This window comes from Miniopterus schreibersii (genome assembly GCF_964146895.1).
Source record: "Miniopterus schreibersii genome assembly, chromosome: 2".
NCBI classification, from domain to species: domain Eukaryota; kingdom Metazoa; phylum Chordata; class Mammalia; order Chiroptera; family Miniopteridae; genus Miniopterus; species Miniopterus schreibersii.
Genome location: NC_138102.1, coordinates 86,930,467 through 87,507,182, shown reverse-complemented (window position 1 = coordinate 87,507,182; position 576,716 = coordinate 86,930,467). Strand labels below are relative to the sequence as shown.

Genomic DNA, 576,716 nt, shown 5'->3' with positions numbered 1-576,716 from the left:
GCACTGAGAATAAAATCAGTGATTTGGAATATGAGGAAGCCAAAGACACCCAATAAGAAGAGTTAAAAGAAAAAATAATCCAAAACTATGAATATAGTGTAAGGAGCCTCTGGGACAGCTTCAAGGTTACCAACATTTGAATTATAGGGGTGCCAGAAGGAGAAGAGAGAGAGCAAGAAGTTGAAAACCTATTTGAAAAAATAATGACCCAGGCTTTCCTTACTTGGTGAAAGAAATAGATACACAAGTCCAGGAAGCTCAGAGAGTCCCGAACAAGAGGAACCCCAAGACACATTACAATTAAAATGCCAAAGGTTAAAGACAAAAAATCTTAAAAACAGCAAGAGAAAAGCAGTTAGTTATCTACAGGGGAGCACCCATATGATTGTCAATGATTTCTCAACTGAAAGTTTGCAGGCCAGAAGAGAGTGGCAAGAAATATTCAAAGTGGTCAAGAGCAAGGACTTACAACCAAGACTCCTCTACCCAGCAAAGCTATCATTTAGAATTGCAGGTCAGATAAAGAGCTTCACAGACAAGATAAAGGTAAAGGAGTTCATCACCATCAAACCAATTATTACATGAAATGTTGAAAGGTATTCTTCTTTTTTGTTTTTTTAATATATATTGATTTCAGAGAGAAGAGGGAGAGGGAGCGAGAGATATAGAAACATCAATGATAGAGTCATTGATCATCTGTCTCTTACACCCCCACTTCCCCACTTGTGATGGAACCTGCATCCCAGGCATGTCCCCTGACCGGGAGTCGAACTGCTGTCTCCTGGATCATAGGTTGATGCTCATCCACTGAGCCATGCCAGCTGGGTTGAAGGGCCTTCTTTAAGAAGAAGCTAATGAACAAAATAAACTGACAAACAGGATAGACTCAGAGACATTGATGCATGCAACAGACTAACATATTTCACAGGAAAGGGGTGGTTGAGGAGAGATTAACCAAAGAACTTATATGCATATGTAAAACCTGCATATATATAAAACGACAGACAGTAATGTGGTGAAAGCCTGGGGAAGGGGCAGGAGCAGGGTAGAGGAGGTCAGTGGGGGAAAAAAGGGATAGCTGTAATACTTTTAACAATAAAGATAAATTTTTAAAAAATAAAAAGTTGAAGATTTGCAAAGATTCCAACCTCTAAGAAAAACTCTAGCTTTAAGCTTTCTACAAATCAACACAAAGGAAGGAATTTTACAGCTCTCATTTTTTTAAAAGGACTATACATGTATAAAAAAGCTTTACTTAATTCTAACCTCTGAAGGAAATTTTTCATGTGACATTTTGTAAGAAATAACCAGTGCAGAAATGATCTTTTAAAAAAAGTATTTTTGATACTGAAATATGTATTAATATCAGCATTTGTTTTCTCTGAAGAGTTCAGAATTCATAAAGCAAAATATAAGCAAACAACATTTAATATATTTAAAAATTTAAATGTCTAAATGCATTACAAAATACCAATAAATACTATTTACAAAAATGTTACTATCATTACAAAGAACAGATAATAATGAGTAATTATGAGAATGTGGAGAAATTGGAACCCTTGTACATGGCTGGTGGGAATGTACAATGACACTCTACTTTGAACACAGACTGTTGAACCTCCAAAGATTAAACATAGAGTTAACAGAAGAGTCAAGGTGGCTCCAGACTAGCTGGAGGCTGCATGTCCTTGCTTCTAGCCAGGGAATTGATTTACAGATAAACTACAGCACAATAAACTTGAAAAGCCAAGTGAAGTGTAGTTGATTTAAAATATTATATCTAGGGAGCACCAAAGAAGCCACAAGAACAATGATAAGAGGAGCTGAGTTGTGGAAGGAGAGAACCCCCTTGGAGCAAGTGCAGCTGCTGAGAGGTTGAAGGGATATCGCAGCTGAAAAGCTCCCTTCCTCTGAGAGTGTGGGGTTTCAACCCCATGCAGGAAACCCAAGCCTAGAGCAGCAGAGATAGGAAGAAGAGCCTGTGTAGCATTGGGCAGAGGGAATCAGGGTATTCTGTGTACTTGGGAGACTCAGACCCCACCTTCCCAGTGAAGGAGTGATCCTATTGTTAGCATCCCAGCCTGAGAAATTCACTCTGGGCTCTGACTGCTGGAGAGGCTGTATTACTGTGTTTGAGTCCAGCAGAAGGGTCTGAGGGTTGAACCCAGCAGTGACTTTGAGGGACTCTTTACTTGCTCGAAAGGCATGATGCAGAGCCCCAGTCAGTGACTAAACTGTTTGGCTTGGGGAAAGGGGAAAGCTTTCTCCCTCATAGAGGGCAAGGTTGGAACACCTCCTCCACCTGTGGAGCCACCCAGCCTGCCACATCTTGCTAGGTTGATGGCTTAGGGAAGTGGTGCAGGTCTTGGATTTTTGGCCCGCACTGTGGAGTTTGGAGCCCGAGTGGAGCTGGGAATTTCAGTCCCTGCTTTGTTGAGACCACCCACATGGAGAAATCAGAGTCTTGTGTGGGGCTGATTTTCTACCCTTTCCTATGGTGTGGTTGTGCGAAGGTGTCAGTGCCACACAGCCGGAATTTTTGGACTGTATCCCCTGGGGAGGCTTCTGTAGGGGAGACAGATGGACAAATGCTGAGCTCTATGACTGCCTTGTGGGTGTGCTGATCCAAGTTTCCTGTGAGTTTTGCCAGGCAGCCCTGGGAAGGAGACATAGACCCCTTTGCCACCTCTTTCAGGCTATGGGCACCACCACCACCAACAGACTGTGTGGTTCAGCTCTGTAAAATCCCAGATACTCCGCTGGGTGCAGGTTTATAGTTGGACGGGAGAGCACTTCAGAGTGGGACATGAAAAGTGTGAGACCCTCAGAGGCTATTATCTGGGACAGAGAGGAAGTGCTTAGCACTCTCCTGTGTGTTTGCCAAGCAACATCCTCAACTGGACTCTTTTTATCTTTCCCCCTGAGCACAGTTGGCTGAACCTCCTCCAGCAGAGGACACTGCAGGATGTACCCAACCTGAACCTGCAGCAAGCCCCTTTAGGGGGAACTAGAGTAGTGTCTCTGATAGAGATTGAGGAGTTTGGCTTTGAAGCAGAGACTAATTTCCCCTCATTGATATCCTGACTGACCAATCTTCAAGCAAGGGGCTCATGGGTCTGAGCTAGGCTAGCCTGGGTTCATCCTACAGACTCTCTTCGGAAGGTTTTGGGGGAATACCAGGCAACCTCAGGGGGAAGGCATAATAGCTGAAAGGTAGAGGCAGACCTCATTGAGCCTTGACCTGACCGCAGATCTGCTCTAAGCTAAAAGAAGCTGACCCATTTACATAGATTGGTCCCTCCCATGCACACACAGATCTAGTATAAGTAGGCACAAACAGTGAACAAGGGGGTAACTACACACAGGTAGCCCAAGACCAGTTACAAGCAACATCTGACAGTGACCTGCATCTGAAACCTACCCAAAAGGACCTGGAACTAACACAACCAGTGGTGGGCCTCAGGTCAGGTCACACCAGATCTTGACTTAGCTAGTCACACAAATGGCTCACCCAAAGGTGGATCCCAACGGGCTCCAGACTCTGCTGGGAACAACTCTACCTTGGGGGGCAGCCCCTGCACAGCATCTCATACATGATGATAAAGGTTTACCTCTATAGATACCCAGCCCAAAGGGTTAATGATTGTGCCACTGAGCCCATCAAGACACCTCGGACTGCATCTGCCCATCAGATTGCATGGCATAGTCAAAGTTGAGCCTCATTGTCAGCCAGCCTGAGGGTTGATCCCACCCACCAAAGGGCCATCAGCAATCACGATTCAATTACAACAGGAGGGCCCAAACAACCTACAAAAGAGACATTCCTAAAGCACCAAGCTCAGGAGATCAAGGAGACTGCACCACTGGGTCCCATAGGACACCTACTACAGGCCACCCCACCAAGACTGGTAGTCATAGCAATGCTATGTAATACATAGAAACAAACACGAAGAGGCAGCCAAAACGAGGAGACAAAGAAACAAGCCCCAGATGAAAGAACAGTAAGAATTTCCAGAAAAAGAGCTAAATGAAATGGAAGCAAGCAATTTATCAGATATAGAATTCAAAGTAATGGTTATAAGGATACTCAAGGAACCTAAAACAACAAAAGAATGAAGAAGGATATAGAAACCATGAAAAATAATCAGAAATGAAGAATGCCATATATGCAATACAGAATACACCGGAAGGAATAGCCAGTAGGCTGAACAAAGCAGAGGATTGAATCAGTAAATTAGGATATGAGATAGAAAAAAATCACTGAGTTGGAGCAACAAAAAGAAAGATCAGGAGTATAGTTTAAGGAACTTTGGGACAACATGAAACCCAACAACATCCACCTCATAGGGGTGCCAGAAGGAGATGAAAGCAGGCAAAAAATTGAGAACCTGTTTGAAGAAATAATGACAGAAAACTTCTCTAGTCTGATGAAGAAAAATGTCACACAAGTTCAGGAATCACAAAGAGACCCCCCAAAAAACACATCATGATTAAAATGTCCAAGGGGTTTTTAAGATGGCAGCAGATTAGGTGAATCTTTATTGCACCTTCCCCGAGAAACAAACTGGAAATAAAAGTAAATTGAGGAACATTCACCCTGAATTACCAACTAAAGACTAGATGAAGAGATTTTTAACAAGAAAAGTCAGAAGCCATCTTGAGACTGGTAGGAAGGGCAGGTCATGAGAGGGACTGGCCCAGCTCCCATAGGTGGAAAGCTAAGGGTGAGGAGGGAACTTGCAGCTTTGGGGGGTTCCCTGAGTAGAGCATGGTCCAGACCCCAGGCTGGGCTCCCCAGGCCAGAGCACCAGAGCTGAGAACAATGGCCCATGAAACATCCAGCCATGAAAGGTGGCAGAGCTTCTTTCCACCAATTTAGATTTTTAATTGTTAAAATACAAGAATAACAATTATGACAACAATGCTAGGATTTTGGGATTTAAATAGAGGAGAGTATATTAGAATACTAAAAACTGCTGTTAAAATAAGTAAGCATGATTGAGGTTATTAAACAGTATCTTAAAAATATTAAAGAACTGTCCTTTGTAGTGTGCCTCAGCTGTTTGGAGCATTGTCCTGTGAACCCAAAGGTTTCCTGTTTGATTCCCGGCCAGAATACATACCTAGGTTGTGAGTTCAATCCCCCATGGGGGCATGTACCAGAGACAACCCATTGATGTTTCTGTAATACCTCTCTCTCTCTCCCCCCCAACCTCACCCCCTTTCCCCTTTCTCTAAAATCAGTAAAATATCCTTGGTTAAGGATTTAATTATATTAAAGGACTATTTAAACATAAGATCATTTCATTATGACAGTTGGGCACTATGTATAAAACAACTGAACATCAGATTTATCTGACCTATATATTGGAAAAACCTTGAATTTATAGAGCATCCTTTAACTGTATCAAAGGAATTTCAATACATACTATCTCAGTTACAGAAAAAGTATTATTATCTGGAGAACTGCCCAATAGTGAATTTATCATCATTGGACTTATTCAAGTAAAGGCTAGGTGATCCTTTGTCATGGATATTATAGAAAGAATTCCTGTAGTGGCTGGAAGTTGGATTTGATGATGGCCAAGGTCCCTTCTGATGCTAAGATACTGTGATTCCCTGCTCATATATCATTTATCACTAAAGACTAAAATAACTCCCTAAAATACATGTTGATTGCATCATATAGGCTGTAAATAAGGACTTTGAAAAATGTTGTCTTACCAGTAGCCAAAACTAACAAAATCAGATATTATATTATTAATGGCCATTACTTAAATGTAAACTAAGTTTAGATGTCACTTTTCATCTATAAAATAAAGAGGGTTTTAAAAAAATGATTTTAATGCTAATATGAATTTTAAAAGTTATGATATACTGCTGGTAGTAGTATAAATTAATATAATTCCTTTGGAAAACAATTTGATTAAATCTTGAATAGCCTTAATATTTATACATTGTACCTCTAGCAATCTATTCTAATGAAAAATCCTGCATAAAAAAGACAAAACAGGGAGAGTAAAGATGGCAGCAGACTGAGTGGAAGCTACACTGACATTCTCCCAGGAACAAACTGGAATTAAAACTAAAATATGGGAAAACCATCCTGAATAATCAACTGCAACTGAAGACAAACTGTAGAGCACCCTCATAACCAAGTGGAGACCGCATATAGACTGGTGGGAAGTGCAGAGGCTCGAGAGGGCTGGCTGGGCTCCCATAGGCAGCAGCTGAAGGTCAGGAGGGATATCTCAGCTATGGAGGGTTCCCACTGAGGACTCTTAAGGCCTAAACCCCAGACGGGGCTTCCCAGCCAAGAGCACCAAAACTGAGAAAGGTGCCCACATACATCTGGCTGTGAAAAGCAGCAGGGTTTCTGTCTGCCAGGGAGAGAAGGCTGGAAATGCAAGCACCCTCTTAAAGAGCCAATGCACACAATTTTGTGTGCAGCTACTCACCTTGGCTCCAGCGGAGGGAGGGCAGAGTGGATTGGAGCTGTGTGAGGAGAATCTAGAGTTGTGAGCTCTGGAAATAGAGATCAGAGCACATCCCACTGGATTCCTATTGAGTCATTCCCCCATACTGCAGAGGACATCTTTCTCAGGCAGACATTTTGCTGCTTTTGCTTGTGGGGGGAGCAGTTGCCCCACCCTGGTGGAAAACTCTCACCCTACCCTAAGGAGTTACTATAGCCTGAGGCTCATTAAGAAAATCAGATTAATCAGCCTGTAGGCAGAGGCAGACCTTAGAGTGCTTTAAGTCTTTGCCTAATTTGCTTCTGGACACACCTTGGAAAAGCAGACTTTGGTGTGCATCTTGGTCCTGTCCAACTGCACCCAGGCCCAGCAGAGGAGACCTAAAGTGGAGAGTTGTTGATAGTCCAAAACAGGGTACTCAGGACCAATCACAAACTGTATGTGACATTGGCCTGCACCAGAGACCCTCCAAAAACACTAAGAGTCCTAGCAGTTCTACCTAATACATAGAAACAAACCCAAACAGACAGCCAAAATGGGAAGACAAAAAACAAAACAAAAACCCCTAATGAAAGAACAAGAGAAGTCTCCAGGAAAGAGCTAAATGAAATGGAAATAAGCAATCTATCATATATAGAGTTCAGAATACTGATTGTAAGGATGCTCAACAGCATCAATAAAGATATAGAAACTATGAAGGAAATTAATAATGACATAGCAGAAATAAAGAATACATTGGAAGGAATAAACAGCAGATTAGAGGAAGCTGAGGATCGGATCAGAGAATTAGAAGATCGGGTAGAAAAAAATCACTCAGTCAGAGATCCAAAAAGAAAAAACAGTTAAAAATTGGGAGGACCATTTAAGGGAGTTGTGGGAAAACATGATACATAACAATATTAGCATTATAGGGGTACCAGAAGGGGAAGAGAATAATCAAGGGATAGAGAACCTCTTTGAAGAACCTCTTTGAGGATAGGGCAGAAAACTTCCCTATCCTGGTGAAGAAAAAAACCACGCAAGTTCGGGAGGCACAGAAAGTCCCAAGCAAGAAGAATTTAAAGAGACCCATGCCCAGGCACATCACAATTAAAATGCCAAAAATTCAAGACAAAGACAGAATCTTAAAGGCAGCTAGAGAAAAGAAATCTGTTACCTACAAAGGAACTCCTATGGGAGTCAGCTGTCAGCTGACTTCTCATCAGAAACTCTTCACGCCAGAAGGGAATGACATTAAGTATTCAAGGTAAAGCAAAACAGGGATCTGAAACCAAGATTCCTCTATGCAGCAACGCTATCATTTAAAATAGATGGTGAAATAATGAGCTTCCCAGACAAAAAAAGGCTAAAGGAATTTATCACCACCAAACCAGTATTGCAGGAAATGTTAAAGGAACTACTGTAGTTAGACGTAGAAATAGAGAGAGAAATATAGGCATAAAGAATTAAAATGGCAATAGATAAGCATCTATCAATAATAACTTTAAATGTAAAACAAGTCTCTACAAATTTAAGAAGACTGAAATCATATCAACCATCTCAAATCACAATGACATGAAATTAAAAATCAAGTATAGTAAAACTACACTTAAAAACATTCAATCACATGGAGGCTAAATAACATGTTATTAAACAATGAATGGCTTACCAATAAGATCAAGAAAGAATTCACAAACTTCCTGGAAACAAATGAAAATGAACACACAACAACCCAAAATCTATGGGACACAGCGAAAGCATTCCTAAGAGGAAAGTTCATAGCACTACAGGCCTACCTCAAAAAGCAAGAAAAATTTTTAGTAAACTATCTAACCCTACACCTTAAAGGATTAGAAAGCTGTCCAGACCAGGGCTTTTGTTTGCTGGGAGTTTTTTGTTATTGCTGCTTCGATTTCATCAGTTGTTATTTGCCTATTCAGGTTTTCTGATTCTTTTTTATTTTGTTTTACATGATCTCACTCATATGTGGAATCTAATAAACAAAATAGACTGAGGAACAAAATAGATCCAGAGACATAGAAGCATGGAAGAGACTGATGAATCTCAGTGGGAAGGTGGGGGTGGGGGAGTGGGTGGGGAGAGATTAATCAAAGAACTCATATGCAATATATGCATAATCCATTGACACAGATAATAGTGTGGCCTGGGGGGGGGCTTGGATGCAGGTTGGAGGGGATCAGTGGGGGGAAAAAAAGGGGATATCTGTAATACTTTCAACAATAAAGATACAGTTTTTAAAAGTAGTAATAAAAATAAACAGAACAATCATTTTACCAGCATTATTTATAATGCCAAAAACTGGAGACTTCCTCAGTTTACAGTTTTCGGGGATTATGATTCATCCGCATGGTTAACATTATGCAGCAGTTGGTTAGCACTTGCTATCTTAAAGTTCTTTCTTCTCATCTATATTCTGTATTCTGAAGCACTTCAGTGTCATTTATGTCCAGACCTTTAATGCAGTGAACAATATTACTCATTATTTCTCACCAGCTATTGTAATACCTAGTACATGACAGGTACTTAATACAGTTTGTTTCACTTAAGTGAATGTTTGCAAAATGAAGTTTTAATATCATGGGAGGACTTAGAATGTTAACACGATGAAAGTCATACATGCTGTATGATTTTATCTATTTAAAATATCTATAAAATTGGTTACAAAAAGGGCACTTTAGTCTACTGATAATGCCAAGAGTTGTGTTTCTGTTATACAACTTTGCAGAGAGGAAGGTGAGTTAGACTCCAAATGAGGATCTAGAGATAGGTGGAAAGGGAAAAGAGACTTGTGGAACAGAAAGGAACATGCTTTACCAAGCTATATAACTTAGGGAAACTTACTTAACTTCTCTGTCTTTAAATGTTTATTTGGTACAATGAAGATAAAACTAATTGATTTCAAAGATACATTTATATGTGTGTGGCATGGGATGAGGAGGAGTAGAAAACCTTTTTATTAAAACAATTCTGGTATCTAGAAAATATATATTAACTTAGTGGTGTGTAACTAGTTAAGAAAGTCTTGAAAACAGATGACAGCACTACAATAATTTGTCGAGATAATATTAAAGGAACTTGAGAAAAGAATAAATAGTGGGAAAAGGTCAATGAAATAACCACACTAGGATTTAGGAACTTTCAAGAATATTTTCCTTTACCTTCATCCTTTTGTTTTATTCTCATTGCTACAACTTATTCAAGGCCTTTATTATAGCCAGTAGCTAACCAAATGAGAGAAAAAGGCATAAATATGTCATACTGAAGTGTTGAGAGTCCGTTAATAATACTGATGATGGACATGGAAAATCCTTTAATCTCCTTAACTAGAATTTAGCTCTTATTAACTGAACTCCTATACTTAACTTCCTGGCTTATGCCACTTTTGGGGTTTTAATGACCTTCTATCCTAAACAATAAGTTTATTTTATGTTTTGAATATATTTCTCTGTTACAAGAGAGCTTCTGGGGCAAGTGGGAGGGGGATAAGGCCATGTCTTATATCTCCATCAGGACTTAGTCCAAGAACATGTATATTTTGAACACTCCATAAGTATTTAGAATGAAAAAGTGGAACTAAACACAAGCTAAGGGTTATATCAGTATCCTTAAGGAACTATGTAATTAAAGAAACTTGCAGTGTAATACATATAAGAATTGAGTAGCTAAGTATGAACTAACAACTCAAGGATCAAGGCCTTAAGAATAGGAACTCTAGCTTGGGAGTAAAACTAATAATGATGATCTGCCTAGAGCTAAAGTGAAATGAGAAATATGGGAACATGCACTAAAATAATTTTTCATATGGAATATAGTTCTTGTTTGTATGATGTGATAAAAAGAGTGTTACTGCAGACAGTCATTTGAAACACCAGAGAGTCTTTCCCATTGTCCAAAATGGCCCCGGGCAAGGCTCTTAACTGAGCATGCCAAAAGCTAGAGAGATGAAAGGACGTGTCCCATGTGCGCCAAAAGGTAGAAAGATGAGTGGCGTAGGCCCAAGTGCGCCAACAGCTAGTAAGATATAATTGGTTATAGAAAAAAGAGTTCTCTGCTCTCTATCCATACAAGAACTGCTGGCTTGAGCAGGAAGGGGAGATGGTTTTAGAGAAGGGAGTCCATCCACCATTCTCCCAGGTCTTAGCACCTGAATAAACCTTCCTTTTGCCCCAGAATCTGTCTAATGAGTTTGGCTTTCATTGCAGCAGGCAGCTGAACCTGTATTTTTGGTTACAGTTTTTGGCAACTCTGCTGGGACAGAGTGGACCTCAGGAAGTCCAGGAGGGCCCAGGCTGAGGTTCCAGCTGCCTGTGGTAGGCTGACCCTGGGAGCAGGACTATGGGGACTTCCCATCAGATGCTGAGAGCTTTTCTTGGGGAATTTCTCTGCATTCCTTCTCAAGGCGTCAGCTGCCTGAAATGCTTGACTGATAAAAGGAAATGGGTTTCTGGGAGTAAACAAACTCCAGGACTGGCTTAGTTGAACCAGCATGCATACCAGTGATCCTCTAGCCCTGCTGCTTGGGCTTTGTGACACTTGGGTCCAGGTCGGACCATTTGCAGTACCAGTTGGCAGACTATCCCTGCCACTTGGGCTTCATGACACTTGGGTTTCCTGCCACTTGGGCTTTGTGCCATTTGGGTCAAGTCAGGACTATTTACAGTACTAGTTGGGGGGCTATCCCTGCTGCTTGGGCTTCACGTCACTTGGGCTCCGTGCCATTTGTGTCAGGTCAGGGCAACTTGCAGTATAGGTTACCAGGAGATAAGATGCTAGGACTTGTTTGTGAGTGCTTGTTTGGACTAATGGAATTATGGATCCAAGGTATGTTCATATGTTCCCACTTTGTCTGGGGTCTTTCTGTGCTTAAGGTTTTGGGTTTGTACTTTCATGCCATCAGGGATTGTTCTGTTCCAACCCCTGAAGGGAGCCTACTGGACCTAATTTTAGCAGATTGGTCTATAGCTATGATCCAATGACTAAGAAGTAACTGGTTTTCTAGTGTAACACTGCTTGGCTTACGCATACTTTAGACTATGAGGGAAAATGGCCCCTAAATAGTTCCCTAAATTACTACACCGTCATGCAGTTGGAATTGTTTTGCCAATGGTCAGGAAAATGGTATGAAATCCCTTATGTCCAGGTGTTTATGTCTTTACACACTAATGATTCAGCAAAAAAAGGGGGGGGGGCAGACTAATGATGCAGAGAAGGGAATTGGCTTCAAAACCCCTCCTTGATAGTAAGACACAGGAAGAAACAGAAAATGAGGAGATGAGTCTCTTTAATGCCCTGAACTTGGGGAACCCAGGATTAGCAACAGAAAGATTTCCTCATCACCCCTGCCTGCTGTTAGATATCCCTGAAATAGAGCCTAGAGGGTACAGACAAAGTGGGAACATATGAACATACCTTGGATCCATAATACAGCCTCACCCCTGTATGATGGGTGATCTCCCCATCAAAGACCCAGCAGGACACCCAATTTGGTCAGGGAGCATCCCTATCTGAAGTGGGACAATTCCCTTTGAGGCAATACCCTTTAGGCAGAATAAGCCAGGAGGCCAGTCTGTTGGGCCCATACTCCATTTTTCACCTCAGCTTTACTGAATTGGAAGAATTCTGACCTCTCATATAGGGAAGATCCTCAGAAAATGGCAGATCTTATTACTTCCATTTTTTGCTACTCACCATCCAATCTGAGCAGATGTACAAGCTATCCTTAATATCCTGCTGACAACATATGAAAGGTAGCTAGTTATAGATAAGGCTAGTGAAGAGGCTCATTGCTTCCATCAAGAGAATTCCAACGGGACCTCCAACCCAGCCAGGGCAGATCCCTTGACAGATCCCAACTGGGACCTAAATAGTGGGGACCTAGCCTTCCTAGAACATTACAAAAGGTGCATATTGAAAAGGCTTAATAAAGGGGTCCCTAAACAAAAGCCTGAATATGATAGTGCACCATTCAACAGAAACTAAATGAAGACCCTTCTGAATTTTTGGAAAGGATCTATCAGGCCTATGGAAAGCACACTGATGCTTTCATAGGCACCAGAAAATGCTCAGATAGTAAACATGACTTTTATTGGACAAAGTGCCCCTGATATCAGAAGGAAGCTCCAACATTTATGTATTTTATTTATTTTATTTAATTTTATTTTAAAAAATATATCTTTATTGCTTTCAGAGAGAAGAAAGGAGGGGGAGAGAGACAGATAGATCGAGCCCACAACCCGGGCATGTGCCCTGACTGGGAATCGAACCCCGATCGCCTGGATCCTAGGTCGACTCTCAACCCCTGAGCCATACGTGGCCGGGCAGAAGCTCCAACATTTAGATAGGGCATTGGGAATGAATCCCTCCTCCCTCAAGTTGGTAGACATAGCCTTTAAAGTTTATCATGTCCAGGAAACAAGAAAATGAAAGCAGGCCACCATTATTCCTAGAAACCCGAAAGAGAAGTGGTACATGGAAGGAAAAGGGAAAGGCCTGCTAGGTACCAAACAATGTGCATGCTGCAAAGAGGAAGGCCATTGGAGAAAGGACTCCCCAGGACTCAAAAAGAAAAAAGATAGAAGTACTCACCAATAAATTGTAGAAAGGAATGATGAATTTGGTGATGAACAGGGTGGGCCAGGGGCTCCCCTAGACACCTCTCAACCTATAACTATTTCCCCACGGGAGCCCCGGTACAACTTACGGTGGGAAACAAGCTAATTGACTTCCTCATAGATACGGGAGCTACATACTCAGTGTAAAATAAAAAACTAACGAAGAAAAGTTTAGCTAGTGTCTCTTACTGGAGTTACCACACAATGACAAAAACAGACATTCCTTCACCCTCTAGAATGCTAGCTTGGGGATCAAAATCCTATGCAAAGTTTTCAATTTAAATCCCATTACACAGAACAAGATGAGGAACAGGCCCATGAATGCGGATTTTATAATATTGACCCCAATTCTGTATGGAAGATCAACACTCATGGTATGATCTTACTCTCTGAAGCTCTTGTATATACCATCCTCAAATACCTACAATGTTACATTGTATTTTATTATTATTTTTTGGCAATTGCTATACTTTATGCCCATACTTGGACTTTATCTGTATTTCCCAGACAGTGACTTCCTCAGCAAACATCCCACTGGTGGTTGTTCCACCCAAAGCCCCACTCAGGATTAGATAATGGGGATCCTTTAATCTCTCCATGTTATGATTTCACTACAATTCCTCCTGCACTACTAGGCATACCCCTCCCTGAATACTTGATTGCTTGTCTACACAACAGGTCTCACTTTGGAAGCCCATCTGCAATATGAAGATATGCAGCAGTCCACTAGCTTTGCTTGTTCATCTTGAAATACGAAGCAATCTACCAACTTTGCTTGTTCATTAGTGTCATCCTCTAGACACCACGTATGCCACCTTCTGAAGACAGCAGTCCTTCTCATTCACATAAAAACTTCCCTCCAGCACAGCTGGGCATGGCTCAGCGGTTGAACATGGACCTAGGATCCCGGAGATCATGGTTTAATTCCCTGTCAGGGCACATGCCAGGGTTGCAGGCTCGATCCCCAACCGGGGGCCTGCAGGAGGCAGCCAATCAATGACTCTCTCTCATCATTGATATTTCTATCTCTCTCTCCCTATCCAATCTTCCTCTCTCTGAAATCAATAAAGACTATTTTTTTTTAATTTAAAAAAGCAAAAGCTTCCCTCCATTCTTAATCCCCTTCTTCCTTTAGTAGGTAGCAAGAATCTCTGGACCTGGGGGTAGGTAAGACTACACCCCTTGACAGCAGGAAGAAACTACAGAAGATGAGACCTCTATCCATTTGCCTTTGTAAGATTACAAGGGTTCAGAGTTATGAAAGGGGGAATTGTTACAATAGATAGCCAAAGCACTTGGGAGTCTCCCCTATTGGCCAAGATAACACAGGGAGGAGGTGCTTAACACTGAGCAGGCCAAAAGCTAGAAAGATGAATGGATTGATCCCTAGTGCACCAAAAGCTAGAAAGATTTATGGACATGGCTTGTGAGCACCAAAAGCTAGAAAGATGAATGTATAGGGCCCAGAGCATGCCAAAAGCTAGGAAGATAATTGGATAGAAAAAAAACCCTCTCCTCTTTACCCCTATAAGAACCAGGGGCTTGAGCAGGAAGGTGAGATGGTCTTTGATATGGGAATCCACTATTCCCCCAGGTTAGGCACCTGAATAAACCTCTTTTCTTTTTTAATCCTCACCAGGGGATATGTTTTCCATTGCTTTTCAGAGAGTGGAAGAAAGGGAGAGAGAAACATCAATGTGAGAGAGACACATAGATTGGCTGCCTCCTGCCTGTGCCCCAAGCAGGGCCAGTGATCGATCCTGCAACTGAGGTACATGCCCTTGACCAGAATTGAACCCAAGGCCCTTCAGTCCTTGGGCCAACACTGAGCCAAACCGGCTAGGACTAACCTCTTTCCTTTTGTATCAGCACCAGTCTAATGAGTTCAGCTTTCATTGTGACAGGCAGCCAAACCTGCATTTTTATTAAAAGAATATTGAAGAAGTTAAAAGTGAAACTACGAAGGCAGGGATAACATTCTTAAAAGAGAACCTTCCACTCTGGCCAGGTGGATCAGTCAGTTGGAGCACTGTCCCATACACCAAAATTTGTAGGTTCAATTCCCAGTCAGGGCACATACCTAGGTTGTGGGTTCAATCCCTCATCGGGAGGCAACCAATTGCTGTTTCTTTCTCACATCGATGTTTCCCACCCCCCCACCCCCAAAATCAATAAACATATCCTTGGGTGAGAATAAATAAATATGTAGATAAATAAAATAAAAATAAAAGAGAAATCTTCCCTTTTCCCTTGAGAGGTGGCACAAAATTATTGATTATGCCAATCTTCCATTTAGTAACTACACTGGATCTTTTGTGACACTCTTAAAAGAGGTTCTGGCACATAATAAGTGCTGTATAATTGTTTGATATTATCATCCTCTCATTTACCCCATTGTGAGAGTTAAGCCACCTGAGAAGTTAGAAGGAATAGTAGTCCACAAAAGACCGCCCTCACTTCTGACACCAGTTGCAAGTTCAGAGGGTTGCCATAACCACCTTCATGTTAAAAAATTTAGGAAGTGCTCATAGACTCCCATGAAGTGCTGTTGCACTCATGGTTACAGTTTATTATAGAGAAAGAATAGATATTAAAATCAGCAGAGGGAAGACACACATAGGGCAGATTCCAATAGGGGTCCAAATGGATTTCCTAGTTGTCCTCTCATCATGGAGTCTTAGACTTCCCAGCCATGACATGTGACAATATACATTGAATACTGTCAACTAGGGAAGCTCACCAGAACCTAGGTGTCCAGAGATTTATTGGGGTTTAATTACATACTCCTTACATGCCTGATCTTGAGTTTCCAGACCTTCTAGAACTAGAATTGATACTATGTGGCCCAAAATTTACATCATAATTTACATTGCTATACTATCTGGTAGCCAAAGCCACTAGAAAACGAAAATACTTCTATCAGGCAAAATGTTCTATGGGCCTAGAAATCACCTCCCAGTAGCTGAGAACAAAGGCCAGACCTTTCTTTGGGTAATGTTAATTCTTCACTACACACCCATCCATCAAATGCAGATGGTAATATCTATCTTATAGGTTTTATAAGGATATAATACATTAATGAATGTGAGAGTGCTTGTAAACTCAAGTCTAATCCAATGTGACTTTTTTGTTTGAGTTTTTAAATTGCTTTTATTATTCAAAAAAGCTTCATTTTTTAAATTTACCTTTCTGACTCTGTGCTTGTGCCTTCAATACTTTCACAACGATTTTCTGATCCTCAATAAGGAATGCACACTTCATCCTGTCACAGACACATTTAGCACACATGGATCCACCATAGGCCCTGCTGACATGTTTTTTTGTTTCAGACAACCTCATTAGAACTTTAGGTCTCACAGCACGAACTCCACGAAGTCGGCCTGGGCACAGGCCACATGCAGATTTTGGTGCTTTCCTTTGTATAAGGGTAAACTATTCCATTACCAGGGGTTTGGGACAGCCTAGTTTTGTTAGAGGCTGTATTGTAGACAGCCTCCGACGGTATGTCAAACACTGGGCCATTGTGAATGCCTAAAGTTACCGTCCCCAGAAGAGGAAAAGGACCAACGTGACTTTTTTGATCAACTTTAATCCCACTTTTCTAATAAACCTCAGTAACTTGCCTTGGAATTCCATCCACTTTTATGTACTCACATATTTGTCATTTATGGCATTCTTTAGTCCCTTGCATAGATCTAAGTTTCCATCTGGCATTATTTTCCTCCCACTTGGAGAACTGTCTTTAACACTGTTTCAAGTGGTCTGCTGGAAATGAATCTTCTTTTTGTGTGTCTGCAAAGTCTTTATTTCACCTGTATTTTTTAAAAGATATTTTCACTGGTGTGTATATTCTAATGGTAAACTCTACAGAGAAAGGAGTAGAGGTTGATTCCAGGGGTTGGAGGAAAGGGAGATGAGGAATCTGGAATAGAAGGAACATGCTAGGTTGAGAGTTTATATTTCAGCACATTGAAGATTACATTCCACTGTTTTATGGTATTCAGTTTCTGATGAGAAGTATGTAGTTTTATTTCTTTATATATAATGTGGCTTTTATAAGTAGCTAATTTTAAGGTTTTTTTTATTATTGGTTTTCAGGAATTGCTTATAATGAGCCTTAGTGTGGTTTTGTGTTTATCATACATAGGTTTATTGGATCTGTTAGGTTTGGGTTTTCATCCAATTTGGAAAATTTTGGGTCATTTTCTCGTTATTTTTCTGCTCCTTTCTTCTCCTTCCAGGACTTTAATTGCAACCTGTGTTAGAGAATTTGATAATGTTCCATTTATTCATTTTTTATATCTTCTATTTCTCTCACTGTATTTATCTTTTCCTTCAAATAATTGAATATAGTTATAATAGCTGTTTTAACATGCTTATTTGCTAATGCTTAATCTTTATCTCTGTCAGTTCCAGATCTGTTTCTAATGAATAATTTTTCTCCTGTTTTGGGGTCTCGTTTTCTGCTTGTCATATCTACGAAATTTTTACTGATGCTGAACTTTGGTAACTTCACATCATTGGTTACAGATTTACATTGGGCTCTGTTTTTATAGATAGTTAAATTACTTGCAGTTCAGTTTAATCTTTTCACGCATTGTTAGGGTGGGTTATAGAGTAATCTTTAACTGTAGAGAGTGTTCAGCCCCATTATTAAGGCATAGCTGTTATGGTCTCTACTAAATGTTGTTGAGTGATCAATGAGGACACTCAATTCTGGCTGGTGGGAGCTCAAATGCCTCTTAGCCCTCTGTGAGCACTCTGCCTCATCTTGTAGAGTTTCAGTTTAAGCTTATGTGTCTTGGTGTCCAGCAAAGACTCCAGAGGCCCCTGTGTAGATTTCTGGAGTTCTGTTTTTGTATAGTTCCTTACTCTTCAGTACTCTGCAACTTCAACCACTTAGCATAGTGAACTCCAGTCTCTGTTGCCTTACCTATGAAACTACCATGCTTTGCTTGGGATCGTCCTCTATGCTCTGAGGTCTGGAATGTACCTCAAGGCAAAAATCTAGAGTGATAGTAGGGCTCACTTTGTTTCTCTCAGGGATCACAGTCTTGTGGTGCTTGTTTTTCAATATCTGCAAATAATTGTTTCACATACTTTTGTCCAGTTTCCTATTTGTTCACAGCAAAAGGCTAAATCTTGTCTGTTATACTTTATGAAGGCCAAAAGTAAAAGACCCATCCATTTACATTGAAAACAGCAAAAAGTTTTTAAATACAATATAAAAATTCATTTTACTTTGAGTCTATAACATTTTCTTTATGTTATCACCTAAGTATATTTTTCTCACCTTAATCACTAAAATTTGCACTGGATAAAGTGGACAGGGCTTTATCTTGTGTTTCTTGGTGGGGAACTAAGTACATTCTGAAAAGAAAGGAACAAAAGGACATTTGGTGATTAAACTGATGGACTGTGGCAAAAACTGTTATGTGCTTACCAAATAATTTCCTTTTTCCTTGGGATACAGACTAAGCTACATTTTCCACATGTAAAATACCTTGTTTACCAGTGCATGGTGCACACACTACTTTGTTTAGTGATATATGTGTTTCATACATATTAGTATGTAGTGTATTAATTTGTAGTGTATTAGTATGTAGTGTATTAGTATTAGTTTAGTAGTGTATGGTATGTGTGCTATGTTTAGCTATATAGTTGTGAAACACTATGTAGCTAGGTGTAGCCCTGTGACTGACTTCAAGCCAATATAGTCTAGGCATATATGATATGTCATTTCTGTGACCAGCATATAAAAAACTCCCAGGTGATGCTTTTTGGCTGTGTTCTTTTAAATTTTTGATTTATGGGTACATGTGGAGGGTCTAAAAGTGAACTTCAAGACTCTAGGGGATGGCCAACCCACAAGATGGAAATAACTTGGGTACCTGAATCACTGCATATAGCAGATCCATTTTTCTCACCTTGCTAACCCTCATCTGACTGCGGTGTGTATGACAGGTAAAATTGTTTTGTGAGTGAGTGTGTGTGTGTGAAGTTACTCAGATTTGGGTTTTATTTCTTGAGACAGTCACAGTATACTTACTAATATAATTTAAAACAATATTTTTAGTAAGGATATTTTTTCAGTAGATATCATTTTAAAAACTACATAGAGATAAATTTAGCTTTTCATTGATAGGGATGGCCCCTGGCCTGCCTGATTCGTTAAGTCAGATTCTAACATTTTGACTGATATTTTATTTTATTTTTTAAAAAATACATCTTTATTGATTTCAGAAAGAGGAAGGGAGAGGGAGAGAGAGAGAACATCAATGATGAGAGAGTCATTGATCGGCTGCCTCCTACATGCCCCCAACTGGGGATCGAGCCCGCAACCCGGGCATGACTGGGAATCGAAACCGTGATCTCCTAGATCCTAGGTCAAAGCTCAACTGCTGAGCCACGCCCAGCTGGGCTTCACTGATATTTTAAAATTCAAAGGATAGAAGCCTCTTTATTAATGCTGCCTGAAAAGACCCATCTCCTAATTTTCCTCCTTTGACTTTGTCACTAGCTCCTGTCACCAATATAATAGAGGCTACATTCCAAAAAAAGATTACTATGTAGTCCAACCTCTATCTGGCTTATATTTTCCCTTCAGAAACATACTGATACTGCCAGGGACAGCTTTAAATATATCCAGTATCTTTTATTTTTATCCTCCTAAACAACTCTGCCTGGCTACAAAATCTTGGACTCACAGAGCAATGACAGCATTAGTCAGAAGACAAGTGTCAGTTCCAATATAAGTTCAAAGGTCACATAAACATTTTTTTTTACCACCTCATCTGCCACACCTTTTTTCTTGTCTCATTATCTTGTCAATTATTTCATTTGGATTTCAATCCTCTGAGCTACATTCTGAGCATCAAATTTTTTGACCAATGAATATCAGGCATCCTCATAATCTTTTCGTAAATCTAAGTTATCCTGTCAGGACTAAATGGGGTACCAATTAGACCTGATCAGACTAGAAAAAGGAGGTAGTAGGCTCCAGCTTACCACTATTTTATAGGAAGGACTCTTACTGTTGACAGATCAAAGTTAAGTTTTTCCATTAACTGCCAGATGATCTTAATGGCAGCTCCCACCTCAGGTGTAAAAACTCCTCCCCCTCCAATGCCTCCCCCTCTTCCTCCTCTACGTCCTCCACCTCCTCCTCCCCCTCCTCCCTCCCACCTCCTCCATCTCTGTCTCCTCCTCTTCTGTCTCCTCCTCTGTCTCCTCCTCTTTTATCTCCTCCTCCTTCCCCTCCCCCTCCTCCGCTTTCTCCTCCTCATTCTTATTTTTATTCCTATCAGGCAGTGTTTCTGAGTATTACTCAGGTATGGGTATATCATCATCACACATTATTATGTGTATTTCAAAATGAGGGCTTTCCTCTACCTACAGAATGTGATGAATAAAAGCAGTCTAGTTACCCAGTTACAAACACTTACTCTGAAAATATCTGGTCTCTCCCAACTACCACCTCCTTGCCCTCTTCATTCCAGTCTCACCAGACTTCCTTCAGTTTCTCTCATATGTCATGTTCCTTTCTACATTTATTTGTGTTGGATGTGTGTATCTATAGATCTATATTTATATACATATATGTATGTATGTATGTATTTGACAGGTTAAGGAAGAGTGTGTGTGCAGGTGGTGTGTGTGTGTGTATACATGTGCATATATGTGTGTATGTATATGTATAATTAACTATTGTGTTCCAATAGAACATTAGAAGCTCCACTGAATATGAAAAAAATATGTGTGTGCATACACATGTGTACAGATGTCTGCATTTGATTATTTGTTAAAAGAATGACTTTATTTCCAAACTGTAAGTTCCATAAAGACAGAAATTACATCTATTTTGCTCATTATTACATCTCCAGTGCCTACCACTGCCTACACATAATACGTACTCAAAAAACATTGTTATATTAGGGCCTCTAGGCTATACTACATTTAGGCACATTATAAAGTATGCTACGTGAGAAGAGATCTATTTAGGCCATGTTTGGGAGTTGTTGAGGGCATTTGGAAGTTTATGGAAAATGAACCTAATATCAAATAATCAAACAAAACTCAGAATACAAAAGACAACAATCCCCAAGTTCTGCCAAATCTTGCACATTCCTTCACTCACCAATTACAGGAACTTTAAATTATTTTTTTGATTTAGACTGAGGCCTAATCATTTTTCTTAGTGTTAATAAGAGAAGTTTACTTAAAAAAGATCCTTTTTTGTGGAGAAGATATGCACATATAATTTGGGGGTTTTCCATTTCTTCTCAATATTTTACAATTCCTGCTTTTCTCTATAATGATAAACTTGCTTGGTTAAAAAAATTAACCTTTATCTTTTAAAAATTAATTTTTCTTTTAAAAATTACCTTTATGTTCCTGAGAAGCATAAAAATATTTTTAAGAGATAAATCCATTCTTAACTTTGAAAAACTTATACTGAGATCAAAGTACTCAAAATGAGATGCTTTATACTGTTGAAAAATAATTCTCCCCAACTTTTCTACTTCTCCTCCTCAAACTTCTCTGCCAAAAAACGTAAAAGCTACATGCCTAGAACCAAATCAGTCCCACTTTCCATTTTCTTCTTCCATCTTGAACTTCTCTCTTACCTTTCTGAGCATTGGATGCACAAAAAGGGTAGATCGAATGACCGCTTTCAGAGGAGAAGAATGGAGGTACCAAAAGATGGGTTAAATCTAGTAACATACCACAACTTCCTTAAACTCTTGGGTGTCTTCCACAAGCATCTTTTTGACTGCTTCTTCATTCTCCTTGATCTCTTCCTTTACAAATTTTTATTCAGGTAAGTCTGGAGTTGTCTTATTCTGTGGTCCCATTATAGAGAACAGCTCTAGATTAGAATGAGCCTCTTTTACAGATAACAAAAAATATAGTGCATTCTCTGTGAGCTGTGGACTAAAGTGAGCCTGTATCTTTTTTTTTCTCTTTTAAAAGACATCTACTTTTGATCAGAAGGATAAGAAAAACATAAGACATGCATGTTCAATAATTTCTACTCTTGCTTAAGTTGTACTATCTGAATGGTGATAATTTTCCTAGGTTTGGATATGTAAAATAAAAATACTCTTCAATCTTAAAAAAATAAATAAAATTTAAATAAAATTGATTCTAGCTCAGATATTTGCTAGTCTGTTGAACATAACCAGAATCTTTTTTTGCATTTTTTTTTTTTTTTTACTAAACAGAATTTCTTGATTTTTTCATCAATGTCTTTCTAGGATACTGCTCTTTTAAACCTTGGTCCAAATGTTCTACCATCTGACAGCCAAATACAGGCTGGGCCCAAAAAACTGTGGAATGTACCAATCAGTGTCTGAACAGGGAACGATATCCATAATCATTTCACTCAGAAAAGGAGGCATACACAATGTCACTGGTCCATAGCATCTATGGGATCCCATTGGGCAGGCATGATGAAAACTTGGTTCCTTGATCAGGCTCTGATTCTACTTTCTGAGAAGAATTTTCTTGTCCACTTTCCCCAGTGGTCTCTGGCTCTATTTTCCCCAGTGGTCTCTGGCTCTATTCCCTGGAAGTTTCTTTCTGTTCAATCATCTTGCCCATATATGGAGTGGTGTTGGAGGTTACCACCTGCTTTGGGGATGCACAGATTTCAGACTAGTTTTTCTGTTTAAACACACTTGGGTGCCAGAGGTGGCTTTAGAGTGCAAGTAATCAAAAGCTTTTTAGTCCAAGTTTATAGTTTCTTGGATAATATAATTCCATTAAAATTATAATTAATTTCATATATAATAATAATATCACAGCATGATTTTTTCCTTTGGCCTATATTTCTCTCTATCTAATGACATCTACCTTGCAGCTTATTTGAAATAATGGGTTGGGATGTGAAATTAACACCCATGATCTGATCTTTCCACAAAGCTGTCTTAGTGGCCTTTTGTTGCTCAAAATCCTTCTCAGTCTTAACCTCTTCCTTTTTGAGATCTAGAAGTCATTGGCCTTTCCAACTCTTTGATGCTTTCTTTTAATTGAAGTTATTGGGGTGACATTGGTTAATAAAATTATATAGATTTCAGGGGTAAATTCTGTAATACATCATCTGTATATTGTATTGTGTGTTTGCTACCCTAAGTCAAGTTTCCTTCTATCACCAGTTATCCCCCATTTGCCCTCTCCTACATCCCTACACCCACTTGCACCTCTGGTAGTCACCTACTGTAGTGTGTCTATCAGGTTTTTTCTTGTATTTTACTGAGTTTTAGAGTGAGAGGAAGGGAGAGGGAGAGAGAGAGAGAGAAACATTGATGTGAGAGTGATACATCAATCATATGTGCACCCTACTGGCGATTGAGTCTGCAATCCGGGCATGTGTCCTCACTGGGAGTTGAACTGGCAACCTTTTGGTGTATGGGATGATTGATGCCCAACCAACTGAGCCACAACAGCCAGGGCCAGGGGCCAGATTTTCTTTTTTCTTTCCTTCTTTCTTTCCTCCTTCCTTCCTTCCTTCCTTCCTTCCTTCCTTCCTTCCTTCCTTCCTTCCTTCCTTCCTTCCTTCCTTCCTTCCTTCCTTCCTTCCTTCCTTCCTTCCTTTCTTCTTCTTCTTCTTCTTCTTCTTCTTCTTCTTCTTCTTCTTCTTCTTCTTCTTCTTCTTCTTCTTTCTTTCTTTCTTTCTTTCTTCTTCTTCTTCTTTCTTTCTTTCTTTCTTTCTTTCTTTCTTTCTTTCTTTCTTTCTTTTTCTTTCTTTCTTTCTTCTTCTTTCTTTTCCTTCCTTCCTTCCTTCCTTCCTTCCTTCCTTCCTTCCTTCCTTCCTTCCTTCCTTCCTTCCTTCCTTCCTTCCTCTCTCTCTCTCTCTTCTTTCTTTCTTTCTTTCTTTCTTTCTTTCTTTCTTTCTTTCTTTCTTTCTTTCTTTCTTTCTTTCTTTCTTCTTTCTTTCTTTCTTTCTTTCTTTCTTTCTTTCTTTCTTTCTTTCTTTCTTTCTTTCTTTCTTTCTTTCTTTCTTTCTTTCTTTTTCTTCTCTCTCTCTTTCTTCTTTCTTTCTCTCTTTCTTTCTTTCTTTCTTTCTTTCTTTCTTTCTTTCTTTCTTTCTTTCTTTCTTTCTTTCTTTCTTTCTTTCTTTTTCTTTCTTTCTCTCTTTTCTCTTCCTTTTTCCTCTTCTCTCTCTCTTTCTTTTCTCTCTTTTTTTTTTGCTTAATCCCTTCACCTTTTCCACGCAGTCCCCCAACACTACTTCCCACTGACAGCTGCCAGTCTGTTCTCTGTATCTATGAGTCTGTTCCTATTTTGTTTATTTTGTTCATTAGATTCCACATGTAAGGAAGTCATATTGCATTTGTCTTTCTCTGACTGGCTTATTTCACTTAGAATAATATTCTCCAGGTTCACCCATGATGTCCCAAAAGGTAAGATTCCTTTTTTTAAATGGCCAAGTAGTAGTCCATTGTATAAATGTACCACAGCTTTTTAAAAAATATATATATCTTTATTGATTTCAGGGAGAGGGAAAGAGAGAGATAGAGATGATAGATGATAGATAGACAGATAGATAGATAGATGATAGATGATAGATAGATGATGATAGATGATAGATAGATAGATGATAGATAGATAGATGATAGATAGATGATAGATAGATAGATAGATAGATAGATAGATAGATAGATAGATGATAGATAGATAGATGATAGATAGATAGATGATAGAAACATCAGTGATGAGAGAGTTGTCACCTATCAGCTGCCTTCCACAAGCCCCTAACTGGGGATCGAGACCCCAACCTGGGCATGCGCCCTGACCGGGAATCAAACCTCGATCTCCTGGATCCTAGGTTGATGCTCAACTTCTGAGCCATCCCCAGCTGGGCACCACAGCTTTTTTATTCACTCATCTACTGATGAACACTAGAGCTGCTTCCAAATCTTGGCTATTGTAAATAACATTGCAATGAACATAAGTTTGAATATATTCTTTTGAATTAGTGTTTAGGGTTTTGTGGGCTATAGAAGTGGAATCACAGGATCATAAGGCAGTTCCATTTTTAATTTTTGAAGTACCCCCATATACTGTTTTCCACAGTGGCTGTACCAATCTCAATTTCCACCAACATTGCACGAGGGTTCCCTTTTCTCCACATCCTCACCAGCACTTGTTGTTTGTTGATTTATTGATGATAGTATCCATTTTGACAGGTGTGAGGTGGTATCTCATTATGGTTTTAATTTGCATTTTTCTGGTGATTAGTGATGATGAGAATCTTTTCATTTGTCTATTGGTCATCTGTATGTCCTCTTTGGAGAAGTGTCTATTCAGGTCCTTTGCCCATTTTTAAATTGAATTGTTTGCTTTTTTGGTGTTGAGTTTTGTAAGTTCTTAAAAATTTTGGATATTAACCCCTTATTGGATGTACCATTGGCGAATATGTTCTCCCGTACAGTTCCTTTTCTGTGCAAAAAACTTTTTAGTTTAGTTTGATGTAGTCCAAATTGTTTGTTTTCTTTTGCTTCACTTGCCCAAGGAGATATATCGGAAAAATTATTGCTACAAGAAAGGTCCAAGTTTTTATAGCCTATATTTTCTTCTAGGATTTTAATGTTTTTGAGTCTAAAATTTAAGTCTTTAATTCATTGTGAGTTTATTTTTGTGTTTGATATAAGGAGGTTTTCTAGTTCATTTTTTTGCTCATATCTGTCCAGTTTCCTCAGCACCATTTTCTGAATAGACTGTCTTTACTCTATTGTATGTTCTTGCCTCCTTTGTCAAATATTAATTGACCATAAAGACATGGGTTTATTTCTGGGTTCTCTATTCTGTTCCATTGATCTATATGTCTGTTTTTATGCCATTACCATGCTGTTTTGTTTACTATGGCTTGTAATATATTTTGATATCAGGTAGCATGATTCATCCAACTTTGTTCTTTTTTGTCAAGATTTCTGTAGCTATTCTGGGTCTTTTGTGATTTCATATAAATTCTTGGAATATTTCTTCTAGTTCCGTGAAATATGCCCTTGGCATCTTGATAAGAATTACATTGAATATGTAGATTGCTTTGTGTAGTATGGACATTTTAATGATATTAATTATTCCTAAACATGAACACAATATATGCTTCCATTTATTTGTAGTTTCAGTTTCTTTCTTTGGTGTCTTATAATTTTCCATGTACAGGTCTTTTGCATCCTTGGTTAAATTTATTCCTAGGTATTTTTTTATGCAATTGTAAATGGGAATGTTTTCCTAGTTTCCCTTTCTGATAGTTCATTATTGATTTATAGGAATGCAACTCATTTCTGATATTTATTTTGTACCCTGCTACTTTACTGAATTCTTTTATCAGTTCTAGTAGTTTTTTTTTGGTAGAATCTTTAGGGCCCTTTATATACAGTATTATGTCATCTGCACATACTGAGTTTTACTTCTTTCTTTCCAATTTGAATGCCTTTTATTTCTTCTTCTTGTCTGATTCTGTGGCTAGGACTTCCAGTACTGTGTTGAATAAGAGTGGTGAAAACAGACATCCTGTCTTGTTCCCAATTTTAAGGGAAACACCTTTAGTTTTTGTCCATTGAGTATGATGTTGTCTGTGGATTTGTCACATATGGCATTATGTTGAAGTATCTTTCCTTTATTCCCACTTTTATGTGAGCTTTTATCATAAATTGGTGCTGGATTTTATCAAGTGCTTTTTCTGCATCTATTGATATGATCATGTGGTTTTTATCCTTCATTTTCTTTATGTGGTGTATCATGTTGATTTCTGGATATTGTACCAAACTTGGATTCCAGAAATAAACGCTTTGTGATCATACTGTATAATCTTTTTAACATATTGCTAGATTTTTGACATATTGTGATTGTTTGAGATTTTGACATATTTAGATTGTTTGAGATTTTTCTTATTTCTTGAGGTAGGCCTATAATGCTATGAATTTCCCTCTTAGAACTGCTTTCACTGTGTTCATAGATTTTGGGTGGTTTTGTTCTCTTTTTCATTTGTTTAAAGGTATCTTTTTATTGTTGACCCATTCATTGTTTAGTAAAATGTTATTTAGCCTCCATGTCTTGTGTGTTTTTCTTTTTTTTAAATTGTGATTTATTTCTATATTCATACCATTGAAGTCAGAAAAAATGCTTGATATTATTTCAATCTTCTTAAATTTATTGAGACTTGTTTTGTGTTGTAATATGTGGTCTATCCTAGAAAATGTCTATGTTGCTTGAAAAGAATGTATATTCTGCTGCTTTGGATTGAAATGCTCTGAAGATATCAATTACATTAATCTGACCTATTGTGTCATTTATGGACACTCTGTCCTTGTTGGTTTTATGTCTGGAAGATCTATTCCTTGATGTCAATGGAGTGTTAAAATTCCCTACTATGACTGTATTACTGTCCATTTCTCCCTTCATGTCCATCAAGATTTGCTTTATACAGTTAGATGCTCCTATGTTGGGTTCACATGTGTTTACAAGGGTTATATCCTCTTTTTGAATTATTCCCTTTATCATTATGTAGTATCCTATTTGTCTCTACTATATAGCCTCTGTTTTAAAGTCTTTTTTGTCAGATATAAGTATTGCTATTCCAGCTTTTTTTGTTTGTTTGTTTCATTTCCATTTGCATGGAATATTTTTTTCCATCCATTTACTTTTAGCTTGTGTGTATCTTTTGTACTGATTTGGGTCTCTTGTTAACAGCATATATATAGGTCTTGTTTTCTTATCCATTCAGCTACCCTATGTATTTTGATTGGAGCATTTAAGCCATTTACATTTAAAGTGATTATTGATAGGTATGTATTTATTGCTATTTTATTCTTTTAACTCAGTTCCTCTGTTTTTCTTCCTCCCCCTCCCCCTTCTCCTCCCTTCTTCCTCCCCTCCCCCTTCTTCCTCATCTCCTCCTCCTCTTCCTCCTCCTCCTCCTCCTCCTCCTTCTTCTTCTTCTTCTCTTTCTCCTCCTCCTCCTCCTTCTTTTCTTCTCCCTTTTCTTAAAGAGACCCTTTAATATTTCTTGTAATACTGGTTTGGTTGTAACAAACAAACTCCTTTAGCTTTTTTTTTTTTTTTTTTTTTTTTGCATTGGAAATTCTTTATTTCTCCTTAAATAAATGATATACTTGCTGGGTAAAGTAGTGTGGGTCATAAGTCCTTGCTTTTCATCACTTTGAATATTTCATGCCAGTCCCTTCTGGCCTTTCATGTTTCTGTTCAGAAATCAGCTGGAATTCTTATGGGTGCTCCCTTGTAGGTAACTAGCAGTCTTTCTCTTGCTGCTTTTAAGATTCTCTCTTTGCTTTTTACCTTTGCCATTTTAATTATAATATGTCTTGGTGTGGGTCTCTTTGGGTTGATCTTATTTGGGAGTCTCTGCACTTCCTGGACTTATATGTCCTTTCCTTTTCCAGGTTAGAGATGTTTTTAGTCATTATTTCTTCAAATAGGTTCTCAATCCTCCTCTCCTTCTGGTGGTACCCCTATGATGGGGATGTTGTTACACTTCATGTTATCCCAAAGGTTCTTTAAACTTTCCACATTTAAAAAATCTTTTTTCTTTTTGCTGCTCTGATTTTTTTCCTACCTTGTTTTCCAAATAACTGATTCAACCCTCTGCTTCATCCAACCTACTCTTTTTTCCATCTAGTGTATTCTTCATTTCTGACTAGTTCTTTTTTTTATGATTTCTATGTCCTTTTTAATGCATACTATTTCTTTGTTTAAGTTCTCCTTTATTTCATTCATTCTTTCCCTAAGTTCCTTGAGCATCTTTATAACCATTGTTTTGAACTCTATATCTGGTAAATTACTTGCTCCATTTCATTTAGCTCTTTTTCTGGAGATTTCTCCTGTTCTTGCACTTGAGGCATGTTTCTTTCTCTCCTCGTTTTGGCTGCCTCTTTGTGTTTGTTTCTGCATATTAGGTAAATCTACTATGATTCTCAGTCTTGGTAGGGTGGCCTTATATAGTAGGTGAACTGTGGGACCCCTTGGCATAGTCTCCTTGATCATCTGCACTGGGTGCTCTAGTAATATCCCTTGTGTGGGTTATGTGGTTTAATTGTCTTTGATGCTGAAAATTTTTAGATTCTCCTTTAGACTCTCTCTGTTCCCTCTTATTTCTCTTTGCAAACTGGTTAATTATATCCCAACCTCATCTTTTACTTCTCCCTTGTCAAAGGCAGCCAGCAACACCAAACACAAATTATTATTAGTTTTTTTCAACATCTTTTCTTGGCCCACATGTTTAATAAAGAGCTGGGCATAACAGGGATCTCTGGGCTTCCACCTCCATGTCTCCTTCCTTCCTTCACTGCAGATATGCCAAGTTAATGCCATACCACTTTCTTTTAGTATTTTGTTAACATAGCACCTAAATTCAAGTTATCAATCTTTGTATTATTACTATAAGAAATGAAAAAATTAAATCCTTATATCTTGAGAGAGAGAGGAATGGGAATGGGAGAGGCACATAAGGGATTTCAAAATCATTGAAAGTGTGTACGCTATATTGTATATAATATATGTAGTCTTGGTTATGCATGAAATTCTTCATAAGAAATACAAATGAATCCAATTGAATTAAATTATGCTGGTATACATCTAAGTATTCACAAGTAAAGTGTGAATAACATATTATCTTTATCACCTCATTCCCCCACCTTCACATACCAGAAACTTCTCTCCTTTAAGATTGTCTGACTTGCTTATAATATTTAAATTCCTCCTAATTCAAGTCGGAAGTCATTGTGGCTAAAGGAAAATTACTTTGTAATTACCAGATCTCCTCAGGTAGTAGAGCCTTAATGAATGACTTCAGGGGAGCTGGTAGGATGTCCTTGAAGTTAATCAACATGGCAGTGCTTAGCCTCACTCTAGACCTATGTGACACAGCCCCCTCATCCAGAGTGTCACTTTTGTTTAGCTCTACATTTCCTAGCAAAGTCTTGTGGTTAAAATGAGGCAGATTTAGAACTAAACTTGCTGTTGAAAGTGAATTGGTATATTGGATGAGGAGAAAACTGTCACATCTTAGTGCAGTCGGTTGCAGGGCATCATGCGAAGTTGGTACTCTTCTTTGACCTTTATCACTGCCCAAATGGCAATGGTTCCTAACTCATTGGGGAAAAGACATATTTATTGACCATGTATATATTGATATTGAAGCATTTATCTCTATGTAATAGATACCAGAATATGATGAGGTCTAGTAAAAATGATATTTGTGTTATCATGCTACTGAAATAGAGTTCTAATTGTTGAGTAGAGATGTGAGGTGAAATTAGTAATACTTTGAGAATTTTCCTGTTGTCTTTCCAGATTGACCACAAAAAGAAAGTGTGAGTCAGAAGGTAGTGTGGGAGAGACCCCAAGCCAGGACAAATGAAATGTTACCCAAATAAATTCAATTAAATAAATAAATAAGAAAATGCTCAGGTGTAAGTGTGCTAAACCTTACACATTGCAGTTGTCCCAACTGTACTTGTAGGTTAGGAAAACTGAGCCAGAGGAAGAAAGGAGGCATGTGAACAGGAGTCATAGCCTCTTTGACTCAGGGATAATGGGACAGGAAAAGATTTGTGGCTGAGTTCAGAACCAAATAAGACCAAGAGATAAATGAATTAGCTGTTGGGAAGGATCAGAGTAAATATCCATGAGAGATCCCAAATCAATGAACTATGCTTGGAGAAGTCTGCTGGCAAATGCTATTCTTTGAGGGTAGCTCAGGACTTCTTAATTCACCCCATCAGCACTACAGTTCCAAGGAAAGAGGTGACTTTTGTTGTGGGGATGCTACACTGGGGACTGTTGGGGAGAATCCCAGGACACTTATAGGCAAATAGAATCTAATCAACTTGATTAAAAGCTGAATCTAGATGAGTGGGAAAAAAGCCTGTGGTACATTTACACAATGGAATACTACTCTGCTATAAAAAGGAAGAAAATTTTACCCTTTGCAACAGCATGGATGGACCTGGAGAACATTATGCAAAGTGAAATTAGCCAATTAGAGAAAGACAAGTACCATATGATTTCACTCATGTGTGTAATTTAATGAACAAACTGAACTACCAAGCAAAATAGGGACAGACTAATAGAGAGCAGGAATACATCTCCAGGGTGGGGGTGGAGGGGTGGAGGGATTGAGCACAAAATTTTAAAAAATAGACAACTCAGGGACATGGACAATAGTGTGGTGACTGAGGGGGTGGGGGAGTGGGGGTGGAGGTGGAAGAGGGCATAGAGGGGATAAATGGTGATAAAAAACCTAAAATTAAATTAAATTTTTTAAAAAAGGTTAGCCCTTGCCGTTTTGGCTCAGTGGTTATAGCATTGGCCTGCAGACTGAAGGATCCTGGGTTTGATTTTGGCCAAGGGCACCTAACTTGATTGCAAGCTCTATCCCTGGCCCTGGTTGGGGAGTGTGCAGAAAGCAACCAATCAATGTGTCTCTCTCACATCAATGTTTCTCCCTCTCTCTCTCTCCCTTCCACTGTCTGAAAAGCAATGGAAAAAATATCCTTGGGTGAGAATTTTTAAAAAAAGGGTTAATATAGAAAGCTAGGTTAGGGAAAGATAATGTGGTTCCTGATGCTGCACAGAGGAGAAAACTTAATTTGATAAGCAGAGGAACCCTGCACATTTTTAGATAGGGAAAGGACAGGATTAAAACTGATCTTTCTGCCCTGGCCAGTGTCTCAGTTGGTTGGAGTGTCATCCTGTACACCAAAAGGTTGTGGGTTTGATTCCTAATCAGGGCACATACTTAAGTTGTGGGTTTGATCCCCCATCAGGGTATGTATAGGAGGCAGTTGATCAATGTTTCTTTCTCACATTTATGTTTCTCTCTCACATTTATGCTTCTCTCTTTCTCTCTCTCTCTCTCTCTCTCTCTCTCTCTCTCTCTCTCTCTTTCTCTCTCTCTGTCTCTCTGAAATCAATAAACATATCCTTGGTTGAGAATAAAAAATTAAAAAAAAAAGTCCTAGCAGGTGAGGCTCAGTGGTTGAAGACCCAACCCATGCACTGAAGGGTTGCAGGTTCAACTCCTGATCAAGCGCAGGTACTTGGGTTGCAGGATTGATCCCTGGCCCCAGTTGGGGTACGTGTGGGAGGCAACCAATGGATGTGTCTCTCTCACATTGATGTTTCTCTCTCTCCCTGTCTCTGTCTCTCTCGCTCTCCCCTCCCCCCTTCCACTTTCTCTAAACATCAATGGAAAAAAATATCCTTGGGTGAGGATTAACAAAAAATAAGATATAAAACAACAATAACTGATCTTTCCTGTGCCACCACCAACACAATTTACTCTAGCTCCATCCTTAGGCTACCTAGCTTTTCATTTTGGTGTATGCAATATTTTTTTCTATTCTTGTCTTTTTCTTTCCACTACAAAATGAGTGGCATTATGAAATAGAGGATGGATCATAGGCTTGGAGAGAGAGAGACCTAAATCCAAGTTTATATATACCAATCAACTACTGCAATAACTTTAACTCATTCATTCATTCAAATATTTTAAGTGCCTGCTACAACCCAGGTGATTTTCTAGGCCAAGATGATGGTAATGAATAGCACAAATAATCTTTTCTGGAGAGTGGAGTTTGACAAGAAAAAACAAGTACATATGGTATATAACATTAGAAAAATGATATAAAGAAGAATAGAATAAGGGGTTAGATTCTGATGGGAATGTTCAAGGAAGTGATACCATAACAGAAATCTAGATGAAATGAAGAAATCTGGGAAAAAACAGGGAAGAACATTCCAAGCAGAAAGAAGAACAAGGGCAAAATGTAGCTTTGCACTTATCTGGTTTTCCAGGAAAAAGAAGGCAGTGTGACAAGAGGTCATAAAAGGTCTTAAAAATGGCAAGAGATAAGGTTGGAGAGGTAGAGTCATATATATATAAAGTCTTGTTGGATGTGGAAATAAATTTGGATTTTTTCTGAGTTCATGGTTTTAAGAAAGGAAGTTAATATTCTGATTTATATTTTAGAAAATCGTTCTGGCTGTTCTATGATGAATTGTCTGAAAGGATGAGGGGAAGATGGCAAAAGTAGAAGCAAAAATCACCTTCCTTAGTCAGTTAATATTTGACAAAGAATGCAAGAACATACAGTGGGGTAAAGACAGTTTATTGAATAAAAAGTGTTGGGGAAATTGGACAGATACATGCAAAAAAATGAAACTAGATCACCTTATACCACACACAAGAATAAACTCAAAATGGATTAAATATTTAAATATAAAACTCAAAATCATGAAACTCCTAGAAGAAAACATAGGCAGTAACATCTCTGACATTTCTCTTAGCAATTTTTTTTTTTCTTTCTGATATATTGTCTCAGGCAAAGGAAACAAAAGAAAAAATACGTGGGACTAGATCAAACTAAAAAGTTTTTGTATAGCAAAGGAAACCATCAACAAAACAAAAGGGCAACCTGCTAAATGGAAGAAAATATTCACCAGTGATACATCCAATAAGGGGTTAATATTGAAAATTTATAAAGAACTCATACAACTCAACACCAAAAAAACAAACAATCCAATTAAAAAAATGGCAGAGGATCTGAATAGATACTCCTCCAAAGAGGACATACAGATGGCCAATAAACATATGAAAAGATGCTTAATGTCACTAATCATCAGAGAGATGCAAATTAAAATCACAATGAGATATCACCTCACACCTGTCAGAATGGCTACTGTCAATAAATTAAGAATTTTTGTTAGGCTCAAATAAACTCACAAAATTAAGAATTTTTGCAAGTTCATTTGAGCCTAACTGTTGAAAATTGCCAGGAAGCAAAATCTCAATAGATTGAGATAATGATCCTGAAAATGACAATTTTGAACCTTATTTTATACATTACATTCAAAAGAGATTATGTGGGTTACATGAAACCCATTGGTGATAGTTTAGGGAGGTGGAAGAAAGCAAAGTGGGGAAGCCTATGGGATTGCATGAAAAGTAAGATGATAGACACATACATCCTTTACATAGGTGGGTATAGGATAGTTAACAGTCAACAATTAACATGATAGAACAATGAGAGAATACACGGTCTCCACTCAGGTGCACTAGTTGTGCCTGTGGGGTCTGGAAAATGGGGAGTTACCCCAATATTCCAAAGGAATGCTATAGATGCAAAAGAAAATAGGCTTAGTTAAGGTAAGATCGACCTTTGTCAGGGAAGATAGGGGCCTAGGAGGTGACCATAGCTGCTTTTAGTTAAAAAAGTTTTAATTTCAGACCATTCTTTGTGGTTACTTTAGGTCTCTGAGTTTTCAGGCCACCACGCAGGCCTTCCCTGAGCTTGTTAGGTTAGCATGTGGCCCCTTTTCATCTACAATAGTCATGGGGATGTAAAGTACAGCATAGGCAGTGTAGTCAATAATACTGTAGTAAGTATGTATGGCGCCAGGTGGGTACTGGAAATATCAGGGAAACACTTTGTCAAGTATATGATTGTCTAACTACTATGCTGTACACCTGAAATAATACAAAGTAATATTTTTTAAAAACTGGGAAAAAATAGTTTTTAAAAATCAACTTCCTCAGTTAACATTAAGAAAATGTCCTTGTTTATTATTCTATAATAGAACTTAATGGTTAATTAAGTTATGGTATATTGTTGGATTTAATATTCCAAAGATAGTGCAAACATGGAGTTTTAAAGTATATGTACTTATTTTGTTAAATGTAAAAATGATTGAAGTGAGTTAATGCCCCACTTTCAACTTTCGTGGTTGAAATGAAAACACTCTCTGGACCTGAATATCTTTGAAAGAGAAGGACAGTTAGGACATCTCTAGGGTCCCATCGAATTCTAAATTTCTTGTTAATTCTGAGAACAAGCCAGGTAAGGAACAATTTGGATACAATTTATATATAACAGTTCTGAATAAATAGCTGGATGGAAAATTTCTAAATGTTTTAAGCATATGTTCTTGATAAGAATTCATTTGAACAGACCATCTATAATATATTACTTCATAGAACTGTTGTAGGCAGCTGGAACGGCATCGGGTATTAGACTTATGGAATCGGACTGGACACCTGGGTTCAGCAATCTTAGTACTTGAGTTCTGACTAGGAAAGATTCAGAGCTGAGGCTCTAACTACAAGAGAACCTTTATAAAAATCATAGAGGTGCAAGAGTTAATTGGTAGAAGAAATGGGCGTAGGAATCAAGTTATAGAGGCAAAGGAAGGGCCCTTGGAGCTTGGGAGTGTGGAAGGTAATGGTAACATGCCTGGTGGGGTGAGGGAGGGAAGGAAAAAGGAAAGGGAAAAGGAAAGGCAGGCATGTTATTGTGAGGGAGAGAGCTCATTGGATCTTGGTCCTAAGGGTTTTAAGGGTGGATATTTTAGAGGCGGTCTGGGGAAGATCTCAATAGACTATTCAGCAGCTTTACAGGTGTGTCCTTTTAGAGTGTAGTCTCCACTGATTGGTCTGTGCCAAGGCAGGGGGTCATTATTCAATGCAGCTGGTCCTGAGGTCAGCTGTGGCTGGTTTTGTTCTCCTGGTCCCTGAGCTGAAATACAACTGAGGCCTAGATGTTGTTACCTCTAGGGAGGAAAGGTCTGGGGGGTCTAGACCTCATGACCAGGGATATGCTAGGGGAGGAAAGGTCACCCTTGGGGTGAGGTCACACCCTACACCTGTCCTTTGCTAGGTACCCAGGACTTTCTTCCCTGGTGACCTTCTGTACCTGGCCCATCATCCTTGCTCTGCTTATGTCTGTCTAACTGCCTACAACAGAACTATTCAGGGTATAGGAATATCGTCAAAAATACAAATTATAATTTCATTTTTGGGGAAAGTAATGTAAAGCCTATACTATGAATTCTAATAACTTTAGGTGATCTGAAACTATTTTCTAAGAGATGATTTGAATCATTAATTTTGCATGCAACTTTTTAAATGTATTTCTTTATGTAGACTTATTCTTGTCATATTTAATAATTCATAGTATTCAGGGTTCCATCAAGAGCATAAGTAGCATATTTTACTCTTGGGAACCACAAAGTACATCCATCTGCCCACTTGTCTCTAATGATGTAAGTAAATATGATTCGAGAATGTTACAGGTGACAAAGATTGGAAACTATTAAAATTCTGTTTGATTCTTGTGAATCTTGGATACAGAAGAGATTTGTTATCTTTTTGCTTCCTGCAACACAGGAATGATTACTTCCTCTCACATATATTTAGGGGCATTGAGCCTGTGTCAGTTTCAACAATGTCTTTGTCTCTATTAGCATCAGGTTTGCTAATCTAGACCTCTGAAGCAATGCAAACCTGATTATCATAAAAAGGGGAAATGCTCAAAGCTGCCCATTTAACACTTCACACTGTACCTGAGCGGGACTTCACCTTTGTTCTATATTGATAAGCAAAGTAATTGCCTCACTGACATTTAGCTAGATATTCTGTTCCTGATTAAAGGAAAAAGTAATAAATAGCCCAAATTCATATCTATTAAAACCTGTACATTTACTTCCAAAAATAATGCAGAATGATCTCATCAGAAATTTCTCTGCACCTTTTCTTCCCATGAAAATCATACAGAACCACAATAATAATTTTGCATGCTCTCAAGATTTAAATCAGGCTCCCAGAACACACCATGACTTGCTCAGGAAATAGGAGTTTTGCCCTGAAATATTGGTGGTTCAAGTGAGATCAAGAGTTTAGGCAATCCAAAGTGACAAACGCTATCAGATACCATCCTCTCCCTAAACGTCCCCCCCCCCCCCCTTTAGCAATGGGAAAATCAGGAACAGCAGTAAAGACCTACAAGAGGTCCTGGCACTCAACAGACTTCAATAAAATGTCTAGTGAAGGCTGAATAAACTGGGTCACATAGCAGCAGCTTCCAGGAGACTTACTGGCTCACTTTCACTTGAGAAAATGGGGATAATATTTGTTAAATGACAGGACAAAAATGAAACGCTTCTACAATTTTCAGTTTCTAAGTGGTATGGAAAGAATGCAGCATTTGCCTTCCCTTTCCAGTACATACTTTTGTCGAGGAAAAATAAAAATATAAAGTGTTTGCTAATTCCTAATATTTAAACTTGAAAGATTTCCTGGAAGATACTCATGATATTTAGACCAGCCTGCGGCCGGGAAGTGGCAGTTCTAGGGCCTGTGTAATCTGCCTCCTAGGGAATGGGCCAGGCACAGGGTCCAGTCTCCCAAGGCCCTCCAGGGCTCCGTGGGCAGCTCCCTCCCCGGTGGCTGTTCCGCCCCCACCTCAGAGCCTTTTGCCCCTCCCCCAGGTTCCCAGGCCTGGGCTGGCCGCGGGGAGGCTGCCCCAGCACCGGCACGTGGGCAACGGCGGCCTCAATGACCGGCCAGGAGCCCAGCAAAATACCTGGTCAGATAAGAGGCAAGAGGCGGAGGAGGAAGGAGGGATGGCAGCTGCGTTTTTAACCCCCGCGGGCCCTGGGTCGTGGTGGCCCCAGCGGCCGGCCGCGCCGCGGGGCTCAGCGTCCCGCCTTCCGAGGACGTACACCCGCGGCGGGAGGGCGCGGGAGGGCGCGGGAGGGCGCGGGAGGGCGGGGAGGGCGGGGAGGGCCGCTTCCCAGCGCGGGAGGGCGCGGGAGGGCGCGGGAGGGCGCGGGAGGGCGGGGAGGGCCGCTTCCCAGCGCGGGAGGGCGCGGGAGGGCGCGGGAGGGCGGGGAGGGCCGCTTCCCAGCGCGGGAGGGCGCGGGAGGGCGCGGGAGGGCGGGGAGGGCCGCTTCCCAGCGCGGGAGGGCGCGGGAGGGCGCGGGAGGGCGGGGAGGGCCGCTTCCCAGCGCGGGAGCGAGCCTTGGGCGGGCGCCGGGGGCGCAGGGTGGGCCGCGCTCCCGGGGCTGTCGGGGCCCGCAGTCCTGGGGCCCCACGCTGGGCACCTGCCCCACTCGAGGTTGGGGACCGGGCTGTATCCTCCCGGGAAAGGAGGCCGAAGGAGGAGGGTGTGTGAACTGTTTTACAAAGAAACCGTTCTCTAGCCCTGACACCTGCCAAGTCATTGTTCAGGCGGGAGACCGCCGGTAGGTAGTTACATAGGAGCAAAAATTAGTAGGTAGTTGGGGCTGACGGCCAGGAAAAGTGTAAATGACAAATTTTAACGAGTATAGGAAAGTTTATGTAATGTAGAAAGGCTTATTTTCAGGTGGTTTCAGCACAACTTGCGCGCTCTCCTTTAGTTTGCTGACCGGCGCGGCGTCACCCGCCGCGGGAAGCGGGGCAGACGGTGTCGGCTGCTGCTTATCCGCGCGGAGGGAGGCCTTTTGGGCTGTGTGAAATTTTGTTACCTCTTAGAATGTTCTACATACTTCAGTGTCCTCACTCCCTAGGAGCAAGCCTTCTGAACTGGAATTATGACCTTTTTGAAGTGGACTAATTTAATTGATTTTCTTAATTATTTCAAAATGGAGGCACCTATTTATACTCAAAGGAAAAACAGTATTTTGTGGTGCAGGATTAGGCAGAGCTGCACAAAATGGAAGTTTGAATAAAATGTCTGATTAGTAGTAAATAAATAATTGTGGTTTTCTACCGTTAAGACAGTCTGAAGCCCCACATAAGCCTTTTGTTTGCATTTGAAGAGCAACTTAATCTCTCCACATAGAGCTAAATGTTTAAGCCCCTTGACTCTTGGGGAAACTGGAGGGCACGGATTGTCCTGTGAGAGCATCAGCCCTTCCAGCTTCTGTGTCAGTGCTGCTCCTGGAGATAGAGGGACATAAATAACAACTCACTTAAATGTAGAAGTGATTTGCTTGAAGCACTTATGTACCTGCTGTTACTAATTAAGGGTTTTTAGCCTGGGGCAGCTTGCAAATGGAAATCTAGTGTTTAAAAAACTCTAGACTGGAGTGCCCAGTGTGTTACTGTGATCTCAGAAATCAGAGGGAGTGGGTCGAGAGCATTGGTGACAAGGATGCTGCATTATAAAAACTGCCCGCAGTGCGCGGCCGGGCGTGGCTACGCGGGGAGCATCTGCCTAGGATCCGAGGGACTGAGGGTGGACTCCCTGTTCCGGCGCGTGAGGGGTTGTGAGCTCCATGCCCTGTCGGGAGCGAGCAGGAAGCCTCCCTGTGAATGACGACTCTCTCATCATTGATGTTGCTGTCTCTCTCTGCCCCTTCCTCTCTCTGATAAAGATATATTTAAAATCAAACAAAAACAAAAAACCGCCCGCAATTAAAAAATCTACGCCAAGGTGTTGGTAGTGTTTATTCTTGAGAGGTGGAATTATAGATATTTTTATTTTCTCATTAGGTAGTTTGAATGTTCCAGTGTTTCCCAATGAATATGTGTTGCTATTATTTTTTTTTAAAAAGGTGCAGTAAGCAATTTATTCTTTTAATTTTTAAAATTAATTTTCCCCTTACTACTTATGCCTTCTACGCCCTCTTCCATCTCCGCCCCTCACCCTGTACCCCTCAGTCACCCACTCACCACACTGTTGTCTGTGTCCACGAGTTCTTTCTCTTTCTTTCTTTTTACTCAGTCTTTCCACCCACCTCAACACTCCCACCCTGTCCTGAGCTATCTGCCTTCTCTCTATGAATCTGTCTCTGTTTTGCTTGGTAGTTCAATTTAAATAGAAAAAAAAAAAATTCTGCCAAAGGAAGCTTAGTATTGGTTCAAGTTGTGGTACTTACAGGTGGAAATCTTAAGGGCACTAAAAGGCAGTTTTCCAGAGCAGCATATCCTAGAAAGTTTTATTCATTTTCCTTTTATTATTCTTACCAGTGGATCCTCCTCATCACCGGTTCATATTACACCATCAACAAGATATTTTTAACTGAATAAATATTATGATTTAAGTTGATTAGAAGCTATTGAGTTAATTCAAGTTCCCTTGGGATAGAGGGCTAGGGCAGTGTTCTCATTTGTCTGATTACTAACATTACAAGTGTGCTCTGGCACTAATTTTGTAGGGCAGGGAAGGACGCCTTTGGCAAGAGAGCAAATCAGTTCTTCTTCCCAACGCTACTTTATTTAATGTTCCCTCTGTGTTCTGGTGCAAGGCACTCTGCAAACTTTAGACTTGTGGTGTAGAGGGCTGCTTAGTGATGTTTCACTTCCTCTGTTTCTGGATCCTTTTCCCACATCTCAGATTTCTCCCCACTCTCCAGGACCCGTGTTCTGCTCTTTACTCCACAAGACTAGCTGAGGAAATAGGTAACTGAGCTTCTGAGGTGCACACTGTAGTCGGAAGGACCAGGACTAGCTAGCTTAGGGATGGGCTCAAGTTAGCAGCTGATGTCTGTTATTCAAAACTTACCTTTGCTCCTCAGTAGGCCCAATTTCCCAAACCCTATGGCTCAAGAAATGCAGAGAGCAGTTTGATTTAGGGCTGTTTTCACTGCCTGAGGTGGACACATTTTCCTCTCTAATTCTACCTCTCCTCTTCTCCATCAAGTTGATTTGTCATTTTCTGTACTCTTTGTGTTTAAGTTTGGTATCACTTGAGAGAATGTGACAGTAACTACCACATGCAGAGCATTGTACACACATTTCTTCTTGCAAAGTATTATCAAGTATCTTCCTCAAAGCCACTAGTAAGGGGCTGAACGAGGGTGACAGACCCTGGTTTGTGTGCCTTAAAAGCCTTTGTTCTCTTCTCTGCATCAACCTGTTACAAAAGGAGCAGTGGTAACAGTTTTGGTAGAACTGAGGCTCATACACAATTCTTCATGGGTTCCGAGGATTAAAAGCCATACTTACTTATCAGCAGAAAAAAGACTACTAGAATGTAAGCTCCATGGTGGCAGGGACCTTGTCTAATTGTTCAGTTTATATTTCCAGCACACAGCATCTGCCCTGTAGTAGGGCTCAGTAAATATCTATGGAGAGAATAAATAGATTTCAGCCATATTTAAGCAGATGCAAAGTGGCAGGATCTTTTAAAGGAAAAGAAAATAAACCTTTCTAATAGAGGATTTTACAAGTTATTCATAGCCCAGGATACCCTGGTTTATATGTGTTGTTTTAGTGTAATTATTATTATTATTTTTATGTTTTAATTTATTTTTAGTTGAAAGTATTACAGATGTCCCTTTTTTTCTCCCTATTGGTCCCCTCCACCCTGCACTCCCCTGCCCCCTCCAGGCCTTTACCACACTGTTGTCTGTGTCTATCAGTTATGCATAAATGCATATAAATTCTTAGGTTAATCTCCAGCTGCCGTTCCCTCTGAGATTTGTCAGTCTGTTCCATGCTTCTTTGTCTCTGGATCTATTTTGTTCATCAGTTTATTTTGTTCATTAGATTCCACATATGAGTGAGATCTTGTGATACTTGTCTTTCTCTGACTGGCTTATTTCAATTAGCATAATTAATATTCTCCAGGTCCCATCATGCTGTCTCAAACGGTAAGAGATTCTTCTTTTTACAAGCTGCATGGTATTCTGTGGTGTACATGGTGTAAATGTCTGAGAAGATGCTTGATAATTATTTTAATCTTTTTTTTTTTAATCCTCATCCAAGGATATTTTTCCCATTGCTTTTCAGAGAGAGTGGAAGGGAGAGAGAAAGAAAGAGATGTAAACATGAATGTGAAAGAGACACATGGGTTGGTTGCCTCCCGCATTCTCCCAGACTAAGGTCAGGGATTGAGCCTGCAACGGAGGTGTGTGCCCTAGGATGAATCAAATCTGGGACCCTTCAGTTCGCAGGCTGATACTCTAACCACTGAGCAAAACTGGCTAGGACGATTGCAATCTTGAACTTGTAGAGATTTATTTTGTGTCCTAACATGTGGTCTATCTTTGAGAATGTCCCATGTGCACTTGAGAAGAATGTATACTCTGCAGCTTTGGGATGAAATGTTCTGTAAATGTCAATTAAATCCATCTGATCTAGTGTATCGTTTAGAGTCACTGTTTCCTTGTTGATTTTTTTGTCTGGAAGATCTATCCAGTGAAGTCAGTGGGGAGTTAGAGTCCTCTACTCTGACTGTATTACTGTAGATCTCTCCCTTAAAGTCTTCCAGAAGTAGTTGTTTTAAAATATATTTAGGTGCTCCTATATTGAGTGCATAAATGTTTACCAGGTTTATATCCTCTTGTTGGGTCAAACCCTTTAGTATTCTGTAGTGACCTGTATTGTCTCTTGTTATGGCCTTCATTTTGAAGTCTATTTTGTCAGATATGAGTATTGCTAACCCAGCTTTCTTTTTTTCATTTCTATTTGCATGGAAATTTTTTTTTCATCCCTTCACTCTCAGCATGTATGAGTCTTTTGTACTAAGGTGGGTCTGTTGTAGGCAGCATATATTTGGATCATGTTTTCTTATCAATTCAGGTACTCTGTGTGTTTTGATTAGAGTATTTAATCCATTTACATTTAAGGTTATTATTGATAGGTACTTATCTATTGTCATTTTGATTCTTTATGCCTGTGTTTCTCTATTTCTACTTCTTATTACAGGAGTACCTTTAAAATATCTTGCTGACTGGTTGTTTTGAACTAGAACTCATCCATGAAAGCCAGCTACTTTGGTCAGCAAGGTATTTAAAATTACTTAAATTAATGTAATTGCAGACACGAGTTATTTTGTGACCAGTCAGCAACATTCGAACACAGAAACACGTGTATACTCATGACCAGTCAGCAAAGTGTTTAACATTTCTTGCAATGCTGGTTTAGTGGTGATAAACTCCGTTAGCCTTTTTTTTTTGTCTGGGAACCTCTTTATTTCACAATCTATTTTGAATGATAGCCTTGCTGGATAGAGTAGTCTTGGTTTTAGATCCTTGTTTTGCATTACCTTGAATACTTCATGCCATTCCCTTCTGGCCTGTAGAGTTTCTAATGAGAAATCAGCTGACAGCCTTATGGGAGCTCATCTGTAGGTAACAGATTGCTTTTCTCTTGCTGCCTTTAAGATTCTGTCTTTGTCTTGACTTTTTGGCATTTTAATTATGATATGTCTAGGCATGGGCCTCATTTGATTATTCTTGCTTGGGACTCTTTATGCCTCCTGAACTTGTGTGACTTTTTCCTTGACCAGATTAGGGAAGTTTTCTGCCATTATTTCTTCAAACAGTTTCTCTACCCCTTGCTTACTGTCTAGATCTTCTGCCACTCCTATGATGTGAATATTGTTATGTTTCCTGTTGTCCCATAGCTCCCTTAGACTGTCCTGTTTTTAAATTATTTTTTCATTTTGGATCTCTGATTGAGTGAATTTTTCTACCCTGTCTTCTAATTTGCTGATATGATCCTCAGCTGTTTGTGAGTAGCCTTGAGTACCCAGTTTGAAGCTTTCAGCAATCCACAGCTTGTGACTCTGTCTGCTGGAGATTGGTGCATTTGGAAATGACCAAGATGGGCACCAGGATCTGCTTTTCCAAGCCCTCATCCAGAAGCATATCAGGTAAAGACTCAAAGCACCCAGGGGATGATTGTTATTCAATCTCTTAATGAGCCTCAGGCTGTAGACCACACAGCAAGGTGTAAACTCCACGGGGTGGGGGGAGAGGTTTTCCAGTGGGTGGGACAATTGCTTCTGCTCCAGGCAAATGCTGCCTGGATGGTAAAGGTCTGCCTGAGAAAGTTGTTTTCTGCCATATGAGGAAATGACTCAGCACATTAATACAGATGGGTGCCCTCCAAGCTCTATCACCAGAACCCACAACCCTAGATTCTCCTTGCACTGCTCTAGTCTACTCTGTCTTCTCTCTACTGGATCCCAATTTGAGTGTCTGCACATGAAACTTGCGTCTTGGCCCTTTAAGAGGGTGCCTGCATTTCCAGCCATCTCTCCCTGGCACTCAGAAAGCTAGCTTCTTTTCACAGCCCTGTGTTATGTGGGCACCTTTCTCAGTTCTGATGCTCTTGGCTGCTGGGAAGCCCAGCTTGGGGTTTAGACCCTCAGAGTTCTCAGTGGGAACCCCCACAGCTGATATATCCCTCCTGCCCTTCAGCTACTGCCTGTGGGAGCCCAGTCAGCTCTCTTGTACCCCTGTGCTTCCTACCAGTTTCTGTGTGGCCTCCACTTTACGTCCTTAGTTATAAGGGTTCTCTCTAGCTAGTCTTCAGTTGATTATTCAGGATAGTTTTTCTATATTTTAGTTTTAATTCCAGTTTGGTTCTGGGAGAGTGTCAGTGTCACTTCCACTTAGTCTGCTGCCATCTTGGAATTCCCTAGTGTAATTATTAATAGCATCCCCTTTGACTCTCAAAAATGTCTCAGTTTGGAAGGTAAATGCAATGATCACACTATCTGTAGCAGATAGGTTACTTTTGGACATTTGTAGGTTGCTTCTGTTAACCAGGTTAATTCAAAACCAAAATTAGAATCACTTCTTTTATGACCATTTCTTAATGACTATGTTCAATGCTTAGTGCTTGGCTCACAAAGCCATAATGGCAATTCTCAAAGTCTGCACTAAAAGTATCCAGGTGGCTCAGAGTCCCATGTCATTCCTAAAGTACTATTGGAAATGAGGAATATTTATAAAATGAAAAGGAAACACTCTAGGAAAGTGTTTCAGTCATTAAGGGTCCTGATATTCTCTACTGTTGAAATTCAAAATTTCAAAGCTCATTTGAAACTGTTATGGGGGAAAGCAGCTTGGCTTCTAGTCACAGGGACTGCTAGGGTGATATTGATCCTCAGAGATCTTTAAGAAATAGTCCTCCCAATGGGAAAACAATTGCCTCCTATGCAGGGTCCCCATCACCAACACTGGCTCCTCTACAGGTTAGGTACTCAGGACCCAGCTATGTGAGGACAATGGTCCAAGGCAGGCCTCACCCACCATGGCAGCAGTGCCCAGAATACTGTATGCTTGACACTAACAATTGGCTAAACCAGATTTAACCCAACATTTGATTGCCAAGACTTCACAGGAAGGGCTGCAGTATAAAAAGGAACCAATGGAAAGAAGGATATTTGAGGGAAGTAGGAGGGAATAAGACTGGTGACATGGTTTGATATTAGTCTGTGAAAAGCCATACTACAGAGTTTGAATTTTTGTCCTGTTTAAAACAGGGTGGGACAGGTGAGTGAGATTGGCTCATGAAGGTGAATTGAGCACACATGTCAGTGTCTCAATCCACCCCAGATTCCAAGGCAGGAGATATTTTAAAACATAAATACTGTGGAGAAGAGAATAAGCTAGGGGCAGGGGGCATTCCAAATTAAAAGTCCAAGGAGACATAATAGCCAAATGCAATGCATAGTCCTCAATGGGTTCTTGGTTTGAACAAAGTAGCTTTTCTATGAACACTAAAAAAAAAAAAAAAAAAAAAAAAAAAAAAAATCCACAGGAAAACTTGAAATTTAAAAAGCAGATAGGATCAAATTGCCACTAAAATAAAAGTAGAAAAACCACAGCTTAAAATATGTGGAGAAGAGAAGAAATGAGAGGTCAAGCAATTCTAGTGACAGCTTAGACAGAATGTTAGATGAAACAAAGATGAAATGGGCCAAATGGTACTCACCTGGTAATGAAGAACTGCATACTGAATACCTGGGCCAGTCAAACCCCTGAATTTCTTTAGCCCTTGGATTCTTCCAGCTCACTCCCACTACAGCTGGAGCCATAGTCCTTTTAAACCCAGGATAACCCCCAGGAACTGCTCTTTCCAAAGAAAATGAGCTATATGTAGTACAACTATATACAGTAACAACCAGTTCCTGTTAGTAATTTGCAGAACTCTATAACTGAAGACGATTAAGGGAAAGGCAGCTCTGCCCAGGAGGAAAATATTGGGCTTGGTTTTAAGAGTAAAGCTTGCTGTTTTTTGACAAATAGTTAGTCCCCGCTTCTGTTCTTTGCTTCCATTTTTCCAGCCACTCACACCAAGGTCACAGTCAGTTGTTCCTTTGAAGGAATCAGTCACTGGGGAAACAGACCACGTCAACTGCAGGGGAAACTGCTCATACCCCTTGACTTAATCTTTGATTCATTTTTATGTTTGGATAACCAAGGATCACTGGACATTAATAGCATAGATATAATGCACAGACATTAGACACAACTATTCCAGGAACAGATTATGAAAGGGATAGAAAAAACTTCTAAAATTCTAATTTTTATTATCGGAGAGGATATAATATCATAAAAATTGTATGTATAAAAAAATTACCAAAAAATCTGAGAAATGAGCAATTTTCATTAAATGAACTGAAATTGTAAACATTTTTAGAGGAACTGAAGACTGAGCTGGTATTGATATGAAAAATAAAGTTAAGGAAGTCTCTCAGAAGTTGAGACATGAAGGATCAATTTAGAATTTTTTAGAATGTATAACATGTAATGGAAGATTTCCAAGGAGAGACAAAGACACAAAGAGGAGGGAATGAAGAAATAATAGAAGGACATTTCTAGAGCCAAAGATCCACTGAGTGCTAAGTAGAATTAATGACACCCAGGCCCAACACATCCTAGAAAACTATCAGAACCCACAGCATAACAGGAAAACACCAAACAACCCCCAAACAGCTTATTTTTTTCATCAAAAACTTTGGGTGCTAGTGTTATTGGTGGGAGTGGGGTTCCTGAGGTGCTGCTGGAATAAGAATTTCCAGAAGCCCTGATGGGAGGACAAGTTATTGTAGAAAGCTTTATTTCTGTGCACTTATACCCTGAGTTTCCAAAGTCCCATTTCCCTTTGTCCTGCCAAGAAAAAAGTCCCATTTCGTTTTCACCAGGGCTAAGATCAAAGCCAGTGTCCAGAGTTTTGCTCCATGTTGGAGACAGGTCCATTCCAGCATCAGGCTAGCTTAATTTGTGTTCCCCACTGCAGTCCATTAGTTCATTGCATGTGAAGTCCACAGGGCCACATGGCTATTGGGGGAACACCGGCAGGAGCAAAGCCCAAGGAACAAGAGAGCCAAGAGAGAATTCCTTTGTCTAGGGATTCCCCAATTTTTGTGGGCTTGCATTGGCATTGCCCCCTCTATCCAGTGATTTATCTTGCCACATTAGATCAACAACAAGCACCTTCTCTACATCACCTCAACTTCACTGCATATGCCCCCATCTCCCCATTTGTCCAGTCCCTCTCCCAGTGTTTCGCAGGGAATGGGCCAGTGGTTCCCTGAGGAGTGTGCAGTTACGGCTTCTTGGTGAAACTGCCCAAATGATATGCCTATAATGCCTGGCTTTCCCTTTGCTCCTTTCCTATTATTAACAACGGGCTAATTACAATGGTATCACCAGAATAAAATGTCCCGATATCTTGAAAGTTCAGAGACAGAAATTTTGACCATAGGAGTACTTATCAGGTAAAATTTACACCGAATTATGAGCCCTAATGCCACTTAAAGAACAGAAATAAGAGGTTTAACTCCCAGAATATTATATGAGCAGCAAGAGGGAAAAGGGAAAAATTGGATAAGCCTAAGAGAAGGCATGGGAGAAAAGAAACAAGATTTCAATAAATGGGAAATTTGAAATAAGAGAAATGAAACCATTCACATTAAGTTGCAAATGGTTCACAATTAATAGTTAATTACATTACATTAATAACAGTTAATGCCATTAATGTAATGTATAACTTAAATTCTTGTTTTAAAAACTGAAGTCTCAGATTGTGAAGAAAAACTAAAAATTCAAATGTATATGTCATTTCCAAAATTCACACAAAATCAAAATAATATAGAAAGGTTCAAAATAGAGGGATATGCAAAACTAAATGCTTTATATCAGGAAAAATATATATAAATTTCAGGTGAAAGGGTTTAAAAAGACAAAAAGGTATATTTCATACATATATATGATATATATGATATTTAGGCCTAATTAATATATGATATTTATATATTATTTAATATGTACATTGTAGATCATATTGTATGTATTAAATGTTATAATTATATATTTATATGAATATGTGTAATTATGAACCTCTATGTACCCATAATTTGAGTCCATAGTTAGAGAAATTGATAAACTGACAAACCGTAATTAAAGAAGGAAGTAGACTTCTCTAATTTATTTCATAAACTGAAAGATCAAGTAGATCTAAAGTAAGCAAGAAAGCAATGAACAACTTCAACCTAAAATATATAAAGAGAATATATGCTGAACAGAAAATATACTTTGTTTTCAAGTATCTGTAGAACATTAACAACAGTTGATTGTGTGTTAGGCTACAAAGAAAATACCAACAAATTCTAAAGAATAGAAGTCATGTGGGGTACACCTACTGTTGATGATATAGTAAAATAACAAATGAGCAACTAGTTAATAGCCTAAAATAAAAAAAACAGAACCAGAAACACTGTTCTCTTAAAAGTTAAAAACATCTTTATATAGGTGTTTAATATAACTTAGGGTAATGTAGAAATATGAACTGAAGTCACAAACTAATAAAGAATGAACAGAATGCAATATACATCAAAATCTGTGGGATACAACAAAGTGCCACTTGGAGGACTGTGTCATCTAACAGAACTTTCTGCAGTGATGAAAATGTTCTATAATTATGCTGTAATATGGTAGCCACTTGCCATTTGTGAATATTGAGCACTGGAAATGTGGCTAGTGTTTCTGAACTCAATTTTAAACTTTATTTAATTTTAATTAACATGAATTTATATAGCCACATGTGGCTACCATATTGGACCACACAGTTCTATATAGTCTCCAATAAAGCATTGCCAGAAAAAGAAGATAGATAAAAATGTAACTATATATTAATCTCTAGTTAGAAAGAAAGCAAGATGAACTCAATGCAAGTAATAAATATTATATAAATTTAAAAATTAATACATTTGAAAAAAGTTATGTGAAATAACTTTTAAATATATATAAACAAAATTAAGAGAAGGTAGAAAACCTAAATTTTCTAATACTAAGGAACTATAAAAAGTAGTTAAAATCTTCCTCTCTAACAGGCTTCAGGCCCAGATTTCACAGACATGTTTTACTTAACCTTCAAGAAGCAGATAATTTCTTTGTATTATAAGATACTTAAGACCATAGAATAATATTGAAGCTTTCTATTTCATTCTTTAAGGTTGGCATAACCCTGGTACCCAAAACAGATAAGATAATGCAATAAAAATTGTATCTGGTTTCACTTATGAACATAGATGCAGAAATCTAAAATAAAATGAATTCAATTCATTATACATTATGTACAGGTTTATCCCAGCAATGCAATGATGGCTTGACATTAGGAAATCTATTAATGTAATTCACTACCTAACAGATTTTAAAGGAGAAAAAAATATTATCATGTTGTCTACTAAAAAAGCATTTGGTAAATTTTAACACCTATTTCTGATTTAAAATTCTTAGCCTTCAAGTAGAAAGAAACTTCTTTGACTTGATAAAGGTTATTTACCAAAACCTTCTGTATCATTTTTAGTGGTACACACATTTGAAATATTTCCACTAAAGTTAGGAACAAGGCAAGAATACCTGTTGTCACTTCTGCTATTCACCACTGTTCAGAATGTTCCAGCCAATGCTTTAAGATCAATAAATAAAAGGCATATATTATGGAAACAGGGGCAAAAATGTCCTTTTCAAGACAGTATGATTATCTGCCTAGGAAAGTCAAAAGAATCAACTAAAATGTATTGCGACTAAATAGAGAGTGCCATAAAGTACTAAAAGCAAATTTCTTTTACAGAAATCATTAGCATTTCTCTGTCAGCTATAATCAATCAGAAAATGTAGTGAGAGAGAAAAGCTATGCCCTCCACAAAGACTCCAAAATCTTGAGATAGCTAGGAATAAATATATGAGGACACACGCAAAATGTGTATGAAGGAAACTATAAAATTGAAGGGCATTAAAAAAGGCCTGAATTCTCTGAGTCATACTTCTTAAATAGAGTGATTTGATACAGTAACGATATTTTCTAATCAATCTTTAAAACAAATGAAATCATAACCAAAAACTTAACAAGGTTCCTTATGGAACTTGAAAAGCTAATGATTTCACTCATGTGGAATCTAATGAACAAAACGAACTAACCAGCAAAATAGTGATAGACATTGATAGAAGGAAGGCTGACAGCTGTCAGTGTGGTGGGGTGGAGTGTGTGGGGGGGTGGAGGGATTGAGTAAAAAAGATAAAAACTTCATGGACTACAGTGTGGTGATTGCTGGGGGAAGGGAAGGTGGAGGAAGGTGGAGGGTGTGAGGGAATAAATGGTGATAGATGGAGACCTGACTTGGGGTGGTGAATACACAATACAGTGAACAGATGATGTGTTGTAGAATTGTGCACCTAAAACCCGTATAATTTTGTTAACCAGTGTCGTCCCAATAAATTGAATAAAAAAGAGAAAGACATGTCTTGAAAAAAAAACAACTTATGCTAAAATTCTGTTGGAAGAGAAATTGTGAGAATATATCTTAAGAGCCAAAATGAAAACAGCAAGTACAGAACCAAGTGCTCTATCTAATATAAAACATATTATAAAGAACTAGAAATTAAACAGTGTAGTATTAACCAGGAACAGGGAAAGAGATCAATGGATTAGAATGAAGCCCTGAAAAACATAATACTGAGAAAAGTTTAGCCTATTCAGTAATCCTGTTGGAGTAATTGACTCTGTTTGAAAATGATGAAACTAGATACCTCCTACTTTGGGTTAATCACTAAATAAATTCCAGATAGGATAAAAAACTAACTGCTAAAATAGCACCATAAAAGTATACACTATCAAAGCATATCTTAAATTAAAAAAAAATTTTTCAATTACAGTTGACATACAATATTATATTAGTTTAAGGTGTATAGTATGTAACTTGTAGTGATTATCACGATAAATCGAGCACCCATCTGACACCATCATAGTTATTACAATATTTTTGTTCTCTTTATCTTTGAGTTCTTGTTTTGTCTGTTTATTTTGTTTTTAAGATCCCACACCACATATAAGTAAAATCATATGGTATTTGTCTTTCTGCGCCTGACTTATTTCATTTAGCATAACACCCTCTAGGTTTATTCATGTTGTTCCAAATGGCAAGATTTCATTCTTTTTTATGGCTAAGTAATATTCCATTCTATGTATGTACCACTTTATCCACTCATCTATCCATGGACACTTAGGTTGCTTCTGTATATTTGCTATTGTAAATAATGCTGGAGTCAATATAGGGGTGCATATGTCTTTTTGAATTAGCATTTTGTATTTCTTCAAATAAATTCCCAGACGTGGAATTGCTGAGTCATATGGTAGTTCTATTTGTAATTTTTTGAGGATCCTTCATACTCTTTTATATAGTGGCTGCACCAATTTGCATTCCTACCAACAGTGCACAGGGGTTACCTATTAATAGGTATGTACTTATTGCCATTTTTTTGTTTTCTGGCTGTTTTGTAATTCCTTTTTTGTTATCTTGCTTTCTTTGTGGTTTGATGATTTTCTGCAGTGGTATGTTTAGATTTCTTTCTATTTATCTTTTGTGTATCTAGTATAAAGTTGTGCTTTGTGATTATCACGAGGCTTACATAAAACATTTTATCTTTATAAGTTTGTTTTACATTGATAACAACTGAACTGTGAACTCATACTCAGCTCTACATTTTTACTTCCTCTATACCATTTTATGTTTTTGATGTCACAGTTTACATCTTTTTACCTTGTATATCTTTTAACAAATTATTGTAGTTATATTTAATACTTTTGTCTTTTAACCTTCATACTAGATTTGTAAGTGATTTACTCACCACCTTTAAACATTAGGGTATTCTGAATAGCTATATTTTTACATTTACCTGTGGGATTTATACTTTCATGTTTCCCTGTTACTAATTAGTGTTCTTTTGTTTTGGCTTAAAGGCGTCTCTTTAATATTTCTTTATTTTTCTGTATTTTTTATTTTTCAGTTACAGTTGACAATATTATATTAGTTTTACATGTACAACATAGTGATTAAAAATATATATACTTTATGAAGTGATTACCCCAATAAGTCTAGTACCTATCTGACACCATAGAGTTATTACAATATATTTTTCAATTCTCACCCAAGGATATTTTTACTATCGCTTTTCAGAGAGAGCAGAAGGGGAGGGGGGGAGAGAGCAAAAGAGAAACATGGATGTGAGAGAGGCACATCAATTGGTTGCCTCCCAAATGTGCCCTGACCACGGAGGCCAGGAATTGAGCCTGCATCCGAGGTAAGTGCCGTTGGCTGGAATCAAATCTGGGACCCTTCAATCCTTGGGCTGATGCTCTAATCAGCGAGCCAAACTGGCTAGGGCACAATATTTTTTACTATATTCTCTATGCTGTACTTTACATCCCCATGACTATTTTTATTACTGGCAATTTGTACATCTTAACCCATACACCTTTTTCACCAGCCCCCCAAACCACCTCCCATTTGGCAATTATCAATTTTTTCTCTATCCATGAGTTTATTTCTGTTTTTGTTTTTTTTATTTATTAATTTTTGTTTTTTAGGTTTCACAAATAATTGAAATCATATGGAATTTGTCTTTCTCTGTCTGACTTATTTCACTGAGCAAAATACCTTCTAGGTCCATCGATGTTGTTGCAAATGGCAAGGTTTTATTCTTTTTTATGGCCAAGTATTATTTCATTGTATATATGTACCACCTCTTCTTTATTCATCTGTCGATGAACATTTAAGTTGCTTCCATGTCTTGGCTTTTGTAAATAATGCTGCAATGAACATAGGGATGAATATGTCTTTTTGCATTAGTGTTTTGGATTTCTTCAGATAAATGCCCAGAAGTGAAATTGCTAGGTCATTGGAGGTTCTATTTGTAATTTTTTGAGGAACTTCCAAACTGTTTTCTATAGTGCTGCACTAATATACAGTTCCATCAACAGTGCACAAGGATTCCCTTTTCTCCACATCCTCACCAACACTTGTTGTTTGTTGGGGTTTTTTTTTAGCAAGAGAAAATAACCAAATTTAATACATACATATAGGAACCCCCCATACATGAGAGAGTCAGAGATAGAAAATGAAAATGGGTATATAAGACATCCCGAGCTAGGGATAAGGTAAGGTGCCTTTTGGGCTTCAAAGAGTCAATGCAGGATGATAAGAAGTGCTGTTTGTTGAAATAGCTTTTCTGACTGGTGGGTGATATTGTGATTTTTATTTGCATTTCCTGATGGTTAGTGATGTTGAGCACCTTTTCATATGTCTATTGACCATCTGTATGTCCTCTTTGGAGAACTGTATATTCAAGTCCTCTGCCCATTCTTTATCGGATTTTTTTCCTGTTAACTTGTATGAGTTTTTTATATGTTTTGGATATTGACCCCTTGTAGGATGTATCATTGGCAGATACCTTCTTCAATTCAGTAGGTTGCCTTTCATTTTGTTGATGGTTTCCTTTGCTGAACAAAACCTTTTTAGTTTGATTTAGTCCCATTTGTTTATTTTTTCTCTTGTTTCCTTTGCCTGACGACACCTATTCAAAAAATATTGCAAAAAGCACTGTCAAAGAGTTTATTGCCTATGTTTTCTTCTAGAAGTTTTATGGTTTCAAGTCTTATATTTAAGTTTTTAATCCATTTTGAGTTTATTCCTATATATGGTATAATAAGGTGGTCTACTTTCATTTTTCTTGGCATGTGCCTGTCCTGTTTTTTCAACACTGTTTATTGAGGAGCCTGTCTTTACTCCACTGTACATTCTTGACTCCTTTGTCATAGATTAATTGACCGTATAGGTGTGGGCTTATTTCTACATGGAATTTGTCTTTCCCTGGTGTCTTTCTAGGTTCTTGATTCTGTTCCACTGATCTATGTGTCTGTTTTTATGCCCTTATTATACTGTTTTGATTATGATAGGATTGAAGTATGGTTTGATATCAGGTGGTTTGATACCTTCAACTTTGTTCTTCATACTCATGATTGCTGAGGCTATTTGGAGTCTTTGGTGGTTCCATATAAATTTTTTTTTTTAATCTTTTTTTTATATATATATCTTTATTGATTTCAGAGAGAGGGCAACAGAGGGAGAGAGAGATAGAAACACCAATGATGAGAGAGTCATTGGGGATGGAGCCCGCGACCCGGGCATGTGCCCTGACCGGGAATCGAACCTCGATCTCCTGGATCCTAGGTCGATGCTCAACCGCTGAGCCACGCCTGGCCGGGCCATATACATTTTTTGATTGTTTGTTATAGTTTTCTGAAAAATGCCATTGCTATTCTGATAAGGATTGCAATGAATCTGTAAATTGCTTTGCATAGTGTGGAGATTTTAAAGATGTTAATTTTTATTCATGAGCATGGTACAGTGGAATCTAGGTACATTTTTAAAAAATTAATTAATTAATTAATATATATATTTTAAATATTACAAATATCCCTTTTTCCCACCAATAACCTATTCCACCCCATCCCATCCCCCTTCCCAGTCCTTCTCCCCACCTTGTCCGTGTCTTTGGGTTGTGCATATATGCATATAAATTCATTGGTTACTCTCTCCCCCTCCACCCACCCGCCCTCCTCAATCCCTCTGACATTTGTCAGTCTGATCTATACTTCCATTGTCATTGAATCTGTTCTGTTCATCAATTTATTAAGTTCTTTAGATTCCACATTCTAGCGAGATCATGTGATGTTTGTCTTTCTCTGCCTGGCTTATTCACTTAGCATAATTTTCTCCAGGTCCATCCATACTGTCACAAAGGGTACAAGATCCTTCTTCTTTACAGCTGCATAGTATTCCATGGTGTAAATGTCCCATAGCTTTTTTATCCACTCATCTACTGATGGGCTCTTGGGCTGTTTCCAGATCTTAGCTATTGTAAACTGCGCTGCTATGAACATAGGGGTGCATATATTCTTTCTCAATAGTGTTTCAGGATTCTTAGAATATATTCCTAGGAGTGGAATCACTGGGTCAAAAGGCAGCTCCACTTTTAATTTTTTGAGGAACCTCCATACTGTTTTCCATAGTGGTTGCACCAGTCTGCATTCCCACCAGCAGTGTACTAGGGTTCCCCTCTCTCCACATCCTTACCAGCACAGTCATTTGTTGATTTGTTGATGTCAGCCATTCTTACAGGTGTGAAGTGATACCTCATTGTGGTTTTAATTTACATCTCTCTAATGATTAACCATGTTGAGCATTTTCTCATGTGTCTCTTGTCCATCTGTATGTCCTCTTTGGAGAAGTGTCTATTCAGGTCCTTTGCCCATTTTTTAATTGGGTTGTTTGTGTTCCTCTTGCTGAGTGCTATGAGTTCTTTGTACACTTTGGAAATTAGCCCCTTATCAGATACATCCTTAGCAAACGTGTTTTCTCAGACCCCGGGGAAACATTTTGTATTTTCAGGCTGCATCTGTTGATAAGATCATATAATTTTTATCCTTTCTTTTGTTAGTGTGGTGTATTACAGTGATTGATTTAAATATGTTGAACCTTCCTTGTGCCCCTGGAATGAATCCCACTTGATCATGATGTATTATTTTTTTTATGTACTGCTGTATTTGACTTGCTACTATTTTGTTTAGCATTTCTGCATCTATATTCACAAGAGGTATTGGTCTGTAGGTTTTTTTCTTTGTATTATCCTTGCCAGGGTTTGGTATCAGGGTTATATTGACCTCATGAAATGTGTTAGGAAATATTGCCTCTTCTTTAATTTTTTGGAAGAGTTTGAAAAGGTTAGGTTTTAAGTATTCTTTGAATGTTTGGTCAAATTCACTGGTGAAGCCATCTGGCCCTGACTTTTATTTTTTGCATTGTTTTTGATGGTTGTCTCAATTTCCTTGCTTCTGACTGGTCCATTTAGATTTTCTAATTCTTCATGGTTTAGTCTATGAAGGGTATATATTTTTAGGAACTTGTCCATTTCTTCTAGGTTATTGAATTTAATGGCATATAGTCTTTCAAAGTACTCTAGTATGATCCTTTGTCTATCTGTGATGTCAGTGGTGACTTCTCTCTCATTTCTGATTTTGTTTATATGGGTCTTTTCCCTTTTTTCCTTAGTGAATCTAGTAGAAGTTTGTGAATTTTATTAATCTTTTCAAAGAAGCAACTCTTTGTTTTATTAATTTTTTGTATAGTCTTTTAATTCTCTATTTCATTCAATCCTGCTCTAATATTTATGATTTCTTTTCTTTGCTGACTTTGGGTTGTCTTTTTTGTTGTTGTTGTTCTTTAAGATGTAATATTAGGTTGTTTACTTGAGATTTCTCTTGTTTCTCGAGAAGGCCTATAATGATATGAACTTCCCTTTATTACTCCTTTTGCTGCATCCCAGATATTTTCATATGTTATATTGTCATTCTCATTTGCTTCTATATATCTTTTAATCTCATCTTTTATTTCTTCTTTGACCCAGTCATTTTTATTTTTATTTATTTATTTAATATATCTTTATTGATTTCAGAGAGAGGAAAGGAGAGGGAGAGAGAGGTGGAAACATCAATGATGATAGAGTCATTGATCGAGCCTGCAACCCGGGCATGTGCCCTGACTGGGAATCAAACCCCGATTGCCTGGATCCTAGGTTGATGCTCAACTTCTGAGCCATGCCCAGCTGGGTGACCAGTTATTTTTAATAGTATGTTGAGCTCCATGTATTTGTGGGTTCCTTTACTTCTTTTTTGCAGTTGATTTCTAATTTCAAGGCATCATTGTCAGAGAATATGCTTGGTATAATTTTAATCTTCTTGAAATTGTTGATGCTAGTTCTGTGACCCAACATATGATCTATCGTTGAGAATGTTCCATGTGCACTGGAGAAGAATGTGTAATCTGATGTTCTGGGATGAAAGGCTCTGTAAATGTCAGTTATGCCCATTTGGTCTAGCATTTCACTTAAGGCCGATATTTCTTTATTATTTTTCTGTTTGGTTGATCTGCATAGAGCCATCAATGGAATATTAAGATCCCCAGCTATGATTGTGTTTTGATATGTTTCTCCCTTAAGTTCTGAGAGTAGTTAGTTGCTTTATATATTTTGGTGCTCCCTGGTTGATTGTATATATATTAAGAAGTGTTGTTTTCTTCATGTAGTGTCCCCTTTATCATTATAAAAGACTGATCTTTGTCTTTTGCTATTTTTGTTGTCTTGAAATCTATTTTGTCTGATATAATAAGTATGGCTACACCTGCTTTTTGATGGATGTTATTTATTTGGAGAATCATTTTCCACCCCTTCACTTTGAATTTACCTTTGTCTTTGCACCTTAGATGTGTCTTTTGTAGGCAGCATATGTTTGGGTTTTGTTTTTTGATCCACTCTGCTACTCTGTGCCTCTTTATTGGTGAATTTAGACCATTCGTATTTAGGGTAATTATTGATTTATGAGGATTTCCTATAGCCATTTTATCTTTTGTTTTCTAGTAGCTCTGTGCCTCCATTGGTTCTTTTCCTTTGTATTTCTGTCTGTTGTTTTCATTTGGTGGTGTTTCATACTTCTTTCCTCTGTATCCTATTTTTTAAAGCTATGTGTCCTGGTTTGGGAATTTTTGTGTGTTGTTACCATTAGGTTTATAAAAAATAAAGTTGCATATATAAAATAGTTTTTTTTTCTTTTGTGTGCATCTGATGTTCATCCTCCTTTGCCAGTTCAGACCTTTACCCCTCCCCTTTTATGTTTTTATTGTCACAAATTATCCTTGTTTATGCTCCAAGTTTTTTGGTGATCTTACTTGAGTGTTGTGACCTTATGTTGTTTGTTTCAGGTAGAACAACTCCTTTGAGTATTTCCTGCAATGGAGATTTTCTGGTGATAAAATCTCTCAGCTTCTGTATGCCTGGGAATGTCTTTATTTCTCCTTCATATTTAAAGGATAATTTTGCTGGATACATTATTCATGGCTCATAATTTCTTTCAGATGTTTATTTGGTGCCACTTTCTTCTGGCTTGTAGGGTTTCTGCTGAGAAGTTGGATGAAATTCTGATTGGTTTTCCTTTATTAGGTCACTTCTTACTTTTCCCTGGCTGCTTTGAGAATTTTTTCTGTCATTCATTTTTGACAGTTTTAATACAATGTGTCTTGGAGAGGAACTTTTTGGGTTGAGGTGACTAGGTGTTCTGTTTGCTTCTTGGATTTGAGGATCAGTTCTTTCCTTACGTTTTCATCCACTATTTGTTTGCATAGACTCTCAGTTCCCTTCTCCTCTTCTGCCAGAATGTCTATAATTCTATTATTGCTTTTTCTGATGGAGTCAGTTTCCATAGAGCTCTCATTTTTCTTTATGCTCAGGTTTCTCGCTTCTTCCCTCTGCATCATTTTAGATTCCTATCTTTGATATCACTAATATCACTAATTCTTTCCTCCATCTGGTTGTCTCTGCTTTCTATGCTCAGTTGCTCATTCCTAATCTCCTTAATTACATGCTTCATTTCTAGGATTTCCATTTGGTTCTTTTTTAAAGTTTCAGTCTCTTTGGTAAAGTACTTGTTTTGTTCATTGATTTGTTTTCTGAGTGCACTGAATTGCCTGCCTGTATTTTTTCGCATCTCATTGAGTATTTTCAGAACTGCAGTCTTGGAGTCTGTCATTTATATCACAAATTTCCATGTGTTCTAGCTTGATTTCTGGGGATTTTTCATGTTCTTTCTGATCATCATTACTGTAGTTCTTCATGGTATTCTCTCCTCTTCTTTGTCTAGACATAAATGTCCTCTCTAAAGCAGCATTCATGGAAGAGTTCTTTCTACTTTCAGTAGATGGTGCTGAATTGCAAGATTTTTTTTACCTCTGTGATCTCTGGGACTTGACCTCCGTGGACTTCTGTAAGACAGTGCAGCTGCACTGCTTGGAGATGGGGTTTGTTTTGCCCTCACTGTAATGGCAATGCAAACCTCCTTGGGGTCCTGTCCCAAGCACCAAACCAGGGGATCAGTCACAGAGTGAAATAGCAGTTCCAGTGCAATAGCTCTTGGTTTACAGATAAAATGTTCCTCAACCTGACACCAAGGCAATGGGAAGCAAGTGTTGGTAGTCCAAGGGGCTTCAGGGCTCTGTATTTCCATTTCCTTGTCAGAAACTCCCCCACTCAACAGTGGACAGCGGTGTGGCAGGACCCCACACCCTTTCAGGGATCTTCTGGCTCAGTCACTGTTCACTCAGTTCACCTTGCTGGGCTGCTCCCCACAACTCTCTATTCCTCCTGGCTAGGTGAAGGAAGCACCTGCTGCCACTGGCTTCCTTCTTTCTCTAGGCTGTTCCTCAAGCTCCCTGCCGTAGGGGCTGTGTCTGCGGGCTGTATGGGCTTTCCTCCCTTCTCTTTTCCCTGATTCTCAGTTGCCCACCTTTAGATGTTTCAGTGTGCAGGTGTCTCAGACATGCCTCTGTATTGAGTAGGGAATTCTTTGTTGAATTATAGTTGGTAAATTTGTTGAAATTTCAGGGGACAAGGCCAAGGGTATCTCTCACATCTTCATTGCTTTGACATCTCTCTATTGTTTTTATTTAGACTCTATTTATTTCTTTTCTGATATTTATTATTTCCTTTCTTTTACTCACTTTGGGCTTTTTTTTTGTTTTTTCTTCTAGTTCCTTTAGGTGTAAGATTAGATTACTTGATATTTTTCTTGTTTCTTCAGGTAGGCCTGTATTGCTATAATTTTTTTTTTTAGAACTGCTTTTGGTGTGTCTTACAGATTTTGGGTCATCGTGTTTTCATTTTCATTTGTCTCGAGGTATCTTTTGATTTCTTCCTTGATTTTTTGTTAACCCATTCATTGTTTAGTAACGTGTAATTTAGCCTCCATGTGTTTGTATGTTTTTCAGTTTTCTTCTTGTAATTGATTTCTGGTTTCATACCATTATGATCAGAGAAGATGCTTGATATGATTTCAGTCTTCTTAAATTTATTGAGTCTTCTTGTGTAGCCTAACATGTCTATCCTAGAAAATGTTTCATGTGCACTTGAGAAAAATGTGTATTTTGCTACTTTTGGATGAAATGTTCTAAAAACATCAATTAAGTCTAATGTGTTGTTTAAGGCCACTGTTTCCTTGTTGATTTTATACCTGGTTGATATATCCACTGATGTCAATGGGATGTTTAAGTCCCCTACTATGAATGTATTACTATCAATTGCTACCTTTATGTCCAACAATATTTACTTTATATATTTAGGTGCTTCTGTGGTGTGTGCCTAGATGTTTATGAGTTATATCCTCTTGATTAATTGATTGCTTTATCATGAAATGCCCTTGTCTCTCTTTTTTTTAAGTTTATCTTTATTGTTGAAAGTATTACAGGTGTCTCATTCCCCCCCCCCAATTGACCCCCTTCACTTCACTCCCACCCCTTCCCAAGGGCTTCATCCCATTATTGACTGTGTCCATGGGTTATGCATATATGCATAAAACTTCTTTGGTTAATCTATTCCCACCCTCCACCCCCCTTCCCTCTTTTCTCTGAAATATGATTGTCTGTTGCATGCATCGATGTCTCTGGATCTAGTTAGTTCATCAGATTCTTTTGTCACTAGCTTAAAGAAAACCCTGCAACATTTCCTGTAGTGCTGGTTTGGTGGTGATGAACTCCTTTAGCTTTTTCTTATCTGTGAAGCTCTTTATCTGATCTTCAGTTCTAAATGATAGCTTTGCTGTGAGAGTAATCTTGGTTGTAGTTACATGTTTTTCATCACTTTAATATTTCTTGACACTTCCTTCTGGCCTGCAAAGTTTCTGTTGACAAATCAGCTGGCAGTCATATGGGTGATCCCTTGTAGGTAACTAACTGCTTTTCTTTTGCTGCTTTTAACACTCTTTGTCTCTAACCTTTGGCATTTTATTTTATTATTTTATTTTATTTTTAAATATATCTTTATTGATTTCAGAGAGAGGAAAGGAGAGGGAGAGAGAGAGATAGAAACATCAATGATAAGAGAGTCATTGATCGAGCCCACAACCCAGACATGTGCCCTGACCAGGAATCGAACCCCTATCGCCTAGAATCCTAGGTTGATGCTCAACCGCTGAGCCACACCCGGCCAGGCAACCTTTGGCATCTTAATTATGATGTGTCTTGCTGTGGGCCTCTTTGGGTTCCTCTTGTTTGGGACACTCTGTGCTTCCTGGACTTGTAAGTCTATTTCTTTCCCCAGGTACAAGAAGTTTTCTGTCATTATTTATTCAAATAGGTTTTCAATTTATTGCTCTCTTTCTTCTCCTTTTATCACCCCGATAATATGAATGTTGTACCTCTTGAGGTTGTCCCAGAGGCTCCTTATACTATCTTCATATTTCTGGATTCTTTTTTTTCTCTTCTGGTTTGGTGTTTTTTGTTTCTTCATGTTCCAAATTGCTGATTTGATTTTCAGCATCCTCTACTCTACTGTTGATTCCCTGTAAATTATTCATTTTAGTTCATGTAGCCTTCATTTCAAATTGGCACTTTATTATGTCATCGATTTTCTCAGTTATTTTCATAAAACTCTTACTAATATGGTTGAGCATCTTCATAAACAAAATTCTGACCTCTGTATCTGTTAGCTTGCTTGGATCTATTTCATTTAGTTCCTCTTCTAGAGATTTCTTCTGTACTTTCCTTTGTGATATGTTTCTTTGCCTCTACATTTTGGCTGCTTCCAGGTCTTTGTTTCTATGTATTTGGTAGAGCTGCTATGTCTCCTGGAATTGGTAGAGTGACTTTGTGTAGCAGGTGCCCTGTAGGGTCCAGTGGCTCAGCCTCCCCAGTCACCTGAGCTGGGCCTTCTAGGTGCTCCCCTGTGTGGCTGTGTTCACTCTCCTGATGTAGTTGAGCCTTGGTTGCTGTTGGCATCACTGGGAGGAATTGACCCCCTGACCAATCAGCTGTAAAGACCAGCTGCAACTACAGCCACAGGGCTGCTGTGCTGGAGACACCCCTATGGAGCAGGATTTACTTCAGTGGAGCTTTGGTGTTCACCAAGTGCACCCCTTGAGTGTGTCACTCATGGATGCAGTAGGGTTGTAATCCAGTGTGGTCAAGTCTGACCACCGGGTGCACTGTCTCCGGGGCCTCCCGGGAGGTGCAGAGTCAGCCTCTGCCAGTGCCTTGCCTAGGGCCACCCAGCATGAGCTACATAGCAAAACGTAGTTGGCTGCTACTTGTGCTGGGCTTGGCATTGTCCAGGAGAGGCCAAGCTATGAACCAATGCAAGCTGCCACTAGTGCCAGGCCTGGGGCCCCTTATCAAGCCGTATAGGGTATGCTGCTGCTTGTTTGAGAGACTTTAGGAAAATCCTAAACATACTGCTTGAGAGGCCACTTGCACAGACGAGCCACTGGAAATGGCTTGGATGAGCTTGCAGGTAGGGAGGGGCAGGGCCTCCAGGAATCACCGGGGTGGGGCCAAAGGTGTGAGTTAGGTGCTGGTGATTCAAATATGGTGCTAGCCTGCCGGCTGTGTGGGGGAGGGCTCACCAGAGGAGCAGTGGCCTCTGCCAGCTCTTCTGTTTGGGAAAAAGCTGCCCCTCCACCTCTTGCCCCAATCTCAGGCAAGTTAGTTCCTTTCCAAGTGTCCCAAGTTCCTTTCAAGCTGCTGCCCAGTGCTGGGGCTCAGAGGAAGCGTGTCTGAGTGAGTCATGCTCAGGCCCTTTAAGAGGAGCTGCCTGGGAGTCCCACAGCCTCCGAGTCCCTCAGCAATAGTGCCCGCTGGTTTTCACAGCCCAAAGTTGTGGGGATTTCTCTTCCCACCCCTGGAGCCCTGGTCTGGGGAGCCTAATGTGGGTCTGGGACCCCCTCCTCTGGGAAACCTCCACCACGGAGATATCCCTCCTTGGTTTAAACCAAGGCACAGGGTGTGGGCCCGTGTCTGCATCCCTGTGACTCAGCCCCCATCTGCCTGCGTCTCCACTCCTCCTACAGTTCTCTTGTTATAGAGCTTCTTTTTAGCCAGATTTCAGGAGGTTCTGAGTGATGGTTGTCCTGTATTTTAGTTGTAATTTTGATGTGGTTGTGGGAGGCAGTGGGTACAATTACCTACGGCACCATCTTGTTTCTTCCACCCTTGTCTCTTTTTACAGCCATAGTTTTAAAGTAGTTTGTCTGAGATAAATACCATTACCCCAAAAATGAAGAAAAAAAAAAGATTAAGAATAATTAAGTCAAATTGTGGATTTTGGGAAATGGTTACTCATATATAATGTTGGCATGGATGTAAATTTTTGTATATTTTTGGGAGCACAATTTGGCGATACCTGAGTTGAAAAACAAAAGCAAACCTTTTGAGGGAAGATGGCAGCACTGTGAGAAGAAGCAGAGTGCTCGGGCTCCCAGCCACAGACTCGATTTACTCCTAAAATACTACGTAGCCAGCATGGAAAAACCAGAGAAACATACCTGAGTGGACATAGTGCAAGTAGGGAGCACTAAAGAAACATCATAGAGTCTGATAAGAGAGGGGGTAATAGAAAGGGGGAGTACCCCCTGAAGCCTGTGCTGGCCTCTGAGCCTCGAGGCTTGGAGGCTGCAAAGTTCCCTCTCCTCGGGAGTGCGGACCAGCATCCAAAAGCAGGAATCTCACACCCAGAGGGGAGGAGAGAGGAAGGAGTGCCCTGTGCAGAGGGCAGAGGTACCCAGGGGAGCAGTGACTCTGCAAGGAGGGTATGGTGCCTTCCTAGGAAACAAAGCTTCTAATGGTGGATGGTGCCTTCCTAGCAAAACCAAGCTTCTAATGGTGGAAATGACCAGTGTTTAATGTTTAGGGTGTTGACCATAGGAAAGGCTGTCCCAAAGGGTGTGGCACCCCAGTAGTAAGGGACAAGAGGTTGGGACTGAGTGGCCACACACAGGAACCCCCTGCCTCTCTGTAAGGCATTGCTTTGAGCCCCAGAAAGCATTTAATCTGTGTGAGGCAGGAAGGGGTGGAGAGCCCTCCTACCCTGATCTCCCGGTGAGGAGAGAGTGGGATTTTGGACCAGCCCTGAGGGTCACTGTGGTGACATACATGGAGCCATCCCAGCTTTATTGAGAGTGCAGTGAGGGGAGCTGCATGGAGCTTAATTTGGGTCCCCATCTGCAGGGTGCCTTGGTGTGCCAGCAGGGAACTTTGCAGGGCAGACTCTCTGCTTGTGTGTTGCTTTGTGTGTTTTTGAATCTCTGATTGCAGAACTGGTTCCCACCTTCCCGGTGTGCACTGAGCAGACATACCAGCAGAAGCTGGGATTGGCATTTGCACAGTAGAATGATGGGTGGGCCTGATGCGACCAGCCAACTAGATCTGGGAAGGGAGAGGCGGAGCCCACCTGCCTCTCCTGTAGCCTAGGATCACCACACCAACAGGAAAGGGGATGGGCCAGCTCACTGAGGCGCCAGATACCCCGCAGGGCACAGTCCTGAGGGGGAAGGGAGAACAGCTCACAGGAGAACATTACAAGAATAAGACTCTCAGGAACTGTTGTTTGGGAACTGGAGGAAATGCAGAAAACCCCAGCTGGAGGCCGGGTAGGCAAAGAGCTCGCTGGAATGTCCTTTAATTGAAACCACTGAGCCCAGGCTGCTGAAACTGCCCATACAGAAAAGGAAACAGGCTGAAATAAATCTGAAACTGCAGCAGGCTAGAGCATGGGGAACTAGAATCAGAGGACAGGGTAGGGACTGAGGAGCTGGCTGTGGAGCAGAGACTAACTCCCTCACAGTGAGTGCCTGACATTGAAACTTCTAATTAAGGGGAGTGATACCCTGAGCTACACTAGCCATCCTGCACCCTAAAGACTCTACAGAAGACTCTGGAGTAAGACCAGGCAACTACAAAGTTGCAAAATAGTTGACAACAGGAGGTGGTCCACCGAGAGTCTCAGATCAACCATCTACCTAAGGACACCAGAGCCAAACCCAGACGGCTGCACGCATTGGCTGATACACAAGTACCTCCCAGGAGAATGGAAATCAGCACACAAAACAGTGAGCTGCAGACAACATAAGCTGCTCAGAAGAAACTTACCTGATTGACTGTCTTTTGTTTGTTTGTTCATTTGTTTTTTCTCTTTTTCCCTTAGGAAGAATAGAAAGGAGAAAAAAGTTTTTTGTTTTTTCTTTTTAAGTTTTTTAAAATTTTTAATTAATTTTTTTCTTATTTTTTTAAATAATTTTATTTTGCTTAGCTTGTTCTTTGTTTTGTTTCTCTGTTTTGTTTTGTTTCTTTGCTTTTTTTATCCTTCTAATATCAAGACTTTCTTGATATTCCTGTTTAATGGCTGAGGCTTTATCATTATAATCAACAAGTTTACTGCTTTTCTCCATAGTTACCCCCAGATCTCTTATTGGACTCCCTTCCTGCCCAGGCTTTATCTCTCTCTCTCTCTCTCTTTCTCCTCTCCTCTCCTCTCCTCTCCTCTCCTCTCCTCTCCTCTCCTCTCCTCTCCTCTCCTCTCCTCTCCTCTCCTCTCCTCTCCTCTCCTCTCCTCTCCTCTCCTCTCCTTCCATTGGCATAGCCTTTTCTTTTTCTTTTTTCTTCTTCTTCTTTTCTGTCTTTCTCTTGTTTTCCTCCCTCCGTCTTCCTGTCTTTTTGTTTGATTGTTACTTTCTCCTATTCTCTTTAATGTATTTATAGTTTTTCACTTTCAACTAATATCCTATTGCTATTCTCCCCATTAATTGTTTGCTGGATTTCTTTCAAAATCTTTTCTCTGCCTCTATTATCTCCCAGTAGCTTTTTTATTTATATTTTAGTCTATTATTATTTTCTAAATTTTAATCACTATTAACAACAATATGCTTCTCTCTCTCTAAGCTTTACTTTTATCTCTCTTTCTTTTTTTTTTTTTTGAGCTATTTTTCCCCCTCTAGAATTCGTGTTCTCCATTTACTCTCCCAGTTCTGTTTTCACTTGGGTTTTTTTCATTGTGACTGTCAAGATATTTTATAAGTTACCTCTTGTTTCCTGAAAGGTTAGTTGGGTATTGTCTGCCTTGCTGCACCTGTACAACAGCTTACACGATGAGGTTGGGGCTGAGACACAGCCAACCTGAGAGGAGAGTCCTCCCAAGGAATGGTCAACAACACTCTAGACCCAACCACACCAAGAGAACCCTAAGAACCCACAAAAGGGATGCCCACAAAAAAGACACACCTAGAGTAAAGAGCTCAGAAATATAAGGAGAACACACTTCTGTGCTCCACTGATCTCACAGTACAAAATCCTTCCCCACAAGACTGGGAGACAGCAAATATACCTAATATATAAATACAAACACTAAGACCTATCAAAATGGGGAGACAAAGAAACAACCCCAAATTAAAGAAAAGGAAAAATCGCCAGAAGATGATTTTGATGAGGTAGAGTTAAGCAAGTTATCAGAAACAGAGTTCACAGTATTGATTATGAAGATGTTCAAGGAGCTTAATAAGACACTAGATGATAAGATGGAGGACCTAAGTGAAAACATGAAACAGGAGACACATAACATAAATAAAACTCAGACAGAGATAAAGAGTGCTGTATCTGATATCAAGAGTGCATAGGAAGGAATTAAAAGCAGGCTCAATGAAGCAGAGGATAGAATAAGTGACTTAGAAGACAAGGTAGGAAAAATCAATCAGAGCAGCAAAAAGAAAAAACACTTAAAAAGCATGAAGACAGTCTAAGGGAGCTTTGGGACAACATGGAGCAAAACAGCATTCACATTATAGGAATGCCAGAGGGGGACGAAAGAGAGCAAGGGATAGAGAACTTGGTGGAGGAAATAATGACAGAAAACTTCCCTAGGCTGCTGAGTGAGAAAGCCCCACATGTTCAGGAAGCACAGAGGGTTCCAAACAAGAGGGACCCAAAGAGACCCACTCCAAGACACATCATAATTAAAATGGCAAATGTCAAGGACAAAGAGAAAATATTAAGGGCTGCAAGAGAGAGACAAGCAGTGATCTACAAGGCTGACAGCTGATTTTTCAACAGAAAATCTTCAGGCCAGAAGGGAGTGGCATGAATTTCTCAAAGTAATGAAAAGCAAGAACATGCAACCAAGATTGCTTTATCCAGCAAGGCTATCATTTAAAATTGAAGGTGAAATAAAGAGCTTCTCAGACAAAAAAGGCTAAAGGAGTTCAGTATCACCAAAACAGCATTGCAGGAAATGCTAAAAGGACTGCTCTAAGAAACAGAAGGAATAGTGAGAGAAAGGTACATCAGCACAAAGGGGAAGAATGGCATTAAATAATTTACATCAATAGTAACCTTAAATGTAAACGGAATCAACGCTCCAATCAAGAGACATAGAGTAGCTGAATGGATAAGAAAACAGGACCCAAATATATGCTTTCTACAAGAGACCCACCTGAGAGCAAAAGATTCACACAGGCTAAAAGTGAAGGGATGGAAAAAAATATTCCATGCAAATGGAAAGGAAAAGGAATCTGGAGTAGCAATTCTTATTTGTGACAAATAGACTTCAAAATAAAGACCATAGCAAGAGACAAAAGTGGTTACTACATAATATAAAGGGATCCATCCAACAGGAGGAAATAACCCTTATAAACATTTATGCACCCAATATAGGAGCACATAAATATATAAAAAATCTCTTGGTTGACTTTAAGGGGGAGATTGACAGCAACACAATGATAGTGGGGGACTTTAACACCCCACTGTCAGCACTGGACAGTTCATCAAGACAAAAAATCAACACGGAAACACAGACCTTAAATGACTCCCTAGACCTAATGGATTTCATTGACATCCCTGAATTACAGAACATTTCATCCCAAAGCAGCAGAATACACCTTCTTCTCAAGTGCAGATGGAACATTCTCAAAAATAGATCATATGTTAGGGCACAAGGCAAGTCTCTACATATACAAGAAGGTTGAAATCATATCAAGCATCTTCTCAGATTACAGTGCCATGAAACTAGTAATCAACCACTATAAAAAACTCAAAAATAGTCAAACACATAGAATCTAAATAACATGGTATTAAACAATAACATGCTATTAAACAGTGAATGGGTTACCACTGAGATCAAGGAAGAAATCAAACACTTCATGGAAGAAAATGGAAATGAACAGACAACAACCCATAATCTATGGGACACAGTGAAAGCAGTCCTGAGAGGAAAATTCATTGCATTACAGCCCTATCTCAAGAAACAAGAAAAAGATCTAATGACCCATTTAACACAACAACTAAAAGAACTGGAACGAGAATAGCAAGAAAAGCCCCGAGGAAGTAGAAGGAAGGAAATAATAATGATCAGAGCAGAAATTAATGACATAGAGACTAAAAGAACAATACAAAAAAATCAATGAAACCAAGAGCTGGTTCTTTGAAAAGATAAATATGATTGATGCACCTTTAGCCAAACTCCTCAAGAAACAATGAGAGGGGGCCAAATAAATAAAATCAGAAATGAAAGAGGCTATATTCCAACTGACACAACAGAAATACAAAGGATTGTAAGAAAATATTATGAGAAACTATATGCCAACAAATTGGACAACTTGAGTGAAATGGACAAATTCCTAGAAGTCTACAACCTCCCAAAGCTGAATGAAGAAGAGGCAGAAAACCTGAATATGGTGATAACAGCTAACGAAATTGAAGCAGTAATCAAAACACTCCCAGCAAACAAAAGCCCTGGACCAGATGGATTTAAGGGTAGTTTTACCAAACATTCAAAGAAGAATTAACACTTATTCTATTCAAACTATTCTAGAAAATTAAAGAGGAGTGAAAACTCCCAAACTCTTTTTATGAGGCCAGCATCATCCTAATCCCAAAACAGGATAAAGACACTACAAAGAAAGAAATTTACTGGCCAACATCCCTGTTGAACATAGATGCTAAAATCCTCACTAAAATACTAGCAAACCAGATCCAACAATACATTAAAAAGATCATACAACATGACCAACTGGGATTTACTCTGGGGATGCAAGGCTGGTAAAACATCCACAAAACAATAAATGTGATACATCACATAAACAAAATGAAGGACAAAAATCATATGATCACCTCAATAGATGCAGGAAAATCATTCAACAAAATCCAGCATCCATTTCTGATAAAAACTCTCAGCAAAGTGGGAATAGAGTCATCATACCTCAACTTAATAAACACCATATATCCTACAGCCTATATCATACTCAGTGATCAAAAACTAAAAGCATTTCTCTTATAGGGACAAGACAGCGATGTCCACTTTCACCACTCTTATTCAACATAGTACTGGAAGTCCTTGCCACAGCCATCAGACAGGAAGAAAACATAAAAGGTATCCAAATAGGAAAGGAGGTAGTAAAACTGTCATTATATGCAGATGACATGATATTGTACATAGAAAATCCTAAAAACTCCATCAAAGTACTACTAGGTTTGATAAACGAATTTGGCAAGGTAGCTGGATACAAAATCAACATCCAGAAAATCAATGGCATTCTTATACACCGACAGTGAACTTTCAGAGAGAGAAACTAAAAAAACAATACCATTTACGATTGCAACTAAAAAAATGAGATACCTAGCTATAAACTTAACCAAGGATATAAAAACCTGTACTCAGAAAACTATGGGACACTGACAAAAGAAATAGAGGAAGATTTAAAGAAGTGTTAGAATGTATCATCCTCATGGATTAGAAGAAGTAATATCATTAAAATATACATACTACGCAAAGCAATTTATAGATTCTATGCAATTCCTATGAAAATACCAACAGCATATTTCACAGATCTAGAACAAAGATTTCTAAAATTTATATGGAACCAAAATGGACCCAGAGGAGCTGCAGCGATCTTGAGAAAAAAATAAGAGTGGGAGGGATCACATTACTGGACATCAAACTGTACTACAAAGCCATTGTAATCAAAACTGCCTGGTATTGGTACAAGAACAGACATATAGATCAATGGAGCAGAACAGAGATCCCAGAAATAGACCCATCCCTTATGGTCAGTTAATATTTGACAAAGGAGGCAAGAACATACAATGGAGTAAAGACAGTCTCTTTAATAAGTGTTGCCTGGAAAACTGGACAGATACATGCAAAAAAAAATCAAACTAGACCACCAACTTTCACCATACACAAAAATAAACTCAAAATGGATAAAAGACTTAAATGTAAGTCATGAAACCATAACAATCCTGGAAGGAAACATAGGCAGTAAAGTCCCAGACATCCCAATTAGTGGAATTTTCACTGATACATCTCCTAGGGCAAGAGAAACAAAAGAAAAAGTAAACATATGGGACTACATCAAACTAAAAAGCTTCTGCACAGCAAAAGAAAACAGCCTCAAAATACAAAAGAACCCTCTGGTCTGGGAAAACATATTTTCCAAGGATGTATCTGATAAGGGGCTAATTTCCAAAGTATATAAAGAACTCATACTACGCAGCAAGAGGAAGACAGACAACCCAATTAAGAAATGGGCAAAATACTTGAATAGACACTTCTCCAAAGAGGACATACAGATGGCCAAGAGACATATGAGGAAATGCTCAACATCGCTAATCATCAGAGAGATTCAAATTAAAACCACAATGAGATATTACTTCACACCTGTAAGAATAGCTACCATCAATAAATCAACAAAGGACATGTGCTGGTGAGAATGTGGAGAAAGGGGAACCCTAGTACACTGCTGGTGGGAATGCAGATTGGTGCAACCACTATGGAAAACAGTATGAAAGTTCCTCAAACAATTAAAAATGGAGCTGCCTTTTGACCCAGTGATTCCACTCCTAGGAATATATCCTAAGAATCCTGAAACACTAATCAGAAAGAATATATGCACCCCTATGTTCATAGCAGCACAATTTACAATAGCTAAGATCTGGAAAGAGCCCAAGTGCCCATCAGTAGATGAGTGGATACAAAAGCTTGGGACATATACACCATGGACTACTGTGCAGCTGTAAAGAAGAAGTACCTCGTACCCTTTGGAACAGTATGGATGGACCTGGAAAATATTATGCTAAGTGAAATAAGCCAGGCAGAGAAAGACAAACTTCACATGATGTCCCTTCTATGTGGAATCTAAAGAACTTCAGCCCAGCCGGGCGTGGCTCAGCTGTTGAGCAACGACCTAGGATCCAGGCGATCAGGGTTTGATTCCTGGTTATGGCACATGCCCGGGTTTCGTGCTAGCCTACCAGTGACTCTGTCATCATTGATGTTTCTATCTCTCTCTCTCCCTCTCCTTTCCTCTCTCTGAGATCAATAAAGATATTAAAAAAAAAAAGAAAAAAAAAAAGAACTTCATAATTCTATGAACAGAATAGATTCAATGACATGGAAGCATAGATCAGACTCAGGAATGTCAGAGGGATGGAGGAGGGCAGGAGGGTGGAGGGGGAGAGATGAACCAAAGAATTTATATGCATATATGCACAACCCAAGGACACGGACAGTGGTTGGGAGAGGGACTGGGGAGGGGGATTGGATGGGGTGGAATGAGTCATTGGGGAGAAAAAGGGACATCTGTAATATTTTAATCAAAAAAATTTAAAAAAAAATCAAACCTTTTGAACTTACAGTTTAACCTATAGGATATATGCTTATTTGCACAAAGGTACCTTTGCAAAAGTGTTCATTACAGCATTGCATTAACATCAAAATTTTACATTTTGATAATGGTTCAATAAGTTATCATCATAAATGAGGAGACTGGATCAAGATGACAGTTAGCCCATGTTCTTCTTTTTCCACAGATCACAACAATGATAGAAAACATTTATTTAAGACACTAAATCTATAATATCCAGGAAAATGAGAATGCCCCATTGAACAAGAATTTCTGCAGAATTGTTGAATTGTATTAAATGAGAAAAGCAACTTTTAAAAAAATATATCCAATTCATGCAAAAAGGTGTATATGTGTGTCTTGTACTTATATATTTGACAAAGAGATTGTTTGGAGTATATAGACCAAACTGTTGACAGTTGCTTCTAGAGAGGGCACTGCATTAAGGTGTGAGAGGTGGGTAAACAAAGACCCCCCCCCCTTTTTTTTTTAACAAATGTAGGAAGAAAATTAGAAGGTTGATAGAAGTGAGAAGTGCAGAAGCTTTGCTTACTTTGAACTCACTTGCCTAGTGTCTTGCACCGCATGTGTTCTTTCCAATAGCCCTTGGGAAACCAGGCTGAATGGGGAGGGAAGCCTCATTGTGGGTCACCTACACCAGCATCCCCTCCTGCAGAGTTGTATCTTTGGCAAGCTGCCTTTCTTTTTGTACAGGTATTTCCAACTCCTTCCCCCACCTCTTTTGGCTTCAACTCTGGTGAGTTCCCAAATTTGTTTTCTCATGTGGACCTGTCTGTGTGCTAATATTTCCAGCTGTTTCCTGACTGATTACATTAATTTAAGCACCTCCATTCTTCGGCATTCTTAATGGTTTGTGTTCAGTAGTTGTAGGGAATAAAACATAGAGAAATAGGAGATGAAGATGGAAATTATATTTTTCCTAATTGAATGCGCTTGAAAATATCTCTAAATGGAAATGAAGAAAGTTTTTGATTCCTTATATTGAGATGTGAATAGCCTGTATATTCCAGTCAAGTAAAGGACTTTGAGTGTTTCTTAGGATTTAGGAATTTAAAGCTTACTCTGTTCTGTGGAATCTGAGTTTCATCAAAATAGTTTGGGGGAGTTAAAAAAAGAGTTTGGGAGAATTATCATTCTGGTTCTCTCATTAGCAAAAAGATTTTCCAGCAGGATAGGTGATTGGGAAGCTAGGCCATAAGAATCCTATCTGTTGTTAGTAGGATGAGATAGAAACTTGCAGGAAAACCACAGGAGAACATTATTTGTAGGCAAAACTTTTAAAAATAGCATAGCCTTCATACCCATTCACTACACTTGGTATTGAGGACAAGATATTAATAGTTCCTGCCTTCAAGGTGCTTATAGCTGACCACTGAATCCAGCTGTATAGTCAGTCATTGTGTAATTTGTAAACTTTATTTATTCTGTCCTCTCATATATGACATTTTCTCTCTGTGCACAGATACTAATTATGTGGTACTTCTGTTTTTTCCTTTTCTTTCAGGCAAAAATAGACCTCTTATTAGTTGGAGATGTCACTGTTCAGTACCTGGCTGATACTGTGCAGAAATTGTTTTCAAATATAGCAAAAGTCACCATAACCATTAGTGACATGAAGAAGGCAGTGGCATTTCTGGATGAGTGCACATTCAATGTGTTTTTCCTGAAGATGACTTTACCAACTGCCAAGGAGCTGGAAGCTGTCAAATTAATTAGGTAAATTCCAAAAACCTTGACTCTATACTTTTAGGATAGTTTTTAATAAAACCTATTTCTAGCCCAGCCAGTGTGGCTCAGTTGTTTAAGCATTGTCCCATGCACCAGGAAGTCACAGGTTTGATTCCCAGTGAGGGCGCATGCCCAGGTTGTGGGTTTGATACCCAGTATGGGGCATGCAGGAGGCAGCTGATTGATGTTTCTCTCTTGCCCTCTCCCTTTCTCTCTTTAAAATCAATAAAAACATATTTTTAAAAAACCTTATTTCTATAAAAATCCTTAATATATGATACTATTTCTGCTTTAATTTTTAAGATGAATGTTTTTGTGGGCAGAATCTACATACATGTTATTTTTATTGCCACTTTGACATACTATTGTGAAAATTATTTTAACTTAAAAAGTAATAAGTATGGGTGAAAATGTAAGAATTAATTGTTCATAGAAGTTAATTTGGTATATAATGCTTACCTTAATCCCATAGGGACTCCTTTTTAATAACTATGTCATTAAAATGGCAAATCTTTTCAGAGTTCATAAATTGTTATAGCAGATGGTGAGGCAGGTGAGCACTCTTAGCTCCCTGGCATGCTGGCTGTGGACTGAAGGTGTTTCTCTTAAAAGATATCGTAATGTGAAAGAGCCTTGAAGCTCTCTGGATCCACTGAGTCCACATCAATATCAACTACAAGATTCTTTTTTCATCTTGTAGCTCCATAGAAGTTCTGTTTGAGCCCCTCCACTCTCAAGATATGGAGTCTAGTGGTGTGAAAGTTAGGTTCTTCCTTGCCTCACTATCTAGGATTTTGAGCCGTTTAGGATGTTTTAAAACAAGGTTAGGTCAGAACAAATTTGTTCACCTTTTATATGGAAACTTAATAGAGAAAGTATAATTATAGATAATATTCAAATATATAAGGACTCTTCAGAATTATAGGACAGGCCTTTCTAGACTAAAGGAGAAAGTTCAGGGACAATATTGTGATCCCCAGATCAAAAGGAGTGAGCATATTATGTTAGCAGAAAAGAAAGTTGGAATGACAAGAAGCCAAAGACACTGAGTTACTTGTTAAAGAGAAATAAACAGACAGACAGACATTATTCCTGGAGTTTCTTAGAACAGTTGGTCTTCTGAATTTCTTTTGGCTTTCTACTGGAATATGAACCCTAGACAAACAAGCAAACTACCTCAAAGTGGATTTCACTTCCAAAACATGTTATGAACTGTCTTCCTTCTGAAGATATGACTATCTTATTGTATACCTTAAAAACAAACAAACAAAAAAACTCCTGTAGACAGAGTCCCCCTGTTTGGGAGCTCATAATAATATATCATTTATATAGTATTAAAAAAAATTTATAACAGCTTTATTAGGGAGGTAGAGCAGGGTTTCATCATTCCTACTTGACAGATTAGAAAACTGAGGCTGAGGTGACTTGCCTGAGACCACATGGGCTTGTTTTCACACAACTCAGACCAGAACTCTTTACTTTTTCCTTATGGTTCTTTCTGAAGGTTGATAATTAGTTGTCTTCTGTATTGAAGCCCCTTCATTTATACCTCTGAGATTCAGTATATGCCAAACTTAGTATAAACTAAATACACATATGGTTTGAGAAGAGCATTTGAACAAATTAGTATGGCTGACCTCTCTTCATTCCAGAGTACGATCCTCACTGTGCCTCTCCAAATGTAGTGAAGGCTTTGTATTTGCTCATTATTGAAGCTACATTTTGAATAGGATAAGAATAGAGTTCTATTTAAGAACAAGCTTAATGTCTAGTTACAGTAATTAAAAACCAGGAGGTTTGAGAAGAGAACTTTCTATCTGATATTCACCTCTCTGGATTCTCCCCACTCTTGCTTCTTTGCTCTAAATATCATAGCTTAACATTTCTTAGCAAGAAAAAGAAGGTAGATAAAGATACTAAATGTACAGGCATGCATATGGTAGTTCTACTGTTTTGCTGTAAAAGCATTTGTTTAAAAAGAAAAAAATGGATAATTTGTAGAATACACCAGGATTTGGTTTTCTTGTCTTTTGTTACACTATTCTCAATACTTAGTATACATAGGTCTTGAGTAACAGCAGGTATTCAGTACCTTGCTATAGGTGTAAATGAGTGTATGGATGAGTGTGTGAAATGCCATTTTAGGGCAGAAAATTAGTTCTAGCTTTTGTGTTCCTTTCTGAAAAAGAGACAATCCTTTCTTCATAGAAGCTTTGGCTTTCATGAGACCTGAGAGGCAAGAAATATCTAAAGTTTCCTTTCTTGCCCTCAGAACTGTTATGAGTTTATGATTTATGAATTATTTAAACCCTTGTACAGAATGTTTATATTTTTGGATCTATAGATTTTCTTAGAGTAATAAGTCCTATAAACATAATGCTGCATTTATAAGGCATTTAAACCTTCATCTTTCCTAAAACACTAACATTTAGTGACTAAACCAAAATGAAGAGTCTTGGTTTAGCTTTTCTTCTGATGTATTTTAGACTTTTTTCTCCCTTAGATCTTTGTTGTTGTTTTATAATATCTCAAAATATAGATAGGTCCAGGAAAATATACAACTATTTACCTTACTCTTCTCTCTTTTGGCACTTTATGTGCCTCACCAGTGACTGAGGAACGTACTATAGGGTAGAAGTGTCCAAACTTATTTTAAGTGTTAAAGCACATGATCATTTTAGAATAAAACATAAGCAGCCTCCTTAAAAAGATTCCTAAATTTGTTTTTATTAAAAAGAATATGTTTTCAGCTTAGACCTAATCATTGATCAATTTTAATCATTCATAAAAATATTGGTACTCTACAGACTGACATTTTCAAGAGTTATGGTACATCTCAATTATAGGTTAACATTTGTAGTAGTACACCCTAATTACATTTCATTTTATGAATACATTTTTTTGAGCCAGATGAACTCAAACATTACCCAGTGGTAAAATATTTTAAGATAGCCTTAGGATTCATATGGTTGGCTCCCGAATTCTGGAGATATTTGACTCTTGGCTTAGATCAGTTTTCAAAACTGAGGCACATGCACAGAGCAGGTACTGGATAAGTCAGACACATTGCAACACTTTATCTTCCAAAGGCAGGTACAGAAAACTAAAATATGTTTCAAACTAATCAACATTGATTAGATCCTGTCAGAAACTGATAATTTTCCAATTTATGAAATGTCTCTGCTGTTATTAAAATTCTGTGATTCTCATGAGCTCAGAGCAGTTCAGCAGTTGGAAAGGAATGCAGAATGTAGCTCCCCTTGCTCAGTCTAAAAATCGAGGAAGTTGTTGTGTTATGTCTCTGATTCCCAAACACCCTGGACTTGACAATGCAATTCAGTAAATTATATTAGCAAGTTACATGACCTGGTCCCTGGATATTTGACAATAAACACAATAAAAACAAGATATATAAGTAGTTTTAGTAAAAACATTATTCTATAAATTGATGGTGGATATAATTGGAACTGAGGAAAATTCTGTACCTTTATCATTTCTAGCATCAAGTTATGGGGCGAACCTAACTAAGAAAGTTCACAGGAGGAACTCTTCTAATGAACAGCATAGTGGGAGCAGGGCATACCATCCTTCAGTGTTGACCAGAATAAACTCTAAGAACTTTACTACATTTTATTGCAGGGGCCCTATTAGTAGCAAATGAACTCAGTGTTTTCAAATTTATAGTAAAACCCTCAATTTTCTTACGGAAAATCATTGTTTTAATTAATTAATTAACAAAGAACATTATTTGTTATGTATCAAATAGGCCACACCAGGTTAGTCTGGCTGCATTGGGCCATGGAGAGCATACTAGGTAACTGTATTCAAGAAGGCCACAACCCAAAAGTGATATTGGCTTTTGTTCCTTGAAATTCTTGTGGCTCTAAAGGAAGCAAGCTTAGCAATTTTTTCCAGTTTCATAAGGATTTATAAGAACCTTTTGATCCTCTTATTAGATGATAGATTTCAAAGGTTCTTTGGTCAGCAAAGTATACAAATTAGCCTATAAGACTTTATATGATTTTTTTTTTCTTCCAACTACTAGGTACCAGACCTGGGGATGGAAGCAACACTGGGGATGGCACTGCTGCAGTTTGAGCTGCCTCCAATTCCAGACTACTAGAGACAGACATAAAATGGACACTAGAATATCAATATCCAATTTTGTATGTGGAGTATAGTATCAGGAATGATCATGGCATTTAAACAGTATATTCTGTGAAACATGAGGAGAAATGATTACAGATTTTTAAAACCGAAGACGCTTCATTTGAGAAGGTACTCAGAAAGCTCTCAGAACCTGCAATTTGGTTTTGGAATATGGAAGAAGTGGTATTAGTTGGGATGTTTCTTTTACAGAATATTCATTCATTAGAAAAATGACCTTTTAAAAATCTTTTTTTGGTGATGCTGGAAACTAGAAACTCTATCCTTTTGTAGAGATTGTGAATGGGCAGCTGAGACTAAGGCCAGAGCTTTGGATTCTGGGAACTCTATTAACTGCTGATGTTCTGTACAGTTTTATAATTAGGGTTTCACAGGGATGGGAAGTGTTTGGGTTGGTAATTGATTCTGTGCTAATGACATAAATCTAGGGATTCCAATTCTGTCTGATGTAAAACTTGAAATTTGAAAGTCATCAGGGAATATAAATCTGTATATCCAAACCTAACCTATTTTTGTGTCAGTAAAATCAATTTATAAAATATAAAAAAAATAGATGCAGGATTTGTTTCTAAGAGAAAAAAAAAAATCTGCCTTTAAAAATTCTCTAATTCTAGGGTATTTTAATTTATGGTAACTTACTTTTTTGTGAATCTGGAAAGCATTTTTTAATTTAAAAACTTGGACTAAATTACAGAATATGTTTATTTTAGTGGTAATATCTGTGGAGCCCATTTTCCCCTTCCACCTCTCTTTCCTCATCCTGTTATTCATACCTTCATTATACCCCACACTTTATCATCACGTAAAAACTATATTTGAAATGCTTACATTATGGCAAGCATCATTCTTTTTTAAAAATTTTATTTTTATTGTTGAAAGTATTATGTATGTCCCCTTTTTGTCTCCCATTGACCCTATCCTCCCCACTGCCACCCCCTCCCCAGGACTTCACTGCACTGCTGTCTGCATCCATGGGTAACACATATATGCATATACGTTCTTTGGTTAATCTCTTTCTGCACCCCTACCCCCTTCCCTCTGAGAGTTGTCAGTCTGTTGCATGCTTCCATGTCTGCATCTATTTTGTTTGTCAATTTCTTTTTTTCATTAGATTCCATATATAGGTGAGATTATGTGATATTTGTCTTTCTTGGACTTACTTATTTTGCTTAGCATAACACTCTCTAGGTCCCTCCATGCTGTATCAAAGGGTAAGAGATCTTTCATTTTTACAGCTACATAGTATTCCATTGTGTAAATGTACCACAGCATTTTATCCACTTATTTACTGATGAGCACTTAGGCTGTTTCCAGATCTTACCTATTATAAATAACTCTGATATGAACATAGGGGGCATATTTTCTTTCTGAATGGTGTTTCAGGGTTCTTAGGAAATATTCCTAGAAGGAAATCACTAGGTCAAATGGCAGTTCCATTTTTAATTTTTTGAGGAAACTCCACACTGTTTTCCATAGTAGTTGTACCAGCCTACATTCCTACCACCAGTGTACTAGGGTTCATTTTTCTCCACATCCTCACCAGCACTTGTTTGTTGTTTTATTGATGACAGGCATTCTGGCAGGTGTGAGCTGGTAACTCACTGTCATTTTAATTTGAATCTCTCTGATGATTCATGACATTGAGAATATTTTCATATGTCTCTTGGCCATTTGTATATCTTCTTTGGAGGAGTGTTTATTTAGGTCCTCTGTCCAGTTTTTAATTGGATTGTTTCTCTTCCTTTTGTTGAGTTGTATCAATACTTTACATATTTTGGAAATAAAACCCTTATCAGATGTATCATTGGCAAATATGTTCCCCCATACAGTGGGTTCTCTTTTTATTTTGATGCTGATTTCTTTTGCTGTGTAGAAGCTTTTTATTTTGACATAGTCCCATTTTTTTTTCCCTTTGTTTCTGTTGCCCTAGGCGATGTATCAGTGAAAATTCTGCTACCTGAGATGTCTGATATCTTGCTGCCTATGTTTTCTTCTAAGATTTTTATGGTTTCACAACTTACATTTAAGTTTTTAATCCATATTGAGTTTATTCTTGTGTGTGGTGTAAGTTGGTGGTCTATAATGATGTTAATTTTACCAATCCATGAACATGGTATATTTTTTGACTTGTTTATATCTTTTTGTATTTCTTTTTTCAACTTTCTGTAGTTTCCTGAGGACAGGTCTTTTATCTCCTTGGTTAAGTTTATTCATAAGTACCTCAATTTTTTTGTTGTAATGGTAAATGGAATTATTTTTTAAGTTTCTCTTTCTGGGAGTTCATTATTGGTGTATAAAAATGCCATGGATTTCTGGGTTTTAATTTGTATCCTGCTACACTACCGAATTCATTCATTAAATCTAGTAGTTTTTTGTGGAGTCTTTAGGATTTTCTATGTAAAATATCATGTCATCTGGTGAATCATGATAATTTTACTCCCTCTTTTTCAATTTGTATGCCTTTTATTGTTTCTTTTCTGATTGCTGTGGCTAGGACTTCCAGTACTATGTTGAATAAGAGTAATGAAAATGGACATCCCTGTCTTGTTCTCATTATTAGGTGAAATAGTTTAGCTTTTGCCCATTTTGTATGATGTTGGCTGTCATTTGTCATATATGGCCTTTATTATGTTGAGGCATGATTTCTCTATTCCCACTTTGCTGAGAGTTTTTATCAAAAATGGCTGTTGGATTTTAGCAAATGATATGATCATGTGATTTTTGTCTTTCAATTTGTTTATGTGATATATCACATTTATTGATTTCCAAATATTGTACCAGCCTTGCATTCCTGGAATAAATCCCACTTGGTCGTGGTGTATGATCTTTTAACTATATTGCTCGATCCAATTTGCTAATATTTCATTGAGGATTTTAGCATCCGTGTTCATCAGGCATATTGATTTGTAATGCTCTTTCTTTGTAGTATCTTTGTCTGGTTTTCAAATTAAGATAATGCTGGCTTTGTATAAAGAGCTTGGAAATGTTCTTTCTGCTTTGCTTTTTTGGAATAGTTTGAGGAGAATAGGTTTTAGTTCTTCGAATGTGTGGTAAAACACCCCTGGTAGAGTCATCCAGACCAGGGCTTTTGTTTGCTGGGAGTTATTTTTATTACTACTTCAACTTCATTATTTGTTATTGGCCTATTCAGTTTTTCTGATTCATCTGATTCAGTTTTTGAAGATTGTATTTTTCTAGGAATTTTTCCATTCTGTCCACCTTGTCTAGCTTGTTGACATATAATTGTTCATAGTATTTGCTTACAATCCTTTCTGTTTCTGTGGTGTCAGTTACTTCACCTCTTTTGTTTCTGATTTTATTTATATAAGTCCTCTTTATTTCTTGATGAGTCTGGCTAAAGATTCATAAATCTTGTTTATCTGTCTGAAGTACCAGCTCTTGGTTTCATTGATCTTTTGTATTGTGTTTTTAGTCTCTGTGTCATTTATTTCCACTCTTTTTATTATTTCCTTCCTTCTACTTACTCTGGGCTTTTCTTGATGTTGTCTTTCTAATTCTTTAGGTTGTAGGATTAGTTTATTACAAGTTTTCTTTTATTTGCAGTACACCTGTTGTGCCGTGAACTTCCCTCTCAGGACTGCTTTCACTGAGTCCCATAGATTTGGGGCTGTTGTGTTTTCATTTTCATTTGTTTCCAGGAAGTTTTTTATTTCTTCCTTGATCTCTTTGGTAATCCATTTAATGCTTAAAAACATGCTATTTAGCCTCCATATGTTTGAATGTTTTTTAGTGTTTTTATTTTAGTTGATTTCTAATTTCATGCCATTGTGATCTATTTACCAGAGTTGTATCTTTTTGTTGTATCAATCACTTAAGTGTTATGAAGTGGCCCTCATTATCTGCTGTTATGTCATTTTAAAAATAGATTTAATCTTTATTGTTGAAAGTATTACAAATTTCCCCCCCTTTTTCCCCCACTGGCCCCCACTATCGTTTGTCCATAGGCTAGGCATATATGCATATAAGTTGTCTAATGAATCTTTTCATGCCCCCCTTCCATCTGAGCTAGGTCAGTCTGTTGCATGTTTCATTGTCTTTGGATCTGTTTGTTCTGTTTATAAGATTCCACACATAAGTGAGATCATATGATACTTGTCTTTCTCTGACGGGCTTATTTCATTTAACGTAATACTCTTCAGGTCCAGCCATGCTGCCCCAAAGGGCAAGAGATCCCTCTTTCTCAAAGCTGCATAGTATTCCATGGTGTAAATGTACCACAGCTTTTTTATCCACTCATCTACTGATGGGCATTTGGGCTATTTCCTGATCTTAGCTATTGTAAATTGTGCTGCTATGAACACGCATGTGTTCTTTCTAACTGGTGTTTCTGGTTTCTTAGGATGTATTCAAAGAAGTGGGATCACTGGGTCAAATGGCAGTTCCATTTTTAATTTTTTGGAAAACCATATGTTTTCTGTACTGTTTTCCATAGTGGCTGCAAGAGTCTGCATTCCTACTAGCAGTGTACTAGTATTTCCCTTTCTCCAAATCCTTTCCAGCACTTGTCTCTTGATTCGTTCATGGTAACCATTCTGACAGGTGAGGTGATATCTCATTGTTGTTTTAATTTGCATCTCTCTGATGACTAGTCACTTGAACATTTTTTCATATGTCTCTTGGCCATCTGTACTTCCACCTTGGAAGTATCTATTTAGGTCCTTTGCCCATTTCTTAATTGGATTGTTTGTCTTCCTTTTGTTAAGTTGTATGAGTTCCTCATGTATTTTGTATATTAGTCCCTTATCAGATGTATCATTGTCAAATATTTTTCCCCACACAGTGGACTCCCTTTTCATTTTGTTAATGGTTTCTTTTGCCTTGCAGAAGCTTTTTAGTTTGATGTAATCTTTTCTTTATTTTCTCCTTTGTTTTTCCTGCCCTAGGAGATGTATCAGCAAACATACAGATGTCTGAGATTTTGCTGCCTATGGCTTCTTTTAGGATTTTTATGGTTTTATGAATTAAAGTCTTTTAACCATTTTGAGTTTATTCTTTTGTATGGTCTAAGTTGGTGGCCTCGTTTCATTTTTTTGCATGTACCTGTCCAATTTCCCCAAAATCATTTATTGAAGGGACTGTCTTTACTTCATTGCATTCTCTTGCCTCCTTTGTCAAATATTAATTGAGTATAATGGCTTGGGTCAGTTTCTGAGTTCTATTTTCTGTTCTGTTCTATTGATCAATATGCCTCTTCTTGTGCCAGTACTAGACTGTTTTGATTACAGTGGCTTTGTAGTGTAACTTGATATCTGGTATTGTGATCTCTCCAACTTTGTTCTTCTTTCTCAAGACGGCTGTAGCTATTCAGGGTATTTTTTGGTTCCATATACATTTCTGGAGTATTTCTTCTAGATCTGTAAAATATGCTGTTGGCATTTTAATAGGAATTGTGTTGAATCTATAGATTTCTTTTGGCAGTATGGATATTGAATGATGTTGTTTCTACCATTCCATGAACATGGTATATTCTTACACTTGTTATATCTTCCTCTATCTCATTCTTCAATGTCCTACAGTTTTCTAAGTATAGGTCTTTTACCTCCTTGGATAAGTTTATTCCCATGTATCATAAGTTTTTTGTTGCAATTGTAAATGGGATTTTTTTGGGGGGAGGGGGCGTTTGTTTTGAAGTCTATTTGGTGAGATATGAATATTGTTATCCTAGCTTTTTTTTTTTTTTTTCCATTTCCATTTGCATGGAAAATTTTTTTCCATCCCTTCACTTTCATCCTGTGTGAGTTTTTTTCTTTTGAGGTGGGTTTTTTGTAGACAGCATATATATCAGTCATGTTTTCTTATCCACTTAGTTACCCTATGTCTTTTGATTGGAGCATTTACACTTAAGTTTGTTATTGATGGGTACTTATTTTTTCCATTTTTATTCTTTATGCCTTTGTCTCTCTCTATTTCTTTTGCTTGCAAGAGTTCTTTAGTATTTCTTGCATTGTTGGTTTGGTGGTAATAAACTCTTTTAACTTTTTTTTGTTTGTGAAGCTCTTTATTTCACCTTCAATTTTGAATGATAGCCTTGATGGATAGAGTAGTCTTAGATTCAGTCCTTTGCTTTTCATTACTTTGTGTACTTCATGCCACTCTCTTCTGGCCTAAAGTGTTTCTATTGAGAAATCAGCTATCAGTCTAATGGCAGTTCCCTGTAGGTAACTTTCTCTCTCTCTCTCTTACAGCCTTTAAGATTCTGCTTTGTCTTTAACATTTGCCATTTTATTTAAGATGTGTCTAGGTGTGGGTCTTTTGGGGATAATCGTGATTGGAACTTTTTGTGTTTCCTAAGCTTGAGTGACTTTTTCTTTCACCAGGTTAGGGAAGTTTCCTGTAATTATTTCTTCAAACAGGTTGTCTACTCCTTGCTCAGATTTTTCTCCTTTTGTTCTCCTTTGATGCAGATGTTGTTATGTTTCTTGTTTTCCTAAAGCCTCCTTAAATTCTCCTCCGACCCTTTAATTTTTTGATTGCTCCTCTGAATTGGTGATTTTTTTCTACCTTGTGTTCTATTTCACTGATTCAACACTCTGCTTCCTCTAGTCTACTCTTGATATTTCTTCCAGGGTATTCTTTATTTCAGCTATGTCATTCTTCATTTCTAATTGATTCTTATTCATGGTTTTTACCTCTAGTACCATGCTGGTGTAGTTCTCATTAACTTGCATATACTTCTCATTAAGTTGCTTGTAGTTCTCACTAAATTTTTTGAGCAGCCTTATAACAATTACTTTGAATTCTTTATGTGACAAATTGCTTGTTTCCACTTTATTTCATTCTTTTTCTGGCTATTCCTCCTTTTCTTTCATTTAGGGGTTGTTTCTTTGTCCCCCTATTTTTGCTTTTCATTTTTATTTGTTTGTATGCATTAGATCAAACTGCTCTGCCTCCCAGTCTTCATGGGGTGACCTTATGTAGTAAGTGTTTTTTGGACCTGGTGGTGCACTCTCTTAGATCTCCTGAGCTAGGTGCTCTGGGAATGTCTCTTGTGTGAGTTATTTGGGATCTCCTGTTGTTATTGGGGGTTAAATGCTGTTGTCCCATTCTTGGATGTAATCAACTCTCACACTGGCTGACTGTGAAGCTCACCCCAGACCAGGTCATGCAAGCTATTGTGCAGATTCTGACAGAACAGAACAAAATACAACAAAACAAATCAGGAAACAAAAGAAAGAAACAAAAACATATACAAGACCCCTACTACAACAACAAAAGCAACCACAAAAGAAAAGACAATTAGAAAAGAGAGGAAGAATGATAGAAGAAAAGAAAGAAAAAAATATAAAGAGAAACAAATGGGGAAGAAAAAGGATTATGAAAGGACAGAGATGAAATAAAATGCGAATAAAGACTAGAGGAAGTAAAATGGTATAGAAGAAAAGAGGAAGAAAAATTTGAAAAGGAAAATAGAAGAGAAAGCAGATATATCAAAACTAAGGAAAGAAAAAAATATGAGAAAGTAGGAGAAAGGAGGAGGGGGAGGGGAAATAGAGTAAGCAAAGGGAAGAGAAAAATTAGATATAGGAGAGAAAAAATAGCGACTAATAACAAATCAATTAAGTTGGAATGTAAAGAAAACAGTGAAAAAAGGGGGTGGTAAAACAAAAAAAGTGAAGTGGCATTCATCTCAGCAGAGTTTAGTGCCTCCTGGGATCTCCTGTTGTATCCTGCTCTTCTGATGACTGAGGCTGACTGTTTGTCTGCCAATTCTGGGCTTCCCTGGAGGTGCTTAGGTGCTAACCACTGTCAGAAACTGTCCTCCTTTGGCACTCAGCAACCTGTTTGAAGCTTCAAGGTATCCACAGTTTGTATCTTTCTCCACAGGACTTGGCTGCACATGGGAGGGGCCAAGCTCCACTCTAAGGCAGGTTTGTTAGCAGCACAGGTCCCAGTGATGGGTTAGCAAAATTCCCCAGGTTTCCAGGGATCTGCCTCCACCTGCCCTCACCTTCCAGCAAGCTGTCAATAACCACTCAAAAGTCTGTTTCTGAAAGGGCTTTAAGCGGATTTGGGAGTATAGGCCCCTAGTTCTCCTGTGAGGTGAGGGAGAGGTGCTGTTCAGTTTTCAGGTAAAGTGGTGCATATTTTTCCCTGTCCCAGAGCTACTCCTTTGAGAATGTCCCAGAATATTTCCCTGCCCTAGGCTGGGCAGAGATCCTCATATGCAGTCTGGGGGATCAGCTGGATACCAGGAGTTTTTATCAGCTCTCCCATGCAGGAAAAGCACCAGTCAAGTTCCAGGGATAGTGGCGTGGACAGCAACACCCCCAATACCTGAGACTGTATGAACCTGTAGGCTTGGCTTCTGTTGCTGGGTCCTCTGCACAGGTTGAGATGCAGGATGCTGCAGACAGGGCTCCTAAGGATGGGGCAGGCTGTATCACCTATGGTGGGTTTTTTTTCTTTTCCTGGATACTGGAAGTGGCCAGTGCCTCTCAGGAAAAATGGCCCTTTTGGTTTGCAGGAGTCTCCTGGCCACCGCTTTTCCCTGTCTCCCTCCCTAGCCTCTCCTTAGGCACCTGAGTCTGCACCACCATCCCTTCACTGAAGCCTTGGGTGAGTAGCTACAAATGAAAATCCTGTGCTCTGGGTTTAAAAGAAAAACAGAAACAAAGAATTGATGTTTTATTTCTGACAGGCTTCAGGCTCCCTGGCAGCCAGAAGCCCTGCTGCCTTTCACAGCTGGATGTTCTATGGGCCACTGGTCTTGGCTCTGGTGCTCTAGGCTGTGGAGCCTAGCATGGGTTCCCGGCCTTGATCTTCTCAGGGAAATAACTCTCCCATAGCCGAGAGATCCCACTTCACTCTCAGCCTGCTGCCCGTGGAAGCTGGGTCAGCCCCTCTCACAACCTTGCCCTTCCTACCAGTCTCCAGGTGTTTTCTGTCCTTCCTTAATATAAGTCTCCTCAGCTGGACCTCACCCCCTACCTTTCAGGTGGCTCACTCCTAGCCAGCCTCTGAAGCATTTCTGCCAGGAAGCCTCCTTGAGGCTGCAGAGCAGGTTGGTGCCCAAGTATGAGCTCCCATAGGACCCTGTGGCTTTCCTTCATAGCACTGGGCACACATATGGTCACTTACTTAATTATTTACAGTATGTGTTCAATGTCTGTCCTTCCCAAGAAACTGTTAACTCCAAGAGAGCAGGAACCCTATCTGTTTCTTTTGTCTGTTCAAAATATCCCCCAGAGCCTAGCACAGAGTCTGACACTAAGTAGGTTCTCAATACTGTATATATGACCGAGATACATAAATTAGTAAATAACATAATTAGCAATATATAATAATGTATATTTACCTTCAAATGCATGTGTAAGATAGATAATCTAACAGTATTATACATTGAGGGTTCTTCGGGTCTTTTTTTAAGGAATAAATAATAACCATTTTTAACTACATCATAAATAATGTTTTACGTATTTAAGAACAGTTTGTTTTTCTGAGGAAGTTTTAGGTGTTCTCTTTAAAGTCAGGTTCACGGTAATATTCTCTTTGGAAAATTATTTTCTCTTAGCTAATGTCAGTGCTTAGTATCCATCAAATTATCAGAAATTCCAACTTATTGACCACCAAAGTGTAGTTAATAATGCCACAATTTAAGTTTTATTTTGGAAATTTTCAAGCATATAAAAGTGAAAAGAATAGTATAATGAACTTCCATGTTCCCATAATGTAGCTTTAATAGTTACGGACATATGGACAATCTTGTTTCATCTCTGCCCTTTCCCACACATCCTTTCCCACCTTTCCACTCCTGCTCACTAGTGGATTATTTTAAAGCAAATCTAAGACATCATTTCCTGTCATCCATAAATACTTTAGTAAGTATCTGTCTAAGATAAGGAATCTTAAAAAATATCCACAATACCAATATAACACCTAAAAATTAATAACAATTTCTTAATATTGCCAAATATCCAAACAATGTTGAATTTTTTTTTTGTTTTTATCTTAGTATTCATTTTTTAAACTGTGAGCTTATACAGATTAGGATTCAATTTTTCCTTCACTCTTTTTTCCCTTTCTTTTCTTTCTGTTTTTCTCTTTATTTATATATGTTTCTAAAAGGGTCATTTTTTCTTATAGAATTTCCCACTTTCTGGATTTTGCTCATTTCATCCTTATGGCATCCTTTATTTTTTTAGTTTTTAAAATTTTTATTGATTTCAGAGAAAGGAAGGGAGAGGAAGAGAGAGGTAGAAATATCAGTGATGAGAGAGAATCATCAAATAGTTGCCTACTGCACACCCCTTACTGGGGATTGAGCCTACAACCCAGGCATGTGCCATGACTGGGAAACCAACCATGACATCCAAGTTTATGGGTAGTGCTCAACAACTGAGCCACACTGGCCAGGCCTCATAGCATTCCTTAAAATATTCCTCTTTTCCTTAAGTTTCTTATAAACTGGTGATTAGATAAAGAATCTGGATAAGATTTAGGTTCATTTTTTAAGAGCAAGAATAAAAGTGGCCAGAGATTAAAGATGGTGGCAGACTGAGTGGAAGCTACACTGCCACTCTCCCAGGACCAAACTGGAATTACAACTAAAATATAGAAAAACCATCCTGAATAATCCACTGCAACTGAAGACAAACTGGAGAGCATCCTCATAACCAAGGAGGAAAAGTGGAGACCACATAGAGACTGGTAGTAAATGCGGAGGTGCCAGGAATCTGGCTGGGCTCCCGCAGGCAGCAGCTGAAGGTCCAGAGGGATATCTCATCTGTGGGGGTTCCCACTGAGGACTCTGAGGCCTAAATCCCAGTCTTGGTTTCCCAGCCAAGAGCACCAGAACTGATAAAGGTGCCCACATACATCTGGCTGTGAAAAGCAGCAGGTTTCTGTTTGCCATGGAGACAAGGCTGAAAGTGCAGGTACCCTCTTAAAGAGCCAATAAACAAAGTTTCATGTGCAGCCACTAACCTTGGGCTCCAGCAGAGGGAGGGCAGAGTAGACTAGAGCTGGGTGAGAAGAATCTAGGGTTGTGGGCTCTGGAGATAAAGCTCAGAGGGCACACCACAGGATTCCTGTGTCAAGTCATTCCCCCAAACTGCAGAGGACATCTTTCACAGGTGGACATTTATCTTCTGATCAGTTTTTTTCCTGAGGGGGAAGCAATTGCCCCACCCTGCTGGAAAACCTCTTACCCTACTCTAAGGAGTTTCTATAGCCTGAGGCTCATTAAGAAAATCATATTAATCAGCCTGCAGGCAGAGGCAGATCTCAGAGTGCTTTGAGTCTTTGCCTGATCTGCTTCTGGACTCAGGCCTTGGAAAAGCAGACTTTGGTGTGCATCTTGGTCCCATCCAAACACACCCAGCTCCAACAGAGGAGACCTCAAGCTGAGGGATGTTGATAGCTCCAAAAAGGGTGCTCAGGGCTTGTCACAAAATGTGTCTGACATTGTCCTGCACCAGAGATCCTCCAAAAAGACTGGGAGTCCTAGCAGATCTACCTAATACATAGAAAAAACAAACAAAAGGCAGCCAAAATGGGGAGACAAAAAACAAGCTCCAAATGAAAGAACAAGAGAAGTCTCCAGAAAAGAGCTAAGTGAAATGGAGATAAGCAATCTATTACATATAGAGTTCAGAATAGATTGTAGGGATGCTTAACAGCATGAGAAAAGATATGGAAACTATGAAGAATGACCAGTCTGAAATGAAGAATGACATAGCAGAAATAAAGAATACATTGGAAGGAATAAACAGTAGATTAGAGGAAGCTGAGGATTGGGTCAATAAATTAGAAGACAGGGTAGAAAAAAATCAATCAGAGATCCAAAAAGAAAAACAATTTAAAAACAGGAGGACAGTCTAAGGCAACTGTGGGACAACATGAAACATAACAATAATTGCCTCATAAGAGCACCAGAAGAGGTCGGAAGTAAGCAAGAGTTAGAGAACCTGTGTGAAGAAATAATGGCAGACCACTTCCCTAACCTGGTCAAGAAAAAAGTCACACAAGTTCAGGAGGCATAGAGAGCCCCAAGCAAGAAGAACCTGCAGTCCCATGCCCAGACACATCGTAATTAAAATGCCAAAAATTCAAGACACAATCTTAAAAGCAGTAAGAGAAAAGCAATCTGTTACCTACCAGAGGAGCTCCCATAAGGCTGTCAGCTGATTTCTCATCAGAAACTCTACAGTCCAGAAGGAAATGGTGTGAAGTATTCAAGGTAATGCAAAACAAGGACCTGAAACCAAGACTCCTCTATGCAGCAAGGCTATCATTCAAAATAGATGGTGAAATAAAGAGGTTCCCAGACAAAAAAAAGGCTAAAGGAGTTTATCACCACCAAACCAGCATTGCAAGAAATGTTAAAGGGACTGCTGTAATAATAAGAAATAGAGAAACATAGGCATAAAGAATTAAAATCGCAATAAATAAGGACCTATCAATAATAACCTTAAGGGCTTTTAGAGAGAGATTAACAGCAATACAGTCATAGTCATGGACTTTTAACACCCCACTGACCTCACTGGATAGATCTTCCAGACAAAAAGTCAAGAGAGAAACAGTGACTTTAAATGTGCCACCACATTTGAAGCCAGATGGATTTAATTGATATTTACAAACTATTTCACCCCAAAGCTGCAGAATATACATTCCTCTCAAGTGCACATGGGCCATTCTCAAAGATAGACCACATGTTAGGAAACAAAACAAGTCTTTATAAGTTCAAGAAGATTGAAATCATATCAAGCATCTCAGATCACAGTGACATGAAATTAGAAATCAACTACAGTAAAAACACACAAAAACATTCAAACACATAAAGGGTAAATAGCATGTTATTAAACAATGAGTGAGTTACCAATAAGATCAAGAAAGAAATAAAAGCCTCCTGAAAACAAATGAAAATGAATAACAACCCCAAATCTATGGGACACAGTGGAAACAGTCCTAAAAGGGAAGCTCATAGCACTACAAGCCTACCTCAAAAAGCAAGAAAAATTTTTAGTAAACTATCTAACATTAGTACTTGAAGAATTAGAAAGCTCCTCTGTGAAGCTGTTTGGACCAGGGCTTTTGTTTGCTGGGAGGTTTTTTTTGTTTTGTTTTGTTTTTTAAATATATCTTTATTGATTTCAGAGAGAGGAAAGGAGAGGGAGAGAGATAGAAACATCAATGATGAGAGAGTCATTGATCGGCTGCAGCCCGCAACCAGGGCATGTGCCCCAACCGGTAATCAAACCCCGATCGCCTGGATCCTAGGTCGATGCTCAACTGCTGAGCCATGCCCAGCCGGGCTGGGAGGTTTTTTTTATTGCTGCTTTGATTTCATCAGTTGTTATTAGCCTATTCAAGATTTCTGTTTCTTCCTGATTCAGTTTTACATGATCTCACTCATATGTGGAATATAATAAACAAAGTAGACTGAGGAACAAAATATTTCCAGAGACGTAGAAGCATGGAACAGACTGATGAATCTCGTGGGAAGGTGGGGGTGGGGGAGTGGGTGGGGAGAGATTAATCAAAGAACTTATATGCATATATGCATAACCCATGGACACAGACAAGTGTGGTGGGGGGGGGAGGATGCAGGGTAGAGGGGATGAATGGGGGGAAAAAGGGGGCTATCTGCAATACTTTCAACAGTAAAGATAAATTAAAAAAATTAAAGAATAAAAGTGGACCATCTTAAATTGTACCTGTAGCTAAGGAATATTCTCAAAACTGTCAAGAACATAAAGTCAGTGAAAGTATCCCAGTCTGGTGGACACTAAGGAGACATGATGACTAAATGTATGGAATCCTGGGATATGAAAAAATGATTATAAGTAAAAACTAAGGAAATTTGAATAAAAGTATGAACTTAATAATAATGTATCAATATTGGCTCATTAATTGCGAGAAATATCAATAATAATGTAAAATGTTAGCAATACAGGAAATTGGGTATCTATGGGAACTCTATTATTTTTCATATTTTTTCTGTAAATATAAAATTATTTTAAAATTAAAGTTTTATTTCTTTAAAGTCATCCACTCACCCCTTCCCTAGTTGTAAAGAATGAAGCATTAATGGTTGCCATAGTTATGAATAATAAAAAGACTATTCTTATTAACAGACTGAATCCCTGCTCAGATAAGCCATGGGTTTACTAAAGACTCAGAATTTGGATTTCCTTGCCCATTAAACTGAAATAGAGAACCTTAAGCATCTGTCATAAATAAAGTATTAAATGCAGTAAATATTAGTTTTAGCAAAGTATCTTCTCCCCTTGTATTTCTCAAATAATCTGTAATTGTACTGTCCACCCTAGCAAAACACTTCAGAATTCTCTGTATGCAATTGTATGAAATAAAAATACATTCCCTTTCTTTATAAGTTGTTAAAGTGATCTATCTTTCCCTTCACTGATTTGAGATGCTACTTTTACTAAATTTCTATATTAATGCCACCATTTTAAATTCTAAATTCTAGTTCAGTTCCTAATAAGCTGTTATTGAATCTCAGTTTTTTTGAATGATGATTTTGCTTCAAAGTGACATTTTTTTTCTCTCTCAGATTTGGAAAGAAGAAAAATGCACATTTGCTGTTTGTTTTTATAATCCCTGAAAATTTTAAAGGTATGTGCCTACTGGACATATTATTTGTTTTTTCTCCAAACAGAAACTGTAGGTAAATATTTAATACAAATATTCTTAGGTTGTATTTCAGGGCATGGAACTGATATTACTTTAACTGAACCACTGACTATGAAGAAATTTAGCATTGTGGTAAAATACTGGAAAACATATTTCTCAAATACTGGTGAGTGAAAAACAAGTTTCCAAAGATTTGAAAATTTCTAACTACAGTACTATGAAAATTATACTTATACCTTTTAAAGTTGGTTTTTCACTTATGCCTTTTTTTTTTTTTTTTTGCTAAGGATTAACTATATGTTGTATACTTTAAAGAACATGTAATCCTTGCTGGTCATAGTCTGAAGAAAACAAGTGTAAATAAAATGAAGGGAAACATGTTCTCTACCTATGAAGAAAAGACTGACGTCTTCCTGGGATTAATATGTGTATACAGGACCAATATAGCATTGTGGTAGGCACAAGAGTTATTTATTCACAGTAAAACTGTTATTTTGTTTTTGGTAGTCTAGCTACTTACTGCACTATTTCTTAGTCATTAAAATGGAATTAACCATGTTGTGTCCTTATCTGATTGCCTAAAAGCCAGGGCCACTACCTTGAATCGTACCTTACTTTGTGCTTTGCAAAAACACTTGCATATAAATTATTTTACTTCTTTAAGTTAATAGAGTGGTTTTATTTCTGTTTTAGACACAGATAATGTCAGTGCTTCAATTCCACCTCACATTTCTAAATTCTTCACTTCTGTTGTATTATAGTGTTTCACCAACATCCAAATACTTAAGCTAATTAAATTAGCTTTAATTCGGCTTGTAAAAGGATATACTCCAATTTCTGAAATTAAATTCTATTGGAATTATTGTTGGTCAATGCCTATTTATGTTTTTTCTAGGCTTGGGATATTAGCTAGGAAATCTTTTCAAATTAAGGTAATATTTTTCTTAAAATGGGCTGAAAGACACTTTCAGATTATCTTGTATAATCTCATACTTCAGATGATACAAGATTCAGTATACCCCTTCTTTTTTAATGTTCTTTATTAATATTCAAGGAAGATTAGTGAGTCTGTTTTATAACATTCCAGTGGCTCCCAGGCCCTGCAGTTTCAGGGTTCTCCCTGGAATGGCTTACCATAGTGACCAAAGTTCTTTCTGCATCTTCTTCTTATGTGATTCCCAATAAAATAGAGAGCTGCTCATTACCACCTGTCTAGCACCCTTCCTATTGATCATAACCACGCCTGCTTCCAGTTGTCTCATCTTTGCTCTGAGGATGAGCAGCTGCAAAAAACAAAGCAAAGCAAAACAAAACAGAACAAAAACAAAAGCAAAAATCACACACACAAATAAAAACATCAGATGCCATGTTTTGACAATGTAGCTGCTTACTGAAGAATCATACATAGTTCCTATCCCCGCCATTCATCTATAAATAAGAACTTAATAAGTAAACTCAGTTGAATGTGTTCTAAGCAAACTTATTTCTAAGTTTCTAGAATCTGGTCGAAAAAGGATAGAAACCTAGGTGGTTTCATGATTCATCATTGAAATCAATAAATTGTTTTCTGTTTCAAAAAATACTGTTTTGTAAAGTCTATTGAGTAAAAAGTGACAACAGCTGTTGATTAGGGTGTGTATGTGTGATTAACATCAACAGCACGAGTGATTGTAGAATTAAAGTGGTCCCCCTTTTAAAACTTTCAGTTAAGAATGAAAGTTCTATGAAGCCTGAACAATATGGATTGCCCCTGCAGAAGTCCTGCAGTGAGCACCTGGGATGTTTTTCTACTGATCTATTTGCTTGGTTAGTTTTTTTTCACATTTTCAGAATAGCAAGTTTAACTGTATACATTTTATTTAAAAAGTATGGAGAACTTGTTGGTTGTGGAACACTAGCTCAAGTGCTGGGGATGAGGCAAAAGATAGAAGAGGCTATTTTGTGGAAGAAGGATACAACTTTTTATGTATTTCAGAATCCTGAGCTGGGACAATGGGTACACATTACAGAGTATTCAACTAAATATAAGGAACTACTTCATAACAATCATATTTGACCGCAAGGGAGCAAGGTGAATTGTAAGGTAGTAAATTCCCCATCATTGGACATGTTAAAGTAGAGTCTGGATGATCACTAATCAAAATTAAATAGTGGTGGTGTTCAAGCTTTTTTAAAACAAAATCTTGTCTTTAAACAAAAATTTTACGTAAACCTCAATAATTAAACCACAAGAGCAGCCTCAGCTATTATCCACCTACTACTAATCTTCTCTTCTCCTTGATGACTTTTTTGAACTCATTAACCTATACCCCCAATTATTGAAAATAACGCTTAAAAAGGTATCTCTCTCTGTCTCCCTTCTCAGTTTCTGTTTTTGTTTCTCTATCTGAGAGATATTAGAACTGGCATTCAAACTTGCATTGTATAGGCACTTTAACTGGTGATCAGACCCTTCTAATGCTAGCATTGTATTATGCTTTTAAAAATTCAGTTTTTGTTAATTTCTTCCCTTTAAGTTGATTCTCAAGGGGGTTTTAAATATAGCATAAGGCTACAAACAATGGACATAATTGCTGAGGACATGTGTGATGATGGTGGGAGTTTTGAGTCAGTTACTTCCAGAATTTGTAGAATGTGACTATCTACTATTTGTAGAAATGTAACCATTTACTATTTTGAACAAGGAAGAGATTTGGCAAACAATAAATGGGTTAAGCCAAAGATGCACTCACTTATACTTAAGTGAGTATAAGTGCAACAATATCAGCAGCTTTCTTGGTCTTATTTAACATTTTAACCTCAAGGAGATTTACTATATTAAACCTTATCCGGGATATGAAGTTGAGAAAGGTTTTGGAAGGCTTTGTGATTTTCTTGTATTACTTGCAACTGCTTTTTGAGTCTCACTCATCTTGAATCTTTATTCTTCCTCAGAACTCTACTACTAAAAATACAAGTAAATTTTCAAATCAAGTTATATCCCTTGGAATAAAGGAGATAATATTGGTTTTTAAGTTTCTTAGGGAAATTTTATAAAAATTAGTCAAATTAGTTAATCAAAATCCTGGAGAAGTTCTAGAAAAATGGTAGAACTAGAAAATGTCTATTAATTGACAAATGTTTATTTATTTATTCATTTATTTATTCATTTTTAATCCTCACCTGAGGACATGCTTAGAGAGAGGAAAGGGGAGAGAGAGAGAGGGACAGAGATAAGAGAGAAATATTGATCCTTTGCCTTCCATACGTGCCCTGACCTGGGATCAAACCTGCAACTTGGGTATGTGCCCTGACCAGGAATTCAACTGGCAACCTTTTGGTGCACAAGACAACACTCAACCAATTGAGTCACTCCAGCTGGGCAATTGACAAATTTTTATATGGAAGGAACCTACCTTTGCTGATCAAGTTGGCCCTCTAATCCATTTTTCTGTTTCTTGTAATACACCGTTAGATACAGTTATATAATTTGGGGTAGTTGTAATCAATGAGGTTGTAATTATTTTAATCCTGCTTGTATCTGTTATTCTTTATCTGTATATTTTAGAATATTGGTCAGTCACTGAATTTATGATATCTTGATAATAAATTATTTTGAAATTTTGAAATAAAATATTCTGTACCAAATATGTAAGGTACATATTTAATGCTTTGATATTTACTGCACTTTTGTATGAAGCAAGAGACTTAGATAAGCACCCTTTGATTAGTGTACTGGTGCTTATTGTTTAATATTGCCTGACAATTTTCCTCTTAAATGTATGATATGATTTTCTCTTGTTTCTCTTGTTTCTCTTGTTTCTAGCTCTGAGTCTCTAAGAAATGACATTGGGCTTGAATTAAAGGTTCCATTTACTGATTTCAAAACAAGCAAAAAAGATTTCTGTCCTTCATTCAAGCAAGGGAAAGCTGAGAAGGTGAACTTTGATACAGCCCTTTTAGCATTATTTGCTTGTGGAAAGAAATACTTTCATGAATTTTATAATTTTTTTGTAATATTGTTTAAAGTCTATGTGAAACTAGTAAATCTGGCAACTAAATACACAGGCTACTCATTCATTCATTTCATCATTCAACAAGTAGCTATGACTATCTACTGTGTGCCAGAATATGTTTGGAGAATTGAGGTAAAAACTAAATCCTTGCCTTCAAGGAGGTCTTAGTCTAATGCTCAGACAGACTTCTATATAAGCAGCTATTAAATATAGAACACTGTGTTTTAATACATGTTTTCATAGAGAGGAACACACAGGAAACACATAGGAAAGTTATCTAAGACAGAATGGGGGAGCAAGGAGAGTTTTCCTGAGAAGATTAAAGCTAAATTGAGCTTTAAACCAAAAGTTACTATTAATTTGGTTTAGAAATCAGGGAGAGACTTTTATGTGGGGGAATAGCAGTACAGAGGCTGGCACTATGAGAAAGTACAGTGAATTTGTGAAACTGCAAGTATTTTCATATAGTTGACTATAGGGGCACAAGTGAAAGAGCCAAGAGATTAGAGGTATAGGTAAGGGCTGGGTGTGCCATGTTAAGGAATTTGAAGTTAACCTGAGCTGCTGGAGAGGGACTAAAGGGTTTTAGCAAAGGAGTGGTCTGATAAGATTTGTACCTTAGGATGAACACTTTCCCATGACATTCGAGAGTGAATTGACTCTGGAGGCCAGAAGGGTCTGTAATAAGAAATGACAAAATTCTAACTATGGTGTTAGAAATAGGATAGCAAGGAATAAACCAACTTTAGATATATTAAGTTGGTAGAATCAATATGAGCATGGCTAAAGGAGGACTCAAATGTAACTTGCAAGTAGATGGTGGAACTAGGAAGCACAGTGGAATGGCAGTCTGGCTGTAGGGGGTGATTTTTGCTTTTGTTGAGTTTGAACACCTCCAGGTTTAAATGGGGCTAGCTGTCCAGTAAGGAGTTGGCCATTAGGTTCTAGAGAAAGGTCTAGGTTAGAAATACAGACTTAAAGCTCTCAGGATACAGCATCTATATAAAGTGTGAAAATAGCATTGATGTAACTTTGAAAAGCATGTAGTAAAGAGACAAGAAAACAAGAGAACCTTGGGGGAAATCTCAATATTTAAGGCACAGGCAGCCAAGAAGAGATCAGGGTAAGAAGAGTTACAAGTAAGATAAGAAGAAAAGCAAGAGGGAGCCGTATTGAGACCAGGGGAGGAGAGAGTTTTCTAAAGCAATGAGTGTTCAGGAGTCAAGTAAGGTAAGAACTGATAATTCACTATTTGTATTTGGCAAAACCTAAGCATTACTGATCTTGGCAAAAATAATTTTATTGGTGTTGTTGCCAGTAAAGGTGATGAGTTCTTTTGTGGTGTCATGGGAAAAGAATTTCAAACTCACATGTGTAGAAGTTTAAATGTGACAGCAAGATTTTATTGTGAGTAAAGGGGAATTAATACACCCTCAGGGATGTGGAGGGTGGGCAGGCACTGGTTCAGATAAAGAACAAAGAATCATTCAAACTATACAACCCAAATTTTTAATTTTTCTCAGGCTTCCTCCCAGGAAATTCTATTGGGGTTTTGCATCTTTTATCCAATCTGATTACCTGCCCAGTTATTACCAGGGTAGGCCCTGCCCCTCTACTTGGTCATCCTGACTCTCACTGTGCATGTCCAAAAGTTTAGTTACTTCATCTAGTTTCTATTGCTCATGTGCCCAGCAGAGGAATTCCCTCCCCTCCCTCTAGTGCTGGGCTTTTAGCACCCTGAGGAGGTTTTCCTGTCTGTTTCCAGTTTCCTGGAGTGTGTGAATGAGTGTTTTACCAGTACAATAGATGGAATGCTATCCTGCTACTGCTTCAGCTTTCCAGTTTATTAAGATTTAGTTCCCTTTTACTTTCTTCCTTATATCAATAACTAGCTTTCTTCCTTATGTCAGTAACTAGCTACCTGTGCTGACAGCATGGTTAGGGAAGAAGCGCCGTTGCAGAAAGATGGAGAATGAAAGGTGGGAGCATAGATGAAAGGAAAGAGAAAATAAAGGTAAATGGTATATAAAAGGAGATTTAGGGTAAAATGGAAAATTTTAAGAAGGCTTGAATATGTTTATATTCCAAAAGAAAATAGCTGGAAGAGAAACAGAGGTCTTGCAGATACTCACGTTCTAGTTATCTATGGCTATATAAAAAAAATGAAACCAGAATTTATTGGCTTAATACATAGTTTTATGGATTAGTTTGAGCAGGGCTCAGCTAGGCAATTCTCCTACCTACATGACATTACTGGGGTCACTTGTTAGAATTCAGCTGGTGGATGGTCTAGTCAGACGGTTCCAAGACATTATCAGGGCCATCAACTGAAGCTTCTTCAGCAGCCCAGGGTTCCTAGAGAGATTATTCCAAGAGACATGAAGAGGAAGCTGCCAGTCTCTTAAAGCCTGGGATCAGAAACTAAACCTGTGCCACTTCTACCTATGCAGTTGGTCAAGGCAGTCATGGAGCCTACCCAGATGTAAGGGAAGAGTACATAGATTCCACCTCTCAGGGGAAGGAATGTCAAAGCATTTTAACCCCCTACACTTGGTAAGGAGGTTGATTATGGATTTAGCATGTCTGAGGAGTCAGAAGGCTGTGGAACCAAGTGAAAGAAGCCTTTTCTACAGAAAATGTAGGGAAGCAGCTAAAACTAACTGTGGATAGAAATGAGTCTTTTGATTAGGGTTAAAAAGGGGGAGGAAGTTGAGCAAGTTCTGCCAAATGGCTTCCATTATCTGCTGAAGATTAATGGGAAGATGGTGGGGTTTTGAGCTTGATAAAATGGGCCCGAGGATGGGTTTAGTCTATTCCAAAAGGCCTTCACTCATATGTCCTATGCCTTGGCCAAGTAATTAAAGACTTAAGTCTGCTGGCCAGTGCTATCCTATAGAGTTTACTGATCTGCAGTGAAATGAATAAAGCATACAATGAGTATTTTTTAAGTTATATTTTTAAAATATTTTTTAAATTATGTTTTCCATACTTTATTTGGTATTAAAATTGTTGTGATTTTAGTATATGGTTACAACAAAATGATATTGAGAGATAGTACCTTTCGTTTATTATTTTTCATGTTCATATCTAATGTTGGCAATTCTTTATTGGTTCCCCCAACGTTCTGTGTTGTTTCTTTTTTAATTTTAATGGTTGATAAAAACTAAAATTGGAGAACCACTTATCTAGTAGACTATAAACTGATACTTTGGGAGATGTCCATTTCTGTGGCATTATTTAAAGGGCTAGACATTTTGGTTTCCCTAAAAGTAAAGCTCTGTTCTCCTTTAGGGTTTTGCTTAAGAGATACCAGAAAGTAAACAACCCATTCATAATTATGTTTTTGCCTTTTCCTCTTAACCCTTCTGATTATGCTTGTGAATCTTCAAATAGATGCTTCTAGTCTATTTCCCTTCCTTCTCCTCCTCCCAATCCACTGTTTACATATGGTTTTGTCATTTTTGTTTCATTTTGCTCTATTTTGTTTTTAAGTTACATAGGGTAACATGATGTTTGCTAATGTTAAGGAAGTAATGGTCTCAGCAGATGGCTTTGCATATTTGCATTTGAGAATTTCTTTTTAAAACATTTCTAACATCTTTGTTTTCCTTATCAGAACCACTTAAAAAAATTAGATGCCTAATTCTAATATTCTTGGTGAAATCTCTTTAATTTGTTTTAAGAACATAAATATGTATGTCTATCTTGGTAAGTTACATGCTTTTCAAAGTGGTGCCATCATTTTGTTTGTGTGGCCATGAGTCCTAATGATGGTGGTTTAATAATTTTTAGGAGAATCAAATCAGCAATTTGGAATATGAGGAAGCAAAAAACACCCAATCAGAAGAGCAAAAAGAAAAAAGAATTCAGAAATATCAACAAAGTGTACGGTGTCTCTGGGACAACTTCAAGTGGCCCAACATTCACATAATGGGAATACTAGAAGGAGAAGAAAGGGAAGAGAGCAAGAATTTGAAAATATTTGAAAAAATAATGACAGAAGACTTCCCCTACCTGGTGAAAAAAATAGACTTACAAATCTAGGAAGCACAGAGAGTCCCAAAGAAGAGGAACCCAAAGAGGCCCACACCAAGGCACATCATAATTAAAATGATGTGCCAAAGGATAAAGACAAAAAGAGAATCTTAAAAGCAACAAGAGAAAAGCAGTTAGTTACCTACAAGGGAGCACCCATACAACTGTTAGTTGATTTCTCAACAGAAACTTTGCGGGCCAGAAGGGAGTGGCAAGAAATATTCAAAGTGATGAAAAGCAAGAACCTACAACCAAGATTACCCAGCAAAGCTATCATTTAGAACTGAAGGTCAGATAAAGAGCTTCACAGATAAAAAGATAAAGGAGTTCACCACCACCAGACCAGCACTACATGAAGAAGCTAATGACAAAAGAATCTGACAAACAAAATAGACTCAGAGACACTGAAGCATGCAACAGACAGTTGTATCTCAGAGGGAAGAGAGAAGGGGGGTGGTGGGTGGTAAGAGATTAACCAAAGAAGTTATATGCATATATGCATAACCTATGGACACAGACAATAATGGGGTGAAGTCCTGGGGAAGTGGTGGGAGTGAGGTGGAGGGGGTCAATGTGGGAAAAAACAAATGGAATACCTGTAATACTTTCAATAATGAAGATAAATTAAATAAATAAAAAATAAAAATGCTGTACCCCCCTTTGTCTTGATATATTATCCTTTTTTAAAATATGTTTTTTATTGATTTCTGAGAGAGGAAGAGAGAGGGAGAGAGAGGTAGAAACATCAATGATGAGAGAGAGTCAGTGATTGGCTGCCTCCTGCACACCCTCTACTGGGAATAGAACACACAGCTGGGGCATGTGCCCTGACCGGAATTGAACTGTGACTTCTTGGTTCATAGGTTGTGGGGAGCCACTGTGGCCCCAGGCACAGTGCCTGGGTGAGCTGCATATGTGCTCCCCTGCTCCCAGGTAGATGTGGGTGAGCTGCTGTGGCCCCAGGCACAGATCAGCTGCCTGGGTGAGCTCCGTTCCTGGGGCCACAGCGGCTCCCCACATCTTCCCCCTATTTATTACTTTGAGACAAGGGTTTCTATTGCCTGCAGGTGCAGCATGTGGCGATCACGGCGAATTTCTTTAATCCCTTTTATACCCAATTTTAGGAAGAGGGGTAAACATAGCATTATTGTAAGGATTAAGAAAGCCAAGCAAGCCAGTCCTATAGCTAAATGTGTAACACTTCCCATGGATGGCACTATGCTAAGGATTTTGTTAATCATGTTCTCTGCTGTTATCCCTAAGTCTTCATCTAGCTGCGGAGCATTACGAATATGTAAGATCTCCTTGTGTAAACTCTGGATATCTAAGGACACATTGCTGTCATGCCAAACCCCTAGGAGATGGCGTTGGATTTTTCCCCAGGGGTGCTCGGTTTTGTTATATACCTTCTGGGTGACACAGATCCATTTTTATCTAGCATGACAGGTAAAGGAAGTTCTCATGTTTAATGCCTGCACCTCATCCCCTAGATAATTAACTATATCAAATAAGGCATTAATTCTGTCATTTAACTTGATATCAATGGCCTCCTGAGTTCCTAAGGCCGTGCTCACGCTTTTAGACAGTTGGTTGACTGCATGGGCAGTCTGTACCTCTTTTGTGAGGGCCATGGCAGCAGTGGCAGCCATGGCAATGAGGGAGGCTAGGGCGGCGATGCCCGCTATCAGGAGACCGAAGAGTTGGCGTGTCCGTGGTGCTAAAGCATGCTCTACTTCTCTCCACAGTTGGAGCCCCTCATCATGATATCACGGACCTGACACATTGACAGGCAACATCATAAAGGCGGGTTGTTGCACCACTAAGACCTGAGTACCCGAGGCCACCCCCATTACACAGTTGGCAAGAGTACAGCTGTTACAGGTCACATTATACCCCCAATCACTTTTGGTAATTTTTACAGTCCTGAGGACAAGCCCCCAAGGGTGTGGCACGCAGGCCTGAGCCTATTGATACCGCTCAGTTGAGAGTCTGCCAACCTGGATGTGGTCTCGTTCGTCATTTGTTATGGACATATTAGGTCCCATGGCTGCAGCCAACCTCCACAGCTGTGTTTGTGGCCTTCCTCTGGGGATTGTCCAAAGGCCCTCAACAGTCCACCGATGAGTGGATCCAAGCTCAGTAAGGTTGGCCTTGTAGGGGCTCCAGTCCTGCAAGATCTCATTGACCCCGGGTATGCTCCACACTGTGGCCTTATCCTTCCTGCAGGTAGCCCATACAGGCCCCCTGGTATGGTTCTTAGTGTCTGGCTCACACAGAGGGACATCAGGGGCTTCCCCACTGTCCTGTTTTGGAGCCCCATTGTTTTGTAGTCCCATGAGGGTTACTCTCCACCGGATGTAATTTCCTGCTCTTATTCTGTAGGTGGAGTTATTAATAGTCACATCAAGGTACCACTGAGGCATCCATGTCTGGTGCGTGGTTGTGTCAAGAGTGACACACCCTGTGGCCTCAGTGATGGCAGAGAGACAAATGGGCAACCCTCCAGTAGTCCCTGCAAAGCTGAAATTGGACTGACGGAAGGCAGCTATGTGGCCACTGCTGAACCCCCCAAGCCCCTATGTGTAGTTGGTATAAACAGGGCTCTGCAGCGTGGAGCATTGGGGGATCAGGCACATAAGCCCAATATACTTTGGCCCATGCCACAGGAGCTTGGCTCATCAAGAGCGCTAACATGGCCAAGAAGATGGTTGTGGCAGGAAGCGTCCCTCCTTGCCCGCGAACCATGTCCTTATAAGATGGTTTTTCACCCCATCCTACCCCCATTCATTGAAACTGAGCATTGCAGTGACATTTTAACCTTCACACTTTGAATTTGATCTCCTATAAGTAACACAGCTTCTTCTAAGGCATTCAACTTATCCTCTAATTTCTTATCAATTCTTTCTTGAGCTCCCAAAGCATTAGATACATTTTTTGCTAACCCATTAACAAGACTCGCTGTATGTATTTCTTGAGTAAGAGCAATAACAGCAATAACAGCAGTAGCAATAATAGAAACTAAAGCAGCAATACCGGCTATCAACAGTCCCAAGAATCTTTTAGGTCTCCCCAACAGTTCATTTAACTCTTGCAATACTTCACGTCCTTCATTAGTATACCAGCGTCCTTGCATCTTAACCAGAAACATTACAAACGGAGGTTGGTGCAATACCAACAAATCTAAGTCTGCATCTAGCTGCATCCCGTCGGTTAGTCGCCTGGTTCCCCGTGAACTGCACCAGCCTCTCTGGGAGCCACCACGCTGCCTCAGCATCCTGTGGGAAAACACAAACATGCCCTCACCCCCAAATGAGTACTGGGTCTGGACCATGCCAGTGCCCCATGAGTAGATCTTTCCACCACACAAGGGCATAGGTAGACCAAGACTTGGCCTGCCAAAAGCGCTGTCACCTTAAATTACATATTGTTGAATTAAACTATTGGCATTAATATATGTATTTTAATATGCTATTTACAATCATCTACAATAGCAGACCTTGGTGTGAGTGCAGCCCAGAACTCAGCATCTTTCATGCACCCTACTCTTCGGCAAAACTTTGCACATTAAGCAGTCTCCTTTCCAGGGAAAGTCAACTCAGAAGTAGGAAATAAATCACAATAAACAAGGGGTCATTACTGGGGAGGAGAGGTGAAAAAGTCCATTTCTCATCTTGCTGTTCAGCCCTTGCTTACCTGGGTGAACCAGCTGCCTAGAAACTGGTAAGATTAAGATCTGCACATGCTGTTCTACTACAATGTCCTTAATTGTCACAAGCTATGCCATATATTTCCAGTCACCCTCTCCTCTTCACCACTTTACTGCTCTAAAAAGACAGTTTTATTCTGATGTTCCCTGCGGTGTTTTCTTAGGATGCCTCCTTGTAGACAGCTATGCAATTTTTGCATCCATTCTTGTAACCCTTGAATTTGCTGCTCTAAATGTCCTAGCCATCCTCCAGACCCTTCCTCCTTGGGCTTTTCCTCCATTACCATGAGCCATTCATCCTCCTCGCGGTATCGAGCCGCAGGGTCCTCTAAGTCTGCCTTGTCCCACGGATGGAGCTCATCGCCATCCTCACAACCCCCATTAACTTGTGCTAAAGCCTCTAAAGCCTGGGGATAAGGATTCTCAGGCGGAGGCTTCTCTCTATTCTTTGGAGCCGCAGCCCTGGGACTGCCATCCTCTGTGGCTCTCTCCCACCGCTTGCCTTCTGGGTTAAGATCTAGACAGTCCCTAATCAGGGTCCAGAGGTAAAATGTTTCTACCGGCACCTCCAAGGGCCCATGGAGCGAATAGTGCGTCTGCAGCTGTTTTCCAACTCGCTGCCATGTTTCCATGTTAACTGTGCCTTCTTTGGGGAACCAGGGGCAGATCTCCTCTACAAAGCTCAGAAACTTAAATATTTGTGCACTAGTGACCTTAATTCCCCTGGCTTTAAGCATACTTTTCAACACCTGAACAAACATTTCTTTACTATTTCCCTGTCCCATGATTTATTACTCCCGACTGTAAATCGTCACGCACCAACCTCTTACTTTTGTTCTCTGACGCGTCCCTTCCGCGACGTCCTTCACTGGTTCCTCACTCTCAGGTCCCTGTTCAGGCGCCATCTGCAAAAAGATGGGATGGGGAGGGCTGCAACATCATTTTTGTGTCTGTCTTTTCTCCATCCTCACCCCTTCCTCAGGACTGTTCGACTCTGCTGGCGGACTCCAGCAATAGGTCAAGGCTCAACCACTCTGGATGGGCTCCTTTTTTTTTAATCCTCATCTGAGGATGTTTTTTTCATTGGTTATAGAGAGGAAAGGAGAGGGGGAGGGGGAGAAGGAGAGGGAGAGGGAGACATGGTGTGAGAGAGAAACATCAATCAGTTGCCTCCCATATGTGGCCTGACCAGGGATTGAACCTACAACTCTTCTGTGCACAGGACAAGGCTCTAACTACTGTGGTACACTGTCCAGGGCTACTCTTTTTTAAAAAAATTATTAAATTAGATTTGCTAATAGTTTGTGAAGAGTTTTTGTATCTGTGTTAATGAGGATATTGGTCTGTAGTTTTCCTATGATATCGTCATTGGATCTTGGTGTCAAGGAAATGCAGACTTCATAAAATGAAATAAAAAGTCTTTTTTTCTCTTCTGTTTTCTAAAAGAGCTTGAGTAGGATTGATATATTGAATAGAATTCAGTAGTGAAGTCATTTAGGCTTGGAAGGCTTTAATTACATTCTCCATTTCTTTAATGATTCTAAGACTAGGTTTCTTATGTTTTACCTGTATCCATTTGATTTCATTTATGTCTTTCAAGAAATTTGTTCATTTAATCTGTTGTCAAATTTACTGAAACACTTTTTGTTCACAATACTTTCTTATCATTTTAATGTTTGTCAGTTTTCTGATGATATTCCCTCTTTAATCCCTGCTATTGAAAATATATGTTTTCTTTCTTTTTACTTGATCAGTCTAGCAAGGTGTTTATCAGTTCTATTGATTTTTTTCAATAAACCAGATTTCTATTTATTGATTTTCTATATTATTTGCCCATTTTGTATTTCATTGATTTTTGTTTTTTACCATTTCCTTTTTTCTATACTTTGGTCCTTTAAAATATCTTCTTAGGTAGAAACTTAGATTATTGATTTTAACCTTTACTTCTTTTCAAATATAAGCATTTGAAACTATATATTTACCTTTAGAAGTACTTTAGCTGCAGCTCTTAAATTTTGATATATTTTCATTACCATTCAGTTCAGAATATTTTTCTCATATCTCTTGTGATTTTTTTCTTTGACCAATGATTATAAGAATGTAACTTAATTTCTAAATGTTTGGAGATTCCCCAGGTGTTGGCTTATAATTTAATTACAGTTATCATCTGAGAAAATACTCTGTGAGGTTTCTATTTTTTAATATTTTCTAAGACTTGTTTTATGGTACAGAATATGATCTTCCTTGATGAATATTCCATTGTTTGGGGGTATAGTGTTCTATAAAAATATATATTCTGTATCCTTATTGATTTTTTTTGAGGATTAAAATCTTCAGTGATGACTATAAATTGGTCTGTTTTTCACTTTATTCTGGTAGTTTTTGCTTCGTGTATTTTGACACACTGCTGTGAGGTGACTGCCTTCCTTTGAATTGACCATTTATCATTAGGAAACAATAAATGGTAATTTATCTATGCAAATACTTGTCTTAAAGTCTACTTTGATATTAATATATCTTTCATGTGATTAATGTTTGCGTGATTTTCTAATAACCTATATATGCATTTATATTTGAGAGTGTCTTTTGTAACTAGCATGTAGTTTAACCTTTTTTTCTTTTTCCTTTGCTTATTCTGACAATTTCTTCTGTTTGATTGGAGTGTTTAGTCTATTTACATATAATTACTGTTAAGTTTGATTTTCAGTCCATGATGTTTCTATTTGTTTTTATTTAGTCTAATTTCTTTTTTATTTCTTTTTGCCTGCCTTCTTTTGGATTAAACAATCAAGTATGTTGCAGCATTTTTTCACATCTTCTCTATTGGCTTTTTAGCTAAAACTTTTTTTTTTAGTGGTTGTTCTAGAGTTATAGTATGCACCCTTAACTTATTGTAGTTTACTTTGAATTGACATTATGACACTAAATGTACAACATTATATTTCCACTTACTCTGTCCTATTTTTTGTTATTGCAATACATTTATTTTTACCTGTGTTATCAATCTCATATTGTCGTTTTGGTTTTAAATTATATTTCCATCAGGTATTGTTTTCCAACAGCAAATAGTAAAATAAAGACATTTTTAGATAAAAGGCTACTTAGAGATTTTGACACTAGCAGACCTACAAGGTAAGAAACCTAAAATAAATTCTTTAGGCTAAAGGGAAATGGTCCATGAAGGATTGAATAACATCAGAAATGATAAATATGTGAGTAACTATTAGAAAAGAAACATTTTTCCTTTTTACTTAAAACACTTCAGATTGTTTTTATTAAATTGTATTAGTATACAATATTATATTAGTTTCATGTGTATAATATACTGATTTGATATTTATATACACTAAGTCTAGTTAGTAAACATCTGTCACCATACAAATTCATCACAATATTATTGACTATATTCTCCTTCATCTTTTCATCTATCCCCTACTCCACACCCCTCTGGCAATCATCAGTTTGATCACTCTTTCAATGAGTCTGTTTTTTGTTTTGTTTGTTCATTTGTTTTGTTTTATTAGATTCTACATATAAGTGAAACCATTTGTTTTTCTCTGTCTGATTTATTTCACTGAGCATCATACCCTTAGGTCCATCCATATTGTCACAAATGACAACATTTAATTAGTTTTTATGGCTAATATTCCATTGTATATGTGCACCATATCTTCTTTATCCATTCATCTATCAATGGACATCTAAGTTGATTCCATATTTTGGCTCTTGTAAATAGTGCTGAAAGAACATGGGATCCATACATCTTTTATTTATTTTATTATTGTTTAAAATATTACAGATGTCCCTTTTTCTCCCCAATGACCCGTTCCACCTCGTTCCTTCCCCCTCCCCAGTCCCTCTTCCCACCATTGTCCATGTCCTTGGGTTGTGTATATATGCACATAAATTCTTTGGTTACTCTCTCCCCCCACACCCACCCGCCCTCCTCCATCCCTCTGACATTCATCAGTCTCATCTATGCTTCCATGTCACTGAATCTATTCTGTTCATCAGTTTATTAAGTTCTTTAGATTCCAAGTATAAGCGAGATCATGTGATATTTGTCTTTCACTGCCTGACTTATTTCACTTATCATAATATTCTCCAGGTCCATCCATACTGTCCCAAAGGATACCAGATTCCTCTTCTTTACAGCTGCATAGTATTCCATGGTGTAAATGTCCCACAGCTTTTTTATCCACTCATCTACTGATGGGCACTTGGGCTGTTTCCACATCTTAGCTATTGTAAACTGTGCTGCTATGAACATCAGGGTACATATATCCTTTCTGATGAATGTTTCAGGATTCTTAGGATACATTCCTAGGAGTGGAATCACTGGGTCAAAAAGCAGCTCCATTTTTAATTTTTTGAGGAACCTCCATACTGTTTTCCATAGTGGTTGCACCTCTCTGCATTCCCACCAGCAGTGTACTAGGGTTCCCCTTTCTCCACACCCTCGCCAGCATATGTTGTTTGTTGATTTGTCGATGGCAGCCATTCTTACAGGTGTAAAGTGATACCTCATTGTGGTTTTAATTTGCATCTCTCTGATGATTAGCGATGTTGAGCATTTTCTCCTGTGTCTCTTCGCCATCCGTATGTCCTCTTTGGAGAAGTGTCTATTTTAGTCCTTTGCCCATTTCTTAATTGGGTTGTTTGTCTTCCTCTTGCTGAGTGCTATGAGTTCTTTGTATACTTTGGAAATTAGCCCCTTATCAGATTCATCCTTGGAAAATATGTTTTCCCAGACCATGGGGTTCCTTTGTATTTTGAGGCTGTTTTCTTTTGCTGTGCAGAAGCTTTTTAATTTGATGTAGTCCCATATGTTTATTTTTTCCTTTGTTTCTCTAGCCCTAGGGGATGTATCAGTGAAAAGTCCACTCCGTGGGATGTCTGTGACTTTACTGCCTATGTTTTCTTCCAGGATTTTTATGGTTTCGTGGCTTACATTAAAGTCTTTTATCCATTTTGAGTTTATTTTTGTGTATGGTGAAAGTTGGTGGTCTAGTTTCATTCTTTTGCATGTATCTGTCCAATTTTCCCAGCACCACTTATTGAAGAGACTGTCCTTACTCCATTGGATGCTCTTGCCTCCTTTGTCAAATATTAACTGACCATAATGGCATGGGTCTATTTCTGGGGTCTCTGTTCTGTTCCATTGATCTATATGCCTGTTGTTGTACCAGTACCAGGCCATTTTGATTACAGTGGCTTTGTAGTATAGTTTGAAGTCTGGTAATGTGATCCCTCCCACTCCGTTCTTTTTTCTCAAGATGGCTGCAGCTATTTGGGTCTTTTTTGGTTCCATATAAATTTTCGAAATGTTTGTTCTAGGTCTGTGAATTATGCTGTTGGTATTTTCATAGGAATTGCATTAAATTTATAAATTGCTTTGGGTAGTATAGACATTTTAATGATATTAATTCTTTCAATCCACGAGCATGGTATCTTCTTCCACTTGTTTAAATCTTCCTCTATTTCTTTTTTCAGTGTCACGTAGTTTTCTGAGTACAGGTCTTTTACATCCTTGGTTAAGTTGATTCCTAGGTATCTTATTTTTTAAGTTGCAATGGTAAATGGTATTGCTTTTTTAGTTTCTCTCTCTGAAAGTTCATTGTTGGTGTATAAAAATGCCATTGATTTCCGGATGTTGATTTTGTATCCAGCTACCCTGCCGAATTTGTTTCTCAAATCTAGTAGTACTTTGATGGAGTCTTTAGGGTTTTCGATGTACAGTATCATGTCATCTGCAAATAATGACAGTTTTACTTCCTCCTTTCCAATGTGGATACCTTCTATGTTTTCCTCCTGTCTGATGGCTATGGCGAGGACTTCCAGTACTATGTTGAATAAGAGTGGTGAAAGTGGACATCCCTGTCTTGTTCCTGTTTTTAATGGAAATGGTTTTAGTTTTTGCCCATTGAGTATGATCTTGGCTATAGGTTTGTTGTATATGGCCTTTATTATGTTGAGGTATGATCCCTCTACTCCCACTTTGCTGAGAGTTTCTATCAGAAATGGGTGCTGGATTTTGTCGAATGCTTTTTCTGTGTCTATTGATATGATCATATGTTTTTTGTCCTTCATTTTGTTTATGTGATGTATCACATTTATTGATTTGCAGATGTTGTACCAGCCTTGCATCCCCGGAATAAATCCCACTTGGTCATGATGTATGATCTTTTTAATGTATTGCTGGATCTGGTTGGCTAGTATTTTAGTGAGGATTTTAGCATCTATGTTCATCAGGGATATTGGCCTGTAATTTTCTTTCTTTGTAGTATCTTTATCTGGTTTGGGGATTAGGGTGATGCTGGCCTCATAAAAAGTATTGGGTAGATTCCCCTCATCTTGAATTTTCTGGAAAATTTGAATAGAATAGGTGTTAATTCTTCTTTGAATGTTTGGTAAAACTCTCCTGTAAATCCATCTGATCCAGGACTTTTGTTTGCTGGGAGATTTTGATTACTGCTTCAATTTCATTAGTTGTTATCGGCCTACTCAGGTTTTCTGCCTCTTCTTGATTCAGCTTTGGAAGGTTGTATGCTTCTAGGAATTTGTCTATTTCCCCTATGTTGTCCAATTTGTTGGCATACAGTTGCTCATAATATTTTCTTACAATCCTTTGTATTTCTGTTGGGTCAGTTGTTATATCGCCTATTTCATTTCTGACTTTATTTATTTGGGTCCTCTCTCTTTGTTTCTTAGTGAGTCTGGCTAAAGGTGCATCAATCTTATTTACCTCTTCAAAGAACCAGCTCTTGGTTTCATTGATTTTTTGTATTGTTTTTTTAGTCTCTATGTCATTAATCTCTGCTCTGATTTTTATTATTTCCTTCCTTCTACTTCCTTGGGGCTTTTCTTGCTGTTCTCGTTCTAGTTCTTTCAGTTGTTGTGTTAGATGGTTCATTAGATCTTTTTCTTGTTTCTTGAGATAGGCCTGTTATGATATGAACTTTTCTCAAGACTGCTTTCACCATGTCCCATAGGTTTTGGGTTGTTGTCTGTTCATTTTCGTTACTTTCCATGAAGTGTTTGATTTCTTCCTTGATCTCATTGGTAACCCATTCATTGTTTAATAACATGCTATTTAGTCTCCATGTGTTTGAATATTTTTGAGTTTTTTTTATAGTGATTGATTTCTAGTTTCATGGCATTGTGATGAGAGAAGATTCTTGATATGATTTCAGTCTTCTTATATTTGTAGAGACTTGCCTTCTGCCCTCACATGTGGTCTGTTTTTGATAATGTTCCATGTGCACTTGAGAAGAATGTGTATTCTGCTGCTTTGGGGTGAAATGTTCTGTAAATGTCAATTAAATCCATTAGGTCTAGTGATTCATTTAAGGTCTGCATTTCCCTGTTGATTTTTTGTCTTGATGATCTATCCAATGCTGACAGTGGGGTGTTAAACTCCCCCACTATGATTGTGTTGCTGTCAATCTCCCCTTTGAAGTCCCCCAAGAGATTTTTTTATATATTTTGGTGCTCCTATATTGGGTGCATAAATGTTCATAAGGGTTATTTCCTCCTATTGGATTGAACCCTTTTAATAATATGTAGTGACCATCTTTGTCTCTCATTATGGTCTTTATTTTGAAGTCTGTTTTGTGAGAAATAAGAATTGCTACTCCAGCTTTCTTTTCCTTTCCATTTGCATGGAATATTTTACTCCATCCCTTCACTTTTAGCCTGTGTGAGTCTTTTGCTCTCAGGTGGGTCTCTTGTAGACAGCATATATTTGGGTCCTGTTTTCTTATCCATTCAGCTACCCTATGTCTTTTGATTGGCCCATTTATTTCATTTACATTTAATGTTACTATTGATATCAATTTATTTAATGCCATTTTCCCCCTTTATGTTGATGTACCTTTCTCTCACTATTCCTTCTTTTTCTTAAAGCAGTCCTTTTAGCATTTCTTGCAATGCTGTTTTGGTGGTACTGTACTCTTTTAGCCTTTTTTTGTCTGGGAAACTTTTTATTTCACCTTCAAATTTAAATGATAGCCTTGCTGGATAAAGCAATCTTGGTTGCATGTTCTTGCTTTTCATTACTTGCAGAACTTCATGCCACTCCCTTCTGGCCTGAAGAGTCTCTGTTGAGAAATCCACTGTCAGCCTTATGGGGGTTCCCTTGTAGGTCAGTGCTTGTCTCTCTCTGCAGTCCTTAATATTTTCTCTTTGTCCTCGACATTTGCCATTTTAATTATGATGTGTCTTGGAGTGGGTCTTTTTGGGTCCCTCTTGTTTGCAATCCTCTGTGCTTCCTGAACTTGTGTGGCTTTCTCCCTTGACAGCGTAGGGAAGTTTTCTATAATTACTTCTTCCACCAAGTTCTCTATCCCTTGCTCTCTTTTCTCCCCCTCTGGCACTCCTATAATGCGAATGTTGTTTTGCTCCATGTTGTCCCAAAGTTCCCTTAGACTGTCCTTGTGCTTTTTAAGTGTTTTTTCTTTTTGCTGCTCTGATGTGTGATTTTCTCTACTTTGTCTTCTAAATCACTTATTCTGTCCTCTGCTTCATTGAGCCTGCTTTTAATTCCTTCCAGTGCATTCTTGATATCACATACAGCATTCTTTATCTCTGTCTGAGTTGTATATATGGTATGTATCTCTTTATTCATGTTTTCACTAAGGTTCTTGATCTTATCAACTATAGCCTTCTTAAGTTCCTTGAACATCTTCATCATCCATACTCTAAACTCCATTTCTGATAACTTGCCCAACTCCATCTCATCAACGTCTTTTTCTGGCGATGTTTCCTTTTCTTTAATTTGGGGGTTGTTTCTTTGTCTCCCCATTTTGGTAGGTCTTAGTGCTTATATCTATATATTAGATATATTTGCTCTGTCCCAGTCTTGTGGAATGGGATTTTGTCTTGTGGGTCCAGTGGAGCCCAGAGGTGTATATTGCTGTTAACACATTGTATGCGGGAAACGTATTTATAGGTTTTACGTTGACTGGTAGTAGAGCGCACGATAAAGACTACCCGCAAATAATGTGTTAATACTGGTGAAATTTTAGAAAATAATAATAAACTAAAATGTAAAAAATAGAGAAGCTACTGGGAGATAATAGAAGCAGAAAAATGATTCTGAAAGAAGGGCCAGCACAAAATTAAGGGAGAGAATAGGAATAGGATAATAGTTTTAAATGAGAAAACAAAAATACAATAAAGAGAATAAGAGAAACTAACAATCAGACAGGAAGACAGAAGGGGGCAAAATGAAAGAATGAAAGAAAATTAGAAAAAGAAAGAAGAAAAAGAAGAAAAAAGTTATGCCAATGTATTGAGAGGGGAGAAAGAGATAAAGCCCGGCAGGCAGGAAGTCTCGTAGAGATTTGGGGGAAAGTATAGAGGAAAGCAGTAAAGTTGGTTATAATGATAAAGTCCCAGTTGTTAAGCAGGGATATCAAGAAAGTCTTGATAGTAGAAGCAAGGATAAAACAAAACAAAGCAAATAACCAAAACAAAACCAAAAACAAGCTAAGCAAGACAAAATTATTTTATTAAAAAAAAAAAATTAGTTCAAAAATGTTTTTAAAAAAAATTTTAAAAAAAGAAAAAGATTTTTATAAAATTTAAAAACGAAGAAAAAACAAATTTTCTCCACTTTTTCTTCTTCCTAGGGAAAAAAGAGAAAAAATAAACAAATCCACAAGCAAAAAACAAACAAAAAACCCCCCAAAACCAAAAAAACCAAAACCAAACAAACAAAAAAACAGCAAAGAAAAAGGTAGTCGATCAGGTGCGTTCCTTCTGGGCAACTTATGTTGTCTGAAAGTCACTATTTTTTGTGATTTCAGTTCTCCTGGGAGGTACTTGTGTATCACCCAATGTGAGGAGCCGTCTAGGTTTGGCTCTGGTGTCCTTAGGTAGATGGTTGATCTGAGACTCTCTGTGGGCCACCTCCTCTTGTCAGCTATTTTGCAACCTTGTAGTTGCCTGGTCTTGCTCCAGAGTCTTCTGTAGAGTCTTTAGGGTGCCGGGTGGCTAGTGTAGCCCAGGATATCACTCCCCTTAGAGGTGTCACTGTCAGGCACTCACTCTGTGGGAGTTAGTCTCTGCTCCACTGCCAGCTCCTCAGTTCCTACCCTGTCCTTTGATTCTAGCTCCCCAGGCTCTGTCCTGTTGCAGCTTCAGATTGATTTCAGCCTGTTTCCTTTTCTGTATGGGCCGTTTCAGCAGCCTGGGCCCAGTGGGTTCGATTAAGAACACATTCTGGTGGGCCCTTTGCCTGTCCAGCCCCCAGCAGGGGTTTTCAGTGTTTTCTCCAGTTCCCAAACAACAGTTTCCGAGAGTCTTATTTTTGCAGAGTCCACCTGTGAGCTGCTCTCCCTTCCCCCTCAGGACTGTGACCTGTGGGTGTGTCTGGGGCTTCAGTGAGTGGGACCCTCCCCTTTCCTGTTGGGGGTGGTGCTCCCGGCTGCAGGAGAGGCCGGTGGGCTCTGCCCCTCCCGGCTCAGCTCTGGTTGGCTGGCTGCACCAGGCCCGTCCCTCAGACTGTCCACTGCACAAACCCCAATGGCAGCCTCCACTGGTCTGTCCTTGCAGCACATGCCAGGAAGGTGGGAACCAGTTCCACAATCAAATTCTCAAATGCACAAAGCAACACAGAGGCAGAGAGTTCTCCCTGCAAGGTCCCGCCACCCCTGCTCCAAGGCACCCAGCGGGATGGGACCCAAAGTCAGCTCCACGCAGCTCTCCACACCGCTGGTCTCAGCAAAGCTGGAGTGGCTTAACACTCCACCACGGGGCCCCACAAGGCCGGTCACAGATCCCACCCTCCCAGCACCGGAAGCTCAGGGCGGGAGGGCTCCTCTCCTCCCCCACGCCACGCAGATTCAGTGCTTTCTGGGGCTCAACACAGTGCCCCACAGGGAGGCAGAGGGTCCCCGTGTGTGGGTGCTCAGCGCAGTCCTCTGGTCCCTCACTACTTGGGTGCCACAGGCCTTGGGACAGCCTTCCCTATGGTTGGCACCCTGAGCACCAGACGCTGGTCACAGCTTCCCCTAGAGGCTTTGTTTCCTAGGAAGGCGCTGTCTCCTCCTGGACTCACCGCTCCCCTGGGCCCCTCTGCCCTGTGCGCGGGACGCTCCTTCCCCTCTCTGCTCCGGGTGTGGGATCCCCATCTTTGGGTGCCATCCTCAGGGCTTTGCAGCCTCCAAGCCTTCAGGCTCAGAGCCCAGCACAGACTTCAGGGGGACTCCCCCTTCCAAGGGCCCCCTCTCTTACTAGACTCCGTGATGGTTCCTCAGTGCTCCCCACTCACACTTCGTCCACTCAGGTATTTTTCTCTGTTTTTTTCAAGCTGGTTATGTAGGATTTTAGGAAGAAATCAAGTCCGTGGCTGGAGAGGGGGCAATGCTGCTTCTCACAGGGCCACCATCTTCCTCTCTCCATATATCTTTTTAAATTAGTGTTTTCGTTTTCTTCAGATAAATACCCAGAAGTGAAATTGCTGCATGTATGATAGATCTATTTTTAGTTTTCTGAGGCATCTCCGTACTATTTTTTATAGTGGTTGTACCAGTTTGTAACAGTGCACAATGGTTTCTCCATATTCTTGCCAGCATGTTTTTTGTTGACTTATAGATCATAACCATGATGACTGCTATCAGGTGGGTTTGATTTGCATTTATCTAATGATTACTGATGTTGAGCATCTTTTCATGTGTCTGTTGTCCATCTGTATGTCTCCTCATGTGCTCTGCCAATTTATTGGTCAAATTGTTAATTTTTTTGTTATTGAATTTTATGAGCTCCTCATATATTTTGGATATCAACGCCTATTTAATATGTCATTTGCCAATATTTTCTTTAATTCAGTAGGTTGTCTTTTTGTTTTGTTTCTTTTGCTGTGCTGAAGCTTTTTAGTTTGGTAAAGTCCATTTGTTTATTTTTGCTTTCATTTCCCTTGCTCTGAGGGATATATCCAAAAAGATATTCTCAATACCGACACCAAATAGTTTACTACCTACATTTTCTTCTATTAGTTTCATGGTTTTAGGTCTTACATTTAAGTCTTTAATCCATAAAATGCTTCACATTATTATAAGTAAAGATTATAGCATTTTTTTGTGGGCTTTGTGACACATATGAGAACTATACCATGAAGGATGAGTGGGATAAATGTACTTACATGACAGCAGCATTTATGTATTTTATATGATGTTGTAAAATATTAACTTTAAATGGACCGTGAAAAATTACAGATATATATAGTAATCCCTAGAGCAACCCTACAGAAATTTGCAAAAGGTATAGCTATGAGGTCAGTAGACAAATTAAAATTGGATTTTAAAAATTATTCAAAAGGATGTCAGGAAAGGATGTACAGAAGAACATAAAAGCCAAAAGGGACTACAGGAAAAAAAATAGGTAAAATGGTATACCTCATTTAATTATACTTAACTAACAGGCAGAGATTATTAGAATGGATAAAAACAAACAAGTAAGATCAATCTATCTGCTCTCTTTAAGAGACCAACTTTAAATATAAAGTCACAGTAAGGTAAAGCATTAAGTATAAGAAGTAGTAAGTATAAGAAGACCAGATTACCTATGTAAATACCAGATAAAGTAGACTTCAACAAAAACTGACACTTGAGGTAAAGAGTGTCATTTCATTCCTATGAAAGTATTAACTTATCAAATGATGTAATAGTCACAAATAGTATGTGACTATGGCAAAGCTTCAAAGTATTCAAAGAATAATTCATAGAATTAAAGGTACATATCTATCAGCAGTGTTGAAGATTAAACATCCCTCTCCTAGCAATTGATACAACAGCTAGATAGCAAAAAATTATAAGATATAAAAGATGTGAACACTATTGCCCACCTTGTCCTAACAGATTTTTATGGAACACTATACACTACAGTTGCAGCAGAATACTCATTCTTTTCAAAGGCACATGGTACATGCTGGGGGATTTCATACATTTAAAAGATTTGAATTCTCACAGAGTGTGTTCCTTGACCACAATGAAATAAATTAGAAATCAATAAGAATTAGATATAAAGGAAAATCTTAAATATTTAGAAATTTTTAAAACTTCTAAATAATTCATGGGTAAAAGAAAATAATCACAAGAAATATTAGAAAATATTTCAACTGAAAGATTATGATAACATAATATTCAAATTTTGTAAGTTGCAGCTAAAGCAAAGCTTATGGAAAACATTATGGTCTTAAATGCTTATATTAGAAAAGGCCAAAGGTCTAAAAAGGATCCATCTTAAGAAGGTAGAAAAAAGAAAGTGAAATAGATCCAAGGTAAGTAGAAAGGGGCAAGGGAAACAGGTGAGGAGACTGAATATATTTTACAAATATTATGAATGAAGGAAGGATTATCACTATAGATCCTATAAACATTTTAATATAAAAGGGTATATATTTTGAATAATTTTATGCCAGTAAAGTCAACAACTTTGATGAAATGACAAATTCTTGAAAAACAATTTATCAAAACTGATACCAGATAAAGCAAAAAATATGAAGAGCACTATATATTATAGATATTGAACTTACCAAAGATAAAACACCAAGCCCACATGGTTTTACTAATTAATTCTGTTAAATATTTGAAAAATTAATACCAATCTTAAACAAGTTCTTAGGAAAAAAATGGAGGAGGGGGTAGTTTCTAACCCATTTCATGAGGCCAGCAGAACCCTAAACCTGATAAAGACATTATGAAAAAAGAAAACTACAGACCAGAATCACTGATGAACTGAGACATAAAAATGCTTAACATAATTTTAGCAAATCATGTGTAGAGATATAATCTGTCATGACCACACTGACTTTATCCTAGAAAAGCAAGGTAGGTGTAACATTTAAAAAAAAATTTAATTCACCACATTGAACAGAATAAAGGAGAAAAAAATATGATAGCAAATTCTGGAAAATTATTTAGCAACATTAAATACCTTTTCAAGATTAAAAATAACCTTTCAGCAAATTAGATATGGAAGAGAATCTCCTCAATCTGTTAAAGGGCATCTATAAAAAATCTATAGCTAACATTGTACTTAATGATGTAATTTTGACCACTTTAAAAAGATCTGTAAAAAAGTGTGCCCATTCATACCACTTCTATTGATCACTGAATAAGTTTTTCTAGCAATTTCAACTAGCTAAGAAAAAGCAATAAAATACAGATTAGAAAGGAAGAAACAAAACTCTTATTTATAGATGGCATGATTGTTTATGTATAAAGTCCTAGGACACCTACAAAACAGCTACTAGAACTAAAAGACGAATATAGCAAGGTTGTAGAATATAAGATCTATATTCAAAATAACAATTATACTTTTGTATATTAGCGGCAAACAATTGAAAAATGGAAATTTTAAAATAATGACATTTATGATAGAGTAAAAAAGGCTTAGTATACGTAGGAACAAATACGCAAAAAACACACAACTTGTGCATTGATCACTCTAAATACTGCTCTGAGAAATTAAAGAAAACCTAAATCTTGCATTATACCATAATTGTGAACTGAAAGACTCACTATTGCCCTAGCTGGTTAGGCTCAGTAGTTAGAGCATTGACCCATGGACTGAAGGGTCCCAGGTTTGATTCCAGCCAAGGGCAGAATCCTAGCCCTGATTGGGATGCATGTGGGAGGCCACCAGTCAATGTGTCTCTCTCATATCTTTCTTTCTTTCTTTCTTTCTTTCTTTCTTTCTTTCTTTCTTTCTTTCTTTCTTTCTCTCTCTCTCTCTCTCTCTTTCTCTCTCTCTCTCTCTCTCTTTCTTTCTTTCTTTCTTTCTTTCTTTCTTTCTCTCTCTCTCTCTCTCTCTCTCTCTCTCTCTCTCTCTGAAAAGCAATGGAAAAATATCCTTGGGTGAGGAATAAAAAAAAAGTACTATTGTTAAGATATCAGGTCTTACTAAATTGGAATATAACTAAATCAGAATCCCATCCCAGTAGGATTTTTTTTTTTTTTTTTGTAAAAATTGACAATCTGATTTTTAAATGTATGACAAGGACTTAGGAGATAAAAAGACTTAGGATAAAGCAACCTTGAAAAAGTAAAACAAAGTTGGAGGACTTAAATTATCTGATTTCAAGACTTAGTATATAGATAGCTACAATAATCAGTATGTTACCAGGTTAAATGTTGACAGATCAATGGAACACAATAGCCCAGTATTAAACTCACACATTTATGGTAGTTTGATTTTCAACAAATCACTAAAACAAATTAAGAAACAAGTCTGCATGGCCAGTGTGGCTTAGCAGTTGAGCATCAACCTATGATCCAGGAGATTGAGATTTGATTCCCAGTCAGAGCACATGCCCGGATTGTGGGCTCAATCCCCAGTTGGGCGCGTGCAGGAGGCAGCCAATCAATGACTCTCATCATTGATGTTTCTATTTTCTATATCTCTCCCCCACTCCCTTCCTTTCTCTGAAATCAATAAAAATATATTTAAAGAAAAAAAGGAGGAATCAAGATGGCAGCGTAGGTAACAGCTGCACCCGCCTCCTCCCACAACCACATCAAAATTACAACTAAAATACAGAACCACCATCACTCAGAACATCCTGAAATCTAGCTGAACAGAAGCCTTACAACCAGGGAACTGAGGAAGCACTGAGACCGGTAGAAGGGGCAGAAATGCAGCTGCAGCCCCACACCCAGTGGGGTGGTTTAAGCCGGGGAGGGATATCTTGGAGATGGAGGTTTCCCAGAAGAGTGAGCGATCCCAGGCCCACATCAGGCCCCCAAGCCCAGGGCTCCAGGTCCAGGAAGAGAAATCCCCACAACTTTGGGCTGTGAAAGCCAGCGAGGAATGTCACTGAGGGTCTTGGAGGCTGCAGGAGTCCCAGGCAGCTCCTCTTAAAGGGCCCGCTCATGGACTCACTCAGAGCCCCAGCGCCAGGCTGTGGCTTGAAAGGAAACTGGGACACTTGGGACACTTGGGGAGGAACTAACCTGCCTGAAATTGGGGCAAGAGGTGGAGGGGCAGCTTCCTCCCAGACAGAAGAGCTGGCAGAGGTCATTGCTCCTTTGGCAAGTTCCCCCACAAAGCCAGCAGGCAGGTGCCATATTTGAATCACCAGCACCTGACTCACACCTTTCACCCTACCCTGGTGATTCTCAGGGGCCCCGCCCTTCCCTACATGCAAGCTCATCCAAGCCATTTCCGGTGGCTTGTCTGTGCAAGTGGCCTCTCAAGCAGTATGTTTAGGATTTTCCTAAAGTCTCTCAAACAAGCAGCAGCATACCCTATACGGCTTGATAAGGGGCCCCAGGCCTGGCACTAGTGGCAGCTTGCATTGGTTCATAGCTTGGCCTCTCCTGGACAATGCCAAGCCCAGCACAAGTAGCAGCCAACTACGTTTTGCTATGTAGCTCATGCTGGGTGGCCCTAGGCAAGGCACTGGCAGAGGCTGACTCTGCACCTCCCGGGAGGCCCCGGAGACAGTGCACCCGGTGGTCAGACTTGACCACACTGGATTACAACCCTACTGCATCCATGAGTGACACACTCAAGGGGTGCACTTGGTGAACACCAAAGCTCCACTGAAGTAAATCCTGCTCCATAGGGGTGTCTCCAGCACAGCAGCCCTGTGGCTGTAGTTGCAGCTGGTCTTTACAGCTGATTGGTCAGGGGGTCAATTCCTCCCAGTGATGCCAACAGCAACCAAGGCTCAACTACATCAGGAGAGTGAACACAGCCACACAGGGGAGCACCTAGAAGGCCCAGCTCAGGTGACTGGGGAGGCTGAGCCACTGGACCCTACAGGGCACCTGCTACACAAAGTCACTCTACCAATTCCAGGAGACATAGCAGCTCTACCAAATACATAGAAACAAAGACCTGGAAGCAGCCAAAATGTAGAGGCAAAGAAACATATCACAAAGGAAAGTACAGAAGAAATCTCTAGAAGAGGAACTAAATGAAATAGATCCAAGCAAGCTAACAGATACAGAGGTCAGAATTTTGTTTATGAAGATGCTCAACCATATTAGTAAGAGTTTTATGAAAATAACTGAGAAAATCGATGACATAATAAAGTGCCAATTTGAAATGAAGGCTACATGAACTAAAATGAATAATTTACAGGGAATCAACAGTAGAGTAGAGGATGCTGAAAATCAAATCAGCAATTTGGAACATGAAGAAACAAAAAACACCAAACCAGAAGAGAAAAAAAAGAATCCAGAAATATGAAGATAGTATAAGGAGCCTCTGGGACAACCTCAAGAGGTACAACATTCATATTATCGGGGTGATAAAAGGAGAAGAAAGAGAGCAATAAATTGAAAACCTATTTGAATAAATAATGACAGAAAACTTCTTGTACCTGGGGAAAGAAATAGACTTACAAGTCCAGGAAGCACAGAGTGTCCCAAACAAGAGGAACCCAAAGAGGCCCACAGCAAGTCACATCATAATTAAAATGCCAAAGGTTAAAGACAAAGAGAATCTTAAAAGCAACAAAAGAAAAGCAGTTAGTTACCTACATGGAAGCACCCATATGTCTGTCAGCTGATTTCTCAACAGAAACCTTGTAGGACAGAAGGGAGTGGCAAGAAATATTCAAAGTGATGAAAAACATGGAATTACAACCAATATTGCTCTACCCAGCAAAGCTATCATTTAGAATTGAAGGTCAGATAAAGAGCTTCTCAGTCAAGGAAAAGCTAAAAGAATTCATCACCACCAGACCAGCACTACAGGAAATGTTGCAGGGTATTCTTTAAGAAGAAGCTAATGAACAAAAAATCTGATGATCTAAATAGATCCAAGGACATTGATGCATGCAACAGATTATCATATTTCAGAGGAAAGAGGGAAGGAGGATGGAGGGTGGGAAGAGATTAACCAAAGAAGTTATATGCATATAAGCATAACCCATGGACAGTCAATAATGGGGCGAAGGCCTGGGGGGAGGGGGGAGAGCGAGGTGGAAGGGTCAGTTGGGGGGGGGGAATTGGGACACCTGTAATACTTTCAACAATAAAGATAAATTAAAATAAATAAATAAATGATAAAGAAATAAAAAAAGGAAAGAAAGAAGTCTTCTCTAAATAGTGCTGGAATAACTGGATATTCATATGGAAAATCAATGAATTTTTGAATTAATATGAAAATTAATTCAAGGTGGAACATAGAGCTATAAGAAAAACTATAAATCTTCTATAATAGCTCTGTTCAATAGAACTTTTTGCAGTGTTAGAAATGGCTCATATCTGCGTTGTTCAATAACTAGCTACAGCAGTTATTTGAAATGTGGCTATTGCAACTCAGGAACGTGCTTGCTTCTTATTCAGGATGAGATTGACTGGGAATGCACACAGGGAAATTTTGGAGATTATGTTAATGTTAATTAGGGTTTGTCATACCTAGTTTGTCATACCTAGTACCTTACTGATGGTCCCAGCTAATAATTAGCAGAGCTACCACTTGACACTACATGTCTCAAGGTAGTATTCAGCAAAAAACAGGTGATTAATAATGTTTATTAAGTGAACTCATGGAAAAATGAAGGTATCAAAGGCTTAGATTAATTTAGATTTATATTTTCTATATATTACCCTTCACAACTAAGAAACACTTAGATTAGTTTTTTTTTTTTTTTCTGATACCAGCCTGGATGTTCTCATTTGCCTGTTGGTTTATTTGTTCTGTCCATACCTATCACTTCTGATTTTCCTTTGGCTGAGAGCACAGAGTTACATGTAAAACCCATGCTAATTGATCTGCTGGAAATATGGTCCAAGTTACAGTGGCACTAATGTTCTGACTACTCTTTGTCTTCTAGGCTTCTAGTGTGAATTGCAAAAGGATTTACTTCATGTAATGTGTGATTCTCTCTTCTGAAGGAAGAGTTGCCTGTAGGTTGCCACGGGCAGAATGGATAAGTACATTAGTTCCCCATCCTTGGAGCATACATTCCAAGGCCCCCAATGGATGCCTGAAACCACAAATAGTACTGAACCCTATATCTACTATGTTTTTTTTCAATACATACATACATACCTATTATGAAGTTTATAAATTAGGCACAGTAAAAAATTAACAACAATAATAAAATAGAACAATTATAACAATATACTGTAATAAAAGTTAAGTGAATGTGGTTTCTCTCTCTCTTCCTGTCATAACCAGTCAGAGACAACCTACTAAGTAACTAAGGGGCAGGTAGCATGTGCAGCATGGATACACATGAAAAGGGATGATTCATGATATTCCAGACGGAGCCAGAGTGAGATGGCATGATATTTTATCATCATATTCAGAACAGTGCACAATTTAAAATGTATGAATTGTTTAATTCTGAAAATTTCCACCTAATATTTTTGGACCATGGTTGACTGCAGGTAACTGAAAATGCGGAAAGTGAAACTCCAAACGAGGAGTGACTGCTGTATTCCCCCAGTGTCTGGGCATCCTGCACACTGCAGCAGCCTGGGGTGAGGGAGTTGGAGCTGCCATCAGCACAGATATTGTACTTTGCAGCAGTGTAAGTGGGTGCCCCAGGTTTTGATTCCAGAGGTTGTGAAGCTGCTGGCTTGTGGGGACATGGCCTTCCTCTGAAAGGGAGACTGGATATGGAGGTGACAGCTCCTTTACAAACAGACCCAAGAGGAAGAATTGTGTACCATGGGGAGAAATGAGACTAATTATTCCTTATTTATTACCATTCCTTGATCAGAGAGTGAATTAAGTATTGCTGTGAGTAGCTGTGTACTCTGGTGCAGTGTATAAAGGGGAGAAAGAATGATGTGGCTTCAGTTCTTGAGGCCACAGTTGATTATGTGAAGTATCTCTGAGAGAAGATCCCTTTAGATGCTATCATCCAGTTATTCAACTCCCAAGCCCTTTAAATGTATCCTTATAGATAATGCTTTAATGCTATAATTCTATTTCTATTTTTATCATTGGAAACGTATGTGTTTGTATATATGAAAAATTAGCTGTAAATAGATCTCTACCTCTCTATTTTTTAGATTACAGAAGTACTTCAGAGCAATAGGAAGTTTTGTAACAAACAGCAAATGCCCATCCAGTTATCCCTCTCAGGTAGAATCACGGCACAAAGATATGATAAGGTCCCTTGTTATTTTCCACTGGTACTAATGCTGGAAGTGTAGACAGGCACTGAACCCATCATAATGAACACAGGCATTTATTAAGAACCAGTGAACTTTTCCCATTGCTCATGTATATCATTTAATTACAATGATAAAATATATAATATTTTCTGACCCATGATTCTGTCATCTTTTGCCTCATCTCCGTTCGTTATTTCTGAGGATCTTGAAATGGGGCTTTACCAGTAGTGATGGTTGTGATTATGGTTATCCAGTAGGAACATGATGGGTTCTAGCATCCATTCCTTTGTCACGGGAAGTCACAGGCTTTGGAGCAGTCCAGTTCTATTTCAGCTGGGAGTCCTTAAATAAATTGTTAGTACACAATGTGACATGCCAAAGAGATGCTTCCTATTTGAATTTATTAGGGTAGGTAAATGAAGAAAAATTATAGAGGAAAAGCAGGTCATTCTTTCACATTCTAAAGAATTACCCTCAGTCCTGTTAACAATTGGTTCTTATATTTAAATAACCCATAGTTTAAGCTCTATGTTTTTTATAACCAGCGTGATAGAAGAACAGTTGAGTTCAGCAATGTTCATATGGTCATCCTTGAGAAATGTGTATTTTTTTTCTCTCCTTTTAAGGGAAAACTGTATTGACAAGCATACATTCACCTATGAGAGGAATCAGTTTCCTGGCTAATAAGTGCTTAACTGTGTACTCTGTCCTGCCTCAGGGGGCTTCTTGGATGGAACTGTGAGAGGTCAGCTCCACCTGACACCCTGTGTGGTTGTAATATGCTTGGACCTGTGTACATGTCTTGTGCACTCCTGGGATCCTATGCATTCACTGCTGTAACCAGGGAATGGCTCGAGGCTTGAAGATTCCACCATGAGTAATTCTGATGTTATCTGCTTGAAGTACACAAACTAGCCATAGGCACCAAAAATGGGGCCTAAAATTGACCATCATTACCAGATACCTCATCTTACTGATATATGGTAAGCATACTGGTGACTTTATTTATGTGAGTAGAATCTAAAAGGAAAGAAAGTATTCATAGTAATTCAGTACTAGGTACTGAGCATTTAACACATTGGTTTATTTACTTTCTTCACATCTTTGTTATCTTCTCAGGGAACCCAACTAAAACTGGACACTCCTTCCCAGCATCACATCTTGTATGGGGTTCTTTATCCACTTTCTCTGCCGTATTTTCCTTGACAGCACTTATCACCTTCTAATATTCTTTACTTACATATTTTGCTTATTGCCCATCTTCTTCCACTAGAATATCAACTCCATGAAGACAGGGAATTTTTTTTTTTTTTTTGCCTGCTTGGTTCATTGCTGTATTTCTAGTACCTAGGGCAACAACCAACTCACAGTAGGTGCTCAAGAAACATTCATCATATGCATATTCATTATGAAACAAACATTTACCCCCCATGAGGCATTTTTGTTATTTGTATTATATAGCCTAGGCATGCCCATGGACTTGTAGAAATTAAAAGGTGGAAAAAAGCAAGGCCAGAGTAAAAGAACAGAGCTACCAGTTTGTGACTTAGTATTCCTGAAGGTTACTCTTCATTGAGAAACCAATCCTTAATGTTGTGCTCCTAACCTTCCTGTCAGACTCTGGATGACAGACACCCCTATGCATCTCCTTGGTGTCCTAGCCTGAGGTCACCCTTCTGCTGACTTCCTGCTCTCACTTCAGCACCTTCCCTGTGCTGGGAGTGGCCTTTCCCACACTCTACCTGGTTAACTCCCAATTCATCCCTTAGTTCCAGCTCAAATATCTAGCTCAGATGGGGACACAAGGAGGAACAAGATGCAGTTCTTTTTCTTACGGAGCTCATATATTAGTAGCATAGAGGGTCACCATAGCAAAATGTGATTCCTCTAGTAGTTGAAGTGCTGTCATAGAGGTACTGTGCCTATTATGGGGATATGGTGGAAGCCATGGGCACCGAAAAGGTTACTAGGGATGGCATCTGAAGTCAAAAGAGAAAGGGGGCCAAAAATAGATTATAGCCCTCCTTGTTCGTATAATCAAGTCTGCCTCAGGGTGTTTTATTAGTCAGTTTAGACTTTTCTCCTGACTTAAAGAGAGAGAAGAATAGAAAAAAAGTAGCCATGAGCTGGCTGAACATCACAGTGAATGATGAAGTCAGCCTGGATTAAATCATAGAGATCAGGCCACAAGCATATGCCTGTAAATGTTACCTCTTGTACATACATTACTTACTTCTGCATTCTCACCATTTATATTCTGCAGAAACTCTGAAATACTCTTTCTGAGGTAGTGAGTTCAGGCCTTTCTGAGCCCCAGCATCTCTTGATATTGCTTCATCTTAACCAGCTGCTCTTGGGACAACACAGATACACTAGGACCATAGGCTGTGGCATGTTTAGACTGGAGGAGAGCTTGAAGATCATTAAGTAAAAATTCCTATTTTTATTTTATTTATATAGTTTTTTATTTTAAAAGCAATATTAGTCCTTTACTAACCCAACAAAGATAATAACTATTTTTAAATGTTTTTTGTCATCTTTTTTATGCATATTTTTCTACATTAGTAATCATATTGAATGTCCAATTTTGTCTCCTGCTTTTGATACTTAACATTGTGTCTGTCATATATAGTTTAATTCTTTACTATGCAGTCCCCATCATCATTTTAATTGTTTTAGTAGTTTATCAAATGCTTTATAGAATAATTTTCTTAGCCATCCACCCATTGCTATATTTAGTGTTTCCAGTTTTATGGGGATATATATACATAGCAATATATTATATATAATTATATATATAATATATTGTTATATTTTATTTTATATGTAATATGATAGGAAATAGTATTCCCCACATATGGCTTTTCCATATTTTGATCTTTTGGGCGGGCTGGATACCCGGAAGTCTGCAATGAGTTTGAGAACGTGAGCCAAAATGTTTTTGAAAAAGGATTGGAACAGTTGAAATCAGTTAAGTCCTTCAGATTTTGCTTTCATCACCTACATTGGTAAATTGAAGGCTGGAGAACTTAAACAACCACCTGATGTCACCAGGTTTCTTTGCTAAAGTCTGACCTCTGACACAGAAACGCTGATCCGGTTCAATGTTTATACTTCATTAGGTTGCCTTTACTTGTCCTTTTCCATCAATAACTGTACATGTTTGTTGAAATGCAAATATTCACAAATATTCCAGATGCATTTATTTTTAAAGTAGAAATAAAATTACTTTACTTTTATTATTATTAATGTCTAGAAGAAAATAAATAGGTATTCACAGCATGCCTTGAGATTACATTGTTAACATTCATTATATATTTTAAAATGTTTTTCTGCCTTCTAGGTACTGTACAGAGTATAGATATATAATAATATAACCCACTTTACTGATAGAAAATTTTATTCTATTTTATTCATGGATGAATGGGGTTCTTTCCAAGATTCTTCCTTGCTTCATAGGGATGGTCACAGTTTTTATTATGATGGAAGCAACACACACACACACACACACACAAAGGCACAGAGATCCAATGCTTCTCTAAAATCTCTGTCTTTTAATGACACATGAACTAATTTTTAGTGTATGTATTGCATTAAATGTTGCTACTAAAATATTCACTTTGTTTTTCCAACAGAATTTAAGTGTAGCAGTAGTATAAGTTTGAAATGTGAGGAAATGACAAAGAGGACAATTTGTTTCAAATACAGCAGTTCAGAGTTACAGAGTTGTATACTGACAGTTATTTGTTTTCCTTTTTATTAAAAGTCAGTCTAGCTCTACTTCAGAGAATGCTATTGGTGATGTGTATAAAACTCTAGTTCCCAGCACAGCCCTTTCTCTTAATTCCTTCCATGCTGTTAAATACTATTCTACAGTCATCTCTTCCTATGATGCAGCTGCCGTAACAAATCAGAACATTTTAGTACATTTTCCATCAGTTATACCCAAAGTCTCAAAGTTTCTTCCTCAGCATTGCAATTCTGTGCTGAGCCAGACATGCACAATACATCCCAACTGTCTGGTAAGTTTTCTGGGGTCTTGGATCAGACTGGACTATGTAATTCCAGCTAGCAAGGGCCTTGGTTTACATTCTGCTGTGAATATTCTGGTCAGAATTTCTTAGACTTGGGACCAGGTGCAGTTAACCCAGGCTCTTGTTCCACATGCTACAGGACTGGTATCTACATATCCAGAACCAGTGGGTCTGGATGTGGCTCTGCTGGTGCAACCGTTAGTAACCAGATGGAACCTGAGATGCTTCAGAGCCCCTCCCTTCTGCCCCTCTGTTTCCATGATGCCACATCATATTTCATAGCCTCACACTCAGCAGGCCCCATCAGTGGCTGCTGCTCCGTCTCTTAGGGTGCTAGCCATCACACTGTATGAAAATCTGTTCTTACGATACCAACCAGGCAGACTTCAGATCCCAGATGTCCTCATATCACAAATATTTATTGAGCACCATGTTTTGGCATTGCACTGACCACTAAGAATGTAGTGCATGTATGTAGACACAATTCTTGCCCTCATGAAGCTCTAGTGTCATAGGGAAGCAGGCAATTGTGATCCATATTGGAGCATGTAGGAGTACCCTGGTACCTATAATATAATCTAGACTTGTGAGAGGTTAGGGACTGCTTACACCTGCAAGAAGTACTGTCTAGGCTGAGATGTGAAGAGTAAGAATTGACTATGAAGAGACATGAAGAGTGGTTAGGAGCTGGGAGTGAGGAAGGGAAGAGCATTCCAGGCAGATGGATCAGCATATATAAATAGTAATGCCTTCATGTTTTGGAAGAACTGTCCAGTTCTAGAGGATGACCTAAACCAGACTGGCCTACTCGAAGTGTATTTCTGATAACCTTAAAATAGTTAATACTTTTGCATAATAATAATAGCCAACATGATTTGAGCACTCATTAATTAAAGAATTTGCCAAATGCTTTATGTCCTTAATGTGGATGATCTAATGACTCTCAGACACAATTCTTTGGGGTAGGTACTATAATTATTTCCAGATGACATCTATAAAATGGGAATAATAGTAGCCTCGCAAAAAACATTTATGTGAAACATATCCTAGAGAATTACAAAGAAATTTTAACATATAAAGTATCTACAAATATGATACTATTGCTAATGAACATCGGTATACCTAAAGGAAAACCAGAGTAAATGAAAAAAGGATTGCAATATTATTTTTTATTTTTGACCTATACTTACTGTATGTAGTTTTTGTTGTAAGAAAAAAATTACTTTTAATAATAAATAATATATATTTTAAAACCTTTAGGTTTACTCAACAGAATATTTCACATGGTTTTGCAATATTTCATATTGCTTTAGAACATAGAAAACATATTTATGACTTTATAAGTAAGAACAGGCCAGGATTTAATTAATGCGGGTCTTTTTTCCCCTTTGCAGCAACAGTTTTGGGCCTATCAATAGCACATGTTTAAAATTCACACTCTAGACCACCTTTTGGGCACAGCCTGACAACACAGGAAGAATGGAACAAAGAATGATCTTGAGAGCTACCTCCAGAGACCTAATATCAAAAGAGTTTGCATTGTATGTCTTCTGATAAGCTTCTGCAGATTGAAAACAGACAGAAAAAGTGCTAGACACATGATTTCCCTTACCTTCATACATACCTAGATCTCCCCCACCCAGAAAGCTACAAGAACAAATGGCCGCCCGGCCGGGCCTGGCTCAGCAGTTGAGCGTCGACCTGGGATCCAGGCGATCGGGGTTTGATTCCCGGTCAGGGCACATGCCCGGGTTGCGGGCTCGATCAATGACTCTCTCATCATTGATGTTTCTATCTCTCTCTCTCCCTCTCCTTTCCTCTCTCTGAAAGCAATAAAGATATAAAATAAATTAAAAAAAAAAAAATGGCCTACATGACCTAGACTCTTTTTTCCCCTCAAAAAATATTCCACAATTTATGAAAAAAGTACACTATAAAGAAGATCCACATAGACTTGATAAAGTGATATGACTGGGGAGGTATATGTATACTGGTGTCACTGAGGACACAGATATTGCAACTTGATTATTCCCAGTTTCATAGAATTACTGTCACTTATTTCTAGGTGTGTTTTTTTCCCCCCTAGATTTGACATTTTAGAGAGCTTCCTTTGTTATTCACCTTTTAAATAAGATATCTTAGTTTGAAAGAGGTGTTTGCTTTCCCACTTGACTACTAATGAGTGAATTGACGTGCTTATTTTTGCATTTCATAACCCCTTGGATGAAATAATGGTTAATAGGTAAATTTGTCCTTAGAATCTTTTGTTAAAGACTTGCAGGTGTGTTTTTTTCATTTGTTTGTTTGTTTCTCATTTCCTCCTCTCTATAGGTATTAGAAAAAGCTATTGAAAATAAGGAGAGAAAGATTTTTGTTTTATATTTCCTTAAAATGTTCTTATGCATAATGTTTTATAATGATTCACCTTCACCCTGAAAATGGTAACCCATTTTTGTTTTGTTTAATAAATATGTGTTCCCTCTTTTAGTAGTACTATGTAGAGAATTTTATTTTACCAGATTTTTTGAGAAGTTTAAAATTTACTTTAGGAACCTAATTTTCATATTAAATTATATAACTTTCCTTTGAGGATGCCATGATGATGGAATCTGTAGATACTTGACAAACATTATAAAGAAACTAGAAGTTTCCAACTAGGTTTCTATGCTTATTATCACAAATCTGTGCTGACTCTTCATATTCTTGCCTTTAGGATTAATTGCTTTGATATTGTAAGAGAACATGTTGAAGTGTTTGGGTACTGAGATGTCTTTCTACATTCACAGCTGGTCTTAATTGCTACTAGAACTTTTGCTTTGCATCAAAATTTCCCTAGATCCACATGTGGATCATGAGAGACAGCCTATAGCTGGTAATTCAACAGAGGGCCTATAGAGTACAAACCATGGATCCTGTCTACTAGCTAGTCTTAGTCTTCCTTTTCCTTTCAACATGAAGAGGAGGCTACCAGATCTATCGTTAAAGCTCTGTGTGTTTTTTCAAAGTTGGTTCCCATGATCTCAAACTTTATGCAATGTCCAAATTCATTTCTGATACTAAAATTTAATTTTTAATAAATTATGTTCTTCTGATACCATTTTAATTAGCTAGTTATTAATAATAGGAAAGGAACAAAAGAGAGGCCAGACTTTATAAGCATGTCATTTGGGTAACTTCACCAGGAAGCTGCAATTTCACACTCCCCAGGGACCCAGCAGCCCATTTCCTGCAGAATCACTGGGGGAAGGGGTTCAATAAAGGGGAGATAGATGCATGCACAGTGAAGTTGGGGTGACTAGGAAAGGTACTTGTCTGTCAGTCAAGCCTGGGGAACCATGATTGACTAGAATGGGTGGAGCCAGTGCAAGCCTGCAAAAATTTGGGAATACATAATCCCCTAAAAAGGGAATTTGCTCTCTCTTGGCTCTTGGCTCGTGGGGTTCTCATGTACCTGCTTCCTTTCATTCATCCATATGGCCCACAGCCATGTGAACCCCACACACAATGGACTAATGGACTGCAGCAGGAAACACAAATTAAGCTAGCTTGGTGTTGGACTGGAGGATGCAAATACGAAAAAGAAATTCTGGAAGTGGTTCTGCTTTTAGCCCTGCTGAAGGCAAAGTGGGACTTATTCCTGGGTAGGACAAAGGGAAATGAGACCTTGGAAACTCAGGGGTGTAATTCCAGAGAAATAAAGTTTTCTACCATATCTCATCCTCCTGTGCGTGTCTCAGAAAATTCTTTTTCTTGAGATGTCACAAGAATTCCACTCCCATGAGCAACAGGTATGGACGAGGACCCCCACTTCCACCAGTAACACTTCCAAGTAAGTACAACTCTCAGCCACGGAGGAAAGCCCATAGAAAAAGAGAATTTTCCATTATGAACTCAAGTTGACTAGTCTTGAGATGGTTGCAGTGTTATTTTCACAATAAAAAAGGTGTAAGGAGTTTGCCTAGAAAATGTTCCAACTCGCAGGTTTCATGCTGATGGTATAGCAGTCCCTGTCTCTGATTGAAAAGGGGCTATGGAAGAAACAAACGTTCATTGATACCTTTCTGTGGCCCAGGAAATTATTACACAGTTTCTTGAGGAGAGGGATTTAGCCTTATTAATTTCTGTATTCTCAATGTCAGCCATGTAGCTGGTTGGATCAATGAATGCACAGATTCTTAGATGGATACATAAGTAAATGAGGAGCCAAGAGGAAGGAAGGGTATGAACTTCGGAATGACTGAAAAAGGAAAGCAGCAGACATAGTTGAACACTTTGAAGTCAAAAGAGAGGGCCGAGTGAGAGTTGATATTTGACCATCTAGTTTTTATTGATGTGTATCAATCTGTTTATACCTATTTCTTGCCCCTTCCCACATGGCAGAAATGACAGGAATTCGTAATGTGTGTTCAGTGGAGAACACTCAAACGTTGAAAACTCAAATATCACTCAGTTTATTAATTTGTTCAGTTACTATTTGAGCAGCATTGTTGAGTGCTGGTAATACAACTTACAGGGTATCCCAAAAACATGTATATACATTTTAACAGCTGATAGCTCAATTGATGTTTCTTTCTTTTCAGCCAGACTAAGCTTTGAACAAAGGAAATTCTTCCTGAAATGCTATGAGAAGTTTGAAAACGCAGTTGAAGTAGAAACACTGCCTGTATAGTTATTCTGGGTGTCCAAAAAAAAAAAAAATGTATACACACCTTTACAGCTGATAACTCAATTTTCACTCCTTTTCAGGTTTAACTGATTTGAAATAATGGGTGAAGCCATACTAAGCTTTGGAAAAAGAAAATTTATCCACCAGACTTTTTTATGGGAATACATAAAAGATAAAGTTTACAATAGAAAACCTGTAACAGCTGATGAATTGAGGGTGCACAAATACCAAACAAAATTATTCTTGATGTTTGTGATTCCATTGCTTCAGTTATCAGCAGTGCCTGGACCAGGACTATCATCAGTTTGAAAACAGGCATTGACAAAATAAATTATTCATTTCTGTAGATCCTTTTAAATTTAAAAAAAGAACTGTATGTTAATAAATACTGACTTCATTCAAAGTGTGTAAACATTTTGGGGCCACCCTATATATAAAGCATAGTCCTTTTTACTTTCTATGTCTAGGAGGTTAGTCTATTGGAAGAAGCAGGTAAAACAGAAGTGTAACAGTTTGTTGAATGCTATGAAAGGAGAGAATATCAAGTATTACTAGGGTACTTAAAAGCATCATTCACATCATTCTAGAAATACATGCAAGGCTTTGAGGGATAGTGACATTTGAGGATAGTGACATAGCTGTCCTTATCTCTAAAAAGTGATAGCGTGCTTCTTCTTCAGATTGTTGTAAAAATTAAATTTGTGTAAAAGTCCTTAGAACAGTGCCTAGCACATAATAATCATTTAATACATGTTAGTTATAATTGTGTGGTGGTGATGATGGGATTTTTAAGGACCAGTAGGCATAGCTAATCCAAGAGTTCTGGTTCAGGAGAGAGTTTTTTAGGCAGAGAGAACTGCATTTCCAAAGGTACCAGGGAATGGACAAAATAACACATTTGGAGAAGTGAAGGTAATTCCACATGGCTGTGCATAGATTTCAGGTGTGGAATGGGGAAGAATGGAGCAAGAAGATAGACAAGAGTAGAGAGAGACAGTCAAGGGCCACATGATATTGCCCTGGTTGAACTTGTGCCTCATTGCTGTCATGATATTGACATACTCAGAGAGTGCCTTTTAGGATGACTACTCCAGCTTCAGTGAATTTATAGGCAGAATGAATTGAAGGGAGCTAAAACCAACTGGGGAAGGGGTGGCCATCCTAGTAATTCTGGCAAGAAATGGCCCAAAATAAGTTATTGGCAGTGGGAATGAAGAGAAGTAGACAAAGTTAATCACTGTTAAGAGGGCAGAATTAACAAGACTTGGTAGATGATCCGATATAAGGGTTGTAAAGAAGTAAGGTTAACACCCAGCTTTCTGGTTTTGGTAGTTGGATTGATAGTATTGGTATTAACTGAGGGAACACAAGAGCATTTGGAGGGATGGTGCTGGAAGATGACAATTGTATTTGAGGACATTCTGCATTTGGGTATTTGTAGGATACCTAATGGAGGTAGCGAAAATACAGGCAGGAGATCTGGATGAGTGATGACATGGTTTGGGGAGTTTTTGCCCTAGAGTGGGTGAAAGCTTAAAGGGGGGGACCAAATCATTATATGGTGGGATTGTTGTGGATGACCCACAAAGACTTCTAACCCAAATTTTTACTGTAATTCATCATAAGTCACTTGGTCAAGCGCCCAGTGTCATATGGCATTACAAGTTACCAGAATTTCAGGTACATGGGTAAAACCCTTAAAGGCAGAGGGCACAACTTTCCTGTGGCAGCTGTGTTTGTTTACTGGTTATTTTTTGAGTTGTGAGAAATTTAATATCTCTGAATTTCCAGCTTAAGTAAAAATAAAAACTTAGGCAGTACTAGATCTTTTTCTACTATGGCAAAACAGCAACAAACAGGTAAGTATTGCCTACCCTTTCATACAAGGCATTCCCTGTGGTCACTCCCACCCAGCTTGCCTCATTCATGCAAGTGACTTGGCTGGTCCCTGTAGGTATTCTAGTATGACTCCTATACAGGGGAATCATTTGGGGGAGTGGTGGGTGGCAACATGCTAAAATGCAGATTCCCAGGTCATACACCACAGGTTCAGATTGGTAGACTTAGCAGGGCTGGTACCAGGGAACCAGCATTTTAACAAACACAGCCAGATATTTTCCAAATATCTGATTATCCTAATTATAAACACTCAATGCACATAAATGAATACAGATACCCATAAGGGACACAAAAATAGAGCACACACACACAAACTAAAACCATAGTTATTGACTTCCCAACCTGAGTGCTTCAGAAGCACTTGTAGCTTTATGAAAACCAATCTGATTTCATAGTTCTAGAATGGGGCCTGGTACTCTGCATAGAACAATTCTGATATGTAACCAGGTTGGGAGCCACTGTCAGATTTACAGCATGCTAATCACGTGGCATATAAAGAGCTGACATCAGGAAGTGAAGCACAAGGAGCAGAGCTCTCCTGAATCTCCACAGCTCAGCACGGAGAGAATAATTACTTCCACACTGGTTTATGGAGGTAAGTTTTGCTGAGGAGATGTTTCAGAAACAGCTTTGGTTACAAAGATGATTAGTAAAAACATCCCATGCCCAGATTATAGTTGCATGGAAATTAAGAGGTGGGAGCAGACCCAGGGAGTTTGAATTAGGTATAACTAAGATAAGTGAAAAACCAAGAGAGAGGCAGGTAGGGACACACTCACTTTGGTTTACCTAGATGGCAATGGAAACAGGTTCTGTGAAGGGAGGATTTTTCTCATTTTTGTTAAATCTTTCGTGTTTTATAAAATTATTCTCAAGGCATTGTTAAAAGCAGAATGTCACTTTTGCAAAATAATGAACATTGGGGAAATATGTCATTTCTCTGAATACTTGGCAGTGACATACCATAACAAAACTTTGAAATCAGAACCTAAGCCTCTTGGCAGTTTTCCCTCCAGCTATCAGGCATGTCGTTGGTTTTCCCTTTCCCTCTGGCTAGCTCCCTATTACATGCAATGAGGAAGTAAGAAGCCCATGATCACCTTGTGTAATCATTGTCAAGAGTTGGTTTCATCCCTATGGAAACATGACACCCCTGTGGAAGAGAGTGAGGCCTCTTATCTTCACCCTTTTCAAGGTTGTTTTACATTTTAGAGTAATATTCTTTCTGAAAACAAAAAAAAAGGAAGGTACACACACACAATTACATTACATATAATGTTGTACACTGTTGAATTTTAGTCGTAAGAATCTAGTATTCTTCACAGAATTTTTGTTCAAAGCAAAGATTTTGAGAAGTCAGATTACAAACTAGATGGGCTGGAACGCTACTGAGAGAAACTTCAGGGAAATAGACTTCTAAAATAAACAGATAAACCTGTACTGAAAAGAGGTCTGCCAAAATTGTGTATCCAAAGAAGTCTTTGCCAAAAGATATTCCTCTTTACTTATTCCCAAAATAGTCAAGGCTATGTGAAGATGTTAGGAATGGTGTCTTATCTGAAAGACTGAAGTCCTCCTTTCATCCTGTCTCAGGCTATATTCTTGTGCTCTTCAAAATAATAGACAAATTTTAAAAATTCTCTGGATTAGGCCTTAGGAGATTCTATGCCCTTTTTAATCACCCCTACCCCCCAGTAATAGGTCTCAACATTGCAAACACTGTGAAAACTCTGCACTGTATTCCCCCATAGATCTAGAGTTGATCTCAGTTTTAAATTAGAAACTATTGGGAAGTACAATATATTTCCCATAGCCACGTGTATATCAGGATGGGTGCACAGAAATAAGAATAACATGGAAGCACAAACCTGTTGCCCTGACCTGCTGCACCTGACCCAGCAGGCCCAGATGACTGGCCCCACCACCTTGACATGATGTGCCTGGCCCTGCCATTGTGACTCAGGGCCCCCAGATGCATGGACCTCCCATTAGACCTGGCATGCCTGACCTGGCTACCCTGACCTGGCTAAAAAGGCCCCACCACCATGGGCCCAGCCCCACGACCTGATGTCCCCGAAAACATGGACCTGCTGCCACTACCCAGCGTACCTGACCTGGTGCCCTTGGACAGTCTGCCCTGGCTCCATTCATAGGTGCACCAGGCACTGCCTCTGCAACCCAGAATGCCCATACCTGCCGCAAAGACCCAACACCTCTTGAGGCATGAACTCACCACCACAACGAGGTGAACCTGACCAGGCGTCCCCAGAAGACTGGACCCACTAAAATGTGGAGACAAGGAAACATTCCCAAATGAAAGAAAAGGAGGAATTGCCAGAAAAGGAACTAAATGATATGGAGGCAAGCAATTTATCAGATAAATAATTCAAAGTAATGGTTATAAGCATGCTCAAACAACTTAGAACTACAAGAAACTTAATGAGAACTATAAGAAACTTAATGGGAACTTCATTAGCATGAAAAAAGATGTAGAAAACATGATTAAGAATCGTCAGACATGAAGAATGACATAGCTGAAATAAAGATTACCCTGGAAGGAATCATCAGTCGATTAGAAGCAGCTGAGGACTGATCAGTGAATTAAAAGACAGGGTAGAAAATAACACCCAATCAGAGTACCAATTAGAAAAAAAATTAAAAGCAGGAGGGTACTTTAAGAGACCTGTGGGACAGCATGAAACACAACAATATTTGTGTCATGGGGGTACCATAAGGTGAAAAAGTGAACAAGCCATAGAGAACCTGATTGAAGAAATAATGACAAAGAAACTTCCCTGACCTAGTGAAGGAAAAAGTCACTCAAGTTCAGGAAACACAGAGAGTCCAAATCAAGATTAACCCAAAAGACCCACAACTAGACACACCATAATAAAAATGGCAAATGTTAAAGACAAAGGATCTTAAAATCATCAAGAGAAAAGCAATCTGTTACTTACAAGGGAGGTCCCATTAGACTGTCAGCTGATTTCTCATCAGAAACTCTACAGGCCTAAGGGAATCGTATGAAGTATTCAAGGAAATGAAAAGCAAGGATCTGAAGCCAATACAACTCTATCCAACAAGGCTATCATTCAAAATAAATGGTGAAATAAGAGCTTCCCAGACAAAAAAAAATCTAGAGTTTATCACCCCCAAACCAGCATTGCAGGAAATGTTAAATGGACTGCTGTAATAAGGAGTAGAAATAGAGAGGGGGACAGAGAAATAAAGAATTAAAATAGCAATAAATACCTACCTAGTAATAATAACCTTAATGGTAAATGGAATAATGCTCCAATCAAAAGACATAGGGTAGCTGAATAGAAAAGAAAACATGACCCAAAGATATGCTGTCTACAAGAGACCGATCTCAACAAAAGACTCACACAGGATGAGAGGAAAGGATGGAAAAAAAAAAAAAAATCATGCAAAAGGAAAAAAAAAACTGGGGTAGCAATACTCATATCTGACAAAATAGACTTCAAAATGAAGGCCATAACAAAAGACAAAGGTCAGTACATATTACTAAGGGGAAGGATCCAACAAGAGGATATAACCCTGGTAAACATATATGCACCCAATATAGGAGCACCTAACTATATAAAAAAAAACCTCCTGGAGAACTTTGAGAGATCAATAGCAATGCAGTAATATTAGGGGACTTTAACACTCCACTGACTTTCCTGGATAGATCTTCCAGAGGAAAAATCAACAAGGAAATAGTGACTTTAAATGACACACTAAATCAGATGGATTTAATTGATATCTACAGTATATTTCACCCAAAGCTGCAGAATATACATTTTTCTCAAGTGCAAAGAGGATATTCTCAAAGAGAGACCACATGTTAGGACACAAACTAAGTCTCTACAAGTTCAAGTAAATTAAAATCATATCAAATATTTTCACGGATTACAATGGCATGATACCAGAAAACAACTACAATTAAACAAATACTCAAAAACTTTCAAACACATGGAGGTTAAATAGCATGTTATTGAACAATGAATGGTTATAAATGAGCTCAAGGAAGAAATAAAAACTTCCTGGAGACAAATGAAAATGAATACACAAAACCCATAATCTATGGAAGTCAGCGAAAGCAGTCCTGAGAGGGAAGTTCATAGCTGTATGAGCCTAAACTAAAAAAAACAAGAAAAATATCTAATAAACTATCTAACCCTACAATTAAAGAATTAGAAAGACAACAAGAAGAAAAGTCCAAAGTAAGTAGAAGGAAGGAAATAATAATGATCAGAGTGGAAATAAATGACAGAGAAACTGAAAAAAACAAAAACAAAAGAAACAAAAGATCAATGAAACCAAGAGATGGTTCTTCAAAAAGATAAAAAGGATTGATGAATTGTTAGCCAGACTCATAAAGAAACAAAGAGAGAGAACCCAAATAAATTAAAGCAACAAAAGAGATGAAGTAACAACTGACCACACAGAAATTCAAAGGATTGTAAGAAAATACTATGAACAACTATATGCCAACAAGCTGGACAAGGTAGATGAAATGGAAAAATTCCTAGTAAATACAGTCTTCAAAAACTGAATCAGGAAAAATGAGAAACTTGAATAGGCTAATAACAACTGATGAAACTAAAGCAGTAGTAAAAAAAACTCCCAAGAACAAAAGCCCTGGTCTGGACGGCTTCTCAAGTTTTTACCAAACATTCAAAGAACTAACACCTATCCTCCTCAAACTATTCCAAAAAATCCAAGAGGACAGAACACACCCAAGCTCTTTTTGTGAGGCGAGCATTATCCTAATTTAAAAACTAGATAAAGACACTAAAAAGAAAGAGAATTACAGGCCAATATTCCTGATGAACATATATGCTAAAATACTCAACAAAATATTAGCAAATCGAATCCAGTAATATATTAAAAAGATCATACATCATGATTAAATGGGATTTATTCCAGGGATGCAAGGCTGGTACAATATTCTCAAATAAACATGATACATCATGTAAACAAATTGAAAGACAAAAATCACATGATTATATCAATAGATGCAGAAAAAGCATTTGATAAAATCCAACACCCATTTTTGATAAAAACTCAGCAAAATGGGAATAGAGAGATCATACCTTAACATAATAAAAGCCATATATTACAATCAACCTTACAGCCAACATCATACTCAGTGGGCAAAAACTAAAACCATTTCCATTACAAACAGGAACAAGACAGGGATGTCCACTTTCACCACTCTTATTCAACATAGTACTGGAAGTCCTTGCCACAGCCATCAGACAGGAAGAAAACATAAAAGGTATCCAAATTGGAAAGGAGGAAGTAAAACTGTCATTATTTGCAGATGATATGGTATTGTACATAGAAAACCCTAAAGGCTCCATCAAAGTACTACTAGATTTGAGAAACAAATTTGGCAAGGTAGCTGGATACAAAATCAACATCTGGAAATCAATGGCATTCTTATTCACCAACAATGAACTCTTTGAGAAACAAAAGAAACCAATACCATTTACCATTGCAACTAAAAAAATAAGATACCTAGGAATCAACTTAACCAAGGATGTAAAAGACCTGTACTCAGAAACTACATGACACTGAAAAAAGAAATAGAGGAAGATTTAAACAGGTGGAAGAAGATACCATGCTCATGGATTGAAAGAATTAATAGCATTAAAATGTCCATACTATGCAAAGCAATTTATAGATTCAATGCAATTCCTATTAAAATACCAACAGCATATTTCACAGACCTAGAACAAACATTTCGAAAATGTATATGGAACCAAAAAAGACCCGAATAGCTGCAGCCATCTTGAGAAAAAAGAACAGAGTGGGAGGGATCACATTACTGGACTTCAAACTGTACTACAGAGCCATTGTAATCAAAACAACCTGGTATTGGTACAACAGGCATATAGATCAATGGAACAGGACAGAGACCCCAGAAATAGACCCATGCCATTATGGTCAGTTAATATTTGACAAAGGAGGCAAGAGCTTCCAACGGAGTAAAGATAATCTCTTCAATAAGTGGGAGAACTGGACAGCTACATGCAAAAAAATGAAACTAGACCACCAACTTTCACCATACACAAAAATAAACTCAAAATGGATAAAAGACTTAAATGTAAGTCGTGAAACCATAAAAATCCTGGAAGAAAACATAGGCAGTAAAGTCACAGACATCCCAAGTAGTGGAATTTTCACTGAATTTACATCTCCTAGGGCAAGAGAAACAAAAGAAAAAATAAACATATGGGACTACATCAAACTAAAAAGCTTTTGCACAGCAAAAGAAAACAGCCTCAAAATACAAGGAACCCCACAGTCTGGGAAAACATATTTGCCAAAGATGTATCTGATAAAGGGCTAATCTCCAAAGTGTACAACGAACTTATACTACTCAGCTAGAGGAAGACAAACAATCCAATTAAAAAATGGGCAAAGGACCTGAATAGACACTTCTCCAAAGAGGACATACAGATGGCCAAGAGACACATGAGAAAATGCTCAACATCGCTAATCATCAGAGAGATGCAAATTAAAACTACAATGAGGTATCACTTCACACCAGTCAGAATGACTACCATCAACAAATCAACAACTTGTGCTGGCAAGGATGTGGAGAAAGGGGAGCCCTAGCACACTGCTGGTGGGAATGCAGACTGGTGCAACCACTGTGGAAAACAGTATGGAGGTTCCTCAAAAAATTAAAAATGGAGCTTTTGACCCAGTGATCCCACTTCTAGGAATATATCCTAAGAATCCTGAAACACTAATCAGAAAGAATATATGCACCCCTATGTTCATAGCAGCGCAGTTTACAATAGCTAAGATCTGGAAACAGCCCAAGTGCCCATCAGTAGATGAGTGGATAAAAAAGTTGTGGGACATAAACACCATGTAATACTACATAGCTGTAAAGAAGAAGGACCTCGTACCCTTTGGGACAGTATGGATGGACCTGGAGAAAATTATGCTAAGTGAAATATGCCAGGGAGAGAAAGACAAATATCACATGATCTCGCTTATATGTGGAATCTAATGAATTTAATAAACTGGTGAACAGAATAGATTCAATGACAGGGAAGCATCGATCAGACTGACGAATGTCAAATGAATGGAGGAGGGCGGGTGAGTGCAGGGGGAAAGAGTAACCAAAGAATTTATATGCATATATGCACAACCCAAGGACACAGACAATGGTGAGGAGAGGGATGGCGAGGGTGATGGGATGGGGTGGAATGAGTCATTGGGAGGAAAAAGGGACATCTGTAATATTTTAAACAAACAAAAAAATAATAATAAGGAAGCCAACTTTCAAATTGGCCCCTAAAACAAAACCCAACTCTGATACCTACAAAGAACATAGCTAAAGCACCTCTGTTTCAAGCAGAAACATTTATCAATGAATGCTGTATGCAGAGAATACTTGTAATTCTATTCCATGGTGGTAATACTCCCACCTAGCCCAGTGCCTGGCACATTGAAAACACTAAAAAATTATTGGATAAATGAATGAAAACTTGTGTATTCTATAAAATACTCATCACCTCAAAATGGCACCAAAGTCAAGGATGTATTCTTAGATATAAAAATGTGAATTTTAGTTATCACTGGACCTCTAGATATTTGTTTGCTGTAGAGAAGTTAATCTCTGTAATGCTCAAGTACATTGAGAAAGTCATTTGTGATCAACTGTCGACCTGGAGAGAGATTCTGGGCAGTGAGCTGTTGGAGCCTGCTGTGGTCATGTTCTTATTGAAAGTTTTTATCAATAGCTGAGATGAGGATATTGATGCAGTGGTAATCATCAGACTGACTGGAAGCTGGAGGGATCACTCCTGTGTAAGGTGACAATGTGTCCAAAAGGATCTCACTCAAAGGGTTAGGAAGTGGATCAAATAACAATACACAATTTAATAAGGAAAATATAGGGCACTGGACTTAGGTCCCCCAAATATAATTGAACAGGATGAGCAAAACATGTGAAACACATGGAGGTTTTGAGTCAATGGTGGGGCATGCCTTGCCAGGGACGATGATTTGATGTTAGCCTCCTTTAATAGAAACAATGCACCCAGAAGAATTGAGTTACCAACCCCCCCCCCCCCCCCCGGGTCAGACAACCCTTGCCATGCCAGGTCCAGTTCTGAGAGGTGGATGTTGAAAGAGGTCCTGAAAGTTGCCTGTCACCGACACTTGCAAATCATGTCATATGAGAAAAAGTTAAAGAGCTAGAGATTCTTAATCTTAGTTAATGAGGAGTAGAATTTGGTAGAATATAATAGGCTATCAAGTAAAAGGCAGGGCCATTAGATTGTCTATCCAAATGATGTAGAGCCATCAGGGAAGTTCCAGGGAAGTGGGTCTATGCTTAATTTGAGGAGCTGCCCAGCAGGATAGGGGGCTGTGCTGAGTTCCCCTCTATTAAAGGAAATCACACTTAGTCAGCAAAGGGGGAAATTAGCTTTGGGAAGTTCTGTCAGCTTAGGGAAGCCATCTCAGGATAGTAGAGTTCTTCCTTTGTACAAGTCCAGAACTTTATGTAGTTTGGACCCTCAGCAAATTTGGAGTGCCAAGCCATATATAAGTGGTCAGTTACAAATTATATTTAGATATCTCATACATTATGTTTAGAGACTCCTGATCTATCCTAACTCTCCAGATAAATCTTTTCTCATCACTTTTGTCACATGTGCCACCTTTAGAAGCAACAGAGTGGAGGCTGAAAGACCACTTGCAGTACAGGGCATTCATGCAGGGGATAAAAATCAGACAGGCTGCTGCTAAAGTCCCTCATCATGGAGCTTCTGCCATTCCAATGGAAGACAGAAGTATGTGTTCTATAATTAGGGGCAATTATGACATGATGTGGGAAATGTCATAAGGAGCCTTTACCAAACAGAAAGAAATACAAAGGAAAGTTAGAATGATGATCATATTCTATAAAACTGTACCTCACAACTGTGGCGGGCACTAAGTATGCTTGGAACCCCAACCCAGGAGTACTGCACACCCTTGGCCTCAGAGGAGGACTGAAGAGAGATTATGAATGGTACTGAATAAGTTTCCCCTCGTAGAGGGAAAAAACAGTAAGTGCATCTATTCCTGCTCGTACCCTTTATTCTGTAATTCTCTTTGAATCTAAATGATTAAGCACATTTTCTATGAAGAAGCCAAAGGCACCTGAAAAGAGATACATGGTCAAAGAAAAATTATTATTCTTTGATTCTGTTTCTCTTCCCTGGTTTGTGCCTGGTTTACTTTCTGGGGGAAACAAAGCACATATAGATCAGATTATCCATCAACTTTGTGTCAGAGGGTGAAGTGAAAATGTTCTCATGAAAATTTTAGCTCAGAATAGACACATTTGATGGTTCCCATCACTACAGGAAGCAGTGTTCAGAATAGCAAGAGTTGTTTTCTCTCTGTTATGAAACAATAAATTCATTGATTAAAAGACTCCATTTTTCTAAAGAGGTTAAACTTCACTCTAGAATTTGGTATTGCTTTATGAGCATAAGGCCAGAATTGAAAAGCTGACTTGAATTTTAAAGCATAAGGAAATTTAAAAAATAGAGTTGGACTCTACATTCATTAGCTGTGTGACTATTGGCAAATGAGGTAAACTTCCTATGCCTAAGTTCCTTCATCTGTCAGATGAGGATAATAATGCCTACCTTGAGTGGTTCTTGTGGGAATGAAATAAAATATATAAAAGTCCCCAGTGCAGCAAAAAGCTAGCAGAGCTAATAGGAGCCACTGACAGAACTGTGACCAAGCCAATTGTCATCTTGCAGGATGCAGAGCTGTGACTGCTCAGAACAGCAAGTGGGGTCCACAACTGAAATAGCATTAGCTTTTTGAAGTTAGAATGAGATCTCTGTTAACTTCAGATTTCATGGGAAAAGGATGCATTAATCCCAGTCACTTGTTTGATCAGTATCCTAGTGATGTAAAGGAAGTAACATCAGTTTTTGAAAATTACTTGAATTAGAGTTTCCTGGTAATTTTCATTTCAGGTAAGAATCATTATTGAATAGGAGTTAGATTTGCCAAAGGCTACCCTGGATGGAACTAACTTTGGCACTTCTGTAGTTACTTCTGTCAGGTCACTGAGTACCATTTAGTACCAGCCTGATGTCCTGCCTAAATGATATGACCATAGTGTAGTGTGCTCACCTACTTAATTATTAGTTATCCAATTATTAGATGTCCTGAAGGGTTAATGATGCTCAACTATCTTTAGTGAGAACACATTGCAACAGAGAGAATCAAACTCAAAGGTGTTTCTTTGAACACATTAACTGCATGTCCCAGGTAGAAGATCTAGGAGAGAGATAAGATATGGTTGAATTACTTAAAGTGCTTAAAAAATATTCCTCATAGAATATCCACAGGGCTTAGGAGATGGAATTTATTTCCTGGTTTAGCATTTGGCAGAAATTGCTTAGCATTTGTCAGTGGAAAGATAAGCAGAAGCTCTGATTTCTGTTCTCAAGAAAACACACTTGGCTCCATACTTTCTCTATAATTACCCCTTGACCCTCATTTTGCATTAGAATTTGAAGGAATAGGTCCAGTACTTTCCATTTAGTTAATTTGGTAAGTTCATTGTACTCTCGTCCCTGGGCTATTCAATAGTTCAGAAATAAACATTGCAGCACTTGTTATATATGTAACATGCAGCTGGAGCTGCATTTATAACAAATGGTTATTATTTAATTTTTACATAATACTTTGAAAGTATTTCAGAGTAGTTCTTATTAATAATAATTAGTCAAATATATAACTGAGTTCAATGGTTAAGAGAAAAATAAAATTCTGATTTTCCATTGAAAGGTGCAAGCTCAGGAAGAGAGAAAAATACTTATCTGTTTTTATATTGAAAAACAACGTATCCGGACAAATACATGTCTCAAGCAACATAACCCAAAGTCAACAGATTAACTGGACCAAAATTCAGGCTGCCCCCTGAAGCAGGTTAAAGTTCACAGAAGTCTGCCATCTGTTCCCACTTCCTGAACTTTTGAGCAAAAACCAAGGAAGCTGTGAACAGCCTGCTCTCTGCGAACATTTCTGCCTCCAGGAATGAGCAAAGGCTTGTGTGAGCTCATGGGGCTTTGCAGCGCTGACAACCGGTGTTGGCAGCCATGAGGTGTCCAACAGTGAAACCTGACTCTTTAGTTAGCAAGGGCCTATTGTGACATACTTGGCTCCAAGCAGAGGTCACTTGAATTTCAAGGGTGACTCAAGTCTTGGAGTCCAGTGGAGATGAAGGGTGGGATCCAAGCGTAGGCCTGCCCCTTCCAAATGAGTGGGGCCGAGGGGGACACTACAGTGTACAGGTTAGGAGGATCCAGGTGGGTCCTCTCAGGAGGTACTGCACGGATGTATCTTGGCTTTCATAATCCTGGCAAAGGTGTCAAACCCTGAAGGCACATCACAGTGTGTGTACGGAGGTGGGGCGAACTCTTTACCGCCGAGCCACACCTCGCCGCTCAGCCTTGCACATTGCTTGACTCAGACCTAGCCCCATCCACGTTCTCTTTCTCTGTCCACCGTCTGATCGGCCCCTATTTCCAGACGATCACTCCTGGGGACTGGGGAGGTTTAGCGGTTCGCTTAAGCCAGTTGCACTGAGGTCGCGGCGCCCGGCAGCGGGTGCGGGGAGGAGAAGGGCTCCGGGCGCAGCCGCGGTGAGTGCGCCCTGCCAAGAAGGGCGGGGGAGCAGGGCGCGCACGCGGAGGAGGAGAAGGGGGAGAAGGCCGGGCTCGTGAGCGAGACAGCCGGCAGAAAAGGGAGCGCGCCCGCTGCCGCCGCCCTCCTCCAGAGAGAGGCTGGAGTGAGGCTGTGCGGAGCGCTGCATTTCAAAGAGGACGGGCCAAGGCTCATCCCCGCACTAGCGGCTGAAGCCCAGACGCCCACGCTCCCTCAGCTGCCGCAGGCCGGCCCGCGCCCCGCCGCAGCCCCGCACCCCGGCCGCGCCCAGCCGCGGCGAGGTCAGCATCCGGAGGTGGCCCCGCGCTAGGCTACAAAGACCCCCGGCAGCGCCTCTCAACTGACTGGTGCGTGGTTTGTCGTTGCTAGGGAAGGGACCTGCGGGGAGGGCGGGCTGCGGGGTGCCGGAGATGGCGAGGAGCTGCGGGCAGGGCGGACGCTCTGCTCAGCCCGCCGCTGCCCTGCCCGCTGTTCCTCGAAAGGCGCTGCCCATCTGGCCAGCCCGGCGCCGGCCGGGGGCGGTGTGCGCCGGCAGTCCGGGGTTGCTGGCACCTGCCTCTTTTGTCTGCTGCTACGCGGCTTAAAATGGGGAGTCGGACGAGCGCCCCCCCACCCCGCCCCAGCTTTTCGCCGCGTTGTTAGTGGAGAAGGAGAGCCAAGGCGGAGGAGCTGGTCGAGGTGTTTGTCATTGTCACAACTCGCCCCCGAACGAGGAGCAAGTCTGCGCCTAGAAGGAGTGGCCAGGCCAGGCCTCTTATTGTGTGCTCTCCCGTGGGCCCGGGAGGGTGTTGTGCGCTGGAGGATGGGGCGATCTGTCGTGGTGGGTGGCTGCAGTGTGGGTGTTGCAGGTGCATTTGCAGGGCCTCAGGTTCCTTGGGGACAGTGAGGATGCTCATATACAAATTAGTTCCTGTAGTGCTAAAAGCACGCGGAGAAGAAATGGCATTTTCCTCCTAGTGGGAGCGCACGCACGGCCCTGCATTGCCCCACAAAAGAGGCTGCTTTTGCAAACCAGATTTGCTAGGAATCGCTGCTGCATTTGGCAAGGAGATGCTGGTAGAAGATGGAGCTGGTGAAAGGTTTCATTCAAACAGGCTCAGTCTCTCGGCACCTGTGAATGTGTGTCCAGATTATGGTGCACACGAGTTGCGCCGCCACACTGCAGGCTGTTCTGTGAATAGGTTTTACCAATGTTCCCAAATAAATCGCCTTTGAAAGGGAAAGGAAAGTAGGACAGCGTTTTAACTATGAAATGCCACATGGATGCGGGTTCAGGAGGAATTTAAGAGAGAATATATGTAGGAACATTATGGAGGATCCATGCACATCCTGTGATGTCTTCCTCCAGGGTGGTGCCAGAACTCTGAAGGTGTGTGTGTGTCTCTAATTCTAATTCCAGTCCATCCACCTGCATTCTCATCCACTGGCAGAAATATGCCTTGAGACTTCCAGGTTTAGCATCGATTTAGATATGGTAGTATTTATAACAAATTATGTGGTGGTGGTGTGTGTGGGTGTGTTGGGTGGAGGGGAGACCTTGGAAATAGAAACTTAGAAGCTCATCTAGAGGATGAACACAGGTTCTTCAAAATTGTGAGGAGTCCCACAGAGAACAATGGAGGATGCTGATTTGTTGGCCTGAAAGTATTTATAGGAACATCTGGGATAAGAGCCATGCCCCCCTTCTTCTCACCCAGGTGTCTGTGATCTCTGTGGCTATGGCCCTGTGGTTACTGTCTTGGTACCACCGTACATGTGGCTTAGGCCCATAACCACCTATAGTCTGTGAACATGTGGTTATGTGCTTTAGCCGGCTTCCTGTGCAGAAAGTGGGAGCTTGTAGAGGCCCAGTGAGTCTTCTTGGTTCAAATATATGACTAAGCCATCTGGAGAGCTGAGCCAGCCTAGGCAAGAGAAACACACTTATTTTGATGTCTCATGTAATTACTAGAACACTAAGATGTGTAATGTGGTTTGTGACATTCATTTAGTGGTAGCCATAGTCTTGAAAATGATTTCACTTTGAGTATGGTTTTTCTTTGTTGCCAACATCAGCCCCTACCTTTGGGCAGGCTCAGTGAAGGGAAATAGAAGATATGGATGGTCTCTGCCCTGGTTGAACGTGTGATCCAGTATGAGGATATATGCAAAACAACCCAAATCAACTTTTCTCTATTTATTGAACTTTTTTTCATTTGCTTTGGAATTCTTGGTTTTAAACACCTGTTCCCTCTAAGGAATTCCAGTAATTGCTATCTGTTTTGGTCTTTGCAAATTGTGACTCAACAAGAGCCCTTTCAAACTAGACTTGCACTCTCCGGTCACACAACTGTTCCATCCTTTACTAGGGTCCTACTTGTTTTCTTTGGGCTTCTATAGATTTGGGGGGAAATCCTAGTGTTGGAGGAATGATCGCTGGCTTTAAAAAGAAACAAAATATTCAAAAGCCAATCTGGCCTTTATGATTTACAAAGTTTGAAGAGGTTAGGGAGTTGGCATGACTACTGGCAGTATCATCTCCCCAATCCCCCTTTGGAAGACAAAGAGCTTTTAAAAACAAATACATTTTTAAAAGTAGGAGCAGTTATGATATTTTGGGCAAAATATTGATTTTATTACTCTATTAATAGCTGTCAGAGGGTGGGATGTCAACTGGTAATTGTTTTGTAATTATCTAACTTCAGTGCAACTAGTTCGTATCTACCTATATATGCTGTAACTTTTCCTGGAAAATACAAATGAAGAGGCATGAAGTAGTTTTCATATCTGAAAGAAAAAAATATACTGAACTAATAATCACTTCAGATTTAAATCACACTCCACTGCCCCTTCCCCACCCCACTTGGGGTCAGCAATAGAGTAATGAGCAGGTGAAGGAAGACATCAGAGGCCTGCTGACCACTGTATTCTCTTCAGACGTCTTCAGGAGTTAAGTCGCCTGCCCAAGGTCACAGAGCTATATAGGAGTGAGGGCCAAAAAAGTCCCTACTGTATATGCAAGGAGGGTCTAATTTCAGGGGGTCTAAGCCTTTAGAACACAGAACACATGGGGTGACAACGAGAGAGTGCCAGCTTTAGAGTTATTCATAGTAAATCTGGGTTTAAATCGCAACTCCCTCATTTATGACTTTGGGGCCCTGGATATATCCCTCACCCTCAGGCACAAATATTACCTACCTCGTTGGATTGTCATGAAATTTAGAAGAGAATATTAGGACATTACACAGTTGATTGCTGAGTAATAGTGACAGGCACATCATAGATATTCAGTAAATATTAGCATTTTCTACTTCATTCATTTCAGAAGGACACATGCTTTTGAGCATGAATTTTTAGCCGTTCTGAATGGTTCATAGGTCACGGAAAGGTCAGGGAAGCTTGGCAGTGCTTTTGGTTAATTTGGACTGATCTTCGGAAAGGGGACATCACTTCTGTGGTGGGATTTTGGGAGCACTCATAGGTTGTTGACCTAAATTTTCCATTTCCCTTATATTTTATTTCAACATTCCTGAAATTTTGTCTTTAGAACTTCTTTACTTTGCATTCTGAAGGTTTTTTCCCATTTTCTAGATTGACCTGATAAAACATGCATCCCCCAAAGGAGCAACACCACAAACCTTTATCAACTAACCCCTTAGCAAGGATGAATTGATTCCTGAGGCAGCTTGCTGATAGCAGGCTCCACAGAAAGTAAAATGGGGACCGAAGAGTGCAGGCATACCTTTCGGAGGGTCATGAGTGGAAATCAGGAGGATTCACCAGGAGCCTCCCTTACCAGAAGGTGGAGATTCTATGCCTACTAGTTCTTTCTTTGACAGAATCAGGAACAGAAAAGCAGATGTTATTAATAAAAATATTAATACTTATCACATGCTAGACACTATCTTAAGTGCTTCTTGTATATTAACTTATTTGATGATTAATATTAACCCTGAGGTAGGTACTATTATCATTTCCATGCATAGTTAAGGAAACTGAGGCTTAAGGATGTTGACTAAGTAGATTTCTCAAAGTTGCACAGTTAGTACCAGGTCAGGTCTGAATCAACATCTTCAAGCCTTGATTTCTCCAAGGAAAAGCAAAAACCCTTTATCCTTTGTTGTTGTTTTTGTTGATCTTATCTCCCTCCGCCCCTTCTTCCTCCTTCTCCGTCTCCCTTTTCTTATTTTTTAATCCTGTTTTTCTGAAGCACTAATGTAAATAAATGAGTTATGGTGCATTAACTTTTTAAAATAATTCCTATTGAATATGTGAGTATGTTGGAAAATCTTCCTTAAGTTGGTAAAATTTACAGATTAATTCCATTTGCTCTCCATCTGGCCGTGGGGACTACAAACACTAAGTAATATAGACAATCTGATTATGAAATGCTGCCCACTGTCTCTTTTTCCTGGCCCACCACCTCTCTTTAACTGAATGGTGATGTGAAAGCTTTCTTCCTGCCTACCATCAGGGTTAGCACACTGCCCTGCAGGCAGTCTGGAGCTTTGGAGTCAAGCAAATCTGGGTCAGAGTTCTTGGTTCAAGCATTACTCAACTGTCTAACTTTGATAAATTTAGGAGAATTTTTTTCTCTGTTTCAGTTTCTTTGTTGGTAAATAAAGATCATAATACTTTGAAAGGTTTGTTGTGACTATTGGAAATAATAGTTGTTCAAAGCCTGATACATTGTTAGGTGATCAGTACAAAGTAGCTGTTTCTAATAAAACTCAGGATGATTAATAAGCTCTTTCCACGGGGTCTGCCTCTTCTTTTTCTTTGTTGTCTTCTTTCTCTCCCAACTCGATTCATATTAAATATATTATCATTTCTAGCACTGTTTCCACCAGCTGCTCTCAAGCTGAGTCTCTCAAATCATAATCTTAAATAACATGTGTCTCTGTTTTTATTGCTGTGCCTCATAGATTCAACTTGAACTGCGTCATGTCCTTCGGCAGAGACATGGAGCTGGAGCACTTTGATGAGAGGGATAAGGCCCAGAGATACAGCAGAGGGTCGCGGGTGAATGGGCTGCCCAGCCCCACACATAGCGCCCACTGCAGCTTTTACAGAACCCGCACGCTGCAGACGCTCAGCTCCGAGAAAAAGGCCAAGAAAGTTCGTTTTTATCGAAATGGAGATCGGTATTTCAAAGGGATTGTGTATGCCATCTCCCCAGACCGGTTCCGATCTTTTGAAGCCCTGCTAGCTGATTTGACCCGAACTCTGTCGGATAATGTGAATTTGCCCCAGGGAGTGAGAACAATCTACACCATTGATGGGCTCAAGAAGGTTTCCAGCCTGGACCAACTGGTGGAAGGTGAGCATTATGAAATAACTCTCCAATGACCTTGGAGGACAGTTCTCATATTTCCACATTGCTCTAGCCAGCTCCCACTTGATCTTTAAGAGGCAGCATTCTGCCTTGTGGTGCTGATTCTTATTGTTTCACATGTTTGCAAGCTCACGTTGCTGTACTTACCAAAGTGTAAAAAAGAAAAAAAGAAAAAAAATGGAACATACTGACAAATCTCAGAGGGAAGGCAGAGATGGGTGAGTGCGTAGGGGGAGAGATTAACCAAAGAATTTATATGCGTAAATGCATAACCAACACATGAGCACAGACAATAATGTGATGAAGGCCTGGTGGGGGAGTAGGTGTAGAAGGGGTCAAATGGAGGAAAAAAAGGGGACATCTGTAATTCTTTCAATAATAAAGATAAATTAAAAAACAAAAAACAAAAGCTAATGGTATTAGGTTAGCTAGCTCCTAGTAATGAGTTTAGAGAATGAGTGTCTTAATTCTGCAACATACTGTATTTTTTTTATCACACATATGCTACATTAATTTTAAAAGTCCATTTTTATATATCTAATCACATAGCTCATCTTCATTTCTAGAAGGAAACTTAACTTTTGCTATCACGATGTCTGAAAGTACTTGAACTAAAAATAATGGATCATGAAATTTTAGAGTTGAAAGGAAGCTTTCAAACCCAAATTTTAAGTACCAAACCCATTGATTATATCACAGGAGACTGAAGTCCAGAAAATTCAAGTGACATGTTTTTGGTTATAGAGCAGTTAGTGGTGATGCTGGACCAAAAATTAGATTTCTTGGCAATTCTTTTCAATATGATGCTTCCTTTTAAGTTTTAAAGGATTGTTATCTTTCTGTGATATTTGAGGATATAAAGGAATTGATCTGTTCAGCTTATTATTTAAGTCCAGTTTAGGTTAACAGTAATTATCTGTTTTAGACGTTTCATGTGAAACTAGGACTACTTAGATCCACCGGTGAGGCTTGGTGTCTTGTTCAAGCAGAGTGTGTTTCTTATTTTGAGCTACTCAGTCCCAACCCCACTGGAGCAGAGCATAACCATAATCACCTTAGAAATCCTAATCAAAGGAAAATAACTTGGAGAGAAGTAACTGGGATTAAAGTCATGCTAAGGTGTAAAACAAGATACTGATCTTCTTTGGAGAGTAGGTTTTTCTAAGATTGAAGTCTTAAGGTCCTAGTGAAGCAATACACAGCACAAACGAATGTGGAAAGGAAGTTTGTAGGTTGTAAGTGCTTGATTTCACCCTGAGTTCACCTTTACTCCAGAAATACTTGCCCAGGCCCTGTTTTCTTATTGGACCCAGGAGGAATCCTTTGCATGTAATGACCTATCTCTCTTGTGCAGTAATAGGAAGCATCTCTTTCATCCCCCCTACCTTCCCATCCCACCCCGTGGTGTTTTGGATTGCTCTGTCTTCACCACACACAGGCAAGCCCGCTTGTCCTCCTTTGGAGGCAGAGTTTGTATGTAATTCAAGGCTGAGAGCTTCTGTGTCTTTTTCTCATTTTCCTTCCCTTTACCCTTTGGCAGCATGTCAGTGCAGTCACAGTATGACTGGACTTGAGAGAATGTAGAGGACCTGGCTTTGGTGTGTTTATTTTGTGAAAATTCACATCTCTTTTTGATGACTTGTCATCCTGCCAAGATGCCTGTAGACTTGGCCTTTGTCGTTCTATTCAAATGTTGGAACTTCCAGTAAGTTAAAGGGGAAGAATGAACATGAAAATTTTCTGCATCAGCTTTGACCCTATCCTTTTCATGACCCTGGAAAATACAAGGATAAAGAAAACATTTGGTGGGATATTCCAAGGTATCTGAATAAAGATCAAATACAAAGTCAGGTGCATGGCTAGTCACCAGACCATCCCTTTGAGGGCTGATGGTATTGTGAAGAAAATATTCCAAGATCTCAAAGCATATGCTAACAGAGCTGGGCCTGACTCCTCACTCTGTTCTAGAATCACATGTGCAACATCTATGATGGGAGGGGCACTTAAATCAGACACCCCCCCCCCCCCAGGATTGAGAGGTAGCCAGAGATATTCCTATGATTCCCATCCATCAAGGAGAAGGTGTGAGAGATGGGAAATGATGACAGTACTTTACATTCAGGGACCAGCAAAGCCATGACATGCTTCCCACAACCTTCTTTGTCAGTTTTTTAACACAAAAGAATGCCTGCTCTGAGAAATTGCTGTCCTGACTGAGAATAATAATGATAGCTCACCGTTATTGAGCATGTGTCTTACATACATGAACACACTTAATTCTCATAGTGATTCTAGGAGGTGCTGTTATCACCCTAATACTAAGGTGAGAAAAGTGAGGCATAGTGTGGTTAAGTGATCTGCTCAGAGTCACAGCAAGAAATGGTAGAGTTCGGGTTTCAACCCAGGAAAGCTGGTGCCAAAGCTTGAGCTCATATCAGCCACAAATAGGAAGCTGAGTGAGGTAGTTGTAGTGGCTTTTAAATGAAATTTTATTGTATTAGCTTCTTCTTGAAAACAAATGTTTTTAACTTTGATTTAATTCCAGGAATGACAATACTGCTCCTAGAAACACTTTAATTTTTCATTTGCCTCCAAATACATTTCTTTCCAATCAATATGAAGTAACTGCAGATTGAATGTTTTGATGATAAATAAATTACTTTTGGAAAAAAATACTTTTTATCTGATTGACTGAATGCTAACTTCAGTAGTGTATAAGTCCATATATTGGCTGCATTTTAAAAAAATTCAGTTTAAACATTTTTTTCTTATGTAGAACACTGACAGTTAACATGCAGCTGGAGTGTTGAAATAGCTGGAAATTCATTTAGATTTGCTTCTTTATCAATTACATTTTTGCTTAGTCTGTTAAAATGCAAACCATTGCTTCATATTCATCATTAGGTTCATAGCTCTTACTTTACATACTAATTTGGTGTAAACTTCAATGCATGTTATTAGCTTCTAGTTTCCTCTTCCAATATGATGACCTTTGAGTTTTAAATTAAATCTGTTTAGTGGGTGCGGTGACAAGTGAATATACCTTGTAAGTTTTTTAAACTTTGTTCTTTCTCACTTGTCTCAGACTAAAAATTCCAAATTACAATGACATATGTGAGGTTCTTTGTGTATAACAGTCTGAGGTCACCTTTACTATTTTATTATTATTATACACAGATTATTATACCTAAATTTGTTTCAATGTGTTGAAAGAACTGGTGTTTAGCCAAAAGTATGCATGTATAAGTGTGTATACATGTTTGCGTATGATTGTATGTATGTCTATCTATGCATGTATGTATATATGTATACATACACACACATGTACACACAGACTCTTAAGAGTAAACAGTGGATGATATTTTGAAAACCATCATGCTCAATAAGGAAAAGTGAATTGCAGGCTTATTTCTGCAGGTGACTGACCTTGAAACTTGGCTGCATTTTCCCAATATTCCCTCTCTTTCCCCAATTTTTACATTATTTATACTCTACTGTAAGTATGTAAATGTTGTGAATCAAAGTCCTTTATCTAGTGATTTTGTTTATTGTGTTTGATGCCATGCAGATTTACAAATTTTATATAATCAAATGTATCAGTCTTTTTATTTATGGCTTGATTTTTCATGCCTCTTGGGCCCTCTGCACACTGAGATTATAAAACTGTTTCCCTCATTTTTTCTAGTGTTTTTATGTTTTCATTTTAAATTTTTTATTTATTTTTTATATTTTAAGTATATCTTTATTGATTTCAGAGAGAGGAAGGGAGAGGGAGAGAGAGAGAGAGAACATCAATGATTAGAGAGTCATTGATTGGCTGCCTCTTGCATGGCCCTTACTGGGGATCGAGCCCACAACCTGGGCATGTGTCCTGACTGGAATTTAACCACTATCTCCTGGATCATAGGTTGATGCTTAACTGCTGAGCCACTCCGGCTGGGAAAAGTTTTTTTTTTACTTTATTGATTGATTTTAGAGAGAGGAAAAGAGAGAGAGAGGGAGAGAGAGAGACACACTGATATGTTGTTCCACTTATTGATGCATTCATTGATTGATTCTTGTATGTGTCCTGACCTGACCTGACCCGGGATCAAACCCACAACCTTGGCGTATCAGGGCGATGCTCTAACCCACTGAGCTACCCGGCCATGGCTTTTATGTGTTCATTTAAAAAAATATTCTAAGGGAAGTCGTATTAGTACAATGTGAATAAGAATTCAATTATTTTTTCCAGGCTAGCTGCCTCATTTTTAATTTTAATTTTGAAATTAATTTGGACTTAATAGAAGTGTCACAGAGAGAGTTTCCATATGCCCTTCACACAGCTTCCCGTAATGGAACATTTTACACAACCATGATACAATTATTAAAAGTAAAAATTAACTTTGGAAAAATGCTAGTAACTAAACTAAAGGCTTTATGCAGTTTTCATCAATTTTTCCAATAATGCCCTATTTTTCTTTTGTTCCAGAATCACACATTGCATGTAGGAACCATGTCTCCTTCTCTTCCTCCAAGTGTGACAATTATTCAGTCTTTCCTTGTCTTTAATGACTTGACATTTTTTAAGAGTATTGGTCAGTTACTTTGTAGAATGTCCCTCAATTTGGGTTTACCTAATGACTAAGTTGAAGTTATGTGTTTGTAGCAAAAATTCCACAGAAGTGTCCTTCTCAGTGCATCATTTCCAAGGTACATGAAGTTGCTGTGTCTCATTACTGGTAAGATTAACTATGATCAGTTGGTTAAGGTGGTGTCTGCCAGTTATCTTCACTCTAAAATTACTATTTTCCCCTTTGTAATAGATAACTATTTTGAGGAGAAACTTTGAAGCTATGTAAATATCTTGTTTTTCTTTCAACTTTTGCCCATGTTGGCATTTGTTTATTGGTGGATTTTGCCTGTAATAATTATTATTGTGGTGTTTCAATGTGACTTTCTATTTCCCTCTTTTCTTGCCTCACCTTTAAACACTTTCCTGTCTTTGGCTCATCTACTATGATGTCATCAAGTCCCATTATTTAACTCACTCTTTTAAGGACAATTACTTCCAAATCAGACCTTTCTTCTGCATGCCAACCACCTGGATATATTAAACGGGTACTCCAATCCTTAGTCCTTTCAAACGTAACATGATAAATGTGAACTCATTATTTTCCATTATCTAGAATTTATTCTTCTTCTCATGTTCTGAATCTCATTAAATGGTGTCACCATCTAACTTAACATCACCCTGACTTCTCCTTCCCTGCTTCCCTCAAATCCAAGCTGTCAACAGATTCTTTTGATTCTACTTAAGACATTTCTTTAGTTTGTTCACTCCTCTCCACCACCATTATTGTAGTTTTCAAGGTCTTATTGTTTTAACAATGTTACTTTTGTTGACTGAAGAAGTGATACATTTTTTTTCTACAGTGGTGAGTGCTGTAGAAAATTTTGAAGGATGAAAAAAAAAAGTAAAAAAAGAAAAAGAAATAACTCCTTGTATTCCTACCATTGATCTCTTGTTGTCTCTCCCCTGTACTGTTGGAATAGGATTCTAAAGTAAAAATGCTTATCTTAGTTTTTCTTTTCTTTATAGAATCTGTATTTACCCCTGCTTTTCCATTCCCATTACAGCCTCTCTTAGATCAGGTCCTTTAGGACACATGTGTCCCAAACAGTAGTCTTCAAAGAAGTTTTCCTGCCTATAAACCTAGCCATAGACAAAGCACTTTATGTCATATCTTTGCTTCATAATGGCTTTCCTGCTTACATATGGGATAGATGTACCCTCAATCTTTAATGTGCTCCTGCCCCTTCCTTCTGTCCTGGCCTTGTCTCCTATGGCTCCTTGATGCACTCTGCACTGAGCTCCTTGTGCTGTTCCAGTCTGGGTTTCCCTCTTCTGCATAAGGAGGGTAAGATAGGTGCCCTCCGGAGGGTGCATGGCCTCATAGTTAAGCCATGGCTCTGGAGTCAAACCACCTACATTTGAATCCTGATTCCACCTTTGCTAGCCCTGTGACCTTGAGCAAACTGCCTAACTCTTTGTGCCTCTTTGTGCCCTGTGATAAGTGGTGGGTTTACACTTAGCTCATAGGATTGTGGTGAGGGTTAGAATAGGATCTGCTACATGGCAAACATTCAGATAACCTTTTCCACTAATAGTAAGCATCTCCATTCCCTTTACCTCAGCTTTGCCTTGATCTTGCTGACCTCTCAAACCCAGAGCTCTTTCGTGAGAACATCAGCATTTGCTTTCTCTACTTCCTCAACTTCCAATCATATTTCAAGCCCTCAATTAGTACTCTTACACTGTAACATACTTATTTACTTTATATCAAAGTCTCTAGATGTCAGGGAACCATTGGAGTCCTCACTGTCTAACAGGGTGGCTGCAAGTACTCAATAAATATCATTGAAAGAAAAAAGAGTATAAATGGTATAAATGGATAAATTAATTAATGAAAGCAATCTGGCATCACTACCGAATTGGCCATTATAGGACCATGTGTGGCCTACTAAAACCCAGGCCAGTGATCTCTTAAGAATCCTTATCCTCACTTGCTGTTCCTGGAGCATTGAATGCTGATGTCTGGATCTCTCCCAGTCATATCCTTACCACCCCTTGGTTTTCATGGCTCCAGGCGCCTGATTTCTCTCAGTTCCCTTCAATGGCTCTTCCATCTCTGAGCACTCTTTAAAAACTGGAGTTACCCTGGATTTTATGTTGTCCATCTGGGCCTGGTCTTCCTGAGCATTTTCTTTAATCTCCATAGCTGTGGCTGCCACCTGTATCTCCCTTCCAAACTCCAGACCTATATTTCCATCTGCTTGCTGGAAATCTACAACTGGTTGGCTTCTAGGAACTTCAAATTCAATATGTGCACAAACAAATTAATTTCCTTCCTTACCATCTAATCTAAACTTGTTCCCCTTTGTACTTGATCTATTGTGGTATATAGGAAGTTGGCCAAAATAGAAGTTTCAGTGTAATCTTTTCAGTGTCGTGAACTCACATCGCCTTGGACCTCACATCCAATTAATTGCCAATTCTGGTTCATTCTATCTGCTAAGTACTCCTTATAGCATCCACTCCTCTCTGTCCCTAGTTCAGGTGTGTAAACTTCTCCATCTACCCTTGGTATTTTAGAATAGCTTTCTAAATGGTATCTTGACTTCTGTCTCCCATTTAGTCATTCCTTCACACTGCCGCCAGTGTGATCTTTCTAAAACCCAGATGTGATACATATAACTTTGACCTTGTTGCTACTACAGTCTTATTCTGTTTGTCCCTAGAATCACTTTTATTTTATTTTTGAGAAAGACATAATACTATCTCACCATCCCTTTACTGTACTATGCAGTAGAGCATATTATTATTTTATTTTTATCTGGAATGCTGTCCTCTTTCTTTTCTGCCAGTGAAAATCTTACCCCTTGCTTCACTTCCCAAGCCAGCAAGAATTCTATTTCCTCTTTATTGATTGACCAGTGGGAAGTAAGAAGTGCTTTTCTTCTCCTTTGAGTTAGAATTGCCTGGACCACTTATTTAGCAATTATCACTTATTCCCTTGTGGTGGAATCTTTCATATAACACATCTTGCCTTCTAAACTCTTTGAAGACAAATTCATGACTTAGGATTCTTTTCACTTCCCAGGGTGACTAATTCACATCTTGTATATTGAGGATTTAGGATGTTTTTAATTTTTATGTGTTGTGGCCAATGTTGTATATACTTGTTTCAGTTTTGTTGTTTTCTGTTATTTGTTTGGATAAACTTTTAGCCAAGAGATGAACTTTTCATGGCTTTCAATACAGTTTGTCATGTTGCTTTCCAAAAGGATTGTTATCAATTTATAATGTCTCTAGTGGTATTTTATATTTAAATTTTATTGTGTTTTTATCCTTTGCCATATATTTTAATATCTCGTATTTTACTAAATTATAAAATGTTTGTACATTATATTAACCCAGGTCCTCAATCTGTTTTCCCCTTTTTATTTTAGTTTCTTTAATTTTCAATTGTATCAGTTTTAAATTTTAAAAATTTTAACAATTGGATCTCCCCAATTTTCCTTATAAGTTCTTTTTCTGTTGTTTTGAATGGAGAAGTCAACATTTTCCATGGGTCTGACAAACATATTTAAATTTTATTTTCTATAAGCTTATTTTTATGTACTATTCTATTGTGATAGACTTCCAGGGAACAATGATCTATAAGTGCCTTTGGGAATCTTTTTTCTTACCTTTAATAGCACTATTAAAATTGTGTTTTTAAACCATTGTCTTCCAGGTAGTTTATGAAATGTTGCTGCGCATATCTGAGACAGCCTCATATAATAGAATATCCAGAAGGCACTTTATGATATTTTATTCTGTAAATAATGTCTTTCATATAATTTACCCTCGTTCAGTCTCAGAAAGTTCAATATATATTTGAGCTTTCCCAGCTTTTACTATAACTCGCAATAGTAAATTTTAATTGCCAGAGTGTTCAATGAGAAGATTTATACTCTGGAAAAATGAAATATATTATGGACATCTTCATTTAAGATACTGTTGAACATGCCATATGTAGAACTTAAAGGAATCTAGAGGAGGTAGCAGGCAGCTTTAGTAATGTGAACCATACAGATTAGGTCATTTTCAGGCTGAGGTCAAATGATATTACAGCTGCAATTTACAAGTCACAACTCTTAGCCAGTGAATAAGCAATAAGAAGAAACAGGGCAAACTTCTGTGTCATCTTGTGAAGGAACACATCCCTGGTTGACTCACCACAGGCCTGGTCAACCAGGAAGCTGGTATCATATTACTGGAAGTTTTCAGTAGTGACTTCGAGAATTTCTTTTAGGTGGATATCCTCTCATTTCATAATGAGAGTCTATGGCCAAGTAGAATTACCTTTGCAGATTTTTAAATAATAAACTTTGTTAGGAAAATTTATTTTCATACTTTGAAGAATAAAGGCAAATATAATAATTTAAAAATGTATATGTGATTTTTTGAAAACAAGACACGGACTCTTTACCTTAAAAATTATCTAATATCTTACACAGAAATTATTCCATTCTCTGAAGTCCCAAAAAATACCTAAACCATTCAGGGAAGAACCTATTATATTCTGTTATTTTAGGAGTATTGGTTGGATCCAAACATAATTTCATGCCTTATTTTCTTAATTTTTTGTTGGTGGTGTAAACTGTCACTTTCTTTATCTTTGTCTTTGCTTAGAAGCAAGTATTGATTTTTCTGGCTTTTGTAAATGTCACAGCAATTCAGACAGGTGCTGCTGTTGCAGTTCTTGATATTTGTTGGGATGTCTTGGACACCCAGAGTATTAAATTTCAAGTTGAGGATCAGTCTTAACACAAAGACTTTGCTTGAATAAACTGGAGCAAAATTGGCAGTATCATAACCAACTATCAAGTCATTATGTGTAGTATTTGCCAGCCCCATCTCTAAATAAGTTTTTATACTATTTACTTTAAATGGTCTATGATCTTTGCCATTTTTTGCCCTTGTTTTACTTCACCCCCAGTAAATAATCTAAAACTTCCAAAACAAATTTTGGGCTATACGATTTCCATGTTTTTGGGGTTTCCCCCCATCTAAACATCCAAGCAATTCTCAGTGACATCAGCCGCATGCCCTACAATTCAACTCAATTCTGGCACTTTCTTCCTGGAGATAACATCAGATACCATAGATTAAGGGCTCAGTCCTACAAGACTGTACCCACAGATGCCATTTGCAAGTCCAGGTTGTCATATGTGCTTCTTATAGATTGGCTAATAGATAGGAAGGTCCCATGACCCCCTCCTTTGCTGGAGTGGCTCACAGAACTTAGAGAAACATTTTACTTATTGAAATACCAGTTTATTTTAAAAGTATACAACTCAGGAACAGCCAAATGGAGGAGACCCACAGGGCAAGGTATGGGGAAAAGACTTGGAGCTTCTATGTATGCCCTCTCTGAGCATGATACTCTTGCTGAATCTCCACATGTCCACTGAGTGGAAGCTTTCCAAACCCTGTCCTTTTTTTAATGGAGGCTTTATTAAATATTTAATAAAAAATGTAATACATAGACTTATTGATTAACTCATTGGCCATTGGTGATTAATTCAACCTCTACCTCCTTTCCCTTCTCCCAGGTCAATAGAGTGGGACTGGAAGTTCCAATCCTCTAATTACATGGTTGGTTTCTCTGGCATCCAGTCTGCATCCTTAGGTGCTTCCAAATGTCACTTCATTAACATAAACTCAGGTGTGGTACAGAGGGGTTTGTTATAAATATTAAGACACAGTTATTGCTCTTATCACTTAGCAAATTCCAAGGGTTTTAGGAGCTTTGTGCCAGAAATGGTATGAAGACCAAATATATATTTCTTATTATAAATCACACTATCAAGGCTATTTTGTTCAAGTATACCTTGGTTTAGATAGATTAACTTTCTTTTCTTTAAATTTATCTTTATTGTTGAAAGTATTACATATGTTTCCTTTTTCTCCCCATTGATTCTCTCCACCGGCATCAACTCCCACAACCTCCCAGGTCTTCTACACACTATTTTTTCTGTCCATAGGTCATGCTTATATGCATCTTAGTTCCTTGATTAATCTCTCCCACCCGAATCTCCACTCCCACCTTCCCTCTGAAATTTGTCTGACCGCTTCATGGTTCTATATCTCTGTATTTTGTTCATCAATTTATTTTGTTCATTATATTCCACATATGAATGAGATCATGTAATACTTGTCTTTCTCTGACTGGCTTATTTCACTTAGCATAATCCTTTCCAGGTCAATCCATGCTGTCCCAAAGGGTAAGAGGTCCTTCTTTCTTACAACTGCATAGTATTCCATGGTGTAAATGCATCACAGCTTTTTTTATCCTCTCACTTACTGATGGGCACTTGACTTGTTTCCAGATCTTAGCTATTGTAAATTGTGCTACTATAATCATAAGGGTGCATAAGTTCTTTCTAATTGTTGTTCCGGGTTTCTTAGGATACATTCCTAGAAGTGGGGTCACTAGGTCAAATGGCAGTTCCATTTTTAATTTTTTGAGGAAATTCCATACAGTTTTCCAGAGTGACTATACCAGTCTGCATTCCCACCAGCAGTGTACTTGGTTCCCTTTTCTTCACATCCTTGTAAGCACTTGTCATTTGATGATTTGTTGATGGTAGCCATTCTGACAGGTGTGAGGTGATATCTTGTCATTTTAATTTGCATCTCTCTGATGACTAGTGGCTTTGAGCATTTTTTCATATGTCTCTTGGCCATCTGTATTTCTGTTTTGGAGAAGTGTCTATTTAGGTCCTTTGCCCATTTCTTGATTGGATTGTTTGTCTTCCTTTTGTTAAGTTGTATGAGTTCCTTATATATTTTGGAAATTAATCCTTTATCAGATGTGTCATGGCAAATATGTTCTGCCTTACAGTGGGCTTCTTGTTTGTTTTGTTGATGGTTTATTTTGCTGTGCAGAAGCTTTTTATTTTTATGTGGTCCCACTTGTTTATTTTGTCCTTTGTTTCCCTTTCCGTAGGAGATGTATCAGCAAACATACCGCTGCCAGAGATGGCTGAGATTTTTCTGCCTATGTTTTCTTGTAGGATTTTTATGGTTTCACAACTTACATTTAAGTCTTTTGTCCATTTTGAGTTTATTCTTGTGTATGGTGTGATTGGTAGTCTAGTTTCATTTTTTTGCATGTCCTTGCCCAATTTTCCCAGTACCATTGTGTGTTCTTGCCTCCTTTGTCAAACATTAATTGAGCATAAAGGCTTAGCTCGATTTCTGGGTTCTCTTTTCTGTTCCACTGATCTATATTTCTATTCTGGTGCTAGTACTAGGCTGTTTTGATTACAGTGGCTTTGTAGTATAACTTGATATGTGGTATTGTGATCCCTCCAACTTTGTTCTTCTTTCTCAAGATTGCCGTGGCTATTCAGGATCTTTTTGGGTTCCATATAAATTTTTGGAGTGTTTATTCTATATCTGTGAAATATGCTGTTGGTATTTTAATAGAGATTGCATTGAATCTATACATTGCTTTGGGTAGTATGGACATTTTAGTGATGTTAATTCTTCCAATCCATGAACATGGTGTATTCTTCCAGTTGTTTATATCTTCCTCTATCTCTTTTTTCAACATCCTGTAGTTTTCCCAGTACACGTCCTTTACATCTTTGGTTATATTTATTCCTAAGTATCTTACTTTTTTTTTGTTGTAATGGTAAATGGGATTGCTTTTTCAGTTTCCCTTTCTGTGAGCTCACTATTGGTGTATAAAAATGCCACTGATTTCTGGGTGTTAATATTGTATTTTTCTACATTGCCAAATTCATTTATTAAATCTAGTAGTTTTTTAATGTAATCTTTAGGGTTTTTTATGTACAATATCATGTCATCTCCTAATCTTGAGAGTTTTACTTCCTCTTTTCCAATTTGTATGCCTTTTATTTCTTCTTCTTGTCTGATTGCTCTGGCTAGGACTTCCAGTACAATGTTGAGTAAGAATGGTGAAAGCAGACATCCCTGTTTTGTTCCTGTTCTTAGGGGAAATGCTTTTAGTTTTTGCCCATTGAGTATGATGTTGGCTGTAGGTTTGTCATATATGGTCTTTATTATGTTGAGGTATGATCCCTCTACTCCTACTTTGCTAAGAGTTTTTATCAAAAATGGGTGTTGGATTTTGGCAAATTCTTTTTCTGCATCTATTGATATGATCATGTGATTTTTGTCTTTAAATTTGTTTATGTGATGTATCACCTTTATTGATTTCCAAATATTGTACCAGCTGTGCATTCCTGGAATAAATCTCACTTGGTCATGGTGTATAGTCTTTTTAATATATTGCTGGATCTGATTTGCTAGTATTTTCTTAAGGATTTTAGCATCTATGTTCATCAGGGATATTCACTAGTAATTCTATTTCTTTGTAGTGTCTTTATTTGGTTTTGGAATTAGGCTAATACTGGCCTCATAAAAAGAGCTTGGAAGTGTTCCTTCCTCTTGGATTTTTGGGAATAATTTGAGGAGGATTGGTGTTGGTTCTTTGAATGTTTGATAAAACTCCCCTCTGAAGCCATCTGGACCGGGGCTTTTGTTTGCTGGGAGTTTTTTGATTACTACTTCAACTTCATCAGTAGTTATCAGCCTATTCAGGTTTTCTGACTCGTCCTGACTGAGTTTTGGAAGGTTGTATTTTTTAGGGAATTTGTCCATGTCATCCAGGTTATCCAGCTTGTTTGGTTTATAGTTGTTCATAATATTTTTTTACAACCCCTTGTATTTCTGTTGGATCAGTTGTTACTTCAGCCCTTTTGTTTCTTATTTTGTTCATTTGGGTCCTCTCTCTTTGCTACTTGGTAAGTCTGGTCAAAGGCTCATCAATCTTGTTTATCTTTTCAAAGAACCAGCTCTTGGTTTCATTGATCTTTTTATTATTGTTTTTTTTAGTCTCTGTTATTTATTTCCACTCTGATCTTTACTATTTCCTTCCTTCTACTTATTTGGGCTTTTCTTGTTGTTCTCTTTCTAATACTTTAAGTTATAGGGTTAGATAGTTTATTAGTATTTTTTCTTGTTTTTTGAGGTAGGCCTGTAGCACTACGAGTTTCCCTCTTAGGACTGCTTTCACTGTGTCCCATAGATTTTGGGTTGTGTGTTCATTTTCATTTGTTTCCAGGAAATTTTTGATTTCTTCCTTGATCTCTTTGGTTACCCATTCATTAGTTAATAACATATTACTTAGCTTTTATGTGTTTGAATGTTTTGTAGTGTTTTTATTGTAGTTGATTTCTAATTTCATTCCATTGTGATCTGAGAAGATGCTTTATATAATTTCAATCTTCTTGAAATTGTGGAGACTTGTTTCGTGTCCTAACCTGTGGTCTGTCTTTGAGAATATCCTTTGTGTAGTTGAGAATAATGTATACCCTGTATCTTTGGGGTGGGATATTCTGTAAATGTCAATTAATTTCATATGATCTAATGTGTCATTTTGGATCATTGTGTCCTTGTTGATTTTTTTGTGTAGAAGATATATCCAGTGATGTCACTGGGGTGTTAAAGTCTCCTGTATGATTGTATTGCTTTCAGTCTCTCCCTTTAAGTTCTCCAGAAGTTTTTTTATACTTGGGTGCTCCTAATATTGGGTGCATATTTGTTTACCAGGGTTATATCTTCTTGTTGGATCAACCTCTTTAGTATTAGGTAGTGACCTTCGTTTTTCTTGTTATGGCTTTCATTTTGAAGTCTATTTTGTTAGATATGAGTATTGCTACCCTAGCTTTTCTTCATTTCCATTAGCATGGAAAAATTTTTCCCACCCCTTCACTTTTATCCAGTGTGAGTCCTTTGTTCTGAGGTGGGTCTCTTGTAGGCAGCACATATGTGGGTCATGTTTTCATATCTATTCAGCTATCTTATGTCTTTTGATTGGAGCATTTAAGCCATTATTATTAATAGGTCCTTATTTATGGCCATTTTTTCTTTATGCCTGTGTTCGTCTCTTTATATTCCTTCTTCTTCTTATACCACCCCCTTAGCATTTCTTGGTGGTAATAAACTCTTTTAGTCTTTTTTGCCTGAGAAGCTCTTTATTTCACCTTCAATTTTTAATGGTAGCCTTGCTGGATAGAATAGTCTTGGATTCAGTTCCTTATTTTTAATTACTTTGAAACCTTCATGCCGCTCCCTTCTGGCCTAAAGTGTTTCTATTGAGAAATCAGCTGTCAGTCTAATGGGTCCTCCCTTGTAGGTAAGTTTGTATCTCTCTGTTGCTGCTTTTGAGATTCTTTATCTTAAATGTTTGTTGTTTATTATGATGTGTCTAGGTGTGGGTTTTTTGGGGATCATTTTGATTGGGATTCTCTGTTTTCTGAACTTAAGTGACTTTTTCCTTCACTAGGTTAGGGAAGTTGTCTCTCATTATTTCTTCAAACACGTTCTCTAACCTTTGCTTGAATTCTTCTCTTGACACCCCATGATGCGAATATTGTTACATTTCATGTTTTCCCAAAGCTCCCTTAAACGGTCTTCCTGCTTTTTAATTTATTTTCTAATTGCTACTCTGATTGGGTGTTATTTTCTACCTTGTCTCCAAATTCACTGATTCGGTCCTCAGCTTCATCTAATCTACTGTTGATTCATTCCAGTGTATTCTTTATTTCAGCTATGTCATTTCTCATTTCCAATTTATTCTTATTCAAGCTTATGAAGTTCTCATTAAGTTGCATGTAATTTTCACTAAGTTGCTTGAGCATCCTTAAAACCATTATTTTGAACTCTATATCTGATAAATTGCTTGCCTCTATTTCATCTAATTCTTTTTCTGGTGATTTCTCCTTTTCTTTCATTTGGGTGTTGTTTCTTTGTCTCCCCATTTTATTGTGCTGGTTGTCCAGGGTACCAGGTCAAGGCTGCAGAGTGTGAACAGGACCTCGTTTCTGGTCGTCCTGGGGCACCGGGTCTGGGAGCCAGGTCCTGATGGCAGGCCTGTGTGTCTGAGAGACCTTGGATCAAGATGGCAGGGCCAGGTGCACTAAGTCAAGGCTGTAGGCCAGGTTGGAAGGCAGGCTGGTCATGCTACATCAAGGAGTCAGGAAGGCAGGCAGGCAGACCTGGTGGGCTGTGTCAAGGAGACACAGTAGCAGGCAAGCAGGCAGGTTGGCAGGCCGTGCATGCTGCATCACGGATGTGCCACTGGTGGTAGGGGTCAGCAGGCCGGTCATGTGACCCCATCAAGGAGGCGGTCAGACAGGCAGGCAGTGCACACCCTGTTAAGGAAGCAGGCAGGTAAGCTGTGTGCCAGATCACTGAGGTGATACATTTGTCCCCAGGCACTAGTTCAGGCCCACCAGGTCACAGCATCAGGCCTGTGCGATAGCATATCTTCAGCCTTGGTGTCTGTGCTCTGGTCTCTGGTTTGGGGACACTGGGTTGGGGCTGCTCCCCACAACCTCCTCCTAAGGAGGACTGTGAGGATTCTCCAAAATGCACGCTCTCCACTCCCAATCAGAGAGAAGTTCCTGGCTGAGCAATGTGGCCACAGTGGCACCTCTTCCTGAACCCCCGGGGAGCTCCCACACTGACTGACAGATGCCCCCCCTCCCACACCTATGCACACACTCCCTCATGCACACCTAGTCTCATTCTCAGCTTTGGTCCGGTCCTCTCCACCACCCTTTTGGAAGTCCTATTTAGATTAACTTTCATTTTGTTGTTTCAGTATGAATTACACCATAAAACTTTGTTATGGCTGTGTACGTGACAAGAAGTATATAATTATAAATTTTATAATTATCAGTTATAAGTTTTTATAAGTAATTATAAGTTTTACTTCTTTTGTTATTTTTCAATGACCTTTAACACACATATCTCATGTTAGGAGTTGAATACAATCTCTGATGGTTTTCTACTCAAGAATATAACATATCTCTTAACTATCAGCCACAATAAGAAAGAGATTAAATAAATACTGGATATTCAAAGCTATTTGAACAAATCAAGACTATGTATTCTTCCCATTCAGAACAATTACAGTTTGTTAATATACAGTTATCAGTGACATTATCACATTTTTAAAAAGCTATATATTGTTTTGCAAAATCATAACTGAGTTAAAACAAAAACAGGATCTCTAGTGGTAGGGAAAAGTTCAGAATTATGACTAAAATAAAAGTAGCTAAGTCCGGCAGGGCGTGGCTCAGCATTTAAGCATTGACCTATGATCCAGGAGATTGTGGTTTGATTCCTGGTCAGGGCATATGCCCAGGATGCGGGCTAGATCCCCAGTTGGGGGCATGCAGGAGGCAGTGGATCAATGACTCTATCATCATTGATGTTTCTATCGCTCTCTCCCTCCCCCTTCCTCTCTCTGAAATCAGTAAAGATATACTAAAAAAATAAAAATAAAATAAAAGCTAAAATGTGGGGTAAAATATGTTCAATGTAAATTTATTTGCACAATTAAGTAGAAGCTTATTGACATAAGGAAACCCATCTTGACTTTTTCTGAATTCCTGAATAATATAGTAGATTTTAAACTACAGTACTGCATGGTGTATGATGTGGGTTTGGTGACCAGCTCCTTCCTCTCCCTTTAGCCGTCATTTTCCTCTTAGCACAATATTATTCATTATTGGGATCTCAGACTCTTCTCTAAGATTTCATTCCAGTCTTTTAGTCTGATAAACCAGCCGGAGGACCCTCAAAGTGACAGAACAGTTAAGTACAAGTTTCTTCTCATTGCCATTACTTGAAACAAACCAGTATTACTTTCTCAAAGTTGTTATGCTTTTAAGAATTTTCAGTGTGTTTTATTTAAGAAGGCGTGAAAAAAGAGTTTTCTCTTTCAACAAACCCATTCCATATTTTATGTGAGTACTTTAAAATTCTTCCTTTTTCTAATTTTTTTCTTTTCTAAAGTTAAAAAGTTTTCTTTGTTGAGGTATATACCACTCCATTCTTTTGTTTTAATTATTAACTGTAGTATATAAACTTAACAAATCGTTAGTCAATTGTGTATCTCCGAATAGCACAGAATTCTGACAGACTGGTTTTGCCAGCTACAGTATGGGTTGTGTGTCTTGTTGGGGAATGTTTGGGGCATTCTCACAATGAGGTGGAGCCAAAGTGATGTCTACTGGTAACTACATAACTAGAAACAATGAACACATATAATATAAAACCTGCTTACTGATTTCTAGTAATCTAATTTTTAATTTTCCTTTCAGGCTTACTGCAGCCTCAGATGATTTTCATTTGTGTAGCAATTTTATATATGAGATCATTTTGACCTTTACTATCTTATTTGATCTTCACCAAACCTGGTGAAATAAAAATGGCCACTGGGATAGCCTTCACTGACAGAAGAATAAGCTACCCCCAAGAAGACTAGGGGACTTGCCACAGTCACATATGTAGAGAGGCCAGGTATTGAGCCCAGACTTCCAGTTCTCTCTTCCCTCTGTCACATGCGCACTGTATCTCCACAGAGCTTTCAGAAACACCACTGTTCTTTCAGTCCCCATATGTTTGTTTGTTTATTTTTAAATACGTTTTTATTGATCTTAGATAGGAAGGGAGAGGGAGAGAGAGAGAAACATCAATGTGAGAGAAGCATCGATCAGCTGCCTCCTGCATACACTTGACAAGAGATGGAGCCCACAACCTGGGCATATGCCCTGTCCAGGAATCGAAATGGCGACCTTCTGGTCCATGGGACAACATTTAGCCAACTGAGTCACGCAACCTGGACACCCGTGTGTATGTTTTTGAAATCTGCATAAATCGTGAGAACAGCATTGTTGGGACCAATCATGATCTGCTAGGTGAATGGAAAAGGGGATTGCTAAAGTGGTACTATTTGTACCACTCCATAGTGTATAAACATGCATTAGAGTATATTTTTAAAACATTTGCAAAATAAATATTTGATAACCTGTATAACTGTGCTTTTCTATTTTTGAAGCCCTAGTTCAGTTATCTTTATGTGAATACTTATCCTGTGACCTTGGATGCTTGCACTATTAATTTTAAAATAGGAAAAGGGTTTAGGTAAAAGTATATAGGCTGTGTAGCATTAATCTAGGTCACTTTACTTGCAATTATGAAGGCTTTTTTGCATTTTTACATATTTCCAGTTACAAAGACTTATTAACACAGAAAAAAATTATAAAAATCTTTAATTTCAAAATGCTTTGACTAACTTTATGAAATATGTGTATATAAGATCAGTCATTTTATAATTTGTCATTGCTTGGAAAGTGTATTACTTTTTGTGTGTGTGATCCACATCTACTTAGTAGTCTGAGTAGTATTCTCATTGAACTTCTCTATTAAGGAGTCATTTTTAATAAAATTTTTATTTATTTTCTTTTTAGCTTTATTGGTGTATAATTTACAAATAAAATGGTAAGATATTTAAAGTGCACATTGTGATGATTTGATATATGTATACATTGTGAATCCCCCCTACTTAACTAACATATTCTGTCACCTCACATATTTTATCTCTTTTTGTGAGAACATTTAAGTCCTACTTTCTTAGAAAGAACTCTCTCTTTTATACTATATAGTGTTATCAACTGTAGTCACCATGTTTTACATTAGTTCCTCCGTTCTTATTCATCTTATATAATTATATATGTTTTAGAGTCAGTTTATGATACTACAGTTTGTAAGCTGACCACTCTCAAAACCTTTTATCTATAAACAGTTGTGAATTGGCTTCCTAGTGTGTGCGATTCACCGTGCTTGGCCCTGCCTAAGTGGGAGAAGAGGAAGGGTGATTATTTTGCTTACTTTTAGTTTTACAAAATGTTTAGCAAACAGTCCCATCAAATTTATAAATTACATAGCTATTTTACGAAGTGTTTTTCTGACCCAGTTTTAGATTTTACATTATTTCAGGTGACAAATATAGGTACCTCTGATTTTGAAGTTTTCTGCAAATATAAATATTTCTAAATTTCAAAGAATACTTTCTATTTTGAATTCAGTTTTATACCTTTCTGAGGTGTACTGATTAACAATATTTCCATCACCAATCTGAAGATGAAGAAAGGGAGGAATGATGATCCCCCTCGTCCCCCCACCCCCAGGCTACCAATCTGTTTCTGACAGAGCTAAAGTAGAAGTCAAAAATATCTCTTTTGGCCCAGCCGGGCGTAGCTCAGCGGTTGAGCATCGACCTAGGATCCAGGCGATCAGGGTTCGATTACCAGTCAGGGCACATGCCCAGGTTGTGGGCTGCAGCCGATCAATGACTCTCTCATCATTGATGTTTCTATCCCTCTCTCTCCCTCTCCTTTCCTCTCTCTGAAGTCAATAAAGACATATTAAAAAAAAATTTCTTTTTCATTAAGCATTAATCATGTTTCCATTGTTTAAAAAGTCACAACTAACTCTTCCTTCTAAGTAGAAAAGAAAAAAAAGAAAGACTATGAAAAAAGGAGTTTACTTTAGAGTAAATTTAAATATATTTCTCTTTCTTAGGAGAGAGTTATGTGTGTGGCTCAATAGAGCCCTTCAAGAAACTGGAATACACCAAGAATGTGAACCCCAACTGGTCTGTGAATGTGAAGACCACCTCAGCATCCCGGGCAGTGTCATCACTGGCTACTGCCAAAGGGAGCCCTTTGGAGGTGCGGGAGAATAAGGATTTCATTCGGCCCAAACTTGTCACCATCATCAGAAGTGGGGTGAAGCCACGGAAAGCTGTCCGGATTCTGCTGAACAAGAAAACCGCTCATTCCTTTGAGCAGGTTCTCACTGATATAACTGACGCCATCAAGCTGGACTCGGGAGTGGTGAAACGCTTGTACACTCTGGATGGGAAACAGGTAAGAGAAGTGATGTGACCTTAACTTTATAGGCAAGAACCAGGGAAGTGGGGAATTTATGTGGCATGTGGTGGGAATCTGAAACATACATTTCCTGACTTTTAAAGAGCTGAGTAATTTAGTCAACAAATACATAGGTGTTGGCCTCAAACCAGTCCAAGAATAGTGTTAGACAGGATTAACCATAGGAATAAAGTAAAAATGCCTATCTTTGCAGCTTAAATAATTATCCAGAGATTTCTGCTTTTTCAGTTATTAATTGCTTAACATATGGTGCTTTTTAGCCATCTGTTTTTAATTTTGTCATATACTAATGTCTTATAGCCTTGAACATGTCTGAGATTTAGAGGTAAACTGACCAATAGAGAAAAATCTAAATCCTTTCTTTGGCTTAAATCTTTTATAAAATTTACTGTCTCAGTAATGTTTACTAGTGAGATTTATTTAAATTTTATAGATTTTAAGTACATATCTAAGGAATAAAGTATTTCCATCTGGATGGAATATTTCTAGAATATTATAACCTTATTTTGAAAATATAATTTCAGAATTAAAATGAAGGGAGTCTCTTCAGCTATGGAATATACATCAATTGACTTGTATGACTGGATATTTTAATGTGAAGTGCTCAGATGAATTTAAAGGAAGTCTTATGTGAACTTTTGCAAAAGCTTGACCGAACCTTGATGTGCACTGAATAAAAAAATACAAATATATGTACAGTGAGATTCTCTAGTCTTTGAGAGTTTATCAATATTTTTTTGTTTAAGATCATAAGTTTTAGCATACTATCTTTGCTTGAAATTTAGTTTTTAATGTGGATCTATCCAAATGCTTTTTAAAAATTATTTTGAGGGATAATCAGAATAATTTGTGCATACAGTACATATTAAAAATCAAATCTAGATTCATAAATTAAAAGGTTGATTTTATTAAATAGAATAATGTAAGTTCTTGAAGGCTAACACATTCAAACTATGAATTAGAAAGAGATACAAATACTAGAAAGAATGTTAGTTGTGAAAGAATTCTTCCCCTGGGGATCTATTCAAATGCTCTAAGTTATAAAATTGATTAGGAAAGAAGGAATATCTGCGAGTTGTTTGTTTATATTCACCAATCTTCTGCTTGTCTCATAAAACTTCTCCCAAGTGTCATGTGGATAAGGATTCTATAGAATGAAACTCTTGGTTTTCTCGATCTAGGACAGTCATAGCCTGAATGTCACCAATATATCAGTGATCAAAAAGTCCACTGCTGGATTGTCAGTTATAGCAACAATAAGATGGTCAGGTTTGCATTTAAACATTTAAGCCCTTCAGAGGTTCCTTCTGTAATGAGTGACACAACCATTTCGTAGTTCTGCATCTTCGTGTATTGAGTTTCTCAAGATGGGAGTTACCTGTTCTCATAAAAGTAAAATTTACAACGAAGAATACATGTTGGTAAATCCTCTTCCTTCCCATTCACCTCAGAGTTTTGTAGGCTCCAAAATGCTACACACTGAATTTAAAAGTCAGCTTTAGCTATTTTAGTAAACTTTGTCATTAACTGATCACTTGTGTATTCTAAAAATGAGTTTCTAGAATAAGTACTTTGATGTTCTTAATTGTTTTCTTCTTTTTAGAAATTTATGTAGTGTCTGTATTTTATAATGGCTGATTTTTCTGTGGTTTACATTTAATAACCCAATGTAATGAAAAAAAAAGTCAAGGTTTAATATCAAAAGACCAAGATTCAAATCTCTATTCAGCCACAGATTATTTATGTTTTTAACAAATTACTTAATTGAGCATCATTATACACATCAGTAAAACATGGATAAAATGATCATCTCTGTTTCATAGAGTAGTACTTGAGGGATCAACATGATAATACATATGAAAGTAATTTTTAACTATATTAATAATATGATAGCTTTCTTGAGCATTATTCTATTTTTTAATATCTTTTTATTGACTTTTAGAGAGAGAGGAAGGGAGAGGGAAAAAGAAAAACATCGAAGTGAGAGAAAAACATTGATCAGTTGCCTCCTGTATACACCCTGACCAGAGACTGAACCTGCAACCTGGGCACGTGTCCTGACCGGGAATTGAACCTGCAGCCTTGTGGTGCAAGGGATGACGCTCAGCCAACTGAGCCACACTAGTCAAGGCTTTAGCATTATTCTAAATGCTTTGTATGTATTATCATGATGAATCATCATAGTTTTGATTATTATCCCTATTTAACAGAACAGAATAGTAAGGTGCAGAATTTGTTTAAAAAAAATCCTAACATGTCTAAATAGATATAAATGACAGAGTTAGCATTTGAACCAGTCTCTCTCCAGAGCTTGTGCTCATAACCACTGTGCCATAAGCACCAAACAGATGTACTGAGAAGAGTTTTTAAATGAGTATTGTGTCCAAAAAATATCATCTGAAAGATGTTCTCTATGTATTTTTCTCCTGTAGTCATTCTACTGACCGTTGTATTCAACTGTTGTTGTTTTGTTGTTGCTGAGCATTCAGTTTGCTGTTGTGGTGTTTTCTTCATTGTGGCATGCTCTTTTCCTAGCAAGAATACTGAAAAGCTGCAGAGGAGTTGGATGATAAAGTGGAAAGAATATAAAACGTTTTGCTTAAAGGAACAAAAATGCTTCCTCATGGGCCCCAGGAATCTTTAGAATTGTTTCTGTTCAGAAGAGAAATCTGCCTCCCATGAGAGGTTTGTTAGGATTCATTGACATCCTTGCAGAGACCAAGGCCTAATAATTCTCTTAGAAGAAACCCAAGCCTTCCTGTGTCTTGAGGCTCTGCCATAGTAATGGGGGCACGTGGTGCTGCCACCATCTGACTTTGCCCACAGTGGCGTAGGGCTCCATGTGCTGTCATAGGACATCGCCCTTAAGATTGCTTATTCCACCTCTTTCTTTCTTTAATAGTGTAACTGAATCCTTGTACCAACTCTATAAACAGCATGGGAAATCCAGTGCCCAATAAAGTTTTTAAAGGTAAATTTTGGGGAGGATTGAAAATAAAATTGTTTTAAAAAAAATCAGTTGCTTGAGTGCTTTGTGTAAATGAGTAGAGAGGAAGATATACAACCTTTTCAGATTGCCTCATGCATCCTGTAGATGTGTCCACTGGATGGAAACCAGTGATGCTGGGATTCCTGGCAATGGCACCGTGGGAGCCGTGCCTGCTGATACGTATGTTACGCAGAGATGGCACCAGACCCTGTGCCATTTTCACTCCTCCCTGCTCCACTCAGCCTCTTGGGTTTGCTTTAAGCCCTAACCTAAGAGTTCATTACACAGTGCTGTTTTGAGTTTTTTCTCTGACATAAGGAATCATTGTACTGGAAATGCTGTACCACTTAGAAGGCATTTTGCAGGGAGCTGCAATTTCTGCACAGGACCCTGGTGGCTCATGAGAGGCCTATTTGTGAGCAAACTCTTTCTAATTATTTCAACTCCATTTTCTTATTCAGGCCATTGAAACTTCAATGAAAGTTTGCCTTCTGCTTCCCCTCCCCTTCATACCTCTCAGGGGGCCTCTGCTCACCTTGTGATCAGGCACTTTTGCTAGAATGGCTGGGAGGTCAAATAAATACTTGCTGTGTCTTAATTTTAGTGGTGTAAGCTTATCTGGGTCTTGATTAAGGACCCCCAAAGAAGGAAAGAAGCCATTTTCCAGCTGTAGGTTACAATCCCATCCCCTTCCTCCACATCTGAGGGGAGGCTTTGTGAGGTGTAATAATCATTCCCTTTTGTCCCGTCTAGGCTGCGGATGTTGGGATTTTCCGTGGATTATTCACTCACCCTGCCAGACAGCTACTCTCAGAAATCATTTGGAGTGTGATTATTTTTTAAGTGATCAAAATAGCTCAAAAGTATAAGATTTGCAGCAAAGATATACTTGCATATCTCCTGACTCCTTTTTTTGGAACAGCTAATCTGGCTGTTTTGAGCTGCTAAATCTTCTAAATCTGTGATTCCTGAATCCTTGCTTAGAAATATAAACCACAGCAAGTCTTAGAACAGCTAGTGCCTAAGCAGGCAATTTATACTGTAAAGTTCATAGAAAAGGCACTTCCTAATGATCCCTCTTTCCCCACTAAAATATAGTAAGAGTTCAAAATAGTATCGAAATTGTATAGCAATTTTGATAAACTAGATTGCTCTTTAATTGGAAAATACATGCATATTCTCATCTACTCATCAACACTGAGGATCTGTGCAAAATAGTGTATTTTAGTGGAAGAGGAAGAACTCAAGGCTGATATATTTTTATCTTATAGGCATTTCATGTGTCATGTACTTTGTAAAACCCACCACTGCTAACATGCTAGAGTAAGCAAACAATCTGTTGTCTTTCTGATATGGAAAACACTAGGAATCACTCAGCTGAAGTAAAGATACCCATAAACTGATTTAGATGATAAACTGTAAGAACAGGCATTATACATGCTGCCTTAGTCCATTTGGGCTGCTACAGCAAATACCACAGACTGTGTGGCTTATGTATAACAGAAACTTATTTCTCACAGTTCTGGAGGCTGGAAGTCTAATATCAAGGAGTCAGAGATTTGGCCTGGTGAGAATGCACTTCCTGGTTCATAGAAAACCACTCTTTTGCAGTGTTCTCTCATGGCAGGAGAGGCTAGGGAGCTCTGGCACATTTTTCATGAATGGGATTTTGCACTAATCCCATCCATGAGGGCTTCATCCACAAGACCTAATCATCTCTCAAAGGCCCTGTCTCCTCCTAATACAATAACCTTGGGGGTTGTGTTTCAACGTGTGAATTTTTGGAGACACAAACGTTCAAACCATAGCAGCTGCCAAGTAAAGGAAGTCCCAGTATCTGTCAATAAATTAATTAGTTACTATGTCTTCTCTGTATGTTTTGATCATTGATTCCCTTTCCCTATTATAAACATAAAGCTCAAAAGATGCTTGTAAATGAGTCATAATAATTTCAGCAGTTTATTTTATGTAACTAGTATATGAGTTTGGTAGTGATGATCAATAGGAATCTATCAACCAGATATCACAAAATGGTCTTTGGTTTTCCTTTTGGTTTTTAATACCTAATTCTAATCTGAAGTGAAAGTAATTTGGCTCACACTTGAGTTTAGAGAGTCAAGAATATTTCTACCCCTTACAAGTTAAAAAAGTGGTATACATTACTGCTACATCTGACCTTGGCTATGGCAATTAATGAACATAGAAAATGGGAAAAACAGAGGTTTCCAAATGAAAAGGAAGGAAATTAGGATGTGATATGATTTGGTTGGACTGGAAAAGGAGATTTTCTGTAGCTGTTCTATAGCTGTTGGTAATAGTGGCTATTTTAACAATAAAGCTGTGACAGCTCTAATTAGCATTTTTCCTTTAAGCATATTTAAACCGTCATTCTTGGTATACAGATGTTTTACTATTATGATTTGGTATATTATCTATGTTGTGAGCATGAATGTAACACCTTTTAGTTTTGTTTGCAATTGATGTAAAAAACAAACAGTTGATACATATTATTTAGCTTACATTTTAAAATGTCAAATTAAAAAGTTCTACAGAAGCTCAGAGCATATGTAAAACCATCCTCATGATTTGCTAGATTTCTGAATTGATGGAAAATCAAAGGAAAAGGAGCTGAAAAATAATTATGATACTTTACTTAGGGAATTAACTTGTCCAGAATAGAATGTGTTATTTTTGGTTACATACCTTTGGTTGATTTTCAGGATTTATAAGCTATACCTGTCCTTATGTAGATAGTAATCCCCCCAAGCTGGGAAGAGTTAAGGCCTTTTTTAACAGTTTGAGCTCCTCTGGCAATGTAATTAATTATGGGCACTTGCAGTGATTTATATTTTTAAGGCTCAGATTAGTTTTAGCAAAAGTCAATTTTCTTTAAATTGAATTCTAATTTACTATAAAACAAATTCAAACTTACTGAAGTTGTGCTCCCTGAAGCACCCCCTCTAGTATGCTGCAGGCAGTTTGGCCACTTGTTTAAGACTGTGGACTGTGTGTTTTGGTGACTTCTGGTTTTGCAAAGGGTGAGAGCCTTAATTTGGCCTATGAGCCTCCTCTCCCCTGAGGGAGCACGTTTGAGTGACTGAAAGAACTTGGACTTTCAAGTCTGGGCCTGCACTCAGATTTCAGTCTGAACAATCCAGCTGGATTAAGTTTCTTATTCAGGCCTGGAAAATTAAGTTAGTTCCCCAGTTAACTAATTATTGAAGTTTTAAAATTCTGTACATTAAATTTGTTTAGTTATGCTGTAATTTACACATAGATATGTGCACAACATAATATAGAGGAAAAACACTAGTTTTTATAGACTAGTTTCAAACATACATTTAAGACTGATAGACTTAAGTTTAAGTCTGTCCGCTACCCCTAGCCACAGTGGAATCTATTCTCCCATTAGGAAGAGTTAATTCTTGGGTACTTCTCAGTTTTCTCATCTGTATAATGGGAATAATAATGCCTGCTTTATAAATTGTCATGATGATTTAACAAAACAATCCATGTGACAAACTTATACATCTCATTGAATCATCACCACAGCTCTGCAAAGCCAGAATCTTCTCATTTCTCAAGATTCAGCTCAAGTGTGGCCTCATCTATGAAACATTTGCTGACTTCCCCATGCAGAACTGACAGCTCCCTCTCCTGGGGCTCTGCTAACGATCCACTATAGGCAGCCCCACAGTTCTTGATTATGCTGCTGACTATTGATATGCCTGTCTCTTCCATCAGAATTCATAGATGAGGCTAGGGTCAGTGTTCTATTGGCCTCTGTATCTCTAGGACCTGACCTGGTAAATGCTTGTTCAATAAACAATTGAATGACTAAATGACTGAGCAATTGACCGTTTCCCATGGGTTATACCTTTAGTGCAGTGCTTCCAGAGTACTAACAGATCATGGCCATTTAGGAGCTGATTCATCACCCTGGTGGTACTCTCTGCAGGGGACCCACAAATTGTAAGTTGCTCATCATGGTGCTTCTTTTCTAGCTCAGTCTCTTGCTTTATTAATGATTCTAGGATAACTAAAAGAACACACATCAAACTTTAGAGCATTTTCTCTATAGAAAGATCTTTTATACTACAGGAAAACAATAGATAACCTGTTGGAAAATTTTCACCATCTGAGTCAGGAGAATTGCTCTAAATCTTCCTAATATTGCTTCAGTTATCCAATGAATATGAGAAGAACTAGTCAATATGGTCTATAAGTTTAAAAATTGGTGATAGGTCAATAAGAGATTTGCATGAATAGCATCTGGCCCAATGATTTCAGAGACACAAACCCCCAGTGTCTGGAGGTTTGTGCTGCTAAAGTACAATATGTTGCAGTAGACTTTTCTGATAAGTTTAAATACTTGAAACTAAATTGAATGAAAGAGGCAGGTTTAGAAATTAAGTGGAACTTAAAAAATCCAATTTTAAATCTGAACGATGTTGTAAACAACATTCCATAGAAAGAAAAGATGAAAAATTTAGGTTTTAATTGTCTTTTTCCATTGAAAGATTAATATATGTTTATTGTAAAGAATCTTGAAGCAAATGAGTAAATATTAAGATAAATTAAGATGATTTATAGTCTCATTGACAAGATGGCTCTTGTTAATATTTTGGCTTATTTCCTTTGCTTTTTTGTTTAAAAAATTTATATCCTACTCTGTGTACAGTTTGTTTTTTTGCTTACAATTTCATAAGATACTATGTACATGTGGAAATGTCTTGAAATTATTAAGCCATCTCTTTTCTAACTTTATTTTATTGCCCAGTGTAAGATCCTCAGAAGGCAAGTTGTCCAGTTTGCTTTCCTTTTTAGTAATTCATCTGCAGAACTTCTCTTGTGTGCTCTGACGTATGGATGGAGAGTGACTCTTGAGATGTTCAATGTAATCAGTTATCAGAAGTTAAAATATATCTCAGAACTTAAAACCCTCTTGGGAAAAAAAAGTTTAGACATATTTCAAAAAGTGTCTGATGAAATAAGTCTAGCATTATTCATAAATACCAGATAACTTAGGTTTTTAGGTCAATAAGAGCCTAATTACCATGGTCCTTTAGGAGTTTCTCCCTGATGGAAAAAACATAAGGTATTTCTCTTTCTGTGTCTACTCAGTTCTGCTTTGTGTTATAACAATTTGTGCACTTGTGTAAGACCCAAACATCCTGGAGAAAGAAGACAATATTTTATTGACTTTTATATTCTTTTCAAAATGGAATTTATTAGATATATATGTAACATTTTAAAATATTGAAATATTAAAAACAAAAAAGACATTAAAAATGGTAATGTATATCTCAGGTACATGATGCTTCTCATAGCTATTGTTACTTCTTAATTATCCCTCATTTTCCTTCTGGAAAACCTGCTTAACTGAAATTTTGCTTCATGTCATGAATTCTGTTTTCTTGACTATCTTTATTAGATGCTTAATATTTATTAAGTGACATTTATTGATTTTAACTTGTGGCTCAGATTCTGATCAGTAGAACCACAGAATTACAGGGCTAAGAGTGTCCTTTGGAGAGATCTTTCCAGTCTCTTTTTCTTTACCATGAACTAAACATACTTTGGCAGGTAGTAAGAGAAAATCAATATTTTATTTTAAAAATATCTCTTAGGAAAAAAATGACTCAAGGCAAGCATTATCTTTTTTAAAAAGTAGATGTTTTATTTCTGATGCTTTTTCAGAGTAATAGTTTGGGAACTGGCAATTAGTTATACAACAGAAACAAGTCATAAGAAGTCCTACTATATACTCAGGTATATGCTTTACCCATGTTCTTAAAAGCTTTGCTACCAAGAGTGTTCCGAGGACAGCAGCAGTAATGCCACCAGTACGATTGTAGAAATGCAGACTCTCAGGCTCCCCTAGACCACTGAGTCAGAATTTGCATTTTAGCAAGATCGTCATATGATCCTATTTACATTTAAGTTGAGGAAGCACTGCTTAGGTAACTGAACACTATGAATGGGACATCAAAATCCAAAGACCAAAAGATGGTAAACCCCTGGCTGTCAGTTTTAGCTTATTTAGTAGTTTCATTTGTGCCCTCTCAATGTCAGTATTAATATCAGATGGCAAGATATGATTGCCATCAACAATGTTCTGGAAAGCAGCCAGTCCATTAGTATGAAATGTGTGCCCACTGCAGTCTAGCCTCAATGAGTTGCTTGTGAGGAGGATGGATAATTTCCTATGTGGAGAATAAGTGAAAGTTAAGATTCAGGGAAGGCTGAATAATTACTGTGGAAATGCTGATTCCAATGAAGAGATTAAGGCACATGGTTACCACAAAGTCCACACACATGCTGTTAGAAGCTGTCTATATGATCTCCACAATAGGTTGCACAGATTTAATATTTTCCTCATGATTCTTTTGGATAACTTTCATGGGGATGATTGGGAGTCATTTAAACTCTTTTTCTGAGTTGATTTGAGATCTCCAACTGTGCCGGGAAGAGTCCTTATGCAGGAGAAAATTCACAACATGGAGGATATCCAGAGGAACACAGGGGAATTTTTAATATGTACAAGACATGGAGGGGTAGATTTTGAAAATAATTTCCAGGTAGCATGCCTAGAGATTTAGTGGCCAAGAGTCTTAAGTCTCATATACTTGGCTGTTGAGAACAATAGTGCATGGGGTAAAGTGGTGTGAAATAATTAGAATTGGGGTGGTTTACTTACAGTGCAGCCTGGGAGGTTAAGAGACTGAGGAGATATCAGATATTTAATTTGACTGTCAGCTGACAGTGACTGCACACTACTTAGGCACATGTGGCTTTGCAAACAACCACACAATGCCCAGTGACCACATCAACAGGGACTTTTTAAATGGGAAGGTCAACTCTATCTCTGGGGTTAAATCTCCAAATTGTGGAAAACAATAAGCTCTAAAAACATGTGGGGTCTCTATATGGAAAAGCAGTAGAAGGTTCATTTCTGTCATTGGTTGATGCAATGACCCTCTGGAAGATATAATTATATATTCCTCAGGTCTTTTCTGGGATTAGTGTGCTGGGAAGGAATTGTACAGATATGTTGGCCATTTTGTTTCTTAATAACACCATTGGTTTTCTTCTATAGCAAAAATACCTTTTCTCCTTTATCTACATTTCATGTCACATTGGTAGGTTTGGCCATTGTGTATTTAAAAAATTCCAACCATTTATTGAACTCTTGTTGTAGTTGGCAACAGTTTTTAACCTTATGGGAAAAGAGAGGATCTCAGAATATCATGTGCTGATGCCTCTGGGATACTCTTAGGAAATCTAATCTCATACATTATTTTATTGTGCAGAGCCCATTGTTGATAGTGGTCATAGAAACAAAGACCTGCAAAGTCTGTTAGGTGAACAGACTATTCACAGAGTCATCTCTGATTTTGCCAAATGGGATCAAGTTTCATGTGGATTCTATTGAGGTGGTTCTGTTTTAACGCTTCAAGTGCTTTTAATATTGAGAATATATATGTTCTTGTTAATTTGTTAGATCAGTAGACATCTGTTGAGCATGATCTCTGTGCCAGGTGTTGGGTAGTCAGAAGACTTGGTAGAGTTCCTCACAAGATCCTAATGGGGAATCCAAGTCCGTTACGGACTCCCTGGATTCACTGCTAGAGAAACTTGCATTTTCATATTTGTATGTTCAAATAAATAGGAGATGATTAATAGAGTTCACTTCATTTGAGAATGCCTTGCATTGTTTGCAAATGTGACTGTCAAAATACTTTTAAGCAATACTACCTTTATATTTTAAATAACTAAAAGACATGTTCTATTTTATAGTTTAATAAACACTAGCACATTTAGAATCTGAGTAATAGTAAAAACCTACTTTTGTGTACCTAGGTGCTAGTAAACAGCCTTACATTTAAATTAGTCCCTGTGCTCAAAGAGTATGGCATAATTTAGAAGGTTTGAAAATACTAAATATACCAGCCCGCAGCTTTGCTAGCCTGCACTATCCCAGTGAGGTGTGCTGCCAATCAGATCTGTAAAATCGTCATTCATTTTCTTGCATCAGTTAAAGTGAAAGGAAAGTTATTTTCAAGACTTTACAAGATTATCAAGAAGTATGGAAACATGACTTTGGGGATTTTTACCTTCCACATACATACATTTTGGGACCCAAGAGATGAGGTGAAGACCTGAAGGAAATGATATGTTTTGAGAATCAGCAACAGTAATAACATTGTTCAAGTTGTTAAAATTTCTTTTTTTGACAGGAAAAAGAATTACCCTATGCATTTAAATTATTGCATATCTCTTATGCTTCTCTCATCTGGAACAAACTCACTGTAAATTGTCCCATTGTAAATGGATTCTGTTCCTCTGACTTTTCCTATGTCCTATTTGCCTTATAATTTGGTTTACCACTGGCTGAGGAAAGTTATCAGACCAGTTAGTTCTGAGATGGAGCCCCAGCTCTGTGCCAGCAGACAAGCAATGACAGTGTAATGATTCAAAAGTTGGAAGATATTTTCTGTTACAACAGCTGGAAGCAGTTAACATGAACATTGCTGAGTAATTGGCTATTCAGGAAGGTAAAGGACTAAAGTGGTCCCTGGATGTGAGGTCTATAGAAAAGAGAATAAAATCATCTTGTATATTGAGCCCAACCCAAGGATAATAACATCAGCAAGAATGAAACAGCAGCTAGCATGTCTTGACTGTTTACCATATGCAAAGCCCTGACTAAAGATTTCTCGTTTAGTATTTCAACAGTTTTATGCCATAGATACTATTGTCATCTCCATTTACAGATGCAGAAACAAGGGAAAAGTAATTGGCCCACCCAAGTATGTGTGATGAAGGTGGACTGACAGTCTTAACCACACTTGACTTTATGTGCTTTGAAAAAAATTTGAGTCAAAAAAATTCATTTGCATCCTCTTTTAGTAAGAATGTTTATGAATCATTGATGTTTTATCTACTTTACCCAGTAGAGTTTAAAAATACTTCTGAAATTATCAAATTCTGGTGACCTGTCAATACTAAAATTTGAGCGGGTTGCCAAAGAGTAGTAAATGTTGAGAAAGCTACTGAAATGTCTTGCTTTGATTTCTTCTAAGTTTTTCTTGCTATTTTGATTGTTAGTCATGGAATGAATTCATTTCAAGTAATTTTAAAAAGAGCACCTGAAAATCTTTCAAAAAAGTTATCATAACGATTTTCATTCCTAACAGTGGAAAAAGAATGTAACGTAACTCATCACCCAGCAATACAGCCATTTTAGAGAAAATGAATATTGTTGCATTTTAAAACATGTTAACTTTAAACTTTTAAATAAATGTTTATAATTTTAATAAATTATAGCTTACATACCATAAAATTTACCCATTTTAAATGTACTATTCAATGATTTTAATAAATGTACAGTTGTGCAGCCATCACCACAATCCAGTGTTAAGACAGAAAGTTCCCTCGTGTCCACTTACAGTCATTCCCCACTCCTGCTCCCAACCTGGCAACCTCTGATCTGTTTTTGAATTGCATTAACTTTTTTTTTTTTTTTAATTTTTTAAATTTAAAATTCTTTTATTTTTTAAATTTATTTAAAAATTTATTTTTAAATTTATCTTTATTGTTGAAAGTATTACAGAATTGCATTAACTTCTAAGTGTTGCTCACATCTTCCTGTGTGCATTTATGGAAAAGACTTTTCTACCTCTGAAGTCATGTGTATAATTACTAAGTACATCACTCTTTAGCCTTTAGTGTGATCTTCATCCTCTGCAGCTCAGTGTGAATAGCACTGGATTTCAACTGAAGTTTTATAAGTAATTTATAGCAAAGAATGTTATGCAGCCCCTTTTAGCACAGTGGACTTCTTACTGTCTTTGCACTCTTTGCACATATGGTATTTCTGAATTAATTCCAAACTCAGGCAACAAAGGGGAAAAACATTTACTGTTCATGGCAGAATGGAATAATAACTGTTGTCCTTTAATGTCCTAGGGCTGCTCCTCAGACGCCTATTTGTCACTACTGCCTTCTCCATACTCCATTTGGGGACTCTTTCTCTCTGTAGTCCAAAATACTGTTTATAAGCTGATTAGATTTCAAATTATATTAACATATTTCAAGCTCTATATCTTTTTGCTTTTTCATAGTTAAAATATGCTTTCCATGTGTTTCGTCTTTTTCTTGGGTAAGATCTAATTATGTAATCTCTTTTCTCATGGCACTTTTCCCACTTGTCCTTTCATCACTTTACTATTTAAGATCTTTGAGGACTTTTTAAAAATGATCTGTTTCTCTCTTCTCAAGAAAAGAAACTTCATCATGAATTCCAATATCCTGTAATACAGTAAAGCTGCACCTGGGGGGATTCTGGTCATCGAACCATTGTTGAATGCCTTCGTAATTCATTGTTCAGATGCTTTTGGCTTTTGGATTCCAGAGTTGTATATTCACTTTATGAGTTTTCCCATTACTCAGAAGCAGATGTTTCTATGAAACCTTTCATAAGCCAAAATGGTGTGAAGCACAGAAACAATTACAGTGGCCGACCTTATCTGCAGGAGATACATTCCAAGACCCCCAGTAGATGCCTGAAACAGCAGATAATACCAAACCCTATATATATGTTTTTCCTATACGTACATGCCTATGATAAAGTTGAATTTATAAATTAGGCACACTAAGAGATTAACAGTAATAACTAATAATAAAATAGAACACTTATGACAACATACTGTAATAAAAGTTATGTTAATGTTGCCTTTCTCTCAGGAAACTAGCACGAATTTCTTTATCCTTCACAATTTTGCTGATGGAAGATTCCTTCTTACCATAGATCTTTGCAACCTCAGCATGTGATTTTTTTTTTTTCTTTAAGTCGAGAACTTTCACCTTTTCATTAAATGAAGTACTTTACAGCTTCTCTTTGGCATATTTATAATGCCAGCATCATTACCCTTGTGCTTCGTGGTCATTATTAAGTAGAGTAAGAGTTACTTGAATACAAGCACTGAGATACTGAGACAGTCTATCTGATAATCAATATGGCTACTAAGTGACTAATGGGTGGGGAGCGAATTCAGTGTGGAGACAAAGGGATGATTCACGTCCTGGGTGAGACACAGCGGGATTTAGTGAGATTATATCATGCTATTTAAATTTAAAACTTATGATTTTTTATCTGTGGAATTTTCCACTTACTATTTTAAAACCTCAGTTGACCATGGCTAACTGAAACTGGGAAAAGTACAACCATGGATAAGGGGAGACTTCTGTACCATTAATTTATATGGAAAATTTTTTAGTGTTCCCAGATCATCACAATCAAAACTTTTAATTATGTACAGTTTTATGCTAAGCATAACACCCTTATGGCTTTCCTAGGCTTTTCTGATAACCTTAGGACTCATCTTGCTAAAGGATGCATGAAATAAAGCTCTGGCAGCTCGATGATGGGTGCTGAGCGTGGTTCCCAGGGAAGGAGCTGGGTGGGGCCACTCTCCATGCTCCCGGTGCTCTTGTCTCTCTGAGGGCTTACTGCAAAACAAATACTGAATACTATTTTCATTTCATTTTCCCCCCATAAAAGCAAAAATTCTCAGGATTTGTTTTGGTTAGCAAATTCAGATACTAATGTGGATCTTTCTTAAAGTGACGTGGTGTAATGTTCAAAACACGGGGCATACCTGTATATCTGTGTATATATATCTATATGTCTGTAGATATGTAGATATATGGATATCCTTTTTCTTGTTCAAGGCCATCTTCAAATTCCTGAACAAGATTTAATCTTTCTCATAAGGTTTCTCCCAGGGTGATGAAGAGAAGCTGGTCCAGGCTTAGATCCAGAGGCCCTGGGCTCCTTTCTGGGCATAATTATGAGGTTGAGGATATGCTGAGATTGCTTTCCAGGTATTTCTCCCTTTCTTACCTCCTTCTTGGTGATCTGTCTATTAACAGAACCAAAGAATTTATGATGGTGGGTAGCTACATTGAAGAGAATTATGTACAGAAGATGCATGTCAAAACCAGTGGTTTACAGTTTTTAAAGCCCCCTTTTGGGGATTGGTTTTCTTACATACTAAAGTGGACGGTCTTTATTATAATTCCCTTTAGCTAAAGCTGACCACAGAGATTAAGAATAACACAACGGGGAAAAATAAAAAAGACTAATTCTGATCATTTAAAAGAAATCAAAACCCTGTATCTTTAGCTGAGATTTTTTTCTTTTGTTTGTTTTAAACAGTGGCTCTTAGTTTTGTGGATCACATTTCTTTTTGGGACTCTTACAAATGTTATGACTTGGGAATGCTATCCCCAGGAAAGTTGCACTTCGCAAGTGAAGTAGCATTAAATTTTTTTAAGATGTGCTTATCAGTGTTCAGTCTTTTATTCCTTTGAAGGGAATTTATATGTCCTTCATATTTATTCATCAAGTGACAAAAATCAAATCTGTTTTAGATCACTTTTAATTTTCTTGCATTTAGTAGTGATTTTCTTGAAGCAACCAGGAGATGAAGCCCACAAAGAGAGATGAGAAGGTGAATTCTGCCACCTGTCTTCTTTCACGCATTTGATTACTAAAATGTCTGGTTCTCGACAAACATTTCCTACTCATAGGGAAATTATTTATTTAGATCATGGGCTTTCTTTCTTTCACTTGCTTCTTTATTAGAACAAAAATCTAGTGCTTCTGTACACAGTAAGACAAATGGTATGATCCTTCTTTTTACCATCTCTGTTTCCTTTTATCTTCTCTTCATTCCTTTACATCTTAATTTGAGTTTTTAATTTGTGTGAGGTAATTTTATTTTTCTTCTTATCTAATTTTTTTCACTTGTAGAAAATCATATTCCTGACTTTTAATTGTTCTTTTTTCTACAACAGATGCTCTCCAGGACTCTTCATTTTGTCCTGGGCAGTACATTTTCAAACTGGTGAAGTGTTTTCCAACTGATGGTTCTAGAATCCCTGGGTTCCCATCCAGGTGTTCCAGTAATGATATTTGTTTTAAAATCTTTTAAAAACTACAAGTATTGTTGCTTAAAAACTTTTCCCTTAAAAAGGAATCCGTCTCAGAGCTACTGAGTGTATCAAGTAGCCATGCATAGCAGTTAGTGGAGATCATGACAGGCTTCTCAGTTGGTTTATCACTCAGTGGAACACCACAAGTTGATAGTGTGTTTTTGACTATCATATAGCTTTAAATTGGTTTTATTCTAAGCCATATATTGTTAAACTTATATTCACAATGAACCATTGGTTAAACATAAGAAATTAATGAGAAGGGTATAAAGAGATGATGGTAATGCTAGTTTTTATATAGCACATCAAAGTGGTTCCAATACTTAGGAAAATAATATTAAAAAGAAAATACAATGTAATTTCATTCAATTTAGTTTTTATTTACTGAGATTAAAATTATCTACAGTACTATATTATTAAACAGATGATTTTTTTGGCACAAAATGTACATCTGGTCACAAAAGGCATTTTAAAATATAACATACATTTTAATTTACATTTTAATAAAGATTGTATTCTAATACCAAATAAAATATAGTCACTTTTATTTGTTGTTATCAATTATGAATTTGTCATATAAATTTAAATTACTTGAAAACATATAACAGGTTGATTGAGAAGAATAAACACTTTTATATTTCATAAATATTATCCAAGTTCTATTAATATCATTTCTAACTTAAAAGATTTGTTGAAAGTAACTGTCATTCAAAAATGTCAAAATTATTTAAGAATTCCTTAGAGTGTTTAATAGGTTGACTAGTTCTGTGAAGAGATTTTTTGGGGAAAAAGGATTGGAAACATAGGTAGCTGAATTATAGAGGGGTGATTGAATATTGGGGAGCCAATAAGTATCTCAGTGTCTCTAATATGGTACTTTGAATTTATCAGGTGCTTGGCAAATATTTATTAAGGGAATTTTAATTTAATATATGGTACTTTAATACTTTGTTTTCATTAAAAAACACACAAAAGGAGGTCATACAACCATATACGGAAACTTAACTAGATGACTTGTAGCCACTATGGAAACTTTCTCCTGGGAGACTCATTACAGCAAAATATCTGTTCACCCATTCCAAGACCTAGAATTACTGAATGAAGTGTTGTTTTTACCCACATAATAACATCTGTTAACCGAAGTGAAGAATATGCCTATTTTATTATTCCAGGAGACTTCTTAAATAATTTGCGAATCTGTTCCAAATAAGGTACATTTTTAAAAGTCAACGATGTGAGCACTTCTTCCTCCACTGTAGTAGGTAATGTAAACCAGTTATTTAAAGTTTAATATAGAAGTAAGACTTTCAAGAACATCTCATATGAGTCAATGTATTACAGTTTTGAAGCACTGTTACTGTCCCTTATTCAATAAGGCTTAATTATCAATGATGTTAATAATACCTTTCTACCTAAAGCCACTTTTTCCCTTGACTTGTCTTATTTTCAAGGTCTCTTTTATTCAGTTGATGCCAACTTTTGTGGTCTGGACTATTGACGATTCTGCATGGAATATTTGGAAGACAGAATTTATAGAATTAGTATCTGATTGGATGTGGGAAAGGAGACAGAAAAGTGAAGAAAATGAAAAGGAAAGAAAAGGCATCTCAGATGAATGAGGCATATGCCTTGTGCACTAAGCGGAGAGTGGTGATATTAAAAGCTAAACAATATAATATGTATAACAACTGCAAACATTTATTCAACAGTTTGCTTTGTGATTGTTACTGTGTTAAGTACTTCCCATGCATTATAAAATTTTATCCTCACACCAGCCCTATACACTAAATTCTATATTTTCTCTTTTACAGATGAGGAAACCAATATGTAGAGGAGTTATATAATATGTTCATTATAAGTGAAAATAATTCAGAAGCCAGAACTCTTACTTTCTAGTGGGAAGTTGAAGCAGCTTTGGAGTTGTGTATAGTTAACAGGATTCATACTGCTAAATAATTAAACAAAATAAAGACTGACTGTAGAGTATTGGCAAGTAGGAAAGATAGTGAGATGGTGAGAGGACATCTTAGACTAAAGGAACAATGTGGGATAGTGACCTCGGGTAAGAAAGCATATGGATTGGTCTAAAATGAAAATGGATATATTGGGTTTTGGGAGGGGTGGTATCTAGGACATAGGAAATAGATAGATAGATAAATATGGAAAAGTAGGTAGAAAATGATGCCAGTGGCAGGGGGAATGGATAGGTAGTGGAGAGAGTGGAAGGGAAGATACAAGTTAATAAGACACACAGCAACCTTCTTAATGTTAACTTTGAGTGCTTTATCATATGAAGCATATCACCCTAGGAGTGATGGCTACTTTCTTTATCTCCCTTGACTCAGATATTATACGTATTTACACCACTGACGTGTTGTGGCTGAAAGAAATTTTCTAGACTAACTTTATAAGCATATAGAGAAGCAAACATATTTCTCTGAAGTTTGGGTTGTCATTTTCCATTTTTATGGCCAAATGCAGATTAAAAGTTTAAGATCAGGGAGTTGTTACATAACAAGACATTATGTGCCAGTGTACCAGGCACTGAGAATGCAAAACTGAATAAAGTGTGCCTCCTGTCCTGAGACACTCATAGAACAGGACAGGAGACAGAAATTTCAACAAAGGATTGCAATGCCATGGGCTAAGTACTGAGTCTTGTGACAGCAAAACAGAAAGAGGGACTGGCTGCTGGCATGGGGTGGAGTAGAGCCTGGGGAGTAAGACCGACAAGATAATTATTAAGCTCCGCTGCTGTTTCTCTAAATTGCCTCAGTAGAAACCTGAGCATCATCCTGCCATCTTTCCTTTCCCTACAATGCTCCCTTGTCCAGTGAGTCCCTCCATGACTTACCCAACCAGCTCCAGAGCAGCTTTGGGAATCCAATTCCCCTTCTCTGTGGGTGTGCTCAATCACCTGGACTGTAGTAATTGAAAACACCAAATCTGTGTTACTAAAACTTCTTAATCCTCTCCAGTTGACCTCAGTAATGATTAGGTTACTAGCAGAGTAAAAAGCTTTGGTTCCCTCATGCTGCCAAGTAGAGATCAAAGTGTCATCCACATTTTCCACAAGCTATTGTGGGAGTCACTCATGTACCAGACAAACAAAATTTTGTCTTGTTTTGTGTTGGGTTGGAGAGAAAAAAAATCAAATTGGGCTAAATGTTATTGGGTGCAAGAATCAGTGCCTCAGAAACAAAAAAGAAGTTAGAGACATTAAATTCCCAGAACTGCCTATTGTACATTTCTTTGTACAGGGAAAAGTAAAGAAAAAGGCAAATGTCTTCACCAGAGAATTGAGGTGGAAAGAGGAGGGTGATGGGAAACTCGAACAAACAGGAACATTTGAGAAATGGAGAGCCTGGCATCCATTCAGTGAGGGAGTGGAATAATTACACAGGAAAAAACATACAGATTGACTTGGAACAAGATTTTTGTTTCCAAAAGTAGTTAGAGTTATATTAACTGCACAAAGCACACCAGGAAAGTCCTGTATTTCTATCTAGCTGAAACACTGGCTCGTTTCTCTTGGGTCACCCAACTATTTATAATATGAGGTTTTCTGGTCAAGTAGGGACAAACTTACATATCTACTCATAAATATATGAGATTACAGAGAGGAGGAGTATTTTGAAGTAAGCCAGAAATTACGCCTATTGAAGATATTAGAAAAATATATTAAAACTTACATCTACCCTGCCCAGTGTTGCTCAGTGGTTAGAACATCAGACTGTGCACTGAAGCATCTCAGGTTTGATTCCCAGTCAACGTACCTGGGTTGCGAGTTTGCTCACCACCCCAGGTTGGAGTGCATGTGGGAGGCAACCAGTCAATATGTCTCTCTCACATTGATGTGATTTTTTTTTTTACTCTCTGAAAAAGCAATAGAAAAAATATCCTCAGGTAAGGATTAACAAAACAAAAAACACACACCTACTCCTGAATCATATTAATAATTTGGGTAAAAGCCATTTTAAACAGATTTCAGACTTTTTAAATTCCAAACTCGCATAAATAAGTAGCAACCAATGATGACTGAGAATGTTTTTTTAAAAACATAACATGCAACTTATTCCATTTATTGGTTATTGATATTTTATGTATTTTTTTAAAAGTATTAGTAAAAATTTAGAATCCATGGGGACATTGAAATAGAGATTAGAAGTGAGAAGTTATAAGAGACGGAAGATAGCAGCACTGTGAGAAGCAGCAGAGGCCTCCATTCCCAGCCACAGACTCAATTTACTCCTAAAATACTACGTAGCCAGCTTGGAAAAACCAGAGAAACATACCTGAGTGGATGGAGTGTGAGTAGGGAGTACTGAAGAAACATCATACAGTCCAGTAAAAGAGGGGGGCATAAAAAGGGGGAGACCCCCTGAAGCCTGTTTGGAGCCTGGGCTCCAAACCTTTAGGCTTGGAGGCTGCAAAGCACCCCTCGGGAGTGTGGACCAGCCTCCAAAAGCAGAGATCTCATACCTGCAGAGGAGGAGAAGGGAAGGAGCACCCTGCTCAGAGGGCAGAGGGACCCAGGGGAGCAGTGAGTCTGAGAGGAGGGGACAGCACCTTCCTAGCAAAACAAAGCTTCTACTGGCAGATGCAACCTGCATCTAGTTCTCAGGGTGTTGACCATAGGAAAGATTGTCCCAAAGTGTGTGGCACCCGAGTAGTAAGGGACCAGAGGACTGCACTAAGCAGAAGCACACAGGGACTCTCTGCCTCTCTGTAAGGCACTGTGTTGAGCCCCAGAAAGCACTGAATCTGCATGGTGTGGGGGAGAGGAGGAGCCCTCCCTACCTAAGCTCCTGGTGCCGAGGGGCTGGCATCTGTGACCAGCCCTGTGGCACTGAGCTCCTGCTGGGGTGAGTCTGGGATCTGTGACCAGCTCTGAGGGGATCCCTGGTGGCAAGTAAAGCTGCCTCAGCTTTGCTGAGATCAGGGGTGTGGGCAGCTGTGTGGAGCTGACTTTGGGCTCCCTCCTGCTGGGTGCCTTTGTGCACAAGAGGCAGGACCTTGGGGGCAGACTCTCTGCATGTGTGTTGCTTTGTGAATTTTTTGATTCTGATAGTGGAACTGGCTCCCACCTTCCCAGCGTGCACAGGACTGATAGACCAGCTGAGGCTGGGATTGGGGTCTGCACAGTGGACTGTTTGAGGGACAGGCCTGGTGCAGCCAGCCAACCAGAGCTGGGAAGGGAGGGGCAGAGCCCACCTTCCTCTTCTGCTGCCTGGGAGCCCCTCCCCCAAGAGGAAAAGGGCTGGTCCCACTCACTGAGGCCCCATACACACCCACAGGGCACAGGCCTGAGGGGGAAGGGAGAGCAGCTCACAGGAAGATTTTACAAAAATAAGATTCTCAGGGATTATTGTTCGGGAACTGGAGGAAAAGCTGAAAATCCCTGCTGGGGGCTGGGAAGGCAAAAGGCTCACTGAAATGTTCTTTAACCAAACCCAATGAGCCCAGGCTGCTTAACTGGCCCATGCAGAAAAGGAAACAGACTGAAATCAATCTGAAACTGCAGCAGGCCAGAGCATGGGGAACTAGAATCAGAGGAGAGGGTAGGGACTGAGGAGCTGGCTGTGGAGCAGAGACTAACTTCTCCACAGTGAGTGCCAGACAGCGAAACTTCTAAGTAAGGGGAGTGATACCCTGAGCTACACTAGCCATCCCACACCCTGAAGACTCTACAAAAGACTCTGGAGTAAGACCAGGCAACTACGAAGTTGAAAAATAGCTGACAAGAGGAGGTGGTTTACAGAGAGCCTCAGATCAACCATCTGCCTAAGGACACCAGAGCCAAACCTAGACAGCTCTTCACATTGGCTGATACACAAGGACCTCCCAGGAGAACGGAAATCAGCACACAAAACAGTGAGCCTCAGACAACATAAGTGGCCCAGAAGAAACTCACCTAATTGACTGTCTTTTTTTCTTCTGTTTTTTTTACTGTTTGTTTTGGTTTTGTTTGTGTGTTTGCTTGTTTTTTCTCTTTTTCTCTTACTAAGAAGAAAAGGGGGGGGGATTTATTTGTTTTTTTTCTTTTTTAAATTTTATAATAATTAAAAAAAATTTTTTTTAAACTTTTTTAAAAAATATATCTTTGATTTCAGAGAGAGGAAAGGAGAGGGAGAGACAGAGATAGAATCATCAATGATGAGAGAGTCATTGATCGGCTGCCTCCTGCATGCCCCTGACTGGGGATCAAGCCTGCAACCCGGGCATGTGCCCTGACTGGGGATCAAACCCCGATCGCCTGGATCCTAGGTTGACACTCAACCTCTGAGCCAAGCCCAGCCGGGCAAACATTTTTTAACTAAATTTGTTTTTTATTAAAGAATTTTGTCTTGCTTAGCTTGTTTGTAGTTTTGCTACTCTGTTTTGTTTACTTGCTTTGTTTTGTTTTATCCTTGCTTATACTATCAAGACTTTCTTGACATCCCTGCTTAATGACTGGGACTTTATCATTCTAACCAAGTTTACTGCTTTTCTCTATAGTTACCCCCAAATCTCTTACCAGACTTCCTCACTGCCCAGGCTTTATCTCTCTCTCCTCTCAATCCAGTGGCATAACTTTTTTCTTCTTCTTCTTTTTTCTTCTTCTTTTCTTTTATTCTTTTGTTATCCTCTTTTAAGCCTTCCTGTCTTTTTGTTCGATTGTTAGTTTCTCTTATTCTCTTTATTGTATTTTTATTTTCTCATTTTCAACTATTATCTTATTCCTATTCTCTTCCTTAATTTTTTGCTGGCCCTACTTTCAGAATCTTTTCTCTGCCTCAGTTATCTCCCAGGAGCTTCTCTCTTTTTTATATTTTAGCTTATTATTATTTTCTAAATTTTCATCACTATTAACAACAATAGTGTTACTTTGCTTTCTTTCCTTTTTTAAAGTTTTTTTTTGTGTGTGTGTTCTTCACTTTCCAAGTTCTGTTTTTACTTGGTTGTTTTCATTGTGACTGTCAAGATATTTTGTTTGATACCCCTTGTTTCCTGGAAGCTTACACAACGAGGTTGGGGCTGAGACACAGTTAGCCAACCTGAGAAGAGAGTCCTCCCAAGGAATGGTCAATGAAAATCTAGACCCAACCACAACAGGAGAACATAAAGAAACCATAAGAGGGACACCCATAAATGGGACACGCCTAGAGCAAAGAGCTCAGAAGTATAAGGAAAAAATACCTCTGGGCTCCACTGGACTCATAAGACAAAATCCAACCCCACAAGACTGGGAGACAGCAAATATATCTAATACATAGAAACAAACACTAAGACCTACCAAAATGGGGAGACAAAGAAACAACCTCAAAATTAAAGAAAAGGAAACATCACCAGAAAAAGTCTTTGATTAGATGGAGTTAAGCAAGTTATCAGAGTTCAGAGTATTGATGAAGACTTTCAAGGAAATTAAAGAAAAAATCAAGGCAATAGATGATAAGATCGAGAACTTTAGGAAAAACATGAAAAAAAAGATACATAACATAAAAATCAGACAGAAATAAAGAATGCTGTATCTGATATCAAGAAAACACTGGAAGGAATTAAAAGCAGGCTCAATGACAGAGGATAAAATAAGTGACTTAGAAGGCAAGGTAGAAAAAATCAATCAGAGCAGCAAAAAGAAAAAACACTTAAAAAGCATGAGAATAGTCTAAGGGAGCATTAGGACAACATGAGGTGAAACAACATTGGCATCCTAGGAGTAACAGAGGGGGAGGAAAGAGAGCAAGGGATAGAGAAATTGGTGGAGGAAATAATGACAAAAAAATTCCCTAGGCTGGCAAAGGAGAAAGCCACACAAGTTCAGGAAGCACAGAGGATTCCAAACAAGAGGCACCCAAAGAGACCCACTCCGAGACACATCATAATTAAAATGGCAAATGTCAAGGACAAAGAGAAAATATTAAGGGCTACAAGAGAGAGACAAGCAGTGACTTACAAGGAAACCCTCATAAGGCTAACAGCTGATTTCTCAACAGAAACTCTTCAGGCCAGAAGGGAGTGGCATAAAGTTCTCAAAGTAATGAAAAGCAAGAACATGCAACCTAGATTGCTTTATTCAGCAAAGCTATTATTTAAAATTTAAGGTGAAATAAAGAGCTTCCCAGACAAAAAAAAGGCTAAAAGACTTCAGTACCACCAAACCAGCATTGCAAGAAATGCTAAAAGGACTGCTCTAAGAAACAGAAGGAATAGTAAGAGAAAGGTACATCAGTGTAAAGGGGGAAAATGGAAATAATATATATCAATAGTAACCTTAAATGTAAATGGAATAAAAGGTCCAATCAGAAGACATAGAGTAGCTGAATGCATAAGAAAACAAGACCCAAATATATGCTGTCTACAAGAGACCCACTTGAGAGCAAAAGATTCACAAAGGCTAAAAGTGAAGGGATGGAATAAAATATTCCATGCAAATGGATAGGAAAAAAAGCTGGAGTAGCAAGCAATACTTACTTCTGACAAAATAAACTTCAAAATAAAGACGATAACAAGAGACAAAGATGGCCACCACATAATACTAAAGGGATCATTCCAACAAGAGGAAATAACCCTTATAAACACATGCACCCAGGATATGAGCACCTAAATATATAAAAAAACTTCTTGGTGGACTTTAAGGGGGAGATTGACAGCAACACAATCATAGTGGGGGAGTTTAACACCCCACTGTCAGCATTGGACAGATCATCAAGACAAAAAAAATCAGCAGGGAAACACAGACCTTTAATGACTCACTAGACTTAATGGATGTCATTGACATTTACAGAACATTTCATCCCAAAGCAGCAGAATACACATTCTTCTCAAGTGCACATGGAACATTCTCAAAAATAGACCACATGTTAGGGCACAAGGCAAGTCTCTACAAATACAAGAAGATTGAAATCATATCAAACATCTTCTTGGATCACAATGCCATGAAACTAGAAATCAACCACTATAAAAAAACTCAAAAATATTCAAACTCATGGAGACTAAATAGCATGTTATTAAACAATGAATGGGTTACCAGTGAGATCAAGGAAGAAATCAAACACTTTATGGAAAGTAACGAAAATGAACAGGCAACAACCCAAAAATCTATGGGACACGGCAAAAGCAGCCCTGAGAGGAAAATTCATAGCATTACAAGCATCTCTCAAGAAACAAGAAAAAGATTTAATGAACCATCAAACACAACAACTTAATGAACTGGAACGAGAACAGCAAAAAAACCCAGAGGAAGAAGAAGGAAGGAAATAATAACGATCAGAAAAGAACTTAATGACGTAGAGAATAAAAAAAAAACAAACAGAAAATCAATGAAACCAAGAGCTGGTTCTTTAAAAAGATAAATAAGATTGATGCACCATTAGCCAGACTCACTAAGAAACAAAGAGACAGGACCCAAATAAATAAAATCAGAAATGAAAGAGGAAATATAACAACCGACCCAACAGAAATACAAAGGATTGTAAGAAAATACTATGAGCTACTATATGCTAACAAATTGAACAACATGGGTGAAATGGACAAATTCCTAGAAGCATACAACCTTCCAAAGCTGAATCAAGAAAAGGCAGGAAACCTGAATAGGCCAATAACAACTAACAAAATGAAGCAGTAATAAAAAAAACTTCCAGCATACAAAAGTACTGGACCAGATGGATTTACCAATGAATTTTACCAAACATTCAAAGAAGAATTAACATCTATTCTATTCAAACTATTCCAGAAAATTCAAGAGGAGGGAAAACTCCTAAACTCTTTTTATGAGGCCAGCATCATCCTAATCCCAAAACAGGATAAAGACACTACAAAGAAAGAAAATTACAGGGCAATATCCCTGATGAACATAGATGCTAAAATCCTTAACAAAATACTAGCAAACTGGATCCAACAATACATTAAAAAGATCATATACCACAACCAAGTGGGATTTATTCTGGTGATGCAAGGCTGGTATAACATCCACAAATCGATAAATGTGATATATCATATAAACAAAACGAAGTACAAAAATCATATGATCATATCAATAGATGCAGAAAAAGCATTTGACAAAATCCAGCACCCATTTCTGATAAAAACTCTCAGCAAAGTGGGAATAGAGGGATTATACCTCAACATAATAAAGGCCATATATGACAGACCTACAGACAACATTATTCTCAATGGTCAAAAACTAAAACAATTTTCATTAAAAACGGGAACAAGACAGAGTGTTCACTTTCACCACTCTTATTCAACATAGTACTGCAAGTCTTAGCCACAGTCATCAGACAGGAAGAAAACATAAAAGGTATCCAAATAGGAAAGGAGGTAGTAAAACTGTCATTATATGCAGATGACATGATATTGTACATAGAAAATCCTAAAAACTCCATCAAAGTACTACTAGGTTTGATAAACGAATTTGGCAAGGTAGCTGGATACAAAATCAGCATCGAGAAATCAATGGCATTCATACACACCAACAATAAACTCTCAGAGAGAGAAACTGAAAAAACAATACCATTTACCATTGCAACTAAGGAAATTAAGATAACTAGTAATCAACTTAACCAAGAATGTAAGAGACCTGTACTTGGAAAACTACGTGACACTGAAAAAAGAAATAGAGGAAGATTTAAATAAGTGAAAGAATATAACATGCTCATGGATAGGAAGAATTAGTATCATTAAAATGTCCATACTACCCAAAGCAATTTATAAATTCAATGCAATTCCTATTAAAATACCAATAATATATTTCACAGACCTAGAACAAACATTTTGAAAATTTATATGGAACCAAAAAAGACCCCTAGTAGCTACAGCTATCTTGAGAAAAAAGAACAGAGTTGGAGGGATCACAGTACCAGATTTCAAACTGTACTACAAAGCCATTGTAACCAAAACGGCCTGGTATTAGTACAACAACAGGCATATAGATCAATGGAACAAAACAGAGATCCGAGAAATAGACCTACACCATTATGGTCAATTAATATTTGCCAAAGAGGCAAGAGCATCCAGTGGAGTAAAGACAGTCTCTTCAATAAGTGGTGCTGGGAGAATTGGACAGATACATGCAAAAAAATGAAACTAGACTACCAACTTTCACCATACACAAAAATAAACTCAAGGTGGATAAAAGACTTAAGTGTAAGTCATGAAACCATAAAAATCCTGGAAGAAAACATAGGCAGTAAGGGCACAGCCATCCCACATAGTGGAGTTTTCACTGATACATTACCTAGGGCAAGAGATACAAAAGAAAAAATAAACATATGGGACTACATCAAACTAAAAAGTTTTTGCCTAGCAAAAGAAAACAACCTCAAAAAGAAAGGAGCCCCATGGTTTGGGAAAACATATTTTCCAAGGATGTATCTGATAAGGGGCTAATTTCCAAAGTGTACAAAGAACTCATAGCACTCAGCAAGAGGAAGACAAACAACCCAATTAAGAAATGGGCAAAGGACCTGAATAGACACTTCTCCAAAGAGGACATACAGATGGCCAAGAGACATATGAGGAAATGCTTGATGTCGCTAATCATCAGAGATGCTAATTAAAACCACAATGAGGTATCACTCACACCTGTAAGAATGGCTACCATCAACAAATCAACAAACAACCTGTGCTGGTGAGGATGTGGAGAAAGGGGAACCCTAGTACACTGCTGGTGGGAATGCAGACAGGTGCAACCACTATGGAAAACAGTATGGAGTTTCCTCAAAAAATTAAAAATGGAACTGCCTTTTGACCCAGTGATTCCACTCCTAGGAATATATCCTAAGAATCCTGAAACACTAATCAGAAAGAATATATGTACCCCTGTTTTCATAGTAGCACAGTTTACAATAGGTAAGATCTGGAAACAGCCCAAGTGCCCATCAGTAGATGAGTGTATAATAAAGCTGTGTGTCATATACACCATGGAATACTATGAAGCTGTAAAGAAAAAGGATCTCGTACCCTTTGGGATAGTATGGATGGACCTGGAGAAAATTATGCTAAGTGAAATAAGCCAAGCAGAGAAAGACAAACATCATATTATCTGACTTATATGTGGAATCTAAAGAACTTAATAAACTGATATACAGGATAGATTCAATGACATGGAAGCAGGGATCAGACTGATAAATGTCAGAAGGATGGAGGAGGGTGGGTGGGTGGAGGGGAAAGAGTAACCAAAGAATTTATATGCATATATGCACGACTCAAGGACACGAACAATGGTGGAGAGAGGGTCTCAGGAGGGGGTGAGGATGGGATGGAATGGGTCATTGGGGAGAAAAAGGGACATCTGTAATATTTTAAACAAGAATCAAATTAAATAAAAAAGGAATCAATAACAACAACAAAAGAAGTGAGATGTTATAGACTGTGCTGAGGACATAATCGCACTAGAAATCTAGGTTAAGACTAATTAACATCCTCGAGTTATTATGAGGTAAGACTTAAATGGAAATGGAGTTGTCATGGGGCTTATTAGCAATAGAATAAAATTTTTAGGTTTGTCTAGAGTTACAGGTCTTTTCTTAGCACTAATGTTAAGGTTCTGCTCCCTCAGAATCTCCTAGTCCCTCTGGGAACCCTCACCCTTTATTCAGACCCACCTGGTGGGTTCTCTTTCCCTCAGCTCTCCTTCTGGGGCATGGGCTGCCCTGCCTTCCTGCAGGTCATGTTTTACCATCTTACAAACTGCCTTCCAGCACTAGTTATTCCCCAGACTCTATATTTTTATTCTCCACAGTAGAGCTAAGGCCAAATTATGGTATTTAACAAAGATATTGAGAAGCCTTTTACATGAAATAAAAGTTCGGGACAAGCTTTGAGACTGGATCCTTCAGGGCACTGCTCCTAAAGTTCAGAGCCAAGTGCCTCAAGCTATGTGGCAGCACCCCAAACCTCAGACCCTCCTAAGTAAAAAAAAAGTTTCCTAAAAGCAGACACTGTCTTCAGAGCTGCACCCCATCTAAGACACCCTTTAATTATTGTGCAGGGAAGCTCATGCATCCTAATCATGAATTCCATTCCAGAATAGAATATTTGCTTTACTTTTGAATAACCACATGGCCCTTAAAGTGTTTTCCACCATATGTCAGTGATCAGTCTGTAAAGGTGAATTTGAGTTTTTAATTCTGAAGAAATGGGAACCATGTGTAACTTCACCATTTTCACACATCACATTAAAAAATACATATTGTTGTTCAGACCCAGGCAAAGCATCCTTTCTACATGGCACTCTGGTACTACCCAATGGCCACCCTGAAATTTTTGCTGAAAATGAGGACCACAGGTTTTGTGTTTCTTTCTCTCTGGTCTCTGAGCACCTTCATTGTCCTCTCCGTGTTTCCCAGGGGACCTTTTTCATCATCCCTGAAGGAGCTGGGAGAAGGGTGTGTCCTCAGCAGGATGGATGTTTTCTCATATTAAAGATTCAGTTTTTCCTTGCCTACCCCAAACCAAGCCCCTCCTATGTTGGAAGAGAGTGAGGAGAAGAGAGGCACCAATGTTGGCCTCCAAAAGTCTTCTCAGTGGGATAAAGAAATTGATATCCTCAGAGCATCTCCTGTGTGAAGCAGTCCACGTGGCCTTGTATTCTAGTTACATCTTTACACGTCTATATCTGTCCTTAGGCTCCAAATTTTTTATAGTCAGAGGATGAGTCCTTCCATGTTTCTGTGCCCACCAATGGTTGCCTCTAGAAGATGCTCAGAAATTGATTATCAACCTACTGCCTAACACCATCACCAACTCTGTTAATTGCAACATGGGCTAAGGGATCACAGGTTCCTTTACCAGGGCTTATTTTCCTTGTAGGGGCATCTATGCTGAAAGATCAGTGCCCTGTTTTGTGGCAAAATTTGCATCACACTTACATAGACATGTAACTAGTGTCTATCACTTAAAGTGTCTTAAAATCTGTTAAGGAAATAGTTCACTTCCTGCTGAAGTGGGAGGCATCAAGGCCATCTTATGTAGACTTCTCTGGAGACTGATAGTTTCTCCCTGTGTGCTTTGCCCCAGGGGATCCAGGTTATACAAAGTGGACTCCAGAGGGGCTAGTTCAGGTAGTATTTTCAATCATAAGAACAGCTCATGACATTGACTTGGTTTGTTGAAGGAACTACTTAAATAATGCTAATAACTGGCAAATAGTGATGTCAGATGATGAAACAATTACCCTGGCTGCTGAGTTGAATGAGGAAAGAAGAAAACAGGGGAAGAGGATCTAACTATAGCTGATAGAGGGTGAGCATTGTATATCTCATATGGATAATAATAATAATTTTTATTAGAAGTATTGAACCTTTTGCTGAGTGACACAAGATGTGGTTTGTGTTGAGATTATTCTTTAAATATTTCTTCACAAAAGTAATATATTTTATTTCTGGGTGACTAACTGAAGATAAACAATATTCAGATGAAATGGTCAATGTTGAGTTCCTGTCTATTGAAACTTACCAAAGCACCAAGAAAATAGGAATCCAAAGAAAGAATGGACTTAAGGAGTTAGTGCCATACCATTCTTGAGATGTCCATTGTGCTGATCTCATCTTGACCTTTTCAAAGCTTCTGTAGCAGCAGCAAGCTTACCATGCTTACTGGTAGGTTGTAGCTTTCTTGGTTTACCTTAACTGTGACTTAACTTGATAACATTCAGAATATTGGTACAGTGGTTCCTTAGTTTTCAAATGTGATCCATTCCGGAAGACCAGAAATTTTTGTCAATGGAGACTTTCAAAAACTGAGGTACCAATGTAGTTGTTTCCTCAGTTACAAAGACAAGTGTGCTGTAATTTAGGGGATTAATTTTTGGTAGACAGTGGTAGGGTAAATTATGACAAGCCTGAGCAGTCATGGGTTGAAGTTTTAAAGTTTATTCCAGATAGAATTTTATCTCTTTGGGGACAGTGGTACAGAGCTGGCTTTTTACTTTTGTTTATTATTGGTAACTTTTACCTTTACTAAAGCAATTTGCAGGATATGTACAGTATGATTTACTTCATAGTGAAAAAACCTACCTATCGATTATATAAAATACAAAAAAAGGTTTAGAAAACACCATAACAAATTGACAAGAGATTTACCTCTGAGAAGGAAAATGGGATTGGAATCTATAAAGGATTCATTTGTTTTATATAATTTGATTTGTTCACAATATAAATGTATTTTAAGTATAAAGATAAAATGTAAAAGTGTACAAGGACAGCTTTTAGAGCACATAGGCTTTTGTTTCAAATTCTCTTACAAGGGATAAAAGAGAGTCAGTGTTTTTATTTATATGATTTTGAGATAAAAATTATTATTTAAAAATACATAAAAATAATACTTTGGGAGTCTTCAGGCATATTTATAGTATCTAAGTTTATTTCAAAGTCAGTACTTAAAGAAAACATCAGTTATTAATAATTCATTTTTGGCTATAGGTGATAATAAAACATTTGCTTTTCTCAACAAATACAAATTTGCAGGGTAGTTTTGTTTTCAAAGTCACATCTTGATTTATATAATCGCATGACTTTTGAAAACTATAATGATAATTTCTGATGGGAAAGTGATTTATATAAGTCTACCATAAGAGTAATTTTTAAAAAACTAAACCAGAGCCCATATGGCCAATAATAATGAAGACTGTTTTGCATAGGCTTGTTGCTCTCACATCAGGTTTTACACCTTATTTGTTTTCATTTTTCTTCATGTGACAGACTGATTCCTGCAGGTAGTCTTTCTAATAGGGATATAGGAGAAACATAGATAATAGCAGAATGATTGTAGCTTTCATGAGTGTAATTAAAATGTCACTTAAAGTACAGTTCTACAGGCCAAATCCTGAAATAGAATAACTATTTCCAGAACTGGGCTTTGATTCCCCTGCCTTTATACTTTCCACTTCTGTGCTGCCAACCTAGTGATTCTTCTAAGAAGACTTCCAAATCTTCAAATTTGTTTCTTCCCTCTTTTTTTTTTAGCTATTTATTTTCACAAACTATGCATAAGAATTTTTAAAAGATTTCTGCAACACATGATCCCTATGCTCCCACTGATGTATGTAATTCATTTGAAAAATCAAATATGCAGCTGTTGCCCCTTGTGGTCCAATTTGTAAAACCAAGAATCATTAACTGTCTGGTAATAAAGGAAATGGAAGAAGATGAATCTAGTTACTGTCTGGCGACCCTTGCTTGTAGTCTTTTTCTGTACTCTTCTCTCTATCAGGAAAAAGTCACTCATAGATGTTTACTGACATTTCTGCATGTTTTTTAGTGCCTCAGGAATTATTTGACTTTTCCTTTGTGATAGTCTAATCATAAGTGTTTCTTTGCCCTCATCTATTGTTAATGTCAAGGGAAAATTAAATTTAGTCTTCCTCCTTTTGATAAAAACAATTGTTTGAGAAAGGGAAATCTTAATTTGACTCTTCTCTAAGCTTTTCTAGCACATTCTAATTAGTTATAAAAATAACAACAAAAATCTTACAGAAATTCAGTGTTTACTTGGACACTACAAATATATCTCACAAATCCAGTGCTTAATAGAATGCCCAGAGCATGTTTAAGAAACAAATTTCCCATCCCCACCTTAGAAAAGCAAGGGTAGGCATAAGAAGCCTAGCTACTAAATACCACAGTGGATGGCACACAATGGGTCCTTAATAAGTATTTGTTGAATTTAAAAAAAAATGTGAAAACTCACAGGAAAATACTGTTTCTGGAGGAGTTCTGTAGATCATTCATTTGTTATATGATGATATGGCAGGTTGGCTGGGATGTGAAGAATACAATTGTATGTTTCATAGAATCTGTTCCATGTTCTATCTTGCTGAGTAACATTTGTACAATTTACAGTACCTATGTTTTGATGATTGCATAAGCAGTATTTGACAACAGAGGCAATGTTATATAGCAATTTAAATTTTATAGCCATTTAAATTTTCATTATTATCATCTGGATGGTGACTGCCACTCCATATGTTCCAATCTGCTAGACTAGGGATTGGAGTTCAGCTGACAAAGGAGTCAACAGAGTATTTAATCATAAAATGGAAGAGAAATTGCAGAGACTTGTACCCATGGGTCAGGTAAAAACAAACTAAAAAATTTCAGTATATTTTTGAGAACTTCCTAGCTTTTTGAAGTCACTGACCTAAGACTTAAAGGCTCTGACAAAAACCATTTAGGACTAGAAACCACCATCTTGATCTGTTAAGATAACCTAGCATTTTCCTCCTTAAATATGATGCTTTCTTTTGGCCTAGTGAAGAATGGTTTGTTTACTTTTTAACTGCCCTTCTATAAGGACTTTTAAATATAAGTTTGGCATGTGCGGGTAATTAGTTAACAGGTGGTTGGGGTAATTCAACTGAGATTTCAGAAATTCTTATGCTCAGTAGATGTGTAAAGACATAACTTTTGTTAGAACTCATTTCCTGTAACCATAATAACTTTGACTCATTAGGAGCTAGATTTCTGAGGCAACTATTGCCTTTTTCTAACTGTGGCCATCTGCTTATATTCCCTTCTCTTCACAGGGTAGCAAGGAAGCACAGCGAGGGATGCAGAAGAGAAAATACTATATGGGTGGCTAGGGTCATCTGGCTCAGGTTTTTGTCTAAACCAGTGCATAGATTTGACTCTTTTTATATGCAAATAGTTTAGCAACTTTAGTGCTTTCTGCCAACTTCCATTTCAATGAGGTTTGGAAACTGTGCTCTCTTAGGGTGGTCTAACTGAGGACTGTAACTGTCCAGCTGATGTTCCAGGAGAGGAGGTGTTTGCTGACATCATCAGCCTTTCTTGATATAGTGCGTTTGAGCAAAATGGCTCATCCGTATATACTTTTTTTCTTCTATTTTTTTTGTTTTATTATTGTTTAAAATATTACTGATGTCCCTTTTTCTCCCCAATGAGCCGTTCCACCCCATTCCTTCCCCCTCCCCAGTCCCTCTCCCCACCATTGTCCATGTCCTTGGGTTGTGTATATATGCACATAAATTCTTTGGTTACTCTCTCCCCCTCCACCCACCTGCCCTCTTCCATCCCTCTGACCTTTATCAGTCTCATCTATGCTTCCATGTCATTGAATCTATTCTGTTCATCAGTTTATTAAGTTCTTTAGATTTCATCCGTATATACTTTTTAAAAAAATTTAATTGACAAATTGTTATTAGAGAAAAGCATGGATATCTTTCCCTGTTGCTGGTAGGAATGGAGTTCTTGGGGTACCCTTAGAATAAGCATTTCTGGAGGCCCTCATGGAAGGATGAGATGTAGTAAAAAGCTTTATTTTCAAGGAATTACATCTCTTGGTTTCTAAAGTCCCATTTCCCTTAATCCAGTCCTGGAAGTTGTGCAGCTAGGGATTCAGTAGAGCTAGAAGCAAAGCCAAAGTCCAAAGTTTCCGTTCCATGGTGGGGCTGGGTCTGGTACAGCATTAGGCTAGCTGTAGTACATTAGTTCATTGTGTGGGGTCCATGTGGATAAATGCAGGAGCATGAGAGTCCTGCAGGCCAAGAGTCAACCAAGAGGATCCATGAGTGCAAGAGAGCAAGAGCACAAGAAGAGCAAACGCCTTTGTTTAGGAAATTAAATATCTCAAATCTTCCCATGCTTGCAGTGACCATGCCTACTCTTGCCAATGACCTGTTCCCAGGTGTGAATGACAGACAAGTACCTTCCCTATGTCACCCAGACTTTGCTGGGCATATGTCTGTTCTTCCCTGTCCAGTCCTTTCTCTCAGCGATCAGTGGGGAAGGCACTGGTGGCTACCTGGGGAGTGTTAAACTGCAGCTTCCTGGCAAAGCTGCAAAAATAGCATTCCTATAATATTTGGCCTTCCTTTTGCTCCTTTCCAGTTATTCATAACTAGGTTAATTACAATGGTATCAAAATGACATGTCCAAGTAAGTGTTAAAAGAGCAGTGCTGGAAATAAGATTATCTAGAAGGGGCAGATTGCAAGCCTCTCCACCTTCCTTAGCTAATGCTTATCCAGTGCCTGTTGTTGGTAGGATTCTACCAGTTCTCTTCAAGTCACTTTGGACTGATAGCATTGTTGTTACTTACTTCAGTTGACTAAAGCAAATGGAATGTTAAAGGAAAACAAACATTTTCTTCATAGAATACCTATGTAAATCAGTTTCTCTGCTTAATTTCTGCAGTCTTTCTACTTAGGTTGAATTGAAACCAGACAAAAATGGGTCTGGGCTGCCTGTAACCACTTGAGCCAATTAAGCAGAGACAGGGTTGAATCATTTATGAACATTTATTCCAATATTGACAACAATAAGGGAGAGCAGTAATGGTCATCCATGAAAATCTGCTCTGCCACCTCCCCCATAAGCCAGGTACTTATGTAGAGGGACAAAGATTACATGGGAAAGTAGGAATTACAGGCATGGGAAAGTAGGCAAGTTGGGCTGGGGTTCCCAAAAGGCTTTGCAAAGGGCAGGTGTCTCAGGGACTCCAGGACAGGCACCTCTGGGACCAGATTACAGGCCATGTGGACTGGGGGTTGCAAAGGGCAGGTGCCTTGGGATTCCATCATTTCAAGAACAAGGTTGTTAATCTTTCCATGATGATAGGCAGTTCTTGGAAAAGGAGAATGGACTGTATTCCAAGGGTAATTACCATGTCCCGGGCAGTACAACTCCCAGCGAGGTTAGAATGTGCTTTTTCTAATTAGTACAGAACAAACACAGTTAACTGAACATGATTAATATTTCTTATAACTATAGCTAATAATCAAGGTCAACAGAGCATGATCAGCATCTCTGCCCCTAACAGTAGCACATAGGCCTTTCTGCTCTGGCAAAACACACAGGCCCTTTATATCATGTGTTTTGATGCCATGTCTTGTTCCTTTGTTTAGTTTTTCTCCCTGATTGAAGTGCCCCTTTTCTCAGAATTAGTGTTCATAATGCCCTTCATTTTCATCTTCTCCAAACAGCCTTTTCTAAGTGCAGTGGGTCTCATTTTATAGGAGAGATGTCTTCCTGAAAACCTAGTCAAAATGCAAGATTCACAAAATTCAAGCTCAGTTTTTCTCCTAAGAAGTGATTCACATTCTATAAAATTGCAGAATTAAGTGACAACTTTATTAATGTTTTATATCACAATATTTTAAGTTTGCACACTATAAGGCCATTTGGGAACTCCATCAAAAGCTAACCTGACTTTGGATATCCATCAACACTAACTGCAGTTGTGGTGTCTTACCATCCTCTTGCTCCAGTACTCAGATTCTTCCTTTACAGATAACTCATCTCTCCGAATACCCCAAAAATTTTTCAGTATTCATCTTATAGGTCACTGCAATATTATGATTTCTCATATATGTTTAGTTTTAGTCTGTCTACAATTCCTGGTCACAGCTCTTGAAACCCTTGGAATTTCCTAAATGATGAAAGCCATAAAGGTATCTTGTGTTATGTAAATGAGATGACTTTTGGAAAGCACCTAATGGTGGGGACTGGTTGCCTGTAATGCCAACCATGTGATTATAGGGTTGGAACTTTCAGTCCCCATCCCCTTCTGGGAGGGGAGAGGTTGAATCAATTGCTAATGGCCAATGGTTTAACCCATCATGCCTATGTAAGGAAGTCTCCATAAAAACCCAAAAGGACAGGATTCTGAGAGCTTCTGGTGGTTGGTGACACATGGAAACTGGGGAGAGTGGTGCCTTTGGAGAGGTCATCAGAGCTTCCCACCCTTTCCTACAAACTTCATTGTATGCACCTCTTCCATATGACTGTTCCTGAGTTATACACTTTTATAATAAACTGGTGATCTAGTAAGTCAAATGTTTCTCTGAGTTCTATGAGCCACTCTAGCAAATTAATTTAATCTGAGGAGGCGGTCGTGGGAACCTCTGATTTGTAGTCAGTCATTCAGAAGTATAGGTGATAGCGTTATGGTTTCAACTGGTATCTAAAAGGGGGAGGTCAATCATGTAGGACTGAACCTTCAATCTGTGGAATCTGATGCTATTACCACCTGGTAGATAGTGTCAGAATTCTGTTGAATTCTTGGACACCATCCTGGTGTTTGAGAATTGTTTGCTGGTGGAGAGACCCCCCCCCCCCACACACACACATTAGAATAGGATCCAGAAACTTATTTAATCACTTTTAATAATTTTATAGAATATCATGGTAATCTTGAGGTTGAGATGAAAGATTAGTGGGAGATTTCTACCTGGTTGAAGAATTCTAGCCAACAGTTCATTAGCAACTTGGAGGGGCTTCATCCAAGGTTGTGACCCTGTGAGCATTGTTTAGAGCCACACTTTGGCCTGAGTGTTGGGAGTGCTTTATTGTGTTAGTCAGTTTGAGCTGCTATAACAAAATACTCCGGACTAGATATCTTGAACAATTTGTATTTTCTGGAGGCTGGGAAGTCCAAGTTCAAGGTTCCAGAAGATTTGGTGTCTGGTAAGAACCCACTTCCCAATTTGCAAGCAGCTGCTTTGGTTGAGAGGGAGAGAGATCTCTCTAGTGTTTATTCTTTAAGAGCACTTACCTCATCATGGCAACTCCATCTTCCTGACCTCTTCTAAACCCAGTTATCTCTCAAAGGCTCCACCTCCAAATATCACATTGGGATTAGAACTTCAACATGAATTTTGGGGAGACATATTCAGTCCATAGTACTTATGTTATTAATGTACTGGTTAGTGAGAGAATCAGATAATTATGACACACGAAAATGATGTGTCAGAGCTCATAAATTCATATTCATGTTTGTGACATTGCAAGTTCTCCATTTATATCCCCAATATCAGTTATGCAAGTATTGACTAGGGAAGTAGCTTGGCATTATTAACTCATGGAAAAATAGTATGAATTTTGTTAACAAGAATGAAACAATGGTGTGTTATGATATGTTAAGGCAAACACAGACCCAGACTGGGGACATATGCTGCAAGGTGTGTGGCCTCGAGGGGGTGACAGGTTCATTGCATTCCTCCAAGTGATCAGTCTGTATTTGCAGTGCCAACTGAATGTGGCCCTCTTTTCACTTCCTTCCATTGCACTTTGTTCATGCCTTTAGCTAGCAATTTTCTTTATGTCATTTTTTCCTATTTACACGTCTTTTGCTTTAATAGATTTTTAGCTGCCTGAGGACAAGAATTGTCTCTTCACCTTCATTCTCTCCAGTGCCAAGAGAGTAGTTGGTAATTAATACCTTCTTAGTAGACAGTTACTGAAATGTTTTAGTGACTCATTTCCAGGAGGTCATTGGCAAGGAAGTGTGCATTCAAAGGGGGGCAAGTAGGTTGCTGAAAATTCTTGAATGTAAATACATTAAAAGTAGTTAATGGTCTGGAATTGTTTAGGCTGGGAAATAATTATATTTACATAATATATTACAATTTGGGGAACAAAGAGCATGAGATAAAGAAAGAAGATAGAGCATAGTGGTTAAGAGTTATAGTAGTGCAAATTTGGGCAAGTCTGGGTGTGTCTGTTTATAAAATGTGGCAGAACAAAGTGAGTCCTAGCTGAGATACACTTAGCACTTGTAGATGTGCTGGTACCAAGTGTTCAGTAAGTGGCATCACTTTCTCTACTTCTCTTCCTAATTTCCCTCCTTCCCTTCTTTATCTCCTCCTCTTGCTGCTCTTCAGCCCTCCATAGGGGGATTATTTCTATTTTATAGAAAGGGAAGCTAAGGTTAGAGGGGTTAAGTGATTTGTTTGAGATTTTTTATGAGGATGTGAAAGAAGGAACAACAATCTAGATGTTGGTCTATTATTCTTTCTTGGACAGGATGACCATCTTCAAACATTTGAGAGAGCATCATGGAGGTACCTTGGAGTGTGCTGCTTCAGAGGGCAGAGCCAAGACTAATGAGTAGACATAACTCATGTGAAGTATAGAGCACAGGTGCAATCTGAACTTCTGTTTATGCAGAAGCTGGGCAAATGGAATGACAGCCCACAGGGCTGGACAGGGGATTTCCCCTCTGGGAGAGAGAATTGTACTAAATGCCTCTCAGCCCCTTCTAAATTTAAATTTCTATTTTTCTTGGGTCCTTCTCCTTCGATAGCATCTGGAATGGCACTCCACAGATCACAAGGACTCAGCAAATCATTAAATTATATGTAACTTCACTACTGATACAACTGAGGTCTTTTTATATTCTGCCAGGGAGAGCCAGGTTTTAAAAGTTGTCTTCTGTTAAAATATGTAGAGGAAGCATTCTCAAGACTACATAATCCAAATGGCATGTGATAGCAGAGATGGAAGCAGAACTCAAGTGTAATCAGAGCTTTTTCAAGAAGTCAGCCAATAACTACTTGCCTTAATTCTCAGATTATTTTTGACAATTGAGCCATCAGCAGTTTTTAGGAACTGGTTTTACTCAGTAAGGAAGACTGGGGGAAGTAAAGATGGTATTTGAAAATAGGGTATATAACAGTTGTGAATATGCCCATAACTACTACTGTAAATTCTACCTGTTCCAAAGAGATGAGAAATATGACATCTGCTACATTATTAATGTACTGAATTGGTAACCTTGTCTCGTTCAGCATTTCTTTGCATACATTTTGAAACATAATTTTCTCTTTGTTAAACATTTTGTTTTTCCATACGTCAATTCCTATTGACTCTATTTACTCTTAAGAAAAAGAAAGTAGTCATGGATTTTTTTAAAAGTATGATGAGGATAAGAAATATAAGATGTACTGAAAGGGGGAGGGACAATAAGACTAAAGTAGCATTTATTAAGTGTCTATACTGTGCTTCGTCTATTATTCATGCAATATCATTTAATTCTTATTAATTCTCTCCACATTATGGATTAGGATTTGAAGTCATAGGTTAAATAACTCACTCATTACTCTGAAGTAAAGAAGTAGTGATCTATCTTATGAGGCAGACAATATAAATTTTTCACAGCAAAGATTTAGTCACTTGCCTTTATAAAATTGTTTGGGAGCTCTAAGTTAGAAGTAGTTGGTGGCTTATGACATGTGCTTGATCTCCCAATATACTCAATGTAGCTTATGTTTTATTGGTTTCATCATCATTCATATATTTCCCTCATTTTGTGCTCCCACTTATTTACCTCTACATGGGAAAACTTTGTTATTCAAGAAGCCATAGTAATAGTGTATAAGAACTAATGGAAATGAAACTGGAAGAGATACCTACTTGTTTTATTCAGGAATGTAGTCAATTGAATTCTGTTTGTGATCTGGAAGGAATTTATACTTTGCAGAGGATTCTAAAATATCCTTCACCTTTAAGAACAATATATTTTAAAAAACATAAATAGTTGATGCTACTCTTCATTTGAATCCTAATAATATATTTGCTATTATTTTTCAGAAAGATGTAGAGGACAGGGAATGATATAGTATACTTAAAAAAATAGCTTTTATCTTTAAACATTTAAAAATAAAATATTTATACCACTTCACTGTCAGGAATTCAGTAGCAATAATGACAATAGTTACCCCTCTGTTTAATGTTGCCTTTACGGTTGCTTGGTTGCTTTGTTTCATAGTTGTATAAATTGGGCTTTCTGGTTTCCTTGGGAACCCAGTTGTCGAGATTGGTTGCTATGGAGCAGTCTTTGCTGCACAAAAAATAGGAGCTGTGAGTCTGCTACTGAGTGACTTCATTCTTGGCAGCGACAGGCAGTGGGAATCATAGCACTTGTTCAACTGAGGACTCCATCTTAATTTCAGCCTGATGGATTCCAATGGGTTCTGATGGATTTTTCTGACCTTTATTATCTAATAGTTATGCTTAGGTATAGGCTCTTATGGGAACTGACAATTGTGTAGAATTTTAGAGCATCTAAGTTCTCATCCCTATTTCATCAATCACTTGATGTCAATGACTTATTCAACAAAGAGAATCTATTGTTACAATTACAAGATGCCAAATAAGCTGTATATCTTCTTTGTTAAATTTAGCAGTGGACAATCACAGAAGGAAGCAAGAGTGTGGTAGCATGACACTGATGGCTGATCTACATTTGCTAATATTCTAGTTGGAAGCACTAGTGATTATAGCACATGAACTTGTACCATAACTAAATGATCAGTCTCATTAAAAATATTACCCTCAGCCAACCCAGCTCTACTGAGATCAGCAGTGCAGGGGAGCTGTGTGGAGCTGACTTGGGTCCCCTCCTGCTGAGTGCCTTGGCATGTGGGCTGTGGAACCTTGCAGGGCAGATTCTCTGCTGTGTTACTTTGTGTGTTTTTGAGTTTTTGATCACTGAACTGGCTCCCACCTTCTTAGCTTGCATTGGTTGAACAGACCAGCAGAAGCTGGGATTTATGTCTGCATAGTAGACTGTTTGAGGTGCATGTCTGGTGGGACCAGCCAACCAGATCTGGGAAGGGAGGAGTGGAGCACACCTGCCTCTCCTGCAGCCAGCGAGCACCATCCCCAACAGGAAAAGGCTGGTTCAGCTCACGGAAGCCTCAGATATCCCCCACAGGGCAAAGTCCTGAGGTGAAGGGGAGAACAGCTCATAGGAGGACATTACAAGAATCAGACACTAAGGGACTATTGTTTGGGAACTGGAGGAAAAGCTGTAAACCTCTGCTGGGTGCTGGACAAGCAAAGGGCTCACTGGAATGTTCTTTAATCAACTGAGCCCAGGCTGCTGAAATGGCCCATGCAGAAAAGGAAATAGGCTGAAATCAATCTGAAACTGCTGCAGGCCAGAGCATGGGGAACTAGAATCAGAGGACAGGGTAGGGACTGAGGAGCTGGCTGTGGAGCAGAGACTAACTCACTCAAAGTGAGTGCTTGACAACAAAACCTCTAAGTAAGGGGAGTGATACCCTGAGCTACACTAGCCACCCAGTACCCTAAGGACTCTACAGAAGATTCTGGAGTAAGACCAGATAACCACAAGGTTGCAAAACAGCTGACAAGAGGAGGTGGTTTACAGAGAGCCTCAGATCAACCATCTACCTAAGGACACCAGAGCCAAACCTAGACAGCTCCTCACATTGACTGATGCACAAGTTCCTCACAGGAGAATGGAAATCAGCATACAAAACAGTGAGCCACATCTGCAGACAACATAAGCTGCCCAGAAGAAACTCACCTGATTGAATTTGTTTTTTCCTAAGAAAGGGAGAGAAAAAAATTTTTTTCTTCTTTTTAAATTTTATTGTGTTTTTTTTTAACTTGTTAAAATTTTTAATTAATTTTTTAAAGAATTTTATTTTGCTTAGCTTGTTTTTTGTTTTGTTTCTTTGCTTTGTTTTGTTTTATCTTTGCTTCTACTCTCAAGATTTTCTTGATATTCCCTGTTTAATTCCTTGAACTTTATCATTATACCTAACAAGTTTACTGCTTGCTTTTTTCTATAGTTTCCCCCGTATCTCTTACTGGACTCAGTCCCTGCCCTGGCTCTATCTCTCTCTTTCCTCTCCATCCATTGGCATAACTTTTTTCTTCTTCTTTTCTTTATTACTTTTGTTTTCCTCCCATCTGTCTTCTTGTCTTTTTGTTCAATAGTTAGTTTCTCTTATTCACTTTATTGTATTTTTATTTTCTCATTTTTAAATATTATCCTATTCTTATTCTCTCCCTTAATTTTCTTCTGGCCTTTCTTTCAGAATCTTTTCTCTGCCTCTTTTATCTCCCATTAGCTTCTCTATTTTTTACATTTTAGTTTAGTTTATTATTATTATTTTCTAAATTTTTGTCACTATTAACAACAACATACTTTTCTCTCTCTAAGCTTTACTTTTCTTTCTCTCTTCTTTTTTTATCTTTTGTTTTTCCTTTAAAATTTGTGTTCTCCCTTCACTCTCCCAGTTGTATTTTCACTTGGGTTGTTTTCATTGAGATTGTCAAGAAATTTTGTAAGATACCCCTTGTTTCCTGTAAGTTTAGTTGTGTATTGTACTGCCTTTCAAGCACCCGTACAAAAGCTTACATAACCATATTGGGGCTGAGACACACTGCCAACCTGAGAGGAGAGTCCTCCCAAGGACTACTCAACAACAACCTAGACCCAACCACAATAGGAGAGCCCAAAGAATGAACAAAAAAGACACCCACAAAAGGGATATGCCTAGAACAAAGAGCTCAGATGTATAAGGAAAACACACCTCTGGGCTCCACTGGATTCACAATACAAAATTTCTCCCCATAAGACTGGGAGACAGCAAGTAAATCTAATATATAGATACAAACACTAAGAGCCATAAAAATAGGGAGACAAAGAACCCCCAAATTAAAGAAAAGGGAAAATCTCCAGAAAAAGACTTTGATGAGATAGAGTTAAGTTATCAGAAATAGAGCTCAGAGTAATGATTATAAAGATGCTTAAGGAAATTAATGAGAAGAACAAGGCACTAGAAGGTAAGGTTGAGGAACTTTGTGAAAACATGAAAAAAGAGATGAATAACATAAACAAAGATCAGACAGAAATAAAGAATGCTGTATCTGATATCAAGAATACACTGGAAGGAAATAAAAGCAGGCTCAATTAAGCAGAGGATAGAATAAGTGTAAAAGGCATGAGAACAGTCTAAGGGAGCATTAGGACAACATGAGGTGAAACAACATTCGCATTATAGGAATGCCAGAGGGGGACGAAAGAGAGCAAGGGATAAAGAATTTAGTGGAGGAAATAATGACAGAAAACTTCCCTAGGCTGGCGAGGGAGAAAATCACACAAGTTCAGGAAGCACAGAGGGTTCCAAACAAGAGGCACCAAAAGAGACCCACTCCAAGACATATCATAATTAAAATGGTAAATATCAAAGACAAAGAGAATATTAAGGGCTGCAAGAGAGAGACAAGCAGTGACCTACAAAGGAATCCCATAAGGTTGACACCAGATCTCTCAACAGAAACTCTTCAAGCCAGAAGGGAGTGGCATGAAGTTCTCAAAGTAATGAAATGCAAGAACATACAACCAAAATTGCTTAATCCAGCAAGGCTATTATTTAAAATTGAAGATGAAATAAAGAGCAGACAAAAAAAAGGCTAAAGGAGTTCAGTACCACCAAACCAGCATTGCAAGAAATGTTAAAAGGACTGCTCTAAGAAACAGAAGGAATAGTGAGAGAAAGGTACATCAGCATAAAGGGGGAAAATGGAAATAAATAAATATATATCAATAGTAACCTTAAATGTAAATGGAATAAAAGGTCCAATCAGAAGACATAGAGTAGCTGAATGCATAAGAAAACAAGACCCAAATATATGCTCTACAAGAGACCCACTTGAGAGCAAAAGATTCACAAAGGCTAAAAGTGAAGGGATGGAATAAAATATTCCATGCAAATGGATAGGAAAAAAAGCTGGAGTAGCAAGCAATACTTACTTCTGACAAAATAAACTTCAAAATAAAGACGATAACAAGGGACAAAGATGGCCACCACATAATACTAAAGGGATCATTCCAACAAGAGGAAATAACCCTTATAAACACATGCACCCAGGATATGAGCACCTAAATATATAAAAAAACTTCTTGGTGGACTTTAAGGGGGAGATTGACAGCAACACAATCATAGTGGGGGAGTTTAACACCCCACTGTCAGCACTGGACAGATCATCAAGACAAAAAAAATCAGCAGGGAAACACAGACCTTTAATGACTCACTAGACTTAATGGATGTCATTGACATTTACAGAACATTTCATCCCAAAGCAGCAGAATACACATTCTTCTCAAGTGCACATGGAACATTCTCAAAAATAGACCACATGTTAGGGCACAAGGCAAGTCTCTACAAATACAAGAAGATTGAAATCATATCAAACATCTTCTTGGATCACAATGCCATGAAACTAGAAATCAACCACTATAAAAAAAATCAAAAATATTCAAACTCATGGAGGCTAAATAGCATGTTATTAAACAATGAATGGGTTACCAGTGAGATCAAGGAAGAAATCAAACACTTCACGGAAAGTAATGAAAACGAAGAGACAACAGCCCAAAATCTATGGGACGCAGCAAAAGCATTTCTAGAGAAAAATTCATAGCATTACAGGCCTATCTCAAGAAACAAGAATAAGATTTAATGAACCATCTAACACAACAACTAAAAGAACTAGAATGAGAAGAGCAAGAAAAACCCTGAGGAAGTAGAAGGAAGGAAATAATAAAGATCAGAGCAGAAATTAATGACATACAAAAAAAAAAAAAACACAAAAAATTCAATGAAACCAAGAGCTGGTTCTTTAAAAAGATAAATAAGATTGATTCACCTTTAGCCAGACTCACTAAGGAACAAAGGGAGAGGACCTAAATAAATAAAATCAGAAATGAAAGAGGCGATATGACAACCGTCCCAGCAGAAATACAAAGGATTGTAAGAAAATACTATGAGCAACTATATGCCAACAAACTGGACAACATGGATGAAATGGACAAATTCCTAGAAGCATACAACCTTCTAAAGCTGAATCAAGAAGAGGCAGGAAACCTGAATAGACCAATAACAACTAATGAAATTGAAGCAGTAATCAAAAAACTCCCAGGAAACAAAAGTCCGGGATCAGATGGATTTACAGGCTAGTTTTATGAAACATTGAAAGAAGAATTAATTGCTATTCTCCTCAAACTATTCCAGAAAATTCAAGAGGAGGTAAAACCCCCAAACTCTTTTTATGAGGCCAGCATCATCCTAATCCCAAAACCAGATAAAGACACTGCAAAGAAAGAAAATTACAGGCTAATATCCCTGATGAACATAGATGCTAAAATCCTCACTAAAAAACTAGGAAACTGGATCCAGCAATACCTTAAAGAGATCATACACCACAACCAAGTGGAATTTATTTCAGGGATGCAAGGCTGGTATAATATCCACAAATCAATAAATGTGATATATCACATAAAAAAAAAAGAAGGACAAAAATCATATAATCATATCAATAGATGCAGGAAAAGCATTTGACAAAATCCAGCACCCATTTCTGATAAAAACTCTCAGCAAAGTGGGAATAGAGAGATCATACCTCAATATAATAAAGGCCATATATGACAAACCTAGAGACAACATCATTCTCAATGGTCAAAAACTAAAACCATTCCCCTTAAAAACAGGAACAAGACAGGGATGTCCACTTTCACCACTCTTATTCAGCATTGTACTGGAAGGCGTTGGCACAGCCATCAGATAGTTAGAAAACATAAAAGATGTCCAAATTGGAAAAGAGGAAGTAACACTGTCATTATATGAAGATGACATGATATTGTACATAGAAAATCCTAAAGACTCCACCAAAGTACTACTAGATTTGATAAATGAATATGGCAAGGTAGCTGGATACAAAATCAGCATCCAGAAATCAATGGCATTGTTATACACCAACAATGAACTTTCAATACCATTTACCATTGCAACTAGAAAAGGTACTTAAGAATAAACTTAACCAAGGACTTAAAAGACCTTTACTCTGAAAACTACGGGACACTGAAAAAAGAAATAGAGGAAGATATAAACAAGTGGAAGAATATACCATGATCATGGATTGGAAGAATTGATATCATTAAAATATCCATACTACCCAAAGCAATTTTTAAATTCAATGTAATTCCTATTAAAATACCAACAGCATATTTCACAGATCTAGAACAAACATTTTCAAATTTTATATGGAACCAAAAAAGACCCCAAATAGCTACAACCATCTGGAGAAAAAAGAACAGAGTGGGAGGGATCAATTTACCAATATCAAACTGTACTACAAAGCCATTGTAATCAAAACAGCCTGGTATTGGTACAACAACAGGTATGTAGATCAATGGAACCGAACAGAAACCCCAGAAATAGACCTATGTCATTATGGTCAGTTAATATTTGACAAAGGAGGCAAGAGCATCCAATGGAGTAAAGACTGTCTCTTCAATAAGTGGTGTTGGGAGAATTGGACAGATACATGCAAAAAAAGAAACTAGACCACCAACTTTCATCATATACAAAAATAAACTCAAAATGGATAAAAGTTTTAAATGTAAGTTGTGAAACTATAAAATTCATGGAAGAAAACATAGGCAGTAAAGTCACAGACATCTCACGTAGTGAAATTTTCACTGATACATCTTCTATGGCAAGAGAAACAAAAGAAAATATAAACATATGGGACTACATCAAACTAAAAATCTTCTGCACAGCAAAAGAAAACAGCTTCAAAATACAAAGGAAACCCAGAGTCTGGGAAAACATATTTTCCAAGGATGTATCTGATAAAAAGAGCTAATTTCCAAAGTGTACAAAGAACTCCTAATACTGAGCAAGAGGAAGACAAAAATTCAATTAAAAAATGGACAAAGATCCTGAATAGACACTTCTCCAAAGAGGACATACAAATGGCCAAGAGACATATGAGAAAATGCTCAAGGTCACTAATCATCAGAGAGATGCAAATTAAAACCACAATGATGTATCACTTCACACCTGTAAGAATGGCTACCAGCAACAATTCAACAAAGGACAACTGCTGGCGAGGGTGTGGAGAAAAGGGAACCCTAGCACACTGCTGGTGGGAATGCAGACTGGTGTAGCCACTATGGAAAAGAGTATGGAGGTTCCTCAAAAAATTAAAAATGGAGTTTCCTTTTGACCCAGTGGTCCCACTTCTAGGAAAATATCCTAAGAATCCTGAAACACTAATCAGAAAGAATATATGTACCCCTATGTTCATACCAGTGCAATTTACAATAGCTAAGATCTGGAAACAGCCCAAGTGCTCAGCAGTAGATAAGTGGACAAAAACGCTGTGGGACATTTACACCATGGAATAATATGCAGCTATAAAGAAGAAGGATCTCGTACCATTTGGAACAGTATGGAAGTATGTGCAGAATATTATGCTAAGCGAAATTAGCCAGGCAGAGAAAGACAAACATCACATGATTTCACTTATATGTGGAATTTAAAGTACTAATAAACTGATGAACAGAATAGATTCAATGCCATGGAAGCATCAATCAGACTGATGGATCAGACTGAGGGATGGAAGAGGGCGGGTGGGTGGAGGGGGAGAGAGTAACCAAAGAATTTATATGCATATATGCACAACCCAAGGACAGGGACAATGGTGTGGAGAAGGACTGTGGAGGGGGATGGGACGGGGTGGAATGGGTCAATAGGGAGAAAAAGGGACATCTGTAATATTTTAAACAAAAATTAAATAAATAAATAAAGAAGAAAGAAGAAAGAAAAGAAGAAAGAGAAAGAAAGAAAGAAAGAAAGAAAGAAAGAAAGAAAGAAAGAAAGAAAGAAAGAAAGAAAGATCCCAAAGCCAAATATATATATAATCACCCTCATACTGTAACCAACCTTTTCTGTATTGACATACAACAGACATAGTTCTTGTAGAAATACATTCTTAATTTGGCTTATACAGAATTTTGACCATTACTTCATAAGCTGTTTGAGACACAGTAATTCAGGTGTAAACTTGCCTTCTGTGGTCCACGTGGGTGTTTGTTGCACATGGATGTCAGTGATGACAATTCTTTGAGGTCAGAGGTAGCAAGGTCCTTATTTTCAATGTAGGTGCTAAGGATAAGTGCAAGTTCCATTTCCATAGCTCAGGTGTGAGCCATCTGGAGTCATCCTCCTTAGCTGTCAGGATTGGGGGGCTAATTTGTGTTATGGTGTGTTGGTGGTGGTAGTGGTGGACTTAAATCCTGGCTGAGCACCATTCACTCTCCTTGCTTGGTTTTGGATTATAGTATTTTGTAAATTCATCTTATTGTATTAATTATTTATTGAAGATCTTAAAATACAGGCAGTTCATTTTTATAGCCCCGAATGTTTGAGACTATTGTTCTTCCTTAGACAGGTTAGTTACTCTTTCTGAGCCTCAGATTCATTATCTATAGAATTGGGCAAATAATATTTCAAATAATATTTCATTGTTGTAGAACTAAGTGACATAACATGTGAAATATTTAGTTAAGTATCTGGGCCATAAGAAATCCTTAAAAATACTGTTTTCCCAAAAAGGTAAATTTATAATGATATAGTAGATTAGTGGTTGTCTGGGGCTAGAGGTAAAAGCATAGAGTAACTGCAAACTGGCATGAAGAATCTTTCTGAGGTGATGAAAGTTCTAAAACTGGATTGTGGTGATGTTTGCACACTGTATATATATATTGACTGAAGTCATTGTAAACTTAAAATGGGTGAATTTCATGATTAAAAATCATTGAACTACACATTTAAAGTGGGTGAATTTTATGATATGTAAATTATACCTGAATAAAGCTGTTTTAAAAAGTAGTTATAAGTAGTAAATATTTCCTTTTCTCATTGAATTATTATTGCTTAATTTGAATTTATTATAATTTAAATGTAGATGATATGTTCATTAATTTCTGAATGAATTTTAATGTGCATATGTAAAAATAAATATGAGTATATTTCTATTTCTCCAAATATGTTAATCCTGTAGCAAGAATGATTAATGCATTTAAGTTGACCTAATACTTATTAATTTTTAAAGTAAGTCACCTTGATAGGGCAAAATACTTCTGGATGTGAATGGATAAAAAGGTGTGTGTGTGAATCATATCCTGACACAGTGGGAGATCTTCACTGTGCCATAATTGAAAATTAAATCTAGTTTCTCATAAGCTGTCTTTGATGTACTACTAATATCTTAGAGGATGTCGTTTAAATCAGGTTAATCCATGTAATAATGAGCATGAATTTAATGAAATCCTATGATATGTATATATTATGATACAAGAGAATATAATTACTCTTTGTGATTATCTTATATTATGCAATTTCCAATTACATAGAAACCTTAAATTTTAATGACTATGAGGGTAGCATAATCATTAATGTGTTTTTATAACTAACTCAGACCAAATCCTTTTAAGGAAGTTAGACCTGCAAGTTGTGGAGTATGCTAATGTGATTCTGCTTTAGCAACTCATTTTTATATGACTATGCTGTATCTATTCATTCAATTCACTCATTTCATTGAGCACCTAAGTTATATGGGTGATTTTCTAGATGTTGGGTATAGAGCTGTGAAGAAGATAGGAGTTCAGTTTTAGATGTGCTAAGTTTGAGATCTCTGTTTGTCATACACAGGGAGATACCAAATAGGCAGTTGATTCAAGCCTGGAGTTTGGAGAGATATCTTGGCTGAAGATATAAATTAAGAAGATATTACTATATAGATACTATTTAAAGCCATGAAACTGGATGAGCTCACCAAGAAAAGTAGTGTCATTAGAGGAGAGAATTCCAAGAAATAGCCTTAATTTTGGAGTACTCCAAAATGAAGAGATTAGGCAAAAGGAAAAGTCAGACCCCAGAGGGCTCAGGAGTGACTGGCTAGATGGGAAACATCAGCCATGTGGGGCATCCTGGAAGCCAAGTGAAAGCAGTACCCAGGAGGAGAGTGATACCTGGCACGCTGCTCATGGCTAAGGAAAATGAGGCCTGAGAACTGACAACTGAATGTAATCACCTCCAGGTCATTGGCAATATTGACAAGAACAGTTTTGTGGAAAGGTGGGGTTAGAGCCTGATGTAGATGGTGGCTTTAGGTAAAAATGAGGGGATAAATTGGAATAAGCATAGACAACTCTTTAAAGGAAAAAATGAGTAAAAGCAGAGGAAACTGGAGAGACAAGTAGGATAATAAGGATGGCTTTAATCAGATACTTGAATCTATTAATATTGAGCCTTTGGTTGGTATAGACTGATTTAGATTTTAATTTCTTTGTTATACTTATCTTGAATAAATCATTAGTGTGTTTTGAGTTTTTATTTGCAAGTTGTCAGTACCTAAAATAAAATTTAAGTTATCCTGTTGTATGTAGATTAACTAATGTAAATATTTCCTCATAATCAAAAAACAGTACATCTTGTGGTTCAGACAATGAACAACATGTCATTCAAATTGGAATCTGTGTCTGTTCTGCTCCTTCTCAGCTGTGTGAGCTGGGACTAAGGCTTGGTTTCCTCTTCTGTAAAATTGAGATGGCAGCAATTCTTACCTTGTACAGTTGTTGTGAGACTTTAGTGAAATAAAGCAGTTAAAGTGCTTAGGCCAGCACTAACACCTGTATAAACTTCCCAGTAAAGCTTAGCTGTTATTATAGCTATTAGTTTGTATTTTGACACAAAGTAGCATAATGTAATAGAAAGAATATGGGGTTTGAAATTGGCCATACTTGGGTTTCTAGTCCATTCCATCACTCACAATCTGTGCATGGTACTCAACATTGCTGAATTTATTTCCTTATATCTGAAATGGAAGTAATAATAATAATAAAACAACAATAATAAATAGCTAACAGAAAGATTAAATGATATATTTATAAAATCACATTGTATCTTATAAAGTTCCATACAAATATTAATTTATTTATTTAAAATGAGATTTTCTTTTAAATATATTAATTCTCTTCCATTATATTTAAACATTAAGAAAAGAGAAATCTTAATACACTTTAGCAGTTTTAAATGTTTAATGTCATGGGAAGTTTAGGTTCCAAAGAGAATGGGTTCCAAAGCTATCCAATGGCAATGTAAGAAGATGTATTAACATACTATTTTTGGTAAAATATTTTAAAGTTAAAAGTGTTTCAAAATAGAACAGGAATGTACACTCTATTGCACATATATCCAATTATATTAATTTTTTTTTCATATGGGCTAGCTTAGGTGAACTAGCTTACCTGCGAATAAGCAAGTGTCTTTTATCTGCCAGAATACCACATCCCTTAGGTCTCTTTATAAAGATGGAGAAAAATGATACATAACAGTTGGTAGAAAACAAATACTAAAGGGAATGAGGTTAGCCAATCATCTAAGAAACCTTCCAAGTAAGAATAACCTATAGAAAATAAATAAGTTTAGTGTGAACTTCTTTGATACAAACTCAACCTGACTTCATACAAATTCTCTGCTTGAAAACTGAAGTGACTGAAATCACTTTGGAGTCCTCTTTGTCATCATTTAAGGATGTGTAATAACTAATACTAGTATTGGTACCACTAGTTTATATTTATAAACTATGCTTTCCAGGGCTTTGTTGCCAGTAACTCTCAGAAGCATCCCATGAAATCAATTTGGGAACTAGCATTACATCTACCTTTAAAAAGAACAAACTGGATTCTCTGGGAGATTACGTAATTTCCTTTGGGTCAGAGCTGGGACTGAAGCCACTTTAGAAAGTTGTTGGAGTAGAGTATTTTTCCTTTTTTGGCCTTTTCAGGCACTGCAACAAATGTGAGTTGTAAAGTTCTGAGCTTCCGTTGATAAGTGAAGGTTTTATTTTCTTTAATAACACAGACCTCTTGAATCAAAATTACATCTATGCTCTCTTTTCATCAGACACAATTGGTCCTCAAAAATCTTTGTAGACTAGCCAATTGCAGTATTCCACTGGAGCACAGTGATAATGGTAAATTCATTGCTGCTGATGGATAGAATGTTCAGGAATTATTTTAAAGAAATAAAACTGAATTCTAGCATTTAAATTTTTTAGATTGTATGCATTGCAGGTCACTATGGAACATACATAACAAGTTAAATAGTGATAGAGAGGGAATATCCAAACAAGAGAGAGCTAGATGATAATTCCAAAGCAATGTGAAAATAAGCATTGAGGTTTTGATACAGCTTGAATGAATGCAAGATGATGGTGGTAAAAGTGGCTGGTTCAGGGACAGAAGGCTGGGCCTATTTCTTGGAAGGGGAGTCAAAGCTGATGCATAGAGAGGAAGGGAAATTCAGGGGAAGGGAAGGGGGAGAGCAGTGGTGCACATGGAACTAATAAGGGGAGGTGCTGCCAAGTTGCGGGAGGTAAATGCAGAAGTCATTTCCTGCCACTTCCTTAGTGACTGAATATCACCTTAAAAGCAAGCTTTGCTGCTTTCATGTAGCCTAATATTTGGACTCTTGGGGTAAAAACTAAAATACATTTTAACAAATTAAGTCACATGCTTACTGAAGAAAGAGACGTGAGTAGCATCTTCATTTCTTGTTTTCATTTGTTGCATGTTGGCAACATTATTCAACATTATTTCTGCTTAATTTATACTTAATCTGATATCATTTGGATTTGTGAAGAGGATTATTATTTTTAAATTTATCTTTATTGTTGAAAGTATTACAGATGTCCCCCCTTTTTCCCCATTGACTGCCTCCACCCTGCAACCTCCCCTTCCCCAGGCCTTCACTACACTATTGTCTGTGTTCATGGGTTCTGCATATATGCATATAAATTCTTTGGTTAATGTATCCCTGCCCACCACCCTTCCCTCTGAAATACATCAGTCTGCTGCATGCTTTAATGTCTCTGGATATATTTTGTTCATTAGATTCCACATACAAGTGAGATCATGTAATAATTGCCTTCTCTGACTGGCTTATTTTACTTAGCATAAATACTAACCAGATCGCTCCATGTTGTCTCAAAGGGTAAGAGATCCTTCTATTTTTTTTTTTACAGCTGCATAGTATTCCATAGTGTAAATGTACCCGGGTTTTTAATACATTCATCTACTGATGGGCATTTGGGCTGTTTCCAGATCTTAGCTATTGTAAATAGTGCTGCTATGAACATAGGGATGCATATAATTATTTCTGATTGGTGTTTCATGCTTTTTAGGATATATTCCTAGGAGTGGGATTACTGGGTCAAATGGCAGTTCCATTTTTAGTTTTTTGAGGAAACTCCACATTGTTTTTCATAGTGGTTGTACCAGTCTGCATTCCCACCAGCAGTGTACCAGGGTTCCTTTTTCTCCACATCCTCACCAGCAATTGTGGTTTGTTGATTTATTGATGGTAGCCATTCTGGCAGGTGTGAGATGGTACTTCATTGTTGTTATAATTTGCATTTCTCTGTTAGTTAGTGACTTTGAGCACTTTTTCATATGTCTCTTGGCCATTTGTATGTCCTCTTTGAAGAAGTGTCTATTCAGGTCTTTGCCCATTTTTTAATTGGGTTGTCTTTCTTTTGTTGAATTGTATGAGTACTTTATATAATTTGGAAATTAACCTCTTATCAGATGTATCATTAGCAAATATATACTCTCATAGAGTGGGTTCCCTTTCCATTTTGTTGGTGATTTCTTTTGCTATGCAGAAGCTTTTTAGTTTGATAGTTTAGTAGTCCCATTAGTTTATTTTTCCCTTTGTTCCTCTTGCCCTAGACAATGTATTTGTGAAAATTCTGCTACATGAACTGACATTTTACTGCCTACATATTCTTCTAGGATTTTTATGGTTTCATGACTTACATTTAAGTCTTTTATCCATTTTGAGTTTATTTTTTTGTATGGTGTAAGTTGGTGGTCTAGTTTCATTTTTTCTTTTTCATGCACTTGTCCAATTTTCCCAACACCATTTATTGAAGAGACTGTCTTTACTTCATTGTATATTCTTGCCTCCTTTATCAAATATTATTGAGCATAATGTCTTGGGTCAGTTTCTGGGTTCTCTGTTCTGTTCCATTGATCTATATGCCTGTTCTTGTGCCAATACCAGGCTGTTTTGATTACAATGGCTTTGTAATAAAACTTGATATCTGGTATTGTGATCACTCCACTTTGTTCTTCTTTCTCAAGATTGCTGAGGCTATTTGGGGTCTTTTTTGGTTCAATATGAAATTTTGGAGTATTTGTTCTAGATCTGTGAAATATGCCATTGGTATTTTAATAGGGATTCAATGAATTTATAGATTGCTTTGGGTAATACAGACAATTTAAGGGTGTTAATTCTGCTAATCCATGAACACAGTATATTCTTCCACTTCTTTATATCTTTTTCTGTATCTTTTTTCAATGTCCTGCAGTTTTCTGAATACAGGTCTTTTACCTCTTTGGTTAAATTTATTCCTAAACATCTTAATTTTTTGTAGCAATGGTAAATGATACAGATATATATATATATATTTTTAGTTTCTCTTTCTCTTCTTTAAAATTGATTTCAGGGAGAGGGAGAGAGACATAGAAACATCACTGATGAGAGAGGGTCGTTGATCGACTGCTTCCTGCATGTCCCCTGCTGGTGATCCAGCCCAAAACAGGGGCATGTGCCCTGACCGGGAATGGAACCGCAATTTCCTGGATCATAGGTCAGTGCTCATCCACTGAGCCACGCATGCCGGGCTAGTTTCTCTTTCTGAGAGATCATTATTGGTGTATAAAAATGCCATGGATTTCTGGGTGTTAATTTTGTATCCTGCTACATTGCTGAATTCATTTCTTAAATCTAGTAACTTTTGGTACAATACCATGTCATCTGCAAATAATGACAGTTTCATCTTTTCCAGTGTGAATGCCTTTTCTTTTTTCTTTTTGTCTGATTGCTGTGGCCAAGACTTCCAACACTATGTTGAAAAGAGGTGAAAGTGGACATTCCTGTCTTTTTCCTGTTTTTAAGGGAAATGTTTCTAGTTTTTGCCTATTGAGTATGATGTTGGCTGTAGGTTTGTCATATATAGCCTTTATTATGTTGAGGTATGATCCCTCTATTTCCACTTTGCTGAGAGTTTTTATCAAAAGTGGGTGTTGGATTTTATTGAATGCTTTTTCTGCATCTATTGATATGATCATGTGATTTTTGTCTTGCAATTTGTTTATGTGATGTATCATGCTTATTGATTTGCAAATATTGTACCAGTCTTGCATCCCTGGAATAAATCCCACTTGGTCATGGTGTATGATCTTTTAATGTATTGCTGGATTCGATTTGCTAATATTTTTTTGAGGATTTTAGCATCTATGTTTATCAGAGATATTGGCCTGTAATTCTCCTTCTTTGTAGTGTCTTTATCTGGTTTTGAATTAGAATAATGCTGGCCTTGAGAAAAGAGTTGGAAGTGTTCCTTATTCTTGAATTTTTAAAAATAATTTGAGGATGATAGGTATTAATTCTCTGAATGTTTGGTGAAACACCCCTGTGAAGCCCTCCAGACCAGGGATTTGTTTGCTGGGAATTTTTTGATTACTGCCTCGATTTCATCAGTTGTTATTGGCCTATTCAGGTTTTCTGATTCTTCTTGATTTAATCTTGGAAGGTTGTATTTTTCTAGAAATTTCTCCATTTTACCCACGTTGTCCAGCTTCTTGGTATATATATAGTTGTTCATAGTATTTTGTTACAGTCCTTTGTATTTCTGTGGTGTCAATTGTTTATTCACCTCTTTCATTTCTGATTTTATTTATTTGAGTCTTTTCTTTTTGTTTCCTGATGAGTCTGGCTAAAGGTTCATCAATCTTGTTTCTTTTCAAAGAACCAGATCTTGAGTTCATTGATCTTTTCTATTTTTTTTAATTTTATTTTTTAGTTTCTCTGTCATTTATTTCTGCACTAATTTTTACTATTTCCTTCCTTCTGCTTACTTTTGGCTTTTATTGTTATTCTGTTTCTAAGTCTTTAAGTTGTAGTATTAGATACTTTATTAGAGACTTTATTAGATCTTTTACTTGTTTCTTGAGGTAGGCCTTTAGTGCTATGAACTTCCCTCTCAGGACTGCTTTAGCTCTGTCCCATAGTTTTTGGTTTGTTTTGTGTTCATTTTCTTTTGTTTCCAGGAGTTTTTTTATTTCTTCTGTGATTGCTTTGGTAAACCATTCATTTTGTGATAACATGCTATTTAGCTTCCATGTGTTTGAATGTTTTTGAGTGTTTTTATTGTAGTTGATTTCTAATTTCATGCCATTGTGATCTGAGAAGATGCTTGATATGATTTCAGTCTTCTTGAGATTGTAGAGACTTGTTTTGTGTCCTCACATGTGGTCTATAATTGAGAGTGTCCTATGTGCACACTTGAGAAGAATGTATATTCTGAAGCTTTGGGGTTCAGTGTTCTCCAAGTGTCAATTAAATCCATCTGATCTAGTGTGTCATTTAAGGTCTCTGTTTCCTTGTTGATTTTGTGTGTGGAAGATCTATCCAGTGATATCAGTGGAGTGGTTAACTCCCCTGCTATGACTGTATTGCTGTTGATCTCTTCCTTAAAGTCCTTTAAGAGCTTTTATAAAAATATATGTAGGTGCTCCTATATTGGGTGCATATATGTTTACCAGGGTTATGTCCTCCTGTTGGATTGATCCCTTTAGTATTATGTAAGACTTCTTTGTCTCTTGTTATGGTCTTTGCTTTAAAGTCCATTTTGTTAGGTATGAGTATTGCTACCCCTGCTTTTTTGTTTCCTTTTGCATGGAAAATATTTTCTATCCTTTCACTTTCAGTCTGTGTGAATCTTTTATTCTGAGGTGGGTCTCTTGTAGACAGCATATATATGGGCCATGTTTTCTTGTCCATTCAGCTACCCTATTATGTTTTTCAATTGGAGCATTTAATCCATTTACATGTAAGGTTATTATTGATAAGTACTTATTCACTGCTGTTTTTTTCCTTTATAACTATCTTCCTCTGTCTCTCTCAATTTCTTCTGTTTTGTTTTTTATTTTTTTTAAATATATCTTTATTGATTTCATAGAGAGGAAAGGAGAGGGATAGAGAGATAGAAACATCCATGATGAGAGAGTCATTGATCGGCTGCCTCCTGCACTCCCCCGACTGGGGATCGAGCCCACAACCCAGGCATGTGCCCTGATCAGGAATCAAACCCCTATCGCCTGGATCCTGTGTCCATGCTCAACCACTGAGCTACACCTGGCCGGGCAATTTCTTCTTCTTAAAGCACTCCTTTTAACATTTCCTGCAATGCTGGTTTGAAGGTAATGTACTCCTATAGCTTTTTTTGGTCTGAGAAGTTTTTTATTTCCCCTTCAATTTTAAATGATAGCCTTGCTGCATAGAGGAGTCTTTGCTTCAGGTCCTTGTTTTTCATTATTTTGAATACTTCAAGCCAATTCCTTCTGGCCTGAAGTGTTTCTGTTGAGAAATCAGCTGACATTGTAATGGGTGCTCCCTTGCAGGTAATTTCTGTCTCTCTCTTGCTGCCTTTAAGATTCTTTCTTTGTCATTAATGTTTGTCATTTTGACTATGATGTCTCTTGGAGTGGGTCTCTTTGGGTTCATCTTGATTGGAACTCTCTGTGCTTCCTGAACTTGTGTGCCTTTTTCCTTCACCAGGTTAGGAAAGTTTTTTGTCATTATTTCTTTAAACAGGTTCTCTAGTCCTTGCTCACTTTTTTTTCCTTCTGAATCCCCAAAGATGTGGATGTTGTTACAGTTCATGTTGTCCCAAAGTTCCCTTAAACTATCCTCTTGCATTTTAATTTGTTTTTCTTTTTTGCTGCTCTAATTGGGTGTTTTTTTTCTACCTTGCTTTCCAAGTCACTGATTCCAACTTCTGCCTCATTTAGTCTACTTTTGATTCTTTTCAGTGTGTTCTTGATGTCAGATATGTTATTCTTTATTTCCAATTGATTATTATTTCTGGTTTCTATTTCTTGTTATATGCTGTTGTAGTTCCCACTGAGTTCCTTGAGTATCCTTATAATCATTACTTTGAACTTTATATCTGATAAATTGCTTGCCTCTATTTCATTTAGCCCTCTTTTTGGAGCTTCCTCCTTTTTTTTTTACATGGGAGTTCTTTGTCTCCTCATTTTTGCTGTCTCTTTGTATTTGTTTCTATGTATTAGATCAAATTACTATGCCTACAAGTCTTCATGGGTTGCCCTGATATAGTGAGTGCTTTGCGGGACACAGTGGTGATTTCTCTTTTAGATCTCCTGAGCTCGGTGCTTTAGGAATGTACCTTGTGTGGATTATTTTGACTCTCCTGCTATAATTGGCTCTTGAATGTTGCTGTCCTATCCATGGGAGGAATCTCTTCTCAGGCTGGTTGAATGTGAGGCTCACCCCAACCACATTGTGTGAGCTGTTGTGCAGGTGGTGACAGAACACAACACAACAAAACAAGAAACAAAACAAAAACATACACAAGATCCCTACAACAACCACAAAAGCAAGCACAAGAGAAGAGAGAATTAGGAAGGAGAAAAGAGAACACTAATAGAAGAAATGAATAAAAATATGAGTAAAAAAGGGTAAGAAAAAGGAATATGAAAGACAGAGATGAAAGAAAGAAAATAAGAATAAAGAATAGGTAAAGGAAAATGATGTAAAAGAGGAAGAAAATAATTATTAAAAGGAATATAGAGAAGAAAGAAGATAGACAAAAAATAAAGAATGGAAAAAGGAAGAGAAAACAGGAGAAAGAAGGAAAAATAAGATAAAGAAAGGGAAGGGAAAAATTAGATCTGTGAAAGAAGAAAGAGAGACTAAAATTAATAATAAATCAATAAAGAAGAAAGATAGCCTGGCCAACATGGCTTGGAGGTTGAGCCTCAACCTGTGATCTGGGGAATCACAGTTTGATTCCCAGTTGGGGCACATGCCAGGGTTGTGGGTTCAGTCCTCAGCGGGGAATATGCAGGAGGCAGCCAGTCGATGACTCTCTCATCATTGATGTTTCTATCTGTCTCTCTTCTTCTCCCTTCCTCTCTCTGAAATCAATAAAGACATGTTTAAAAAAATAATGAAGAAAGATGAAGATAAAGAAAAAAAGAAATAAATTGACATTCTTCTCAGCAGAGTTTAGTGCCTCCTGGGAGTTCCCTTTGGATCCTGTTCTTCTGATGACTGAGGCTGACTGTTTTGTCTGCAAATTCTGGGCTTTTTGGAGATACTTAGGTGCTAACCACTGTCAGAAACTGTCCTCCTTTGGCTCTCAGCAACCTGTTTGAAGCTTCAAGGTATCCACAGTTTGTGTCTTTCTCCACAGGACTTGGCTGCAAATTGGGAGGGGCCATGCTCCACTTTAAAGCAGGTTTGTTAGCAACAAGGGGCCCAGTGATGGGTCAGCAAAACCCCCAGGTTCCCCAGGCTCCACCTCTGCCTGTCTTCACCTGCCAGCCAGCTGCCAATCTTAATCACTCAAATTCTGTTTCTGAAAGGTCCTTAGGCAGAATCAGGAGTCTAGACCTCTGAGTCTCCCATGATGGGGAGGTGCCATTCAGATTTCAGTGAAAGTGATGGGTGTGTTTCCCGGCCCCAGAGCTACTCCTTTGAGAATGTCCCAGAATATTTCCCTGCCCTTGGCTGGGCAGAGATCTTCATATGCAGTCCAGTGGGATCAGCTGGAAACCCTGGAGTTTCTATCAGCTCTCCTGTGAGAGGGAGGCACCAGTCAGGTTCCTGGGATAGTGGGGTGGACAGCCCCACACCCAGTCCAGTCACTGACACTCCCAGAGACTGTTCAAACCTGGAGGCTTGGCCTCTGCTGCTGTCTCCTCTGTAAAGGTCAAGAAGGAGAGTGTGGCAGGCAAGGATCCTGAGGATGTTGTAGGCTGTATCTTCTAGTGTATTTTTTTCCTTTTCCTGAGCTGTGGCTTCTGGAAGGGGCCAGTGCCTCTTAGGAAAAATGGCCATTTTGGTTTGGGGGCTTGCCACCGAATGGAGGTCTCCCTGCAGCCTCTTTTCCATGTCTTCCTCCAAGGCATCCCACCCCAATCTCTCCTCAGGCACCTCCAGTCCGCCCCTCCCTTCCTCTACTGAGGCCTTGGGTGAGTAGCTGCAAACGAAAATCCTGTACTCTGGTTAATCTCTCCCCCTGATGGGTCATTGGGGAGAAAAAGGGACATCTGCAATATTTTGAACAACAAAAAAGAAAATCTTGTGCTCTGGGCTTTTTTTAAAAAAACAACAACAAATGTGGCTTTGTCTCCTACAGGCTACGGACTCCCGGGGAGGGGGGGGCAGAAGCCCTGCAGCCTTTCACGGATGGATGTTACATGGGCTCTGGTGCTCTAGGCTGTGGAGCCCAGCCTGGGCTGTGGGCCTCAGTCTTCTCAGGGAAATAACTCTCCCATAGCCAAGAGATCCCTCTTCACTCTCAGCCTGCTGCCCGTGGAAGCTGGGTCAGCTCCTCTCACAACCTTGCCCTTCCTACCAGTCTCCAGGTGTTTTCTGTCCTTCTTTGATGTAAATCTCCTCTTCAGCTGGACCTCAGTTGGTAATTCCAGGTGAATGTTCCCCAATTTAGTTGTATTTCCAGTCTGGCCCTGGGAGGAGCTGCAAGAAAGGTCTGCCTATTCGACCACCACCTTTACCCTTCTCTAAGAGGATTACTTTTTAAAAGAATTAAGATCCCCTGAAGCTTCTTTTCTTCAGTTCAGTGCGGTTTAAAATATTTTCCAAGCATTATTTTCTGAACTCTACTTTTCCAACAAAATGTTGTGTTTTGTTTCTTTCTCCATCAGTGCTCAATTCCAACAGTGCCTCAGTTTCTTCTGGTGACAGATGGAAATTGATGCTAAATATCTCATGTGATTATTATGGAGATTAAATTATTATGATGTAATGTGAAAAATGTGTACACTGAGAGGTACTTTAGACTACACTAAAGTGACAGTATATTGTTAAATCTTAGACTCTAACTTTTGTCTGACAGCTATATTTGACTATATTATACTGCCAGAAAGCCATATTATATTATGAAATGTAAGTCTGATAAAAGGTGTGCTTTTACCTAATTGCTATACTTGGTAATAGTAACATATACTTTATTATTATTTTTTCCCTTTGTCTGACTTATCTTCATATCATTCTGGAGTTTTCTGTGCATCCAAACTACTTTAGTGTGTTTTGAAAGACCATGCACTTGATAGCATTCATCACTGTTTTGAAACTAATGAAATGAATTATGGATTTTCTCCTCCTGGATTTTTAAAAAAGCATCCCAGAAGGTTATTGTTGGGAACACATTTAAGTTGTTGTGTCTCATAAGAATTTTTTTTAAAGCTTTCTTTGTTTATTAAGTTAAGTAGTTATTAAATATTGGAAATTTATTTGTAAAAGAATTGTGAAAAAATTTAAAGGAGACTGAGCCTTACCAAGTTTCAAATGTAGAGAAAGATTAAGATCAGAATTTAAAAACTAAGCATTTAATTTTTGGCCTGTAAAAACTGTATTATACAAGATTTATGTAGAAGCCATTCAAAGCTGAGTTTAAGATTTATTAAGAGAGGCTTATATTCATTGAATATCAAGTAGTTATTTTTATTGTGGCTTTGTTTAAAGAGTTTAGGATTGATTTATATGGCTCCTTATTTATAACCTGAGACCAAGACAGTGGAACCAGCCAAAACAATGTGCGGTGTCAAAAGCATTTAAACTAGACACAGAGAAATTTATCTTTTTTTCCCCAGCATCTACTAGCCAGGTCATCTACTGCCAAAATAATAGGCACAGTATGTTTTTACAAGCCTATTAAATTTGGCTCTGTGCTTTTATAACCATAAATTTTAAAGAATGACAATATAAAATGCTGGAATTAAAAGACAGTATTGTGGATTTTTAATTTTTTAAATTTTCATTGCCATCTGTTGTTGTTATTTCTTAGCATTGAGACACATTCTTTGTGATCTGTTTAGTTTCTCAGTTCAGTAATCCCCCCAGACAGTTATTTATTTATTTATTTATTTATTTATTTATTTATTTATTTATTTATTGAATTTACCAGGATGACATTGATTCTCAAAACCATACAGGTTTCAAGTGTGCACCTCAATAAAACATCAGCACACAGTATCACTTGCCCATTGCCCCAAGCAGTCTCTTTCTATCCCCATTTCCTGCCCTTTGTCTATCTCCACCTACCCCCAACCCCTTTTCCTCTGGCTATCACCACACTGTGGTCTGTATCTCTTTACTATGTATATATGTTTTGTGGCTAATCCCTTTACCTTCTTTCATCTAGTCCCCACATCCCCCTCCCCTGTGACAGCTGTAAGTCTCTTCCATGTCTCCATGACTGTTTCTATTATGTTTGTCAGTTTATTTTGTTCATTAAGTTCCCCATCTAAGTGAGATCATATGGTATTTGTCTTTCTCCGACTGGCTTATTTCACTTAGCATAATAATCTCCATGTCCATCTTTGCTGTCACAAAAGATAAGATTTCCTTCTGTTTTATAGGCCACTTAGCATTACATTGTGTAAATGTACCACTGCTTTTTATCCACTCATCTACAGATGGGCACGTGGGCTGCTGCCAAATCTTTGCTATTATAAATAACGCTGCAATGAACATAGGGGCACATATATTCTTTTGAATTAGTGTTTGGGGTTTCTTTGAATATATTCCCAGAATTGGAATCGCAGGGCAGTTTCATTTTAATTTTTTGAGGTAACACTATACTATTTTCCATGGTGGCTGCACCAGTCTGCATTCCTACCAGCAGTGTACTAGGGTTCCCTTTTCTCCACATCCTCACCAGCACTTGCTGTTAATTTATTGATGGTAGCCATTCTGGCATATGTGAGGTTGTACCTCACTGTAGTTTTAATTTGCATCTCTAATGGTTAATGATGTTGAGCATCCTTTCATATGTCTATTGGCCACCTGTATGTCCTCTTTGAAGAAGTGTCTATTCAGGTCCTTTGACTTTTTAAAAATATTTTTATTATTATTGATTTTGGAGATAAGAAGGGAGAGGGAGAGAGAGAGATAGAAACATCAATGAGAGAGAAACAGATCAGCTGCTTCCTGCACACCCCCTATTGGGCACTGAGTCTGCAAACCTGGCTTATGCCTTGACCAGGAATTGAATCCATGACCTCCTGCTGCATGGGATGATATTCAACTAAATGAGCCCATTTTTAATTGGATTGTTTGTCTTTCTGGTGTTGACTTATAGAAGTTCTTTATATAGCTTGAAAATTAACCCCTTATCAGATGTATCATTGGCAAATATGTTCTCCCATTCAGTGGGTTCCTCTTTCATTTTGTTGATGGTTTCTTTTGCTGTGCAAAACCTTTTTAGTTTGATGTAGTCCCATTTATTTATTTTTTCTTTGTTTCTCTTGCCCTAGGCAATGTATCAGTGAAAATTCTGCTATTGGGGATGTCTGAGATTTTGTTACCTCTTTATTCTCCTAGGATTTTTATGGTTTTATGACTTACATTTAAGTCTTTTTTCCACTTTGAATTTATTCTTGTGTATGCTGTATACATTGGTGGTCTAGTTTCATTTTTTTGCATATATCTGTCCACTTTTCTCAATACCATTTATTGAAGAGACTGTCATTACACCACTGTATGTTCTTGCCTCCTTTGTCAAATATTGATTGACCATAAATGCCTGGTTTATTTCTGGGCTCTCTTTTCTGTTCCATTGATCGATATGCCTGTTCTTATGTCAATACCATGCTGTTTTGAATAATATGGCCTTGTAGTATAATTTGATATCAAGAAGGTAATACCTCCAACTTTGTTCTTCTTTCTGAAAATTGCTGAGGCTTTTTGTGTTTTTTTGTAGTTCCACATAAATTTTTGGAATATTTGTTCTATACCTGTGAGATATACATTGGTATTTTAATAGGAATTGCATTGAATCTGTAGATATCTTTGGATAATATGGATATTTTAATTATGTTCATTTTTCCTACCCATGAACATGATATATATCTCCACTTATTTTTATCTTTCTCAATTTCTTTAGTATCTTATAAATTTTTAAGTACAGGTCTTTCATCTCCTTGGTTAAATTTATTCCTGGGTATTTTGTTTTTTCTGTTGCAATAGAAATGGGATTGTTTTCTTAATTTCTCTTTCTATAGTTCATTATTGGTATATAAAATGCCTCTGATTTCTGAATATGAATTTTGTATTCTGCTACTTTGCTGAATTCATTTATTAAATTTAGTAGGTTTTTTGGTGGAGTTTTTAGGGTTTCCTGTGTACAATATTATGTCATCTGCAAATAGTGAGAGTTTTACTTCCTCCTTTCCAATTTGGATGCCTTTTATTTCTTCTTCTCATCTGTGGCTAGTACTTTCTGTACTCTGTTGATTAAGAGTGGTGAAAGCAGACATCCCTGTCTTATTCCTGATCTTAGGAGAAAAAGCTTTTAGATTTTACCAAGTGAGTGTGATGTTGGCTGTAGGTTTGTCATAAATGGCCTTTCTTATATTGACGTATTATTTTGAAGGTGCTGGGTTTTATCAAGAGTGCCCCTTTCTCCCCACCAGTGATGTAGCTGCACACTCCAGGACTCGCCTGTTTGGTTCCCAAATCTGTTATGTTAGATTTTAGCCATTATTTCTTCAAACATGTTCTCTATCTCTTGCTCCCTTTCTTAACGTTCTGGTACCTCTATGATGCAGATGTTGTTACACTGGATGTTATCCAGAGATCCCTTAGACTTGCCAGGGCTGATCCAAGCAGTCTCCGATTAGGAATGGTGTCCACAACCCTGTAGGAGGGAGGCAGACACTTATTTCTCTTCCTGAGGTAGCACTGGCTGAGCTAGCAGGTGAAATAAGAGTGCCCCTTTCTCCCCACCAGTGATGTAGTTGCACACCCCAGGACTCACCTGTTTGGTTCCCCAAAAAAAGTTTCTGCAGGAGATATGCTCCAAAAGTCCCAGCACTGCACTGCACTGTGGTACCCCTGTGCCCCTGAACTCAGCAGAATGGGGCCAACCAAGTCATTCAACAGGTGGGGGAGGGGTGCCAGCTGTTTGCTTGAAGTGCAAGAGACTGCCTTCTTTCCAAAGTCACACAATTTAGTCACTGAGTCTTCGCAAAGAGCCTCCCCAGAAAAAGAGGGCCTTAAAAGTCACTGATGGTTGCAGCCAGCAGACCCCTCTAAAGGACCTGAGCACAGCAGAGTGACCTCGCCAGCAGTTAGAACCAGGCAGTGCACTCCCCAGGCTGGTGCTATAACAATAGGGGTGCCAGTCCCTGGGATGGTGGCATCTGGGTCTCCCAGGTGGACTGAATCTCCACTGATTTTACCACCAAATGCTGTACAGTCTCCTCTTCCTGTCTCTGTTGCTCTGGGTTGAGGATCCCTGAATGGGGTTTAGACACCATGCTCCTGGGAAAAGGGAGCTTTGCAGCCACAATATTCCTCCAGCTTCTCAGCTGTCAGCATATCTGGATGTGGGAGCTAGCCCTTTCCTTGTTTCTGCCCTTCCCACCAGTCTCTATGTGGCTTCTTCTATAAATCCTTGGTTATAATATTTCAGTTCAACTAACTTTCAGCGGGTTATTAAGATTGATTGCTCTGTAATTTAGCTGTTAGTCCAGTTTGGGGGCCACGAGCAGATGAATGTAGCTTCCACCTACTCTGCAGCCATCTTGGACTCTCCCCAGTATTGTGGATCTTTAAAATGTTCATCACTTTGGCCATACTTCCAAATTATATTCTTCTGAATGTGTATTTTTTTTCTTTGTACACTTTAAAAAGATGAACACTTTTGTATATGTAGGTATTCCTTTTTGCTCTCTAATGCCTAGACTGCTAACTTTTGGTTTTCCACCTAAAGCAGATGTCCAGCTCTCTTACAAAACATTTGGCTGTAGAAAAAAACTCATTTGTTTTCTTTGGGGAAAGGGAGCTCTTCTCACTTAGTATAGTGGTTTTGGAGAAGGGAGCAGAGAATGCTCCATGTCATGTCATTTTCTAAGGCAGAAGGAAATCAACCTCCCAGAGGAAGATTGGAAAACTAATGGAAAGACATTTTGGTTGCACCATACCCTGAAGAAGGTAGAGCTTTGTTATGGCATCAGAACCTACATTCCTCAAAACTATTTAATGCTGCAATTTCCGAATTATGGTGCAAAAAAAAAAAAAAAGAAAAGAAAAGAGGGAGGGAGGGAGGGAGAAAAGGAGGGGGGTAAAAAAGAAGGGAGGGAGGAAAGAGAAAAGGAAGGAAGGAAAGGAAGGAAGGAAGGAAGGAAGGAAGGAAGGAAGGAAGGAAGGAAGGAAGGAAGGAAGGAAGGAAGGGATCTGTTATTAGCACAGATTCTGTCCCAACTTCCTGATTGGTGATGGAAGAGGGTGTACATTCCTAATTTATTTGGACCATTCTGAGTGGTGTCACTTAGACTCATTTTGCAGCCTAGGAAAGTAGTGCTTAGTAGTTTTTTCCCACTGATTACAAGGCAGCTATAGCCATGGATTCTAATGTTCCAGAGGCCCCCTTGGGAAGAACTGTAACCCGGATGGGAAAGCCCTGGGTTGACCTCAGACCTCTCTCCTTACTCACTGCATTACTGTGGAAAATGACTCAACCTTTCTAACCTTCAGAAGATGCCTGCTCTGACAATAGTGTAATGTGTTTAATACACTTCATGAAGTTAATTGAGGTGTAGATGACACAGTGTATATTGTAACTGTTGGCAAATTGAAAAATGCTATTCAAATTAGAAGTGATGAAGTCGTTATTGTAATATCTGGGACTTACATTTTGTATTGTAGTTTTTCCTGTACAAATACAGCATTTGGTACAAAGAGGAAAATAATAAAACACCTCAGACCGTTGCTATTGCTGTAAGCATTTTGATATATTCATATATAATTGATTAAGAATGTTATAGGTATCCTTCTATATTCAATTTGATATTTTTGTTCTTTCCCATATATAATGGCATAAGCATTTTTCCATTTTACAATATACTTTTAATGATTATTTAGTTGTTAACAGATTTTGCAAAATTTTTAAAAGATGTATCAAATTATCCAGATGAATCTTTGCCTAATTGTCTTAAGTGTTACAGATAGGTTCTTAGAAGTTGAGGGGCCTTGAGTCTCCACATCAGTCATTGAAAAGTTGTCGTCCTGAACCATTCTTCTTTTCCTGTTTTCCTTTTATATAGGAAGAACAACCCAAATTCCACTTCACAGGAATGCTAACCAATATTTACTGAATGCTTATTCTGTGCTCAGTATATGTTTAACACATAATACCTGTTTATCATTTACAACAACCCTAAGATAGGTGCTGTTACAATAGGTGGTGTCAAATTTTATAGATAATAAACTTAGGCACACAGAGGTTAAGAAACTTAGTTAAGATCACATAATAAGTGAATGGTGAAGCTGGGATTTAAACTTAGGCAATTTCTCTGGGAAGTCCTAGGCATTACATGACACAAGTCTGCTGAGAAACCATTGATTAACCTGTCATGATCTGTGTATTGTGTTTGATTATTACATATTTACAATCTGTCTAAAGCCGACATTTCCAGAGAAAGAATTGAGTGAGTGTTTGGAGATAATTTCAGGTGTTATTAAGGCATCTGGATGAATCTTTAGTACCACTGACTAATAAGGTTAGGAAATTAAAGAAAAGTTAATGAACTCAAAGTACTGGCATTGCAATCCTGTTTTTACTTGAGAGTAAATGTCTGATAATAGGAGATAGGTACCATTATTATGGAATAAATATGAAGATTTAACACAGAATTTTCATGTTTCATTATTTTTGTACCATAGATCCTGTTATTCCTTGTAAAAAGAAAAGATGAGGTTACCCCATTTTTGGTTTATTTCTTAACTTCTTATAAATTAAAGTTCAGTGGACCTTTGTCTCATCTGTAGCTAAGTGGCATTAGTATTCAGCAAGAGCAAGTTTATGATTAACAATTTGCTATACATATTTCTTTCTAGCCTTTTGTTCTACTTCAGTATACTCAGTGGTGCTTAAAGCTTTGTGGGTTTTCAGATTAGTGGGCACCTCATTTTACTTTATTTGTGAAATCCAATGAATGCCTATTGTCAGTCTTGTTCATAGCATGAACATGGTGCATGGATAGTATTCATCTAATCTCACGGGACTCTTCTTGGTGTACTCTTACCTTTTCTGTGAGAGCTGTTTTGCATATCTTTATTATTTTTCATTTTACTTGATTATTACAGATTAAATATAGCTGTCAATATGCCAAAGCCTACCCTGTAAATCATGCTTTAAAATATAATAATCTGTTTAGTGGATTTATGAAACTCTTTGTAGAGATTTCTTGTAACAATGTCAACTCATCATTTCATTTATTCATGCAGTAAATATTTACTGCCTGTATTTTATGTGCCAAGCTGTGGGTTAGGAACTGGACATATGTTAATGAATAAGCTAATAATTTAAAATTTTTTTTAAATGGCTGAATTCCTAACTAGATTCTCTAAAATACACACCAGATATTATTATCCAATAAATAAACAGTTCTGTTCAGCTCTTTTCATGTTATTTTTGTTTGTTTGTTTTTCAAAAGGGATACCCAGTACCCTCCCTCTTAAGGTGAAAAGAAACAAATTTCCCCTACACTGACCTTTTCCCTAATTTCCATCTAGCAGAGGGTGGGCACTCTGGCAGGCTTCGTGACTTCTGAAATTTGGGGCACACCTTACCCCTTTCCCTGGTAACTGATGCCACACCCTCTTCAAAAACAAGAGTCTAGGGGCATTGAGGTTGCTGGGAAACAGTCAACTGTGCATATTTTTCCTTCATACATTTTGAAAATGGTCAGAGTCTAACTGAAGCCATGATTCAGTGATGTGACTTCTTTGTTAGGCAGAAGTTATTTGGAGGAAAGAAGATACGGAATCCTCTCCAGTTTTTTCCTTTCTCTTTTATGCTTTGTAAAATTCCTGGGATGTCTGGGATCATTGAACTTGAGAAGGTATCATCTAGAACCTTCCTAGGAGTCAAATCCAAAGGCACTTTGCATTATTCTGGTGACATTGGAAGAACTTTCTGTTAAAGGTTAATAACTTTTATCATTAGCTTAGATCATGATCTATATCAAAATCATTTTGTTGCCACATGCACGTGGTGCTGTATTGGTCAGAGGCAAGTCAGGTTAAACAAACTCGGGTCCTGTTCTCAGGAGGTCACTGGCAGCATTGTTAAAAACAAGCAACCAAAAGACATCAGATTCAGATATCAGCAAACAAGTCCATGAAGACCTTGCATTATTTGTGGTCATCTGAGGAAATATACTCATTAATTTTTCAGATAACAACTGGGTCAGGGTTATTGACCTTTTGAGATTAGGTGATAGCAGAGTGACCTGAACATATTATGAAACTGGAATATCAAATTTGAATGATGGTTTGTATCTTCAACATTTATTTAAGGTAGATCAAGTTTAGTCCCAAAGAAGTTTCCACATTGACTCCTATCTGTGATCAGTTCTTTTCTCTGTTGCTTTTTAATCTGCACCATCAGAGTTTGCATTTGCCTTTCATCGCTGTCCACATCCACATCCTTATAGTTGTCATTTGGATGTCTTTGTGTGTCAGGCAGCCACTTTATGTAATTATCTCTAATTCTCACAGAAGCTTTGGTGCAAGGAGTTATTATTTCTATTTTAAGAATCAATAAACAGGTTTGACTTTGAAAGGGGCATATTAAATGATAGCTGAGATTCACATTGTCTGGACCCAGCACCCATGCCCCTCTCACTCCAGTACAGAAGGGACTTCCTCATACTTCCCCGTGTTGTTCTTCACTTGTTTTGTGTTTTGTTGTGAACCCTGGCTGCTCTGCTGGGAGTTTAGAGATGATCCATTTATTCAGTCAATTAGCAGCAATTTACTGGGTACTGTTCTCAGCATTAGCAATACAGCAATAACCAAGATAGAAAGTCCCTGGCCCCATTGTGGTTGTGCACATTCCAGTGGATACCAGGCAATATGCAGTTAGCCATAGGAAGGCTTGGGCAAGGGAACACGATTAAGGGTTGTCTAAATCTTTCTACATACACCATTGATGAATGAAGTTCAAAAACATTTCTGTAGTTCCTGGGGCTCTTAAAATTAATTTCAGTGTTTCATAAACATCAAAGCCACTATACAAATACATGTGGTCAGAAGAACTGGAGTGTTCCCAGACAAAGATGACAGTTTAAAATGACAGGGAACTCAACTGAAGTGTGATTTACAACCATGACTCGTACAGAATTGTACATGACAGAAGCATTACAAGTTTAGATGGAGTTCTCAGAAAGCTGCTTAATAGATGAAAAATAGGACATTTGGGTTGCCAAGGCATTGTGAGGACTTAAATGGTATTTTATGAAATATGACACATTGATGGTGGACATTGAATTTTATTATGGTATGATTTAGTGCCAGAAAATCTCTGGCTGCCACTTCATTTTGAGTAGATGCTAGGTAACTGTATTAAATGTTTTCTCATTTGGAATATTGATGTGTTGAGCTCTTTTTCAGGCACTAAACTGAGCCAAACACATCTTCCCTTCACTTCTATTTGTGTTGCAGTATTTAAACTAGAAACCATTTCTGCCAGTTTTTCCAGGTAAAATATTATTCTTAGTGTCCTATGGATTAGTATATCCTACTGGAATTATCTGTGAATCATTCTTTAGGTGAAAGGACAGACAGTAGCTAAAAATAGAAAAAGAATCCAAGTAAAAATCTGTGGAGAGTTGGGACCTGAAAATGTTTTGGTTATAGTTTTAGTTCTCTACCAGTCATCAGAAGTGAGTCCATGAGTGTGGGTGAACAACTACCTAATTTTCTAATTTCAAAAAAGAGAATAAACATTTGTCTTTAGATGGCTTTTATTATAACAAAAAGACGTGTAACAGTGTACATACTTTTTAATGTGCAGCGACTTATTTCAAGGTTGGATCATGTATTTTGCCATTGATGAGAAGAAATTTCAGTTCTCAGTTTAAAAAAATCAAGAAGGGACTAGTTAGTTTTCCATTGCTCTGAATTTGCTGTTGTGAGCTGATGACCTCGGTTTTAAGAGTTCTTTCCAGCCTCATTGCTTTACTCCTTTGCACAGCCATTACTAGCCCCACATACTTTCTCAAGGTCTTCTGAAGTTTCTTATCTGAGATCTTGGTTGTGTTATGATCAATCCCATATGCTTCCTCTTCCCTGTGGCCTTGCACAGTTTTCTACTTGTGATTCTTAAGCAAGTGTTGCATTCACCACAACTGACATAATTGTTGCCTCCTGATCTAGACTATGAACCATTTCTGCCAGTCCCTACAGTCACTGAATCCTGGTGTTTGTGGGGACCCAGGATAAGTGCTATATATATCTTCCTACCGGTATTCTTGGTTGTCTGAGTTATGGCAACAGCTACTTAGTTGTTGATTGACATCTTATCTTTATCAGTTTATGTTATTAAGTTTTTTGGTTGGGATGTTTGTTGCAACCTAGTTTTTAAACACATCTTTTAAATTATATCATTAACTGTTTGTTACTTTGTTGCTCCATGCACTGTCTGAGGGCAAGCTTAAGTATAAGTTGGAAGGATTTTTAGAAATCTGTGCCAATCAACTCTCTGTCTCCCTCTTCTCCCCCCAACCTCTCTCTCTCTCTGTCTCTCTTTTATTCTCTGTCACACACACACACACACACACACACACACACACACTCACACTGTAGTAGCATGTAATTCAAAATTAATGATTACATATTTACCAGCCAAGTAAAATATGGAACATTCCTGTTTGATGAACATCTTGACGTCTGTATTTGCATAGTCAAGGAGGGCTCAATGATGAACTCTTCTGGTCATGAAACTGATAGAACAGGAAAAGTGTACTTTCTGGTCATTATACCCCTGAAAGTAGAAAGTTGGTATTTAAAAGGCAGACAATCAACTGTCGGCAATGACAAAGAAACCTGGCACAGAGTGAATAATAAATGGTTGAATGAATTGCTAATTAATCACCGGAAACACATGTTAATGTACCTATACTGCATGTGAATTGAAGATTGATATTCTACCTCTAGAAAGAATTTTTAAAATTTTAATTCATCTTGATTATGGAAAACATTATAGGATAATTATAGAACAGTTCTTCATGCTCTTCCATGCTCTGAAAATCAGAAGGGACTACATGGTTTAGAACAGTAGAAGCAAGATAGTTTCCCCCATATTCCAGCTACGTACAGTCCATCTATTTAACCACTATCAGTGGTGAGTGGAGTTAAGGATTACAATGGTAAACCTGTCAGAACTCCCCTTCAGTTCTTCTCTCTTTTTCTGTTGGTTAAGCTCTCCATATTCTAGAGTAAATGCCTCAAATAAAGATTAGTGGGGAATTTTTTGGTTAGATTTTTTGTCTCTGCAGCTGGCAGCTGGCCACTGGGGCCTAGTGGAGAAAACAGTTTCCTGGAGGAACGAAGACCTTGATTTTATTTCCCAGCCCACTGCGATGATTTCACAGAATATGGGCTTATAGCCTGCTCTTGGCTTCTTGGAGAAAAGTATTATTTAATGCCAAGTTTCTAACATTAAGATTTCTCTATGCAGTGATAAAGTGTATGTTTCTATTGTTGTATGAAGGAGAAATGGATGAGAGAATGGAGCAGTGCTATAAAGACTGGCAAGGAGAGAGTGTTCCTAGTTTCCATCTTCATCTGACTTAAAAGATATTTCTATACAAATAACTCCAAGCATATAATGGCATCATCCTGGGGTATAGCCCCTAATTTTATTTGGTTTCTCATTAGCAAAGAAGCAGTATGGCCATACCACCATGACTGGTGGGGTTTAATGGTGCGTTTTGCAAAATGTGATTTGCTGTTTAATTTGGAGTGTTTGTGCCGATAATTCAAAACCCAAAAGATGATCTTCCTATGAAGGCAGAGTTTTGGAGGTGGAAAAATTTAGAAAAGTAATGGAATCAGTCAAATATTACCATTATTGCCATGGTTGCTAATTGAGAAATCTAATAGATTTTCTAATCATTAATAGCCTATTCCTGAGAAAATTAAGGGACATTGGACCTCATTCCTGAACCGCTCAGTGAATTCCAGCACTATATCTTTGATTGGCTGAATTAAATGTTGGCCCAGAGGTCTCATTCAACATAAATACAATCAGATTCTCCAAGTGGCCTTCCCTATCAGTGGGGTCCTAATACTTCTAAGCCTCAAGTCCTTGAAACGATTCTTGCTTCCTCTTTTTCTCCAAATTGCCACACAAGTATCAAACTCTTGATCGAGTTTTATATTCAAGTCTCTCCTGTATGCCCCTTTTAGACATTTCTTATACCTGTGGCCTTCTAATATCCTCACCTTATTCTCAGCCTATATCTAGAATTGCTTCACCCTTCCTCAGTTATTGCTTCACTCCAGACAAATTTCAGATGTTAGCTTCACATTGCTTAATTTCCATTCTGATTATATCTCCTTCTCAGCCCTGAGTTTTGATGCTGCCTTTGGCATTGATCTCTGGTTTTCATCTTCTAAAATTCATTTTTTTTTCATCCTCATCGGAGGATACTTTTTCCATTGCCTTTTAGAGAGAGTGCAAGGGAGGAGGGGAAGGAGAAAGAGAGAAACATTAAAGTGAGGGAGACACATTGATTGGTTGCCTCTGGCATGCACCCCAAGGGTGGTTGGGGATCGAATCTGCAACCCAGGTACTTGCCCTTGACCGGTAATTGTACCCGAGACCCCTCGGTGTGCAGGCTGAAGCTATAAATTCATTCTTACTCCTGACACAGCCCTGCTCTTACTGACTCTGGAGAAGTTTCCTTTCTCAGTCCTCTAGGCATCCAGAAACCTGTCTTGCCTTAGACACTGTGGCCAGTATTACAAGGAGTTTGGCCCTGTCCATTGAATGGGAACTCAACTCTGTTCTTCTCCACAGAGATGTCTCTGTCCCATGTGTGTTTGTCTATTTTCCACTTTTCTTTAAAAACCTATTTTAAATGTCACCTGCTCCATTCAATTTCTCAGCACCAACAGCTCACAGATTTCCTCTCTCCCTGAATGCTTTATAGAGCATGTATGAACTGTCCTGTTCTCTTGATATTTACTGCTGTTGTTTTGGATATGTCTAGGCACATGGATAAAATAAAGTGGTTATGTACATGCAGTTTGTCTTACCCCCCAAATCTGTACCTGGGTGGCAGCAGCCATACTATACATCTTCACATTCTATATAGCCTTTATCACAGGACTGTACATTTAACCGACAGATATTCATAACTGGCTAACTCTCTGAACCCTTCTCAAAGCCAAGTGGTCATAGGCAGAAAGATAAGCTTAGCCTGAATGCAGAGCTTTGAAATCCGTCTTCCTCTCATGCTTTATTCTGTGAACTAAAAGTCCATGCTGGCTGGAGTACATGCCTTTAGTCCATTTCATGAATTTAATATCCTGAATCTAGTCCTCATCTGAACTCTGATTGGGCTAAAAGTACAAATAATTTTTCATAGGTGCCTTGGAGTGAAGATTTAGATCTCTTTAAAGCGGAAAATATCACAGCTCATTTTCCCTATCCCAGGGGTTTTACAATGGAATTTGTATTCTTTACTTACCAGTTTGTTTGAATAACTTGTGTTTGCCTTAACTGTTGTTCATTCCCAGTGTGTATGGTACACATACATTTAAATATGTAATTGCTAATATTGTCAGGATTCAGATCTCTGGGGCTTCTTTAAACTTACCTATGTCTGCAGGTGTTTTTTGTTTGTTTTTTAAAGGGTTTTATGGAATTTAGTTTTTTTATTATTATTATTTTTAGAGATATAGGAAGGGAGAGGGAGAGAGAGAGAGAAACATCGATTGGTGGCCTAGTGTACACACCCCGACTGGGGATCAAACCTGCAACCTGGGTATGTGCCCTGACTGGAGATTGAACCAGTGACCTGTTGGTGCATGGGAGGATGCTCAACCAGCTGAGCCACACAAGCCAGGGCTGTCTGCAGGTTTTTAGAAAAAGAAATTGAACCAGTGACCTGTTGGTGCATGGGAGGATGCTCAACCAGCTGAGCCACACAAGCCAGGGCTATCTGCAGGTTTTTAGAAAAAGAAAGTAGAGATAGGAGTGAAGTTACTCATTTGAAAATATCAATCTCTTTAAAGAATAGGAAAAGGGGTCGGAAGAGTCGTGTTGCTCTCATGGTTCTGATTTATGATACTACAAGATAAGTCAGATTTGGCAAACACACAACTGATTGTAGCTTACAGAATGATAATGATGATGACGACGACGACAATAAAAGATAAAAAGAGAAACCTACTTTAAAACAATATTAAAATTTTAAATATTGACCATATTTCATCTGTCTGAGTGTGTGTGTGTGTGTGCATGCTTGTGTGCATGCCTTCCTATGGAAGTAGTTCTAAAGTAGTATGTTTTGATCCTCCAGGTTTGGATGATATGCTGCCACTTAGGGTAAAAAGGATAAAATATACACATTTATGCATATAAACACATACATGTGTGTAAACATATATACATATACTTTTATTATGATTTTGAGTACACTTTGATCTTTGGATGTTATGACTTTATTACCTGTTTACCATTTAATTTTAAAAAGTTTATATCTTCTTGTATTTTTAATATTTCTTATTTTTAAAATTCTGCAATAATTAGAACTGTTTTAAAATAGAAATAAAAGATATCTTACCTGACTGTAACCCTAGTGTGCTCTGGCAAGCTCTAAAGAGGTTAGAATACAGTTAGGTAGTCCTACAGTCAACACAAAGGGATAAAATGTGACATGGATTTATGACAGTGTGATGTCTGAATTTATTTTACTTAATATAAGTAAGGAAGATAAACACCCAGTACATTGGTGTTCTTTAGCAACCCATGAAAAGAAGCACTGGGAAAATAATGTTTTATTATTTGGTTCCAAAGGGAAATAAACATGTAAAATATATTAAGAAGAAATAGGCACTGAGTTTGCACCTCAGTTTATTGAAAGAAAGAGAGTTGGCTGTTTAGGAACAACCAGCATGGGAGAGTTAATTTTTTCCTGCTGGTTTTCTAATTGGGTCCAGTGGCTGGGACACAAACAGAATTTAAACATGACAAAAGTAGCAGTCAGTCTGTAGAAGAGCAAAGTCCATGATATCTTAATTCTGAGGTAAAGTTTCAAAGCCTATTTGGCTAATGCATCAAGCTTAGTATGTCAGAACCTAAATTATTATTTCTCCATTTACCCAGCCTCTCCTCCTTGAGTCCATTTTCAGTAATAGCCATTCTCCTGACCATCCCAGCTCGAAAGGCTTCCATTCCTCCCTACCCTCTCTTTTTCTGTGCCATTCAAGTGAACCTAGTGGCCAGTTTTGTGAAATCTGTCTCTCATTGTCTTTTGTATGTGCCACTCTTGTAAACCCTCTTGCATTCCCATGGTTCTGGCCCTTGTTATCCCTTACAGAGATGAGGATCCTCTGACTTGGTCCCCCACCAGGGAGTATAGTATGGCAGTAGGAATGCTGGGGCTACAATCAGATCCCTAGGTCAATATTCCCACTCCACTACTCGTCAGTAAGGGTGAGGCCTCAGTAAGATAGTCTCTCCTAACTTTAGTGTCCTCAGCTCTTAAATAAACATAAAAGTGGCAGTTTCCTCAGTCTTTTTCAGGTCTTGGCTCAGATTCACCTTCTTAGGGAGGTTTCCCCTACTACCCTACCTCAAATAGCATTCTCATCACTTTGTCCCTCTACTTTGTTTTATTTTTCTTAATGACCACCTAACATTTTATCAACATCTTGTTTGGTTGGTTGTCTTTCTGTATTCCTTTCTAGAACATGAGCTCCACAGACACAGGAATCTTGCCTGTGATTTTTTTCATGGTTGCATCTCAGTGCCTAAAGATAGTATGTACTCAATAATTACATGTTGAATGAATGAATGAATAAATAAATATATAGTTTATTGTGAGTATTAAATGAGATCCTTTATCAAAGTGCTTGCCAAGAAAGTATGGATTTTCAATCCCTATCACCATTTTCTCCTCTAGTTGATCTTAAGTCACCCCAGATAATTTAATCTTAACAAACATTGCTCTGCTTAAAATAGATCACTGACTTCCCTTGCCCCCTTCCAAGTTGAATGAAAGTTCTCAGCTCAGTGTTTGGCTCTCACTATAATAAAAATCCAGCTATGCTGTGAAGGTTGAGATTTTACCCTACTTACAACCTAACATATTTGTCTGCAGAAGTTTCATAGATGCTGGCTGATGAGTCTTCCAGGTCACAGGAAAAGGACTTTATTTCTCCCAGCACATCGGAAAGGTAGCATTGCCCCCCAACTCTACCTTTCCATATTTATTTCCCATGAGTCTTACACTTATTCCATATCCCACCAACAGGCAGCATATGCCATTTTCCTTTATATCATGTGGTTTCCTTGCTCTAAGCCTCAGTGTATGTTTTTCCTTTTAATCTCTTCTAGTCTCATCTTTAAGATCCATCTTTTCCCCTAGATATTTGCAGAGCCCACCCATTTCCTTCCTTAAGCTCTCATCAGTGAGGCCTTTCTCTTACCTAAGATAGAAGCCTTCCCCACCACACAACACTACCCTCTTTATCATTATCACTCTATCACTCTGTGACAGGTATTTACATGGTCTGTCTTCCACTTCTAGAATCTAAGTTCCTTGAAAGGAAAGATTTTGAATGTTTGATATTCTTCTTTAACCTCAGAACCACAAATGATACCTGGTACATAGTAGGTGATAAATAACTATTGGTTGATTCTGCAAGTTAGTTTGTATTTCACTTTCTTCATAACTCCTTCCAGGTTTCCTAAGTAGAATGTGATTTGTCTCTGCTGAACCTTGGTTCTACTTTACTTGTTCTTCTCCATTAGACTGAGTTTGTTGAGGGCAAAGCTTTTCTCTTATTCTCATAGCTTCTTAGTATCTTCCATAGTCCCTTTAATATAATAAGTAGACACTCCACAGATGTGCATGATATTTCAGTCTAAGTGGAGAGATCAAGTAGGCTGAAGTATAGTACACCTTTTGGTGCTGGTTAACTCAGCTATGCAACTTGGGTAATTGCAATTCACTTTAACAAATTGGAGGAAAAACTGATGTCATTTGGTAGAAGCTAAAAGAAAAGAGGTTTTATCTAAATAAAAGAGAAAACAAATGGAATTTTCCAAAGGTAAGGACTGCCTCAAAAGTGGTAAGCACCACATCCTTGAAGAGCTCAGTCACAGAACTTGGACCAGGCTGACCACTTAGCAGAAGGTTTGCAGCAGATTCACATACAGAATTAATTTGGGGAGTGTTTTGGTGATTCAAGGAGGTTCCTTCCACAGTTTAGATTCTATGACTATTCTATGTGTACATACCCCAACTTATCCCATCATCACATAAGCATATGGAGTAGCACATTCTGAGCCTGGAGGTACAGTTTCCTTTTCCATCTTTTAGGGTAAGCCTTTGATTCTTTTGTCTTTTAAATCACACAAGATTTTAAATATACCTCTTATGCTTCTCTCCTTTTATTTCCATATTTGTTTATATGTTTGACTTTTTAAGAGACTTATCAGCTTCAGTAAAAACCATGTCTTATTTAACTTTCTGTTCCTAGTGAATTGCCTAGTCTTAGTTGGAGGTTATTGGACTTTCATAGAAGGAATGAATAAATAATCTGAGGTTGGCCTTTTCTATATCATTGATGCTCAGGTTTCAGGGCTTTATTTTTGCTATCTGGACTTGTTGAGTGACCCAGAAATATTACTTTTCTCTCCCAAATGTTATTCCCACTCCTAAAACAAATTCATCCTTGCATTTGATGAGGATGTTTTTGTTGCTGCTGATAGCAATGCCTTTTGAAGAGGACAGTCCTGTTATTAACGCAAGCAAGGAAGTTCAAGAAAAAAAAGGAAGCACCTCAAAAGACTATGGATGATGGTGGGATATTTTAAAAACTCAGTTCCATGGACTATCTTTAAAATGATAGGAACGAGCAGGTGGAATTGTATTCCAAATCACCTAGTAGGCTCAGGCTTCTAAGAACATCAACTTTTAATTCTAAGGAGGTGATGGAACTTCATTAAAGGTCTTTTTCCTTTTACAGAGGATAAGGCCTCTTTTTGAACAGATTAATTTCCTTCTAAGGTTCTTTTTTTTATTAATCAGTAAACATAGGCCTCTGGATGACTATCACTATAAGAAATTATTGAACTTCAGAAAGTTGCTATTGACAAAAAAAAGGAGCATTGTACTTTTAGTCTAAAGGAAGATGAAGGTGCATAGTACCCTAGTGTTCATTCTCAACATTACTTTGTTTTTTTACTACTATAAAGTAAGCTACCTTGCTTCTACTTAAATCTGGGTAATCTCAGAGTAAAATCCAGTGCCATGTACTGGATGAGATTTAGTGAATGAAAGAACAGAATGACAAGAACAGAGAATTTCAAAAAATTGTCATGATTATTAAACTAATTGATAGTGCACGTAAGATTGGGGATAGAGATAAGTAGGCAATACAGAGGCTTTTATGACTTAAACTGGGAAGGATTAAGTGAGACAAATGTACATATGTGTTATTAAAGAAAAAAAAAAAACTTCCTTGTTCACACAGAGATATAATCCTTTGCTACTTGAAGATGTGAATATGGTTGAGCAGTGAGGTGATATGAATTAGTTACTCAAGTGGGATGCTTGGTGAGGTTTGACAATTGCGGAATCACTGGGAGCTTTCATTCTGATGTGTTGAAGGACTGGAGGTTTTCTGGAGACCTTGATGACCAGATAGACAAAAATGAATCCTTAAAGATTATACAAATATGAGCTGGAAGGATTAGTGTCTAAGGAGAGTATATTATCTTTGCCCTAAATATCTAAATATCTTAAATACCTACCTATTTGTTTTGTAATAAATAATATGAAAGGAAATATGTTGTACTTTCCCATTAAACACATTTAGTGCTTGGGGGGCATGAAATGTGCTTCTGCCTCTGTAGCATCATCCTGCACTGACTGAGGTATTCTTGTTTGATGAGCTTTGAAAAGTCATAGTGCTCACAGGCCAAGTCTGGAGGTTTAATTTTTCATGTTTTGTTTTGTTTTTTTAATTATATGATCCTACTGGCACTCTTCACTCTAATTGACTCTTTTATCAGTTCACTAGACCACTAGGGAGCAGGGTATCTGCCCTCCAGAATCATCGAATCTTCAGGGCCCGACCTAACAGGAGACACTCAGTAAATGAAGAAATGAACTGGATTGGATTAATCACAAGGAACACTGGTCAAGATAGTGAGCACCAGTGCAAATCCCATCATCTGAAGGAAAATTCAAACCTCATAATGGAGGAAAGGATTAACTTAATCCTTGGATACAGAGGGAAAGCATATTTAAAAAACAAATGAAATAATGGAGCCTGATCCTCCTGGGTCAAGACTGACTGGATGGGTAGATTTTATGGCAGGTAAAGGAATTAGCATTGGGATTCTTAAAGGTTTCAAACCAAATTATGATTTTTGTCGTCTTCTAAGGTGGTTGGTCAGAACTCAATGGTTAGAAGCAATGTTAAAATTAAAATTAATTATTCCCGATTCTCACTGTTGATTTTAATTTCTGCTACATTGTTGTCGTTCAAGTTCAGTAATGATTTAATATCAGTGAACATCAGATTCACATGCTATGCCTGAGTTGAGACTTCTATTCATTGATATGCTTATTTAACTCATGTCTGCTTTCAAGTAGCTTTTTAGTATATCAAGATCCTTGAGGTTGACTAAGAAATCCTAATTTTCCCTACTGCATAGATTTAATTGTTTAAAAGTTATTATTAAATAGTCAGCTACTAATGGGCCAAAAGATTCTAATGATGACCCTAGATATGAGGTACATTTTTAATCAATTATAAAGTGAAAGTTTAACAGTGCTTTAAACACAGTACTCACCAATTATGTGCTGGAGCTGGCTTGTACCAAGCAGGTTGCTGGAGCTGATTATTAAAATTTCAAGAATTTTCTGAGGCAAATTTTAAACAGCAGCTTTGAAATTGGCCATAGATTTCATAGTGGGAGTATTTACACCATTGAAATCAGCAGTGGCTAAAAATCATATCCCCAGACTCAACCCCCATACCCCCACCCAGAAAACCAGTTATTAAATATTATCAACTCTCCACTGATAGTAAGTCCTACTTTTATTAAATGATTTTTAAATTGAGCATAATATGTTAGAGCATTTGTTTTTTATTTTTGTTATGACAGTTCTACCATTATCACCACTTTGCTATCTTTCCATAATCAATTTCTTGAGGGTAATGATTATACATTAAAAAATGCTTTGTATCAATCACAAATATAATTTTAGAGAAAATTAAATAAATTATAAAATAATAATTTTCAGAATTTGAGGGCATATTTAAGTTAGGATAAAAATTTAAAGAGATGAAATCTGGTACACAAAAAAATAATGTAAAAGGGTAATAGATCATTAAGGTAGGAAAGCACAAATTTTCATTTACGTTTTAAAATGTAGTTGGCAAAAAAATCTGTTAGGTCACATGGAACAGCCTGACAGCTGGGTTAGAGGAGTTGGAGCATGAGAAAGTAGAATGGACAAAGAATTAGGAACTTTATTTTAGAAAATAATACTTTAATGGAAGGGACCTAACAGCAACCAGATTTTCACAGTGCATTCATTGAATGTCTCCTGAAAGCTTGCTAGATGCTTTCAGATATTCATTTACTCTTTCAGATCATTAGGGTTTGGAGGTGGAATGGCAGATTCTTAGAAAGTAATAAGAATATGCTCATGTTTCTTAAGCAACCACACTTGCTTGAAATGGTCAGGTGCAATACAAAACAATCTAAAATAATATAGTCTCTTCAACCTAGCATCATACAGTCAGTTCAGACAACAATGGCTTGCATTTTCTGCAGTGTTTTGTTACATTTTCTCGGGCTTACCATTGTCTTTGGAAAGTGGTGTGTAGGACGATAAGATGGAAAGTGCAGCCGGGCCTGGCATGGCTCAGCGGTTGAGCATCGACCTGGGATCCAGGAGATTGCAGTTCGATTCCTAGTCAGGAAACATGCATGGGTTGAGGGCTTGATCCCCAGTCGGGGGCGTGCAGGAGGCAGCGAGCGGATCAATGATCCTCTCATCATTGATGTTTCTATCTCTCTCTCTCCCTCACTTTTTCTCTCTCTGAAATCAATAAATATATATTAAAAAAAAAAAAAAAGATGGAAAGTGCATGAAAGTTATGAGAGAGTTTAAAGGGAGAAGGTAGGAACATTTTGGGGTAATTGGAGGAGATAGAGTAAATAACTATGGGTAGGAAATTATATGTGAAACCTCTCCTGGTCCCCTTCCACTTCCATCCTCACAACACAACTGAATATATTTACAAAGCCAGGGCTGTTTCCAGAGCAGAAGGAGGCAGAGAATCAAGTCCTGAGAAGTCTGACGTGATTGCCTATAAGTGCTGTGATCCTTGGCTTACAAACGCTTAAGAATAACAGTCATGAACTTGAACACTATAAGGGCTTTTGAGCATCACAGACAAAGAAGGAAAGAGAATCTTCCTTTCTCAAGAGCTCACAGCACAGCTCTTTACTAATAAAGCTGAAACTAAAGTCTCTCATTTTCTAATTTAGTGCTGTTTCTAGTGTCTTATGCTTGTACATCACTGAATTTAGTGTACAGCCTCATTTTTCTTTTTTATCCTTCCCAAGGATATTTTTTCCATTGCTTTTCAGAGAGAGTGAAAGAGAGAGAGAGAGATAAAAACAATGATGTGAGAGAGACACATTGATTGGTTGTCTCCCACGTGTACCCCGACCATGGATGGGGCATGTAACCAAGGTATGTGCCCTTGGCCAGAATCAAACCCAGGACCCTTCAGTCTGAGGGCTGATGCTTTAACCACTGAGCAAACCAGGCAGGACTATAGACTCATCTTTTTACTTCTGCAAATATCCTGGAAATTATTATTAAATTGAGTGAGACATTCTGCTAAATGTCTCTTTGGGGTCAGAACCTCACTACTGTGAGAGAAACACAAGACAGAATATACAGTCTATATCCACAAGGGAATATTCTGAGATCAGAAAGGCAAAATGTAATTTATATTCCAAAAATGTGCAAAGGGAAATATAAACAGAATTACTTCATGTAAAGTAAAATAATATTGTATTCAAGTATATATTAAGATATATAGTAATTGTTGATTCCCTGAGCAATAAAAAATAATATAATACTTTAGTTGTTTATTTCTTAAGCTAAAGTATAAAATATTCTCAAGATCTTTACCAATAAAAGCATCTTCCCTTGTTAAGGGTTTCCAGTTTTAGTCCATATCCAGTGCTGAACCTATAGGTTGGCTCTAGCTTGGCTACCATGGAACATTTAGCCCAAGAAAGGCATGAGTTTAGCAGTGGGGCATGGAGTTGAGTTGCTCATGAAAAATTGTCCATGGTTCTGGTAATCCCTCCATAGGTAGGTGCCCTGTCTTCTCATTTGACAGCTGATTTTCATGCATGTGAACTTTTACTGACACTGCTGGATTTTTTGTTCCATATTTATGGTTTTGGAGGTTCAAATTTCCATTTTATTCTGTTGGTCTGATCTCATTAGTCCCAGTTCTTCCTGAAGTTAGTTATTTCATATATTGTATTGTGAAAATTTTCATTTACTAAAAATAGGAGATGAAAAATCATTAACTTGAAAGGAATGGGGCCATCACACACTCCCCTGGGGGCTCTGAGTTTTGGATTTCTCTGTAAGAGATTTGATGCAGCCACTTGGTACAATATACCCCTTAATTTTCTTTGCTATCACTTGTCTCTCATGTGCTCTACACTGACACAGCCATCAGAATTTTAGAGCAAAAGGGTAATAAAATTTTGAACTACTGATTTACTTTTTGACTTCTGAGAGGAGATATGACTTATAGATCTGGGCAATGTCATGAAATCATGGAAAAATTTTAAGAAATGTGCTAGATTTAGCACAAATCTGTTAAACCACAGGCATAAAATTATCACTGTTCAGGCACTCTTTGGCTGAGCATGTTATAATTTGTATTAATTTAGATGCTGTTGAATAATTAAAGAACCATAAAATTCCATTAAAATTACTTTAGCAATTTGTATTGTGACATTCAAGGTAGTTACATGTTTCTAACTAAATGTTAAGCCACAAAAATATATGTGTTTGCTACTCTAAGCTTCCTAGGCAAAAAAGGAAATTCCTATTAATTTGCTTGACTTTTTATTTCTTTAAATTTTTTGTTCTAAGGCATTTATATGTGTGTTGAAGTATTTAGGGAGAAATGTATACTGATGTCTGCAATTTTCTTTGAAATGCATCAAGAAGAAGATGGAGTTTAGACAGACAGAGCAATTAATAGATAGATAGGTATTCATGAGACCAGTAAATGTCAATGGCAGAATCTGGGTGTTGAGTATACAGCTGTTCACTATAAAAATTTTTTCCACTTTACCCAATGTGTTTGAAAATTTTCACGATACAATTTTGGAAAAGATCATTAATACCCTTACTCAATATTATTACTGCCTAAAGCCAGTATAATTTTATTATAAGAGATATGTTTATTCTTATTCATAACAAAGTGATAAATACATGTACTTAGAAATCAAATAGTTCTAAAAGATTGACTACAAAGGAGAGGATTTGTTGTCCCACTTTTCCATGCAAGTTCTGTTCCCCAGACTTTGATTTTTCAAAAAAAACTATATTCTGTATTTACCTCCATATTTCTTTAAAAATATGCCTATTTTTCGATTTCTTTATTTTTCAAGTTTTGATATTATTTTTGAATTTTTTGGTGAGGATTTATCTTATTTATATTTTCCTCAATTCACTCCCTCACATTGAGGGATTCATATCACAAATGTTTATCAAGTAAATAAAGAGTCTGCATTTACATTTTATTGCTGAGACAAGTAGTATACTATTATTGCTTCATTTGTTACACAATTTACTGTCTTTGCTTTGAGTTTTTAATTCATTTTCAATATTTGCTTAATTTTTTATGTACCTTTCTAAATGCTTCGGAGGTACGTTAAACAACAATCAAATGTTCTTCATATGCTTAAATACATCAGAGTATCTATTAACACGCTCTTTTGAAAACCTTTCTTGGAAGCTCCTATTGTTTTATTCAATAGATCATCTTGAACTATTGGCTTTTTACACAACCATTATACACTTTATCAGTTTCTTGTGACCCTCCACTTAACAATTAAAAAAATTATTTATTTATTGTTGAGAGTATTACAGATGTCCCTCATTTTTGCCTCGTTTGACCCCTCCACCCAACCCTGCACCACCCCAGGCCTTCACCACATGGTTGTCTGTGTCCATGAGTTATGCATATATAATATATATTCTATGCTTAATCTTTTCCTGTCCCCTCCACCTGTCTCTCTTCTGAGATCAGTAATTCTGTTCCATGCATCCATGTCTCTGGATCTATTTTGTTCATCAGTTTATTTTGTTCACTAGGTTCCATATATAAGTGAGATCATGAGATACTTGTCTTTCTCTAACTCGTTTATTTTGCTTAGCATAATAATCTCCAAGTCCATCCAAGCTGTCACAAAGAGTAAGAACTCCTTCTTTTTTACAGCTGTATACTATTCCATAGTGTAAATGCACCACAACTTTTTTATCCACTCATCTACTGATGGGCACTTGGGCTGTTTCCAGATCTTAACTATTGTAAATAACACTGCTATGAACACAGGGGTGCATATATTCTTTCTGATTAGTGTTTCAGGATTCTTAGGATATATGCAAAGAAGTGGGATCACTGGGTCAAAAGGCAGCTCCATTTTTAATTTTTTGAGGAAACTCTATACTGTTTTCCACAGTGGCAACATGAGTCTGCATTCCCACCAGCAGAGTACTAGTGTTCCCTTTTTTCCACATCCTCACCAGCACTTTTCACTTGTTGATTTGTTGATGGTAGCTGTTCTGACAGGTGTGAGGTGATATCTCATTGTGGTTTTAATTTGCATCTCTGATGATTAGTAACTGAGCACTTTTTCATAAGTCTACTGGCCATCTGTATGTCCTCTTTGGAGAAGTGTTCGTTTAGGTACTTTGCCCATTTTTATTTGGATAGTTTGTTTTCCTTTTGTTCCGTTGTATTAGTTTTATGTAGATATTGGAAATTAACCCATTATCAGATGTATCACTGGTGAATATGTTCTGCCATACAGTGGGTTCCCTTTTCATTTTGTTGGTGGTTTCTTTTGCTGTGCAGAAGCTTTTTAGTTTGATGTAGTCCCATCCGTTTATTTTTTCCATTGCTTCTCTTGCCCTAGGAGATGTATCTGTGAAAATACTGCAATGTGTGATGTCTGAGGTTTTACTGCCCATGTTTTCTTCCAGGGTTTTTATGGTTTCTTGAATTGCATTTAAGTATTTTATCCATTTTGAGTTTATTCTTGTGTATGGTGTGAGTTGGTGGTCTAGTTTCAATCTTTTGCTTGGACCTGTCCAATTTTCCCGACAGCATTTATTGAAGAGACTATACTCCATTGTATGCTCTTGCCTCCTTTGTCGAATATTAATTGAGTGTAATGGCTTGGGTCAGTTTCTGTTTTGTTCCATTGGTCTATATGCCTGTTCTTGTGTCATTACCAGGCTGTTTTGTTTACAGTGGCTTTGTAGTATACTTTGATATCTGGTATTGTTATCCCTCAAACTTTGTTCTTCTTTTAAGATTGCCGAGGCTATTTGGAGTCATTTTGGTTCCATATAAATTTTTGGAGTGTTTGTTCTAGATCTGTGAAATATGCCACTGGTATTTTAATAGGGATTGTGTTGTATCTATAGATTGTTTTGGGCAATACAGACATTTTAATGATGTTAATTCTTCCAATCTATGAAAATAGTATTTTACTTGTTTGTCTCCTCCTCTATTTCCATTTTCAATGGTTATAATTTTCCATGTACAGGTCTTTTACCTCCTTGCAGAAGTTTATTCCCAGGTATCTTTTTTTTTTTTTTGCAATAGTAAGTGGAATTGCTTTTTTAGTTTCCCTTTCTGAGTGTTCATTATTGATGTATAAAAATGCTTTCAATTTCTGGATGTTTATTTTGTATCCTGCTACTTTGCCAATTTATTTTATTAAATCTAGCAAATTTTGGTGGAGTCTTTAGGGTTTTCTATGTACAATATCATGTCATCTGTGAATAATGACAGTTTTACTTCCTCCTTTCCAATTTGGATTCCTTTTATTTTCTACTTCTCTGATGCTGTAGCTAGGACTTCTAGAACTATGTTGAATAAAAGTGGCGAAAGTGGACACCCCTGTCTTGTTCCTGTTTTTAGGGGAAATGCTTTTAGTTTTTGCCCATGCATATGATGTTGGCTGTAGGTTTGTCATAAATGACCTCATTATGTTGAGGTGTGTTCCCTCTGTTTCCCACTTTGCTGAGAGTTTTTATCATGAATGGGTGCTGGATTTTGTTGAATGCTTTTTCTGCATTTGTTGATATGATCGTGTAAATTTTATCCTTCATTTTGGTTATGTGAGGTATCACATTTACTGATTCTTGAATACTGTACCAGCCCTGCATCCCATGAATATATCCCACTTGATCATGGTGTATGATCTTTTTAATGTTCTGCTGGATCCAACTTTCTAATATTTTGTTGAGGATTTTAGTATCTATGTTCATCAAGGATATTTGCCTGTAATTTTCTTTCTTTGTAGTGTCTTTATCTTATTTTGAATTAGAATAATGCTGGTCTTGTGAAGAGAGCTTGGAAGTCTTCCCTCCTCTTGAATTTTTTTCAATTATTTGATAAAGACATGTGTTAGTTCATCTTTAAATGTTTGGTAGAACTCACCTGTGAGGCCATCTGGTCAAGGACTTTTATTAGCTGGGAGTATTTTAATTACTGCTTCAATTTCATTAGTTGTTGTTGGTTGTAGTTGAAGCCTATTGAGGTTTTCTGACCTGTCCTGATTAATGTTGGAGGATTGTATGTTTCTAGGAATTCATCCATTTTGCCCAGGTTCTCTAGTTTCTTGGCATGTAGTTTTTCATAGTATTTTCTTACAATCCTTTGCATTTCAGTGATGTCAGTTTTTACTTTGCCTCTTTCATTTCTGATTTTGTTTACTTGGGTCCTTTCTCTTTGTTTCTTGATGATTCTGGCTAAAGGTTCATCAACGTTTTTTTGTTGTTGGTGTTGTTTGTTTTTTAATCCTTACCTGAGGATATTTTTTCCATTGCTTTTCAGAGAGAGTGGAAGGGAGAGAGAGAAACATCAATATGAGAGAAATACATCAATCGGTTGCTTCCTGCATGTGCTTGACTGGGGCTAAGGACTGAGCCTGCAACCAAAGTATGTGCCCTTGACTGGAATCTAACCTGAGACCCTTCAGTCCACAGGCCAAGATCTTGGAAGAGAAAAGGTAGATAAGGTAAGAATGGAGGAAACCTGGAGAACATTATGCTAAGTGAAATAAGCCAGTCAGAGAAAGACAAACACCATATGATTTCACTCATGTGGAATTCTATGAACAAACTGAACTAAAAAGCAAAATAGAGACAGACACATAAATAGAGAGCAGGCAGGCAGCTCTGGTGGGAGGCGGCTGGATGTTGGAGGGGTGGAGGGATTGAGCAAAAAAGAAGAAAAAAAGACAGATAACTCATGGCCACAAACAACTGTGTGGTGACTGTGAGAAGGAGGGGGCGGGTATAGGTGGAAGGAGATAAGTGGTGATAGGAAAAAATAAAATAAAAATTAAATTATATTAAATTAAAAATAAATAAATAAAATAAAGGGAAAAACTAAGGAAATCTGAATAAAGTATATTGGACTTCAGTTTAAAATATTGGCTCATTCATTTTAATACTAATGCGAGACATAATACTAATACTAATGTAATACTCATAGAAGATATTAATAATAGGGAACTGGTAATGGGGTATATAGAAACTGTGTTGTATCATTGAATTATTTTCTGTATATATAAAACTGTTTGAAAAATGAAGTTTATTTTTTTCCAAAAGATAGGTGACTGGACTTTCACAGCAAAAATTAAAAGAATAAACAATGGATGTATATGTTTAGTTTACATGTGAGACTCTTCTTATTTAAAATAAGAAAAATATGTTAAAGTATATTGGAGAAATCCCATCTAGAAAATTCCATAGATTGCAATAGATGGAAATCCCTTCTAGATATTCACTTTTCCTAAGATACTATTGGTACAATAAATGAAATCTAAACATTGTCAGTTTGCAAAACCAAGGGTCTGGAGTCTTGAGTTTTACAAAATTAACTTCAGTACCTTAATTGACAAGGTAAACTTAAAGAAGACTTACTATGTTATATTAATGCCTGCTACTTAGTAGAGCCATCTCAATTTTAAATTTAGGGCAAATAATGTATGTTTTATTAGATACTGTATTTAGAGGCATTTTGCAGCAAACGATTCACTTTATGTAGCAATATATTTTTGGCTCTCAGTCAGACCTTTAGGATTTTGTGATAAAATTAGGTCTTTAACTGAGTCAAATATTGTTTTTTGGAACTGTAGCTTGTTTTAAAGCTGGAAAGGCAATGAATTTGTGTGTGTACGTGTGTGTGTACACACATGCATGCTAACCCTGACTATGCAACACTGCAAACCAAGAAAATTCATTTAATTTAAATTGAAAAGGAATTTTTAAAACATAGTGTTTGCCTCACTGGTTTAGCTTTAGAAGAAAACAGTGCTGAAAAAAATCACCGATGTTCACACATTTTGAAGAGCGTGAATTTTATTCACCAATTTCTTTTTATACCAGAAGCCAGCTGCTACCTTTTGGAAGAATGAAACTTTTCAACCAGAATTGCCTGCAGTCCAATATAGCTCTAATGGCAGAATAAATTTTACTGGATTATGTCCTTTGATTTTCACAGATTTTATTCAAAAGATCTGGCAGTGGGTTGCAGTTTCACACTTCAGAAATTTGTGGCTGGCCAATAGTTATTTCTGGAGTTTTCTTTTAAAGACATTTATTTTTTAGATTCTCTGTGTTCTTAAATCAAATTCCCTGGCCATTTCTTACATGAAGTGAGATATTTATATCTTTTTAAACTAAGTCACTTTTAAAGTTGAAAAGTTCATTTTCTAGAACTATACAAAAGACCAGAGCCAGCTGAATATCTGAAAGGATTCTCTGTTGGTAGGCACCTTGACTAATGACTGCCACATCACGTAAGTCACTTTCTTTCTTTGTGAAACATGGTGAGGTGAATCATAAAATGTTAGGCATAAATTCTGCCCACAGGGGATTCCTTTAAAACAGGTGACTGAGGTGCTTGGCTCTGGAGGCAGAAAAACTTCGTCTTGAACCTGCTTCTTCCTGGCTTTGTGAACTTGGGGACATTCTGCTTAAACTGTCTACACTTCAGTGTCGAGTGAAAAGAAAGAATAGTGTCTAACTCATGGAGTTGTTTTTAGTATTGATGAGGTAGCTTGTACTGTGCTTTCAGGGCATATAGTAAAAATTAAGTAAATGTCAGCTGTTTTCATCATCACGCTGGCATTTACGGAAAACATGCCAGGACCTACCTGAATAGTGCCTCCAAGTACAAGGCTTCTGAAAGGACAATTGTGTCTCATTTGCTGAGGAAAGCACACTAGAAAAGCCTCTGAGATTATGTGTTTATTAAAAGAAAAAAAATGTCTGTAAGCAATGCCAGTGCTTCTTTGGATCTTGACTTCCGAGAAAGCGCTGCCCACAGCCTCGGTGTTCTATTTCTTGCTTCTCTCCCCCAACCAGAGATAGGCTCTGGGGCTCTTGACACTGTGTTTGGATTTTGGGATTTTATGCCTCATGCCAGGGAGGCCTTCATTCCTTTAAGCACTTAGCAAACATTTTGGAAGACTCAACTATCCCGTGGTCCTGGAACCCGCCTTGGGGGCAGAGGTGGACCCATAACACACTGCCCACCTCCTTAGCTCTTGCTCCTCTAGGCATGGAGGACCCTCTGCTTCTCTGGGCCATGCCTGTCACTAAGGGCTCAGCTTAGCAAGGTAACAGTGAGTAAGCCACTGTGGTTTTCTGTTTTCCTCCTTTGTAAGATGAGAAAACTGCAAAAGATGAGGTTGATGGTGCCATGCCTCTCCAGCATTCTCTCAGATTCAGTAAATTGTTAGATTTATATTAAGTAAAAATGACAGTCAGCTACCTTTAAGAGGCTTACTTTCCCCATGAAAGCTCACTTTCTCTGCCACCTCAGGCTATAGGTCACTCTATCTTAAAATTCTTAATGTATCTATGAAACCCAATTTTGTACTTTCAGTGTGTATTTCATTTCTTCAGTTCCTTCACGAGTATAAGCCTTATTTCCTGAGCAACACTGGAAGTTCTTTAAGAGTAGGGATAACACATATTCCCCCTAAGGAGACTTACCAAACTGACATTCAAAATGAGCTTGTAATTATTATAACTTATAATTTATATATAATATAACTTATAATTTATACTAAAAATTATAATTACCTATGTAATACATAGCATTTAACATATATAAAGTATGATAGTTTAACATGAACATTCAATATGATTCTATACACACACATACACACACATCCTTTTTGGTTCTAAAGCACATTAAAACATAAAGAGTCATTGTTATTAAAATCTGTAGCAGGTGGTAGCCCTGCTGGTATGGCTGAGTGGTTAGAGTGTCAGCCTGAGCACGGAAGGGTTTTGGATTCCACTCCCGGTCAAGGGCATGTCATGTATCTGGGTTGCGTGTTCACTCCCTACCCCCGGCATGGCCAGGGTATGTGCAGGAGGAAACTAGACAACGTGTCTCTCACATCGATATTTCTCTCTCTCTCTCCTCCCTACCTCCCTTCCACTCTCTCTAAAAATATCAATGGAAAAATATCCTCTGGTGAGGATTAAAAAAAAAGTGAAATAAAACAAATAAAATTTTAAATTGTATGAAATTGTAGCAGTCTTAGAAAAAGCAAACAGTCTGAACTTTAACACTTTTGCTTCAAGCTTTATTAACGGAAAATTTTCCCAAAATACAACCAGCCTATTTTCCTGCTAAGTATAGTTAGCAATTTCTCTTGTTCCAGTCACTGATTTAGACCATTGTTTTGGTAGCATTGCACAATAAGTTCTTCTGACATACTTACTTCTCACCCTTACCTTTTTCAATGCCTTCAGTTACTGACCCTCTTTTTGAGTATTTTTGTGAAGTGCCCTAAGGTTAAAAAGGTTAGTGAGGCCTGGCCTGTGTGACTTAGTGGTTAGAGCTTTGGCTGAAGGGTCTCAGGCTCCATTCCCTGTCAAGGGTACGTACCTGGGTGTGGTTCCCTCCCTGCCCCAGGGCAGGCCAGGGTGCATGCAAGAGGAAACCAGTTGATGTGTCTCTTATATCGATGTTTCTCTCCCTCTCTCTGTCTCTCTGCCTCTCTTCCCCCTACCTCCCTTCCACTCTCTCTAAAAAAATCAGTGGAAAAATATCCTCGGGTGAGGATTAAAAAAATAAGTGAAATAAAACAAATAAAATTTTATTTTAAATTGTATGAAATTGTAGCAGTCTTAGAAAAAAAAACACCTGACTCAAAATGTCCTTAATATAAAGTAGAAAAATATGAATGACACAACATACTCCTACATCATAAAATACCAAACAGCTTGATAAGTAATTATCAAAGTGGAATGTTTTTGAACAGACTGATTTTTAACATCCTAAAAAAGGGGCCCTTTAACATCCTAAAGTAGCTGGCCCTCCTCTCTACTCATCACCTAACAGGACCACAGGCCACCTCACACCCGCATGGATGGGTCTTCTAACTCCACGTGTCCTTTTCACTCATTTCATCCACTCAGAATCAGAATCATCATACTTCTTAGATACCAAACTCTGAGAACCTCTCTCACCACAGCCTTCCATATTTCCACCCTCCCTCCTCCTTCAGTCTGCCCTCTGGTTCTTCATCCTTATCATGGCTTCATCATGGCTTCTGTCTGGGCCCCATGTTAAGCCACTTTAATCATATTTTCTGTAGCAACCAGAGAATCTCTCATCTACTTACCCTTTTTTCATAATCTCTAGCTCTAGGTAAATGCCATCATCTTGAATTTGGGGCTGGAAAATTTTTACTGAAAAAGCCAAAATGGGATCACCCCTCTCTCCTGTAAATCCATGAACTTCAAACTGCATCTCAGCTGGGCTCCCATGATCTTCATTTCTGGGTGACAACGCATCGCTTTCATCAGCTCTTACCTACCTACAATACCACTGTAAGGATTCAACTTCATCTTCACAAACTTGCTTTTCCTCCTTCTAACGTTTCCTTGAATTGTTATTTACCTTCTTCTCCTTCCTTCTGATTTTGGAAAGTGACATGTCCCTCACCTTCATAAGGTGAAATCCTCAATGTGTGCCCCCGATGTCCCCTTCCTACTCATCAGGAGTCCTTTCTCTTTTCTCTTTCTTCCTCAGACAGTGAAGTTGCTTACATCTCTCTTATCCCCCAAAGAACTCTCCCTTCAGCCTGTCTTGCCCCTCAAGCTCACTTCAGTTTTGCCATCAAGCCTTCCATTCCACTCACCGCGTCCTCCCTCTCAACCCCTGAAAACATGGCTTCCTTTAGCACCATTTTTTCTTCACCCTCACCAGTTAGGAGCCTTATGTCAAGGATCTAGTTGAATTTGCCTGAACCCAATTCCCAACCAGGTGACAGGTGACAATCTAATGTGCTCCCTGCTCCATACCTTCCCACACCTTCTCCTGGGCTTCTACTTGGCTTTCTCGGAACCTGCAGGGGATTGTGTCTGCTCCTGTACTGGTTTCTCACCAGGCATTTTACTGAACTTTTGAGGGTCAAGAAAGGGGTACTTAATTTTGCTCCACCTCAACTCCTTCCCTCTCTTCCTTTTCTGAGCGGCCAAAAAATTCTTCCCTCTCTCCTTACCCTTTAGGCTATCATTTTTTCCTCCATAGAAACTAGCTTGGCACCATGCACATGGTAGACATTCAGGAAATATCTGCTAAACAAAAGTGAACATAAGTGTAATTTTATTGTGTTAAGTATCTTGTGGGGCTTTTTAAAAATCAAATTATGAACATGATTGATTTGCTAGAATAGTATCAAGAGGGTGAAGAGGGTGTAAGAAATTCAGTGTGCTCCATCTGTGACTATACAGTGAGGGGTTTCTCCCCGCACCTAGATATACAGAACAGGCTCTGACAGAGCCTTCACTCAATGATTGATTGTTGAGTGAATGAATAACATATCAAGCTTGCTTTAGAAGAAAATCTCTCATAAGGGTTTTAAAGACTCATTACTATTTTTATTAAAGGTACAGTGCATGATTGAAAGATTACTATTAAAATTTTACATTAGATAAGGTATTGTTGTTTTGCTTTAACAGAGAAGGTGTCCTTACCTTTTTAAAGTTACACTGCAAAAATACTTCCAGATGGAATGAAAATGTGCAGTGCAGAAACAGCTGCAGTAAACACAGTTGGAATTATTAAAGGTTTTACTACTAGAGTGTATTGAACATGTACTGGTTTCTAGGTAGTAAATCCAAAATATATGGCTACAAGATGAGTACTGATTTTAATAGTGATAAAGGACTTTGTTTCTCAGGTATGCTTTTAAAATTCCCCTAATAAATTTCTGGTACCAAAATTAAATGTGCACAAGGACACTACATATACTCAGCATAACTGGGAGGCTCGTATGTCCACAGCTATGGTGGGCTGAACTCAAATCTCTTAAATCTAAAAGTTGCCAACACTCTAGCTTGAGATGAAAGTCAGTGGTGGTATCAGTGACCTCAACCTTTCTTCCTTCTCTTCTTTTGTCTCTCTCCTTTCAAAGACACTTGAAATAGCAAAGCACTCCCCTTTAATCTCAGGTCCAGCAGGAAGCTGCCTTCTTCCACCTGACTGAGCAAGGCCACCCTCCTGCTGGCTGTCAGGGAGACAAACCTTTATCCTCAGGCCTCTGACTTTCCTTCTGTCCAGCTTTGTTTTTCTTGTCACAAGCAGAGAGCCATTATGAGGCTGAAATTTAAAAACAGTATATTGAAATACACTAAATTCCTTTCTCCTTGTTACTGATACTCAAATGTCTTATTATGCCCTTGTAGCAAACTCTTCTGTGAGGAAATTGGTGAAAGAAGACCTCTTGGGAGGTGGTCTTGAATAAAGATGCTTGAGAATCTGGGGACCAGTCAGAACTAAGCCTGGACTGTTGTTTATAGAACTAGTGAGATAAAAAATAACAATAATTGCTGAAATCTCCCAATCTACCCCCAAATTTCCTAAACTCCCAGGAGCAATGCTTTTGTGTCTGGGACAGTGATGTTTCTCTCTTTCTCTCCTACTCTCTACCTCCCTTCCACTCTCTCTGAAAAAAGGAAAAGAAAAAATATCCTCTGGTGAGGATTAACAAAATAAAATCTGTAGCAGATGGTAGTGTGTTGTTATAGACAAAAATGAGGTATTATCAAGTTTTTCATTCACAAATCCAGGAAAAAATGTATCATAGCTATGAAAGTACTGTTTGTAGGACAGCATTATTATCTTTAAAAGTGTCAGCATATGGCCAAGAAGAATGATGGTCCATCTTCTTCCTATAGCACTTTTATGCAGCACATAACTCACATTGTCTTAAAATCCATATTGACTATAACTGAACACTTCTTGGAGTAAAAAAGATGCATGAATAAGTCAGTGGCATAAATATCAATTTGATTTCCTTTTGCAGCAAAATGATAAAACCACAGATTGAGTATTAAACAATTGGATTCAAGCTTTAAATTATTTCAAGCCCCCAATACTACTGAACATCCGTATTAATGAAAAATGCTGGGAGACAGGCATTGGGGGTAGACGTGGAAAAAGCAGAGGCCAGGAGACCTGTGATTGTCCATCCCCATCAGACTGCAGCAGGCATTTTTCCTGAGTGGCAAAAGATCCTCCTAGCAGCAAAGCCCCGAAGAGGCTAATACTCTGCTCTCAGGGATTCAGCTCACCTAACCATCAGGAATCCTACTTCCACATCCTCAGGAACCCTGCTTGCCTTACCCTGCATCTTGATCCCTACCGAGGGGGCAGATGCACGGCCAAGCTAGTGGGTCTGCACAGTCTCAGGAGGTGTCAGTGACTGGCTTTGGGGTGGGGCCACCCCCCACTATCAGGGGAACCTAACTGGCCCTTCTCCTTCACTAGAGAGCATAGGAAGAGCTCCTCTGTATCAAGAGGTCAGGGAAGTATTCTGGGACAGACTCAGATTTGTGTTATGGGTTGCGGCACGCACCCAACATGCGCCATCTTCCTTGAAATCTGAACAGCTCCTCTCCTCATGGGACACCCAAAGGTGTCATCCTCCCGATTCTTCCAAAACCCTTTTCAGAAACAGCTTTTTCAGTGACTAAATCAGGCAGCTGGCTCGCAGGCAGAGGCAGGCAGAGGATGATGCTGAGGTGCCTTGGAATGTTTGCTGACCAGACCCTGGGTCCGGTGCTGCAAACAAGCCAGTCTTAGAGTGCACCTTGGACCCTCCCACACACAGCCAGGTCCTGTGGAGCCAGCCACAAAGTGTGAATCAATTGATACTTCGAACAGGTTGCTGAGAGCCAAATGTGGACAGCTTCAGACAGTGACTAGCACCAAAGTAACTTGCAGAAGACCCATAAATGGCATACAAAAGAGTCAGCCTCAGTCAACATAAGAGCAAGATCCTAAGGGAGCTCCTAGGAAGCACTAAACTGTGTCGAGACAAACTCCACTTCTTTTTTCTTCTTGTTTTGCATTACATTTTTTATCACTTTGTTATTGTTATTGTCTCTTTTTTTCTTTCTTATCTTTTATTTTTCTGTTTTCTTTCCTTTTCTTTTTTAAAAATATATCTTTATTGATTTCAGAGAGAAGTAAGGAGAGAGAGAGAGAGATAGAAAAATCAATGATGAGAGAGAGTCATTGATTGGCTGCCTCCTGCATGCCCCCAACTGGGGATGGAGCCCATAACCCGGGATTGTGCCCTGACAAGGAATCGAACCTCAATCTCCTGGACCCTAGGTTGATGCTCAACCACTGAGCCACTCCTGGCTGGGCTGTTTCCTTTACTTAGTGTATTTTTTCTTGCTTGCTTTTTCTCTTTTTACTCTTTTTCATATTATTTTCTTTCTTCCCTTCTTCTTTTTTTTTTTTTTTTTCATGTTTTGCCTTCCTCTTTTCTGGCACTTTCTTTTTCCTATTCTTTATTATTATTTTTATTCTCTCCCTTCTTTCATATTCTTTTTTCTTTCTTATTTTTCCTTTTCATATTTTTCCTTTCATTTAAAAATTATTCTTTTTCTCTTTTCTCTGTCTTAATTCTCTTTTTTGTGTATTTATGTTTGTTGTATGGGTCTTTTGTATGTTTTTGTTCTGTTTCTTGTTTTGTTTTGCTCTGTCAGCACCTGCACAGCAGCTTGCACACTGTGGTTGGGATTGAGCCTCACAGTCATCCAGCTTTTGGGGCGATCCCATGCACTACCGGGACAACAGCAATTAAGACCCAATTACAAGAGGAGAGCCCAAATAACTCACACAAGGGACATTACTAGAGCATCCAGCTCAGGATATCCAGGACACTGAACCACAGGGTACCACAAGACACTTACTGTGTAAGACCAACTCTTGAACACTGGGAGGCATAACAGTTCTATCTAATACATAGAAACAAACTCAAATGGAAAACAAGAATGGAGAGAAAAAGAAACAACCCCAAATGAAAGAAGTGGGGGAAGCTCCTGAAAAAGAGCTAAATGAAATGGAAGCAAGCAATTTATCAGATATAGAATTCAAAGTAATGGTTATAAGGATGCTCAAGGAACTACAAGGAACTTGGAATTACAACAGCATGAAACAAGGAAATAGAAACCATGACCAACAACCAGTTGGAAATGAGGTATATCATGTCTCACATCAAAATACACTGAAAGGAATGAACAGTAAATAGAATGAAGCAGAGGATGGAATCAGTGATTTGGTAGACAAATAGAAAAAACACCCAATTAGAGCAGCAAAAATAAAAAAGAAATTAAAAATCAGAGGATAGTTTAAGGGACAGCATGAAACACAACATCCTCATCATAGGGGTATCAGAAGTAGAAGAAAGTGAGCAATAAGTAGAAAATCTTTTTAAAAAATTCATGACAGAAAACTTCCCTAATCTGTTGAAGGAAAAAGTCACACAAATTTAGGAAACACAGAGAGTCCCAATCAAGAGGAACCCAAAGAGACTCACACCAAAACATATTATAATTAAAATGACAAACTTTAAAAACAAAGAAAGAATATTAAAGGCAGCAAGAAAGAGACAGTTATCTACAAGGGAGTTCCCACTAAATTGTGAGCTGATTTCTGAACAGAAACACTACAGGCCAGAAGGGACTGGCATGAAGTAAAGTAATAAAAAGACAGGACCTGAATCCAAGATTACTCTATTCAGTAAGGCTATTATTTAAAATTGAAGGTGAAATAAAGAGATTTCCAGACAATAAAATCCCAAAGGTGTGTATTACCACCATACTTGCACTGCAAGAAATGTTAAAGGAACTGCTGAAAGAAGAAGAAATTGAGAGAGAATCAAGTATAAACAAAAAAATGCTAACAAATAAGTAACTCTCAATAATAACCTTAAATGTAAATGTTCTAAATGCACTAATCAATATACATAGGGTAGCTGAATGGATAAAAAAACTGACCCAAATATATTTATATATATATATATATATATATATACTGTCTACAAGAGACCCACCTCAGAACATAAGATTCACACAGACTGAAATTGAAGGGATGGAAAAAATATTCTGTGCAAATTGAAAAGAAAAAAAAAGGCTTGGGTAGCAATATTCATATCTGACAAAATGATGTGAAAACAGGCTATACAAGAGACAAAGTAGGTCACAACATAATACTAAAGGGATCGATCCAACAAGAAAATATAACCCTTGTAAACATATACACACCCAATATAGTAGTACCTATATATATGAAAAATACTCTTAGTGGTCTTTAGGGAGAGCTCGATAGCAATGCAGTCATAGTAGGGAAATTTCACACCCCACTGACATCACTGGAGTGATTTTTCAGACAATAAATCAACAAGGAAACAGTGACAGTAAACAACACAGTAGATCAGATGAATTTAATTAATATTAACAGGATATTTCATCCCACAGAGGCAGAATATGCACTCTTCTCAAGTGCAAAAATAACATTCTCAAAGATAAGCCGCATGTTAGGACACAAAAATAAGCCTTAAGGAATTCAAGAAGATTGAAATCATATCAAACATCTCTAATTACAATGGCATGAAACTACATATCAATTACATTAAAAACTCAAAAACATTCAAACACCTGGAGGTTAATTAGCATATTACTCAACATGAATGGGTTACCAATGAGATCAAGGAAGAAATCAACATCCTGGAAAAAAACGTAAATGAACACACAATCACCCAAAATCTATAGGATATGGCAAAAGCAGTCCTGAGAGGGAAATTCATAGCACTACAGGCTGACCTTGAAAAACAAGAAAAAGCTCAAATAATCTATTCTTACCACTAACAGAATTAGGAGAGCAACAAGAAAATCCCAGAGTAAGTAGAAGGAATGAAATAATAAAGATCAGAGTGGAAATAAATGACATAGAGATTAAAAAAACAATACACAAAGTCAATGAAACCAGCAGCTGGTTCTTTGAAAAAATAAACAAATTTCATGGATTTTTAGCCAGACTTATCAAGAAACAAAGAGAGAAGGCCCACATAAATAAAATAAGAAATGAAAAAGGTAAAGTAACAACTGACATTACAGAAATACAAATGATTGTAAGAAAGTATATGAACAAATATATGCCAAAAAACTGCACAAGGTGGGAGAAATGGACAAATTCCAAGAAACATACAATCTTCCAAAACTCAAATCAGGAAGAAGCAGAAAACCTGAGTAGACTGATATCAACTAATAAAATTGAAGCAATAATAAAAAAAATTCCCAGGAAACCAAAGTCTGGGACCCGATTGGCTTAACAGGCAAATTCTACCATACAGTCAAAGCAGAACTAACAGCTGTCCTCCTCGAACTATTCCAAAAAATTCAAGAACAGGGAAGACTTCCAAGCTCTTTTTATAATGCCTGCATTATCCTAATTCCAAAGCCAGATAAAAACACTACAAAGAAAGAAAATTACAGACCAATATCCCTGATGAATATAGATGATAAAATCCTCAAAATATTTGCAAATTGGATGCAGCAATACATTAAAAAAATGAAACACCATGTCCTAGTTGGATTAATTCCAGGGATGCAAGGCTGGTACAATATTCACAAATAATAAATGTGATACATCACATAAACAAATTGAAAGACAAAAATCACATGATCATATCAATAACACAGAAAAAGCATTCGACAAAATCCAACACCCATTTTTGATAAAAACTCTCAGCAAAGTGGGAAGAGAGAGAACACACTTCATTATAATAAGGGCCAACATCATACTCAATGAGCAAAAACTGAAAGTGTTTCTCTTAAGATCAGTAACAAGACAGGGATGTTATTCAACATGGTACTGGAAGTCCTAGCCACAGCAATAAGACAAGAAAAAATAAAGTAAAAGTCACCCAAATCAGAAAAGAAGAAGTAAAATTGTTAATATTTGCAGATGACTTGATATTGTACATAGAAAGCCCTAAATATTCTACCAGAAAACAACTAGATTTAAGAAATGAATTTGGCAAAGTAGTAGGATAGAAAATTAACATCCAGAAATCAATGCCATTTTTATACACCAATAATGAACTCTCAGAAAGAAAAACTAAAAAAACAATGCCATATACCATTACAACAAAATAGTAAGATATCTGGGAATAAACTTAAACAATGAATTGAAAGACCTATACTCTGAAAACTACAAGACTTTGTAAAAGGAAATAGAAGAAGATACCATCAAGGGGAAGCATTTACCTTGTTCGTGGATTGGAAGAATTAACATCATTAAAATTTCTTTATTGCCCAAAGTGTCTACAAATTCAGTCCAATCCCTGTTAAAATATAAATAGCATATTTCACAAAACAAGGACAAATATTCCTAACATTTATATGGAACCAAAAAGACTCCAAATACCTTAGCAATCTTGAGAAAAAGCAAAGTTTGAGGGATAACAATACAGGATATAAAACTATATTACAAAGCCACTGTAATCAAAACAGTCTGGTACTGGCACAAGAACAGGCATATTAATCAATGGATAAGAACAGAGAACCAAGAAATTGATCCACACCAATATGGTCAATTAATATTTGACAAAAGAGGCAAGAATATACAATGGAGTAAAGACAGCTCTTCAACAAGTGGTATTAGGAAAATTGGACAGGTACAAGCAAAAAAAATTAAACTAGACCATCAACTTACACCATACACAAGGATAAACTCAAAATGGTTAGAAGACTTAAATGTAAGTCACAAAACCATAAAAATCCTAAACATAGGCAGTAAAATCTCAGATATTAGACATTGCAGTATTTTCACCTATACTTCTCCTAGGGCAAGAGAGCAATGGAAAAAATAAACAAATTGGACTACATCAAATTTAAAAGCTTTTGCACAGCAAAAGAAACCACCAACAAAATGTAAAGGAAACCCACTACATGGGAGAACATATTTGCCAATGATACATCTGATAAGGGTTTCATTTCTGAAATATACGAAGAGCTCATACAGCTCAACTCCAGGAAGATGAACAATCCAATTAATAAATATTCAATGACCTAAATAGACACTTCTCCAAGGAGGACATACAGATGGCAAATATACATTTGATAAAATGTTCAATGACACTAACCATCAGAGTAATGCAAATTATAACTACTATGCGGTATCACCTCACATCTGCCTCACAAGAAGTGCTACTGAGGATGCAGACTTGTGCCACCACTGTAGAAAAAAGTATGGAGTTTCCTTAAAAAATTAAAAATGGACCTGCCATTTGACCCTGTTATTCTACTTCTGGGAACATATCCTAAGAATCCTGAAACACCAATAAGAAAAAATATATGCACCCTTATTTTCATAGCAGTGTTATTTACAATAGCTAAGATCTGGAAACAGCCCAAGCGCCCATCAGTAGATGAGTACAATGGAATACTATGTGGCTGTAATAAAGAAGGATCTCTTACCCTTTGCAACAGCATAGATGGACCTGGAGATTATAAGACTGAGAGAAGTAAGCCAGTTAGAGAAAGACCAATATCTCATTATCTCAGTTATATGTGGAATCTAATGAACAAAATAAACTGATGAACAAAATATGTCCAGAGGTATGCATACATGGAACCAAATAACAGATCTCAGAGAGAAAGAGGGGTGGAAGTGATGGGAAGAGATTAACCAAAGGTCATGTATGCATATATGCCTAACCAATAGACATTGATATTAGTGTGGGGAAGACTGAGGGTTGGGCAGGGCTGGGTGGAGGGGGCAAAGGATGTGAAAATGGGGGACATCTGTAATACTGTCAACAATAAATAAATAAAGCGGAGAAAAAGAGATAGACTTCTGTTCTAAGTTAAATTTTCTTGAAAAGCCAAGACAGACCTGAAAAAATGACTCAAAATATGACTATAGTGCAGCCGGCATGGCTGAGCAGTTGAGCATCAACCTATGATTCAGGAGATCATGGTTCATTTCCTGGTTGTGGCACATGCCTGAGTTATGGACTCGATCCCCAGTAGGGGGCTGCAGGAGTCAGCCTATCAATGACTCTCTCATCATTGATTTTCTATCTTTCTTTCCCTCTCTCCTCTCCCTTTCTCTCTCTGAAATCAATAAACATATATTTAAAATAATATGACTATAAACATTGTCAAGTACATGTTTTGGGAAAGAGAGAGGCAGAAGTGTGGGAATATGTGAGTAGGAAGAGAGGGAAAGGAAGAAAAGGACAGAGACCAAGGGAGAGGAAAAGCGAGAGAAGCAAAGATGGTCAGACACGTGGGGAAGAGCAAAAGAGATACAATAATGGACAAAGAGGCAGAGATGAGGGCAGTTTGCTTTGTTGGGCTGCTATTTCTGTGGTCACATAGAGAGGTGGTATCAACAAAAGATGAAAACACAGTAATTTTATGCCCAGTAAATATATGCTGCAGGTGAGATGTTCCTCACACGTCTGGGCTTTTTTGCTTTTATAACTGGCTCCTTTTCTGTCTCTCTCCTCCTAACCTTGCAGCTTACTTTCTAAAACCTTTTATTTCAAAAGGTAAATAAATGGCAGTAGTGTGTTGACACTCACTCTTCTCTGGCTCATGGTAAATATACAAAAATTTTCTGAGGTGGTCGTTAACTGTTGTTAGTTTGAAATAAACCATGGTGGGAGTATTTACATTTTGGAAACTGGCAAAGGAGAGCTCCCCTGCAAAACCAGTTTACCAGCATACCAATGAGAGAGGACTTGGCTGGATAAAACTGCATGAAACTCATTTTGTTTTCTAGCTAATTTTTATGTGTGATTCATGTCATGACTTACATTCTTAAAAATGAAGGGAATAGAATTGATCATTGGGCCAATTTTACAGTTTAAAACAGCATGCAAATCCAAGGCCCAAACTTACCTGCATTTAGTATTAACATTAAATGCATATTTCCAGGAGATCATCTCAAAGAAAACAGGGTAAATCAAGAAGAACTGACTTCTCTTATTTTAAAAATTAAAATAGAGCCCCGCCAGGCATGGCTCAGTGGTTAAGAGTCGACCTAGGATCCAGGCGACCAGGGTTCGATTCCCGGTCAGGGCACATGCCTGGGTTGTGGGCTGCAGCTTATCAATGACTCTCTCATCATTGATGTTTCTACCCCTCTCTCTCCCTCTCCTTTCCTCTCTCTGAAATCAATAAAGATATATTTTTAAAAAATTAAAATAGAGGTACAGGAAAAGTACATTGCACAAGAATTATTCATATTTATTTGGATGTGAAGATTTGAATGTGTAGTACCTTGGTTGTGGTAATGGTATCACAGGTGTACGGTGTATGCAGTCCAAACTCATCAAGATGAATACATAAAACTTGTGCAACTTTTTGTATATCAAGCATACCTCAATAAAACTGAAAAGAGACCTTTTTACATTTAAATCAAACTCACAATGCTAATTTTAATAAGCAGTTATGTAAACATTCTAATTTAATTACTGTTGATTCTATTTTAGGTGAAAACAACCAAGACATTTCTAATTATCTTAACTTCCATTTGTTTCTTTTCAGTCTTACAATTGCTTTACTATACATGATACATTTTTTAATTATAGATTTTAATTTGTTTTAAATTTTTTATATTCATGACTTCAATGATAAAATTTTGAATTGGGTTTAAACTAACTCTCTTGTTCACTAGCTGCCATTCCTGGACCAAAACCATCACTTTCTGACTGCTTTTTCCATGATGCCTCACATAGATTTAAAGGATTGTCAGTTGCACATTGACTTATTAATCTTATGTTATTTTCCAGAGACGTTCAAAATACTTTATATTTGATAAATGCTTATACAGTGGTACCTCTTTTGTCTAATGTAATTCATTCTGGAAGACTGTTAGAGTTCTGAAACATTCGAAAACCGAGAGATCAACAGCTAACAACTAGGCCTCAGGATCTTGAACTCAGAGGAAGCCCTCTGGCATGTTCGACTTCCGAGGTGTGTTTGAAAACCAAGGCGTGTTCAAAAACCGAAGCATTTTCTTCCTGGTTTGCCGTGTTTGTAAACTGAAATGTTGGTCAATGGAGACGTTCAAAAACTGAGGTACCACTGTATTTTAAAATAGGACTAATAGTTATTGGGTACCAACTCTAACAGGCTCTGGCTGGCACTCTGTGTACTTTGTCTTTCTAAAACTTTACAACACTCCCATTAGGGTAGGCCCTATTACTCCTCCTACCCCCTCATCCCCCCCAAAGTTAATTGTTCAGGGTTACACCTTTCATTTTATTCTTTCTCACTTCTGCCCATAATGTCTGGCTGTGCTTGCAGCCCAATCTTCAGCTTTTGATCCCTCAGATCTAACAGGTGGGCCCAACAGGGAGTAGGGGGGCTGTTCTGACTGTGCAGAAGATGTGCAAAGTTGTTCATCTCACACCAGGCGAGATGGCGGCCACAAATTTTATCAAAAACAATAACAAGATTGCAGGGGAAACCCGAAGACCATGCTATAGGGTTTCACACTATCCAGTTAACAGCACCATAAATAAGACCATGGTGACAAAGTTCATCTTTACAATTTAACAGGTCAAAATTGACTTAATTGTCTAATAAGAATAAGAAGCCTCCTTATATTATCATATTTCCTACCAGGAAAGAGTTTAGGGTCTGGTAACAATAAAATATAGGAGTGAGCTTTTAAAAATAAACTTGATAACTTACATATGCATACACATATACATGATGCATATTCTGTATACATTATACATGTAATTTATATGTATCTAAGTGAGCCCTGATCTTTTTGAAACCATCACTACTGCAGAATTCAAGCTTCTTACAACCACATTGTAGAAAAATATTTTCAAAGCTCCTTTTCATTGGTCAACATTGGAGCCAGTCCATGAGCTTCACAAGAAATTTACTCTTGTATTTTTTATTTATTTTAGCCTAAATGGAATTATTCAGTTGGATCACACACATTATTTGCCAATTTAATTTTGGCTATTTTCCAAAGTCAGCCAGATTCAAAGGATGATAACTCACCAATCTTTAGAGTTTTAAAGAAAAGAGCCTGGGCTAGAAGGCCTACAACTCCAGAGATGCAGTCTGAATAATCATGGTGGCATTGGTGAAGTTCTAGAGGTGATTGTTTTGTATAGATGATGGCATGTTTGTACTCATATGTTGATTACAAATAAGTCATATGGCTTTTGATTTACACTTTCAGAACACAAAGTAATATTTTTTTCTTCAAGATATTAAGGGAATAGTACCTCCAAAGACACAGAGGTCTGAAATAACAAAGTGCTAGCAGGTGCTATAAGAAGGTTGGTGTGGAAAGATCACATGAATGAATAAACAGGAAGAGCTGATTAGGTAGTCTGGTGCCCTGGGAACTGTATTCTGCTGCAAGCAGAAAATCTGAGAGTTCTGTTTGTATATATAGTTTGGCCATTGTCTGCTTGTATAATCGGTCTGTCGCTGGGTCTGTTATACTTTTTCTTTGCATTACCCAAGGTTCTGTACTGAACCAGGAAACATTTGTTGAATTAACATGTCCATCTAATATTGTTCCATTACATAAAATTTTTATCAGCATTATGCCAAGGTAAAATTTTTTTTTAATGTTAAATGTTAGACTCTACCAAATAAATACCTTCATATTACTTTTACTTAAGATACAGTCAGTATCCCAATTATCTCAAAGAATCTGATTTTGAGACACAATCATAACAAAAGGAAAAGAATAAGAGAATCAGATTGAGAAAGAGCTGTTAGGAGGCACCCCTCTATTTGTGGCCACTATCTTTTGGTTATAAGTTTATCTTCATTGTATATTGGAAACCAGAAAAAAGAGTTGCTAAGTAAAACTTACATTTCAAATAACATTTTTAGGCATTCATGTGTTTAGTGATAGCTGTGTTTCATTTTCTAATTGGAAAAAGACTATCTGAACTCCTCCTTCATGCCAGAAATTGTCATGTGCTTACACAAATTGTTAACTTCCCTGTCATCTCCACATTACCTGGAAGACAAAAACAATTAGCATAGTTTTATAAAGTGCTTCATAAAGGTTAAGCAACTTGCCCAAGATTATGCAGCTAGCACTCCATTAAACTAAGGCATTGACCCAGATCTATAAGTGTAGAGGCAAGAACTCTTTCATTGAGTTATAAATGCTTGAAATGAAGTACATCCAGAGGAGGGTTCCCCACTCAAAATCTTACCAACGTTAACTGAAGCAGAGTGTGAAACAATCATTATTTTTCTTAATTTAGCATCTCATCCAGATTAAAAGAATGTACTTGTCTGAACCATACAGTCACACTGCACATGTTCATATTCAAACATTTAAGAGTTATTAAGTAACCAAAAGTCTTTTACTTGATATATTTTTTCTGTTTCTTTGAAACAAACTAAATCAACATTGTACTTAACCATCAGGGGACTAGTATCTTCTTTTTTTAGCATTTAGGGGAAGTATTTCTCTAGAAGTAAATATTCAACTCCAATGCTACTCTTTTCATAAGAGAAAAGCTTCCCTTTTTAGCACTTTGAAGCTTTTCCATTCCTTGCTCTGCTTTTGAGTTTCTGCTGAAACACAAGTGACATCTACAGATTCCTTTTCTCTAGCAAGCACAAAATAATAGTCTCTCTTTTCTCAGTTGATTGGTTTTCATTTAAGTCCACACCAGACTGCAGCCATGACATCAGAAATTGTTTGGGAAAAAGAGACATCATTAAATAGCACACAAATAAATGTATAACTGTTATTATGACTGATGTTATGAAGAAAACACACCTGAGCCAAGGCAACAGCATGTGCACCAGCTGGAGACCTCAAGGCAAACAGAGGGAACAGAGTTCAGTGTGGGTAAACTTGGGTGAGCAGGCGGGTACCCAGGGAGCTGGAGAAGTAACAAAGGTCAGAGAGCAGGGGCTCTGTGATGGAGCAAAGGGAAACCATTGAGCATTTAAGCCCGTGAGTGATGTGGTCAGATCAGTATTTCAGCAGGCCAGCATGGAGTCTCCAGTAGGGCTTTTGGAGAATCATAGCAATTAGTGATATAGAATATAGGAATATAGAAATGACACAGAGGAAAGAAGAGAGAGACCTGAGCATAAAGGAAAATGAAAGCTCTACAAAAACTATCTGGCTTCATCAGAAAAAGCAATAATAAAATAATAGGCATTTCAGAAGAAGAAGAAAGGGAAAAGAGAACAGAGTGTTTCAAACAAATAGTGGATGATAACTTCTCTAAACTATGGAAATAACTAGATCCTCAAATCCAATAACAGAACACCTAGTTACCTCAATTCAAAGAGGCCCTCTTGAAGACACAATGTATTAAAACTGTCAAAAATTAATGACAAAGAAAAGTTTCTCAAAGCAGCCAAGGAAAAGTAAGAAGTGACCTACAAAGGAAAACCCATCAGAATTTCATCCAACTTCTCAGCAGAAACTCTAAAAGCCAGAAGAAAGTGGAACCAAATATTTAAACATCTGAAAGAGAGAAATTACAAACCACATATAATATATCCAGCAAAACTATCCTCTAATTATGAAGGAGAAATAAAGACTTTCCCAGACATGTAGAAACTGAGAGATTTTATCATCTGAAAACCTCCATTGTGGGAAATACTCAAAGGAGTTATTTGTTCTACCTAAAACAAAGAACATAAAGTCACAACACTATGAGTAAGATCACCAAAAAACTTAGAGCATAAACAGTGATAATTTGTGACAACAGAAAAATAAGTGGGTGGGGGTAAAAGTCTGAACTGGCAAAAGAGGATGAACATCAGATGCACTCAGAAGAAAAAAAACACTATTATATATAGTTTTTCATAAATCTAATGGTAACAAAACAAAAATCCCCAAACCAGGACACATAGCTTTAAAAAAGAGGAAAGAAGTAAGAAACACCACCAAATGAAAACAGACAGAAGTAAAAAGGGAAAGAAACAATGGAGGCACAGAGCTACCAGAAAACAAAAGATAAAATGACTACAGGGATTCCTCATATATTAATAATCACAGTAAGTGTAAGTGGTCTGAATTCACCAATAAAGAGGCACAGAGTAGCAGAGTGGAGAAAAAACAACAACAACAACAACAAAACACCCAATAATATGCTGCCTACAAGAGACACATTTAAGCTATAAAGATAAAAGTAGATTGAAAGTAAAAGGGTGAAACTACATGTCTGTTCTTGTGCCAGTATCAAGCTGTTTTGATTACAGGGGCTTTGTAGTATAACATGATATCTGGCATTGTGATCCCTCCAACTTTGTTCTTCTTTCTCAAGATTGCTGTGGCTATTTGAGGTATTTTTTGGTTCCATATAAATTTTTGAAGTGTTTGTTATAAATCTGTGAAATATGCTGTTGGTATTTTAATAGGAATTGCATTGAATTTATAGATTGCTTTGGGTAGTATGGATATTTTAATCATATTAATTCTTTCAATCCATAAACATGGTATATTTTTCCATTTGTTTATATCTTTCTCTATTTCTTTTTTCAGTGGCCTGTAGTTTTCTGAGTGAAGGTTTTTACATCTTTGGTTAAGTTTATTCCTAGGTATCTTATTATTTTAGTTGCAATAGTAAATGGGATTATTGTTTTAGTTTCTCTTTCTGAGAGTTCATTACTAGTGTATAAAAATGCCATCGATTTCTGGGTGTTAATTTTGTATCCTGCTACCTTGCTGAATTTATTTATTAAATTTAGTAGTTTTTTGGTGGAGTCTGTAGGATTCTTTATGTACAACATGTCATCTGGAAATAATGACAGTTTTGTTTCCTCCTTTCCAATTTGGATCCCTTTTATGTTTTCTTCTTTTCTGATCGCTGTGGCTAAGACTTCCAGTACTGTGTTGACTAAGGGTGGTGAAAGTGAACACCCCTGTCTTGTTCCTGTTCTTATGGCAATTGGCTTTAGTTTTTGCCCATTGAGTATGATGTTGGCTGTATGTCATATATGGCCTTTATTATGTTGAGGTATGATCCCTCTACTCCCTCTTTCCTGAGAGTTTTTATCAAAAATGGCTGTTGGATTTTATCAAATGCTTTTTCTGCATCTTTGATATGATCATATGGTTTTTGTCTTTCAATTTGTTTATGTGATGTATCACATTTATTGATTTGTGAATATTGTACCAGCCTAGCATATAGATCAGTGGAACATAACAGAGAACCAGGAAATTGACCCATGCCATTATGGTAAATTAATATTTGACAAAAGAGGCTAGAACATACAATGGAGTAAAGATGGTCTCTTCATTAAATGGTGCTGGGAAAACTGGGCCCATGCAAAAAAATGCAAAAAAATGAAACTAGACCACCAACTTAAACCATACACAAAAGTAAATTCAAAATGGATAAAAGACTTAAATGTAAGACATGAAACTGTAAAAATCCTAGAGGAAAACGTAGGCAGCAAAATCTCAAACAACTCTTGTATCAATATATTTGCTGATACTTCTCTTAGGGCAGGAGAAACTACAAAGAAAATAAACAAATGGGACTGCAACAAAATAAAAAGCATCTGCACAGCAAAAGAAACCATCAACAAAACAAAAAGGGAGCCCACGGTATGGGAGAACATATTTGCCAAGGATACATCTAATAAAAGGTTAATATCTAAAATATATAAGGAACTCATACAACTTAACAAAAGGAGGATAAAGAACCCAATTAAAAAATGGGCAAAGGACTTAAGTAGACACTTCTCCAAAGAGGACATATAATTGGCTAAGAGACATATGAAAAAATGCTCAACATTGCTAATCATCACAGAGATGCAAATTAAAACAACAATGAGGTATCACTTCACACCTGTCAGAATGGCTACCATCAACAAATCAATGAACTACAAGTGCTGGCGAGGGAGTGGATGAAAGGGTACCCTAGTACACTGCTGGTGGGAATGCAGGCTGGTGTAGCCTCTATGGAAAGCAGTATGGAGTTTCCTCAAAAGATTAAAAATTGACCTGCTATTTGACCCAGTGATCCCACTTCTAGGAATATATCCTAAGGAACTCAAAACACCATTCACAAAGAACTTATGTTCCACTATGTTCATAGCAGCACAATTTACAATAGCTAAGATCTGGAAACAGCCCAAGTTCCCATAAGTAGATGAGTGGATAAAAAAAACTGTGGCACATTTATACCATGGAATACTATGCAGCTGTAAAAAAGAATGATATTTTATCCTTTGGAACAACATGGAGGGAACTAGAAAGTATTATGCTAAATGAAATAAGCCAGTCAGAGAAAAACAAGCACCACACGATCTCACTTATATGTGGAATATAATAAACAAAATAAACTGATGAACAAAGTGGATCAGGGACATAGAAGCATGCAACAGACTGAGGGATCTCAGAGGGAAGATGAGGAGTAAGAGTGGGTGTGGAGAGATTAATCAAAGAACTTATACTCTTATAGGCCATTATCCATGGACACAGACAATGGTATGGGTAAAGCCTGGGGGTGGGATTCATGTGGGGTGGAGAGGATCAATGGGGCTATAAAGGGAACATCTGTAATATTTTCAACAATAAAAATAGAGGAACTTAAAAACAAACAAACGTGAATAATAAAATAGCAGTAACTACATATCTATCAACATTCTTTTAATGTAAATGATTTAAATGCTCCAATAAAAAGACATAGGGTGGCTGAATTGATAAGCAAATAATAACCATCAATATGTTGTCTACAGGAGACTCACTTCAGATTGAAAGACACACTGACTGAAAGTAAAGGGATGGAAAAAGATACTCCATGGAATTGAAAACAAAAAAAAAGTTGGGGTAGCAATACCTATACCAGATAAAATATACTTTAAAGCAAAGGCTATAACAAGAGATAAGAAAAGACCACTGCAATTCCAAACAAGCCCAAAACACTAATTTGAAAATATGCATACATCCATATGTTCATTATTTACAATAGTCAAGATATGGAAGCAACCTAAGTAATTTAGGTTTTTTATATGAAAAATCATATTATCTGTAAATAGAGATAGGTTTTTTAAATTTATTTCTAATCTGGATGTCCTTTATGTCTTTTTGTTACCTAATTGACCTGCCTAGAACCTCCAGTGCAACACTGAATAGAAATGGTAAGAACAGACATCTTTGTTACGTTCCTGATCTTAGCGGGAAAGCCTTTACTCTTTCACTAATAAATGTGAAGTTCTCAGTGTTTTTTGTAAAATGCTCTTTTCTCAGATTGTGAAGTCTTTTCTAGTCCTTTTTTTTTTCTGTATGTATCATTAAAGAGTGCTGGATTTTGTCAGATGCTTTTTTTCTATATATATTGAGATGATCAATTAGATTTTTCCTTTATTCTATTAATATAGTATTACATGGAGTGATATTTGGATATTAAGCCAATCTTGTGTTCCTGGGCATAATCCCAGTTAGTCATGGTGTGCAATCCATTTTATATGATGCTGGATTCAGTTTGTTAGTATTTTGTTAGGCATTATTGTACTTATATAGTTGGTCCTCAAAAAATATCATTTTGTTCAACTTTATTTTATTATAACATTGATGAGATGTCGTGAAACTTAACTCTTGTTTATATCAGTTAGTCTGTGGTAAATTGGTTCTTTCAAAGCACTTCCAAGAAGTTATTCACAATGTTAAGTAAAGATTGACTATTCATAAGGGATATTAGCCTGTAGTTTCCTTTTCTTGTGATGTTTATGTCTATGTCTTACTTTGATATCAGGATAATACTGGTTTCATAGAGTGAGCTGGGAAGTGTTCCCTCCTCTTCTATTTTTTGAAATAGTTTGTGTAGTATTGGTGTTGGTTCTTCGGGGTGGAAGGGGACAATGGGAGTGGGGGGGAAAGGGGGTATCTGTAATAATTTCAACAATAGAGATAAATTAAAAATAAATAAAATGGTAGAATTTACTAGTGAAGCCATCTGGTTCTGAGATTTCCTTGTGGAATGTTTTTTGATCACTACCTCATTCTCTTTACTGACAGATATCATAAGATTTTCTAGTTCTTTGGTAGTGTGTGTTTGTTTCCTGGAATCTATGCACTTCCTCTGTTTTATCTAACTTATTATGTTATTACTGTTCTTAGTATTCCCTTATGTTTTTTTATTTCTGTAAAGTTGGAAGTGATGGCCCCTCTTTTATTCCTAAAGTTTAGAAATTTGAGACTTCTCCATTTTTTTTTCTTGATAATTTAGCTAGAGGCTTATCATTTGTATCGATCCTTTAAAAGAATCAGTTTAGTTTCATTGATTTTCTTCATTTTTTATAATTCTTTTATTTGTATCCGCTCTGATTTTTATTATTGATTCCCTTCTTGCTTTGGGTTTAGTTTGCTCTTTTTTTCATTTTTTTTAAGTGGAATGTTAGGTTATTGATTTTAGATCTTTCTTCTTTTTAAGTATAGGGTTTGACATCTATGATTTTTTTTTCCCTAAGTACTGATTTAGGCCCATCCCATAGACTTGTGTTGTGTTTTCATTTTTGTTTTTCTCAAACTATTTTTTAATCCCCATTGCAATTTCTTTTTGGCTCATTGGTTATTTAGCAGTGTACTATTTAATTTCCACACATGTGTAAAATTTTCAATTTTTCTTTTTTATTAATTCCTAACTTTCATTTCAATGTGATTAGAGAACATGTTTTGTATGATTTTAATTATCATATACTTGTTGAGGATTGTTTTATGGATTAGAATATGGTCTATCCTAGAGAATATTTCATGTCAATATTAAGAAGAATGTTTATTCAGCTTTTCTTGGGTGGAATGTACTATATAGGTCTGTTAGTTTTAACTGTTTTATAGTGTCCAACTCTTCCATTTCTTTTTTGGTTTTCTGCCTACTTATACTATCTGTTATTGAAAGTGAAGTATTGAAATATCCAATTATTGTAGAATTATCTATTCCTCCTTTAAATTCTGTTCATTTTTTTCTTCACATAGTTTTAAGCTCTAGTCTTAGGTGCATATGTTTATAACTGTCATATTTTCTTGGTAAATTGACCCTTTAAAATTTTTGTCTTAAAGTTTTTTGTCTGATATTAGCATAGCAACTCCAGTTTGCTTTTGGTGACTGTTGGCATCTTATGTAATTTCTTATCTTTTTATTTTCACCCTATTTGTGCCTTTGATTCTAAAATGTGTCCCTTATGGACAACAGTTGGAACATGGCTTTGTAAATTCATTCTGCCAATCTCTGCTTTTGGATAGGGCTAGTTTATTTCTGTTTACTGTAATTACTGATAAAGTAGATCTTGTGTCTGGCATTTTGATATTTTTAATATATATTTAAAGTCTTGTTTTTGTTCTATTAATCTATTAGTTGTGTATTTTCAGTTTAGCGTGAAAGACTCCCTTAGTATTTCTTTCAGGTCATAACTGTTAGTGAGAAATTCTCTCAATTTTTGTTTATCTCTTTGAGGTTTTTTGGAGGATAGCTTTGCTGGATATAGAATTCTTAGTTGGCAGGTGTTCCAGCACTTTAAACATGTCATCCCACTCTTTCTGGTCTCCATTGTTTCTGATGAGAAGTCAGATATTGATCCTAAGTAATGTTTAAAAGATCACTTTTCTCCTACTTCTTTCAAGAGTCTGTGTTAGACTTTTAACATTTTGACTCAGATGTGTCTGGATGTTGAATGGATTTTATCCTAGGTGGAGTTTATTGAGTCTGTTGGGTATGTGGATCAAGTATTTTTTAAAATCAATTTTGGGAAATTTTCAGTCATTACTTCTTCAAATATTCTTTCTGCCCCAGGTCTCTCTTCTTGCCTTCTCAGGTTCCTATTAAGTGTATGTTGGTATGCTTGCTGGGTCCCACAGGTCACTGAGACTGTTCATTTTTCTTCATTCTTTTTCCTTTCTATTTCTCAGGCTGGATAATATTAGTTGACCTGTGGAGAAATACAGTGGTACCTTGGTTTTTGAACGTCTCTGTTGACCAACATTTTGGTTTACAAACGCCATAAACCTGGAAGTAAATGCTTGGGTTTTTGAACACTCCTCAGAAGTCAAACATGCCACAGGGCTTCCTCTGAGTGCAAGATCCTGAGGCCTAGCTGTTGGCTGTTGATCCCTTGGTTTTTGAATGTTTCACAACTCCAACGGTCTTCTGGAATGGATTACATTTGAAAACTGAGGTACCACTATAGAGGGATATAGGGCAAGAAAAATACCATGAAGCATTTTATCAGTTTTTATGATAACTAAAAAAACACTATCTGTAAAGATAAAGAAGCAGCTTAATTAAAATTGGAGAAGGGGGAAACGACAGAAAGAAATTAATTTTGAGAGTACTTTTGACATTAATCATGGGGAAAAATGCAGCTCTTTTTGATGGAGTATTTAGAAAAAGAAAAATTAAAATAAATTTGCATACAAATTTGATAAGAAGATACCACACAGACATCAAGATAAATTTAAAACCTACAAACAAGCAATTGAATGTTGTAATAGCACATCCATTTGGATATGTGCTATTTGCATTTTTAGTAAAAGGAAATGCATTCAGTCAAGGGCGAGATGAAAAGTACTATCAACAATATTATCTAAGTACTAAACTGAACTTTGAAAACATTGTGCAAGTTCACTTATAATTTATGTGACAGCAAATTAACCATGAATAAAAAAGAAACATTTTGATGGAAAAGGATAAAACTTTTAAAAGTTTTGTTTATTATTTTATAATTGTTGATAGTTTATTTTTTTCTTTAAAAAGCCATATTTTCTTATATATAATTACTCATGGGAAAACTTTTACAATAGTCTATGAAAATATCTGTAGTAAATTAGCATACTTGAAATCAAAATTTAAATGATCTCATTGTGTATAAATGGAAAATGTAAATATTGATTCATGAAATTTGTTCAATTGACCAAGCATGAATTATGTAAAAGAATTACATAAATCAGCTTTGGCTGGTGTTGCTCAGTGGTTAGAACATCGGCTGTGAACCAAAATGTTGTGGGTTCAATTCCTGGTCAAGGGTGTGTACCTGGTTTGCAGGTTTGATCCCTGGTCCGGGTCCGGGCTCATGCAAGAGGCAACACATCAATATGTCTCTCTCACATTAATATTTTTTTCTCTCCCTCCCTCCCTCTCCCTCTCCCTTCTATTCTCTCTAAAAAACAATGGAAAAAATATCCTCAGGTAAAGATTAACAAAAAAATAAAAAATAATAATAATTACATAAATTTTTGACAGACTCAATTTGAGATGACTAAAATATGACTGATAACTTTTAAAGAGTCATAAGAAATATTTTAAATTGACTTCTTAATAATGCTTAAAATAATTAGTTAACTTAAAGTTATAAACTCTATAAGAAAATGAATTATACATTTTTAGCCATGAATCAAATTTGTTCCCTTAAGAAATATTTTTATATATATTTAATTAAAGGAAAATAAAACAGAATCAACATAGTGATGTAGGGGATGTGTAAACACTCAATCCATAAGGCATACATGACAGCTAGTTCTGATTTTACAATCATAATTGTGTAGTATAGGTACATCACTGGAATGAGAGAGTCGCCCTAAATCTAATATTAGAGTTCTTGTTCAAATACAAGAGATTCTCCTATTGAATAACAAACTTTAAAAACTTTTCAGTGGTAAAAGACATGATAAAGTTTTTCTGGCAACAGAAAATTGTGTACCTCCATTATCAGTGGCAAATAGAATAAAAATTGCCAATATCCTACAATTGACCTAGTGTACCTGGGAAAATAAATCTTCTAGTAACAAATGGTTCTCATAAATCAGAAAGGTGATGCTAGTAAGGGGTTAGTGTTTAAAGTCTTTTCTATGACAAAATTTTTAACTGTATGTAAATGTGTGATGGATGGGTGCTTTGAGTGGTGCAGTATAAGAAATAAAATGCAGCCTGGCTGGCATGGCTCAATGGCTGAGCATCGACCTATGATCCAGGAGAACATGGCTTGATTCTCAGTCAAGGCACATGCCTGGGTTGTGAGCTCAATCCCTGGTAGGGGGCATGCAGGAGGCAGCTAATCAGTGACTCTCCTTATTGATGTTTCTATCTCTCTCTCTCTCCTTCTCCCTTTTTCTCTCTAAAATCAGTAAAGATATATTTTTTAAAAAAGAAAGAAAGAAAGAAAAAGAAAGAAAGAAAGAAAGAAAGAAAGAAAGAAAGAAAGAAAGAAAGAAAGAGAAAGAAAATGCAACAGCTTTTTAAACAGAGAACAGAAAGCTGATTAAACAGCAAATTCTGGTGTCTGGCATAGTAGGTAAGGAGTTCTAGTAATCTTTTGTTGTGTTTAGTGAAACATTGCCATAAATAGACAACACCAACCACCTGTTTCTGAGATTGAAAAGAATTAAATGTCTAGCATAAAATGACAGTGAATAACACTTAATTTTTTTATGATTCTGAAGTCATATTTGGCTCATGTAATACCCCAGAGTAATCACTACAACATTAGTTACTGAGTTATTCATTTTTATAGATGTGTTGGTTAAAAGAGAATTCTGGTCTTCCAAAATGCTAGATATCAAACTCTACACTGCACTGGATTTCATTTCATTCCTAACCTTGTGAACTTTCCTGGTTGGGTTACAGTCTGTCTTCATCGGTCTGAAATGACACTTTATTCATGACATTCTGTTCTCCTATGTCTAGCTTTGTATTTTAGGTCCCTAAGGATATGATCACTTCCTTCTGAAAGGTTGTGGAAATCATTCCTCCATGTTAGAACCTTCTGTTGGGAGATACTTTTATCAGAAGCTACAATTTTGTATTAAAAGTTGCTATGACCAGTTTCAGAGACTGAGAATACAATTAAATAATTGTAATTAGTAATTGTCCTCTTTTTAAATTGTTTAAAAAATTTTTATTTTTCCAAAAGAATATATTTTCACTTTCACAGACATTCATGTTTTTATATCAAGCTGCTTAGTATTCACCTTCTTGGAGTACTATTCATTTGTTGGTATTTTTCTGAAAGGAAAAAGGAACAACCTTTCTCACTTTGCTGTGTGTTTTTATTTAGAGTTGCTCTGTCTAATGTGATAACCACTATCCATATGTGGCTGTATAACTCTTAGACTGTAGCCAGTCTGAATTGAAATGTGCTGTAAGTGTAAAATATGTACCAGATGTCAAAGACTTCAGACAAAAGAAAAGAAGAGAAAATGTTTCAATAATTTTTATATTGACTACATGTTAAATATGTTGGGTTAAATAAAATACATGATCAAAATTGATTTCATCAATTTATTTGTACTTTTTTTAAGTGGCTACTAGAAAATTTAAAATCACATATATAACTCATTGTTTCTGTTGAATAGCTCTGGTTTATAGGATTAAACAAAATGTGTCCAGGTTATTGGGGGAACACATAGACTCACCTCTTTTTCAAGGTTTTTATTGATTTTAGAGAGAGAAGAAGGAAGAGGAATAGAGAAAGCCCCCCACCGGGAACTGAGCTCTAAACCGGGCGTGTGTCCTGATTGGGAATCCAACCAGTGATGTCTTGTTTCATAGGTCAATGCTCAACCACTGAGCCACACACCAGCTGGACTTACCTTCTTAATGCCAGGTGCTTCCATTGGCAGGCTTCTTCAGTGAGACAAATGGTAGGGAAGAGGAAGTCCTGATAAAAGAAAGTTACTTGTTTGGTAATTACTGGTCATGCCTTTCTTTTATACCTTAATGTGTGTGTTCACTGAGCCTGATTTGCTTTGTTTACAATCACTCTGTTGGGAAGACTGCTTAATAGAGGATGGAATAGAATCACTGGGGTCTTTAGGGCTGCTTTTAAAGATGATCCTTTAACTCTTTGGTCATTACTAGTTCACTCATATGACTCTGGGAAACATGAAGGCAGGAGAGGAATACAGAAGGTTAGCATTAAAATATGGCTAAATCAAATAGAAAATATGCTACATTTTAATTTACTAGAGGTTGAATTTATAACTTATTCTAGAGTAGGCATGTAGCAGTTCGTGTGTTGGTATGTATAAGTCTGGGAGTGTATCTATGAAAGAATAGTTCAACTAGATCAGTAGTTTAGCCATTTTAACATGAGTTTTACCCATAATTGGTCACGTTGTTTACATTAGTATCTGTTGGCAAGGTATCTTAGAGAAGTAATTTCTCATGCTCTAGTCCACTGATTGCTTGCTATTCAGAGTACCCAAATAAATATATGGAAAGTATTCAGTGTCCTGGCTACTGAGTGATTTGCTAGTTAACTGAACATTTTGATTTCCAAACCCATTTATACTTAAATTTTCAGAAGTGTGACAGAATTTATATGGTCATAAGGGGCAGACTTCTAACCAACTAATATTTTTCATCTCTAATCTGAATACATACAGTGAAGATCTGAATTAGTTTATGAGAAAGATGGAGAAGGCAGTTGGATCAAAAAACACTTAGAAATTTAGTCAGCCACCTTTTGGAATGTTGAACTGTGGGTGGGTGAGAGAAAGGAGTATATCCCAGGTAAGCCCCAGACTGGTAGCATGGGTGAAAGCATGGATACCAGTGCCTTATACAGAGTGAGAGCTGCTTTCAGGGCAGCAGCATTAGGAAACGTGACAGTTTCAGTGTTAGTCATATAAAGATCATAAAATCATAAAAGTTCTGGGTTGGAAGAATACTTAAAGTTTAATATAATAATGATTAAATGCCTTCTGTCTTCAAAACTGTGTTAGGCACTGAAATTCACCACTGGGAAAACAATTAAAAAGCTGTTTAATTTTATGATTTCATTTAGTAAAGTGCTATGTACTAAGGCTTTATTGTAAAACAACTTTGGATGATTCCTCCTTCCTTCTTTCACCCCCGAGACTTGTTACTAAGGAGTCTTACATAGGGAATCATTAACCCTCCAGCTAAACCAGAAACCTTCAGAAAACACAGGATTCAAACACACTGCAAATGAAAGGCAGCTTTACACTCTTAAAGAGATTTTGAGGATGTTGGCATAATTAATCTTCATTAATGTATTGAATATCTGTTATATGCCAAGAGCTGTGGTGAATGATCAGACATAATCAATGTCACATGGATCAGCAGACACAATCAAATAAACTGTGTGTGTGTGTGTGTGTGTGTGTAGGAATGAGAGGGGGAAAAAGAATTTGAATGTGAATGAATGAGAATGGAGAGTGAATAATTGGATTGTGGTAAAGAGAAGTGATGTTTGAGCTAAAATTTTAAGGATGAAAAAGAATCATGTGAAACATTCTTCTGTGAGTAATTAGAAAGGAACAAGGGTGAAAACACATGAGGTTTATGTAAATTGCCTTTCTTGTGAGTCTGCAGTTTAAATTTAAACATCTGGCTTGCTTTAAAATATAATCTAAATGTGCTATTGTAGTGAATAATTTGATTAATTTTTCTCAATAATACTTGTTCTTACTGGAAGGCTATTTTTTGTGTGCAGGATAGTAAAAAGATTGAGAATTATGATCAATTTATACATGATTTACGTGCTGCTTTTTCCTCCCCCCAAATTCCAAGAACTTGCATGGGCTTTGATAGCTTTTGTCCTATGGATAAATTTACTGAAAACAGTAACCAAAAATTGGCCTTTCATCTATATTACATTCATTAGTCATTCACAGGTTATTAACTTACAACTCTAGTTTGCAAGCATTTCAGGTGTGATAAAATAAGGCAAACAGCTTACCACTGTAATTTAAAATTGTAAATGCAGTAAAATAGTTGCTCTCTGTAATATCATAACTCTGAAAAATAATGCAAAATAAGTTTTATTTGAATTGTAAAGTCTTTCGAATGGCAAAAATGAAACCTGTTGATTCTTTTCAACTTGCATTTTGTTTATACAATCTTCACCTCTCTATGAAGTATTGGGGAACCAATTGGTGTTGAAAATAGAATCCTGTTTGTAGTTAGGTGATTGAAAATGATCAAAATTGCAAATAAGAGTAATTAGAAATATTGTGGGTTCATAAGCAGAAACCTAAATACACTTGGCGATTTTCATAAAATAATAATTTTGTATTAATTAGTCATGAGGGATTGCCTTTATAGTCTGGATGAGTCAGGGTTTATGAATGATACTCAAAATAATTATTCCTAACTTCTTGGAAGTCAAAGACAAATAAATATGTGAATATGACCCAGTGAACTTGTATTAAAATTTTTCATGTGGCAATGTTACAGGATAGGGGACCTGGCCCTTGGTAGGTCTGCCTAGGGCCAACCCATGGTGTGTGGGTTCTTGACTTTGAAGAATTTTTGAGAGTTTATTTGAGCGAAACTTTCAACAATTGCTGGGGAGCAGAATCTTAACAGATTGAGATAATGAGCCAAAGAATGGCAATTTTGCACCTTTATAGATTGCAGTCAAAGGGGGAGACCTAAGTGGGGTACAGGAAATTCATTGGTGATAGATTAGGGAGGTGGGCGAAAGCAAAGCAGGGAAACCTCAGGGATTGGATAAAAAGTAAAATGATAGACATATACTTCTTTTACATAGGTGGGTTCAGGATAATTAACAGTCAACAGTTAACAAGATGACAATTACAATGAAAGAATTCTTGGTTTCTGCCCTGGTGCTTTGAGGGCCCAGAAAAGGGAAATTAGTTCATTTTGCAAAGGCATGTGTTAATCAGGTGTGTTATCTCAGATGCAAAAGACAACTGACAGGCTTAGTTACAGTGAAAGTTAACCTTTGTTAGGGAAAAATACTGCCTTAGGGAGTGACTACCAACCATAAACGGCTTATGTTTAAAAAGTTTTAATTTCAGACCATCCTTTGCTGTTATTTTAGGTGTTTGAGTTTACAAAGCCACTGTTCTGGCCACAATGGCCAGAAGAATATACCTAAGGAACTAACAGTAAAGGTAGAGCAAGATCCCTACTGTACAGGACAAGGCCTGACAAGCTAGCCCAATAATCGCCACTCCCCCTGAGTTCCCATAGAAAGAACAAACCAGTCACACTCCGGCCAAGCATAACCCCATTACTCATTGTAAGACATTGTGTTTAAATTGTTCCTTTTGTGTTGCTAAAGGTCCCCTCCTTGTTTCTTGTACCAAAAGCTGATAGCCTGACAAATTATTGGAAACCCCTTTACTCCAGTGTCTTTGTGGTTACTGAGCATAAAGTAAGAGAAGAACTGAGGAAGGTCAGGGCTGCAGTTCGGCTCTTACATGGGTGAGACGCCCCAACTGTAGCCGCTGGCCAGCTAATAAAGGCTCCAAAATTGAAACACAAACTCTGGTGGTCATCTGTTGCGGGTCACCCCAGAACACCACCACGCAGGCCTTCCCTGAGGTTTAGCATGTGGCCCCTTTTCACCCACAACTTCATGCAGGAAAAAATTCACAACATGAGTCCAGATGACTATGAGGGAACATTTCATAGAAAAAGCAACAGAAGAGCCTAGGCTTGGCTGCCATGGCTCTCTGGGAAGTCAGAGAAAAGGAAACCTTGGGGTCAGGTTCAGGGGACTAGCCTGTGACGAGCTGCCTCTGCCCATTGCTGTCCTGGTTGCAAGTTTTGTGGGGTCCCTTAGAGATTAGGAGATGTGTGCCTATGCAGGAAGAGGAAAGGAAAGGGAATGGCAGCATTGGGGGTGGGGTGCTCCCCAGAGGGAGAGCAAGCTGGGTACTTTGTCTTGAGGAGTTTATTTGTCTCTTGAAGGCAGGGACTCTTAAGGGAAGTCTCAGGGGAGTGTCTCAATAGAACATTCATCAGCTTTCTAGGTGTGCTATTTAATGGTCATGGTCTTCACTGATTGGTCAGTGCCAGGGGGCCATTAGTCAGTGTATCTGGTCCTGAGGCAGCCAGGGCACCACTTGTCTGGTGGCATCACTGCTTATCTGGGCCTGGAGCTGAAATACAACTGAGGCCTAGAAGTTATCTTTAGGGAGGAACAGCTCAGAGGGTCTAAACCACATCACCAGCGATATGCTGGGGGAGGGTAGATTACCCTAGGGACAAAGTTGTTTTCACAGTTTCGCCCCTTTTTAGGCATCAGGGGCTTCCTGCCCTGGTGAGTTTCTGTACCTGGCTCATCTAACAAACCATTTACTCTCAAGTATCCTTGGTTTAGGGGAGATGGGATTTACTAGGTGGCTGCAAATTGCTGTTTAACAATCTGTCTCAGTTTCCCCATTCCACTTGTCCTGGCTTACTGGCTTGTCTCAGCAAAAGTGGTTGGGTACACATGATATTTAGAACAAATCTGTTTCATTACTTCTTTGAGTGTAATAGTTGTTTATAGTTTGTTTCAGTGGTTTAGTTTTTTTCTTTTTTTTTCTTTTGCCTTTCTCTAAGAGTTTCTTTGCCCATGAGTAGTATGGATTTGGAAAGTATTCTAAAGGAAATATTATTTTAGAAACTAGGATATATTTGATACCCTTCCAATATAGAATATATTCCAGGTCCCTTTGGGTAGCTCATCTGTCTTTCTTTGCTGCTCTTTAAGACTATTTAGATCCTTCCAGTATGGAATATTCATGACTACTTACAACCCCATGGCATTCTGAGGATTCACTAAAAGAGTATGACTGGTATTTTAGAGGACTTGGACAAAGGTTTTGTGAATTCAAGACCTGTTGTTTCTGCCTACAAGTGTGTGTTAATACAGCCTGGTAACCCACTAATAATACTCAAGAACACTCAAATTACATTTGCTGATTGGTGCTTCCACCTCTGAAGTAATAAAAATCTCCCTTAACTGTTATTGATAAGAAGACACACTGGCATTCACATGAATTTGATATTCATGATTTCAAGTGTTTGAGCCTGTTCCCAAAGGTCCATGATATACAGTAACTTGAAATTTTTTCAAGATGCAACTGGAGCAATGAACAGTCAGACTGTGATTTTTCTAGGCTGATGAACAACACACAGATGACAAATGTGACTTGTTGGACATCAGGCATCATTCTGCTCTCAGTCATGCTTACTTTCCCTAAGTGGAAAAAAATTGATTTCCTTGTGTTAACTTTTCATCAAGGGAGATAAAAATCACTATGAAAGTTGGAAAGAATTATGTTATGAATCTAAGCATAGAAAATAGCAATTCAGACATTTCCATATTTACAAATATTTAAATTAGAAAAGTACTGAGACATGTTCTTTCAAATATACACAATCTTATCAGATTCTTATAGGATTATCATTCTTCCTTTTTTTTTTTTTTAAACATATCTTTATTGATTTCAGAGAGCGGAAAGGAAGGGGGAGAGAGAGATAGAAACATCAATGATGAGAGAGTCATTGATCAGCTGCCTAGCCCACAACCTGGGCATGTGCCCTGACCGGGAATTGAACCCCGATCTCCTGGATCCTAGGTTGATGTTCAACCGCTGAGCCACGCCAGGCCAGTCCTCATTCTTCCATTTTACAGATGGAGAAACATAAGCCAAAAGACTATAAATTACTTAACTGGGGTCAGCTAGCTTTGTGCACCAGACCCAGGTCCTCTGGCTCAAAATTCCTACTCTTTTATCTTCCACAATTGCTCCTAATCCAGGTCACTTCAGCTAGAAGGTTCTTTGCCTAAGATGTTGCAAGTCAATTTCTCTGACAACAAGTGAAGCAAGTTTTTCTCCTCTAAAGCATCTACTTTTAGGGCTACAGGCTTTCCTTTGTCCTCTCCTGGGGGACCCTGCCCTCCAGTGTCTCAACTGGAAAGCTGTAAATTCATTTTTGCATAGCAGGCAAAAAATTTCACTAGAGGACCATGGATTGTAAAATATAAATGTACTGTACATATAAATTTGGTAATGCCATGGTACTCTGTGTCATGTTTCTTGCTTTATTTGATAGATGTTCACATGTAGATCTGGCTTTTGTGATTGTTTTGTTTCCCAGTTTAAAACAGATGTTCCCATAAAATTTTTCCAAACTTTGCCCCCAAGCCTGTCCCGCACACCTCACCTTTACTGGACTCCCTGGAAAATGTGCCTGCTTTTGATATTTTTTCCTTTTTCTTTACCATTGTTTTTTCTAAAAGTTTCTGTGTAATCAAAACTTCATTTTCCTCCCTCAGCAACACAAGTGTGTGGCTGTGTTGTAGATCCTGTTTGCTCTCTGCTGGAACTTAGCCTGTAGCAGTTACAGCTTCTGCTATTGAATAGATATTTTCTTGCATCCTTTTATATGGTTTTCAAAAGGTACTTACAAGGTGTTAGCAGATGTCCTTATAAAAAGCACTTTGCCATCCTTTTAGAGTTTTATTATTGTTTTGTCTTTGATCTTTAAAAAGAAGTTAATAGTCTGACATGTGCTTTTGTGATGCAAGATTATGTATTGAATTTTCCTTGTATGTGATCATCATTATCTCAGTTTCCTGGCATCTGAAATAGAAGGGATAATGTGTTAGAACTGCTTTTTATGACTTCTTTTCTTTTTGCACATACACTTGTGTTTGTTATTCTTTGCATTCAGAATAGACCTCCTGTTTCAGAGTATTCAGTTACCCCTCCAGATACTTAGTCCTAGCCAGTACTTTTAAATTATAATCTATTAAAATCAGCTGACATTCAAACTTTTGCTTAAGGTTTTATGACACATTTGAAAGTTATCATATTTAGAGTCTTTAAATAAATGTAGCTTTTGAAATTTATATTGTGTTTTTTCCATTGAATCGCATATTGTGATATTTCATTTAAGTTCCATTGAGCTTTATGGTCTCTTTTTATTAGTTTTATGCTGGTTTTCAATATTTTGATGCCACAGTTTTCTTCATCGATAAAGACATTAATACTCAACAGAGTTGGTACATAGTAGACAATAAATGATAGCTATTAGTACAGTTTTAAAACTTACAAGTAATTTTCTTATTCCATTCTGACTGTACTCTATGTTCTCTTTAAGAAAACATGAAATTTATTGGTTTTCTTGGTATATCTTTTTTTAATCTCCTATTTGTCCTCCTCCTCACACTTTATCCCTTCATTTATTCAACAAATATTTACTGAGCCCCTCCTATAAGCCAGGTCCTGTTTGAGGTTCTGGGGATTCAGCAGTGAACAATGAAAGCCCCTGCTTTCATAGAGCTGATTTTCAAAAACCAGTGTGTGCAACTTTTTTGTCTGTAATTAAAAAAATATATTTGTTTAATGTGCTAAATTGTGAGGTAGTCTTAGGTAGTCTGTGGAAACCCAAAGATAATGGGATAATTTTGTGGTCATATGTTAATTATTAGAACCAGTTCAAAAACTGATTTTGTTTTTTAAAAGATCAGGTGACTGGTTTACTTGTAGTCTTCAAGGAAAGACTCAGTAAGACAGAACATCCAAGAAATGGATTATTTTGTTATTGTCAATTACATAATTTTCACAGTTAAACCTCATTTCTTTGCTTCTTTTTAGAACCATTAACATCATTTAAAAATTTATTAAATTATAATGGGGAACTAACGTTAGTTTCAGAACAAAGCTAAAGTTAACAAAGGCATTAAATTTGATTACTCATTTTTAATAAGAAACTTATCATTTTTAATTGTAAAAGCAATATGTGCTTATTTTTAGAATAAAGAAGATATGTTAGAAAATGGAGATAATTAAATTTTGAAAATAATAACTACTTATGTAAATTCTCTATTATATGTTTCAAACTTTTCAATGCATCCATTTATCTTTTTTAAAAAATAGAATCATAGTTTGCATACTTTTTAATTTTTTCACTTATCAATGTGTTCAGTTTTTCATGCAAACAATCAGTATTCTTCAACAATTTTGATAGGATTTATATTTTTTGTAGGGATCTGACTCAGTTATCTGAGTTATCAAACTATTGTTACATATTTACAGTTTTTTAATTCTTATAAGCAATCTTGCCATACTTTTAGTCTTATAGCAAGTATTTTGAATATCCTCAGATATTTCTTTTCGATAAATTATGAGAACTTAAATTAGACAAGCTTTTATGGTTCTTGTTATCTGTCTTAAAATTACTTTCTCCAGAGATTTTAAAAGTTTACATTGTTTCAACAATGTATGAGACTATGTTCCTTTAAATCCTTAATAATTTAGGGTATGGCAAATATATATTCACACACAAAAAATTGAAAATGAAGTCCTCATCATACCCTTTGTAGTCCTGTGATCTTCTTCATAGTAGTCTGTGGCAGAATGACAGTCTTCAAGGTCATTTTCTCCTCCCTGGTCTCCAAGGTCGAGCTCCAGGAATAGTTAAAGCTTGGAAAATGTAGCTCTTAGTTGCCAAAGTCACATAAGATTGACTGGAATCAGTTTGGAATCAAGATGTTCTTTCATTAGTTTATACAGCTGTTTTTTCCAATATCAGATAAGATTGAATTGTTGAGAAAAATCTGAGCAGATAGCTGTGAAGAGGACACAGTGCTAGACTGCGAGGGCTCCCTGAACCAGTGAGAGAGGGCAAAGGAGCAGAGGCCAGAGCAGGGATCTGTTATGGTGAAGCTTCCTCTGCCCCTTAGGATACAGTTAAAGCTTTCCTTAAAGTTTGATTTGTTCCTTTTTTGATTTCTTAAGAACTGTGGATCTTTGAGAATTTATAATTTATTTAGTTAATTTCCCATATAATTTAAAACAATAGATAATGCAAACATGTACTTAGTTGCCACTAACATGGTAGATAATAGAATGGTGGAGTGTTGAGAGAAGCAACAATCCTGGAAGAACACATACGAGTGCGCACACACACAGACATACACATGCATGTGCACATAAACATACACATGTGTGCATACACATCCACATTTGCAAATGAGCCAAAATATGGCATGTTTCTACTGGCCTCAATATTTATTTTGTAATTCTTGATCCTTTAACAAGTATAATTTTCTCTGTGAGCCCTAATAAAAAACTACACTTGAATTTTCCTTATTTTTTATTGCTTAAAATGCTTCATTAGAAAAACAAAAATTTAATGTAGCATTAGCATCTCAGTAAGTTTTCAAATCTCAAAAAAAAGATTGCCATCTTTTCAAAAGAATACGTTGGTACTTAACTTTGAAGAATAAGCTCAGCTCTACGGATCATTTTAATGTGTTTGAAACTCATTTTATTCTCTAGCACATATCATTCTAGCAAGTATTTGACTTAAGGTAGATGATACAAAATTGACACTAAAAACAATTTTAAAAATTTAAAAGTTGTCATTGTGTTTATTGACTGTATTGTACTTGTTTTGGGGGGCAAAAATTGTCAGTTCACTTGCTAAAGAAAGGACAGATCTTGAAAAGACCCAAAAGCCTTTGCTTACATATTTCTATTCTTGCTTAAACTAAGTCTTGAGTTGGCCATTGACAAGAATAAAAATTGGATATTTTCCTTCATACATTATACCTGGCCTTGTGAGTACAGCTATTGCCTTTAAAGAGTGTGTTTTTCCTCCAACTTCATCATGCTTCTGAAAGAAGATAAGGTGGATAATCAAAGCTGAACAGTTCTTTATAGAACAAAAAGGCAAGAGTGCATCAAAGCTTCATCTAGCTAATATGAAAAGAAACCAAGCAAAGCTTCCCATTAGCCTGACCTGTACAATGATGTGCTTTCTTTCCCAGTTAATTAAGAGGAATTCAGTAAGATCCAGATCATGAGTTCTGACCTTTCATCTTCCAAGAAGAAAAAAAATACTCCACCAAATCCAAATAAACTAAAATGAAAGCTTTGTTTAGAGATTCTCTAGAGTGATGAGTCTTATATATTTTATCTTTTATCAAAACAGTCCTGTGTCTCATAACTTTGGCATTTGTAGAGTACACAGCATATTTCATGCCACATGCCTTTCCCATTTAAAGCCCAGAGTCAATAAGATGTCTTCTAGCAAACAAGGAATGTGCCGTCAGTTTTCCATGCTAAAGAAGTAATACAGTCTTAGAATATCAGACATAAAGAAGACCTGAAAGGTCATCTGGTCCCAGTGCTTTATTTTACAGATGAGGAGACAGAGGCTCAGGGAAGTGAAATGACCTGCACAAGATCCCATAAACCAGGAATTTCCTGGAACTCGATCTCCTTATTCATAAAACAGCCAATTTTTCCACTAAAGTCTATTGCTTTGATGATGCTGAATTTTGTCTGTTCACAAAGGTAGTGCTATTCTTTACTATTAGATATTTCTTTTAACAAATTTTTTACTGCTATAAAGGCATCAATTATGTATTCCTTTACTTTTATAGCAATGTATAGGGTATATAATGTATTGAAAATATGGATTATGTGACTAAAATTCATATTTGATCATTCAATTAACTAACATATATCAAACATCAGCTGTGTGCTGGCAATGTCAAATCAAATTATAGAGGAAAAATATATCGAGGGATTTTTTTTCTTTCTGTTTTTTATGAAAAAAAAGAAAAAAAAAAGGTTAACATCATGTGATTGTTCTAGATGGGTTCCTTTTATTTATGACGTCTAAATTCCTCAATAACATATTTCAACTGACCTTTTAAAGACCTTGAAGTTAGGTCACTTTCAATAATTTTACTAATGGTATGTAATGGTATATAAATGGAATATAATGCTAATTTATATAATGATATTTAAAAATGAATTCCTTTTAGATATAAAAATATGACACTGTGCTCTTACTGCAGGTTTGCAAATGAGAATTCTTACACATCAAACAGTCATCAAGTTATGGAGCTTGTCTCATGCAATGCCTGATAGCTGCCGATGTATGGCTCAGTCAGACCCAGCCAACCTGGAGGCCTGGCTTCCGTCAGTCTCACCCTAGGACTGGCATCAACTAGGACATGCCAGAGTCTGTTTCAGGAGTTTGGGATCCAAAGAAAGATGACTTGTTTCTGCCTTCAAAATGATACTTTAAGGCCCCCAGACAAAAAGAAAAATGACAGAGAGTAAGTGCCCAATGAGGGTTTTTGGAGGAGAAAGTCATCTCTGGCCTGGCCGGGCATGGTACAGAGGTTGGGCATCAACCTAGGATCCAGGAGATCAGGGTTCGATTCCAGGTCAGGGCACATGCCCGGGTTGCGGGATAGGCAGCCAATCAATGACTCTCTCATCATTGATGTTTCTATCTCTCTCTCTCCTCTTCCTTTCCTCTCTCTGAAATCAATAAAGATATGTTTAAAAAAAAGGAAAGTCATCTCTGAATGGCGGTGGAAGGGCCGTTATGTGGAGTATGTGGTGTTTAAGATTCACCTTGAGGATTAAATGGAAAAGAACAGGGTGGGTCAGACACTTAGAACGGAGGGACGGTGGTCAAGGATAAGAGCCAAATGGAAAAGACATTTCTTGAGGCTTGTGGCTAAAAATGACCTAGTTTCCGTCCTACTTCAGCCACATCAAATACAGGTAACCTTAAACAACACAGGTTTAAGCTGCATAGGTGCACTTGTATGCATTTTTTTTTTTTCCAATGAATACTGAACAAGTATTTTCTCTCTCTTATGATTTTCTTAATAACATTTTCTTTTCTCTAGATTTCTGTATTGTAAGACTACAATATATAGTACATATAACATACAAAATATGTGTTAGTTGACTGTTTCTGTTATCAGTAAGACTCAAGTCAGCAATAGGCTGTTAGTAGTTAAGTTTTTCAGGAGTTGAAATTTATATGTGGATTTTCAATTGCATAGGAGATCAGGTCCCCTATACTCCCCATGTTGTTCAGTTATCAACAGTAATTAGACATTCTTCTAAACATCACTGTCCCAGACACAAAAGCATTGCTCCTGGGAGTTTAGGAAATTTGGGGGTAGATTGGGAGATTTCAGCAATTATTGTTATTTTTTATCTCACTAGTTCTATAAACAACAGTCCAGGCTTAGTTCTGACTGGTCCCCAGATTCTCAAGCATCATTATTCAAGACCACCTCCCAAGAGGTCTTCTTTCACCAATTTCCTCACAGAAGAGTTTGCTACAAGGGCATAATAAGACATTTGAGTATCAGTAACAAGGAGAAAGGAATTTAGTGTATTTCAATATACTGTTTTTAAATTTCAGCCTCATAATGGCTCTCTGCTTGTGACAAGAAAAACAAAGCTGGACAGAAGGAAAGTCAGAGGCCTGAGGATAAAGGTTTGTCTCCCTGACAGCCAGCAGGAGGGTGGCCTTGCTCAGTCAGGTGGAAGAAGGCAGCTTCCTGCTGGACCTGAGATTAAAGGGGAGTGCTTTGCTATTTCAAGTGTCTTTGAAAGGAGAGAGACAAAAGAAGAGAAGGAAGAAAGGTTGAGGTCACTGATACCACCACTGACTTTCATCTCAAGCTAGAGTGTTGGCAACTTTTAGATTTAAGAGATTTGAGTTCAGCCCACCATAGCTGTGGACATACGAGCCTCCCAGTTATGCTGAGTATATGTAGTGTCCTTGTGCACATTTAATTTTGGTACCAGAAATTTATTAGGGGAATTTTAAAAGCATACCTGAGAAACAAAGTCCTTTATCACTATTAAAATCAGTACTCATCTTGTAGCCATATATTTTGGATTTACTACCTAGAAACCAGTACATGTTCAATACACTCTAGTAGTAAAACCTTTAATAATTCCAACTGTGTTTACTGCAGCTGTTTCTGCACTGCACATTTTCATTCCATCTGGAAGTATTTTTGCAGTGTAACTTTAAAAAGGTAAGGACACCTTCTCTGTTAAAGCAAAACAACAATACCTTATCTAATGTAAAATTTTAATAGTAATCTTTCAATCATGCACTGTACCTTTAATAAAAATAGTAATGAGTTTTTAAAACCCTTATGAGAGATTTTCTTCTAAAGCAAGCTTGATATGTTATTCATTCACTCAACAATCAATCATTGAGTGAAGGCTCTGTCAGAGCCTGTTCTGTATATCTAGGTGCGGGGAGAAACCCCTCACTGTATAGTCACAGATGGAGCACACTGAATTTCTTACACCCTCTTCACCCTCTTGATACTATTCTAGCAAATCAATCATGTTCATAATTTGATTTTTAAAAAGCCCCACAAGATACTTAACACAATAAAATTACACTTATGTTCACTTTTGTTTAGCAGATATTTCCTGAATGTCTACCATGTGCATGGTGCCAAGCTAGTTTCTATGGAGGAAAAAATGATAGCCTAAAGGGTAAGGAGAGAGGGAAGAATTTTTTGGCCGCTCAGAAAAGGAAGAGAGGGAAGGAGTTGAGGTGGAGCAAAATTAAGTACCCCTTTCTTGACCCTCAAAAGTTCAGTAAAATGCCTGGTGAGAAACCAGTACAGGAGCAGACACAATCCCCTGCAGGTTCCGAGAAAGCCAAGTAGAAGCCCAGGAGAAGGTGTGGGAAGGTATGGAGCAGGGAGCACATTAGATTGTCACCTGTCACCTGGTTGGGAATTGGGTTCAGGCAAATTCAACTAGATCCTTGACATAAGGCTCCTAACTGGTGAGGGTGAAGAAAAAATGGTGCTAAAGGAAGCCATGTTTTCAGGGGTTGAGAGGGAGGACGCGGTGAGTGGAATGGAAGGCTTGATGGCAAAACTGAAGTGAGCTTGAGGGGCAAGACAGGCTGAAGGGAGAGTTCTTTGGGGGATAAGAGAGATGTAAGCAACTTCACTGTCTGAGGAAGAAAGAGAAAAGAGAAAGGACTCCTGATGAGTAGGAAGGGGACATCGGGGGCACACATTGAGGATTTCACCTTATGAAGGTGAGGGACATGTCACTTTCCAAAATCAGAAGGAAGGAGAAGAAGGTAAATAACAATTCAAGGAAACGTTAGAAGGAGGAAAAGCAAGTTTGTGAAGATGAAGTTGAATCCTTACAGTGGTATTGTAGGTAGGTAAGAGCTGATGAAAGCGATGCGTTGTCACCCAGAAATGAAGATCATGGGAGCCCAGCTGAGATGCAGTTTGAAGTTCATGGATTTACAGGAGAGAGGGGTGATCCCATTTTGGCTTTTTCAGTAAAAATTTTCCAGCCCCAAATTCAAGATGATGGCATTTACCTAGAGCTAGAGATTATGAAAAAAGGGTAAGTAGATGAGAGATTCTCTGGTTGCTACAGAAAATATGATTAAAGTGGCTTAACATGGGGCCCAGACAGAAGCCATGATGAAGCCATGATAAGGATGAAGAACCAGAGGGCAGACTGAAGGAGGAGGGAGGGTGGAAATATGGAAGGCTGTGGTGAGAGAGGTTCTCAGAGTTTGGTATCTAAGAAGTATGATGATTCTGATTCTGAGTGGATGAAATGAGTGAAAAGGACACGTGGAGTTAGAAGACCCATCCATGCGGGTGTGAGGTGGCCTGTGGTCCTGTTAGGTGATGAGTAGAGAGGAGGGCCAGCTACTTTAGGATGTTAAAGGGCCCCTTTTTTAGGATGTTAAAAATCAGTCTGTTCAAAAACATTCCACTTTGATAATTACTTATCAAGCTGTTTGGTATTTTATGATGGTAGGAGTATGTTGTGTCATTCATATTTTTCTACTTTATATTAAGGACATTTTGAGTCAGGTGTTTTTTTTTCTAAGACTGCTACAATTTCATACAATTTAAAATAAAATTTTATTTGTTTTATTTCACTTATTTTTTTAATCCTCACCCGAGGATATTTTTCCACTGATTTTTTTAGAGAGAGTGGAAGGGAGGTAGGGGGAAGAGAGGCAGAGAGACAGAGAGAGGGAGAGAAACATCGATATAAGAGACACATCAACTGGTTTCCTCTTGCATGCACCCTGGCCTGCCCTGGGGCAGGGAGGGAACCACACCCAGGTACGTACCCTTGACAGGGAATGGAGCCTGAGACCCTTCAGCCAAAGCTCTAACCACTAAGTCACACAGGCCAGGCCTCACTAACCTTTTTAACCTTAGGGCACTTCACAAAAATACTCAAAAAGAGGGTCAGTAACTGAAGGCATTGAAAAAGGTAAGGGTGAGAAGTAAGTATGTCAGAAGAACTTATTGTGCAATGCTACCAAAACAATGGTCTAAATCAGTGACTGGAACAAGAGAAATTGCTAACTATACTTAGCAGGAAAATAGGCTGGTTGTATTTTGGGAAAATTTTCCGTTAATAAAGCTTGAAGCAAAAGTGTTAAACTTTGCTTGGCCGGGCATGGCTCAGAGGTTGAGCGTCGACCTAGGAACCAGGGAATCGGGGTTCGATTCCCGGGCAAGGCACATGCCCAGGTTGCAGGCTCAGTCCCCAGTTGGGGGCATGCAGGAGGCAGCCGATCAATGACTCTCTCATCATTGATGTTTCTATCTCTCTTTCCTCTTCTTTCCTCTCTCTGAAATCAATAAAGATATATTAAAAAAAAAAAAAAAAAGTTAAACTTCGGACTGTACCACACTAACCAGAACACCTCAGACCTGTGCATTTGATTTTTTTAGGTATTTCTGCACAACGAAACACAGAAATTGAAGAGTTAATCCACGAGAAATGTGCTATGTTTTTACTTTGTTTTGTTTGTTTTGCCTCTTACAAATCTCATTTTAAGACCATTTCATTGCAACCCTCCTGGCTTATAACCTTATTTGAAACTTTCTGGTTGAGAAAGGATGTTTTCAACTATAAACTAGTCATTTCCAACCTAGTGAAAGAACCTAATCAGGCCAACACCACCACCTCATGAGCTTTGGTATTAAAAACTGTTGATATATATTAACATGTGATTGGCTGTTGAGCTGTTGTCTTTGTCAGAATGAAATCAGCCCTTGAAATTAGAGAGTGTTTGCTCCATTCACTCTGGAAAAAGCCAGGAATGTGAAAATGTCCTTTGCTCCCAAAACAAGTTTTCAACCTTCTGCTCTATCATGATTTTCTCCACCTTAAAATGGAAGATGAGAGAACAGATTACAGATATCATATCTGCTTAGATTTGGGTTGGATTGGGGCCTGTCTTCATCAATAATTTTTCTCATAATTCCTTATCATTAAAATGAACTTGATTCAAACAATATGTTTCCTGTTCAGTGGAGAGGATCATGAGATCATCTAAAATGGGCTATCTTTGGCTTTACATTTGTATGTGGATGAGTCCCATCTTGAAATTAATTTTAAATCACAGATGTGGCTCCAGGAGAGAGAAGCCACTCTGGAAACTGATTAGCTTTTACCATCTTACCTTTTACTCAAAGCTTCAGTAAACTCCTTTTCTAGCTCGGAGAAGACTATTTCCCTTCATGCTTAAGGACTTTAAAGGACTTAACATATATAGCACAGGAATCAGTGTTGTGGGTTTTTTTTTAAGCTCTAAGTATATAGCTATATATCTTTGTGGCCAAGAAAGTGAATGCTAACTCTCAGAATTAAATGTGCAAAGTTAAAATTATGCTATTCATATAGATCAGAGATTTTCAATCTGTGTACTGCAAGAATTTTAAAAACATGCAATACCTCACTACTTAGTCAGAGGCACTTACCTCTTTTCCCTTAGACTGTCAAACAAAAAAATGACAATAGCCAACACAACAATAGCTGTCCAGTGTGAATGAATCAAAATCATACCTAGTTTTTGTCAGATCTGTAAAAATATGATATATGTTTTGATGTGCTGCAGAATTTTAGTAACTATTTTATGTGTGCCATGAGATGAAAAAGGTTGAAAATTGCTGATGTAGATGAAAGCAAGACGTGTACAGAGGATGATGTAGAGTGGATAACCCTTCAGATAATTGCTGTATTAGTCAGGTTCCCTAGAGAAACAGAACCAATAGGATGGGTAAATATATAGAAAGAGATTCATTTTAAAGAATTGTCTCAGTTGATTATGAAGACTGGTAAATTAAAAATCTTCAGGATGGGCCAACAGACTGGAGTCCCAGGGAAGAGCCAGTGCTGCACTTCAAGTCAGAAGGCTGTCTGCTGGCAGAATTCTCTCTTGCTCAGGAAGAGGTCAGTCTTTTGTTCTATTGAGGTCTCCAACTGATTGGGTGAGGCCCACTGGCTTTAATAGAAGGCAATCTATTATACTCAAAGTTACTGATTTAAATGTTAATCTCATCCAAAAACACCCTCACAGAAACTTATAGAGTAGTGTTTGACCACATATGGGCACCAGGGCCCAACCAAGCTGACACATAAAATTAACCATCACAAGTGGGAATGAGTGGCATTGCAAATGTGCTATTTGTGGTACTGGCACAGCAGAGTGAATTCCAAAGAAGAAAACTCTTCATCTGTTTCTCACACTTAGAGCATTGATGACTTTATTTAAAATTAAAGTAGATCAAACATACTGTTCCCCTTAAGAAAAGTCTAATTTAGAAGACATTTTAGGCAAACTGTTTTAATTTGGTTGCTCAGATTTGAAACATTTATGCTAGGTTTGTATTTACAGTATTAGCAAAACAAAGATATATGGAAAATATGATCTCCTGTATCTGTGTTAATTTATACTCTTCCACGTTGTCTATCACAGCTTGCCACTTAAAAATAAGCAATCTTCTATTATTTGCTTACTTTGGATTTAGTCAGAAAAGCCCCTGTATTCTGTCTAATGTTTGAGGAAGAGGGAAAATTTTTATTCTGAATGTAAATTTCCTGCTAATCACTGATGAACTTGAAGAGCCTTCCAAATTGTTCTTTAATACTTGAATTGGTCTCAGTAAAGACAAAGGAACATTTATATAAAATTTAAAACATTCTTATTCATTCTAATTTTTCTAATAAAGGGAAAAAATTGGTTTTCTTATCTTTGTGCCCTGTATTCTTTCCATCCCATTTATTACATTTTGGTGGGTGTCTCATTAAAAAGATTGTCCCATATTAAACAGGACATTAAAAATGTATAGCATTAGATTTAGCAATAAAATAAACATATTTCACTCAAACATTAAACACATTCTCCATTGAATATGGTTAGACACAGGCAATTATATTTTATCTTTCCAATATGATATTTGAAAAATGGTAATATTGGCAATTTGATATAAAAAACAAAACTCTTATAACTTAAAGTAGCTTTGTCTATTTTCTTGATCTTATTGAAGCAAAAGTTTGAAAAGAAAAGAAAGAGACCCTATAACTAACAAGTTTCCATTGAAAACACTTGGCAACAAATTGCTCAGAGCATATACTATTTGATGAAAATTCACAAATTGCTTTTCATAGCTTTCTGAATTTGTGGCATATCTGTTTTCTCAAATTAAATGAGCTACACTTACAACCTATATGCTTTGGAATGGATCCAGATGATAAGCCATTTCTTACTGCCATGCTCTGTGCTGATTTATGTCAATTGCCCTTAAATGCATTGTGGTATTTGGGCAGTGGATAAAATAGCAATGTCATCATATGCAGGTTGCTTAATGATGCAATTGCTTGAAAATTTTAAAGCCCATAAAAGCTTTAAGTCAGGTTCAGAAGTTCAAGTATAGCGACAGATATTTGAAGACTGAATCAGAGCCTTAAGTCTGTCAAAAATAATGGCATATTTGTCAAGATTGGTCTTGTGCAAAAGCTGCTGGAAGCCTCTCATTTATCTAAGCCAACCATTGATAAAGAAGCTTGAAGGATCATGAAATATCTTTTCTAAAGGAACATACGGTTTTGCCAGTTGGCTGCCTTCATTTATCTTTACTGTAATTACCAGGGGCAAACTGTCTTGCAAATTGGTACCTCATATTAGCTTAGAGTCTGTCTCCTTGAGAGTTGATGCAAGGGTGTTTTATTAGTTAAGAATATATGATTTGAGGTCAGTTGAGCTTTATTCTTTCAAGATTGTCTTGTGGGCCATAATGTGATTGGTGATTCTGGGATGTGGGAAACTTACAGAAAGAAAGCAGTTTCACAAGAACCACTTCTCTGCTTTCATGCTTGCATTTTATCGGATTAATTCGCTTGATTCCTTCCACAAACATCTGTCAATGCACAGATTTCTGCTACATAGAAAGTTCCAGAAGAGCTGTGTAGCTAGAATACCTCAATCAAGCATGAGCTGAAATTGTAGTGTGGCTCATTGTCCTCAATCTGCCCGCACTAAATGGTTTAGGGTTTTAGGGAAGAGGAGTGGAGGATACATGCTACTTTCCCCCCTTTTTTAAAAGGGTTCATCGTACTGGTTCCAGCATCTCAAAAGGATGTTTTAAAGATGAAAGATAAGGACTTGAAAGTAGTATGAAATGTGAGAAGAACTAGACAAGTTGGCTGGTGTCTTTCCACCATTCTCCCTGCCTTTCATATCCCACAGTCAGATCTTAAAAGACTTAAGCATATAAAAGGGGAAATAAAGTGTGGTAACTTTAAGACCAATATCTTTCCTAGTGCCTTTTTTATGAGTATTCAGAGAAAGCACTTGAATTTGAGTCCTGAGATATCTGCCCAGGATACAGTCAGCATAGGTCTTAATGATTAGGTTGTGGCTAAATGTCATTATTATTAGCATTATTAAAAAATGTTGATTAATTTCTCGTGTATAGAGGACTTTGTAATTTATAACAGACTCACTTTACCTACTCTTCACAACACCTGATAATGAAGGCAAGGTGGGTATCATCATTATCCCCATGGCATAGACATGGAAACTGAGGATGAAAGCTTAAGCCACTTTCTCAAGGTTTCACAGTTAGAAAGCAACAAATCTAAGACAATCCAGGCTAGGTTCTGTGATTTTTTCAATATTTCATTTTTTTCAATATTGCCTCCTGCCTAACCATGAGCAGACTTTAGTGGCTGTTGAAGAGAGAGAAAATTATTTGATAAGGGCTCTAATATTGGTGCTCTACTTGGAGACACAGAACAGAGATGTGAAAGAGACAAAGAAGTATGTTAGGTGAGCTATGCTAAGTGATTTATAGCATACTTGTTGCAGGAATGTCAGATGACTGAAGGCAGCAGACAGCAGGGGAAGCTTTAGGAAGGAAGTGAGACTCGAGTTGGGTCTTATAAGGAAAATAAGTTTTTCATCAGAGAGAGAGCAGGAGCAGCTTGAGAAAAGGTTTCACAGAAAAAGGTGCAAATGGTGGGTAGTTGAAAGCTAACAAGCAATTTTTTGACCTCTTGGGTCATGTAAGGAAGCAATTGGAAACAAGGCCTGAAAAATAGCCCGAGGGCCATAATGAGAATGATCTTGAATGCCTGAATTTGCACTTAATCCATTAAACAAGAAGAAGATGTTGAGGATTTTAAAGCAGCAGATTCATGTGTATAATTGATTAAAGATTAGAGATCACAGACGGGAGTATTATTAATGCAATTTATAAAGATGGGGGAATTGAAATGCAGAAGTAGATGACCAAGTAACATGAAGGGAAAAATGAACAGGTATGGGGTGCAGGGAGCAAAAAGAGTGTGATCTTATAGTTTATTGTGCATCTTGGGACTTTTTCCAGGAAAAATGCTAAACTGGTCAGACATAAGCTGGAACCATCCCAGGTAAACTGGACATTATGATCATACTGGTCATGAACTCTGCCAAGTTCTTGAGATGAGGACATTGTAGTGTTACTGATAGAGAAGCAAAGCCAGCAAGGAAACTTAGTTTATGGAAAAGCCAATGGTCTTGGATTTTAAGCTTTGAGATGACAGTGGGATGTCAAGTGTAGATTTCCAGTGAAAAATTAGAAATGCCACAAAGTTGTTTGTATGTCCTTCTTATTTCACCTTTCATTCCTTCTTGACCCAAGCTGTAAAAGAGAGTTTTCTCTCAAAGAAAGCAAGAGAAGTAAGAAATGGTGACTTCCTTTTGATATTGCCAACATGCTGCACCATAATTCTTCATTTTAGAAACTGAAGCCGGAAAGTACTGTCAGGAACTCAACTTCTACGTGAGTCTTTGGCTAAAGCAAGGCCTGCGCGTTTTCCCACATTAAAGGAATTGTCTCCTAACTGGATTCTGACTGCTTTAAGTTTCAAAACATCAGAATTGAATGTTGGCCGTCACCTGTTAGCAGCTGAGGTTTTTAGAAGGAAGGAACTAGAAAGGTATGAGCGTGGAAACCAAGTTACTACCTGAGCTTTAGTTGTACATCAGAAAGGATTTGGTCATTTTAGTAGATTACCTTGGAACTTTTCAGGATGGCAATTAAACCAAGATATATTCAGGCCAGTGTAATCCTAAAACATAATTTTTGTGATTGGAATTATCATTTAGGTTTTTATTTGACATTTTATGTCATTTATGTGGCACTATCCAGATATTTTAAAAAGCTTTATCAACTCCATGTTTAAGATCTTTCTAGAATTCTTTCCAAAAAGATGAGTGGCCTATTACATGAGGTTAGAGCAGGGCAGGCAGTTTCAAATTCACAACGTATTCTTGAACCAGACCTGGATTTGCCAAGGAAAGGGCATGACTTCTTGCCCCTTCAGCAACCTAGTTTATGAGGAAAGTAGAAGCAATCACTGCACATTGCAGGAATTTGAAAATGTCATTTTTATTCTCCAGGCCTACTTTGTACACATTGTGTAAGAGAGGACCCATGAGACTCTAAACGACTTAGTTGTAATATTCAGAAATACTTCCTTTAAAAAATTTCCCATTGTTGGAAAATTTGTTGTTTAAAAACAAATACAAAGCAATAAAGTCTTACTTAGAGTTCACAATGAGCTTAGAAATCATCTGCCCTGACCTAATCAGCAGTCAGTGAGTGCATACAACTCTATTCAGGAACTATGAGGAACCCAGAGATTTCCAGGCCCAGCCTAAAGTAGTACACATTTACCTGAGGCTACAAACCTGTATCTGGGAATCTGGGGGAGAAGTGGTGTCTGCTACACTGACAGCCACTTTCTTGGAGGGCAAGACAAGTTCAGAAAAGGAAAAAACATGGGCTGGGAATGTCCAGGAAAGGCCTGGGGTGGAGACGGGCACCTGAGGGCCCTGCAGCAGATGCTGCACAGAGGAACCACAGAGACTCTCCAGGCAGAACAGAGAGCAGGGGCCAATGAACCAAATGTGATTGATGTTCAAGGGCACCGAAGAGTGTTCCTCTGTTCCAGATGCTATGTTCCAAAGTCCTGGGACATATGAGGCTTTGCACAGGATGCTGGCAGCGTTCCCACCTTAGTCAGGTATGAAAGATGCCTTCTTTCTTGGTTAGAAGAGGCACGCTTCTTTTCCACCTGTTGCAAAATTTTTCCTGCTGTCTTTCAGTACTTTAAAGTATGTTGCTGAAATTTAAACCCCTTTGCTACCCAGAAATGGTCTCTGGCCTTGATGTATTGACACAGCTGCTGAGTTCTGGAAAATCTTGGACTGCCTTTAAAAGCCATGCAGCCCAATGCTCTCCAGGGCAGAATGTGAGGACTGTAAAACATGAATACCAGTGGAAAACTTTTTTTCAGCCCTTCACTTTTATCCTGTGTGAGTCCTTTGTTCTGAGGTGAATCTCTTGTAGGCAGCATATATATGGGTCATGTTTTCTTATCCATTCAGCTAACCTATGTCTTTTGATTGAAGCATTTAAGCCATTTGCATTTAAGGTTATTATTGATAGGTACTTACTTATTGCCATTCTTTCTTTATGCCTGTGTCCTCTCTTTCTCTACATTTCTTCTTCTCACATCAGCCCCTTTAGCATTTCCTGTACTGCTGGTTTGATAGTAATAAACTCTTTTAGCCTTCTTCTGCCTGCAAAGCTCTGTATTTCACCTTCAGTTTTGAATGACAGCCTTGCTGGATAGAGTAGTCTTGGATTCAGTCCCTCGCTTTCCATTACTTTGTATACTTTGTTCAAATCCCTCTGGCTTGAAGAGTTTCTATTGAGAAATCAGCCAAAAGTCTAATGTCAGCTCCCTGTAGGTAAGTTTATATCTCTATGTTGCTGCTTTAAAGATTCTTTATCATTAATGTTTGCCATTTTAATTATGATGTGTCTTGGTGTGGGTCTTTTGCGTTCATCTTCGTTGTGACTCTGTGTGTCCTGAACTTGAATGATTTTTCCTTCACCGAGTTAGGGAAATTTTCTGTCATATGTATATAACTATACATATATATGTGTAGTTATATACACATATATATATAACTTACACACAAATATTAGGTTTTTAACATTTTGTGGCCCTGGCCAGGTAATTCAGTTGGTTGGGGTATTGTCCTGATGTACCAAGGTTGTGGGTTCAATCTTGGTCAAGGCACATATAAGAATCAACCAATGAATGCATAAGTATGTGGACCAACAAATCAATGTCTCTCTCTCTCTCTCCTCTAATATGTAATATGTACTAATATTAGTACATATTACATAATAGTACCTGTACATACTAATATGTAATATTAGTACCTATTAATTAGTGCATTAATAGGTACTAATACTAAATACCAAATGTCTCTCCTCCTTCTCTCTTTGTCTAAAAAAATCAATCAATAAATAAAAAATTTGTAATTTGGTATTTAGTATTAGTACATATTTTATTCTGATAGCAAACTGATTTTTATTTTCCTGCGGACAATTAACACATGGTTTTAAAAGGGAGACAGTTTTGGGAACTAAGACCTAGGACCATGAATGTATTTTTCTGTGTTATTGTAGTCTCTTTACAGTGTGTACTGCCTTCAGATATAATTTTCATAGTTTTATTAGACATATGGAGAATAAGGTAATTAAGACTTACCACCCCAGAGTTGTGCTTTCTTTAAGGGAAAAAAAAAAGGTAATTTATGGTGTAGGCATTCCCTTTTCCTAGTTCAATGATTATATCCAGCACCTATAGACTCAGTTTATCACATATAAGTTATTTTTTAAGATTAAAGATTATTTTCTTCAAAGGTAAAAAATATTAAAAAGTCTCTATCAGGTTATTTTGAAACTCCAAAGTGTGTATCTGTTATAAAAATTAAAGTCAAGTAAACTTTTGTGGTGCACATGTATTGTAGGAAGTGGTGTGGGGGCTCCACTCATATGAGAACAGCACAGACATGCTAATGGAGGTCTTCTGGAGTGGTCTTGGCTACAGCCATTTATTTACTGTACATGAATAATGAATGAGTTGTGGGTGAAAGCTAATGGTTCAAGGTAAAATCAGAAGCTCACTTCAGCATGGGTAATGTTCCTTTATCATCTCCATGAGAACTGCTATTTATCAAGAGACATTCATATTTCAGAAGACAGTGAGAAGTAACCAGTTTTTATAACTTTGGGGTCAGCTGTTGAAAAATAGACTTTTGAACCACAGATTGAGGTAGAATGAGTAATGAGAAAGCCATCTGCGTGCTGTGGGGAAGCTCTGTTAGGCCATTCTTTTGGATTTTCATTAATGGTAAAATAAATATTAGGCTGTAAGACGTGAATCAAAATATTAGTTAATACTTTTCCTCAAAAATATCTATGATTTGCACCTGGGTGGGCCACTTAGTGAATGAGTACTCGGACATCTTCCAGGTGACTTTCCTTGGATGCCAGGGAGAGAATTGGCACAGGTGTTAAGAATGCTGAGAGCAGTTGGCTGCACAGCCCTGGTACAAAACGTACCCCAGCCTCATGCATGAGTCACACACATTACCTACAGTCCGGGTGTGTTGTCCCCACTGTAGGCACTGATGTCAGCATGCTACTCTCATGCTGGTCCTATGAAGCATCTCATACAGCCAGCATGCATGCTGCTGAGCCCTGAGGACTGTGGTGCCCCAGTCACTGACGGAGGGAATAAATACAGGGGCTGGGGGGTGCCAGGGGAAAGAGGAAAAGTGGTGAGAAGGGGCAGGGAAAGCCCAAAAGTAGGGCCCAGAAGTGGATCCAGTGGAAGGCTGGACCTGTTATCATTAGCACAACATGCAGTCAAGCCAGGGCCCCCTGAGGATGGGGAGGCTCCTTGGCTCTAGTGAAAAAGAAATGGGAAACAGTGAGGAAACCATACAAGAAAAGGTCTAGAAAAGTTGAGAATGAGTGATATATTAGAAAAGTAATTCTTCATGCTGTAAGCTTTTGGCCTTTGAAGCATATATTATTATTTTTTCTTTGTTTGTTTAAAATATTACACATATCCAGTTTTCCTCCCAATGACCCATTCCACCCTGTCCCATCCCCCTCCCCACGCCCTCTCCCCACTATTGTCCGTGTCCTTGGGTTATTTATATATGCATATAAATTCTTTGGTTAATCTCTTCCCCTCCACCCACCCACCCTCCTCCACCCCTCTGACATTCATCAGTCTGATCTATGCTTCCATGTCATTGAAACTATTCTGTTCATCAGTTTATTAAGTTCTTTAGATTCCACATATAAGTGAGATCATGTGATGTTTGTCTTTTCTTTGCCTGGCTTATTTCACTTATCATAATATTCTCCAGATTCATCCATACTGTACCAAAGGGTATGAGGTCCTTCTTCTTTACAGCTGCATAGTATCCCATGGTGTATATGTCGCACAACTTTTTAATCCACTCATCTACTGATGGCACTTGGACTGTTTCCAGATCTTAGCTATTGAAAATAGGGCTGCTATGAACGTAGGGGTACACATATGCTTTCTGATAAGTGTTTCAGGATTCTTAGGATATACTCCTAGGAGTGAGATCACTGGGTCAAAAAGCAGCTCCATTTTTAATTTTTTGAGGAAATTCCATACTGTTTTTTATAGTGGGTACGCAAGTCTACATTCCCACCAATAATGCACTGAGGTTTTCTTTTTTCTACATCCTGACCAATGCTTGTAGTTTGTTGGTTGTTGATGGTAGCCAGTCTGGAAGGTGTGAGGTGATATGTCATTATGGTTTTAATTTGCATCTCTCTGATTATTAGTGACTTTGAACATTTTTTCATATGTCTCCTGGTCTTTTGTATGTCCTCTTTGGAGTAGTGTCTATTCAGGTCTTCTGTCCAATTTTCAATTGGGTTGTCTTCCTTTTTTTGAGTTGTACCAATATTTTATATATTTTGGAAATTAACCCCTTATCAGATGTATCATTTGTTTTCCCATACAGTGGGCTCCCTTTTCATTCTGTTGATGGTTGTTTGTTTTTTGGGGTTTTTTTTTGCTGTGGAGAAGTTTTAAATTTTGATGCAGTCCCATTTATTTATTGCCTCCTTTATTTCCCTTGCCTTATGAGATGTATCAGCAAGCACATTGTTACTAGACATATCTGAGATTTTGCTGACTATGGATTCTTCTAAGATTTTTATGGTTTCATGACTTGCATTTAAGTCTTTTATCCATTTTGAGTTTATTCTTGTGCATGGTGTAAGTTGGTGGTCTAGCTTCATTTTTTTTGCACGTACCTGTCCAATTTTCCCAGCACCATTTATTGAAGAGACTATCTTTACTACATTGTATACTCTTGCCTTCTTTGTCAAACATTAATTGAGCGTAAAGGCTTTGGTCAATTTCTGGGTTCTCTGTTCTGTTCCATTGATCTATAGCCTGTTCTTGTGCCAGTACCAGGCTATTTTAATTACGATGGCTATGTACTATAATTTGATATCTGTAATTGTGATCACTCCTACTTTGTTCTTCTTTCTCAAGATTGCTGCGGCTATCTTTGTTGGTTCCATATAAATTTTTGGAGTATTTGTTCGAGATCTGTGAAATATGCTCTTGGTATTTTAATTGGGATTGCATTGAATTTATAGATTGCTTTGGTTAGTATTGACATTTTGATGATGTTAATTCTTCCAGTCAATGAACATGATATATTCTTTCATTAGTTTGTATCTTCCTCCATTTCTTTTTTCTTGTCTATAGTTTTCTGAGTACCAGTCTTTTACCTCCTTGATGAAGTTTATTCCAAGGTTTCTCATTTTTTGTTGTTGTTGCAATGATCAATGGGATTATTTTTCTAGTTTCTGAGTGTTCATTTTTGGTTTATGAAAATGAATCAATTCCTGGGTGTTAATTTTATATCCTGCTACTTTGCTAGATTCATTTATTAAATACAACAGTTTTGGGTGGAGACTTTAGTGTTTTCTATGTACAATATCATGTCATCTGAGAGTAATGACAGTTTCACTTCCTTCTTTCCAATTTGGGTGTCTTTTATTTTTTCTTCTTGTGTGATCGCTGTGGCCAAGACTTCCAATGCTATGTTGAATAAGTGGTGAAAGTTGACAGCCTTGTCTTGTCCCTGTTCTTAAGGTGAATGCTTTTAATTTTTGCCCATTGAGTATGTTGGTTATAGGTTTGTCATATATGAGACTCAAGGCAAGTGTCATGCCAAAGATTACACCAACTGTAGTGGCCACTCAAGGCCAGGGAGGTTCACTCTAGGTCTGGACAATCTGAAGGAATACTGGAGCCAAAGGAAGATGAGACATGCCCTGTTTATTCAGCTGGCAGCAAGGCTAAACAGCACATGGAGGACAAACCTGCTGGGGGGAACAAACTGCAAACCCACACACCAGCAGGAACAATCCACGTTTTCCTGGTGGTGGACAGCTGGGCATACAAACCACAAACCAGCACCTTTGAAAGTCCAGGGCCAGTCTTATAGGAACCAGAACAATAGTGGCTCTCAGCCAACATGGGTCAGACAAGTCAGCTAACAGGACATCTTTTATGACTATACTATATCATGTTTACATAACTGCAACCTTCTGCCATGAGAAGGTGGCAAGAAAGCCGAAGTGTTTTCACTTTCCCTACCTATGGCCTTTATTATGTTGAGGTATGATCCCTGTATTCCCAATTTTCTGAGAGTTTTTATAAAAAATTGGTGCTGGATTTTGTAGAATGTTTTTTCTGCATCTACTAATGTGATCATGTGATTTTTATCTTTCAATTTGTTTATGTGATATAACACATTTATTGATTTGTGACTATTATACCAACCTTGCATCCCTGGGATAAGTCTCATTTGGTCATGGTGCATAATCTTTTTAATATATTGCTGGATCCTGTTTGCTAATTTTTTTTTTTTTTTGAGGACTTGGCATCTATGTTTATCAGGGTTGTTGGCCTGTAATTCTTTCTTTGTAGTGTCTTTATCTGGTTTTGGAATTAAGATAATGCTGTCCTGGTAAAAAGCGCTTGGAGTGTTCCTTCCTCTTGGATTTTAGAACAGTTTGTGGAGGGCAGATATTAGTTCTTCTTTGAATGTTTGGTAAAACTTCCCTGTGAAGCTGTCTGGACGAGGACTTTTGTTTGCTGGGAGCTTTTTGATTACTGCTTCAATTTCATTAGTAGTTATTGACCTATTCAGAGTTTCTGATTCTTTCTGATTCAAATTTTGGAAGATTATATGTTTCTAGGAATTTGTCCATTTTGCCCAGGTTGTCTAATTTGTTGGCATATAGTTATTTGTAAGGTTTTTAAACAGTTCTTTGTATTTCTTTGGTGTCAGTTGTTACTTCACCTCTTTCATTTCTGTTTTTATTTACTTGGGTCTTCTCTCTCTGCCTCTTTTTTTTTTTTTTTTAATATATCTTTATTGATTTCAGAGAGAGGAAAGGAGAGGGAGAGAGAGAGATAGAAATGTCAGTGATGAGAGAGTCATTGATCAAGCCCACAACCAGGCATGTGTCCTGACCTGGAATTGAACCATGATCACCTGTATCCTAGGTCAATGCTCAACCGCTGAGCCCCACCCAGCTGGGCTCTCTCTGCTTCTTGATGAGTCTGACTAGTGGTCCATCAATCTTGTTTATCTTTTCAAAGAACCAGCTGTTGGTTTCATTGACCTTTTTTGTTTTTGTTTTTTTTAGTGTCTATATCATTTATTTTCATGCTGATCTTTATTATTTCCTTCCTTCTACTTTGGGCTTTTCTTGTTTTCCTCTATCTAATGCTTTTAGTTGTAGGGTTAGATAGTTTATTAGAGATTTTTCTTGGTTCTTGAGGTAGGAATGAAATGCTATGAATTTCCTGCTCAGGATTGTTTTTGTGTGTCCCATATATTTTGGGTGGTTGTGTGTTCATTTTCATTTGTTTCCAGGGAGTTTTTAATTTCTTCCTCAGTCTCATATTTAATCCACTCATTGTTTAAGAACACTATTTAGCACTCATGTGTTTGAATGTTTTTTAGTGTTTTTATGGTAGCTGATTTCTAGTTTCCTGCCATTGTAATCTGACAAGATGCTTGATGTGATTTAAGTCTTCTTGAACTTGTAGAGACTTATTTTGTGTACTAAGACAGGGTCTATCTTTGTGAATGTCCCATGTGTACTTGAGAAGAATCTATATTCTGCAGCTTGGGAGTGAAATGTTCTGTTAATTCAATTAAATCCATCTAATCTAGTGTTCTATTTAAGATTACTGTTTCCTTGTTGATTTTTTGGTCTAGAAGATCTATCCAGTGAAGTCAGTGGGGTGTTAAGTCCCTTACTATGACTGTATTGCTGTCAATCTCTCCATTAAAGTCCTCCAGTATTTTTTTAAAAATATATTTAGGTGCTTTTATATTGGGTGCATATATATTTACCAGGGTTATATTCTTATTGGATCGATCCCTTTAGTATTATGTAGTGACCTTCATTGTTCTTTGTTTTTGCTTTCAGGTTTAAGTCTACTTTGTCAGATATGTGTATTGCTACCCCAGGTTTTTGCATGGAAATTTTTTTTCCCAGCACTTCACTTTTATCCTGCGTGGGTATTTTGTTCTGAGGTGGGTCTCTTGTAGACAGCATATTTATGGATCATGTTTCCTTATCTGTTCAGTTACCCTATTCCTTGATTGGAACTTTTAAACCATTTACATTTAAGGTTATTATTGATAGGTACTTATTTTTATTCTTTTTTAAAAATATATATATTTTTATTGATTTCAGAGAGAGGAAAAGAGAGGGAGAGAGAGAGGTAGAAACATCAATGATGAGTCATTGATCAGCTGCCTCCTGCAAGCCCCGGACTGGGGATCGAGCTTGCAACCTGGGCATGAGCCCTAACAGGGAATCAAACCCCAATCACCTGGATCCTAGGTCGATGCTCAACTGCTGAGCCAAGCCCAGCTGGGCCTTATTATTCTTTATGTCTGTGTTTCTCTCTATATATATTTCTTCTTATTACAGCAGTGCCTTTAACATTTCTTCCAATGCTGGTTTGGTGGTGATACACTCCTTTAGCCTTTTTTTGTCTGGGAAGCTCTTTATTTCACCATCTGTTTTGAATGATAGCCCTGCTGCATAGAGGAGTCTTGGTTTCAGATCCTTGTTTTGCATTACCTTGAATACTTCATGCCATTCCCTTCTGGCCTGTAGAGTTGCTGATGAGAAATCATCTGGCAGCCTTATGGAATTTCCTTTGTAGGTAACAGATTGCTTTTCTCTTGCTGCCTTTAAGATTCTCTCTGTCTTGAATTTTTGTCATTTTAATTATGACGTGTCTGGGCGTGGGCCTCTTTGGGTTCTTCTAGCTTGGTAACTCTCTGTACTTCCTGAACTTGCATGAGTTTTTCCTTCACCAGGTCAGGGAAATTTTCTGCTATTATTTCTTCAAACAGGTTCTCTACCCCTTGCACACTTTCTTGTTTTCTGGAACTCTTATGATGTGAATACTATTATGTTTCATGATATTCCTCAGCTTCCTTAAACTGTCCTGTTTTGAATTGTTTTTTCTTTTTGGTTCTCTGATTGAATGATTTTTTTTCTACCCTGTCTTCTCATTTGCTGATCCAGTACTCAGCTTCCTGTATTCTTTGGTTCATTCTTTCTAGTATATTTTTTATTTCTACTATGTCTTTCTTCATTTCTGACCATTCTTCATTTTTTTTTTTTTTCCATAATTTCTTTATCTTTTTTCATGGTCTTGGGCATCCTTACAATTATTACTGTGAACTCTATATCTCATAAATTGCTTATCTCCATTTCATTTAGCTCTTCTTCTGGAGCATTCTCTTTGTTCTTTCATTTGTGGCTTGTTTCTTTGTCTCCCCATTTTGGCTGCCTGTTTCAGTTTGTTTCTATGTATTAGGTAGATCTGCTATGACTCCCAGTCTTTTCAGAGGGTCTCTGGTGCAGGCTAATATACATTGTTTGTTACTGGCCCTGAGCACCCTGTTTGGAGTTTTCAGTGATTCACAGCTTGTGGCTGCCTCGGCTGAGGCTGGGTGCATTTGGAAAGAACCAAGATGCACACCAAGATCTGCTCTTCCTAGCCCCATGTCCAGCAGCTAATAAGGCAAAGACTCAAAGCACCCAAGGATTTGACTCTGCCTGCAGGCTGATTGTTATTCTCAGTCACTTTATGAGCCTCAGGCTGTAGACCACAGCAGCTCATGAACTACAGGATGGGGTGAGAGGCTTTCCAATGGGTGGGAAAATTGCTTTCCTCCCTAGGCTAAAGCTGCCTGTATGGCAGAGGTCTGCCTGAGAAAGATAACATTTGCAGTACGGGGGAATTATTCAGCACAGGGATCCAGCTGGCTGTCTCCTCAGCTCTATCCCCATAGCCACCAACTCAAGAGTCTCCTCAAACATCTCTAGTCCACTCTCCCCTTCCTCTGCTGGAGCCCAGGTGAGTGGCTGCACACAAAATTTTGTGTGCTTATCCTTTAAGAGAGTCTCTGCATTTCCAGCCATCTCTCCCTGGTGGACAGAAACTCTGCTGCCTTTCACAGCCAGTTATTATGCGGGCACCTTTCCTAGTTCTGGTGCCCTGGGCTGGGCAGCCAAGTTTGGAGTTGGGACCCCAGACTTCACAGGGAGAACCCCCCACAGCTGACATATCACTCTGGAACTTCAGTTGCTGCTTGTGTTAGCCTAGCCAGCCCTCTTGTGCTTCTGCACCTTCTACCAGTTTAAATGTGGTCTCCTCTTTATTTCCGAAGTTACAAGAGTTCTCTCCAGCCCATCTTCAGTTGGTTATTCAGGATTATGTTTCTATAATATAGTTGTAATTCCAGTTTGATCCTCTGAGAATGTCAGTGTAGCTTCCACTTAATCTACCGCCACCTTCTAACCCGAGACCTTGTGAATCCTTGAATATCTTCCCCGGCTCTCTTACAATGAGAATTTGGATTTTTTACTTCTCCTTAAATCTTCAGATAAAGAGGCATAGTATTAATTCTGTGATAAGTATGAGAATTTCTTCCTGGCAAAACATCTATTTCTTCCATTATAATAAATTTCTATTTGGGACAAATATAAATTTTAGAGTGAATCCTTAATATTTTTCTAATTATCCTTACCACCTGGCCAGAAGGGAGGAAGGTTCTGGAAAGAATAGAGGCCCTGGAGAGGCAACATCACAGGTTTTTCCTGAGCCAGAAGGAGCTAAAGCTCCAGGGCCCTCCCCTTGCAGTAACCAAGAGAAGGAAATATGGAAAAGCCACTTACTAGTGCTGGTCCTGGTACCTGGAGAGCTGTCAGTTACTTTTGAGTCGCTTACCTACCTTGCTAATTGCAAAACAAACAACCCCTGTAGCCTGCTTTTTTTCATAGCCTTATCTATTTTCCTGGTATTTATGTTTTAGCTGCTTTTGAATTGCATTTTACTTTTAACTTCTTTTTTTTTAAATATATCTTTATTGATTTCAGAGCGAAGTACTTTAATTTCTTCTCACAGTATGTATTTTAAGTGTCCCAATATATATGTTTTTAAGCAGAAACCAGTGTCATTTTAAAGGGACTACCAGTACCAAACCTACTATTGTTAATCCTCCTGCCCTAAAAATCCCTAAGGGTACCTAATACCCTTTGCAGGAAGCATTGTTTCCAGGGAGAACCAATTTATTGGTTTTCTGCACCCCTGTTAGGGACATGGTAGAGAAAGATGATATGAAGGGGAAGTCAGCTGGCAGCGATTCTTCCTGAATCCATATTTAGAAAGATCTCTAGATTTCCCTAATTGCTGTTTTTATTCACAAAATTTCTATTTCAAAGACACATGCTCACATGTGGATTGATAAGTAATAGACCCAGTAACGGCTGTGTCTGTCTATAGTGCCTCCAAAGGCTTGTTTCCATGGTGATGGAAGGCTCTGCAGAGACAGGATTATGGGGTTACTGGGACAAGGGCACTGACACACAAAAAGGCTTTCTGTGTGGGTGTGTGTGTGTCTGTGTGTGTGTGTGTGTGTGTGTGTGTGTGTAGTGTGTTAGGGGCTATAAAGTGCCAAGATTGGAAGGGGTCTGGGCAGGTGGGAAAGGTGGGAAGGAGTTTTAACTGGTAGAAAAGTCTGGGGCAGATGAAGAAAGTTGATACTAATTCCGTTTAAATAACTTATTAGTTAATAAGGAAGGAGCAAAGGAAAGGCAAATATTGTAAGCATGCCCAATAAAGTCTGGGTGATGTAGGGATGGTACTTGTTTGTCAGTCACACGTGGGGACAGGTGATTGGCCAGAGTAGGAGTGGCCACTGCAAACATGGGAAGATTTGAGACGCTTAAGCTCCTAAACAAAGGAATTCTCTCTCTTGCTCTCTCTTGTGTGCTGGGCTCCTGGCTCTCTTGTTGCAGGGCATGTGCTCCCCTGCATTTGTCCACATGGCTCGTGGCCCTATAGACCCCACACAATGAACTAATGGACTGTGACTAGTCTTATGCTTTGCCAGACTCAACTCCACTATGAAACAGAAACTCTGAACACTGGTTTTGCTTCTAGCTCTGCTAAATCCCCAGCTGCACCTCTTCCAGGACTGGTTTAAGGGAAATGGAACTTTAGAAACCAAGGGATGTAATTCCATGCAAATAAAAATCACTCATCCTCCCTTGAAAGCCTTAAAAAATTATTTTTCTCAAGATATCATAAGGACCTGATCCCCAGGACCCAGTGGGGAAAGGGATCCCCCACTTCCACTGGTGGACACCCCACTTTTACCAATAACAGTACCTGGATCAGATTTCTAGAAAATTGAAGAAGGAAATGAATGTAAATGGAAAAAGGAAAAGGGCAAATGAAGAATTTCTCTCTCTACAGAGCATTTCCCCTCTTTTGAAAGGTTTATTGTGGCAGAATTATCCCACATGAAGATAGAGAGGAGACTGCAGGTTAGCCAGCAGAGGCAGATGGTGCAGTGGTTTGAGTCAGTGTCAGTGGAACTCCAGAGCTCCTGGTTTGCTGTCCTGGCCGCACAGTAAGTCAGAAAGAAGAGACGAACTGACCCCCTCCCCTTGGCAGTAGTCTTACAGAAGGCACAGCTCTTTATCAGAGACCTTGGAAGGATGTCCAAAGAATTCCATTATATTAACATTTATTTCTTGAACATGGACTGAAAGCCTTACCCTCTGCCAAAAGGCAGACACTCACCCTAAGGGTCAGTGACCAAAAGGGAACTTCTGGGATTATTATGCTAGCCTCTGGTTCTAAAAAATCAATAATTTTTGAGCACTTATTGACCACCTACTGTGTGCTAGCAGTTTCCACGTGCTAATCAGCACCATTTTACAGTTGATAATATGAGATTCAAAGAGGCTGAGTGGTTCGCCCACAGTCAAGAAGGCAAGTCAAACACAGATTTCCAGATTGTAGCTCCATGCTCCTTCCTGTACTTGCTATCCCTCTTTCCTGCAAATTCTTAACTTTCTGATGGGCAGATTCAGGCTTTGAATCTACACTGAACTATGCTCTGCTAGTGGGTGTGGTAGTGGAAGGACTGAGAGACCCAGCATGTACTGAACATGCTTGGTTCCTTGAAAGGTACTTTCCAGAGGTTAACTCTCAACCGAGCCTAGAAAAGAAGCTTGATACATAAGCAGAAGGAAAAACCACTTATCCTAATGATTCTTTTTTTTTTCCCAATATATCTTGATTGATTTCAGAGAGAGGAAAGGAGGGAGAGAGAGAGAGATAGAAACATCAATGATAAGAGTCATTGATAGAGGCCGAAACCAGGGCATGTGCCCTGACCAGGAATAGAACCCCCATCACCTGGATCCTAGGTCGACGCTCAACCGCTGAGCCACGCCCGGTCCGGCTAATGAGTAGATTCCTGAAACCAATCATGTGTGTATCTCCCCCAAGTATGTGACTTAGGACTCAGTTTTAGATTTTAATAAAATCATATTGTAAATATGAAAAGTGATGGAAAAGTATTCATTTGTTGAGTTAGTTGTAGTACTTTTTGTTTGCTTTTGTTAATATGCACATTGTGCTCCCATTGTGCGCCCATTAAGGGTTTAGAAATTAGTGGAACCACATGAATTCTGATTTAATTAAGTTGGAATTCACTTAAATTGGTTGCCCTCACACAAGTGGTTGGTAAGATTCCTGGTTCCTTTTCTTCTTTTGTGCAAAGCCCACAGGATCCTGGGACCCCACCTAAAAGCTCCTCAATTCTGACCCAGCATCCTTCCAGGTAGTGCTGTGGAACCTGGAGGCAGGAAATGATTTAAATCTTAAATGTATGATGCATTTCTATAAACAGTAAGTACTCTTGCAGTGTTTTATAATTAGGACTTTTTCATAGAATTTCAGCCTTTGAGAGAGTTTTAAAAAATACATAGGGGTCTACCTTACACCCATGAGGATGACTACTATAAAAAACAAAAAACCAACATATAACAAATGTTGGTGAGAATATGGAGAAATTGGAACCTTTCTGCACTGTTAGGGAGAAGGTGAAGTGGTGCAGCCACTGTGGAAAACTGTATAGCAATACTAAAAAAATTAAGCAAAAATTTACCATTTGATCCAGCAATTCCACTTCTGGGTATATTCCCCAAAATATTTAAAGTAGGGTCTCAAAGAGATATTTTCACATTCACAGCAGCAAAAATGTGGAAGCAACTCAAGTGTCCATCAGTGAATGAATTGACAAAGAAAATGTGATATATACACACAATAGAATATTATTCAACCTTAAAAAGAAAGGAAATTCTGACATATGCTGCAACTTGGAACCTTGAGGACATTAAGCTAAGTGAAATAATTCAGTAACAAAAAGACAAACATTGTTTTTCCACTCATAAGAGGTACCTAAGTAGTCAAACTCCTAGAGCCAGAAAGTAGAATAGTGGTAGCCAGGTCTGTCTAGAGGGGGGAACTAGGAGAAGTTGTTTAATGGGTACAGGATTTCAGTTTTGCAAGATGAAAAGGGTTCTGGGGATGGATGGTGGTGACGGCTGCACAGCAATGTGAATGTATTTACGCTACTGAGCTGTGCATCCACTGGAAAGGGCTAGGATGGTAAATGTTATGTGTATTTTACCAAAACTTAAAAAAAAAATACACAAAAGGGTTTCTTTTATTAGTCCCAAGTATATGAGATTTCATTATATTTCCAGTAGCAAACTTGAGGTTGTGATGTGGTTTACCCAGCACGACAAAAAACAACAACAGTGTGCTCCCATGCAGCTGACTTGATGCCAGAGTTGCTCAGAGAATCGTCTATGTCTCCTGAAGGAAGGACTGGGCACCTGCATTTGGTTGACTCTATGGAAACAAAGGTCATTTTTAACCCTACTGTAGGGCAACACATTGCAAAATCTCACTGCTCTCCAACTGTTAAGACTTGAATGAGGATGTGGAGAATAGGGAACCCTAGCACACTGCTGGTGGAATGCAGACTGGTGCAGCCACTATGGAAAACAGTATGGAGTTTCCTCAAAAAATTAAATATGGAACTGTCATTTGACCAGTGATCCCACTTCTAGGAATATATCCTAAGAAAGCCGAAACACCAATCAGAAAGAATATATGCACCTCTATGTTCATAGCAGTTCAATTTACAATAGCCAAGATCGGGAAACTGCCCAAGTGCCCATCAGTAGATGAGTGGATAAAAAAGCTGTGGTACATTTACACCACGGAGTACTATGCAGCTATAAAAAAGAAGGATCTCTTACCCTTTGGGACAGTATGGAGGGACCTGGAAAATATTATACTAAGTGAAATAGCCAGTCAGAGAAAGACAAATATCACATGATCTCACTCATAAGTGGAATCTAATGAACAAAATAAGCTGATGAACAAAATAGGTAGAGACATAGAAGCAGGAAACAGTCTGACGAATTTTCGAGGAAAGCTGGGGGTGGGGAATGGGGAGTATTAATCAAAAAACTTATATGCATATATGCATAACCTATGGACACAGACAATAGTGTGGAGAAGGCCTGGGGGGAATGGGGGGCAGGGGATGCTGGGTAGAGGGGGTCAATGGGGGGGGGATTTGTAATAATTTCAACAATAAAGATAATTGGAAAAAAAAGGATTTGAATGAAGTAAATGACCATGATTGGCCTTTCAGCACTGGGATTTGTTCTTAATGAATCATTATCATTTGACCAAGGAACCAACTTAGCATCTTTTGAAAAGAAAAAGAAAATCCAGTACATTTCCTTTTAGCCCAAAATGCTATGAGTTAGTACTTTGGCACTGGGAATGGAAAGCAGTGAGAAATGGATGGGCCTTTAGGAGTCTGCCAGGAAAAGAATTATCTGGGAACAAATATCACTTATGGGTTTGCTGTTACACATCTTCCAGGCAAGGACAGTGACTATTTACAACCTTTCTGCCCCTCACGCACTTGTACATTCTCTTTCTGATTGTTTTGGTTCTGAATCTCCTGCTGTCCCTTGTCTTCCAGGAATCCTCAGTGATGAACTTCACATCTCCTGGGTCATAGGCTCTATTATCCTACCTTTAACAGTCACTGGACAGCGCTTGGCACTTAGTTTCCAACTTAGGACTGCTGCCTTTTCATGGGTGAGGTCTGCCTCCCAGCTGGACTCTAGTCCTCCAGGACAGGAACATGGTCTCTCCTTCTTTGAGGACTCATTGCTTAGCAGAGATTGAGCACTGGGGACAGCTTGATTAATTACTAAACTCTGGAGAGGTCAGAGTCCTCATTTTAAAAACAAACATCTATAACTACTGTTCATGGAAGACAGTATTATAAGGCTTGGGTGAGACATATATGTAAAGCATTTGGCACTGCACTCAATAAATGGTGATTATTACTCTTTATTGGTATTATTTGTCATAGGTGTGCATAGTGTTTGGGAGTTAACCTTAGTTTATAACCCTTTTAGAAGATAATTCTGTTATGCTGATAATTTGTGGCATTCTCATTTTGTAATATTTTTGTATGAAATGGAGACATTTAAAGGAAAAAAAAGATGTAGAAATCTGACATAATCTCACAGTCCAAGAATGTTGGATTTCCCTGGAGTTCTAGTGCCACCATGTGGAAAAGTACGTTATTACATGTTGGCTTTTTTTGAACAGTTTTTAAATTTTATTGCATTGTTAAAATGCAAAATATTCCGCTACATATCATTTCTGAGCCACCCCCCCTTAATTATAATATAGTTTTAAGGACTAAAATTAAAGAATAGAAAGCTGATTATAAAAGTAGTGCATGTAAACTTATTGAATAGAGAAAAAGAACATTGAATTTCACAAAACATGATCAATTCTTAAGTGGGCAAGTTTTCTTCATATATTCTTTATATCATGTCAGTACCATGACATATTTGAAAGTGACACCAATTTACAATGACTCACTATTAACAGGCCATTAAGATTTCATTCAGGGCCAGTATCATTCTACTTTAAGTTAGCTACCCCAGTCTGTAATGGGGTTGGCGTTTGAACACTCACAGAATTGTTGCCAGTGCAACTAGCCTGCTGTGGAGAGTAGGTTGGTCATAGTCCCTGAGTTTTTTCCAGATTCTTTCTGCCCACCTTGAGCTTCCTCATGGGAAAGAAATAAACCACCACTTCACCATTTTCTACATTACTGGGGTGACAGCAGGGAATGGAGCTACTCCTTGACCACGGAACTGTATCCATGGGTTTATTATTACCTTAGTTATTACTGAAGTGCTGGGAGAACCTTTCTCATTATCTCACAGAATTTTGCCTCAAGCTCCCAGCTAAAGGATCATCCATAACTGTACATACAGAAGTGTCTGAGGTTGTGAGGGAACGGAGGTGAGCGCTGTGCCAGCCTTGGCAAGATGCTGGGTTGGAGAGGGGTCTGAGAGCTTTCCTTCAGGCTATTTCTGCTCTGCTGCTACCAACCCCTCCTGACCCTCATGGCCAGGCAGTCTTTCCATACCCAACAAGGCTCTTCCCATCATCCTCAGACTGACCAGAGCTAGTCAAGGCACAGCTCCTTCTTCTTCATCCCCTGCCTCCAGACCTACTCCCTACGCCACTCTGAAAAAGAACTTTGTCCATGTCTCATCCTTTGGGGACCTAGCTTAGAACATCTAGGGAAACAATTAGCTTAATTGGACAAACAATTCATGCCATGGATACTACAGCTGTTTCCTGGAAGACTTTTTCTCCTCTGTGTCATTGCCAAGGCAGTGTCCCAGTTAAGGCACAGGTGCTGCTCTGGTTGGGGAAACTTGGGCTGGAGGGTGTGGTCCCCTCACATACTGCAGGAAGGTAAGCTTGGGTTTGATGCTACTGGTCCATTGCAAAAGTTTCCAAATCACATCAAGTAAACAGCCACTGACTTTACACCTGGGCAGGCTACCCACCGGAGACTTAGCACAAGAAGGTCTGAGAATAGTTGGCCCAAATGGCATTAGACATTAGGTTTCCCCAGAGCCCTTGTGTGAAGTCTGTAAGGTGACTTCAGGTGAGTGAAGACAGAGGCTGTGGAGGGATCAAGAGAAGAAAACATGAGCAAATCTATATGATACGTGAATTCAAGATTTCAAAAAGCAAAGTAGTCCTCTTGCTCAGGATATACAGACACCGCCCCTGCCCCCACGCCTTTGCTTTCCAGTTTCAAAACCATTTTAAGTGACAGTGTCAGAACTCTGGCATGAAACAAGGTAAGATTTGGGGTAACACCCAGCACAGGAGGTATAATGGCTTCGCCTTTAAGCATGTTGATGAAGAAGGCACCCTGGCACTCCATATACTGAGTGGAGCAGAACTTTTCCCAAAAGGCTGAGTGGACCTCTTGATGTTGTCTACTTGTACCTCCCTGCCCGTGGGTTTCTGTATAGAACACTGAGATGACCTGGATGGCACGCAGTCAGAGCTCCCCTTCCTATTCTTAGTCACCCCCAGCTCTCTACTGTGGCTCATAGGTCTTCTTCCATCATTCCTAATCAAGCTTAAAGTTCTGTTGTTTTTACACTCTGGACATCTTTTGAATCTCACTACAGTATTCCCCATTATTTCCTTTCCAGGCTCCCTGCCACCCTTCTAAAATGCAACATGCTTCTGGTCACTTCTCTGTATTTGGTAACCTGCAATTATTCCACCATCTAGGCAGAATGCCACTATGGGCTTTCAAGAACCTTTGTAATATGAACCCTTTTAATTATTTGTAAATTCATTAGGAAATATTTATTGAGTTACTATATATGTAGCTCTGAAGATAGGGAGTTTCTCTCCCTCTGCCCCTCCCTCCCTGTCCCTACTACACACACACAAACACACACAGGTGAGCTGAGCACTTAGTTGGCAGTCAGTACTACATGTCCAGTGGTTGATAGATTTGCATAGTTGAGAACCTATGTGGGGAAAGAATTTGTGGAAAGGTATTTGGGAGGTGCATAAAGGTCCGAAGGGAAGAAAGAGGAGAAGATGTGGTGAGGTGGTGGGTAGGGTTGGGTTGGGTTAGAAGTGTGCTGGTTCCGAAACAAATGGACAGTAAGCTGTAGAAATATCTGAGTGGGAAGAAGATAGCATCCAAGTCTGTGGTCAGCAGTCTGTGGATAAGAAGGAGAAGAGCCTGGGAATGCAGTCAGTGAAGACCTAAAAGGGTTTAGTCTAGACATAGAAAGGAAGTCCAAGGTACAACTATTATTAGTTGTTAGAAGACAGAAGTAGTTTGTACCTTGACCCTTGTCCTGGTGCCAAAGGAAAAGAAAGTACAAAGATGGAATTTCATCCCAGGGTTGTCTTGGCAGCTCCAGAGCCCAGTCCGGGGCCCCTGGGAGAGGGCTTCTGTTATGGATGCTCTCAAAGCACATGTCATCTTGTGTCTCATCTCTCAGCGGAGCTTCACCAGCACATAATTCAGCTTACAATCAGAGAGTGTGGTTGCTGACAATAGAGCTCCCATCTGGGGTTCAGGAGCCCCTTGTTTCCTCTCTCTCAGCTCTCCAGCCACAGTGCAGTCAGTTGATCAGTCTGCCTGCCTCATTGCCCAAAAGTATTCAAGAGATAATGGACAGCTGATATAGCGTGACAAGTTGTTGAAGAGTGGAAATTGTATACTTCAGTTGGCTGTTTAAGCTACATGATGCTGAACAGACGGATTTTATCTACTTTTCTTTTTAATTCAACTGAGTGTATTCCTGAGCCATTTGCTCTTCTTTATCAAGCATGTTATCTTAACAGGAATGTAACTTGTTTCTCCATTACTGGGAAAGCCCTTATTTTGTCTGCCACTTCCATGGCCTCAGAAGTTCTGTGATGCCCAATCTCATCTCTGCCCTGGGTATAGACTGAGGCCTGACAGTAACATTTAGGGCACTGACATGAGGCTACCCTTTCTGTGTTCCTACTCTACCAATTCTTTCCTAACTAAAATATATATGAAATTAACTATTTCTATTATTTGGCAAAATATTAGAAGCAGGGTTGTCTAGGAAAATTCTATCTTTCAAAAAATGCAAATACCATTATAAGCTTAATAATTAAAGCAAAGTGAATGGTCTCAAATGTGGTGAGGTGGGCCATTTGCTCTCAACAACAAATTTCTGCCTCAGGCCATGGATAGAAAAAATAATAAGTACAAGGAAGACTAGCAAAACTGGGAAAGGTAAGCAGTTTTCTAAAAATGAGGGACTTGGTCCCCTGAAGGAAAGGAGAAAGGGGTCTCTAGATGGCAAGTAAGGTCTCAAACAGTTACATCACCACAATTTTGCTTATTTTGTAACATGTGTTGGGTGGAGGCAGGAACTTTACAGCAAAGAGGAACTCCAGTGAGCTGTGCAATCTCCGGGTAGCAGGCTGTATTAGTCACGTAGGACTGCCACAAGAAACTAGGCTTAAAACAACAGAAAATTATGCTCATGGATCTGGAGGCCAGAAGCCTAAAATCAGGGTGGTCACACTTTTCCCAAAAGCTCTGAAACAGAATTCTTCTTGCTTCTTCCAGCTTCTGGTGACTTCAGGCATTCTTTGGTTTGTGATCTCCAATCTCTGCCTCTATTTCCATGTGGCCTTCTCCTCTCTGTCTCCTCTTCTGTCTCTTGTGAGGACACTTATGACAAGTGTACTCATAAGGTCCTTTAAGGTCCCTTCAGTTAACCCAAGATTATCTTATCTTGAGATCTTTAATTAATGTTTTCCAAATAGTGTCACCTTTACAGTACTGGCGATGAGGATTTGGACATATTTTGGGGGTGAGGCACAGTTGAACCTACTACAGGCACCAATGGAGTTATAACTTTGGACTTTCAGATTATGTGTCCTGATTGTTGATTTCAAAACTATGCTTATTGTAGGTACAGAAGTGAAAATTCCTTGAGGCACTGCTCACCTGTTACATTGTGTGGTGATTTTTCCAATTTTACTTTCTTCTAACTTGTAGCATGCTACGGCAGAGCCAGTGAGATTTAAACTAGAGGTTTGGTTTTGTTTTAAACTGAAGTGGAATGTTTGATTCCTTGTGATTTGGCTGGCTAGTTAGGTTTGTAGGTGGGAAAACTTCTGGGATTTGGAGGACAAGTACTGTTCTGAGAAAAACTCTTTTTCTGCAGCATACTTGAAAAGACAATTTGTAGAGAAGTCCTCTGTGCTTGATCTAGATAAGGTGGGTTTATTTTCCTGTCTTGATTTGCTCTTTCGTTTTTGTTTTCTCTCAGGAAGATTGAAAATCTATAATCTAATTAAAGAATGTTTTATGAATCAGAAACTTGGTGTGGCAGTACCTAAGTTGCAACCCATCTTTGTGAGAGAATAATTTCAGCTGTTCCGTTATAATTGAGTTTCAGAGAAGTCCCAGTGGATCAACAGCCATGTTGGCCATAATATAATGCTTTCATTTTATTTTTAATGTGGCAGCTGTTAATATTGAGCTGTCTTTCTGCCAATGCTATAGACAGTCATAATTGCAAATAGGAGTAGCCTCATGTGTTCAGGAAAGGGGAGCAAATGGAAATTCTGTTGGAGGAGGGGCAGGGCACAGAGCCTCAAACCGTGGCTGGATGCCACTTCTGTTCCATGGAGTTTGTCCCCACTGCCCTCCCTGGAAACTCACCATTTCCAGACTAGTGGGAACTGTGAGAGGTGTTCATCAAATTTATTGCCTAGTGGCTTAAAAAAAAAAGAGGGGTGCTTCAATTTTGAGATTTAAACAGAAATGTTTCTTTCCCCCAATATATTTTTTAAAATCTCACAAAATCCTAACAACTATGTCATATGCTTTTCTTATTAGGACTTATTCCTCAGCTTTGACTATGTTCTAGAATTGCTTTTGAAGTCAAAGTTTTATACATTATTTGGAGTTTTATTGTCCATATATTACAACATGTTCTATTGTCATCCAAATTTCATATGGTTTAGTATTTGTTCCAGTTACATCATTTAGACCTGTGGAGGTCATAAGGATCTGTTTTCCTTATTTTTTAGACTTATTTTTTAATGTAAAATGACTGTCATCTCTTGGAGAACCATTGAAAAGTATAGACCAAGTTGCCACTTAGCCCCAGGCTTAGACTAGAGGTTGGCCAATTTAGTAAACTTCCAAGGCAGCATGTGGGCACACAGACTTCTGGTTCTGTTTACTAGAGATCCTACTTGAAAAAACTCCTCACACTATTATTCATGTCTTAATGATTTTGAAATAACAGTATAAATTATAGACTCAGGGTTGTGCACACTAAATTTCACCTTTTACGGGTCTCTGTTGGCAGGACTGAAATATGGTGTGGCTAAAAATGAAACAAAGCAATGCAATATAAAAATTACATATGAGAGAAAAATAATAGTGAGAGAAGGGACTGGGAGACAGGAAGATTCTGTCTCAAAGTGAATCCAAAGATTATGTCCAACATTCATGCAGCTCCTGGTTGGCCTTCAGTGACCCACTTTACACGTAACCCTGAGGAGAAGGTCTTGAGACCACCCCCAAAGATGATGGCTTTCCATTGTGGAGCCCTTTACATCAGAGCAGTATTTAATTTTTCTTTTGTGCTTGAGAACCACCTGAGACGCCTGGTCAATCAGCTGATACCAGGCCCTACCCAATGTGGTGACTTGTTAGCACAGTGTACAGGAAACCAACATTGTCCAGGAGTCCACAGAAGACTTTGATACACAAAGACTGTGACAGAAAGAAGCTGTACAATTCCATAGTCCTGGAGACTGGTCTGGAGTGGACTCAAGGAAGCAGAGTTGGCCCCTTTCCAAGATGCGTCTTCTCACCTGCTTCCAGATCATCCCCATTTCATCTTGTTGCCTGGGAAAAGATATGCTTAGCTTAATTAGCTTCTTGCAAAAATGCTGACACCTGAGGGGATGGAGGGTGGGAGAGCGGGACACTCACATTTAGGGTGGATATTCCCAGTCAATTTCCTTCCCTCCCTTCGTGATTGAGAGGTGCCTGAGGGGAGCCCTAGGGATCAACAGATAGGCCAGGTCAGGACAATGTGAAGAGTCCCAGAGAGACAGGCACTGGAGATTAAGAAGGGGTGTCCAGGGTTGGCAGAGACTACAAACAACATACCATATCAGGTACAAATGTCAAATCTTTGTAAGCCCTTATTCCAGGAAATGTGGAAGAATCAGTGGGCCTCTGTCCCTTTGTCATACAGGACTGTTTTCCTGTCCCCAAAACACATATCAGTACTTAGGATCTATTCACAGACATGGAGTCTAAGGGACTTTGAGGTGACTCTGATGCTTTTATGAAAAATGTGACACATTGGTGAGCAGGGTTGCACCTCTACTGAAGGTCATCACAACATGCCTGGTGTTCACCAAATTGTCCAACATGGTAGGGTTCCCAGAGCAGGAACCCACACATACCAGCTTAAGCAACATGGAACTTATTAAGACACAGAGAAATCCCCCAGGACCCAACTGTAGGAGATACAGACTGGCATCAAGGGGACTGGTGCTGGAAACTGGTCACAAAAATCACACTCCATGTTTTCTCTCTGTTCCCCTCTCCTCCCTCCTCTATTGTACATACTTTGTCCACTCCCACTCACACACCCCCACACATACCTCTGGTCTCACTTTCCCCTTCTTCCCTTCCTCTTCCTTCCCTCTTACTCACTGCCTCCATTCTTCCCCTCTCTCATCCTACTCCCTCGCTGTCAGTTATTTCCTTCTTCCCACAGTTGTCCTACTCTCCTCCCTCCTACCTTCTTCCCTTTTGCTATAGTTCTGCTCTTTATCAGCTGTGATCTAGCCTCCAAGCCTCAGTCGCCTCATTCTTTAATGAGATGCTGACACCTGGGTTGGAAATTTGTAAGAATTAAATAAAACAACACAGTGCCCTTGATCACACTGGATACTGAACCAGTGCTACTTCCTGTCCTTCTTGTTCTTAACACCATCAGGGGAGGAAAGCTCAATAGTGGTTAAGAACATTTTATTAATTATGTTTATTTTTAAATTCACTTACTGGTGATTAAACATTTAGGTTTGCCCAGGACTTAAGGGTTTCCTGTGATATGAGGCGTTCAGTGCTTAAACCCATAACATCCTGCTCTCCCAGGCAAACTTGGACAAGTAAGTCACTCATATATATGTACCATCTGAACAAATATAATCTTCCAATATTTTTTGCTTTTGTTAAAGTATATATAAATCAAATGATACTTTATGCATATATTGCTTCTGGACATAATCACTATTTTGTTTGACAGGTGGGTATACCACTGCTTTCTTGGAGGCCAGTTTTAGATTTCTTTTATTTTATTGTGATAAAATATAAATAACATAAAATACACTCTTTTAATCATTTTTAAGAGTATAGTTCAATGGCATTAAGAACATTCAGAGAACTGATTGAATCTAGCTGAACAGACATCCTATAACTAAGGATATAAAGAAGAAACTACAATGAGACTGGTAGGAGGAGCAGAGAGGAAGAGTGGGCTGGTCCCACACCCACTTGTGGCAGTTAAAAATTGGGAAGGATATCTCACTGTGAAGGAGTGAGAGGTCCCAGCCCCACACCAGAGCCCCCAGACCAGGGTTCTAGTGCCAGGAAGAGAAGTCTCCATAAATTCTGGATGTGAAAACCAGCAGGGATTTTGATTGAGACAGAGAGCTTCTAGGGTCCCAGGCATATCTCTTAAAGAGACCCGGCAATGACTTACTCAAACTCATTCTCTCTGAGCTCCAACACTGGGGCAGCAGCTCCAAAGGCTCCAGGGACATATGAGGAGGAACTGAATCGTCTAGCTTTGGGGTGAGAGCTGGAAGGGCAGTTTTCTCCCAGAGAGAAGTGCTGGCAGAGGCCATTGTTCCTTTGCTGAGCCCTCCTATCACAGAGCCAGCAGATGGGAGCCATATCTGAGTCTCCGTCAACCTTGAGTGGTTCCCCCACCCAATTTGCCAGCCCATCCAAGCCCCTTTCTGTGGCATTTCCATGAAAATGACCTGTCTTGGTTCATGCCTTGAACTTTCCTAAAATCTCTCAAACAAGCAGTATCTAGCTTCAGCATGCCCTGTACCTCTTGCTAAGTAGACCCAGGCCCAGCACTATTGGCAGCTGGCCTTCATACACAGGTTGGCCTCTCCTGGGCACTTCCAAGCTGAGCAAAAGTAGAATCTATCTACAAATTGCTCTGTAGCTTATGCTGGGTAGCCCTGGGCAGGGCACTGGCAGTGTCTGACCTTGGTTTGCACTTCCTGGGAGTCCCTAGAGCCAGCAAGCCCTATAGAGAGCTTCAGCCCACACTTAAGCACCACCCAACAACCTTCATGAGTGACATGCTCCAGGGATGGACACACTGGGCACCAGAGCCCAACTAAAGCAAGTCCTGTTCCATGGGGTAAACTTCTGCATAGCAGATTCTGCAAGGCTCCAAGGTGGTCACAGACAGTCCTTATATCTGATCAACCTGGGGGTAAATCTCTCCCATTGCTGTGCCAACAGCAATCAAAGCTCAACTGCAATAGGAGGGTACACATAGTCCACATGGAGATGGGGGTATGGGTGGGGAACACCTAGAGTGCCCAGCTCCAATGATGGTGGAGGCTGCACCACTGGGCCTTACAGAACACCTACTACATAAAGCCACTCTATCAAGACTGGGAAACAGATAGAAACAAGCACAGGAAAGTAGACAAAATGAGGAGAAAAAAACAACACCCTAAATGAAAGAACAGAAAAAAATCCAGAAAAATAACTAAACAAAATGGAGATAAGCAATCTACCAAATGCAGAGTGCAAAACATCAGTTATAAAGATACTCAATGAACTTAGGGGAAGAGTTGATGAACTTTGTCATAACTTCAACAAAGAGATAGAAAACATAAAAATGGAGCTAGAAAACATAAAACAGAATCAGTCAGAAATGAAGAATAAAATAACTGAAATGAAGAATAGAGGAAATCAACAGTGGAGTAGATGAAGCAGAGGGTCAAATCGGCAATTTGGAAGATAAGGTAGCAGAAAACACCCAATCAGAACATCAAAAAGAAAAGAGAATACAAAAAAAGGAGGCTAGTTTAAGGAGCCTCTGGGAAAACTTCAAGTGTACCAACGTTCACACTGATATGAGAAAGAGAAGAGAGAAAGCAAGGAATTAAAAATCTATTTGAAAAAATAATGTTGGAAAACTTTCCTAACCTGGTGAAGGAAGTAGACATAGAAATTCAGGAAGTGCAGAGAATCCCAATCAAAGTGAACCTGAAGAGGCCCACACCAAGACACATCATAATTAAAATGCCAAAGGTTAAAGCCTGAGAGGATTTTAAAAGCAGCAAGAGAAAAGCAGTTAGGAAATAAAAAAAGGCCCAAGATGATGGCAGATTAGGTGGATGTTGCATTCACCTCCTCTCAGGACCAAGCTGAAATTACAACTAAAATATAGGACAATCAACCTGATTAACCAACTGAATAGAAGTCCAGCTGAATAGAAGTCTTATAAACCAAGAATTTACAGAAGAAGCCACATCAAGATTGGTAGAAAGGGCAGAGATACATAAAGGGTTGGCCCTGCTCCCAAGGGCAGCTGCTAAGATTCTGGAGGGTTAGTTATCTCAGCTGAAAAGATTCACTCTGAGAAGTGTGGGGTCTCAACCCCAAGCTAGGCTCCCCAGCCCAGAACACCTGAGCCAGAAAGAAGTGCCCACATAATATCTGGCTGTGAAAATCAGCAGGGATTCTATATGCCAGGGGGAGACAGGAGTCTGATAGAAACACAGGCACTCTCCTAAAGGGTCAACACACAAAATCTTGCTTGCAGCTACTCACCTTGGGCTCCCACAGAGGGAGGGTGAAGTGGACTATGGTCATGTGAGGAGAAGTTGGAGTTTGTAGTTCTGGGAAGAGAGCTGAGGAGACAACCACCAGGACCCTTGTGGTGAGCCACTCTCCTGCACAACAGGTGCCATCTTTCTTGGGTGGAGCACTCCCCTTCTTACAGTATCAGCTTGGGGGAATGCCTTCTGGACTCCTTGTCACCCCACCCTGTGGAGTTCACACCCTGCTGAGGAGTCAGCTGGCTGGGTTGGAGTGTGGAGGTCTGGGCAAACTCAGGGGATTTCAGTGACTCAATAATGTGGCTCTGGGGTGTGGGCCATTCTCCCCACTTTCCTGTGAACCTGACTAATGCCCCCCCCCCCCCATGGGAGATCCTATACCCCAACCCACTGGGCTCCAGGTGTCCCTGCCCTGGCAAGATCTGGGCAGAATCTGGGACAGACTGAGTTGTGTGGCTTTAGGATGAAGCCCATTTTTCCCTTGAGCACCCAACTGGTGCCCAGCCTTCCCTTCATGTGACCAAATCTTGGTCTGTTTGGGCCTGACAAACTCTGCTGGCCTCACACTGATGACTCCCTGAGACCCCCACCCCAACACAAATGTTTGTGTGCACCCAGCAGGTGACAGCTAGATGTGGTATAACCTAGCTGAGTGGCCTCACACCCAGCACTGGCACTGAGTTTGAACCTGTGTCAATGTGGTGAACACCACTTGCTCTTATCTGGTGACTCAATGACAATGTTATTCATGGAACTCAAGTACCATCAGAGACTTTTTCAGTAACTGAGCCTATCAGGCATCTGGCAGGTGAAGGCAGGCAGAGGTGGATTTTGGGGTGTCTTGGGACTTTTGCTGACCTGCACCTGGGCCTGGTACTTGTTAAAGCCAGCCTTGGTGCACAGCTTGATTATTTCCATATACATCCATGCCCAGCAGAGAAAGCCAAAAACTGTGGATCATTTTGTAGCTCCAAAGAGGTTTCCCAGGGACAATCACAGGCAGAGTCTGACATTGGCTTGCACAAGAACAAAAGCACCCAGTGGCCAGCTTCAGACAACATCAGAGCAGGATCCAGTTAGCTTCATAAGTGATATATCCAAAGGGAGATCTCAGCAGGAACCAGATCCTGCTAAGACAAATTCCACTTCACATGGTCCGCAACCACACAGCAGCTCACACACTGTGGTCAAGGTCTATCCTCACAGTCAGCCAGCCTAAGGGTTGACCCCACACATGAATGGGCCATAGCAATCAAGATTCAATTACAACAAGGGAGGTCACATAATCTACACAAGGGATATTCTTAGAGCACCCAGATCAGATGATCAAGGAGGCTGCACAACTGGGTCCCATCTGCTACATAAGGCCACTGCCAACACAGGGAGCCATAATAGATCTGCCTAAAACATAGAAACAAACACAAAGAGGTGGTCAAAATGGGGAGACAAAGAAATATGCCCCAAATGAAAAAACAGGAGAAATTTCCATAAAAAGACACAAATGAAATAGAGGTAATCAATATACCCAGATATAGAGTTCTCAAAAGTGATTATGAGGATGTTCAAAGAACTTAGTAACAACTTCAACAAAGAGATAGCAAGTATAAAAAAAGACATAGAAACCATAAAAAAGAACCAGTCAGAAATGAAGAATACACTAGAAGGAACAAACAGTAGATTAGATGAAGCAGAGGATCAAATCAGTGATTTGGAAGATGAGAGGGAAAAAGTACCCAATCAGGACAGCTAAAAGAAAAAAAGAATTTAAAAAACGAGGATACTTTAAGGAACCTTTGGAATAACATGATGCATAAAAACATCCACATTATAGGAATACCAGAAGGGGAAGAAAGATAAGAGGGATAGAGAATCTAGTTGAAGAAATAATGACTGAAAATTTTCTTAACCTTGTGAAGAAAAAAGACACACAGATCCAGAAAGTGCACAGAGTCCCAAGCAAGATGAACCTAAAGAGGCCCACACCAAGACACATCATAATTAAAATGGCAAAGGTTAAAGACAAAGAGAGAATCATCTGAGAAGTAGTAAGAAAAACACAGTTAGTTACCTACATGAGAGCCCCCATAAGACTTTCAGCTAATTTCTCAATAGAAACTTTGCAGGCCAGTAGAAGTTGGCACAAAATATTCAAAGTGATGAAAAACAAGGACCTACAATCAAGATTATTTCACCCAGAAAAGCTATTTGTTAGAATCAAAGGGCCAATAAAGAACTTCCCAGACAAGAAAAAGCTAAAGGAGTTCATCACCGCCAAACTAATATTACAAGAAATGTTAAAGGGTCTTCTTTAAGAAGAAGAAAACAGGATACAAAGCATGAATAATAAAATGGCAATAAATATATATTTATCAACTATTACTTTAAATGCAAATGGATTAAATGATTCAATCAAAGGACATAGGGTGGCTGATATGCTGTCTACAAGAGATCCATTTCAGATCAAAAGACACACTGACTGAAGGTAAAAGTATGGAAAAAGATATTTCATGAAAATAAAAATTGAAAAAGAAAAAAAAGCTGGGGTAGCAATAGTTATATGAGACAAAATGGGCTTTAAAACAAAGGCTATAATGAGAGACCAGGAAGGACCCAGCAATTCCACTTCTGGATATTTATTCAAAGAAACCCAAAACACTAAGTCAAAGAGACAGATGTATCCATATGTTCATTGCATCATTATTTACATTAGACAAGATATGGAAGCAACTTACATGTCCACCAATAGATGAATATATAAAGAAGAAGTGGTGCATATATAAATGGAATATGACTCAGCCATAAAAAAGAATGAAATGTTACCATCTTGCAACAACATGGATTAACCTAGAGGGTTTTGCACTGAGTGAAGTGGGTCAGACAGAGAAAGGCAAATGCCATATGATTTCACATATACGTGGAATCTAAAAAACAAAATAAATGAACAAGCAGTATGGAAATAGACTCATAAATACAGAGAACATTTTGACAGTTTTCAGAGGGGAGGGAAGTTGAGGGGATGGTGAAAAAGATGAAGGGAAGTACAAATTGGTAGTTACAAAATAGTCATAGGGATGTAAAGTACAGCATAGGAAATATAGTCCATAATATTGAAATAACTATGATGTCAGGTGGGTACTAGATCTGAGAATGATCACTTAGTATGTTATATAAATTTCTAATCACTGTGCTGTATACCTGAAACTAATACAATATTTTATGTCAACTGTAATTGAAAAATAAAAAATTATTTTAAAAATTTATATTATTGTGCATGATTACCACCATCCATCTCCAGGACTTTTTCATTTTCTCCAACTGAAACCCAGTACTCATTAAACAATAGATCTCCATTTCCTCTCCCCATTCCCTGGTAACCACCATGCCTGTCTCTAGGAATTTGACTATTCCAGGTACCTCATAAAAGTGGAGTAAAAAATAGTTGGGTTTTTTGTTTTGTTTTGTTTTGTTTTTTGATAACTGGCATATTTTACTTAGAATAATGTCTTCAAGGTTAATCCATGTTGTAGCATATGTCAGAATTGTATTTCTTTTTAAGGCTGAAAAATATTCCATTGTACGTATACACCACATTTATTCATCCATTCTTCTGTTTCTTCTGTTGGTTGATATGGGGCTGCTTTCACCTTTTGGCTGTTGTGAATAAGGCTTCTGTGAACAGGAACTTTTAAGCCCCTGCTTTCACTCTTTTGAGTGTATACCCAGAAGTAGAATTGCTAGATCAAATTGTAATTCTTTGTTTAATTTTTTGAGGAAGTGCCATCCTGTTTTCCACAGCTGCTGCATTATTTTATGTTCCACCAGCATTGCAGAAGGGTTCCAACTTTCTACATACCTAGCAACACTTGATATTTTGTGAGTTTTTTGTTTGTTTGTTTGTTTGTTTGTTTTAAATAATAGCCACCCTAATGTTTGAACCAAATTCAGTTTTTAAATGAAATATATTTTCATTTTAAAAAAACTTCTTATACTTTTTAAAAATATTTCCTTCACTTTGAGCTCTATTTCTCTCATATGCATTCAGAAAAGCAGAACCTCCATGATATTACTTCAAACCTCTATTAATTCACCCTATGACTCACCTCTCTTTGGAATGAGAGGTTCAGTTCTCTTGCAGTATTTTATTGTCCTTGTTTTTTAATCTAATGGTCATTCTTATTTCTATTTGGCCCAGAACAGTATTTCTAAAGTCAGCCACAGCACAGAAGAAAACAGTTTTTGAAAAAAAGAGAGAGAAATAAATAAAAGAAAAAGAAAGCGCTGCCCTTCTTTATCCCCTGTGAGTAGATGGGGGCCCAGAAAACAGAATAATTAACTGTGGATTGAGTCTCAGTGGCTCAGTCAATCCTTCTGAAAACAATGTGGTTTCTTAACTAGTCCTTAGCTGCTTTTGAATGAACTTTCCTTCATGGGCAGCCATTTCAAGGTTTCACTGAACAGAAAATTTTCCCTTTCTGTGTTTTGCAGAGCAACTGGTAAACTGAGATCATTTTAAAAAGTAAATACAAATGACACTTGAACAACTGGGATTGAACTGTGTGGGCCCAATTATACAAGTATTTTTCTAATTGACCTGCAAAGTTCAAATCTGAGCTGTTCAAGAGCCAACTGTACTTTTAAATGTAGAAAATCACTTACAACCAAATGAATAAAAAACATGTTGATATCAAATGGAATTAGGGCTGTGTGTAAGCAGTATAAAATCTTCAGGGGCTCTTGCTAATTCAGTTAAATTTGAATCAGAGCAAAGAATCGCTGGAGCTGTTCTTTTGGTTTTACTGGTCAGATGGATACAGATGGTCAGCACATGCCCAGCCTGGGTCATTGGTCTGAACAGAGTAGCAAGATTTTTTATTTTGTGGCTGTTTTTTTTAGAGTAGCAAGGTTTTGGCATATACAGCAATATTTTTATAACTCTCACTGAAAGACAGGTGGATGTATTTATTTTTTAAAATTATTAACACTGTGAATGACACATTCATGAAGTAAGTTCCTACCCTGTGTTCATGAAACTGCTAGGTTTAGAAGAGTTAACAAAATGGACTGGTGATCTGTGAATGGCAGCTTCTAGTGCAGGATGCATAGGAACTTGTTGATTTCATGTAAAAGCAACTAAAACTATAACTTAAGTCAGGGATCTGGAAGCTTTTACTGAAAAGGGTCAGATAGAAAATATTGAGACAATAAGATGGCAGCCTAGGTAACCTTGGTACCCATTGCTTCCCACAACCACATCAAAATTATAACTAAAATACAGAGCAACTATCACTCAGAACCTCCTGAAATCTAGCTGAATAGAAGCCCTACAACCAGGGAACTGAAGAAGCAATGAGACTGGTAGGAGGGGTGGAGACACAGGTGGCTCGGGGCTGAATCACAGAGACCCAGCCACCATCCCACACCAGGTGCCGAAGTTTAAAAGCCAGAGGGATATCTCGGCGGTGGCGGTTTACCGGAGGAGTGAAGGATCCCAGCCCAACGACAAGCCCCCCAGCCCAAGGACCCAGGGCCAGGAAGAGATATTCACACAACTTTGGGCTGTGAAAACCAGCGGGAATTGTGGCAGAATGATGTGGGGGCTGCGGGAGTCCCAGGCAGTTCCTCTTAAAGGGCCAGTGCACAGATTCACTCAGACATGGTCCCTCTGAGCTCTAGTGCTGGGCAGCAGTTTGAAAGGAACCTAGGACATTCAGGAAGGAACTAACTTGCCCGAAATTGGGGTGAGAGGTGGAGGGGCAGCTTTCTCCCAGACAGAAGAGCTGGCAGAAGCCATTGCTCCTTTGGTGAGCCCTCCCCCCACAGAGCCTGCAGGCAGATGCCATAATTGAATCTCTTGCATGTGATTCACACCTTTGGCCCTGCCCTGGTGATTCCCAGAGACTCTGCCCCCCCCCCCCACTTGCAATCTCATCCAAGCCATTTCCAGTGGCTTTTCTATGCAAGTGGCCTCTCTAGCCTCATGCTTAGGACTTTCCTAAAATCTCTCAAACAAGCAGCAGCTGGCCTCAGTGTGCCCCATACATCTTGATAAGTGGCCCAAGGCCTGGCACTAGTTGCAGCCTGCATTGGTTCATAGCTTGGTCTCTCCTTGACACCTTCAAGCCAAGCACAAGTAGCAACCATCTATAGTTTGCTATGTAGCTCATGCTGGGTGGCCCAGGGCCAGGCACAGGCAGAGGCTAACTTTGCAGTTCCTAGGAGGCCCCAGAGACAATGCACCTGGTGGTCAGATCTGACCACAGTGGATTACAATTCTACCATATCCACGAGTGACACACTCAAGAGGCACACTCAGTGAACACCAAAACTCCACTGAAGTAAGTCCGCTTCATAGGGGTGTCTCCAGCACAGCAGCTCTTTGGCTGTAGTTGCAGCTGGTCCTCACAGCTGATTGGCATGGGGGTCAATTCCTCCCAGTGATGCCAACAGCAACCAAGGCTCAATTACAATAGGACAGTACATACAGCCCACACAGAGGAGCAGCTAGAAGGCCCAGATCAGGTGAAGAGAGTCTGAGCCGCTAGATCCTACAGGACACCTACTACACAAAGCCACTCTACAAATTCTAGGAGATATAGCAGCTCTACCTAATAAATAGAAATGAACACCTGGAAGCAGTCAAAATGTGGAGGCAAAGAAACATGTCACAAAGGAAGGAAGAGAAGAAATCTCCAGAAAAGGAACAAATTAAAATAAAGCCAAGCAAGCTACTAAGTACAGAGTTCAGAATAATGGTTATAAGGATGCTCAATGATCATAGTAAGACTATTAAGGAAACTAGTGAGATCATCAATGACATAATAAAATACCAATCAGAAATGAAGAATAATTTACAGGATATCAACAGTAGAGAAGAGGATGCTGAGAATCAAATCAGCAATTTGGAATATGAGGAAACAAAAAACACCCAACCAGAAGAGCAAAAAGAAAAAAGAACCCAGAAATATGAGGATAGTATAAGGAGCCTCTAGGACAACTTCAAGTGGTGCAACATTTGTACTGTTGGAGTGCCAGAAGGAGAGGAAAGAGAGCAAGAAATTGAAAACCTATTTGAAAAAATAATTACAGAAAACTTCCTCTACCTAGGGAAAGAAATAGACTTACAAGTCCAGGAAGCACAGAGAGTCCCAAACAAGAGGAACCCAAAGCAGCCCACACCAACACATATCATAATTAAAATGCCAAAGGTTAAAGACAAAGAGAGAATCTTAAAAGCAGCAAGAGAAAAACAGTTAGTTACCTACAAGGGAGCACCCATATGACTCTCAGCTGATTTCTCAACAGAAACTTTGCAGGCCAGAAGGGAGTGGCAAGAAATATTCAAAGTGATGAAAAGCAAGAACCTACAACCAAGATTACTCTACCCAGCAAAGATATCATTTAGAACTGAAGGTCAGGTAAAGAGCTTCACAGATAAGAAAAAGCTAAAGGAGTTCATCACCACCAGACCAGTACTACATGAAATGTTGAAGGGTCTTCTTTAAGAAGAAGCTAATGTACAAAAAAATCTGACAAACTAAATAGACCCAGAGACATTGAAGCATGCAACAGACAGTCATATTTCAAAGGGAAGAGGGAAGTGGGGTGGAGGGTGGGAAGAGATTAACCAAAGAAGTTATATGCATATATGCATAACCCATGGACACAGACAATAATGGGGTGAAGGCCTCAGGAGGGGTGGGAGTGAGGTAGAGGAGGTCAGTGGAGGGGTGGGGGGGATGGTGTACCTGTAATACTTTCAACAATAAAGATAAATTAAAAATAAAATAATTTTTTTAAAAAAAGAAAAGAAAATATGTTAGGTTTTGTGAGCCACATGGTCTCTGATGTAGGTATTCAACTCTGCTGTTGTAGAGTGAAAGCTGCCATAGACGATACAGAAACAAATGAGTGTGGCTCTGTTCCAATAATTCATTATTCATGGACACTGAATTTGAATTTCATATTAGTTTCACCTGACACAAAATTTTATTCTTCTTTTGATTTTTTTCAATGATTTTAAAATATAAGAAATATTTTTAGGTCATGGGCTGTAGCAAAAACAAGCAGCAGGGCCAGATTTGGCCCATGAGTCTCAGTTTAGGAACCCCGTAAAAGTCAGAGTTTCCAAGAATGTTTAATTTTAAATTTTCGTATGTGTAGAAAAACTTGGATACAAACAAATTAAAAGTCTGTTCTAGCAAGTCGTTTATGAATATTTAATTTACGAGAGGAAAATAAATGTTTCCGGCCACATTCCTTAGTGTAATTCGGTTAGCTGCATTTAATGGCTTCAAGAAAGCAGAGATTTAGGTAGTAAAATGAGCCTGCTGAACAAGAGAGGACGCTGGAGGGTTTTAAAACTCTGGCACTTTCTATGAACTCTTAAATCATGCATTCATACAATTTGCATGTTTATTTCCTCCTTTACAAAATGCTTGCTCCTGGAATTCTTATAGTTCCATTGTCAGTGAAAGTTGTTTCTTTTTTTTTTCCCCTCATAGCTCTATATTATAAATTCTCAAAACATGGCGCTTCACACCACATTCCTTTTGAATGTCATTAATTCTGCAATTTTAAACATCCCCTTATCTTTAAATTTAATTTGTTTTCAGAAGTTCTACACAGAACAGGAGCCATATTTCTTGATTATTCTCAAGTTTCTTCTTGTAAGTTAATATGAGAGGATTTTATTGCATTAAAAAATATCTTTAATATAAAAGAGCCATTTTCTCCAAGTTTAACTTTATAATACAGTAGTAACAATTTAACTATTATGTCCTGGCTCTAAAAGTATTTTTCTAAAATATATGTTTTTTCCCTAGTTGTTATAATACTGCAGTACTAGTTTACCTATTTCATGGTTCTAGAAACACCTAGAACATTGAAGTTTTAAAATTATTATTGAGAAGAACATGCCAAAAATTTAATAATAACCTTTAATCTCTCGATATAAAATCAATTCTTGATAATCCCAGTTTTCACACAAAACAACAAAAACAAAGCTTCCTATTGGTGTTCTGCCCTACCAGAACATTCAATAAGAGCATCTAATAACTCGTAGAGTCAATTACATTTCACTCTTTTCCACTATCCTAACTATAGAAGCTCTTTAATATGGTGATAAAGATGCATTTTCTCTTTAGGACCTCAGGCATAGTAGGCTTGCAGTAAATCTTTGCCTCCTCAGTTTGTCTATTACACGTGTTCCTTTGTAAATCATGAAAGCAAAGAGCTAAAAGAAGCATTTCCTAGGCTCATTTAGTATAATTCCTCATTTTAGAAAAGACAAAACTGGCACTCAGAGACATTAAGATCTCACTGAGAGAAATTTACAGTCAAGATTACAGAATCCAGTTTTACTGATTGATTTCATCCAGGGCCCTGTGAACAACCCACTGATTCTGGGAGCATTGTCATTAGTTCTCTCCCTGTTTCTATCTTAGAAGTCAAGGATGTATCCCATAAAGGCTATGCTGTTCTTAATACTCTATTCTGCATATGTAATGTAAAACAACTAGCTAACAATGAAAAAAGCAGAATAGATAAAGGAAAAAATAAGAATCTGGTTAATCCAGAATCTGTGCAAACTACTCTAATACAATCAAGAATTGGTCCTTGTGGCATTAGTGATAACTTACATAAATGGGAAATGAAACCATGATAACTTACATAAATGGGAAATGAAACCATGATAACTTACATAAATGGGAAATGAAACCATGTGGTTTGCCTTTCTTTCAGGTTTGCATAACAGATATAATGTTTTAATGGAATGTCCTAAGCTTTAGAGTTTGTCTCTAAAACCCTCTAACCTTAATTGAAGTCAATAGAAAATGAAGCTATTAACACCTGAGGTTACTAAAAAAAAGGTTTAACAATAATCTGTTATGTTTTGAGCCTTCCTTCTTATCTTTTAGTCAAAGTAAGATGAGTGTATTCTGTGAAAATTTTTTATGTTATTCCATATTTTTGTGTGCATGAAAGATACACACCTGTATTAATTGGTTAGGCCTGCCATAACACAATGTACCATAACTGGATACTTTGAACAACAGAAATTTATTGCCTCACAGTACTGGAGGTTGGAAGTCTGAGAACAAGGTGGGGGCAGGGTTGGTTGTTTCGGAGAGCTGTGAGGAAGAATCTTTTTCAGACCTTTCTCCTAGCTTCTGGTGGTTTGCTGGCAACCTTTAACATTCCTTGGGTTATAGAAGCAACACCTCGTCCTATGCAATCTTCACATGGCCTTCTTCCAATGTGCATGTCTGTGTCTATGTTTTCCCTTTGTATAAGCGGAACAGTTAAACAGTCAAATTGGATTAGGGTTCCACTCTACACCAGCATGAACTCATCTTAACTAATTACATCCACAATGACCCAAATAAAGTTGCATTCTGAGATGCTAGGAATTAGGATTTCGGTGTATGACTTTTGGAGGGCACAGTTCAAACCATAGCAACACCCTCACTGAGATATTGCAAAAATAACTATTTTGTTAATGTAAAGGTTCATGTAAAGACATTTCTTGAGCTAGAAAAACTTTAGCAGTTCATATGTGTGGACACTGAAGGGCAGTATATCACTACAAATTAATGCAGAAAAGAAGTTTATAGCTCAATTACTTTAGAAATTGAATTATTATTTTTTATTTAAATGTATTTTATAAGCATAGCTATTGTATATGGAATTTTAAGGTTATTTATATCTACTTAAAATTAGAGGCAGACTTAAAACTTGAAGTTGTCTAAATGACCAAAGAGACACTCAGTGTTGAGATTTACATTGAATTTCCTTTTCTTTTTTAAATTTAGAAACAAATTTTAAGATCTGAAATACAGTTCCTAAAATATCCCCTTTTCCAGAAAACCATGGCTACGCAATAATGCATTGCCTCTATCATGTTACAATGTGCATTAGACTCAAATGCAAAATCATGAGACAAATCACCATCCTTCAACAATGTAAGCAAAGATAGAGTGCCTAAGGAACAACATAGATGGATGGGGTAAATATTTTACTTCAAGCACCATTTAAAAAAGAGCACAAATGCATGGGTTTCTGGGTATATACATTAACTTGAACTTCTGGCACTAGGAATCAGGGCACCTTTTTTTTTTATGGTTTTAAAGTTTTAAATTACTGCTCATTGTGGCAGTTTGTGCTTAGATTTCATTGCCTTTAATATCAAGGAAGTTATGATTGGCGTGGACAAGTGTTTCAGCATGGAGGGGATATTCAGTTATCTACTTGTCAGATATTTAAAAATAATGTGATTTTTCAGGGGATGTGAGGAGATAGCTTATAGTATTACATTATATTCTTCACATATAAAAAAATGGATATTATTCAGAAGGAAATGAAATGCTATTTTTATGTACTTCGGTTAATGTTGATTGCAGTTTTAGTGCCTTGTAGTTGTCTAATGTCTGACAGCCATTAGATGGAATGATTTTCAGTATAAAAACAGTACAAGGAAAAGAAAGTGGAAATTGCTGATTTGTTTTGCCTTCTATTCCATGATCATTGACTTTTCTGAGAGTAATCTTGGAAGTTTATGCTTCATCAACATTAACTTAAGGGCTATATATTATTATTTATTGAACACTTGCTCCATATCTAACACATGTCTATGCATTGTATTATTGAATTTTTTCTAACATCCTGGGAGATAAATACAGTATTATCCTCATTCTTTGTATGAAAAAAGGAAATTCCTAAATGTTGAGTGACTGGCCCAAGTCACCCAGCTAGCAATTAAGGAATTGAGTTTTAAAACTGATTTTTCTGACTCCAGAGCTACTATTCAAAGCTACACTGCTCATTTAAAGCTACTATTGTATGTTATTCTGTGTGGATGCATTGTGAAATGAGAACTGGAACATAAAAATATGTCAACATGACCATGTTCCCATCCAAACATGGAGAGCCTCTCCCTGTGCTTGCATAAGTGGTCCCTATGTAAATGGACCTTTATAGGCCATTATGGACAGTCAGAGCTAATCAAGACATTTTGAGAGAAAGTCATCAATAACTTAAGTTTGTAAAAGAAGAATCATGTAAACTTACACCTGATCTGTGAGGAACCTAATAAATAAAAATCAACCATTAGAAATTCTTTGTAAAAAGCCTTAATTTTTATCCACTCACTTGAATGTCTTAAGCCCTAAATCTATTTACCCAGGTGGCTGAGTTGTATTTACTCTGCTTCCTTCCAACTAGAACTAACATTTTTAGAAGTCTTTAATGGTGCTGGTGATTTTTCACATTTTGACAAAGCAGATGTGACTAAAAGGAAAATTATCACATATAATCGATTTTATTTTGTATTTTGTAAAAGAGACCTTTCACTTTTAAAATTAAGCTGGTATCTTTTGAAACCCTGATTAGTTCTTGTGGTCAGGGGATGACTTAAGGGGTGGGAGAGTGAAGTGAAATGTGTGTCTGGTCTTTATTAGAGAGGCTTAATTTTGTTCTATCTGTAGTGAGGGGGGAACATTTGCTCTGAAATTGTTAAAGATTCTCCACATGGTCTGTTTCTCTCCTCTTCTCTCCCAAGAAGGTGGAAGGTTAGGCATGGGGGAAGAGAGACAGGACACAAAAAAACAATTTTGGTTGCAAAATCCACCCCTTTTCTAAGGAACCAATGCCAGCACACGTGGGCATGCCCACAAGTGTACTCAACCACACACATGCTCCAGCACACACAAACAAAACAAGTTGTATTGGTTTTCTTATGGGCTGTAAGTGATGGGTCTTGACTACATCCTACTCCACCTTTGGAAATTACAGGAGCTGGAGTCTTTTGGGAAGACTCCCCTGGAACTTTTGGTAACAGCCATGGGAACCAGCTCTGCTCGTATTAACCATGGCTAATGAACAGTTATTTTGGAATTTTCTCCCAGAGATTGGAAACTGTCTGCCCACAGGTTGAATCTAGGGCACAAGTGTATTTTATTTGGAGTATATAATGTTTTTTATTAAAAAACAAATTTACTGCCAACTTTTAAAATCAGGAACTTTCAAATAAAAATTTTCATTTTCTCTTAGGAAATCAATCAGTTGAATAACTATTGCCCTATTTAGGAGAGGGGAGAGTTCTAGTTTAATACAGTCCCCACTAATTTCCTGTGACCTGCCTGTGTTAAATGCCATTTATCGCTCCAGTTATACTGTGTTTGACTATATCTGACCCACTTCACTTTTTATGTTTCCTCACAGGCCTCTGTAGGCATTTGAAGTCATGATGCTTTACACCTATAGCTCATGCATCGTGGGGAAATAGCTGTCAGCCCCATGTATTCATTCATCTCTAATTAGAGAAGCTCTAATATACATAGTTTAGGAAAAAGACAAAGAAAAAATATTGGCCTAAAATGTTTTGTTCACCATATAAAATTTTTAAAAAGGCCATTGAATAGGAATATCACCAAGTATGTATTCATAATTGTATACCCATATCAACATTTATGTATAAAAATACAATGTTTTGAAACCAAGCTTTTGTTTTGGACTGTAAAATTTTTTTATCTTACTATTGCCATCTCTCTCTCAGCCTTTTATCAGCTGTGTTTAGATCTTAAAACAATTATACAAAAATAGTATTATTATTCAAACAATTTAAACTTGCTCTCAAATATATTTTTTAGTCATATTTTTCTTCAGTAATATTTTTGATGTTATATAATAAAGTTTTCATTAGCTATATTTGAGTTTGAATAAAAGTAATTTTTTTAAATAGTAATTTTGGAATGTAATTTTAAGTTGCATTTGGACTGAATACTACTGGGATCATTATTCTCAATGAGAAGTGGTCAAGCATCCAATGAGAAGAACACTGACCATTATGCTGCACAGAACACATAAGAGACAAAAGGCTCTGTCCTCAGGTCATTTTTTAAAAACTTCAGTTTTATGAGAGGGGTTCCATGGTGGTGATGGCGGTGGTGATGAGGATGGTGATGGGGTGGCAATGGCAGCAGTGATGGTGGTAGCAGTGGTAAAATCATTTTGAAGATAGCTTTATGGTATTGTCATTCTTTGAAAAACATCATTTATTTGAGAAGACTAATTTGAATTGTATACAAAATCCCTTTTAATTCAAGCTATAAATTTGACAAGTAGATTATAAATAGAAATATTTAAAGCAACCAACTCCATACTTTACTGTCAAATCATATTTACAAATATTCCTGACAGAAGCATACTTCCATGGCTTTGGGAATATGTTTTTATCTGCAACCTCAAGTGACAAGCCAGTGTACAAAAACATAAAAGGCAAAGTTATATTCTTTAAGATTTTATCTCTCAAATAGATACTATTTCTTTAGGTTGTGATTTTCTTGCAAAACTTTTTCAAATGCAGGTTTACCAAAAGGTTCATGGGAGGAATCAATGCAATGATTGATTCCACTGGGCCTGATACATTGTAAGCCTTTGCAGTGGTCTTGGGCTCCTTGAAAACATCAGGATGGAGATTCATAGCACCATGATGGTTGTGTTGTGCATGTTAAGAGTTTGTAAGAGAATATACATTCTTTTCAAGTGCATATGGAACATTTTCTACAATAGAGCACCTGTTAGGACACAAAGTGGTCTTGATAAATTTAAGAAGATTGAAATCATATCAAGCATTTCTATGACCAAAATGGCATGAAACTAGAAATCAGTCACACACAAAAAACTGAAAAACACACAATAAGATCAGGGGAAATATCAAAAATACCTTGAAAAGAATGAAAATGAGGACACAACAACCCAAAATCAATGGGACACAGCAAAGGCAGCCCTAACAGGGAAATTCATAGCACTACAGGCCTATCTCAAAAAACAAGGAAAAACTCAAATAAACATCTAACTTTACACTTAAAGGAACAACAAACAAAGCCCAAAGTGATTAGAAGGAAGGAAATACTAAAGATCAGCATAGAAATAAATGAAATAGAATCTATAAAAACAGTACAAAAGATCAATGAAACCAAGGGCTGGTTCCCTGAAAGATAAACAAGATTGACAAGACTTTAACCAGACTCATCAAGAAAAAAAGAGAGAGAACCCAAATAAATAAATCAGAAGTGAAAGACAAGTAGCAACTGACACCACAGAAATACAAAGAATTGTAAGAAAATATTATGAACAACTATATGCCAGCAAAATGCACATTCTGGAAGAAATAAATTAGTTCCTAGAAATATACAATCTTCCAAAACTAAATCAGGAAGAATCATAGAATCTGAATAGACAGATTACAACTAGTGAAATTGAAGCAGTAATCAAAACGTTCCCAACAAACAACAGTCTGGGACCTGATGGCTTCAAAGGTGAATTTTACCAAACTCAAAGAAGAACTAAAACCTATTCTTCTCAAACTATTTCAAATAATTCAAGGGAAGGGAAGACTCCCAAGCTCAATTTACAAGGTCAGCATTATCTGAAATCCAAAACTAGATAAAGAAAAATAATATAGACCAATATCCCTAATGGACATAGGTGCTAAAGTCCTCAACAAAATATTAGCAAACTGGATTCAGCAATATAGTAAAAAAGATAAGACACCATGATCAAGTGGAATTTATTGAAGAAAGAAATTGAGGAAGACAAAACAAGTGAAAACATATACCATGCTCATAAATAGAAAGAATTAACATCACTAAAATGTCCATACTACCAAAAGCAATCTATAGATTCAATGCAATTCCAATTAAAATACCAAAAACATATTTCACAGAATGAGAAGAAATATTTCAAAAATTTATATGGAAAGAAAAAAGACCCTGAATAGCAACAGCAATAGAGAAAGAACAAAGTTGGAGGAATCACTCTACCTGATATCAAACTATATTACAAGGCTTTAGTAATCAAAACAGCATGATATTGGAATAAAAACAAACTTATAGAACAGAGTAAAGGGCATAGAAATAAACCCATGCCTTTATACTCAGTAAGTATTTGACAAAGAAGGATAGAATATACAATGGGATAACAATAGCCTAATTCAATAATTGGTGTTGGGAAAATTGGGCAGATACTTGCAAAAAATGAAACTAAACCACCAAATTACACCACATACTAGAATAAACTCAAAATGAATAAAAGACTTAAATGTTAGACTCAAAATCATAAAAATCCTAGAACATAGGCAATAAAATCTTAGAACTTTCTTGTAGCAATATTTTTTCTGATATATTGCCTTGGGCAATGGAGGCAAAAAATAAATAAATGGTGCTATGTCAAACTAAAAGTTTTTTGTACAGCAAAGGAAACCATGAACAAAATGAAAAGACAACTCACTGAATGGGAGAAAATAATCGCCAATGATACATTTGATAAGAGGTTAATATCCAAAGTCTATAGAGGACTTAGACAACTCAACACCAATTAAAAAATTGTCACAGGACCTGAATGAACACTTTTCCAAAGAGGACATCCGGATGGATGGCCAATAGACACATGAAAATATGCTCAACATCGGTAGTCATCAGAGAAATGCAACTTAAAACCAAAATGAGACATCACCTCACACCTTTCAGAATGGCTATCATCAATAAATTTAGAAACAAGTGCTGGTGAGGATGTGGAGAAAAGGGAACCCTTGTACACTGTTGGTGGGAATTCAGACTGGTGCAGCCACTGTGGAAAGAAGTATGGAGTACCTCAGAAAATTAAAAATGGAACTGCTTTATGACTCAGCGATTTCACTTCTGGGAATATATACAAAGAAACCTGAAACACTAATTCAAAGTAATATATGCATCCATATGTTCATTGCAGCGTTATTTACAATAACCAAATTTGGAAGCAGCCCATGTGCCCATTAGTAGATGAGTGGATAAAAAACTGTGGGACATTTACACACTGGAGTACTACTCAAACATAAAAAAGAAGGGCATTTTACCCTTTGTGACAGCATGGATGGACCTGGAGAACATTATGCTAAGTGAAGTAAGCCAAGTAAGCCAAGAGGAAGACAAGTACCAGATGATTTCACTAATATGTGGAATCTAACAAATGAAATAAACTAACAATCAAAATAGAGACAGGCTAATAGAGAACAGGCTGACAGCTGTCAGAGGTGAAGGATGTTGTGGGGCTGGGTGCAAAATGTGAGAGGATTAAGAAAAAAGAAACAAAACAAGCTCATACACACAGCAGTATAGTGATTACCAGAGGGGAAGGGGGGTGAAGGAGGTGGAAGAGGGCATAGGGGCTATAAATGGTGATGGGAAGAGACTTGGCTTGGGTTGGTGAACACACAATACAATATACAGATGATGTATTATAGAATTGTATACCTGAAACCTATGTAGTAATTTCATTAAGCAATATGACCCCAATGAATTCAATTAAAAATAGGATTAGTAATGAAAAATTGGTCACTTAAAATAGGTTGCTATCTATTTAGATTTGTCTGAGCCCATAGTTTAAGAGTGCATTTCTTTGTCAGAGAGTACATTCCACAACAGACATCCCTAGCTGATGTTCATGTATACCAGCAGCAGAGAACACACCCAAGCAGTGAATGCAATTTCCATGCTATAGTCGTTGGCGGGTTATTTAATTGACCCATCCAATTAAATTGTTTGCATTTTAAAACAGACATTTTCTTTTTTCCATTTCTTTAAGCATCAACATCTTGTTCCAATTTTAGCTACTAGCCAATTTTGAATTTCAACAATATTATCCACTTTTGAAAAAAAAAAAGTATTTTAGAGCTCCAAATTTGTAAAAAAATAGTTTGAGGATCTTTCTTTTCCTTTCTCTATTATTATTATTGTTATTATTGTTATTTGAACAATTTATTTTCTTAATGGCTATATCTTTCTCTGAGCAAGAACCAGAGTTTCTTTAAAAGACTTTTTTTATCAGAAATTCTAGCTAGAAGAACATTGTAATATAAGTTATCAGTTTCATAAGTTTATCATCAGAGAAATAAAAAGTAATAAAGGAACAATGGGGAATGAATTTTTATGAAAACATAACACATTCTTAATATTTGGCTAGAAACATGTTGACATATTTTAGATCCAGGAATGTATGGAATTATGTGATCATGGAACAGAGAAATTCACAACGATTGACTTACATTATCATGTGGCATAATGCTCAATGCTAAGAGTTGAGAAAAGAGGCCAAGCATGGAATGAAATTGGAAGAGAAATCGCAAAATGAAGTTTTGGCAGGATGAGGGGACCCATGTGTGCCAACTTTTAACTGAAAGCTAATTATAATGGTCATATTATGAATTGGGCAGAAAGAAGAAAGTTGTTGATTCTGGTGCTTCAGAAACACAGGTGACTGGGTTTTTTTTAAACAAAGGTACAGGCATCCCTTTTTGGTAAAAAGCATCCCGTTAAAGTGTGGACAACAATATTTAAGCCTATCCTCTTTCGTGTTAAAAAGAATGAGAAATTATAAATAAGACGTGGGGTTTTTTTTGTTTGTTTATTTCTTTGTTTCTTTTTAATCCTCACCTGAAGACATTTTTGATTGCCTCCAGCATATACCCTGACCCCAGCCAGGGATTGAGCCTGCAAGCAAGGTACATGCCCTTGGCTGGAATCGCAACCAGGACTCTTCAGTCAGTGGGCCGACGCTCTAACCACTGAGCAAAACTAGCTAGGGCAGTAAGTTTTTTGTTTTTTTTTAAAGAAAATTAAAACTTATAGAATACATCATGCTCAATGATTCCAATAAGTGGACCGAATTTCTTGGCTTTTATTTTTGCAATTTTTTTGTAATCTTACTTAAAATAAAAACGTGACGGAAAAAAATTTTATTATCTAAACACGTTGAGAAACACCTGATAAAGTCACAATGATTGTGACTTCAAACAAATGAGGCTGTGGCTTCAGAGATATCCCACCTTTTGATGGTAGAGGGCGCTCTTGTAAAGAAAATATTGTTCTGTAGGCACTGCTGGGAATCTTGCCCAGCTCCCTGACGTCAGCGTTACCATGGCGATCTCATTACAATGAGGGGGGAATGTATTCCACAGTCTTGCTTCAAAAAAGTGTAAACAGCAGATGCTTTTATTGCCTTTGTTTGAATCTCTGCCCTTGCAGAGCAACGCAAGCCAGAAGCTCAGAGGAGAGGAAGTCCATATTTGTTTATGTGGTGGTGTTTTTTTCTCCCTGTAAGCATCTTAATCTCCTAGGAGAAATGTGTGTAATGACCAGTTAATGGAAAATATATGAATTCACATTTTACATAAAGAGAGTCAGAACACTGAATACAGTTATTTTTTTAGTCAAAGAATTAACTAAACTTCCTTTAAAAATTTATTAGACACTTTTTATTATAAACTGTAACTGTAAAATATATGTGATAACAATTACAATGGTTTTATTTACTGAAATTTATAATACACAAACATAAGGGTACATGTTTCTGTGTATTTGGATAGACTTGTTTTCCTGCAGCTTAGCAGTTAAGAACCTGCATTTAAATTCTAACTGTCCCAGTTTCAAATTCTTACTGACCTTCTGTTTAATCTGGCTAAATTTTTTAATCTGTAAAACAGGAATAATAATTACATCTAACTCTTGTGAAATAGAGTCTGTCTTCTTCATAGCAGACAGGATTAAATGTATAGAGAACTATTTTTATTGCTATATCACACCATAAGAATTTTCATATTTTCTTTATATCTTCATCATATAATTACTGTGGTAAAATATATTAGAACTATACAGAAATGATAACTAAGAGAAATTAAGTAACATAAGTAATATGATGATTATGGCAAATCTGGGCTCAGAACTAGGTATTCTGATCCCCTTTCAAGGGCTTTTTGCATCATGTCTGGCAATTATAATCAACCATGTTTTTTGAGATACAGTGGGTATGGCATTATGCTAAGCACCATCAGAGATAAATTCCGATGCAGTGAATGGGATGTTTTTATAAGGAGTTAAATTCCGATAATAATCATAGCAATTGAAAATTGCTAGAATTGAAAATTGATAGAATATTAAGCACTATGTGCCATAAATTGATTGCCTCCTTTATAAATTACATATAATATATATACAATTTCCTTTTTAATGTAGGGACACTTTGACAGAGGACAGTTTTCTCAGAGGAATACAAATCTCTGGTTCCCACAAAACTAAAAGATGGTGACAAATCCCAAGAGGTGCTGATTTAAGACAATGGTTCATAGAACTCTTACGTACCTGTGGGAGCAGGTGAACCTACTTGCAAATGACTTTCACAGCATCCTTTTGGTGGAAGCTTAATGGAAATCAGAAGCATGGCCAGCTTCATGTTAGTAACTTCTGCCAGCTTTGCACCAATTCCCTCGTGCTAGTTCAAAGTATGCTTTTCACCAAAATAATTATGCTAATTAAGTCCCTCTTCCCAAATGAGAAGGGACACCCATATACTATATTCTCTCCAGATCTACTTAGGAAAGAAGCCTGTTGGTACAGTGCCTCGGAACTACATACTATTTTTTTTTTTAATTTTGTTTATATAGGCATACATCATTTTATTGTGCTTCGCTTGTGTTGTGTTTTATACAAATTGAAGGCAAGACCTTCCACCAGCAACTCACTTTATTGTGGTGGTCCATAACCGAGCCTGCAATATCTCCGAGGTACGCCTGTATTAGGTATGCATTTGATTCTTATTGATTTTGAAGTAAAAACACATTTGGGCTAATAAAAATAGCTAAAATTAATTGAGGACTTATTATTTTCCAACTCATGATCTAACTCATCTAATCCTTAAGACAATTGATGTACTAAACTGAGGCACAGATCAATTAACATCTAAGTGGTAGAGCTGGCTTTATTAAGAACCCAGGCTTTGACAGCAGGGCTACACTCTCGAGAAATTGTGCCAGAGCAAATGTCTCCATTATGCGTAAGAACCACACCCAACAGCAGACACTGCCTCTGTCTTTCCAAAATTTAGGATCTTTTTGAAATAGGGCATGTTTCAAGATAGCTGACTGGGGCTTCCTGACTTCCCCAATTCAGCTGTGGTGGCAGAGCAGGGGCTTTAACTCATCCACCTGCCTTCAGGCTTTGACAAAACCACTGGAAACTGATGCATATTTCTCTCTGCTGAATTACTCATGCACAACAGTGTGACAGGAATTCTTTGGAGCATGAGTCCTTACACACGTATACTAGAAAAGCATAGGTTAAGGATGAGGGCAGTTATATTTTCAAGGCCTAGCACAGTGACTGGCAAATAATAGGTGTTCGATAAACATATATTGAATGATGACTAAAGGTTCACAGCAAGGGTGAGTCACTTTGGATTGGAGTGGATAGAGAAGATAAGGCTTGAATCTTCAAGTGAGCTTTGAGTCATAGCAAGAATTTCAGTAGGTAAATAGTTAGGTAGGAGAGGATGTGTAATGGAGGGGCAAATCATACCAAAAACCACACAAGTAGGAAAGTAAAAGCCCTTTTCTGAAAAGAATAAGTCAAGAAGGTAAGTTGGAAAATGTTTCAGGTTAGAGCATAGTCCTTCCATCCATCCATTAAATGCTTATTAAGTATTAGGTGCCATGTCATGGCTAAAACTACTGTAGACATAAAAGTAGGTTGGAACCAGATTTTGAGGAGTTTGAAACGCCAGGCTCAGAAAATGAACTTTAACAGTGATGTTTTTCTGAGCCATGGAGAGTGATTTTGAAAGTTAACTAAGAAAGAGTAGACTGACAGGATTAAACAGGATGGATTGAAGAGAGAAGAGGTCGGGTGAGAACATTCACCAGATAGAAAGACCAAGGTCCACGGGAGAAGGGTAAGATCTGGACTGATGTGGTGATGGGTGTGAGCAGAAGGGGCCAGAAAAAGGCCTTGATTTGAGAGATGTTGCAGAGGCGGAATCTAGAGCAATAGTGAAATCATGGAGAAGACTGTACACTGACAATACCAACTCCTCTGGGGGACAGGAGAATGATGGTGAAACAGGAACACTTGGAGAGGGAGCCACTGCTTCTCCACATGTTCTGTGTTTTCTCAAACTTGATATCTGTGCCTTTGCAAATCTTGATGGATGCTTCCAACACGTGATACCTACTGAGCAGAGATTTCATGAAAGAATAGGTCAACTGTCTCTTTCCCATTGTAGCAAGGATCATGTGGGTTTTAAAAAAATGTTTTGATTGATTTTACAGAGAGAGGAAACTAGAGGGAAAGAGAAAGGGAAACACCAATGGGCTGTGTCCTGCATGCCACCCACCCCCCCCACCCCCCCGAGATCAAGCCCAAAACCTGGGCGTGGAATCGAACCAGAGACCTCTCAGTGCCTGGGACGATGCTCACCCAACCGAGCCACACAGGCCAGGGAAGAGCATGGGTTTTGTTTTGTTTTGTTTTTATCCATAAATGGAACTTTTTTTTTAAGCTGGTTATCACACTCAATTCTGAGAATCTGAAATTTAAAAAGGAATAACACAACATAGACAAGTAAAAATCAGATCATTATGCAAAACATTGATTTTACGTTTCTCTATCTTTTCTAATCCTTTGATTTCAGACAGTACAGTCATGCCTAAAGGAAAATTTTCAAAGTATATTGGCTTAGAGCAGAGATTTTCAACCTTTTTCATCTCATGGCACAAAAACTAATACTAAAATTCTGCAGCACACCAAAAATATATATTTTTGCTGACCTGACAAAAAAAAATAGGTATAGTTTTTCTTTAGTCCTCACCCAAGGATATATTTTTTATCAATTTTAGAAAGGAAAGAAAAGAGAGAGAGACACAGAGAGAAAGAGATGGAGAGAGAGAAACCAATGTGAGGAAGAAACTGATCAGTTGCCTCCCATATGCACCCCAACCAGAGACCGAACCCACAACCTACCTAGGTTGTGCCCTGACCGGGAATCGAACCCTCAAACCCTGGACCCTTTGGTGTACAGGACGACACTCCAACCAACTGAGCCACATAGCCAGAACAAAATAGATATAATTTTGATTCATTCACACTGAACGGCTATTGTTGGCTGTTGTCATGCTTTAATTTGACAATGTAAGGGAAAAGAGGTCAGTGCCCCTGACTAAATAGTCAGGTATTATATGTTTTAAAAATTCTTGCGGCACACCAGTGTGCTAGAGAAAAGAGTTATAAGTGCTTCTCTGTGATTATTATTTGTTAGGTAATATACAGCACAGCTACCTCTAGATCAATTACAGTGTGAAAGCACAGATAACTGAAGTGCACAGATTATTCTGAATCTTTCTTTATTGTAAACTTGTGTTGAAGGTTCTTCTGCTATCAAATCTTTTACCAAGGCTTCTAACAAGGAGCAGCTTTATAAATTTGAATTTCATCTATTGACCATACACACCTTCTCTGGCAGGAGGTTGTGAGCAGAGAACTGGCTAAATGATATCAGAGCAGAGAACACAGAAAACATCACAGTTTCTGATAGTTCAACAAATTATTTGATTTCAGTCACTGAAGATTGAGAGGCAAATGAATACATGTTGCTTGAGACAAATGACTTTTCCTTGTTATTTTGTGCTGGGTGATGACAGTTACTTTTCTTTAACAATCACCATATTCCTTTTATGTTCTTGGGATCCTGGATTTGGAAGCAACATCAGAGGTTCATTATGTTTCATTTCCCACATTCTGACAGAATTATACCTAAACTGTCCAAGCTGGATGGTTGTCTGTTTTGTTCTTTGCTTGGAGGATGGTCATTGGTACCTGATGGAAAGCAGTTGGTTGGCAAGCTGCTTATGCATGTTATAGTTTTGATAATACAAGTGGGGCAAAAGGAGGTTTACAGTTGTTCATATGGAAAATAGCACAATAATTAATAAATAATAAAACAAGAATAAACTCGGTTTTGCATACTCACAACTGTAAACCTACTTTTGACTCACCCTGTAGTTATTTGTCCACTTAGCAGTAGCATAGAGCATGCACACATAGATGAACGTGATTAGTTAGCAATATGATGTTCTAAAATGCAAACGATGAAAATACATGGGAAGAAAGGACAATTGCCTTTGGAAAACAATATGTTTCATCTATCAGAGATTTGTCATCAAATGTGTAGCACAGAGTTGGCCCATCATAAATCTTTGCAAAAGTTAAAAACAAAACAAAACAAATAGCTAGAGAAATAATGTTGTTTAGGAGGAGAGCGGGTAACTGTTCTTTCCTTTGTGTGTTCCCAGAGTTACTTTCACCTATGGTTGCTGTGTGAGAAAAGAGTTCCAGAATCAAATAAGTTTGGAAAATACTGGATCTTTCTATCTCCTTTTTGGAGTTGTGATATATATTAGCACATTAAGCATTTTGAGAAGACACCTGTCTATATCTGATAAAATCAGTATTTCCTAAGTCTATTTGCACAAAACCTACTAGCCACTCATACTTTAGGAAATACTGCTCTTTAGGGTTAATTGTTCACCTTTTTTGCCTGAGAGAATGACCATGTCTTACTCATTTTTGTATGTACATTCTATATGCTAACTAGTACACATAGGTACAGTACAGACTTATGCAGGTAAAATGAAAATGGCCTGCATGGGGTTGGGTAAAAGGACACCAACACTGACCAAGAAAGCTGAGTAGGGGAGCTGTGTCATGAATATAAAGATGAACAGTGTCACGGTTGGAATCAGAATGAAAGAGAGTGGTAAAACAGACAGTAGGTGCTGAATGCAAAGTACCTGTTTTTAATCTACGTGTAGGACTGGAGCTTCTGACACTGCTATTGAAAACCCTCGGTCCATCTTCCTTGATAATTACAATGTCTCTCTTAAATCATCTATGTTATCAAGCCTTTACAGACAGAGTAAGCACTGACCACCAAGGTTGTACCTCACTCATACCTAATGCTTATTATCAAACTGTTATAGATATTTCATTCTTAAAACTTCAGGCAAGTGATTATTTGGAAATAAAATATTCATTGGAAAAACTATCTGGAAGCTACACATCATTGCATTTGGGAACTTTAAGTAGTGCTTTGCTCTCCCGCCTTACTGCTGTAAGTCTTACTGCACCTTGATGTGTCAGGGTAGTGTTACCAAGGATTGACAAAGAGTGAAACCCCAGGAGACCCTGCATATGAAACTGCAAACAAATAAGGGAGCACCTAATAATAAACACAGGCGAAAGAATCTAATACCCCCGGAAAGTTTGATATCCAAGAGAAATGCTATTAGAAAGTCTGTTTCCTACAGGTCTGAATGTGTGCCTTTCATTGGCCGCTTTAAGATTTGCTCCCACTGGTCGTAGGAAATTGAAACTAGATAGAAATCAGCAGTGTTTCTGGTGCCTTGTGTTGGCATTATACACATTGTTAACAAAATATTACATCTTATATCCAAAGACAGAGAGCAATATCTTTGAAATTATTCATTTTGACCACATTTACTTGAAAAATGGCATTTAGCTTTCAAAGTTATGGGAGAATTATAAGTTGAATAACTATCAAAAGGTTATTTTAAAACTTTCCTTTTACATGACTATAAGAAGTTGGGCAGTATGAGCATTTTAAAGTTGAGCATAGCTTGTGTAATGGGCATACAGTTATCTTTGTCTGCATATCAAAATCTCAGCAATAACTGGCTTTTTCTAATATTCCTGTTATGAAGGCTTACATTTTTGTTTCAACTAGATGTAGAAGGGGTCTAAAGGATATTATATTCATATTATGATACAGCTATTTTTCTTCTGTTCTTGCCCCAAACAGTGATCATCATGTACATATTATGACATCAGTTACTAAAAAACACCTTTGTGGCTAAAATCATGTGCTGACTTTTATTGCTATCAAGGAATATTACATTCAGAAGAAAAAAGGGGTACTTCATTTCCAGATGTTGCTGCATTCACTCTATTATAAAAATAAAGGGCTCTTACCTCCAAGCGCATTGATATATCAAGTAATAAATGTGACAGTTACTGGTTCTATTTCCCTTATCCAGTCTCCCTGCGCAACTGCAACGTAACATGTTTCTTACTAGTAACAGATGCTGGAAACCTTCCTTTGAAATTCCTCTGGAGAAGCTGCCCTGTTGATTGCATTAGACAGGAAGTGGCTTCATGCAGATGTCTACTTGCTGGTGCATTGTTGTAATTGCTGTTCTGCTGACCCCTTGCTGAGTGCCATACTTTTCTCTTGTAGGTGATGTGCCTTCAGGACTTTTTTGGTGACGATGACATTTTTATTGCATGTGGACCAGAGAAGTTCCGTTACCAGGATGATTTCTTGCTAGATGAAAGTGGTAAGGAAAAATAAAAGTTCAAAACCAGGGGAAATTTGAGGCAGCTTTCCAAAATGAGCTGTGCCAGGCCAAGATTATGTCAACTCTAAAGCTACCAAATCAGTTTCAGATCCTCACCCAGTATGTCTTTTTCATAACTTGAATTTCTTTGATTTTTTAAATATAGAAAACAGATGAAATGATAATTGGAAAGGTTAAATCATTTGGAAGGGAAAATTACCAAGGGCTAATTTATAACAATTTAATAACTAAATTGATTTCTATAAAAATCATGGTGTGGATTTCTACATTTCTAATTGTATATTTTCCTCAAAATTTATACTTGAGAGATTTATAATCATAAAATTATTGAGTATGTTTCTAGGCTCAGCTTTCAGGTGACCTCCTTTAGTTCCTAACTGGAAAGTGACTTGGTGTCCCTTTTCTTTTAAATACTTCAGAATTTGATGTTATCACCATCTGTGAAGGATCAAAAAAGAGCAGTGTAGCTTCCTTCCATTAAAAATGAAATGTAAAAAAGGGACAATTGATAAACAGGGAAAGACACATCTTAGAAAATGAATATCAAAGGTTGTGACTCAAGAATGATGTTTTTATAATACTATAAATCATCTCAGAATCTTGACAGCATCTTGGGAAAAGTTATTAAAGAGGTCTTCCCATGAAAATATTACTTCTAATTTAATTACGGAAATATTACATACTTATTGACAATTCAAATTCTAGCTAGTTGGAAATGATTTTTGAAGTGAATGAATTTTTGCCTAGGTAAATGCAGATAAAACAAATTAGTGAGCTTTTGGCAAAGTGGATGGGAAATATTTGAGCACCGACATAATAGGATGAGTGATGTAACATAATATTTTGGCTTTAACACTGCTGATGTGTATTCACATAAAGTATCTATATTATATGCATATATACATATCAGTTACACGCATTTGAACATACTAAAATTATTTCATCATTTAAAAATGACTTAGAGTGTGTAGGGGGTGATAAGAATAAGAAAGATTACCCCTTTACTGTGAAAATATCAATGCCCAATAAAAGTATATATAGATGTGTCATTTGAAAGATTGAAGTTATTTTGATTCAAAATTTTTAGCAGGGAGAGTGGTTTGGTACCTCTTTCCTTTCAAATAGATTTTCTTTTCTAAATATTTTCCATCTTTATCTCCAATAACCATGCTTTTTTAGGGCAAATATTTATGCAAATATATCAGGCATAAATATACCAGGGCCTCTCCCCATCCCACTCCTTCTTCAGGCAGCTTTGCCATTGTGTGAAGCAAGTGAATGTTAGGGGTCAGGCAGAAGAGCTGACAGCATAGTTTTGAAAAAAATAAACTGCCTTGACTTTCAATTTAAAGAAAATATCTGCTTCTAATAAAATGGTTTGAGAAAACAGGTGCATTCTGAAATGAAAGTTTCATTTGTTGCTTTGATATAGAAAACAGCTTGTCACACTGGAACTAGAATACAGCTCAGTTTCACATCAGAGTTGGCCTGGGGTTCCCAAGCCCTCAATCTCTTTCCAGGCCCACGTAGACCTGGCTAGGTGAAGTGTGGGTCTGGGCTTTCCCTCCTGACAATGTGCTCTGAACGCAGGATTCTGCAGCCTGCTCCTATTTACCTGCATAGATGGGCAAGCAGGCTTTCTGAAAGTACAACAGAAAAATACCAGAAAATCCCTTGTGATTTCCCAGTGAAATCCTTTCTCATTAAAAAGAATGCACATAGATTTCTACCTATCTCTGTTTATCTCTGTTTATCTATCTATCATCTATCTATATCTATCTATCTATCATCTATCATCTATCTATCTATCTATCTATCTATCTATCTATCTATCTATCTATCATCTATCTATCTATCATCTATCTATCTATCATCATCTATCATCATCTATCATCTATCTATCATCTATCTATCTATCTATCTATCTATCTATCTATCTATCTATCATCTATCTATCTATCATCTATCTATCTATCATCTATCATCTATCTATCATCTATCTATCATCTATCTATCTATCTATCATCTATCTATCTATCATCTATCTATCTATCTATCTATCATCTATCTATCTATCATCTATCTATCTATATCTATCTATCTATCTATCTATCTATCTATCTATCTATCTATCTATCTATCTATCTATCATCTATCTATCTATCATCATCATCTATCTATCTATCTATCTATCTATCTATCTATCTATCTATCTATCTATCTATCTATCTATCATCTATCTATCTATCTATCATCTATCTATCTATCATCTATCTATCTATCATCTATCTATCTATCTATCTATCTATCTATCTATCTATCTATCATCTATCTATCATCTATCTAATCTATCTATCATCTATCTATCATCTATCTATCATCTATCTATCTATCTATCTATCTATCTATCTATCTATCTATCTATCTATCTATCTATCATCTATCTATCTATCTATCATCTATCATCATCTATCTATATCTATCTATCTATCTATCTATCTATATCTATCTATCTATCTATCTATCTATCTATCATCATCTATCTATCTATCTATCATCTATCTATCTATCTATCTATCATCTATCTATCATCTATCTATCTATCTATTATCTATCTATCTATCTATCTATCTATCTATCTATCTATCTATCTATCATCTATCTAATCATCTATCTATCTATCTATCTATCATCTATCTATCTATCTATCTATCTATCTATCTATCTATCATCTATCTATCATCTATCTATCTATCTATCATCTATCTATCATCTATCTATCTATCTATCTATCTATCATCTATCTATCTATCTATCTATCATCTATCTATCTATCTATCTATCTATCTATCTATCTATCTATCATCTATCTATCTATCTATCTATCTATCTATCTATCTATCTATCATCTATCTATCATCTATCTATATCATCTCTATCTATCTATCTATATCTATCTATATCTATCTATCTATCTATCATCATCATCATCTATCTATCTATCATCTATCATTTATCTATCATCTATCATCTATCTATATTTATCTATCATCTGTCTATCTGTCTATCATCTATTTCTCTATCTATCTTTTGGCACAGCAGTGCACATCACACATACATCAGGACATCTTGCCCACCATTTGTGGTCTGACCCTTTGCAGGCCCACTTTGAATTGTTTTAAAGAGAAAGTGAGAACTTCACGTCCTTTCCCCTGATGAATATATCCTAACCATTTCTTGATGTGCAATACATTTCCTGAGTAACAGTGTTCTCCCCCATCCTAAAAGAAACACATGGATTGGGAACAGGGGGAGAGTCTAAATTGAGATTTTATTTCCTTGGATGAACTTAACCCCAAGACTAAATTCACACGTTGACAACTGCAATTGCTCTGTTGCTTGTACAGCATGTTCTAGTGCTAATGTATTAAAATTTGAATCTTTTTAAAAGTGCTTTGAGCATGATTTAGCCCAGCTTATCTGTACTTTCTAAATGGTATTTGCACATTTTGGTTCATTTGGCCTGTTCCATAGTAGCTTCTTAAAAGGAGTGTCAGCAGCGGTACAGACATCTTCAGAATTAACACTTACACAGGACTGTGCTTGATTTAATGGTGCCAAGACGTGGCCTTTTGCTGCAAGGCAGCACTTTTATTTTATCTTTCAAAATTAACCCAGCTCCCGGTGTGTTCAGGATTAGCAATAATACATCCTCCTTTCAAAATTAACCCAGCTCCCGGTGTGTTCAGGATTAGCAATAAGACATCCTCCTAATTACTGCTGGGAAAGCTCCTAGAGGCAACTTCTGAGGTCTTTCCAATGAGGAGTTGTACCATTAGAAACGTGTATTTCAATATTAGAAACTGTGAGGAGCCTCCTTCCTCCCTTAAGTTTTCACATGTAAAAAAACACTTTCCTGTTTCCACTTCAAACTATAACTGTTTTAGCAATATCATCATCAATGAGTGGAGTCCCAACACCTTCAAATATGGTGGAGATAGCACTAGATATAGAGACATACAGGCCAACAGGTCCATCTCCAGCATGGCTTGCTGTCCAATTTAGAATGATGAAATATAGTCCAGGAAAATGTCAAATTGGAAACAGGAAGCTTAACATGATTTTGCTCATATATTGATGATAAGTTGACAAATTAGTGATTTGTTGCCATTAAAAAGTGGCAAGATTTTGTTGAGAAATGCCTGTCTCACATCTGGGAGGTACAATTAACTCCTTGGTGATAAGTCTGTCTCAGGATGTCAACGTTTGTCCCCTGATGCTTCCCCCCCCCCCCCCCAGCCTTAACATCAATGCCCCAAAGTTACTTGGCCAATTTCTTCACCCACTCTCCTCACCCTTACCAGGCGCCACCTGATCAGGAGTCTAAATATCTGTCATCCTCTTTTATTTTGTTTTAACTAATTCTTTAGTGCTCTTGATTCTGATGTTAATAGGCATTACTTTAAATTTTTGCTTAGATATATCAGTTTCCTAGGGCTGGTGTAACAAAGTTCCATAAACTGGGGGTTTAAAACAACAGAAATTGATTCTTTAACAGTTCTGGAGGCCAAAAGTCAAAAATCAAGGTATGGGAAACATTATGCTCCCACCGAAGGCTCTAGGAAGAATCCTTCCATCCTTCCTCCTGGTTTCTGGTAGTTGCTGGCAATCTTTGGTATCACTGGGCTTGTCCCATCATCACTCTGATCTGTGCCTCCATTTTTACATGGCCTTCTCTGTGTGTCCAAATTTGCTTCTTCTTATAAGGACTCCTGTTATTGAATTAGGGCCCACCCTAATCCAGCCTGACCTCATTTTAACATGATGGCATCTGCAAAGACCCTATTTCTATGTAAGGTAACATTCACAGGCCTCACCATATCTCTTGGGGGGATGCAATTCATTCCACCACAGATGTTGTTTGAACTTGTCCAGACTTTATTTGAACTTGAGTTACAAGTAAACTGATTTCTATTTGTTTGTTTTGACCTGTCTTTAGATTTGCACAGCTATAGCTTTATATTCATTAGTAGAATATATAAACAACAGATCTGTGACAAGGTTGCCCCTCATCTGACCTTTTAAAGATAGGGTCACCTGATGGATCAGAGGAATGAATCAGACCAGCTGTGGGCTGGTCTGAGCTCCTTTGACTAAAATGAAAATATATGGTCTGAATGCTAGAGGTGGTTGTATTTTTAATTGAACTGCCTTGTCCAAAACATACTGATTTCTAGGTAGATGTCAAATATGCTGGAGAAGACCTCTGTTAGAATTGGCCCATAAAGTCTCTGAAGGGAGGGATTGTTTGTTCGATGAGAGTCACAGCACAAGATTCTGCCTTGGGTCCTGTATCACTCAGCATGGTTAGATGTGCCCACTTGAGAAGCTGATCGTGTGTGGATGAAGTTCTCTGGGAGGGAAGCCTATACAACAGAAGACAAGATGAGGCTCCACAAGGATTTTTAACAGGATAGGTTGTTTCTAAGGAGATAAAATTGAATTGTTACAAACGCAAAGTAATGCTCTGGGGATTTTTTATTGTAAAAAAAAGAAGCCAGTTCTACAAGCTCAGTTAGCAGCAATGTAGTTTTAACAGTAGCACATATGAAAATTACATTTAGTTTGCTGCAGGCTTATTGTGAGATGTGGCTCATTTGCTCTATGTAGTGTAGGTATATCATATATTATAAAACCTTTCAGACCCTCTGATCGAAGATGGCAAATGTTGGCTGAAATAAATTAAAATTAAAAATGTTAATAAAATTCACAAAACTGGTATAGAAGTATAATAAGTACATATAGAAGTATGGAAGAAATTTAATTAAACTCTCACATATTTTTTTTTTTTAAGTTTGTGACATTTATGCTTGTTTAACTGAACTAAGACTTTTTGGCTACTGTGTATGTGCATATGTGTGCATGTGCGTGTGTGTGCATAGTATCTCTGCAGAATGCCAGTCCAGTGTCTCTGCACCAGACAGACCCATCTGAGGGCAGGTTCTTCCTGGGTATGTGATTCTAGAAGGGACATTTCCTCAGCTTCTCTTATGACCGCCATGGTGTTGGGTTCCCAGGATCTGCTTGGTAAATGTTTCTAGAAACATTTCTTCTGACCACTTTCCAGAGATTCATGTCCTGAATGAGATGAGACAGAAGCTGCCTCAGGCACCGCTCACCACAGGATCCTAATTGCTTTCCCCAACTCTGGGTAAAAGGAAAGCAGGGTTAGAAGCTGAAGCAGTAGAAACCAATATTAGATTAAGGTTAGAAGACACAGGTCTGGTCCAAACTCCATGTCCTACTTGCTGTGTGGTCTCTAAATCTCCACGCCTGCTTCCTATTGTGTAAAACACCCTTTTTTCCTGGGTTATAATGGACCTCAAATAAGATAATAAATGTCAAAGCACGTCCAAAACTGTGTTCCTTATTACTTAGTGACTGATGTTAGTGAGTGACACCTCCGCTGAAATATACCTCCTATTGGATTGCAGCTGGACTCAGTCACATAGATTCATTTTCAGGGCTTAATTGGAGGCAGATGTCACCAAGGTTTGCTTTTGGTGCTCTTGAGAAAGCTTTCTTATCTATTGTTTTCTTCTAACTCTCAACTTTTATTCCTGTGGTGGAGTTAAGAGGGAATTAAGGACCTTTGAAGATATTTACCCTGCTCTGGGAGAAACCTCTGGAAAATTAAATAAAACCACATTTAGAACCAGTCAGACTTCTACAACTGACAACGTTCAGGAGTCCCAGTCCTTATGTCCATGTTGATTTGGGTCCAAGGGATTTTTTACAGCCCCAGTGATCTGTCCTTGTGCTCCTGGTGCTAGGAAACCACAGGTCATTGGGAATACTGGAAAGAGATGTTCAGAATCTGGGTAAAGACCAGATTTTCTCACAAAGTGGTTTTTGAGCACTACTAACAAAATTCATTCTTTTATGCATCCATTTATTTATTCAATAAACTAAGCTAACTTATCATGTGCCAGGCAGTGTGCTGGGCACAAATAACTGTAGACAGTAACACTTACATAAAATGTGACTTTTAACATTGCTTATGTCTAAAGATGTCAAAGGACAGTATGGATGGACCTAGAGAGTATTATGCTAAGTGAAATAAGTCAGTAAGAAAAAGACAAATATCATATGATTGTACTTATTTATAGGACCTAAAGAACAAAATAATTAAACAAACAAAACTGAAACAGATTCATAGATACAGAGAATGGGGGTTTGGGAACTGGGTAAAAATGGTGAAGGGATTAAGTACAAATTGGTATTCACAAAATAGTCACAGGGATGTAAAGTACAGCATAGGGAATATAGTCAATAATATTGTAATAACTATGTACAGTGTCGGGTGGGTACTTAAAGTATCAGTGGAACACTTTGTAAAATATGTGATTGTTTAACCACTATGCTGTACACTTGAAACTAATACAAAATAATTTTGAATGTAAACTATAATTGGAAAATAAAATTTTTTAAATGTTAAAACCAAAATAAATGAATAAGAATGTCAAATGATCTCAGGTACTGAACTTGGACTCAGAATGCAAAATGTTGCATTTTTGCTCTTGTGTGTTTTATCTCTTTGGAAAAAATATTGTGGTAAAATGCCTAATGGCTCATAAGAGACTGACAATTCTTTATAGATTTGAATTTTAATTAGATTATGTGCCAGTTTAAATTGAATTTATGGTCAGATTTCTTTGAGATGTGTAGTAGTTTATGCTGAAAAATTTTGTTGTTTCAATATGTTCAATATATTCTAAAAATGTAAAGTTCTTATTTTTTTAAAAACAAATAAACACATTAGAGCTGTTTTACTGAATAATTGCCAAGTTTCTGTCACATTTCTGTACATTTCATTGTACAGAAAATCTGGTGTGATCAGTCCTTATTGTATTGATTTATCGAATACAGTCTAATGTTTGAAATAGAAGATTTTGGAGATTTTGCTTGTTTTGTTGCAAATGGAGGACACACTGGCTAATGTGCTTTGCTCTTGTTAACAAGTTCCCATTTGCCTCTTAGCAGTGGAAAAACCACAGGGGTTCTGGAGACTTTCTCCACCATAGCTACATTTTAGCTCATCATAAATATAAAATTTTCTGGAGCACAGTGATATTTTCAATTTTAATCCACTGTCAAGCAATGGAGACATATAGAGTATTATATTTTGGAGACAGAATCTAACTCAAGGACAAGCTATTTCCTTTGCTACATAGATGATTTTCTACTTTGGAAATCAAGACATTGTATAACATATGCAATCTCTCCTTTACACTTTCTCTTCTGGTCCTCATAGGATTCTTTTTATTATATTCAATATTAGTGACCCCTGAATTATTGATACAGACAAACCCTACAAAATATAACATCAAAAATGAATCCTGTACACTAAGAGTCTTGGAGATCATCAGCTCACCCTTCCTTCCAATACACAAGTCTTCCCCACAGAATTGCAATAGTTTTTCATTTATCCCCAACTAGAACCCTCTGTTTCTGGAAGCTTATAACTTGTGAGGAGGCCAATTCCACTGTCCACTAGTGCTTATTTTTAGTAAGTTCTTTCTTACATTGACTCTTAATTAATCTCTCTGTAGCTTGTACACAGTGGTCTCAAATTTTCCCTGCAGAGTAATAAATACCATCTACTGCCTTCATTCTTAAGTGAGCTTTCCCCCTAGAACACGGGGATGATCAAAGTCATTCACTGTAAACTATTTTATTTTTCCCTCTAGATCAAAATGACTCTGTTCCCTCTTTCTCTCACCTTTCAAGAAAGAAGACTATTTTCCTTCCTAAAGGCAACGAGAGTGTCCTTGATTTTGTCTTCCCTCTTCTTATCAGCTTTCCTTTCCTATTGTTTTTTGTTTTTTTTAATCCTTACCCTAGGAAAAAATTTTCCATTGCTTTTCAGAGAGAGTGGAAGAGAGAAAGAGAGAGGCGCATATCAATTGGTTGCCTCCTACACTCGCCTAGACCAGGGCCAAGAATTGAGCCTGCATCTGAGATGTGTGCCCTTGGCTGGAGTTGAACCCAGGACTCTTCAGTCCTTGGGCCAACAGTAACCACTGAGCCAAACAGGCTTGGGTTCCTATTGTTTTTGTGGATTTGTTGTTTTATCCTTTCTTTATTGCTTCTTTCTCCTCAACCTGTGGCCATGCCTAAATTCCTCTTATACTAAAAGAGTGTTCAGTCATCTCTATCATCTTATCAAACCACAATGCCCTTCCTGTCTCTGCCAACAGCTTTTTAAAAAGTTACTGTCCTTGAGGCTTCCATCTCCTCATCCTGGCTCACTTTCTATACCTTTGGGTAAATGGTACATTGAAAACACAAGAATTATGAGGGGGGTTTTAATGTAAAAAAAATGTCTTCCACTATCCTTTTAAATTTGTATAGTGGCAGATGTTCTTTTGCCATTGAATACTTAGGCAATATCAAGACTTTTCTGCTCCCTCCTAAGATAGTAAAAAGTGTTATGGACTTTTTTAGCTACAAATCACCATGTCAATTCATAAGTGAAAATATCTAGTCCAAGGCAATAGTCATTCAAAATTGAAGTTCTTTTTCCATGGCTACCCAGGGCTTGACGTGGTGAGTCCCTTCTTGAAAAGACAAAGGTCAAGGTCAGATGATGCCTTCTCTCCTTTTCACTCACCTCTTCCCTATGGTTTTTTATCCTTTCAGGATTGGAATACAGAAAGTAGGAGTTGAGTGGGTGATGAAGAAGGGGAGGTAGGTCCTTACCTGACTGTACTGTTGTAAGATGGCTTCAGGTTCTCTGGGCCACCAGATGTTATGTAAAGCCAAATCTCTTCTGGGCATTTTCATGGTTCTTCAGGGACTCTCACTGGGAACTTTCCACTGTTCTTTTTTGATGTTATCAGTTCAGTTTCTTCCAGCTTGGGATCTTTCTCTCTGTGTTTTCAAAAGCTCTCCCTGTTGGCTTCAGATGATCTTCTTGGGAAGAATTTAAATTAGGTTCATGCCACCTCCGTCAGATTCATCAAAACCACTCATATGTCCTTTGCCCCAACAACAGGCTGCTCACTGCAGCCAAGTCTCCATGCTGCTGCCAGAGGTTCGAGGATGAGAGCCAAACATTCAAACACCAATCTCCTCTTTCCTTTTACCCATAAACGACTCTGACCAAGCTCTTCAGGTCTCCTAGTGAAGCACCAACTGAACTGAAGGAAAGCAACTCCCCTCTTTTAGAATAAGGGAATTCACAGCATAGCTTTCTCTAAAGAAAACTTACTAATCTTCCTTCTCTATAATAACTTAAGTTTTTTATAACTTTGAAGTGGATAAGAAACCTAAAGCATGTGTTTTTTGTTTATATCTACTTTGAAATTTACATCTCACAATTCACTTTGGTATCTGATTTATATGCCCTTGGAGTCTGGGTAAAAATATCATTTTGAAACCTTATTATCCAATGTTCACTTTTTTTTCCTTCTTCTACCTCAACTTCTTTGTAGCATTTGACATTTTTGATGATTCCCTCCTTGAGATTCTCTCCCCTTTGTCCTTCATGGTGTTTTGCTGTCCTGGTATTTTGCCTACCTCCTTGACTATTCCTGATCTTTTTTCAGGTGTGTTCTTATGCCATATATCCCATAATAATTGTTCCCTAAGATTTATTCCCCCCCCCCTTTTTTTTTACTTAATTGCTCTATTCCTAGCCAAGTTCATCTACCTTAATGGTTTCAGCAATGATGATGATGGTAGACAGTGATGGTGACAAATGGCAACCAGATGGTATGCAATAAGCAAAGCCTTTGAAGTATGTATAATTTTCCCAATTTTACAATTAAGGAAATTAAGGCTTTGATGATAAATAATTTGTCCAAGGCCACACAGCTAGTTAGTGTTGAAGGCAGAGTTCAAAGCCAAGTTTGCATATATTTGACAACACAGTCTCTAAGTATACCTCCTCACAAGTCTGTATCTCTAACTCAGAATCTTCTCATGAGCTCCAGAACCATATTTCCAACTTTCTATTATGAACTTCTTTATGATTATTTCACATCACCTGAAATGCAACACATCCCACAGCTGAACTCATTGCCTTCTTGGTCATCTCTATCCCTCCTCTGTGCTTCCTGTTCATGGAATCAGCATTCTACCTGACACCAAGTTTACAAAACATGAAGTTGTCTTTTACTTGCCCTTCTCCTTTACTCTTCATTAGCAATATTTTGTCTCTCTGCTTTTCAATGCCACTGCCATTATCTTAAGTGAGTTCCTCATGATCTCTTGCTTAGACTTTTCTAATGACTGTTTAACTTGCTTTCTTGGTATCAGTCTTCAATCTTTCTACTCTGGGTCTGCACAGAGATTGAGTTTCCTAAATTCACTTGACCAGCCCTTCCACTGTCCAGAGACTCCTTGATGAGCTGTTTTAGGGAAGTCATAAGTCAGCTCTGTTGTACCTTTCCAGCTGTTATCAACTCTAGCCACAGTATTATTTTCAAAGCCATTTATTTCCAATATCTCTGTCTTTCCTCACATTGTTACCATCAACATGGAATGCTCCTCCTTTTTCCAATCACCACCCACCCAAATCCCTCTTGCCCTTTGAGGTTTAATTCTAAAGTTGACTTCTTTGTACTGCCTTCCTTCATCTACTTGGTTTCAATCAATTACTGATTTGTCTTTCCTCATATACATATTTATCTCACTGAATTCTCATAAAAACTCTATGGTGTTGTTTTACAAATAAAGAATGCCGAGTTAAAAGAAGTTAAAAAACTGCTCAAAGTCACATACCCAGTGAGCAACAGAGTTGGATGAAAACCAGAGATCCCAGACTCCTTGTTTTCATCTTACTTAAGTATAAGTGCCCTGAGGTTGTTCTTACATATTATTAATATCTACATCTCACCGCTCCTATCACAGTGCTCTGAGTGTAGTAAGGACCCTGAAATGTTAGCTGAATGCAGAAAGAACCTACTCCACCTGTCAACCCTTCAGATGCTTGAGTCCCAAGGCCTGATACTTCCCAGAAGCTGTTTCTCCAGGTTTCTTAGACAAAGTTTCTGCAACTGTTTCTCTTAAGACCAGTCTACTATCCTGGTTACATTTCTGCATAAACTTCATGGTCAGCAATATCTTCCTTAAATAAACTCAGAACTGAATGCAGTTTTTCTTGAAGGTTTCAAATAGCCTAGAGAATATAAACTTATTTAGTAGAGACAACAAACTTGTTCAAATGCAGCCTAAGAGTGATTGTGGTTTCTTTAACCAGTTGAATAGCAATGCAGGCTCATGGTTAGACTGTGGCCAGCTGAACACTCTGGGGCCTTCTGATGAGATATCAAGCTAGGCTCTGTTTCTTTAATTGCATATTTGAACTTCCATCCAGTATTTTAATTGTATTTATGACAAATAGCATCTTATTAATTTTAGTCATTAATTCTGGTATTAAGCATCTAAATTCTACCTGAGGATAAATAATGGCAGGGGATGGAGTTAAAATAAAGTCTTTCTGATTTCCAGGCCCTTGCTCTTTCCAACTAGCTTAAGCTCCTAGTGACCTGTCTAGCCAAACACCAGTAGCATAGCTGCCTAAAAGCTCTCAGGAAAAAAGAAAAAAAAAAAGAAAAGCTACAACAACATATGTTTTCTCATGGGTGGCAATGGCGGGGCAGTCTGAGGCCCATCATCCACCTTTGGCTTGGTCATTCTCCTCCTGCAGCTGGGTAATAGTCCCACAGAAGAGGACAACAGGTTCTCTTGTCCACTGCACTGACCTACTCTGACCCTGAGAACAAGAGGGTACAGGTAGGACTTTCCTCTTAATGTGGGTCCACAGGGCATGTGCACTTAGGTTTTTATTCCTGTTTGAAATCTGCCAATTCAATTCCTCACACCAAGCATTTGCTAAGAGCCTACTATGTGTCAAGTGTTCTTGAGGTTTATGCAAAGGAGGTTCTAGAAAGTTAAATATCTACTTACTGAGAAGCAGATGAAGTGAAAATTAATGTGAAAAAATACTCACTGTGAAGGTAATTCTATAATCTAATTTCAAAATTGGGCAGTAACTTGATATGTATGTGGATATGTGTTGTCTTTACAGATATGTATTGTAAGTGTTCTGAATAACTGAAATATAATAAGATACTGATATGACTCTTTGCTGACTAAAGCTAGATTTTCTCTCTAAATGGTTGGAAAATAAACAAATGGATAATGCTTTTAGTCAAACCTGGCCAGTGTGGCTCAGTTGGTTAGGGTGTCTTCCTGTGCAGAAAAATGTGACTGGTGGAAGTTAGGTTCTTACGGTATTGCTGGAAGAAGCATTTCTGGAGGCATCCACAGGAGGCTGAGATATTGTAGAAAGCTTTATTTCTCTGAAATTAAAGCCCTGAATTTTCAAAGTCCCATTTCCCTTTGCCCAGTCATGGAAGAAGTGTAGCTGGGACATTAGTAGAGCTAAAATCAGAGCCAGTGTCCAGAGTTTCCAGACTATCCAGTCCAATACAGCATCAGGCTAGCTTAATTTGTGTTTCCCCACTGCAGTCCATCAGTCCATTGTGTGTGATGTCCACAGGTCCACATTGTTATAGAGGAAACATGGGTGAATGCAAAGTCAGACCAAGAGAGCCCCATGAGCCAAGAGCCAAGAGAGAGAACTCCTTTGTTTAGGAGATTATGTATTTCATGTGCTTGCAGTGATCACACACATTCTGACCAATGATCTCTGTTCCCAGGTGTGATCGACAGGCAAGTACTTCCTTTATGTCACCCTAACTTTATTGGGCATGTGTCTATCTTCCTTTTTTGGATTTCTTCCACCTGTGTTTTGTAGGAAATAGGCTGGTGATTCCCTTGGGAGTGCAAAGTTGCAGCTTCCTGGTGATGATGCCCAAATGACATGCCTATAATATCTGGCCTTCCTTCTTTGCTCCTTTCTTATTGTTATTAACTATTTGCAATGTTATCTGTCCCCCTTTTAGAGACCTTAAGCCTTGTAATCTTACAAAGGTAAATGGGTGAAGGTGTGTATCTTCTTGTAATTATTACATACTATCAAGGGGTGTAGGCTTGCCTATCCCAATGCTCAGAAGTTTTCCCCTATCTGACAGAGGAAGGAGGGGCAAAAGGGAAGCAAAGACTTCATGCAGGGCAGGGAAGAGGGATTCTGCAAAGTCTAGGCCAGTCTGGTGTCCCTGGGAGGTAGCATAGGCAATGTCTAGGGGATGACGCATGGCATCCTTGTTGGACAAGCTGGCATCCTTGTTGTATTCTAGAAATGACAAACTTGACAAGAAGGTTAAAAGGTATAATTCAAAATTGAGGGGACTTATAAAAACTAACCATCTGATGAGAGGTAAAAATCTATCTGATAAAGGGAAAAGTAAACTTTATAAGATCCTAGTTTAGTTTGGAGGAGTGGCTTCCCTGGAGGCAGGTGTGTCACACCTGTCTGAAGCCCTTCTGTCCACCATATTTAACTCAAATTAAGCTAAGGAAAATATCCTATTGACTTCTCTCATGAGAAACTGTGGGCCTTTTATGTCTGAACCATTTGGACAGAAAAGGGAAAGCAGTTTCAAACAAAGCCAATAGACCATTCATATACTTCATTAACTCAACCATAAGTCCAAACCATTGACTCTCATTTCAGGAGACAGTGATACAGATGGCTTCTAAACTGAGGCTTATATTGTGTGAATAAGCAATCAGGTAAATAATAACATAGGCATACATTCTATGAAAACAGAAGAACACAAAACACAAAGGTTAATGTACACTGCAAATTCTAAATGAGTTGAGAAGACTTCAAGATGCAATGCTTTTGCTAGAATGAAATTAAGCCATGGCAATCTGATAGATTTCTGGCAGTTAGAACATCTCTGGTGATATTAGGTGCTGAGGTCTGTAGGGCATACACAGACACAGCCTTAAAAACAAAATTTTGAAGACATTTAACTGTAGTGGAGTCCATATTCACAATTGGACATTGTGATTTTTATTGAAACAGTTTTTCTCCCTAAAATTGCCCTTATTTTTAAAAATTTATTTGATTGTTGAGAATATTACAGATGTCTCTATTTCCCCTCTTTGCTCACTTCGACCAGTCTCCCAACCTAACCCAGGCCTTCATCTGTCTGTATTTTCTGTGTCCATGGGCTGTGCATATATGCTTACAAGTTCTTTGATTAATCTCTTCCCAGTCCTCATTCCAGCCTTCCCTCTGAGATCTGTCAGTCTTTTTCAGACTTCCATGTCTGTGGTCCTATCTTGTTCATCAATTTATTTTCTTCCTTAGATTCCACATATAAGTGAGATAATGTGATATTTGTCTTTCTCTGACTGGCTTATTTCTCTTAGCATGATATTTTCCAGGTCCATCCATGCTGTCCCAAAAGGAAAGAGATCCTTCTTTTTTTACAGCTGCATAGTATTCCATGGTGTAAATGTACCACAGCTTTTTTATCCACTCATCTACTGATGGGCACTTGGGCTATTTCCAGATCTTACCTATTGTAAATAGTGCTGCTATGAACATAGGGGTGCATATATTCTTTCTGATTTGTGTTTCAGGATTCTTAGGACATATTCCTAGAAGAGAGATCACTGGGTCAAATGGCAGTTCCATTTTTAATTTTTGGAGGAAGCTCCATACTGTTTTCCATAGTAGCTGCACCAGTCTGCATTCCCATCATCAGTGTACTACAGTTCCCTTTTCTCTACAATCTCAGGAGCACTTGTCTGTCATTTATTGATTTGTTGATGGTAGCCATTCTGACAAGTATGAGGTAATACCCCATTGTAGTTTTAATTTGCATCTCTCTAATGATTAGCGACATTGAGCATTTTTTCATATGTCTGTTTGCCATCTGTATGTCCTCTTTGGAGAAGTGTTTATTTAGGTCCTTTGCCCATTTTTTAATTGGATTGTTTGTCTTCCTCTTGTTGAGTTGTATGAGTTCTTTGTATATGTTGTAAATTAACCCCTTATCAGATGTATCAGTGGCAAATAAGTTCTCCCATACAGTGTGTTCCTTTTGCAATTCGATGGTAGTTTCTTTAGCTGTGCAGAAGTTTTTATTTTGATATAGTCCCATTTGTTTATTTTTTCCTGTTTCTCTTGCCCAAGGAGATATATAAGTAAAAACTTAGCTACATGAAATGTCTGTGATTTTACCATGTATGCTTTCTTCTAGGATTTTTATGGTTTCACAACTTACAGTTAAGTCATCCATTTTGAATTTTTTTTATATGTCTTTATTGATTTTAGAGAGAGGAAAGGAGAGGGAGAGGGCACGAGAGAGAGAGAATGATGAGACAGTCATTGATTGGCTCCTCCCACATTTCCTCCACCGGAGATCGACCCCTGGCATGTGCTCTGACTGGGAATTGAACTGTTATCTCCTGGATCATAAGTGGATGCTCAACTGCTGAGTCATGCCAGCTGGGCTGAATTTATTCTTGTATGTAGTATAAGGCGGTGGCTTAGTTTCATTTTTTTGCATGTAGCTGTCCAATTATCCAAACACCATTTATCGAAGAGACTGTCTTTACTCCATTATATGCTTTTGCCTCTTTGTCAAATATTAATTGACCATAATAGCATGGGTCGATTTATGGGGTCTCTGTTCTGTTCCATTGATCTATATACCGGTTCTTGTTCTAGCACCAGGCTGTTTTGATTACAATGGCTTTGTAGTATAGTTTGATATCTGGTATAGTGATCCCTCCAACTCTGTTGTTCTCAAGATTGTTGCAGTTATTAGTGGTCTCTTGGTTTGATATAAATTTTTAGAATATTTGTTCTAGTTTTGTGAAATACACTGTTGGTATTTTGATAGGAATTGTGTTGAATTTATAGGTTGCTTTGGGTACTATGAACATTTTAATGATGCAAACTCTTCCAATCCATGAATATGGTATATTTTTTTACTTGTTTGAATCTTCCTCTATTTCTTTTTTCAGTGTCCTGTAGTTTCCTGAGTACAGGTCTTTTAGATCCTTGGTTAAGTTTATCCTAGGTATCTCATTTGTAGTTGCAATGGTAAATGGTACTCTTTTATGAGTTTCTCTTTCTGAGAGTTCATTATTGGTGTATAAAAATGCAGTTGATTTTCAGATGTTAATTTGGTATCCTGCTACATTGTTGAATTCATTTATTAAACCTAGTAGTTTTCTGGTGGAGTCTTTAAAGTTTTCTATATACAATATCATGTCATCTGTGAATAATGACAGTTTCACTTCCTTCTTTCCCAATTGGTTGCCTTTTATGTTTTCTTCTTGTCTGAACACTGTGGCTAGGACTTCCAATACTATATTGAATAATAGCGGGGAAAGTGGACAACCCTTCCTTGTTCCAGTTTTCAAGGGAAGTGGTTTTAGTTTCTGTCACTTGGGTATGATATTGGTTGTAGGTTTGTCCTATATGGCCTTTATTGTGTTGAGGTATGATCCCCCTATTCCCACTTTGCTGAGAGTTTTTATCAAAAATGGGTGCTGAATTTTGTCCTTTTTTTCTGCATTTATTGATATGATCATGATTTTGTCCATTTTGTTTATGTGATGTGTCACATTTATTGATTTGCAAATATTATACCAGCCTTGAACCCCAGAATAAATCTCACTTGGTCATGTTGTATGATCTTTTTAATATATTGCTGGATCCAATTTGCTGATATTTTGTTGAGGATTTTAACATCTGTGTTCATCCAGGATATTGGCCTACAATTTTCTTTTTTTGTAGTGTATTTATCTGCTTTTGGGATTAGGACAATGCTGGCCTCAAAACAAAGAACTTGGGAGTTGTCCCTCCTCTTGAATTTTCTGGAATAGTTTGAGAGGAGCAGGTGTAAATTCTTCTTTAAATGTTTGCTAACACTCGCCTATAAATCCATCTGGTCCCAGACTTTTGTTTGCTGCGAGATTTTGATTACTGCTTCAATTTCATTAGTTGTTATCAGCCTATTCAGGTTTTCAGATTCTTTCTGATTAAGTTTTTGAAGATTGTATGTTACTAGGAATTTGCCCATTTCACCCTGGTTGTTCAGTTTGTTGGTATATAGTTGCTGGTACTATTTTCTTACAATTTTTTAATTTCTGTGGTGTTAGTTCTTATATCATCTCCTTCATTTCTGTTTTTATTTATTTGGGTCCTCTCTCTTTGTTTCTCAGTGAGTCTGGCTAAAGGTTCATCAGTCTTATTTATATTTTCAATGAATCAGCTCTTAGTTTCACTGATCTTTTGTATTTTTTCAGTCTCTGTGTCATTTGTTTCTGCTCTGATCTTTATTATTTCCATCCTTCTACAACCTCTGGGCTTTACTTACTGTCCTCTTTTTAATTCTTTCAGTTGTAGTGTTAGATAGTTTATTAGAGCCTTTTCTTGTTTCTTGAGGTAGGTTTGCAATGCTATGAACTTTCCTCTCTGTACTGTTTTCACTCTGTCCCATAGATTTTGGGTTGCTTTTTGTTCATTTTCATTTGTTTCGAGGAAGTTTCTGACTTCTTCCTTGGTCTCATTGGTAACCCATTCATTGTTTAATAGCATGGTATTTAGCCTCCATGTGTTTGAATGTTTTTGAGTTTTTTTATAGCGGTTGATTTCTAGTTTCATGCCATTGTGATCCCAGAAGATGCTTGATATGATTTCAATCTTCTTGAACTTGTAGAGACTTGTTTTGTGTCCTAACATGTGGTCTTTCTTTGAGAATATTCCATGTGCACTTGAGAAGAATGTGCATTCTGCTGCTTTGGGATGAAATGTTTTGTATACATCAATTAAATCCATTAGATCTAGTGTGTCATTTAAGGTTTTTGATTCCTTGTTGGTTTTTGTCTGGATGATCTATCCAGTGAAGTCAGTGAGGTGTTAAAGTCCCCTACTATGATTTTATTACTGTCAATCTCACCATTAAAGTCCACCAAGAATGTTTTTATATATTTAGGTCCTTCTATATTGGGTGCCTATATCTTTATAAGGGTTATATCCTCTTCTTGGCTCGATCCTTTTAGTATTATGTAATGACCTTCTTTATCTGTTGTTATGGTCTTTATTTTGAAGTCTATTTTGTCAGAAATAAGTATTGCTACTCTAGATACATATATTTTTTTCATTTCAATTTGCATGGAATATTTTTTTCATCCCTTCACTTTCAGCCTATGTGAATTCTTTGTTCTGAGGTAAGTCTCTTGCAGACAGTATTTATATGGGTCATGTTTTCTTATCCATTCATGTACTCTCTGTCTTGATTGGACCATTTAAACCATTTACATTTATGGCTATTATTGATATATACTTATTTAATGCCATTTTCCCCTTTATGCCTATGTACCCTTCTCTAGCAGTCCTTCTAACATTTCTTGCAATGCTGGTTTGGTGGTACTGAACTTCTTTAGCCTTCTTTAGTCTGGTAAGCTCTTTATTTAGCCTTCAATTTAAAATGACAGCCTTGCTGGATTGAGCAGTCTTGGTTGCAGGTTCTTGCTTTTTATTACTTTGAAAACTTCATGCCAATCCCTTCTGGCCTGAAGTGTTTCTGTTGAGAAATATGCTGTGGCAGCCTTATGGGGGCTCCCTTGTATGTCACTGATTGTCTCTCTCTAGTGGGCCTTAAGATTCTTTGTCCTTAACATTTGTCATTTTAATTATGATGTGTCTTTTTTAGGGGGGTCTCTTTGCGGTCATCTTGATTGGGACTCTCTGTGCTTCCTGAACTTGTGTGGCTTTTTCTTTCATCAGCTTACAGAAGTTTCTTTGATTATTTCTTCAAACAGGTTCTCTATCCCTTCATTACTTTCTTCTTCTTTTGGCACCTCTATGATGCAGATGTTTTTACATTTCATGTTGTCCCAGAGTTCCCTTAAACTATCCTCATTCTTTTTAATTCTTTGTTCTTTTTTTGCTCTGTTTGGATGTTTTTTCTACCTTGTTTTCCAAATCGCTGATTCTGTCCTCCACTTCACCAAGCCTACTTTTAATTCCTGTTTCCAGTGGGCCAATTTCCTGCTTATTTTTGCTGCCTAATGTTATGCAAGCTCTTCTTTCAGGTGTACTGGGTTGAGGGTCCTGACATGGGATTGAGACCCGTCTTTTTTCTGGGGAGGCTTTTTCAGCCACAATGTTTCTCTGGCTTCACAGCTGGTTTAGATAGCTTAGGCTCAGATAAGATCTATTCCTCAGAATCTGAATTCCAACAGATAGCTCAGATAAGAGTTCTATTGGAGACCAGGTATTAGCACTTTAAAGACAGCCAGTCCTTTCTTTGACAAATCAAGAATAAATTTCTTGCCAGAGTATGCATTTTCAAGGCATAGAGATTGTATTATTTATTGACTTTGGGGAGAAAAATCTAAAAACAAACAACCTTTTGTTCTCTGGATTAGAAGGAGATTCATAGCTGAGTGAGTCCTGAACGTCTTCTATGTTCTCTAGTTTCCTCTCACCTAGCAGAATTTGGAGTGGCCTATGACCTCCTTGATGGTCATTGTGTCCCATGACCTGTTCTACCTAAGCCTGCTGGGGGATTTGCATTTGCCCACAGCCAGAAGCATTTTCCTACCCTTGGGACAGAGACCCTTCCCAAAATAGTTATACAGTTGTCCAGGTGTGGGGCCTTTAACTCCACACAAAAGACTCTGATGGCCTCTGACCTTACTGAAGGTCTCCACCCTTGTGTCTGCACAAAGGATGTCTATTGTCTCCACTGTCTCAGGTAGAAAAATTCTGTTGTGTTTTTTTAAACTTGTCTCTAATAGCTGGGCTAGCAATCTATTGCTGTCTGTCTGTTATATTTCTAACAGCCTCCATCCCTTAAGAGGCTTGGAAGCATGAGACAGCTTCCCTCCCCTAAGAGAGGCAGCAGTATTCCCTGTTAATCTGTCTGGACAGAGATTTAACACCCAGGCCCTGGGGTTAAATTCAGTTTGTAGTCAATTTCTAAGATTAGGTAACAAAAAACATTTCATTTCTGAATATTTGTACATTTGAGTTTTTTTCTATTGGTTATATCTGTGGAAGAAGCATTAATGACAAGTAGCAATATTTGCATAAGCCAAAAAAGTAGCAGTTGCATTTGTAACAGAAACACAGTATCAGTAGTGAGTATCAAGGGAAAAGAGCTGCAGCTTTTTAGTCAAATCGCCTTAATAATGAGCAGCAGCCAGGGAAACTGGCCCTGGGATCCAGCAGATAACCAGCGCCACTACCCCTCCCCAGTGCAGAGCCATGAGGTCGATCCACACACCCTATGCCTGCGGGCTGGGGGGAGGGATTCGAGTTCAAGGCTGATGAACAAGGGGGAATTATGGCAGGGAGAGGAGATAGGGGAATGAAACTGTATGCTCACAGCTCGCTGAGCACCAAGACCAGGCTCCCATTCCTGCACAATGTAGGGGATGGGGGTGAAGCCACTGGGTATGTTGCAAGCTGTTTGGCTGTAAGCCATGCCCTAAATCCCCCCAGGGCCTGGAGATCAGTACCACTGATGTGTGGGCCACGGCTCTGTGGAACACTGGCAATAAGTTGCCAAAATGGAGGTGAAAAGCTGCCAAAGAAGAGTGAATCTGTGTGCCCAAGCCACAGACAGCTCTGCCAGGTATCCTAGATGAGGAAAGCTCCTGCCCCTGAATGCTGGACTGAGCATGCAGCCATTGCAGAGAGGGAAAGGAGTTTGGGGAGTGTCCAAAGCCTCCTGTGCCAGGCACAGAATTCACAAAATTAGCATCCAGTGTGCACACACTCTTCTTTCACCCCGCAGGGGCCCATAGCCCCTCCTGTGGTGGTGGTGCTGAAGAAGTGTGAGTGCCAGCCCCACTGTTCGTTGGGGCACAGGCAGTTTTTGCAGCAGCCTTGGCTGCGGCCCCAGCCAGGGTCACAGCAGGACTCCCCACTCCCATGAAGCCAGTCTTGGGCCTGGGTCTGAAATTGCAGATTCCAAGGTGGCAGAAGGTGGAAAAAAAGAAGAAAGCTGCCCAAAGAGAGAGATTGATGAATTATAGAATTCCCAGAATAAGGAAGTAAAATTCCATTTTCACCATGGTTCAAACCAGGTTCTTCTTATCCTACTGTTTCACACTTTAAGTGCAGATTTAGGGGTCGTGAGTGAGCTTTCTGAGTAGCAGGGAAATGACAATGACAGAGAATGATGCTTTCCATGTGCCACTTGTCCTTCAGGTGTCCATCCCTTCTGGGTTGCAATCTGTTACTGGTGGAAGTGGGGCTGTTGGGGTAGAACTGTGATATGATGGAAAGCTTTATTTCTGTGGAATTAAATCCCTGAGTTTCCAAAATCCCATTTCCCTTTATCCCGACATAGAAGAGATGTAGCTGGGGCATTAGCAGACCTCAAATCAAAGCCAATGTCCAAAGTTTCAATTCCATGTGTGCACTGTCCAATCCAGCATCAGACTAGCTTAATTTGTGTTTCCCCACTACAGTCCATCAGTCCATTCTATGTGGGGTCTGCAGGTTCACATGGCTATGGAGAAACATGGGCAAATGCAAAGAATTGGGACCAAGAGAGCCTCACAAGTCAAGAGCCAAGAGAAAGAACTCCCAAATATTCACAAACTTGCTGTGGCCACACCCATTCTGGACAATGATCTCTGTTTCCAGGTGTGACTGACAGGCAAGTATCTTCTCTGTGTTTCCCCATCTTTATTGAGCATGTGTCTATCTTCTCTTTGTTGGATACCTTCCCCCAGTGTTTTGCAGGGAATAGGCAGAGAATTCCCTGGGGAATGCAAAGTTGTAGCTTCGTGATGAAGCTGCCCAAATGACATACTTATAATGTCTGGCTTCCCCCTTTCTCCTTTTCTGTTATTAATAACTAGATAATTACAGCAGTATCCAAACGGTAACAGGTTCAGTTCCGGGGCGAGGCTCATGTAGGAGGCAATCTATCGATGTTTCTCTCTCTCCTTCTCCCTTCCTCTTTCTCTCGAATCAATGAAAAACAGATCCTAGGTTGAGGATTAAAAGAAAAAAAAAAAGTGATTGTATGAGTGATATATTTTTATGCTTCAATAGGGAGAATCACTGTGAAATCATGAATTTCACTTTTCTTGGAGACCATGAACAGATCTAAATTCCTATGAAGCACATAGTGCAAAGTCTCAGAGGGCCTTGGAGGTGGAGCTTCCGTGCTCTCTCCCTGTGGAATCAGGACACATCACACCTCCTGTCACACTGATGTGTTCACCAACCAGAACGTCCCACTGAACTCAATATATGAGCTTTTATTGGAGTTTCATTACGTAGGCTTGGCTGACTGAATCACTGGCCACATGATTGAACTTAGCCTGTAGCTCCCCTACCACTGAGAAGTCAGCCTTAAAGCATCACCCTCACATCACATGGTAGGTCTTTTTGGCATGACCAGTGCCATCTTGAGCCATCTCATTAACATAAACTCAAGGGGCTTTCCATGAATGGCATGGATGCTTCTATCACTTGGGAAATTGTAAGGATTTAGAACCTCCTTCCCACAAACCCAGGAAGAAGATCAGACACATTTTTTATCATACAACATGAGCCCTGTCAAGAGCTGGGGAAACACCCATTCTCATTCTGTAATGATAACAATGCCAACCCCTTGTAATAAGAAGAAAACAAGCAGAGTAACAAAAACATGAACTCATCAAAGACTGGATCTTTGCAGAGAAAGACAAAATGACTAGCCCCCGCCTCAGGAGAAGCTGACAGACACTCTTATCTCAAAAGTTTGATTTGTGTAAAGGTGATAGAAATGTTTTAATAATTGTGTAGGCAGTCAGCTTTTAGTGAACTATGCTGATTGAGAGTGACCTGTGGCATGAATCATCTAAAAATGTGTAAATGTAAAATCCTTTTCATCTGCTTGTTGAGTGCACTTTCAGACAGATCATTTGAGAACTGGATTACTTTTGGTCAATAAGATTTCTAACTGTTGGAGATGAAAGAACTTTAGGGAATTTCTAGTTTAGTTTCTTCCTTTTCATGTGTGAGACAGCCAAAGTTGAAGGGAAGGGAGGATTAGGTTGATTGCCCAGGATCAGTCAGTAGGCAGGTATTGGAGCTGAGGCCTGAAGACAGACTGCTGGTGTATAGTCCAATATGTGAAGTTACATAAGTCAGTCAGTCAGTCAGTGCATCAGCATCAGCCCAAAATGCAGCCTCAGAAGAGCACCAATTCTGAAGATAAAGGTCATGGGTCAGACCATTTCCTGCCCTTATCACCTGTATGACCCTCTGTAACCTCTCTGAGCGGGTGTCTTCTGGTAAAATGAAGACAAAAGTAGTACCAATTACAAAACTTTTCCATGAGGAATAAATGTGAAGATGTGGGTGAAATTCATGTTGAAAAGCTGTAATGTAGCAGACAAATGTCACATTTTATATTATTACTATTATTTCAGTGCTTAGAAAACCTCATCTCTTGATTAAAGTGGAACAGATTTTAGATCTTAATTTTGAACCTTTTAACATTTATCTGAACAATACTGTATATTAGTGAATATGGGAGATGTTAATTTATGATGAAAAATTCTGCCACAACTCAAAGAGGCCGTCTATGGTAGGCTGCAGATACACTCAGATCAGAATGTGGTACCAGGCCGCATGGCAACCCCTAAGGGAAAAGCTCAGAAGTTCAAGCCTCTGATGATGCTCTGTTGTGTGGATTAAGACTCCTAGGGGTCCTTAACATTAAGATTAAATTTGGAGATATTTATTCCCCTCTGACTAACTGTTATTGTTTGTCATGCTCTCTCCTAGCTTTACATGCAAACTGCAAGGTTAGGTAAAGCATCCAGTTCTGGAGGTTTCAAGCATGGAGGCACTAACAGAATAAGCGACACAGCTTGAGGTTCATGTGTAGTTCTACTTGCTGTAGTGTCTGTTTGCTTTGTTCATGTACATAAACTGCCAGTAAATAGGTCAGACTGATGAGAGCTATCCAAAACACCAACAAATATACATAGAAAAATAAGTATTGGCTTAAAGATAAAAATGAAGATACTGTTAATCAATATACTGGAAATATGCAATTTAAAATGTATTAAAGTGGAATAAGGTTTTTGCTTAACTTATTTTGTAGCCACAGAAAAGTATTCTATCAAACTGATATCTGTTTTGTTCCTCAGTCTATTTTGTTTATTAGATCCCACATATGAGTGAGATCATGTAAAACTGAATCAGAAAGAATCAGAAAACCTGAGTAGGCTAATAACAACTGATGAAATCAAAGAAGTAATAAAAAGACTCCCAGCAAACAAAAGCCCTGGTCTGGATGGCTTCACAGGGGAGCTTTCTAATTCTTTAAGTTGATGGGTTAGATAGTTAACTAAAATTTTTTTTTGCTTTTTGAGGTAGGCCTGTAGTGCTATGAATTTTCCTCTTGGGACTGCTTTCTCTGTGTCTCATACATTTTGGGTTGTTGTGTGTTCATTTCCACTTGTTTCCAGGAATTTTTTGATTTATTTCTTGATCTTATTGGTAACCCATTCATTGTTTAATAACATTCTACTTAGCCTCCATGTGTTTGAATGTTTTGGGGTGTTTTGCTGTAGTTGATTTCTAATTTCATGTCACTGTGATCTGAGTTGCTTGATATGATTTCAGTCTTCTTGAACTTGTAGAGACTTGTTTCACATTTAAGGTTATTGCTGATAGATACTTATCTATTGCCATTTTAATTCTTTATGCCTACATTTCTCTCTCTATTTCTTCTTATTATCACAGCAGTCCCTTTAACATTTCTTGCAATGCTTCTATTTCTACTTGTAATTACAGCAGTTCCTTTAACATTTCCTGCAATGCTGGTTTGGTGGTGATAAACTCCTTTAGACTTTTTTAGTCTGGGAAGCTCTTTATTTCACAATCTGTCTTGAACGATAGTCTTGCTGAATAGAGTAGTCTTGGTTTCAGATACTTGTTTTGCATTACCTTGAATACTTCATGGCATTCCCTTCTGGCCTGCAGAGTTTCTGATGAGAAGTCAGATGATAGCCTTATGGGAGCTTTTTTGTAGGTAACAGATTGCTTTTCTCTAGCTTCCTGTAAGATTCTCTCTTTGTCTTGAATTATTGGCATTTTAATTATGATGCGTCTGGGTGTGGGCCTCTTGGGATTCTTCTTGCTTGGGACTCTCTGTGCCTCCTGAAGTTATGTGACTATTTCCATGACCAGGTTAGGAAAGTTTGCTGCCATTATTTCTTCAAACAAATTCTCTATCCCTTGATTATTCTCTTCCCCTTCTGGCATTCCTATAATGCAAATATTTTTACATTTCATGTTGTCTCATAGCTCCCTTAAACTGTCCTCCTGTTTTTTAATTGTTTTTTCTTTTTGGATCTCTGATTGAGTGATTTTTTTCTACCCTATCTTCTAATTTGCTGATCCTATCCTCAGCTTCCTCTAATCTACTGTTTATCCCTTCCAATGTATTCTGTATTTCTGCTGTCATTCTTAATTTCCTTCATCATTCCCATATATTTTTTCATGCTGTTGAGCATCTTTACAATCAATGTTCTGAACTCTATATCTGATATATTGCTTATCTCCATTTTATTTAGCTCTTTTTCTGGAGACTTCTCTTGTTCTTTCACTTGGGGCTTGTTTTTTTTGTCTTCTCATTTTGCTACCTGTTTCCATTTGTTTCTATGTATTATGTAGATCTGCTAGGACTCTCAGTCTTTTTGAAGGTTCTCTAGTGCAGGCCAATGTTAGACACAGTTTGTGACTAACTCTGAGTACCCTATTTAGAACTGTCAACACCCCTCATCTTGAGGTCCCCTCTGCTGGGGCTCGGTGCGGTTGGACAGGACCAAGATGCACACCAAAGTATGTTTTTCCAAAGCCTGGGTCTAGAAGCAGATCAGTCCAAGACTCAAAGCACTTTAAGGTCTGCCTCTGCCTGCATGATGATTAATCTGATTTCCTTAATGAGCCTCAGGCTATAGAAACTCCTTAGGGTAGGGAGAGAGGTTTTCCAGGTGGATGGGTCCATTACAGGCAAAAGCAGAAAAATGTCTGCTTGAGAAAGAAGTTCTCTGCAGTATAGGGGAATGACTAGGCACAGGAATCCAGAGGGGTGCCCTCTGTGCTCTATCTCCAGAGTCCACAACCCCAGACTCTCCCCACGCAGCTCCAGTCTACTCTACCCTCCCTCTGTTAGAGCCCAAGGTGAGTAGCTGCACGCAGAACTTTGTGTGTTGGCTCTTTAAGAGGGTGCCTGCATTTCCAGCCATCTCTCCCTGGCTGACAGATACTCAGCTGCTTTTCACAACCAGAAGTTATGTGGGCACCTTTCTCAGTTCTGGTGCTCTTGGCTGGGAAGCCAGCCTGGGATTTAGGCCCCAGAGTCCTCAGTGGGAAGCCCTCACAGCTGAGATATCCCTCTGGATCTTCAGTTGCTGCTTGTGGGAGCCCAGCCAGCCCTCTTGTGTTCGCACTTCCTACCAGTCTCTATATGGTCTCCACTTTTCCTCCTTGGTTATGAGGGAGCCCTCCAGCTCACTTTCAGTTGCAGTTGGTTATTCAGGATGGTTTTCCTATATTTTAGTTTGTGATTCCAGTTTGGTCCTGGGAGAGTGTCAGTGTAGCTTCCACTAAGTCCACTGCCATCTTTAATCCCCTGATATCATTATTTTTAAAATACCTTTAGGATGTTTCTCTTTATTTGTACTGATCCTATAGGCTAATTAATAGATGACACTATTTCTGCAACTTTGCCTTAACATGGTGAGAGCATTAGCATATTTTATATAGTCTTTTAAATCTGCTGCAGATAACTGTATAATTTCCCATCTTTGGCTTGTAGTCAGCAGCAGGACTCTGAGTTATTTAGAGTGATGATAATTCTCTTACTTAACCATCTCTTTTCTAGTAGTTTGCAAAGGAAGCTTGACCCAGGATGCCTATGGCAGGGCCACCTTGGAAGAATTTTAGCTAGTCTCCTTCTTGGCTACTATTCTTTCCAGTAGATCTCCACAGAGGACAGGAAGAGGGTCAGTCTATATATAGTACATTAACTAATCTATGAAGTTGCCAATTAGAGCAGGGAAACTGATTCTAAAATTATTTTCTCACCTTTGGATTTTGATTGTGAATTATTACCAAGCAACAGCTCAAGTATAGTGGATAGTTCTAAAATATATTGTCTAAATTGGGGGTCAGCACTTTTTTCTGTTAAGGGCCAGATAATAAATATTTTAGGCTTAACAAACCATACAATATTTGTTGCAGTCTCTCATCTCTACTGTTGTAGTGTGAAAGTGGCCACAGACAATATGTAAACATGGGAGCATGGCTGTGTTCTAATAAAATTTTATTTTTAAGAACAGGCAGTGGGATGAATTTGGTTTACAGGTTATAGTGTGATAAATTCTGGTCTGAATCATTGATATTTAGCCTTCTGAGGAATATGCTCCTTCATGAGAATTTAATGAGAAATATGGACCCTACTCCAGAAAAAATAAACATTTTCACACATAGGTGTGTATACATGAATATACAATTCATACACACAAGCTGTCATGGGTCCAGGTCAAGAACTCTTTGTCTAGGTGGTATTTTTCTGACAGAGAGCCTTTGTAGTGACCTATTGGATACTCTGGGATAGCTTTTTTTTTTTTTAAAAAAAAAAAGATGTTTTGCTCCTACTTACCTCATATCAGAAGCTCCAGGCTTTAATCAGACTCTGCAGTTTATATGGAGACAAAAGTTTATATGTTGCACTAGGGGCAGTGTCACACATCAAAAGGTTTTAAAGGGATGAAGCTCTGGACATGGAAAGACAGAGGAGAAACATACTTGGGGAAGAGATGGGTGTTGGAGGCAGTTCACTTGTGATGCTTAAGTAGACAGCGGGTGACTTGGGTATAGGCTTATTATTTTAAACATGGCTGCAACCCCACATCCTTATGACCCCTCTGGACTGTCCTGGTCACATTTTCTACTCTTTTTGCTAGAACAGAGTCTAATCTAACATCTACATTTGTTCTGCTTTTTATTTTTCTCTCATTGTCTCTTCGGAATTAGTGTCAAGATTCCGCAAATTTATTGTGATATTCTTGAAAGCAAGAATTTAGTATTTTATATATTCTTTTAGCTCCTCATTATTATCTTTGCTCCTCACTTCCTCTGCCTCAGTCTCCTCTCTACACCCAACTTCCCAGATGAGAGCCTCATTCTTCAGTGAGTCCTGTACACTTGCCCATGTGGGTTCACTTGGCTCCTTCTCCCACCCCATTAAGAGCCAGGGCAGCGTCACCACTTCTAAGGAATCTCTAGGAACTTCCCCAACCCAGAGCTGGAACTCATGGCTATCTCTTGTGTTACTATGGCACCTTGTGTTCAAGTGTGCGGCCTGATCATACTGGATTGCAATTGTTTGCATCCCTATTGGTCCACTTTAGGAGGCTGTGAGCAGTAACACAGCCTAGGTACTGTTGGTAGAGTAAATGGCTGGACAAAAAATGGTAGGTATTCAGTAAGCAGAAACTTTATGAGGATAACTACAAGATGGAAGGAAAATTAAAAAACAAAACAAAACACCTTTAAGAGAAGAAAATTGATGTTTCAAGTGTATTTATTTTCTAAGATTGTCCCATCAACATTTCTCTTTTTTGACTTAGTGGTAATTATAAAAAAAAAAAAAAAAAAAGTGCTGAACCCAATAGCATGGAAGTGAGGCTGAATTTCCCCTGGGGAAATACCTGCACTACTGTACAAGTCACTCTCCACATAAGGGCTCCCACGTCCTGACCACCTGGTGACGCAGTCCCTTATAAACCAAACTGGTGCAGCTCCCTGCGGGAGATAAGAGGTAAGATCTGAGAGTCAGTATTCCAGAAGTAATGCTGATTGGGTGGTGGTTGTGTGCATTTCCCATGGCAAGTAGCACAAGCACTGGCAGGATGACTACCGGGGTTGGTTAAGCAGGGTCTTGAATCTGCTTGACCGCTAAGGAACTGAACCCAGCTGGAATGATGTTCTAGTACTGAAATTACCTGACTAACACAGGGGTAGATGTATTCAAAGTCCTAAGAGTTTATTGCCCTTCTGTTACCTATTGCCAGTGTTGCAAACAGGTAGGCTTGAGTGTTTATTTTCATACTCCCAGCTTTCTCTCTGGTGAAAAGGTAGCAGTAGAATAGTGAAATGGCTAAGTGCATGGGGTCTGGATTGCCTGGTTTTAATCTCAGCTCCAACCCACACTAGCTTTGAGAGTTAATTGTTCAGTGCTTCAGTTTTTCCCTTTCTGAGTTGTAACCTACAATAGCCTGTACCTCATAGGTTTATTGTGAGAATTAAATAAATAGACCTATAGAGAATAATGCCAAGTTAAAGTAACATTCAATAAATGTTTCATTATTATTAATGTGTATATGCATATATGAAACATATATACATAGTAAATTTGCCTTTGGTACCTCTAAAGTTCTACTTCTTGGCAGGACACTATGAAAGTAAATGGAGTGGGCAGAGTGTGTACTCCAGCTGTAACCATCTGGCTATTTAGTCTAGAAGGAGTTGAACCCTGGACACACTGAAGCCTTTATGAACATGAAGCAGTAGTAGACATTCCAAGGTCTCCTTTGCCTTTCAAAAGCATACTTTCTAGAACTGGCTCATGTATAGGAAAGGTATGGAAGACTTATGTCTAACACATTGATGCTTCCAATCCAGCCATTGCAACATATAGGAAGAAATATATAGCATTGAAATATCGTTGCTACCACTCTTACTACTAATAAAAACCTGTTGTCCTTTATTGACTGATAATTTGCTAGGCAGTAAGTATTTCTTTATCTGAGGTACTTCTCATTTTTCTCAAGAATAAGAATGAGGAAATCAAGGGTCAGAGAGACAATAAAACCTCCACAAGATTGCAAAGTTAGTATATGGCAGAACTGGAACATGAACCCAGGTCTGCCTGCTCCCCTACCCCCAACACATTATCTTTGCCTTGAGGCCATATCTTATTGTACCAATTATAGCTCTTGGTGATTTAAAAATTGGTCAAAATATTGCATGACTTTTAATTAATATAAATGTTTAGCCTCTATTTATTTACTGCTGGTAATAATTGTTCTTTTTGCTTCTGATGATAAAAGAGAAAACAGAGACCTTCTGAAAGTATACCTTACTGTCCTTTTCTAAAGCATAATTAAAGGCTGTACTTTCTGATGGCAGACTATGACTCACTGGTGAATCAGAGGCTGAGCAAGCTTGTGTCCTTTATGTTCAGTGCCACCAGCTTTATCATTCTCCCTGTAGCCTCTCTGCCCCCCGCACCCCCCACTACTCTCTCATAAGGCTCCCAACACCCAGAGAATCGATTGTTTCTTTCTTCATGCTGTTTCTCAGGCCCAGGGCAACTTACTAAGTCCTGGTCATCTTCCAGGTGACTCAGATGCCCTTCAAACAGCTCCAGGGAAGGAACCGTGGTGAAATAGTGAAGCTGGGGATATCTTGGACTGGGATACGGACCCGGGTTAGGAGTCCTGGGTCTTTTCTAAACCAAGCTAGAGTGTGAGCTCTCAAAGGTCACTTGAGACCCTGGTTTCTAAGGTCCTTGTGGCTGTCCTCATCTGTTCACATTTTTTAAAATATGGGTGTAGAACGTTGGGAGATCTTCCAAGCTGCTTTCTCTTCTTGAACTCTTTTCCAGTCTTTCACTGGTTAATTTACTGGCTGATTGACCTAGTCACTTTCCTTATGTTCCCTATTCATGGAAGTTAGTCCAGTTCTTTCAGGTTCCAGTGTAGAAGCTGAGTCATTTTCAGGAACAAAGGAAAGGTTACCAGGCATTCTATTTCCAGAGTTACAGTTTCCAAGCCCTGCCTCTGTGCATCGGCCACATGAGGCAAATCTTTGGGCCACTGCTTCTTCAGGTCTAAAGCAAATGGTGCACTAAGACAAGCTTCGAGGTGCCCTGAGATGACAGTGGGCTTTGGGCCACTTGAGTCTGTGTGACTTCGGGGAAGAATCTAACAGTTCAGAGCCTTAGGGTTCTTTTGAGGATTAAAAATGATAACACATGCCAGGTGTTTGGCATAGTCCTTGACCTGGATTGATGCCTAATAAATGCCAATTTTTTTTCCACCCCCCTCCATTCTCTTCCAGTGTTAAAATTCCAAGCTCTATTAATAATAACGGAAAGCATGCAGTTTTGTATTCTTACAGCTTGCAAAGTGATTTTATGTGTGCTATTTTCTGCAGCTTTCAGGACAACCTTGTACTGAGATAGAAGTTTTTGGTTACATTGTACAGCCTAAGAAATAGATTCAGAACCCAGATCTGACTTTGAGTCAATGAATATTTATTGATCATCTGCTGTATGCTCACTTCTGAGCATGCTCACACTGTGCAGAGAGTTAGAGGATGTGGTTCCTCTTCCCAAGGAGATCATGGGTGATGGGGTGTGTGTGTGGGAGGGGAGTGTGATAGGCAGAAGATACCTGAAACAAGCTGCCATCACACCAAATATTTATTGGGCACCAACTGTGTGCAAAGCTGTGAAATTACAGTACCTATTATTTACTTTTTAAAATGAGACTCATTTTTCTCAGTCACTTTTTTATAATCTTAAGAGAAACAGAGTTTGAAAGTGAGGCTTGATTCAGTGCAAACCATAATTTAGAAACACAAACAAACAAACAAAAACTTTAGCTGTGTGTTTCAAGGTCAGGCTAGGGTTTCTAGCTTTGATAAATTTTTTTTTTGTTGAACAGAGTTCATCTTTACCAACAAGGACATAGTTCACATTCAGGGTGGTAGGCACAATATTCTTCTATTCATTTTTACCTATGACCTCAAAATCAGTTTCTAGTCCAGGCATTTATCATTGATACCATTTTCTCCCAGCTCCTGAGGTGGCAACTTTATCCCTGCTTTGTCTTCTGGTCTTCTCTTTACTTCACTAGCCCCTTCCCACAGTCATCATCAGCTTTATCCATGTACCATGTATCTTCCCAAATGTATCTAAATCTTTCTTTTATTCTCTGAGTCACTGTAGGAGCCTCTTAAGTGATCTCCATTCCTCTCTTCATTCCACAAATGTTTATTGAGCACTCATTTTGACCTGGCACTATTCTAGGTGCTGCTATCATGATAAAACAGACATAATCTTGCCAGGTGGAACTTAAAGTCTAGTGTGAAGTACAGACATTAAATGAGAAATTATAAAGATCATCTGTATTATGACAAAGGAAGTATGGGGGCTGTGAAACCATGCAATGTGGACCTAATATTTGGGCTTAGAAAAGGTTTCTCTGGGGATGTGGCATATAAGCTGAAGCCTTACAGATTAGTAGGTGTCTACCAGATCACTGAGGTGTAGTTGAATGAGTCAGTAAGTGTGTGGCAGTGAAGAGGTGGTGTGGTGGGTGTGGGTGGGGTGAGAGAAGAGTGTTCAGGTGCAGAGAAAGCATGGTTCAATACCAAAATTAAGGAACTGCAAGAAATCCAACAAGGTTGGAATGGAGGAAAGGAGAGAAAAAGTGCCAGGAAATGAGATTGGGGTCAAGCTGTAGTGAATCTTCTAAAACCATTTTAAGTATTTGGGACATCCTGGGAAAAATAGGAGCCAAGGTGTGGCATGATCCAATTTAAATTTTTAAGATATCTCTGGAAGCAGAGTTGAGAATGGATGAGAACCCAAGAGTGAATGCACAATGACCAGTTAGATAGCAGCTAGGATAGTCATTGTAGAGGTGTTGGTGACCTGTTTTGGGTTGCTGGCAGTGGGGACAGAGAGCAGTAAACTGATTTAAGAAACATATAAAAGCAGAGATGAGCAGTCATGCTGACTTACTGAATGTAGGGAGTGGGGGAGAGATGGGTTCAGGAAATTGGCATCTTCTTTGCTTGGGGGTCTCATTGGGTGGTGGTGCTATTCACTGCTACAGGCTGTGTAGGAGGAACAGGTAGGAAGAAGATACGCTCAGCTCTTTATGTGTGGGAGACTTTCGAAAGAGATGCCTCAGAGCAGGTGTTCCTCCTCCTATCACTTCCCACCCTGGTTCTCTCTACACACACACACACACACAGTTCCTCCAGTGGCCCTCAAACTCGGTTTTAACCACATTTTCCCACTTTTAGGAAGCTTTCAATTAACTACTGTTAATTGAAACCAAGGCCACTGTTATTGACTTTCAGGATCTCAAGGCCACTTTCAGAACCAAGGCCACTGTTATTGACTTTAAGGATCTCAAACTGTCTTCTTAGTCCCTCTACAAAGTTCACTGGGTTTCTCTACAGTTTATATGTATTTTCCTTAATGTTGCTCATCCTCCTTCCAATTCCTGATTCAGCCTCCTCAAGAACACCCTTACCAGCTCTCCCAGCCTATTTACTTTAAGCTTTTGTTCTTGTTATTCATTTTGTAACACACTCCCTAACACTCCGGTTATTTTCTTTTTTACGTGTTCTGCCTCTCTGATAATGAGTTTATCTTATCTGCCAGGCTCTGTGCCAAATTCTTTATGTGAATGAATTTATTTCATTCTCAGAAGTGTCTTATGAGAGTGTTACTGTCAGCATCCCTGTTTTACAGAGCAGGAGTATCTGGTCAGAGAAGGTAAATTATTCATTGGAGGAGCCAAGATGCAAGTCCAGCCTGCCTAACTTGAGAACCCATCTTCTTAACCATTATGGTATAGTGTCTTGGGCAAGAAGAAGAAAAAGGGAGAAGTCCAGGTAGTGCCAGGAATAGAGAGTGATTTTCAAACAGATTCAGGATCCTTAGGGTTCCAGAAAGAGCTTTAAGAGCCTACAACCAAGAGGGAAAACACCCACGTCAGCCAGAGCAGCCCCACAGGCATCTCTAAATGTTCTTGCTCTAGAGAACGTTTGAAGAATTGATCTCCTACTTAAAAAAACACACATAAACAACTTTGAAACTGCTGGATTCAAGGATTTTAGTAGTTTTGCTTGTTGAAGGTGCTATAGAACTAGTGCCAGGCACTGCCGTAGATGCTATAAGCCTAGAGAAGTCTTCCTGAGACGAAGGAAAGGCTACTTATTATTCCCAAAGAAATGAATTTGCTAGCTCTAGATTAGGGTAGGGAAGCATTTTTAAAAAACTTAAATCAGCAACAAACTTGTTTACTTATTTTTGAAACTCTTAGGAAGGAAAATTTCTTTCTGGCTTTTTCAACAAATTATGTCAACTTATTAAACAGGAAGACTTGCATTGTTATGTACTTTTGCCATTTTCAGAATACTTTCATACACTTATTTATTTGAGCCTTACAACTACCTGTGAGGTAGGTAAGGCCAGTCACTGGTGCCTGTTTTACCCTGCCAGTAAAAGGCTAAGAGATTTGCTCAGAGTTGCTGCCTGTTTCATTCACTGCTGCATGTCCACTGTATAACACGTAGTTGCTGCTCAACTACTGTTGAATGAGTGAACATAGATAGTAAGTGGTAGAGTTGCAATTCAAGCCATTTAAAATCTAGACTAGTTTTATTATCCCACTCTGCTTAAAATATGGCAAGAGTCCATCCATGGCAAGTCACCACTGCAACCGATATAAATACAACATTAGAAATCAATTACCTTTTTGTGATTTTCATTTATCAATTTAATATTTGAAATACTCCTCTGTCACATAAGCTTGAAAAATCTCTCCCCACAGTTCTTCACTCTCCCACATTTCAGGTTTGCATCTATGTGATCTCCTAGGTATTAGCTATTATTGCAAATACCCATAACAATGATATGTTCCTTTGATTACAATTCTTGATGCAATTTATAGAGCAAATTGTATCCTAACTTTTGGGAAGGAGTGTAATATTCCAAATCTAATGCATTTTTAGAAAGAAAAAGAAAAAATGTTATATATGAGTTATATGAAGATATAGAATGGGGGTCCATTCCTTTTTGCTTGTCACTTGAAATGATCACATCTTAGCATGCATATTAAGACTAAGCATAACATTTGACTGTAGGAATGTTAACAGAAGAGAATAAGGGTTGATGGCAGGGTTTGGACATGGTCTCTATTTGTTTTCTGGTCTGTTTGGCTTTAAGGGGAGTGAGCCAGCAAGCTCTGGAAGAGTCTACACATTGGCCATGGCTGCCTCACTCTCTGGAAATCTCAAATTCTGAAATGTGTATCGGGCTAGTTGTGGAGTCTCCAGCTGGCTAGAGAACACTCCCTAGCTGGTGACTTCCCAAGGAAATGCTACACTAATCTCTGCTGAAAATATTCTCAGGATAACTAATTACTTTAAAAATGCTATGGTAATTGAAACATGTAGATGGAGTCATGCAGTTGGGATTCAAATTAAGTCTCCAGGTTCTAAACTTCCATTTCTTTATTTTTGGTTTACATTTAATTTGAATCATGAGAAAAGGATCGAAAACATGAAAACAAAGCTTGGCTTGCTTTCTCTTTTGCTTTCCTCCTCTTGGCAGCTTAGCCCTCCACCTCCTAAATTTCTGCAGGTGTTCTGGTTAGAGGCAGGACAGATTGTTTGAAAGCTTCCACAGGTGGGGCACTGGGTGTGAAGTGCCTCCAATGAGGCATCGCTTGAGGCAGGATAGTAAGAAGCTCCAGTAACACAAGGACCACAGGAAAAGTGAGCCAAGGCTACAATCACACAAAGAAAAACAAACAAAAATCCTGCCTCAGTCTAGTGTAGCTGCTTTAGTTATATGCAACCCAATGATATTTATTATTTATTTATTTATTTATTTATTTATTATTTATTTATTTATTTATTTATTATTTCTATTTTTTAATTGAATTTATTGGGGTGATATTTGTTTCCAAAACCATACAGGTTTCAAATGTACAACTCAGTAAACATCACCTGCACATGGAAACATGCATCCATTGCCCCAAACAAATTCTCATTCCTTCTCTACTTCCCCCCACTTTGCCCAGCTCCATCCACCTACCTCCACCCCTTTCCCTTTGGCTCTTATCACACTGTTATCTATGAGATTATACACACACACACACACACACACACACACACACACATATGTTTATGTTTTTTCTTAATCCCTTCACCTTCTTTCATCCAGTTCCCCAAACCCCCTCCCCTCTGACAGTGTCACTCTGTTCCATGTATCCATGCATCTGTTTCTATTTTGCTCATCAGTTTATTTTGTTCATTAGATTCCACATGTGAGATCATATGGTATTTGTCTTTCTCTGACTGGCTTATCTCACTTAGTATAACTTGATTTTATATTTGGACATATTAGAGAAAAGATATCTAGAAGGACAGAGAGAGAAAGAGGGAAGCATAACTGAAGAAGAGCAGAAAAATAAAAGGAAAAGAGGAGGGCAGGATTAGAGGATGAAGGCTAAAAATTGTGGAGCATCACTCTATGCTACTTGTTAAAGGCAGGCTGGGCATCTCACAGGGAGAACAGAAGGAAATCAGGACTCAGGAATAAAGAGACAAGCTTACCCAGGGGGAGATGGGAGAGTCTGAGGGGAGCAGAGAGCTGCCTGGAGAACCAGAGTTTGTTCTTGAAAGTTTGGACTCTATACCTATTGTGTGTAGCAGGGCTCTGGGTAGCAGAGTTACTAGAGTTCAGAGAGTCCTTTCAAATGCCCAATAACTTTCTGTGCTGGGAAAAAGCTGATTGATTTTTGTGTTCAAATGCAAAGGTTATGTATGGTGTGTGTTTTTATGGATGTTTTGGGGTTTTTAGCCCATGGGAGTCTTAGGGGTTTGCTCCCTGTATTATCAGATACAAGTGTGGATCGCCTTTCTCCATTGCTACTGGCAGCGGAGTTCTTGGGAACTGATGGAATAAGAATTTCTAGAGGCCCCCATGGGAGGATGAGATGTGGTAGAAAGCTTTGTTTTCATGGAATTACATCCTTGGGTTTCCAATGTCCCATTTCCCTTAATCCAGTCCTGGAAGATGTGCAGTTGGGGATTCAGTAGAGCTAGAAGCAAAGCCAGCATCCAAAGTTTACTTTCCATGGTAGAGTTGCAGTATCAAGCTAGTTGCAGTCCATTAGTCCATTGTGTGGTATCCACATGGCCATGAGCCACGTGGGCCAATGCTGGAATGTGAGAGTCCCCCACAGGCTGGGAGGCAAGAGAGCAAACTTCATTGTTTAAGAGATTAAATATCTCAAATCTTCCTGTGTTTGCATTGGCCATGCCTACTCTAGCCAGTGACCTGTTCCCGGGTGTGACTGACAGACAAGTACCTGCCCTATTCATCCAGACTACTGGATTTGCATCTATCCTCCCACTGTTCAGTCCCTTCCCCCAGCGATCTGTGGGGAACAGACTGGTAGCTGCCTGGGGAGTGTTAAACTGCAGCTTCCAGGCAAAGTTGAACAAATGACTATAATATTTGGCCTTCCATTTGATCCTTTCCTGTTAGTTAACAACTGGGTTAATTACAATGGTATCATTCCCCACTGAGAAAAAAGGAACCTCTTGTAATCTTACAAAGGAGAAATGGACAAAGATATCTGTCCTCTGTAGCTGCTTCCTGCTGTCAGAGGGGAGTAGGATCCCAAGGCTTGGAGGTTCTCCCTGTCTGACAGGAAGGGGGAAGCAAAAAGGGAAAGGAGTCTTTATGCAGGGAAGAGGGATTCTGCAAAATCCAGGTCAGTCTGGTGTCCTGGGAGGTGACATGGGCGATGTCCAGGATGATGACACATTGGACAAGCTGGCATCCTTATTGCGTTCCAGAAATTAAACTTGACAAGAAGGTTAAAAAGCATAATTCAAAAGTGAGGAGACATAACAACTAAAGGTCTAGTGAGAGGTAAAACCCTTGTGTCAAAGGGAAAGATTAACTTACAGTGCTCCCACTTAGGTTGGAGGAGTGGCTTACCTGGAAGCAGGTGTGTTATACCTGTCTGAAGCCCTTCTGTGCACCATATTTAACTCAAATTAAGCTAAGGGAAATATCTTACGAATTCCCCCAAGAAAATCTTCGGGCCTTTTCTGTCTGCTCCATTTGGGCATAAAAGGGAAAGCAGTTTCAAGCAAAGCATCAGGCTAGCTTAGTTTGTGTTTCCCCACTGTAATCCATCAGTCCATTGCATGTGGGGTCCACAGGGCCATGTGGCTATGGAGGAAACATGAGCAGGAACAAAACAAAAGAGTCCCATGAACCAAGTGGGACCAAGAGTAGGGAGCAAGGAGATAAAGAATTTCGAACCATGGCCGTGGCTGCATTGGCGGCGTGGGTGCGGCTGGGGGTGTGCGGCGCGAGGGCCATGCAAGCCGGAGGCCTCAGCTCCCACCTGTCAGATCATTTCAGCTCCGACTCGGGAGCAATCAGGGAGGCCGGTGGGGCCTTCAGGAAAAAAGAGAAGGCTGAAGAGGACCCATACTTCCGAGAGTGGAGTAAAGAACAACTGGCAGCCTTGAAGAAACACCATGAAGGTGAGATCATTCATCATAAAAAGGAGATTGAGCGTCTGCAGAAAGAAATTGAGCAGCACAAGCATACCATCAAGAAACTAAAAGATAGTGTTGAAGATTAAGTGCATGCAGTTCCCCATAGAATGGCTATATATTGCCCATTTCTATGAAGACATAGTTCTGGTAATTAATACCAATCTGTGCTGCCAACAGATTATAATAAATTGTGATCAGTGAAAAAAAAAGAAAAGAAAAAAAAGAATTCCTTTGTTAGGAGATTATGTATTCCCAAATTTTCATGGGCTTGCAGTGATCATACCCATTCTGGCCAACCGTCTCTGTCCCCAGGTTTGAGTGACAGGCACTTTCCCTAGTCACCCCAACTTTACTGAGCATGCATCTATCTTCCCTTTGTTGAATCCCTTCCCCCAGTGTTCTTCAGGGAATAGACTGGTGGTTCCCTGGGGACTGCAAAGTAAGTTGCAGCTTCCTAGTGAAGCTGCCCAAATGACATGCCTATAATGTTTGGCTTTCCCTTTGCTCCTTTCCTATTATTAGTAACTAGCTAATTACAGTGGCATCACTTAGGAAGAAAAATGAAAAAAATTTAAATTCCATACCAAACAAAAGTATAAGAGAAGTGCTAAGTGATAAAGTGTTAGAACATTCACGGTTAGGCACAGTTTCAGGAAAATGTTCATTAAGATATGAATGCAAGAGGAAATAATTTAACATATGAATACTGTATACTAAGGGAAAGTACATTTTATATAGGGTCTGGTAAAAGAATGTACAGTCTTTTTTTCCCTGGTCTTCTTTCCTTCTGCATTTTTTCCTTCTGTCCAAGTATCTGGGCAAACATTATGGGACCTGGCTTTGATGTTTTTGGAGGTTCACTTTATGTTTTCAGCTGTATCTAACTAAGACAAGGCCTTTTGGGCAGACATTAATGAAAGCCACATGGCTGTCGTCCAGGACAGTTTTACATCTCCTTGTGTGGTATGGGACACTTCCCTGGTGTAGCTCACCCACCTTCAAGCTCTTTTCAGCCAGCCCAACATTTCACAGTCCCTCCCTGTCAGCTCTATCTATGCTGCAGACTGTGAGGAGGATGTAAAGAAGAGAAGGAAGGCATTAGGAAGCAAAGGCTGAGATTGAGAAAGCTTTACTGTGGCACAGACACCGCATGAAATATATTTCATTGAATTCACAACCACTCTGGAGGCAGGTATAATGATCCTTATTGCCCAGGTAGAATTGTGTTGGCAAGGGGAGGATCCCATGTCCGAGAGAGCCAGGCAGGACTCATGGGATGTGCCATAAACTCCCATACTACATCTTTCTTCCAAGAGTGAAACTCTTTGCCCTGTGCAAGAGCTAAACACTGTTTCACCCAATCTGTTCTCTGGATCCCCTTGTCAGTTAAAGCATGTGGGAACTCTGAGATGATTGGCCTGTATGGCTCTAAAACATTTCCTGTCTGATCAACCTCGGCAGAAGAAACTGTGCACATCCTGGTAGTAGTTCTGCTTCCCCAAATACAGGCTGACTTAAATTGAGAAACTAATTTTCTGACTGGCAGAGGCACTAGTCCCAGAAGTCCCCATTGCACCAACTTCTGGCACAAATATCACAACAGCAGGGCCATCCTAGAGTTATGCCTATGGAAGGTGGCTCCACTGGTCTGAGACTCACATGTCTGATGCTCAGGCTCCAGGAAAAACCTCACAGAATTTCACCGTCTTCTCTCAAAGAGCACATCTGCCATTGTGGCACTGTGGGCATGGCAGACATCTCTGGAAGGGCCACCTTCCCTTTCTCTTAAGTACAGGTGTTTATCTCAGAAAAGTGGCCATTGCTGGCAAAATTTAGCAATCTTTATAGATCTATTTTCTGAGGTTTGAAATCACTGAAGATTTTTAAAGAAATTGCATTTGAACTTTTCCATCTGTTCTCACATCCCTCTGTTAGCAGATTATGAATCAGTGTCTTTTGTTAATTTCTAAAAAATGATTAATTGCACAAGAAACAGAGATAGCATTTTTGAGTGAATGATACTCCTCTTTCCCCCTCACCTCCCCTAACTCTCCCATCCTTCACTCCAGTAATTTCTGGCCTATTTCCTAGAGGTTGGCTCATTACCACATTAAAGTGTTCACTGCTCCTCTGTGCCAGGAGGGTGCTACCAGTGGCCTCAGAAGGTCATCACAATTCTAGTTTTCTCTGTAGATCTGGCCACCAGAGACCTGTGAGAGTGGAAAGGGATTGGTCTTTCAAGAAATAGTCTGTTTTAAGGAAAGGTTGTCAACCTTTCTTATTTCCAGTATGGAAGGAAAAAGGGGAAAAAAGGAAAGAAATCTTTTAATTACTTTGGGGGTAGTCTCTCATTTCTATTAGACACAGAATTGATAGTTCCCTTTCAAATGGTTACTGACTACACAAAAAGATTGTATATATGCAGGCCAAGTACTATCTGTTTTCCTTTTTTCTTTTTCCCCAAATTCTTTTTTCTTTTACTTTCTTTTACTCATCTTTTATAAAGAGTCAGAGCACAGATTGATTTTAAAAGATATAACAGTGTTTCCTCAATATTTGCGGAGTAATACAGAATTTTATTATTTATGGGCTATTGATGCTTTTTTAAAATTATTGTTGGTTTCAATAGCATGTAATTTTCATCTGAAAATAGGTTGCAGACAGGTAAGGGAGTCACAGGTAGCCTGTCCTGTTTTGTTGCCATGGTAAACCAAGCTCTGTTAGAGGAGCTTGGGACAGGACACTGAGTGCTGGGGCCTTTCCTTTTCTCCACATTAAAATAGCTGGAACTACATGGTATCGAATATGTGTATTGTATAGTGCTAACACAATACTGACATAAGAGTGTTCATACCTACTCAGGAGCTCCAGTCTCTGCTTGCTGAAATATGCAAACTACTGGAAATATGTTTTCTTGTTCCTATTGCTTTGTAGAGATATGTAATTTTTTACTGCAAAGCTTTATGGTTTCTTGTTCAAGAAAATCTGTGCATCTGAATACTATCTCCCTGCACAAAACTGTAAGGAGAAAGCAAACTTTTTTCACTAAATCATCAATAGGAGTTGATTACTTATAGCATGCCCCACAAATTATACCACCACAAGGAATGGCAAATTAAGGAGCCTCCTTGTCTAATCTAGTTAGAATTAGCATAATCCATGTTCCTTTTGTTTGTCCTTAACCCAAGATTTTCTCCTCCTTTATTTGGATAACAAAATGGCCTGTCCTCTTTGGATAATAAGAACATTTTCATCTTTTGTTGAGAATTGAAATGTGGTATTGGCAGAGATTTCCTGATTTCTTTGCCTTATTAAAAATGTCTTAGCTCTTTTATATTAATACCTATACAACATTTTATTTCCTTCCATAATTTATCTGTTCTGTATTATCCATCTCCTACTAATTCAAACATCATCAGGAAAGAAAAAAAGAAAAAAGTTCACCCAGCCATTATTCCTTCTGGAGTTTTATTACTATGTCAGTGCAGATCTATTTTAAGATTCTAAACTCAAAAGCTAAATTTTAAAGGTGTAAATCTGTCTAGACTAAAGTTTCAAAGTGGCTCTGGAATATAGAGAAAAAATTTAATGTTCTTAGAACTGTTATTTTTAAACATAAAAAGATAATTTATATCATATACCAATTTTCAATTCTGAAAGCTCCTACCTGTAAATAGGTAATCTCCAAAATGTTGGTCTTAGTCTGTTCTTTTGAAAATAAAAAAGATGGTTTACTCATGGAAATGACATTAAAAGTGAGAATCCTAGGCTCACAAAATACTGTTTCACCTTCACTGAACCTGTGTCCCAAACTACCCTGAGCCCTGTAATGGTGAGGGTGTGAGCAGGTGGTGGGACAAAAACCTTGCTAGTGTCCTCAAAAAGTCCAACCGATCCTGGTTTAGGCTTCTGTGACTTCTCCCCTTGACCATTCTTCAGGGCACTGCCAAGTCAATTTGTCCTAAAACTTCAATGAATTCCCAGAGACAGTTGAATTGAGATAGGACTTCAGTTTCCTGTACAGCTGCTCCCAACCCACATTTCTAGACTATATCAATAGTTTCCTCCCTCAACTAGCACATACTCTGTATTTATACCCACTTTACCTGGCATATTTCAAGGTTTCATTCCCTCCCTTCAGCTCTACCTGTTGTTCACATCTGCCCTTCAAAATCCAGTGCAAATGCAACATCTGTGAAGTCTTTCCAAACCTTCAAATCAGAAGTTATCATTGATTCTTCAGAAATCTCATAGCTCTTTAAATACATTTTTCATGCATTGCTTTCTTTCAGTTTTTTATTCATTCAACAAGTAGCACAACACTTTGCTGTAGTTCTGCTGTTCCTTGATTTTAAATAGTGGGATATTTGACCAATTAATACAGTGAAATTAGAAAATATCTACTTCCTAAATTTATACCCGAGTGCTTCCTTCTTTATAAATCCCAGTTATAAGGATGAAGAAAAAGGAATGAGTGCTGTGTGACTGCAGTGCTGATTCTATTTTTCTCTCTCTGGATCCTTAGGTAATCAGGATGGGGTTCAGTGGGCCTGGAAACTAGCAATAAGGTCAGTTGAGGAGGAAAAGAATAATGAAACAGTCTGTATCTCTTTTAATTTTTGTACGTATGCTTCAAATTTTTGTTGTTGTTAATCCTCACCTGAAGATATTTTTTCCATTGGTTTCTAGAGAGAGTGGAAGGGAGGGAGGGAGGGGCAGGGAGAGAGAGAGAGAGAGAGAGAGAGAGAGAGAGAGAGAGAGAGAAACATGGATATGAGAGAGACAAATTGATTGGTTGCCTCCCACATGCCCCCAGACTGGCAAAGGATCAAACCTGCATCAGGTACATGCCTTTTGACCAGGAATCAAACCCATGACCCTTTGGTGCAAGGGCTGATGCTCTAGTCACTGAGCCATGCCAACCAGGGCACAGTTTGCTTCAGTTTTTGAATAAGAAATAATCTCTGGGTGAGTTAAATCTCATCTATATTGTGCTATATTCAATTAATCAAATGGTACTTGCAGGGATCTATAATGGGAATTGGGCCTTCTGATTGGGATAAGTATCATTTAGGAAATCCCACCTCTAACAGGCTTAAAGCCCTCAGGGTAGCTTTGAGCCAGAGGTCAAAGTATTGTGACTTGGTTTCTTTGAAAATCTCTTCACTTTGTCATTCTCTGTGTGCCAACTTTTGACCTCCTGGAAGTGCGATGGCTACCCAGAGCTGCCAGGGCTATACATTTCCCACTTCCTGTGGAAGAAGAGGGAGGGGAATACTCCTCCTTCCCCAACCATTGAACAAAATTCATGGGCTTCTCTCTGATTGTACCAAATTATATCACATGTCTACCTCTAACTGCCAGGAGAAACTGTGATTGGCTCCTGCCACTCAGTCTTGCCTCTGGAGCTAGAAGTGGTATTGATCCAACCAAACTACACAGGTGTTGATGAGTGAACACAGGGTCCACCCCAGGCCAGGTTGGAGGGTAGGCCTTATGGGGAGCCTTTGACTAACCAGAGGGCAACACAAAGTCATTGTACCTGTAAGCTGGGGAGAAGAGGCAGGGAGTAGGCAAGGGTTTTTTGTTTTGTTTTAATATATTTATTGATTTTTATAGCGAGAGGAAGAAAGAGAGAGAGTGAGGGGGGGGGAAACATCAATGTGAGAGTGAAACATTGATCGGCTGCCTCCTGCATGCCCCTTACCAGAGACAGAGCCCACATCCCAGGCGTGTGCCCTGACCAGGAAATGAACAAGAAAACTTTCAGTGCACAGGATGATGCTCAACCAACTGAACCACACTGGCCAGGACAGCAAGGAAAGGGGTTCCTTTGTCTTTCTGCAACCTCTCGTTGAGTACTGCTATGTACCAAGCATTAGTCTAGGTGCTGCAAGGTAAACAATACAGGCCAGGTCATCGGGGAAGGGAACAATGAACAAAAAATTAAGTAAATAAGATATTTTCATATTGTGACAAGTGCTATGAAAAAAATGGCAGAATTACTTGCAGAGATGAGGGGTAAGCTATTTTAGAAAGGACGACTAGATTTCAGAAAGAAAAAGAGGAGGGGGGTGGGGACTGCTCCTTTGCAGGTTTGCTGACTTGTTGCCCAAGGGAGGCTGTTAACTCCAGGACAGAGGTGTCCCAACCAATCTGGAAGGTCACTTCCCCAAATTCAGCCAGGTCTTGACAATCCCCGCCAACCCAGATCAATCTTCCTGGCTGTCCCAGTGTCTCCCTTTCTTTCTGATACAGAGAAGGAAAGGAGGCAGAAGTAGAAGAGGAGCTGAAACCATAGCCCTTGTTATCTAGCTAGCAACCCACTCCTTCCCATCTTCTTTTTCTCTGATCAAAGCATCAAGTCCAATGTTCAATAGAGGTTCTCACTGAGCAAGGTCTTTAGAAGAGTTCCCTACCAAAAATACTGCTTACTGAAATTTCTTTACTACTGGAAATGTCCTATGACAATTTGAGCTGCTTGAAATACTGTGTAAATATTATTTGGGTAGAATAACCATAGCTTTGTGGTGCTATTTGTATACAAACAGTATGTATACAAACAGTTTGAAATTTTTCAAAAATATGTGTAATTGAGACCTCTTCTATGGATTTATACCTAACAATAAATATATATGGCTCTGTTTGATCTTTGCGTCACTGGAAATGACACTAACCATATGAAGAATTCTTGAGGTCAAAATATCCTTTCATATTAATAATTCACTTAAAGTACAGAGAAAATTGATATTGGTAGGCTCATCAATGAATTTGAAGAGTATTTGGGGTGTTGTGGGGTTTTTTTGATAAATGAATCACTAGTGATTTTATGCCTTTAAGTAGAAAATGTATAGTCTGTGGTTTTTAATAATTTGTTTGAAGAGCATTTGGAATTGTTGGTATTTTCTCAGGCCATATATCAAAGCTTGGCTTTGGAAGGGGTGAACAGTCTCCATTCTAGAACATGTGTGTGTATGTAGCCTTCAACATTTTTTAAATTAAAATATTTCTGAAAGAATTAACTACAATGTCCTGTTACTTAGAAAACATTAAAGACTCTTTGGCCATATGGTGCCAAATGTAATCATTATAACTTGATTTTAACTAGATTTTATAACTTGACAGAGACATAAAGTTGATGGCAATGAAATAGGGAAAAACAAGCTAAAGATAAACCAAAAAAAAAAAAAAAAAGCCAATATGAAAACTGAATGCTAAATAATAGAAAACACATCTATTTCAAGGTTAGAAAATTCTGCAAGTTATCTATCCAGGTTTCCATAAGCAGCATTCCTGCCTCCTACTATAACCAGACCTTTTTTGTGGTGTTCTGTTCAATTTTCCATGTGTGCTTGACATAGTGAAGTTTAAGGAACGTTATGGACTGATAGAAGGCCTTGCATTTTTAATCTTATGCTGAAGGGTAACTGATAAAAGCAATTCATCAATATCCCCTTTAAGTAAAAACATCTGGTTGTGATTAAGCATTTAAATTTAATAATTTAGTTTGTGAAGTTTTCAGAAATTATTTCTAATTCTCATTGTGGAAGTTACTGAAGAGCCATTTTCTCTTCACTGTTCCCCTCCTTCCATTTAAATGGAATCTGGCACATGGAATTCACATTTTTATTATTTGGTGATTATTTTACTTATAGGAGAATTTTCTTTCTTCACAAAATGATCCATAGTAGTGTCTTTTAAATCAGGGCCTTGGAACCTCATTATTTCATCTCTTCTAAAAAGGTTTGGCCAGTGTCTTTTGGATATATACTTATGGGATGCACAACCATTGTTTGTGGGGCTGAGATCACTAGACTCATCAGGAGGCCCTGCCTTTTTTTCTCTGAACAGCCTCCTTCAGGGGCAATTGTGATAGCCCCTTTCTTCATTATGAATTCAACACATCTAAAATCACATTCATAATAACACTTATAGCTCTGCTGCTGCTCCCAGCTGCATTACTTCTGTTAATAGTGCAATCATCCCACTGGTAACTCAGGCTTAACTCCTCAGTAATTCTTGATATATATATATCCTTCCCCCCAGCCCGCCCCCGAAACTACTCCCACAGCTGCCAAGTGACCATGGTTCTGCCAGCAAAGCATCTCTACCATGTCTTCTTCCTTTCTGTTAGAGCAATAATATGTAGGATACAGAAAAGTTAAATCAGGGTTGCTCTCTGGAGCTCTGTCTTCCAGATTCTGAGGCTATATCCAAGCTGTTGGTAGGAAATTAATTAGCAATGTCTGCAGTGGTAAAGAAATAGAATTAGCATATATGCCACAAATTTGTTGTAACTACTATAGTGAATGAAGACTTGGGCTTTGAAATTAAGGAGACCTGGATTTCATCTTTGGATCATGAGCAAGTCACTTAGCTTCACTAGGCTTTATTTTCCTCATGAGTTAAATAGGGATCATAGGTTAATTTAAAGCGAATTGAATCAAATAAAACTCAACTAGTACTTATTAAATATTTCCTATGCATAAGGAAAATTGAAATGTTTTGTTGACTGTTAAAAAAAAAACAAATAATGGATATTACCCTTCAGAGTATTATACAAAAGGTAAATGGTTCTATTATGGTCAGCTTCTTCTGCCAACACCCACATTTAGGCTTTTATCTCCTTTCTCTTGAAAGTTAGCTTCCTCACTATTTTCCACACAAATGCTCCTTCAAAAAAAAAAATTTGTTCTGTATGCTAAAGCTAGGCATTGATCATGTCATTCCTCAATTTCCAAGCCTTCTGTGACAGTCATTGTTCCTTTCTTGGCAGTGATTCTCCCTTGTTTTCTAGTCTGTTATGCCAACACCTTCCTTCGCAGACAGTGATCAGTTGGTCAAGTCTGAGGAGAAGGATGCTGGCTCAGGGTCTAAGAAGAGAGGGCTGAGAAAAAGTAGAGATGGAGGGCCAAGAGAAGTGCCACTTATAACTTACCAATCTGCCTGTCTCTCTTCTAAAGTTTTGCCTCATTACCATCCCCACTGCCATCTCACCTCCACCATCTTATCTATTCTGTCTTTTCCTACTTATGTCTCCTCTGTTTTATCTTTGTTTTCATCTCCCTATTTAAACCATAATATGGAACTGAAGTATATATATATATACACACATATATATATATACACATATGTATGAGTGTGTATAAATATGTTTTTATTGATTTCAGAGAGAGGAAGGGAGAGGGAGAGAGAGAGAAACATCAGAGATGAAAGTCATTGATCGGCTGCCTCCTGCACTCCCCCTACTGGGGATCAAGCCTGAAACCCGGGCATGTGCCCTGACTGGGAATAGAACCGGGATCTCCTGGATCATACATAGGTCAGTGTTCAACCGCTGAGCCACCCTGGCCAAGATGAAGTATATTTTTATAATCTATGTTTACTGAATTTATTTCATGTGCTCTGTTTTTAATTTTACAAGCAAGAGAGAATATTTCCTTATTTCTTGTTTCTTTCTCACTCTCTCAAAACCTACCTTAAAAAAATAATAAAACACATTTTGTTGAGTTTTTCCTTTTGCTGAGTTTAATTTTTTCCTGTGGCTTGAGAATTCTTATCAAAGAAAAAGTTCCCTATTCTTGTTTAAAATGGTGAACTTGTCTAGTGCATTTAAATTATAATTACATTAACAGAATTTTTGATTTTTGCACATCTTTTCACATTCTATAAAGCAGTAGTTCTCAAAACGGAGCAGTTCTGCCACCCAGAGGGCATTTGGCAATGTGTGGAGAGATATTTGCTTGCCACTATTAGGGGTAGGAGGTACTGCTGCTGGCAGTTAGTGGGTAGAAGCCAGGGCTGCTGTTAAACATCCGGTAATACAGAGGACAGCTCCCACAACAAAGAATCATCTGGCCCAAAATATCAATAGTGCCAATGTAAAAAACCCCAAAACCATTAGGGTAAGTCTGTATAGTGCTTACAGAAAACTTGGTGAATAATGTCTATAAAATGTTTATTTATTTGAACCTAAAAGCTAAAGAAATTGGCTTTTTGTCTCCCCTATAACCACATTTCTTTAGTCATATATTGTATTACCCAAATTATCTAGATATGTCCTTTGCTAGTATTCAGAGATTTCTTCTTATTTATTTTAGCATTACTTCATTTTAATTCTTATGACATATTTTCCATAATGTTGTTGTTCTCATTAATGAATAAAAAAATTAGTAAGTGTATTTAATACAATTTATTATAGAATTGGTATGATTTTAGAGAAAGCTCAGGGTATTTTTGATGGTTTTAAAATTTATATTACAAAAATACCTGTCAAACATTCTTAGGAATTTAATTATAAAATTTGCTAGATATTTATTCCAATGTTCATTTTTCCAAAACTCTCAACACATCTAAGGTAAATTTCATGTAGAAATAGCCTGTGATATAGAATAGTGAGCACATTTTTTACCAGTAGCTGCCTCTTGTCCTTATTTATTTATAAGCCATTTTTTCAAAAATATTACTTTAAATATTCATTTGATTCCTTCCTCACCTTGTCATTTCTTATAAGCTTCCAAGATTTTTAAGTTATGGGCCAATGACTATACTAAAGAAGTGATAAATTATGAAGATAGACTATACCTTAACAGGGTTCAATGTTGTAGTTAAAATGTGCACAAGTTAATTCAACACATATATAATGATTTACATATTCATCACTGTGCTGCCTGGTAATTAGGCATGTGGTAAGCAGTTCAAAGCAGTTCAAAGAAATTATTGTAATTAGTATTCCTTCTTAATGGCCAAACCACATTTTTGTAGGGCTTTCTTCCCTGCTTGCTTAGTTAGTTCTCCAGGGTCTGCAGTGAGTATCAGTGTTGATATTCTTTCTCATATGGTGCTGTACACACTTTCTGTACTCTTTAATTGACTTCTCTTTTTCTTTCTCTTACACTTTTTTCATTCATATATACTTACTTGAAAGACTAGGATATTCGAGCTTCTCCCCATCTTGTATTATTATCCTGAGAATATTAAGAATAAAGAAATGATTGGGAGATGACACTAGAATCTCCTCTTTTAATCATCATTTTGATAGTATGGTTGAAATCATTGCTCTTGTTTGGGAAAAGGGAGGACATGAACTGGATCCCAAGGTATACTTCAGTGTTAATTACTGTATATTTGTGTTTCCCCACAAACAGAGCATCATTTTCTCCCTGTAACTTAACGAAGTAAAACTTTATGTTTTAGAGCCCAAGACCTTAAAGCTGTTACTAGACTGTGGCACAAAAACAAAATGGCACCAATGGGCATACCAGCCAAGAACTGACTGGTGCTTATTTTGCCCATTCACTATTGGACAAGTTTTAAAATTATAATTCACAATTCCTTTTAAACCAACCAGATAGTACTAATTTTTTTTCCTTCACTGTTGTTGAAAATATGCTAAAATAGTGAGACTGCAATCAATTTGGAATCTCATTATTTATTAACTAAATCAAATGCACTCCCAAGACATACTTAAATATCTCGGGGTATTTAAGGGCTTGGGATAATGAAAAATATGTTTCATTTCTTTTGCAAAGCTTTTCCTGGAAAACTGGGCAGGGACCACTATTTAGCTGACAAGTGAAGAGATCTTGCTGTGGCCTGCTTTCTTAGGATAAGACATTTATAGGCATAAGGCATATAGGATAAGACATTTTTAGTTTCAGGAAATAATATTGTACCTATAATTGGAACTTATTTAGGCTTTCATAGACCTTAAGTGTGTGTTCAAAGTTGACCTTGAAAAGTAGTAGTAGAAGGGAATTAAAGAAAACCAAACTAAAAGAAAATAACCTATTCAGCCACATCTTGTGCCTCGTGCTGTTTTAGATCATATATTTTAGACCCAGGTAATTTAATGTTTTTATATATATATTTGAAGACCTCTACAATATTAATAATCTTATTTGCTGGCGATATAGATGGTCTCTCAGTTCTAAATGAAATTTTATTATTGTAAACATAAAACTTAAGAGTAAAAATTAAAATGTTTAAAATATAGTAAACCAATTCTCTAAGTACTTGAATGTTAAATACAATTTTATCAGTTATACGCTCCTTTCTCAGGTGTGTATACTTTTATAGTATTTCCTGAATCAAATTTATCATTGATCTCAGTTTTATTTTCAAGTGGGTGATTTGGAATTTTTATCTTTTACTTACATAAGAGGGGGAGACTTAGTTCACTGCGTACCTACCATAACCGCCAATAACATTCCCCAACTGACTAATGACAAAAGTTAATTGATGTACTACTTTAAAAATGTGTCTAGTTCTCATTTCTCTTGATGGTTTTATAGGCTTTAATGGGAAAAAAGTTCCCATATAATCTGCATTATTTTGCTTGCCACCACTTGAGCAACGTTGCCAAGTTATTCATTCTGCACATTGGTTCATTTATCCCATCATTGAGCTCCCGAAACATCGTTCTCGCTTTTTCTCACAGTTGGTCCCTGTCCTCTATTTTTCCTTCAGTGGCTGGATCAGGTATTCCTCATTTCACATGGCACTAGGAGCAATCCCCTGGCTGGTTTTATTGCTTCCAGCTTTGCACTCCTCAAATTCATCCTTCACATTGTTAGTGTTCTCTCTAAAATACAGTGATCAACTCATATTCTTTAAAATACTTCAACAGATTAAGAAGCCTCCTTCTCACCTTTTCCCTGTCCCCTAAAGATAAAGTCTATGTTCTTTTAAATGTCCACAATGTCCCTACATCATCTGGGCCTTACCTTCCTCTCCAGACTCTTCTTTCCTTCCAATGTTCTAATTTAATGACTCAGTGATAAATGGCTTTAGTTTCCCACTCCACACATCCTGCGCTGCTTACACCATCTCCTCTCTTCACCTAGTTTATCTCAATAGGTTCTACAAACTTTACTTCAAGATTGACCTCTTACACGTGCCTTTCACTTACACCCAGATGGAATGTGTTCTTTTCCTGAGCTTCTAACCCCTACACACACCTGTCTTTTATCTCAGCACACTTTATGTTGAAATGCTCTGTGTCCAGATTTGTCTTTCCCTCTAGCTGAAAGGTTTACCTGAGCTAAGGCTCACACTGCCTTCGTCATGCCATGCTAGTACTGAGCGCATAGGAGAAGCAGGAGAGTTTCTTTGTGGAGCCTTCTTTACCAGGTTCCTTGATAAGGAGAGCATTTCTGGCCCTAGCCAGTTTTGCTCAGTGGTTAGAGCATCGACCTGTAGACGGAAGGGTCCTGGGTTTGATTTCGGCCAAAGGCACGTGCCCCTTGGTTGCAGGCCAAGAGCAAGTGCACCTCTCTCCAATCGATGTTTCTCTCTGTCTTTCTCTCTCTCTCCCTTCCTCCCTCAGTCCCACTCTCTCTGAAAACCAATGGAAAAAATATTCTCAAGTGAGGATTAAAAAAGAAAAGAGCATTACTGTTTTCTATATACTTTCAAAGAAAATATCTTCACTTGTTTTTTTCCTACTTATTAAGTTTTAATAGGATATTTAAATTTTTTCACTCTCTCTTATTGTTGCTGACATACAGTTTAACAAACTCTCTCAGAAACTTCTGTGGTCTAGCAGCAAATTCCATCAGTTGTATACCCTGTTTCAAAATAAATATTTTTTTAAAATTTTCCCTTTGGGGTATACATATATGTTTATCATCTCTTCTCTGAAGTTTCCTGAATGATAATGTCAAAATAATGCACTCTGCTTGTATTCTTCTAAAAATTTTTGAGAGTAATAAAATGTGGTTAAGTTATGGAGAAGAAAGAGCAATTTTTGTTAGGAGAGGTTTAGGTTTAAGTAAACTAGAAAAAAACATTCTTGAAACATGCTTTGAAATTGTGTCTTTTGTGGTATTTGTAGATTTTTAAAATAAATTTAGGTTGGTGTTAATAAATGTAATAGTCCATTTTTTCATTAAAATAATGTATTCTACTTTTCCTGAAAGTCATATGCATTATGATAAAAGTGAATTTATCCTCAAATTTACACAGTGCAGGCAATTCCTGATTTTTTTTATCTTCTACATGGATATTGAATTATAATGATCACTGTAAATGGTTATAGTTTATCATAAAATAGATGCTTTTCTTGTATTCTCTAAAATCTTGACATAAAATAATTCCTACAGATAGCTAACCACATGCTATAAATACAAAGATATGACTAACCATTTCTGATATCATTAAAGGAGGATAATTAGCTGAAGGAAAGTAAGAATAAGGGAAATGTGTAGATTGATTATATAGAAGACCCACTGTACTTTAAAAATAGATGCAGCTTAGAGAAATACACCTATCTAGTAACTTAAATGCTGTCCCGAAGAACCATGAAGCCTCTAACCATAATTGGTCTTCTGTTGTTATTATTTATAAAGGTACATTAAAAATAATTCTGAGTGACCAAAACATATTTGAAAACACAGAGAATTTTCATCACTTCAGTTTTTCATTCCTATAAGAAAAATATACATTCAAGATTACTTGAATACGATTGGTTTTTCAGTCATTCTTGAGTTTGGAATCACTCTTTCCATTAATCATCACCGCTGTGTCTAGATATTTGAAAATGAGGGTCATTGTTTAGGAGAGTTTGGAGATAAATGTTGCTGAAATCTGAGCTCTTGGCTATCCTCTCCTTCGTCCTCTCTGCTCCTCATGACCACATTTCAATGGCAGGCTTAGGAGGCAAGAAGAATCACAAGGAAGAATCCAAGGTTCTGATGCACAGGGCTTCACAGGGCCTTATTTTCAAGTTCAGTTCCTCCCTGAAGTTTCTGTGCTATCACGTTTAGCTTCTTACCACTTTCTTGTGCACTTTTGTGCCTCTGTACAATTCCTCATAGTGCTTCCTCTTTTTGTTGAGAAAACTCTTACTCCTACTTGTGGTCCCAGCTCCAATATGAGAATGGATAGCAGAGATTAGGTGCTCCATGCACACTAGCTTTCTTCTCCCCTTTTTTTCCAGGGCTGAGTGGTCCCCTTTCCTTTCTGCTATGAGAGCCCTTTCCAGTGTAAAGTGACAGTTACACTCTGGGGCTTTGGCATCAGACTGTACCAAGTTCAAGTTCTGGCTCAGATACTGTGTGGCTGTATGGCTCTGGGTAAGTCCCTTGCCATGTAAAGCCTTAATATCTTTGTTTACATAATGGGGATCACTCATATAAAGGAATTAGTGTAGTGCCTGGCACACATGAACTGCTCAATGAATGGTAACTATTAATGACTTTGTCAAAGTTGTTAATGTGTCTGCCTTTCTTCTTTAAGCATAGAGATGGAGTTTTATTCCTCCTTGAATATCTATAGTGTCTGGCACATGGTAGATGCTCAAGAAATATTTGCCAAGTGAATGAATTAATAACTAACTTTGGAGTGGTGATTGTGAATGAAACGCAGGAATATTTGAAATCCTTCTGGAAAAGCTGCCGCTCCTTTCACCTCCTTTTCCTTTGCCTGCTGGAGTCCTTGTGCCCCCTCTTAGTAGTTCAGACCCCCTGAAAGAAACTACCAAGATAGGGTAGATGTCCTTGTTTTGAGTGTTATTTATTCAACATTTATTAAACAAGCACTACTGGGCTCCTCCTATGTGTTCAGGCACAACTTTCCATTTTTACATTGCTGAAAATGAATTATGTTGTTATGTCACAGCTGAGTCCATGCACTATCATGTTTTAATATATTTTCGTGATATCTCTTACTTCCTCTGAGATATCAGGAACTTTCTATTTATCTTTCCGGCCAAGAAAAGTTTATTTACCTTATGCTAAAATCACCAAATGAACAGATAAAAATCCTGAGGTGTTTAGCAGAAAGGGCTACCAGACAACGTTACATGTGTGGAACAGGGAAATAAGATGTGGCTAAAGCAGAAACAGTCACTGATACTAAAATAGTTGACCGCCCCATTACCATTAAAGAGCACCTTTATATGGCAAAGGTGGACTAAAGCTCTTATGGATTTTGAACTCCTTGAGAACAGAAACTGTATCCTGGAACCTTTGTGGAGTCTTCCAGAATACTTGATAAAATTTGTTAATTGTCCGATCACTTTCTATTAGATACTAACTGATATCTATCTAACCTTTTCCTAAGTTTAAGGCACAGGAACACCTCACACAAATATATTAGTAAATGGAATTGAAAAACTTGACAATGTTTCTCCAGTTATGTACACTCAGGATGATTTCACTGAATTAAATTAGTTTTAGCTTTTTGCTCATCACTGGCTCATTTCAGATTGGTGCAAAAAGAGAAAGGTTGTTTGCTGTGATTTTGACTCATACCGTGGAGTTTAAGAGTTAATGATGAAGGTAATAGTCATCAAAAGTTGCTGGAAATAATGTAATAGTGCCTATGGTTTTATTATTTGTATTGTGTTTTAGTGAAAAATCTTAAAGAATAAAAATGTAAAAGGCAAAAACTTCTGAATAATTGTTGTAGGCATTGTGATTGAACAGCACATTATGTCACATTCCTCTCAGTAAGATGAGGGCACATTAGAGCATAAAATTCTCTTAAGATATGTCCCAGGTGGTACCAGGCAAGCTAAATTTCCTTGACTCATCCAAGGCTATTATTTACTTTCTGCTAAAATCCACACTGTAATGTATTATGTTATAGAGCATCTACATTGAAGTAAAGTGATTTAATCCCAGGGATCAGAAGAATAACAAAAATTTTTGAGAGAAGGTTGGAAAATCTCCATTTGCCCTGACCTCTACCCCAATCAAGAGAATCTGAAAAGGGAAAGAGGCAGATGAGAATAAAAAAGAGGGAAAAGATCTGCAAAGGTGAACCCACTGACAACCTGTTTCCTAATGAAGCATTTTCCTAGTGGATACAGAGATGCTAAGGACAATTCAGTGACAAACCACAGCAATTTATTTTGCACACAGCTCTACTCAAAGCTCACCACAATCTCACAATTTAAATTTTTTAGCAGCTTTATTGCGATATGATTCACATACCATACAATTCACCCACTTAAAATTTATGTGTGACTCAGTGGTTTTCATTATATTCACAGAATTGTGCAATCATCACCACGATCAAGTTTAGAAAATTTTTATCACCCCAGAAATAAATGCATACCCATTAGCAGTCCTACAGTTCATTTTTATTCAAACACAGAGAGAAATCCTATATGTATTTATAAACTTAGATTTATAATGCAGTCATTTTGTTTTACAAAAGTAATGTTATAATTGGGGATGAAGCAACTGGGATTGTTATAAATCTTACAAGGAAATGATAACTTTATTTTCTTTACATTTATCTTTATTGTTGAAAGTATTACAAATGTCCTTCCCCCCCCCCTCCCCAGTGACCCCTTCTACCTCTCCCTCCATCCCAGGCCTTCACCACACTATTGTCTTTGTCCATGAGTCATGCACACATGCATATAAATTCTTTGGTTAATCTCTTCCCACCCACCCACCCCTGTCTTCCCTCTGAGAATTGTTAATGGTCACTTTAAAGGCTGAAAGTTTAAATTATAATCCAGTTTGGTTCTTTGTAAACATAGTTATGATTTTTTAAAATTTTTATAAAATTCAACTTTGTGTGCTACTTCCTTGAGGCATAACTCCATTGCACAATCATGTGCACTAATGGTCATTTCCAGAACCTACATTGTCATCTACCTAATGAGAACATTCCTTGAAAACACTTTTTGACCTTTTGTTTAAATATCATATTGGGCCTGGCCGGGCTTGGCTCAGCGGTTGAGCATCGACCTAGGATCCAGGCGATCAGGGTTCTATTCCCAGTCAGGGCACAGGCCCAGGTTGCGGGCTCTATCCCCAGTCGGGGACATGCAGGAGGCAGCCGATCAATGACTCTCATCATTGATGTTTCTATCTCTCTCTCTCTCTCCTTTCCTCTCTCTGAAATCAATAAAGATATATTTTAAGGGGAAAAAAAAACAATAAATAAATAAATAAATAATAAATAAATATCATATTGGATGGGTTTCTTATAACAATTAATTCCCAGAACACATAAAGAAAATGTTGGCCTATCAGAATGCGAAACAATTCTGAATGGCAAAACACTATAAAATTTAAAGTCAGGAGACAAAGGTAAAAATACTGTTTGTAAAACATATGCCCTATTAACTGCTAAATTTCATAATATACAAATAATATTTACCAGCCAATAAAGAAAAAGACAAATAACAGAAAGAAAATGAATGAATGATATGGACAAGCAGTTCATGAGAAAGTCCCAATGACTTACAAATATATGGGAAAAAAGTTTTCAATTTTGTAGTAACAAAATATAAATTAACACAGTAGTGAAATCCCGTTTTTACTTAACAGGTAAAGAAAGTATTGTGAAGGCATGAAAAAACTCATTCTCATACAAAGTTTATAAGAATGTGGATACTGCCAAGTGGCACCAATGTGTAAAAATTTTTAAAGGCACTTCTGCCTTTGGTCATTGATCCATCAACTGTGTTTCTAGAAATGTTGTGTACAAGTGTATAAAAGTATATTATAAAGTTTATTGCAGTTTATTTGTCATCAAAAAATCTAGAGAAATAAAAAGTAAAAGCTATTAACTGAGATCTGGCTAAATAAATTATGATATAACTATTTAATGAAATACTTCACTGTCACTAATAAGAACGAGGTCAACTTAAATGGGACAATATGGTAAGTTGTCCAATATGTATTGTTAGGTAAGGGAAAAAAATCCAAATGTCAACGTTATGTATTATATTCCATTGTAATACAAAAGAATACATATGCACATACATATACATACACTTATGCATATTTGTGCATGCTTACATAAACATTGACATTTTATGAGACACCCAAGAAATCATCAGTAGTTACCTTCGGGGTGCTGAACTGAGAGTCAAAGGAAGTGGAGGAGAGACATTTTTTACTTTATGCCCTTCTTTACCATTTGTATTCGTTCTAAAAATTTTAAATTTTGTAAAATTTAAGAACATTTTTCCATTTAAAAAGCAATATTCATATAATACAGAAAATTGGAAATTCAGAAAATATTACATGCAATCTTTTGACCTAGAGAAATAAATCACTGTTAAAACTTACTCAGAAATATCCTTTTAAAACATTTGTTTGCATACATGTGCACACTATACTTTGTTTTATAATCCACTTTTTTCATTCATAAACATTCCATATCATTAAATATTCTTTTACAGTACTTTAAAAAAACTTTTTTTTTCTTTATTGTTGACAGTATTACAGATGTTCCCTTCCCCTCCCTATTACCTCCTTCCACATGGTTCCCACCATGCCCCAGTCTTTTACCACCCTATTGTCTGTGTCCAGGGGTTATGCATAAGTTTTTTGGTACATCTTTTCCCTCCCTCCCTCCCCCCTTCCCTCTGAGATTCCTCAGTCTGTTCTATGTTTCTGGTTCTATTTTATTGGTCAGTTTATTTTGTTCATTAGATTCCACATATAAGTGAGATAATGTGATAAATACATTTCTCTGATTGGCTTATTACAGTACTTTTAAAGAAATGTATCATTATTAATTGTAAGGCTATGATAAGCTGTTTGTGCATTTTCTCTTCATTTCCTTTCATAAATTGAAAGGGAAAGGTTTGGGAGAAAGCAATAATCAAGGTGGTAAGAGGTTTGTAAATGTTTATAACATTATAAACAAAAATGTTATAGGTGAGAGTTGGATGGTGAATCAGGTAATTAAAAACTAAGTTTCTTCTTAAAAAATATATATTGCCCAGTATTTAAAAAAAAAAAAAAAAAAGACAAGGAATGAATCTGAATTGTACAATGTCCTCCACTATATTCTTAGCAAAATTAACAAAAAGTAATTTAAATAATTAAAAGGAAAAAATGAAAAAAATCAATAAATCAACTGCATCCATATAAAGAGAAGCAAGTTTAGTTCATAAACTTCAAAAAGGGCTGCCAAGGAAAGACACAGAAAATTCTAGTGTGTCACAGCATGGCATAGCTTCTAACTCCCAACTTAAAATAATTTATTGTTTTCTTTTAACTCTTTTGCACTGTTTGAATTTTTATAATGGATATGTCAATGTGAGAAACATTCAAATCTGTGAAGAATTTTTGTGAGTTTATTTGAGCCAAACTGTCGACAAATGCCTGGAAGCAGAATCTCAAGAGATTGAGATAATGCTCCAGAGAATGGCAGTGTTGCACCTTATTTTATACATTACAATGGGAAAAGGAGACTTAGGTGGGTTACATGAAATCCATTGGTAATAGATTAAGGAGATGGGAGAAAGCAAAGTGGAGGAACCACTGGGATTGGATAAAAAGTAAAATGATAGACACACACTTCTTATTTAAGTGTGTGTAAGATAGTTAAGGGTAACAGTTAACTCAATAACAGTAAGGGGATTTGTCTTCACAGAGCAGTGCCTGTGGTTTGAGGGGTCTGGAAAAAGGAAAATTACTTTGACATTCCAAAGATATGTTATCATAGATGCAAAAAGACAATAGACAGGCTTCGTTAGGGTAAAGATTGACCTTTATGGTGGATATGACTATCCACCATAAACTGCTTTTAGTTAAAAAGTTTTGATTTCACACCATCCTTTGTGGTTGCTTTAGGTCTCTGCGTTTTCAACCACCATGCAGGCCTTCCCTGAGCTAGTCAGGTTAGCATGTGGCCCCTTTTCTTTCACAGGTATATGTCATCTTTATAAAAATAATAAATCCAGTATAAAATATGATGTTAGGTTAATTTCAAAGAAAAAGTGGAGAATGATGCATTATGTGCTTATATTTTGCTAGTGTAAACATGTTTTCTAAGTGGGGCTCAATAGACCTCACTAGAATTCTGTAGTTGCTAAAAGACCATCTTGTTCAATGTCTTCTCTCTTAGCTTAAATGATGTTTTAGGCTTCTTTAATGTTTATCAGGTATATGATGTGCCAGGAAGAATGAGGAGAACAAGATTAGTTGTCCGTTTTTTAACAAAAACAGATTTACAAAAGTTATTTAAATATGTTTCTGCTAATATTTTTGGGAAGAAAAAAAATTCTCTCTGTAATTGAATTTCTTTAAACATGGCTTGGCATTTTCCTCTTTGTTTTGGAAATAGAGGGCCAAATTAATTATAAAAATATAAGTTTATCTTAGCTCTACATTGCAGTTTCTTGGGTAAATATTTGAAGATGATAAGTGTAGCCACAAAAAGCAAGTTATCTACTGAAATCATTTAGTGAATTACTTTGCCAGGCATAACTACATTGTGGATTGCAGTAATGACTCATTTGTTTTATGGCAGAGGGCCAAATGCAAATAGAATATCAAGATTTCAGGCAGTTTCCCCACAAGTCAACCATATCTCCCTTCTAACTGGGCCATTCATTGAAAGACCACAATCACTCCAAAATCCTGTATACTGTCATTTTAGATGGCTGCCTTCATATGACTACAATATTTATTAGCCTTGAAATACTATAACCCAGGGACTTACATAAGTACTGCACAGGGAATTCATTTTAAGTCACATTTGACCGCTTGTTTTAAAGGTGATCTTCAAATAGGCTTAAGGGAAATAAATCAAGTTTTCAACTCACAGTGTGCTTTTTCCTAATAAAAAGGAAAAGCAAAGGCACTTTAAATGCTTCAAACCTTTTTCTTCTTTTCTTCACTCTGGCAAAGATGATTAATCACATCTACTCAGAGATGTAATTTAATGTCTGCCATTTGGAATAGAAAGGAAAATAGATAAATGGATCATGAAGAGAATACTTTAAAATTAAACTATACAACCAAAGATTTTATTAGGCAGTTGATGTGAAGGATACTTTTCATTAAAAGGAAAGTCAAGAAGGAAACATGAGAAATAGGATAATAAATATTATACTTTTTGGCAAAAGTGAGGAAAGGAAATCTTAAGTTTTCAGAGTAATATATGGAGAATTACCCACAAATATCAACTCACTCTTAAAATGTCTCCCTTATATTTCATGAATGTGAAAGAATTTAGAAAGAAGAATTTGTGCAGAAATTTGTTTGATCCATGAAATCTTTGTCATTCATATTTTACATTCCTTATATATGTGTGGACAAACTCTAAAGGCTTATATATGTATTGATATAACTCTTCCCTTAACAAATAGCCTAAGTATAAGACACACATGATCAAATTATGCTCATGAGATCAGTTCCTAGATAAAGGTCTTCCTCAGATTTTCAGAGATTAAGAAACTGGGAATTTTGTGTGTGCTTTGTTTTTTGTTAATCCTCACCCGAGGGTATTTTTTCCTTTGCTTTTTCAGAGAGAGTGGAAGGGAGAGGGAAAGAGAGAGAAAGACATCAACAATGTTAGACGCATCAATTGGGTGCCTCCCACATATGCCCCGACCAAGGCCAGGAATTGGCCAGGAATGGAGCCTGCAACTGAGGTACATGCCCTTGGCCAGAATCAAACCCCAGAACCCTTCAGTCCTAGGGCTGACACTCTAACCACTGAGCCAAACAGGCCAAGGTGGAATTTTGTTTTAAAAATGATAAAAATGGCCTGTCCCCAAATTCCTAGTTCCTTATCATTCTTCCTCACAGTCTTTTCCTTCTAAAAATTGACTTATTTGAAGCAAAGTGAAGTGAGAGGGTTGAGAAGCTAATACACCATTGTTGGCCCTAAACAAATAGATATTTCTCCAGCAAAGTGTGGTTATTTGGGAACAATGGAAGACTGCAAGTAGGGATATGTGATCTAATTCCATGAGCCACATGCAAGTCCAGAGAAACAAAGGGGAGGAACTCTCTTTTATAGTCTTTGGAAGGGGCTGTTGTAAACCAAGTATAGGTTGGAGGAAACTGAAAGTTCAAACTAAAGTTACTTTTCATCAGCTGAGTTACTGCAGTGTGCCATTGGTGGAACTGTTATTGGGCAAGGTGGAATCTTTTCTTCCTCCCCCTGAGGTAGTAAAGAAGTACACTTCCTGTCTGAGATGCAAGGTATCATGTCTTCCTGTTGGGGTCAGTAGTGTGCTCTGATTGACACCTAAATGAGAGTTCTCTATTCTAGCTTCCTGACTACATTTTATTTATATTTATTTATTTATTTATTTATTTATTTATTTATTTATTTATTTAATTGAATTTATTGTGGTGACATTGGTTAATAAAATTTCATAGGTTTCATGTATATAATTATACAATACATCGTTTGTATATTGTATTGTGTGTTTACCATCCCTAGTCAAATCTCTTTCAATCACCATATATTCCCTCCTTGACTCTCTTCTATTTCTCCCATCCCCTTTCCCTCTGGTAATCAGCATACTGTTCTCTGTGTCTCAGAGTCTTCCTTTTTTTTCTTTCCTTAATCCCTTCATCATCTCACCCAGCTTCCAACCCCTTCCCCTGAGACAGCTGCCAATCTGTTCTCTGTACCCATGAGTCTGTCTCCACTTTAATTTTGTTCATTAGATTCCACATATGAGTGAAATCATATGGTCTTTCTCTTACTGGCTTATTTCACTTAGCATAATAGTCTCCAGGTTTATTCATGCTGTTACAAAAGGTAAGATTTTCTTCTTTTTTACGGCTGAGTAGTATTCCATTATGTAAATTTTTCTGCAGCTTTTTTATCCATTCATCTACTGTAGGGTGCTTGGGCTACTTTCAGATCTTGGCTATTGTAAATAATGTTGCTATGAACATACAGGTGCATATCTGACTCCTTTTTTTTTTTTTTTTTTAAGTTTCTTTATCTTTATTGTTGAAAATATTACAGATGTCCCCATTTACTCTCATTGAATTTATCCCCTCCACCCCACATCCATCCCACCCCCAGGCTTTCCCCATACCAGTGTCTGTGTCCATAGGTTATGATTATAAACATATAAGTTCTTTGACTGATCTCTCCCCACCCACGCCCACCTCCCCACCATGCCCCTGAGATCCACCAGTCTGTTCCATGCTTCTATGTCTCTGGATCCATTTTGTTCATCAGTTTATTTTGTTTATTATATTCCACATATAAATGAGATCATGCAGTATTTGTCTTTCTCTGGCTAGCTTATTTCACTTAGCATAATACCTTCTAGTTTCCCCCATGCTGTGCCAAAGGATAAAAGATCCTTCTTTTTTATAGCTGCATAGTATTCCATGGGGTAAATGTACCACAGCTTTTTTATGCACTCATTTACTGATGGGCACTTGGGCTGTTTCAAGATAGTAGCTATTGTAAATTGCAATGCTATGGACATAGGTGTGCATAAGTTCTTTGTGACTGGTGTTTCGAGTTCCTTAGGATATATTCCTAGAAGTGGGATCACTGGTACAAATGGCAGGTCAATTTTTAATCTTTTTATATATTTTTTTATTTTTGTTTAAAATATTACAGATGTTGCCTGACCGGGCGTGGCTGAGCGGTTGAGCATCAACCTAGGATCCAGGTGATCTGGGTTTGATTCCTGGTCAGGGTACATGCCCAGGTCTCGGGCTTGATCCCCAGTCAGGGGGGTGCAGGAGGCGACCGATCAATGACTCTCTCATCATTGATGTTTCTATCTCTCTCTCCTCTCCCTTCCTCTCTCTGAAATCAATAAAGATATATTAAAATAATAATTAAATTAAATTAAATTAAAAAATTAAATTAAAATAAAATAAAATAAAAATTATAGATGTCCTTTTTTCTCCCCAAAGATTCATTCCACCCCACCCCATCTCATCCCCCTCCCCAGTCCCTCTCCCTACCATTGTCCATGTCCTTGGGTTGTGCATATATGCATAGAAATTCTTTGGTTAATCTCTTCCCCTCCAGTCACCCGCCCTCCTCCATCCCTCTGACATTCATCAGTCTGATCTATGCTTCCATATCATTGAATTTATTCTGTTCATCAGCTTATTAACTTCTTTAGATTACACATATAAGGGAGATCATGCGCTGTTTGTCTTTCTCTGCCTGGCTTATTTCACTTAGCATAATATTCTGCAGGTCCATCCATACTGCCCCTTCTTCTTTGCAGCTGTGTAGTATTCCATGGTGAATTTTTAATCTTTTGAGGAAACTCCATACTGCTTTCCATAGTGGCTGCACCAGCCTGCATTCCCACCAGCAGTGTACTAAGGTGCCCTTTTCTCCACACCCTTGCCAGTACTTGTAGTTCGTTGATTTGTTGATGGTAGCCATTCTAACAGATGTGAACTGATACCTCATTGTAGTTTTAACTTGCATCTCTCTGATGATTAGCGATGTTGAACATTTTTTCATATGTCTCAGCCGTTTGTATGTCCTCTTTAGAGAAGTGTCTATTTAGGTCCTTTGCCCATTTTTTAATTGGATTGTTTGTCTTCCTTTTGTTAAGTTGTACGAGTTCCTTATATATTTTGGATATTAATGCTTTATCAGATGTGTCATTGGGAAATATGTTCTCCCATACAGTGGGCCCTCTTTTCTTCTTGTTGATTGTTTCTTTTGCTGTGCAGAAGCTTCTTATTTTGATATAGTCCCATTTGTTTATTTTCTCAGTTTCTCTTGCCCTAGGAGATGCATCAGCAAACATATTGCGATGAGAGATGTCTGAAGATTTTACTGCCTATGTTTTCCTCTAGGATTTTTATGGTTTCATGTCTCACATTTAAGTCTTTTATCCATTTTAAGTTTATTCTTATATATGGTGTAAGTTGGTGGTCTAGTTTCTTTTTTTTTTTTTTGCATGCCCCTGCACAATTTTCCCAACACCATTTATTGAAGAGACTGTCTTTACTCCATTGTATGTTCTTGCCTCCTCTGTCAAATATTAATTGACCATAATGGCATGGGTCAATTTCTGGGTTCTCTGTCCTGTTCCACTGATCTATATGTCTGTTCTGGTGCCAGTACCAGGCTGTTTTGATTACACTGGCTTTGTAGTTTAACTTGATATCAGGTATTGTGATCCCTTCAACTTTGTTCTTCTTTCTCAAGATTGCTGTGCCTGTATGAGGTGTTTTTTGGTTCCACATAACTTTTTGAAGTATTTGTTCTAGATCTGTGAAATATGCTGTTGGTATTTTAATAGGAATTGCATTGAATTTATAAATTGCTTTGGGTAATATGGACATTTTAATGATATTAATTCTTCTAATCCATGAACATGGTATATTCTTCCACTTGTTTAAATCTTCCTCTATTTCTCTTTTCAGTGTCGTGTAGTTTTCCGAGTAAAGGTCTTTTATATCTTTGGTTAAGTTTATTCCTATATATCTTATTTTTTAGTTGCATTGGTAAATGGGATTGTTTTTTTAGTTTCTCTTTCAGAGAGTTCATTACTGGTGTATAAAAATGCCATTGATTTCTGGGTGTTAATTTTGTATCTTGCTACCTTGCTGAATTAATTTATTAAATTTTGTAGTTTTTTGGTGGAGTCTTTAGGATTCTCTATGTACAATATCGTGTCATCTGCAAATAATGACAGTTTTGTTTGCCCCTTTCCAATTTGGATACCTTTTATGTTTTCTTCTTGTCTGATTGCTGTGGCTAGGACTTCCAGTACTATGTTGAATAAGAGTGGTGAAAGTGGATACCCCTGTGTTGATCCTGTTCTTAAGGGAAATGGTTTTAGTTTTTGCCCATTGACTATGATGTTGGCTGTAGGCTTGTCATATATGGCCTTTATTATGTTGAGGTATGAGCCCTCTGTTTCCACTTCGCTGAGAATATTTATCAAAAATGGATGTGAGATTTTATGAAATGCTTTTTCTACATCTATGGATATGATCATGTGATTTTTGTCTTTCAATTTGTTTATGTGATGTATCACATTTATTAATTTGCGAATATTGTACCAGCCTTGTATCCCTGGAATAAATCCCACTTGGTCATGGTGTATGATTTTTTAATATATTGCTGGATCTTATTTCCTAATATTTTGTTGAGGATTTTAGCATCTATGGTCATCAAGGATATTGGCCAGTAATTCTCCTTGTAGTGTCTTTACCTGGTTTTGGAATATGGCTAGTACTGGCCTTGTATAAAGAGTTTGCAAGTGTTCCTTTCTCTTGGATTTTTGAAATAGTTTGAGGAGGGTAGGTGCTAATTCTTCTTTGACTGTTTGGTAAAACTCCCTGTGAAGTCATCAGGGCCAGGGCTTTTTTGCGCTGAGAGCCCTTTGATTACTGCTTCAACTCCATCAGCAGTTATTGACCTATTTAGGCTTTCTGACTCTTCCTGATTGAGTTTTGAAAGGTTGTAGTTTTCTAGGAATTTATCCATTTCCTCCAGGTTGTGGAGCTTGGTGGCATATAGTTCATAGTATTTTCTTAAAATCCTTTGTATTTCTGTTGGGTCAGTTGTTTCTCCTCTTTTGTTTCTGATTTTGTTTATTTGGGTCTTCTCTCTTTGTTTCTTGATGAGTCTGACTAAAAGTTCATCAATCTTGTTTATCTTTTCAAAGAATCATCTCTTGGTTTCATTGATCTTTTGTATTGTTTTTTTAGTCTCTATGTCATTTATTTCTGCTCTAATATTTATTATTTCTTTCCTTTACTTACTCTGGGCTTTTCTTGTTGTTCTCTTTCTAAGTTTTTAAGTTGTAAGGTTAGAGAGTCTATTAGAAGTTGTTCTTGTTTTTTGAGGTAGGCTTGTAGTGCTATGAACTTCCTTTCAGGACTGCTTTCATTGTGTCCCATAGATTTGGAGCTGTTTTGTGTTCATTTTCATTTGTTTCCAGGAAGTTTTTTTTATTTCTTTATTGATCTCTTTGGTAATCCATTCATTGTTTAAAAACATGCTTTTCAGCCTCCATGTATTTAAATGTTTTTTAGTGTTTTTATTGTAGTTGATTTCTAATTTCATGCTACTATGGTCCTAACATGTGTTCTATTTTTGAGAACTTCCCATGTGCACTTGAGAAGAATGTATATTCTGCAGCTTTGGGGTAGAATGTTTGGTAAATGTCAATTAAATCCATCTAATCTAGTGTGTTCCCTTGTCGATTTTTTGTCTGGAAGACCTATCCTGTGAAGTCAGTGGGGTGTTAACGTCCCCTAGTATGACTGTATTGCTGTCAATCTCCCCTTAAAGTCCTCTAGAAGTTTTCTTTATTACTTTAGGTGCTTCTATATTGGGTGCATATATGTTTATCAGGGTTATATCTTCTTGTTGGATTGATCCCTTTAGTATTATGTAATGACCTTTCTTGTCTCTCATTATGGTCTTCATTTTGAAGTCTATTTTGTCAGATATGAGTATTGTTACTTCAGCTTTTTTTTTTTTTTCCCATTGCATGGAATTTTTTTTTCCATCCTTTCACTCTCATCCTGTGTGAGTCTTTTGTTCTGAGGTGGGTCTCTTGTAGACAGCATATATCTGGGTCATGTTTTCTTATTCATTCAGCCACCCTATATCTTTTTATTGGGGCATTTAATCCATTTACACGTAAGGTTATTATTGAAAGATACTTATCTACTGCCATTTTGTTTTTTTATGCCTGTTTCTCATTCCCTTTATTTCTACTTCTAATTATAGCAGTCCCTTTAACATTTCCTGTAATGCTGGTTTTGTAGTGATAAAGTCTTTTAGCCTTTTTTTTCTTGGAAGCTCTTTATTTCACCATCTCTCTTGAATGACAACCTTGCTGGATAGAATAGACTTGGTTTCAGATTCTTGTTTTGTTTTACCTTGAATACTTCATGCCATTCCCTTCTGGACTATAGGGTTTCTGATGAGAAGTCAGCTGACAGCCTTATGGGAACTCCTTTGTAGATAAAAGATTGTTTTTCTCTAGCTGCCTTTAAGATTCTCTCTATGTCTTGAATTTTTTGCATTTTAATTATGATGTATCTGGACATGGGCTTCCTTGGATTCTTCTTGTTTGGATTCTCTGTGCCTCTTGAACTTGTGTGACATTTTCCTTCACCAATTAGGGAAGTTTTCTGTCATTATTTCATCAGTTTCTCTAACCCCTGCTCACTTTCGACCTCCTCTGGCACTCTTATAATACCAATATTGTTATGTTTCATGCTGTCCCACAGCTCCCTTAGACTGTCCTCCTGTTTTTTAATTGTATTTTGTTTTCTGGTCCCTGATTGAGTGGTTTTTTTCCTACCCTGTCTTCTAATTCACTGATATGATCCTCAGCTTCCTCTAATCTGCTGTTTAATCCTTCCAATGTATTCTTTATTTCTGCTATGTCATGCTTCACTTATGATTGGTCATTTTTCATAGTTTTTGTATCTTTTTTCATGCTGTGGAGCATCCTTACAATCAGAATTCTGAACTCTATATCTGATAGATTGCTTATCTCCATTTCATTTGGCTCTTTTTCTGGACACTTCTCTTGTTCTTTCATTTGGGGCTTGTTTTTTGGTCTCTCTGTTTTAGCTATTTTTTGGGTTTGTTTTTAAGTGTTAGGTAGTCTGCTAGGACTCTGTCTTTTTGGAGGTCTCTGGTACAGGCCAGTGTCAGATGCAGTTTGTGACTGGCCCTGAATACCCTGTTTGGAGCTGTCAACAACCCTAGGCTTGAGATCGCCACTGCTGGTGCTGGGTGCTTTTGTACAGGACCAAGATGCACACCAAGTCTGCTTTTCTAAGTCCAGGGTCCCAAAGCAGATCAGGAAAAGACTCAAAGCACCCTGAGGTCTGCCTCTACCTGCAAGCTGATTAATCTGATTTTCTCAATGAGCCTCAGGCTGTAGAAGCTCTACAGGTGGGCTGGTTGGTTGTTACTAGTCTCTTAATAAGTCTCAGGCTGTAGACATTCCTCTGGGCAGATTGAGAGGCTTTCCAGCAGGGTGAGGCAATTGCTTCCCTGCTCAGGCAAAAGCCAAAAATTCATTGCCTGAGAAAGGTGTTCCTCACAGTATGGGGGAATGACTCAGCACAGGAATCCAGAAGGGCATCCCCTGATCTCAGTCTCCAGAGCCCACAACCCCAGACTCTCTCCACACAGTTTCAGTCTACTCCACTCCCCCTCTGCCAGAGCCCAAGCTAGTGGCTGCACAGGAAATGTGCATTGTCTCTTTAAGAGGGTGCCTGCAGTTCCAGCTGTCTCTCCCTAGCAGACAGAAACCCAGATGCTTTTCACAGCCAGATGTTATGTGAGCACCTTTCTTAGTTCTGGTGGACTTAGCTGGGAAGCCCATCCTGGGGTTTAGGCCCCAGAGTCATCAGTGGGAACCCCCACAGCTGAGATATCCCTCTGGACCTTCAGCTGCTGTCTGTGGGAGCCCAGCCAGCCCTCTTGTGTCCACACTTCCTACCAGTCTCTGTGTGGTCTCCACTTTTCCTCCTTGGTTATGAGGGTGCTCTCCAGCTAGTCTTCAATTGGTTTTCAGGATGGTTTTTCTATGTTTTGGTTGTAAATCCAGATTGGTCCCGGGAGAGTGTCAGTCTTCCACTCATTCTGCCACCATCTTGGATCTCTCTGAGTCCATTTTAAATGAAATTTTTGCTTATTCATTTTCATGGCATCATTTATGATTTATAAGCAACCTAGATCACACAGCCAGAAATCCAGTGACTACGATGAGTTACAGAAATAAAGGCAAATATCTTGTCTGGCTGTGCAATCTTTTAACTGTTCTACCCTGACCTCAAAGACCCATCTGAACTGCTTAAGAGTGCCAGTCCAGCAACAGCTGAGCCATTCACAAGGAATGCTCATTTCAAATAGTTTTAGCCATTTACAGGTGCTCACCTCACCTTCTTGCCCACTCAAAGTCACCTGTGGCACTTGGAAAACCTGAAATTTTCCTCAAGCCCTTGTTTGATAAGTGTGTCTCCTAAGTGTTTGCCAACTGCAGATATCAAGATTTAACTACTGAGATGAACATTCACTTTGTCAAAATACATGCAACTTAAAAACATTTCTTTCTAATTATATTGCAAGCTAATGTTTAGAAAAGTCACCATCCAGCTGATAACACAGTTGCCTTCTCAGCAAGGATGGCAGGAGGACTGAGAAGGGAGAAGTTCATAATATAATAATGATTCTGGAAAGTGTAATGTCTAGAAATGTATCTCTTATATCAAACATGTGAACTTTGTGTCTGGGTTTTAAATTTTTTTACCCTAATTAGTATGTAAATGAAATAACCTCACTTGTGCTTTTCTCTGTTGTAGTGGGACAGTCTCCAAAACTATTGACAGGCTATAAAAACTGTTCCAATGTGAGAATTATTGGGTTCATGTAATGAGTTATTAAAAAAAGAAAGAATTTATTTCATCCCTGTTTCCTGGGTTCTCTCATGCTGCAGAAAACTCATTTATATGCAGCACTTAATTTAATTTTCCAGTGGATCTCCCTGATAGCATTCTTCAGAATGCGTTTAGCAAAGAAGCATTGCTTTATGGCACCAATGGAGGACTTTTGCTAACATCTTTTGTTTCTTCACTAGGTATTTGCATAATACCCCAAGAAGTCATTAATTCTAAGCATTCTAATATTTAGAACAATATTTAAACCATTGTGGGAAAACATGATTGGCTGCCATACTTTTGAGTATCTCCTTGGAAGGAAATAAAAGCTTTCTTAACATCTCGTTCCACTTTTTTTATTTAGCAGCTTTCCCTATGTCTAAGGGAACTTCTGTTATAATTTTAATTCCCTTCTTTAAGTGGTACTATTATTTTATGTACAGAACACCTTTTACTGTCTCCATAATAATGATTTATGATGGAAAAGCAATCATAAAATATTTCCAAAGTTTTATTTCATCAGACTACAGAATCATTACATTTGCATTTTAAGGCTCTGATTATTTTAATTTTGAGATTACGGGGTGACAAACCAGCAGTCTGAATTGTACATAAAAATATGAATTTGAAGGTCTTAGACAGGGAATGTTTAATTTAATTCCTGATTTTTAAAACATTCTTTTTGCTCTGCCAAACATACACGTTGGTGTTATGTGTTTCTTCCCTGAAACAGCTGTTTTATTAACCCTTGTGATTGTTCCTATTCCTTAAAGGCAAAAACTCTAAATTAAATTTTATCCCAATGAGACTCTGCTCAGAAGTAGATTTGCATCATTATTCTTGAGTATCACTTGATCCCTTGTTGCTGGTGGAAATCAGGCTTTTCCACAGGAGCAGAAGAAAACATTCAAAGGACCCATACACAGGAGATTGTAGTGTGGTAAGATTTATTCGGTTGGAAGTGGTAGTTGCCTCCTGGGCCTCATCTCCATCTGTCCCATCATGGAAAACGTCCAACCTTGTCTTCACCAAGGCCAAAACAAAGGCCAGTGTCCAGAGTTTCTACTTCATATTAAAACTTAGTCCTTTGGAGCCTATGCTGTCTGCCATGGGCCCCAATGGCTGACTGCTAGACCCTCATGGCTGCCACGGAGAGAATAGCAAAGAAAGGGGATGAGCACAAGTCACTGAGTGAGAGAGTGGGTGGAGAATCAAGGGAGTGCATTACCAGGTGAAAGAGGGTGGGGGAGAGAGAGAGAAGAGAGAGAAAGAAAGAGAGATCTTTTTTGTTCCCATGGGGTTATGACCAGGGTTTTTTCAAAATACCCAATCAACTTTCCAAGCTTTTGAGGGTTTCTGATGGGTCCACCCCCTGACCTATCCATTGTTTCCTCAGGCCAGACTGACAAGCCTCTGTGGTCAAGCACCTACCCCTGCTCCCCTACATCAGTGCTGGATGCCGGGCAGTGCTCCTGGGGAGATTTCCTGTGCATTCTGAAGGATTAAGTGTCCTTGGCAGCAGTCCTCCAGAGTGTGTGTGAAGCTGTAGCTTCCTGGTGAGGCCAGCAGGCTCAGTGTCCATTTTAGCTCCCCATCTCTTTAGGCTTAACAATGTCTGATTCCCTTTGCTTCCTTCCTTTAATATTTAGCTACCTACAGTAACACCTTTATAACCATTTAACTTCAGCTTCACAGCATTCTGATTACTTTCTTCTGCACTGGAGCCAGTGTTTATTCCTGGTCTTATTGTTAGGGTTTTTTGCCCTTAGTTCCCTATTGAATTATTATTTTTTACTCCTTGAGATGAAAGAGCAGGCTCAAAGATAACTTTGGAGCATTATCTTCCCAACATTTTGCCTTTACTTCAAGACAAGAAAGCAGTGACCACAAAGTCTCATTTACCCAGTGTGGACTCAGGTTTAGATGTCCTTTCTCAGGATGAGGCTCAGCTGACTTCACTTCCAATGCAGGTAGCCCTTCCTGGTGGACAATCCCTGTTTCCAATCATGCTTCATGTCCACTTCACAGAACGTCTGGATAAGGGTATGTGACTTTCTGAAAATGTCTTTTGTATATGAGCACCTTTCCCCAACAAGAACCTGTTTTTTCTGCTTTAACTGACCAAGTGATGAGTTGGCCAGGACAGGCCCACTTTGTATAGTGCCCTTTTTAATTGTACAATGGGTGTTTTTCTTGAGGTGTGTGCCTTCCAGTAAAGCAGTTCTCTTAAACCTCTCTAATTATAAGAATTACCAGGCTATTTATGTAAATATATAAATCCCCAGACCCATTGCCTCAAAACACTAGAGAAGTGGCTGGGGAAGTTGAATATTTAACAGTAACCCTCAAGTGAATCTTCTCATCAGAAAAGGTTAGGAACACTATCATAAAATATTGCTCTCTAAATCAGATGCCAGACTATGTCTGTTACATAATCTTTTCTAGAGTGACTAGTTTCTATTTATTTACCAGCTATTGCCATGTTTCTTAAATTATTCTTTGAGTGTCAGGATCATAATCAGGTGAGGTGCTTGTCCGAGATGCAGATGCCAGGTGTTTGGGAGTAGACTCTTTGGGCCGAAGAATGTGTTTCTCACATGCTCCTTCAGATCAAATCACTGATCTAAGGATGCCCCTACATTGTTCTAGAGCATTTCTTCTCAAGCTTTAATGTGACTATAAACCAAGAATGTTGGTTAAATGCACATTCTGATTTAGTATGTCCATCCTGGGTGGAGCCTGAGGTTCTGCAGGCGATGCTAAGGCTGGTGGTCTGTGAACCATATCAGCACAGGGTGCTCAGGAACTTCTGGAGCAAAATGGCCCAAACTATTGGAGAGCACAGAGCCTATGACTTTCTTTTAACGGGAGAAGAGTGGACCACATTGTTATCTAAACTCTGACTAGTCTTAATCTCATTAAGGGGGCACAGGACAATTCAGAACAAAACCTTACCAGCATTCAAATGACACACCCAGCATTCTCAACTTCATGACTGTGTGCTGTCCAGAAACCCCACACCTTCACCTTTCCCAGTGAGCCCCCTTCCAGACCTCCTGAGCCTCAAACTACCAATTCTTGGGCTAGAACCACTGGACCAAAGATGTTCACTTATCCTGTTTCCACATAAGTGGGATAAAGTCAGTTCACACTTCTATGCCCTTTTTTTTATTGCTTGCTTTTATTTCTTTTTGTTTCCTCTAGGAGAAATTCATACCCATTTTCTAGGTTTCAATTCTTAGGTAATTTCTTATTTCTTATCTATCTTTCAGATCCTTTCCACCTTTGTAACTAATGAATACTATGTGTCATGAGTTGTTAATAAATGTGAACTCTTATTCTTCTTCTAGAGTTTGCTTTCAGGTGGATCTCAGCATGATCATTTGTTGTTATTGAATATTTGAGTTGGGACCAGATCTAAGTAGGACAGATATTTGTTTTCAAGACTGATGTGTCTTGCTAATTTACCTCCTCATACTGTTAGTTTAATTCTTCTGCCACATTGCACAATTATTTCAAACTCTGAGCCTCTGGATTTCCTTCAGTGAATTTCTTAACTATATATCAGAGAATGGCAAAAGGTTTCTGGTCTGTAGACCCACATCATCAGGATCATGTGGAGATTTTTTAACGTCCCAGGTCTCACTTCCAGTGATTCTAATTCAGTAGGTCAAGGGAATGACAAGGATTCTGCATTTTTTAAAAATTTTATTTATTTATTTATTTATTTATTTATTTATTTATTTATTTATTTATTTATTTTTTTATTTATTTATTTTTTTATTTATTTATTTATTTTAAAATATATTTTTATTGATTTCAGAGAGAAGAAAGGAGAGGGAGAGAGAGAGAGATAGAAACATCAATGATGAGAGAGTCATTGATCGGCTGCCTAGCCTGCAACCCAGGCATGTGCCCTGACTGGGAATCGAACCCTGATCGCCTGGATCCTAGGTCGATGCTCAAAGGCTGAGCCATGCCCGGCTGGGCAGGAGTCTGCATTTTTAAAGAGCATGAGCCCTGGCTGGGAAAATCAGTTGATAGGGCATCATTTTGATAGGCCAAGGCTGCAGGTTTGATCCCTGGTTAGGGACACATACAAAAAGCAACCAATGATTGCATGAATAAATGGAACAACAAATCAATGTCTCTCTCTCTCTCTCTCTCTCTCTCTCTCTCTCTCTCTTTCTCTCTGCCCTTTTACTTGGCTCTCTAAAATCAATAAATAAAACTTAGAAAAATAAAAATAAAGAGCAGAAAAGTGTCTTTTATCCTAAAGGAAGACCATAGGCCTTGGTAAGGTCTTGGTCTCCCTTGCCTTCAGCACATGAAGCATTGTGCAGACCTCTCAGCAGGACTCAGAAGCACACCTGACAAGGACCATGTAAGTTGGGCTTGTCCTGTCCACTCCCAACTCCATCCATTCCATCCTTAAGCTTTGTAGACTCTATCTCCACACCATATTCTAAATCATTCTCTTCTGTCCACTTCTATTGCTTCCACACTTGTCCAAGCACCACACTCTCTTACGTAGATTCACCACTCTGAAATCTCTCATCCACACAGCAGCCAAAGTGATCTTTTAGATTCACAAATCATATCATATCAATGAGTTTGCTTAAACCCCTTCCATAACTTTCCATCTTTCTTAGAGAAAAATCTAAACCCCTCACTTGGTCTTCCCAGTCTTGACTTGATCTTGCCCCTGTCTCCCTGTTTCCTCTAATCTACCCATTGCTGGATTCTTCTTGTGTTCAGAGCTCATTTCAGTGTTTTTTATACTCCAAGAGATCTTCTGTGACCACCAATATAGAGAAACTAGTCACTCACCACTCACTGTCACATTATCCTTCTAATTCTTGGCAAAGCACTTATAAAATTAACTCTTGTTTTTGCTTTTTAAGACCAATTTTCTCTACTAGAGTAAAAACTCCATGGGAGCAGGTACCTTGTTTTCTTATTTATTTATGACAGTACCCTAGCACCTAAACATCGGGGACTTGGTAAATATTTGTAAAGTGAATGAATTTAAGCTGAACATGGAAGTATAAGCAGAAGTTAAACAGGTGAGGTAGTAGTAGGAAGAAATTGCTCCTTGTACAGGGAAATTCATCTTCTAATGCCCAGAGCAGGAGGATACTTAGCTCATGTAAGAAACTAAAATAATGTGTTCAAAGGAAAGAAGAAAGAGAAGTTGAGGTATGCAGGGGTCTTATAGGCTATGCCAGTGATGTTCTCAAAGAGCAACAAGGAGTCATAGAAGGGTTTTAATCAGGGGAGTAACAACAGATTTCCTGACAAAAATTCTCAAGAATGGCTTGTCCTAAAGCTGTGATGTACATGCTGTAGTAAGTTGAATGACCACCCAAAAATAACTCCTAAATACTACCTTATTTGGAAAAATCATTTTTGCAGACATAATTAAGGATCTTGAGATGAGATTACCTTGGATCATTCAGGTGAACCTGAAATGCCATCACAAATGTTTACAGAAGAGAGAGGCAAAAGAAGATAACACAGGCACACGGAGAAGTCCATGTGAAGATGGAGGCAGAAATCTCAGTGATATGACCACAAGCCAAGGAAAGCTTAGAACCACCAGAAGCTGGAAGAGGCAAGATATAGAATCTTCCTGAGAGCCTTCAGAGGAACTGTGGCCCTGCAACAACTTAATATCAGATTTCTGGCATCTAGAATTGTGGATGAATAAATTTGGTCATTTTAAGTCACCAAATTTGTAGTGATTTGTTTTGGCAGTCACAAGAAATTAATACACATGCTTTGGAAAAGAGAGAGAAAGAAATAGAAATTTAGATGTTGGGCACTGTTGTGCCTGTGATTTCCCCCAGTGAGCGTAGGCCCAGAGTGTGACATTAGGGATGTTGTTGTAACTCCAGTGGATAAAGGTAAGCCTATTTCCTACAACACGTGAAGTGTGCCCTGACTGTTGGCATGGGGATGCTGGAGGTGGGTTAACTATGTGATTGGTTAGGGTGCATATTTGGTTTTCTCTGATTGGTCCTAAATTGGAAGCAGGGACAAAAGTTATGAAAGTTGTCAGTTATTAATCAAGTCTTGGCCATTTAAGGCTGATTGTTATAGAGGTTATAGTTTAGCTTCCAGGATGGTTACTAGAGATAATAGTCTGGCTTCCTACAAGTTTTTCCTAGAGCAGGGAGGCTTCCTGGCTGGTTATTGTAGAAAAGGGCTTGGTTTCCTGGGAAGCTTGCTGCAGGTGTAGAGCAGAGTTCTGTTTTTGTACTTGGCCCAGCCATTGTCCATTTGTATATTCAATCTGTTGGTGAAGGCTGAGAAGGCATCACCTTTGGGCTGAATGATGTGGGACACACATGCATCCATAAACAGTTACACATTAAGATAAAGGCCCTCAGCATTTATGATTTGTTTAAACCTCCCACTGAAGGCACAAAGGTTTTTGTTGAGAAGATGTTCAGAGCCAGCCAAGGGTAGTTTTGCCATTTTATTAACAGCTTCACTTTGAAAAAGATGAGGATTGGTGGTGAGACTGCTTTGGCCAGTGAAGTGGCAGCAGATCCTGAGCAAAAAGCTAAGGACAATCACAGAAAGGAGGAAAAAAGGCTGCTTTCAAGGATAAGTTTGAACTCTGAGGAGGTTAGGCTTATGGGGAAAACAAGCTTACCAACTACAGTGATATAGACTTTCAAAAAAGACAAGATACTGACTTCAAAGCTGCTAAAGGATACATGATTATGTTGTTTTGAGGCAATGCTGCTTGGCTTAATAAATAGGACTGCAAACTCCCAGTCTCAATCTGTAAGAACAGAAATATCCTGCCTGGTTTCTTGCATTCAACTAAAATGTCGTGGCTAGCCTTATTGCAGAGGTCAAGTGGTACCTAGAAAGGAAAAGACTTAGAGTACAGCTGATTACAAACAATGTTCCTGGTCTTTTTGCAACACTCAGATTTGCATAACACAGCTTGAAAGTCCTCTTTTTCTATACCATGCTCTCCGGACTTCCTCCATCCTCCAGACTCTCAACTCAGAAACCACCAGCATTTCAAGGCCTCGTGTTCCCATGTTCTCAGAGATGGGTAAAACAATGAATGCTAATCTGATTTTAACAGGCAATTGGATGACCTTCAACATTGCCAGTCACACCATCCACGCTGCAGTGGATGCATTAAAGCCCCACTCTACCAATTCATGTTGGCCAAACTGACAGAAAGAATGTACAAAATGCATTGGTGACAGCTCATTAACATCCCAAGGAAGAATTTAAGAATTAGTTGAGCCCAGCCGGTGTGGCTCAGGTGCTGAGTGCCTTCCCATGTACCAGGAGATCACCAGTTCCATTCCAGATTCCAGGTAAGGGCACATGCCCGTGTTGTGGGCGTGATCCCCAGTAGGGGGCGTGCAGGGGGCAGCCAACCAATGTTTCTCAGAGATGTTTTTATCTCTCCACCTTCTTTCCTGTCTCTGAAGTCAATAAAAACATATAAAAAAAGAAGTAATTGAGGATCCTCAGGAAACATTGTGTGATGAAGAGATCCAGCTGTGGTTCTCAAACAGGGACAACATGCCCCCCAGGAGACATTGACAATGTGTAGCGACATTTTTGGTCATCACAACTAGGAAGCTGCTAGGGGGTAGAAACCAGGGATGCAACTAGCAACTGGCACTAAACAGATCAATTAATGTGGGAAGAAGAAAAGACTGAGATCAGTTTCAGGAAATGAAGATCTTGTAGAACAAGACACAAGGCATCTTTTCTTGCCTAGTGTCTGGAGGTCTCCCTCCTTTTTTCCTTTCTCCCAAGACTGAAACTCAGAAACTACACAATGAGCCAGATGAAAACACCAGGGAACCTGGGTGTATAGATGTGAACAAAACCAACTCCACCTCTGTGTCCTAACCTCACTGTCCTTAGGAAGCATATCCAAGTTTTCTAGTTGATGATTATCTGCGCTCCTTAAAAAGTACCCATAAGTATTTTTATAGTAATAACCAAATGGTATGACAACAGAGATAAACATAAAACTGATGATAGTATTGAGGTTTTATAAAAAATACTGCAAATAAACAATAGACATAAATATCTACCTGGATATCTCAAAAATCAGATGTTTTATAAAAAAATACTGCAAATAAAACTGATGATAGTATTGATTATAAACAATCATGGTATGGCCCCTGGTGCTATGATATTCTTTGTCCCTTTTTCTTGTCAATTGTTAGTATCTGAATTATAAAAAAAAATACTATAACAGGAGTCTGTTAGTGGAAAATAATCTGCACAGAATTGCTGGGTTGTCTCTTCCGCTTTGACCCCATCTTCCTGTAAGTAAAGTACCCTATAATAAATTCTGTTTTATTCTATAGAGTTGCCTGCTTCATTTGTTGGTTGTAAGATACCGTCTCGTTATGGTGGCCATTACACATTTGCCCCACCATCAGAAACTAGGTTAGCAGGCAATCTCCTATAATAAAGCCACCCAACCACCTTGGACCCCCCATAACTCTAAACTGTTAATATAGGGGGAATTGACATTTAGTTGACTATTGGGAAAAAAGGAAGTATTTGGAGAAGAGAATCATTCATGCTGTCAAAACAGTAGATCTGAGGGGTCACTATTGAGAAGTTAGTACAGAAAATCCCAGTGCCATAAAGCCTTCTGAAGATGTTATGTAAAGGTTGGACTTTGTGCCTCCAGAACTGATTCATGCTAGTTTCACAGAGACCAGCCAAGCCAGGTGGGAACACATGTGCACCATCTGGAGCTCTCAGCTGGGTGCTCTGAAAGTTGTGGTGGGCCAGTCTAGGTACTGGGTTTAGACACACGTGGCTATACTTTTAGAAAGTTCTTTAAAAATCTCAGTTTACAGGAACTTTACTCTTTGCTAAACTGCTCCAAAGGATGTCTTTGTTTTCAGTCAGTTTGCTACATACTTTATTTTTTTTAAAAAAACACACTATACTTTAGAGGGTTTGAGCTGACAGCTTTTATTCCAGACATGCTGCATATGCAGCTTAAGGAAGTAACACCGGTTCCAAACCCCACAGCCAATAGGGAAGGGAATTTCACTGTAGTGTCAAGAATGACTTTGAATCTAGGTGGCACAGACACAAGAAGACGGGGCCTCAGTCCTTACTGGAGCATGCAGTTGGGGAGATGCAGATTGACCCTCCCTGTAAGGAGCCTATGTTTGGATTTCCCTTTAATGCTGCCATGAAGTGTGGAAATCATTATGTTTCTAAAGGAAGTAAAATTTAGTCATCAGTCATACCAGGAATGCTCTGTTTAGCTCACCCATGCTGACAAGCTGGAGGCTAATCAGGATGTTTGAAGCTTCAAAACCATAAGACAGAAGGTGATGAAACCCCGGCAATAGAGGCGCTCAAGAGGAAGCTGGGCAGTCACTGATGGAAACAGGAAATGAGGATATTCATGAATCGAGGCTAGAGTTGACTTGGTAACCATTGAAAACTTGATATTCTCAGAGGATTCCTTCCAAGTCAGAGCATGTAAGAGCCACTAGTTGGAGAGGCAGAGAGCCAGAATTGCAAGTTTTCTCTTTTGGCCATTGACCATGTGCCATATGAAGAAAGTCTCTAACACTGAATGTACTTTCTGACTCTTTTTTGCATAGAGCCACAGAGAAGAATGGTGTTACCTTTGGAGGCTTTGTACCTTTGTCAAGGTAGGAGGAAACTTGTTTTTAAAATCAGGATAGGGAAGAAACCACAGAGCATCTACTGCTTATAATTAATTCTTCTAGACGAACTTGCCCATCACCTTAACAGTTCACAACAACTGAATTTAGAGTAGAGATTAGTTGAGAGGCCGCTGCCTGTGAGTGTTTTTATTCTGGCTGGTTTTAAAAAGAGATAAGAGGAGTAAAACATTCACTGTTTAAAGAATATTCCCTAGCCAGCATGCAGTTTGTCACTAAGGCTGTCTAGACACTCATGGGACTTCATCAGTGCCTTGTTCAAGATTCTCCTAAGGTACAGGTGTGCCCCTTTGAATGCATGAATGTTGCTGTTGTATGAGCTAAGGTGAGCTGTTGGTGCCTGCATGGAATTCTGTAATCATGTCTGTTCATTAGCACCATTCATAACACTTTATTTCAGCCCACCTGCCAGCTGTTTCTGGGGTGGGGGAGAATCTGCATAAGTGGAGGTCCTCACGCCACCGGGTCTCCTGCCTAAATATCTGCATCTGGGTTTTCTCTCTAAATCTGTCGATTGAAGAACACCAGTTTCTAAAGTTGGGGTCCTTGGTGAAGGTGGGAACAGTTTTAACTTCTTTTTTACCAAAATCCAAGGACATTTGTAAATAAAGCTGATCTTAGTATAGACCAGATAGAGAATGATGCTTCTGCTTTTATACAACTGTGAATATAAGGACTTTCTAAATCAGAGATTGAACCAAACTTGATTGCTTGCTGTGGCAGAGTCAGGCACCAGAGGCCCAATTAATGTGTTTGATGATTTTCTATACTTTGGGTAGGCTGCAATCTTTAATAGCAAAATAAATTACTATCCTGCAGCTTCCTCCAAGTGGCTTACTTACAGTCCTTCAATATCATCTTTCTTAAGGAGTGTTTGCATTGCCCAGTATCTCTGCAGCCAAAGGAAATGAAGCCCTCTTAGAGAGTACAAGGGTGCCAAAAGTATCAGAATGCAGTGATTATCCTCCACAGGCAATTGCCCCCATAAGAGGGAGAATGGAGGTGGCTGCTTTCTTCCTTGCTGGGAGGCTATGAAAATGTGCTTTCTGAGAACACATAAGGTTTTCTACTTTATTGGCCATTTAGAGACTATTAGTCATGAGGTTTCTAAATTGTGGTTTTAAGCTCAAAAAGATTTTGGCATCCTCTCTAAAGTAATTAAACATTTGTCTTCTTCACTGCATTTTTCACCATCATAAAATACCATTCTCATTTAAATTAATTAAAATGGATAAAATCTAAACTTTTATGGGAAAGATGGTTGGAGTCTTTTTTTTCTTCTAATTTATGGGCCTGGTGCTGCACTTTTCTTCAAATGTTTTTATTTTAACCCTAGGGGGAGAAAAACAGTTACTACAATTATTTTGTTTCTGTTTCTGTTATGCAGCATTGCAGAATTATTCTAATCCCCAATTTAACTCATGAAGCTTTACTCTTATTCTGAAGGCAAGTGGTATAAGATTTGTAATATTTTCAATATGTTTTTATTGATTCTTTGAGAGGGAGAGAGAGAGAAAAAAATCAATTGACTGCCTCCTGCACACCCCTTACTGGGGGTTGAACCTGCAACCCAGGCATATACCCTGACTAGGAATCAAATCAGAGACCTCTTGGTGCATGGAACAATGCTCAACCACTGAGCAACACCGGCCGGGCAAGATTTGTAATATTTGTCATCTTTCAGACTCCATGATCTCTCAAGCTATTACTTCACTATAACTTCACTTTTGAGAGTTCATTGTTTCTTTTTTCTGATGCAGTCGACATCTTGATAGACTTGTAGCATTAGTGCTTTAAAATTTTAATTTAATGTTGATAAGAGAACTGGTTATTTGCTATCTTTCTCACTATTCACACACTGGTCTGTTTTCCCCTGACTATGGGGATTGACAGAAACTTTCCAGACTTTATTCACAATGGAACAGCTTGTTTATGCCACAATATCTGATATGGGGTGGTAAGGGAGCCACTAATCCACGAGACCTGGGTCTGATGAAACTCAGTTTCCTCATCAGTAAAATGAGACTTTGGATTAGTTCACTGAATAGTAAGAGTTCACACAAGTAGTTACAGGATCAATAGCAATTCAGGCCAATATTAATTGAGCAGCTCTTACATGCTTTTTAATATACCAGTAACTAGCTAATACTGAATGGAGCATGAAGTAAGGAGGCAGACTAGTAAATGAATACTTTTCATAGATTAATAATACCTTGAGAACTAAATTCAATAGTAGCAAGAGAAGCTATATAAGCATGGCATGAGACCACAAGTTCTTGTCAGTTCTTTGAAAACTAAATGAAACTGCTACATTTATTCTAAGACTGAGCTGCCTAACTAAAATACCTGGTTTCTTTCTGGTAGCTGGAAGAATGTCAACTTTGCGTGGCAAGGTTGGTTCTATTATGCTGATCCTGAGCCCTGGTTGGTAGCTGGAGCCATAACTAGCAATTCTGGCACCTGTGGCAAACAGCATGTGACATTCCTGTAAGTGCCCTGACCAGGGATCAAACCCACCACTTTGGCACATCAGGATGACACTCTAACCAACTAAACTACTTAGCCAGGGCTAAAATCAACTTTTTAATTCATGTTGTGGCTCACAGATGGGTGTTGTTACCAATGTGCACCATCTGGTAACTTTCTATTTTAAGTATGCATTCTTGCTAACTAGATTTTGAACTTTTAAAATTATTATTTTAAATTTATGTGACTCTAAACATTCATGACCTGGGACAACAAGTCCTGGTCATTCTGCCCTCATTATAGTTCAAAATTTGATTTAAAATAAGAAAACATTATTACTTAAAGCAATTTGTTTCATAAACCAACATTTTCAAATGTGAAATCCATGAAATTAAAAGCAAAAAAGAGCCCTTGCTCTTTTTTGCCGGTTAAAAGAGTCCATGCTCCACTACCAGGTGGTGTTTCCAGTTCCAAAGCTTTGTATGTTTTCCATGTGCTTGCAGTAATTGATACAAATTTAATTGGAAGCATGCCAATGGACCAAGTAACATTATAGCAATCCTGTTTGGTTGCAATGGCCTAACAAAAGGATAAGCCTAGGCCAATGTCCAAAGGCTAGGACAATCCAGAATGTGTTGTGTGGACAGAACCTTGAGCTAATTGGATGTTCTCATCACCTGTTTTGTGAATTAAAACCTCAGATATTCCCTCGGGCACATCACCCCATATGAATGGTCCTTGTGGTTTTGATCATATCTTCTGACATTGTTTCTTGTTTACTTCTATCTTCTAATTTTTGCTATGTGCATTTGTGTAAATTTTTTTCTTTTTTCTTATTTAAAGAAATGGAAATCCCTTGCAGGGACCCCTGGGAAGGCTGAAGCAGCCAACAGTGGTCCCAAGTAACTGTTGTGGAGGCTTGGGCATGTTCAGTAACACCCTGATTCATTTTTCCCTCTGCTGTTGGCCATGAAGCCACAAATATTATAACTCAAGGCAGAATTTTCTCCCCTTCTCTTCCTCTCCCTCCCTCTCTTCTTTCTCTTCCTCCTCCTTCATCTTCTTTTTAAATTCTTTCTCTTCTTTTTTCCAAGAGTTAAATTTACAAGGCTCTTCAAGAAGCATTCTCCACTATTTCCTATTTGTAGTCTTGCAACTTTTATATTTCATATACGTTTATATTCCTTCTTTACTAAATGCTATGAACTACTTTGTTGGTTTGGGAAAAATAGAAAAATATGTTTATGTAAAAACATTTAGAATGTAAATGGGAAAGAAACATGTTTTGATCTTAGAAAACTAGGAATTGCATAGATAGGGAAGAAAATTTTCAGTTAAAGTCAGGCATCAGAATTAGATCTGGAATTATTATGATTCCTTTGTTAGTAAAGTATAAAATAGTTTAACATGCATAATAGAAAAGTTAATAAGTTATACTTTAATTTTAAACTACTGTACTTCAGAAGAAAAACCAAAGAACTTATATGCATATATGCATAACCTATGGACACAGACAATAGTGTGGTGAAAGTCTGGGGTGGGTGGGGGAGGTGGCGGGGTGGAGAGGGTCAATGGAGAAAAAGGGGGATATCTATAACACTTTCAACAATGAAGATAATTTTTAAAAAGAAATATGTAAACTATATTTAAAAAACTACATTTAAAAGGTTATCGTATTTCAGCAACTGCCTGCAAAGATAAATATTTATAGTGTGATAAACAAAGGGATAAAACTTTAATATAGAATGCATCCTTATAAACCAATAAGAAAAAGACCATCCCAATTGCAAATGGCCAAAAAACATGAGTAAATAATTGCAAAAGAAGGAATACTAATGGCTAATAAGCATTTGGGGAAAATATACAACTTTATTGGCAATCAAATCAATTCAGATATAAAGCAATGAAATTCAGTATTTGTTTCAAAATTAGCAAAGAATTTTTGAAAAGATAAGTGAAGGGTCAGGCAAATTACTACTCATACTGATCAGCGTGCCTGGAGGGCAATTTGTCAAAAGCTTTTAAAAGTACTTCTCTTTAGATCTACCAAACCTACTTTATTCAGAAAGTATTTTTGAGCACCTATGATGTGCTTCATGGTTTCCAGTTATTAGAAATTAAGTTTCAAGTACCAAGAACTAAATCTGTCCTAAAGAAATAATCAGATAATGGCACATTCATTTTACAAGGGTGTTATTAATAATAGTGAAATATTGAATGCAAGTTAAATGTCAAACATGAGGAATTTTGCTAAGCAAATTATGGTACATCCATGTAGTAAAATGTACTATAACCATTACAGGGAAGAGTGAAAATGTTCACAACATATTATGGTGTGAAAAGGCCTGGTAACAGATGGATATGTGCAAACTAATCCCAATGTTGTTTAAATATGTAAATGAGTAGAAAAACATGGTAGGTTTGTATCCCACCCTCCAAATAAAAAGTATCACTTGATGGATTTTTTTAAAAATATACTTTATATTTTCGTATCCAAAGTGAACATTGATTATCATTACAAGCATACAAATATTTTTATTTATTAAAAATGATTCCTCAGGAATAAGATGTGTAGATTGGAACAACATCATAATTGGTCAATGCAGCTCACTAAGAGGGAAATAAAAAGTTCTTTACTATTTAAGATGTTTAGTGCTGAATTTAATGAACACAAACACCAAGGATTTAAATCTAATGAGAGCAAAGTTGTTTCTTAGCCTCAGGCCAAAAACCATTTTGCAGACAGCATCTTGTGGTTGCATAGGCTCACATGATGCCCTTGTAACAGGGTAAAGTCACCTCTTCTCTGATTTTACCTCTTCTGAGCAAATGCTGTCATTTTCCACACACGGTGAAAACCCACAGCTATTCCTCCAAGGATTCCCAAGAACAGTAAACTCTGGATAGATGGAATCATTCATAGTGGATGGAATATTCCATCACTTCCTATCTTGGTTTATGAGGTTGGCCATTTTCTAACATGTTTTCTGGAAGAAAGAACAATTTAACCCAAAAGAAACACATAAACAAATAACTCAAGGGATGAGTGTAGAGAAACCCAACAAAATCACTTCTTTACCAGCCTATTACTCTCAATCTATCCAAAATAGTACTGTAAGAAAGGTAAACTGCAAGGCTTGGAGTATTACTTACATTTTTAAAAATTTTTATTTATTGATTCCACTTACTCATGCATTTTGGTTGCTTCTTTTATGTCCGTTGACCAGAGATCGAACCCTCAACCTTGGCATATAGGGATGATGCTCTAACCAACTAATCTTCCTGGCCAGGACCAGAATATGTCTACTTTGATATGGAAGACACCCACTGTGCCTTTTCTCCTTGTTTTCCTAGTTTCTTTGTTATAGATGAGCACTGGGGAAGTAAGTGTGGCTGAGTTCTATTTCCAGGTTTATTGTGCATTATAAATGGTGTATGCCATGACCCCATAATGATGTGTGGTTGTTGCTCTTTCCCCAGAATGTCGAGTTGTGAAGTCCACTTCTTACACCAAAATAGTTTCATCATCCCGCAGGAGCACCACAAAGAGCCCAGGTCCTTCCAGGCGCAGCAAGTCACCGGCATCAACCAGCTCAGGTAAAGCAGCAAAGGACACTTTGAAGAAAGTGCCTTGTTTATGATCCATGACAAGCTGAGGTGTGTGAAGCCCAGAGTGTGAGGGTTTAAGATAGTGTAAATTCCAGTTTATAATTTTGGAACATGTCCAAGTTGTGGAGCAGATTTCCCTGGGTCTAAAAGTTGGCTGTAAGACAAAACATCAAGCTCAGGGAAACTAACTTAGGTGAAGACTCAGGAAACCCAGATTTGCCCACAAATGGAAGTATACTACTGACTTGCATAATTTCTACCACAAAAATTAATTTTTTAGGCTAAGGGCCTCAAACTCCAGAAGTCTCTGTTAAAGCATTTGTTCCACTTGGGACGGGCTTATGAAGAGTTTCCAATTTGTATTTGCTAAATCTTTGTTTACCATTGGCCCCAGCAAGGCTGTGGAGCTAATGGCAGTAAGAATGAGAGTCTGGTGCAGGGAAGGCTACAGTGACTTGGCCTGTGTCCTCGATTCTAGTGCTGGTGTTGGAGCAGGATGTGTATTCACAAGATGACCATCTCAGTGCTGCCTTTTCTTTCTTTGGTCTTAAAACTGACATGAGTAAGTTAAGTTGTTTTTATTTTTGTCTTTGACGTGTGTTTTTTTGGACTCAGCTATAAGGTCTATTTCACTATTAATTATTCATTAAATGATATAAACTATAGAATGGAAATTATTAAATGATACATACATCAAAGTGATTGTCACCTGATTTCATGAGGACGGTGAAGCTCTTAGGAACAAGGTCTTTTAGGGCCTATTCAGAAGCCTTCTTGTACTCAATAGCATTGTCGCAGGGGGATGTGAAAAGTTCTCTAGGCTGGGGCTACAGGCCTGTCTCTGGCACCACTCACCAACTATTGCACTACTATGTAAGTTATAACCTACATATTTTAAAATGGAGATGCTATAATCTTTTTTTCCTAATAATAAGTAAAACTGAAATCTCTAAAGTGAGTGTTGTAAGAAGGAACTCTCAGTAACGTGGATAGTTAGAGCACCCACCCCAACTTGGTTCTCTAAGAGTCACCTTTTCCTTGGGGATTTACTAATTCCCTAGACACTCTCCAAAGACCTTCTTTTCTTTGACTCTCACTCTAAGGTTGGCAACACTGGTCTACCACTGTCCCCTTCTTACAGCATGACCTACATCATAATCAGTGAGGGAATAAGTCTCAGAACACAGCTGTCACTTGAGATGCAGCATGTTCACCCTTCCTAGTTTAAGGGTGGGCTGAGAACTCCCTTAATATAACATAGCTCACCAAGATTGAATTAACACTGAAATGGGACTTTGCTAATGGATAAGGTAGTGAAACTCACTGTTTAGAGTGCATGAACATCAGTTGGTAACTTGGTAAAGCTTGTGATCATCACCTCAACCCCCTTTTAGCAAGTATTCCAGATGATTCTGCTCAGTTATTCTACAGTCCATACTTAGAGAAACTGTCAGATAAGGAAGTGGTTCCCCAGACCAGTAGTATTACCATTACTTGACTTTTTGGAATAACAAGTCTTGAGCCCCTTCCCAGACCCACCGAATCAAAAACTTTGGAAATGGAGCCCAGCATCCTGGGTTTTTCAAGCAATCCAGGTGATTCTGATGCTCACTGTGTTACAGATAACAAAAAGGAAATAGAAGAAATTATTTGACTCTGGATAATCTAAGATGAAAAGTACAGCTTGCTTATCTTCATTTATTGGCAAGACAGACGTGACTTCTTTTCTACTTCTCTGCTTGCTTCTGAGTGACAATATTACAACCCAAGAGCAGCCCTCTAGATACCTTGAAGTGTAGAACTGAAGTGTAGATCAAGATAACAATGAGCAAAAGAAAGTGGTAGATGTCAACTACTTCCTTACCATGGCTGGCCTTCAGAAAAGAGACAATTTTTGTCTGAAGATTATTCCTTCTCTGGAAACTGATATTGGGTAAAGTCTTTCCCTTCAAGAGAGACATCATCTACACACAGATATGTGAACCTCCACAAAATGACAGTGATGCTGGAATTATTATATGTAAAACTCCCCTGGGAGACCTTAGCTTGTTCACTAACCAGCTGACAGGTTTAAAACTGATCTCTTACCCTCCAGCATGGCTTAGCAATTGAGCATCAACTTATGATCCAGGAGATTGCAGTTCGATTCCCTGTCAGGGCACATGCCCGGGTTGCAGGCTCCATCCCTAGTAGGAGGCATGCAGGAGGCAGCAGATCAATGACTCTCTCATCATTGATATTTCTCTCTCTCTCTCTCTCTCTCTCTCTCTCTCTCTCTCTCCTTTCTCTGAAATCAATAAGGATATATTTAAAATAATTTAAAGAATAAAATAATAAAATAAAATAAAAATAAAACTGATATTGTTTGAGTCAGTGGCTAGAGCGTTGGCCCATGGAATGAAGGTCCCTGGGTTCAGTTCTGGCCAAGGGCATGTATCTCAGTTGCAGACTTGATCCCCAGCCCTGGTTGGGGCATGTACAGGAGGCAACCAATTGATGTGGATGTGTCTCTTTCACATCTATGTTTCTCTCTCTCTTCGATTCTGAAAAATAATGGAAAAAATATCCTCAGGTGAGAATTTTTAAAAAAGAGGAAAAAGAAAAAAACAACTGAGCTCTTTGGAGGACAAAGAGCTCAATCAAAGAACATTCCTCATTTTCTCTGAGCAAACCTGGGCTGTAGGATGAACTCCCATGGAGCAGTAAGAGAGAAAGAAGTCATGGGCCCAGCCAGCCTGTTGCCCCTAAAATCTTGGCTATTTAGTACAAGCACAGAAGGATGTGATGGAGCGAGAAGCCCCACATTAATTGAAATATTGTCAATAGTACTAAAAACACATCAATAGTAAAAAGCAGAATTAGTTCCTAATCCAAACCAGCTCTGACACTGACACATTTTACTTATCCTTTCCTCTCTTCTTTGTCTTAGAATATACCATGAATTTAAAAATATCAGGTATAGTTGGGGTGAAACATCTAATAATAGGTGATTAACCAAATTCTTATGTCTTTTACAGTATAGATATTTCAAGAGACTCAGTATGCACTATGGCTATTAGGTTTTTGTCATTTTTAACAGGTTTTGTTTTTAAGAGCTATAGGCAATTAGATGCTTCTGGGTTTGGGTAGAAATCTCTTTTTTTTTTTCCATTTTGTCCTCAAAAGTCAAGGAAAGGAGGATGACAGTCAGATTAGGAAGACAGTCAGATTAGTGTGTGCATGTCAGAGAATGGAATCCTGAGACCTGGAGCAGTTACTGTCTGCTGCTAAGGTTTTCACCACAGATGCAAAAAAAGTGACCCTGCACTTTCAGTCTGTCTGAGTGTGGCAGCCAATATTGAATAGAGGAATATAGGGGGAAAACATGGAGAGAGAATTTTCGCAACTCAAATATTACCTTGTAAATAGTAAAGAGCCTGTTTTACTCCCCCCCCCCCAAAAAAAATCTAAAATTTGAGTTAAAATAAAAAGAATCATGAATCTAATCTTAAAAAGGTTAAAAAATGAATTCATTAAAAAAATGAATGTAGGAAATTATTTCACTTTAAAATTAACTAGTAATATAGTCACTGTTCAGCACCTCTAAGATTATATAAAGTTCATAAATATAATATATTTAAATATAATCTTATAAATGTAGATGAATATATCATTTATCAAAAGTAATTTCAGAAACCCAAAAAAGCAGATAGGTAAATGTATTAAATGTATATTTATTTGTCACTTCCAACATTTGGAACTATTGCTTTTAGAAGTTTAAAATGGATAGGTCACATTACCCTAAAATCAATAGATTGCTTCAAACAAGCATTCCTATTTTTTTGTTTTCTCAAAGCTCTTTTCAATGAGAGTAGGACTTAACTAACCTGGTTGATGTGACCAGCACTAACTTGAAATCTGTGATAGGATGCCATGCTAAGTAATCATTTCTATAAACAAAGTAGAATCCAAATCCATTCTAAAATCAATGTGTTCTTGAAAAATTAACACTTCACTCAAGGTATCTTCAATGGCTAGATCAAAATTAATCCAATGACACTGATCACTTTTTGTTTAATGTGAGTCTTTTATGCATATTATGCTTCTTGCATTTTGATCTGAAGATATGCCATACAACCATTCCCTGGTTATATAACTGGTTATAATATGCAGTGCCTGTCTTTTGCTTCTAACTTGCTACCAAATCTAACCACCTTCCTCAAAATTAGAGAGTGTTTACAGAGCAGCAGTACCAAGTCAAAAACATATGAATTATGGCAGTGACCTCAAGACCACTTTCTTTCCCTGGGACCTAAGCCCAGGGTTTAGAAAGTCCAGTGTTATTTCCATTTCTTTTCTGGGCCAGTATGGCTGCTGGATGTCAGGGGAAGCCCCTGCCTTGGGCCCCTCTACTGAGCTATCCTAAGACTCTTCTCTGCACTCAAGTATGGCCCTTATAACCAGTAGAAAGGAGCAGTGAATTATCTCTATTTTGATTGCATCAACATTTAAAAAAAATAGCCTGTTCAATGTTTTTCATAAGTCATAAACACTGAAATGTGAATAATTTTACTTTCATACCAGTTACATCTTAAGCATTGATATTGCCCCAAATCCCAATCACTACTATGAACCTGACTTTTTAACAACAAAGAATCTTTTGTTTTTCTCCTAATATATTAACTTAAAGTTTGAAATCATTTCTACTTTAGTTTTTCAGTTTCTGCTTCCAGTACCATCTTCCTAAATTATACTGAGATTGAAGCATAGTACAAAGTTAAAATTTGCTTGTTTTCATGCCATGCTGCTGTTCATTATAATATTGTTACTAATGAAATGTCAGAGTTTATATAAGTTTTTATCTTTGCTCTTCTTTGATTTTCTCGATGATCTCCTAACAACAAGAAACATGACACTATTATTTTTTATATAATAATGAGGAAGCAGAAGCAGGGCTGGGGAACTGGTTGGCCCAGAGTTACGGAGTTAATAGTGGCAGCTCAGGGCTGGGACCCGGGTCTTCTAGTGCTCCAGAAATAGCAGGCTGGCAATCCTTGATACTTTTTCCTTCACCTCTGCTTATTAAAGCTTTGATCCCCAGGAAATAAGTAGTAAAGTACCTAGTTTAAGATTGCAGTTCATGGAGATTAAAGATGGAGTCTGACTGAGTGGAAGCTACACTGATACTTTCCCAGGACCGAAGTGGAATTACCACTAAAATACAGAAAAACCATCCTGAATAAACAACTGCAACTGAAGGCGAGCTGGAGAGCACCCTCATAACCAAGGAGGAAAAGTGGAGACCACATACAGACTGGTAGGAAGTGTGGAGGCACCAGAGGCCTGGCTGGGCTCCCACAGGCAGCAGCTGAAGGTCCAGAGGGATATCTCAGCTGTGAGGGGTTACCACTGAGAACTCTGGGGCTTAAACTCCAGGCTGGGCACCCAGAACTGAGAAAGGTATCCATATAACATCTGGCTGTGAAAAGCAGCTGAGTTTCTGTCAACCAGAGAGAAATGGCTGGAACTGCAGGCATCCTCTTAAAGAGACAACACACAAAGTATCATGTGCAGCCACTCACCTTGGGCTCCAGCAGATGGAGGGCAGAATAAACTAGAGCTGTGTGAAGACCTAGGGTTAGAGACTCTAGAGATAGAGCTCAGAAGGCACCCCTCTGGATTCTTGTGCCATGTCATTCACTCATACTGCAGAGGCAAACATTTGCCTTCTAGGTAGCTTTTGCCTAAAGAGGAAGCAATTGACCCACCCTGCTGGAAAATCTCTCACCTTACCCCATAGAGTTTCTACAGCCTGAGACTCATTAGGAAACTGATAATAATAAGCCCCCTCACTCTGTGGAGTTACTACAGCCTGAGGCTCATTAAGAGAATCAGATTAATCAGCCTGCAGGCAGAGACAGACTGAAGAGTGCTTTGAGTCTTCGCCTGATCTGCTTCTGGACCTGGGCCTTCAAAAAGCAGACTTTGGTGTGCATCTTGGTCCTGTCCAAACACATCCAGTCACAAGAGAGGGGACCTCAAGCCGTGGGTTGTTGATAGCTCCAAAATGGTACTCAAGGCCAGTCACAAACAACATCTGACATTGGCCTGAACCAGTGACCTTCCAAGATGACTTCTAGTCCTAGCAGACCTATCTAATACTAGAAACAAACCCAAATAGGCAGCCAAAATGGGGAGACAAAAAACAAGCCCCAAATGAAAGAACAAGAGAAGTCTCCAGAAAAAGAGCCAAATGAAATGGAGATAAACAATCTATCAGATATAGAGTTCAGAACACTGATTGCAAGGATGCTCAACAGCATGAAAAATATATGGAAACTATGAAAAATGACCAGTCAAAAATGAATGACATAGCAGAAATACAGAATACATTGGAAGAAATAAACAGCAGATTAGAGGAAGCTGAGGATAGGATCAACGAATTAGAAGACAGGTAGAAAAAATTTCTCAGTCGGAGATCCCAAAAGAAAAAACAATTAAAAAACAAGAGGACTGTTTAAGGGAGCTATGGGACAACATGAAAAGTAACAATATTCGCATCATTGGAGTGCCAGAAGAAGTCAAAAGTAAGAAAGGATTAGAGAACCTGCTTGAGGAAAAATGGCAGAAAACTTCCCTAACCTTGTCAAGGAAAAGGTCACACAAGTTCAGGAGGCACAGAGAGTCCCAAGCAAGAAGAATCCCAAGAGGCCCACACCCAGACACATCATAATTAAAATGCCAATAATTCAAGACAAAGAGAAAAATCTTAAAGGCAGCAAGAGAAAAGTGATCTGTTACCTACAAAGGAGCTCCCATAAGGTTGTCAGCTGACTTATCAGAAACTCTATAGGCCATAAGGGAATGGCATGAAGTATTCGAGGTAATGCAAAACAAGCATCTGAAACTAAGACTACTCTATCCAACAAGGCTGTCATTCAAAGCAGATTGTGAAATAAAGAGCTTCCCAGACAGAAAAAAGCTAAAGGAGTTTATCACCACCAAACCAGCATTGCAGGAAATGTTAAAGGGACTGCTGTAATTAGAAGTAGAAATAGAACCATTGCAAGAAATATTAAAGGACTTCTGTAATAATAATAATAAGAAATATAGAGAGAAACATAGGCATAAAGAATTAAAATGGCAATAAATAAGGACCTATCAATAATAACCTTAAGGCCCAGCCGGGCGTGGCTCAGCGGTTGAGCGTTGACCTAGGATCCAGACGATCAGGGTTCGATTCCAGGTCAGGGCACATGCCTGGGTTGTGGGCTCGATCGATGGCTCTCTCATCATTGATGTTTCTATCTCTCTCTCTCTCCCTCTCCTTTCCTCTCTCTGAAATTAATAAAGATATATTTTAAAAAAATATATATATAATAACCTTAAGGACTTTAAGGGAGAGATCAACAGCAATACAGTCATAGTTGGGGACTTTAACACCCCACTGACTTCACTGGATAGATCTTCCAGACAGAAAATCAACATATAACAGTTACTCTAAATGGCACACTAGATCAGATGGATTTAATTGATATTTACAGAACATTTTACCCCATAGCTGCAGAATATACATTCCTCTCAAGTGCACATGGGTTATTCTCAAAGGTAGATCACATGTTAGGACACAAAACAAGTCTCTACAGTTTCAAGAAGATTGAAATCATATCAAGCATTTCTGATCACTATGGCATGAAATTAGAAATCAACTACAGTAAAAACACTCAAACGCTAAATAGCATGTTATTAAACAATGAATGAGTTAACAATAAGATCAAGAAAGAAGTCAAAAACTTCCTGGAATCAAATGAAAATGAACACACAACAACCCAAATCTATGGGATACAGGGAAAGCAGTACTGAGAGGGATATTTGTAGCACCTCAAAAAGCAAGAAACGTTTTTAATAAACTATCTAACCCTACAACTTAAAGAATCAAAAAACTCCCCTTTGAAGCCATCTGAACCAGGGCTTTTGTTTGCTGGGAGATTTTTTTATTACTGTTTCAATTTCATCAGTTGTTATTAGCCTATTCAGGTTTTATGATTCTTTCTGATTCAGTTTTATATGATCTTACTCATTGTGGAGTCTAATAAACAAAATAGACTGAGGAACAAAAGAGAGCCACAGACATAGAAGCATGGAACAGACTGATGAATCTTAGTGAGGAGATGGGGGTGGGGGAGTGGGTTGGGAGAGATTAATCAAAGAACTTAAATACATATATGCATAACCCATGGACACAGACAATAGTGTGGTGAAGGCCTGTTGGGTGCAGATGTGGAGTGAAGGGGATCAATGGGAGGAAAAAGGGAGGATATCTGTAATACTTTCAACAATAAAGATAAATTTTAAAAAGAGGAAAAAAAAGATTGCAATTTATGACATCATAACACTTTGCAACAGACACCTAAGTATTAGTCTTGAGCACCAGCATTCCAGGGGGTGAAATGATTCACTCCCACTTCATGTTGTATGTCAATGGTAGACAGAAAGTTTCCTTTGTGAATCAGTGTTAGAATAAGAATCAGACTCTTCTATAAATTTTCTCTGTTATGTACCTATTCTTCTTCTTGGGACTAAAAGCAGTTAGAGGTGATTTATTTATTTTATTTTTTTGTTTAAATTTGTTTTTTTGTTTGATATTTTTAGAGAGAGAAGAAGGGGGGAGAGAGAGAGAGAGACATCAATGTGAGAGCAGAATATTGATCGAACCTGCAACCAGGGCATGTGCCCTGACCAGCAAACTTTTGGTGCCTGGGATGATGCCCAATGAGCTGTGCCACACCTGGCAGGGCTAGAGGTGATTTATTAATGTAAGGAGTTCATTTCCACATTCAGGAATATCAAACACAGGTTTACCAGTGTCAGGCATTTGCTAGGCACTAACAATGGAGAGATGAAAGATACAGTCTCTACTCTCAAGAAGCATACAGGTCAAGTCCCCTAAATAATTTATAGATTACATAATTCACATGCCAATTGAATTATTATTAGTCTCCATAACAAGAGGGTCCAGAGTAGACAATTGGATCTAGAAAAAAAGAGAAACCAGAAGCTTTAATAACACACAAGAAGAATGGGCCCCCAGACAATTGTGTGCTGGGACACTGAATGTGATATCACTAAAAAAGGGGGAAATGGTTTTAGTTGCTTCTTAAAAGAAACAAGAATGTATAAGAATATCATAAAGAATGTTTAATATGGGTTGAATTTTTACTCATGGATTTTTTTTGGAACACAAATGTCTCATAAAATGTGTAATTTAAAAGTGAAATTCTTTTAAATAAATTCTTTTATCTGTATAAGCAATTTATAACACAGTATCACCAAAATAAGAGTATAATATGCAGTAGTTTGATTTAAAGAAGAACAGATAAAGTTTAGTTTGCTTTAAAAACTTTTCTTAATATTAAAGTATAGAGAAACCACATTTATCTACCTTGAATTTTCATTGCTGCAGTCCTCCTTAAAACTTACTGATTTCAAAATTTTGACCTCTTTTTGGATCACATAGAACAACTTTGGGGTTTTTTTGGTTTGTTTTAAAATACTTATTCCAACTTAGATGGATGGCCAACTTTTTCCTCATAGAATGACACCCTCTATTTAGAATCTCTCTTTGGAAACCATGGCAAACGTAATTGAGCTTTACACCCATCAATTCAAGATGAGCTTATGGACTTTCTTGCCATCCAGAATCTCATAGTCTAAAGTAGAAACATTCCTGGCAACAACCATTCATTCATTCAGTATGCATTGAAAACCTACCATGGACAAGCAATGCTGAGTGCTGGAGATGCAAGGGTGAACATTTACAAAGGGAAAAGCTGGGTGCGTCAGTTAATGACCTTCTACCATGACTGAAGCACCATCCCATCCTCCCCAGGCTTAAAATGTACTTTTATGTGACTCTGGAAATCCTGAAGTATTTTTATTTACAGCATTCAAATTTTACTTTTTTTACATAAAAATATTTTATACAACATATGCAGATAACACAAGAATCAAAGCTGGGGAAGCAAAGAGAACTTTATTCAGCTAAGTAGCTCAATTTGTCAACTTTTAATTTACATCAAACACTTTCAAAGGCAGAATGCTGGCTATTAATTTTTAGCTCAGTCTTTTCCTTTAGTATAGAGATTTCAGCCTTATACATTCTGTGGAGGATTTTTTCTGCTTTGGGGTCCTAAGGAAATTGTTGAAAACAAAATGCACCAAGAAAGTCAAGCGGGTTGATGATTCATGCCTTGTGTTTTTAGAAAATTTTTTGCTGAATATAAAGCTCAATCTTCCCTCCATTCTCTTCCCCTGTACTCATCAATTCCCCCTAATGCTCACCTTCAGCAGGTGAGTATCCAAAGATACTCTTCAAAACTTTGAACCATTATCTTGACCCACTGTCTATATGGGGACAGTAGCCAACATCAACCGCTTTTGTAAACCCCTCACTGTTAATGCCTCATGTTAATTAAAAAAATATTTCCTGAGCATCTACTGTGTTCCAGGCAACTATTGTTTCTCAAAAGACAACGGAACCACAGTTCTTGGTTTCAAGTTGGGAGACAAACATTTATACCAGTTATAATAAATAGTTTTGTATTATGACAACCCAGAGGAAGAAGGGGTTAAATCTCATTAATGAGGTCAGAGAAAGTTTCCAAGAGAAAAGGACTTATAAATTGGGAAGTGAAGGATCTTGTGAGGATAAGAAGAGCCAGGAGAGCATACCACCTGAGGAGACAATGTGAGTTAAGTCACAAAGTCATGAAAGCACATTTAAGTAACGGTTGTTAGTTCAATAAAAATTAATGCTAGAATAGGAAAGGGTTGGAGAAGATGGCGATAACTCAGTGGTGGTCAGATTCCGCAGGACCATGAACACGTTTTTGTTGTTGTAGGAGGTGAAAGAGGATTTTTAGCAAGACCACAATTTGATTTTTATTTGAATTTTAGAAACTGGTGCAGTGGTAGATAGAATGGCTACAAAGATCTGGGAGGCTCCATGAGGCCACAGCAGTGATCCTCTCCCTAACACCCTGATGAGAGATTTGTAAAGTAAGGATGAAAATGGAACCATGGAGAACCCCAGAAATTCAAAGAGCACATTGGAGGAGGCAGGAGAACAATGAGAATGCAGTGACAGAGATCAAAGGGGCAGAAAGTTACAAGATGGAGCAGGAGGCCAAAAGTGTTTAGTGTTAAGAAGTCAAGTAGCATGAGAACCAAAAGGTCATAGGATTTGGCAGCAGAGGCACCACTGGTGACCTGCGAAAGATACATTTCAGCAGGGAAGACCAGAGGGCAGTGGAGCAGCCCCTGGGCATATTGTGCCTGGGGGTCACTATGGAACTGCCCCAGGGCAGACTCCTAGGCTTAACTCTAAGGGGAAGCTATCCTGCAATAACTGGTAGAGTGGGGCAAAGCACCCACCAGGCCACCAAAGGGGCTGCAGAGCTTTCAGTTCCAGGACCCCCAATCACCCTGATCCAAGGTGCCCTTAGCACCTAATTTCATAATAACCATAGCCTGTTCTGGTATCCCAGCTGGCACATTTTCATGATTTTAAATCAGAGGAGTCCAGATGATCCTTTTTTATTGTTGAATTAAACATCTTTTTCCTTTTACCCTGAAATCATCTTTGACTCCTTTTTCCCTTTCTCTCTACATTTAGTTTATCATCAGTCTCCCTGGCTTCTCCTCTGTAATGCTGTTCTAGGACTCCAGTTTCTCACAGGTTATAGATACTGCTGGCTAGCTGGCCTCCTCCCTGCCTCTGCTCTGCACCTTACATCTGCCCTGCACAACAATATCAGCCTGTTGCCATTAGTTACTGTCTGTCAAAGGTCTCAATTCAGTCTCATATGTAGAACATATGTAGATTTGGCCACAGTTGTCCTTTCTAGCCATATATCCCACTTCTTCTCTGGACTTATGCTCCATTCTATAAACCAATTTAAATTTCTACCAGGTACCCCTTGGGTTTTTCCACCTCATACCATTATTTCTAGAAGGGTACTCTCCCAATTCAGCCTTGATGACCTCTATGAAATACTCCCCGAACACTTCACTGTTTAGGATCTTTTCCACCTCTACAATCCTGTGACAATTAAGTTGGCTTTCAGTGTGCAGGTAACAAATTGTATCACCCTATTAGGATATAAGTTTTCTGAGAGCAGGAGTTCTGTGTACATGCTACAGTGCTTCCAAGTTCATGTTACTAATGGGTAAATGTTGACCAGATGAGTTAGTTGAAAAGTACTGGAATCTGTTTAAGTTGCTTAGATTTCCCGAGGTCCAAGTTTCTCTTTTTGTAAATATTTATTTTTAAAAAGTAATTCATAGAGCCATTTTCCTTTCTCCAACCCCACTTTTTCTATTGACTTCCCACTTCCTATTATTTTCAGTTGATAGTCTTTTGATTTGGACCTACTGAGTACCTATGATGACAGAATTAGCAAAAAGCATCTTCTCCCAAGAGTCTCTCCCCCAAACCCCATGAAACTATAAAGAGGAGACAGCCCTTAAGTTCACACAAAGGTTGGGAAATTAATATATACGTGAGCCTAAAGTAATTTAAAAGGAGCAATGAATTGGTAAAAATAAGCCAAGTATTTCCAAATTCTATAATTTTTTAGCTACTTTCCTATTCAATTGTAAGTTTTGGGTGATAAGTTCAATAGACATAGTAAGTGCATTCTGTGTGTACTGAGTGACTACAGAACCCTGAAATTATGGTCCCAATAAGTAAAACAGAGTAGGATCATCTATCTGAAGTGAAGGAAAAGTGAGGCCCATCCTTCATGAGAAGTGATGTGCTGTGACCAATCCATGCTGTTGTGCCCTTGGTAGGTCTAGGTGATGGCTGAGTTGAAAAAAAGAGAGGAGCCTAGACTTGGGATTGTAGAAGCCAACTCCACAGATTTCTTCCAGAGCTCTTTGGTGGCCAGTTACATAATTGATCATCAAGGGATCTGTGAATAATCAGCCTAAAGTTTAATGTCTGTCATTCAGGAAGTAACATGAGGAGCAAGGGTTATAGGATCTAAGGAAAATTTTCCCTCTCAGATTTGAGCAAAAGAAACCAAAACTGGATATAAGGCAGTGGATCTGATGAGCACTTTACTAATTCAGATAGTAATGATTTCAGATTAAAATAATTAATTATTAGACCTGCTTGGCCATTTGAAAACAACCATATTAAGTTGAATTTTTCCCATTCAAGATAAAGAATTGTTTAATAAAGCCCTCTGTAAAGTAAAGTAGTTGAATTTTAATAAGTTCTGTTAAGTAAGTGGCAATGCCCTTTTTATTGGCATTCAGGGACTTCTGGTATTACAGGATAAAAAACAGCTGAACTCAATACACGTGTCAAACTTACTTAGCATTAAAATTATTTATTCTGACAGTGGTTTGCCAATAACATCTGGGATGTTTTCTGGGTGTCAAAAGCCATTTTAAGATATTGTTAATGCTTTTTTTTTTTTTTTTTAAGGAAACTTTGTTTTTAGAGAGAGAGGAAGAGAGAGGGAGAGAGAGGGAAACATTGATATGAGAGCAAAACATCACTCGGCTGCCTCTTGCATGTCCCCTACCAGGGACTGAGCCTGCAACCCAAACATGTGCCCTGACCAGGAATTGAACAGGCAACCTTTAAGTGCATGGGACGATGCCCAACCAACTGAGTCACACCAGCCATGGTGCTAATGCTTTTTAGGTGGCCAAGAGGAAGAGTTTGAACAGAACTCTGACCCTAAGAATACAGGCCATTTCCAACTTTCAAGCAGGTTGTGTTCTAAAATGGTTGATTGTAAAAGACTTGTCTGGCACTTAAGTTTAATTTTTCCAGAGAGATGGTGCACAAGTAGAAGCCCTAAGCCCAGTGGCTTTGAATAAAGGATGAAGGTCCAAGTGCCTCAGTGGACAGAGGCACATGAATTCTGAAGCCCTGCATTGTGCCACCCCTGCCTAACCCTCCTCCATCCTCATTCATAAGGCCCTTTCCCTCTAGCTCCACCTAACAAACTCCTACTAATACTTAGGCTCTGGTTCCCTTATTCATTACTCTTTGTAGGGTCTAAGCCAAACTTGACCCCATAGATTGTGGATTCCAACAGCAACACCAAGTACTTCCCTTCTCAAAATACTTTATTATGATGACTAGTTTAGTCATCTGATTTCCTTGTAGGCCTGAAGACTGGCACAGTAAAGGAAGGCAGTGATGAAGAGGACAGGTTCTAGATTGCCTAGATTAAATCTTGGTCTCTCTCCTTTATTTGCTGGTCAAGTTGCTTATCACTTTATACCTTAGTTCTCTCATCTGTAAAATGACACTGCCTTTCTCACAAAGTTATTGTGAGTGTGAAATGAGGTCTTATATATGCATATATATCTGTATGTATATGTCTTTATATACATATATGTGTATGTGATATATATATATAGTTTAAGTGCATTAACTGCTCCAAAGGAAATAAGTTCTTCGATAAACTTAGATGCACACATAATGGATGCTTGCTAAAGGCAAACTTTTTGCTGTTTTCTTTTTCTTTTCTTTTTTACGTTTTAAATTTATCTTTATTGTTAAGAGTATTACAGGTATCCCATTCCCCCCCCCCCAGTTGATCCCCTCCACTTCCCTTCCACCCCCTTCCCAGGCCTTCACCCTGTTATTAACTGTGTCCATGGGTTATGCATATAACTTCTTTGGTTAATCTCTTCCCACCCTCCACCCCCTTCCCTCTTTCCTCTGAAATATGATCGTCTGTTGCATGCGTCAATGTCTCTGGATCTATTTAGTTTGTCAGATTCTTTTGTTCATTAGCTTCTTCTTAAAGACGACCCTTCAACTTTTCCTGTAGTGCTGGTCTGGTGGTGATGAACTCCTTTAGCTTTTCCTTGTCTGAGAAGCTCTTTATCTGACCTTCAGTTCTAAATGATAGCTTTGCTGGGTAGAGTAATCTTGGTTGTAGTTCCATGTTTTTCATCACTTTGAATATTTCTTGCCACTCCCTTCTGGCCTGCAAAGTTTCTGTTGAGAAATCAGCTGACAGTCATATGGGTGCTCCCTTGTAGGTAACTAACTGTTTTTCTTTTGCTGCTTTTAAGATTCTCTCTTTGTCTTTAACCTTTGGCATTTTGATTATGATGTGTCTTGCTGTGAGACTCTTTGGGTGCCTCTTCTTTGGGACTCTCTGTGCTTCCTGGACTTGTAAGTTGATTTCTTTCCCCAGGTAGGGGAAGTTTTCTGTAATTATTTTTTCAAATAGGTTTTCAATTTTTTGCTCTCTTCCCCTCTCACCTGAATAATATGAATGTTGGGCCTCTTGAAATTGTCCCAGAGGCTCCTTATGCTATCTTCATATTTCTGGATTCTTTTTTCTTTTTGCTCTTCTGGTTGGGTGTTTTTTGTTTCATGTTCCAAATTGCTGATTTGATTCTCAGCGTCCTCTACTCTACTGTTGATTCCATGTAAATTATTCTTCATTTCAGCTCCTGTAGCCTTCATTTCAAGTTGGTACTTTATTATGTTATCGATTTTCTCAGTTATTTCCCTAACAGTCTGCTTAAACATCCTTATAACCATTATTCTGAACTCTCTATCTGTTACCTTGCTTGGATCTATTTCATTTACTTCCTCTTCTAGAGATTTAGTCTTTTCTTTCCTCTGTGACATGTTTCTTTGCCTCCACATTTTGGCTGCTTCCAGGTGTTTGTTTCTATGTATTTGGTAGAGCTGCTATATCTCCTGAAATTTGTAGAGTGGTTTTGTGTAGTAGGTGTCCTGTAGGGTCCAGTGGCTCAGACTCCCCAGTCACCTGAGCTGGGCCTTCTGGGTGCTCCCCTGTGTGGGCTGTGTGCACTGTCCTGTTGTAGTTGAGCCTTGGTTGCTGTTGGCATCAATGGGAGGAATTGACCCCCAGGCCAATTAGCTGTGAGGACCAGATGCAGAGCTGCAGTGCTGGAGACACCCTTATGGATCAGGATTTACTTCAGTGGAGCTTTGGTGTTCACCAAGTGCGTCCCTTGAGTGTCACTCGTGGATGTGGTAGGGTTATAATCCAGTGTGGTTGAGTCTGAGCCCCAGGTGCACTGTCTCTGGGGCCTCCTGGGAGGTAAAAAGTCAGCCTGTGCCAGTGCCTTGCTCAGGGCCACCCAGCATGAGCTACACAGCAAACCGTAGTTGGCTGCTACTTGTGCTGGGCTTGGAGGTGTCCAGGAGAGGCCAAGCTATGAGCCAATGCAGGCTGCCACTAGTGCCAGGCCTGGGGCCACTTATCAAGCTGTATGGGGCACGCTGTTGCTTTTTTGAGATATTTTAGAAAAGTCCTAAGCATGAGGCTCGAGAGGCCACTTGCATAGAAAAGCCCCTAAAAATGGCCTGGATGAGCTGCAGGTGGGGAGGGGCGGGGTCTCCAGGAATCATGGGGCAGGGCCAAAGGTGTGAGTCAGGTGCTGGATATTCAAATATGGCACCTGCCTGCTGGTGTGTGAGGAGAGGATTCGCCAAAGGAGCCGGGGCCTCTGCCAGCACTTCTGCCTGGGAGAAAGCTGCTCCTCCACCCCTCACCCGGATCTCAGGCAGGTTAGTTTCTCCCCAAGTGTCCCAGGTCCTTTCAAGCTGCTGCCCGGTGCTGGGCTCAGAGGGAGTGCATCTGAGTGAGTCCGTGCGCCGGCCCTTGAAGAGGAGCTGCTGGGGCTCCCACATCCTCTGCAGCCCTCAGGGACAGCTCCTGCTGGTTTCACAGCCTGGAGTTATGGGGACCTCTCTTCCTGGCCTGGAGCCCTGGGCTGAGGGCCTGCTGTGGGGCTGGGACCCCTCCCTCCTCCAGGAAACCTCAGCTGCCGAGATTCCCTTCTGGGTTTCAACCATGGCACCGGGTGTGGGCCCATGGCCGCGTCTCTGATTCAGCCCCAATCCGCCTGCATCTCTGTCCTTCCTATCGCTCTTGGTGCTGCTTCAGTTCCCTGGTTGTAGGGCTTCTGTTCAGCCAGATTTCTGGAGGCTCTGAGTGATGGTGGTTCTGTATTTTAGTTGTAATTTTGATGTGGTTGTGGGAGGAGGCGGCTGCAGCCGTTACCTATGCCGCCATCTTGTTTCTCCCTTATTTTTCTTTTTTAAACAAGGTATTCCTAATGCTATTTTCCTGGGGCAACTTTCTTCCCCCCACTCACACCACTCATTGGCTTGATAAAATTAGAGTCCCAGAATTTTTAAATGTCAATACTATGTTTGCTCCTCATTTGCTCATTTTCCCCCAATCTGTGTACCCTTTAGGTGCAACGAAAAGTGCAGAAGTGGGCAAAGGAAATATTACATCATAAAACCTGTTTTCCAGTTAACTCCTAGGGATCTTTTGCTTATTGGTATATAGTTGCTCACAGCTCTTTAGTCCTTCTCTGTTTTGGAGCCCTTCCTGTAGAGGCCACTAGCTGGGAAGTCCAGTGCAAAGAGGCCTGAGCATCAAGTTCAGTAAAGACAGGACTGTAGCGAGCAATCAAATTAACTCTTATGCAATGCTCTCAAGCTGCCAAAAAAAGAAGAAAAAAAGTTGTCTTTTTTTGAATCACTAAATGCATTTTAAAGGCAAAACTACAAATTAGTGCAGTGTAGGTTATATGACATTTTTTAAAGGTCATTGGAGATGACAAAACAAACAGCCTCCCACTTTCCTGGGCCCAAAGATTTTGTGCAAACATTGTGTATGAAAAATCAATAAACATCATACCTTACCACTAAATTTTCTAAGGATGTACTTAGTACTTGGTATCGCCAGGCTTTAGAGGATTTACTGTCATTTTGATTATCAGATGAGTCATTGGGCCTCTTGCTCCCTCAGAGGCACTTTGTTATGATTCAGTGCAAAGTACTGAAAAAGCGCTCTGGCTTCCAGGCTTCAGGAAGTTAGTGGTGTCCAGGAGGGGGTTGCAGTGGCTCTTGCGTTGGCATGAGGCTTAATTGACTCTTTTGATATAGCCTGAGATAGAACCCGCACCTCCCACTGCTGCTTGGAAGACGTCAGCCTTACGCAAAAAAAGCATCTGCTAATGAATCCTGCATCTCATTCAACCTGCTCTGGGAATAGCAGCCTTAGCCATCCTTAACTAATCCAACTGCTTCCCATTTCCTCGGGTGCTCAGCTTAGTGCTGAGAAGAGATTTGCCTCTTGCTATTGTCAGGTCAAACACTAAGACTGTGTCCATGTTAGAACTTATAGAAGGTAAGTTAAATGCATCATTGCTCTCCCTTTTGGAAAATGTTTATTATGCACCCTCAAGAACGTGTGTGTCTCATTGCTACTTCTACTTCACTGCCTGTGTATGTAAAACATGTAAAAATGTTGTCATTTTTATGGGTAAAATAATGGTGACCTTATATATCTTTATAAAGTATATCTTTAAGTGTTTTTTAATGTTACTCAGAGAAAATAATTGCTTACTTGAGTTCTGTGGCTTTGATTCAGTTTAGTGATAATGTTGTATAAGTCTTAATAATCAGGTAAAATTCCAGTGATTTAAATCTTTTAGAAAGCAGCTTTTATTTTTCAACAGTGGTAAGGACTGGACAATCAGTGAGGAGATCCTGAGTGTCTGTGCCAATTACTTTGTCTTGTTAAAGTCAGGTCCTTTAAGAGTTTAGATGAGGGAGATGTAAAGGGCAGAAGTGGATACAGGAGCTTCTAGAAGTGAGTTGTTAAAGATAAAAATTCAGTGATTTAATTTAATAAGTCACTGAGAATATCACTTGAGAACTGTGTTAATATTGACTCCTACTGGGTGGTACGGGGAAGCTAAAGAATTAAGAATGAATCCCACTAAAAATGCCCCAGGGCTTTAACCACATTCCCCAAATTTCTATCGGCACAGTTAAAGACATCATTAATAAACTCATCAGGAAAGTTGTGAAAAGTATATTTTAAAAAATTTTATGTAACCTGCTGCTTTATTAAGCACTGGATTAACAAAACAGTGAATTTCTGAAGAAGGTTATTTCCTAAAGGTTTTTCTCAGGACCACAGATAAAAAGATATCTGGAATTTTAGCCAATGTTCCTCTATAACTATTTATTTCTCAGAGACTTTGATTTGTCATGAAACTTCTTTAACATGACATTTTCCCTTCTGTGATTCTTTGTACTTCTAGTTAATGGAACCCCTGGTAGTCAGCTCTCCACTCCACGCTCTGGCAAGTCGCCAAGTCCATCACCCACCAGCCCAGGAAGCCTGCGGAAGCAGAGGGTAAGGAAATAAACAAGCTCCTTGCTTCAGATCTGTATGTACCTTGGTCCAGAATGGCATGGGTGCCAGCAAATAGCTCTCTCATAATAGCACTTTTGTCTCTAAGTAATAACCAGGCAAGCAAGGGCAGGATATGACAAAAGGTGGGTCAGTTGTTATGGCCATATTTTCTCTTAGCTAGAACTTAGTGCTTTTACTTTCTCTGTGAACCTGTCTAAACCTTAACTCTGAGGATAAACAATTGCTTCACTTTTTAACACCCTACTCTTTTTGTCCTGAATTACGAAGACTTTACTGGCACTGACTTTTAAGCTTCCTTAGTTTAACAAGCTTCATTAGACATCATCATTGATCATCAATCAGCCTTCCTTAGGAAGGAGGAGAAGTGCCATTGTTAATGGAGGGATGGGCCAGGGTCAGGAGTTTCTTTATGGAATAGAATGGTGTTCCAGAGTGGCTTAGGGTCCATGGAGAAGGGGGTGGGTCCATATGACATGTGTTTTTGTGTATGAAACTCACATCGAGCACCTTGTTTTTCTTCACTACCTGAGTTTAATTTTTAGCTTCTTATGTAATGATGGAGAAGTTACTTGGCTTGGATACCAAAGTTTAAAAGTTGCTGAAAACAATGTTAGCTTCTCCATGATAAGGAAGGGGAATGGAAGAACTACTGTTTTTATCCTTTTACAACAGGGTGGGGAATGTCCAGCCCTTGAAATCATTTGGCCTGGCCCTGCCAAGGCAAGCACAGGCAGGACTCAAAACTCATTAAGTCTAGTAGCTTTTTTTCATAGCTAATTTTTAAGTTAATAATTTTGAATGGCCCGAGAATGATATTATAAATATCCAAATGGCCCTTGGTAGAAAAAAGTTTCCCCACTTCTGCTTTATGACCTGCACTGTTTGTCTTTTCCAGTAAAACCAAGGCAAGACCAAAAAGAGTGAGAAGGGGAGGAGGGGGAAGGTGCAGTGGAGGAAATGGAAGGCTTTTCATTGTTCTGATTTCACAAGCAAGGTGGGAGGAACACAGGCGCTTAGGAAGTTATATCATCATGCTCACTGAATATTTTAATAAGCAAGGGCTTGTTGGAGTCTTTCGACATCAAAGACTAGACTCTTGAATTTAGCCTCTATTAAGTGTTTTAAAATGAGACTTTTAAGTTCCATAAATTTAAACTATAACCAAGATGGAAGCTCCTCTGTTCAAACTTCCTCCAAGGTTGTGTTCACACAGCACTGTCTAAAGTGAAGGCAGTGGAATCAATCAGTCCCTAGACCCTTTGAAGCCTGTGTCACCAAATATCAGGTTGTATTGCCTTTCTCTACTGATGCTCCTGGTATCAGGTTTGGCTTGTTTAGATTATTTGATGAGGCCTGGGGTTTGGCACCAGGTCCTTCACTAAATAGCTGTGTTATCCTGGGCTTCGGTTGGGAAAAAAAAAAAAAAAGGAGATAGACAGAGAGAGAGAGAGAGAGAGAGAGAGAGAGAGAGAGAGAGAGAGGGAGGCAGGCTCTTCCCAGATAGAAAACCCAATAATTCTATTTCAGTTCCTTCCAAGTGTTTTCAGTATGGTTTTCTTCTTGGCCACAGTCTAATTTGGCATTTTAAAGTACAGGAATCATTAGTGAGCTACTGAAAAGAATTGGCCAAATTAATTTAACCTGTTAAATGTCTATGCTTGAGTGGAGGAAGGAGTAGTAAGGTGATTTTTTTTTTTGGTAAATATTACCCAGCTAAGTCCCCATCAATAGGAACAACCATTAGATATAGCACAGAAAGGGCCCTCTTTCATAGAACAGTCTCTCTTTTGAAGTGTATACTTTGGAGAGTACACCTGGCATAAAAATTCCTCTTCATCCTTTGAACTTATTAAACTCAGATTCAGGATGTTCATGCTTAGTGTTTGAGATTAAATTAGAATGATTGAGAATCTCTGCCATAGATCTGATTTTCTCTCCCTGCTTGCTTACTGGGGACATAAAGCTCTTTGCTTAACCATCCCTTTGTTTGCAGAATGAGGCTTGAATTTACTTTGCTCTCTGCATTCTCTACATTACTATTATTTTGTCCAACTGAGACAGAAGATTTCATGCAGTTGCTAACAGCTTGTGGCCAACAGTTTATATAATTAACATTGTCAGCACTTGGAAACTGATTACAGGGGATGGTTGTCTTCATTTTGGCATTTCAACTAATAATGCAAGAACCATACCTGAGAGGGAAAAACAAATCTCACTTGTTTTAGAGATAAAAGGTTTATCATCATCTGAAAACATTTAATATGCACATATTGTTCACAGAGAACTGAATAATTCAGAGTTAGCTCAGTTTCCAGGCTTTTGAATTCAGGCCATAAATGAACGTCCTCCATTCATGTACCATGTCAGTGGATGGGTACATTTCCAGTTGCTCTAGCAAGAGAAGCTTTCATCTGGACGTGGAGTCAACTGCATCAGATAACCCCTCTCAGTTAAAATGGGCCTCTAATATCCCTAAAAACTGATCCTGTTTCAAATTTGGTTAATGTTCTTCTCAGATGGTTGGCTGTACTCCTATGCAGGAAATACTGAAATAAGTGAAAGATGGCAAGTGCTAAAAGAAGACATTTCAATGAATAAATTAACTCTTTTTTTGCAAACTGGAAAGCAGAAGCTACTTCTATTTTTCCTTCTCTGTTGCCTAGCAACATGGCCAGGAAAACTTGGCTGTCTCCCAAACACACACACAGACACAGACATATACTCACACTTCCTACCTGGTTTTAAAACACAAGAACATGCCCAGCTGGCGTGGCTCATTGGTTGAGTGTCCACTCATGAACCAGGAGATCTCTGTTCAATTCCGTCACTGCACATGCCCAGGTTGTGGTCTCATCCCCAGGAGGCGGCTGCTCAGTGACTCTCTCATCATTGATGTTTCTATCTCTCTCTCTCCCTCTCCCTTCCTCTCTTTGAAAATAATAAAAATATATTAAAAAGAAAAACAAAAAACAAAAAACAAACCCAGGAACGTAAGTTGTTTTTTTAAAGAAATACTGTTTTTTTGGTTTTTTATTTATTTATTTATTTATTTTAAGTATATCTTTATTGACTTCAGAGAGAGGAAAGGAGAGGGAGAGAGAGAGATAGAAACATCAATGATGAGAGAGTCATTGATCGGCTGCAGCCCGCAACCCGGGCATGTGCCCTGACCGGGAATCGAACCCTGATCGCCTGGATCCTAGGTCGATGCTTAACCGCTGAGCCACACCCGGCCAGGCTTTTTTTTTTTTTTTTTAAATATATCTTTATTGATTTCAGAGAGAGGAAAGGAGAGAGAGAGAGATAGAAATACTGTTTTTTTTAAATAAATATTGAGACATTTGACCATTTTCTTCACAAATAAGAAAATCTGTATTTTCATTCATATTATGATAATCTGATCAGTTTTTTCCTTCCTTTAAAAATAATATTTTTATGTTATTTCTCTTGTTATTTTAGAATAGTTATATACAATAAGAGTCCACATGCCAGATATTTTTCTTTACAAAAATATTGGTGGCAATGTACCAAGCAACCTCCCCGTTTTTATAAAATAGTTATTTAAATTGATGTCTAGAAGCATTTGACTGATCACAGAAGCAAATCATGGAGGATCTTTTCCATCCATGAACTTTTTTGGGTCCCATTTTTTAATATATCAGAAAGAAATGTGCTGTGTAGGTTGAATGAAGCTTCCCATTATACTCCCACATTGCTGACTTTTGTAGATTATCTGATCACTCAGATGATGTGAGGAGTGGGTGGTACAAAATAGGAAAGAAGCCAGGATTCTAGACACTGCAGATCTGCACTGGTTGCCTGGCTACCAATAAAGAGAGATCTCATGGCAGAAAGGAGTGGAGGTGAGAAAAGGAGAGGTGATAGGTGAGTGGCTGGGGAACTGGGGAAGAATATTGGAAGGGTGAGCCAAGTTGGCATTCATTCTGTCTTTCAAACATAAAATTTGAAAAGGCAATGTTTATTGGGTTTATGTGATATGCAAATGCAACACTTGAGTTGCTGGTCTGGGACCAGAATTTGCTGAATGCCAGCTGGGGCTCCTAATAAATTATTTTGTAGAGTAAGCATATTCCTTTTCTACCCAAAATGGGAAGTAGATGTTCAAGGAAGAATTGCCTAGATACATAGAACCAGGGTTGGCACTGACAGACCTCAGGGGCTGTAAAACATAACTGGATATGAAAGAAGGTGAAAATTCATGAGCAGATCAAGTCAACAAGGCAAAATGAGCACCATTCTGTTTATTTAGATGGTTTCTCAACTATTATCTTTCCTCTTATCTAAATTTGGTCACTCTAAAAGGTCGAATGACATTAGGCACCAAGTGTGCTCATTCAGTGTTGCTCCACTCCTAAGAGCCACAGGGCACTGATGAAATCCAAGTAAACAAATCTATACTGCCCTTCATCTTACAGGACCTGTACCGCCCCCTCTCTTCAGATGATTTGGATTCAGTGGGAGACTCAGTGTAAAAGAGACAATGGCGCAATGTGTATGGTTTGTGATTGGGTGAAGGTTACATATTTTTAAGCAAAAGTCTAACAGCAAAATACACAAAAGAGTTTTGCATACTTTGAAATTGTGAAGCCGAAGTCATATAAGAGTAAATATACAGGCATTTTATATTCGTGATGTTAATCCTTGAAGGAATTTTTCTTTTTATATCTCCTACATTAGTTGGGGGATGTTGAACACAAACTCGCTCCATTGCTGAGGTTTTTATGCAAGGCCTGGCTCCAGGTGAATTTCAAATATGGACCCAATATTGAGTATAAGAATATGCTAATCACGTAGCGATACAGAGTCATAATGTCTGTAGCTGGAGTCTTTATTTTAATCATAAGTAGACAGATACAATTTTTCTGTATGCTTGGTCAAGCAGATTAAAATGGCAGTAAAATATATTTTTTCTTTTAAAAAAGTTAAATTCTTTTTAAAATTTAGATTGCTGATTTTTAAAGGTACTTTTATTGCAAAATAATAAAAGTGGTCAGGTAGATTTTTTCTTCCTAGTCAGTAGATGAAGCTACTGATCGTTTTGTGGGTTAATATAATTGAGGGACAACACCCATATCAAGGACACATCTCGTGAAGACTTTAACATTATGCATTAGAAAATTTCCTTGTTTTTGTTGTTGAGCAAATTTAATTTTTAAAATTATTTTATTTTAAACAGTTTAAATATAGCTGAAACTAAACACTAACATGAAGAACTATAAATTATATAATTCCTCTCACAACCATACATGTAATTTTTCAAGTTTGTAAAGCCTGAAGCTAGGAAACTTTGTTTTTAACACAACAGACACAAAAAAATTGTATCTGGACTTCTTCCAAAAAATCAATTTGAAAAGCAAAATTCTTTTAGCAGACCCCAAATATGCAAACCTCCATTCTAATAAATCCTGGATCTTGCTAGTGTCTTGGAAATTTTCATATGCAAAACTCCTTTTGTGTTAAACCAAGTAAGTCTATGATTATAACTCATTGTTAACATTAACCTACTAATTCTGCTCTTCTAGTCTTCTCTTTAAAAATTATGGTCAGCTTTTCTTAAACATAAAATAATTATTTTAAAATCTGAATGTTAAAGTAATTTAATGTTTATGGTCTGTTGTATTTAAGCCATATCCTAGTGATCATTTAGTTTTGCTAACCACTAACAATTTAAGACTTGTGAAGCATGGTTTTAATATTCTACAGCCTTGACATATCTCAGTAGGTGATAAATTAAAAATGTATGATGCCATTTGGAGGCTTTTATTTGATTCCCCCCCCCCCAAATTTACTTGAAAATGAATTTTAAAACAAAATGTTTTATTCAAGATGGAGAGAAATTCAGTTGTCTTATACTGTTTAAAATGTTACTAATTTAACTCCTTGATAAATTGCACAACTATCAAATTTTACCATCTGGTTTATAGTTACATATGTTACCATTTCACTTTCCAAGTGAATAAAATATTCCAACAAAAAAAAAAAGAAGAGGAAAGAAAAAAAGTCCAGGCAATCCAACGGCATTTGAAAACTTAGCCTTATAATAATTAGTGCCTCATTATCCTGTCTATTGGAGAGAAAGACACTTCTCTGACAGGTTATTGGAGAACCACAAACTGAACCATTCCATCTTGAAAGAAGAGTTCATAATAATACCTGTTCCAGACTTCATGTTATAAAACTGCTTCCAACAGAAAGGAACAGAGACTCCTGCTGAGATCAAAAGGCTGCTTTGTTTTAGCTGAAACAGTAAACATCTGTGAAGTTGCCTCTGCTGGTGTCTGTTCTAGTTATGTCTTTGTAAAAAGCATTACTTAATACAGTTGAGTCCACAAAAGATTAGTATGTATTTAACTGAACTGTCCAAAATGCAAAGACGGCAGTGGAGCAGTTAACTAAATCTGGTGGCGTCAGATGGTCCAGAACAAAAATAAATTCCAATAATTTTAACTTCCCTGCACTGTCAATCTTATGGACAACTACTGCTTAGAAAGGTCCAATAAATGTTATTTGTCCTGGATAAGTGGCAGATATTACCAACTGATATGAAGTCCATGACCTTGTTTAGACATGGCAAAAAAACAAAAAATAAAAATAAACTGGACTTGTACTAACTGACGATATCATGGCCAACTTTCCATTCAAGCAGTTCCAAGGGAAATGCTGTTCTAGGGCATTTAATCTTTTCAACATATGACTTTTATTAAAGGACTGTTCAGCAGCAATGTTTATCATTTACTTTTTGAAACTGAAGTCCCTTAGAGATTGAAACAGCACACCATTTATAGACTTTGAGATCTCTTTTATGCGGAGCATAATTCTATTATACTAAAGCAGAAATAAGTAAAAAATATTCTTAGGAACAAACCAGAAGTTTTTAGTTCATCAGTAGAACCAAATTGATGATTTATAGGCAATTAAAATTTACTTACATATAGAATTCTTTTATTAAAAAAATAGACACTGAATTTTAAACTTGTTCTACTGAACAGGAGAAAACTCCAGCAAAAACATGCATTTTTGTCCTTATGGTAAACTTTAAATGTGCTAAAGGCTCTAGTTCAAAATTTGGTAGTTTTTCATTTGCACTCACTATTTTTTCTTAGACATCATAGAAAAGAATATAATAAAGATTTCCCTGCTTTCAGTATTTTAGAAATGCAAAACCCAATAATATATCAAGTATAAAATTCAGTGTGAATTCAAAGGACTGGTTCTGAAAACCATGTGGCTTGTTTCTTCTTTGTCTTGCTTAATCAGTTAAGGGGGGAGGGGGGGAGCATCCACAATGTTTCTATACTGTCATAGGCTTTTAAAAAGTGTAAGGTCCACCCATCTGTACACATACCTGTGTTTATATATTGGCTCATCTAAATATTAAAAAATCAAATAAGATTTTCTAGAAACATTTTGAACCAGCATTTATATACTATATGTGTTCCCTACGTTACTCAGGAGGGATAATATCCACTGAAGATGTATACATGATTGGGCTCTTTTTAAAAAAATTAAAAAAACAATGAAGCCTAAGAGCCACATTTCTTAATACAAATGAATGAAAATATAGAATAATATTCCTGAAAAATAATTCTATATATTTTAGCCATTGGACTGTTAATTTTTTTATATGTGGCCTTATATCTATACAGGTATGTGGGTGTTAATGTAAATTTACAGGGCTCAGTGTGTATATGGTTGTGCTTATATAAGTATTTGTGTGTGTGTGTGTGTGTGTGTGTGTGTGTGTGTGTGTATATATATGCCATAAACAGTAACACATAGTATTTGTGACACAGTGTTCTAAGTTACTGGCTCTTGTGGAATTATATGTAAAACCTTCATGTCATACATTATTACTTGTGGCATATTATTTAGAGCATGTTTAAGTTCAAAAGTAGTTTGCTAAATTTGTATGGTAAAACAATTCCAAATAGTCAGATGTAGTAATTTCTTCTAAATTGAAATCCTGATAACACAAAAAAATAATTGAAATTTAGAAAAATCCAGTTTGTGTTAACTGTTAAATATAAGCACACATTAATATTTATATTGTTATGTCTTGATATTCAATTATTAAAATGAATACTATCACAGATATTTCTCTAATGGGTATGTATTGATGACATGTAATGATTGTCAATCAATATTCACTAAAAATTAAATATTGTTTTATAGATTTGTGAGTAGATGAGTGTTATGTTGAAACATAAATATAAGAGAATCCAAACTATATTCAATTTAAACTAAGTTTAATAACAAACCCAGATAACTTATAAGGCAATTTTGTATGTTCTTTCAAAACACTATTCTAAACTGTTGACGTATTTTCAGTAGTAACCTTACTATACTTGCAAAAACAGCCTAACTTGCTATATGTGTGTATATATCTATATAAATATATACACATGTAAAAATGTTAATTGAATGAATTTACTATATATGCATGCCTTTGCCTACTTATGCATATTTTCACTAGCCTTACTAGCATCTCTAATTGTGCATGTTAGTGACAACTGTATTTGACTGATATATCCTACAGAAGTATAGTGTGAAAATTAGAGATGTATTTAATTCAATATACCAATTGCTTGATGCAGTTTGTTATACTGTCATCTAAAAATTATTTGTAATTTTATGCCTGTAATGCATGTGGAAAAGATAGGAAATCTGAGGGCCTAGCTATAATTTTTATGGGTGCATGACATATAGTGTCTTTAAAATGTGGTTCACTTTAGTAAAGATGATGAATAATTCCCAAGATAGTATAAATGATGCGTGTAATACAGGAATGTTTGTATTATATATGGCCATAAAATGTCCTTAAAGCCAGGATAGTAGGTCTGAAAGGTCATAGGCAAAGAACTATGGAAGTCAGCTTTTCTGTGATCTGTTTTTTGAGTTCATATTCATCAATGACAAGGCACTGAATTTATTTCTTCTATGGACATTTAACTTCAAAATACACCATGAATGCTGTAAATTTAGATACAATTTTTATAAAATGGTTGACATACTTTCTATTTACAGTTTGACTTGCTTGGATGTTTATTCTCTTAGAACATTTTGTATTAAATATTTTAAAAATCCACCAATTGAGGCCATCAGCAGAGTTTTACAGAGGTAAATAATGAAACATTTCATTGAACTACCCAATTTTGAAAGTTCCATCACTTTGTGCTGTGGCTTCCTTTTATAACATTGTACCTTGTGTTTCACACTGGATCATGTTATTCCTCTCAAAGTTGTGACACCACCTTAGAATAACTATATAATAAACAGGAAAAAATACCTATGTTGTTCAGTGAGTTTCTTTCAGAAAACTTGATAAGTAGACATTGAAATTGAAATAACTATGTGGGGGGAAGGGTTACTTTCACAATCATATTTGTGGTGTTCTTGCGATGTAATTATCACCAGCAAGTGATACTTGAGATACTGCAGAATGACATCATATGACATCTGAAGTATACAATACTGACAATAACAACAAGATAAGAAGACTATCTGATGAAGAATTCTGTTTCAGTTGATTTTATTGAAGTCATTAATACATTTTCCTCTCTGGGATGCCTTAAGGGTGAATTTGCCAGACCTTGGCAACTGGTTGAAAGAAATTAACATATGTTTTTGAAATATATTAGCTGTCTACTGGGCTTGAAGGCATTTTTCCAAGGTCATCTAATTTGCAGGGGGACAAATGTGCATGTGTATGCATGTACATGTATGTATATGCAAATTATTTTAAAAGCACTGAATAAATAAGTACATAAAATAAATATATTAAAAAATCAAGAATAACATTAATAAAATACTGGATTACTCAATTTAAATTCAGAACAAAAGTGCACAATGTGTTTCATTCATAATATGGTGTGGGAGAAAATAAAATTCTACTGGCCTAGTTAGGAAAAATATTTTACATTAAAATTATTATAGAAGTCCAGAATTCTGGTTTTAAATCTATTTTTACCAGGTTCATTTTAACCTTAAAATCAGTTTACTTTAACTGGTTCTCTTTATTATTTCCTTGATAACCTAAATGTAATCAATGCCTAAAACAATACTAGTAGAAGGAATGTTCACAAATTTATAATTCCCAATTGTGTAATAGAGTTTAAAATAAAATGTAGCAGATGCCTGGAAGAGTAGTGAGCTCCCTTCATCACAGATTGGGAAGCACATTTAAGGAGGCAATTATGGAGGGAGTCATTTTATTGAGAGGGGATAAACTAGATGATTTCTTGGCCCCCTTGCAAACTATGATCAAATTAAGAGGAAACTTTTTTGTCCCTACCACCACCACTACCATGACAGTCTCTCCAAGACAATTGGTTCAGATTCTGAAATTTATGGATCCTGGCTTGGCAAGTAGAAGTGAAGATCGACTTCCTGATGCAACAAAGTTGTAACTAAATATATTTATTTTTGAAATCTTGGCTCCCAGGGTTTCACTAAAATAGATTTAGTGCCAGTATTCCCATTTTCATTTTCTTGTTCTCTAAGTAACCTAATTTCATGAATAACAGTTCTTCAGTCTTTTCAAACTTTAAGCAAATCTTTATGATAACATTTTGCATTTTTTTAGTATTTATTATTAGTTTTATACATGATTGCCTATATCAAAAACTTTATTTAGGCTGAACATACTATGAGGAATGCAGACAAAGGAACTCAGAAAAAAGGAGTTCCCTTTTTGCCTTGTTTCAAATAATGAAGCCTTATTAGTTATTGCAGATTGATAAGTCATCAACTTATTGTTCTATACTCACTTGGAAAGTTAATAAATGTATGGTTTTTCTATATGCACATAGAATTCCATGGTTTTTAAACATTCTACATCAAGATTATGATTTTATTTTGTTATATGAGATCATCTTTAAAGATTCCGTAGACCTTGAATCAAGTCAAAATCACCAAGACAATTGTTTGAATCTGTTAAAAAAAAAATTTGGTTGTGTTTCCCTTATAAAGTTGAGTCAGTTGATTTCTAAATTTTTTTTTTTACAATTTTTCAAATTAGTATTTACAAAGTAATAACTGTATACCAATGATTTTCAAGTGGTGTGCCACAAGAATTTTTAAAACATGCAATACCTGACTATTTAGTCAGGGTTACTGACCTCTTTTCCCTTAGGTTGTCAAATAAAAAAATGACAGCAGCCAACACAACAATAGTTGTCCAGTGTGAATGAATCAAAATTATACCTTTTTTTTTTTCAGATCAGCAAAAAATGTTTTTTGTGTGCTACAGAAGTTTAGTAATTAGTTTCTGTGTACTACAAGATGAAAAATGTTGAAAATCGTTTCTGTATACCAAGAGAAAATTCGAAGTGGAAATAATAATACAATTATCTAGCCAAAGCTAAAGTTGTCTGGTGATATTTTTCTACCTTGGTTAGATAAATTGGACCAATTAGGTATTTTTGAAACCTTTATTCAGCGTGGACCCCAGATGAGTGATACCATTCAAACAAATGGCAGGAGTAACATACAATTTATATTTAAAATGAACTGATTTTTACTACATAGTTGTCAGATACATCTTGGTAAAATGTGGTTAGAGCTGTTATGTCAGCTTTCTCACCTACTTCAAAAGGTGTGATATGTTCTCCATCTGTTATATGATCTCACATTAAATAGCTACATTTAGGATGTGTTCTTACTTAAGGCAGTGCTTTCATGAAGGTGTGCCATAAAAGCATCCAGGTGCCAGCAACTGCCCACCTGGTTCCCATTAGATATTCTTGGAGGTGATGACATTTCAAATGTCACAATATCTCATTGAGCAGCTAATTGCATTAAATTATAAAATAACTGTGTGTTTTGTAATCTACCTCCAGATGCCATGGAATTAACAAACTGATTGAAGCAAACAAAATTATGTATACTATAAAATTGTTTATCTACTCAGAAAAATCAAATAAGTAAATTGATTTTATTTATAAGCATGCAAAAATATAAGCTGACTTTTCAACTTCTGATGGTCATAAATAAGAGTTGATTAATCTCATTGGGTTATTCTAAAGAACAAGAGTGTACACATTTTCCCTTTGCTGTTTTCAAAATCCTTCAATCAGATTTATGGGCAATAATCAAAATGTTCCAGCACTGTCTAAGTTAGTATATTTAGGATTAGTCACAAGAATACACAGAGCCATGCTCTTTACTAAATGACTTCAACTGGGAGAGAGAGCAAAAACGCTCGGTGACAAAAATCACAATCCCAAAAATAACAGGTGGAAAGGATTAAGGATGTAATATAGATGACATTTTACATGATTTGAAACACCAACTTCCCAAGTACAGAACAGGGAGACATGGCACAACTGCGAGCTCATTGTAAGGCTAACACATTATGCTACTATCTAGAAGCCAATATGACTTTAATGTGCCATTAATATTTTACTCACAAAGAAGGAAGCTCTATCTTTCCCTGCTTTATGCTGGTCAGGATACACCTAGAATATTGAATTTATTTTGAGCACCAACTTTAACAAGATCTATTGACAACTGGAATGTGTCCACAGGATGGGAAGGGGTCATGGAGCCCTGTAAATGATGAACAGCAACAACATTGGCAACAACAACAAATCTGGGAATATTCAAATTGAAAAAGACAAGACAGAAGTGGCCATTAGCCTTTTCCAAATACCTGAAGTGCTGTCATAATAAAAATGGATTAGACCTGTACTGGGTAGCTCCCAGTTGAGAGCTACGACCAATAAATGAAAAATGTAGAGGAACACCATTTCAACATAACCTAAGGAAGAAATTATTTTGCCTCATATTAACAGTTAAGGGGCTGCCTCAGGAAGTAATGTGTTCAGTACTGGAGGTGTCTAAACAGAAGCCATTTGACTACATAGTTGGAATTTTTGTATTGGGAATTTGGTTTCTGGATGAAAGTAGGGTAAAATAGGTAATATTTAAGGTCCATTCCAGTCCCTGTAATTCTTTGAATCCACGAATGATCATTGTCTTAGAAAAGTATATAATGTTAACTACCTTACTTCTTTGGGGAAGAGATAACACCATTAGAAATCTAATACATTTATTTTACTCTATTTGTGCATAATAAGTAAAATGAGGACTTTTAATTCTCAGCATACACTATTTGTAATAAGTTTTTCTCTTAAAACTGTCAGTCATCTATCAACCTCACAGCATAAAATTTAAAATGACTTGGGGTACATTTTCAAAAACACAAATCTAAAGTTGAAAATAAACAATTTTAATGGCTTTGAGCATTTTTTTTTTTTTTTATGTGTCTCTTGGCCATCTGTATGTCCTTTTAGGGGAAGTGTCTATTTAGGTCCTTTGCCCATTTTTTAATTGGATTGTTTGTCTTCCTTTTGTTAAATTGCATGAGTTCTTTATATCTTTTGGAAATTAATCCCTCATCAGATGTATTATTGGCAAATATGTTCTCCCATACAGTGGGATCACTTTTCATTTCATTGATAGTTTCTTTGCTGATGCAGTCCCATTTGTTTCTTTTTTCCTTTGTTTCCTTTGCCCTAGGAGATGGACCAGCAAACATATTGCTATGAGAGATGTCTGAGATATTGCTGCCTATGGTTTCTTCTAGGATTTTTATGGTTTCACAACTTCCATTTAACTCTTTTATCCATTTTAAGTTATTTTTGTGTACAGTGTAAGTTGGTGGTCTAGTTTCATTTTTTTGCATGTACCAGTCCAATTTTCCCACTACCATTTATTGAAGAGACTGTCTTTACTCCACTGTATGCTCTTGTCTCCTTTGTCAAATATTAATTGAATGTAATGGCTTGGTTTGATTTCTGGATTCTCTGTCCTTTTCCAGTAATCTATAGGCCTGTTTTTGTTCCAGTACCAGGCTGTTTTGACTATAATGGCTTTGTAGTATAATTTAATATTTAGTATTGTGATCCCTCTGACTTTGTTCTTTCTCAAGATTGCTGAAGGTATTCATGGTCCTTTTTGGTTCCATATAGATTTTTGGAATATTTGTTCTAGATCTGTGAAATATGACATTGGTATTTTAGTAGGGAGTGCATTGAATCTATAGATTGCTTAAAGTCACTAATCATCAGAGAGATGCAAATTAAAACCACAATGAGATATCACTTCTATCAGAATGGCTGCCATCAACAAATCAACAAATGAAAAATGCTGGTGAGGATGTGGAGAAAATGGAACCTTAGTACACTGCTAGTGGGAATGCAAACTGGTGGAGCAACTATAGAAAACAGTATGGAGTTTCCTCAAAAAATTAAAAATGGAACTGCCATTTGACTCAGTGGTCCCACATCTAAAAGTATATCCTAAGAATCCTGAAACACCAATTAGAAAGAATATATGCACCCCTACGTTCATTGCAGCACAATTTACAATAGCTAAGATTTGGAAACAGCCCAAGTGCCAATCAATAGATGAATAGATAAAAAAGATGTGGTACATTTACACAATGGAATACTATACAGCTGTAAAAAAGAAGGATCTCTTACCCTTTGAGATAACATGGAGGGCCCTAGAGAGTATTATACTAAGCAAAATAAGCCTGTCATAGAAAGACAAGTATCACATGATCTCACTTATATGTGGAATCTAATGAACAAAATAAACTGGTGAACAAAATAGGTTCAGAGACATAAAAGCATAGGACAGACTGATAAATCTCAGAGGGAAAGGGAGCGGGGGGGGGGGGAGTAAAAAGAGATTAACCAAAGAATTTATATGCATATATTCATAACCCATGGACACAGACAGTAGTTCTGTGAAGGCTCAGAGGGTGGGGGGAGTGGGTTGTGGTATGTAGAGTGTCAATGGTGGAAAAAATGGGACATTTGTAATATTTTCAACAAGAAATATAAAATAAATAAAGAAAAATAAATAAAAGAAAATAAGTAATTTTAAACATAAGCAAACTTATTTTAACTTTTTCTTTTTTTCTTTTTTTTTAAAGAGTTGAAAAATCTTTTGGGGTTTTTGTTCATAAGGCAGAGAAAACACTTCTGGCACTGTGGCAAGCGTTCAGGGCATCTGACATTTGGTGGCACTGTTGAAAAGCAATTCATTAGATGAGAAGACAGTTTAGTGAATAATAGCCAGCAAGTTTCTAGAATATTACAGTTTAAAATGTTTTAATATATTTGGGTCAGAGTTCTTTATTTAGTATCTGATGTTCTTATTAAAAGAAGAAGCTTTTGGAATTGAGTACATAAATTCTGGACATCTTTGGTAGGAAGCACACTACTTGTCTATTCTGATGCTTGATGAAAGAATGTGTCTTTGTATTCTAAAATTTAAACACCATATGACAAGACAGCACCTTCCATCCCAAACCACAATGTGTCTACATTATTAAACATTTGTGATGCTGCTGGAAGAAATTCAAGGAATAAGACCACCCAGAAGAGGAGGTCTACATTTTAGAAATTTTCTTATGGCTTTTCTACTCAGAAGACTATTATGTCTACAGCAAACACAGTGACAAGGGGGATAAATTATCTCACTGTTGTGGAAAACACACACCTTCCCCTCAAATGTGGTAATGTTAATGTTTACTTTTTCCAGATAATGACATCATAAATCTGTCTTGTCTCAGTCTCATATTCCAATATTATAAATATGAGGTTTTCAGGAACAGACATTCATAAAAGTCAGCAGAGCATGACTTAGAAGATCATACTTAACAATACCTTCAACAGGTTGTGACTACACAGTGTCACACTGAGAAAAAAACTTTCATGGTTACAATCTGAATCCCTCTTTCTAACCTGACATAGGACAAATGTATGTTGCTGGTCGCAAAGGGAGGCTGGATGAGAGAAGATGGAAAAATAGCTCAAGTCACCAGGCTGATTAACAGGGGAGTCTAACGATATTAGAAAATAAAGGGAACACCAACAAATTTTGTGACTTTCAGAGGTTCCCTAGAGTAACCACAAAACTCCTAGAATGTCATATAAGGAAACAGGTACATTACTGCTGTGAATTTAACTTTTTTAAAAAATTTAGCTTTTATCCCAACTGGGTCAACTGTCAGCTTTGCTGAACTCATCCAGTAGAACATGTTCATCTTAGCTGCAACCAGGAAAATGTTCTGTGGCAGTTTACTCAAATGGCCCTGCAGGAATTTAAGTAGCATTTCCCCAATTATATTAGTCTTTGGTGAAAATGAAAATCTTCGAATTTTTTATGCAAGATACTGTAGGTCATAGTGCAATTATATAAAACTTCTCTTCCCTCCTTGATGGAATGGGGAGGAAATTGAAGGGAGACAGGTAAGCAGAGGAAAAATAGGTCAACTTTGCTTCTCTCCACTTCTTTATTATTAATTCAACTACAGATGCTCTTTCCCTTCTCTCTGCTCCACAGACAGCCGGCACCATGAGCCAATGCCACCCCCTCATCGCCTCCTGCTCCCATCAGGCCAACCAAGTGGATAAAACCAGGGAAACAGAAGGAAGATCTTTTAGGACAAGCTGTGTTCACTATTTAGAAATAGCACTGAAATATGCAAATTGTTTTCTCAAGGAATAGGTGCAGAGATGGAAAAGTTCATTGTTCAAGTTCTGTCCCATAGCTGATCATAGAGTATTTAGTATTGTTGCATCCTCTGAGATTTCTAACATAGTAGTTACCCTGTTTGCTCTTATGGGTCTTGGATCAAAATACACCAAAAATACAAGAAATTACCAGGCATAGGTGTTTATTACTGCATTTGCCTCAGATCTATTGTGTAACATTTTACATATTGATAACCTGCTGAGTGCTTGTGTCTTTATCTCAAGGTGGAATCAACAAGTCCACCCTTAAACCTTTCTCAAAGGATGTAGTAAGGCTAAGTAACTTTTCTAGGCTATTTAATTAAAACAAACTGAAGAGAAATTTTTCTGTGGTAAGAATAGGAAAATGTTCCATGAGATCAGAATGGCACCATATTTGAGGCTCATATGCACATAGACTGTGGGAGAGTGAGGTGAGATGCCTTAAATCTGCAATATTGAAACAGTGAGCTAAAGAATGCTAATTCTTAGTAAAAGGAATAAAAAGCCGTGGAACATCCAATTTGATGATGATTAGGCTGACACAGTTAACACAATCTATTATTGGTTAACAGGGTGGGAAGGAGATGTAGTCCTAATTGAATAATCTAAAATCCTCCCTTTCTGAGTGTTAAGACCAGATCTTCCTTGGTGTGGGTGCAGTTATATCCCGGGATTCTGGGCTGGGCATATCACTTGGAGACTTGGGCACTCTGACCAAGTGTTTTCATTCTGTTTCTCTTCCCTTGCAGGGCTCTCAACATGGTGGCTCCTCTACTTCACTTGCATCCACCAAAGTCTGCAGCTCAATGGATGAGAATGACGGACCTGGAGAAAGTGGTGAGCTTGGGACTTGGTGTTTGAGGAGAAGGCTCAGCTCGGACAGGGGCAGAGGATAGGCTGGCTAAACTTACTTCAGAAACTGTAAATTCTCAAGCAGAATAAAATGGGCAAGACTAAAGCAGCATATAAGGGTCAATAGCAAAGGGATAGGATTGAATATGACTCCCACCAGGGGTCATATCTACTCTCTGGGAATGGGAAGAGGAAGCCAGCCTAATTTAGAGATGTTCTATATCCTATGAGGGTGTGAATATCCTAAGGCCAGCTACTGGAAATAAATGGGGACAATTTCTGCTTTTGTTTTTCCAAATTCTGTTCACTTTCAGTATACTCTCTGTTTTTTTTTAAGTTTATCTTTATTGTTGAAAGTATTGCAGATGCCCCTTTTAATCCCCCATTGACCCCCTCCACCCTGATCCGGCATCCTGCCCCCAGGCCTACCACACTATTGTGTGTGTCCATGGGTTATGCATGTATGCATATAAGTTCTCTGGTCAATCTCTTCCCATTCCCACCTCTCCCCTTCCCTCTGAGATTCCTCAGTCTGTTCCATGCCTCTATGTCTCTGGATCTGTTTCGTTTGTCAGTTTATTGTGTTCATTAGATTCCATATATAAGTTAGATCATGTGACACTTGTCCTTCTCTGACTGGCTTATTTTGCATAGCATTATACTCTCCAGGTCCCTCCATGCTGTCTCAAAGGGTAAGAACTCCTTTTTTACAGTATACTTTCTTGATTGATTATTACAGTCTATAGATGTACTTTAACTTAAATGAACTCAATATGTGAAAATATGGCTTTACAAAAAGAATTAACTGATAACAATTGCAAAAATACTCTTTGACTTTGACCTAATTCACTTTAGAATTTCCCATTGATGTGGTCAAATGACCTGGATTCGGAACTGATTTTTTCACTCACTAACTCATTGGATTGTTTTTGGTAAACCTCTTCAACTCTCCATGTCTTAGTTCCTCTTCTATAAAATAAAGACTGTGATACATGCCTGTTTCCTTTCTGGAGTTAACACTCTGAAATCAATTATGGGAAGGTATTTAGAAAAGTGTGAAACTGATATGATCAAATTACAGTTAAAGAATACATGCTTCATGTATTTTATTTCATTTATTTTTTATTGGGAATATATCCTAAGAATTCTGAAACACCAATCAGAAAGGCTATATGCACCCCTATGTTCATAACACCATTATTTACAATAGGTAAGATCTAGAAATAGCCCAAGTGCACAGCAGTAGATGAGTGGATTAAAAAAAAAGCTGTTGTACATTTACACAACGGAATACTATGCAGCTGTAGAAAAGAAGGATCTCTTATCCTTTGCAACAGCATGGATGGACCTGGAGATTGTGATGCTAAGCGAAATAAACCAGTCAGAGAAAGACAAATATCACATACACGATCTCTTTTATATGTCGAATCAAATGAACAAAGTAAACTGAAAAACAAAATAAGTCCAGAGATATGGAAGCATGGAACAGACTGACAGATCTCAGAGGGAAGGTGGCAGGGGGGGCAGAGAATAACCAAACAATTTATATGCATATATGCATAGCCCATCCATGGGCACAGACTACAATGAGGTGAAGGCCTAAGGTGCAGAGGGAGCAGGGAGGAGGGGGCAAAGGAGGAAAAATGGGGTACATCTGTAATACTCTCAATAATAAAAATAAATTAAAAAAAAAAATACATGAACCTTTATTTGTTTTAAATGATATTACTAAATTTTCCAAAAAAGTACCTTCAGGGGGTGGGAGCACTTTAATTATGTTAAGTGAGATAACAGATTTACACAAGAATTACTTCTCAACTACCATGAAATATGGGACTTTTATTTCCAGAAGTATGAAATTTAGCCATTCAGAAGTCTCTTTTGTTACAATGTATTATATTTACCTAATGAAATGGAAAGGTGCTTGACTAAACATTTGCCTAAGTCTTCTTAGCCAAAAGCCAACAGATACATTTTATCAATAGGGGAAAAATATTCCAAACTTTGTGCTCTAGATGGGTGCCTTGGCGATGCTCCCACTGGAAGGAAGGATGGAAGTACCTTCTTTTTTTTTTAGTTTATCTTGTCGACTGTATTACAGATGCCCCCTTTTCTTCCCATTGACCCCTTCTACCCAGCACCACCTCCCACCCCAGGCCTTCACCACACTATTGTCTGTGTCCATGGGTTATGCATTTGTGCATATAAATTGTTAGGTTAATCTTTCCCCACCCACAGGCCCGCACCTTCCCTCTGAGATTCATCAGTCTGTTCCATGCTTCTCTGTCAGTGAATCTATTTTGTTCATCAGTTTCTTTTGCCCTTTAGATTCCACATATAAATGAGATAATGTGATATTTGTCTTTCTCTGCCAAGCTTATTTCACTTAGCATAATATTCTCTTCCATTTTCTATCCAACAGCTAAGGATGTTTACTTTTATTATTTGTGTGGTAAAGAGCCTTAAAACCATGTCATCTGAGAGATGTTTTGTAAATTTGGGTGCTATGCAATGGATTTGAAACTTCTCCAACCATCTCCTCTAATTCCCATGGAATAGGTTTAAAAAAACCCAGGCTGAGTCTTTTAAACAGAGGGGAAATTGTTGAAGTCTTTGGGGGTGATATGATGGATGTGGGGGGTTTAATTGGCTCTGGCTTTCACTTTGTTCTGGAAGCCACTGTGAAGCTTCTAGCAGATTAAGAGTAAAATGTCACTTACAAAGAGGTGAAGAAGCTGCAGAAATGCCAAGGATAGAAGTAGCAGCAGCAAATGTCCTCCATTTATACAACACTCTCCAGAAATTTCATCCACCCTGGAATTCAGGGTAGTGCAGATTGAGCATTACCACAAAAACAAAATAAGGGTCTGATAATTTTGAGTTTCCATTTGTTGTTCCCTAACAATACAGGTTAAACAAGAATACAAAGCTCATCAAGAAAGCCCATTCACCACCTAAGGTTTTAATTTTATTTTAAGAAGAAATGTTTAGTCTTAGTTTATGGTTAAAGGTCAGAATAGGAGCACACTTAGCACACTAGACTTCCATCACATTTTGTATTCAGGTTGCCTGAGGGGAGCTGGGATTTATAACTTTAAAGCATGTAAATTTTAGAGCCCAGCTATAAAAGGCTTTTTACACCCCTAAAATGTTAAAGGTTATCCAGTATATTTATGTGACCTAAGTGTGGCTTATTTAGTTTTTACGACCTTAGATATTTAAAGCATTATTAGGCATTTGTAAAATATTTCAAAATACATTTTAAGAGGGAAAATATGTTGTGTTAGTGGCACTAACATAATTGAAACTACAAAACTTTTTTGTTCGCAGACATAATAGATATTGCAATTTTAACTCAACATCTGCTATGCAGGTTGCTGGTGAGAATTTTGTCTAAATTCTGATCATTGATGCTGTGGAGGGGTGGCAGTCAGGGTTGAGTTCATATGGAATTTTATGGAGCTCTCCACTTCAGGATGTAGTAAAGCTAAGTGTGCACACAGAAGGCATTTTCATGTACAATGTCAGGCAGCCGAAGTCCCTTATAAACTGCATTTTCCTTCTGAGCCATACTTAGAAATGTCATTTCTCTGTACACCGTGGGTATGCAGTCTATGCTATTGATAAAATTGATATAAAATAAAGAGTAAAATTTCCTCTTCAGAACCCCCACTACAGCAGAAAACATAAGTTGTTCTTACATATGTGGGAGTGGACCTCATACGTTTTATGTTTCCTTTTAGTTTACTATTTATAAACTTAGTTAAACTGTTTGGCAGGAGGGAGGGCTAGCCCCATGGACCAGAAAATGACCTATTGATTCTGAATCAGTTTCAATCGATTAGATAATAATTCTAAATGTCTCCTTTGTGCAACATCTGTGTTCTCTTTTCTACAAATAAAAACATACTAATGATTCTTTCAGAAGTGTCGGAGGAAGGCTTCCAGATTCCAGCCACAATAACAGAACGATATAAAGTCGGAAGGACAATAGGAGATGGAAATTTTGCTGTTGTCAAGGAATGTGTAGAAAGGTGAGGAGATCATTTGCATCCAACTTGAGAGGAAACATTTGGCATTATGGTTTCCAAGATTGTGTCTTTATTTGCAGTCTGTGGCACATAGAATCAGTTAATGCCTCAACTCCAGTTGTAAAGAAATTTTAAAAAAGAAAAGAAAAACCCATCTAACAACAGATTTGAAAAATGTAGTGATTCCTGGAAGTAATCTATAAATTAAGGACTTTCATTTTTCTTTTTAATGTACTCAGCAAAACTTTGCCAGGTTTTTCAGGTAAGTCCTTTCATTTTGTTAAAAAGTGTATATACATACATTGAATAGTTTTTTTTATATTTTTAAAAAATCCTCACCTGAGGATATGTTTTATTGATTTTTTAGAGAAAGAGAAAGGGAGAGAGAGAGATCAATTGCCTCCTATATGTGCCCCAGCCCCCTGGCAGGAAATCAAACCCACAACCTTTTTGTATATGGCATGACACTCCAACTGACTGAGTCACCTGGCCAGGGCTACACTTATTTTTTGAGACATTTTGTAGAGGTCAGACTTTTTTGTATAGAATATATATATATATGATGTATAATCATAAAATTACATATAATAACCTTGAAAAGCTTTAAAATGCATATGTACTGATCTCAGCAAAAATGGTATTTAGTGCATTAAAATATTCTATAACAAATGGGCTAGGTACTCTTGTGAGCCAAAGGGAAAGGTTTAGGGTAAAAGATTTATCTGTGGGATCTCAATACCTAATCAAGGCCAGTAGCCAATGGCTACTAGATGGAAGGAGTGACAGCTAATAAAGTTACAGCCTTGTTTAAGGTGGCCTCAGCCCTAAGCTCAGCGTTAGATTGGAATTCATTTCTTGAGTGGTTGCTTACTTAAAGCCAGCAGCTTTTCCTTAGACCTAGGTGAGTAGAGTGTTGAAAAGTCAGGGGGAATTTGTCTCATTCCTAGGGGGATCAAGTCCACTGGCTTCCTGGGGGCTGAGATGGGTGTGCAGTTTTCCCCTGTTACTCATTCTTATCCCCAGTGGGGCTGGACACCCAACTATTTCCTCAGCACTGTGTGAGAAAAATGCTCCTCCATGCTACATCCCCTTTCAGAGAGAATTCCTTGGACTAGAAGCTTTAGCCTACAAGAGCCAAAACTTGGTCTTCTTCCAAAGGCTTTGACTTAGAAGCACATTAGAGATGGAAGTCTAGGGTCTCAGACACCTTAGCTTGGCCAGTCAGTGTCCACTGATTTTCTCTGTGATTCCTTTGCTACTCTTTGGAAGATACTTCCTTGACTAAGGCAGTGGTGCCCTCATGAAGCTACCCTCCAGCAGCGGATCTCAAACTTTGCTCCACTCCACACACCAGCTGAGCCAAGATTTTTCCAACAGTTACAGCATACACTAGAGCAGCCACTCTTTGTGAGGGAGAACGTGAGTAATAACCAGTAGCTTGGAAAATCCCTTAGTTGCTACTGCAAGGTCACTTTTTCTCCTTTTTTCCTCTCATTCCCCCATCCTCAACATAAAGCCATTGTTGGATTTCTGCCAAATATAGAAAATGTCCCGTTACTTTCCCAGGCCTCACAAGTCCAAAAACAGGAGCAACCAATTTACTGAGCAAAAACCATGTGCAAGGCCCTTAATTTATGATAGTTCATTTAATTATCATAATAATTTTATCATATCAGTATTGTTTCTATTTTATACAAAGAAAGCTTGGAGAAGTTAAATGCCCAAGGTCACTCATCTTGTAAGTACAGAGCAAAGCATAGATCCAAGCCCACCTCCAAAACCCACACATGTGACCACTCTACCCCACTTCTTCCAACAAGGGGTCTCCCACAAAAATATGGCTTAGCTGAGTCAAAGTCATATATACTACGTGTCCTGTGCAAAAAAGACAGAAATTAAATCTGGCAAGCCATTCCTAAGGTAACGGATGGAAGCATTTGTGCTTATGTAATTTCATATTTCATGTATACTTTTACTGAGTGTAAAACTTTTATTTCCACTGTAGCAGAAAATCCCATTGGTAATAGATTGCCATACCTTTCAACTGTGGAGTGTCTGGTTATTTGCCAGTGTTCATCATCTGTTGAGGCCAGTGTGGTGGCCATGTGCTGCTTGTCTTAGTACATGGATCAGGATGTCAGGGTGACATCTTAGTTTGACAGTATTGGTCTTCCCACAGTAGAAATTTCTCATTTTTCTATCCAGAATTCATTTATTTATTTCTAGTTTGAATTGTTTATTTTGCATGAGTTCACATCTTGGGTCTCATTGTACAAACCTTCAGAGTGTAAACACCAGATTGCTCCAAAAAGTGTTAGTATTCCTCTCCACTGAATGAGGTCATATGGCATGTGCCCTCTCTTCCCAGAGGTATCATGAAACATTCTTTTAATATTTTCCAGAGGTCCAAGAAAATAAAAGCGAGCTAAGTATGTTGTGAATGGCACACAATGCTTGTGGATACATTCTGCCATATTTTGAAGGATGAATATGTATTAACGAGAGCTGGTATGTCACTCCTCTGTTAATAATATGCTGTCACAGGGAAGGTTTTCCTACAACAAGGGATACAATGACAGTGCTACACTGTCCTATTTTTTCATGGTCCCATATCAGTATATCTTTTGATCGTGGCTCCCAGGTCCACTTAGATTTTTGCCTGTTCTCCACTTGCAGTTTCTCCAAGTGGCCTCAGGAGCCCCTAGGTGGTGGGCTGAGAGGTGCTGTATTCTGAAGCTGTTTTCTGAAGCATTTTGAGGCCCCAGAGAAAAGTCAAAGAGCTGAAAAGCACTAACAAGAGGTCAGAGCAGAGGTAGAGGACTCATGATGAGGCACTCTCACCCCTGGCTTTCCTGGCCCTGTGTGGACTAATTACTACACAAGCTAAGGCCACAAGTGATGCAGTCATGAGTAGTGATTATGTCTCGGGTGGCTTTCGGGCCTCCTCCTCACCTGCACTGCATGCATTTTTGGTAATGTGGGCCTCGAACTGTATTAAAATTCTAGCTTCTCATGATTTCTTTTCTTTCCCCTTCACCTATAAACCTGAAGAACTGCACAACAGTACCATCGGCTTTGGAATGAATGTGGGCAGGCTCAAACCCACCCAAAGGAGCTTAGACTCTAGTGTCACCAAATGGGTTGCATCCATCTAGAAAATCTTCAGAATTCTCAAGAACTTCAAGAACTATATACCTGTAGTTTGAAGGCATTTCCTGCTAAAGTCAGATGGATTGGGTAAATGAGTCAGGGTGAAGAAGCTTAGGTATCTCTCAGCTAGCTGATAGTGTTCTTCCTTCTTTCCTTCCTGAGGATGCTCTGGCACCCATGTTCATATTCAAATAAAACTCCACTCCAGAAATACGAGATCTGGGTCACCTCATCTCTCTGCTCTTGGCAGTCCCTTCCCCTTACTATGGAGGCTGAGATATCGCTTTATTATGCTTACCTGGTAAACAAAGTGTGCTGTTTACTAACCCTCTTTGCTAAGGGGTCTTCCTGTTATTGTCCTCACTGTCACCATCCTCTGGAATTTCCACAACTTGATTAACATGTTTGGAGCTCCTGCTAGTTCAGGCCTGTGCTGGGCAGTTCAGTATTCCAAAGAGAGACAAGACAGCCCCTCTCCAGGAGAACCTGCCCATAAACAAAGCCTTGCCATGATATTCAATAAATGCTATGGTAGAAGAGTGATTAAGAAGCTATTCTTCCTTTTCCACATAATATTTTAAAAACGCTCAAAACACAGCAAACAACAACAAAAAGCCCATTAGTCCAGGGCAGCCCCATCCTTGTCAGTCCATTCCCCTCTTCTAATGATTCTTCTGCCTTCTGGGTGAGGGAGGAGGATGGGAGAAGACTGGTTGGAGTTGAGAATCACTAAGTTAAACAAGACAGCTTTCTCCAAGCCATTTTTAGCACAAACATTAAAAATTAGATTTAGTTCAAGTTTGTAAAATTTGGAAATTTATTTCCAGTAGTTCAGGCTCCAACCTTGGGTCAAACTAAATAGGAAGGGGACCTTACAAATTGAATTCCCGCAGAGCAGGAGGAAAACAGTTTGTGCTGCGTCAGCTGCCGCAGCTGCTGCTTTTGCTGCAGCGTTCAAGGGCTCCATAATTCCAGAAGAGGTCAAGCACATAATTTCAGGAACAAGCAAGTAAATGGTCTGCATTTTCACCAGCAATCCAGATGTTTAGTATTCCCAATATACCAATCTAAAGACTCCTTGGAGACGAGGACAAGGTCTCACTCACCTCTGTAACCACCAAAGCACCATGCTTGTAACTGCTTGCTGAATAAATATATAGGCAGATCCTTGGAGCTAGTTTAGGGTATGTGGGAAGGCAGATATTTTATTTAAGGCTTTATTTCCTTACAAGTGTTTTCACTTACCAACTTAAAGCAAGCAGTTAAATCTTTATTCTATGGTATACATTTAGTAGTAACACCTGTTTTTAGGCTCATTTTCCAGTCTCAGGTACTCTCCTCTAAACATGTACTTTCAGTAATAAGGATTTTATTATGACTTTATAGTTCTTCCCTCAAGGAATCAAGAAAGAAAATTTGCAGCATTAATTTTGGTAGTCTTCTACGGGGCTCATTGTCTGATATAAAATACGGGTAAATCTGACCGAGCGTTTAATCCTATTGTGTGAGAGTCTGTGTAGTGAACCCATAAGGCCCTTTTTCCTATTAAACCCCAGGACCACTGCTGCCCAGGGTTGCACACATTTCCCACACAGCTGTAGGCTCAGGACACAGCCAGAGTGCTTGGAGTCTTGGGAGCCAATACACAAGCTTCCTCCCTGGGGATCCTGCTCCTTGTATGTCTGGTTGTAGAGGGGATCCAGTCTTCCTGGATAGCATACCAGCCCTTTGCCATGAGGACTTTAATGTTCCTCAGATCAGGGAAATGCAGGATGAAATGGCAAAAATGGGGAAATCCCTGTCTCACCAGCACTGTCCTGTCCATCCATCCACTTTGTAGAGGCACCGAAGTAATGGAATTGTCAGCTCCAGCCTCCCTCTCTGGCCTTTTCTGGGGCTGCTGGCTTTTATCAAAGCAGTCAGTCCAAGAGTCCAGACTTGCCTGCCATCAAATGGAACTTTTTAAACCAGATAGAGAATTGCTCATGGATTCTAATCTCAGATTTGTGTTATCATAATTTTTTAGTGACTCATGAGAAGCAGAATCCAGAAGTACTTCAGCTTTTCGTTTTCCTCTTGATTAAGTATTCTTAAGTTTGCAAACAAAGTCTCCAGAAGCATTGTAAGAGGAAGCTACCTAAAGGGCCTGTGATTCTCCTACAATGTGAGGAATCCCTTTATATCTGAGTCATTTTGCTTTCTTACTTATCTGTTTGCCTGTACATTTTAAATTTCTAATGATAGACCTTTCATTTTCCCTCTTACTGAAGTGCTTTTTCTCCACCCCTATGCCACACTGATGGCCTGGTGTTTATGTGGGGACACTGAGCACCCAAGTACAGCATTTAGCCAAGGCCAGCTCACGCTTTCTCCATCATGGCCTCTCTGCCCAGCTGTGGGCCTGAAGAATCAACAAAGATCCACTCAACAATGTCCTTGGGCCTCTTAGTCCATTTCTTCATGGGGCTGGAGGAATTTGGTTTCCTCTGGAGGAGAACCACCCTGAGGCAGATCTTCTCCCATCTGATCTGAAAAGCCCTCTAGTGGAGAAAATGGGCTTCAAAGTGATTATTTTATTCTGGTTTTATTCACCAGATATCATTACAATAATTTGGTGAATGTTTATTGTTTTCTGCAAGCTAGCACAATGCAGGGGCCTGGAATTATAGTGGGAGTGTCATTTTTAGAAGCAAATGACAGGACTGGTTTCTAAAATGCCCTTGAAACACACTGTTACTATCTGGCCTCTTAATCTTATAGCAAATCACTCTCTTGTTCTAACCATATTAACTGGGAAACCTGCCCCCACTTTGATTTTTCCATAATGAAGATTTTAAAGCTCTATTTTAAAATTTTGTTCTTTATCAATCTCACTCCCACTGTAATCATTTAGATCCCTAAAATTGGCTTTTATCTACAGGGAAAAGACTAGGCGTCTTGGTTTCCTACCAGAACTGAAATGGCATTGCTTGTGAAGTAGTGGTTTATTATTGATTATTACATATGCATTGTGTCCTTTGACAATAAACATGTGGTGCTCGAACTCCAGTATCTTAGTAATGTTAACACAAGTTAGGAAGCTATTTAAAGGTAGCGGTATGACTAAACCCTCCCTCCTACAACCATCATGGAACAGGGGCAAGTGTTGGTTGGGATATAAGTGAAGCAGAGACCTCAAAAGCTCAGAGTCTTGCTTTTAACACTGACATGTGGCTATAGAAAAGTGAGTTGATTTCGATTGTCACCTCCATTTTATTTCTGTGAAATGAGACAGTCATAAAGGGCCCAAGAGGTCAAGAAAGCTCAGATAACAGTGTATCCCTTTCTACACCTTGAACATGTTATCCATGAGCTCTCTAGCAAAACTTATAGGCTTGCACCCTAAACTGCTTCTGTAGAATTTTCAGTGTGACCATTTGAATCACTCAGACAGCCACACTTCATGAAGAGAGAACCTCAAGAGAAACTGCAAAGAGGAAAGGCAGAAACTCACATCTGTTTTACATCCCAATCACATTACTTCAAGGGGTAGGGCAAGGCTTGGCAATGGAGCAGGAGTTAAGCAAGCCAGTAGCAGTAGTAGTGGTTTCATTACAAGTATGGCCACATCAACAGCTCACGATGTTTCTGTGCTAGTATATTTGTTGTCTTTACACTTGCTCAATCCCTGAGAGTTTAAATATTTCTTTTAAAAAAAGAAAAGACAGTCATTCACAAAATATTTATACCATGACGCAAGGTCTATGAGATAAGATATAAATCCTTAATAAGATGATTTAATATATTTGAAATTAGTTTATTTTTTTTAAAAATATTTCTCTTTGCAGGTCAACTGCTAGGGAGTATGCTCTGAAAATTATCAAGAAAAGCAAGTGTCGAGGCAAAGTATGTATAAAGCTTATTCCTATGAAAATACGGGTATTTTGGGGGTAGAAAGAAACAGAGATCAGCTCTCAAGTAAACATAAATTCACCTCAATTGTTGCATTTTGGTGGAATACAAAGTTATATACTAATTAGATTATAACTTTATTTTATAAATAGTCCTGAAATAAAAGCTAGCTAGAATGATTTGATGTTATATTTGTTTCTTATTTTTATTTGCTTATTTATTTACTTTCTTCCTTTACTTTTGTGATCTTAATTTTCTTTCCCTCTTTCTACATGAATTTATACTTATTGTGATAAGTTCAGAAATTATAAGCATCATCTAAGGACCTTCAATATCTTTTGACAATTCTAGGTTATCTGAATATCAAAATCTAAGATATGCTCATTATATTTTACCAAAATACACGCCTCTTGAACTTCACACAGTATAGTTTTTACTCATGTTAAGTTAGCTCCTCCTATGTTCGGATGTGTGTGTTAAGATTACTTCTCCCTTGAACAGGAGCACATGATCCAGAGCGAGGTGTCTATCTTAAGAAGAGTGAAGCATCCCAATATTGTTCTTCTGATTGAAGAGATGGATGTGCCAACTGAACTGTATCTTGTCATGGAATTGGTAAAGGTGTGTATTTTGGAAAAAGAAATAAACCTGTGTAAGGCACCATTTTTCTATATAACACAGTCATTTATTTCCTCCCATCAATATTCAGGCTCTCATTTCTATACATTGGCATCATGGTTAAGAGTTATTTAGAATTATACTACAAGAGTTCAAGTCCAAGCCTTGACCTAAATAGCTCCCTCACCTTGGGATACCTCTCTGTGCCTCAGTTCCCTTATATGTAAAATAATAGTACTTACCTAGGAGTGATATTGTGGGAATAAGGGGAATTGCTTCCACCATTTTGTGTGACACAGAAAGTATTAGATACCAATATGATCACTGTTGTTATTATTGTAGTAGAAACTGTTTACTTTTCCATGAACTACATCCAAAAATGTCACACATTTCTATAAAAACAAGCTTTAAGCTTTTAGTCACCAACATGATGAAAAATAGCTCAGTCCTAACAATAGTGTAAACAGTCTACCACCTTTCAGTGAATGTTGCCATCTCACCTGTCACATAAAATTACGTTTTTATTCTAGTAAGTCATAGAATATAGAAATGGCTAAATATTGATAATGATTGCATGTAGGTGAAAGATGACTTGCCTATTTCCTCTGCTTCCATATATGAAATTTTTAGTAATTAGAAGTGTTAAACATTGAATGTTTAGTTTTCATAAAGTTATATTTTTCTCAGATTATATTTTTCTTAAGCCTTCTGTATTGTGTTAACCTAATTGGTGGTGGAAGTAATTTCTACTTTAGTTGTGATGTGTCATAAATTAGTCACACCACCTTCTGCATCAACTGTGTGCACCATCAGAGAGAGCCTGGAATCACACACTAAGCTGGTAGCAGGGATCTGTGGTACATGGGGTTTTCTTTTGTAAAGATTTAAGACAAAAAAAGCATTTAATAAACTAACCTGTTACTATATAAGAAAACGTTCATTCTAGGACCTTTAAATTTTCATTGTTCAAAATTGCTTTACTTTAGATTTATTGGTATTTTTTCAACTTAGTGGTTATTTATATTTACAGATGGAGCCTATTTTTTCTACTTCAGGTTAAGACTTGTTTCTTTCTGAGAGGTGAGGGCTTGTTTGTAGTAACACAAGATTGTTGTCATGTTTGAGGCTGAGGGAGATAAAAATGTTAAATGGTTATTCCAACAAGAAAATGTTGATTTCATTTAGTCAGAAGATTTTTGTATTGGCACTGTACTGCCAAATAAAGTTTGGTGGTTACCAACATTGTAAATTACACTTTCTTTAGCACCAGGGTAGTATTTTTATAATGATGTTAATTTTGAGATCAAATACTTTAAACCATTCCTGTTGGCCCTCTGTGTACTGTTAAAACTTGATCATCCTGCCACCTGCAGGGGCCCCTCTGGTCAGTGCTGGTGGGGTGGGTGGTAGTAGAGGGTGGCCCAAGTTTGGGAGCTCAAATGCTCCCAAAACTGTTACTGTATTGCTTCCTGCTCTTCCTTAACCCCAGGACCCTGCTTCTCCCTCTAGGAGCCTAAGGAACCCTCCTGGCCTCCAGCTCTGCCTCCTCTCACCTACCATCTGTCCAACAGGTCTGCATAGGTCCCTGATAACAGCTGCCTAGTCTTTCCTCCCCGTCCATCCATGGCCGAAGTTTGAGTAGGGGAGGGGATATTTAATTTTATTAGCTTCCCTTTCTCCATCCCTGCTCTTCAACCTTCATGTCAGACTAGAGAATTTGGGCAAGACTCATGACTACCCCCATTCCAATTCCATTTTCTGAGGTGCAAGTTTTAGCTAAGGGATTTGGAAGCTTTTTGAGGAAAGGCAGGCTGGGCAAAGAGTAGAACTGGATAATAAAGAATCATCTACTTTCCAGAGAAGGAGGGATTCTAAACTTTCTTGCATCTCCATTTTCTACCTCCATAGACTGGCCAGAATTTAGCTTCAGTAAGAGATCTGGAATGGGGACATGATTGAAACTACATACCATTGCATCCCCCAATAAATTATTTTCTCACCCTTTTTTTCCAGCACTTAATCTAGGAGCAAATCTCTCCCTACATTTTTAACTGCCAGGCTCCTTTCTCCTTTGTTCAGTGGAGTTCATTTTGTCAGTTTCCATCTTCTCTTCATGTCTTTAGTTCCATTTGATAAGCCCTGGTAGGGAGCAGGGTTTGGGTCCCAGGAGGAGATCCTTGGGTATAATATACTTTGCCTTCTGTCATTTATCAGCTTTTGTCCTGTGTTTTGATGGCCCAGGTCAATTTATGTTCCTGGGGAAAAGGGAAGTTGTATTGTGTTGTGGAAATAAAAAGATTTATTTGCAAAAAAACAACAACAAAAACTCATTGAATGAGTTTTAGACAGCTACAACAACGTTAAATTTGAAGATGAGCAATAAAAGAGGTAAAGGCTCAAGACCTCAGAATACATTTTGTGGGAAAACTTGGTCTGTCAGTGATATCTTAGTCTGGTGACTATAGCTAAGGAGGTCCTCATGTCCTTAACAGACTTTGTGAATTTTCTCTAGGTGACCAAGATGGCCTGACAAGGCCCAAGAGTGTCTGCAGAATGTCGCTAGATCATACTGTTAAACTTAGCCATACCCAGAACTTCTGTGAACCCAGGTCTGGAAGTGAAGACCAATCCTAGGCTTGACCTGAAAGGTTCCTATAATGTTCCCTCTGAGAAATCTCACTGGGGCCATGATTATCAAACTATAAGGGTCCAGTGGTGTGCCAAAGAGTGCCTGCAGATATAGGAAAAACAAAGTCTGTATTGCAGAAAACAGTAAAATAGCAGTTATTAAAAGTCAAATTCAGCCCTGGCCAGTGTGACTCAGCCGATTGGAGCATTGTCCTGCATACCTAAGGTCACTGGCTCAATTTCCAGTCAAGCCCTGATGTTTCTCTCTCTTTCTCTCTTTCTCTCTCTGCCCCCCCCCCCCTCTAAAATCAACTAAAAAAGCATATCTTTGGGTGAGGATTTAAAAAAATTTTTTCAAATTCCCTAATTATTAAGAACAGGACTTTAGATCTTTGCCTATAATAGTGTGCATGTGCAAACTGCTTATGTGCACAAAGGAAGTCAGAACTTGTCGGGGAGGCAACCCTGTGGCCAGGCCCACAGAGTTCAACAGGTGTTAAAAAGACAAAGGAAGTACAGGTGACATTCCAGTAAGGGAGGACAGGTTTGGAGGGCGTACAGAGTGATCTGGGCTTGTTTTGGCGACCAAGGATCATGAAGGTCTAGGTAGTGGCAGGAGATGAGATTAGACAAGTTAGAATGAACATTGGGGCAGAATTTGGAGAGCCATGGGAAAAGAATACTGATTCCTTGAAGAAATCCGTATCAATGTGCCCTATGGGAAGATGACAATCAGTGCACAGGATGCTTTGGGTACAGAGCCCATGGAGACAGTACAGGTTATCAGTACATCACAACCAGGGATGAAGCAACAAGAACATTCACTCAGAAGGTGGAATGGGATGGCCAAGAAGAAGTGAACCAGGCATGCCTTAAAGGAAGGATTGGTTGACTTTGTTGACTGCTTAGTTGAGGATGAAGAGGAAATGAGATTATAGGATGCCTAGAGCCTGGATAACTAAGAAAAGGGTGGATGGAGTCTTTGTGGGCCACTTTATAGAGCCCCAGACACATAGGGGTGCTATTCCCATAGACCGCAGTGGAAATCCCACCTCCTGGAGTGGCAAGGAAACAGCCTGCAACCCGTTTATAGCAGCCTTGTCTTTGAGAGAAACAGGAAGTCCAGAGAGAAAAAGTTCATTTGGAAAAAAAATGTATGTGTTTCAACACTTTGGGAACTTCTGAGGCTGAATGGACAGTGAGAGCCTCTTGAGTAGAGAAGGTACAGGGCAGTAACAAAAGACCAGGTTGCACAGAGAAATTTGATTGTTAGCCTATTAGTACTATATTCTGCTTTTGCTATTTAAAAAGAAAAATTAAGCCCCAACAGTCCCAGGTAACAGATGAGCACAATTGGCTACTATTTTCAGCTGTTTGGTGCATTGTATGACACAAGAAGGATGCAAACACTGTTAATAAATCAAACTCAAGTTTTCTGACCCGGTTCAAATAAATGAAACTAAAATTAGAGCCTAAAATCATTGTTTCACTAAATAACAATAAATTAGCAGGGAACAAGGGAAACAAAAGTTCTGGTGAGTAATGGTCTTAGAAAACTCCCTTTGAAATTTCTCCACCCTCCTCCTACTCTTTCTCATCTTTGGAGTGACAGTTTCTGGTTCTTTTCTCTGTTTCTTACAAAGGACACTACTGAAAAAGAAAACACTACGCCCACCCTAAGAGAGCTAAATCTAGAGAATGAAGGGAATTTGTGTGTGTGTGTGTGTGTGTTACCTGTTTCTCATTTGGGGATGTTAGGATTCTGAATTTCAAGTTCTGCTGGGAGTTGGGATGAGGCATCTACCACGCACCACCAGGACACCCAGGTGCCACAAGGCCTCTGCCCTGGAGACCCACATTGCCTCTCCATGCTGGCTGGGGCCCATGAAAAGGCTGAGAGTCTGATGGCAGAGAGTCTTCACCCTGCTTCTTTCTTTGGCTCTGGAGGAAATGGCTTTTGCAGTGGAGAAATAAGTAACCATAAGGTCTCTGGGCCTTTGAGAGGAAAGTGGTAGGGAAAGTCCCGGGAACCCAAAGGTCCTGCATACATTCTTCACATCCTTTATAATGTGTCAGTCCCTCTTCAGGGCAGCTCCATCTGTTAATGTACTGCTCCAACTGCTGCTCTCTTCCCAGGGAGGAGATCTCTTTGATGCCATTACTTCCACAAACAAGTACACTGAGCGAGATGCCAGTGGAATGCTGTACAACCTGGCCAGCGCCATCAAATACCTGCATAGCCTAAACATCGTCCACCGTGACATCAAGCCTGAGAACCTACTGGTAAGAGAAATACAATTTCAGGGCATCTTGAGTTCCAAATACTCATGAGTGGATATGAATATTTCTCTTTTTTTATCTTTTCTATTTTCTTTTCTCTCTTAAAAAAAAAAAAAATCCTTAAAGGTTAGTGTTCAGCTGGCCTTCAGTAACTATCAGGAAACTAATCTTTTATTTAATCTATAATGATTAATGTGCCATTAAGAGTACTCACCTTATTAGCAAATGAAAACTTGAGGCAGGAGGATGGGAACAAACTCGCTGAGTCTAGGGCCAAGGGCTAGGCCAAGATAGTCAAGAGGAGCATTTACATTTATATTATTTATCTACAGGACTTTTGGGTTAGAACGTTTTACTTGAAAAAAAGGAAGCCCTTTAGAGTTTCTCTTAGTCTCTCAAATTTACATCCCAATAATATGTATGGTCTAAAAGCTAAGAGAATAAATCATAATGAGTTTTTGAAGACACCAGCCCCTCAGCATAAAAGTAATCATGATAAAGACCGATTTTAAAAATCAGAGACATTTTTTAAAAAAATATATCTTTATTGATTTTAGAGAGAGGAAAGGAGAAGGAGAGAGAGAGATAGAAACATCAATGATGAGAGAGTCATTGATCGGCTTCTTAGCCTGCAACCCGGACATGTGCCCTGACCGGGAATTGAACCCAGATGGCCTGGATCCTAGGTCAATGCTCAACTGCTGAGCCATGCCTGGCTGGGCAAAAATCAGAGCCGTTTTAACCCTCCTCTATAACTATTTGGTTTTCTTTTCATGACACCCTCCTCTCATCTCTGGGAAGACAAGAGGCTCTGCTGTTAAGGGGAAGTTTTGGAAAGAACTGAGGAGATAGACTTGGCATCACAAAGTTGTCCCTGGTGAATATGGGAATAACAGATTTTGCTGGCTATTAGGGCTGGAATTTTAATGCATCAACTCAATTTTCCCTCCCCACCAAGATGGTAATTCTTCCTCTACTTTCATTATCCAACTCTGAGAGTAAAGTATTGTATGTGACTATTAGCTTGTCCATCTCTTCAGAAATCTGGGAATTGAGGATTCTCTTTCTAAAACAGTGTTTCTCCAAGGGCGGTTTCAAGACCCCTATGTCAGAATTACTCCCAGATGCCTGTTAAAAATGCAAATTTCTGAGCCTTCTTGTGGCCCTACCAAATCAGAATATGGTGACTGGTGACAGGGTGCAAATGTGCCTTGCAGCACATGATTATATCAACAAAGTTTAAAAGCAGATGAGCAACCCAACACTTGCTACACAATAAAGGCTGATAAGATCTGCTCTGATGTAGACTATCTATGTACATATCTTGTGCTAAGGGCTTTATATTCATTATTTCCTTGAATTCTCACAAGAACATATGGGAGTAATTATATTACTGTCCCATATCACAGGTAAGGAAACTGAGTGCCTAAGAGTTCAATGACCTGCCCAAGGCCCTAACAACTCAAACGTGAAGAGCCAAGAGCTCAACCTAGCTCTGCCCCACTCAAAAGCCCATGACTACATAAAGCTAGGAGGAGACAGAGTGGTTTATGGCATGCTAGCTATGTGCTAGGTTTTGTGACAAGGAAGACAGACATACGCTTTCCTGGAGGTGACATCCAAGTAGGAAAAATAGGCATTCAAGAAATAAATACACAAGCAATTAGTTAATTGTAATTATGTTAGTAATCTTGTAACCACTGGTTAATAAAGGCAGCTCAGGTCAAATGATGGAGTTCTGATTTAATTGCACCTCCGATTCCACATAGCTGCAGTAGCCTAAACATTCTCCTCTGCTTAGCTGCCTCTGTACACTGCAGCAACTTTCTCCCCATCTGCTTTCATTATTCCTAAATTATGTGGGATGATCTCAAGGGAACAGATTTACAATTGGGCCTTTGTTTAAGAACTTCTCTAAGCTCCAAAAAGTCAGTGATTGAAAATTAAAGTTTCAATCCCTTCCCCCTTTTGCAGGTCAATAGAGCATTATCTATTTCTGTAAATGCCATAAATAATTACATAGCAGTGTTCTTTTACTGAAATTACAACTTAAAAGATACTTGTTAAGTATCGTGCTCATTACAATATATTTTAAATTACTCCAAAAGAAAAAGGCTCTCTCCATTTTTCTTTTCTAATTTAAGAGTGTGAAATACATATGTACATGTATATATACACACACCATTGTAGTAAGTTCATAATCTAGGTTTAAAATATATATGTATGAGAAACTAAAGTAATTTTGCTTCTATAAAATAGCAACTTCTTACTATAGGAGAGTGTTAAGGGTTGGTGAGGTTTGCAGCAATAAATCTATTATGGGATAAAATAGGTAGAAGTATAGAATAAGTTTAACAAAATTAGGATGACATCACAAGTTGCACTCAAGACTTCTGTTAATTTCACATTTTGTTGACCTTTATGTGGAAAAGAGAGAGAACTGTCATGGGAGGCACATATTCACATACTCAGGATTTATAGTCAGATGGACAAAAGTTAAAAATCAAATGCTTCCTTCTTCCTCTGGCTAGTAATATGACCTTGAACAAGTTACTTAACTCCTTTGAGTCTCCTTTAAGGGGATTTTATGAAAATAAAGAGATAACACGTAACTCATTTTTATTCTCCTTTTATTTGTAATAAAAATTAAATTATCCTTAAAAAGAAAACCTTAACTATAAAACTGTACATTGTAAAAATTATCTTTTATCTTTTATCTTTTTTGACATTGTTGAAAATTTTTTAATATTTACCATGCATGGATTTGCTATATCATGGCAAAATGTAGAGTTAAAGACTACTTTTGAAAAATGCTACAGTACATCTTTGGTTAAATTTATCCCTAGGTACCTTATTTTTTTAGTTGCAGTGGTAAATGAGATTGTTTTTTTTTAGTTTCTCTTTCTGAGAGTACATTATTGGTGTATAGAAATGCCATCTATTTCTGGGGGTTAATTTTGTATCCTGCTACTTTGCTGAATTCATTTATTAAATCTAGTAGTTTTTTGGTGGAGTCTTTAGGGTTTTCTATGTACAATAGCATGTAATCAGCAAATAATGACAGTTTTGTTTCCTCTTTCCCAATTTGGATGACTTTTATCTTTTCTTTTTGTCTGATCACTGTGGCTAGGACTTCCAGTACAATGTTGAATAAGAGTGGTGAAAGTCTTATTCACAACAAGACAAAGATATCTCTGTCTTGTTCCTGTTCTTAGAGGAAATGGTTTTAATTTTTGCCTATTGAGTATGATGTTGGCTGTAGTTTTGTCATATATGGCCTTTATTATGTTGAGGTATGATCCCTCTATTCCAACTTTGCTGAGAGTTTTTATTAGAAATGGGTGCTGGATTTTGTCGAATGCTTTTTCTGCATCTATGGATATGATCATGTGATTTTTGTCTTTTTTAACTTGTTTATGTGATGCATCACATTTATTGATTTGTGAATATTGTACCAGCCTTGCATCCCTGGAATAAATCCCACTTGGTCATGGTATATGATCTTTTTAATATATTGCTGGATCCAATTTGCTAATATTTTGTTGAGGATTTTAGCATCTATGTTCATCAGGTATATTGGCCAGTAATTCTCTTTCTTTGTAGTGTCTTTATCTGGTTTTGGAATTAGGCTAATGCTGGCCTCGTAAAAAAGAGTTGGAAGTGTTCCTTCCTCTTGGATTTTTTGAAAGTTTGAGGAGGGTAGGTGTTCTTTGACTGTTTAGTAAAACTCCCCTGGGAAGCCATCAGGGCCAAGGCTTTTTTGTGCTGGGAGCCCTTTGATTACTGCTTCAACTTCATCGGCACTTATTGGCCTATTTAAGCTTTCTGAATCTTTCTGATTGAGTTTTGGAAGGTTGTAGTTTTCTAGGAATTTATTCATTTCATCCAGGTTTTCCAGCTTGGTAGTGGATAGTTGTTCATAGTATTTTCTTACAATCCTTGTATTTCTATTGGGTCAGCTGTTATTTCACCTCTTTTCTTTCTGATTTTGTTTATTTGGGTCCTCTCTCTTTGTTTCTTGATGAGTCTGGCTAAAGGTTCATCAATCTTGTTTATCTTTTCAAAGAACCTGCTCTTGGTTTCATTGATCTTTTGTATTGTTTTTTTAGTCTCTATGTCATCTATTTCCACTCCTGTCTTTACTATTTTCTTCCTTTTACTCTCTGGGATTTTCTTATTTTTGTCTTTAAGTTGTAGCATTAAATAGTTTATTAGAAGTGTTTCTTGTTTTTTGAGGTATGCCTGTAGTGCTACGAATTTTTCTCTCAGGACTGCTTTCATTGTGTTCCTTAGTTTTGAGGTTGTGGTATGTTCATTTTTATTTTTTTTCAAGAAGTTTTTTATTTCTTCTTTGATCTCTTGGTAACCCATTCATTGTTCAATAACATGCTATTTAGCCTCCATGTGTTTGAATATTTTTGAGCATTTTTATTTTAGTTGATTTCTAATTTCATGCCATTGTGATCTGAGAAGATGCTTGATATGATTTCAGTCTTCTTGAACTTAAGAGACTCATTTTATAACCTAACATATGTTCTATCTTTGAGAATGTCCCATGTGCACTTGAGAAGAATGCATATTTTGTAGGTTTAGGGTGAAATGCTCCTTAAATGTCAATTAATTCTATCTGATCTAGTGTGTTATTTAGGACTGCTGTGTCCTTGTTGACTTTTTGTCTAGAAGATCTGTCCAGTAATGTCAGTGGGGTGTTAAAATCTCTTACTATGATTGTATTGCTGTTAATCTCTCCCTTAAATTCCTCCAGAAGTTTTTTTACATATTTGGGTGCTCCTACATTGGGTGCATGTATGTTTACCAGGGTTATATCTTGTTGGATCTAACCCTTTAGTATTACGTAGTGACCTTCATTGTCTCTTGTTATGGCTTTCATTTTGAAGTCTACTTTGTCAGCTATGAGTATTGCTACTCCAGCTTTATTTTCATTTTCATTTGCATGGAGAATTTTTTCCCATCCCTTCACTTTCATCCTACTGTGTGAGTCCTTTGTTCTGCAGTGGGTCTCTTATAGACCATATATATATATATATATATATATGGGCCATGTTTTCTTATCCATTCAGCTATGCTATGTATTTTGACTGGAGCATTTAAGCCATTTACATTTAAGGTTATTATTGATAAGTACTTATTTGTTGCCATTCTTTCTTTATGTCTGTGTTCCTCTCTTTCTCTAGATTTCTTCTTCTTCTCCTTCTTTTCCTTCTTCTACTTCTTCCTCCTCCTCCTCCCCCTCCTCCTCCTCCTCTTTCTTCTTCTTCTTTTCTTCTTCTTCTTTTCTTCTTCTTCCACCAGCCCCTTTACCATTTCTGGTAGTGCTATTTTGGTAGTAATAAACTTCTTTAGCCTTTTTTTTGGAGGGGGGGTCTAAGAAGCTCTTTATTTCACCTTCAATTTTGAATAATAGCCTTGCTGTATATAATCTTGGATTCAGTCCTTTATTTTTCATTACTCTGAAAACTTCATGCCATTCCCTTCTGGCCTGAAGTGTTTCTATTGAGAAATCAGCTGTCAGTGTAATGGGTGCTCCCTTGTAGGTAACTTTCTGTCTCTCTTGCTGCTTTTAAGATTTTTTTCTTTATCTTTAATATTTGCCATTTTAATTATGATGTGTCTAAATGTGGCTTTTTGGGGTTCATTTTGATTGGGACACTCTGTGTTTCCTGAACTTGAGTGACTTTTTCCTTCACCAGGTTAGGGAAGTTTTCTGTCATTATTTCTTCAAATATATTCTCTAATCCTTGCTTGGATTCTTCTCCTTCCGGTACCCTTATAATGCATATATTGTTACATTTCAACTTCTCCCAAAGCTCCTTTAAACTGTCTTCCTTCTTTTTAATTTTTTTTTTTCTAATTTCTGCTCTGCTTGGGTGTTTTTTTCTCCCTTGTCTTCTAATTCACTGATTCAGTCCTCAGCTTCTTCTAAACTACTGTTGATTCCTTCCAGTGTATTCTTTATTTCAGCTATGTCATTCCTCATTTCCAATTGATTCTTATTCAAGCTTATGAAGTTCTGATTAAGTTGCTTGTAATTCTCACTAAGTTGTTTGAGCATCATTATAACCATTATTTTGAACTCTATATCTGATAAATTGCCTGCCTCTATTTTCTCTAGTTCTTTTTCTGTCGGTTTCTCCTTTTCTTTCATTTGGGTGATGTTTCTTTGTCTCCCCATTATATTGTGCCAATTGTCCAAGGATACCAGGTCAAGGCTGCAGGGTGTGAACAGAGCCTCATTTCCAGTAGTCCTGGGGTACTGGGTCAGGCAGCCAGGTCCTGATGGCAGGCCTGTGTGCCTGAAAGGAACTGGGTCATGATGGCTGGGCCAGGTGCAGTACCTCAAGACTGTAGGCCAAGTAGGCAGGCAGGCTGGTTGCATTGTGTCAAGGAGTCAGGAAGGCAGACAGGCCTGACTGGTGGTGGGTACCACATCAAGGTGGCACAGCAGGCAGGCAGTCCAGCAGGCAGTCCATGAGTACCCCATCAAGGAAGTGGACCAGTCTGGCAGGAAGGCAAGCCTCCCACCATGTCAGGAGGCAGAGCAGGCAGGCAGGCTGGTAGGCAGGCTAGCCATGCATGCTGAGTCAGGAGGCACAACAGGCAAGCAAGCAGGCAAGCCGGCCATGGGACAGTCGAGGAGGCAGGCAGGCAGGCTGGCCCTGGGTGCGGAGTGAGGGAGACACCTCTGGCAGGGAGGCAGGCAAGCAGGCTATGTGCACTGGATCAATGAGGTGGTGCATTTGTCTGGGAGTACTAGTTTAGGTGCACCAGTTATGGTGTCAGGCCAGAGCGAGTAGTGCTGGTTCTTCACCCTTGGTGTCCTTGCACCCGTCCATGGCCTCAGGATGCTGGGTCAGTCTGCTCTCTGCAGCCTCCTCTCAAGGAGGACACTGAGGATCCTCCAAAACTGCGTGCTCTCCACTCTCAATCAGAAAGAAGCGTCAGGCCAAACGGCTCAGCAGGGGCAGCAGCTCCTCTGCTAGGAACTCCTGCACTGACTGATGCACGCCCCCACACACCCATGTAAACACTCCCTCACACACATGCACCCATACTCACACTCTCAGCCTCCATCTGGTCCTGTCTGCTGACATCTTAGTAATGGAATCTCATTATGAAGTTGTTTTGTTTTTGTTTTTATTTTATCCTTACCCAGGGACACACTCATTGACTTTAGAGAGAGAAGGGGGAGGGAGATTGAGAGAGAGAGCAACATCTGTGTGAGAGAAAAACATCAATCAACTGCCCCCACATGCACCCTGACAGGGGAGAAACCCGCAATCTAGGTATGACAGGAATCAAACTTGCAAACTTTTGCTGTACAGTACGATGCTCCAACCGACTGAGCCACCAGGGAGGGCACTAAGTTTTTTTTACACAAGTTAATTATGCCAAAGATTTTATGTGATTCATTTTGTTTTTTCAGGGCTGATGCTTAATAGTTGTATGGATAAAAACAAGAGGATGAGAGAATGGATGAGATTAGACAAGAGCGTGAATGAGTTCATACTTCTTCACAGAATAGAGGACAGACCCAACATGACACATCCAAGTCATTTCTCAACTCATCTTACATTGAAGACTTGCATTGGCTTCAGTCTAAACCACACTAATTAGGAAGAGAAAGAACATTATTTCCCCAGCTGCATTTAAGCATGGGACCACGGTGTGTGTGTGTGTGTGTGTGTGTGTGTGTGTGTGAACTTTTTAAAAAATAAACAAAAAACAAAAAAGAAACTATCTTACTAAAATCAACTGCCTTCATTTTACATGAATCACCACTAGATGGCAAGCTTGTAGCCTTAGCAGCAAAAATCAGTAGCAGCCTGTATTTATCCCAGGGGGCTGGAGGAAGGGGGTCTTTCTAAAATGTATATGCAGATACCACTTCCTTAGGAAAATTAAAGTCTTTACTGGCAAAAATAGAACTTACATCACTAGTTATTAGATTCTAGAAATACACAGTGATTTTCTTGAAATATTAAATGTTATGTTCAGAAACCATATCTCTTTTGGTCAGAAATTTTCTTTTAAAAATTCTGTGCTTGCTCCTAGCTGCTGATAAAAAATGGCATGCATAGCTCATGACCCTCACTTTTACTAAATGGATTGTATCCTGTTTTCCCCAAGTGATGACCATAGGTTGTGCTCTAGCTTGTCTTAATTTTCAGTTCAAGCCAATGCTGAGGTAGAAAAACAGCAGATTACCTCTTGCATTAATCCCATCTCAGAATCCCTAAATAAATCCATTTTCTGATAGGATAGCCAATTATACTGGTAGACAAGGCAAGTGCCACAAAGTGTGTCTAGAGGCCATATGTAAAAACACACTTGAGCCACCAGAGTTGATTAATGGGTTAGGGATTACCCAAAGGAAGGGGGCCATGAGTCTCACAGGAGTTTGTCACTAGCCCTGCCATCATGACCAGTGAGCTGAAGTGAAGGTGTACGGTATATTAAATCAAATGACAGAATTAATGTTCAAAAATATCTTTAGCTCTGTAAAGATCCAAAATCAGTAAGATAAAATTCAACAAGAAATAGACGTATACCCATTCGCACTAAGTAACTTAGGTATAGTTATTTTAATGATCATTGCAGAAAAGCAATAGTAGTAAAACTTGGCCCGACCAGATCAAAGGCTAGTGACTGAACATAAGTTCAGTTTGAGTTTCAGCATGACATGGCTACTAAAGATCCTAATGTGCCCTTGCACTCCTTTGACTAAAAGAGGGTCACCATCAAGAGATTCCACTGCCTGCTCACACCACATTATCCCTATGGCAAGGAAACTGAACACATGACATCAGGGGCCTGGAGTTTAGCCCAGAGAAGGTATGAAGAAAGTAGAGCATGATGACAATCATCAAATACATGAAAGGCTGCCAAATGGAAGATGGGAAGCTATTTTGTGTATACTTGAGAGCACTGACCTCAAACTAAAAAGAAGAAGAAATTCATGGGTCAGAGATTTGAGTCTGAAGTAAGAAAACTTTCTAACTAGTACACCTGTTTGAAAATTAAGTGTCTTTTATTACAGGTAGCTCATAGTCATTGGAAATGTCAAAACAGAAACTGAATCATCATTTTTCATAGGTGTTTAGAAAAATTTTCTGCTCTCTGAATGTGGTTAAAAGTTGAGGGAATAAAGAAGAAAACATTTCTCCCAAAATTATTTAGTACAATACTGTGTCAGTTACTGTACTCATCATATACTGAAGGTCCTTCTCTGTGGCCCTGTAAATCCATCAGGGAGAAGACAGGAAGTACAGGTGTAGTGTGTTGCCTTGATTGGTCTGCATCCATCTGTTCCCCTAATCATTCCTACTCTCATTAAGGACTTGATATAAATGATTTCATGTTATTTTTTTACAATGGAATACTACTATATGTTATTCGTATAGTTCTATGAATTTTTTCTTTATTTTATTTTCCCCCATCATCATCTATCCCCCTGTACTCTCTTCCACTTCCACCCACCCCCCTCACCCCTGCAATCACCAAACAGTTGACTCTGTCCATGAGTTCTTTCTCTTTTTTTGTTTTTGTTTTTTGCTCAATCCCCTTGAAGACTCCACCACTACCAGAGCTGTCTTCCTGCTCTCTATCTAGGAGTCTGTCTCTATTTTCCTTGGTAGTTCAGTTTGTTAATTAAATTCCACATGAGTGAAATTATACAGTATTTATTTTTATCTGATTGACTTATTCCACTTAGCATAACATTCAACACATCCATCCATACTATCACAAAGGGTAAAATTTTCTTCCTTTTTACTGCCAAGTAGTATTCCATCACATAAATGTACCACCGCTATTTTATCCACCCATCTGCTGATGGACACTTACACTGCTTCCAACTCTTGGCTATTGTAAATTACACTGCAAAGAACATAAACATAGGAGTGCATATACTCTTTAGAATTAGTGCTTTGGGTTTCTTCAGACATATTCCAAGAAGTGGAATCTCTAGGTCATAGGAAGTTTCACTTTTAATTTTTTAAAGTAACTACATACTGCTTTCTACAGTGGCTGCAGCAATCTATATTCCCACCAACAGTGCATGAGGGTTCCCTTTTCTCCGTATCCTTGCCAACACTTGTTTTTTGTGGATTTATTGACAATGGTCCTTTTGACAGGTGTGAGGTGATATCTCCCTGTGGTTTTAGTTTGTATTTCTGTTCATATATCTATTGGCCATCTGTATGTCCTCTTTGAAGAAGTACCTATTCAGATCCTTGGCCCATTTTTAAATTTGATTCTTTTTCGGTGTTGAGTTGCATAAGTTCTTTATAAATTTTGGATATTAATCCCTTATCAGGTGTGTTATTGGGGAATATGCTCTCTCATTCAGTGGGTTGTCTTTACATTTCATTGATGGTTTCCTGTGGTGTGCAAAAACATTTTAGTTTGATATAGTCCCATCTGTTTATTTTTTCTTTTGTTTCCCTTGCCCATGAAGATATATCAGGAAAAATATTGCTACAAGATATGTTCGAGAATTTACTGCCTATATTTTCTTCTAAGATTTTTATGGTTTTGAGTCTAACGTTTAAGACTTTATTTTGTTCTTGTGTGCAGTGTAAGAAGGTGGACTAATTTTATTTTGCATATATATATATCTCTAATTTTTACAACACCATTTACTGAATACACTGTCTTTAACCAGTGTATATTTTTGCCTCCTTTGTTGAATATTAATTGAATATAAAGACATGGGTTTATTTCTCTGCACTCTGTTCTGTTCCATTAATCTATATGTCTGTTTTCAGACCAGTACCATGCTCTTTTTATTACTATTGCCTTGTAGTATAGTTTGATATCAGGTAGCGTGATTCTTCGAAGTTTGTTCTTCTTTCTCAAGATCATTGTTGCTATTTTTTGTAGTTACAAATAAATTTTGGAATATTTGTTCTAGATCTGTGAAATATGTCATTGATATCTTGATAGGGATTGAGTTGAATCTGAAGATTGCTTTGGGTAGTGTGGACATTTTAATGACCTTAACTTATCTATGAACATGGTATATGCTTCCACTCATTTGTATTTCCTTCAGTTTCTTTCTTCAATGTCTTATAATTTCTGAGTACAGGTATTTTACATTCTTGGTTAACTTGATTTCTAGGTATTTTATTCTAATTTTTGAAGAAATTGTGAATGGGATTATTTTCTTAGTTTCCGTTTCTATGATAGTTCATTATTAGTGTATAAAAATACCACTGATTTCTGAATATTTATTTTGTATCCTGCTACTTTCCTGAATACATTTATCAATCCTAGTAGGGTGTGGGGTTTTTTTTTGGTGTTTTTTTAATCTTTATTGTTAAAAGTATTTTTATTTTTATTTTATTATTTTTTTAAATATTACAGGTGTCCCTTTTTCTCCCCAATGACCCATTCCACCCCGTCCCATCCCCCTCCTCAGTCCCTTTCCCACCATTGTCCGTGTCCTTGGGTTGTGCATATATGCATATAAATTCTTTGGTTACTTTCCCCCCTCTACCCACCTGCCCTCCTCCATCCCTCTGACATTTGTCAGTCTCATCAAAGCTTCCATGTCATTGAATCTATTCTGTTCATCAGTTTATTAAGTTCTTTAGATTCCACGTATAGGTGAGATCATGTGATGTTTGTCTTTCGCTGCCTGGTTTATTTCACTTAACATAATATTCTCCAGGTCCATCCATACTGTCCCAAAGGGTATGAGATTCTTCTTCTTTACAGCTGTGTAGTATTTCATGGTGTAAATGTCCCACAGCTTTTTTATCCACTCATCTACTGATGGGCACTTGGGCTGTTTCCAGATCTTGGCTATTGTAAACTGTGCTGCTATGAACATCGGGGTACATATATTCTTTCTGATTAATGTTTCAGGATTCTTAGGATACATTCTTGGGAGTGGAATCACTGGGTCAAAAGGCAGCTCCATTTCCAATTTTTTGAGGAGCCTCCATACTGTTTTCCATAGTGGCTGCACTATTATGCATTCTGACCAGCAGTGTACTAGGGTTCCCTTTTCTCCACACCCTCGCCAGCACATGTCGTTTATTGATTTGTTGATGGCAGCCATTCTGACAGGTGTGAAGTGATACCTCATTGTGGTTTTAATTTGCATCTCTCTGATGATTAGCGACATTGAGCATTTTCTCATGTGTCTCTTGGCCATCCGTATGTCCTCTTTGTAGAAGTGTCTATTTAAGTCCTTTGACCATTTCTTAATTGGGTTGTCTGTCTTCCCCTTGCTGAGTACTATGAATTCTTTGTACACTTTCAAAATTAGCCCCTTATCAGATACATCCGCGGAAAATATGTTTTCCCAGACCCTTGGGTTCCTTTGTATTTTGAGGCTGTTTTCTTTTGCTGTGCAGAAGCTTTTTCGTTTGATGTAGTCCCATGTTTTTTTTTTTTTTTTCTCTTCCCCTAGAAGATATATCAGTGAAAAGTCCAGTATATGCAATATCTGTTACTTTACTGTCTATGTTTTCTTCCAGGACTTTTATGGTTTCATGACTTACATTTAACTCTTTTATCCATTTTGAGTTTATTTTTGTGGATGGTAAAAGTTGGTGTTCTAGTTTCATTCTTTTGCATGTCTTTGTCCAATTTCCCCAGCACCACTTATTGAAGAGAATGTCTTTACTCCATTGGATACTCTTGCCTCCTTTGTCAAATATTAACTGACTATAATGGCGTGGGTCTATTTCTGGGGTCTCTGTTCTGTTTCATTGATCTATATGCCTGTTGTTGTACCAATACCAGGCCGTTTTGATTACAATGGCTTTGTAATACAGTTTGAAGTCTGGTAATGTGATCCCTCCCACTCTTCTTTTTTTCCGAGATGTCTGCCACTATTTGGGGTCCTTTTCGGTTCCATAAATTTTTGAAATGTTTGTTCTAGGTCCGTGAAATATGCTGTTGGTATTTTAATAGGAATTGCATTCAATTTATAAATTGCTTTGGGTAGTATGGACATTTTAATGATATTAATTCTTCCAATCCATGAGCATGGTATATTCTTCTATTTGTTTAAATCTTCCTCTATTTCTTTTTTCTATGTCACGTAGTTTTCCGAGTACAGGTCTTTTACATCCTTGGTTAAGTTTATTCCTAGGTATCTTATTTTTTAAGTTGCAATGGTAAATGGTATTGCTTTTTTAGTTTCTCTCTCTGAAAGTTCATTGTTGGTGTATAAGAATGCCATTGATTTCCGGATGTTGATTTTGTATTGAGCTACCTTGCTAAATTCGTTTATCAAATCTAGTAGAACTTTGGTGGAGTCTTTAGGGTTTTCTATGTACAATATCACGTCATCTGCAAATAAGAACAGTTTTACTTACTCCTTTCCAATTTGGATACCTTTTATGTTTTCTTCCTGTCTGATGGCTATGGCAAGGACTTCCAGTACTATGTTGAATAAGAGTGGTGAAAGTGGACATCCCTGTCTTGTTCCGGTTTTTAATGGAAATGGTTTTAGTTTTGGCCCATTGAGTACGATGGCGGCTGTAGGTCTGTCATATAGGGCCTTTATTATGTTGAGGTATGATCCCTCTATTCCCACTTTGCTGAGAGTTTTTATCAGAAATGGGTGCTAGATTTTGTCGAATGCTTTTTCTGCGTCTATTGATATGGTCATATGATTTTTGTCCTTCATTTTGTTTATGTGATGTATCACATTTATTGATTTGCGGATGTTGTACCAGCCTTGCATCCCCATAATAAATCCCACTTGGTCATGATGTATGATCTTTTTAATGTATTGCTGGATCTGGTTTGCTAGTATTTTGTTGAGGATTTTAGCATCTATGTTCATCAGGGATATTGGCCTGTAATTTTCTTTCTTTGTAATATGTTTGTCTGGTTTTGGGATTAGTATTATGGTGGCCTCATAAAAAGAGTTTGGGAGTTTTCCCTCCTCTTGAATTTTCTGGAATAGTTTGAATAGAATAGGTGCTAATTCTTCTTTGAATTTTTGGTAAAACTTGCCTGTAAATCCATCTGGTCCAGGATTTTTGTTTGCTGGAAGTTTTTTGATTACTGTTTCAATTTCATTAGTTGTTATCGGCCTATTCAGGTTTTCTGCCTCTTCTTGATTCAGCTTTGGAAGGTTGTATACTTCTAGGAATTTGTCCATTTCCCCCATGTTGTCCAATTTGTTCTCATATAGTTGCTCATAATATTTTCTTACAATCCTTTGTATTTCTGTTGGGTCAGTTGTTATATCACCTCTTTCATTTCTGATTTTACTCATTTGGGTCCTCACTGTTTGTTTCTAAGTGAGTCTGGCTAAAGGTGCATCAATCTTATATACCTTTTCAAAGAACCAGCTCTTGTTTTCATTGATTTTTTGTATTGTTTTTTAGTCTCTGTCATTAATCTCTGCTCTGGTTTTTATTATTTCCTTCCTTTTGCTTCCTCAGGGCTTTTCTTGCTGTTCTCATTCTAGTTCTTTGTTGTTGTGTTAGATGGTTCATTAGATCTTTTTTTTTTGTTTCTTGAGATAAGCCTGTAATGCTATGAATTTTCCTCTCAGGACTGCTTTTGCCTTATCCCATAGATTTTGGGTTGTTGTCTGTTCATTCTCGTTACTTCCCATGAAGTGTTTGATTTCTTCCTTGGTCTCATTGGTAACCCATTCATTGTTTAATAACATGCTATTTAGCCTCCATGTGTTTGAATATTTTTGAGTTTTTTTATTGTGGTTGATTTCTAGTTTCATGGCATTGTGATCCAAGAAGATACTTGATATGATTTCAACTTCCTGTATTTGTAGAGACTTGCCTTGTGCCCTAACATGTGGTCTATTTTTGAGAATGTTCCATGTGCAGTTGAGAAGAATGTGTATTCTGCTGCTTTGGGATGAAATGTTCTATAAATGTCAATTAAATCCATTAGGTCTAGTGATTCATTTAAGGTCTGCATTTCCCTGTTGATTTTTTGTCTTGATGATCTGTCCAATGCTGACAGTGGGGTGTTAAAGTCCCCCACTATGATTGTCTTACTGACAATCTCCCCTTTGAAGTCCCCCAAGAAATTTTTCATATACTTAGGTGCTCCTATATTGGGTGCATAAATGTTTATAAGGGTTATTTCCTCCTGTTGAATTGATCCCTTTAGTATTATGTAGTTACCCTCTTTGTCTCTTATTATGGTCTTTATTTTGAAGTCTGTTTTATCAGAAATAAGAATTACTAGTCCAGCTTTCTTTTCCTTTCCATTTTCATGGAATATTTTACTCTATCCCTTCACTTTTAGCCTGTGTGAGTCTTTGCTCTCAGGTGGTTCTGTTGTAGACAGCATATATTTGGGTCCTGTTTTCTTATCCATTCAGTTACCCTTAGTCTTTTGATTGGACCATTTATTCTGTTTGCATTTAAGGTTACTATTGGTATCAACTTATTTAATGCCATTTTCCCCCTTTATGCTGATGTACCTTTCTCTCACTACTCTTTCTTTTTCTTAAAGCAGTCTTTTTAGCATTTTTTGCAATGCTGGTTTCGTGGTACTGAACTCCATTAGCCTTTTTTTGTCTGGGAAGCTCTTTATTTCACCTTCAATTTTAAATGATAGCCTTGCTGGATAAAGCAATCTTTGTTGCATGTTCTTGCTTTTCATTACTTGGAGAACTTTATGGCATTCCCTTCTGGCCTGAAGGGTCTCTGTTGAGAAATCAGCTGTGAGCCCTATGGGGGTTCCCTTGTAGGTCACTGCTTGTCTCTCTCTTGCAGCCCTTAATATTTTCTCTTTGTCCTTGACATTTGCCATTTTAATTATGATGTGTCTTGGAGTGGGTCTCTTTGGGTCCCTCTTGATTGGAATCCTCTGTGCTTCCTGAACTTGTGTGGCTTTCTTCTTCGCCAGCCTAGGGAAGTTTTGTATAATTATTTCCTCCACCAAGTTCTATATCCCTTGCTCTCTTTCCTTCCCCTATGGCATTTCTATAATGCGAATGTTGTTTTGCTTCATGTTGTCCCAAAGGTCCCTTACACTGACCTCATGCTTTTTAAGTGTTTTTTTCTTTTTGCTGCTCTGATATGTGATTTTTTTCTACCTTTTCTTCTAAGTCATTTATTCTATCCTCTGCTTCATTGAGCCTGCTTTTAATTCTTTCCAGTGCATTCTTGATATCAGATACAGCATTCTTTATCTCTGTCTGAGTTTTGTTTATGGTATGTATCTCTTTTTTTCATGTTTTCACTAAGGTCCTTGATCTTATCATCTAGTGTCTTCTTAAGTTCCTTGAACATCTTTATCATCCATACTCTGAACTTTGTTTCTGATAACTTGCTTAACTCCATCTCATCAAAGTCTTTTTCTGGCGATGTTTCCTTTTCTTTAATATGGGTGTTGTTTCTTTGTCTCCCCATTTTGGTAGGTCTTAGTGTTTATATCTATACATTAGATATATTTGCTGTTCCCCAGTCTTGTGGGATGGGATTTTGTCTTGTGCGTCCAGTGGAGCCCAGAGTTGTTTTTTCCTTATACTTCTGAGCTCTTTGCTCTAGGCGTGTCCCTCTTGTGGGTGTCCCTTTTGTGGTTTCTTTATGTTCTCCTATTGTGGTTGGGTCTGGTCTGGATTGTCATTGATCAGTCCTTGGGGTGACTCTTCTCTCAGGTTGGCTAACTGTGTCTCAGCCCCAACCTGTAAGCTGTTGTATGGGTGCTGGCAAGGCAGGTCAATACACAACTAAACTTCCAGGAAACAAGAGGTATCTTACAAAATATCTTGACAGTCACAATGAAAACAACACAATGAAAATAGAACTGGAAGAGTGAAGGGAGAACACACACACACACACAAAAAAAATGCTTAAAAAAAAGAAAGAGAGAAAGAAAAATAATGCTTAGAGAAAGAGAAATGTATATTGTTGTTAATACTGGTGAAGATTTAGAAAATAATAATAAACTAAAATGTAAAAAATAGAGAAGCTACTGGGAGATAATAGGAGCAGAGAAAAGATTCTGAAAGAAGGGCCAGCAAAAAATTAAGGGAGAGAATAGGAATAGGATAATAGTTGAAAATGAGAAAACAAAAATACAAGAAAGAGAATAAGAGGAACTAACAATCGAAAAAAAGACAGGAAGACAGAAAGGAGGATAATGAAAGAATGAAAGAAAAGTAGAAAAAGAAAAAATAAAAAGAAAAAAAATTATGCCAATAGATCGAGAGGAGAGAGAAAGATAAAGCCCAGGCAGGGAGCTGTCCGGTAAGAGATTTGGGGGAAACTATAGAGGAAAGCAGTAAATTTGGTTATAATAATAAAGTCCCAGTTGTTAAGCAGGGATATCAAGAAAGTCTTGATATTAGATGCAAGGATAAAACAAAACAAAGCAAATAACCAAAGCAAAACTAAAAACATGCTAAGGAAGGCAAAATTCTTTTATAAAAAAGAGGGGAAAAAATTTAGTTAAAAAAATCTTTAAAAAAATAATTAAAAAAAATTATAACATTTAACAAAGAAGAAAAAACAAATTTTCTCCCCATTTTCTTCTTCCTAAGGAAAAAAGAAAAAAATAAACCAACCCACAAACAAAAAGAAAAAACCCAAAACCAAACAAACCAAAACCAAAACCAAACAAAACAAAAAAACAGAAGAAAAAAAGGTAGTCAATCAAGTGAGTTTCTTCTGGGCAACTTATGTTGTCTGAGGGTCACTGTTTTGTGTGGTGATTTCAGTTCTCCTGGGAGGTACTTGTGTATCAGCCAATGTGAGGAGCCGTCTAGGTTTGGCTCTGGTGTCCTTAGGTAGATGGTTGAGCTGAGGCTCTCCGTGGACCACCTCCTCTTGTCAGCTCTTTTGCAACCTTGTAGTTGCCTGGTCTTACTCCAGAGTCTTCTGTAGAGTCTTTACGGTGCTGGGTTGCTAGTGTAGCTCAGGGTATCATTCCCCTTAGAGGTGTCACTGTCATGAGCTCACTCTGCAGGAGTTAGTCTCTGCTCCACTGCCAGGTCCTCAGTCTCTATCTTGTCCTCTGATTCTAGTTCCCCATGCTCTGTCCTGCTGCAGTTTCAGATTGATTTCAGCCTGTTGCCTTTTCTGCATGGGCCATTTGGGCAGCCTGGGCTCAGTGCCTTCGATTAAAAACACATTCTGGTGAGTCCTTTGCCTGCCCTGCTCCCAGCAGGGGTTTTCAGCTTTCCTTCAGTTCCCAAACAACAGTCTCTGAGAGTCTTATTCTTATGATGTCCTCCTGTCAGCTGCTCTCCCCACCCCCTCAGGACTGTGCCCTGCGGGGTTATCTGAGGCCTCAGTGAGCGGGACCGTCCCTTTCCCGTTAAGGAGGGTGCTCCTGGATGCAGGAGAGGCAGGCGGGCTCCACCCCTCCATGCTCAGCTCTGGTTGGCTGGTCACACTAGGCCCGCCCCTCAGACTGTCTACTGTGCAGTCTCCAATCCTAGCATCTGCTGGTCTGTCCAGGCAGTGCACGCTGGGAAGGTGGGAACCAGTTCAGCAATCAAACTTGCAAATGCACAAAGCAACACACAGGCAGAGTCCGCCCTTCAGGATCCTGTTGCCCGAGCACCAAGGCACCCAGTGGGAGGGGATCCAAAGTCAGCTCCACGCAGCTCCCTGCACCACTGGTCTCAGCAAAGCTGGAGAGCCTTCATGTGCCACTGTGGCGCCCCTAAGTGCTGGTCACCAGTCCCAGCCTCTCCGCACCAGGAGCTCAGGGCATGGGAGGGCTCCTCTCCTCCCCCATGCCTCGTAGATTCAGCGCTTTATGGGGCTCAGCACAATGCCCCACTGGGAGGCAGAGGGTCCCCGTGTGCGGCTGCTCAGTGCAGTCCTCTGGTCCCTTACCACTGGGGTGCCACAGACCTTGGGGCAGCCTTTCCTATGGTTGGCACCCCGAGCACTAGACGCTGGTCATAGCTGCCACTAGAAGCTTTGTTTCTCTAGGAAGGCGCCATCCGCCATTAGAGGCTTTGTTTCCTAGGAAGGCGCAGTCCCCTCCGGGACTCACAGCTCCCCTGGGCCCCTCTGCCCTGTGAGTGGGGCACTCCTTCCCCTCCCGTCCGCTCCGGGTGTGGGATCCTCACTTTTGGATGCCATCAGCACTCCCAAGGGGAGGGAGCTTTGCAGTCTCCAAGCCTTTGGGCTCAGAGCCCAGCACAGGCTTCAGGGGGACTCACCCTTCATAAGCCCCCCTCTCTTACCGGACTTTGAGATGTTTCTTCAGTGCTCCCCACTTGCACTTCGTCCTCTCAGGTATGTTTCTCTGGTTTTTCCAAGCTGGCTACGTAGGATTTTAGGAGAAATCGAGTCCATGGCTTGGAGCGGGGGCGATCTGCTGCTTTTCACAGTGCCGCCATCTTCCCTCTTCCCAATCCTAGTAGGTTTTTGATGGAAATTTTAAGGTTTTCTATATACAGTATCATGTCATCTGCAAATAATGACAGTTTTACTTCTTCCTTTCCAATTTGGATCCCTTTTATTTCTTCTTCTTGTCTGATTGTTGTGGCTAAGACTTCCATCTCTGTGTTGAGTAAGAGTGGTAAAAGCTGACATCCCTGTCTCATTCCTGATATTAAGGGGAATGCTTGTAGTTTTTTCCCATTCACTGTGGTGTTGGCTGTGGGTTTTTCATATGTGGTCTTTATTATGTTAAGGTATGTTCCCTTGGTTCCCACTTTGCTGAGAATTATCATAAATAGGTGCTGGATTTTATCAAATGCTTTTTCTGCATCTATTGATATGATCATGTGATTTTTGTCCTTCATTTTGTTAATGTGATGTATCACATTTATTGATTTGCAGATGTTGTACCAGCCTTGCATACCCAGAATAAATTCCACTTGATCATGGTGTGTGATTTTTTTAATGTATTGCTGGATATGATTTGCTAATATTTTGATGAGGATTTTAGCATCTATGTTCATCAGGGATATTGGCCTATAATTTTCTTTGTCATGTTTTTATCTCGTTTTGGAATTAGATAATGCTGGACTCATAAAATGAGCTTGGGAGCCTTCACTCCTCTTGAATTTATTGCAATAGTTTGAGAAGAATAGGTATTAGTTCTTTAAATATTTGGTAAAATTCACCTGTAAAGCCACCCTGTCCAAGGCTTGGCTTTTCTTTTCTTTTCTTTTCTTTTCTTTTCTTTTCTTTTCTTTTCTTTTCTTTTCTTTTCTTTTCTTTTTTTCTTCTTTTCTTTTCTTCTTTTCTTTTCTTTCTTTTCTCTTTTCTTTTCTTTTCTTCTTTTCTTTTCTTTTCTTCTTTTCTTTTCTTTTCTTTTCTTTTCTTTCTTTTCTCTTTTCTTTTCTTTTCTTTTCTTTTTTTTCTTTTTCTTTTCTTTTCTTTTCTTTTCTTTTCTTTTCTTTTCTTTTCTTTTCTTTTCTTTTCTTTTCTTTTCTTTTCTTCTTTTTTTTTCTTTCTTTTTTTCCCCTTCATTTCTTTTCTATTACTGCTTCAATTTCACTAGTTGTAATCTATCTATTCAGATTCTCTCATTCTTCCTAACTTAGTTTTGGAAGATTCTGTTTCTAGGAATTTATGCATTTTGTCCAGATTGTCCAATTTTTTGGAATATAGATGTTTGTAATATTTTCTTAGAATCCTTTATTGTCTTTGGTGTCAGTTGTTACTTCTCCTCTTTCATTTATGATTTTATTTTTTTGGGTTGTCTCTCTTTTTTTCTTGAAGAATCTGCTTAAATATTTGTCAAACTTGTTTAGTTTTTCAAGGAACCAGCTTTTGGTTTCACTGATCTTTTATATTGTTTTATTAGACTCTATTTCATTTATTTCTTCTCTGATCTTTTTTATTTCTTTTTTTTTTTTTTACTCATTCTGGGCTTTGTTTGTTGTTCTTTTTCAGGCTTCTTTAAGTGTAAAGCTAGATGTTTATTTGAGCTTTTTCTTGTTTCTTGAGATAGGCTTGTAATGCTATTCATTTCCCTCTTAAGACTGCTTTCCCTGTGTCCCATGGATTTTGGGTTGTTGTGTTCTTATTTTCATTTGTTTCAAGGTATCTTTTGATTTCTTCCTTTATTTCATTGTTAACCCATTTACTTAGTAAGATGTCATTTAGCCTCCATGTCTTTGTGTATTTTTCAGTTTCCTTCTTGTGACTGATTTTAAGTTTTATAGCATATGGTCAGAGAAGATTCTTGATATGATTTCAACCTTCTTACATTTATTGAGACTTCTTTTGTGTCTTAACATGTGGTCTGTCCTAGAAAACATTCCATGTACCCTTGAAAACAATATATATTCTGCTCCTTTAGGGTGAAATGCTTTGAAAATACCAATTAAATCCATGTGATATAGTGTATCATTTAAGGTCACTGTCTACTTGTTGATTTTCTGTCTGCAAGATCTATCCATTGATGTCAATTGGGTGTTAAAATACCCTACCATAACTGTATTACTGTCAATCTCTGCCTTTATATCCATCAAGATTTGCTCTGTGTATTTAGGTGCTCCTATGTTATGTGCATAAATGTTTATAAGGGTTATGCCCTCTTGTTGGTTTGCTCCCTTTATCATTATGTAATGTCCTTCTTTGTCTCTTACTATAGCCTTTGTTTTAAAGTATGTTTTGTCAGATGTAAGTATTGCTAACAACTTTAGCTTTTTTTCCTTTCTATTTGCATAAAATATCTTTTTTTCATCCCTTTATTTTTACTCTATGTGTATCTTTAATTGTGAGGTGGGTTTCCTGACAACCGCATATACATGGGTCTTGTTTTATTTTTTAAAAATATGTTTTTATTGATTTTAAAGAGAGGGGGGAGGGAGAGGGAGAGAAAAATATCTATCGGCTGCCTCTGTACCCCCCACTGGACACCAAACCTGCAACTTGGGCATGTACTCCAACCAGGAATCGAACCAGTGACCTCTTAGTGCATGGGACATCACTCCACCGACTGAACCACACCAGTCACTGTGGGTCTTGTTTTCTTATCCATTCAGCTACCTTATGTCTTTTTACTGGAGCATTTAAGCCATTTAAATTTTAAGTGATTATTGATAGGTATGTATTTATTTCCATTTTATTTTTTAAACAATATTCCTTTGTTTTCTCCTCCTTCTCCTCCATTTTCTTTTTGTTCTTCTTCTTCTTCAAGCAAGCCCTTTAAAATTTCTTATAATACTGGTTTGGTGGTACCAAACCCCTTTAGCTTTTTCTTCTCTGGGAAGCTCTTTATTTCTCCTTCAATTCTAAATTATAGCCTTGCTGGATAAAGGCTGTAAGTCCTTGCTTTTCATCACTTTGAATATTTCATGCCAATCCTTTCTGGCCCAAAATGTTTCTTTTGAGAAATCAGCTAACATTCCTATGGGAGTTCCCTTGTAGGTTACTGACTGCCTTTCGCTTGTGGCATTTAAGACTCTTTTTTCTTTAACTTTTGCCATTTTAATTATGATGTGTCTTGTTGTAGCCTCTTTGGGTTCATCTTGTTTGGGGGACTCTGTGCTTCTTGGACTTGTATGTCTTTTCCTTCTCCAGTTTAGGGAAGTTTTCAGCCATTATTTCTTCAAATGGGTTCTTGATCTCTTGCTCTCTCTCTTCTCCTTCTGGCATCCCTATGGCACAGATGTTGTTATGTTTCATATTGTCCCAAAAGTCCCTTAAAGTATTCTAACCTTTTAAAATTATTTTTTCTTTTTGCTGCTCTGATTGGTTGTTTTTTTCTACCTTGTCTTCCAAATTGCTGATTCAGCCCCCTGCTTCATAAAACCTACTGTTTATTCCTTCCAGTGTATTCTTTATTTCAGATAAGGTATTCTTTATTTTTGACTGGTCTTTTTTTATGGTTTCTATGTCCTTTTTCATGCTGTTGAGCAACCTTTAGTTTGAGCTCTATATCTGACAGATTGCTTACCTCTATTTCATTTAGCTCTTCTTCTGAAAAATTCTCTTGTTCCTTCATTTGAGGCCTGTTTCTTTGTCTCCCAATTTTGGCTGCCTCTTTGTGTTTGTTTGTATGTATTAGGTAGATCTTCTATGACTCTCAGTCTTGGTAGGGTGCCCATATATAGTAGGTGACCTGTGGGACCCTGTGGCACAGTCTCCCTGATTACCTGAGCTGGGTGTTTTAGGAATGTCCCTTGTGCGATTTATTCATGTGGGACTTCCTGTTTTAATTGAGTCTTGATCGCCATTGGCCCATTTGTGCATTGGATCAACCCTCAGGCTGGGTGAGAGTGAGTCTCAACCCCCAACACAGCATGCAAGCTGCTGTACAGGTGTTGATCACACAAAGTGAAATTTGCCTCAGTAGAGATCACCTGTTGGCTGCTGAGATCTCCATGTGGCTGTGCTGCTTGTGAAGCTTATTGGATCTTGTTCTGTTGTTGTTTGGAGCTGTCCACTAGGTGTATAGTCTGGGCCTCTTTGGAGGGATTCTGGTGCAGGTCAATGTCAGATGTTGTATGTAACTGGCTCTGGGCAACCTGATTGGAGCTATCAGCAACTCTTAGCTCATGGCTCCCTCTGCTGGGCCTGAGCACAAGTGGAAAGTACCAAAGTCTGCTTTTATTAGCACCATGTCCAGGGGCAGGTCAGCAAAAGTCTCAAAGCACTTAGATATCTGCCCCTGCCTGTAGGCTGCCTGTTAGGCTAACTCACCTTAATGAGCCTCAGGCTGTACTCCTCAGCGGCACTTAATTCCACAGGGTGTGGCAAGAGGCACTCAAATGGGTGGGGCTATTGCTTCCCCCCAGGTTGATACTGCATGAATGGGAATGCTCTGGTTGAGAAAGATGGTTTCTCCACTATGGGGGAATGACTCAGCACAGGGATCTTTGTGGCTGACCTCTCAGCTCTCTCACCAGAGCCACTGACCCCCAACTCTCTTCATATGGCTCTAGTCCATTCTGCGCTCCCCCTGTCAAAGCCCAGGGTGAGTGGCTGCAAATGAAATTTTGTGTTGCCCTTTAAGAGAGTGCCTGTGTTTCTAGCCATCTGTCCCTGGCAGACAGAAACCCTGCTGCCTTTCACAATCAGATGTTATGTGGGCAACTTTCTCAGTTCTGGTGCTCTGGGCTGGGGAGCCCAGCTTGGGGTTTAGACCCCAGACTTCTCAGGGGGAACCCCCTGGAGCTGAGATATCCCTCTGGACCTTCATCTGCTACCCATGGGAGCCCAGCTAGCCCTCTCACACTTCCACACTTCCTACCAGTCTCAATGTGGCCTCCTCTGTAAGTCCTTGATTATAAGGCATCTCTGCAGCTAGTCTTCAGTTGGTAATTCAGGATGATTTTTCTATATTTTAGTTGTAGCTCCAGTTCAATCCCAGGAGGAGGTGAGTGTATCTTCCACCTAATCCTCCACCATCTTCCAAGTCTCAGCACTTCAAATTGTTGATGTAAGAAACATACAAATCTGCAAGCCCAGACCCAGGCCTTCTATCTCCCCAGTGACAGTGGTGATTCAGGAAAGTGCCTGGTGCAACCCACTTGCCACATCTCATTCATTTCATTTTAATATAGCATGGCCTTCTTGGACTAGCAAAGATTAATAATAATGATATACAGTGTTAGCAAAGTTATAAGGATATCAATCATCTCATATGTATTGGTGTAAGAGTAACTTGATAGAGCCTTTCTGAAAGGTAATTTGGTAATATATAACCAAAGCCTTAAATAATATGTGTACCATGACCAAGTAATTCTACTCCCAGAAGCGTAACTTAAAGAAAAATTTACATATAAGTACATATTTATAATTTAAATGTACATATGTATAATTATATGTGCATATTTATTTGACATTTATATAATATATATGATTATATGTACATATGTATAATTTATATGTATGTATTTATATGGATATTTATATTTATGTTTATCTGTGTTTTTTAGTATGGAGAAAATATAGAAACAACTTACATTAGGCACTGATCAGTAAAATAAAGTCATGATAGGAACACAGGAGGACATACTAGTTAGAATCATGAACTAGGATATACATGATCTTAAGTTCTGGCTCTGCCACTTTTAGCTGTCTAATTTTTTCATCTGCAAAATATCAGTAAGATTACTTAATAGGGTTCTTGTGAATATCAAAAGGAACAATGAGTGTGAAGTTCTTAACAGGATGGCTGGCATATCCCATGTACTTAATAAATGGCAGGGGGATAGTTGTCAGGATTATTATTGTGATACACTCATACAATGGAATATCCAGCAGCCACTAAAAATCATGATGTTGACCTGTGCTTATTCACTTGGGAAAACTTTAGGATATATTATCCACTGGAACCAGAAGAGCAAGAAAGATAGAGAAAGAAAGCTCTAGAAGTCCATACTTCAAAATATTAAGAATGGTTTTATCTAGATGTCAAGAATATGGATGTGTTTAATTCTTTTTCTCTGTAACTCTCTGTATTTTTAAATTTTCCTAACAATGCTATATTGGATATTACTTGTGTGACAAAAATGTAATAAAAATTTTAAAAATTGCAGTGACATTGACTCCTCAAGTTTTAATAAAATCCTAGGATTATACAATTGCTAACAGAATCCAGAATGTGCATGTTTTATGTATTTCACTGCAGCTGTATAGAATTCCGTTTTAGATAGTTTCATGGCTATTTTAAAGTGAGAATGAGAATCAGTTTTGCTGCAGTTTCCATTCACTTCTCTGTCTTCCAAGATATCTCTAGTGTAATGTTCTGAAAAACTATGTTAGTTTTTCCTTTAATATTATTACACCTCTTCTGACCTCTTTATGACTTCTATAAACTTTTATTATTTTTATAACTTCATTTAACTTTTGATTTCATAACGACTTTACATGTGGGTATTTAATGGGTTTTGTACTTTTAATAATTTATTTTTTCCCCAGGAGGTTTAATTCTAAGGTGTTTGGACACTAAAGTATATTTTGTAAAATAATTTCCTGTATATATGTTGTTTTTTACTTCTTAAAGATTAAATATTTAATTTAATCCATTTTCCTTAGAATCATAAAGGCCATATAATGTGGCCAGAGGAAAATCGATGTCTTTTTAAAGGAGTACCATATTTGTTAAAAATTAAATTGACTTTTTTTATGGCTTTTTTTATTTCATGCCACTTTTCTTCAATTTTACTTGGTGAAATAATTTTTTTTATTGAGCTCATTTGTGAAAAATAGTTTAGTGGCTACTAGTGATTCATTAGCCAGTGTTTCAACAGGGTTATCCTTGATTTCACAGCAACACCGAGAGTTATATTTGTTCCAACACATCTGTTACATTAGTCACCTTTTAGTTTTCTATTATGGGAATTACAGAAACCATTTGACTAGGTTCAGATTATCTGTGGACTTTCATATTATTTTATGGCTGCTGGCTGCATTTTATGATTTATATTAACTTTTTTATTTTTTCAAATAACTTTTCTAAATGGTGTCAGTTTCCAATCCATGGCAAATCAACATATGTCCAAACATCTACTGTTCAGCAAGTTATAGCTCCTGTGAAGCCCCAAATAAATGAAAAAGAAACAAAAATAAAATTCTTCTTTAAAAAAGAAAAATCTTGTGTAAAATACCAATGTGCCAAAAATCTAATACCTAACCTTTCATTATATCTAGTCTGGGTAGAACATGACTTCAGCTTTTAATTGGAACCTTTTTCATAATTGTTGCCATTTAACACATTTAGTCTGTCAAATAATGGGATGTCTTTATAGCTATGTAATAAACCCTAGAGAACAACTTCTCTGACTGTAGCCATCTGCAATGAGCACAAGAGTAGCTTACAAAATACTGACAGTCTGTATGGTAATAGGCTGCATATGGCAGCCCACAATTATATGTAGCTGCATTCAATTAGTGTTGTACAACTACACAGTTTTATTGCTTAGTTTAAACAGTGAAAGCACTACATACTGGGTAATTTGCACTAACCCTCATCTCTTTAATAGGCCCTCAGTGTTTAAAATGTGGGAGAACATCTATAGTATTTAAAGGGCCTGGGGTGAACATAAATTATATCTCATGTTATGAATACTCTTTGATTGACAATTAATGTACTACCACCTCACGTGTGTCATGTTTTATGAAGGCTTTAAAATACAGTTACAGCAAAAGCTTATTTTTATATCAGAACCTCAATTGCTGGAACAGGAAGTCCAAGCCTATACTTGCAGCCTATTAATGTCCTTTCTGGAAGATGGTCAAGATGAGGAGACATGCAGAAGAACAAAGCCAGAATCAATTTGGAGAGTGATATAAGCCAAGGACTCAGCATTTTAAATGCGAACTTGTTAGACGCTTTCCGATTCCTAACTTCTAATTAAAAGCTTAGTTCAAACTGAATTTATAGCTTCCATTTGGGAAAATACTTTCTGGAGATGATTGTGTGAGTGTGTGTGTGTGTGTGTGTGATGTGTGTGTACACATATGTGTTCGAAACAGATGTATTTAGCAATCTGTGATTTTAATAGAGTTTTAGTTACATTTTCAAATAGCCTCACTCATGCCCTTCTGTAGTTGGCTTGGGAAGAGACAAAGGTGAGCATAGGCATTAATGGTAAGTCCCACTTGTGAGCTGGGCTCATTAGGAGAGGCACTGTCCCACTGGAGGAGAGAAAACCTAGAATATATTCTTCTGAAGCCTTCTCTCAAAGTGTTGACAGAGAAAAACCCAAAGCAACCTTGTTTCCTGCCCTGCCTAACAGTAAGTTAAATAGAATTCTAAACTAGACCGCTGTACATTTATTCACCTGCAAAAACATTTTTCCTGAAGCATTTCTAATGTACTTGTATCTACAAATGTTTTCAATTATATGCATTAAGTCTTTCTCTCTAAGCTCTTATTGTCTCTTATAAGCATCATTGTAACCTCTTTATGTTCATGAAAGTCCTATACAGTTTCCAAAGCAAAAAAAAAGGGGGGAACATTGTAGAAGTGATTAAGGAGGGGAATAAAGAACATCAAAATGATAGATTCTAGGTATTTAATTTAAATTTATTGGTTTATTTAAGAAGTATTGTTAGTTTTAGGCAATCCTCATTTTCTTTAGACAGATTTTTAATAGCTTTTTTCTTAGTTATTGAAACAATTTTATTGTTCAGCTATATTAATATAATTGGCACATGGCTATATGTAAGATAGAATTCTTATCAAAATGTAGATGTTCAAATATAAAACCTTCCTTCATGTAAGAGAATTACATGGTGACCTGGCCAGGTGGTTCAGTTGATTGGAACATCATTCCATACATCAAATGTTTGTGGGTTCAGTTCCCAGTCAGGGCACATACCTCGGTGGAGGGGTTTGATCCTTGGTTAGGGTGCATGCAGGAGGCAACTGATTGTTTCTCACATCAACGTTCTCTCTCTCTCTCTCTCTCTCTCTCTCCCTTTCGCTCTCTCTAAAAATCAATAAAAACATACCTCAGGTGAGGATTTAAAAAAAAAATAAACAAAGAGACTTTACATGGTCATATTCAGAACTAAAATGTAACTTATGACTAGATCTGCCAACATCTCCTTTTGTCCAACTTTTGAATGAAGTTAGGTGATTATAGATAGTATGTTTAGAAAAACCCCACAAGATTCTTGTATAAATGGTATTGTGAAAACTGAAACCTGCACAATCTCACAAAACATTCACCATGAATGTCTGGACCTAAAAGAACATCATAGCAAAAGATTACTTTGCATTTTAGAAAGGTTATTGGTAACAAAATGGAATTAAGGAAGTAGAGAATTTGGCTCTTTCTGGGAAATAAAGCTAAGGATGTACTTGATGTTTTCATATTAGACTTATTTTCATGAAAAACATTTGCTTATCATTGGATGAACAGAATGGCTGACATGCTAAGGCTACAATTTAAGGATTTCTTCTGCTTAAGAATATTCATTCAGTCTGGGAATGATATTGAACTTTGCAGCTCTGATACTTTAAACTTTGTAACTCAAGCTTGTTTGTGCTGAACAGGAATGGACAGCTGCTTCATCAAAGTAAGGGAGGACAGTGTCCATCCCAGATGACAACCAGGCAAAGACACACCTGTGAGGGGCATATGGTTGTCCTTACCCTAACACCCAAGTGCAAGTGAAGTCTCTGGACACCTGAACAAGGGTAGCTTACACTTGACCATGGTCATGCCTTTGGGGAGAGGACTCCATGTTCTGAATGTGGAGTGTGGAGAAAAAGTAAAAGGATATTTTTCTGCCTAAAAAAGATAGATTCTCCAGAGAAGAGGATCTGACTATCTGACTGCCAGAACAGTTAGATACAAAAGATTATTGCTAATACTTCAACTAAGCTGGTAAAGCATCTGCACTTTATGCTGCAGTGAAATGAGAAGTCAACCTACTTTTTCCAAAGGAAGGCAGGCATGGTGTGTGAATGGTAGCAGCACTCCTGATGTGTGGAAATGTGCCTTACTGTGCAAGAAGTTCAAACTGCTGTAGCAAGTACACATGCTCATAGAGTGATAACAGAAGAACATGGAAGTGTCAACTCACTGAAAGAATTCTTTTGATGTACATGGAAAACTTCGCCATTTCCTTGAGGCATCTCCTGCTTTTGCTGGGAATACTAGCCTTTTACTATTGTTTTCTTTATCTCATTGATTCCAATGGAGGGCACTGAATCAGAATTCTGAATGCCCTTTGATATTTTTTTTGAAATAATACATGTTGTTTGGTATACTTTTTAGTGAAGTTCCATTTGGTTTGATCCTGGGCTAGAACTAAATCAGTGTAAATGCTTGCCTATAGTCACATGCATCCTTTTCTTAATTTGTTGGGTGAAAGACTGGAGGCTTTTACTGTCCTCATAAGGAAACCTGGACATAATGCTGGCTCTGCACTTGATAAATCTTTCCAAATTGCTGCAGGTGGAATGAAATGTTAATATCCCTTTCAGTTACTTACTTTAAAAATAAAGTATTTTAATAAACATGTAGATTTTTCTATTCAATTACTAAAGAATTGCATTTTTAAAGCTGCTTATATTAAAATAAAGAGTTAATTATTTTTAGAAATTGGAGATACTTCACTAGAGACTTTCTATATTTCATTGTATTATGCAAATCAGCTTTAATTGTAGAGACATCAGATACAGATAAGCAAAAAAATAAAAAGAACTCCCCAAATTCTTCTACCCATGGTAGTAGGCAGACACACCATGGTCTCTCATTTTTCTTTGTGCATATTTTTTCTTTAATAGACATTTAATGCAAACCAATCTGAAACTTGCTGACCTTACTTCCAAACATAATTCATTTCAACAAATACAAATTTACATCACCATTTTGTTGGTCATGGAGCATCCCATTGTATGAATGTACCATAATTTATTTAACAGATTTCCATTTGCTGGTTATTCACCATGTTTCTAATTTGGCAGCAACCTAAAGAAAAATATCCTTATATGTATATCCTTGCATAATTATCTGATGTTTTTATGATAAATGCATTAAATTTAAACCACAATGCTCCTCATCTCTTCAGGAAAGATTCTGACCTCTTGGTTAAGGGCATTTCACTTTTTACTTTTATGTTAGGTATATGAACACCAAGATGGCAGCAAATCACTGAAGCTGGGTGACTTTGGACTGGCCACCATTGTGGATGGACCTCTGTACACAGTCTGTGGCACCCCAACATATGTGGCTCCAGAAATCATTGCAGAGACTGGGTAAGTGTTTCCTATGTGTTTATTGAAGTACTGTGCTTGCCAAAGAACTAGTCTGCTTCAAGAATAGGAGAAACAGTACTTTTCTGTCCCATCCAGACAGAATTAGCTATCAGATTTCTTTCACTCTTTTTTCTTGAAAGTGGGAGCCATTTTCTCTGTTTTCCCAATCAAGTTGCCAATTACTACAATCTTGTTTAAGGCTTTCGTTAAAGGTAGAAAAGCAGTTATTAACCCCAAAGTTAAAAATGTTCAGACTAACAGAAAAACATAGTGATGGTAATTAACTCACTTTTGGAGATAAAAGAAGCAAACACTGCTGTGTGTGTTGTGCAGTGATTACAATCTCTTTTCATTATTTCATTCAGCTGGCCTTATTCTTCAGACTTGGTCCCATTTTGGCCCTGTTGGCACCACTGATTATCTATGAGGTTTAAGCACCCTTAGGCATCACAGGGTTACTGGGAATTTGCTGATTTCTGTGTGTAGCAGTATAAGAAGAGTAAAAAATTCTATAATGGGGAGAGAAGGTAGGTTGGCCTAATACTTACTAAGGATCTACTCTATGCCAAGAACTAAGTCCCTTTACTTAATTCTTACTCTTCCAGTAGATGGTATTTCCATTTGGCAGATGAATGAAGTGATACTCAAATGATTGAATATCATGTAAGCTCATGACTAGATAGTAGTGAGTCAGCATTTGAACTCACTACTTTGTGAGTAAAATACTCTTTTCATAAAAAGCCCTTTTTCTTACCAGGCAACAAAGTCAGGGTTTTGAAGCACTATCAGTAAACAGAAGGATTAGGAGAGAGTGGGGCAGTAAGGGAATAAAACCCTACTTTTTTTCTATCAGCAGCACAAAACCACAGTTAATGGACTAGGGTATACCCACTGTGATCAGTTGGAGATAGTTTTTCTGCTTGTACCATAGACCAGAAAGGCCAAAATGCAAAACAGATGATAAGGGAATTTCAACAGGGAAATCCCTAAAGGGAGGTGTGAGGTAATGAGGACTTTTCTATTCACCAAATATGAGTGAGTTGGGAGACAAGATCTATAGCGATGCCTGACCTCCCTCATAGGGTGCTGTTTTTGGCATAGCTCTATTTTCTGCTGTTAGTATTCTGAGGCCTGCTGGGAGGGCATGGCATAGGACAGAAGGAGGATTTGGTTGGGCTCTTGAAGACCTTGGTTTGAGCCCAACTCTGCCACTGACTAAGTGTGTGATTTTGAGCAAAATAATTCACCCCTCTTAACCTCAGTTTTCTCTTCTATAAAATAAGCCATAATACTTATTTTATAAAACAGAGTTGTTGGGGAAACAAAATAAGATAAATTATGTCAGTGCTTTATGCATTGGAAAACATTCTATATGTAATTATTATTTCTAAAATTAAGGAGTTAGGTAGTGTCAAGGGTCCATCATTTTTTAAAATTGATATGACTCCTAGTCAGTCAGATCAAGCAATCTACAGATTCAACAAAATTCCTATCAAGATACCAATGGCATATTTCACAGAACTAGAACAAATATTCCAATTTTAAAAAAATATCTCTTTATTCATTTCAGAGAGAGAGGAAGGGAGAGGGAGAGAGAGACAGAAACATCAATGATGAGAGAGTAATCATTGATAGGCTGCCTCCTGCACACCCCTGACTGGGGATCAAGCCCACAACCTGGGCATGTGCCCTGAACAAAATTTATATGGAACCACAAAAGACCCCGAATAGCAACAGTTATCTTGAGAAAGACAAACAAGTTGGAGGAATCACTCTACTTGATATCAAGCTATACTACAAGGCCGTAATAATCAAAACAGCATGGTGCTGGCATAAAAACAGACATATAGATCAAGGAAACAGAATAGAGAGCCCAGAAATAAATCCACACCTTTATAGTCAATTAATATTTGACAGAGGAGGCAAGAACATACAATAGACTAAAGATAGTATAGTCAATAAATGGTTTGGGGAAAATTGGACAGATACGTGAAAAAAAATGAAACTAGACCACCTTCTTACACTACACACAAGTATAAAATCAAAATGGATTAAAGACTTAAATGTTAGATTCAAAATGATAAAAATCCTAGAAGAAAACATAAGCAGTATAATCTCAGACATTTTTCATAGCGATATTTTTTCTGATCTATCTCCTCAGGCAAGGCAAACAAAAGAAAAAATAAACAAATGGGACTACATCAAACTAAAGAGTTTTTGCACAGCAAAGGAAACCAGCAACAAAATTAAAAGACAGCCCACTGAATGGGAGAGCATATTCCCCAATAACACACCTGATAAGGGATTAATATCCAAAATTTATAAAGAACTTATAAAACTCCACACCAAAAAAAACACAGAAAACCACACCAAACAATCCTATTAAAAAAAGACCTGAAAGACACTTCTCCAAAGATGATATAAAGATGACATGAAAAGATGCTCAGTGTCACTAATCATCAGAGAAATACAAATTAACAGATATCACCTCACACCTGTCAGAATGGCTTTCATAAATAAATCAATAAACAAGTGCTGGTGAGGATGTGGAGAAAAGGGAACCCTTGTTAGTGTGAATGCAGATTGGTGCAGTCACTGGCAGTATGGAGTTACCTCAAAAAATTAAAAGTGGATCTGCCTTATGACCCAGTGATTCCACTTCTGGGAATATATATGAAGAAAGCTGAAACACTATTTCAAGAATATATGCACCCCTGTGTTCATTGCAGCATTATTTATAATAGCCAATACTTGGAAGCAGCCTATGTGTCCATCAGTAGATGAGTGGATAGAAAAGTGGTGATACATTTATATAATGGAGTGCCACTCTGCCATAAAAAGGAAGAAAAGTTTACCCTTTGCAACAGCATGGACGGACCTGGAGAACATTATGCTATATGAAATAAGTCAGTCAGAGAAATACAAATACCATATGATTTCACTCATATGTGTAATTTATTGAACAAACTGAACTACCAAGCAAAATAGAGACAGACTCCTATATAGAGAGCAGAAAGACAGCTCTGGTGGTGGGGTGGTGTTGAGGGGTGGTGGTAGAGGAATTGAGCAGAAAAAAGAGAACTCAACAGTATGGTGATTTTGGGAGGGGTGGTGGTTTGAGGTGGGAGAGAGTGTAAAGGGGATAAATGGTGATGGAAAAACAAAACACATGTCCCAAGAGGGTTCCTTTAGAGTGGGAAATAACTCAAGCCAATTTGTTTTGCTTCATGTGAGCAATTCCACTAAGCAATTTGCTAGGGGAAAAGATGAAATCTAATTTTAAGAATTCATGGTTGTCATCCATGAGTTTTATTTATGCAGGCCTCTCCAGGGCACCATTCTCATCAGCAGGTATTTGCCTCTACAATGAAGATTCTGGATGGAAATGAGAATATATATAAGTGAACCAAGTTGAATCCTGAATTTAATTTTATCAGTTAGCAAGTCCTTCCTGAGCTTCCATGCATTCCCAATCCCTTGCTAGAGACAGGGAGGTTGGGGGGGGGGGGGTGAGGGAGGGGCATGTTTGGGGAGAGTGAAGGAGGAGCAAATATGAGAAGGGCTGAACAAGGTCCATGCCATACACTGGTAGTTGAGAGCCAAGTGAGGGCTGGTGCTGTCCCCACAGACAATCTAGGTCTTGAGATAATATTTGGAAAGACATTTGGGAAAACAGTAAGGTGTCTCTATCTAAATATAAATCTTATGATTATTAGCATACTGTTTGAAATGGGACTGGGAAGATGATTTATGTAGTAGATGCTGTCAGTGCTGTATACCCTTAAGACCACCTATTTCATAACTTCCACCTGCCAGCACCTGCAACCCTTTTCTTAGGAGCTCTCTTGGGCTGCTGGAGCTCTCACTGAATGAGTAGGAAACAGGCTACGGTTACAACAAATTAACATCCACCCCAGCAGCCATACCAATGACTGATGGGAATGGGTGTTTAGATACCCCAGTCCCCCCACCCTCCTGTGGGATAAGTCTGAGATTCCTGTTCTTCCACAGTCTCCCAGAGCTCCCAGAGGGTTTCAGCTCCAGTTGCCCACAGGAGTAACTGGTTTGATAACTCACCTTCCCTTCTCTGTCTCACTTCACCACTCCTTAACTGGTGTTTGCTGGGATTTCCTCCCAAATAAACTACTTGTACTTGAAAAAAATAAAATAAAATTGATATGACTATAATAAACCTTTTTGCTAAAACCCTTCACTTACTGATATCTGGATATGAGCCTAGCCATGCATTACTTTGATTTTTATTCATGTGCCTTAGATAGTGTCTTTTTTTATTACTCTTTCCTTGAATTCTGTTTGGCTGGTAGGTTTTAGTTTAGTGTTTGTTGTTGGGTTTTTTATTTTGTCTGGTTTGGTTTTTTGGTTTAGAATAGGAGAATCACCTATTTTACCATGCCCCACAATTTGTCCTGGACTGACTTTGTAATTCTGATGTCACTTACTTTTTCAGATATGGCCTCAAGGTAGACATCTGGGCAGCTGGTGTAATCACGTATATCCTGCTGTGTGGCTTCCCTCCGTTTCGTGGGTATGGGCAGCAATCTTTTATTTAACACCAACAAAGCACTTCTCTATTCTCTGAATGATTTGATCAGCCTTCTTGCACAAAGGAGCCTGCAGCAGGAAAAGACAATAATAAGAACTTTACTTATAATGCCTATTACTTTTTCAGATTATGCATGCTAATTTATATGCCTTCCATATATCTTCTTCATATAATCTAAAAACTTATTTTATTGTAATTTACCAAAACTGTTACATATTGACATTTTGAATTGCTTTAAAAGCTCATTTTACACATTTATGGGCAAAGGAAGGGCTCCAATGCATAAGAATAATGCTACGTACCCTGAGATGACATTTTAGTCCTGTTTTTTCTTACTGTTGTTCATCTAAACAGAAGTGGTGATGACCAGGAGGTGCTTTTTGACCAGATTTTGATGGGGCAAGTGGACTTTCCTTCTCCATACTGGGATAATGTTTCTGATTCTGCAAAGGTAGGTTTCTAGTGCCTTCCTCTTCCTTATAGCTTGTGTGTATAAATTGAATTATCGATGCTGACTCACTGTGTGCAAAGAGACTAAATGATATTGTAAATATGATTTCTGTACCCATTTTAGTTGTAATTGATAGGTTTTTCCAAGATTCACAGTCATCAATTTATCTGTTCATAATCATCTCAACTTCTCAAGTGCCTCTGCTTCCCTGGCTTGATCCCTCCCTCATGTCATTCCCTTTACATTGCTATATATAGCCTCTTGCCATGCCTTACCCATACCAGGCTTCAGCCTATCTTAGATTTCTGCATAGCTTATTGTTTCAACTCTTTTAGGTTTTGACTTAATTTTATCTTCTCAGAGAATCTTTTCCAGACCACCCTGTTTCCAATTACAGCTCTAAAATCCTATCTGGCTCATCTTATTTTCCTTGTCAGCTTTATTTTTCTCCATAGCACTTACAACCTTATGTCCATCTGGTATACTATCTAACTACCTTCTTATATCTGTCTACCTTTCTATATAGATATAGATAAGTGGATATGTTTTATTTATGTAATCTATTTTCTCACTCTTCCCACTAGAATGCAAATTCCATGAAGACAAGGATTTTTGTTTATTTTGTTCATTATGCTACCATTAGCGCCTACATATAGACTAGTACATAAACTGGTACTCAATACATATTGAATGAACACAAATAAATGAATGAGTGAATGAATGAATGGAATAGTTAACCAAAGTGGGGGAAGCTTCACATGGGTTGAAATGATTAAGAAAGACATCATGGGAATGCTATGATTTAACTTGGACCTTGATAGACAACCAGGATTTAGAAGAAGTGGGGAACAAGGCATATGGTTTTGTTACATTAAAACTAAAAGATTAACCTCTAAGGAAACTAAGAATCTTACTGTGAGACATTAGTAAAACTTGAGATTAAAAAAAAACAAAATATTTTAGTTGATCACTTAAACTTATGCCTCCAAGCATTGACTTAAATTTTTGAAAAACTGATGTTGAGAAGTAGTTACCTTTGTTTATTCAATGTATATAACTTTTCTTTTGCTGTATCCTGAGTATGAATTCAATTTAAAATATTATTCCTTTGACCTGGCCACTTTCCACAGAAAATGATGCATATTGGGTCCAAGTCTCTCATATTCTTCAATTGTTCAGGACCTAGAAAAATGTGGGGAATTGAGAGCTATTTCAGGGGAAAGGTGAAAAGGTGAAAAAAGATGGGAAAAAGCTGCTGAGGTGGGAGTGGAGGTGATTTCACCTGTGAACAAGTTCTTTGGGAACCTGTCCGACTCTTTCCATAACATGCCATCACTCCATAAACATGAGAGCTGGAAGTCACTGACAGGACTATCTCCTACACCCCCATGGCACCTGGCAAAGAGCATCATACACAGTAGTTGCTTTAACTGGCCCCAGTTAGAAAGTGAAGGTTGATCTTTACTTTGGGAAAAATAAATTATCCCCATCATGGAGTGGTGCTCAGAGTCTATGAAAGTAAGGAACAAGAAAACACATATCTAACCATTTTTTAACATAGGGACTTCTAATTCAAAGTTGACAAACGTATAACAGACTCATCATTAAAATCTAAGCTGTGCTTTCCTGGTCCAAATCAATTTGAGCTTAAGGGGAAGTTTTATTAATTTCAGAACCATTAAATCACTTACTGCTTAATAGTTCTATTTTATTTGTGTTGATTGATCTGGAAACTTTTGAAGCGATTTTAACAGATTTCCTTAGAATTCTTTGGCTACTGAAGAATAGTCTTTGTTTTAACAACTAGCTATTGGCAGTTCTACATGCCTTTTCTTATAACTTTCTTTCAAATATAAATATGCCATTTTGCCATTAAGAGGAAAAAAACCAAATTTTCACTTTCTGCTGCCAAAATGAAAATTTAGTTAAAGTGATTTTAAAATGTGATTTTTATATTAAATTAATCTAGAAATCTGTTTTTAAAATGCAAAATCCTAGACAAAGATAGGAATTTTATTCTTTAACTTGTGTATTTATTTTTTCTACTAAAAATACTTTTATTAAATTGATTTTAATATTAATTGTACTTTATTTCTTTCCATAACTATAAGCTATATATTGATAATTCCAAATATTCACCTTTCCTTTAACTTTTAAAGGTGTTAGGTAGCTGTGGGTAAGTCGAGTTGATATACAGGGTGTCCTAAAAAAATGTATACACATTTTAACAGCTGATAGCTCAATTTTGAAAATTAAATGTATTTTAATAAACACTTTATAATTATTCAAGGTGTTTGTATACATTTTTTGGAACACCCTATATTTAAGATTTAGAGCTTTTCCAAATAAAAGATAACTTTTGCATTTGAAAACATCCAGATTTTGACCTTAAAAGTTAGACAAATGTAATTGAATGTTCCTTTTTACAGGAGCTTATCACCATGATGCTGTTGGTCAATGTTGATCAGCGATTTTCAGCCATGCAGGTCCTTGAGCATCCCTGGGTAAATGTAAGTTACTTCCTCCTTTCCATATATTTACAGTTAATATTCCTTTGCTAAATTTCAGATTTCCTAATGCTGTCACCTTCTTTTTAAAATGTTTTGTCTGTGTTTGTTATTCCCCTAAAACATTCCATAACAGTTGCAGGATCTCAGATTTATTCCACGAGAGCTATGCTGATGTGCGTTCTCACGGTCCTTTACACAAAGCATTTCACTTGATTCAGATGAGACTGCCTTCTACTAGGGAGGAACAAGTGATCACTACACCTCACCCCACAACCTACATTCTGTGGCCCAGATCAGGGCTGAATACATCAATAAAATGGAGCAGATTTTCTGAGTTAGCACTGGTTTTGCATCATTTCTGCCAAAAATACAAGTGACCCAATGGTTTCTGCATACACCTCAGAGTCCCCCAGTTCAGCACTTCTCAAGCTTGACTGTGCTCACAATTCACCTGGGGATCTCAGTAAAATGAGATTCTAATGTAATAGATGGGAGGCTCTGAATTTCTAAAAGCTTCCAGATACTGCTGCATATGAGTACAAGGGTCTAATGATATTTCTTTAGCTATGAAGGACTTGTTCAGAGCAGAGTCATCAGCTTTTGACCCTATGACTGATTGATAAGATTTGCTTTGAATAATAATAATTAATACTTGTAGTGTGCCTAACTTAGAGTCAGTGTGCCCAGAACTATTTTTAGTGCCTTCCATACATTAAGTGATTATGTTCTTCCCAACGACTATATAACCTAGACATAACCCTCCCCATTGACATGTGGAAGTCCATAACCAGGTTGAATGGTTCATGCTGCCAGAATAGAAGACATATAGATTTGGATATAGATATGGACATGGACATAGACAGGGACAAGTATAAAATTGTTAGCTCATTGATATAAATTTTGCTAGCTTCCCTACAGCTCTAAATGATTTGGCTATAAGTCAAAGGCAACAAAATGTTCCACTTTTCTGAATTATCACCTTGGCAATTAGTTAAGTAATAATTTCCAAAATAACTAATTTTTTTAATAAGGTATGGCTGAAAGCACAGGGTTGAGACAGACTACATCTGAGGCAACATGACCTTGGGATCTTATTCTTGGTCTGCTACTTGATGGCCATGGGGACTAGGTTCTGGCACTTTATACATCTGAACCTGATTCTTCACACCACACTGGAGGTTATAAGTATATGACAGGAGAATGTATATGAATGTGTACATGTATAGATATACAGCTAAAGTTTGTTTTAAATATTTTTATATAGCAAAGTTTCCACATTGTTATACAACTATGTAAAGATATTAATCCCTTCAGCCCTTGGAATAGTTAGGCAGGGCAGCCAGAGTCCAGAGTGGTCACCTCCAGCCTCACAAGCTTGGTATTTACCCCAGGACACTAAACAAAATTTATCCTTTTCCATGAAGTGGGAAGGGTTGGGAAGCATCTCATGTAAACCTAGTATTAAGCCTTTAAGGTAGGCAGGGTGAGTATTATTGTATACCCATTTTACAGATGGGAAGACTGAAGTTATGGTGGGTGACTTGTCCAAAGTAGCTAAATTTGTAATTGAGTCAAAATTTGCAGGCAGGTACCCACGCTCCAAACCCATTTGCTTCTAAGTCCTATGCAACACATTACATCTACCCTCCCTTTGTTGTATATGAAAGCACTCTGAATATTGCAAAAGACTTCCTACATACATAGTCATCATTATAATGATTGTTCATACAAGTTAGCAATCTTTCCAAAGTAACTTACCTAGCTCATGCATGGCACCTTTCCTTTAGGTGTACAGGGTGGAAGAGGCACAAACAGGCTTTCTTGGTGGTAGCAGTTGGTTCTGACTAATATGCATGGCATTTAAAAACCTATGGTCACAAATTCACCAGTTGCCCTAGAAAGACTAAAAGTGTGACCATAGAGAATAAAAAGGAAACCTGAATTTGAAATGTGTCTTTTACAGCCTTATAAAGAGCCCATAGAGGAAAGAGGTTCATAGATCATTTTAGATTTTTAAATTGGCAGTGGGGGAAGGGCTTATTCCCACCAGCCTTTGTGGGGAGGGTGCCATGGAAGGCTTCCTGGAGGAGAAGCCAGAGCTCCATCTTGGAAGAAGCTGGGAAAGAAATGTCCTGCGGAGTCGCTCCAGCAGGATATGGATATATACTATAAGATAACTTTGTGACTGTGAGCAAATTTGTCCATATATGGGGGGGGGGGGGGAATGCTATTAAAAACACATAATTCCTAACCCTGACTCCAAACCATATGACCCTACATCAATAAATCCCAACTCAGTGGAGTAAAAAAAAAAAAGAGAGAGAGAGAGAGAGATTTATGGCTCTTATCTTTGAAAAACTAAGTTGCTCGTATACCTAAGGCAGCATATACATGTCTCAGCAGGAACTTCTGCCTTCTCAACCTGCTTTGTACACATTTTATACATGGTCCCATTTTACTGACAATTGGGATCCACAGCTCCCTCTAGAACTTGGACTTCTGCTGTCATTTCAGTTTTCCCTGTCAGATCCTATAAAAACATTTACCAAAAGCAAGGATAACATTTAAGAAATTATCTAGAAAATTTACAACTAAAAAAATAACTTTTGTATAGTTCTAAGCAGAAAAAATGCATTGATTAAAAAAAAACAACAATGTATAAAGTGATTGCTTAATTCTTGAAGTTATATTTATGAAGAACTAAATCATAAAATGAACTAGTTTATCTCAAAATAGTACATTTTAAATATATATATATATATATATATATATATATATATATATATGCTTTCACAACCATCATTAAGGATTTGTTGAGGTCTCTGAGTGCAAGTGCAACAAATGAACAACCAAGCAATCAAAATAAATAAATTAGGAATTCAAAATGAAGTCCATTTAAAAGACACTTCACATTTGGAGATTAAATTATATCTGATCAGCACAGAGGACAATACCTAAGTGAGGAAAGTAAGATCAATTATATGAAATAATATTGAGTCAACTATAATTGAAAAATAACAAAATAAAATAATTATATGAGCCCTAAAGAAGTTGTCAGAAAGCTCTTTCTGTGCTCTCCTTTATCCTAATTTTTTCTGTTTCTTACATGATACCCTTTTCACCTGGCACACTTGAAAAGACAGTCTCTTATGAAACAGCGTGTAGAGCACAAGGGCAACAGAATCGAAAAATCTAGTCCGCAAAAGTAACTTGTTTTAATTTTACTTCAGGAGCTTCCTCTAAGTTCACATTTATTTTTCATACAATCTGGGTGTGCATCCTACCATGCTCCTTGGTGTCCTGAACCTCTGTTCTGTTATCAGAAGGGTCATCCTTGAGGCCTCTCATCGGGTGGTTCTAGTAAGCCAGATGGACAAAGGCAGCATCCATGTGCAGCCAAGTGTCTAGGGTACGAATGCAGACTTCCGGAAGGAGCACCACCAGTTCAGCCACCGGTGTCACCTTGGGATGGCCGCTTTTTTTAACCTGTTTTTCTGTCTGTGAAATCGAGATAATAGAATCAACATCTCAGGTAGTTATAAGGATGCAGAGAGCATTATATTTTTGAAGGGCCTGACGGGACAATCTTAAGTAGGTACTAGATAAATATTTAAGTGTGAGAGAGGCAACAACTCTATCATTTTATTGCTATGTGCTGATGAAATGCAAATTATAATCAATGTTGGCACATGAGAAGCTTGATTAAGGAGGAAAACCCCCTCACCCCCCTCCAAAAAAAGATTCTGTTTATACGCTCCAAGCTCCATGTAAATCATATACTTTATTAGCCTTTTTCCTTCACATCTATTTCCTTTACCGTAGCTGCAAAATACCAAAAGGGATTGTCTTAGCTAAGTTTATTTACCTTATTATTCATCTAGTGGAGAACCATATGATTTAGGCACATATAATATGAGAATATAATAATATATCTAGAATGTTTGGCGAATGGGAAAGGAGCTGAGTCACTTAAATTCATATTCACAATTAGGATTAAATTATTACCATGTTAATATTTCAAATATATTACTATTTTTGCAGTTTTATTTCCAAAGTGTTGACCTACCTTATCCTATGCTATTTCCTGATACTCTAGGATAAATGTCCATTTCAATGCATTAATTTTATGAACTATGTTTTACCTCCAATTATTTTCCTAATTTTACTAATAAGGAAACTGAGGCTTAAAGAAGTCTCTAGCATGAAGCTCAGTGGAGTCTCTAGCACAAGGTATGATGCCTGCGTTTTGCCCCTAAAGATTCTGATTTAACTGGCCTGCACTGGCATCTGGGCATTGGGAATTTTAAAAGTTTTCAAGTAATTATGTAAGAACAAGATTGAGAACCTCTGTCCTAGCAGAAAGGACTGGTTTAAATAAGTCAAGGGTAGTTATTTAGCTGATTCAAGACTTACCATCACTTTCCTGGCCTTTCCATTTTAACTTACTTCTTTTATCTCACCTACCTACTCTTTTGAAAAGATACACCCAAGCTAAAATATTCAAAAAGAATGAAGAAACAAGAGCTTGGATAATCTACCAGGATGTCCCATGTTAATAAAAATCAGTCCTACACACAAAAATATATAAACATTCATCTTATGGTGCTGGCAGAAGCTGTTAGAAAGTAAGAGAACCCCAATGATGCTGTAATAATGAGTAAAACCACTTATCTATATTCATAAATTGTGAATGATGACTTGGAATTCCACTTACCATTGGGCATCTTATCCTCTCCTTTCTCCAAGGTAGATCTTAATTTACTTCATATTTTCTCCCCAAGTACAGCATGAATTGTAGGCATAAAGGATGCCTAAGGACCAGCTGAAGGGAGTCCAAAGTCCTGGGGTGCTGTGCAGCTGGGGATGATTAGCATGAGTTGAGGGGCCACACACTGGGCTGTGAAACGGAGCTGCTATTGAAGAGTGCTCTAATGCACTTGGGATTGTTTAAAACTAACTCGGAATATTCTGGGGGTAAAATGCTCATAAATTTACAGATATTAATAATAGAGTCTGCAATGAATAGACTGAAAACCAGATTCATGATCCAAAAACAAAACTCCATGAAGGAGGAGGATTTTCTGAAGCATGACCCCTGGAATGGTCTCTCTAAGGAAAGAGGGGAACTCACTCAACTGAGTGACTTCATGTCCAGGCCCCCACACTGCTCCCCACACCTCCTCCCCAACATCCGCTGGAGAAATGGAGACCAGGAGGCCAGGTCTCCTACAGACAGCTGTGAGAGTTCATTTTACATTTTGCAAACTAATTTTGTTCTTGTCAGTTGCAATGCTCTGTCAAGTGGTGGATGAAAATTTCTAAATCAAAAACCACTAACCTCAAACCACAACCAGCCTGTGTCAAACAAGAAACTACTCCCAGAAACTACATACTAGAACGTATGGTAATAATACTATGACTATTTGTAACATACTTCCAGGTTTGTCACGTTTAGAAAATTCATAGCACATTTTTGGCACATAATCTATTCAAAATTATGGTGATAAAGATGTATATATAAAAATGTATGTTTTTAATGGCCCTATTTATTTTATTGATGCAAGACAGTAAATTAACTAAATCTCCATCATCAATCCATATGCCTCAGGTACAGATTAGGTCCCTGCAAAACCAGCTGTTTATGTGTTTTAATCCAATTATGCTCAAAGCCTTCAAAATTGATATAAAAACTGCAGACTTTTTAGTTGCTATGGTGTGTGTGTGTGTGTGTGCACTCTCGTGTGCTTTTATTACCTTCTCTAGCTGAGACACCCTATTTCATTGAGAACAAATCCTAAAACGTTTTAAGATTTTTGAAGGCAAAAGCATCTCTAACAACTTGTGAGGGTTGTTTCACTACTTTCATTTCATTGCTTCAACACAAACTAAGGAAAGCCGAAATCTTCACTAGAATTTAAAGCTGGAGGCCTGAGCCCCCAGGCCCCAACATCTAAAAGAGTTGTTAGGTGTCTTGGACAGAAGATTAGGACTGAGGCAGGGCCAGGAAATGATAACGAAATCCATTATGAGAGCTGTGAGAAAACAAGCTCTTGGTTCAAGTACTGGTAGGGGAAAAAACTCAGGTAAAGGGAAATTTCCAGTAAGATGGCCAATAGTGGGAAAATTAAGAAGGAAGCAGGACTGAGCAACAAGGGTAAATCTCCTTGAGTAAGTTAGGTAGGGGCTGCTCCTATGGAATCCCAGCTGTTTGTTTTCTCTATATTTGCACCCAGGACGTTAAACACAGCCTGTGCCAATCACAGGCCCACACTGACCCAATGCTACTTCATGTCATCCGGTGTTAGCCAGGGCTCTAGCATGGCCTGCTCCACATGGGATTTGAGAACCCTCACCTTAACAGGTTACGTTGCTTCATCTCAGATTAGGGGTACTTAGTCTCTCCTCAACATAGAAGCTTCTAACTACAATCTACTGGGTCTCCTGAAGTACTCAGTATCCCTTTTACTGACCTCCATTCAAAAGCTTTTCAGACTCCATTCGGGCCTATCCAAATATTCTGTTTTTTTCAGCTCCTATTCAACCCCCCGCACCCCCTTACTATTGTACCACTTTCATTATGGAAAAAAAGCCATTGAATCCCTCCATTTAACACTCAGTGAGCCCTTTTGTAGCAGATGCCATGCTAATGAGTGCATAGAAGTTCTAGACCTAGTTCAGTCCTGGCTCAACCACACTCTAGCTGTGTGACCTTGAGCAAATTAATTAATCTTGCTGAGCCTCAGTTTACTCAGGGACTTTGAAATGGGACTGATGAGGCATATTGTAGAGGGTAATCTGAGGATTAAGGAAACCATATGTGTAAATTGTTAGTACACAGCCACATAACAACACTTGTGTTACCTCCCTCTCCCTGCCTTTCTCTTTTAATTTGCTCCCCTCCACCTCAAAACAGGCCTCACCCTTTCTCTCCTTTTTTCATCTTGCCTCAAAGTCCTAGAAATCAACACCTCCCCAAGGCAGACTGCTTCATTTCCCTTTCTATCCTGCTGCGTTTCCAGTCTTCCAATTCTTCCTTGCTACTAGCTTCTGATCCTGAGACTACAAATACACTCAAGGGTTTTTTGTTTGTTTGTTTTTGTCTTAAAGAGAAAAACTTTCCTTCGATCTGGCTCTTTATAGTCTAAAGAGCATACAAATCACTCTGCCTGAGGTAGCCTGGCACTCTAGTAAGAGGTCCTAGAACATCTGTAATCTTGGGGGTGGGGCGCAATGGGGCATCACTGTGTCAGGCTGCCCCCCTTTCATCAGGCAGAACCCCAAACCTTGCCAGATATGTGAGACTAATATTTGTAAAGCTTTCAGTGAAGGCACATCATTTCATTCTTTGTCAAATGTTTAAATACTCCCAAAATGCTAACTTAGATCCCAAGGGCCTGTTGTTTCACCCACCGTTTTAAAAACGTGTTTTGCATACACCATTCAATTCACCCTTGTGTTTCACACTCCGGACGGCACTATCCTAATTATTTGTGATTATCACAGGACTTCTCTTCCCCTAGAAGAGCTGGGAACTGGAAACTGTACTGTAAAAACATCTGAGTAAAGGGCGGTAGTCCTCCACACTTGTTACAATTATTCCTAAGTGAGACTAAGACTTCAATCTTTGGGTCTTTTTTGTATTCGTTTGTGGCCAGTCTTTTCCTGTTTATTTTGTTTTTTGGGGTTTTGTTTTTTTTTTTTCTTTCTCTGCCATTACTCTCCCACATAAACTCTTAACCAGAGATAAACCAGTGGACTCACTGTTTGGCAAACATGCCTGTGGCTTCCCACTCACACACATTTGTATACCACATCTCACCTTTCCTTCTTTATACCTGTTAATATGCTCCTTATCATTAGGGCCAATCCCATAATCCTCATGAAGCCTGTGCTGACTGCTCACAACTGAAAATATGTCCTCTCCCCTCTGAACTTCTTCTGTGTTTCTAGCTAAGCCATGAGTCTGCACTGCCTGGAACAGCTCTGCCTCATCTTGTCGACCTGTTTTATTATTTGACAAAGTGTGCATATTGTGTCTTCCAATTAGCTTGCAAAGTTCTTTGGTAGGCAGAGATTGTTTCTTCTCCCACCCCTTGTCATCCCTAACATAGCAGGTACTTCATATGTCCTTCTTTCTGTTACCTCCCCAAGTATCATTCCATTGTTACCCTAATTGACTTTCACTTTATTTCTATCTCTTTCCACAATACAGAATTTTTTTAAATTTTGAATTCACTCTACATCATTGGAAAACCTCCTTTCTCTACATTTGGTTTCAGGTGTGACTCAATAAGCAAAATAATTGTTCTTTCTTCTAGCCATTAATAAGCCAATGCAAGAATATAAATTGAGAATCCATTGTGTGCAGAACACTGAGCCAAGTGCGTCTGTTAATGATTACAGCAAATGTGGAAGATGTGGTACAAAAGAGCAAGAGTTCAGAGTTTTTATATACATATACATATATGTTATGTGTGTGTGTGTGTTAGACATGCAAAATCACCTAACATCAAAGATAATATAAGTAGGGCAAATATGTAGAATGAAAGAGCATTAGGAGTTTACAGAAGAACCATTAGAATGAATTGTGTTTAATAGGGGAAAGTGTTTTGGAACAGATGATTTGGACCCAAGTTTTGAAGAAAAAGAGCCATGACAAGGTGCGTGAGAGCAAAGCCCATGCCTATTTTTGCTCACCCTCATTTCCCCACCATTTGCTCTAGTGCCTGGTCCACTGTAGACATGCTGTTAATATTGGTTGAATAAATGAATAGCTAAATGCTGAAAGAAGGAGTAAATCCCATGTGGAGAGTCCAGGTTATGCAAAAGAGTAAGTATGTCATGTTTGGAAAGATGCAAATTTATTTTCCTAGCAGAGCCAAGAAATTACATGCAAAATGATGCAGAGGGAGGAAAGAAGGAAAATGATGAGTGGCATTGAAGTCCTGCCAGGAATTTTGGTTTTAAGAGATAGTGACAAATACTTTATTATCCATCCATTCATTTATTTCACAAATGTTTACTAAGCATCTACTATGTGCCAAAGCACTATGTTAAGACCTGGGGGGTCCATAGTGAACAAAACACATGCTCTGGTCTCCAACGATTGTGCAGCCTTTTCATCATGACCTAGTAAGTGATGGCACATACTTATGACTCGGGTTATTGTTATTCTAACAGCATTTAGCAAAATGAGCAATCTGTCCAGTCTTCATGAGAGATGGCTCTGGCAGAGAGCAGAAGCCTTAGTTAAAATAAGTTCCAATGTGAAGTCTGTCATAATAACAGATGATTTGAAGGCTGCAAGGAGGATTTAAAACTTAAGGAAGAACTTTCTGCCTAGAAGGTTGTCTAGGATTATAGAATGGCTGAATGAGTAGCTATGGGACCAGGCTGAGTTTATTTACGACCACTTGTAGGGGCTCAAGTCTTATCAGTTTCCTTGGATATGGGTCTGAATGATGGGGTAAGAAGATAAAACTCTTGGGTCAGGAAAAAAAATGTTTACATTGATTTTTGTTGTTGTTGTCTAGATTAACTTGTTCTTTGACATGTGTCTCTAGAGCCATGGCTGAAATTCATTTTATTAGAAACAACAGAAATAAAAATTTTTATTTAGGGAACAAACTCTGAGGGTCAGATGACAAAGCAAATTAATTTTAGGGCAGATGTGGAAATGAATGAGACTTTGGAACAGTACTTCCAACAATACTGTTTAATAAGAAGTTATTGATTGGTTTATTTCTGAAATCTTATGAATTTTAAGATCACTGCCAGTTACTAGAAGATCTTGGCCTTATATTCCATATATCTCATTTTAAAATTTTTTCTCTTTCTTTTATTCCTGCCACCACCACCCCCTCACCAGGATGACGGCCTCCCTGAAAGTGAACATCAGCTGTCGGTAGCTGGAAAGATAAAGAAGCATTTCAACACAGGCCCCAAGCCGAATAGCACAGCAGCTGGAGTTTCTGTCATAGCAGTAAGCATCTGAAATATCCACCTATAACTTTTTTTAAAGCAATCTACCTAGGAGACAGGCATTAGTCAGGAGATTCTACCTAGAGACAGCAGAATGGGTCATTTCTTTAGACAGTTCGACCATTTAAAGCCCTGAGGGAGCTTGGGGCTAAAATACACCACGTATTTTTGCTGATGATTTCCCAGGTCATCACATCATTATCCACCACCTCCAGGGTGTCTTGCAGTTTATATTAATACCATGATTTATTTTTTAAAGCATAAAACCTCCCCCACACTGGACTGTGTGCCACTGCAAACTTTTGGGTTCTGAGGAAAGGGGTTCATAGTGTCCATTTGCCAGGACCTTGGAGGGAAGGGAAGCTGAGAGACATGACATTGCAGAGAGAATTGGAACCCTTATGATTCTTTGTACAAGACCTAAATGAAAGTCAAAACAACAGAAAGCTTACACAGTGAGATTTTCAGGGAAACTGAATTGCTGTGAACAGCCTAAGAAATTATGATGTCTTGCTCCTTAGAATTTTCATTTTGTAAAGTTGAAAGTCTTTTAACATTTACCATTTTATTGATGCGGCTACACAGGATTTTTTTTTTTTCTTCCTGTTCTATACATGCAGACGCACACTAAATGCAATTTGAGAGCAGCTCTAGGCAAAGATTAAATTGAGTAGAGAAATAATGAAACCTCATACTTCCTGGTGTCATATTCTAGAGTAAATATAGTCAAGTCCCAGATTACTTGTTTTTAATCATTTCCTCTTTTTAAACAGCATTTTCAATGTGAAGTCACTTAAGCTGTTTTTCTTTCTAAACAAAGAAATTAGACCCTAAGTTATCGAATGGTAAAATGTATTTATGCTACTAAATAGTATTTCATGCTCATCAGCAATACTAAATATTTAACTACGTTTATGGTGTTTTTGTTTTGCTTTTTAATTGTGCTGGAGCTCCAGATAAAGCTAAACATATATAAGTGATATATTCAATACAACCAATCCCAGATCTGGGTTGCTAAATATTTCATAGGGGCTTCTAGATTTTGCAGGTGGCACAAATGCATGCATACACTTTCTTGTACTGTTTGCATTTCATGTTTTTTGATTGAACCCTTTTGTGAGTAACTGGCTCATGAGCATACCTGACAGTATGCATACCTGAATTTTCGTGCTGCTAAGGACCTAAAATTGCAATTTGTTCTTCTTGCCCTCTCTCTTTAGTTCTTTCTAAGGAAATTCAATGTAGAAGTACATTGTCTTTCATGTCTTCCTAGATTGTCAGTATTCTTTATCAGCTAATATTCAATCAGTAATTTTTGAAACTAACAATCTTGTGGTGATTTTCAACTAAACCAGACACTCTGCACTCTGTTTTCATCATTCATTCAAGATATATATCTATTCCAAAACTTTTGATTCCACAATTTTATTTTGGAATGGACTGCCAGCACGCTTGTCCATGAAAAGGACTGTTTTTCTGCTCCTGCTGAGGGCTTACCATTGCTAGAGAGGGTGCTTTGTCATTTTGATTTTGTTTTCCTGGTTTTTTATTTTCATTAACCTTTGGTTAAATTTGCCTGTGTTGCTCAATAATGGTTTGTTCATGGTATTCTGGAAACCTTATAATGACTAAGGGCAGGAACTTCAGGGCAGTTTTCCAATGGACAGGTGACACAGATATGAGGGAAAATCCTACTTTAGTCAAACCTGGATAAATTCCAAAATGTAAAATCTCCTCTAAGTAGATTTCAAAAAACTTCAGTTAACATTTGAAGATTAAAAATCCACTGATTTTTCCCCACTGAATATCATAATTGGACCATTTTGAATGCAATTTAATATTAGTTTCTCAAATCATCACTAACATGTTTCCATGGAAACTGTACAAACTGGTAATAGACTTATAAATTGTAAAATGGGCTTTGTGATGCTGAGTTATGCATTAATTGCATGCTTAATCTTCTTTATCCACTACAAATTTTTGAAAAATTAATTATCAACTTAATTCAGACACAAAATAATTAACTTTTTGGAGAGGTATCTGAAAAAGTGCCTTGTCAACTCTAAAGCACAATTCACATGTTGACTACTGTCATCAGTATTTGAAGCATGAAAGAGAATATCACTATAAATTTTAGAGCTGTTTCTGGAGAAACTGTCCTGCCATCATATATGCATTATGCACCTTCTCCAGAATGCTTTCCCCTCATAAATGTCATGCCCTCCATAAGAACCTGAGGGGTCACCAATCCCAAGGCAGGGCTGGGAACTAGAAACTGGACAGGTTTGACTGCCTTTGTTATTATCTTTCAGAATTATACTGATTAAGTCAATTTATACTCCATAGCAATGTTCCCATTCTTAAAGTGCAAAACTAAAGTCTCAGAGGACTACTATAAGGAAAAAGTAGCCCTGGAATTAAGTAATATTCCAACTCAAACTAAAGTATAATTGCAAAGGAATAATATTCTGTTGTGAGGCAGAATCTAATTGGTAGGTAGAAGGAATAGCCTTCATAAATGCTGCATTTCATAAAGACCACTTGACAATTTAATAATGCAATATAATTATTCACCCACATGATTAAAATTCATGTTACTAACATAACACTGTAATGACTTCTATTTGATGGATATAGAAAAAACTGATTTCAGCATAAAATTTATTCAGACAGAATTTTTTCCCATGGGCCTGTAGGCTTCTCCCCAGAAGCTATCAAGTACTATATTTTATTTTAACTGCCTCTATCTTAGGACTGAATTTTGGGGGAATTATATACACCCTTTAAAATTAAAAAATATACATACTATTTAGGATGTATTATCAATCAGCTTGTTTTTTTCAGGAAATCAACAATTAAATCATTAGTCTTTAATTGGGATTTCTCTTTCTTTAGTTAGAAACCTGCTGGAGATTAATGACGCTTATAAAATAATTTATGACACTTTTTCTTTCTCAGAGGAAAAAAGGAGCCAACTGTCATAGCAAACAGACTCTAGATACAGGTGTAATATATTATATAAACATAGTTTAATATGCACTCATGGTTCTGAATTTTAGTGTTTTTTTTGTTGGTGTTGTCATTTTTCCTTCTCTGCTTCCCACCCTCTACACTTATTAAGACCAAAGAAAGGACAAATGATAACTTTATGTTAAGGTTGCAAGATCTAGGTCCTTAAGTTGGCTAGGAGAGTAATTATCCGCTGGAGGCTCACAGGGTCCTTCTAAAAGGAGAAAAAATGTTCTGACATTTAAGTCAGGCAACGTGATTAGGTGGAAACCTATTGCTGTCCTTAAAAGTGCAACATTCTGCTCCTCAGAAAGACTCCATTGTCCCTCTGCTACTTTTGTCAGTAGTTGGGGCATTAAAAACAAAACAAAACCAGAACAGAGAATGGGAAACAAAAGGTTATTAAAATGCAATTTATAGACATAAAATGGAATTAGAGGTGACATTTTAACGGTGGACTTCTTTCTTGAGAGCTAAGGGAGGGGAGGGAGGCATTATTAGATTTGCTCGGCTTGATGAAGAACCAATGACTAAGATGTCAGTTCCAATTTATTTTTCCTCATTTAATGCTGTTTATTATTTTAACCGATAATTTTCAAAATGCTTTAAAGTTCCTTTGCATTTTGCTCATGCAAATTGAGCATTTCAGTCTAATGAAACAAATCCATACTAATCAGGGTGAAAATAATTGTGGTAGTGGGAAGCTTAGTTCTAAAGCGACCTGTACACGAGGGCATTCCCAGACGCGGTGTTACAGGACACGGCCTGTAGATGGCAATAGAGAACTAGTACTAAGTAGCCATCTCCCCGGACTGAAAAAGAAGTTCAGGCCTTCATTCTCTAACAGCAAACATACTTTGATTTTTTTCCCCCTAAACAAAATGAAATGTACATTGTTTAAAAGATTAAAATCTCACATTGCTGTCCCATGAATACTGGGAGAGCCTGGTTTATAATAAGAATACCAAATCCTCCGAGTAGTGTTTAGTTTAAATGCCCGGAGCCCCGGCATCTGTTTGAAATGCCTCTGTGAATTTAGAAGTAAAAGCAGTCCTCAGCCTCGTAGCACTACCACACTTGGAAGCACTCATGTGCCCCTTGATAACAGTGTGCAGCTTGTCCTGTCATGGGCAGATGGGGGCACACAGCATGATTACTGTTTTTCAAATTTGGGGATGAATCTTTTAGATAGCCAAAGGCTAACATCTTATTCCAGGATGAGCGACTTAGAGAACTTAGCCTGTCTTCTAATTTATTGTACCTTTTGTTAATCATAAGCACTTAACTGTAATCTGCATTTTTAATATGCAATGGAAACTATTTTTTTAATTTTCTATATTTTCATAGAGAAAATTTACTGTTTTATACTATATCTTTTTAGTTCAGAAATGTAATTGATTTTTATTTATCTTTTTAAAGATTTGTTATTGATTTTTAGCGAGAGAGGAAGGGAAAGAGAGAAACATTGATATGAGAGCAATCAGCCGCCTCCTGCACATCCCCTACTGAGGATGGAGCCCGAAACCCAGGCATGTGCCCTGACTGGGAATCAAACCAGCAACCTTTCAGTGCACAGGATGATGCTCAACCAACTGAGCCACACCAGCCAGGGCCAGAAATGTAATTTATTTTTTAAGTCCAGCTCTGATTTTGAAGATTAACTCTTAAAGGAGGAAAAACCAAGCTGCTGTGATTATGGGAATTCAAAACTCAATTTTTTTCATCCTTTATTGCATATTTATGAAGCTCTCAAATTTAAGCCTGATGGGGTAAGATTTTCAGGGGTCCAATCTGCTTTCTCAAAGGTGGCTAAAGCTGATTTCAATATTTTATTTAATTGTAAAACATTTTCCATTTTATAGAATATAAAGAGGTGTTTATATCTTCTGAATTTGAGAGGACATTATTAAATGTGCATTCAAAAACTTGTTTGACAAATTAGATTTTTTTCTAACAAATGGCCTTTGAGTATTCATGAGGTATTAGTGTCTTTTCTTGCCTTTTTATTTTCAATGTGCAGATTTAGCATATTAGCTAGTCACCCCACAGAAGATGCATTGTAACTATATTTCCATGTATAGTCAATGAAGAACAGCTTGGTCTGGAGTCAATTCTTTAGCACAATGTCGATCCACTGAGTTGCCCCATTTCTCTCTGCTCAGCTGGACCACGGGTTTACCATCAAGAGATCAGGGTCTTTGGACTACTACCAACAACCAGGAATGTATTGGATAAGGTATGAGATGGTGCAGCTCAACAGTCAGTGTTTCCATGGCAACGTGCTGGCAGTCTCCATTAACCAGTTCCTTCAGTGGATAAACATGCTTTTGATTTGTTATCCAGTCCATATGCTGCTTTATCAGTTTCATTTTAATCTTGATTGAGATGCCACACCCCCTCATTCCTTTTTTTCACCCATTATTCACACTGACATTTGCCAGCTTTCTTTCCATTGCACATGCTCAGTATCAATTTTCCTTACAGTTAAAAGGACAGTATATTTAGTGTAAATGCCAAAGCATTTTCCTGATATTGCCAATTAAAGAATGATTTCTAGTGCTCTTCTGTCCCTTAAGGAATGGAACAACAATATTACCTTAATATATGTTCTATAGAAGTATATACTGTCATTTTAAAGTCATCAAGCCCTACCTTGAACCTATTAGATGAATGAAACAATGCATTTACACGTTAGTACTAGAAGCTCCTCCAAGTAGCAATGAGCTATAGAATGCATTGTGTGTGTTGATAAGCTTGTGTTTTCAAATTCTCCACCTTTTTGTTTTGCTTTGTTTTCATTTTATTGTTACCTCTCTCCCCCTGGAAATCCCTTTATGTATTAGCTATTGCATGGTTTATTTTTCAATATTCTGTAACTGTCAGATTACTTAGCTGGCTTATCTGCTCAAGCAAAAGGGACTATGGGAGATATTGATTTTTATTTTAACTGGGTTAAAATTCTATCCAATCGTTTTTCTGTTCCAGCCAACTCTCCTGGCATTTCCTGCAAGGGCATTGTTTGTGTCTCTTTAAGTTATCCACAGGCAGGATGGTTTTTGATGATGTGAGAAATGAACTCTGAGAAGCCCTAAGGAACTTTTCTCCATCTTAATGTTTCTGAAATGATTGCTCAGTAAAGCTCTACATCTTAGCATTTGCTAAGAAAAATTCCATTTGGTATGGCACTTGTTTCTCCCAAATGATGGAGCCTAGCTGCAGTAATGTGGTGGCTCTTGATATTATTTCATGGATTAGACTACTAAATTGTAAGGAAAGAAAAAGCAGAAAGAAAGAAGAAAAAAAGAAAGAAAGAAAGAAAAGAAAAGAAAGAAAGAAAGAAAGAAAGAAAGAAAGAAAGAAAGAAAGAAAGAAAGAAAGAAAGAAAGAAAGAGAAGAGAAGGAAGGAAGGAAGGAAGGAAGGAAGGAAGGAAGGAAGGAAGGAAGGAAGGAAGGAAGGAAGGAAGGAGAAATGTGTTTATATATATATATATATATATACACACAGGGTGGAGCAAAAGTAGGTTTACAGTTGTTTGTATGGAAAATAATACAATAATTAATAAATAATAATACAAGAATAAACCCTATTTCCTGTACTCACAACTACAAACTTACTTTTACCCCACCCTGTATTTATATATCATTCTAACCACCAATTATTCCTCCTAGTTTTTTTCTATAATTAGACACTCAAAACAAAGGATTTAGGGAAGAAGAAAAGGTCACACTTTGACAACTATCCAAATATATTATTATCATGACAATTTCTAAGTCTGTTTAAAGCAGGGAAATACCCAAACTTCAACAAAATATTTTAAAGTCTGTTTTACATTAAAAGGTTATTTGTATTTTCTAGATGGATATGTATGCAGGAGCTGCACATCAGCTTTTTCATTTACCTGAGTAAATTAGCTTTATAGATGTAGAAAGAGCTCTGTTTTATTTTCAACTTTCTTTGGGGGGTGGGGTGTTTGCTTAATAATATGTCACAATTTGTCATAATTTGCCTTTGTGAAGACTCTTCTTTCTGAATTTTTATGGGAAGATGATCTATCCATCTTTTACGTTTTACTGGAAGATAACATATATTCAGAAGAGAGTACATATCGTGAGTGAACATCTCAACAAATTTTCACAGACTGAACATGCCCCTTTAAATAGCACCCAGATCAGACACAGAATGTTTCTAGTCTAGTCCTCCCAACCCCTTCTTTGCCTCCAGGGCCCTTCCAGGAGGGTCACATAGCCCCATGGGTAAACACTGACCTGGACTCTATCTGCATTAATTAACTTTGCCTGGTTTTGTCCTTTATATAAATTGAATCACACCATTCTCCATCCTTTTTTGATTGTATGCCTCTGTTAGGCATACTAACCAAACATATATGAGTAAAGTTGATATACAATTAAAAATAGGCATCAAATATGTCTAATTACAGTTGTGCACATTTGTAGAACAAAAATTACACATATAAGTTAATCTAATTTGAAAAAAAAAACTTTAGAAAATTATATCACTAAATTTGTGGGATTAAGGATGGGAGCAAAACACACTGAGTAAACACAATAATTAATAAACGTAGCCAAGTATAAAAAGGCCATTTGACTAAAATCCTGGTGATGGTTCCATCAGCAGACAAAATGACACATCCCTGAATAATGGGCAGGAGCAGATGGGAGATAATGTCTTTTTTCTTTCGCCCATAAACTGCTCTGTTTTCCAGCTGGGGGGCAGTAACAACAATGTTTATAGTTAATTCTGTACAAAACAGTGCACCCAGTATGTAAAGCTAAATTGGAGACATGATGCTAAAATCTCATTGGCATATATACTTAATTAGGAAGTTTTATAATGCCATTTGGCCCTGGAACAAACTCCCTCTCCTCACTGATTGCAAATGCTTGCTTTTTTTCTCTACAGAAGTGGAAGCATTTGTTGAATCAAACCATGGTGACAGCCAACTCTCTTACGTAAACAATCATTACAGGCGAACATCCTCACTCCCAATCCTTATGTTTACAAGTACTCCTGGCTGTTTTTACTACTCTGGGCACAGCACTTGGGAGTCCCCCTTGCTTTTTGTAAAGCTGCTCACATCAAAGCATAGGCTGGAGAAATCACCTCTTCCTGGTGTCCAGAATTGTCATGTCCCTCTTAAATAGGCTTTTTGGTGATGGCAGAGAAATGGTGGGTGTGCATTTTCTTCTCTCCCCCCTTCATCCTCCCTCCTGTTAACAGAGAGCTGCTTCCTAGTTGTAGTCAGGGGAGCAGCATCCTGCTTGGCTGATTTTTCCAGAAAATCTTGCTCTTGTCACCCAGAGCCAAGATTTTCCAGAAAATCTTTCTCTTGTCACTCTACCAGGAATGAGCTGCCTGGGACATTCCACTCCCTCACGGCCCTGCTACAAACCACTGGCATACACCTTTCCGCTTTATATTTTCCCTTCCTGAGAATGTGTTCTTATCCAAAGAGGATGTGGTCACACACATTTCTGCCTTTCTCAAGTGAAGCTGTCACTGTGGCAGGTGCTATGGCCAATAACACATAGAGAATTCCTCCATCTTCTGCAGGAAGAATAAGGCAACAGCCAGAGCAGGGTAACCCAATTAAATAAAACAAATACCAAAACAAGACAGGGTAAAAATGATAAATAAGACAAAATGAGGAGGTGAGCTAGGACAAAAGAGTAGTTGAGTTCCCAGGCATGACGTGACTGCAATGTGCATATTGGATTGGAGCACCATCCTGAAGTAGTGAGTAATGAGGCAGAGCGGTGGAAGCAGTCCCAGTCTTTGCAAGGCTATTAAATGCTGTCATGCTCAGTTGTTAAAAGGAATGGGGTCAGTTAAATGTGTCTTGCTCAGCACAGGTTTGAAAAAAGGTTCCCGTGAAGGCAGAGAGGAACCACAGCCTGGAGTGAAAAGGGCTCCTCGGGGAATCTCAGCCAGCAGCCAGAGGCACACAGCAAGTTGCAAAGTGTTGCCGATCGCTTTGTGGAAAGCTGCCTTGGCCTTGCTCTGCCCATTGGGGAAGTACTCCCTGCTGAGTGTCAGAACACTGCCAGAAGAAGGGCAGATGCCATTGTTCTCAAAAGGGATTGACCACCCTCCCCCTACCCTGTAATAGAAAGTTTAACACATAGAAAAGGCATAGATTTAAACTTCAAAATCAGCCAAACTGTGATTATAGAGAAAAGTATCAGGAAACTATGATGCTAAAAAGTGAGTTATTAAGCCAAGAGGCTCAAAAGATGGGATATCTAGGTATTATAGTTCTACAAATGGTCACTGAAGGCAAAACAGAAAGTAAAACAGGCTGCTCACTGTTTGAGATTTCATTCTGTTTTATTTTCAGAGGCCCCTTAAGAGAGGATCTCAAGAATATATATATTTGTCTTTTTAAAATTTAACATACTTATTATTAGAAATTGCCATGGCATTCTAAGACATACTAATTAGGTGAAAACTGAAGTGAGATTCTGTACATTTTCCTGAGATTCTTGACTTAGTATTGATTGGAAATTTTGTGGTATCATTTATTTTGAGTGTTCTTCAGAATCTCTTTTTGACTTAAAGACATCTATGCTCTTTTCTATGCATCTATTCCTGCTATACTTTGACTCCAAGTGTTTCCAGTGATGTCCACTGAAGGATATAATAAGTGTAACGAAATGTAAGTGTGTAGGAAAGAATACGTTATTAAGAACTTAATCATAAGTATTGACACATTTATTCTATTAAAAAAGAGCGTAAATGTTAATACCTGGAAGTCAAACAATTCTTAAATATATGTCAAACACATGACACTTAGAGAAACAAGTTTTAAAAACTGAGATGAAATGAACTTGATTAAAAATTGGCAGCCCAGAGCACGTAGCATTTGCCTCTTTGGCTGTCTGGAAGCCCTGGTTTGGGATCCAGCTTGTCCTACTTCCTGCTATATGACCTTGGCCAAATTACATGTTCTTTCTCTGATTTTCAGTTTCCCCATAGATAAAAATGAGAAGAGTATTATCAACCTTCCAAATCTGGGGTGAAGATTAAGTGAGTTGCTTATGCAAAAGTGCCTTCATAGACCCCAGGGGGGACCCAGAAAAGATGACTTCTCAGGGTTTCCCTTACTTCCAAGAAAAATTATCTATACTTGAGACAGATTTTCCTGAGAAAGATCGATCTCTTTCCAGATCAAAGTAATTGTTATTAAAGTAGAACCATGAACTTTTTTGATGCTCTGATTGGGGTAAACTGCTGATATTATTCATAAGTATTTATGGCATTACATTTTACTTAAAGGAGGCTACAGCCAAAAATCCTGATGAATTATAAGTTTAAAATGTTATCCTCTAAGGCAAGGATTGGCAAACTATAGTCAATAAGCCAAATCTGTTTTTGTAAATAAAGTTTTATTGGAACACAGCCACACCCATTTATTTATAAGTTTTCTATACTGTTTTTGCCCTACAGCAGCAAAGTGAAGTAGCTGTGTCAAAGAACCATATGGCCTGCAAATCCTAAAATATTAATTATTTTGCCTTTCCAGAAGTTCTTCAACTCTTGTTCTAGAGGAAAAATGTTTCCAAATTAAAAGGCACCACCCAGTAGGCTTGTTAAAAACTGTATCTCCACCACCTCCTGGAATACCTGGCACATAGTAGAGCCTCCATAAATATTTGTTAATTATTTAATAAATGATTCAACTTTCCAATGAAGGGGAAGTTGATATAGAGGATAAATGTGTTTTTGAAGAGTTTGGGATAAATTAAAGTTTGGACAATGAAATTCCATGAGATGCTTTAGAATAGCATCCCATTTATAGCAACCCAAGAGTAAGTCTTTTGGCAAAGCAAAAAATTGTTTTTGTAATGAAAGAAGTTACTCCCTAACTTACCTGCTTAGTAAGTTCTGAATTTTCATAGATTTATCTTAAGATAAACTACATCTGTGGTGTTCTCTCGTTTGATAGGATGATGAAGGGAAAACAGCATGGCAGCTCAACTTAGCTTCGACTATAAGAAAATCAGGGGCTACAGGGCAGAGGAAACACATGATCTTTGTCCTACAGAAGCCTGAGTTCAAGAAGTGGCTATGATTTTAACCTTCTAATGAGAGGCCATTATAAAGCAAGGGAAATTTGGAAGTCTATAAATAAACAGATCAACAGCAGGAGCCTCCTATAAGAAATGGCAGAGAATTGTGGGTGCAGCTCTGCCCAGGGAACCGATGATTCACATTTAAGAGAGTTGCACCTTAAAAATAGCTTACCAGGCCACTAGGTTTCATTCCATGAGGCCTCCTTTTGCCATTTTAATGGTCACTTCCACTTTAGGGAAATACCATGTCATATATCTAGATACTTGCACTTCCTGGCGAGACCCCAAAAGGATATTAAAGCAAAACAAAATAATCTTAATAACCATGGCAATAAGCCAAATAAAATGAGGAGGGTGGATATTTCAATCGATTTGTCAGTTTAATTTTACTAGCAAGCCAAACATTTCTGAAGTGTCAAGCAAGTTGTAACTCAGTCCCTGCAGAGTGAAGGAAAGGGCTCCTGAGATGAATGCCGTGGCCTCAGCCATTCCACCTCCCAGGGAGTATGAATAATGGATGGGATAAAGGCAACATGTACAAAATTGTTCTTTTATTAATGAAATGAAGACTATTTGTGATGGTTAGCAATAAATTAAGAAAAGCAAAAAGGAAAAGCAGTCAAAGTGTGCCCCCGAAAAATGCAATTATTTAAATCCAATAATGATCGTCATGACAGAAAACACTGCCTCACAACTTCAATGAGGTGCATCTCTTGCCAGTCCTGCACATGCTGCAGAACAGAAGTGTTTTTGATCCATAGACTGAAAGGCCTATTGTTGGGTAAAAGAAAAAGATAACCCATTATAGTAGGCTGACGGAGATATTAAGCATATTCCTAGTATTTTATAGGTGAAAGTTTCCCTAGGGAACTATACCCCTCTTCCCTGTGGACTGGGAAATTCGGGCTCTGTGGTTAGGAAACATGTCCATGGCCACATAATTACCTGAGCTAGGATAAAAAGCTTGTTCTCCTGACTTCTCCCTACTGCTGCTTCCAAAGCGGGTTAAGCTAAGGCTACCAGACAAGACAAGTATTACAGTGATGGAAGGCACAGACCAGCAAAAACAAAGCTAATGCTCCAGTTCACATTTGTGGTTCATTTCTGACCTTCCTCTCCCATGCTTTATTTTTCCTTTAACATCATATAGATATACCAGATGGCTAATGTCCTATATATTTATGCTGATTTTCAAATTTAATGTTAGAAATAAGGACTTACAATATTTGAGTACTATGTGGAGCATATAGTGTTATTTCACTGTAATAAAAGGGGCCACTGACCCAATTCAGTAGATGTATCTATTGGTGGAATAAATTTCCTTGGTATTAGGCAAGCACTGTCTTTTCTTTATTCATGCCTAGTCTTACAGCAGTCACAAAAACATGATAGATATTAATTTCTCTAAGATTTCCAACTACTATGTATGCAGCTACCTGAGTTGCTAAGGTTATGACTTTATTTTACCACTCTTCAGTTTTCACACTTGATCTAGCAGCCTTTAAGGAGACTGTGTTAACCAAGGTTTTACAGCCTGAGTAGAGATATGCAGTGTTTCTTCTGTGTAGGACAGGTGTATATTAGTTTCTCTATATCATTTTATTTGATATTTATTCTGTTTACCAGTATCCTCAGTCCACTCTTATTCAGTCAACTATTTATTCTGTTTACCAGTATCCTCAGTCCACTCTTATTTAGCTATGCCCAGTACATAGTATAGCAGTCGTTAATGAGTACATTTTTAAGTAACTAGATTAGAGCATTATATTTAGTTACTACTGGTAAACTCCATAATCTTAAGAGATTTTTTGCTCACCTCTAACCTATGATAATTAACACCAAAATATGATAATGCTGGCTTCATATTCTCTTTGAGCTCTTAATGAAGTGATAACTTTCTGAGGAAACACTTGGGAATTCTACTGCAAGTCCATTCACATTGGTGCCAACAGAGGTATAAACCATAAGGAAAATAACTGATAAAATAATAAGCCTGCTAGGACGTCTTAAGTTTTAAGGTCATATCAAAGTGATACCTGAGGACAAACTTACAGAGATAGACATTAGGGAGGCGAGACCTTATTTGCTTGATATCTGGGAATTTTTTTGTGGTTGATAAAGAGGAAAGCAGCCTTTCAGAAATGTTAGAAAGGGCTCAGATTTTACATTTGTGATGCAGCACTTCAGGAAAAATCTTACATTTTGAATGCTTTTAACGGGGAAAATTATATTTAAAAATTATGTAATAGCACATTGTTCTATTTTCTTGGTTAATTTATCTGTTCTGAACTACATATGGGGCTACAGAATTCAGTTGTAAAATTTAACCTGCAAATAATTTTATAGCCACAATTAAAATTCTAAAGATTTTATATATTACAATGCTTACTGTGATAAATAATTGGACTGCAATAAGTGGTTGCAAATAAATAAATATATGAATATAAGTGAATTTTAACTTTAATGTAAACATTCAATCATATCTGATATATAAATCATATTTTTAAATATTGGTTCATAATACTTTTAACTTCTTATTCTTTTGTATTAAAGAGTTGTTTTGGGTTCTATTTGTTGTTATTCAGAAAGTACATAGTCATCTAAAATAATTTAATTCTGTATTAATTAAAAAATATTTAATAAGTCCCTAATATGTGTTCCACAGCCTGCTAGGCATTCTGAAAATGCAAAGGAGTTTCAGGTTGTACCACAGAGGAGCTTGTGTGTTATTTGGGGAATAAGCACAGAAAAGATAATAGAGGCCCTGTGCACAATAAGTGACAAAAGTTTGGTCAAAACAATGATTGCCTGAGGAATTTGGAAAGAAAAAGGGTGATATGGAAGGTGAAATTTGATTAAACCTGGGAAAATGGATAAATCTGAGTAGGCAAGGAGGAGGAAAGGTAATTTCAAGTTGATGAACACCTTGAGCCAAGATATAGAGGTGAGCATGATTAAAGCACATTCACAGATATACCCAGTAGTACTGTTTTGATTGCAAGTAAAGAAAACCCAAACCCAACTGGCTTCAGCAAAAAGAAAATTTGTTATTTTATAAAATCTGGAAGGTCCAAAGGTTGGGTCTGGCTTTAATGATTGATAAGTCAGAGTTTGGTGTCTTTTCATCCCTCTACTCTGCCTTCCTGTGTTGGCTTTAGTTGGAGCTTCACGTGGTACCAGGGTGTAGGAAGCAGCTACCATCCTTCAAAAATTGGGATTCATTATAAATATGAAGTCCAAGCAAAAGTCTCTCCTTATGTCCTGTTAGCTGGGTTGGGTGCCCATCCTGCCAGTCATAGGTATTGAGGAATGCAATAAGCTCAGGTTTGCTCCTGGGTCACCAACCCACCTGGCCCCATCTCAGAGGTGGGGGTAGGGTCACCTTCACTGGATCCATAGAGTATGGCTGTGAAGGATGTTCAAAAAGAAACTGAGGCATGGTTAACCCTAGACAAAGTAAATGGATGTTGTGCAAGAAAAGCAAATGAATAAAAGTAAGTATGCTGATGTTATGGGATGATTTTGAATAATAACAGGAACTAAACACTGGAAATTTTTATTGTAAGCATGTTGTGAAATGGACTTTATAAGGAATTCTAAATAAATCAGACCTGAGGAAAATTGACCTGTCAGCTGCATGTACAATGGACTGGGGGTTGGATGCTCAGGAGGGAAATACTGTGACCTCTGTTGCACTTTCCTATATTTCAAAAGCCACAGCCTTTGTAGAATATCTGTTGTGTGTTATAAACTGTGGACAGCACAGAGAGGATGCCCAAGACTTTACCTTGCCCTCCATAGCATATACAATGTGGCAAAGAAAACAGTGAGTTTAGAGTCAATTATGGTGTAAGTAGGTTAACAGTGATAACAGTACCAGGTTTCAAGGGAACACAGGAAAGGAAGACGTTCTTAAAATGAGCCACAGTCCATGGAGCTGGAAGTAGAGTGAGTAGGAGCCTAAGGAGGAGAAGGCTGTGGACAATGACATCCTCTGGAACATCTTTGAGAGCAAGTCAGTTGGGAGTCCTAAACATTAATTGGTTAGCATTTGAGAATGTTGCAAGGATCTGGGTGAGTAGGAAATTGCCTCTCTGTCATCAGACCCAGGGCTCCCTAGGAGTTTACAGGTCCAGAATGGGATTGTACACACGGTGGACCCTGGTGTGCAGACTCTGAGAGAAGATCTGAGGTCATCAGCATGGGAAAGCCTGGTCTTTTGACCTTTGATGCCAAAGTGTTTTCTCCTCAGCTCACTCTGGTTGGGGCAGAGAAGGAGTGAGCTATGGGAGTGCAGTGGCTCCATTTTATTCTTTTCCATTGGACTTCAGAGTAAATGGGAAGAAATTACTTGGGCCTCTTGCAGGAGAACTCAGTTCTTTTCATAGCAATGAGATATGGTGAAGTCTTTCCACATGCCTGCGCCTCAGTTCCCTGGCCTGGAAAGGCAAAGCATTGAACAAAGACTACTTTATAAATTCTCTTTCAAGTCTTTAAGTCTATAAATCCAACAGAAACAACCATTATACCCTTATTCCCTGACATGTGATCATGACATAATAGTTTCCAAAAATAACTGGTGAGCCAGTGCACCTAAAGACACAGGGGCATTTGAGCACCAGGGATCACCTACAAAGGTGAGGAGTTATAAAGCTGCTAACTAGAGAAATTGGCAGGGGTGGTGAGAACTGACCACTTAAAAAGGACAGGGCAAGGGTTCTCTAGGCAGAGGGACAACTAAGGAAGAGAATAGGATTGACCTTATAATGATGTAGGGAAATGAAAGAAAAACTGAGGAGAATGGGAATGGGACCATCCAAGCATAAACTCAGCACTGTCACCAGCTTCTGCATGAATTTGATTATGGTACTTATAGAAAAAGGGCTTATTTCAGTGGCTTGATATAATTGAGTAAGTTATGGGAGATGAAGTTAATATGGAGAAGGTGCCAATGGGGAGAGGGGTGAAGTACTCTGAGATAAGTTCTAATGCTTCATCTTGCATTGACCTGCAGTTACTTAATTTTAAAACATTGTCTTACATCAAATTGTAAAGAAAAAAAACCTGTCCATTTCTGGGAATCTTAGCCATGTAGGAAGCATTTGTGCATCCATCTTTACCTACTGAAACTCTGGGAGGGTGGGAAGGCATTAAGCCCGCTCCTCATTTAACTGAGAACTGAGTGAATGGTTCATACAGCTAGTGATGGACAGAGCAGGACTCAAAATCCCTGACTACAAGCCTGGTGTGCTTTTCTTTCCCACATCAGAAAGGCTCAGTTCACTAGTCAATATTCAGTCCAATGCCAAGTACTTTTTTCTTCCTCAAGAAGGTAGAAATAGGGATATTTTTTATGAGCAAGAGAAGAGTTTATATTACTCTTGAATTAACTACAGAATGGTTTTTATGTAAGCCAGACTAAAGACATGTCTGTTTTTTACAAACATTCATTTCTACACAGATATGTTCAGTTTGCTTCGAAAGCAAAATACCATGTGTTGTGACTTTACAGTGTTTTAAATAAAGTTAGGAATTTGGGTTTATGATGCTGAAAATAACATAAAATCAGTGGGCATAATACCAAGAACTATATATATATGAGGGTCCTTAAAATTTTGACAAGTAGAAGAATGAAACATTGACATTTCAACAAACCAGTTATTGAACTATTGTATTAATAACCTAGTGAAATGAGAAGTGAATTATTAAAATTTATCTTCCTCATTGAGACTATAAAACTGTTATTCAGTTTTGGGATAGTTTTTAAGGCAGCATAGCTCAACCTAACGAAGCCATTTACTATATTGGTTATACACACTACCTCTCTTTCCCTCTTTATTAGTTCATTTTGGAACTTTGATTGCCCTACTTTAGATCTAAGATTGCTCTCATGCTATACTGCAGTTGTATGAGGGGCTTAGTTTTCACTTTGTTCTCAGAACCAGGCTAGCTATAAATTTATCTCTGTTCTTTGAAGAAGCTAATAGTAAATTTTCAAGAGGAAAAATGGTGGTATATATCCCTGTAGAGGAAAAGTAATCTCTTAAAAGCAGAATAACCTCCAGGCTACGTCTTTTTAAAGAGGGACTTTGAAACAAGGATGCCTTCAGCTTTTATAAGTGTTTTATATTTTTCTTCAGGCTTTGTACCTGCTCTTCTGCTCTCTGTGTAAGGTTTTTCTGTAATGACCCCATTCCTCCCACACCCATTAAATCTGTAATGAAGTCATGCCATTCCAAGTTCTGATGTCATAATAGCTTCCAGAGCTGTGGCTGGATCATACAGCCTAGAGATCGTCTGAGGTTCCTCAGGAAAATGAGGCCTAGAGACCAGGAGCTGGAATACCCACAGAACTGAATCTGCTTCATAAATCACCACATACTATGATGAAAATGAACTTTGTAAAGTAAAATCCTTGGAAAGGTTTCCATTTGGTTTAATTGCACTCAAACAGTTTTCAATTTCAGGCATTGGTTTCATTAAAATTAAAACAATTCTTCCAGGAGATTCAGCCACACTCCTCATCAGCAGATAATAAGATAGTTTAGAATGAGAAGGTGCTACAATAACAGAATGAGCTTGTGACTCTGTTTCCATGTCTGACAACTTCCATCATTTTTATCTTTATTATACAGTTGCCTTGAGCTAAATGTTGATGAATGAGGCTTGCCTGGCGTCCTCACACGTCAGACACACAGGCCTGGGGCTCCCATTTACCAGGGCTCTCCAGCTGGCCAGTGAGCCACCAGAAATAACAGATGTGGAGTTAGGGAAAGTCTGAGGAGGGTTGGAGAGGGGTTGAACCCATGACATCATCTATCCTGTCTGTGCCTGCTGATGTCATGATCAGGCTCTCCTAGGAGCTACATCTTGGGGAGCAGAAAGCTCCCCAACAGTGGTAATTGTTGTCAACAAAACTAAGCCATAATGGACAGGTTAACTTGGCCAGTATATTTTTCTGACCTCAGAAAGTTTCAGAAAGAGTTTCTTGAGCCTTTTCCTTTGGCCTAATTGTCCTCTTTCTCATTTTATGCCCCTGCTAGACCACCGCTCTTGATAAGGAGAGGCAGGTTTTCCGACGAAGACGCAACCAGGATGTGAGGAACCGATACAAGGCACAGCCGGCTCCGCCTGAACTCAACTCAGAATCTGAAGACTACTCCCCAAGCTCATCTGAGACTGTTCGCTCCCCAAACTCACCCTTTTAATAAGACCCTTTTACTGGAAGTCCTAGCTTAACCCTTTGAGACTCTGAGATTTCCCCCCAAATTTATGTAAAACAGTTTCATCTGATCTATCTAGTACTCAGAAAGAGAAAGTGTGCTTTCTGGTATATTTGTAGCAATTTCCCTTTGCTGAATGAGATGATATGTTGTTTGTGAAGATGGCAACCTGCTGCAAATAGGGTCCTCAAAGGGTTAAGTCTACTTTGCAACTTTTTAAAACTTAAAAACAATGAATTTTTTCATCAGTCAAGCTAGGTTCTGCAGTGTGTAATAAGCACATGTTAACCCTCTGAGTGCATTGACTGTGGAGACCCCTTGGGGAAATTTTCAGGCTTTTGGATGTACAGACATGTTTCTTGATTTTGCTGAAGATCTAGGGGTGTTTTTAGTTGTGGAGACATCTAGACAAGAAAGGCACTTAGAATGACATCTTGCTTGTCCTTTTTAGTGTGTTTAGATCATGGCAGGTTTATAACTTAGGCATAAGCACCCCTCTTTCTTCTTCACAATCCTATTAAGAAAGGGGCTTTTTTTGTTAGAGGTATGACTGTCAGCTGCCATGAGTCCTGCATCCCAAGTGGAGGAAACTGGGTCTGTGGCAAACAGCCTAGCCCACAAAAAAGATGGTACCCCCTTCCCCAAACTGTCTCCATATGAAGATGTGCTGATGTTGCCCCAGAAACGCTGCTTCCACATCAGCTGCTGCTAGTGCCAGCATAGACCCTCAGGAAGTCACACACCTTGTCTTGTGCTCAGTGAAGGAGGGTCTGCCTGCTCAGTATGAAACACCTACAGAAAAGGAAAAACTGGTAGAAAAGAGCAATAAATTGCCAGGTGCTCTATAGGGGTGGAATTTCAAACAGAAAGAGGAAACAAGATCCTGGTCTTTTTCTCACCTGCTTCTTCATGCACTGCTGTCATCAGTGTGAAATCCATCTAGAGTATCAAATCCATACAAAGGAGTTCTAGGACATAGGGGACTAGAGGAAAAGTGCTTTGCAAGGTGGCCAAGGAGAAAGAATAGTGAGAAAACAATCTAGAATACTTTTTAAATGGGTTTTAAGGAAATAAAACTGAGAAGATCGTTTCCTGTGCACCTTTATGTTTCCTATATATAATCTCCCAGGAAGAACAGGAGAACTGGAAGATACCTTGAAGATAAAACTTCCATTCCTTAAGATGCCCTTTTTATATACGGATCTTCAGCTATCCAGAGGGACATGTTATTTTTCTCTCTATGGGTCAAGTCTTGTCTGAGACCTGAATTTTCACTCCTGTTAAAAAATCTTTCTCCCTAGCCCTGTGTCTCCATTGAGTTTCTTCTGGAATGTGTCTCATTTCAGAACAGGGGCCTCCTGTACATTACTACAATACTTAGAAAAGAGGCTAGCCTTGGTGTTTTGGAGACAGGCCCAACTCAAATGCTCTCCTAAGGTTTGCTCAACTTTGTGATCCAGGAGACAGCCAACAAGTGATGATGTCTTATAAAATTTGCACATGGATGGCTGAACAGCACTTATTGTCTCTGTTTTGAATATACTTCAATATCTGAAGGTCTTTGATCCTTCCTATAGTCAGTTCTTTATTTTCAAATACACATTGGTCTTCAATTGCTTTTTACTCTTTAACTCATAAATTATGGAGTATATTAATATAGATTTTAAGGTCATAACATGTCATGATTGTTGCAGTACAGTTCCCTCAATTTTTTGCTCTTCTACATTTAGGTTTATTTCTTTGGTCTGACATATAAACAGTAAATTATTTATTAAGAGCTTTCCGCCAGGCCAGCGTGATTCAGTGGTTGAACATCAACCTATGATCCAGGAGATCAAGGTTCGATTCCTGATCAAGGCACATGCTCAGGTTGCGGGCTTGATCCTCAGTGTGGGCATGCAGGAGGCAGCTGATCAATGACTCTCTCATCTTTGATGTTTCTCTCTCTCCCTCTCCCTTCCTCTCTCTGAAATCAATAAAGACATATTTAAAAAAAAAAGTTTTCCCCCTTTTAGAGAGTCCTGAAATGATAACATACAACTTCACAAAGTAGCACAACTCAGTCAGGTTTTGGGGTGGGAGGAGAGGGCAGAATACCAGAAATTAATGCTTTTTCTAGAACTATAAAGCAAAGCACTATTCTAAGTAACACTCGAGTAGCCATATAACTTGGCCTCAATTCTAAGTGTGCGACTATGAAGAATCTTATGGGCAGAGACCTACCTGCAGTAGATTGTCACTTTCTTTTCTTTCTCTGATTTACTGCTTTTCCCTTGAACATTATATGCATTGCTACAGCGTTTAGTGTACAGAACTTACAGTGTATGGCTCAGACCTCTTTCTATCCAAGTCTTGGGACACTGTGGACCAACCACATGAAGCTATGGAGTGTTTCCCGGCACACTGCTGAGAGCAGCTCGGAAGAATGCAGGGCCTATTCATCATGGGGAGCCCAATGCGTTGCTGTAGAATTTGTGATCTATGCTGAATAAACAGTGGTATGTGACCTGTCAAGTAGAAATATTGAGTAATCAGATGGAATTCAATCTTTTCAGCATCAAGCTATCAAGATCCTGAATGTCAGAGATGTACTCAGAGGGTTAACAAACAAGCACAAGGCATGCTGATTACATTGGTATATCCAGACTGCTTTGCTTTTAGCCGGTCCTTTCTGATTTTTTTCATGACATTCTTGGGATAGTTCAAGTTTTAAATAACTAAGTAGTGGTGTTCTTTAAGGAATTTCTATAACCAAATTGATCTTATTTTTTCTTCACTTCATCATCGAATAAATATGTACCATTATGGCAGTGTGCCTCTGTAATTATCAATTTAATCATTGCCACAAGTATTTCCATATTTTTTCTAAATATTCAATATAGTTCTTATGGTGGTAGTCTGGTGATGGGGACTCTTTCCTTTATTAACACATGACCGGCCATATGGTATTTTCAAGGGAATTTTAAGATTCAACTTTTTAGTTCAGTAGTAGACTAAGAAAGAATGTCTTCATAACTTGCATTGTGTAAATCATCTCTGTAGATGACAACTGTTTACATTAATGAACACTTTTTTTTACATTGTAGCAGAAATCATTTTATTCATCACAATCAATGAATATGTGATTTGTTTCAAATCATTAGGAGGAAAAGTAAGATTTCAGTCATTAAAAATGTTTTTTAAAGTAGCCCTCATCTAACTTACACATGGTGCATATTAAAATAAGCAGAGAAAAAATGCAAATAAACTACTGAAAATGCTTGGCGTTTTGTATTCCCTGATACCTCGTGCAACCTATTCAGTGACCCCCTGGGTTGTGGTTAACAGCCCCCTCAGATATTGTTGAAAGAAAGCAATATATCCATAAATGAAAGCTAAAATTGCAATCCTTTACCCTTTGAAGCATATTTCAGTTGGAAAAAACAGGAAAGAAAAATTGGCTTAGCTTAGAGGGTCAGGGAGCTACCATGTCACCAAGGATCAAGCACATTAAATCATGGTGGTTTGCCGGCCAAGGGCACCCATTAGACAACTCTATCCTCCTGCTGTAGTGCAATTGTGCTTGAGGGAGAGCTTTCTTAATATTATTTTGTTGCCTGCTAGCCCTTCTCAGGGTAAGAATCTGTCGAATTTCTGTGATAAACTACTTTCAAAGGTTTTTAATTTGACCATAAAAAGGTGTGCCCCAGGCTGGTTTGCTCTAGAGGGCCTGTGTCAGAGTGAAGGTTCACTTCCTTCCCTTCTCTGCCCAATTCTCCTGAGAAAATGGCAACAACAAAATCTGGTATGTCTTTTTCTTCACTGTGATTTCAGAATTTTGGAAAGCACCAAGATCCAAGATGGTAGTTTTAATGTAATTATTCATTTGGATGTGGGTTTCAAAAAAATAATGATTCACTTAGCATACATTGTAGATAACGTATCTTTTCTATAATTTGTAAATCACTAAATTTTTAAATGCTACATGATTTTTTGTCCAATCAAAAATTTCTAAAAACTTGAAATTGGTCGGTTCAAAGGTTAGCTCTTCCTGCGTGTTGTCTGCCACTTGTATTAGGAGTTGGGAAAAATGCTCTCAGATGAATCTTTACTTTGCATGCTGTGATAGAGGGTCAGATATATGCTTCTTTGGGAAACATGGATTTCTTTACTTAATCATCAAGTTTCATAAAGCCAGTCTAGTCTATTAGAGAAAATAGTGATTCAAAACACTCTAAAATTAACATTTTTGTCAATTCAGATATGAAAAGAAGAGTGCCAATTAACACACTTTAAACTTTTTTTGTTTAAAAGCAAGTAAATCAACAACACACTAAACATTTGACCCCTGCAAATGTGCTTTTAAAATTGGCTCAATGGTGCTTATACATGAAACAGTTACAAATGGGGTCCAAGGACTGTCACAGGAATTTTTAATTTGTATGTAATTACATACTTGAGGTGGAGGTGCTTCTAAGCCAATCTTCTACTTTTTAATATTTCAAATATGCAATCATACATTGAGTAACATTAAAGGTCTTAAACTGGTGAGAAAAAGGAAATTCAATGTAGAGGCTTAGGATGACTCTGGTTGGTGTGGGCTTTTTGTCCCCTTAGTTTTGTCCCCCCACAGCACCCCCATTTCTGCTGCTGTTGTTGGGCTTCAACACTGAAGTTGCAGTGATCAGTTCTCAGTGAGGGAGTTTCTGACTGGCAGGTGTTTTGATCATGAGGTTTACAATATCTTGCTTGCCCTTGGAGACAAGTGAAAGATCTCATTTCATTATTTTTCCCTAAAGGAAAAGCAATCTCTACAATTAAACCAAACCTGCAAATTTCCTCAACATTCTTTTTAGGTCAACTGAAAGGAGACACTTAATGTTGCTTCAATGTAAAATTGTATATTTTTGTCTGTGATATACTTTATTAATTTAAAGTAAATAATAGTTCTACAAGCCTTCACTGTTGGTATTAAGAGAAAGTAGGACTTTAAAAGTGATGATAAAGATCCTATAATGTCAATTCATTCCAGTCCAATTCAATGTGGTAAGAAAAAGACCTTGAAGTTCCTAGGGACAATTTTTCACTTGCTATTGACATTAATCTTTGAAGTATTCTCAGAAAAAAAAAGAAAAAAAAAGAAATTGAAACTGGTCCAAGGTTAAAGTCATAGCCTCGATAACTTTTCTAAAAATTTTATTAGGAAATTAATAATAGCATTTTTCATTCTAGCTGAAAGAAAATTATTAAAGGATTTAGTTAAGTGTGAAATTAAATAATATTTTGTTCATGCATACTAAAAAGATGAATTGAAATAAGTTTCTGAAAGATTTCAATTTGGTTCAAGAAAAAAGTTCAATGTTTCCTTTGAAAATACTGAATTTATCAATTGCATGGATCAGATGGCATAAGTTAATTTTTGATTTTGAGAATCTTAATGAAATAACTTTTAAATGATTTGTATCCATCATTAAAGCTAAAATGAGATCCAATTTTTTCCTAATCTCTCAGTTTAAGCTAATAAATGTAGGTTAATGTGGAATGGAGTCATCTGTGATATATTATGTTCACTTATCAGCTGAGCTTTTTTGATGTTGCCTGTTTTTATGTAAAACATGTTCTTAAAGTTAATA

The 576,716-nt window shown here is 38.0% G+C and overlaps 3 protein-coding genes and 1 pseudogene across 13 annotated transcripts; 3 read left to right on the top strand and 1 right to left on the bottom strand.

Moving 5' to 3' along the window:
• Positions 1-16,255: 16,255 nt before the first annotated feature.
• On the bottom strand, positions 16,256-16,612 carry LOC308553227 (large ribosomal subunit protein eL34 pseudogene; annotated as a pseudogene). The gene has a single exon. The product of its transcript is annotated as a large ribosomal subunit protein eL34 pseudogene (transcript).
• Positions 16,613-68,423: 51,811 nt separating this feature from the next.
• Positions 68,424-129,579, top strand: SOHLH2 (spermatogenesis and oogenesis specific basic helix-loop-helix 2; the record flags this gene model as incomplete). Its single annotated transcript, XM_081127745.1, is given in 16 exon segments — positions 68,424-68,519; positions 72,964-73,175; positions 91,891-91,952; positions 92,032-92,136; positions 93,677-93,776; positions 95,776-95,842; positions 95,844-95,887; positions 123,394-123,397; positions 123,401-123,418; positions 123,422-123,508; positions 123,512-123,541; positions 123,689-123,782; positions 124,420-124,497; positions 124,500-124,543; positions 127,564-127,815; positions 129,222-129,579. Coding segments are annotated over 16 exon segments (1,317 nt in total). The 3' UTR covers positions 129,246-129,579.
• Positions 129,580-146,110: 16,531 nt separating this feature from the next.
• Positions 146,111-576,204, top strand: DCLK1 (doublecortin like kinase 1). 10 transcript variants are annotated; one of them, XM_081129414.1, is made up of 18 exons: positions 146,111-146,451; positions 151,009-151,403; positions 171,418-171,764; positions 365,059-365,158; positions 451,300-451,416; positions 470,551-470,645; positions 487,966-488,053; positions 491,994-492,102; positions 499,077-499,134; positions 499,642-499,761; positions 504,523-504,669; positions 535,142-535,275; positions 539,744-539,821; positions 540,194-540,290; positions 542,720-542,800; positions 552,669-552,782; positions 557,953-558,026; positions 570,925-576,204. In XM_081129414.1, the coding sequence occupies exons 2-18, from the start codon at positions 151,028-151,030 to the stop codon at positions 570,980-570,982; spliced, it is 2,193 nt and encodes a 730-aa protein (XP_080985540.1). In that variant the 5' UTR covers positions 146,111-146,451; positions 151,009-151,027; the 3' UTR covers positions 570,983-576,204. The 10 variants fall into 10 exon arrangements, with proteins under 10 accessions (XP_080985540.1, XP_080985539.1, XP_080985537.1 ...); XM_081129413.1 differs by lacking the exon at positions 557,953-558,026 and having other exon boundaries at positions 487,966-488,050; positions 570,925-576,196; XM_081129411.1 differs by lacking the exon at positions 557,953-558,026 and having other exon boundaries at positions 570,925-576,196.
• LOC308553441 (ATPase inhibitor, mitochondrial-like) lies at positions 402,771-404,746 on the top strand. The gene has a single exon (XM_081129421.1). It carries the CDS (start codon positions 404,231-404,233, stop codon positions 404,636-404,638), a length of 408 nt encoding a protein of 135 aa, XP_080985547.1. The 5' UTR covers positions 402,771-404,230; the 3' UTR covers positions 404,639-404,746.
• Positions 576,205-576,716: the final 512 nt, after the last annotated feature.

Excerpts from the sequence above, each read along its gene's own strand:
- DCLK1 (XM_081129411.1), top strand. The coding sequence starts at position 151,028 with ATGTCCTTCGGCAGAGACATGGAGCTGGAGCACTTTGATGAGAGGGAT. Across the intron at positions 492,103-499,076 it reads GTCAAGGAATGTGTAGAAAG|GTCAACTGCTAGGGAGTATG; the intron begins GTGAGGAGATCA and ends TTCTCTTTGCAG. Across the intron at positions 504,670-535,141 it reads TCAAGCCTGAGAACCTACTG|GTATATGAACACCAAGATGG; the intron begins GTAAGAGAAATA and ends CTTTTATGTTAG.
- LOC308553441 (XM_081129421.1), top strand. The coding sequence starts at position 404,231 with ATGAGCAGGAACAAAACAAAAGAGTCCCATGAACCAAGTGGGACCAAG.